We start from the raw sequence: 455,736 nt of genomic DNA on the forward strand, positions 1-455,736 counted from the left end.
TTCTTCAGTTTTGGGATAAGGGTGGTAAAATATTTTCTTTTTTTTTTTATTCTTTTTTTTTTTCTTTTTTTTCTTTTTTTTTTTTTTTTTATTTTTTTCTCTTCTGAAATATATACCTAATCTGGCAATTGGTGATTCTGGCTACTCCAAAAGGATAAAGGAACACAGATTTACCAGACTGGAATTGGGATCTCAGCTTTCGGCCATTTGACAGTTAACTAGCTTTGACAAGAATGCTTATTTAGGAGTAGAACAAACTCACTGATTGCCCAAATGAATGCTTCAGATAATAAAGTATTTGACAGATTTAATTTACCTGAATTTAGGGAACCCATGGGCAGATTACAACCTGACTGGATGTTCTCATTATTAAAAACAGGCCGGGATTTCTATTCTGACATTTCTCTTTTTCCCTTCTTTCACCAACTGTTCATAGAGCTGCTCAATGCTCTGTCCTAACGCCGTTTCATCTGGCACTGACTTGTAAACACAGAGCTGCTCCCCACCCCATCTCCCCAGCAGTATTTTCCAGACACTGTGACCAGTTCTTCTGCCCTGCTCAGAACAATACCTCCAGGTGTTTGGGGCAGCCTTGGGGACCAGCCCTCAACATGGCTTGAGACCAAGCACACAAAAGTTATCTACAGTAACCTTCTCCAGTAGCAGCAAAGCTGTTGTTGAGGCCAAGGCCCTCTTTTCCATTCGTGTGCCTGACATCTCCCACCCCTTTGATAGCACCTACTGATTTAAAAATTGACACAACTGTTCTATGAGTTGTTCATATTCAGCAAAAGAAAGGAGCTATTATATTTCTCTATATTTTTGCTTTTTTTTTTTTCCAAAATTAATATTGCGTTATTATTAAAAGGCAAAATTATTGACATTAATCCCTTCCTCATTATCACTTCAACACCTATTGCAAGCAGGCAGGAGTGCTGCACTCACATTTTTGTCTCTTTTTTTCAGGGAACTGGGCAAGCACCTGCAATGCAAGCATGGCAAATGCAAAACATAGCTTGGGCTGAAGACAATGACTTTAAAGGTTGTTTTTCTAAATGTTCAGAGATGGTAAGACTTGAGCTCTCTTAGTCTGTGAGTGCCAAAGAAGTGGAAATAAGGCCAAAGTGAATTCTGTTCAAAATCCAAATAAATAATCACGAAATATTTTGGCAGATATTTGCCATGTCTAGTTAACATCTACATTTGTTCTGTGATCATTTCACAATGCCAAACTGATGAGAGAATCCTGCTGTCTACAGCATTGTCCAGAAAGACATCTTCATAATACAGAATTTGGAAGGTGACTTGAAAATAAAAATAATAATAAAAAAAAAAAATCCAGAATTAATTGACAATCATTAGAATTTATTTGTCTATATTTGCTATGGAGCTTTTCCTCCTTGGGACAATTTTGGTATGAACATCATTTGCATTGGTGTGGAGATAGGACCAGGCAGGTAATCCAGGGCTGCAGGATGTCCTGCTTGCACTGGATGCATTCCTGTTCATGAGGAGATACCCACTCCATGGCCATGGGTGGGGGGTCTTGCATGACATAGGGTAGTCAAGTAAAATCCCTTTCCCACAAGCCATCTCCTTCTCATTTACACAGAAGACACTAAAATAGTACTGCTGATAAAGAATAAGCTAGATGTGTATACAGAACATACCTTATCCTCCAAAGAATGATTTATAGTACAGATAGGGTGTGGTGACTCAGAGCAAGGAGATAACCTTTCCCCTTCTACTTTAAAACATGCTAGCTCCAACTCATTCTCATAGACGTGATTACCTTAGAATAATTAAATTGTTCTGTAGTAGTTAAAACAAGGACAACTTCTTCAAGCTGGAAATCTGCTTTATATCCTTAACCACTTAGTTTTGCAACTACAGTCAGCTGGCATCACTTGCTTTACTTGTTAACACCACTTGATCTCAGTGCGCATGCCAGGTTATCAAAAAAATAAAAATAAAATAAATCAAAATGAAGTCATGACTAAATTGCTTTGGATGCCTATTTAAACTTGCAGAGTCCTCAGCAGAGTTACTGAATTGCTGCTGGCAGAGAGCAGGATGCCTCATCCAGGAGCTGTGTACTGGCTCCTTTTAGGCTCACGAGGTTGCTGACATTTTTGCTGCATTATGTGCCAAGTTTATATTATTATATCTGTAATTTTTTTAAAAAAGTCATAGGTATCCAGATATCCTGCTAGTCATGATTCGAAAGTGAACATCCCATGAGAAGAATTTATCTAAAGGCTGTTCTAATAACTTAGCAATAATTTTTTTGGAGTGTTTTTGCATGTACCTCTTACAACATCAGTGTTGAAACAACATTTTTTATAAATTCATTTTCCTCTTTATCTAAAACAAAATGTTCTATGCTGATCAAATTGAAGAGCCAGTCTTTTCAGATACAAACAAGATGCTGCTATGCTGTGTGTGAAGATCACCTCTATGCAGAGAAGGCAATGCCTCCAGGCAATTCCATCCTTATCAATTAGCTGTTGGGGTGGAAGGAATTTTATCTGGTAGAAATTGGAAAGGGAGCTGCTCTGAAAACTTGGAATATTTTGCTAATTGAACTCACAGTAGGGACACTGCTGTGTGTATGCAAGACCTCAAACCATTTGAATAACTCCTCTGCCCAAATGTAAATAAAACACAACAAAAATGTCTAACAAGTTCATGAATGTTTGTATTAATTTAATTAGATCTCAGTTTTAGGTTGAAGTTACAAGCCTAACAACATAGATAAAAGAGTAAGCCCTCATCCAATGAAAAAGTCATCCAAAATATTTCTTTACACCATATCTTTCAGTAAGTCTCATTAGAGGAGCTGAGAAGAAATTAACTTCTCTACTAAAGCCATTATTCAGATATGGCAGTAATGACAATGGTGTTTTGGTAATACATCGTGTTCATGAGGACCCTTTGTAAAACTTAGGAAAAGATAAAGATATTTTTGTGCTCTTTTGCTATCTGCAGATCGAAGTGACAGATGTAACAGCAGCATATGATATTGGTCAAAGAAAGCTAGACTCAAGTGGGTGCTTTTCACTGCCTGCCAAAATGCAGCAGCCTTGAACTGTTCCTGTAAGAAGAGGAAGATTTAGAAGTGTCTCTTTGATTCCCACTGTTCCAGCTGCTTCTCAGACTTATGGCTTCAAACTACAATCCAGCTGCTGGTATTTTCATTCCAATTAAGTTCTGAGTGTTTTTTAAACAAAATATTTTCACAGAATGACTATTAAGAGATTTCATCATGGTCTGATTTCAAACAGCAAACGCTTACTGAATTGCTGAGACTGAGTCTGAGAGATGAAGAAACGTATGTTTGGAGATTATAAAAATGCTAAAAAGATTTAACTTGGCAGGCAGAAGCCTGAGAGCTAGATTTGACTCAAGGGATGCCAAAGTATTGAGGGCTGTGATAAACAGTAACCCAGACCTCCTCTGTAAGCTGTCCATTAATAAGGGACCTGAGGGACACATTATAAAATTAATAATTGACAAATTTAAAACATGCATGAAGAGTCCAGGTTATATGGTCAACACAGTAGCTGTCTTTAGAAGATCATATTACAAAGGCACTGGAAAGTGGTTATTTGTTCTAAAACAATATTGAGATTAATTTTTAAGGAAGCCAAGTGGCAGCCAGTCTGGCCAGGAGGAAAGCTGTGTGCTCCTGCAGCCAGCAGCATTGACGTGGGTCAGGTACACGTGACTTGGGGAGCTTCAACAAGAACAGGGGTCCCTTTGGGGGGAAAGAGCAAATGTGAGAGAATGCACTTTTACCCCATCACCTGCTTCTTCCTCTGATGCTGCTGCTGTAGGAAGAGCAGCTGTGGGTGGCTGGTGCTGCACTGGGGAACAGAGAAGGTGTTCACAGAGAAGAAGGTGTATATTATAAACAACATTCTTCTCAAGGACTTGGTTTTGGACTTTTAGTGCCTTTTTCCAAAGCCTCTCAGCAGCCCTTCTGTGGAGAGACAGCAGACATGCTTACCATATCATACCAATTACCACAAGATTCCAGGAGAAACCAACTCTTAAATCTATTAAATCTGAGAGCCAATAATTGCTGCAGCAAGGCAGCTCCTTTCTGGAACTCCTGACTGTGGCGCCCAGAGCCACATGAGCTAGGACATAGCATGTCAGTTCTGGACCATCTTCCACACAGCTGGGGGCATTGTGTTTCTTCTGTAAGGATGGCTGAATCTTTAAAAGAGGTCAACACATTCTTTTCATGTGAAGCTTCTCTGTAACTAATTATTTTCATGAAATGGCCAAGTACATGGGTGATAAATACACAGTGATAATTTCCTGCAGACTGGTGCTCTCAGCATTTAAAATACTCGCAGCCATCTACACACACGGCCATTCCACCTTCAGGAGAAGTCTACTGGTATGCTATGCATGTTTTTCAAAATAGTGTGCTAAGAACCAAGCATCGCACCCTTCAAATCTTCTTTGCCTTTCAAAGAATAGCACAAAATGGGGATTTTGAGACTCCCTTACCAACTTCCTTACTGCTTCACTCAAGCACTGTAAGAAGCTTAACCATGGAGCTACTGACAAAAGGCTGACTTCCAGCGGCATCAAACATACTGAGATTTTGCTGAGCAAGATCCATGTTACTTTTTGAAGTTGTCTTGATTTCTTGCTCCGTAGCAGATTCAAAACAGAAGAAGTTCAGATAAAGATGGGATTATAATGAATAATAAATTTTCAAGCATAACTACTGACCTTTCATGACTATCAACCACAGAACTAGGTGCCAGAAATACCAAAAGATTTATTAAGTGACGTAACGCATAGATCAAGCAAAAAAGACAAAGGTGTTTTGTCATTGTTGATGTTTTTTAACTTTCTTTGTTCATTTTGGAAGTTGAATCTGATCTTTTTTCATTGTCAGAAAAGCGTTGGTTTATTTCCATTGAGTTTAAAACCTGTTGGGACATCCATTCCCCAGTGTGCAGAAATATATTATTGATTTTCTATATAAATTAAACTCATATATGTAGCCAGCATAAGGAGCACAGGCACTAGTATTTAAGTATCTTTCCCTTTTGTACTATTTGAGGAGTACATTTTAATTTACACATGCTTCTAACTGCAACAGATATAGCAACAGCAACAACATTATTGACACTGCATTTGTTAATGCGTCTAACCTCAAGGAATACTAAGCATTTCTCCTCAAAGATTATATAATGGATGGAAGAATAAAACCTCAAAATGCTTGGAAATCATTACATGTCTATTGCAGCTAATTTGAGGAAAAATAATTGCATTCACTACTACTACTTACTAGTAGTGAAAGTCGTAATTCTAATACTAATGTTAATTTCACTCTTCGGTATTTTTCTGGAAGTCTGTTGCTGGGGTATGGGTGTACACAGAAACGCTGTGGAAATCAAGAAATCCAAAGCTATTTAAGAAAGTGTTTACAAATTCAGCGTGCAGCTTTGACATGTTGGGATCATATCTTTGCTATGAATTAATTAGGTAGGAATGTTCCCCCCCAAAAGAAACATGCCATTCATGCCTGCTGTTCCACTCAGAGTGAAAGCAGACATTGTGCCTGCAGAAACCATAAAAACATAGTGACTTCCCACTTCGTCATTTGGTGTTCCTTTTACCCCCACTTTTCCCCCCAGGAGAGAAAGCAAACCCCTAGCTCTGAAATGGCAAAGAGACTCTTGGCCCTTTATTGGCTAAAAATACTGTTAGAGCCTTTGTGGTGTTTTTTTGTTTTTGTTTTTGTTTTTCTGAGTGACTGAAATAATCTGGAAAAACTTCCATCTTTTGTTTTCACTCCATGCTTCTCGAAGCCCCTTCTCTAACGACATTTGTAAAAGATTTCACTAGCAGTATCTGGAAACTTCAGCCGAACCGGCTGATTGTGCTTAATTGCATTTTGGTTTCATAAACGCGGTGCCATAAATCTACCGACTGTCAAACAGAGGGGGCTGATGAACGGAGCAGCGGCTGTCTGTAGTCGAGTTACAAAGAAGTCTCAACAAATACGCAAGCCTTTGAGGCCGTCTGTTCCCCAGCTACTGATGTGGCGTGCGCTCTGGCAGGGGCTGGGCCCGCGGGTGTGAGGGCGGCAGGAGGAGGCTCCGCAGGAGAGACAGCAGGCCCAGGGCTCCGGCAGGCAGCTAAGCATTGCTGCTGTACTTCTCATCTGCCTGCAACCGGCGAAACAAAGCATGAGGAAAACCACAGCAGATTTTCTCTTCTTGTTTATTGCCCTAGTGAAGGGAGTTCAGCCCTCATATTGTGAAACTGCGAAGCCAGGCTGTATACGTGGAAAAATAACGATCGCAGGGTTTTGGAGAGGCCCAGGAATCGATGGGTTCCTCAAGCCTGGATCCGAGTGGCATCCTTTGTCTTTAGGACAGTAGGGATTGAAAGGGAGATGAAGCATGAAATTCTGGGGTGATTTTAAGACTGGTTGGAACTGCCCTGCATTTAACTGTTGTTTCCCAATTACTAAGCCAGAGGAGGATCCGCAGAGTATTTGTGAACAATGATGCAAAAAGTCAAATGAGAGGAGCAAGCAAACCACTGCCAAATACTAAGGGAAAAACTGCTTTTAACTTGCATAATAAAAACATTTCTCCTTTGGAATTTCTTCTGGTTAGTTACATTTTTACTGAATCTTCCAAAAGCCTGTCATGATTACATCTATTATATGACTACCGAACATTTAAATGACGTTAACATCATGATTTAGCAATCTACAGGGCTAGACCTACAAGAATTCTTATACAGATCCAGTCTTTACAGATAATTAGAGATAAATAATCCATTTCTACTGGAAAATAGCCCCAAAAGGCTACTGAACATTAAAAAACAAACCAATGGATCACACTTCACTGAACAGCTGATAAATAAGTAGTACATCTCCTCTCCAGTGAGTAAAGTCTTAGATTACATCAGCTGAAGAATTCTGCCATTTGGTATAACATCCATCAGGATTAAAAAAAAAAAAAAAAAAAAAAAAAAAAAAAAAAAAAAAAAACCTTGGAATTTTTAAATGAGAGGAAAAAAGGAAAAATAGAAATTTAGGAAAAGTTAGGCTTTTTTTCCTTATAATACTTTAGCAGAAACCCTTGTTCCCCCTCCCCCCCCCCAAATCTGTGATCTGAAAAAATGCAAAAAGTTACCAAAAAATCTTATTTAAAAATAAGTAAAGATAGCTACTACATCTGGTAAGAAGAGCGTGGATAAAATGCTTCAGAAAAGTTGGATGCAACAGGCAAGTTACATGCTTATTTCAACCCCATTGGCAGTTCCACAGGAGATGAGCACAGAGGCACTCAGGTTGGTGGCTTCCCGGAGCTGGTGAGGATGAAATGAGCAGTTTCACAAGGAAACACTTTGAATTAAGAGCCAGTACCAGCTGTGCAAGGTTTCTTCCCTCACCTCAGAGTGTATTAGCTTATTGCTCGCTTGTTGCTGACCATCACTGTCCTTCTATTTTGAAGGCCTCTGTGTGTATAATCTGCACCACCGGTATGAAGTCTGCACCAAAGCCATCCCTCATCTCTCAACTAGTTTTGTGCAGGTAGAAATCACACACTGTGGGCTCTGTCTTCTCCAGAAACAACAGCAGTACTTCTAATAATTTTGGTGGCAGGAGAAGGCAGCTGCTATTGAGAAAGCTGCTACAGAAAGCTTGGGTGGAGGAAATTTATAAGAAGTCAATGAATACATTTTGTGTGAAGAAATTCAGTTCTCTGTCAAGGAGAGCAGGTGTGATCCAGCCAGAGTGAAGAACAAAGGTGTCCTCCTGCTGCTGCGCCTGTTTGATCTCCGGGAAGCCTCATCAGAGGCAGGCTGCAGGGCCACGTGGGCAGCGTTTCTTCAGATGCACTGGCGCTAAGCCTCTGCCATGATAAACTGTTCCCAAGTGCGACTGGCACTTAGGACTTAACATATTACACTTGAAATCTTCAGGAATGATCGTCAGGGATGATGTAAGAAGATCCAACTCCATTTTCTCCAGTGGTGTCACACCCTCTCCTTCCAGACGTGGATGCAGCCCTGACCATCAATCCCACCTCGGACCCCTCACCTTCTGAATTTAGTAATATAGCAGTATTCGGCGTTCAGTTTGTGCATCTCTGTGGCAACAAACCTTTGGAAAGGAAAGAAATGTATGCTGCTGAATAGACCAAAAAAAATAAAAATAAAAATTACAGCTGTGGCAGGGAAACATGTCTAGACAAAATACTGCACCTTGGCTACCTTTTCCTGAGATGTCTTTAAAACAGTCCTTGGCAGTATTGATTTTTTTTTCCCATAAATTTTAACTCACTTTGGTTCCAGTATAACAGGCCATAGATTTCTCCAGAAAGCAGTGACACCAGGGCTCTTGTTTGCTGCCCTGTGTCTCCATTCTCTCCCTATTGCCTCAGACAATTCAAAGGCACGATGCCATAGCAGAAGAGATGAGTTGCTCCACTGCCTCAGGGAAATATTAGTCTTCCTTGGAAAGCCTCTGTGGCTTTGGAAAAGCTTGTCCAGTACTGCAGTTCTGCCAGGGGAGTCAGCCTGGTCCCAGGGCACGTGGTGATGGTACCAGGCTCCTCACAAACCCTCCTGAGGCACTGGCTCCTGCCCTCACTCAAGGCAGGGGTACTGGGTATATTGTGCCACACCTGGTGCATCAGACATTTCCTCAAGAAATTCTGATACTTGGAGGGGAAGGGGGAACAACAACAACAACAAAACCAATCTTAAGTCTGAACTGGAAAGAAAACATTTTAAAAGCAAAATTACTTGCAGAACTTGCATGTCATTTCGAGTTAGCCTTACCATGCTGTTTGGACAAAAATCAAAATACTAAATTTTTACTTTGGCTTTATATATTATCATCTCCTATTAAATAATATCAACATAAAGTGACATCATTTTCTTCTGACAAGATAACTCTGATAGGGTCATGCCATTCTGATAAGGTCAAAATACTTTATCTTTCTCAAGACACTCATACTTTAAAGTTTTTGACAAAAACTTGCAGTTTTCCACTGCACAGGAATTCAGTCAGAAAGTCTTTGGCCAGCTGTGATAATCAAAGGCAAGCCAGGATCTGACTTTTAAAATTCAAATGCCTTGATAGAGGGCAATCTGTTTCATTAAATGCATCACTAAATTGAGTGTACTGAACAATACATCCACCTGACAAATTTGACATGAGCCAGTGCAGCTTTTGAGAACCCCCCTGCAGACCTGGGTTACCTTTAGCCAACAATGCAGATTTGCAGAATCAAAGAAAAGGCTAAGCTGGAAGGGACCCCGGAGATCATCTTGGCCAACCTCGCATAGAAAGTGGGGCCTTAGATGAGATTATCAAAGCCCTGTCAAGCCAAGGCTTGAAAATCTACATCGAGGCAGAATTCATCACTTCTCCAGACAGCTCATCCCAGTGTTAAATTGCTCTCACTGCGAATCTTTAGTTTTATAGACCCAGACAAATTCCCTGAACCAACCGGTGCCTTTTGCCCCTTGTTCTATCTCCAGGCACCCTTGTAAAGAAAACACCTCCAACTTCTCTCTTTTTAGGAGTTTCATGGAAAACATGGTTAATAGGGCGCTGTGTGGGTTGCGTGCTTCATCGAGTCTACCACATTTAAGCTGCATGTGACATTCAGGACTCAGAGTAGTGAAAGTTCAGAAATATACAGACATTTACTGGGGGTGGGGGGAGGGAATAAATTAAATATTTTTATTATACTTTGATTAAATTATGCAGATACAGAACGTTCTGACTACAGAATGGACAGATGACCTTCTAAAAGCACATGTTGGCTGGCTTTCTTTTTCTTTTCTTCTGTGAAGAGCAACTTTTTTGCTTCAGTCTTTCTCTCAAGTATGTAAGGGTACTTAAAATTAACATAAGCTTTCCTATCACAGACACGGTAGACAGGAGAGACCCTTGCAGCCAGCTCACCCTATTTCTGGATTCTGCTCACTGTGGAACCACAGAAGACCATGGGGCAAGCTCAATGGCACCCATTGGTACGCTGTTCCTACCACTAATTACTTTTGCCATCAAAGTTATGCCTTCCACCAAGCCAGGAGCTGCCTTGTTCCACATTCCAGGCAATGGATCTGGAGCTTTTTATGGGAGATATCTCTATTATTAAAACATGTTTTACTTTAACAGCAGCTTATATACTTTGATCAAGACACCTCAACCTTATCTTGGATTAACGAATTACAGTGCTATCGCCGAATCTTTCACTAGAAAGATGCCCTCCAGATCTCAGAATTTTGTGGTGCTCTTTTCTGAATATCCTTTCATGAATAAATGGAAATTACTGGCTTTCTACAGTCTGCTACTTCCAGAAATAAAATGATAAACCTACTTGTCCTTTGACAACTTTGAAACACACACCGTTCGTTCAACTTATTCTTGTAAAAGTGTAACAGAAAACAGATACTGAATGATATCACATCAACAGATAACATGACAAAATAGAAGTTGTCTTATCTACTGAATATAGCCCATGCTACTAACTGCGGTACAATAAAACAGTGAAACAAAAACAAAACAGGCAACAGGAACTTATTCATGGACATGAGCCAAAATAAACCTGGCTTCGACATCCATATATTCTCATAGACTACACAGAGTTGATTTGAATCAATACTTAAATGAGAGACAAGACACAATTAGATGCTGCAGGAAGCAGTGATTATACACAGAACATAATCCTTACTACCCACATCAATATAAACTCGTTTTCTGACATGGAGCTATTCTTCATTGTTGCTCCTAAGTCATCAATGGCAACTATTTTTAGATGAGACAGCAATCCAAATTCCTAACCTCTCCTTCTCATGAAAGAGCCAAAGATGGTCATGGTAATAAAGAATGTATCTTCTTTGGATAAGCACAAATGCTGGGGTTTAGTTTTTGCTGCCTAGTTTCCTCTCGCAACTCCATGTCCAATTTTCTGCTTTTCCAGCAGAAACTGAGTGCTTCTGAGCCCTACTCTCCAACCAGTGTATTCATAGAAGGAAGTTAATCAGCAGGCAACAGAGAAGAAAACCTTCAGATAACAAAAGAATAAAAGCTTAATCCAGGGATTACACTATAAAATGGGAAAAGGCAAATGGTGTAATATCCTTCAGCCAACATTTGTAAAATTGTGATCTATCTCCAAGGTGCAAATCTAACGCTTTGAGAGCTAAAACAAATATGAACAAAGCAAAGGGAAAAAAAAATCCTATAACTAAAACAGCTTAACTACACAAACTTACATTATTTAACAGCTCCTTTCCATTAGGTTTCTGTCTTTACGTACTTTTATTTTTAAAAGAGACGGAAATAGTAAACTGCTTTAAAATTCATCTCAATATGAGCACAGCAAGATTTATGATCTCCTGATGCCCTGTAAGAGAAGCTCAAAAACACCACATCATTAAGAACACTGAGGTTGCTTTTGGACAGTAGCTACCCTTGCTGCTAATAAGACTACAGCTGACTAAATAAACAAGGAAATACATTTTGTCTACACCATGAACACTTCAGAGCTTTCAAACCATTTTCCAGCAAATGGTGTCTCACCCCACAAATGCCAGAGATTGTACATGTATTTACTCAAATAAGCCATGTTATTCATAAGTCGACATTATATAAGGCAGAAATACTATTCCAGAAGGAATTGCTTGGCAATAGAAGATCTATGATGAGGACAGAAGGAAGCATTTCTGGATGTGTTCCATCACTTGGTGTTCAGGAAACCAGTTTGTATGACACAAATGATTAGGAAAAATAAGCTGCATGACATTTATTTTGTAATTTTTAACATTAATATTTGTAGAAACATTTTATTGTCAGTACAAAAGTTAACAGATTTTAATACTTTTTACCCAATTAAAAAAAAAAAAAAAGAAAAAAAAAGAAAAAAAAAACATAAAACAGTGTAATTTGCATTCATATTGCATGGCCGTATCAGTGTAAGTGTTCTGAAAGTAAAAACACAGGACTTCCGTACAAAGATACAAACAACAGTGATGTTTTAGCAGAGGCCAGTGCTACACCTACTGTTATGGAATGGATCAGAAGGAAATACTGGAGTCAGCATGAATTAATCCCTTAAAAAGATGCTGATATTCTATGGCAAATTGTCATTATAAACAACTTCTCTCTTTTTAACTTAAGTTACAATAGAGGGATAGTCTAAAATGCAAAAGATCCAGGCCAAAAGATCTGGAACCTATTATCCAACCCAGAGAAGAGAAATCTAGTTAATTTGATGCATGTGCAACTCAGGGTAGAAGCTCAGCTCCTTTTAGAGCAGGACGTTCTGCTATGGTTATAGACGAATTAATGACTTTCCTTGCTTTAGGAGCCCATTTTAAGTTTTTCTTTATTTTTTTTTTCTTTTTGTTTTTGTGAAATGATTCTTTTTTTGTCATTGCCTAAAGAGTTAAGTTGTTAAAGTGACAGATATTGAGAATAAAAGACATTCTTGTTAAAGGATTTGGTTCTGATAATAATCATTTGACGCTGCAGTTTTTTAACACAAATAAATCAAAAGTTTAATTTCCCCAAATTAGTTATATACTGTAAATATTTCTTTAAAAAAAAAAAAAAAGATCTGAAAACTAGTAAAGTCTGAGCAATATATCTACTAGTTCTCTGTGCTGCCTGCATAGAAATGCCATTTAAATTACAAAAACACAACAACCCTATAAACGATTAATTGTTTTGTACATTACCAATTAGTTAATAAATTAATGATATACCATTTTCCCTGAAAGCAAAGTATTTTCCACCTTTGGATGGTGAAAATTAAGAAATTCTGTGTAAGAACAGCATTTAGCAAATAGCTGTTAAAAAAAGAGACTAATTTGCTAGGTGGATTGGGACATCCATTTTTAAATCAATACAAAAAATAATTCATTGTAAATATATATAATATATATTTATACATATTTTGAATATATTTACATACATCCAGCACCTATATACTGCATTTGTGCTCTGTAAGGGTGTGCCAACATATATTTTCTCCAAATATTACAAAATAAACAAGAAAGGCAGACACAGAGTTTGCCTCAAGTCCAACTTGTCCATTGTACAAAGTCTGTTGCAGCTTATGGTAAGCCAGAAAATTGAGAGGGATGAGTATCTAGATATAGCTCATAAACATTCTTCTTTGTTGGGGAGAGTTGTTAAAAGTTGCAAATTTTGATATTCTTCTGTAGGATCTGACTGCTTTCCTCCAAGTTTTCTTTTTTCCATTTTTTTTTTTTTTTCTTCCATATTTCATATGTACAAGCAGAAACATTAAGGTCCTGGAGAAAAGGTTTTGTTTAGTATATGGTAGGTAGCTTGATGTTCTTGTTTCTTTAATCCTCTATATGATTCCTTTTCATGTTTTAACACTTCCGTTCATGTGTTGGTACTTGGGAAGACAAGGTTCGTAAGGCATTGGATCGGGAGAAAAAACAGAGTCATCACCTGAAGAACACGAACTCCTTGTGTCAGGGTAGCTAGGTGAATACTGCTCGAGAGGTCCACTGAGGTCCAGATACTCCTGCAGCAAAATAAATTGCATTTTTAAATGGTGCATAAAGCGGGCAAAAGCATGTAACTACTGCTCAGATATGGCTTGATCACACAGTGGGTAAAAGAACAGTTTAAAAATGACAGCCATTTCCTTAAAGCAGTTGCACTCAAAACTGCCTGTTGCTCAAATACCTAATGAAACAAGGAGCTCGAACAAAGAAAGAAAACACAAACCAATAACACAGTACTTTTGTGAAGTCCAACATCACCCGCATTAGCCGCGTCAGTGGAATAAACATGCCAACCACATCAAAAGAGGACTTTTCACTTGCAATGATAAAAACGAAATTTCATCCTAAATAGAACCATTTTTCTTTAGCACATGGTAATGATTTGGAGAGGGAAAGATACTTCCAACTTTATATTCCTTTGGTCAGTTTAAATATCTGTTTTGTATTCTGTGATATTAAATTTGTGTTTAAACATGCAGTGGCGTATGTGCAAAAAAGAATTAAAAGAAAATTAAATTCTCTAGATCTGCCTTCTTTATGCTACATTTTCTTCTGTGCGCACACGCCTGCATCCAAGAGTAGCCATCACCAAAGCAGTCATTAAAAAAGGAAATAATATCTGCTGAATCCAAGTTTTGGGTTAAGGCTCTTTTGCTAGAAACAACAGTTTTGGCAGGAGAATAAAGTTATTCTTCCCCTTGAAATGTTCCTTCTCTTTCAACTTCTAAAGGCAGCTGCATTCATTTAAATGCAATCTCTTCATTTGCTAAACCGCAAGTTATGATCATACTGACGAGACAAGTCTTCCACCTCAGTCAGTGTTTTATGCTGCTGTGCTTAGGTTTGGGGTAATTTTGTTCTTTGGTTAACATTTTTTTCCCTAAGTCAGAAATTCAGTCATTACCACATTACTCTTTAAATACGGGCACCATTTTAAAAGGGAGGAAAAAGAGAAGTTTTAAAATGCTCACAAAACAGTCAGCAGCAAGGGAAAGCAGTTCAGATCGATGATTACTTCTATCTTGCTGCCTCGACATGCAGAGATCCACAAGGCCAACCCTGGCATACATTTATGTATAAGCAGCCCAGTCTTATGTGACCAGAAATGATTAAGCACTTTCTAGACAGACAGAAGAAAGTATTCCAGCATTTAAAGCAACAGCTTTCATGGGCTTGCAGACACAGCTTGTCATATCAAAAGACTTAATATAATCCAGCTATGAGTTCAGAACTCAAAGTGGGACCCTTATCTCCTCTCCAGCCTCTCCATCCAATGTGAATGGCCACAGTCCCATAAAGGGGCGTACAAAGTCCCCATCATCGGGATGGTTCCTGGTGCCGATACAAAAACGCAGCCACGAGCCTGACTCTTGGTGACTTCTGCTTATGCAGCTCTGGGAAACAGCGGGTGCTACTCTGGAAACATAGGGTCACACCAAAGCGTGAAGGAGCTGTGCTTCATCAAAATTGCAGATTACTCAAAGTCAGTGGTATCAAAAGCACAAGCTATGGACCATAGGACACACTGGAGCTCTCATCAGACATACTGAGAACATGACAAGGTTTCAGGAACATCAAGTGTGCTGTACAGAAAAGTGAAGTTTGTTTTCTTCATCCAGGGTAAATAGAACAAAAACAGTATCTTAAGTTGAAGGCTTAGATATTAGGAAAAAGACTTCAAAAGGTAAAGCTAATGAAACAGAGCAAGGGACTGTCACGGGGTGATGCACGAACACGGCACTGGAGATCTTTAAGGACAGGTTACACAAACATGTCAGGGATGACAAACGTATAGTGCATCCTGCTGCACACTGATCAGATGGACTGGACATGTTCCTGAGGTTTTTCCAGTCTGTTTTCCTATGATTTGAGCCCAAAGTAATTTACATAACCTTAAAGGCCTTTTCAGGTTACCTTTGAGATCTTTCCAGGTCTACGAGCAGTGCAGAATTGGGAAGGCAAGATGGTTAAACACACAAGAGGAAGAAACATCCTCTCCCAGGCTTAGAATTGCAGCCCAGAGCCTCCCTGTTGAATTCACAAACACAGATCCAGTCCAAGCCACCAAGCACTCTGCGGTGGCAGCCAGCCCACCGCCAACCACCCTTGTGAAATCTTGCATAAATTAGGTAGGAAAAGATTCAGCTGGTATTGGATGGGGGGAAAGCAGACGGTAATGGTACACGAGCTATGGGACTGGCTCTGTCAGGAGCATGTACTCCTGCCTCGTGCCCGAACCTCTGCTGAAAGTGACACTTTTTGGAGTAAGCCTTAAAACAGGACCCAGATAAATTTATAGCTGCTACTGAAGCCAAAGAATCTATTCAAAAAAACATAAGCCTACTACTCTAGGCAAGTGATGTTCATAGAAAATGGCATCTTCTTACTCGTGTTCTCCTGCCATCTCTAGAGCACACAGTCTTTCCTAAAGCCTCTTAATTTATTTTTTGTTGTTATTTTCTGACAATTCTGAAACATCAGAAATTAGTGTTGGTGACACATATAATATGATCCAAACCTTCTTTTCCACCTTTTTTTTTCCCTATCCAAAGAAGTGCTATAGTCATAGCAAATATGAAAAATTTGTTCTGAAATGTTCAAAGAATTTGTTGCAGTGTCTGGTCCCCCTCCCTCCCATTATCTGTCATTATCCTTTGTCAGAAATCACAGGAATTTGTAACACATTTCTGGGACACCAAGATTTTCTCTCAAAAAGTACCCACCAAAAGAATCAACATTTCCATTACTTGTGATCTTCCTCAAAGGTGCGTGTGATTTAGCGGTAAGAGAGCTGATTCCTGTGTGAATACACTAATCAGCGTGTTCATTGCTAAAACTAATAATATTCCAGACCTCTGTAAGAATGCTGTTCAAATGAAACCTTTCTGCATTCATATATCCCAACCTGAAGCAGTGTGAGGCAGGACCTTTGGATAATTGGATGGCTGTTCACATGCTCCCTGTGGGTTCTTGTTCCCTCCACTGAGAGCTATCTCAGTGAACCTAATTCACTCTCAGACACACAATCTGAAATCTACCATTGACAATTTCTTCTCTTCTGACCTAGATATCATGGCTGGGAGTCAGACTGAGCTGATAAATGAAAAACACCGTGAACTCTCCTCTCTGTCACATGAAACTCATGTTAAAGTATAAACATTGCTTCTCAATCTGCCACGTGTATTCCCTCGATACTGCTACGCTAAAAACATCAAAAGATGCAAAGAGAAATAAACAAAAACATTTTAAAGATGTGTTTGTTTTGTTACATAAACCAAGGCATAATGGCAAGAGACCGAGTATTTCATAGGATGCATAGTTTAGCTGCGTGTAACCTCGGAGGACAGCAACAAATAGAACAAAAAGAGAACTTGAGTAGGATTTCATAACTGAATAAATTCCATCTGTCTCCTGAACCGTTCATCCTGATCAGCAGCTTATGGAGGGAAACAATTTACCTACCTCGTTAGTTGTGAGAGTGAGAATCCGATCCAAGTCTTCTACCAACTGTTTAAAAGTTGGTCTCTGTGAAGGCACAGCATGCCAGCAATCTCTCATCATCATATAGCTGTAAGAAATGCACATTTTCTTGGGTTAATTAAAGTCACACGTCCTTCTCATAAGCCTTTTCATATGCAGCCAGTGTTCTTCATCACAAGTAAGGCAGTGAGCAGCCCGCAGCCCTACACAGAGACCACTGCCTTTCCCCAAACCATGCAATGCTGTCACTTCCCTTGAAGGTGCATTTCTATTCCTGTTTCTCTACTTGGCTCAGTGTCTAAATTTCCTCTTTGTGGACCCGATTCCGCAGTCTTCTGTGACATTTCAATGGCATTAAATTACACATGCTTAAATATTTTGTCATGTTAGGGATTGCAGCCATTGTGAAGTGAAGAAATTAAAATGAGGGGGAAAAAAAAAGTAAAAACAGTCAAGGGCTATACTGAAATATCAGAAAGGGAAAGCACTCTCACATCATCACTTGTAGATAATGCGGCATTAATGCAGAAGTTCCCAAATGCATTTTGTTAGGTACAAAACCAGCTTGATGTAGTTTACACAGGGTTAGTGGTGTGTGTGCCATTTAAGAATTTTCATGGGTAATGAGTTAAAACAAAAAATAAGGGTGTAAAAACACTGACAAAGAGTGGCTTGTAGATGATCTCTTCTGTTTTCAAAAGGATACAGAAGGGTGTATAAAGAAGTGTCCTCTATCAGAGATTGCCTAGAGACCATTCCACACCATTTATTTACGTATCTATATGCCCATATATCCACAGCTTCAGAGTCAACACTTCTGAAAATGCTAGGTTCTGCTGGGGTAACACGAAACGTGTGATTGCAGTACAGTTTGCACCCCTCGGTCCTTGTACAGCAAATAGGGGTCCTTACAGTTCATTGGTGCAGTTGGCAGGTTTATCCATTCGGTGTCCTTCTTTCAGCAGCTTAAAAAGTTCCTCCACTGGGATTCCTGGGTAGGGCGATCCTCCTAATGTGAAGATCTCCCACATTAACACACCAAATGACCATCTACAAAACAAAGACAAAACTGCATTAGTAGATCTGCCTTACTGCTAAAAACAGAGAGGTTTTTGCAACAGATGCAATGCCTGTCAAGTCCTCTTCATAAAGGACTAAGCTTCTCTTCATGCATCTGCTCAGCTCCGAACGCCCTGAGCGGGACATCAGCCTGTAAGCACATCAGGTGCATCGGCAGCACACAATAGAGAGTGACCCAGGCACAATCTCAAATACATCCTTAGCCTCTGTCTGGTGTGCTCTGAGCACTCAAGTTTCCAGGCCCACTGCAAAGAACTACCTCTTCACAGTTTAGCACTTACAGGACATCCAAACTGTTGAGCTGGTTTGCAAGTATGGGGTGGGCTATTCTGGAAAAAGCAGGCTGTTCAAAACAAAAATATTTTGCATTATTCTGCTTTTAAAAAAATATAATCTTATTAATTTTAGTCAGGAAATGAAGGAGGGTTAATTTCAGGCAGTTTTCCTGCCTGCTTGCCACCTCCTCCACGCCTGCCCCATCACGTCGTGCTGGCAGCCAGGGGCTCTCTGGCAGGCTGCTTTTGCCAGGTGAGCACAGCACAAAGCCTGCCCTGGCTCCCGAGCTCCTCTGCAGCTCTGCTAGCTTTGCAGCAGTGTATTTTAGTAAACTGTTTGCACACACTTACAATAATATTATCCTTAGCTGCCTTCAAAGCCACCATGGGGCCAAAAGCCTCCCAGCTCCAGCCCTGAAATCCTTGCACTCGCTGCCTGTTGTGTGCTTCAAGTCCTGAACCAGTGAAGCAGTTTACTTCACATTCACTTAAATATTTTGTCAAGATGTTATTTTAAAGCAAAAGTTTGATCCACCCTTAACGTGTGTATATAGTTCCCTTTATAAATAACATAAAGATGGCAGGAAAAGGCTTAGTAAATGCTTTTCTTAAGGAGAGAGCAGCTTGGGAAGAACTTCCAAGTTAAAGGAGGAGACACCTCTTATTTTCTCCTCGCTGCTCTTTTCTATTTTAACTCTGTGCTGACTTACATAAGCTTTTACACCTGTGCTGGGACGTATCCAGCCCTTTACAGTTAACAGCTTCTCTCAGAGAAATAAAAAACATAAGATCTTCATCTGCACTGCATAAAAAAATACACATCTTAGAGCATAACGCGTGCAAGCACCGAGGATGGGCCTAGGGAACTTTAATGGGAAGCAGAATAAATCTGAGCTGTTGCATCAGCCAGCTACGCTGCACACTCTAAAAGATTCTGAAGCAACAGTCCAATGATTTCCTACTACATGTGAAGCACTGCTGGGAAGCAACAACATCTCTAAAATCAGGGAAAACTCTTCTGGCAAACCCAGCCTATGTTTTACTGTACCTAATCTTAGCATAAATTTTGACAAGAGATTTTCTGGATTTTTCTTTATTTTTTCTTTTATTTTTCTTTTTTTTTTCCTTCTTTCTTTCCTCTCTCTCCCTCCCTCTCTCTCTTTTTTTAACCTGTAGGAAGTGCAGACTATGTCAAAAGCCAAGCAAATTAGATAGACTCTTTGTAGCTGCACATCCGTAAATAAGTTCAAGGGGGGAGACTTCCGCACTGACAGAAGGAGGTTAGCATTTTCCACCTTTCATGTGCTTTGAAGCTGGGCAGATTAGTAACAGAGCACTGGTTAGCAGTCTACCATAAAATCCTCACTTTCTAAGGGCAAGTCCTGTTCCATCTATTAATATGTGAAACAGAATGAAAACACTTAGAGGTAAAGGACAGCAGGGAAATACATTTTCAAAATATCCCAAAATTTAACAAATACAACCCAGCTTCCCCTCCTGCCCCCCAAAAAGCACTCAAATAAAACCACTTACACATCACTTTGATGCGTGTAAACTCTGTCAAACAGAGCTTCTGGAGCCATCCACTTTACTGGAAGTCGTCCCTGTACATTTGGAGGGGAAGGGAAGAAAAAGTAAAATTGAAGCAATTCGCCAGATGATTTCAACACTGATTTTTTTTTTTTTTTTTTTAATGTTAATCAGTTCTCAGGGATCAGTTTACTGATGCAAACAGTTTGCCTTTAAAACTTTCAGGGAAAAAAAATAATAAAATTAAATGGGCAAAAAAGGGCAGATCCACATTACAGTACAACACAATAAACCTCTGAAAAACAAGAAGTTGATCTTGAACCCAAGAATTTAGTTTTCCTTTCCACCTTCTCTAGGGGCCCAAAGCTTGCAGCCACAACTACCTGTTGCTTTGTAGAAAAAACTCTGCTCAGAGCCCAGGAGTCGCACCAAATTTGATGGGAAGTGGGTTCAGATTTCCTCCAGCACCAACAAACCCATACCTGGGTGCTCTGCCTCTTGGAATGATGCAGACAGATATTACCCTTACAATGCCATTATAATAGCTGACTGCTTATTTTTCATAGATGAACCACATAACATGATTAATTATTATTTTGTATAAATACTATTTACTACTAACAAAGTCTGAAGAACTGAAAGACTTTTGCAAAGTTCCCATCTGAAACTTTGTCTCCTTGATTTGGTACAGGTTAAACAATAGCTTAAAAGTTAAAAATAGTGACAGAAGGGGGAAGTAAAAATCCATTTTCTCAACCTCTAGCCCCACTTTGATACTACTGCCGTAAGTATTTTTACAGCAAGTACAGCATTACCACACATAGATAGGATTTTTATTACAGTTACTACTATCACTGTTTATACGGTGTTTTTCAAGGTCCAAGAGCTGGTTCAAAACAAGCTAGAATCAAATCTCCACTTATTTCAAGTGATTGAAGGCAGGGACACAGAAAATTAATACTTACATTCTAGCAATTATAATAAATCATAGAAAATAAAGCCTATTTGTTCATCTTTTAACTATCCATCACTGTAGGAGACGGACAGAAATGCTCATGTCCTTGATCCCTGTTTTCTGTCTGTGATTAAAAGTGAGTCTGCCGGGCAAGAAGCCCATTAAGATTATAACCATAGTTTTAAAGTGAAACATTGAAAGAAACACTTGTTTCCAGAGATAAGAAAACCATCCACTTACATTAGTAGTCTTTTTATAATAATCTATATTGTTGATGTCTCTGGCTAAACCAAAGTCTGCTATTTTCATGACATTGTTTTCAGTTACCAAAACATTTCTCGCAGCTAGGTCTCGATGGATACACTGGAAGGAAAGAAAGACAAGACAAAAATGCCCACTGAAATAAACTGTTGTAAAAATTTAATTATTTCTACACCATAACTGTCTCCTCTATGGATTTTAACCCAGATCCCAAGGTGTGAATGCCATATTTACCATAAGCCCATGTAAAGCCCAGGTACAGGTACAATAGCATTTTCATTAGTTTCTTCTTTTAAATTACATTGGATCAACAGGGCTAAAACCTGGTAGTCTGGGTAAGTACAACCTTTTTTAATATAAAAGATCTTAATAAGATATTTTTACATATATAATTTAAAGCCAGATGTCTAGGATGTGTATATTTACTTCAACCATGAGACTACAGCAATTTCATTTTGAAAAAAATAAATACAATATGGGCTGGACTGTTTGCTTTTTAAACAGAAAATACTGAAAGCAAAACCAGTGTCTGCTCAGATTTTTTTCCTTCATGTCAGCATTATCCTGAAAACTTGCAACTGATATTCCTGACACTGAAAAGAAGTTGTGACTGTTCTACATATTGCTCCTATGTTTTAGCAGCTTTATTAGGGTTGATACAGGGTGGCTCAGCAGGGGCATGGTGAGAAACATTGCATTTGGAGTCCTCCCAGGACATTTCACTTATTTCCAAGTTAAATAGCCTTTTCTCTCTTTTTTTCTCCCCTCCTCAATTTTGGTTTATTTTTTGTGTTCTCCTCATTTCAGGATGTGCACAGACATGCTGGACTGAACCACTGCAAAAAGAAAACAGCAAACAAACAAAACAAAACAAAACACCACCACCACATTTTACAACACTCAATGTTTTTCTCACGTTATACCTTGCCCCAGCAATTTTTTGAGATCTCTCATCCTGTATGGGGGTAAAACGAGTCTACAAAGTTTCTGCTCCTCACCGGGACAGCCTAGGGCAGATGCCAGGAAAAAACTGCTTCATCGGTGCCTTCACATACAGAGGACCAGACAACAGCACATGTTTTCAGTGTCAAATTAGGCTTCTAATTCAGCATCATCAACGCTATGGTAGCAGATATAACACTGGCCAGGCTTCCTGCTTCCCTATCCCTGTTCTCAAACCCTACAAGAACATGCTCCAAGACACTAGAAACTCAATGCGCTTGCCCAGATACAAGAAGGTAACGTCCTCTGAGATGCCAAGGTATCTTGCCAATACTGCCAGGTGTGCCATAGGACCTAGTGCTTCCTGTTCCAGAACGGCAGGCCATGGGTAGAGCATCTCAAAGAGCATGCAACATTTCTGCATCAATCCAACAAGGAAACCAAGCACCAGTATCTCCTCTCGGGGCACCTCTGCTTTCTCATACCCTGCAATTTTGCAAGCAAGTCTCCTCCCGTCTTCAAAATGGTGCCATTATTGATTGCCACGTCTGGCAGGCTTCACAGCCAGCTTTCTGGCCCCAGTGATTTGCTGTCTTTTTTGCTGTGGTCTGGGTGAGCCCCTGCATCTTAAGTTTCCCTGTGGCTCTTGCACTGTACTGGCATGTCAGACAAGACACATCAACAGAATTTTTAAAAAACATCCATCCAACTTAGAAACAATATCCCGTTTGCAATGTACAACTGCTTGCAAGGCAAAAACTGGAGTAGGCGCCCACATTATCTTTTTCACATATTAAAATTATATTCTGAGAGGGAACTATATGTGTCTCTTGTTCTTTTTTAAAAGGGTCAGTGAGCCACTTATTAGATTGAAATAACAAGAACACTGGCCTTCTCACAGTTCCTGCACGGTGGAAATACCGTTAGAAGACCAGCTCTCTTATTATTCCAGCTCAGTGAATGGATCCCTAAGGGGAAAAGAAATAGAGAAATACAAACAGAAATGGTGGGATATCTGAAGAACTGGAATGCACAGTTTTTCTATGTGCTGCCTTTGTTTTCCCTCTTCCCCATGCCTTGTGCAATGCCTTACATTTTGTCAAGTTCGGCACAGCACTGTTCAGGTGTTTTTGCAAAGGAACTGGACCCCAGATGAAACGATTCTGCCATGTGCATTTGTGTGAGCACACACCTTCTTGCAGTGTCCTTCAGCAGCACTTCAGAGCTTCTCAAGATTTGGCAAAAAGATATTTTTTCCCTTTCACAACATTTTTTTCCCCTTGCGACATGGCTCATCGCCAGGCAAATGTTTCACTAATCTTAGGAAGAGATATCCTAAGGTGCTTTACCTGATACAATACTCATACTTACTCTACTAGAGGGGCTTGTCCTGGGGTCACACGTCTCCACGTTTACCCTACTGCGCTGAGAATTAGTTTCCAAACTAAAGACTAAAAGCAAAATTGGACTTTCTCCTCACCCTCAAACTCTACAAGTACAGAAAAAAACAATAAAAACTCACGACTACACCGCAGGACTGGAGGCTCACAGTCAGCTCTACTCTTCGGTTAAAAACAGCCCCGTACTTGGGAGTGGACTCACCTGGAAATTGGTATAAATACCACTAACCTTGCAGGGGGTGCTTAGCATCAACATGTGATGCTCTGGTTTAGACACGGGGTCCAAACTCAACCCAGGGTGCGTGTGGTTGCCTGCCCACCAAGCCACAGCATGCTTACATGGTCACACAGGGCTAGTTAAGGTTCCATAACTGCAACTTAATCAAGGTACTGGTTGAAAAAACTGTTTGAAGAAAAGCTGAAGTAATAAGTGTCCAGGGACATGACAGGATAAATAAACTCTTTTGACAAGCTTTTTGTCCTGACAAAGGCCAGCTTCAAGTACAGTGAATAATTTACAGTGACTAGGTCACTCCACTTATTTTTGCCTTTTCTGTTCCCAATTTCTGCCCAGGCACCTTGTGATCTTCTGTACTCTGCCTGTTATCATCCTGTAAACCCTTTCAGTAACTGAATTCATTTATTTTACATTGTTGTGTGAGCCTATTTGATAGGTTTGATTGCAAACAGAATGCAAACGATGCCTTACTGTCGCAGGGGTGGAGTAATGTGACTTGTATAACCAAGTGATTACCTGTGCTTATGAACTCAAAGTGCAGATAGATATGCGATATTTACTTTAAACGATTGATTCCAGACCTCATTTTAGCAATGTTGCTAAACACTTGTATAAAACTAAGCGTATGAATTTTCCCACCCATCCTCTGTATGGATTACACAACCTGTTTGAGAAAGGCCCTTCTCCCCACAAATTCTTGACCATAAGCAATACGAGAACAAAACCAAACTTAAACAAATATGCACCAAGTACTTTACACACTGTTTACTGATTTCTACCTACCTTTTGTGAAGCCAAGTACTCCATGCCTCTTGCCAGCTGGTAAGTGCAAGATACCAAGTCCTTGAATGTCATCTGTTCCTCTGGCACCCTGTTAATATCAAAGGAATACTCCATCCCGGGGGGGCGGCGTGCTCGCAGGTACTCACGCAGGTTTCCTTTGGAAGCATATTCTACAATCACGTACAGTGGACCTTTGGGTAAACAGAGCCGTAGAAAAACGAGTAAGGTCAAAAGGTTTTCTGTAAAAAATCTTCCAGTGTTCTATAATAAATGAACTGTATTAAGAAACGTTTAACTGCAAAGCCAGTAAGCACAACTTGAATGAAAAGGAAGTCCAGAGTTTGCCAAGTGGCTGGACAAAGCTACATACATATAGCAGGATAGTGGCAGAGCTACAATTAGCAACTGAAGGCACCTTAATCCTGACCCACTCAGCATCTATTCCCTCCAGACCATGCCATGAAAAGCAGACATTTCCAGACACAAAATATCACTAGATCTCAAACAAGGTGAAAGTGTTACATTAAATTTTCTAATTTCCAGATTTTTCATGCCTTTCTGCATGACTTTATTTACATTACATAATTACACTTTAACAAAAACACTGCGGTCTACAGAGAGTAAAATTACTCATTTCAAATTCGAGGGACACAAAAGCAGAACTGACAGTTCAGAATGACAGATGTGGGTAAAGCCACTGGAAAATGTCATTCTTCCCTACAGCAAGGGATTAGAGTTTTCATATGATATAGTACCCTTTCTCATATTAAAGCTGCAAATATAATGAGACACAGAAGTTAAAATATCGCTGCTAAGCTAGGGAAATATCTAAAAATCCCATCACGGCATGACTGTTTCCTTAAAAACTCTTGAAAAATGATGATTAATGAGTTTCAGAGACCTGCGTGAAAGTTCTGGCTTACTTTCTTTTCTCTACTCACCATCCTGCGTACAGGCGCCAAGAAGATTGATGATATTTTTATGCTTTCCAATCATCTTCATCATCTCCATCTCTGATACCAGGTCCGACAGATCCTTTTCTGTAGCGTCATCTGTACAAGACACAGGTGCAGTTCAGATTTTCTATTGTGCCAGCTTCTCTAAGGCTCCCCAGCTGCTATAAAGCATGTGCTTCAAAATGTAGAATATGCGATCTGCTTCCTGGTATACCTTGTGCATTATACGAAGTCATGTGTTATGTCCTAATGAAAAATCTTTGCCTCTTTGATGGACTGACTGCCACTTCAGTCATATGTTAAGAGTCAGTAATACATGACATAAAAATGCTGTCCTTAGCTATCAACCCTTAATAACCATGTCTTTCCTATAAGCTAGCTTTAGAATTAAAGCAAATAGACCCCAACCACCTAGGTTAGGATCTACATGAGGACTGCCGCTGCAATGAACTCAGCTAAAAGCAGGGAGACCCACACGATGCCAATACATCCAAATACTCGCGGCTAAAGATAAACAGGCTGTCAAGAGCCCAGATTTACACCACAAACCACCGAAGGCTGAGGTCAGCTATGTGCACTCTGACCCCCCTCCAATGACAGAGCTCAGATGCCGCAAAGGAAACTTTTCGTGGCTAAAAGCAGCCTCAGACCCTGCTCGGCCAATTTTCTTACCTTTCAGCATCTTCACGGCCACAGTCACCGCTTCTTTCGGCCGGTCTTTGTCAATCCCCACCGCTTCGGCCATGACCACTTGCCCAAAGCAGCCTTCCCCCAGGGGTTTACCCAGCGTCAGCCTGGAGGTGTAAACAGGAGATTAACACACAGCATCTGGGGCAGGGGCGCAGGGAGTGAAATTCCAGAGCTAAATATAAAATCCTTTCAACAACGTGCTGCAGCACGAAGCGCTTATCATATGGAACTAATGAGACGCTCGGCGCGCATCAGCTTTCACGCACGCCGCAGTCTGTTTTCTTAGGGACAGAGCAGGGAGCATCTAATACAGACAGATCGGTTGCTAAACCCAGCTTTTAAGCTGCCCTTGTGCTTGTAACGGGAGAGGCCGTACTCAGTGGCTGGCTGGAGGGGATGCACTGCTTGCAGGGGAAGAGCTTCCACAGAGCACTGGGCTGCAGCCGAAACTCAGGATGAGGGAACAGCCAGCATCACCCCAGCCTCTCGTGTCATTGTGGCCCGTTTTCTTCTGTCTATGTAGACTGCAAGGAGATGGACAAAAGGTTTCTTTGTGCACGCTGCCATGTGTTTGCTGTCAGGCAGCTGATAGTTTGTATGGCAAAGGGTGGTATCAAAACCAGGTGGATGTTTTAGGTAGTGCTAACTCCTGTGATACAACAGCAGAGAGAGGAAACAGTCAAACGTACTTCCAGATAGCCTAATTTTAGCTCAGAATTCACATTCATGCTTCCAGTTTGGGCGTGCAAGCCACACACATTTGCCTGTGCTGAAGGGATCAGGCAGGGCAGCGAGAGCAGTACAGCAGCAGCGCAGGGGCTGGCTGCAGGCAGTTATCACACAGTTATCACCCCACTCCTGTCCCCAAAGCTGAGGAGGAGGCCAGGCAGCTGCCTTCTTGGGACAAAGAGGAGGGAGGACGATGTTGAGCAGGGAAATGAGGCGCGCAGGGAGGGGTTTGTCCCTGGGGGATGCTGCCGTGAATGAAGGCACTTGGCAGGGCTCAGCGTCCCCTTCTCCGCATCCACCCCATCCACAGCAAGATCGCGCTTCTTACATCTTCACGCATTTCCCCAGCACTTTGATCCTTTAAGGGGCGAGACGGGAGCCTTTATCCGCCCACAGCTGGCTCTGGTACAGTCTGTTTCTTGGCTGCAGCCTCGCTGCTGCCACGGATATCATGGCTGAGGGTAGCAGAAGACGCCTCCTCCCTGCAGCACACAGGCTCTGCTCAGAGCAGGAAGCAGAGACAGGGAAAGCGAAGCCTCGTTACCATCCTGTGTCGATGTAAGGACCCTTTTAAGAGGAGTGCTCACTAACTGGGCCAGCTGCCTATGCCACTGCACTTTGTGGAGCACATCCCTGGTTGCAAAACTCAGCTATAACAGACACAGGGACTTAAATCCCAGCTTGAGGAGGATAAAAAGATAAAATACAACAAAAACTTCAGAGCCTTTAGGCAAGATCTTTTTTTCTTCCAGCACAATGCTCGCAGATTCTGTCTCCTTTTACCGCAAAGGATATTGTTTAACTCCAGAAAAGCAGGGCTGAAGCAGATGTCATGGAGAACACTGAGTGAACTTGATCCAGTTAACGTTATCCAGTGCTGGGGTCAGATTTGGACAAGCATTTTCGTATCCAAGTTCTTACGGTCGTGGCTTCCCATGGTCCAAAGCAGGATTCACAGATACGACACAGGTAGGGGCCGGTTGCCAAAAGCGTGGACTTCTGTCCTCACCCATGAATCCCAGGGGGTTGTCAGACCGTCAGCAGAAGGCTGTTAGAGTGGGGCTAAGTGGTTTGCAAACCCTCCTTGCTTATCTGCTCGGGCAAGAGAGAGAAGCGAAGGGCGCTTCCTCCCCAGGGCAGCCCACGGACGCTTTGTCAAGCACGGCCTCAGCCGTGGTGAGAACTCCTCAATCTGTTTTGGATTGGTTTCTAAAGCAAACGCTGGTTTAAAAAGGTGCAAAGACTGAAGGGCAGCATATGCTATGCTGAGGTCATCCTGCACTTTATCCAGAACTGAAATTGAATTTAGGATCTTGGCAGAGAACAAACATTTGCATTGGAAACTGGTTAATTTATGTGCTATTGCCCTGCTAGAACTAAAGTAACAAACCCCTCATTGTGTGCCTCTTGCCCCCCAACCTAATAAACTGCCTCTAAATAGCCTCCTTTCATTGGAAATCTGCTCCACCTACATTTGTGCTGAATGTCGGTTTTTAATGTTTAGCACTCTAAAATTTTCCGCATTTAGTGTATCCCCCAAGGGTATGGGCTGACAGAAGTATGTATACAGGCCCCCACTGTTGACTGGAATCCTGCAGGTGGCAATTACTGCGTTTTGCACTAATTTTCAGCTACATAATTAAAATAATTTCCAGAACAGTTGTCAGGAGGTTCAAAATTACAGCTCTGCCGTCCAGAAGTTACAGTGCTGAGCTTTCAAAGAAAACTGTTTGTGATAAAAGGTGTTAGTTTCTCAAATCCACCTGAAGACTTCTGAAAATTAGTATCAGATTTCATATATAATCCTGGCTCTACCTGTATTGCTGTTATCTATTTTACATGCCAACTTAATATTAAGCAATATGATCATAGCACTGATTATTCGGCAGCCCATTTTGTATGTTATTCAACAGACTTCAAAGAATTAATTTAAATGTACCAAAATTCAGTACATTCTGCTTGCAACCTAATACCTTTAAACCACAGAAGTTGTGCATACAAGTACATAATATGCAAGATGCCCCACTGAATCAAAAATGATCACCATTAATACGGGTTAATACTAGAGCAACAGAAAGTCCTTTCCATAAGGTCTAAGTGAAATAAAAGGTTGTCTAATACCATATTCTAGTTGTTCTCTATCTCCTACTTGATGTTATATTACATATTTTATAACCATTGACCAATTTACCAAATTAAAAAACATGGCTTAATGTACAGAGGTAACGCTTGGGCAAATCTGCCCTTTAACTATGGTTGTACACTGATAGCTCTCCCAGCCTAGATCATATATATTTTTAAATAAAATTTCAGACTCACTCCTAAATGAAGAGTTAAGATTTCAGCAAAGTATCAGAAAGCCTTTAAGAAATCAGAAAATAAACCAGAAAATTCTACTTCCATTTAAAAAAATAGTAATTTTGAATCGGATCTTGATCTTCAGAGAAGGTTCAGGTAATTGAGAGTTTCTTTCAACTAAAGAAACCCTGAGAGGCACTGGGAAAGGAGCTCCCTCTCATACTGTGTCATGTTGTATAGATGCACGAAGGTAGAGCTAAGGGGAACAGGCTACGTACTTATCTCTCGGAAACTCCCATTTCGGGTCTTCTGGCAATTCATATTCCGAGACTCCTGCCAGCATTGGGGCATCAGCAGTAGAGGAGAGGCGAGTAGTTATCCTCACCAGAGGCGTGTTGGAGTTCATGGAGGAGCTTGAGTCGGCTGACACCTGTTGTTGCAATGCAAGATACAAAAAACAAAAAAGAGGCAGAGATGTAATCTTGGACCAAAAGCTGAAAAACAGCAGTACACGATAACTGAGCCAGCTAAGAACAGTGGTATTAGGGACAGAACCTCCTGTCTTGTTTGTTGTGAACTGTTCTCCTACATTTACACTCCCCTGTAAACACAAAACTGACTGCATTTGCTGCCCTGACTGTCTGTCCCTGAAAACCATTGAATGAAATTTTAAAATACATTCGCTCAGAAGGGAATTTAAACGTATGTTTCTTACAATTTATCAAATTGATTTTTTATTTTTAATTGAGTGAGTATTTACATCACCACCCTCAGATACGTAGTGGGCAGCTTCTACCGTGAACAGAGGTTACCAATAAGCTCTCTCCTACACATTTCTAGCTTCCCGTGTCATCATTTCTTTTTCTAAATCAATACAAATTTAATAGCAACACCTAAAAATACTAAAGTGACATTTTCACTTTTTAATTTAGAAATGGCAATTTTATAAAGGCTTTCCTGATTTTTTTCCACCGGTGCTAGTGACCAAGGTCACAGGCATGTTACCGTGTAGAAAATGTAGGATATCCCTTCACGTTTTCTAAATGTTTAATGTTGAGAGTATCAAAAAAGCTATCACAACAGTTGGGGGTACCTCCGTTTTCAATGAACCTCACTCTTACGTAAAGATTCTGCAATTGAGGCAGAAAATAGCTCATAAAAAAACATTTCATGTCCAACACTTCAAAAGGTAATTCACTTAGGAGAATGATTTGTCATTGTCCTTAACAAAAATACATTTTCCTCAGAGCATCAAAGGTAATTAATGATAGGTGCTTTGGAAGCAGGGGAACGAGCTATTCCACCCACATAACAAAAATTCTGTTGGTGAAAATAGTGCTTCGTCCATAAGGTTCTTCTCTTAAACCTGCCAACAGGCTGCTGTCTGCAAAAATGCACACAAAAAAATGCTCGTATTGCCACCCTGTCCCCTCCATTAAGAGGGAATCCTCCTTCTTCCTTCAGGCCAAGAGAATCTGTGCCAAGCCCGTAGCTGGTGGCCACGGTGGGACGAAGGTCACGTCGTGATGCAGTTGCTGGTACCCATCCTCACGTCAGGTGGCAGAAGATACTTTTTGTCCAGCATCGTCAGGACCACTCCCAAGCTGGAAGCCTACAGCATCGGCATAACCACGCCTCTTGACCCTTCTCCTTGTCATCTGGAGTCAACGTTCACACCAAGATTGCTTATGAAAAGTGTCACCGGGTCACAATTTCATTTCAGAGGTCTTAGAGCTAGATAATAAAGGCTGTTATAGGCAAACAGATCCTAACAGCATTAAAGTGCAAGTCAGCGATATACAGTGATACAAACACAAAATCCTCTTGTCTGTGCGACACCTGGTAATTGAAGGGAGCACGAAGTTGCACTCACGTCCAACTAACAATTACAAGCCACCGAGTTACTCGAGCTTCTCGGTGTGGGGCTGAAAGGCTTTTGCAACCACATCGTGCTCTTACACAATGCATTTTGACAAGACGAGGTTATGGCTCTCAGATTTCTCACCAGGATTTTGCCAAACTTTTGCCTTAGAGGTCTTTTTCCAGGTGGACAACTTCAAGCCCATCCCAAAAAAAAGGTTTGGGTTCTTGGCACGTTTTTCTTAGGCCAGCGATTAAGACTGGAAAGGGATTTCATAAGGAATGAAGTGTTAAGGGCTGCTTTCAAAAGATTAACTGTGGTAACTAGCTTTGCAGCTGACTGACAGGCTTTCCTTGACACCAGAAACTCCACCTTCTGCTTGCGAGATGTATGTCTAGGAACAAGCAAGTACAACCGCACCAATAAAGCTTCCATTCAAACACGAGAGCTGGACCGCCTTCCCCCTCGCCCATCCCACTGTCGTTAGCAGTAGTGTTTGCTTTCTGCAAATATAAGTACCTGGCACATTCCTCTAGCATAATAAATACAGTGACCACTTGGGATGCAAACAGAAAACAGCTATTAATGCAGGCTGCGTAGCCATAAATAAACCAGTCAATGAATTCTGAACAGAGCCCTTGGAGAGGGGCGCTGCGGTGCCCAGCCCAGGGAGGAACACACCTGCAGAATCTGAGTTGCTTGCTCAGAGCTGCACGGCGAGTCAGCAGGAGAACCAGGCCCACAGTTACATTTTTACTTATTTTTTTCCCCTTGTTTTCATGATTTCAGCTTAAAAATCATGCTGAATGAAACGAACCAGCTCAGCACCAAGAAATGTACAGTGTGGCAACTCCTCTCTCCCTGAAGTCTTCTCCTGAAGTCCAGTTTTCTCCTATTTCCGAGATTTTTTACTCAATATTTCTATTTTAAACATCGTGTTTACTTTCTCGTCTTCCTTTGTTGTCATAGACATTGCTTTTGTGGGACAATATGAAGGCATGGAAGTGAAACTGGAAAATTTAGATGATACCCCTTGGGCATCAGAAACGGACCAAAACATCCCGGGGTCTTTTTCTTCAAGGATGTAATACTTTTATTAGACATTGTCCAGATCTCTGCAAAAGCTCCATCTTTCCACTAGCTCTTACACTCACAGTTCAGCAACCTTAGAGTAGTAAAAACTGGTAAATGTAAACATGCAATAAACCAAAATACTCCGGTGATGCATTTCAAACAGAGAAGTTAAATAATAATAACGCTATAGAAAAATAAATGAAAGACTGCCAATTTCCCTTTCAACACAATTGAACATGTTTACTTCACACAATAAATGGACAATTGGCTGGAGAGGCTCTAGCTAACCGAAGTGCATTAACTTGGAGAGGAATGATGAGAAATCCAGAGAAACTACTCAGTGTCAGGGAGAATTCAAATGGACTGCACTCCCAGGGAATATTCTTCTGATTGACTAAATGGAGTAGTACAAGTGGTTACAGGAGCTGAAGGGCTATAAAAGTCTGCTCCAGAGAAGACTAAGCCAACCCAGGCTGGACTTTAGTTGGAGATTTTCTGTTTTCAAATGGCCTTTTCCCTTTTATGCAATAGGAAAGAATTAACCTTTGAACTCATCCTTTAAGCATGTCTTTTCATTGCTTTAGGGTGCACTATAAAACAATGAGGAAAGCCCTACGTATCTGAAGGTCAGTAGACATGGTCAACTTTAATCTGTGCATGTACACCTAAGTAAGAGCGTGTAGAAAGCCTTTTTCCAGCCTGCAACTTTCCCCTTTCCACCTGCAGCACCGCCCTCCAGACCCTTACCACGCAGGTTCAAGAAGCAGTGATGGTGCTGCGAGGAACCCCACATCTCTTTCTCCTTGGTTTCAAGTATGTGAGTGCTTTTTTTTTTGGTTTCAATGCAACAATTCAAGGCACATAGGACTCAGGGGTAACAAAGGTCAAGCTTGTAATCATACGAGGCCAATATGTAGACCCAGGGCCACTTTTGGGTCTACCAGGTGCCATGAAGCAGCAGGTAGAAATTTGGTCAAATGCACAACCTTTTTGGGCAATCCCCTAGCCCACCAAAACGTGCTGCTATGCTGTTATGCTGGGACGTGACAAAGGAACAAAGCAGAGCTGGGACAGAGAAGCGAAGGGTTCACCCTGATGTGGGTGAACAAGACATCTTCATGCTCTACTCGCTGCATCGGTAACGCCTGTTTTAAGTGATGACATTCGACTGAAAAGGCATTTTGGGAGTTTGATTAAAGTAAGAAAGGTAGAAGTCAGCTTGACCCAAGCATAACACTGAAAGGACCGTTGTGCTATATGTCAGCCTCAACAGAAAGGTAGCTCTCCAACATAAAATGTTTCTTGTGTGCTTCCTTTCCACTTCTAGGAGGTCAGAACCAAGAAGAGTATCAGCCTCAGACAGGTCCTCAGCCCCATTGCTGGGCTTTGGAAGGAGAAAAGCCCACTGTCTCTGAACCTCATGCACCAATGCATTGTTATATCCCCATTTTAACTATATTTGTTCTCCAGCCAACATGCTGTATTTAATCAGCTTTGAGATAATACTTCGCAAGCATTTCTAAGCAGTGGAGCACTTAAAACTTAAATGAATCTTTAAATGCCATGTGGCAAAATCAGCTGCAGAGCAGTGTGTAATTGTCTGTAATTGATTATGAAGGGTGTTTTCCTCCACTGATGATTTATACCATATCCTGAAGCTTAGATCTGTCAGTTCTGGCACTCATGCTGTGAGATTTTAGCAGCCATGCAGTGATTTCCTATAATAGTCAGTCTTTTTGAAGGCTCGGCTATAAAAGTTAATTTGAAGTCATATGCATATGTGTATATAATTGGTAAGCAATGCAATTAGCTGTTGATAGAAATGACCCATCTCAGTGACAGGATTTAGGGAAATACAAGGTAAATTCACTAGATGGAATGTAAGGATTCACGATGCAAGTACTTGCATTTGAAACACTTGCCCATGCACAATCCTTTCATGAAAAGACTTCTTTTCAAAGCACTTGCATAACAGCAATATAACAATGAGTACAACTAGGCAAAGCAACAGTATCCATATAGAGAAACCCAAGGATAAAGCAAGAAACTAAAGTATGAATTGCAGTAAATTCCTTGCAACACCTCCAAGTTATCTATTAATCTTTGTATTTCAGAGGCTATTCCTTGAAATGAACTTTTACAGCTCAACACCACATGCAATAATACGGTACTTTACTTGTTCCAGATTACTCTTCTTTTTCTCAGACTCCAGCTGCCATCATCCTTTTGAGTACAGCTATTTTGGTTTATTCAAAAGTCTCACTTTAGACCAACCAGTCTTTTCTCATCACAAACATGTTCACTGTATGTTTATGAACAACCACAGTACGTATAAATTAACGGGAATGTATTTAAAATACTGAGCAAAATAAATTATTCCTCCTTTCTAAGACAGACACACACACACACGTAGCTGAGTGGTTCTAAGTTCCACAAAATAAACGCACATCCTATCGACGACTACTCTTTACCCTTCCGTTGGAAGAACCTGTCACCTGAAGCCCGTGCTGCAAACCAGCTCGCAATGCTCACTCCTGCACATCTCTCTTCCCACCACCTCGCGAGCTGGTGCTCCCATGCAGAGCATGGCTAATCCCAGCGGAGCACTGCAGCTCTCTGTAACTGCTTGCCAGATTTCCCTGTAAGCGGTTTCTATTTCGAAAACCAAGTACCAGATCCGAGTGAGGCTTAGGACTGCAGGGGGAGGGAACTGATAATTCCTGACTTCATCATGACCCTTCCTATGAATGCGGAGAGAACCGCATTTTGGCAGGAAAAAATGCCTGCATGTGGGGAATGATAAAATCCTGTAGTAGCTCAGACTAAATAGTCAGTGTACGAGAATCCAGGCCTGCAAATCAAACCATATGTTACTCAGCAAGACTCTTATCCCACTTAGACGAGATGGCATCATGGCCATGCAAATGCCTCCTCTTGAACTGGTATTATTTTCATAACCAGATCCTTAGGGAACTTAACCTCGAAGTGGAGAGCTTCCAAAACAATATCACAAATTCCCCAATACATGGCCTCATTTCCCTGGAATCCCAACAAATCACATCCACCGGCCCCGGCTCTCCTCCACGCTCACACCATCTACCTGTCACAAGCACTTCCCCTGCTCACTCGCACTTATCCTCCCGACAACTTGGCCACTTCTTTTGCTCTTCCCCTGCACAGCACAGCATGCAGCCAAAGGAGAGCCCTCGGCACCCTTGTCACTAAATAGGGTCAGTGATAAAGCCCTGCAAGGCTGTAAATGCAGTTATCTGAAATACAAATAAACTCAAACATAAAAGCAAGTCTGGTGGTACAACAAACCAATCTCAGCTGCCCATTAAATAGAACACCTCCTGCATTATTTTTATTTTAATTCTTGAATTGTGATGACGATTCTGAAACTGAAAACCAGCTTTAAAAGATGCAGAAACTAAACAATTGCAGCAGCCTTAGAGACTAGCAACACGGCTAACTGAAAATCTAAGAAATCTTCATGGTTGATGAGCAAGTTTCCAGGGACTGCTAGTCTCATGATGCATTTGTAATCCAGAACAATCAGTGAGAGGACAAGTGAAATCATAGAAAAAGAAATATAGTTTTCTTTTTAATATTTATAGTAGCTGTTTTCCTCTGTGAAAATATGACAGCAGAGAGCCCTTGAATGAGAAACTCCTGCAAATGAAAGGATAGTCAGGAGAATAGAGAGTGATGGAATTTTTGCTCATGGGTTGAAATAGGATTCTCACTTTCAAATGTATTGTTTTTCAAACACATAGTCCCCCTTTTAAAAGCAAAATGCCTTTTTTTTCTGCTAAGAAGTTTGAGAAAAACAAAGTTAACCAGTAAAAACTGACCTGACAAGCATGTTATAAGACAGAGATGTTTTCCTCTGTGAAAACAATAGCTTTGGAGAAGTTCCATGTTGCATCATTTAATGATAAACAGCAAAACTGTGGGCAGTGGTTGGCACTGGAGTCACACGCACTGAAATAACACTTTCCCCTCAAGGAACAATTTTCAGGGGACACAACTGAGCTCACACCAAACCCTGGGCATTTTTCAAGCCATCAACTTATCTCCGGGTTATGATGATGCTTTTATTTTCAGGCAGAAGTCTAATAAGTGTCTTCTATCTAAGCAGCTAATATTTATCTTTGTCTCTCTAGTTAAGTATACAACATTTGAAAAGCTACATTGAATTTTAGCCATGGAGATGTGGAAACTGAGCTGAGGGCTTCTCGTTCTTTGGAGTATACTCAGAGGCCAAAGTACCTCTCCCTCCCCAGTGATTTTCAAGCAAATGAGTAAAATCACAAAAGAAATGTAAAATGTGGCAAAGCAAGTCAAACAAAATAAGAACTAAATTTTTTGCTAAAAAAAAAATATATATATATTTTTCATATCTGACAAAGCTCCTGTCCTCCACCTTAAGACTTTGTAAGACACCACCCCTTAGAGGATGACAGCTGATGCATTACTGGAGGGATTTCTCTGCTGTATTTCTAACCAAGTAGATTCAGAAAACAACAACACTGTTTGAAATCCCAACACCAAGCTCCACCCTAACTCTAAGCGCATCCAAACTTTCAAACACCCACCTCTACTGAAGAACTGTTTTTAAGGCAGGGTATTACTGCGACAGCGATAACCTACTGGACAGGCTCCAAGAACCACCTGCAGAAATTCCGTCCCACTTGTTAATGTTGCAGATGAACCAAACCCTCAGATCCACATTGCCCTGACCAGACGTGGATCCAAACCCCACAGAAGGTCCCTGTTGTTAATAACGAGGTGAACCAAAGCCTCAGCTACAGACTGCCCTCAGCCTCGCAGTGCTGGCGGTCTGGGTGTGGGTCTAGCTGTCTTTTATGAAGACTCACTGCAAGACAATCAAAAGTTATTAAAAGAAGTCTTTAGGAGACGATAGTATGTGGGAATCAAGGCTGTTTTGGCAAGCGGCGGCCTGTGACAATGCCAAAGGCCTGTTACTTGTTCAACTGGTTTGTTGTTTGTGGCGCTGCCCTCTCCAGAAATGCTTGCTGCCAGTGACAAGCGATTGCAAAATCTGCTTTGTGCAATCCTGTTGTGTGCATCTTGCATCTGGCATTCGCTTTTGTTCCTCGCTCAACATCAGCATCTTAACCAACTGCCTGAGATCTGATTTAGTATTGCCCCTATTTTTATTTTATTAGTCTTTCTGTTTTGAGGTGGATTCTGGATGCTGAGCTACAAAATTCTCTCCCCTCAGTTCTTTAATTTTTTTACCTGAAAAATACCTCTTTGTATCTGGTACCTAGTTACTACAATAATAGTCACCTTAGAAACATTATAAATACACAATTAAATAGGATTCTGTTCCAAAGTCCGTTTAAGTCAGTAAAAAATTTTCCATTGACTTCAATAAGCTGTGGGATCAGGCCCCAAAATACTTCACATAGATTTTTTTTTCCATCTATAGACTGCTAATACAGAACATATTCCTTTCTTTTCACATTTCTGCTCTGACATCCCTGATTTCCTTGCCTTGAGACACATAGTGCTGCATTGGGATGTGCTTTCGTCCCATGCTGGCCTCCTAGGTGCCAGCCTAAACCCATCCCTAAATGTCGTTTGGTTTAACACTTATTTATGCCCCTTCCAAACAAAGCTCCCATCACAAGGAGGTGCTGGCTTTGTGTTTTGGTAAAAGTTCTTCAAACTCTTTATCTACTTTCTGTTACCTGTCTGCGCAGAGGGATTCGCTTTGTCAGCTTGTGGACAGCCGGCTGGCTGCTGAAGTCGGGCTTCTTGGTGGTGTTCTTCATGCGGCACAGGATGACCGTCAGCACCATGCAGGCGATCAGGAAGACCCCTATGCAGTAAATTGCTATTTCCAGGTAGTCTGGAGATGTCGGATATTCTTTCTCTTTTTCAGGAGCTGGATCGCAGGTTTTCGGGAGGGAACAACCATGCCACAGAGTTAGCACACAGTACAGGTATAGTTCAGCACAGCGCTTGGAACAACATGACATGGTAAAATATCAGCAGTTCTTGCCGTGACTTTGTGACACTCAGAACACTGTGGATATTTAGGCTATTTTGCAATCTGGGAACAATGCCTCTCTCCAAATCAGCTTTAACTTCTTGGTTTGCCATCGTGTGTGCTCATGTACATAAGTAGGCACATACAGACACGTACGTGTGTCTGCCTGCTCAGGTAGACAACCACACATCAAAATATTGAATGATCAAGTCTAATTTCAAGGGAAAGGAAGGAACTGAAGTATTCAAACTAGGTTCAGGTTCATTTTGTTGCTCAAGTCCAACTTCAAAAGCACTGTAATTATTTTTAACCACATAAAGGCACATTTAAAGATATAATACTGAATTTGCTAGCCTGAAAGAAGAATGTCTCGACTCGCAAATAGAAGTCGAGGCTTGAGTCTGCATTGCTTGTTTATCCGAAATTCTCTCTGGGAGCTTATAATATAGAAGGAAGGCAGAAGGGTCCCTCGCCATGTTTCTAAATTTTGCCGAATTGCTAACAGCATGTCTCAGTGAGTGCTCCTTTGTCAGCCACGCTAAGGCTGTGTATTTTAAGGAACTTCACCAGCGGTTACTAGTCTATGAGATTAGGCTTTAGTGGGAGTGGTTCTACCTAGCTGTTACTGTGACTGAAACCATTTTGAAATCATCTTTGAGACAGTTAGATGTGCAAACACAGTCCCCTAATCCCTTATCTGGGATTTACCCCCCAGATAAACAGCATTCCACAGCGATCAGCAGTCACTCCACAAGCAATGCACGTTCAAGCTGAAATTTTCTTGTGCTTTGTTCAAGGCTTGTAAGATATTCCATTCAACAAAATTGGTTAGAATATGCTATTCAAGCACTTGCAAAATGCAAACACTGCTAGCAAAGCAAGCTTTACAGTGGTACCGCCTGCCTGCTTGGTGACAGACCACACATGCTTGGTGTTCACGTACGAGTGAAATGTAGTAACGTTGCCTCATTCAGTATATTTTACAAAGGGGTAAGAAATTATCCGCAGAAAATTCCACTCATGTACAATGAATCTCAGCAATATGCACATGCAGGTTTTGTACCTCTTCCTCAGGATTAACAATTAATAAATGGTAAGCACAAGATGACCCAGCAAACCTCAGGTGGTTCACATTTTTTCAAAGGAACTCTTAAGGCAGCTGCCAACAGTTATAAACAAGAACACTTGACTAGTGTCAAAACCAACTATGGTTACATCTTCTAACAGCTGATAACAATTTTCAGGCAATAAAGCACATTGATGTTTGTTTCTTTTAAGGACAGAAACATCATCAACCCCAGAACAGCAAGACATGCTTTGCAGTAAAAGCAAATGACTACTTGTTTTCTTAGTGCATGCAATGTTTAAAGATGCATGGAGCTGATTCCCAAGATATGGAAGGCACTGCTTCTGTACATAATCCATCGGCATTAAAATTAGAATTTTCATCTAAAATTTGGATGACAGGTAAAAGTGAATTTCAGCATATTGAATAGCTTAGGTACTTTGACGAATCAGTACATGATTATGGCCAAATCAGTCCCAAAGCTTCTTAAGAAACTCTGAATTTCCTCCTCTTGAAGTTTACAATGATTGATGTGGTGATTTTCAGTTATCGCACTTAAGTGAGAAGGAAGCTCAGCTTCCTATTGTTTTTGATGAACATTTAACAGATGTAAAAAATCAATAAATTAAGTGCAATAGCATTTTACCGTTTTAAATGTTTTTGGAGTTGCAAATCAGAATGTCACAAGACAATCCATTGGCTTGAGACAAGTGCATTTAAATAAATATTTATATAAAATCATTGTAAAAACGTTGAGGAAACCTGAAGTCATTTTCCAAGACAGAAGCTGTGCTAATTCTGCAGCAATCAACAAGGGGAAAAAAAGAGGAAAAACCACTGAAAGAGAGCAGTGTATACCTGGCAGAACTGTCAACCATGCAGTGTGAAAGGATATCCCAATAGAATTACCCGCCAAGCATGTATACTCCCCAGCATCCTCAAAAGTTACATTCCGTATATAGAGAACCTCAATTTCTTTGTCCGTGGTGTTAACACCGGCAGCCTAGAAAAAAAAAAGAGGGAAGCAAGAGAAAAAGCTAGACATTGAGAGAATTCTTGTGGATAGGGAGATGAAGCCACAGGGCTTTGCACTTTGGAAAGGCAGAGGTGGAGAGATGCAAAGCTCCTTCCCCATCCACAGTCCCTCATCCAAAAGGCGTTTACCAACAGGTCCCAGCTCACCTCAGAAAGTCATCAACACCCTTCACCAGACCTAAACTCACCACCTAGACATGCATGCAATCAAACGACATGGAAAAATTAACCCACAAAGATTTTTTTTTCCTTCTTTTTCAATAAAGAGTTGAAAGAAAAACAGAGAAAACACAGTAGGACAGAACATGGTATCCTTCACGTGTAGTTGCCTGTTTCAGAGGAATAAAAATATATTCTGAAAGGATGAAAGAAGGTAAATTCTGCTCCAAAGGACACCACTTAGCAAATGTCTCCAGCAATCTGTGGTACTTGCACCATCCACTGCACTAAAATGCTGTACATTTTGCAGTGTTGCCAGATCTCAGAGTTCCATCTGAAATCCTGTAATATTTGATGGTTTGCTTAGGACCACAGGGGACAGAGTCATGCTGGTAGGAAGATGTCTATGCTCGTGTTCAGAGAGGATCAGTTGTGACTCTCAGATGTGGAGAGGAACTGGATCCCAATGGTGCAAGAACCACGGAGGAGGAATACATATTTTTCTAAATCTTAGAGAGAGAGACAGAGGAAAAACATAGACTTTCTTTCTGCTCTTCTTCTGGACTTGCTAGATCTCTGTCGTGACAGGCCATTACATGGCAAACCAGTCAGCGTATCAGTGTTTATCCAAACTTTTACAAATAGATTGAATCCAAAATCCAGAGGCTTTTAGACCTGGGACTTTCCAGTTGTACGAGGATGTGTGCAACAGGGCGTCAGTGCCAATGCCTCTGTTATGGAGACTTAGGGAAATTATTTTAAACAGAGATACTGTTGGGTTTTGTCTCTGTTCCATTGAAAAACATCACTTTGAAGTATGTGGTGAGGGAATAAGCAAATTTTTACTAAATCATTTTCAAGTAAATTTAGCTGTGAGTCGTAGACACATCATTGCCAGTCTTTATTGTTTGTGATGGATTATAACCCAGCAATAATGGGCGAATACAACTGGGAAACACTCCCAACCCTGCAGCACTGCAGGTGATGTAGGAGGCCATCAGTGACTCAACTGACCTGGCATATGCTTCAGTGGCTACTTATATGAATGTTTCATATATATACACACACACATGCATGTATATGTGTAAAATATATAAATACACCAATTAGACTGTAATTACATTTCCAACGAGTAGCCTGTATGTGAATTGCAGAAGTATGCAGAATTAAGAACAAAACTGAACATAAACATGTACACACAGAGAAAGCAGATACAAGACAGAATAAAGAAAGACATCAGAAACCACTGCTTGTGGTACACACAGAATATTGTGGGAATTTTTCCATGGCTGCTGGTTTAATACCAGTTGCATCACCAAAGGAGGATTACAAATATACCACAAGGCCAAGGAGTTATCCTACAAGCTGCCTGCAGTTTCCCAAATCACCATTTTTTCCAGCTTCTACATCCAGCTTTCTTTAAAAAACGTTGTTACCTTGTATACTCGGCAGAACAGAGAGCCAGGCAGACTGGTTGGCCTCCCCTATATAATTGGAGACCTTACAAATATATTCTCCAGCGTCCGCCTCTGTCACATTGTACAGTGTCAGCACTTCAGCATTGGAACTATTTATCCCCGAATGCTAGAATAGACCAATAACATAGGAGAACAATGTAACTGCTGCCCAAAAAGGACACAAATCTGTCTATGGTCCCACCACCAACACATCATATGAATACGCCTTCCACTTCATGCAAGCATCAGGGTCAAAACGTTGAGGGTTTGGGTTTTGCTTGTTTTCTGCTTTGTTTTTACATCCAAAGCATCACCAACCAGCTCAGAAAACTCCACAGTGCAGAACAACCTGGTGCCACTGATATGCCACATCACACTGGGGAAAAACAGACATCTCTGAAGGCTCAGCATGTGGAAAACCCAACCCTCCAACAAACTTTTGGCAGCAGGTGCCATGTAACTAAACAGTCTTTGAAATAAATAGGCTGAGGGAACATGAAACAAATGGAGCACATACTCCCAGTATGTTATGGATGCACTCTAACAATACGTAAACGTCAATAAAGATCCTTAAGAGGGTTTTCATTATTTCTTTTTTCTGAGTAAGTCGTGCCTGAAATGTTTAGAGATAAAGGCCTTCAAAGAAGTTTAAAAAAAAAAATGTGTCTGTAAGCTGCCTAATCAGCATTTAGACTACCAAACGTTTATCTAACTTATTTTGTTTCTAACACTTCCACTTTCAAAAGAGGTTCAGATCTCAGAATTCTTGGATTCACATCAACTAAATACAACGCTTTAAAGAAGTTGTCACCACCGCTAGCATCTGCAATGCCTCACCTTTAGAACCTGGAGATACGGCAGTCCATCTGGTCCGTATTTACTGCCATTCTTCTCTACATGCTTTATCCACTGAATATGAGGTTGAGCATCACTGTAGACTTTGCAGACAAACTCGACGTCACCTCCGACTACTGCAGAGGCGTTTGCAGGAAGGCCAGCTTGGAGGATAGGCCTGTGCGGTGATCGCTCTGTTCAGATGGGAGGGCAAGTGAGAGGGAGCAAGGGAGAGAAAGAGAGAGAAATAAAGATGCATAAATAAGCAGAGCTGCCAAGAAAACTGCAAGTGAACTCGAGCCAAAAAGCCCTGTAAGCCTGTTGGCTGACTCCTCCGAAATAACACTGCAGCCAAAACGTATAACAAAAACTACAGTTCAAAGGAGATGACTTGAGCACTACACTTGTAATATAAAGAATAGCTATTTGGGGGGGAGGGGAAAAACCTTGCCTAAAAGCTTTACGCATTTTTCATAGTCCAATCAAGCAAGAAATAAGTAAAATGCCTTCTTTTCTTTTTCAAGAGTTACTGTAATAAGTACCTCGGAGTTTTGAAGCATACTAACTGGACTAAACCTCCACAAATTAGGAAGGAAGATTTTTTTTAATTAATCAACAAGGTATTGAAATAAAAAGGAATTTCTCAGAACTAGCAGAAGCCTCAGCACTGGAAGGCACCATGGAGGACACAGAGCAGATAGCTCACCTTTTCAAAGCACCGATCCATACACCAACAACAGATGCTCTCTACACCCAGATACAACAGCAGCAATTTCATTTTGTTGTTATTTTGAGAAGGACGCAAGGTAATACCTAGATCTCTAGAAAACCACTGTATATTTAACGTGAGCTAATGCAGCTTTTCATCTATTGACTTGCCAGAGCATTTCATACATATTCTTCATTCAGCTTGCATCACTGAACGTGCCAAGTGTAGCCTTTATCATCTGGGTGTCCAGAGAGCCACTGCAGCCAGTGTCCCTAGTGCAGCTTTGTGGGCATCTGAGCAAAGCATGGATGGGAGCCTTGCCCTCAGCTATGATGGTGAGGCAACTTTCCACCACCCTCACCAAGCCTGAAAGCTGCTCAGATCTCCTGGGTGGTAAGCAGTGCACCAGCCCAGCTCCCAAGTCTCCAGGGCCACCAGCAGGCTTTTTTGCTGGATAAGGCAAGTGGGAAAGCACAAGGGCTTTTCATTTGATCACATAAGGAAACACCCTGAAAATGACAGCACTAATTACCAAATCTTTTTATTTTTCAGTGGGCAGTATGGACATCACTAAAGGCCCCCAGAAAAGCCTTCAGGGAACTGTGGCTTTCCATCATCTAAGGGGCAACTCCCTCTTCATGAAAACTTAACTCTACCCTTTCCTTCTAGAAGAATATAAGGTTAATAATGACCTAGGTACACATTCAACCTATGAATCTAAAGCGAAGAGCCCACTGCTCATCACTGCCTGAGCTTCTCTCCTGCTCCAGGAATTCTTTCGAAGATCAGGAAAAAAAGAGAGCGAATCTAAATATTTATTTTTAGAGGCTGTACACTGGAAAGGCTTTGACGTTAAGAGCCAAATCAACTGAATTTCAAATCAAGCACTCCTTAAACATACTAGTTTCCAATAAACTGTTTCACAAGCAAACATTGCGAGTGTAATAGCAAATAATGATGCCCGTGGAACAATGGGATCTTTCATACAGTCCAATATATTTGGCATGCGGCAAACATCTACTGGGAATTTATTCACCGAGGCTACGCTGGCAGCATACTACAAAGCAGCAGTCTTATTTTACTTGTGGCAAAAGTGCATTTGTATTGCATTTATTAAATTATTCCATGGCTATGTATGTCATTTTCAAAAGATCTAGGAATGGTTTAACCTTTTCTTTTAATTTGTAAATTACAGTAGAACATATAAATTACTATTTTACAGTTCTGGAGAAAACTTTTTAAAGTTTCTCACCCTATGCTAAATAAGCTCTAATTTCACCTCCCTCGCTCCTTCATTTGGGTACAAAAACAGCAAGCAAAATCTCTCTTTAATAGAAACCTTACACCATCTTCCAAAACTTATTACAGCTGCCTTCAGTATAAAATGAAACCTTAGAGAATGTTATTTAAAATGTTTTTTAGAAGTCAGTAGGCCTCATGTTTCATTTCTCCACATCAGGGTTTGATTTCCTTTGTGACCTTACTCGCTGCCCTTAAACAAACCAGAGAATGAGGCCCGAAACATCTTGGAAAAGTTCCTACTATGCCAGCATCAACACACGAAATGTGTTTAGTTTATCCCGATAGCCATCAATGATTTAATCTTTTATTGATGACTGTCAAATATTTCCTCTACCAAAAAAGAAAAGGTCAAGCAAAGAAGTAAAAGGAAAGTTCTTGCATTCTTGTCACAAATTCCTTAAAAATCTAAAGACAGTGGGTGCACATATACAGGTAAAACATTTGTGAAATTTCTTCTGAGGGTAAGAAATTAAAAAAAAAAAAAAAAAAGTAAAGAAAACAACCTTTAGTTATCCTCCAACATGTAGAGTGTTGATTATTGTTCGCTCAACTCCCCCGCTTCAGCAGAAGGGAGTATTCCTGCGTGCACACAAGCAAGCACAAAAGAACGTAACATCATGATGCAAACTCAGTGGGGTTTCATGACAAACCTGAAGTCCAAGGACCACAAGAAAGGCCATTAGCATCAGGGAAAGAAATAAAATATAGACAAACTTCCACTAATTACAAATGACCAGCGATAATTCTGTACAGAACCATTTCTTGGCAAGTCATTTCAGAATGTTATCCTGTCTTCGCCATTTCTCAGCAAACCATACACATTTAAGGACTCTGTTTAAGTATAGGTCCTGTCCCAAACCGTATTCATAAATCTCACATCACTATTTCACATTTAAAATACAACCCTTACATTTGTAAGCAGCTATCACCACTCAAACAACCGGCTACACTAATATTAGATGGAAGCGGTCTTTTCCTTTTTATTAAATACTAACCAAAGAGTTAAAGTTGCCCAAAAATATCTTAAAAGCTGGTAACACTGATTTTATCACTTGCCTTAAATAATACAATGATCATAATTAGGATCATCATTAAACTACATACGTCTCTAGTTATTTCACTCAAACAATTTTTTGATAAGAAACAAATTGACAACCGAGCTTGCAACTCTATCACCCTATTGATCTCAATATTCCCCTTCACTCATTGCTATTGAATTGAATCCGAACCTCAAGAAATAAATCTTTGCTATCTGGCCGTTCAAAATTTAGAGTTCTACTTTCACTGCTAACACAACACATTTCAAAAATAAGTCAACAGCATAAGCTATAACACGGAAAATTGCCCCATAGATTAGCTGTTTTCAGGCATACTGAACACTACATCACAAAGACCATAAAAAGCAGTAGATAATTTTACTACCATAAATATTAGTTACTTAGTGAACTACAAACAGATTACAAGATTTTTCATAGATATGCCCTGCTTGCTTAAACAGTCTTCTCTGGTTCAACTGAAATGTTACGGATGTTTAAAAATGAAGTATATTTTCTGTATATTGACCTGAAAGTGAACCAAACTAATAATTATGTATACATTTCAATACATTATATTTCATTTTTGTTAGCATTCTTCCCAAAGAGTAACTTCATGAGACTTTTAGACAGAAAGCATGCTTGATTCTGGATCCCACCTTAACAAGCAGACACCAGTTTGCTTTCTCCAATTTGCAGTTTGACTACAAAAAAAAAAAAGGACAGCTCCATTTGAGGAGTCCATTATCTACAAAGGGCAGAGTGAAACTGATTGTTCACAGGAGGAATATCATATTCAAGGCTACAAATATCTAACTAAATTTTACACCACCATAAAAGTATCCAGGACTTGAGCATTTCTGCTCAGAATTGCTTCGGCAATTCTGCTTGCTTATCTATAGGCAAACAGACTTGCTATCGGAAAAGACAACTGACAAAGAGAACTGCTCAATGACTCAAAAGAAACTGCTGTTTAGGCTGTTAATGTCAAAACTTTAGAATACCCTCCTCCAGGAGAGGAAGCCACAAAGAATCCAAGAAAGCTGGAAAATACCAAGTTTCTTAGAAACGGTCACAATGGAGGGAGCTGTACAGGAATCTCCCAGCCCTGCAGGACACGTGGAGATAGGTGGGAAGGAGCTCATCCTGCCACCAATGGTGGAAGGACAAGTGGATGGAAGAGCTACGCTTGAAGTGACTACCGGAGCCCACACACTTCCCAAGGAGGTCATGAAAAGGTTTAAAGAGCCATCTCTGAAGCCCCAATACAGGTGGTTCCTATAGAAGGTCCTCATCTTTGATGTTTGGCTTCATCTTCCCCAATTGTTTTGCTGACCAACTGCAGCCAACAGAGGGAAATCAAGGAGGTGAGAGACAGGAATGTCAAGATGCAGACTCATGAGATGAGGATGCCAGGGGAGGGAAGACAGTGAAAGAGGCCAAAAGACAATTTCACAGCCAACAGCAAACAGAAGGTCAGATCCCACCGCCCCAGTCCTAGGGCAGAGGGGGACAGGGATGGAAACACGGAGGGAAGAGAGGCTGCTTGTCAAGCGTGCCAGCTGAAGGAAGATGTAGGACAGGACTTGCTGCTGCCAGAGGCTGAAGTGGAGCGTATTGTGACTGAAAAATCGCCACTGCCGCTACTGGAGTGCGCTGGCAGGGAGAGGAGACAATAACCCCGGAAGGGGTGAACTCCGGGTCCTATCCAGAGGCCAAGTCTCCTTAGCAACCTGGCTGTGCCAAGGGTTGAGAAGAGCTCTGGTAATTGTCTATCCAAGCCTCCCTGTCACCCCAGGACAGACAGTTCAGGACCTTTCATGGGAGCTAAAAGCCAGAACCAAAGCCCATTGAAGTCAGGGGAATAACTCACATGGAATTCAATGGGCTTTGGATAAGGCAACTGATTCATTTCAAAAAAAGAAAAAAATGAAAACTACTCTTATTTTCTCCTTTTGAATGCGCCTGTTTCCTCTCCTTGCAAATGTGTGATTCAAGTGCAAGCTAAGGAATTAAAAGCTGAATAGCAAATGCAAGAGTTCTGGGGACAATGGAGAGACCCTCCATTAAAATGGGAAAATAAAAGAAAAAGTAATCCGACTCTTTTCCACAATTTTTTGTTAGACAGACAGATTTTCCAGAGCCTTTAATATCAATTTTGAAATGTTACTGAATGCTAAGGAGTCATCTTGACAGCTGACACTGTCAGAGCTGCCTCAAAGGATGCCTCCAAGTGTGGCATCACCAACCAATGTGGCATATGTAACCATTGTGGATCAGTAGCTTTTGGTAGAGGTTCTGTATATCCAGCCATCGTGCAACATGTGTTGCTTTGGAAAATGGCAATTATCCTGTAAATTATGAGTCTCAAAAATCTTCCTATAGTATTTCCTATATATTCCTATATATATATATTCCTATATATATATAGGAATATATATATATTCCTATATATATTCCTATATATATATATTCCTATATATTCCTATAGCTAGACTGTAATCACATGCACTTGCCATGGCTTTGGCTTCCCAGACTCGCAGGACTGACTCTTTAGCCTTTTAATCACAGGCTTTTCTATCATACGTTTGGACTGAAATATTTCTCCCATGGACTGAAATATTTCTCCCATTTCTCTCTGTGTAGGCAGCACTCTCACAGTGCTTCCACTGAGCCATGGAAGAACACCCTGCTACAAGGTTCCTTCACTGAACCAACTGCATGTCCTCTCCTATCCAAGGAGGCATCACACCCATGGATGAACACCTGCCTGACACCCCTAACGCCACCAATAGACCCATGAACAAGCCTCGGGGAGTGGGAAGACATCAGCATCACCCGTCTCTGGGGTCACCCAGAGCCTGTTTGTCTTTCCATGGGACTATCAAAACTGCTCGAAAGGAAAACACAGCCATATGGTAACTTCACCATTGCCTGGGGTTGACTGGGAGGTGAAACTTCCCAACATTCTCATAGGGCCATTGCACTCCATGCCACCTCAGAGCTGAAATACTGTTTCTTCACATCAGCAGCACATGGTCAGGCAGCTCAGAATTAGCCAAAGGAAGCCACCGATTAGCATTTCAGCCACAGTTTGAGGGAATAATTCTCTCTACCTGCACAAGTCACTCAGTCTCTACGCTCGTTCACTTTTTGGCATCCCTGGTGAGACTGTACACATGCAAACTGTAACTGCTGGCACTGATGATTTTTTTGGAGGTGTGGATTCCTACCTTCAGGTGAGGGCATATACTAACACCACTGGGCTGAGCACAGTACACCAGTCTGTGATCTCTACCGATCTGGGTTAAATATCAACCATTAAAAAGGATGAATTCTTATTAATCCCTCACCATTCAGTGAGCAAAGACCGTTCATATTTCTGTCCTGTTCTGCCTGACAGACAAGGAACTGGTTTGGAAGGAGACACGAGTGTCACTGTCCTTCAGGAAAGACCCCACCTACACAAGCTTCTACTCCAGCCTCAGTTCACAAGCACTCAGAGCCTGGATTAACTATTGCTCCCTGAATTACAGAGCGCCTTGGAGGAGAGTTCCAGGAGCAGCCAAAGGCCTGAGGAATTGCAAAACAAGTTTCCCTATAAATCCAGCATTATCCAAGTTCATATGAAGGACCTGACTTAAAACGACACTTGCTTTCCATACCTCTAGGTGGAGTGGCATAGGAGGGGTCTAACCAAACAGATGTCAGAGTCCCCACAGGAATTTCCTCCTTCAGGGTAGCTTTCTACACACAGGCCAAGCCAAACCTTTGCTTCCCTTCTCCAGCAATAAGCAATTGCTTATGGGGGCCTGTGCTCCATGAAAGGCTGGAAGGAAAATGCTGCTACCTCCACTATTTGCTCAGCGGTGCGGAGGAGTAAGGTTGGGCGCTGGCTGCTCTTGCAGAAGATCAGAAAGAACCGAGCAGGTGTAGGCAAAATGCCTCTACTAATGAATGTCATACACGGTATATACGTGAGCCAGGAGCTGAGTAGCTTCTACCAGATGCACGTCAGTTTGGTTTCCCTTCTGCATAATGTGAAGCGCTGTGTGTTGTTTATAGCCAATTCAGAAGTGCTGCTGAACTGTCATGTTCCATTTATATGAACATACATACACACCCCTCAAACCACCACCCCGGACGTAATTTATACACACCAAGGTATCATCCACAGTGTGTCAGGGACAATGCTCTCTTCACAAGCTCTCTGCAAAACCAGGAGATGCTTTAAGGCTTCAAGGAGTAACAGATCACTGTCATTAAACGCTAAGAGATAAAGACCATCCCTGGCAGGAGCACTTGACAAAGAGCAGGAGCCCTTCAGACAGACGAGCAGAATAGCCTGTGGATCAGACCAGCATTACCAGTGCTGATGAAATCATGCCTTACAAATTTTGGCATCTTTCACCAATAGGTACTAGCCAACAAGCATTCGTGCTATCCAGCATTCCTGTGCAGCAGGAGTCTCCCTGTGTAGCGTTTCCTATCAGGCCAACGCTACTCGAAGAAGCAGCCTCAGAGCCAAGAGCTCCAAGGGGTGTCACTGCAGCCGAAGCTCCCGGCCTTCACACGGGAACCCAGCTAGGCCCAGAGCAGCACAGGGACCTGGCCATGGGGCTAGTGATGGGGCTAACCTCCTCAAACACTTTCTGTTCTCCCTCTCTCCTGTAATTTAGGTGCCTTTGATATAAAGGTGAGGTATTTCTTCCACAGTTGTGCCACACACTTCTTCAGTGCTAATTACAGGGCCCAAACGTCCATCAGAGACCAGAATCAAAAATCAGCCTGAAGTAAGACACCTAGGGGCCAGACCCCGTATATTCCATGCTGTCACGGAACAATATTTTCTCATTAAATTAAAAATTTGAACACTGATTATTGAAAAACTTGCATCCTAAAGGCTAACATTTTGTCACAGGCACCAGAAGCAAGCATCTTCCTACCCTTAGCAAAGCATTTACCATCCCATCCAACCTCCTGTGCTTCCTAAACCCTCCTTCTAACCAAGTTTAGTCGAGTAGAAGGCAGTGCCTTTTTAAATCTTTGCAGAAACAAATCAGGTATATTCAAACTCTTTGTCCTTGGCTTTACCACCTTCACCTCCAACTGGAAGTAATGGCAGTGTTTTTCCAGCAGGCAAAGCTCCCGCTGATGTTCTCCCATCTGTCTCTTTGGATAGCTCTACAGCATAGCTTTCACTTGCTGTCCTATGTGCGTTTTAGCTAAAATTCATCTCTGCGTAACACCTTTACAGCATCAGTTCATCTGCACACCTTTTCTCATATGGCAGCAAGCCGGGAGGAAACAAACAAAAAAAAAAAAAAAAAAAAAAAAAAAAAAAAAAAAAAGCTGCAGCAAGATTGATTTGGCTCAGCACAAAGCTTGATGTCAGTGGAAACACTAGAAAAATCACAATCAGAACTAGCTAAAAACTATCCTTTCAGCTCACATGTATACAGGGGGGTTAAATGAGACAGAGGAATCCCCAGCAAGTCAAGGTCTAAGGCAGATGACATGAAGGATCTTGTTGTAAAATGAGAAACCATCAACAAGGCTTTAGGACCAGTTTGTCCTTGTTGTCAGGCTGACATAGGATGGGTTTCACCAACATTGTGGGACAAAAAAAAGTCACAGAAGAAAGTTGTACAATGCTAATCCTGGGGCTCCCTTGCAATACCCCTCACATAGCACATGCACAAGCAAAAGCGTGTCTGAACAAAGAGGGGAGAGTCCTTACTTTGGTGTGAGAAAAGCATGGGAAACTGAACAATGAGGAACTGAAATTTTCATTGAAATTCTTTCCAATGTGCCCTAAAAGAGACTACACGAGAAAATGAAAAACTACTTTCTAAATGAAAAACTAACTTTCTCACAGACAAGTGGTAAAATTGTATTGCTCTGGCCATTTCCAGAGACTGCATTAATTTTTATGCACGGAGATATCATCCTTTGTACTGTGCACAGCTCCCAGCACTCAGCTGCTGCACCGTAACTGCAGAGACAATGCTGGGGTCCAGCATGGCTGCTCTGAGCTCCCCAGCAGGCTCTGCCAAAGGTTTACCATATGCCTGGCAAATAGCATCTCTCCTGCAGGGATGATGCCCTCTCCCAGCTGCAGTGGGTTTAACTCATCAGGGCACCCACTGATGCCATAAAGCATGCAGCAGGCGTGACTTTTGCTGCTGTTATTGTGACTTGACTGCATACTTTTTCATCCTCCAAATTTCCTTTCCTGCAAGCAGTTCTGCCTTTAAAGTAAAAACGAAAAAGATTATGTAAACCTTTAAAAACTTTTTTTTTTTTTTTTTCCTGCAGCACGCTCACTACATTGAGGTACACAGGTTTGAAATCATCACGAGAACATCACAAGGGATTTTACCATCACATGGCCTGATGTCCCACCACCAGAAGCATGCAGAATCTGCAGCCTCTTCTGAGCATCAGACCAGATGCTGACGCGCTCCTTTACTGTTTTCAGGAAGACCAGACTATATATTATGTGCCATTACATTTCCAGCAATTCAGGCACATCCAGGCAAAGTTTTCAAGAGAGAATATGCAACAGCTTTAATGAAAAACACTTAGGCTGGGCATGCTTGAACACAAACTTTGTGCTTCAAAACTTTTTTTTTCTCTTGTTTTTTACAGTTTTTGATCTCTCTTCTATGCCTGTTTTGTTCTGATTTGCAGTATACGCTTCCTACTCGACAACTTCTTACAAATGCAAAATCAGCACAGATATTTATTCCCATCTGTCCATCTATCAGTTGTTTACAGTGAATTAATATACATGTGCCAACTTGTAAATGCAGAATACATGAACAATTTTTGAACAACTGTTCTGATCACCCAGTTTACAATGGTGATCAAAAATCCCTGCAAATGCATGCTTTAGACTTCCACAATTATCTTGTAAAAATGGCAAAAAACAATTCTATTCCAACTACTATAAAGTTGTATTGAGTTCTTCATTCAGATCAAACTCTGATAGTATCAGTATTTTTTCTTCCATGAACACGAACAGTCAACATTTTTAACATAATCATGCAACCTTTTAAATAGCAACCTGAAAAAATAATCATAATATTTTATATTTACAGAGCAGTTAAATACTCAAAAGTGCTTAACAAACTATGATTTTTAATGTGGCTTTTAAATTATAATGGCATTATATTTTACTTCATTTTTACGTTTAAATGGAGCAACTGCTGTTAAAGCTGCACCATGGGAGCAGGAGTAACCCAAAGATGACCTAATGACTCAAAATGCAGAAAAGCTATAAAATACAGCCACCTCTGGATTTCAAGTGGCACAGTGGTTTGCACAGCAGCGAGAGGACAGGACACCCGCGTTCAGGACAACCTTTTCTGTAACAGCCATAGAATTTCACGTTTTACTGATTTGTCCACCCTTTGGTGCTCCCAGGTGTCTCACACCCTTATCTATCTCTCTCCAGTACCTATCCCCTCAAGGTTTTTTCTCTCCTGCACTGTAAAACCTTTTACCCCTAGTTTAATCCCCCAAACTCAAAACTTGGGGGTGAGCACCCCTGGAAATACTCAACCCCAAGGGCGAGCATCCCACTTAAAATTTGTCTCACCGGTGGTGAGTGGCAGTGGGATTATCCACAGGCACAGACGTGGCTTTTGACACGTGCCAGCTGTGCGTTGAACACAACAGTCTGCCTAGCATCTTCAGGCAGCTCCTGCAAATTCCTACTTGTACTTCCACGAGTGTGATACTGCATGAATTAGGAGGCATGATTAAAAATGATAATAACAGGGCTGAAACAATATCCTGTTCATCATTCATCAAAAGGAAGAGAAATACCTGCCTTGGGGCTGCAATAAGACAGAAAGTGGGACAGGGAGACCAGTCCTCCCACAGCAGGCTCCGCAGGAAGCGCTCCAAACATGACAAATGCAGTGCTCACGCAGCAGATGAAGTAATGACACCAGTATTTGTCCATAAAATGTAATTTAGCCAGACTACTCCAATGAAATCAGAAGCTTTAGCGCTATAAAACTAGGGTTTGGGAGTATTTTTGCCTTATTAAGGAAGGCGGGTAGGGGGAGGCGCGAGCTTTCCTTTTCCCTCAGCTGAACCATCACACTGCGGCCTTTGTTTTCGGGAGCGAACCGCACAGCCTCCAGCACCGAACAATTTGCGTAATTTCGTCTCAGATACACGCACCTTGCCAAAAGCCTAGTGCCAGGTGTAAAGTCCACACTCAGGCTTATCAGTACATGAAACAAAATCTTCTTCCCTCTCGGCCTAACCAAACACCTAAGGGCAAGCATCGGCGTGGATGCCTTCACGCTTGCAGCCCCTGTCTCGTCATGTCCAGGGCCGCAGGCACCTGGGTGAGGATGTCAAGCCAAAGCTTGTCTGTGCTAGGATCATCAACAACTACAGCCCCATCTGCCAGAAACACAAGCTGAGGCTTGGTAGCAATACCTGCATTTAACTCCTGACAGGCACCAAGTGATGCAATGCACAATGCAGGTATCTATCTGGTGTGTCTTTCCCATAGGTAACCTAAATCCTAAAAACAACCTCTGGAAATTCAGGATCGTTCTGTAGTCAAGGCAAACTAATTCTGAATTTTGACACAACAAAGTCTTGGCAAAATAATAATAATAATAATAATAATGCATATATTTTTATGAATTCAGGAATTACAAAGTGGAAACATCTTTATAAAAATATATATATATATATATGTATCCATATCGTGGTCACAGCTAGAGACTCAGAGCATAAGAAAATCCCAAAATGAAAACTGACTAGAAACAAATGCAAGCCAAGTTTTTCTTATGCCTATGCTAAAGGAAATATGAACAGTGAGTAAGTGTCAAAATCAAAAAGAAGATTCCATTTTAATGAAATTTTGTTTGTTTAATAACATGCTGTAAAAAGCATGAGTAATATTCACCCTAAAGCCCCCTAAACCCCCAAGAGTTCAGAATACAAGTGCTTTTCTGTGCACCCCCCAGGAAAATCACTCATAACGCAGAATTTCTAGGGCACAGGCTTTAAGCTGAGAGTCATTTAAAATGCTTCCTGGGCAAGAATTTATCCTTACCATGTTTTTATATGAAAATATGAACTACTGTTAAGGGACAACTGCATGGTACTATTCTACCTCTGGAGCTCATTCCTGCGTGATGTGAACCAAAGACACAGCTATCAGGCGAAGTAGAAACTCAATGTACAGCCAGACTGGTTGCAAAAGGACTTATATATATATACATATATTTATATATTTATTTTTTTATATGTGTCATATAATATATATTATATACACTGTATATTTTATATATGATCATGTATATTTTATATATCTATATGATTTGTGACACATTATGTTCAGCTTTATAGTAAACAGCAGAGTCTCCTCACTCCACATTCTTGAGAGATGTGTCGTGCCATGGCAGCTGCGTGTGAGACCCAGTAAATGAGGTAATGTGCAGAACTCCATCTGAAACCAAACCAATCTTTTGTTTCCCTGGATGATGACATTAAATAGGACAGAAATGGCTACCTGCACTATGCGTGTTAAAGACTAACCTTTTTTGCTGTTAAAATATAAATTCAATTAGTTACATCCACACTCAAACAGAACTGCTGCTGCTGAAATAGTATTCTAGCGATAATTGCAATCCAAGAGTGATCTAATTATGTACAAGTCTCAGTGGCTACATTCCCACGTTGCTTCCTACAACCCGGATTCACTACAATACGACTCATAAGTGCAAACCACATAGTTTTCAATCATTCTCCCTTAAGACTGTATGACTTTATATATGTTTAATGAGAACTGAGTTAGTCTATTAGCAAGCTTACTATAAAAACGTGAGCTTCTACCTGCCATTAAACACACAAAAAAGAAAAACACACTTGAGCTGCGTGTAAAAACCAGCTGATGGGCTGAACTTTACAAAGGAAATAATTCTTTTAATTAAAGTGTTAGAGGAGGATTCAAGCACTAGCTTTATTTTTTTGCTCTGCCACCAGCTTCCCGTGTGACCCAGGGCTAGCAATTTCAACGCTCCACAGCTGGTTTTTCATCTATAAAATGGACAGTGACATTTCTTTCCCCCAGTCTCTGCATTTAGGTTTTAAGTAATTGCTGTGTGCTGGCATGACGCCTTGGGCAACAAATATCTGATATTAATTGAAGCCTCTGGGTAGTACTCCAATGAATAGCTGGAGACCGCTCCTCTCCCTTCCCAACAGCATTTTGCATGGCCACAATTCGCCACTGGTACCATCACCACATCTGCAGAACCTGCAGTCTGCTCCAGTCCTTGCTTAGGGAAGAAGAAGGCAGCCCATGAAGGTGTCCTGAACTTTTAAAGAATAACATCGTCCAGCACAGAACATCCTGCCCAACTTCCCTGGACTGTTCCCCGCTCACGCTGTCAATGCAGACAAGTATTTGGTGTTACACAGAGGGGCTGCTTTATTCGGCAGTATTTTCTACTCCCATTGTAAAAATTTCAGTATGACTGTTTTGCCAGGTTTGTAAATTTGAATGAGACCATCTGAGCAGAGCTGACTGTTTTAAGAGAGTTCTTGCAAGTAATTACAAGGTAAAAACGAGAATACTTCACACCTAACATTAGGGCTGAAAAACTTCTCAGCCCTGCTGGCTCCAGGCTTTTAACTGTCGAAAGAGTTCAAGGTTTGGAAAGTAATTGGCATCAAGTAATACTGGATATTCCTAACTAGCATTGTGTCATTATTTGGCACGATTTTTGCTGGGATACCTCCCAAATCTGTGACATAATCAGAGGGTTCTCTACATTACACCATATAGTCAGATACTTGTGTTCATATAATACATTACCATGTTTAATACCATTTGCTATTACTTACACTTAATCAACTCTGGAATCAGTTAAACTATGTAGGAAAAGCAATTTCAGAGGCTTTCAACTGACAGTTTTCCACACACAACCTGGTCTAAAATTACGACCTGAAGTTTGTAAGATGCGGTCTACATATGCAATAGCCTCTAAACAAACATCCATAATTCTCCGCAACCCTATGGGAATGGAAAATTCATATGGAGGAAAAAAAAAGAAAAAAAAAAAAAGGGCAGAAAATTAACTTCTGTAGAACTGTCTTAACTAGAAAAAACAGTCAAAGTTTCCTTTTCTGGCCTGTTGTAATTTACTGCTTCAGCAATTTCTTGCCCAACCTCCACAATTATCGAAAGCTTTCAGCAACACAGAAATGGACAAGCTTGCTAGCATCAATGCCCCTTTCACGTTAAAGTCCTGCATCTCTTGAGAGACACTCAGTAAATTCAATGCACAGTATTAGTTATCTTAGGGTGCACAATCCCATATGTATGTTTTCAAAGTAAACTAACAATTACATCCTTTCACTCAAGCTAAATGCAAAAAGGGAATAAAACAAGGAAGCACGCTGAGCTCCAAAACGCCCGCTGTGCTTTGCAGAAGTGTCTTCTGGACATTTGCTTTCCCATCTCCTTGGGCCTAAGTATCAGAAAATGCTGAATATTCCCCCAGGGAAAATCAGGTCTCCTTTGGGTGCCATGCGTATGACATTAGTACCCAGCACCCCAAGTCGCCAGTTGCTTTTGAAGAACTTGACCTCACTATTTACTTTTCTGCCTCTCTATAGGAAAGGAATAGACATTTAAATAAATGACATAATCCCTATTGCCATTCCATTCATTCATGCAGGTTACTATAATTTACTGCCAGGAAAAATAAACTTCTATATAATATTCCTCAGTGTAAGGCATTCAAAAGGCTCAAAGGGAGAGGAGGTGAGAGGGCTTCTGACAAATATTTGCTCAAGTGACTGCATCATCCACGAACACATTTGCTAGAAAGAAAAACTGGGTACAGAAATTTACAGTCACCGTGAAGCAGACTGGGACCTCAAAGGCAACAAGGAGAAGGATCAGGGGACAGGAGGGAAGGCGGATTTTTTTACCATTTTTGTTTGAGCAAGGAAAAATGCCAATATCGCAAAAAGACTTCTCCCTCTTGTGTAGCCTACTAAAAACATCTTTTAGCAAAAACAAAGTTGAATCAACCTAGGCTCCCCTAACACACAGGGAGCCACGTATTACCAGCTCTGGCAGCTACTGCTGCACCCTCAATAAATGGTATTAAACAAGTGCTCAAACAAGAACGGCTTTGCGAGTCACTCGGTTTCCCCTCAACAATATGCATGGCTCACCCTACTGAGGAAGACCAAATACTACTAATGCTATAAAAATCCTCAGTCTGTTTCTGGTGTTAACTATCTACAGAACAGGGATAGGAGGGTTGGGCGGTTCAGACCATCTTTGAAGACTTCACTGTACAGTTAGGGCTTCAGTCTGATAGCATCCCCATCACAAAATTCTCTCCCTCCTCCTCTGTTGTACAAATCCCCTTTAGATTTGGGGGTTTCTGCAGATTTAAGTGGTCCAGGACAAAGTAAGGTACTAGTAAAGATCATTCAAAACAATGCAAGGGATGCATTTTCATTCATGTAAAAAAAACAATCTACAGAATGCAAAAAAAAAAAATTGTCACTGCTTTGTCCAAATACACCCAAACTTACAGTGAAATTTGCTTTGGAAGACAAGTTGGGCTTCCAATCACCAGCCAAAAATCACTTACAATAATCAAATTTATTTTTGCTCTCAGTACTGATTGACCAAAGTTTTACTCCCAGAGCTTGTGATCACCCCACAAGCCTGGGGAGACCAAAGTCCATTCAGATACACTTCAGAAACTGCATCTCAGATCCCCAAAATTACTAATGCCAAGTCTTGCTATAATACCCAAACTGATCACTGTGGATAGCAATCCCTGCAGATTCAATAAAACTACTCACACCCATCCAGGCTAAGCAGCAAGACCAGGGGTGAATAGAATCAGCTCCTGAGATTTCAAGCCCTAATTTAGCTAAGCACTTTAATAAATGTGTAAGCCTTATTAAAGTCAACAGGATTTTGGTATTAAGTTAATATTACTAAGCATGTGCTTAGTAGTGCTGCTAAATCACAACACTGCTGCTATTAAGAACTCATACAGCTTTTTAGAATTTGTCCTCAGGTGAAACACTTCTTCACAACTTTTGCTGTCTCTGTTTCAGGAATGGCTCATAGCCCACCTAACAGGTTATATTCAGATCTCCTCATGGCGCTGCAAATGCCAAGTACCTTCTCTGCAACTCCAGATCTGCATTGGCTTCCCCAAAGTCAGTATCTAGCTTTTCCTAAGAGGATTATTTCAGCTGTAGCCATCTCAGGGATCACTTGACAGTTTTCACAACTGCAGTTATTTAAATTGGTGCCAATACAATCGTGCCAGTAATAATTATGTTGTAATACTAATAATTAAAATTGCATTAGTATTTACTATTTGTTCTTCATGGTAAGCTTTTAGGTGTATCACAGCAACAAGCAATTAACAAGAGCTTACTTGCACACAGAGATATTACAGCTTTGCCTAGGTATGGGCAGATTAGTCGTGCAGACACGAATGAGACAAATGAATACATTAAGTTACGCAGGAATTGGTATGCAGTGGATTCCTAACTTCAGACTACCATCAAATCATCTTCAAAATTGACACAAAACGTATCAGCTTAGTTCTAAATGTTTTCATACAGAAATCAGCCATTAATTGAAAGCATCCCCACGCGTTGGACAGAAGGTTACTTACCGACAACGTCAAGGTGGTACGTGTGATTGATGGAGCCGTACTGGTTTTCCACGATGCACGTATAATTTCCTTTGTCGGACGGGACTACACTCTCCATGATGAGACTCCAGTGCTGGTTGCGGACCTGGTGGGGTTGCAGACAGAAACTGAGATCTTCCCTAGCACAGCATCCCCATCCCACCCTCTAAAATAACTATTTTCACAAATGAATTCATCTTTTGTAGTCCATGTTTAAAATTAGTCTCTTTGGTGCTTGTTTAACAGTTCCCGACATTTAAATGTTTTATTTATGCCTGATCAGGTACAGCACAGGTACAGCAGTTTTCATGTTCCCCATTATAAACACACCTCGTCCCTAATTTGAGCACTTCAGGCTTCAGCACACATCCAGTCCTACCAGGCTTACGACAATGGCACCAATTAGCAGCAGTCGTCGTACCAGGCTTACCTCTCAATCCACTCCAATGTGAATTCACACCCTCCAGGTATTTCTCATCTGTCTCCAAACAATCATCTGGTAATATTAACTACCCACAAGCAATATGGGATGGATACGATCCCCTAACATCCCAGTCTGCTTTGTGCTCTAATAGCTCAATTACACAGCCCGCATTTTGGAGAAACAAAATACAGAGGGGCAATGCCTGGGTTCCCTCCCAGAGAAACAGAGGGGCCACATCTCTTACTGCTACAGGGCTGAGAGAAATGAAGGCCTCCTGAAAAATGCTTGAAGGAAACCCTCACTGAAAGAGAATATAAGGATATACGCTCATTTCATACAATCCTTCTCGGACACAATGTATTAAAGGTGCTGATTCCTTTCCCATTTGAACTCAAAAGGAGCGTTGGCAGCGGTCTCACAGAAAATAGGATCCGGCCCAATACTGGAAGGATATAGAGTCATCCAGTACACATATATATTCTCTGCATCATAAATTGGCTCCCAGAATGACCTCTTGCTGGCTATCCATTAATCCCTTGTTTCAGCATTACATTTTTGACAAAGTGCTCAAAAATCTTAACATCATGTCGCTGTAATGTACAGCTTTTAAGCTGCGAAGTACATGTTTTAGCAAATGGAATAAAATACAGTCTGGTACAGTAATTTTAATCATCCCAATGGAAAGTAGTAATTCAGTGCCGTATACCAGAAAAATTTATTGACCATATAGTGACACTTCCAGTAACTACACGTTCTTGAAAGATCATTACAACCACAGCTTTGAAACCCTGCTTCGTGCTCGCCTATTGTACAGGTCTTCCTCCAGCAGGAACAGGCTGCTAGGGCTGCAGCCACGCTGCCAGCAGCCCTCACACCTGCTGGAGTAAAAACGCCTTCAGCCCAAAGCTGAGAAGAGCCCTCTCTAAGGGTCTCCTGCTAGCTAACGATTGCCCATGTGGGCTTTGAAAAACAAAGAAAACGTGTTTGAACCCCCAGCAGTAGGTAAAGGGCATGGATGCTGACCAAATGTCACAGAAATGTGCGACAAGAGGACCCCAAAATCTCCAGCTCAACCTTAAGAGTCCCTCTCCCCAGCTCCCCCTTTTGGTGGTATGCATCAGACGAATACATTGGTTTTTTTCACAGCATCAGGAGCTCAGAAATAAGTTTATAAAGCTAGAGCTTATCAATACTATTCTATTATCTCCTTATTCTACTAAGCAACACTCAAAGACAGCATTTGGTTAGGAATAACTACTATCCTAAAACACCGGCAAATTAGAAATCCAACAGCTATTTATATTCAGTATTTTACTGTATGAGCTGTTTTGGCAGAGACTTAGTCGAAGTTACCTGCACTTTTTGCCATCACAAATTACGAATGTATAAATTCAGAATCAGAGCATTTTTTTGACGTATTTGATTGCAAAACAGGAAGAACTGAACACAGATCCAGAAAAGCTAGTGTTTGTTGCACTTTTTTAAGTAAACAACTGATAGGAAAACACAAGAAATGGTGTGGCATTCAATAAGAAAACATAACTTACAGCCACAAGTGGGAATACTGGATGGCAACGTTAAAAACTATTGTGTCATTTCCCTTCTTGCAACTCCAACGAGAAAGAGATAGTATCTTCATAATAAAACAACAGCTTAAGCCTCTTTAGTTTAAGCTAAACAACTGCTGCGAAGGCCCAAAGCATTTATGACACATCGTCACACAACTGGATTTATGTCACGAATCTGGATTCAACTAGATTCAGCTTGTTGGCTTGGTGCTTTCTGGTTACAACTGCGGAGCCCAGCTGAAGGCGCCTTTGCCGGGGATGACGGCAGCTTCCCCTGCTGACGGCTCCCAGACTGAGCCCCTCGTTCCAAGGCACGCTACGATCCTGCCACGTCCCTGCAGCCACCCCGTATGAGACACTGTGACCACGCAGACTGTGTTAACGGGGCCTTTTAGAATAACCAGCCCTAACCACCTAACCCCAGCAAAGGATCTCGTCGGTGCCATTACTGAAAACCATCACCGAAACCACACCAGGTCACGTAAAAGCTCGTTTCAAAGCAGTGCCTCAACAGCGCCCAGACCCTGCTTTCTGCATCTGGATGAACTGCAACAGGGATGGTCTTTTGGGAAAAGCAAACCAAAAGAACCCTGTGCCTGAAGTTGCAGAGCCTAGAGGTTCCTACGAGGTACTCTCTTTGGGAAGGCAGGTTAAAGCCCTCCTGGTGAAGATGTCAATCCTGCAGCTCTCTTAATATTCCCTAATAACTTTCCCTGGGTAATAGCAGCTGGGTCCATTTAGAAAGATGACATGAGCTAGTCTGGAAGGCAGAACGTACTGGGGAGTTTATGAGAATTAATCCACTAGAAAGGGGAGAAGAAAAAAAAAGAAACACACATGAGAACAGCAACAAATCACTTAAAGTGGAAGCATCCTAACCAGGCAGATGGGCTCCAGGAAAGGACAAGTGCCCACAGCCAGGGATTTGTCAGTTTAAGAAAACGTCTCCAGTTCTCCAACCTGACTAAGCCTTTGCCAGTTATTATCCTGTTATTTCTGCTATTTTGTTTCCTGAAGCCCTGCTATTGAGTTTGTGCAAGACCCCTGAGAATACCCACACAGCCCATCACATAGCCTTCAGAGTATCCCTTCCAATTTGTCATGGCCTTTTCTTTAAATAGGGCAAAATTCGGGGAACAACTGCGTTCCAAGTATCGTGAATCATAGCTTGACCCTTCAAACGCTTCGTTGCCATAGTTTAATAACTGTTTTTGCACTGCCTTTTTTTTTTTAAACGTTCTGCTCTGCAATACCATTTCCATGTTGCATCCGTGCTTCACAGTACTTAACCCCACTCCCCAAGAGGGCACTTTCTCCACAAAAGCGTTAGAACGGTAAATATAATCTCAGTATGGGTTTTGCCTGACCATGTATTGACACTTCTAGCAAATTACTGAGATGCTCTTTTGGGCAATTTCCTCCACAAATTTTTTTTAACCAAACCTTCCAGACTGTCTCTCCAAACAATTTAATTTTTAAACTAAATCATCAATATCAAATATATACGACTGTATCCTTCAGATATAGCTTGGCAGTGAGCAAACCCAAACTAGAAACTAAACGTAAAAGGGCAAGGAAAATCTCATAGAAAAACTTGGCTTTTGGAGTATCATATAAAAAATATATGATGAAAAATTGTCATTTAGCCAAAAAAAAAGGTACAAATGGGTCAATTTAAAATGAATTTATGAAAAAAAAAGTCAGAAACCAAAATCCGATTCCCCACAAAAATCAGCACACTTCAGGTAAGCTGGTACTGCTCAGGCAAAGAGAACAAGTGCACAACATCCACACAAAGCCCCAGGTTTCTGCAGTTGCTGTCGAGCCACCTTTCTTCATTTTCTCTGTATTTACCCGACTGAATTTAAATGTGTAAGAGACCACTGCAGTGATGAAGCTTATCAAAACACATATGTGAAAACACACACCTGTTAATACTTAAACAGCAGCCACTGACACAAGTACATTTGCTTTCTGGGTGGTGTACACAAAAGTGAAGGCTGCTGTGGTCTCACATAAATGGTGTAGAGTATTCACCCTAAGAAATCATAAAATGCCTTAAAACACAAGCAAGAATTATCATCACTTTTGAGAAAGCATAAAACAAGTCTAATAAGGGTTTAGAAATTCAATAACCATTCCTCTTCTCCTCGCTGTGGGAACTTCAGATATGCCTTGAAAAATCAAAAAAGGTTTGATTTTGAATTTCACCACCCAGAATTAGTCAGAGCGGAGGAATTTCACTCTGGGAGCTATCTTGGCCAGCGCATACGCCCTTGTGCTAGCCTGCCTGAATGTAAATTGACTCAAGACATTCCCCAGTCAGAGGGACAAAGTGCTACAGGCCACTATCTGATTGCGATAACGAGCACACAAAGAAGAGATTTCCTAGCAGCAGGAGAGAGGTGGCTGGAGGATTACTGGAAAACTTCACATTTTCCTTCCCTTTCTTTGTTCTTAAAGTCACGACCATCTCTTCCGAAAGGAACTGACAGTGTTAGGTCAACCAGTAATGGCAGGTATGGCCAGCCTTGGTTCCAGCCCTTCTACTCCAAGTATTTTGTGTATGAAGATCTACGTGCTCTCCACGTTGCAATGCCTACACTCAGGACAAGCTGGCGTGCAAGAATTATCGTGGGTTGCCATTACAGCTGGCTGAACATAGGCCAAGACAGGAAGACTCACTCCTTTCTGAGGATTCCTTCACTGCATGTTTGGTGGTTTGCAGTTGTCAAGAAAATACAATTCTCCCCATTCCACAATAATTTTGTGGAAGCAGAGACCTGATACAGCCCCTCCAACAAACAGAGGACACAGCCTCTAGAAGCTCTGGAGACCTCATTCTTTAATGGACATCCATTGAAAAAAAAAAATATTTCCAGCTTAAAAATGCAGGTATTCAAAACACCAACTGAATCTGGAACATACTTCGGTTTAGTAAGCAGAATGACAATGGTAAGTAAATGCTTCCGCATCATTTTGAATGTGATACATTTACAAGCAACAAAAAAAGCCTAAAATCCACAGCTATGCACCCCCCCCACCCCCTTTTTTTTCCTCTAAAGAGATGTAAGAAGTTTTATGATTTAGAATTATAGGTCTATACTTCACTTATCCAGCTGGCTTTGAAAATTGGCATCTGTTGTTTCTTCCCAGAGCACATACATAGCTAGGAAATTGTACACATTTCATATACAAAACCAAAATTTAATTTGTGCCACTTTGTGTGTGTCTATAGCAGAGTCTGCATGAGCTCACCCAGGTGCCTCGCACAGGCTAGCAGTGGTGGCAGGTTTACCCCACTACAGATCAGTCTCCCAAACCAGAGAGCGATCAGGTATCTCCGTCCTGTCTTGCGAGACTCTGATTTTCCTTCACGGTTTTCAAGAGTAATATCTGCATTTCCCCTTCACGAGACGTAAAGAGTGCGAACAATGTCCCAGTCAGCACTGAAACAGTTACTATTATTTTCCAAGACAGGATTAAGGGGTTTTTTTAATTGGCTTTTTTTTTTTTTTAAATAAGCACTGTGAGAAAGGTGAAAACCACCGAGTTGTAGCCAATTCGTTAACACTCCATAGCATTATGAAAGGCAGAAGGTGCTGCCAGGTGTACACTCATAAGCAACAGCAATTTATGGTGTAAGCAAACAGATGGAAAAGTCTACTTAGATAATTAGTGTTCACGCGGGGAGATTTTCTGGGCTTCGTTCTCTGCTAACACAAATGTTGGAAAAATTGACACTTTCTACAGTAAATCTAGTTAGAGAGGAAAGGAGGGTATGGCTTGTCCTCCTCTGCACTGGAAAACATATTTTTTTGTACTAAGCAGGATCTGAGTCAACAGCACACGAAGCAACATCCATGTTCGCTCCATCAGGGCACCAGGGGCATGAGGGAGCCATGGATGGAAAGCTCCCAGAAGAGATCCAGGTAGCTCAGAAATCCAGGGCAGGATGGCGAGAGGAACGTATGAACAGCAATCTGCCATCCAAAGCCATGCACTGCCATTCCGGGGATAAGATAACCCAGTTCTGACTTCTGACCTGCCCTAGGCAGATACCTGGAGGTTAAAGGTCCGTGCAGTAAGCCAGAAAACGAGCTGGCCTCCCCAAACCTCTCTCTTAATCAGTAACCACCAACTTCGAATGAAGCGTCTAATCTGAAGCTATTTAAAATTCAAACAAACCCTGGTAAGTAATTGCTGTTACTTTCCCTCAAATTCTGCTTCCCATTTCAGTTTCACAGACCATAAACTCTATAGAAAATAATAACTTTTGACTTCCGACCCTTCCGTTATTAAACTGCCTATAATCACCACTGCAGATAGTCATGGTTTTAACAATGCAGCTGAAAACAAATGGAGTAAAGCCTTTAAATCTTACTGTGTTTTGCAGTGTCAGTCTTTAGTTTTCCAAATAAGTCTTTCTAAATAATCCTTAGCTGAACTGGTATTGAATTTAAGAAAAAAAAAAAAAAAAAAGTCAAAGCTCACTAACAGCCAAAGAAACCACCCACCCTTCCCCAGAAGAAAACAATTACTTTTTTGCTTCTAAATTTGATCCAAGCCCATTTAAAAAGATTTTCTGTTGACTTCAGCAAGTTTTTTTTTGATTTCTTATTCAAGCCTTGGTCAAGAACAGAAATTGCAAAATAAGATAACGAGATCTTACCTTATAGCCACCAATACGATGTTCTTGTTTAAATTCTTTCCCATTTTTCAGCCATCGCATGGTTGGTGTTGGGTTTCCCATGGCTGGGCAACGGAACTTGACAGTGTTGGCCGCTGGCACTGCGTGTAACCTTTTCTCCATTTTGTCCGTATGAGTCCAATAGGGTGCCCCTGTTGGAAGGAGAAGCGTGCAGAAATGTCAGTGCTCAGCACCCGAGCTCCCTTTCCAGCCCCTTCCACAGACAGGAAGAGCTGTCCGCACTAGTTTTAGTGGGGACAGAATGCTTTAGGAAGAGCACAGGACTGGAAATCAGATGCTGCAAGTGTTGACCAGAATTTTGCAAACAGCTCAGTCTGCAGCCTGGAGTGGATAATTTATGACAAAATTCCAGTAATTAACCACAGATATCCTTTGTTTTGTGGATGTCGAGTAAGGCAGTTTTCATCAGACCCCACTGATCAGAGAGGCTTGAGTTACTGCAAGCACTTAGCAAACTTGGAATTCTTCAACCCATTTTGAAGAGGGACAAAGGCTGAAGACCTATCTGAAGCTTCAGCCTTAATCCTCTCCCCACGAGTTTGAAGGGGGTTAAGCACACCCACCTGCCTAGGAGCCTGCTAAAGCTTACAGACCAACATTGCAAAGCTAAATGTGCTGGTGAGAAGCCATTAAAATATATTTCCAAAGAGAATATACTTCTGAAGTCTTAACCAATGAGGAGAAAACCAAACCAGAAAGCATGGATGAGCAAAACTCAGCAACTGATTTTGTTGTTTTTGTCAATACAGCACATGAAAATACATATCTGCCCATCTCCTTTTACCCAATAAGTTTTTACTCAAAATATCCAAGATGTCCCCATACTCTGGAGCCACACACCACTTTGGCTACATTGCATGGTGCCTTCCTGACATTGCTTTGGTTGTATCCCCATAACAGCTGAAAAAAGTTAAATATTCAAGATCTGCTTAATACTAGGAAACATTAATTCCTTCTACAATGGCATTTTCCTGAAGCAAATCAGATTACCACGGAATTTTTAGGACTAGAGGGGTCCAGCAAAATAACTCCATTTCTCTCAGCCCTGTTTCATTTCCTTCATTAGCAGCCTTACACTCCACTATAAATAAACTCTTCCGCTCCTCAAATATTTATTGCCGTTCTTACAATCAGTGCAAACTCAGAAATCCTGCCACCCTCCTCCCTAAACAAAAATACAGCTGGATAGAAAATACAGGAATAAATCCTTTAACAGCATCTCTCTCTGTATAAAGAAAACATTCCAAAAGCAAGCCTTAAAATGATGCTAAGAACGATAAGCGATTTTTTTTTTTGCCCAAAGTAGCACTTAGTGTTAAAATTAATGAAGTAGAAAAGCAAAGCAAATTTGTGCATGTAATCAAAACAGAAAATCAGGTAACTATTGGAAATTTAACTACCGCGCTAAGAAATTGTTACATGGACTAAAGTGAATTAGAGATGCAAGGAAATTCACTGTTAATGCTATTTGCTAAAACCAGGATCGCATTAAAACAACAGAAGGCTTTAAACAAAGCCAACCAAAGGAATTACCAACTACACGCAAAGACCAAATTACATTAGGTCTGTACCAGGTGAAGGCAATTACAGGTTCCTACTGATACATTACAAGGATATTTTCTCTAAAAACATGTCACAGGACCAATACTGGGCCTACCCATGGTGTCCACAAAGCCAGCTGAGGCAGGTCAGGTCATCAACCATCCCAAACTGGTTATACTGGCGTCTCTGAGAGCCCAGCACAAGAAAGACACGGCGCCCAGCTCCGCGGGAAGCTCCCAGCAGAGCACAGCCCAGGACCAGGGCATGCGAGTTGGTCAGGATCTGGCCACCACCAAGCAGCTCCCACTACCAGGCTGCTCCACGCAGCCAGGTCTTTATACAAATATTTTACACAAGTACTAGTTTGCAATGAAGTATGCTCATGCTCCAGTTGTCTGGCATGTAATCCTTTGTCCAACAACCCCCACGCCCTTTAAAAAAGGTCATGTAAAGAAGTGCCCAGGTAATCCTTGTATACAAGAAACACACAGAGAGGAATCACTTCGCTCCATGGGAGCAGAGAAAAGGCTGGGAAGGCAGGCAGGAATGAAGAGGAACAGACACAGAGAAAGGGGAGGGAAACTCTGGGCTGAGAGGAAGGACTGTGCTTGGAAAGCTTGCACAAAGCTCACATCAGCAGGTCCAGTAATGTTCCTGAATTACAGGGGAACTCTGAGGAAAAACATGCGGACATCACATGTCAAAACCACGGCCTGTAAGTGCTTCAGGATACCCTGCCATTTTTCACCGGGTAGCAGCAACACGCACTGGCAGCAATATCTGCAAACCCTAACACTCACACCCCTTTCGTAACACATGCCATTTCTCCTCACAGATTAACTTCTCAAAACCTAAAACCACCTTTTCTGCTTTTATTTCTCTTGAGGGCAAAACCACCCCGATTTGCTAAAATGAAGAATAAATGCAGTTTACCAGCACACACCGACCACTGCCGACCCCTCACAGACCATCTCCATCCCCCCTTTGCCTATGGGACGGGTGAAGGGTGGCAGCACCCCTGGTAAAAGTTCCCACTAACGTCGGGGCCAAGCCCGGCACAGCGGTGGGGAGCAGCAGGGGAAGGGGTGGGAATTCCTGACGGCTTTTCGAGCTCTCATTAGGGAAGAAAATATCCTGCTGACCCGCACCGCGCTCCACTGCAAATGCATTACATCTAATCAGGCAAATCTCCTGCTTGTGAAATTGAAATTAGGCAGCCCAGGGGACCACTTCACTTCAGGATTCCCTGATTATTATTTTTTTCCTTAACATATCTAATACAAAGAAATACAGGAGTAGCCAAACCCAAGCCTGCCTGACGAGCACCTTGAGCACGTCAGCGCACCTGAAATGACCAGCCCATGCCACCCCAAGGTTTTCAGTACAATTGTATTTGACCTTTAATTAAAAACCACTTCTAGGCAGCATCCAATTTTTGCTGCTCCCTTGAGTGGGTTTCCACTCTGCAGGATTTGATGAATTTGAACTTTGTTTTATCCTTTCTGAAATCAAGGCATGAAAAGCACAGCATGTGGATTACATTTAGATACTTTTTGTTCTCAGGGCCAATTTACCATTGCTTGGCCCAGAAGAAACTGTTTAAAGAGTGATAAGGAAAAAAAAAAAAAAAAGAATCCATAAAGCTTCCAGTCGCCTGAGCAGAGTTCAAGACAGAATAGCAGCATCTTCAGGGCTACTCTCTAGAAAATTCCTGTTGGTCTGAGCACCTCAGCCTAAGTGCAGCATCAAGGACAGCTGTTGCCTTGCCAGCACCGAGCACAGAGAGCCAGGATAACAGCATCCTTAAAGTCAGGTCATGATGACGATGAGGCAACAAGTACCAACAAAGCTTTCACTGCCACCAGCAGGAACTGACAATGGCCAGGCCTTAGCTTTGTAAAAGGAAGCCCCAGGTCAACATCCGTAGAGGTGATCCTCCAGCACCAAGCTAAGGTACCTCTTTAGGGCAATGAAGGTAAAAACTGAGTTACCAACAAAGCCATTCTGGGGAGAGAGAGGCCTGTTTTGCAGGGGAACCAACCCTACACCTTCCCCACAAGCACTAATCACTCCAACAAAAGCTGGAAGTAATAAAAAGCTATTCAGGATGCAGTCTGGAACAAATCTAGCACGTTGTTTTTTTCAGACAGCTGAAATCTCTGTCAAGCTAGGAGGACACCAAACACAGAGTGAAGTCTTCTGTGCATGCCTTTTACTTAAAAACACACACGGGCTGAACGGGCACGTGTACGTGCAAACGCCCTTGCCTCCCAGGAGCAGGCGGCTGCTGAGCCACCTCCAGCCTCCATCCTTCAGGAGCACTTTTATTTTTGGGGCAGCCTTGAAAAGCAGCCTAGATTTCCTCTTCGGTTCCCTCTGCCTGCCTTTGAAAACCTTGGCCTTGGAAAACGTGTTTGTAATGGAGGCAAAGCAAATAAAAAAAGCTTAAAAGAATAGTTCCACTTGTAAATAAAACAGCTCTAAAAGGTTTGCTTTGGTTTTAAATACGCAGGAATGGGAATGCCAAGGTTCAGTTTCCTGTGGAAGGCACTACAGCCGTTTCCTGCCTCATCACATCATAATTAACATGCCAAGACAGCTGGACTTTATCAGAATTGTTTCATCAAAAAGCAACAACCTTTGAAGACTATGGCCTTTTGTTTCCACCACTGAAGGCATAACCAGGCCAATTTCCACCGCTTATCCTTAATGATCACAGCTGTAATTTGCATGCAAATTATCAGTTAAACGGTTTTAGATCTGCGATGCTCAAACCATGATTCAGGAAACACTCAACGAGCTCTTCTCTCAAAGAGTAGCAACCAGGGACTGGTGGGACCCTGAGGTCCCCAGGCTCTGCCCAGGAAGGTGGTCAGGGGGCCTTTGACCACTTCACACCACTGCCGCCCCGCAGCACTCTCAGGATGGACCTAGACCACTCCTCCGCCTTCACTTTTCAAACTGTCCTGAAGTTCAGTTCCTGAATTAGATCTGACCTTCTGGGCGCGACATAAAACCAAGAAGGGGAACAGCCAGGAATACTGGTGGGAAGGCTTACGAGATACCGGGCTCACAAGCTCCGGCAGCTTGCAAAGGCACCAAACCGAGTCCCACCCCAAACTACCACGCAGCTCTGATCTTGCCAAATCACAACCATCTTTCAGCAAAGTTGTATTAATCCAGCTGAGTTACAGCGATGCAAGTTTTCATTGAAAACAGACTGTTTGCAGGGTTGTGGTACCACAACCCTTTCTCTGGCCCCCGCTCTCACTGCTGAGAGCTCAGCCCCCAGAAGGTCGGTGGTGCCAGGCCATGCGCCCATCTGCAGCCTGCAGGGAGAGCCAGAACCTGTGGACACCTTATTGATAGGCACTCTCAGCAGGACTTGCTTCCTTGATTCTACAGTACAAGGGTTTTTTGCACGTTTACCACCACCTGAGATGTTTGAACATGCATGCTTCAGAGGCATCTTTCATTCTGAACAGGGAAAGTGTGCCTGACCTCTGTTAAAGCACACAGCCCATCCCCGACAAACAGAGGTGGTCAAAGGCTTTTCACCAGCTCCTGACTACAGATGGATTAACTGTAGCTTGAAATGATGCTCGTATTACGAGAACACAACCGGTGTTACAGAAGATACTGCAGGATAGTTCTCCCCATTCAGCAAAAGGCAAGGAAGTTACCATGATGTTACACAGCAGTTGCCTTGAAATCAGGTCCTCACCTTTTTTCTCTCACTATATGCACTTTAAAATCCATTTGCTCACAGTTCATCTCCATTAGCATGGCTTGGAAGCACAGCAGTATTCCCTCGCACACCAAAAATATCGCAAGCCCTTTTCTGACAAGCACCAACAAAACTCTGAAGCTAACAGATACAGGGATGTTTCCTATACGGAATGAATCCATGAACCCTTTTCAGGAGAACACTGACGTTGCCTGGGCTTGGAGAGTTTTGCCTATACAACTCCTTTTAAAAGCAATGTCCCTTTTCCAAACTCGCCAATTATCTCTGCCACCGCATTCCTTTGTCCGAGCAGCCTCCAGCTGCTTAATCTCAGCCACTTCAGGCTGCACCTGTGAATCGGGCTGGGTTAATCACACTAACAGATGGCGGGGCCACGCCGGCAGCTAACTACTTCTATCATTTTAAAGAGCATCTAATGTTTCACAGCTTCAGAGCAGGGGCAGTCATATACAACAGTAACTAACTAGGGTGGCTGAAACGAGGCTCGTGCTACATCATCCAAACAAGTGGCTCAAGTCCTGAGGATTGCTGCCGATCGCTACCTGGCTGAGGAGCAAACACACTGCCTGGCTCCTGCCCTCTGCAGCCAGCTGACATCTCTAACGAAGGATTTCTGTGTTCACGTTATCGACTTTCCAAAGCACGAGCAACAGCAAACGATCAGCCAACCAAGGGGATTTTGCAATAGTGCACGGGGGCATGAGGAACCAATATGAATTTTACTTTTCTTTTCTCTTTTTCCTTAGTGACTGTTCCATTTAGAGCCTATTAATAGCTTTCTAAGTTCTCCAAAGGGATTTAGTTTAACATCCAGCTAGGTTTAAGACTCTTTTAGCCCATTTTCATCATGCGTAAGTAACATTAAATGTATTTTTAGTGCTGGATTGCTTTATTTGTGACAAACCTTCAGGTCCTTTATAGACAAAAGAATCCCATTGTCTCCAAATCCATCCTCCCCAGTGAAATTTCTGCTTAGGTTAAAGACTGAGAGATTTGCCTCAGTGCAACTTAATTTTTAAGGTTTTCATACTACCCTTTAACAAAGTGAGTTGGATCTGTGTTTCTTCTGTTAGATTTCAGTCCAGGTTCAGGAAAAGGGAAAGTCAGATTTCTAAAAGATCAGCTAAAACAGACAAAGACTGAACTTCTATTTATGAAGATAGGAAACTTCAGAAATGCTAGCAAGAAGGGAGACAGAAAGTACAGACCAGAAAAACAGTTTAGAAGAATATTAGTTTATTTTTTCTTTTCTTTTCCAAGTTACGAACAATGTGAAACGGAAAACAGGAAAGGACAAAGATACCGCTACTTGATAGCACATGCAGTTAACAATCGAGAAGCTCTGAAGGCAGGAGAGCAAGCAACTGGACGTTATTTTCCACGTGGGTCTTGCTAGTCACCTCCGGCAGTTTGCTGTTACTTACTCATCTGGTTGCTGTCATTCACAAAGTCTTCAGACCCATCATTGTCATCTTCATCGTCCCCAGAGGAAAGAGCATCTGCACATTAAAAATAACCAAGTCTTTAAAACGGCGTATTTTACAGACAAATAAACCAATATGCTACATCTTAGTTTATCTATCAAGGAGAACAGATGTCATGTTAGTTGTGCAGGTGCTATAGTAAAAGAAAATGCATAAATATATGTTATTCTTATAAAATTCTAACCAAACTAGCTAATAATCCTTAAATGCTACAAAGCTTCAAAAGAGAGCTTCATTCCAAAAAATCTTTCTACTGAAAAGTCTTTATTCTTCCTTAAGACATTCAGCTGACCAAAACTGAGTGACTCTAGAGTAATTTGTCTCTAAAGTTAAAGCAGTGTAAAAGGATGTAGGACACCCCTCTTCCTCTTCTGATGGAGGGAAGAAAGCTGGCATTCATTTTAGTGGCTTTATCATCATCATCACCACAGTGACCATCATTTAATCCTGTCCACAGCGGCACAGAGTCAGGGGGCTACTCAGCAGTAGCATTAGACCCCATTAAACAGAAGGGGTATATACAAACTGATGCCACTTCAGAATCGGGACAAAGGGGAAAATACCCAAAATACCACAACTACAGATCCAGCTGGGCACAGTGGGTTTAGCTGAGTTTGTTTCAAGTTATATCACAACGTGTCTTTACATCACATTTTACGGCTTCTACATGCAAAACCTACGTTTAGCTCACTCACCTGTAACATTTACAATGAAGTACAGAGTATCACTGTCTAGGGTCCTAACAGCAGTGCAAGCATAGAGGCCCGAATCTCTGGGTGAAGCATCCTTAATCTGTAAGTACTCCCCAATAATCACTGTCCTATTGTCAGGCCCCAAAGGGACCCCATCCTTAGTCCAACTGATCATGACGGCGTCTTTCAATTGACAGCGCAACTCAAGTGGTTCTCCTGGAAGTGCTGAGTGTACATCTGGCTGAGAGATTTGGTATTTGGTTGGCGGCTCTGCGAAGGTGGAAGGAAAGGAGGAAAAAAGAAGAAAGAGGGAAAGGAGAGAATTTCCAACACAAGTCAGTGACGGCCCTTTTTATCCACAGCAATCAAGTTATGTTAAATAAAATGTTTCATCCAGATTAGTCCAGAAACCTGTCTTGTAAAACTGAACCGCATGCAGGTATAGATAGGCTTTATTTTCAAAAGGTTAACCCCACAGAAAGCTCATTCTCCTTTGAACAGTTTCTGGTCATGTCCCGTCCCTTGTGCCACACAAAGTCACAACTCGTCCCGCCAGCCACAGTGAGCCAGCCCTGGGGAGCTTGGAGGAGGCAGGAAGAGTTCAATAAGCAAATTCAGTTCTATATCACAGCATCTGTGTCTGAAATTCAATATTTATCTTCCCTCATCTGACTGTAGATATAGGGTTTTCTTAAACTTGGAAAGAGCTGTTTTAGAAGAAAAGGATAGCCAAAAAACACACAAACCCTCACTGAGCCCGTAAACAAGAGGTTCTATACACAGCATATACGATGTCCTTTATTTTTCTCCCTGCACCTTTTCCAAAGCCTCTACATTTGCCTTGTGCACTGCCAACTCTGCTCCAAGCGACAGTAACTTTTTCCTTTATTTTTTTTCCTCTTACTTCACAGCCTCTCCTGAGCAGCACAGCAGAGGCCCGGGAACACAAATGAAGCTTTCAGAGGCATTGTGTACCAGACGTTCAGAATGAAATGGCTCATCCATCAGGTCCCCTTTGTAACCAAGTGTCAGGAAGTATGTCAAACCACAGTCTTTTTCCAGAAAAAAAAAAAAAAGGTCCTTGGAAAATGACATCTGCCTGTAGTTACTACAGCTTCATCATCCCCATAGGGCAAAGGGATGGCTTGGTATGGGGTGGAGGGACCCCCCCAAGCAACCCCCATGAAGCAGCCAGGCTGTGCCACACATAAGGACTGCTTTTTTCGCTGGTTTCTCCTTAAAACCACAACAGCCCTCTCCCAATATCTTCCTTCCCTCTCCAAGGCTGGCATGAAAAGTAAATAGAGGAGAGAAGCAGGAACATGCTTTGTTTGCTCCTGGGGAGGGTCACATCACCCAGCCAGCTGCTGCCCAGCTCTCACCCCCACACAAGACCTGCCACAGACACCAGCTGTGCACCCATGTGTGCACATAAAAATAAAACACACCGCTTTCTGTATGTCATCCAGAGGCTGAGGGAACACTAAAATAGGCGACTCCTTGGTGCCCACCCTTGCTTCTAAGAATACCGAACCTGGAAAGCCACGTCCCTCCTCAGCGTGCTTGTTCCTTGCATCACACCTCCAACAGAAGACTGAAACAAATATCATGTCTGGGGTAGCCTTTAGGTGAGAGTCTGGTCATGCTGAAGCTGTCCAAACCAGCAGCGGCCACCAAATGGAACACTTGGGCATCTAAATATTTTGCTGTTCTTCAAGTTTGCTGCATTTGAAACCAGGGAGCCCAATTTCTCCTCCCACTCATTTGGGAACCACATAATTTCAAGGAGCTCAGAGGTAGCTTCCCCAAAGCAAAGAGAGAACAGATCCAGGGATGTGCCCCTACAAAGCCAGCAAAGCTTCTCAAGCCTCCTTCCCTACACCAAGCGAGTTTTGTCAGACAGACCTGGCACACATCGCACCCAGACGGTGGCCAGGAGAGCCCTTTAATCAAAACCTGAGCAGGACCATTGGTGGAAACTATAATGCTGCTCAGATTTAGATTTTATAACAGGGTCTCTATGTTTTCTGGAGTGCAAAATTCCATCTCGAAGCCCAGGACAAGCTACAACACAGCTTTACACGTTTTACAAACTCGCTGAGCCTCGCCGATGCAGTCAGGAATCCACAGATCTGCGGTGCAGGTGTTTTACTGAGAACCACACTGTGCTGCTCAAAATCTCCTTTCCAGCAGGAGCACAGCCTGTTGCCATATATATTTCATATCAGTAACGAGTATGCTGGAGAATATTTTAATTCATATTCCACTGTCAGATTAAAGTTAAAAAAAACAAAGGAGCTGAAACCTGCTTGCTAATTTACTCAGAAGTTTATAAGACTTCTTTGCAAGCACTCTGCCTGCAAAGTACATTTCTTTTACAGAGTTTACACTGTGCCAACAATGTACAGGAGTCTTTTAAAATGTCTTTGTTTAAACTTTTTAAAAGCCACCATGGGTGAAGATAGCTCGGCCCTCCTTCAGGTGCTTTAAAGGCTTTGCTGAGCAGCCCCAGGACACTTGTAGGGTGCTCGCACAGGTTAGAGCAGCCTCCTGTGAAGTTTGCTCTTCTTCCCATACAGTCACAACGAAAACTATTTTCTACCTACCACCCTTGACTTCATCTCTTTTTAAATTACTAAACCCAGGCTTACTCTTTCAACACAAATCCAAATCCAAACTCAAATGCAGCTTTAAAAGGAAAATTACATGCAAACCAAAAAAAAAAAAAAAAAAAAAAAAAAAAAAAAAAAAATAAGTTAAGCAGGCATTAGAGTTTGGTAAACATTATTCTCCCGCATTTCTTTCTCTTTGGAGAATCAGGGAAGATCCAGCGCTAAGTGTTGTCATGAAATAATGAAGTCATGTTTGGAAATAGTGAGCTCTTTCAGGTGAGCATTTGTGTTGCCAAACTCGAATGTAGCAGCACTTAAGACTGTCACTTTTTATAATGTTTGCCTATAAACTTTTCCAGTGCGGGTTTGAAATGGTGCCCAAATGCAAACAGAGAACAGGTGGGATTCGGAGGCATTAGCCCGTCCAATAGCTTCACAAAGCAAACCAACGAGTTGAAACTGTTCACAAATTCCCTGCAGCACGTAAACAGCCGAACCCTGCGAGGCAACTCCCCACAGGACCCTGCGCCCGTTCACAAGCATTTGCACCCTGCTCTGAGATTTAGAAGCAAGTCCTGCACTCACTTGCACGCTATATAATCCCAGCAGTGCTGCCCCTGAGGCTTACATGAGGATTATTCCCCTATTTCCACATCTTCTGAGCATACCAGAGAAGCAAGGCTGCACGCATGCTCAGCCCGCGCTTGTACCCATCCTCTGGCATTTGCAGAAGCACCCCATGGAGCCCTCACAAAAATCTAGGATCCTAAGTGAAAACAACCAGCTACGTCTCAGGAGCAGGACGAGATGGCCCAGCAGAGGCCAAGCAAGGCCTGATGACCCAGCACCACTTTTATGCCCCTGCTGCCTAAAGCCCCATCCCTGAGCCATCACCATAAACCTTAAGCCATCACCAAACCCTTTGCAGACCGAGCTCCCCACAGCCCCAGGACGGCAGCGCAGAATTCCTCAAAGGGGCTTCTGCAAATCCCATAATTGTGGCATTAGTTCCTACCACCAAGGTGCTTTAACTCTTGTGAATAACACCTGCCTATCACCCTCCGAAAACAATCAAACAACAAAGGCATGTGTAAAATTTCTGTTGATGTTCTTAAACAGTAGAGGACACGGGAGGGAACCTTGCTTCTGCTGCTGTTTACTCTCAGCTACATCCTTATTTGCAGTAGTGGTGCACACAATGTAAGCATATTTAAACTTTAGAGGTGGAGCTATTGAACAACACCCCATGGAAAACCAAGCCACTGTTAAATAAGCAGACGAACTTTTTCTTTGCCTGCTCATGCAGTCTCGCAGAATGGTTTATGCCATCCAGCCATCAAACGGAGTAAATATTATTTGTATAAAAGCCATGACCACAACAGAGGACTGGGACATTCTGAAAGCTGTATTTCATATTATTATGAGGTTCACAATTATACTCCAAATCATGTCTCTATTCACGACTGGTCACTGAAACGAGAGATTTATACTTCCTTAGGTTTTAAATTATTATTTGTTAACATTTTAATAAATGGAAACAAAGAGCTACTTATCTCAAGTCTCAAGGCATTTAGTTACTTAGTTACAGAGCCAAATAATTAAACAATCAGCTAATAGCTAACCCCAGCAAAGATTCTCACACAACTCTCCATAACACAAAAGCCTCAGACCCCATCAAGCCACTTTCACTTCAAAAGGCTTTAGTAAATAACTAAACGCTCACTATAGCATGCCCAGAAGGGTCAACAAACCTGACCTGTCAGGAATCCAAGAGGTTCATTGCACAACTGAATGTCCCCACGGGGGACGCCAGGCTGGCAACCGCTCCTGCTCCTGCTGCTTCTCCTACCCCTTCTCCCATCCTGGTTTGTCCTGGAACTGAGGAAGATCCAGCAGGACCACACTGGATGATCATCACAGAATGGGACGTTGAACTGGGCCTGAAGGAGAACAGCCACAGGCCCCAAACCACACTCTCCCCAGGAGTCAGCCCTTGGACAATGGGGAAGCTCAGGTGTAGATCTGGTTTGCAACTTTCTCATCCCTGGTACAAGCTGATGGGTTTCACCCTCAATTTAAGTTGGCAGCCTAATATGAACAGTACATTCGTGTCTTCTGGTAGGCTGATGGATGGTAAACTCAACCTACAAAAGCAAAAGCCACTGGTTCAAAACTGCAAAGAGTCATTCCTGGCCGCTGTGACTATCTCCTGCTAGCTAGCAGCAAACTGAAGTCACAAAGGCTGAGCACGTCTCCTTACACAAAAGGGGACAAAATAGTGTTTGCAATTCGTCCATCTGTTTCTCCAAAGTCACTGGATTCCTGCTGTCTCATTTGTGTGGTGTTTCCGTCAGCCTGCTGCCAGCTATGCCCGGCTCTGCCTCGGCCAGGCACAATCAGGAAGTCTCTGTACTCTGATAATGTACTTTCCTTTCAAAGTTACTCAAGTTCCTTCCAGTTTTAAAGCACAAAAATCCCTTGTCATTATGAACAACGCTCTGAAGAGGGGGAACCATTCCCCCTCTAATGCTTAAAAATGTTAATTTTATGCCTGACGAAAACGGTCCAGGCCTTGCAGAAAACTTTCACCAAACGCACAGCACCAACAAGCAGGAGATACTTGTGACAGCCACAGACAAAAAATCATGGTGGGGTCTAAGTCTTCAGTTCTTTCTCTAAAACACGCTCCCAGCAGCTTGCTCTATTTGCAAACACAGTGACTTCCACAAAATGCTAAGCAGCAGACTCTCCAAAATAAACTGAGGTATTTTTTTCCTGGCATCTTCTTTAACGCTATTACCCTTGCTCTATATGGACCGAGTCTTCTGATGGCTGCACAAGAGATGAAACCAGGACAAAGAGAGGGGAGATCTGAGGAGCAGGAGGAATCCTTTAGCCCTGGAAGTGAAAATTTGCAACCTGAAGCAAGCATTGCCACATCACATATGCACGGTACTCTAGCAAGCGTAGGGCTTCCAGCTACCCTGACCTGCTCCAGGCCTGCAGCATCATGTCAACTCCTATCAAGTGTTACATATACTAAGATAATTAAAAAAAAAAAAAAAAAAAAAAAGAAGAAGAATCTCCTCCAATTGAAACACTTGCCAATGTCATCACTGCTGAGGGAAAACATTACACCACACTAACGTGTTTTCCTAAGCTTTGAAGACTAAGAAAAATAAATAATTCTGGTGATCAACGAGGAGTTCCATCCCTTGCACATCCCCCAGTCAAGAGAGAAGCTCTGCAGATGCACAAAAAGGAGTTATCCCTACGTGCTTACATCTATTTGCTGTGTGTCATGCTCTTTAGCAAGTCAACAACTACAGAACTGTAGCTCCTCTAGGTAGCCACCCCTGGTGGGGTCAGACCCCTGGGGGCCTACACGGTGGAGGCAAACATGGGCCTCACGCTGTGCCCCGGGGCAGGCCCCAGTCTCTTGGCATGTTGGCTGATGTGGCGCGAGGTACACGAGGCATTACAGCACAGTACTGATGGCTGCAGAGCATCTGGGTTGATGTCTCACACTCCATTTCTATGTTTACAGAAAGTAGACTCCTTCTCAAAAGGAAAAAAAAAATGTACATGTCTAGGCTTCGTGCAGAGATTAAAATTCCTACAGCTTGTTGCCTGCTTGCTCCTACCTGTCTTTATAGCTGTGATCCTTGAGTTACGGCTGCACAGCCACGCAATGCACGTCAAAAATGCCAACTATCACATGCTCATGGGCTTGGCTGTGTGCTTTATGCTTTTGGAAGCCAAGCCAGGGAAGACTCGGAGCATGCCAAGTTCAAAGTAAACAGCAGAGAGACCAGCACGGCCACCTCCTGCTGCTGGGAACTGCCCTGTGATTTCTTCCTGTTTGTCCCCATTCTTCACGGTCTGCTCCTTACAGGATGAAGACTTTTTTACACAATAGTCACCGTAGGACTTGTCTCCAGATACAGGACAAAGCAAAAAACAGAATAGCACCAGTACATCTTCTGCATAAAGGCTTTGTAACAGGGAGGGAGAAACCACCCCCAAGTGGGAGTTGCCACACTAAAAACCTTAAAATTGTTGCACTGCGTTTAATACATCACTGGTACGATGAGAAGCTACAGGCCATCTTCAGGACTTGAACGGCCCTGATGCCGTTCCACACATCAAATCTTGGCAATTTCTGTTCAACTCCATTAGCTGCACAAAGCAACAGAGTGCTGGCCCCTGTGCTAAGTGTACTGGGGAGTACACTATAAACCTAACACATGTAACACAATCTCAGAAATAATTAACTAATCTTCAGGCTCATTACAGAAGAATCTTCATGTAATCTATTATACAATACAAGGGGGAAATGTATCTTTTTTTTTTTTTTTTTCCCAGAAATTCAAATGAAGAGCAAAGGAAAAAAAATAAAACTGTATCTTAAAGGTAGAATCTAAGAAGAGATTGGGATCATTTGCTCACTGTTTTTACTTTCAGCAACAGCAAAATATCAAATCAAGTGCATATAACAAAGTAGCAGATCCATTTAACCAACTCCACTGTCCAGCTTAGTGCTAGAGTCTGCTTGGGAAATGCTCTGTAGAGGATAGGCAGCCTTGGGAAAGGTATGAACATGTATACTTAGTTGCACAGGGTTTACTGTTTTCCATATTTTCTTGCATCTGTTTCAAACTATGTTTTTTCCAGGTCCCTTATTTGCATTTCAAGAACAACATAAAAACATGACAGAACAAAGCATAAACCCAAACATAAAATCAGAACTCTTTTTTTTTTTCCAGGTTTGCCAAAGGCTGTGCTTGGGACTATTACTACTCAACATGCAAAAGGAATAAATTACAACTGAGAGGTTAAAAATTGCACAATTTCATGTTCAAGCGCTAGTTCTGGATGCAGAGAACATCTATCCAGATTCCCTATAAGCAAGTCAGCAGTTGTTTCTTTTGTACGTGGTCCCATTTTTACTTGACTATACAAATCCTCTTAATTTTAGCAGCTTGTCTGGAAGTCTCATCTTGCTTATTCCCCACTCTGCCTCTGAAATCCATCTTCCTCCACTTCCTAAAGTGAGATTTGGAAAAAGAGCCACTGGAAACAATATCCCCAAAACATCCCCTCAGCACTTGTATAAGTCCTATCCTCCTCACGTATAAACCGTAGGATGTTCTCCAAACACTTCAAAACGACCGAGCTTCCAGGCATACCAGGCTCCCTTTGAACTGAAAGCTGCATTTAGTCAAAAGGCATCCCGAAGCAGCTCGGGGGTCCCTGGCAGCTCAGAGGAGAAGCCAAACAAGCCCCGAAGTGAAAGCCAGGCTGGTGATGTGCTCTTCGAGGTGGCCACAGCCATTTAGGTGAGAGGCGTTATTTTTAACTGGCAGCCACCTCGGCCACTCGTTGTAGCAGTCCCTCCTGGGCGCTCTGCCACGCTAATGGAAGATGGTTCGACTCTTTCTGAGTTGTTAGTAGAAGGGCTATTAGCGAGCAGTGGCGCGCTGCAGATTTATTACGAAGCCTCCATGCTAAATCCTGCACATCTGAAACACCTGTGCTCCCCTGCGAGTAAACAATCTCAGCTAAATCTGGTTACTTTCACTCTGTAATATCTAAGCGTGACTGTTTTGCATGACTAAACAATGCTTAACACAACCGAGCTCAAGAACTGCTCAAAATCTGAACTTTCTTTTTAATTATTATTTTTTAAAATGGTAGTGTGGCCTAAAGCAACTCTCAGAATTATAAATGTTACTTTCCTTGAAAGGAATTAAACATTGCACCACCGAGACACTGCACAGGGCTCTGCACAAACTGGCCAAGCCAGTCCCATGCAGCGCACGCTGCCCGCCTGCTCACCACGCACCTCTCCGGGCCATCCCAAAGAATATAATGAACCTTATGCAGTTTTTCTACACCGCATCTTTCCGTTATGTGCAAGAACTAAGTCATAGCACGGTGCTCGGACCAAGTTCTCTTCCAGCCAACCATGATTTAACCTCCTACGGACTTGTCATGGTCAGTGCAGACTGCATGAGCACTCCTGGCTCTGGCTCCAAATTCCATCCGAACTTGGCCACGATGCGGACAAGCCCCCTGGGAGAAAGCCTGAGGTGATAACTACTACCTCTACTATGCCACAAAACTCTCTTCCAAACAAGCTCATGGAAAGCTAGGAGAAATTAAAAAAAAAAAAAAAAAAAAAAAAAGGATTTTCTCCTGCCATCTCATCCTCCCTTTCCTCCTCTCCAGTCGTCCAGCATGTTGCAGTGCCCATGTCAGCAAACCCTCCTAAATGAAGGCTGTTTCCCTCATACAAATGGATTTTCCCCTCCTCTCAGTCCACGTGGGTTTGCAAGGCGGCTGAAAATCGGTCAATGTCCCAAACCGATGAGCCAGTTCTTTTGCGGGGGAGGAAAAGCAATAATTACACAGAACTTGAAACAACACGCGAGGAAGGGAATTAAAGTAGGTCACATCTACGAGCTCCTCAGCTTCTCTGAGGTTCACCAAATATGCTTTCACTACAGTAACTTTAAGAATACAATTAAAATAAAAATAGCATGGCAGCCGAAGGAAGCCACACAGTAGAATTCAGCCAGCACCGAGCTTGCCCTCCTGCCCCTCTCTCCGATGTGGATATTGTCATTTGTGAGGTAACGAGCAGCAAAAGGACCAGAGCCAGCAGAAAGTAAAGTCTGTGGGGCACGGCTCCGTACCAGCTGCTGACTGCTTCGAGGCTTTGAAGCAGAACCAGGAAAACCAAAGCTCAGCCCAGAAAAAAAGGGTTTCTTCTTACCAAAACAGCGGTGATACTTAAGAGATGGGACAGGACACACCACAGATGTACGTTAATCAGTAAGTGATTTATAACCTGTTTTTAAGAGTTAAAAAAAAAAATCTACATAAATATTTACTCCTGCTCCTTTTACGGAGCATCTCACCCCACAGCTGGCACTCGTCAGAGGCACAGGCCCCAGTGCCCCATGCCTTCACCCTCAGCCCCGCTCCCACGGCGGCTCCCTGTGCACTCTTCCTCATCATAACAGGAGCCTCAGGCCTGCTATGGTTTTAGAACGTGCCTCTATTCAAAGTTGCTCCAACTTCACTGGAAATCAACTTAAAAGCCAGCTCTGTCCCATGCTACATGAAGGTAGCTCTGATTCTGGGGTACACAGTGACAAATTATAAAGAAAATGCCCCAGTCAAGGGGCACAGCATGTGCTGAACCTAACCTCCAGCCTGGCCTGCTGTTCAGATCGCATCCCAAATTGCCGTAAGGGTAATTTTACCCCACAGGCTCCGTGCCAGGTCGAGCACTATCTGGCTGTGCAAGCACACATCAGCCTGACGGCCTGCACCAGGACCACTCACACCTGCCCCTGGGCAGCAGCACAGCACGGCCAGCATCAACAACCAGGGATCCAGGCCCTCCTTCATGCTGGAGCAACCCCCTTCACCATTTCAGACATGCTTTGGGTTCCTGATGTCTTTTCCACATGGATTTTGCACTTACCTGCACTGAAATAAATGTTCTCTTCTGGTTAAACCAGGTGCACCACCGCAAGGAGACAAGACAAAACTTGCCTAATGGGTGATGGCTCTTTGAAAATCCAGATTTATGCTGCTGCGGAGTGCTGCTTCCAAGGAAAGTCTCTGTTTTCGTTGCAAAGGTTCAACCTTAAGGTCCCCCAAAACATTTAACAGTTTAAAATCTAACAGCTAAGGGTAGTTACTTAGTTCTCTCACATTTCCATCTGTACCTAAACTTGATATTCACCAGTCTTTGAATTTATTTCCTGAAAGGCAGGTGAGCATTTCTGCTGAAGCTGGATACAGAGATGCACTCATTAAGAGCTATGCCGTGGTTGTTATTACAACACCAAACAGTCCATCATCGCAGGCATACACAACCTTGCCTAACTGGAGTTGTCAGCATTTTCATTGCAAATTCTGCTTTCGAAGGCTTGCAACTTGCCTGTAAGAAGCTGCTATAGCCTGAACTTCGCTGCATGCTCTCTGCCAAGGAAGAATTATTTCTAAATTAGAAAACTATGCTGCCATTGGGTCAGACACTGGTTAGGGGTTTTACCAATATCTGTGGGTTTGTTTGTTTGTTTGTTTGCTTGTTTTTTAAAAAAGTAAAAACTCAGCAGGCTTGAAAATCTTCAGGCTCCAAAAATCACTAAAGGAACCAAATGCTTCAACCTTAGCTACCCCCTGCTGCCCTCCTCCTCCAAAAATAAAAAAGCTGTGACTTTAAAACATGGCAGATAGGCCTGAAATGTCCAGTTATTTGTGTTACTTTACCAAACAGTTGCCATGCTGACACATTATGAACTTGCACCAACACCGCTGGTAAATAACAACCCTACCCACGCCTCATTAGTCTCCAGCCCATGGAGCTGCTGAAGGACGGTGGATTGGACTGATTTAATCTGGCTGCTTGTCCAGTTCCCCAGAATCTCAGTTAGCAGTTCCTGTACTGGGCCAAATAACTTAGTGAGATGTAAACTATGGAGGACATCCAATCCCAGTCTGTGCTGGTGTCACATTCCTCCATAATGGGCTGTGATAATTGCCCTTCCTTACAAAAGGAGGAAAAAAAACACCCTCTGATTTAACTCATCAGTTTGAATTGTTACTCAGAACTTACAGATATCAAAGCTACTGCTCTTCTAAAAGTAACACTGCACAAGAATCTTGGGTGGATTTTTTGCTTTATTTTCCCTACCAAAGCAGAGAAAGCATCCTGGTTCCACCCAGCTCTGCAACCTCGTGGCAGGGGCAGGGAGAGGACCTGGGGTGGGCACACTTGCTGCAGCCCTGTACAGTCCCTGGGAGCCTGAGAAAATCTCGCAAGACCCCACAGCCTCATCCAGGTGGTTCACAGTGGTTAACGAAGCATCTCCAAACAGCCTGTGCTAATTGTGCTGGGACCACATGCAACATTAGCCTTTGGATAATTGCCTGTGGATAAAGCAACTTTTTTTTATGAAGACGTACGTACTGCTCTGGGTACGGCACTGGACGTGTTTGTATGTGGTTCAGCATCCACAAACGGAGGCAAAGCTCGGGTGACCAAGCATTATTCACTTTGGAGCCCAGCATAAGCACAGCACATCGCTCATTACAGAAGGTCTCACCCACTGCAGCTCCTAGGAGCCTCCCAAATACGCATTTAAGGCCACTTCAAACTACCGTGTTTTTTCACAGGACGCAGAATTAGGCTGTCCCTTGTGGAAAGCTTAAATGAGTCCTTTGAAATTTGACCTAAATTAAAAGAACTGAAACACATTGTTATTGCACAAGGCGAGGGCTCCGAGCGGGTGCTCCAAGGACAGCATCAAGGCACTGGATGGGGAAGAGACTAAATTAGCTGCCCAGCAGAACGATAACACACAGCCTGGGCAAGGGGAGGTCAAGGGAGAGCTTGCTATTTATCAAATATATGTCCAAACTAATTATTCAGTTCACAAAGTAACCCTTCAACCTATGTGTGCGGTCAAAGCCCTTGTGAAACGTTGGCTGTCAAAGGCCTTCATGGGCTGGGTACACAGAAAGAGAATGGCTCCTTTATACATGCCGGGGTAGACTTATTTCTAAATATTTAAAAGCAGAAAGTCTTTATGCTCCCTGGGATAAAAAAAAACATGATGCGAGACAGAATTCGATAGCTGACAGTCCCCAAAGCAGCTCCTGCAGGCCCTGTTTCTGCTCACGCCGCCCACCAGCCTTGGGTTTTCCTATCACTGCATAAGAAAAGAAAGCACCACAACCACTAACAGACAGATCCAGCGAGTGTCCGCGATATCAATATTGACATTATCATTTAAAATGGCTCAAGATACCATCTTCAGGGTAAATATTTTTATAGGTACCATAGTAATAGCTAATGGTCATGGTCTCGGCGCCCAACGCGTCCAGCAATTTACGAAAGCCCCCTAGGGAAGCGTGCTCCCAAAGGGATCAGATACACTGCGGGTAACCAAAGAAGGATCTATCTGTTGGGGTATCTATCTATCTTTGCACATGCACATGTGCACCCAGCTACGCAGCCGGTTACCCCAACAGATAGCTACTGCTTCTGCTAACGTAGGCCCGATACTCAAGAAAATGGTTGCAAATATCCCTAAAGTTGTGTTTAGCTGAGAGCCGACAGCGTATTTTAACCGGGGTTATTTATTGCAGGCAGCGGAACAAAAAGCCACGCTCTCAATTCCTGTTAATGGTGCATACGGCTTCGTGAATATTCTGACTCACTAAGACAATAAATAGCAACAATAAAAGCACTTAACACCAAAAAAAGACAAAATTCGGGGCATGCTCATGAAGGAACAGATCAACATATGTCACAAAAGGTCACAGCCCCGGCGACCTTCTCAGCTGGTCCGAAATGTCACCGCTCTAATGACTGCACCGTCAGCAGCCCCACTGAAAGCACACATTATTGGAGCACCTGACCCCCCTCAAATTAGCTCTGACCAAAATGTTTGGCATTTACTAAATTAAAAATAATAATAATAATAAAGCAGCTTTGTCTTTGAAGAGATTTTAAAGTTGGTGGTTTTTTTTGTTTTCTTTTCTTTTCAGCTCAGAGAGCTTGTGGGTGGCAGTGATGGAACCCAGAGAAGGTGATTTTTTTTTTAAGGGGTCTAATGAAGTACATAAAGGAGGTTTTATTTCCCAAATCTCAGATATAAGTCCCACACAATTCACTGTATTCTGCAGCATAAAAGCTCTTATTATACCATTAACTTAGAAGCCTTTTTTTGCCTTTCTGGTAATGATTCAGGTTCTCACGTCTAAAATTATCTCATGTAAGTTAACATTCCTACCCAGGGAAGAAGTTTTAAATAGTTTTTAGCAATTTACACTTTGATAAAACCCAGATTCCCACCCACTGGATATTCATTGTGGAAGAAGCGTATTTTTAAAGTGTGCTTTTTAAAATAATAGAGCTATTCTTTCCCTGAAAAATTATCAGGCACAAGTCAAAAACGTTACTCTTCTCCCTGCAAACTACTACACCAATCATGCAATCACATTCTTTCTGATTTAACCCTAAATCTAGAGGACCTCACTACAAGCAGCTAATCTGAAACCAGAATTATTCCTGATTTTGTCATTCCTCTGAAAAGCCACAAAGGCACCAGATGTGCAATTAACAAATCATATGGTAAGTGGTGATGAGAGTTGGGCTTTTTTTTTTCTTTAATTCTCAAGTTACCTTCAGAAGGGGAGGGGAAGAAACAAGAAAGCTTCACTATCAACTATCTCTGTCCATGACAGATGACAATATTGCTATACTGTGTTAATTTTTTCAGGAATGCTTGCTAGGGAGGAGGGCTCATCATCTCTACATAATTCTTCCCCTGCCATCAATAAAAATGTACTTGGAACAGATTCTAAAAATGCGTTAGCTGGTGACGTCTATTTTTAGAGGCAGTGGATAGAAACAAATACGTTTTGCATGAAAATGGATTAAATAAAAACAAAGCTGTATCCCTGGACATGAGTAGCAGAACATGTAAAGGCCAAACTCTCTCCAGAAAGCTCGCCTGATGAAAAATGTTTTATGGACAATTGCATTGTTTTGACAGTTGAGTTATTAGAAATGTAAGCACTCCTCCAATGAGGTATAAAAACCTCATGAAGGAAGCCTTGCTTTCCCCCAAGGTGTTCAGAGAGCAGGAAAGATCCCCCGTAGCATAGTAAAATCAATCTTAAATACAATAAGACAATAAAAATAGAAGCCCTTCCTTAGCTCTGAGAAGCAAAACAACTTGGAAAGTCACAGGAAGGGGTATACCTACAGGAACGTACCAGCAGGTGCAGGCTTAAAATAGGAGATTTTATCAAAACATCTCTTTTAGTGCAAAGGTTTCAACAAGTTTTTGCTTTCACAGTAATTAGCTGCTATCCTTGCCATTCAGATCTCCACATCTGCACTTCAGAGTTTGCGAACCAGCCGGTGTGCCGGTTGTTCTTGGATATTGACAACAACAGGAAAACCTGGAGCAACCAGCTACAACCAAAAAAGCCATGACACCTGCTTTTGCAGAGTGCCCTGCAAAATTAAACAATCACAGCATATGATTAAAAGCAATTGTGATTTTTTTTTCCCTCTTAACCTTCCAGGTAGCTCAAATGACAAAGACATTCAGCCGTGTCCTTTCTTGTGCAATATGCTACAGGTATACAAGTGCAACAGACCGGTTTCCTTAAAGACCCATTCCTGAAAACTTTCATCTGTACACTTTGATTATACAACGTGATGACAGTCCCAAGTGAAATCACTGACACCACTTGCTTGCACAAGATTAAATAAACACATGCTTGCATGAACATAGCCCGCGCGTGAATAGGAAAAGTTGGAAAACATAACTGTTGAGGACTCGTCTCTTACTTGCCTTGTATTTACCAAAGCATATAAAGGTGTTGACTTTAATTTCAGATGTTGAGGCATTTCGAAATAACTTCTTTTGCAGAAATAAGCACTCTAGAATGATTTACCTTCAGGTTCCAAAGTGGCGTCTTCGACAACTAAGTTAAATGACGGTCGAGCCAGGGAAATTCCAGCCATGGTGACCACCACCAGGCATATAAGGCAACCCGAATCCCAGCCGACCATCTTTTTAGAGTAAATTCCTGGTCCATTTCCATATCTCCATGTGGACTTTAATCCCATCTGAGCACCTCTACAGAAGCATGGACAGGACGCGGTGCCTTCGGCCAGGGCAGTGCCTCCTCACCAGGAGCGGCGGCTGCTGCTGCGGGGAGGAGAGATTTAACACGGTCAGTGAAACCATCCTCAATGCAAACCAAAAAAAAAATACCTCACAAAGCCCCAAACTGAGCTGAGGTGGGAGGGGGAGGAGGAGGAGGATGGGAAAAATAGTTTTCCAGCTTCGAGAATATGTGAAAAGTGAGTGACTTTTCATTTTCTGTTAGCAGTTTCCATCATCACCTGAGGCGTAACCAAGTCCTCCTTGTTTTCACAAAATCACTTCTCAGCACATATTTAGAGAGCTATTTTACTGACAGAAAGATATACAGTTTTTTAAAAAAATAAAGGCACACATGTGGAGGCACATAACCTGTAATGCTACAAAATTACCACAATTATACAAATTATGTTCTTGTTATTGTTTGAAGGTTTATGTAAGTTTGCCTTGTTTTTCATTCCTTTACCTAGGCAGTTCTGCAGCCAGCTGAATTTTCACTAATTCAGTAATTTTTCCACTATAAAAACAGTTGAAAAAAATGCTCTTCAGGCTCTGATAATCCATAAAGCTTCGTTGTGCCTCAGCAATTCCAGCTCTCCTAGGGATGCACCGTCAGCTCAGCTCAGTGTCCTTTCGACATCTGAGAGCCCCGCGCAGCTAAAAGGGTCCAGTCCTTGCAGAGGCGCTGGTTAATACTGGTTAACTGGTTAATTGGTTTAGCTAGCAATTAAAATCTATATCAAGTTGGGTATGGGTTGCGGAGGAGACCTCCCCAGCACCATTTTCCATTCATTCATGCTAAACTGCGCAGCGTGTTCACACAGGTTGCTGTTCCCTCTCGCTCAGAGATGCTTTTTAATACATGCTTTTCAGTTGGGAGGGGGGGGAGGAGTTTAATTAATTCCCCATAAAACTAATTTAAATAGATGGAGGTGACTGCTCGGTATTACTGCCACAGGCTGATGGAAGAGAGAAGAGGAACAGTGCCAAAGCAGCTTCAGGGGACCTGCCAGCACCACAGCCAGGTGCCGGGCGGGCGGTGAGAAGAGCATCCTCGTTGGGCGCCCCAACAAGTGCGCCTTGTTCTCCTCCCCAGGAGTAAAAGATGGTACCCGTCACAAAACGGGTACATCAAGGGACTGCAGCAGTCCTTCTGATGTGGCCAGTGATTCATCTGAGATGCAATGAAACCCAGCTGAAGCTCAGAGAGCACTGGTCTTGAAGGAAAGAACGACATAAAACCTCTCTTCCCCCTCCTGCCCTCACCCTTCAAAAGGAAAAACAAACAAAAAGTAAGAAGCCTGTCGTTTGGATGTGCTACAGGTCCTCAGCATCCAGTACTCAGAAACGTGGGCAAATGTTCTCCCTTTGCTGAGCCAGCCTGTAAGGGCTTTATTCAGACTTCCTTAACCTTCAGCTGAGAGCTGGAACACCCGACCCCAGCTCCCAGGGCTATGGACAGACGTGCTGTGGAGGTATCTTGTATCTGGGGTACGCAGAAACCTACAAAACTCCCGGGGTCAGCAGGAAGGGGTTTTAGAGGATGTAAACAATGGGGGAAATAGCTCACACACAGTATTCCAGGTGAACCCCCGACACTTTGGGGTGAGCTTGTCCCCCTCAGCCCCAGGCTCCATCCCTGTGGCAGGGGTTGAAGCAGAGCATGGCCACAAGCTAGCACCCACCACATCTCCAACAAAACCACCACCAGGCCACTGCACAGACACTCACAAAGAGCTCGGTGAGCACTTCTTTAAGCGGAGGCAGAGCAGGTGTGGAGGTGGCCCCGATGGGTCTGCCTTTGGCAAGGGACCCGAGCGAGCCCTTGCAGCCACCGCCACCTGACTGCCTGACAGCCCCCACTCTGTGGCTCAGTTTATCCAGCTGTAAAGCGGGCATAAATCCTAATTAACAGGCTGCCTGCAATGCTAATTTCATTTCCATAAATCATCCTGCAAAGCCTGATTAAAGGCTACGTACATGAATGCAAAACCTAATCACATTTTCACAAAAAGACAACATACCAGAACGCTACCGTACATCCCAGACTCCTTTCTCAGCAGCATTAATTCCACCTACATCTCGGCGGAGGAAGATTTTTAGGGCTGTGCTTGATGCCGTGTAAAGCACGTACAGGGCTGCTGCCCTCGCCACAAGCCACGGCACGAGGCCACCTGACAACGCGGCTCCTCACCTGGAGGTGTCTGCCCGCTTCTGCCCCTGAACATCTGCCAGCAGAAAGACGGGGCTCTTCCTCCGCAGGGCGACAGAGAAGCCAAAGCCGAGGCTCGCGAAGGAGCAGCAAAGGAAAAACGGGAGCTCGGGGCCCATCCGTGGAACCGCCAGGCTTTACCACCGCCACCGCGGTTCAAGGGCTGCCCCTTCCCAAACCAAGCAGAGTCCAGCGAAGATGAAACGAACCCAAATTCTTTTCATAGTTCAATCGCCACAGTTGCTGGGGGACGACTCCCTGGAAAGACCTCCTGCGCCGGGTAATTATGTACCTCTATGGCAGTGTTTGGAACACAGCCCCAGCATGCTTTTTGGCCTCCACAATTCTGGCTTCCTGACTACAATACCATAATCCCTCCTGGAGTCTCAGACTCAGTGAAAGCCACACGTAGTGTTTATTTTTCCCCTTGAAAGGGAACTCTGTCTCTCTTCTCAGCCTACACTTCGGGGAGGAGTTGTCAGCCTCCCGTGATTGATGGCTCTCCTTGCCACTCGCTCATCAAGTCAATTTTCACCTCGTCACATACCTGCCCAAATTTCTTTGCCAAACTGACAAGCATGGGAAAGCAGACGGGTTTGGGAGCCCAACCAAATTCCTCCAAGCTGTACTTCAGTTTAAACGCGCTCGCACACAAACAAGTAGTACTTGTTCAGCAGTGGCATTAATTAAATTCAATGCTCAGTGTTCTTTTTAATCTACTTCCATTGTTGTTTATAAGATGTTTATCACTCCCCAGGGAGAGCACAATTTGTAGAGGATGTTAACCAAATCAATGCAGGGCTCGCTCTCCGGCTCTTCAGCATCTTTCTCTGTTGAGCAGGGAATGGGAAAAGCTGAACGAAACAGGGCTCGCACCCCGCAAAGCAGCACCCAGCAGCCGAGTGGCTTCACCAGAAACACCCAGGTAGGCAAGGCTCTCAAACTAGCACTTATTTATTTAAATATTTACACCTATTTACATATCGATGCATCTATATGGACACACACATGGATATATCCGACTAGCCTCCTCATCCCGGTTCAGTTTCCACCCAAATCTGAGCATCACAGCTATTAAACATTAATTCTGGAGGACTAATGGGAACCGGCTGGCAGCTTCAGTACTTTTGCATTGTTTGAACTTCTTTCATTTGCTTTCCAGGACTATCCTGTTTTTCTCAAGTCTTTTGCCACTAACAGATCGGGGGGGGGGGGTCAGCCAAGAAAAAAAAAATCTGCATTTTAATTGACATTCCAGAGAGAGAGAGAAATCCAGAGGCTGCTGATTGCTGTCTATTCAGCCCAAACAGGCTTTTCAGATGAAAATGAGTAAAGGCCAGTGGAAGATTTACAGGGATTTGGTACAAAGGAGACAATGAAGTTTTAAATGTTGATAGCGTTTCACACCAAGCGCATAATGGCTCACTGTTTGAACGGGCCGCTTTGCATTTATATCTATCTATAGCGCCAGATAGAGCCCAGCGAGGGCTTCTTGCCCCGGGACGGGGCCGTTCCGTGCCGCCCGCCCCTCTCCGCTCCGGGGAGCTCCTCCGCTTCCATCCCGATCCCATCCTCATCCCATCCTCATCCTCCTCCTCCTCCCGTCCCGTCCCCGCTGCCCCCGCCGCCGTCCCGCTGTCAGCGCCGCGAAGCGTCCCGCGGGGTTTCACGGCAGCGGCAGGGAACGGGCAGAAAGAGGGGAGAAATAAAGCAGAAATAAGCAGAAATCGGGCAAAAAAAGAGGGAAGAGAGCCGGCAAAAAGCGGGCAGGGAGAGAGCCCCGGCCGGCAGCGGAGCCCCGGGGGACCCCAGCCCCGCAACCCGCCCCCCGCCGCTCCCCACCCGGGACCCGCTGCGGGTCCCGTCTCGCCGGGTCCCCCCTGTTTTGTCCCCCCGTTTTGTCCCCGTTCCACGTCCCCTTCCCCCGTTACCTGCAGGCGCGGAGCTCCGCGGGCGGGCTCGGCGAGCGGCGGGGGGCTGAGGGGAGGCGCCGGCCGGGGCAGGGGCGCTGCTCCTCACCGTGCGGGCAGCCCCGGCCGCACAGCCCGCAGCCCCCGCGGGGCTCGGGGCTCGGCAGGGAGGCGACGCAGCGGCCGGCCCGGCGGCCCCGTGCCCTGGCTGGGCTGCAGCGGCTACCGCCTCACAGGGGCGAGCCCGCCGTGCCCGGCGCCAGCAGCCTCCTCCCCCGAGCGGGCATCGCCGAGCAGAGCAGCGCGGGGCCCGCTCCGCTCCATCCAGCCGCCCGCAGCTTTGTCAAGCCGACAACCCCCTCTTTTTTTTTTTTTTTCCTTCTTTTTTTTTTTTTTTTTTTTTTTTCCCCTCCCTCTCTCTCCCTCCTCGCACACACTCCTCCGGCTCCTTCCTCCCTCCCCCGGTCACTCCCCCCGCTGCAACCCGAGCCGTTTCCTGGACGGCGCTGCGAGGCTCTGCCCAATCGCGGCGGCCGCGGTGCGGAGCCCCTGCCCCTATTCCTTCCCTTATCCCTTCTCCTGCCCCTATCCCTTCCCCTGCCCGTGTCCCTGCTTCTGCCCGAGCCCCTGCCGCTGCCTCTGGTCCCGATCCCGGAGCCCTTTCCCCGTCGAGGATGGCCGGGTCGAGCCCCTCGACCCTAGAAGGTGTCCCCTCGGCCCTAGAAGGTGTCCCCTCGGCCCTAAAAAGAGGAGAGGAGCTGGGGTCCCGCCGCCATCCCGCCCGCTGCCCCCCGGAGCTGGGATGCGCATCCCGCAGCCCCCCACGAGGGGAGAGCTCGGCCCCGGCTCTGGCACCGAGGAGCGCGGTCTCAAAACCAGCACGGCCCCGGGATGCTGCCCAGAAGGGGGTTGGGAGCAGAGGGTTTGGGATCAGAGAGCGAGGCTGGCAGCCCCAAAGCCCGCTCCGACGGCCCAGACAGCCCACCCGCCTCTTGGTGCAGCGCCTTCTGGGCTGACCCCACGCTGCACCTTGCTGTGTGATGGTTTTGTAAAGAGGATTTGCCCGGGCACCCAGATCTAGGACAGTTCCTAATATTACGATGTAAAATCCGGTATAACTTAGACCGATATTTGCTTAGCAATACGTTTACTTGAGATACCATTAGCTAAAGGGTTGCTAATACAGAGCCCGTGTTACTGCTTGCTTTGTGGAATCAGCTTGACAACCTAATCAATAAGTGGGGGTTGCCTCAAATTAAATCACTGTTGATCAATTCAATGTTACTTTATTTAAGCATAGCTCAACTGTGCGTTTTATGTGTTGCGTGCAATATCGATCAAGGGGATTGTCGAGGGCTGTGGCTGCGCTGCACAGCCTGACCCCGTATTTACATACTTCCAGACACCAAAAGCACGAAAACAAGTTTTCTGGGTAGTACATACTCACCTCCCAGAAAGTACTTTCCCACCGCCACCAGCAGCAACGCGAGCTTTGTGAAGGGCAGTAGACAAATTTGTAATTGATTAGAAACACAGGTTTAATATTTTTCTTTTGTCGTTCCTAAAGCAGCAGACGTTTGAATGTTCTAATTGAGAAGCTGCGATGTCACCGTCAAGATCCAATTTTCCCAGCTCCAAGCATGTCCACTGCCCATTGAAAACATTGTTAACGCATTCTCACATAAATTATTGTCCGGCACAGGAAGCTGCGATACCTTTCCCCATTCATCGATATCTTTGCATGCTCTGAAAGAGAAGGAAGCATTCCACTAAAAATGACAAATCAGAACACCTATTCCCAATGTCTGGAAGCACTTGTCAGAATTTATTCTTTTTTGGGATGAAAAGATAGCAGTCTATCAATAGCACCCTATTCTCCCCAACGAGCCACATTCTCTTAAAGTGGCCCACAGCAGCCGAACTCCATCGGAGAGAAAAGCAGAAGCATGTTTGGAATTAGAAGGGGGGGGCGGACGGGGGGATCAATTCTGTCATCATATTTAGGCTTCAAGAGATCTCAGTGGGCCCAGGGAGCCTTTCATAGCAGTTAGGCTGCTGAATGAGAGCATAATCTCTTTACAGTTTTTTCCTCCTCCTCTCAAAGTGGCTGGGATCTTTTTTGTGAGCCCTCCTGCACGTGAATGGTGTGGCTAATAAGCCTATTAATGAGGTTCCACAGAGGAGTGTGAATAGGTAAATAAGCCCCAATCTGTTGAGGTTCAGGAGCAAGGGCAGTAAAGCCATCATGAACTAAAGGTGACAGTTTGAACTGAAATACGAACAACAGCTCCAGGTTTCAAGCGAAAGAAAAGACAGACAAGGCGCACATTCAGGCTCCTTCTACCCCCTACCGAGTTCTATTTTCTTTCCCATTCTTCCTCCTTTATAAAATGTCTTGAGTAGTCACCCATTTTTTCAAAAGCTCTTGAGACGTCCTTTTTCATCCTGGCAATGATACATCAATAGGGAGGAAGGAAAATGAGGACACCAATGCTCCTTTGCCCCGCCGGTTTCAAAAGCACGAACAGTGCTGTCCCCTCGCATATGGGAGCGGGGGAGGAGAAAGCAAGTTAAATTGAATCTTTCAGCGCTGCCAGCCCTTTGTCACCGCTGTCAGCTGGGCCCTGGTCCCCCTGCCGCACCGCACGCACACAGGGATGGGGTAAAATATTCTCCAGGGGCACGGCACCAGGCAGCTGTGGGGCCACAAGGCCCAGCTAGGCTCCATCAGCATGGAGAGGTGAGGAGGGCAAGGAGATGCGCTGGTGTCTGCTAGGCATCGCCGTTACCCAACAGGGTAACCCATTCTAACCCTAAACACGAACCCATCCTAATATAAAAACTGACTTCAGGCTGCCCTTGAGCTGGATCCACCAGAGCCCAAGCAAAGCGCTTTGAGGAGCGAAGGTGGAAGTTTAAGCAGAAGACAACTTGTGCCTGTTGAGAGATGAGGTGAGGCAGGCAACTAATTCCCTTGAATAATGTGGGAAAGGTCACCTTAGAAACAAACAGAACACGCAGCTGCTGAGCACTCCTCAGTTCTAACCCTCAGAGTCCCTGACCCTTTTTGAAGTGCTGGAGGTACCGGTGAAGGCAGGGCCCATGGAGACCTGGTCCTCCACAGGAGCTGCATGAGGAAGAAGCCACAGCTCCCACCACACCGCAGGCAGACCACAAAGGTACGTGATGGAAGCACGTTCTCCAGTGCCAGCCTATTCTCCAGGTGCTGGATCTGCTAACATGCAACACTTCTACCGGATGAAATAGGAACACAACAAAGAAAATTAAAAAGGGAAAGGAAAAGACACACATGAAAGCTACAGAGAACTATGGGGAAAAACCATCTGCATCCTAACTGAGCCATGAATGTGGCTGAGGACTTTGCTTCTCCACAGATGATAATAGGAAAGCAAATTTTCTTCCCTGTTATTCCTGCCCAGCCCAAAATTTTTCTCGACCATGCTGGATACAATCAAATATTTGTCCTTTTTATTATTTCTTTTTAAGTTCTTCTAAAGCTAAGTGCCCAAACCCAAACACTGACAGCTGGTTTCCAAAGTATTTATGGCTCCTTTCCCTGGCAGCTTTGAACTGTGTTTTTTAGGGTGCCAAAGGAACCCACTTCTGAAAGTCTGGTCTCAGTAGCTTGCATCCTTTTATTTTCAGAGATAGGCAAAGTTGCTCCATGTATTTGTCTGAGTCCTATACTTCACATTGATATAAACACAAACCCATCCTAATATAAAAACTGCTACTGAGAAACTTCCATCTCTAGTCTTCTCTATGTTATTTCAAGATGCTGCTAAACTGAAAAAGTTAGATAAGAATTTCTTTAATGTCACTACATTTGGTAATTATCCGTGAAAGTGTGAACCATAGGCTACCGAGTTCTGTTGCAGCAAAATGTGCATAGGAAGGGGGATTGCCACAAAGGGATAGTTTTACTGGGTGTTTATCAACAACAACAACAAAACTCATTTTGGTTAAACTACAGCATGTGGAAAATTAACTTCTTTTGCTTACTGATTTTTGATCTTCCTCTCCATTATGCACAGCAGAGTCTTCTAAGAGAGATTAATTCAGACAGTACTGAGAAAAGAGATTATTTTCACCATTGTAGCAATGTTTTGTAATGGCACTTAATACCAGAACTCTCCAGATTTTTATGTCCTGTAGCCATGTAACTTCTCTGGTATGCCTCTCATTTTGTATGTTATAAGAAGAAGATTCAAAAAATACTTGTTATTATCATTAAATGTTGTGAGATATATTTAAACAGGAAACGTGGTGTGTTTTGATCAGGGTATTACACTGGGATACTGGACATTTGAAGCTTTCTGTCCTTCTACATTAGCTTTCCTATACAGTCCTGGGAAAGTCACTTAATCTGCCTATGTCCAAACTTTCTAGCTATGAAATGAGGATAATAGATGTTTCCTGTCTCCCACCCTTTATTCATCTCATCTATTTAGATGGTAAGCTCCTCATTTCTGACCATGCTTTTATGCATGGCTTAGAACAATAAGACACTGAGCTTGGCTGGAACCTCCAGGCACTTCCATAATGCAGATATTGAGTACTAAATTATCAAAATAAAAGAAAATCCTCAATTTATTATGTATTCCCTCATAAAGAATTTGTTACACTGTCCTGGTAGAGCACCTCTGGCTGCTGTGGAATAGTATCTCTTCTAAAACAGGGGAAAGCAGCACCCATTGGGGAAGATCCTGAAACAGTGAGTCCCCTTAAGCAGAAACCATGTGAATAAAACCCCTCTCAGCGCTGAGCAGGGCACAGCAAGACAGAGGCAGACTTATAAAAATGAGAAGACAAAGGCTGCAAAGACCCTTTGTCTTTCTGTTACAGATCTTGAATACATTTAGCTTGTTGGCCCGCGCACTTTCTGTTTCCAGTTGATCAATACATGCTGGTTTGTTTCACTAAAGCTCTGTTGTCTAACTAGACCAACTGGTGGTTGTGGCAGCTTCCCCTGCAACGTTACATCAGATGGGATTTTTCTCTGGTGACACCACAGGGTTCAGCAAGCGAGCGATGACTTCCAGGCACAACCTCAGAGCAGGAGGTGCTCAGCGGGCCTTGCACCAGGGCTCCAGTTACAGTGTAAGCCCTGGGAGTGGCAGAAAACTTGGTGGCAGGGATCCACAGGGCAGGTACTGTGCTGATCCTCATGGACACGGTTCCTCACCCAGAGCACCACATCCCTGCAGACCCCTCCTGCTTCCCACCTCCTTCACTGGAGAGCCACGCTCCACATCTCCAGCTCCCTTGCAGAGGCCCAGATTCAGACACAGAAAGGCGTGGAGATGGAAAAAGTTCAAAAGAAAAAAAAAAAAAGACTTTTTTTTTTTTAAAAAAAAACTTTCTACAGCCATGGAGCATATGACAGTAATGCAGTACTAAATGCCTACGACTATTTCCCTGCCTCATTCTCCTCATCCCTCCAATGTCTGTGAGAAGTCTCACCTCATGTTCTCTCTTCCCTTTCCGGCCTTCACACGTAATTTCACTCCTCCGTCTCCTACCAGAGTTTTCGCAGGAATTTGCTTCATCCCTTGTGTGTCTTCTCCAGTGAAAGACATCTCTTTTGCCACCCCAGTCCCCAAGGTGAGAGGAGCTCCTTGCCCTGTCCGCCAGGTGCTTCAGGTACCCACCATTTCACCTGAGAAACCGGATGGCCTTGGAGGGAAGCCACTGTCCTGCCTGAGAAAGCCTTTGTGTAAACAGAGGTGCCTTGAGGTCTAACAGCCCTTGTTTGTTAACTCCGTAACCACGTTCACAAGTCCAAAAATGAGGTGAAAAGGTAATGGTCCGGCAGACAAAGCTGAGGCACAGAGATTTGCTATTTGATACAGACACGTGGATTTCCTTAAACAAAGGCCGTAGGTTTTACCCCAGAGAGGTTTCCCAAGTCACCGCAGGCCCAAGCCGCCTTCACACAGACTCAGACACACACACTTTTTTCCTTCATGTTTCTGTGTTTTAAGGGGAGGATTACAGGACAGCTCAGTTTGCATGAAATCTAGACGTGGATCGCTGAATATTCATGCCCACAGCAATGCACGTTCTTATGCCTACAAACACAGCAGCACTTCAGGCCTTGAAGAGAAGGCCTGATTTTGATTTACGTGGCCAGGCTGAGGTCCCAAAAGATCCTTCCCATCTCTTAACAGGTAGCACCATTTGTATCAGCGCTTGCTGGATGAGAAAACCCAACGACAATCACGCTGCTCTTCTGATGCCAGCTGAGCAGAGAAACAGATACTGCAGGAGGCTTCCAGGGCTGCTACATGCGATAGATCAGGAAATGTTTTACATTGTGGATACAAGCGAGGAGGCCAGAAACTTGATTACAGGGGAGACTTAGTTAAATATTCACTTGGGATTCATTATGTGAAAACCACTAGAAAGGAACATGTTTCTACAGGAAGGGTTGGGCTGCTTTATTCTAGCTTCTGTTGTAAAATGCTGCTGATGGCTGTGTACAAGAGCTACCGTCCTCTAGTGGAAGGAATATGGCAGGTCTGGTGGATGTGCAGGAACTCTTCTGCTTGCTCTTATTGTTAGCTAGGGTTACCACTCCTTTAATTTGCTAAATAGAGCCTCGCAGAGCCAACGGGGCTTGATTATCTGACGACCTTACATTTGACAAGCAGGTAACATGAGCATTTGGGGCAAAAGGAATGTTATAAATAAGATTTCTAAAGTCTTAAGTCTGTTGCTCACTCAGTCTGAAATAATCACTAGCGCAAAGACCAAGAGCAAGCTGAACAAAAGCTTTGTGGCTGAGAAAGCCACACAGCACCCTTGCTTCAGCCCAGCCATGGAAAGGTGGTGTCGGTCCCAACTCATCCAGCCCAGCCAGCGCTGGTTTGGACAGATGCTGGTGAACAAGCACGGTGCTTATCCCACCTTGTAGCGCCTGCTTTCCCCTTGGCTGTGAAGTGCTGAGTGAAGACCGAGTGCTGAGGGACCTTGCTGCGTGCTGCTGCCTTCCAGCTGGCTGTGTACAGCGGGAGCAGAGCTTCCTGGCCCTGAACGGCTTGGGAAAATCAGGTCCTGAGAGCAGAAATGCAAAACATCCCCGAGATCCCCCCACGGTGGGGACACGGAGCAGCATTGCACCCCCAGTCACAGAAAGCAGCAGCACTAACAACAGCTTTCTGTGGCATGCAAAGGGTGAAATGCCACGCTGGCCAACAAGGTGTCTACCCAGTAAAAAAAAATATGAGGCAAGTTCTCTCCTTTAAATTTTATTCCCTGAAGCCTTACATTCGGCAACCTATTTTCTGAGAAAAAAAAAAAAAATCGCGACTCCTAGTCCCACCCTGTTCAGCATGTAGCAACAGGCTCCCAATTAAATCTGGGAAACAGAGAGGCTGAGACATTTTAAACAGAAACTACTGTGATCTGCAGGGTACAACGAAGAGGGAGCTGGGGGGAAAGCAAGAAGTGAAAAATTAAACCAAAAGCAAAGGAGCTGCAATTGGAATTGCGCTCAACAGGAAAAATCACTTACAGATAAGAATTAACACACTGTTTAACCCTTCCTCCAGAGAGACACCAGCAATAGTCAGCATTAAATTCATTTGCACTTAAAATCTGGTATATAGAAATAACCTGGTGTAACAATGCTAGAGATTGCTTGGGCAAGTTAATGTCCAGAAGGGTTTTAATTCCACGCAGGGCAGAAATGCAGGTTTGGGTCTTGTCTAGAAAGGAAAAAGAACCTGTGAGGGTAGCAAGTGTTTGCTCCGTAGCAGGTAAAAGGACAACGACAAGGAGTTCACCAGCAATGAGAAACATGTCCTTCTGCTCCTCTAAAGCAGAGGGTGGTATCACTTTGGTTAACCCCACCTGCCACAGGCATTGACTTGCAAAAGAACCCAGTGGAAAAAATCACACTGTGGTTCCATCACGTTAGAGAGATCCAGCTGCTTTGTCCTCCAGGAAAATCTGTCCAGCCCTCAGCTATATCACATCCAAGCTTTAGTGCTGAGGCCTCCTCTCCTCAACTGCTGAGATCGCCAGATGGGCCCAGGAGGAAATTCCTCCTCATGTCTTGCACCCAAAAACCTGACAAAACTGTTACCCACTTAGAGCACTTCTGTTAATGGTGAAGAGAAAGAAATTAAAGTCAACAGAGGGAAAAACAATCTGCCAAGATGTAGGTGTCCATGTTCCTGCCTGCTGCACAGAGCTCTAGCGACAGGAAACGTTCAGAGCCAGAAGTGGCATTGGTTCCTTTCAGATGGTTATTGCTACTGGTAGGTTTTTAATACGGGGTTTGAGCAGCAAGGGAAAAGGACACTGCTGAAAAGGCCCTGGGACATCTGGTGTAAGCTACACTTGTTCATCAAGTGACACCCATTAAGGTGCTGGCCCACCAGCCAAAGGGCCCTTCGAAGACAGCTAGCAGAAAGCGCGTGGTTGGCAGAACTTCCCTCGCCTTGCTCTATGTGACGAAGAAGCCTCAGGATGTGCTTCTTGCTCAGGAAGCACAGCACAGAGAGCCAGCAGCCTCCCGGGGAGAAGGATGATCCTCCCAGGGATGCTGCGCTGGCCGGGGGTGCCAGGGGTGGTCTGCCGGGGTCGGGGCTGAAGGCAGTAACAGAGCCGCGAGGCGAAGCAGCTCGCAGCTGTTTGCATGATACATATCTCGCGAATAAATAAACGCCATCGCCAGTGCTGCCACTCTCTAAACATCGATAGAGACATGCGTTCACTCAAAACATTCAGAAAATAAACAGAAGGAGTGCTGCTTGGCTGAACCCTCCTCTAGCCAAGAGCCCAGCGCTGTGAAGCTGTCACCCTTCAGCAGATCGGAAGGTCTCGTATCAGCCCCCCCGACTCTCTGTTCCCAAGGAATGTTGTCTCTCTCTCTCTCTTTTTTTTTTTTTTTTTTTTTTTTTTTTTTGATGCAGAGACCTCAGAGGCTACAGACTGGGGGGTTCAAAAATGATCTGCATTTTTCTACATATTCTAGCAGGCAGGAGGTAAAGCATAGCTAAGTGCAGCACAACTGAAGATTAGCTCAAAATGCCGCAAGCTGTAATTCAGATGGATTACAAAACAACCTCAGTAGTTTCAAGAATGTAACAAGAACAGCCTTAAATCAGCACAAACAGACTTGCTCAGCCATTTTTATCTGAGGATTAATGTCAGACTCTCTTCTGCTGTGCTGTGGCTGTAAACCATCCTCTCATCTTTTGGGGGACAGCATCCGTGGTCCCAAGGAAAGGGGACCCATAGCTGCGTGGGATGCAGGGGCTCCGGATCCTCTCCGGATAGCAGGCAGGGGAAGGCTGCCACGGGGGAGGGCACCTGGAGGCTCAGGGTGCCCTGGAAAGGCTCGGTGGGTGTTCAGTGCTGGCTCCCCCTTGTTTCTACCTGCTCAGCTGTACAAAAGGACAGCTGTGGCTGCTTTCAGTGCTTTTCCCTTTTTCTTTTTTTTTTTTTTTTTTCTCCTTTTCTTTTTTTTTTTTTTCCTTTTTCTTTTTTTTTTCTCTCTCTCCAGGAGAGCAATTGCTGCAGCTGCCCCTGCAATGCTGCTTGATCCTCCAGACAGAGCTCACCAGAACATGGGTAATTCTGGTATTAAATCCAAGGAGCTCTGCGTACAGACACGAAGCATCTCCAGCTTGCTTCCTCCCTCTCTCTCTGGTTTAAGGCAGCACACCGTGTCCCCCTGCCATGGGACCTGCGGGATGTGTCCCACACTATGCTCCTCCTCATGCCCTCAGCAAAAATGAACAGCCTTCGGATGCAGCCCTTTATTCCAGGATAAATTCTGGAGATTTCTTGATAGCCAGAAAGAAAAAAAAAAAAAAAAAAAGAGAGAGACAGAGAGAGAGGGAGACACCTGTGGCCTCTGGGGCAGATTTCTGCTTCGCAGTCGCATGCAAGCTGCCCAGGAGACACACCCTGTCTCCCTGGAGTACAGATAAGCTCCCAAGGACTTCAAAGGGATTGCTGAACCAGACTGCAATGAATTTCTGCAGAAATGTAATGTGCAGCATATGTCTGAGGGACTGGAGAAGAGCTGGGGTGGTTTAGATTAGATAGTGCTGTTTGGCTTTTGAGGGGCTTGAGGAAGTGAAGGACACGTAATTGTCTTTTAAAGTGTAATATTTGACTTCAGTTCACCCACACTGCAGAGGGGCTTGCAGATAAGCAATGGAAAGTATTTCCGTGTGAGGGCTGGGTATCTAATCTCCCAAAGATCAGTTTTCCATTCAAAATATCACTGTGCTGGGGGAAGGCTTGGCTGTATGCATTTGGTTTTGTCTGTCCCTATCGATTTATCACTGAGTAGACCTGCTGCCAGGGAGCACCTCAGAGCCATGGTTTCCTTTGCTCAGACAGCATCACCGCACGGCAGGGTATTTAGCAAAAATGATCTGGAGACACCACAAAGTGCTTTGAAAAGGAGTTTTCTAGCAGTGTTTATGTGTATCCAGCATTCCAGGCCCTCTGCATCTTACAGAAACATCAGCAGCTAGCTGGCAGTACCATCAACTTTGGCTACAATTAGGGCTTCTGGCCATTGCATGTGCCTCATCTACTGGAATTTTAAGGCTCATCTTTATTGTTACAAACATAAGCTACAAATATATAGATAATTGTCAGGAGCTCACTGTGTGCTCTCTTTTTTTCCTTTTTGATTAGAAGTCAACAAAATCTTTCATGGTTTCAACATATAGATGTGTTTCTTCTGATAGAAGTGGCACACAAATAGCCAGCTCTTACTCAATTTCTTCTTAGGTGAATGTTCCCTTTTTGATATAAAGGAAAAATTGTTTTCCTTGAATATATTAGACCACAAAAACAAGGTGAAAAATCACAGTGAATTTGTTAGCAGAAACATTTGTTCTAGAAGTATGAATTGGAAGAACAGAAAGCCAGAGTCAAGCCTAGGACAATAAAGATGGACTATTCATTCCAGGAAGCATTTTAAAATAGTGTGTTTCTTAGGCCAGCGTGGAAACATCTGCCCAGCAAAAATTATCTACACAAATTTCTCAATTGTATGCTTTGAAATTCATGGTATAAATCAACACACTGCCCATCTTTCGGGTATTCTTCCCAACTTAAAATGTACCCTCCTAGTGAGCTACAACCTTAAAATGCCACCCCGCCTGTCTGTGCTGATGAAAGCCATGAAGTCAGAAGAACATAAGAATTTTCCCAGCTGCCAGCCCTGAGTGCCAGCCAGGGATTACAACCCAGCAGAGCTTTGCAGGTCTGCATTTCATTGCCAGGAAAGGCAGCTTCTGCAAGGAAAAATATTGTGTCTATCTATTTATTTTCAGTAAACACTGGCAGATAAATGTATACAGTTATCTACAATACATTTATCAATATTTATCAGTAAAATATTCTTTTTTTAAAAAAAATGCAGGTAAATATTTTTTTCCTAGAGTGCCTTTTTTTTTTTTTTTTAAATGAGAACATGAATTATTCTCTTAGTTTAAATGAATACTGGGCAATAGTCTCTAAAAAGTCATCTGAACTTGTGAAGCTGCTTTATACATAATGAAGAATAATTTAGCATTGGCAAAATGATGAATCCTGGCTTTCACTTGATAACAAGTCAAATAACCATTTTCTGGTATTTTATCCCTTGAGCATTATCTGCTTTTCATAAGACCATCACATGAATAAAACAGCTAATTCAGTTCTCCTCTAAACCTTCTCTGTTTAGAATAAAGTTAAAATAATCCACAACATTTATTAGAATGATTTCCTAAAGTACAAAAGAGGGAATCTGATGGAGTTGTGACACAGTTTGAGTGCTAATCAATCAGAAAACAGGATAAATTTAATGTAAAATCATGAAATATACTGGTATCTCTATGCTGATTTCCTCAAAAAGCACCTTCTCATCTGCATCCTATTCTTGAATATTATCAGAAGACTCCTCATTCACATACAAGACAAACAAGTTTCACAGTCCCCAGCTCCTGTACACACTCATTCACCGCTACCATTAGTGACAGAGAAAAGACAAATAGGCCGTGCAAAGGGCCTCTATTTTCCTTTTCTTCAGGGTTCTCATGTAGGAACAGCTGAAATAATCATGGAACATCCTGAGTTGGAAGGGACCCACAAGGATCATTGAGTCCAACTCCTGGCTCCACACAAGGCCACCCAAAAATCAGACCCTATGTCTGAGAGCAGTTTCCAAACGCTCCTTGAACAGCGGGTTCGGTGCTGTGACCACTGCCCTGGGGAGCCTGTCCCAGTGCCTGACCACCTGTGGGTGCAGAAACTTTCCCTAACACCCGGCCTGACCCTCCCCTGTCCCAGCTCCATGCCGTTCCCTCGGGTCCTGTCACTGTCCCCAGAGAGCAGAGCTCAGCTCCTGCCCCTCCGCTCCCCTCGTGAGGGAGCTGCAGGCCTCCATGAGGCCTCCCCTCGGCCTGCTCTGCTCTGGGCTGAGCAAACCCAGGGACCTCAGCCGATACTCATGTTTTCCCCTCTAGGCCCTTCACCATCTTCATAGCCCTCCTTTGGACACTCTCCAATAATTTTATGTCATTTTTATACTGTGATGCCCCAAGCCACACTTGAGGTGAGGCCACACCAGTGCGGAGCACTGCAGGACAATCCCTCCCTCACCCAGCTAGCCATGCTGTGCTTGTTGCACCCCAGGACACGGCTGGCCCTTTTGGCTGTCACTGCACACTGCTGGCTCGTGTTCAACTTGTCATTGACCAGAACCCCCAGAACCCTTTCTGTGAGGCTGCTCTCCAGCATCTTGTCTCCTGTCTGTACCTCCAGCCAGGGCTGCCTTGTCCTAGGTGCAGAATCCAGCACTTGCTCTTGTTAAACTCTATACAGTTGGTGATTGCCCAGCTCTCTGACTTGTCAAGATCTCCCTGCAAGGCCTCTCTACTATCAAGGGAGTCGACAGCTCCTCCTAATTTAGTGTCATCTGCAATAAACATAAGGGTTCATCTAGATCATCAACATCAAATTATTTTAGCAGACCTTTACATTGCCAAAAGAGCATGAAGGGTACACCTGGATTGCAGGTGATGCCTCTGTGGGGTTGTAACAAAGACCATCTTCTTACTCCCTTCTTTCTTCTCATCAAAAACCTGCTACTAGCTGTTCACCAGAGCTGTGTGAGCACTGCTTGCTCCTGTTCCCCACAGCATTTCCAGTAGTCCAGTAAGATCTCCAGTTGTGCCCATACTAGTCCCTACTAGGTGCAGGGGACTGTGGGCGCAGGGGATGGCTCGGGCAGGTAGCAATGCTTTGAATGCAGCTACAACCATTCTGTGGGGCACTAGCTGAAGAAAAGGCAGCAGTCCTGTCCTGAGGAGGCAACCCTGGGGCTGGGGAGCTCTCTGCCGTGCCAGACATAGGGGCTTTTGTGAAACTCACTTCTACGCAGCAGTATGCTAAGGGAAGAGTAGAAAAAATATACTTCTTAATGGCTCAAAGTCATTACCATTACTTTATTTTGCATTCCTGAAATACTTAAACACATGGATTGTTTTTGCAGGAAAATGAGTAGAAAGAAGGCTGCTGTACTGTGCAGTTCATTGCTTGGCCTGGGGTATTTCCTGGTAAATTATCCCTTTGCTCCAATATTCTACCAGGTAGGCTCTATACCACTTCCAGGACAAGGAAAGAGATTAAGAAGCTCTTCTAAAGGTGATACAAAGCCTTTCAGGTCAAAGACATTTAATGTCAGTTCAAAGTTACCGAGAAACAGACACACAGACAAAAATGCAACCCAGGAAAAAATAATCTGAAAATATAATTTGTTCTCACTTTTTCCCCATTCCTACAGGTAGAGGAGGTTAAGTTAACTAAGATCCAAAACATTAGGGTAAGCAATGCTTTAACATAGCATTGTAACACTTCACCTGAGTGGAGGCTTGCAGGATCTAGTCTGAACTCTTATATTGCCTGGGTCATATGTTCGATCCCAGAAGCTCCAGCACCAAGACCATAACTTCTGGTTGAACCAGATTGTTTAGAAAAAATAACCCCATCTTAATTTAAGTTTTCAAAGAGAGAATTCATCATGTCCCTAGGCAAATTGTTTCAGATATTAAATTCTTCAGTAGCCAAGAATGCACACCTAATTATTGTCCTGTATTCCTCAGCTTTAGCTTTTAGCTGCAGAACCTCATTATAACTTGGCTTATTAAAGAGCCCTTTCTCCACACAAGCAGCCTTAAACTAATGTTGTGTCCACAGAGAGAAGAGTGGGGTAATGCACAAGCTGTTATAGAGGGTTTGCACAGAATAAGATACAGTGTAAGTTTACTATACAGTAATTTCCTGAGTAACCAAAATTACAGTCGGTCCTTTTCTTTAGACCAAGTTACCATTTGGAAGAAAATAAAGCATGGTCATCATGGCAGGGCATACTCCTAGCACACGCCAGCTGTGCCACCTGTTCGATGAAGGTGCAACACATCCCCTGTTCTGATGGCTTCAGGCTCCCAGTTCCCAGGTAGGAGCAGCCTTGTGGCCCCAAGCCCTCAGCCCACGCAGGGTGGTGGTGATGGGGTTTGTTCCCACCACTGAGCCTTTGTTCTTAGAGGTTATCCCCATATGCCACGATCTCATCCATCTCCCACAGCAAAACCTAGAGTTACACCACTATATCACTACTGCAGCAACTTTCTTTTTCAATTTAACAGCCCAGTGGGCTTAGGAGAGAGAGAGAGAGGTGATTATCAGCACATTGGTTATGGAAGCAGCCACATAGCAGTGCCAACAGCACCCAGCACATCCAGTTGGAGCAAAGTTGTGTTCCAGCAGCCCCCTGCCCCAGTAATGTGCTAGGGACATGGGCAGCTGGTGGCACAAGCCCCCACAAGAGCCCCCATCCCTCGCACCAGTACAACCTGTGGAATCAAACATTAAACCACAAGATGAACACAACACTGAAGCCCCGCAGCACAGCACACAGGCAAGGAGCTGTTGCCTCCACCACAAGCCCAAAGTGCACAGATGGGGCTGTGCATAGTCACAGATCAGCAGGAAAACACACCGCACGTAGACTCTTTCTGTGACCATCTACGCTTCACAGCACAGGGAATGTTTATTGTGTTTGGCACCAAAAATCTGAAAATAAGCAATACACAGTACCTGATCATTATTTTCCATTCAATATTTGAGCGCTAAAGCAATGAAAGGTGAGAGAAGGCAAAGCACGGCTCCAAGAGGTGTGTCTCGGTGCCTCCTGCGTGTTGCAGCTTGACACTGGGTAGCAGTCATGCAAAGAGGCTGCCTTGCAACTCCGAGTGATAGCACACCGCAAAGTTAACTCACTGCATGCCTCGTGACACACTGCACGGGGCGAAATAATGACTGCCACAACGACATCACTGCATTCTCATTCCTTTACGCTGCGACACACAACCACATTGCAATGCTCTGTGATTCATTACCACTTCAGAGCCATGCACATTCCTGGGTGAAGGACAGAGGTGAGGAAGTAGACACGTAGCTCTGGGCACGGCAAGTCACTTGTTTTCTGTGTGGAAGTGAGTTTGGAGGCCATAGTTCCAAGAAAAGCTCTGCTCCAAGGCAGGATGAGCTCCTCTATGTCAATGCCACATTTTCAGGGGGGATGGGGGGGGGGAAGCTGCATTGCTAACAAGCAGCTGGTTGATGACAACCCTAATCTGCACCGTCACAGACAGCAAGTCTCCATTTTAATCAAGGGAAGGTACTTGAGGTGCTGGAGGGATCCCAGTGATAAGTATCCCTTTACCTATAATTCTTATAATCTCAACATTATTGTGAAAGAAGCAATTTATTTTCACACACAACTCATTATTAAGGCTGACAACAAGCAAATGTGTTTGGCCTCTGAGACAGTTCCAGATCCAAGAGTTCTGCACTTTCTGATCATTTTTATATTAAAAAGATGTACTTCTTGGCCTCATATTACAGAGGCTGCTTCTTGCATGTGAAACGGTGGAAGAGGCTTACAACATATTTCAGCCACCTCAGGGGACTGTAAAACACAGCAGCCTTACAGAAGTTGGTTATGGGCTGTTGCCTCACCTAAGTCACCTCCTGATTCACTCCCTCCTTCACCTTCACCAGACTCCCTTCCACTATTTTTAGGCAGTCAATGGCTGCTTATTTTATTACTTTCTATAGTAAAAGGGTGCTCTTTGCTATGGAAATCGTGACTTTTTAAGGCTTCTTAAATTCTTTCAGTACTACCAAGAATAAATTCATTGAAATGAATCAAAACTTGGCCACATTAAATCTGATGACCAACTCCCACTGCCTTTCGGTAGGCTGAGCAGTAACAAGGGATGGAGGAACATCGCACTTGAACAAGCCAGCAGTCTCACCCCAGGTCACGGGCAGCTTTTGGGCAGAAGAGCCCACCATTTCTGACAACCCTTCCACCAGAGAGGTAGAGGTCTTTAGGGATGCCAGAGATACCATCTGAAGCTGGAAGGGGGTTGTCAGTATGGAGGGAGTCAAGAGGAGAGCTCCCAGAAGAGTCTTGGGGCTGGATATATTTGATATTTCATGTATATTCACAGGAAATAAAAGCATGTTGATGAGATTTGTTGATAGCATGAGATTAGGAAGGACTGTCAAATAGAGAAAGATGGGAATACGCATCCTGGGAGAACAAGACTAGAACAGACTAGGGAAAAATAGACAATTTAGTACTGGGATGAATACAGTTGAGCGGCTCAGGATTAACAATGACACTTTGTGCTAAGCTCGTCAGCTGGCAGTGACATGGAAATGTAAAGACATGAAAGTTAAATAGAAGTTAGAAAGTTTCTGTTGATGGAGATTCTGAAAGAAGTTTTCCAGGTGGCATTGTGAGGGCACATTCCTACCCAACTGAAGTCTGGGGTCCACACATCAGTGGGTGCTCTTCCTAATTAAACCCTTTCCATGATGACTATCTGCATTACTACTTTGTAGGGCTGGTTTTTTGTTTTTCTTTTTTTTTTTTTTTTTGTTTAGGATCACCACCACAGTCAAGCTGAACATCACGCCTCCACAAATACACATTTCTCTGCAAAACATTTATACCTAACTGTTCAAAGCAGACCTTGCTCCAGACTGCAGCATCTTCTCTCCCGGCATCAGAGATCTTCCTCATCCTCAGCAGCTGCCTGAATAAACTTTCCTCTACAAACAACCCATGTGCCGAGACACCAGCCTTTGTGTATATGAAACGCTCTTACACTAAACACACCGCGTACTTCAGAGGGAAGAGGCAAGGTACGTGAGGGCACTGGCTTCTGAAGTTTCTGCAGTATGGTTAGATGAAAGGAAAAGACATCCGTAACAAGATGGTGCGATAGGCACCGAGCAAACCCGAGGAGGGACAATGAGAGTAAAGCTGGGGTGTGAGTGAGAACAGGACTATGCTGTAGTACACGCTCCCTCCTAAGCACGTTATTACTCTCAGTACATGAAGGCTCCGTTTCTCCTCTTAGTAAGATGTTTCCAGCAAAACCTGAGTTAGAAATAGAGATATTTGCAATGCTTTTATTACCATTATAGTTCATCCAAGATGATGTGTCTGGTTTGAAAGTCACAAAAAACATATTCTTGTTAAAAATGCTGCCAAAAAGCTAAATGAAAACAGCCCGCTGCCGAATCCTGTGTTTGCAGCATTACCAGTGCGTTTTTTCAAGGGTGTTTATATAGACTGAGTTTCATTTAACAAGGCAAAAGCCGGAGCTCTCACATACTCCATTATTTCTCTGCAGGTCCTTCTCACCAGGGTTAAGTCTTTACACTACTTCCAAGCAAAGCAGCCAAGAAAAAGAAGAAACAAATGCTACTACTACCGAGCACAGAGGCCTCCTTTGCAAGAAATGTGATTTACGGAATGAAGTTCCTGGCATGTCTGCCGTGGGCTGTCACAACGTGTGCCTAAAAGCCGAGGTTGAAATCTGATCCCCGTTCCTTCCAAGGCACACTGGGGCTTCTAGCAAGTTCTGCTGAAAGCACAAGCAACCCTTTTCTCGGGAGCTGGGCTCTTTCTGCCCATTGCCCCCTCCTGATAATCAGTCGTTGCCTCTCTGAGAGCTGTTTGGGGGTGGCGTCCCTCCTCTTTTCCTACAGCACTGGTGTTACTGAGCACCATTTTACTGAAGTTTTGGGAAACTGGAAAATATTTCTTATATTTTGGAGAATTGACGTGTTTGGAGAGACAGAGAGCAAAGCTTGCCCTGGTACCTGAGGTTCTCTCTATGTTCGTAGTCTTCAGCTCTCACTGCTCACACTGGTACGTTGAACACCTGATTGCCAGGAACCAATCCACCATGGGGCTGTTTCTCCATAAGCTGCCAAAACGTCAAGCAGGCAATAGCAACCTGAAGGCTATCTGGCATTTGCTAGCCCTAAGCAGCTGATGGAGAAGGCGTTTTCAACTCCTTTCTGCAGCCCATTAGGAGCTCCTTGTCTCCTATACAAAGCAAACACTTTTCCAGCATGAAGCTTTTCCTCAGCTATATTTCAAACCCAGAAAATAATTTACCTTCAATGAAAATTCCTCCTGATTTTGCTGCCGTCTCTAAAGCCAGTGAGACGTCAGCACGGGCACATCCTCACAGTCCCCCTCGCAGTGACAGAGACCCCACCACGGCAAGACCTGGTTTTGCCAGCGTGTCCCTGGGCTGCAAGGTGGCCCAGCCCTCACCACAGTTTCGTATAAGATCCGGTGTATCAGTTGCAAAAAGCATAAGAAAAGAGAAATGCTACTGCTATTGTCTGCATGATGGATAGGTATTTTCTAGCAGTAGCTGCTAGCGCACTGACAAACCTTTCCTCAAGACAGAAGCAGACAGAAATGAGTCAAATGAAGTCAGCCTGACCATTGACTTTGCATTTGCTTCAGCAGGTTTTGGCGCTGACCCTTCTTGAGCCACAAAGTTTTGAAACTCATGCGTTTCTTCATTCTCATCTTTCAGTTTTACAGTAGACTTTTTTTTTTTCCCCACAAATGTCTCCGAGGCCTTGTGGGACATGGTCCAGCTCCCATTAAGGTCAATGGGACTGCTGCCACTGGCTTCCCTGTGGGTCTCAGCCCTCTCCCATTGTATTACATTTCCAACTGCAATTGGAGACAGCTTATTTCCATTTTTTCCTCTCATAGTGCCCACAATGGGCAAAGTATTTTCCAAACAGAAAAGAAGGTCCCACTGAACGTCCCTGAATTCTCTAGGGATTCTGGAAAAATCCTTATAATTAAACACATTTGACATGCAAGATCACAACCGTTCTTTCATAATGTCTTTTTTTTTTTTTTTTTGTAAGGCTTCTCTCCCATGTAGTTTTACTGTAAAATAGCAGGGATTAAATCCTGATTCTGCTGAAGCTTATGGGAGTTTTTCCAGTTTGCTTCATTGGGGCCATGTTATCCTCCTCTGTCTCAACCCTTAATGCTACGGGACCACTACAAACATCCTAGAAAACACCCTGGCAGGAACCAACAGTGGCATAAGGGTCAGTTTGTCACTGCCCATCACAATCTTGGTTGACAAGTAATCAAAATAGAACAAAAAATACGCAAAAAGAATGGAAATGCATAAAGACTGTGCCTGTCTTCAGAAATAATGAAGTTTTGTAGAGTTCATCAGGCTTGAGGAGCGACATGCACAGCCTGGCAGCAGCAATGGCAGGGCAGGGTCTGAATGCCATGAGCTATTAGGGACCCCACAGCGAAGGTCTGAGAGATGCAGAAGTGCTGAGAACCGCTTGGGAGTGGAAATGTTAAACAGGGTTCTGTTTACAGAAGACCTCATCCTCGTGTTAACATCTGTTTGGATGACCTGTTCATCTTTAGAAAAAAATTGGTAAAGTTTCCCCCAGACAGCAAACTAATAAAGAGTAAAATGTTGGTTACTCTGTCTGACAGGGAGTTTCAAGACAAAATGCTACAGGCAGGTGTTAACCTTGAAGCTCTCTCTTAAAAAAAAAAAAGATACTTTAAAGACACCACAGACATCCCAAAATGGGGATTTTGTGAAGGAAAAATGAATTTACAGTGATGAAAAAAGTCATCTGTATGCATGAAGTGCTCGGTCTCTTTTCCATAATGAATTGATTAGGGGGCACATATTTGGGACTCAACCTGGTTATCTAGGAAAATCGAGGCAACAGCTGCCAGCCCCCACACAAACTGAGAGGGACTGAGCCCCGGTCCTCTGCCTGTGCTCCATGGATCTGCAATGTCTTGCCATACTCTACCTCATCTGTAGTTTTTATTGATTGCCTTTATTATTTGATATATCAAGACTTAACATTCAGCAGCCTGGCAGGACTCTGTGTCCCCCCATGGCTGACCTGTCATGGAAGATCCTGCTCGTTGTGCTGCTCCATCAGCCTTAAAGGCATTGATAGCACCCTGTTTGCTCACAAAACCCTCAGAGCAGGCTGTGTAGCTCCCTGGCTTCCAGACCAGCTTCTCAAAGCCACGAACTCTGCGCTAGCGTCAGGCTTACACATACACCCCCACTGTGTTTACCAAGGTAAAGTAAACTGCACGCATTCTTTATTTACCAGAAAAATATCCCCATTTCAGTGGCACGGACCCAAAGTAGGATCTCTGAAACCACTTCCTGCTGCTGCTGGAAAGACGCAGAGCCAGGATGTCTCCAGCCACATTGGTCTTGGCTGAACTTGTAGCTGCTGCGTGGGACTTGAAGCATCCTCAGGACTTTGAGGCACCTTGTTGGAGGGAGCTTGGGCAGGGCTCAGCAGAGCCAACAGTAAAGGAGGGACATACATGGGCATACACAAAGATTCACTGAACTATTTCTGTAAGAAATACATGAACAACACCTGGGCTATCTGCCTTGTACAGCAATGTGATGACTGCCAATTATCATACGGATTGCATAGCATCTCTGTCCCAGCACAACTCTAAAGCCATACACCAAGTTACTGCCAGGGAGCTTCAGATCTGTTATTCACCTTGCAGAGGGTTTGGAGGGTGTGTTAGACTTCTTTTCTGCTTATCCCCCTTTTCTCTCCTGTGCATTTTGGTAGGTGAGGAATAAAGAAACAAGGAGCACGTGAAAAGCACAAACGCCTCAGGGGGGAGCTGCTTCTGTTCCTCTGCCCCAACAGCCACCTGCCAGGTGGACTAGAGTTTGGACCGAGACCTGGAAATGCACCGTCCTTGGCGTGAAGATCTCTCAGCTCAAACGAGAAGGCAGGTGGGAGACCTTTTAAGGAGCACCATGCTTCAAGCTGATGCACTCAGAAGCACCAGCAATGGTGGCAGATCATCAGCAACATGAGTCAGGCATCTCCAGGGAATCCAAGAGGGAGAAATACCCTTTGGCTATTTCTTTCACATATTTAAGCATGGATAATGCTACTTGGAAGACAGAGAGAACTGTTACATGTAACTATCAAGACAAGCTGGACAAATACCATTATCCATAATTTAAAAACAAAAGCTGGAGCCCAAGTTTAGCCAAACGTTTATTATACATTGTTATTGAAAATGTGTAAGCCTCATTGAACCTAATAAAACTGAAATATATGCCCACATTATTTGTTCAGTGGGGATCATCTCAGGGATGTAAAGTACTTCCAGTGCTCACACAACTGAGCTAAAGTCACTGTTCCTGCTCTCTCTCCTGTTCTCATTACTTACTCATTAGGCAACTTCTTCACTTTTTCCTCCATTATCTGTTAATGGCTCTCAGCTACAGCTGTAAACAAGATTCCCCTCCCATATGAGGGTACATCATGCTTAACGTGGGCAACATAAACAGAACCAGTTGTGTAAAATAAATAGGGACTTTGCTAGTACTTTTTCCATATCTAAGAAAACCTACACTTTTTTTTTTAATACCCCAAAAGTAGAAAAATTGAGCATATGTGGCCAAAAGTAATTATATGCCTTCTAAGTTTATTAAAAGTTAATGTTGTTGCTCGTGAACATACTGAATGAATTTTACTAGTTTCCCATAGCAGAGCCTGGGCTGGCATTGCTTTAGAGAGTTTACTGCAGAAATGTCAAGCATGCACTCATCCCCCCAACTGCAATTTAAATCAGACAAACTAGACTAGACATCTAATAACAAGCTTTGTTCACTCGAGAATGGCAGCTATGGAAATATGCCTAGTTTTATGTGTTATTACATGCACAATCCGAGGACACTGAAAAAAGCAACAAGTGCTGTTCTTCCTTTGTTTGTGTTTTTTTCTGTTCTGTTTTATTTTTAAATGACCAGCTTCATGCTACTTATTTGACCAAGAAAGCAAACAAACACAACACATCAGACTCAGTAAAAATGTCTTCATAATTCAGTTTTTCCTCTCATAAACTACAGTTTGTACAACTAGACTTTTCCTACTAATAGAAGCTGGGGACATGTATGGAAAATAGAGTTACCAAAATTTGAAAGCAAATTACAGCTAATTGTTTTGGATTAATTTATGAAGGCAATATGACATGGTCTATATGCAGTCCTAGTACCAAAATAAAGAACAAGCACAAGTTATAGTTTGTTTCTTATATCAAAAGTAATATTTAAGCTTCCCCCTCCCCCCCAGCTATGTTTAAAAGATGGTTTGAAGATATAGGAACAATTTGTAAGGTCTGCTGCTGCTCTTTCTTCAGAGTGGTTTGCTATTTTACCCTTCTGGAAACCAAAAGCCCCTTTTCTGTTAGCATCTGACAGCCTGGCTCTTTCTACAGAGAAGATGGGAGAGAGTCACATTCCCCTCATCTGAGCCCTCTGCTCCTTTGGAAATCAGCTCGCAGTAGTCCTGGCATGGCTGGAGATGCCTCCATAACTGAGTCCTCAAAACGAGCGATACAGCACCTTCAATAACTATACACATTAGTCTATTTGTACTCCTGAATTCCTATGCCTAATTTCTAAATATTTACCCTAGCAAACATTATCCAGCCTGTGGAGTCCAGCTGCAAACGGCACCGTGCCTCCCTCCAAGTAGCTGGGCCCAAGGCTTTTCCAAAGGCCCCTGGGTGTCCAAAGCACTAGACCTGCCTTCCTCCAGAAGAGCTTCTTATCATAGTAATGCGTACAAAGGTCACAGCGACAACTCGCGGGCTCTCTCAGCAAAAGGAATAAATGTGCAAACAAAGCCATTAGCAGTTTCCAAAATAAACTCCTGCTCTCGGTGGCCAGGACTGCAGCGTGCCACATGGGCTGTGCAGAAATGCCTGCTCACATGTCAGCCGAGCAGCTGCAAGGAGCTGCGAGCCAAAGGAGCACTCATCTCACCACAGAAATACCACCTTAATTAATTATTTTGATACCAGTAAGCTTAAAAGCATTAAAGATAAGCACAGGGAGATCAAGAGAAGGGTTTTCACCTGCCAGCCCACTTCTTTATTGCTCTCTAATTAATACTCACATCACACAGGTGTCACTGAGAGAAAAGCTCTCCTGGAGGAACATATTTCTGAAAGGATGTGCACGCAAATTACCAGGGAACCATCTGTGCCACAAAAATTTCAGCAGAGGTGCAGCAGCCAGAAGGAAATCATTGGCAGTGAAAGCAAACATTCTGATTTAAGATAGGGCAAAAACGTTTGAGTCAGCTTTGTTAGATTGTTATTTTCCTTATGGAGCTGGTGGGGACATCTCACCCCTCTTGTGCTTGCCAGGGACAGGCCGCTCTCCCCTGGCCTCCCAGCCCAGCCTCTGCCTGCTTGTTGTCCTCGTGGCTGTATCCCTTTTCTGCCCTCTCTTCCCTTAGCACAGGGAATTTGTCATTCTGCTGCTATGGTTTCACCTCTCCTGCTTCAGACAGCAGCAGACATCTCCTGTGTGGCTCAGGCTCCATGCTGTTCAAAGTCACCCAACTGAGACCTGAATTGGGTCCTCAAAACACAAACCCTTTCAAACACAGGCTTGTCCTCATGCTAGAAAACTCCCAAACATCTTGTATCATCAGACCAAAGATGTATCAGTACTATTCTGACTGTCTTTCTCAAGTCTCTCTCTTAATCTCTTACCTTCACATTACAGCCTGGGGAGCAGGAAGCATGTCTTCTTATAACTGGAAATGGCCCTGACGCATTCTGGCAGTACCAGAAACAAGTTAACAAATCCTTGTAAAGCCTAACCTGAAACAAGCATTCAAACAGCTGAGAAGAAATTAAATAATTTATAGTGAATGGTATCAGTGGGGCAAGCAAATCTACTGGGGCTGCAGGTTGTATTTCACTGATACATTAAGCATCTGATGAGAATTAACACCCAGCTAATTAGCTTTGAAAAGTAATTCCCACCTGCCACCACTTTCACTTAGTCACAAAAGGGGAACAGAGTAGCTGGCAGCTGCTGTGGTCATCAGTCCAGGACCAGCAGATAATTTCTGTTTTATCCTCATCCTGACCCAGATGCATGGACCATCCTAGAGCAGCTGTCTGCTCTTCCTCAATCTCCTTGCTCCCCAGCCTCCACATAGCAGATAATCACACTCTTCAGTCCACACAGGTGACTGTCTCCAAGTATTCCTTCCCCTTCATCCAGGAAAGGTAACCAGGTTATCCATCTGGCCTGAGCATCTGCCTTCCTGGGGCATGGCGTGACCTCCAAGGCCCCAGGAGGAGCTTCTCTACTGCTGGACTTAGTTCTGCAAACTGACTGACTCTCCTGGAGCTCAATGTATCCAGTCCTCCTCAGAAATGTTCCTCTGGCCCTTCTCAGCTCATGCCTTTTACCTCCTGGAGCACTTCCAATGAATCTCTTATTTTTATGCCTCTAAATCTTGATCTCTCCATTCGGAGCTTCCTCTTGGCCTACCCTCACCCCAACACTGAGTTCAGACTCTTCCCCTGGGATAGACAAAGCAAACACCCCTTGTTGTCCCCAGACCTGATTCCTGGCTGACCTCTCTGGCCCACAAGGCCTTGGTCTGTCCCCGGACCCCTCTCCCTGCCCCAGGTCCCCTCCTGCCCCTCGCCAGGCAGGTGCTCAGGTGGCACCTCCAGCCTGTCCTCTGTCCTGCCCTCCTCACCCTTACACCTCCCCGTGCTCTCCGAGAAGCTATGGTTAAACTCTCAGTAAAAGGGTCTAATCTGGCTAAGGTCAAAATGTATTAAAAAAAAATCTTTGAAAGACATGAAATATAAATGACTAATACAACCAAGCAGAGAGTGTGCAACAAATCTGCAGGCTCGGGTCAGGGGCCCATGGAGAGCTGTAACACCTGAGAGGTGAAAATGTGCAAAGATCCATGCCAGGAAGCAAAACTGGAGAGAGTAATCCATGAACATTCAAAGTTCAGTTTATTTCAGGGAGAGGTGAGGAGAATAAATGAAAACCATTGTTGGAGCCTTGCATGAAACAGTTTGCAGATTTTATTTATTTAACTTTAGTGGGTCCTTGGACTTTTTTTCCACAAGGCATGTGTCTTTTCATTAAGAAAGGTGGCAAGGCACAGCTTTAAAGAATATTCTTCAATGCTCAAGTAATTTTACCTGCATGGCAAGGAGCAGTCAGGCTTTCTTCAAGCCTGCAGAAAGAAACAAAGAACGAGCTCACACCTGTGTCCCATGCCAAAGTAAGTAAATAAATGCTCTGTGAGTTATGGGACATTCATCCTCTCAGCTGCGTTTGCTTGTTTGCTTGCCTAACTCTTTTTCTTCATGGCACTGGGCCATTTAAAAAATCCTTTATCTGCCACTGTTTACATTAAGATTTCTGTTTTACAAAGAATGTCACCGAGAGTACAAACCAATCTCTTCAAGCCCAGCTGCCCGACGCTGGGTTTCTCTGTGCATACCCTCGCTCCTAGGCAGAGCGATCTGATTTCTCAGAGTACGGAACCCCATCAGAGCACTTTTTCTCAGGTGTTGCCATTACCTTCCCTCCACTGCAAGTGCCCCAGGCCAGCCACCCACTTTTTTATCTGTTCAAAGGCTGCCCAAGCTGCTCAAAGCCACCCAGGGAATTTCTGGCTGTATCGATCCCGCTGGCTCTGCTATGCCAGGAATCCCGCGGTCGTGTTGCTGCCTGATAACCAGGAACACAACCAGATGAAAGGAGACGAGGAGTGACTCAGGGGACGGGGAAAGAGGCAGAAAATACCAGAAAATAACCTCACCAGCATCCTACGCTAACTTAGCTGACTAAAAGCACTTTCTGTCTGCATTCCTCGCCCAGCATCAACTGACGGGGCCAATAACGTTGTCATGCGCCAGCCTGCACAAGCCCAGCTTTGCTCATCTCTCCTCATTCATCCTTTTTTTGCCACTGAATCGCCCCGTTGTTATTTCAGGTACCCTTGCAAGCCCTGGTACAAACCCATTCCTCCTCCTCAGAGCCCCCATTGTCCCCATGGCTGTTTACTGCGGGCCCCCTCGCGCCGCGCAGCACCAGGACGCCTGGTGACTGGCAGCACTGAGCGTGGCAGAGACGCCTGCCCTCCTCGGCAGGGCCCTGAAACAAACAGCCCATCAGTATCTCTTTGTGAACAAGCTTCTTGAATGAGAACAGGCCGGATAAATGTGTTTTCTGCAGCAGGGGCTTCTCTCTCCTTCGCGTTCCCTCGCAGCATTGTAGGCCCGGAGAGGAAAGAGCGCGGCCTCGGAGCCAGGCCCTCAGCTGACTGCAGCCTGCAGGATCCAAGGCAGGACGCACGCGGTGACGCCATGGTGCCGTATAAGCAACCGACAGCCCCGGCACAGCTCTGTGTTCTGTTTGCAATATATGTTCTCATGCCACGTTGTGTAACTCAGTGATCCCTGGCCAAAACCCTAATTCAAAACAACTAGTGGGTGGGAGGTTCTCAAAGCACAAGAGCCTTATGGAAAGAGCTGACAAGCACTCAGCACTGGCATCACTCCTTTGCGAACCAGGGTTTCACCAGCAGCTTCTGTGACAAGGGACCAGGCCAGGACCAAGCTCTTAGCAAAGGCCAGACCCATTTTCCAGCTCGATAGAAAGCCTCTGCATGGCATTTACCGTCCTCTGGTCAGAGGAGGAGGTGAAGGAGCACGGGGAGTCATTATTCATGGAGATATCAAGGAGCAGAAGAAAGTAAGAGCGGATGAATAAAGCTACTGTGCTTTTATTTTTAGTTGCATGAGACAACCTTACACAGTCATATCCCTGAAGTACATGCAAATAAAACTTATCGCAGCAGAGTAGGAGAAGTACAACACTGGGCAGAAAAGGAGGGAACCAGGAGATGAAAACGTGAAAGAACTGGGTCACTCCATCCGTAAGACAAAGCCTTACCTTAAATTAACTGCACTTGGACTGTTTGTAGTGTTGAGTGATGACAGTTTGTAATTGTTTTACTTCTAATGGGTGGCAGAATTGTATGAGTGCTCTGAGACGCCTGCTTCCTGCGGGACCGACAGCGGATGCATGAGGCCGGCTGCCCTCACACCAGTTGCCCTCACAGCTCCAACCAGCTTTCTGGTGGCTTTTTGAGCAGCGTGGTTCATCTGAGTCACCATGTTTACTAACAAGTGATGAACCCAGCCTTCATTCATTCGCTTAGTTCCTTTTTGAATCATTTCTATTCCTGTCCTCCTCAACATCCTGTGGCAATGAGTCCCACAGTTGATTTTGTGGGGGGCAGAAATTCGTTTACTTATCTTACTTGCTGCTTGATCTTGTCGCTACCTGTGCCCAGTTTGGTTTTTCATAAGAAGAAGTCAACTCCGCTCTTGTGGCTGTCATGCAGACTGGATCGGGTTTCCCTCCCTCACCAGATCAGTGGGAGAATTGTTCAGCAAGCAGCCTTGGGGAGAGCGTATTTCCTCAAAGCACAGGCAGCAAGGAAGGAGGCAAAAAAGAGACAGTAGGCCTAATGTGACGGAAAGAGCAAGGCTGGGGGAATCGAAAAGGTGCAAGGCACAGCTTGGGGTTGAGTGATTGATGTGAGGTCTTACAGCAAAGACCAGAATGCGATGGGTTTCATTTTCATAAAAAACAGTGCCGTCATTATGTGGTGGCCAGGAGGCTGTACGGCACTAAATATTGCTGATGTTTAAGAGCCTCTTTTTAAGAGCTCACATCTTAAAATATCATGTGTGGGCACCAGCAAAGCAATTATTTGTGGTGAGTGGTTACCAACGGACAGAGAGCCCGGCTGCCATAAACATCGCAACTTTATTTTCTGCCTTTGTACTGCCATTCCCCAAACGTGCCAAATAAAACACATTCTTCCAAACAGACCCGCTATTATTTTACGGCCTCGCCATGCTGGGTTAGAAATTGCAATGTCACGAAAACATCTCTTAAATAAATAATAAAACCCGATATTCCTAGGACAGGGTCTTTCATCTGGAAGGAGCCTGCACAGCCTCACAAAGTCTCTCTGCCCCCACCTCCAGCGCCTCGCACACCACTGGGACAGGTAAAGGTGCTCAGCAATGCCGCTCCGTATTGAGGGCCAGCAAATGTGGAGTAAATACTGGAGGAAATGAAAGCAGAAAAAGAAATCCCATTATCCGTACTGGGAAGTTCGCCAAGAGGCTGGGGCAAACATCCCTCTGTGGGAACTGCGGTGGGCTGCAAGGGAGCAGGGTCCTACTGCAATATTGCCCCTAGCACTTGATGGCTCCTAGCGAAGTGCTCGACGTTGGGGTTATCGTTATGAATGCCCAGGTCCCGGAGGGTTTGTGAGTGGCCTTCCACCCAGCCACCACCTACGTGGTACCTGGCATTGTCTGAGCCTCGGTGCTCCATGTGGTCTGAACGTGACAAAAAGCACAAATTAATCAATCTCCGGGAATGGAGTTACAAATTCCACCTGATTCCCATGCTGTTTGCCCATCTGCAAAAAAAGAGCTTTTCCTGAAAACACACTGACAGTGCATGAAAATACACGATATGCCTCCTGCATTGTTATTTGCATACCTCTGTGGGTGTGTTTTGTACACACAAGTGAAATTGCATATTCCTGCCCGATTGATTTTACAATCTAAGTTACAACAAAGCAAAGTGACTTTTGCAGCGAATCGAAATTGCAGCAAAGCAAATGAAGGGCGGAAAAAATAATAAGAATCTCAAGGCATACAGAGTAGTGTCTGCTCATGACAAAAATACACGTGCTACAAGTTCCAGAGTGAAAGGCAGGAGGGAGAGGAAAATCAGAATCTTTCCAAAAAGAAAGCATGATAAGAAATTTACAAAGCTTTTCCAGGGGAGGAAAAAGGCTTTGCTGGACATGGTTTCAAATGAGTCAGCAAACAGATAAAACAAATTCAATGCCCGGATCTAAAAATTCTAAATGTGCAGCCTGGACACAGCATTAATCGTGATCCAGACCGAGAAACACAGCCGAGAACACCACCTCAGAAGAACATGTAGCTCCCCTCCAGTGGCTTCAGTGTAGCTGCTAAGTCCCTGGAGCAGTCTGCAGCACCATGGGTGCGGGGCAGCTGAGCACCACAATCACAGCCAGCAGCATCCATCCCGGGTGGAGATCAGTCTCAGCCCACTGAGACCATGGTACTGCCGGGGAGGTGAGCAGAACCCCAAAACCTGATGAAGCATCCGTTGTTTCTGTGCAGAGACCCTCATTTTTCTTAAAAATTAATGCAATACTCGTGAGAATTACCCACTTCAAGATCAATCCAATCATTTTCTTCCATTCATCTTCATGGTATGAATGAAGTTAGTTAAACGTGACCCCACCCAGCAGTAAACACAAATTTCATCGATTACTTCGGTTACTCTCCCAGCAAAAAATAGACCTTTCCCTTCATACTTCTTGCATACACTTAGGCAAGAAATGAAAAAGCATGTTTCTTTTCTTTATTTTGCTCTCAATACTTTTTCTTTCAGGCGTGCAGTGATATTTCAGTTGAGGATACAAACCAAAAGACCAGTTTCTCATCACTGTCAGGGAACAGAGGCTGCAGGGATTTTCTACCGATTTTGTTCAGCAGAGAGAAGAAGAAAAGCAGGGCAGCGCCATAAACCCTTCCATGCCCCCCTCCAAGTTCTGCTGCAGCAAAAAGGCCAAGTTTCGGCTGGGCTGAGCAGAGCAGCAGCCCCTGGCAGCAATGCAGAGGCTCTGGCTGCCTGCAGGCACAGCCCCAAGCCATGGATGTGGCATCTGCTGCACTTGAAATGTTTCTGAAGCTTGGAGTTGGAAAAAGAAAGAAAATACATACTTTTTAAAGAACTCCCATCTAAATTAAGTCTCATTTTAGGAAGTGTGTGGGTTTGGGGTTTTGTTTTTAATCATTAAACAAACAATTCTGTAGGGAGTAGCGTGTCAAAGGGCTCTTTTTAGGAAAGCAGCCTGGGACAGAGTGGGAAAGCTGCAGGGAGCACTTACAGACAGAGCGAGTGACCTGGAGATACAAGCTAGGAGAATCTGCTTACCCGGCTTGTGTGCAGAGCACCCAGTGCCTTTTAATTCTCTGTTCATAATTAGCAGTGAAAAAAAAATGTAAAAGCATTTAGACATTTAATTATCTAACTGTTCCTCTGGATTAGGCAGGCAATGTGCACCGTGATGTCCTTAGTGCTCCAGCAGATGGGAGCTGCAAATCCACGCTCACATCTGATTACGGGTTCAAATCTGTGGGTGCAGAATTAAAGGCTGGATTCCAACCAATTTTTAAAAGCTGCCTTTCAAGTGGGGAAAGAAGGGCCGCCGCCCGTTCCCCAGCTGCCCCTGATTTATCTGGGCTGTCAGCTTGCCCAGCCTCATTGGCAGGTAAAGAGGACCTCAAGCCTGGTATTTGGGGCTAGAGAGAGAGTTAAGGGTACTTTTCCATGTAAAGTGTGTTGGGGAAAGGAATGCCTTGAATTTTGATGATATTGGCCTGGTTCTCAGCTCCTCGGTGGTACGGCAGAGCAGCGCTACTGCATTCCACTCGCAGTGCTGAGGAGCAAGTACGAGCCACAAGTGAGCAGTAAAGGCAAGCGATTAAACAGCAGGGCTGCATTCCCCGTCCCTCCAGCAGAAGGATGGAGGGTGATGCAGCAAATAACAGCAGGGTTGCAGCAGTCCTAGGCGGAAACTGAAATGTTTAAAAATCTCTTTTTGTTTCTCATTTGGCAGTCCCCCCCAAAAGCTGTTTGCATCGCACTAGGTGACCTCTGCAGGACCATCACCATAGCAGATATTTTCAGTGGTGTACCTCTTCCAAAGCTGGACCGTGACAATTCCCAACAAATCACTCAACATTTCAGCCACACATCCTAATCCTCATTTTGAGCTCCGTGCAGTTGAGCAGAAAGTGGGGCTGGTTTTGCACAACTTTCTGGGAAAGCTGGGCAGAGCTGAGAGCTGGCACAGGAGACAGCTTCTGGGCAGAAAGCTGCAAGGAGCTTCGCTCAGGGGTGTGCAGAGCTCAGTCTTTCCGTTCAGAGCTCCAGGCCTGAACGCAAGTCTCGAATGTTGTCTTGCCATGCACTGAGCCACGTGTTTGTTATCCTGGGGGGAAACAGCAACAGAGGCACTGGGATGATAAAAGTGCCTCCAACCCAGCCGTGCAGACACTGTCTCATCCATGTAGATGGAGCCGGAGGAAGGCAGGAGCTCTCTGATCGGCCCTAACACTGCATTCCAGGTTTTTAAATGTGGGGAAGACCCAGAGGGAAGGTCTGTCCCAGCGCCACATAATTTCCTCATGACTCTCAGCTGCTCTGCTCCTGCTCTTCCCCGCTGGCACTCACTCTAGACAAACGCCGTCAGCTCACCTGCCTCGTTCACCACCGCTGGCACACCAGGGAGACACGAGCAGAAAGCCAAACAGATAGGAGTGTTCGTGACGCCAAAAGGAGAGACATGTCTCTCATCCCTCTTCCAGCAGCCAGCTGCTCAGATACAGATGATTGCTCCCATTGGCAATCTTCCGATGAAGGCCTTGCTCTTGTGGCCATACACGGCTCTGAAGCAAACCCTGCTTCATCCCCAAAACCTGGCTCCCCTCCGTGGCAGTCTGACTTCTGCCCTGTTTACTGCCCCACGCAGGAGATGAGCACATGGCAGAAGTCCTGCAGCCAAGCTGGGGACGCCATTCTGTGGAAGGTCCATCCCGCTTGGTAACATCTACCTCTTCCCTGAGATGCTGCTGAGGATCCCAAGGTAGCATTTGGCTGCGCAAATCAGCGACAGAACAACAAAAATGGACCCACAACAGCCAACATAGGCACTTTGCCTGGGGATCCAAGGAGGACTTTCCCAGGACACAGTTTTCCCATTTCTGTCTCCTGTTAGCATTACCACTTCAGGCAGAGGGGATGGTCTTTTAGGAGCTAGCTCTTTTAAAAGTTTGACCCTGTTTTTCAGTCCTCAGTAGCTTTGGACAGTCCTTGGAAAGCCTCACCCTGATACCCTGTATTTTGTTAACATTATTCTCTTACACCACTCCTCCTCCAGCATCCCAGGCAAATACCTCTCGGGGTGCCAGCAGCAGGCTGGGAGTGCATCGACAGGGCTGCAGGGGGAAGGCGATGACAGAGGCTGCAGTGACAGGACCGTGTCTGGGCAGGAGAGGAACCAGGAAGAGGAGCAGTCCCTCTGCGTCATCCCTTCCATGGAGCTGGACTGATTGATCCCCAAATCAGGCTCCAAGATGTTGTTGCAGCCCAAAGCAACCTCTCCTCCTGTCGTACGATGCACGCCAGCTCTCTGCCCATCCTGGCTGGCTCTGCACCCTTCCCACCTGGGCTTACCACCCTTGCTCACAGCCCAGAGACCCCAAAAACCAGCACATGTCCTGGTGTCCTCATTTGGGTGGTGTGGAACTGGGCTTGTGAGCTTGTGAGCATTGCTGCTGATTTCACTGGCCATTTCCTTGGTAGCAATTATGGCTCTGGTTGCACTGCTAATTTCAAATCCTCCTTTGACATACACTGGAGTGGGATGTTTCTCTCTTCTCCCCATTTTCTGATTACTTGAACTGAAGAGCCAATCTTCAAAATTAGTCCCAGTTTCCAAATTACCTTTCAGGTTTGCTGTTGCTAGCATTTCACGTTATTCCCATAGAGACCGTGCCAGGCAAACATACACAGCTCTTGCCCTGAAGAAATCGTGGTACAGACCTGAGGTGTGACATCGAGCAAGCCCTAACAGAGTGGGGATTGGAAGGAATGAGGTAACGAGCATCTGGTTGGTCATGTCAGGCACGTGCACTGCTTGGTGGATTTCTACTGAGAGATTAAATAATTTTTGTTTGTTTAATTATTAAACTCAGTAGAATTTCTAGCAACCCTCACGGGACGGGGAACCACAGGTTTGGTTCAGGTCTATTCCTAGTGTCTAAATTAAAAATGAAAAACAGATGGTGAGGTATTCGCTGGCTGCAACAGAAGCCGACAGCCTGTCCTGTCCCCAGGCACGGCGGAGAGCTGCAGGAAGGGAATGGCACAGACCGAGGGCTTCGTTCCTACCTGTGTGCTGCAGGGGCTGAGCCAGTGTCTGTGCATAACTGAGGCAGCCAGGCCCACGTGCTCTAGCCAGGACTCCCCATCAGCTGCCCTGCTTTTGAAGGTTACTCGCAAAGGAAGAGGAAGAAGATTAAAGGGTACTGTTAATGTGCATCTCTGAGCTTCACCAGGGTTAAAAACCCAACCTTAAAGAAAAAAGGCAGAACCTGCGTTGTCTGTAGAAGAGGCAGGGTGAAGTTTAAGACATCAGTATGTTATCAAATCATGTTTTGTCGTAACTGTGTTATCAACAGAAAACGCTGGTGATTAAAGAAATGGTCTGAATCCAGAAATCAGTGTTTTATATAGCAAAAAATAAATCAGGTTACCACACAGGGAAGGAGCAGCATTGGACGGTGCTTTTGAGAGGAAACGGGTACAAGGTGAATATGCTCATGCAATGAAGGACAAGGGAAGGCTGATCTACAGGGTTCTTTTGATGGCTAACCAGTACCTCCTACACAGCTCAGGTGACAAAACTTAGTGTCAAAATAATCTGCAGAACCATCCAGATCAGAGAAAATCACTTTGAACTCTTCTGTTAAATGCACATTTTGCACTTATTTCACCTTGGCAGTGTGCAGGCACTGGACCTCTTTCCAGCCCAATATTTTATGTGAAATCTCCGCACCCCAGGTTATTATGTTGAGCGTTTGACAGGTGCTCCAGACGTGACGTAAATCCCTACCCCGTGCTGCACAGTTAGCAATCATTTAGGAAACCTTTGGAAACCTCACTCCACCTGGCAGCAGCATTTTCTGGGCCAAGCAGAAGTGGCTGCATTGCCACCCCAGAATGATCTCCATTGTGACTTATGTAGCAGAAACCCTTCTAACAAGGAAAGGGATTGTGATGCAGGCGAGGGACTCAGGGGACCAAATTTCAAAATTCAAAAATTCCCTCGAAACAATGTACAAGCCATTTAACTCTCCTTTTTAGGTCTTTTTTTTTTTTTTAAATGGGAGCATCATTTCTCCCTCCCATATGGATTATGCAACAGAAGGGACATCACTGACTGGTAGATGCTGCACAAATGGAGATGGCAGTTACTGTAGGGAAGTGCTTTGAGCTGTAAAGTACAATGACTAGAAGCTGAAGTCCTTTAATGCTTTGCAGAAATTTTCCTCATGCACTCGTGGCTGACCCGCCACGCGAGGCAGGTGGAGCGCTCTGCCCCTGGGGGTTACTCTGCTGCTGGATGTTGATGCACGATGCACCGACTTGAATGTTCACAGATGTTTTTTTCTTAGCAGATGAAGGAAGAAATAATCTGAAGACTTGGGCAGATTCCATGAAGTATTTTTTAGAGCTGCTTATAGGGGAACATAGGACAATGTCTCCCCTGTTGCCTTCACCAGGGTGATGCTTGGTACACGGAGGTTTTAATTCTCTCGCCATAAAGACGCTGCACAGTAACTGAAGCTGCACATCACTTTTCTCCACAGTGCGGAGTGAACAGACATTTCTTGCAGTTAGGGAATCATGAACTTCAGCAGGCACTCCCTTCACTCCCAGCCCATTGAATACCTGCCAGAAAAGAAACCCATTGTGTCAGAAACAGCATGCATCTTTTGTTTGCCGTGATGTTTTTGAGGGGAAACATTAAACTTGCCTGAACAACAACAAAAATAAATAACATCTGGAGAGCCTCAGTTTTAAAACAGCAGGTAACGTGTTTGGCAAAGGACAAATCCATGACAAAGAATTCAGTAAAAGTGGGAGATGGGATAGCTCATGGGACCAGTATCTTAAACTTCCAACAGGGGTATGAAATGGTGCTTACAAATGGTAAATGGAAGAGTATTGCTAAATATTAATAACAACCGCATCACGCCACCATCCTCCTATTTACATATATATTAAAATGACTGTGACTTTCCTGATTATGTTTTCTCTCTGGAAACATCCTGGCAAGCAAGATAGAAGACTCATAAAAGTCAAGGATTACATGAAAATATTGGAGAGCATTTTTTAAACCAGGCACTTGTGATTTGTGACCATTCACATTTTCTTAGGAAATCTTCTTCCAAGAGTTGTCCTCGCGACCAGTGCTGGGCATTCACACAAATGCGTGCACTGCAGCCACAGAGATGCCAAGGCGATGGCTGGTGTGCCAGCAGATGGTCTCACACTGGGCACTGTTTCTCACCTCCTCCCAGAAAATGGCAGTGGGCCAGAATCTGTGGTGCTCCAAAGGATGTAATTATCAGGGGTGATGCGTAGGTCCAGTGCTTGGGAACACTCCGTCTTGCTATTTGCAGGTTAATTTGTCTGGACTGTATTGTGACGCAAACACATATGCTTCCAGTGTCACCTATTATATTTAATTAAAGCAGAAGTTGCCAAAAAATCTGGTATTTTTTCCCCACAATGTACTCTTGCAGTTCTTAACAAACTCACGACCTACGGATACCATGCCCAACAAATGGAAATTTAATTTCCAGATTTCTGTTTTATAATTTCTTTGGACAGCTACCTTGGCCTTTTTAGCCATAGATTTTCTGGGATAACCCAAGAACAAAACAGGTCAGGCTCTTCCATCCAGAAGATGAGCAAATTCCTCATTAACTACTATGCAATGGAAGTACTTTTACCAGCTATCCGTTTTGTAATTACTTGCTGCTTTCAAATGTCAGATAAATTGGCACAGAGCTTGTGTTCTCAGGAGCCTTGAAAGTGCCAGGGAGCTTAGGAGGTGCAATAAAGGCTGATGAAGACCTATGGACCAAGTTCACCTTGCTAGAAATTGAGGGATGAACTTGATGGATCCATTTGGCTCCAGGTGCCTACAGCCATCACCACATGCTGAAGAGTGTCAGATCTCACCAGTGCTCACCATGTTGCCCGTGCAGACATCCCACAGGAAACTGATCCACTGTGTCCTTCCCAGACAAGCTCTGAACTTCCAGAGGCCGTCACCTCACTTGCTGGGTGAAGGACAGCTTAAATGGAAGAAGTCACGCTCGAGACTGGCTCCTGACTTGCCAAAGGATAAGGTGAAAGCTGCCTTTTTCACTCTCCCCTTCCACTGGTAAAAGAGAAGAACAAATTAAATCAGGCTGCAAAAGTATTCCTAAGCCTTGAGAACCATAGGGAAGAGAAGGAACATGTTTTGTCATCTGAAAAATCAAATTAAGTGAAATGCAGAAACCACAAGATTTGTTTACTACAGGAAGCACTTTTATTTCCAGACTTGAGAGCAGTTTCTCCACAATCCTGATTAAAATTACTCATCAAAACATTACACAGAATTAACTTCATTTCATATGGTGAACAATTATGCAGTTTGGGTAGAGTGGAAAGTATCCAGAATGTTATTAGTTAGTGTTCAGCAGAGGCATGTGGTAAAATTTCTTCTTTTTTCCTGTCAGAGCTCTATGCCAATACAGATTTTTACCAAGAAAAGCAAAGGTGAGTGTAGATGAACAGGAGCTGGAAAGACTCAGACTTTAAAACAGCAGTGCAGGAATGAACAGCAGTGAAACACGTTTTTTTCAAAAAAATATATAAAAAAAAAAAGTTTCACATCTTGCTCTTCTATAAACCAATTGCAGAACAAAACAACTAGAGGAAATTGGTTGTGTGCTGCATGACACAAATAGCTTTCAAACAGCTTTTTTTTTATTTATTTTTTTTTCTTTTTCTTTTTTTCCAGCAGCTATCTTGGATGTTACAGGGCTAGGGTTCAATCATGCAAATACTCACACCCCTTCTTGACGTGAAGAATTAATCGAGATAGGATTTAAATGAACCCTGCATACGCAACGCCATAGACATATGTGATGATCACATTTGGAAAAAAAAAAAAAACTTTCAATTTTGATTAAGCTGATCAGTGTGTTCTCCTCTATCACCTTTTCTGTGCTTAGGGAAATTACAGGATTAGACTCATGATGTCTTTTAATATTTCCGTGTTAAGGAAAGCTTGACGGGCAGCTTACAAAAGAGAGACATAGAAAATAGATCCACTGCAAACTCAGTCATGGCTGGGACCTAAGTTCTGGTGCAGTTTGTTTAAGTAACACAGCTTGGACTAGTGCAGTACTTAATAAGCAATGCTAATCCACAGTGGATTAACATTTCACCTAAAGTATAATGTTTATTGTCATAAATCCATCGCTAAATTACAGCAATTATAAATTAAAATAATGGTCTTCCCGAAAATAAACTTACTGCAGAAGGAAAAAAATATATATATTTTTTCCTTCTGCTCGGGCACACGGCTGGAAAAGCCTCATGCTGACAAAGCATGTTAAAGATTTCACATAGAACTCTTATCATAGCCAGCCCATGTTTGCACAGCCTTTCAGTCAAAAGGGTTTTACTAAAGGATATTTGAACAAGAAAAGAACCCTTGAATCAGGCAGACACCGTGGATGAAAGATAATTTTGACAAAGCTCATACATGCAAGCTTAAAACAAAAGCATGAAACTCCTCCAGATTTATAGCCAACTTTATTCCTTTCACAGTGCTGGCTTTCACATACTTTGTGAAAAAATATTGTCATAACAATAAAGCGTGAATAGGCAAATCCATGTATTCCCAGTTGTTGTCCCAAGCAAACAAGAAAAACATTTCACACTTCACAATTAATACAATGTCCCTTTGTCCTGACACATGAAAGAGCTATTTGAAACAAATAAACAAAGGGATAACTACATTTTCATTAAAGTCTGGATTTAAAAAAAATATTCAATGTATTTTCACATTTTCTTTTTGCAATTGAAACTTTTCTACCAATTTCAGCTACATAGCACCATCAGAAAAAGGCCAGAAAATATATCAAAGGGCAATATATTGTATGCTCCAGTCTCCCGTCATCAACAGAAAATGCATTAAGGTAATTAAAAGCCCTGCTCATAAACCCTGGGGACTCCTCCCCAGAGTGCTCCAGACGAATGCTGATGCATTGACTGAAACATTTAAAGACCAGAATCCGTCCCAAGATGTCAGTTGACAGTTTTTTTTTTTCCTTGAGGCCTGCTGGATAGCAATTGGATGAAACTGAAGATCCCAGAGCCCATAAGGAGAGACAGAACTTGACTGGTGTCATAAGTCTTACGGTTTTGTTATTTCTATGGACATTTATATACAAGTTGTAGAATTCAGTTAATCAATATACACTGTTCCTTTTCAAATACTTTCACCATAGCTAAGCCAAAGGAAGGTGGATTAAAATAAAAGGATTCTGCATTTTTCTCCTACCTCTCCCCTTCTTTTGTGTCTTAGCAAAGATTCTAACTTTCTATACCCAGGCATAATGTAGCTTAACTGAATCACAGCCAGTATAGCCAGCTCTTTATTATCACAGACTGTGTACTATTCTCTGAACCGTGTGTCCTTTGCTGATTTTTGCCATTTTAAGTACCTAGATTTTCTTCCTAGGTTCACACAAACGTTTAGAATAAGGATGGTCTCTGAGTACTGAGCTTAAGAGATCACTTGATTTACTCCTTGGTCTCAGTGTCTGCCTCTCTGCTTTACTTTTACTCTTTGTTTTCATGCATTATGCTCTGCAAGCTAGCCAAAACTTGCAATTACAAAACTATACAAGCAGGCAAAATTATTATTGATAAAAGTTTGGCCTGCCTGTATCAGTTCTAAATTTTCCATCCATCGTTGCTTGCTCAATGCATCCGTTTTCTTCCTGGCATATCACTGCTTCTCACCTGGTTAACGTCACGCTGAGCCCACCAGGAGCCCAGCCTTCCCCCGTGCCCAGGCTCCCCAGGAGCGGCACGTAGCTCCGGGACACACTCCATGCACACTTCTCCTCCAACACCGTTCCACTTTTGCATGGCATTCAGCTTCCCATAGCTGGCTTAGGAGGCTGACATTTGCACAGGGAAAGCATAAACTGGGTCTTGAGCCTAGAGCCTGGGGTCTGAGCCAAAGGCCTTTGCAGGAGGGCTTCATTTCTGTAAATTGAGCTGGTGCCTGTGTAGGTGCATCGAGCTGCTCGAGTTCAGTGCCAGCGTCTCTGTAGCCGTGACAATCTGACACTTTCAGCCCTCAATGTTTTACATCTGATGGCTTTTCCACTTCTCCCAGCCAAGGGAAAAAGAGGAGGGCATTCCCAGTTCTCTCCCCATGCCCCTCACCGCCCTGCTCATGGGCTAACAGGGCTTCCTCCACCGTGATCACCACAGCCCCTGGTCCATGCTGAGGCGAGAGGTGAGGACGGGGCAGGAGCCATCGTACCTCGACGTGTTAATTAAGTAAAATGTGGCAATGGCAGCGCAGGCCTCAGGCCTCACCGCCAGCCGAGCCCTGCCGCGCAGCAGGCCGGGCCTCTCCGGCAGCGGGGCGAGCGGGCTCAATGAAGACGCTGGGAGTTCTTAAGACATCTTTTGAAAGGGATTAAACAGACCCCACATTGGATTAGAAAGATGATGCCTGACACATTTAGTTTCCGTTACCTTTTGTGTACCCGCTCAGTGCACAGACCTGTACCAAACAGTGCATTGTAATGCAGATTTCCTTGAATCGCTCTGGGATTTCACAGCATCCATAAGACTCTCACAGCAGGAAACCCTATTATTAAGCTATCTGCACATATCATGCGGTAAGCTATGCCTAAGGGCCATCTAGAGGATGCTGAGTTACAAGAAAGCAGAGGGGTCAGGGGTTTGTTGTGAGAAAAAGAAGAACTTTAATCTCAGGGTGCCAGTAGCGGGGTGTGGGGAAGTGCTTCTGCATTCCTCAGTTTTCCCCATCCCTCCACCTACCAAAGTGTATTGTGGAGCAAATTAGAGAAATTCCCACACTGCAATGTCTGATCAGAAAAAATGGTTTGTTCCCAGAGGAACCACTTCAACTATAAATGACAAAGAATAGATAAGGCTGAGCAGAGCAACCCAATAAAACAGTACAACTGAGTACCATTTGGTGAAGATATTTTAATACAGTTCTTTCCTCCAGTGCAGGAAAAAGAAGGCTCCAGTGAAGTTTCCAAGAGAAATGTGTGTTTAATAGCTCTCTTGCACTCTCTCGAAGGAACCACTCAAAAATCTGAACCCCCTTTTTAAGAGAGGGGCACAGGAAAGAAAGAATCACGCAAATCATTTATCTCATGCTTGCTAAGGAGAAGGAACAATTTCTGCCCTCAGCTCATGACCACAGAGTTATTTTGAGGGAGGTCTGCTATTTAAGCCATGCCGTTTTTCTTATTTTTACTGGCACCGAAGAGGCAAAAGGTTGTGTGCGGAAGGGAAAGGCTTTGCTGCCTCTGTGAGAAATGCCAGCACTCAGCTCCACCGGGGAGAGCCGCGACAACCTGCCACGCAGGCTGCCTCCCTGAACCCAGCCAGCAAGCTGACCAAGCTCAGTCTTCTGTGATAAATAAATCAGTAAACGTGACCATTTGAAATCCCTGAAATCCAAGTCCGCCCACCAGCCCTTTCAAATGTTCTTCTCCAAGCCCCCAGTTCAGAGGAAGCACAGACCTCGTGGCAGATGCTCAAGTGCTTTGTGGATCACGTGCCAATGCAAACAAGCCAAGGGGAACTTTCAAAGTTCTCCCTAAAAGTTTCACTTAACACAACCAGGTCCTTCTACAAACCTAAAATGTCAAAAAAAGACTCTATCCTATTCTTTCTTGCCCTTGATTCAATTTCAAAATCCAAGACAAACTGGCAGGCAGCAATGTTAGTTTAGCTGTCATACACTTAAAAAAAAAATAAGGAAAAAAAAATGAAAAAAAAATCAGAAGGGCTCATTTTCTCCACTCAAGCTGCAAAGAGACTTTGCCATAGACAAAGCTTTAAATATAAAAGAGTGGAGAATGCTTTATTCATTTATTCACAGGTATTCATTGCCATCAATTGAATTCAATGAGAAGTTCTTTGTTTGGAATATACCCATCAAAACATCTAGGCAAAATCTGACAAGACAAAAAATCACAAATCTCAGTAGGTTGTAAGGGACTTTCATTACATCATCATTGCAGTTTATTGATCCAATTCCTTTGGAAAACCTTCGTATGCCTGTTCTATATGCCTTCATAGAGGCAGATATGGCTACTTGGCTTTGGAGGCTCTTATTCTACTAAAATCTCAAATTAAAATTAAGAAGAGGCACAGTCTACCAGATAAATATAAATCTCTGAAATAAGCTGTGTTTTGCTTGATAAGAAGCGAAGCATGCTGTTTCTGATACTTCTTTTGTTCTCCTTAATAGGTTGCTAATGAAAAATATAAGGTGAAAAGTATAGAAGGAAAAGAAACTAATTTCTTCTGAGCCAAAGGGTGAGCAGAGAACAGCAGACAGGTATTACTACATCTATAACTTCATGATCTAGACCATTACTGGAAGGGGATTTAGCCCCTGCAGTTAAGTTATGCTGCCTTACTATACCATAATAAAGTTTATCAAGTTTCCTTGATAATAAACTACCATGCATTCATTTTATAATTGTTAGTAACATAGATCGCATTTAAAGATTTTCCTTTGATGTGTGTTTTTCTTTTTTTTTTTTTTTTTCTTTCCGGGTGACTGATCTTTATGAATTACCCTCCAGTAACATTGTCCTCAAAATGCGGATTTTGTTTTTTAGACCATAGTACGTTGCAAATTAGCCCAGTGGAATTCACAAGGGTCTTATAGGTGTCAGAAAAGAGAGCTATTGTATCACAGATGATTTATGATCATCTTTAAGACTCCACCTTGCTTGGACTTTGCTCAGGGAAACCAGTTATTTTCAGCCATAGCAGTGAATCAGACAGGGATGTTAGCAGAAACCAAAAAACTAGGGTTGAAATCTAACCTCACGTGGTATATTTTTCTACCCACAAAATCGGATCGTGTAACGTGCATATGTGAAGGCTTGTTTTACTTGTAATTGATTTGCAGGTATTGCAACACCATCTGGGACTGATAATAAGTAGATAGTTTTTAAAGATAAGAAAATGTGTCCAAAGCAGACACTGCCAAGAGATACTGGTGGTGGCATTTCATTACATTGAAATGCTCAGTAGGATGGACAAATTAACCATAGGATAATACTGTTGGAACCCTAAGCCACTTCTTCCACAAGATCTTTCACAAATGCAATAATATTCCACCTGCAACTTGCCTGAAAGAAGGTTTGGGAGCCTAAAAGCAAAGGTAGGTTGAGGACTCAGCAAGTGGATCCTAACTCCCAGGGAAAGTCAATGACACCACATTTCCCTTCCTGTATTTAGATGAATGAGGGGATTCAGCTAAATGTCCTCTATAAGAAGTTTCTTCAACATCTCTGTAAGAAGTTTCCTCTGACAAACTTGCTATCGGACAGCCCTTTGTTTTGCAGACCCTGGAGTTGTGCTGGCAGTCCACGCTCCACGGCTCTGTGGAGCTGTGCCATGAGAAAGCCGGGGAGAGAGGTAAAATGAACAATGTCTGCCTGGGAGAAAGTCCAAGATTTATTTCTGACACTGGCCAAAAGGCAGGAAGAAAACTTGCTGTTGCCCAAGTGGGTAGCGCTGTGGCAAAGCAGAGGACTTGTGCCTTCAGAGTGTACCAAAATAAGGAAACCACAATGCGCAATACAAACTCCAGTTTGCTTGTTCAGTGATACACACAAGTACAGGTCAGATCATAAAGCTAATTCTGTTTTCTCAGAAACACACTGCCTTCCGCCTGAATCCTACGCTTCCTAAAATCCAAGCGATACAGTGGGAGAACCAAGGGTGTCTAAACAGACTGAGTCCTGGGCAAGCTCTCAGACAAATGGTTCAAGGAAGAATGTTATTCCTTTTCTCTAACTACAGCCCCATAGAATACACAGAACATAAAAGCTCAAATTTGAGAAAAAAATTAATCATTCCATGCATTAGAAAGCAAAGTAAGGAACGTTTGCTTATTGCCACACTTTTCCTTTTAGACACCTTGGGTGGAAGAAATACAAAGAAAGCTTTAGCCCAAATGACTCTCAAGTTCACAGAATATGTCATATTCATGTTACTATTTTAGGGCTTTTTTTTTTCTATTTTTTTTCCTTTTTCTTTTTTTAATAAATTGCCCTGTGGGAAAAGCTGGCTGCAAGTCAACACCACAGAAACCTAATTTTAACTCCAATGAATACAACTATTTACAAGGCCCCCTTTCTGCAAAGGAAAAACCCTGCCATTCCTGGCAGTTTTGATGTGATACGGACACATATTTCTAAGACATTCAAATGGACTGGCTTAAAAAATACTGTTTTTTTACTCATGCATCTTTAATGCTCAAACTGTTCTTGGCAGTTCCCAGTCAGAAGTACTGTCATTCAAAAGAAGGGAATGACAGACATTAATATGGAAACATTCAAGCTTTTAACTGAGCCGGAACAATAATTATGCCATCCGATTTTATTTTGAAGAGCACTGACCTCGGTCTCCGCTAGCACACAAGATCCAAAAGACAAAGATATAAAAAGGTGTTAAGGGAAAGAAACACAGAAGTTCTTTGACCACAGCACATTGCACAGCGTCGTAACCCGCATTTGAAACTAAAAATATCACCGGGCGGGTATCGGGGGGATTCATGTTATGACACAACAGTGAATCAAGTCTTTACTACAGGAAACACTAATGCTCTGAAAACACTGTGCTAACACATCGAGGAAACAGCCATCCAAAGGGGAATTTAACATTGTACAACCTACACCACACTTTCCCTAAATATAAATAAATTACATGAACATATGCTATGTATGCTGCTCCCAGATGCTAGAAGTGCAAAGACCAATAATGAAAACCAATGCCAGCAGTGAAAGTCTGTCATTAAACACAACACTCGGGGCATGGGGGGGGAACAGCTTTTAATGAAACAGGTCACGACAGTCTGAAGGAAGCTGACAGCAACAGGGAACACTGGGGCTGACGTCTCCAAGTCTTCTCAGCACAAAACCATGGTTAAAAATAACAGCCATAACCCCTCAGACAATGAAGTTGTGTTTTATTACACCTATAAAAACACACATTTTTTTCTGAGATAATAAACAGATGGTTGTATTATGCTCAGAAGCAAATGGGAATGGACTATTTAGTACAGACATTAGATATTGCTGATTGCTAAATTAAGTGTGGATGTTTGTATGGACGCTTGGCCAGCAAGAGTGCTGTCCCAGCAAAGGACGCACAGCCCTGCCTGCTCCTTTCTTCCAAACAGGAGGAGGGAAAGAAGGGGACAGGGGAGCTCAACCTGCAGAAGCAGAAGAGGAAAAATAGCCCCCAAAACAGAAGGCTGATTTAAATTTGACTTTGATTACCCCATTTATGGAGATGATCTCCAGCTACACTTGCCTGTTCATGCAGTCCAATGAGGTGATGTCTCTGCTTACCACCTGCTTGTCTGCAGTCCAAGCCTGAATGACAGCTAGTGTTTTTTTACCTGGTGCCAAGGGAGAAAAGAGGCTTTCCACTAGCCTGAATGAGGCATTTGCAAACATCCTGCAGTGTTTGTGGTCCTAGTGACTGGTAGTCACCTTACAAACCACAGGGATAAACCCGCGAGGTAAACCAAGTGGAATTTTTTTCCTGTGTGTGTGCATCTGCATGTGAGCGTACATTTACTAATGCAACAGAAGTCTCTGTGAAAATCTTTATTATGTTTCCAAGTTGCAGCACACACTAATTTGTCAGGATTTGGAAACTGATTCAGGCACTAGTCTTGTCTAGACGAGACTATCGTAATTCTCTGACAAATGGCATTTTTTTCCAGCTGCTTAAACAGTCTTCATGAAAGTCCTGTCTCCCTGTGCTTGCCTGCATCCAGGACAAACTTGAAAACACTTCTGTTCCTCTCCCTCTTCTTCACTGTGTAATCTCCTAATTTACAGACAGACACTTGAAATTGCCACACAGCACAGATGTACAAGTAAATCATCAGGAGCCCTCGTACTGAAATCCTCGTGCCTGTGCTTAGCCTCAAGGAAATAAGCAGTGTCACTTCCCTTCAGGATGCTATTCATGTGCTTCGGAACATGATGAAGCATTTGCAGAGTCAGGACCAGGATGGATACCTCGTGCACACTCTTCTGTACACACACACACAAAAGAAATTTCTGACCTGTTACTCAATGCAGTTATATTCCAGGCAGCAGTGTCATAGCGCAGCCACTGCCAGGTTTTCACAGATTGTCCTATCTAGGCAGCTTCTCAGGACTCTGATTCATGCTCTCACCACTTAGCAATTCAAAGGCATTTTTTAATTTGATATCCAGCTCCAGTGAAACCTTCTCTAAATTTCTGATTTTCTTTGAAGACATATCTATATAATTGGTCTAGAAGGAGGTTCCTGACTATCATATGAGATAGCAAACTTTTTAAGCCAACATTTCTGGCTGAAATCTACATTGCAGCAATGCTGGAAGGGAAAATCTCTACAGATACCCAACACGGTTCCTATACACTAGAAATTGTCTCTATTTATTTATTTATTAAGTATCGTTAAGGCGAGGGCATCTAGCCCCTTGCAAAAACACTGCTCTGGTCCCATCGCAGTTGTAATTAATGTGGTGCATCTTCGTTTGGGAATGAAGGGCATAAGCCCTGAAAGTTGTCAGAAGGCAGTCGTGTACATCCTTTTTGTGCTGCTAAAGGTGCACAGAAAAAAAGAAAAAAAAAAAAAAAAAAAAAAAGAGGATTTTAACATCTGCTGACCTGTGCCAGCTTCTTTTTTCTCTGCTCCTCTGGCCCATGTTTGGACACTTCCATTCTGCTCTCGGTGTCTGGATATCTTGGCAAATTTCCTGAGATACGCAGTTAACTATTTTCTGGGAAGGAGGATGGTAATTGGGGGGATATTCTGCTTTTGATGTGCAGGGCAATTAAATCCTCAATGAATGGAGGAGAAAATGAAGCATTCGGTGTCACTTGAAAGAAAAGATGTGTAGTGCCATTCCTACACACCAGTGTGAAATACAGAGGGGCACAAGGGCAGAACAGAGCTCTTTATGTTACAGCCGGAGCTGCCTGCAGATGTAACAGCACAACAGCCCATTCAGAAGGGAAACTATACAATAGGTCATGAGAAAAACCTGTTGCTCCTGATTAAGTTTGCAAATACTGTATCTGTAGGGATTCGGAGACGTGGCTGTGCCAGATGAAAGGTCCCAACTGGAATTAGAGCGAGCAGCAATGGTACGTCGCCATCCAGTCTGATTAAATGGGTATTCACCAAATCACTCTGTTATTGCCTTGTACAAATTACCCAGATACCAATTATTAGATACCAGTTATTTTGCCTAACTTTAAAGTAGTTATAACTACTAGTCGTTAATAATACACTCTGAAGCAATTAGTTCCATTAATTAAAAGAACATACTCTAATATTCACTTCTTTCATCCAATCATAAATATTTTCAAGAAGAAAGCAAACTGCCTCTGGGATTCATTCCACCTTCAAAAGCTCTAATATAAAGAATTAGAGGAATGTCAGCAGATCATGATTCTTTCTTAAATGTCACTGAGGTTTACTAAATAGAGTTTAAGTACTATATAGAGGCAACTTCTTTACTAAACAGAGAGAAAACTGGGAAAAATCACAGCACTATTGGTCAGTTTTTGCAATGTGGGCTTTAACTTGATTCTCAGGCCATATAAGTATGGCATTACAGAACAGATGAGGGACTTTGTAGAATGTTTGAAGTATAAAAATCAGCATTATTCTACCTGCAAAGCCAAGAGGCCAAATTCAGGAATAGGTTAGGCAGAGACTTTGGTAAGAAAAGTGACTGGTGAGGAGACCTGGCTTTTCTGATTTGAGCTCAATGAAAAAGAAGAAGAAAAAAAAAAAAGAAAAAAAAATATTTTAAGTGTCTGAATCAGGGGGGCAAATCCCATTAATTCCCAGACACAGCATGCTTACACAAATCTTGCTCTTAGCCATTGAGACTGCACAAGTATGACCATAACTCAGTATAAGATCAGACTGAAATTCAGATATACATAGTCCTGGGTACCCACACATACAGAGTTACCTGAATTTGCCTGTGTAATATGGGTGTCACAAAATGCATGATATTGTAGCTATTCTTTCTAAAACGCTTTGGTCTCTAACAAAGATGGCATTTCCCACTGAACAGCTTGCACTGTGTCTAGCTGACTTACAATTTTTAAACTGCTTCCATCTTCAGTTGTTGGATTTAAAAGCCCCCTGAACCTATTTACAAGTCACATCAGAAAACAGGCTGTGACTGTCATGTCAACACACCGAAACCAGAGGATGGTCTGCTGCTGCACAGAGACAGAAGGACGTTAGCTACATACAAAATACCTCCAGGAATCAGCTCCATAACACAGTAATATGAAGAAACCGGGATACGATAGCTGTGGAAGACAGCAAGAGCTGAGCCATAACGTGAGAGATGCAAGGCACGCACAGGAAATACCACAGCTACGGCAGTTTCTGCTCTTGCTGCTGAATGCTTTTCATTTGGGGCCTGATGCTCGGCCTGTCGAAACCAGTGGGAGATCTGTCACTGACTGGAGTGGCAGCAAGGGGAGAGTCAAGAGCGCCAGACGCAAGAAGTGGCTTTATGTCAACATGAAGCAAAACTACTAATACAGAAAGAGGCAATTTACTTACCAAAAGAAAAAAGGAAAAAAAAAAAAAAAAAAAAAAGTTATTTGTTCAATTCTATAAGTATTTCAGAACTTAGGCTTTTAAATGTACATTAACACTCTTATACCACCAAGTATTTACTTTTCCTGTCTAACTCATTTTCTTCGTTATTGAAGATCCCCAGAGTCTTATCTAGATCCAAGTGGGTTTATACTTTAACTCTCAATGTACCATTTTAAAACAGTTTTAAAAAGCCTCTCCTGCTCTCCACTGCTTATATATCAGACCCAGGGTCATGACTAAATGCCTGTCCATAATGACATGAAAAAGATTGCTTCAGAAAGACAGCTTTATTACTGTTTTCTCACATATGAATTAGAATGAAATCCCTCACTTTATTTTGCTACAATGAATCACAAATCTTTGAGAACGTCTTGGGAAAAAGGCCATTTGCTTTGTTTTTCTTATGTAGCTGAGGTGTTTTCAGATGAAAGCAATCAAATGCTATTTTCCAAAGCAGTTGCATTGAAACTCTTTGTTGTGACTGCCTTTCTGGAGGAATACATTATAAATTAAAGCCAATGCAATTTGGCTACTTTTATGCCTATGCTATTGCATAACAAAAATGCAACATTATAAACTCTCATATACGAACCATGTATTTATGTAATAACTGTGCCTAGAAAAATCACAGCAAACCAACTATTTTGTAATGTATTCTCCTCATTTTATATTTCCTTCCTTCCCTTAAGTCAGTCAGAAGTGGCTCAATATTCAATGAACAGAAAACACAGATTACACAATCAACTTGCTATTCTGGATAATATTTTATCCATCAATCTGTTTAAAAACAGCAGAAAAGAAATTATAATGACCTCATTTTCTACATCCAAAGTGACAAGGTTTTTGGCCTATGCCCTACAACCTACCTAAATTTTTCCTCTCAAGTATTGCCAAGGAGGTATTCATACTTTTCCAAAAAGCACATCTTGGGCTTCTGGTTATACAGTTTCACACACTGGTTAAATAAAATTAGAAATCCAGCCTAAAAGAAATTAAACATGTCACAGACATCTAGACATGCTATTCCATTACAGAGATTATTTGGAAGTGCTACAATTTGATGCTATGGTTTCCTTCATTTAATTTAAAATTACCTCAAGAATGTTAATCATCTCCCAGCAGTAAATCCCCCGTGTGCCAAGCGTTTTTCATAGTACCTACAACTCTTTGTCCACACTGATTGGGATCTCCAGGGGATTAGGTGGTCTACCTAGAGAAAGGCAAAAGAGAGAGGATTATTCAAAAATGCCTTTGAAAATCAGAGTGCCTCATAATCCATCATAACCACTAGTCTTCAGCGGGAATCAATAGCAAAGATCTGTCAAGTATATATTTGGCATAATTTGCTAGTTTACCATTATAGTTATTGGCTCAGAGTATCATCTGAGGGCTACAACTGAGCCTGCACTTCCAAAGTGCTGCACGAACCTCTGGTAAATGATAGTCCCTGGCCTTCAGGGAGCTGGATCACCTCCTGCTACAGCTACGGGCTGGTACCAGCAAGGTGGCTACACCACCCTTGGAGCAACCATCCTCCTGAACTGCTGCTGAAGGTCACAGCTTTCTGAAGGTCAGAGCTTTCTGAAGTAGGCCATCTCACAGGGTCTGGGTACATGGTCATACAGCTACTGCACTTCAGCTGAGGCATCACAACGCCCTTCGTGCATACTTTTAGCCCGGTGCAAAGGCAAGTAATGACAATTACCAAAGCACAGTTTCACTGTGGTTTATGTGAAGATGAATTGCATCACTTTTGCAGAGGGTTAAGAGCACACACAAGGTCTGTTCCAAATCTCTGTTGACACAGGGAAATCTGTGTGTCTGAGCTCTAATTCCTCTGTTAGCCAACATGTAAGGTTTATGAACATGGAGTTCTCTCATACATATCTGTCACGCATCTGAGGTGTGACAAACAGAAATACAACAATAGTAAATGCTCTAACCATGGAATCTCACATAAGGTTAACAAGAAAATAAATTTGGACTTGGATGTGTGGACTCAGGTTGCCAAACAACTTGAATTTTCAGAGTAAAACACTTGTGCAAGCAATGGGTGTAAGCACTGAGTCTGACTTCAGAGGTTACCATGAGGGAAATGAGGAGGAGAAAATGAAAGTCAAATTTCTTGTTCTCTCATTGGGGAAGAGAAGCTAGGAGTGGTTGGTGTGCCTCTGCCAACAGCAATGAACTCCAGAACTCCCAATAGAAGTGTTTGGTGAGGCCTGTGACCTCAAACAGAAAGAGGCAGTAGAGGAATATCGTTCTTTTCACACATATCCCACAGAAAGAAAAAAAAACACATGAAGGAAAAGAAGGGAAGTATGCTTGTACTGCAGAGCAAAGCACTCTGGTGCTCTGTGTTTAATTTGGAAGACAAAACAGCATGCCAAATAGGGGTGGGATCATTTGTAGAACATGGGAATAAGTTGTTTCTCCAGCAGAAGAGGAACCATTCTGGGCTTGGAGAAATGCCTCCATGCTTCCGTGGCAGCTGAACAGTCCAGAAGGAGGAGTGGGTAATGGCAGTCACTAGTGCAGAGCAAAGTGCGGGGCTGGAGACAAAGCTTGGATACTGAGCATGAATGTCATACTCCAGTAGGAAAAGCAGCATTAAAGTCAGAGAAAAAGCCATCCATCTTACAAATGTTTGGTGAAGGAATGTCAGAAAGAGAACTATTTAATGGAAAAAGCAGCTCAGAAGAGTTAGATAATCCCACTGAAGGATGTTGACAGCATGGCATGAATGGGCACAAGGGCCCTTCCCTGAGGAAGACGACTGACAGCTAACTCACTGACATGACTGGAACAAGAAGTGGTTCAGATCTAGCCAAACACCACGGAACAGCAGTAATATGGTGGAGAAACTGCAGCCACAGAGCTGTGCTGGCGGGCAGGTGGCCATGAGCCAAGAGAGGCTGATCACAGTGGCTTGGATCACCATGAATTAAACAGGTGGGATGCTGACAAAGTAAACAGGAGGCATCCCTGAGACTGCCACAGCATTGTAGGAAGACATGGTTCTGCTCAAGAAAAGGGTTTCCATCACAACTACAGGCTGAGGAGAGCAGCACAAACCGCCCTGCTGCACACGGGCCTCATGGCGTTGTTCCTACATGTCTCAGAGGGTGGTTCCGGGCCTCACGCTGAACAAACAAAACAGTAAAACCATTCATTTTTTGGAATCGGCCAAAATCCATCAAATGCCACGAGAGGCAAGGTGAGAGAGCAGCTGTACATACAGGCCCAGCTTTTATTTGGAGGAATGTTGCAGTAATCTCGGCAGCTTAAGGAGCTGACATCATGATGCGGATACAGCACCCAGGCCTGAGGTGAGCCAGGGGACTGACCGGCTGGTCAAGCGCAAGGGGAGCTGAAAGCAGGCTGACAGCGAGACAAGCCCGTGCGGTTCTCTGAAATCCCAGCCCAGGCTGAGGAAAAACCTGTTCGTTTGGCCTGAGAGCATTTCATCCACCAGCAACATGAGCAAGGGGTAACAACCCAAATGGCAGCGAGGCGTGAGTCACGGGGCAGGCACTAGCTCAAAACCAGCCAGGGCTATTGACTCCCCACCCGAAGTGCTGAGTTCAGCTCTGGGGCCCACAGTGCAAGACGTGGACCTGTTGGAGCAGGTCGAAGAGGCCATGAGAATGACCAGAGGGCTGGAGAACCTCTCCTACACAGACAGGCTGAAAGCTGGGGTTGTTCAGCCTGGAGAAGAGAAGGTTCTGAGAAAACCTTATAGAAAAAACCTGCCAGTGCCTAAAGGGGCCTACAGGAGAGCTGGGGAGGGACTCTTTGTCAGGGGGTGCAGTGATAGGACAAGGAGCAGTGTGGTTTAAAACTAAAAGAGGGAAATTTAGATTAAACATTAGGAAGAAATTCTTCACTATGAGGCTGCCCAGAGAAGCTGTGGCTGCCCCTCCCCTGGCAGTGCCCAAGGCCAGGCTGGATGGGGCTTGGGGCAGCCTGAGCTGGTGGGAGGTGTCCCTGCCCATGGCAGGGGGTTGGAACTAGATGGGCTTTAAGGTCCCTGCCAACCCTAACCATTCTGTGATTTTAAGGCAAAGCAAAAGACAGTATGAGCAGTGGCAAAGAAGCCAGCCTGAATGGCATGAAAGGAAAGAAGCATCAGAAGAGGAGGAGAGCAGGGGTGAGCAGGGCCAGGGCCAGGCTGGGCCTCGCACAGTGGGGAAGCATTGCTGGGAGCCAGCCCCATCAAGCAGCACAGGGACCAGCCCATACTGCTTCCAAAAATCAATTTAAAACCCAGTTTAAGTGTGTGCATGCCCATCTTGGCTTGTAAGGTCCTGGAAACGAAAATAAGGCCCGGTTACACAGCACAAAATGGACCATGTTTAAACTACACAAGATGGATATTTTAATAGAAAACATCATGCGAGGAGGATGAGGAAAGCATAGCACGCTGTCTAAACTCCTACAACATGTAGACTCCTAGCATTTCTGGAAATATGCTTAATTGCACACAATGCCTGAAAACGGCCTCTAGCTTGTTGTGCACTGTGGTTGTGCCTCACCTACAGGCACAAACCTTGCTGACTTTCAGCTATCCAGCAGGGTAGAACTACAGCGTTGCCGAACTGGCTCGTGTTCATTCCTTCTGACCTCACAGCGAGAATAAATACATTGAACATCAAGAGGAGTCCAGGTATTAGTCTAAGCAGAGTCTATATAATTACTAAAAATAGATGCTATGGAAAATCCCTGTGCTTTAAGCATAGCAGCTTTGGGCCAAATTCCAGAGGCTGTTACAACTGACAATGTTCACGTTTGTTAAGCAGCATTGCAGGCCACATCTAGCCTACTGGGGACTCTAAAAATGTATATTTTACTAATGAATTTTATGCTACCTGTGCCAAATCAGCTAGTTTATTTGGGCACTCTCATGTAAATTGGACATCGACTTGGAGCAGAAATAAAATTCTTCAGCTTTACAGTGCTGTGGAATAAAGGGGATGTGTGCTCTGGGTCGAGGAGCAGATTTGGCACATTGACTGAGGGTCTCAAATGCTTTGAGGAGGGTGTATTACAGCTTGGTTAGAGGCTCTGCCATTTTGGAATGGACTTTTTTTCTTTTTTTCTGAGAAAATATTCCCCCCCCCCCCACTATATTTCCTATCAATCTGGAAAAAAAAATAGGTTAAATAGTAGAAAATCATTTATGCTCTCAAGAAAACATGTTTGGAGTCTAATATTGGGTTGTATCGATCAAGAAAGCAGGATGGGAAGGGCTGGTGCTGCACTTGACACTGGCTGTGTCCCAGCTGCTTGCCATCTGCACCCCTCTCTAATGAAGCATCTTCCTCTCCATGACACGTAAATTCCTGTAGCTTGCCATTAAACAAACCAGGGAAGCTCATTGCTCATCTTACCTGCATAAGAGACAGGAAAATCCAGTAGTTCTTGGGTGAGTGGCGATTAGCAGACACAACATCTGTGCTTACAGCATTGCTCCATTCCCTCCTAGGGACCTAAGCAATTAACCAGAGAGAAAATAGAAGTATCATTAGTTTGTGAGAGGTATCAGCATTTGCAAGTGAAAACTTGTTCCGTAGGCACAGCGCAAGCAGGGAAGAAAATCTCATTTCATACAGTTCGTCACTGTCCTTTGATGAAGTCTTGGTTTTCCACGTTTCCCCCCTCTTTGCCTCGCCTTCCCTCTTTCCCCCATCTCCTCTCACAATTCCCAGACTGTGTTTCGAACAACAATGCCACAGCTGAAAGGCCATTATGCAGATTCATGAATACATAATTCAAAATCGAGCCACCACAACAGTTGCTCTTACTTTTTAACCCCATTGTCGGCCAAGTGGCGATGTTCAGCTGCGACAGCAGCCGAGGGAAATATGACACACGCAGGTTTTCCCACAGCCTTTCGCCCCTGCTGCAGGCTAATCCCATTGAGAGCATTGATGCCCGCAGCACAATGCAGCATCCCTGCCGCGGCCGGGGACCGGCCACAGCCCCGCCGCCCCGTGCCAGCGGATGCCCCGCTGCAACTTTGGTCTGGGTTTTGGGGAGTAAGGACAAACCTCTTGGGCTGCACTGGTCCCAGCCTGGCGTTAGACGAGGGAGCTGCTGCATGAGCTTGAATGTGAGATACGTTATTATTGTTATAATATTATTGTTATAATTAATAGTTATTTTAAGGTAGTGTTTGCTATCAAATGAAATACAAAAAAAAAAAAGCTATTATATTCACATCCCAGTTCTCATACCATTTTATTGCCACCTGCTTGTTTCCTTCTGTCTCTTTAGGCTAAATTTTAGAGGATGCCAAGGAACAGGGCTTCAGGAACACACCTGCAGGTCTCACAGCTTAAAGGACAAACGCTGTGTTTTGTCCCCCGTGGCACGCAGTTCAGGTAGACCTATGGGCAGCACGCTCGCACTTGCCATTTGGCTCTGCACAGCGTGCCGCACTGTTAACTTGTCTAACTGCCCCAGTGCAAGCATTGTTACCTGTAAAACAGCCCCTTTAATTTAGCCAATAAAAGCCTGGTTTTGATTAGTATCAGATCAATTTAGTCTTCTTAGTAATTTGCAGGGGTTTCCTAGACAGCTCCGTTCTCCTCGGAAGACCAAAGAAGGCTCAGCCCAAAGGTAATTGTGGCACTTAAATTAAACCACAGTAACTTGGGTGCCTTTTGCCTATTTCCAGACAACTGCAGTGAAAGCCAGTACAGAAACTCTTTGGTGCTCTGCAAAGATCCCGCACAACAGAATGAGATAACCGACTCTTTAGCGAGTGGATTAATAGATTGTGAAAAGCCTGTCTCCAAAATTCAGCACTAGCTTTTCTAATGGTCTATGGCCAAGTGAATGATGGGCTGATTTTTATTAAGTTTCGCACAAAGGTGAATTAGTGTCTTTCACTATGGCAACGGCAATAAAAGGATACAGAATGACTCCGAAAGGTCCCGGCTGTCTGGGGAAATTGGTTGACATTCTGCAAGCCTATTCAACCAGGAAAGGGGTTTATTGTGTGCACTTCCCCCAGGTTGACTGTGCCAGTTACATGTGCCACCCCGGTCAGCCCGCTGTCCTGGGGCAGGACAAGAAGAGCAGGAAAAGGAGAGCTCATCTGGACCCCCAGAACGGTGGGGTTTGAAAGGAAACCGTCCTGTTTGGACGTCCAGTAAATGGATTGTATGATGTCTTCCCCTTAAAACTTCAGTGCTAATGATCATTGTCATATTCTACAGACCCCAGTACCCAGAGACTTGGTTCACGATACCAAAGATACATAGGTAGAAAGGAAGGACCTGTGGAGGTCAGGTGGTCCAACTCACTGATATCCAAACTTTTCATTCAGCTGTCCATTTTTTAAATTTGTAAAAATTCTCTTGCAGTCTGTCCCAGAGCTTCACCTTCTCTGTCATCTTTTGATACAGGAGCTGCTTGGTGGACTTTCCTTCCGCAGCACCCAGAGCAGTTCTTTGCCCTGACTTAGAAGCACTTGTCTGAGGATGCCGGAGTTCCTGGTGGGGCTGATTACATGCCATCCCTCCTCGCTTTACAGAAAGAAGGGTGGTGCCTTCAAAGGACTGGGTGACTTGGCCAATTCCTCCTACTGGGCTTCTGCCCCCTGCATTAGCAACACGCCCAACCAGGCTGCAGTGTGCACAGCATCACAGCAACTCCAGCTCTGAGGGACCTCTGCTACTAAAAGGGGATGAAAACCACTTCATCAAAGAAAAAAAAATAAAAATGGAACAGTAAGGAGTGACTAGAGGAGGGGGAAAAGACATGAAGACTGGTCTAGGTCACAGCCCGAGGGCACTAATCAATAAAAATAATCAGTAATCTCCCCCCAAGGAGAAATGTTCCGTAGCTTTTCATTTTATTTCTTCAGGAGTTGATAGGAGCTGAGGGAAAAGGCATTGACTTTATTTTCTTTTTACTTTTTATTTACTCTGGATGCACAGGGCACTGACTGCCTTAGCTCCAGCTTCATTATTGCCTTACCTTACTTGAAATTCTTCCAGACAGTTTGATAAATGAATTGCTAAGTGAACCAGCATCACTTGTTCTTTCTATAGAGCTCTCAGCAGACAATGCTCCTGAAGCACAGATCTCCCAAATACCAGGGGAAAAAAAAAAGACAACTTTCAGAATAGCAGCTGCATACTGCATATGTGCTATGTTTATGGAAAGAGTAAACATGAAAAACAGACACATTTGGTTTTAATTCACTTTGACTGACCCAAGGAGTCCTCCCCAGAGATAACAGTCAGGTCAGCCCATAAATTTTCAAATAAGTACGCATGATTTTAGCTGCATGTCCTCTATTAAAGAAGCCAGAAAGTTGTGTGGCTCAGCAGCTCTGAGCAGGCATCCAGCACAGACCCCAGGACAAAACTGGCTTGTTTGTGGCCTGCTTCACCAGAGGCCAGCCCTTTCACCAGCACACACACATCAACAGTCCGTATAAACCCTGCTTCTGTAGTTAGAAACACCTCACGTTACAGGAGGCAAGAGACAGGGGCTCAGACGTAACATACTGAGTAATATCTTACTCTGCAAGGAGCCTCGCCGAAGCCAAGAGATGAACTCATGGACTATTGAACACAGCTATCGCAATCCGACCCATGGTTACAGCTTCTGGGAAAATGTTCCCACTTCTTCCCTCCACCCAACTTTTAGACAAGCCAAGGGATTTTTGTCATAGAAGTGTACATTTTTGTTTTATCTTAGTTCTTTATAGCGACATAAATCTGGAAAGTCCAGAAGCAGGTGCCAAAAACGCGGTCCTATTAATTACAGTCACAATGTTTTAAAATGCGGAGTGAGTCCTCCACAGCAGCTTGGAGCACTGGACCACACCGGGGTGTCCTGTCTCCGGTGGCATCCACCCCATCAAAACCTTCCTCCCCTGCTAACTTTCAGCATCTTTTTGTGTGCTCTGCTGAGCCCAAGCCATGGGATGCAACGAGAAGTGCCCTTCATCAAGAGAGCTGCGCTAATCCACGCTGGCTGATCTATTTATTGCATGATTTTGGTGTGTGGTGCTTTGCATTTGGTGTAATTCTGGTTTTTACTTTACTGACAGATTGCCAATTTTGACCTATCATTGGGCAATGACCGTCATTGCTCAGTATAAAGGAAACTTACCCGGTTATCTCCTGCCACACCGCCGGGTAACTCGGTTCTGATTTCCTGCCACTAACGCGATTTTACAGCGCCAACATCCCGGCATTGTCTTTGCTGCGTTTGGGGTTTCTTTCCTTTTTTTTTTTGTTTGTACTTCTGTCAACAGTGGCGAGGATTTCCATTTTATTTTAAAAGACGCTTAAGTGGTACCCAATTCAAGTCTCTTACACTGCTTTGAAATTTGAAAACGCTAAATTCACTCTCAACAAAGGCATGGCTGGAAGCACAGGAGGACAGCCCCGATGTACACCAATTTATCTTAATTCCTCAAATTCAAGCCAACTGCTCTCAGTAATATTCCACTGAGGAGGTGATAGTGATGAAACTCAGCCAAATACAAGAGCAAAATCCCTTTTTTCAATTAGATGTTTTTAACATCTCCCAAACAGAGTTCCATCATGTGACAACATCTTGAATTAATCGAGCTACGGGCAATCCTCGTTCTTTGTGTGTACTATGAAATGTAGGAAACACAGATGCTGTCTGTTTAAACTGTCAAACAAGTTTCCTGATGGTAGCTATCATGTCTACTACAGACTGTTGGTTTAGCAAATGTTGTGAATGCAAAGTTGGAACATGTGTGCAAAATATTCCAAGCTATAAACATCAGAATCATTAGAAGCTTCTTGAGGGTTTGTACCAACGTTACGAGAGGGGCTGTAACTGCTCTGGCCATTTTGCTGGAGGCGTTCAAGAAGACCTGACCACAGCTACGGCGAAAAGCCTCGTTACCCAAGAAGAAACCCTTACCTAAAACAGCAGGCAAATAATGAAATCGGTTGGAGTGTTGGTTCACGCTAACAGCAAAATAAAGACTACATGTAACTTATGATCTTTCTTGCTAACACGCTCCTTTTAAAATGCAATGATTAACTCTGTAAGAGAGTAGAGACATCTCAGATACCACTGTTCCGCACATACTTCTGTAGGTAACACTTCTGCCAAGCATGACAAGCAGGAGAGCTTCATGGGGCAGACGTGCCAAGGTTACAACTGCGGGTGTACAGAAGGAAAGAGGGACAAGGCTGAAAGCTTTCAGAAGAGGGAGATGATCAGAGGATGTGTCCTGGTTCTACAAATCCACGTTACACCCTAGCTTTAGCCTTTTAAGAAATGCATTTGCTGATTTTGCTGTACCGCATGATTATTTCTTGATCCAGATGACTTTCAGCTCCTGGAAAAACAAGATGCGTAGACAGGCAGCTGTTGTATTTGTAGTGCCATTGTAGATGGTTCAGGAGACTGTAATCCTGATCTTACAATAAAATATGCCAATGAGTTCATTGAAGAGAGGTTTGAAAAGGATTCCAGATGCTGGCTGGAACAGGAGTTGGAAAACCTCTTTCTTGTTACGTCAGAATCAAACTTTTTATTAAACATTTATTAAACATTCAACTATTACAGCACAGCACTAGCGATAGCAGGACGTCTAATGAGGACAGACTGCTGGTTTTCAAAACCACGATGGCATTTCTGCTGGGTGCAGAGTAAGAAAGTTCTCTCTATGGAACATGTTCAGGAGAGACCACAGCCCTGCTGAAGGCCAGATAGTGCTACAGCGTCTGCGAGAGATGCTTATCTACTTCTGCAACGTCGACTCCGGAGAGAAAAATAACAGAGTAGAAGGAGATCTGAGTCCTAAAGGCCTCAGTAGACATATTCTGGTCTCAATACATAACAGCTGGGGCATTTTCCAAAGTGAAAAGGCTTGAGTTTTAATGCATCGAGGCAGTTTCCCCCACTAAAGGTGTAAGAGATCAGGGCCCTCTGCCCTGTTAGCAGCCAAGAGAGCATCCCTTGAATCCAACAAAGCTAGCCACAATACTTTCCTCCCTATTTCTGAATCATAACTTGGGGATATAATATAACCAGAGCGTGGACACAGCGCAAGATATTTTACACATTTGATCTTCCTGACCTTACCTTTCTAAGCAGAGCCACTCCTCTAGGTCTCAAGAACCACAGGAGGGTACAAAACCCTGCCGTACTCAGTTGCCCGTGTTTTACCCGTGTGCCCGTGTGGGGGCTACCTGCCCCACAGTCACGATTCAAACTGATGGGCTATTGTGAGACTGCCAAAGCACTTTGAAGTGCCAGCAAATTGAAAAATAAGGTGCCCACGGGGAGAGTCATGACATTGTAAAGCTGTAGCTCCGAGACATTTTGGATCAATGTACAATGTGTGCTCATAGGACTTAATGAAACAATTACAGCTCTCTCCTTGATTGCTTTTGTTTTCTACCATAAATCAATAGATTATTAACTGTAAATGTCAACGCGGTCTTTGTTTCCTAAGAGGTCACTTTGCAAGGTAGTAATGAAGAACACACTGCTTGACTAAGTAAGCTTTTGAATTACTAGCTACAGATGGATGTATCAATTTCTATAGAGTCTAGGGAGATAAAAGCTCAGATGTGCAGAAGAAAAACTGGGGACACTGGGAAAACAACATCAAAATGCAACAAGAGGGTTGTGAATGGAAAAAAAAATGCTAAAACTCAGAAAAATCTGCAAGCATAGAAAGTGTATCCCCATGTGTACATGGGAAGTATGTTCTGACAACTTCAATCCTCTTGGTAGAGAAGGTTTCTGCTAGGAGAGCTCAGCCTTATGAGGAACATCCCCTTTTCCTTTTTAGCAAGTCTGGTTTTTCTACTTCAGTGTTCCCCTTTTTCCCATTATGGAAATATTTTTACAATGCAAGGCAGTAAGTACAAAGTATGGATTTAATATATTTAAACCAGTGCAACAGAAGATGCACAAGCCCCAGCTTCGTTGCACTGCATTGGAGTTCCTACAGCAGCCCTTCAGTTAAGCAAGCCCACGGACACAGGAGGATTTAAAGGGTCACCCCCTGGAGAAGATACTGATTTGGAGTGAAAATCATCAGTAATGATACTGAGGGGTTCACAGTGTCTTAAACTGGAGTTGTTGGTGTCAAACTGCAGGAGCTGAAGACTACATAGCACGTTAGTAAAGGCACAGCGTTATTGCAGAGGCTTTGCCGCCCATTTCCCGGGGGAGCTCCCTTTTATCCCCGCAAATGCCCAGCTGAACACAGGTGCATTTCTCACCTCTAGCCTTAAACTGTTGCATAGTTGTGTCAGACTGCCGCCGCGGTTACTTCAGCTGTGCAGGCATTGTCTCACATATCCCCTAATTACAACTCGGTAAGATTGTGCTAATTTATTCCTGGCTGAGTTGTTCCGACAGCCTCCAAATGAAAAACCAGAAGCGACAGCAATACTGCTGTCACAGCGCCACGGACCGTCCCCATTTCCCATGAGAATAATAATGCCTCTCCGTAAAAGCATTTCTAGGAGACAAAGGGAACAAGCCATAGAAGTTACCAAAAAGTATACAAGCTCCCCAGGATGCTAAAACAGCAAGAAAATTATAAAAATGTACAGTAACCAAAAGTGCTGATTGGAAAGGCCAGCAAGGGAGAAGTCCTTTACCTCCCACAGGCTATGGCGTGCCTGACGGTCCCCTGGGAAGAGGCACAGAGTAGGGGACAACATTTCCCAGAACCCCAAGTCCTTCAACGTACAACACATCGATGGAGGAAAGCCCCTCTACAGAAACTGCACCTGTGGGTTGCGAACGTCGGTGGGTTTCACTTCGGTCAGCAACAGCTCAACTCCTCAGTTTGCAGAAGGCTGCTTAGCTTTGGATCTCTGAACTCACTGGTGGGGTTGCCAATGAGCTGGCACTGCTAATTTTGCTGAGGTGCCTGAGCTTCAGCTATGTCCTCTTTTATCTAGGCTGCCAAACACCGTGAGAGAGCAAATAACCAGCTCTGGTTTCTAAAACGGAGAAAAATTTATAACGCGGGACACACACGAGCAGCTGTCACAGCTCAGTCCTCCGAGTTTCTGGGCACCAGCGTAATTGATTTGTATGAAGAATAACAAATAATCTTAAATTTGGAACTCTATTTTTTCAACTGATGTGTCTTTGCTTTCAACTTGAGCAACAGAGACTAGTATCATATTCACAAAACAAATGGGTTACAATGCCCTTGGCAATAAAGAAAAGCATTGCAGTCTCTTGACCCCTGAGTTCGCTGTGTTAATAGAAACCTTATTTTGACAAGATTTTATTCCTGGTATAGGTGAGAAAGAAATTCTGACATGAAAGCAACTTAGGTTAAAAACAAGAGGCATAAGAAGGACGAAAAATAATGAAAATTTGTTCTTGCTTTCATCATCAATGCCTCAGAAAACCTCTAGTGACAATGAAGAGATCTTTGAGTGTGGGGATTTTGGAGTAGGTGTGAACTAAGCTGTAATCCCCCCTTTTTTCCCCTTAAATAAAATTGTGTTTGACTTGAAAAATCAGTTGGCTGAAAAGAGGGCATTAGCAAGGACACTGACAAGATACTAATAATTGAAAATGCAACTGCTAAGCAAATTGTGGATGAGTGCAATGCACGTCTGTCTGGCAAGAGAAAATGCGAGCACCCTGTTCATTTTTGGAGCTAGCACTTTTTTCCTGAGAGGCACTGATTTAGTTGATGCAATCCCACCGAGAAACAGAGCTGCTGCCAAAACGCATGCAACAAGCCGTACGTGAGACGTTATTAATGCTCGTACTGCACACAGCTTGATAGAAGCTGATCAATGAAACAACAACGTGAAAGGAACAGCAAGGTACTTGGTCTAGAACAGTATCCGAAAACATTTCAAGAGATGTAACCGCCAGCTGGGCCCACCCTCCGTGTTCCACAGGTCCTAGTTTCAGTACTACATTCACAGTACAGTTCATCTAATAAGCCCTATGTTACAAAATCCAGAATATTTGGGTTTAAAATAACGTAAAAGCTATTTCAGAAAGTCTGTACTTCATTCAAATTTCTCAGCCCCACCTGAACCTATTTCTCCAATGTGCCACAATTAGAGCAGAGGGGGGAATTAAGCTCAGAATGAGATGTCACTAATAAGAGACGCGGAAAATTCAGATACTCAGACAACAAATACCGTCTGTGTGCGATGGACTTCGCAAGCTGGAACGTGCCCTCTGGTGGCTGCAGACTGAGATCCTTTAAGGAGAGAAACAGGACGTTTGCTGCTACTGTTGGGCTGGGTTCTTTACCACATTTAACCGAAGTGTGGTAGATTCACAGGAAATACGGATTAGTGCTGAACAGCAAAATCAGCATAAGGACTATTAGCATTCTGAAAAAGCAACATTTACTTGCTGGTGTAAAACACGAGTACTTACTCACTGATTACTGGAGGAGCTGGCAGTAGGACACCAAAATAAAAAAACAATGTGGAGCAGGGGGAATACTTCAGAAGGCTCCATACAATATCTAGAAAACGTGGCTGTTGGACAGGTAGAGGGAACTGGCAGTGGCCAGCTCAGAAAAAGCAAAGGTTTACTTGGTGACAGTCTTGTACAGACAGAGCTGTTGCAGAGGAACTGGAGTGAGTTTCTTCGCAGTCAGTAAGACCAAATGAACAACTTCATGTGCAACAAGAGGTATGAAAACTACACACCAGGCATTAAAAGCTCTCAGTGACGAGGCTGCTAGCCCCAGCAAGAAGTCCTCGGTGGGGACACGGCACGTCGTCCTCCCCTGCCCCAGCCTGGAGCTGAGCAGAAGGGAGGAGCAACAGAACTTTTAAACATCCACTTTTCTACTCCTATGTAGACATAGAGGGAGAATTTCAACAGAATTTGTGCAATTTCAGTCCTTAACTAGAGCTTTTTTGGCTTGAAATGTGGTACGCTGACCTTAGTGTGTTTTTTTCTTAATATTCTTCAATGCTCTATTGATTCTCCCTGGACAATGACAGGCAAATGTCACGGGGAAAGGGAAATGAAAGAAACCTGACACACTTATTTTAAAGTCTGCAAGAGACTAAATAATAAATAAATCCTGCTTTTTCTGCAGCACAGGGGTTGCAAACTGACTGTCCCTGTGGACTCTGCTCTCTCCTCACGACTTAATGGACTTTCTAACGCCTGCCTTTGTCCTGGAGCCCCCTCTCAGCAGGACTGCTGGCAGACACGTGTACTGCGTGTCAAACCAAGTGGAAGGAACTGATGAGAAGCACGAACATCTGATGGGAATAGTTATTATAAGTAAATGCCCAAATATCAAAGCAGTGTAACACAACCATGAACGAACACAGCCAGAAAGCTTTTGAGCTATTAGCTCAGTGCTACTTGATTTACCTAGGAAGGTCAATAACTGTTAGTTTTCAGTGTTGATAGTTTCTTATTAATACAGATAGAATTAACATATGCTATACTTAGCTTTATATGTTCATTTCTTATGTTTACCTTCCTGTTTATTTTAATACTGTTAGCAAACAAGTCTCTAACAAGATGAGCTTTAAAAGCGTGCTATAAAATGCACGTAACAAATTAATTCAGTTTTTTTTTATTTAGCAATCCGCTGACCACAGCTGCCACCTGGTTTAGCTTACAACAGCGAGCGGTACCGCTGCACATCTGCGTCCTGTAAACAATGTATTTTGGCATACACAACATAGTTCACATTTCATTCATACTTCAGCAGCTCTGTTCATTAAATCTTGTGTTTAATAAGCGTGTGTATACTCGGGCACTGAGTCACCGTGGTTCTCAGAAGCCCCTGAAGAAGGGGGAACTTGCAGTCACCCTGGCTGGTATCCTCCTTTGGTTAGCAGCTACTGCAGCATTGACGTGGGTTATTTATACCATTTGCTTCCTGCAGTGCATTTCATTTCTCCAGTGAGACTAAAATCCATCTCATGCCCAAAGGCAATCACACGGTTATTTACCTGCTAGCTCTCCTCTGACCAGCAGCCACCTTTCCTTTGCCACCAGGACCCGACACCTGGGGGGTTTTTCTGCAGCACCTTCCTCAGCGAGTCCCCGGCCTGGCGGAGGAGCAGGGCTAACTGCCCCGGCCTCCTGAGGACAGCCAGTCAGGGCTTGGAAAGCCTCCACTGCTTCAACTCACTTAAGAAAACAAATTATTTGGCAAGTGGAAATGAAATCTGGCTTTTTGTATGCTCGGTGTGTGACATCATAAGCAAGAGGCTCTGAAGGTCCAGCTTTATAAAGACAGTGGGTAAGGCTGTGACGCTTCTGGAAAGCGATCATTTCCCTGAAATGTGGTGAAGATTTCTGTCCTGAGTACTGCCTGCACCCTCCCAAATGCAGCCTTTTATCTTCCTGCAACAGGACCGGGACCAAATGAGTTAGAAGAAACATTAAAGCTTGGGAAGGCTTAGGAGGGAGTGGAGAGACCGATGGGGAGAGCCCATAATACATGTCTGAAGGATTATCTGGGATGGGCAGAACGAGGAGAAATTCAGAAATACACAGCCAGAGCAGTGCGTCATCAGGCTGCAGCTTCAGAACTGGCAAACGCATAGACACAGCTTCAAAAAGAGTCGTGGGTGTAGGCACCCTGAACGAACAATGAAAAGTAATCGTTCCCAGGGATATAATTTGGGGGGCAGGCCCTTGCAACACATCACGCACTGGATCACCGCATGGCCTGACCAAAATTTAAGCCATGGTGGCACTGAGCTTTGATGAAAGTCTAACTCGGGAATCCAGAATTAGCTGGAATTCTTCCTCAGCCAGAAGGAAAACAAATCAGCATTTGGTTACCTTTGGGGAGAGCAGCAGGTAATCCAGACTTCTGTGTTGCTTGTTTGGCAGCATAGTTCAGGGGAAGTTTTTGTTTTGCTTTGTTTTGTTTTGAGCCCACTGGAAATGGTACAGCTTCATTAAAATAAGTAGCCCTACCTATTCTGCAGCTGTGAAAAGCTTGCCACTACATTTCATTCCATTCAGAGAAAAATGACAGCTGCTGTTTCAATGCACACAAGTAAAATGTTAAATATACTCTCTAGCTAGAACTAAAAGAAATTTCTAAAATATGGTTATACGTTTTCAGGTGATACATGTACCTTCCAATCTCTGCTGCTCTGACTCCTCCAACCTTGCTGTTCACTGGACACTTGTCAACAACCGGGTTAATCGATTCCTATGAAGCAAGACAGAATTCACACTCAAAGCTATTAATTCTTTATAATAATTCACAGAGACTAGAAATAACTTTATTTTCTATACTTACAAGTCAAACAGGCCTGCTGAAAAGCAATTACAAACTCAACATGCGAGTTCTTTTGCATTTACTGAAATTTGTTGATGCTGGAAATGCATAAGCTCCCCGTTTATTCCCAATTAAAACAAAACATGGTATTTTTTAGCATCGGTCACAGCTCTGCATTTTCATTACCACCATGCTATGCTCATTTAGCAACAGATAATAGAACAAGGCAAATTTACTTTAGGGATTAACTCTCACAAACTAATTGCACTAAAGAAAAATTATAAAATATTTTATACTAAATTAAATATCTCTAACTTCAATAATTCTCAATGACGTCTTATTAAATAAAATTAAAATAGTGGTGAATTTGCAGCTCCACTGAAGCCAATGGCAAAACTTAGAGAACTTCATCCTCAGGGCTCTATGCCACTTCTGAAATAGGGATAGAATAATCAGTCCAGAAAAACACTGCGTTAATTTCCTTCTAAAATAACACCAAAGAAGCAAATTAAATCTCAGCACACCAGATCAGATGAGCTCAATTTTTAAATTCATCTCAATGTTGACTCTTGTTTTTTAAGTTTGAGTTCAGTAAGGATCAAAAGCCCACCCTGTTGCAGCAGTGCAGTTCCAGTGGAGGTCAGGAAGTGAAAGCACCAGTTCAGAATTCACAGGACGTGGTCATTTACCTTTTGTGGTCACACCAACAACAGCTTCAAGCTGTTCTCCACGTCTGCTTTTATACCTATCTCACTTTTCTTTAGCTGTAGTTCTTAAATCTCCACAAGAGAAAAAGATTATGAGAAAAAAAAGTCTATTACACATGTAGAAGGCAAATCAGTAAAAAATACCGGGCACAAAGGACAGAGCTCTTCTGAACCCTGGGTGTTAACACAAGTCTGCTCCCTTGTAACTGAACAGGAACTTCATCTAGTAGGCTCAACAGGAGCACATCAAGGCCATTTGGTTATCTTTAGGATATGCAAAGTCATACTGGAATAATTCTGTGCCTTTTACCTGATTTTATATCACATAAAAAGGTTTTCTCATTTGTTTTGTTTTTAAGCTGTACGGCCATCAGCACATTTCAACACACTGTAGAGACAGAAGATGTTACGCTGCTCCGACACGGCAGGCGAGAGGTGTTTTCTCCACAGAAAGGAACGCCCTGCAATAATGGTCATACAGAGTGCCTCGTGGTTCTCCCATGGCAGCAGGCGTAGGTAAGACACGGACAAACAAGACAGCGCGGTATACAGGAACCTCGCAGTTCCAGATAACAGACACACACTTGCCAGGTACAATGCTGACACAAATAACCAATTTTGTTGCAGAGTGGGAGTAGCTCAATACAATATATACCAATTAATAAAAGACATCGCTTCCTAAAATTACTGCTGAACCTGCACTCAGTACCAGTAATATTACAGAGATCAAGCTGACATGGAAAAAAAAAAGTTAGTTCTATCTGCAACACACTTGAATCTCAAAATTCTTGCAGCTATTCCACGTAAAAATCAATGACTAATGGTACTGGCCAAGTGTTCAAAATCAAATCAAACACGTGGCTGATACAAGTTGTAACCTTCAGAAACTGAAGTTGAATTTGATTTCTTTCCGGGGAGAAAGTGAAATGTACAGATACATTCTTGAATAAGAATCTCCTTCTTCAAAGGTTAACAGGAAAACTTCAGGTTGATTCAAGGTAAATGCTAGCTCCTGTTACCCAAGAAGTAAATTATAAGCACGTTGGGATTGTTACGATGTTGTAATACATTACTGAACATACAACCATGTTATTTCCCCAAATTCCTATAACTTGTATGATTTGATTTGGACACATTCTACTAAAGACAACATTAATATATTGGTAATAAAGTGCTTTGATAAAGCATTGCAACTTTCTCTGTTTCCAATAGGAATATTTAGTAAAATGTTGTTAAAGATGTTAACCTGGGAGCCACTGCAGCATAAACAGAACAGTTATTGAGACCCAGGAATATGATATGCAAGTCTCCCCACGCAAAGCTGCAGAAAAAATTGCAACAAAAAAAGCGCAGTGGTACCTCATGTCATTTTTAGCACGGTTCTGAAATGTGCACTCGAGAGCTATAGGATGAATCCCCCAAACTCTATTTCACATGAATGATGTGCATTAAAATATCCACTCTTTTTAGATAAATGGTAAGGCTTATACCAAAACAAACAAACAAACCAGAACAACAACAAAAAAAACAACCAACCAACCAAAAAAAACTCAAAAACACACAAAACCCAGTGCCACTTGGCATATCTTTGGTAAATGTATAGTGCAGCTATTCTGGTTTGTCTCTGAAGGGGAAAGTTTTCCAAAGCACTGCATCCCCTGCCACTAAGAATCTGCTAGAAATTGCCACATTCACTAGGATCTCAGATGCTAACCTACTATATCAAACAAATGAAGGATGTGCAGTGAAAGTATTTCCTGTTTTTAAATACACTGTTGAAGTATAATTAAACCATGCCAGATTTCACATTGGAAAGTAACGGCACCTTTCAATTCTCTTGCAATAATTGAGGAGCATACAAACGCGAGCACAAATTTCATGGCAATTTTAAATAACAGATATCCAAGCTGCTATTTGAAAACATCTGTAATTTAATTATTGTTAATCTAGATTTAGTCAATCTTTGTCCCTAGAAAAAAAGACACCTGTTTTTCATTTTGCTTAGCTACTTAGAATTATTCAAAATGCAAAGAAAGTCTAGAACTACTAAATTAAAATGTATTACAAGCATGTATTCCTAAGCTTATATTGCTAAAGCTTTACTATATTGTCAAAAGTTTTATTGGAGTTTGCCTTAAAACACAGTACCATGTACTCACACATGCCTAGATATATACCTGTATTTCATATTGCAATTTTAGTAGGCATACCAACACACAGCTATGTTACAAATCATCCAGTGGCAGTGCAATAAATGGTCGCGCCATCGAAATGTCATTCAATGATTTTTCAACTTCTGAACAACAGCATTCTTTCTGAACAGGTCTGTCCAACCAAACTTGCGTATTGCTGAACACTGGCTTCATCGCTTGGCCCCTTCCTCCTCTTCTTATACACGCTGTAAGGCATTATGGTTCTCTTGTGAAGTACTCTTACTCTGCCCAGTTCCTTAATGCGACCTTCATCAACTGCAAAGAGAACCAGAGAAAATAAAAATTAGTTACATATATTGTCCGTATGATCTTAATTCATGCAACTAACTTCAATATGCATAATGAAAACTATCTGAAGTAATAAACCTAATCTACAGATGACGAGCAGATGGAAGCAGAGCCGATCTACAGATCTGTTTGCTTGAATTATGGTTGGAAATAAAACATAGCTTGCAAAGTAACTGTATTTGTGATGTGTGAAAACATAAATCAAGCGCCACCCATTTCTATAGGTGATGGAGAGCATTTCTGAAAGTACCTCTACTGCTGTACTTCAAAATTCACAAGACCAATGCCAGAAGTGAAACTCTATCTGGGAAATAATTTCAAACACAACTGAGCAGAAAAGACTTCTTGTTGCCATATTTGCATTTAATCACTCCACAGTTTACGAAAACCGCCAGCACAAAGCACTCCTTTTCCCTGATGTTGGAAAATGGATTAAAAAAAGAAACATTAAGAAGCTCTACGCTTTTGGCCTTAGCTAAGAGTTAGGCAATAAACTATCTTCCCAGGTTAAATCCCCATGCCAGCCCCTTTTTTTTTCCTCATTTATACCGGTTTCTGAGTTTCTCCAGTGGAATGAGGCTGAACCCATGCCCTTGCTCACATCTGACCCCCGAGCTCTGCAGACCCATGTAGAGAGGCAGCAGTGCAATGCTAGCTGGGGCGCCTTGACAGGATTCCTTAAGCTTTCAGATAGGCACAACATCACCGAATCTCATTACCCAACCCACGGAACCCCCGTGACTTCATTTAACCAGCCATATACATAGAGCACTGTTGAACAAGGTAAAGTTTCCCTATTTTTATGAATTCCATTGATGCTACTTTTACTGAATAACAACTTTATACAGCTGCAGCATGCCCCAAAATTGGCTCCACCGTGCTAGAAAACTCTTTAAAGAAAGTGAGAAAGCGTGCCACGTGCCTGGGGCAACTGCCGGATAAATTAACATTATTGCAAAATACTGGTAAAAATCCTAGGACTTGACTGAACTTCAGGGTTAAATAGCCACCAGCGTAAGAGAAACACAGAAGCTGAAATGGATTTTGAGAACAGAGCTGTATAAATTCAAATAACAACAGAGAAGAGATAGATGATACAATAGGAACACCTGGGTACATAAACTACTCAGAAATTCCATCTTTTTGGCATCAGGACATTGTCCTACTGGAGAGACAGCACAGGTAAGTTCAACTGTGTAGCTTTAAATACTGCATCCATCTCTGCCCCAAATTAAATTAAAACATTTTATATGTTCATGTGCTTGTTTCATTTAGATTTAAACATTTAAGGCTCCATTGACTGGACCTGAATGGTACCCAATCTACACCATTCTCACCAGCCAACTCAAAATCAAACCAACTGCTGTGGAAATCAGTGGCTACTTCATGGGCAAAAATGGTCTTTGCTTATAGGAGGACAAAAAGAAGTGGAACTTTTTCAGCAGGCTTCACAAATGGCGACAGGTCCAAAGTACAGAGTAAAAGACACCAATTCTGGGAAGCGAATTGGTCACCAAGTTCTGTCTTGCCTTGTTTTACATACCCAAAGCTTATTAAAGGCTGAAGAACAAACAGCGTTCACCTGTTTTTCATATGTAAGTAATTTTTGGACTTGCCACAGGTAAGCTAAATGAATTGTCTGAAAGAATACGAAGAGATTTGTAAGACAAATCTCTATTCAGATGTAACCCTTACTACAGAAAAGCTTAATACTGCCTTTTCGGTCTTCTTTCTGCTTCAGTAAAGACAAAGGAGGTCATTAAATGCTTTTTGTTGCAAGGCACTCTCAAGAACCTAGCACTATTCATCCACAGAAATGCCTTATAAACATTTTTCTGCTGATTGCCTGAATTTAGTATGTGCAACTTAATGAAGCCTGTTTTACAAAGTTGAGAATGACTTCATTTCTTTTATCTGCGTTTTGATTCCTAACATGAAAGTACAATGTCTGTCTTAAAACCTAACTATGAAAAAGTGGTTTGAAGGAAGAAACTCTGAATAGGACTTGCTAAGATTGCATTCTCCACTAATTATTGTTGGCAATTGCTATAGATAAAACACCAAAGTCAAAAGCCCTTTGCTCTGGCTTTCTCTCCCTCTTTGAAATCCATCAGGTTTTTGATGTGTGGCCAATGCCTTCCTGATGTCCCAACAGGCTGGTTTTACTACCAGCCCTACTGCCTCTTCTATTACATCCTCCATCTTTCTGAAAGTGCACCAAAGAAACACTCGCAAGCTTAGCTTCTGGAGGTGACACAACTGTAAAGTTATTTTAACTTCTTAAATTGGAAAGTTTATATTTACAGCACCTCTAAGCTGACTGGGAGTTTGTGTCCTGAACTGGAGGCCTGCCAAGCCCAGCCGTCATAAAGAGCCTTGTGCCAAAAGCACTTTCAGAGCTGCTCACTACTCACTGTTGATGCTCGCTGCTTTTAAATAATACCGAAGCCTGATACTCTGGATGAGTTCATCTTTTGGCTCGTAAGCGCTCCTGGCCCCAGCTTCAGTTTTTTACAGTAACTAAAGCTACTGTACCTTGAATTTCCCTATAGCCTCACTGGCTCAGCTGAACTTTGTTCTTGTTGTTCGGCATATGTTTTTACACACTTAGTCTACTTTACATCAAGCACAGTCGGTGCATTATCCTCCTTGGAATCAGACCCGCGCTAGCACTAGCTCTATAGCTATATTAAACAGTTATTACTACCCGGGTTCTAGCAAATTTGTTAAACACTGCAGCCAAGCACTTTCTGAAGCAGGGCTTGCCAAACCATGCTGTAGACCAAGCCTTCCTTGGACTGTGGCACGGTTTCATAACACAGCCCCGCAGGCAGGAGAAGGCCCTCCCACATTAATCAAGAAAATCCCAAATATCTTGAGAAGTCGCTGTAATATGAATGCTTCAGACATCTTTTAAGCTAAAGACAGACAGTAAGTTCTGTGCATAAATAGAGACTACACAAACAGACTCTGTAATAACTAAAGTTTAGCATCAGGAAAGCTTTAAACCCAGGTATGTCTGGTCCTACAAACTTACGTAGCTTCCCTATGTGACCAATGTGGGGATAGCAGAGTAAGAATAAGAGAATAAGAAAAACACCTCTATTAACGAGTATTACTTCTGGACTTTATTAAAGCAGTTTCAGTAAGAGACATCTGTTTCCTGAGGGACCCAGACTGATCAGATAGTGAAACTATGTTGGGGCAACTTTAATCATTATTGCAAGTACTGCATGCTATACTGTTACCACAAAAAGCTAAAAATAAAATCATTTTTTTCCATCTCACACTTTATTTTATATCTCCTGAGTCCGCCTCTAACCTCTGCTTTTCCTCACAAGCAGCCCATGCATTAACTTTTATAAACCTCAAACCAGATAAAATCATGGGCCTGGAAACACCTCATCTTTACCATTTGGGAAGATTGGATTTGGTGGAAGGAGTTCTACTAACGAAGATTGTTATAAATGAGCAATAGCACTAGAAGGAGGCATGAAACTGCTAACATCCATTCGAATTCTTGGGCCTTTGCCTTTGTGTTTGTAAAGAGTATCTTCTCACAGAGTTGTTGATTAATTACAGTCTCCAGAAGAGATACCGCCACTCTATGTATAAAACAAACAAGGTTTGACTCCATAATTCAGTTACACCTATCAATACCGTTGTGACAGTAGTTACTTATTACATAAAAATTCAGAAAAATCAATCCTGTAGACTGAAAGCACAAATCATTTTAGGAAAGCGAGCAACTGAGGATGCCAACTGTGAGCCTACGACACAGGCCATACTTACAGGCTATACTCATCTAGGCCAGAGAGGCATTTAGTTAAATATCCCATCTGCAGCAGTGGCCAAAAGTACGTACCCCGGCTTGAGTACAAGAGATGTAGGCACCTCAGTAAGTACACTGTACCCCTTTAACCCTGCTACCTGTAGCACAGTTTTATTTAAAGATGCCCCAACAGTCTCGTGTTTCTATTTCATGTCTGAAAAACGCAGCAATCTTCACCTAGTGATGTTTCTCAACTATGTTTTCACACTGATTTACAACAATTTTCAGGAGGCTTCCGTCAGGTCACAGCAGCAATTTAAAATCCTTCCTCCCCCCAGAAATGGCTTACAGATTTTAAGTATTCTCAATAAAAACATCTGAATGAACATAAAAAGAGCTATTATATTTTTTATACATTGAATGATTTGAAGGTTTTTCTTTCTTCTCTGTAAGGTATCCAGTGTAATTTAATGAGAAACGGAAACGCTCGACATTTCAGAAGGCAGGGGAACATTGTTTTTTAAGCCTATAAAAAGAAGCATCCTGTAAACCTCCAAGCTATTACATCTGAATTCTTGCTGAATAAATTAACTGCCACTTCTCTGTCTCCTCCCCCAGAGTCCTAAAAAACACAAATTATTTAGTAGCATTTATCTAATGAAATTTGAATACAGGAGTGATTTCATGTACAGCCCAACCATGCCACAGTGATGCCACAGATGCAAATAGGTGTTAAAAGTCTCCTTACCGCACCCATATATCACCATTCAACGCATTGAATTCATACATGTGCTCTGCATACGTTACATCTTTACTCAGCAATTATGAATGGGCTCAGATGCTGGGGAAGGACACAAGTCTGCTTAGGATTTCCCTTCACCAGAAGTGCTGCCTTTGAGCAAAGGGAAGCAGCAGAAGTGCCACGGGGCACAGCAAGGCCTGGTAACAGCACACAGCCTCAGGATGCCAGGGAATGGTCACTCATCGACTATCCCAGCGACAACACACACCCAGAAGTCTGAGCTAAAAACGACCTTTTTGCAAGCCAAAAAGTCACGGTGAACTTCTAGCAGGGAAAATTAATGCATGTGCCTGACAAGACTTCTTTAAATAAGTAGTAATAAGTGGAGGACTTTCATGACAAACAAAGCTTCCCAATATCAGTAAAAAATGAAAGATCAGTAAAAATCAAAGCAAGAAGTAGGAGTAATCTGAAGACCAGCTCTATCAAATGTTGCCTTGGCAGATGTTGGGCAGGTTTTGGCAGGATTTCTTGGCCCAGCTGCCCACACACAAGCACCCCTCTGCCAAAAGTACGGACACCTTGCAGAGCGACACCGAGTAGTGAGCTAAAAGTAACAGCAGCGATGCCCAAAGGCAACCCCATCCAGCAACCAGCCCGAGAAATGCTGCTATAGTCAAGAGACCAGAAAGAACGAGGACAGAAGTCTGACGCACTCCTACACGATTCGTTTTTTATTTCCTTACACGACCCCAACCAGCCTCCTCAACACACTGCAAGCCCCTTCCCAAACCAAGAGGCGATTTGTAAATGCTGATGTGCGTTCATTCCTACTGAAATACCCGCATAAAAGCAGCAGGAGTAATTATTTCACCATTTTTATTCCCAACAGAAGCTAAGCAGGCATCAGTGTGCACTTACACGCATTCAAACTTTCATTTCTGACATTTTTTCTTACGACGTAGGAGTTGATTCGTATTTTTATGAAGTTATTTTGGGAAGCTGAAATCCAAGTATTTTTCTTGTCCGCGTCCATTAATCTTTATTATTATTACCTACTATAAGGTGGAGTAGCTACATCTGCTCAGCAAGCCCACGATGCCTCTCCGGGCAAGCACGTGCAAAGCAGAAGAAGGGAGAAGGGCAGCGCGAGCTCTGCAACCGCCTGCTGCAGCTCCGGGCAGGCGGGAAGCCGACATCCCAACGAAGAGTGTTACGGTTCAAAGGTTTCTGTAGCGGGCTGTTACTAAATCAGCTTTTCAGCGGTGGCTGATTTAATTCAAGCTGGTTTTGATCAATATTGATTTAAGGAGGGCAGTGATCATTCAGGTCCTAAAAGCATTCTTTTCCCATGTCTGGTAGGAGCAGTAGGAGGAGGAGGGGAAAGCGCTATTTCAAACCGGTGTTCGGTAAGAAAAAAACAACCGCTGCATCAAATTGTCTGAATGCAAAAATCTGAATTTTTGACAACACAGAACTTTTGCCAAATACGTCTCAGAGTCAGGCACAACTCTTGTGGCCAGGTCACAAGCTATGATGATGATGTTTTCCTGAACAAAGAGCAGCAAACGCGTATCAGTTGAGAGAGATCCATGACATGCGCCTGCCAGCGCTACCTCTTCCCTCGTCCCCTTGAATGTACTTCTCACGTGTATGAAATCTTTAAATTTGTCAGTGGTGTAGAAATGGAAGAAAGTTCACATTTCTTTCAAAGTACATTTTTCCATTTCTGGGGAAGTGAAGAAATAATTAAAATTAAGTGACAAATGTATTGATGATATTGACGTGTTTTTTTTTTTTTAATAGGAAAAAGAAAAGTAGGCTGTCTGCCAACTTTTCAATAAAAAGCAATAATCACGGGACAATATTTTTAATATTTTTTTGTACATAATGGATTTAGGATTAGTAAGAAACCTTACTGAGGTCTGGTATTTCTATTTCAAAAAAGAAGCGTGGCACTCCTGGTAAACTCTGAAGCAACACTGTTTCTGTTTATGACTTTCAGTTTCCTTAAATGCTACTTAAAACCCCTGGAACGAAGAAAGCATTTGGCCATCAAAACACCTCTTTCTCCAATGATACTGTTTGTATTTTTTTTTACTGTAGTCATCTTGTTGGAGAGGTTTGTTGGAGGTTACAGGAGGATATCGCAGACATCTACCAGTGCTTTTCTTGCTCAGGCTGGTGGTTCAGAGGAGGACATAACCCCGAAACTAAATATACCAGTTTTCTGTTGTTACTTATACATGTGCCTGAGGCGCATCGTAAATTTAAAAGGCAAAGCAACTTGGAAATGCTCTCCATTTAGCAAAGGTTTTTTTTCAGCTACTGTGAAAAAAAGAAACTCATTGTTCACGTCTCATGCGTAACAGCCGAGATCTAGAAATCCCCAAATTTCTCTCTGCTAATTTAATGTAGAAGCATTAAATTAAAAAACCCTGAAAAATATGCAAAACTGAAATAAAACAGCAGCTAAAAAAAAAAAAATCTTGTTCTGGAGACTAAACATGACCTTACCTAACACGCCTCAAGGCAAGAGCATGGCGGAGAGGAGGATCTCTAAAAACCACCCATGAAGACACCACCAAGTTTTTATTCACAGCCTGGCTTTTGTTTTCAGATGGGCTTCAATCTTTGCCTGCTGCCTGCAGCTCACTCCCTCCACAGAAGACTTACTTCTAACACCAAACGCTGTGCAAGGCAGTGACCACCAGTACAACCCAGGCCGATAACAGCTTCTGGGACACGCGGGTTAATCGCTGGGTGAAATGAGGAGCAGTATCCAAGGCACGTTGGGTTGCTCAAAGACTGCCCTACTCAGCAAGGACCTCCGTGCCCTCCCTCGTGTTCTTTTCATGCTTCTGCACCCATCCTGCACGGGGCACACGGACTTTATTTGCTCCATAGCGGGATGGAACAGTGGGAGAAAGTGAAATTTCAAACTGTGCCATGAATCCTGTGATTCACTGTAAAAGCCGTCTTAGAAGGAAACTCCCAGGCAGATAACTAACATTTTATATTTGCTTAAACTTTGCTTAAATCATAGAAACTGAAAAATTATTTTACCTCTAAAGATTAAATCCACAGAAGAAACATGCAAAGATTAACATGGACAAGTCCTGTATTTTCAGACAGACAGCCCAACGGTATGTATGTTCTTTTGTTTCAGGTTGTTGGGGGTTTTAATTTTAAATTTGGAAGCAGGCAGGACTTGCATCAGTTTTAAAGATGAACACAGTATTCACATTTTTCAAAACAGGGAAAGATACTCTAACAGCCTTACAAATAAATTTATAAAGAGTTAAAAAGAAAAAAAAAAAAACAAAACGCTTCATGACATGAAAGCTTTCAAACAAGGTGCAAAAATGATGAAGAGAGACATCCGCCCCTTACTGGAAACACAACATCAATGTTCATTTATTTGAGAATTACTAAAGACTTGTTGAATTTCTTTTAAAAGAAATGCTACGTCTGGTTTACGTGACCTCATCAGGTTCACGACCAACGATTTTAAAACAAAGAAACTCTACAAGGAAGAAAAATTAAACTTTCAAATGTTACAACTGAAATAAGAGATATTAAGTACCAGAAATTATAATCACCTCAGTCAGAAGTCTAGTGTATCTGATCTGTGAATTCAGACTATTTTCTTACTCCTTTTAAACCGTTATTTCTTTTTTTTTCTTGACCAGCAAAGCCGAGGAAGTCATCCACACACCCTGAACAGGCAACGTACAGTGACGAGATAAGCAATTTGCAGTAATGCTGGTGTTTATGTAAAACTCTAAGTTGAAATGTGCTTTTCCTCATAGTGCTCCTTCACACATCAAGAAATATTAAGACCAGTATGCCCTGGGGAATGAAAACACCAACTCAGATGAAAACAAGAGTACAGTTAAAATGAAGCATAAAAAAAAAAAAAGAATCAATGAAAAGAATTCCTAATTAAAACCAGAAAGCACACGTCACAAAGGAAGTACAGTAAAAAGTTCAGGATATTCTCAATCAGCCAACCCTTCGCTGCTCAGTTACTCTTACAAGAAAAGAAATAAAAAAAGGAACTTCTGAAATCACTGTTCAAGAAGAGAATGTTTCCAAGGGGAAAAGTGCATCTTATCAAAATATTACCAATGATTCTTTACAAAATGATGACAGAAGAGCTACAGTATTAAAAGTATAACTTACAGTGAGCCTTAGAACGGGTAAAAACAGGAAGTTTTGAGGGCAAATCTTAAAGACATCTTGCAAACAAAAACTGTTGGGCTTTGTGCCTGAAATCATACAACTGGTTTATGATTTGCAATTCAACTTTTAGAAGCAAGCAGACTAATCACTTGACAAATGCATTCAAACTCTGCTAACCCCGCTGTGCCATGCGGAAACAATAACTCATTGTGTTTTGACTCTTATTATTCTGGTAGTAAACATGAATGGGGGCCAATGGAAAACATTTCCTGTGAATGCAGCAATTCTGAGCAGTACTTCTGGTTTTCAGCCATAATCCACAGCAACCTGCAAAGGCTTCTGCTCACCTGCAAATGCAATCCTTTGAATGTATTGGCTATATTAACAACAGTAAAATCCAAGAGCCCACGGTTCTGGAAACACTCGAGAGAGATGCGCATAAAACAGTAAGTATAAATTTCCAGGTTTATTTCTAAGGAGCTCTCGCACAATGTGATTACTCTAATCGTGACAGAGAAATAGCTACCAAAGGGCTAGATTTAAGCAATACCGATGATTCTCCAAGGCCTTGCCTTTCAGGGATGCACTGCAAAGGAAACTAGCAGCACCTGGGAAAATGTTAGCTAAATGACACCGAACAGCTTTCTGCCTGAGAACAGCACCCAGTTTGCTTCCAAAGTCAAGACACTAAGATCTTCTAGATGGTATGTCAAGAAAGTACTGCAGTTCTAGATGCTTCTCCAGAAGACAAAAATGGAACTAATCAAGACTACTGGAGTTGTATCTCTGGACACGATGCTATTCTTGGTGACTTCAGATTTGAGAAACGGGAATGTGAATTGACAAGGACGTTAACTGCACACCCAGTATGCTTTTCTTTTTATTTTTGCCTGTTTTAAATGCCCTTAGAGGTCCTGCAGGCAACCTTTAATTATGCGTTCAGTTGAAAAGCACCATGCATACAAAGACCAGAAGCAGAACCGGTAGGTAGAGCCAGCTTTTAAAAGCAGTAATTCAAGCCTATCTCCAATCTGGAAGCATTAGTGTCCCCGCTGCGTGACGGGAGCCTGAGCTAACAAGCACCGTGAGACACTCGTTGGGCACATGGCCCTGCACGGCCCTCCCTAAACGCTGTGAGCCTGCAGGATGCAGGCTCCTTCATGCCTCAACGCATTTCTGCTGGACTCTGGAGGCATTCCTAATGCGTGACTGATCAGGTTGGGATCTGGGAAGGTGTACGTGCTCTGGGTTAGCACTGATGAGACTGACCAAGCTGCATCCTGCACCAGGCGCTCCTCTGAACCTTCATCAGCTGCCTTTGTCTGTTCCTCAAAGCACCCGAGCGACTCAGAGCACAACTCAGTGTCTGGAGCTGCTCATTTCTCTTTAGACAGAACTGGAAATTCAAACCCGTCCTTGGAAACTGCTTTTTTCTTTAATTTCCTTGCTATTAGGGAACTAAAACTACATACGTATCTTTCCAGTTTGCTGAGCAAGGTACCTGTGAAACTCAAGAACATCACAGAAGGTAACTCGGGCACAGCTGGGAGAGACATTATCATGTATCTGTGAACTAAAGCTCGAGAATACTCAGTTAGGGACGAATCTTAAATAGAAAAACAAGGGATGGAAACCAACTGCTACATACACACTTTACATTAGGGGTGAATGAAATATTTCATCATTCCTTATGAAAAACATCAGGAAGCATTTTTCCCAGACAAATGCAGCATGCTTAGCTTGTTACTAAGTCTGGTAGAATTGTGGAACTAGTGAGCACACCGATGTTTCAAAGAGAGCAGACTATTCCACCTATTTCCTGAACTTACTTTGCATAAGAAAACATTTTTCAAGTTACTGCAGTTTTTAAAAGCAGAAACACAACGTAACGGTTGAAATGAAAACAGCGTTTAACTAAAATACCTTGTAACTCAGTAAGATCTACCAAAAACTGCCAAATAGTCAACCCCGCCGTAAGCGGGGATTTTCTAAGCACAAAACAGTGCTAAGCAGCCTGAGGTTTGTAGCGTGAACAGTGCCAAAAAGGACACAGTGACCTTACTGCCTGTGCGAGGGAGGGCAAACCATGACGGTCCTTCCAAATATCTGCATTTCTGCAGCTTCCAAGCATTGCAAAGCTGGCTTGCACTTATGACACAAGTGTTTTAGACTTCATTGTTAACGTCAAATCAAATTTACAAGGGCTAACGAGAGAGACAGAGCTGTTGCTTCATTTCATATCTTACGGAATCATTTTGCATTGCACAATAAAACTCAGACACCACACTTTGTACCTTTAACATCATGACCGTCTGAATTATGACTTTGCTTCAGCAGAGTTAAAAACTTTTCTGTGGCTAAGATAGAAATCTTAAATTCATGAAAATCGAGAATTTTAGCCATCATGTATGCTTTTTTTCCCAGTCTATTTTGTAAACATTCCCATCTACTTATTTTCATCACGTTTAAGCAAGAATAAAACATTTTGGCAGCTTTATTTCTTTTTCTGAAGCGAAGCCCTCCCATGGGGCTGCCCCTGAGCCAGCTGATAGCGAAGGGAAACCAGTGAGGAGTTCAGGCTTCCACAAGAAGGCTTCCCTTCGAGCTGCAGTGCCCAACACTTTCAACCAGGCTCCCCTGGATGCTCAATCACGGGTTTTCATAATGCTTTTAGACCCACAACAAAATGCAGCACGGAGCCGCAGGCTTGCAACGACAGCAAAGGAATCAAAGACAGTACAAAAGACGAAGACTTACAGGATTATGCTTACAGGAGGTGCGGCTCCAAACAACAGGATGGAAACAGGAAAACTTTTGAAAGGGCGTAAGAGTTAAAAACTATTTAGTAAAATAGCTGAACTGTATTGAAGTGGAAGTGGCAGGGAGCAGGAAGAGAATTTTTCAGACAAAGGGCAAAGCCCTCATTAAGGCTGCTATTTGAGAATGAGTTTAAAAAAAAATAAAAAACAAACACAAAAGTCAAGCTGAAAATTACAAATGCAAGCTTTTCCATGAAACAGGCAAATCTGAGGCAATTGGCAGTAGCTTATCAGCCAAGTAAATCAGATTATAGCAATCAATTTACCGGCTAAATTAATTAAAACATGGAATCAATTATGTTCCCTAAAGCTCCATATGCTACGTCGGGATGATGTTACCAGAGCACGAGTAAACACGCGGGGAGGCACCGGGGAGCGTTACCCGAGGTCTGACCCTGGAAGAAGCTGGCTGTCGTGGCTGGTAGCGTGCGGCGAGCCGGGCCGCAGCACATGCCTGTGGTGTCCCTGCCACAGCTGCTCCCTATCTGGGCCTAATTACAGCTTTTAACTTTTATCACATTTTGAAACTAACCCCATATGCTGGTTATCCTCTGCTTGAAATAAATCTGCACAATCCGAGCCCGCTTTATTTCATTTTTAATTTCTGTTCCTGTGTTTCTAACACCTTCTGAGTAGGGAAAACGATGCCTACAAGGCTCAGCATCCTCGCCCTGCCGCTGGCGCCCCAGATCCTCACTCACAAATGAGCTCGGGTCACAGACAAGCAGAATTATTCTGCTAGAGAACCAACCTGCGAACCCTGAGCACGAAGGGGCATCCTGAGCACGCAAACATCAGATACGTTGGTTCTGTGCAATGAAGGATACGCCAACATTTATCTCCTTTTCAAGCAAAGTCCTCAAAAAACTACATAACTTCAAAATGTAGCTGTTCGTTACACAATCTCCCTGACGGTAATGTTGGGTTAAAACTTATTGTGGGGAATTTTTCAGCACAAACTCCGTGTTTCATGAATTGCACAAGAAGCCAGATGCCGGCGCTTCCCGAAGTGCGCTGGTTGCAGCGTGTCAGAGGTGGATATGTTTAGCAGATCGCTGAATGCAAACTTTAAAACAACCGTTTAGCAAAGTTTGAGAGTTGCTAAAACAACACAAAATGGGCTTCGTATCGTGACTATACATTAAAGCCCGTTTGCAATTGATTGCCTTGTGATACTCCAGCTCAGAGCCGCTGATCCCCTCCAACCTCCCCAGGCCAATTCGCGCAGCGCTCTTTGCGTGCAGATGTTCCTGAAACATTTTCAGAGCTGCAGTGCCAGCCGTTTAGGACCCACAAATTAACGAAGTTAATAACATTACCTTTTTATTACAGAAGCACTTGAGTGTATTTTTGCATATTAGACCAAATTCCCATGCCAGCCATTTCAATTTAATCCAAACATAATAAAAATGGAGTGAAAAAGTTTGCCTGGCTACACCTTATTGGCACTGCCTTCATTGTTTAAGTATCGTGTACGCTTGAGGATTGCATTGCATTTAGAAATATGTGTCTGATGACTTCAGTTGTCTATAAACTAATTAGAAACAAATAAACTTCTCGTTCAGAGGAGCTGCTACAAATAATTGATAACTTGATATTAATGCATCTTTCTTGGTTACAGAATTCATGTTCACTACCTACAGCTGTGATAAGATAGTGGAGAATTAGTTCTTTAGAATAATTAACGATCTAATAGAATTTAATGATTAGATTAAATTAATAGAATTTACTGAAGTGCTTTCAGAACCCACCAAAATACACAACGCCACAGCTTTAAAGGATGACAGACAGCAGTTGTTTTGGAGCAGACCAGCAACTTCTCCTGAAATCAGACGATTGCACAGTTCTAAACCATTTGTTTAAAGCTTTCCATCTGTGACATTCTAGTGGCTGCATTTTCGTGATCTCAAGAACTTCAGCGCGTTGCTCCTCGTACACATTATCCTGCGCTACAGACATTAATGCGTGCTGTCATCTGAATGGGGTTGTCTGACCGGCGTTAAAGACGTGGCACTGCACCAATACATTGCCTCGCCAGCGACCTCAACCACCAGGGGTGACCAGCTGGTAACCCAGGGGTACGGCATTCTGCGGGTACAAGTATGTGATCGTGGCTTTTCCTCCACGAGAGGGAGGAGGAGGAAGAAGAACATCACGCAAATACAAATAGATCTTCACAATATGCTTCTAAATCTATCTTCAGATTAAACAGCCCCTGTACTTGATGAGAAGTGACCAGAATGTTTGTGTTCACAGATGCAATAAATGCAAAACGTGCTTGAAATAAGCCCTTCTTATTAGCAAAGAAAGGCATCTAAACTGGACAGAAAGTGTTTTGAAAAACATAGCACTAGAAATCAGGGTTATTGGCATAGTTGCAAGAGATTATTTTGCTAGTGGAAGCACTATGTATACAAATAGATATTTCAAATAAATACACTTCTGCACAACGCCCAACCCTGCAGATTTCTGGGTAGGAATTCTAGGTTTTATTTACAATAAAATGAATAACGTTTCTTGCAAGAAACAGAGTTAAGATGCATAATCAAGAGGATTCAGAAGTTATTAAATACCTGGAATGTTGTTTGTCTTTTACTGCTCTCTAGCTTATTATGTGCAGCAGAGTAACAACGCTGTAAATCTGATAAAACTTTCCTTTTGTATGTAGTCATGAAAATGGAGTTAGTAGCTCTGCAATATGTGGGAAAGATGTACTTCTGAAATATTTTTCAGGAGTTTTAGAAATCTAACAGAAACTTGCAATAGACATTACAGGACTACTACAGAGAACGCTGCAACAATCTTAAATCATTTCCTTAAGTGCGGTAACTTAAACAATGCTGAGCTGGTATCAAATCTGTTCTTAAGGCAGTTCACTGAGTTCATTCTTGCAAGTTCACAGAGTGGTTCTTGTGAGCCTGAAGTGAGACCAACCTCACAGCCACCTACTTGTCCTCTCCGTGGAGGGGTACAACAAAACCACCCGTAATAGGGTAAGATTCTGATGTACCCTATTAGAAGTACCGTGCTAGAAGAAGCAAGGTCTGTGGCTCTGTGGTGATGGCAGGTGCAAAGCCTGGTCTGCATCAGGACCGATGAGAGAGAGGTGGTTGCTGAATTCAATGCTGGCAAAATTCTGCTGGTACACGATGTTGGCTTTGTAATCCCTGCAGGTTTTCATGTCTAGGTTCTCTCTACACAGTGTGTCTGACTCTTATCCATCTCTACAGATATGTATCTAGATTTTCTGGTTTTGGCCCCACCATTAATTATTTCAACAGCTCTCTTCTGTTCCTGTCAAGCCTTCTCAGTGTTTTGCCCATATGATCTACTACAAAACTGGTGTCTTTGCCATGCGTCTCTCCGCCAGCTTCCCTTACTCAAATCACACCAGACCAGCCTCACTCCCAGCGGTCTGTTTCAGCCTCCCGTGTTCATTCGTCTGCAGCTGGCCATGTAAGTTCTGCCTGGGACTGACGGCAGGATCTGGTACCTCAGGCCAGTATTAGCTCTTCTCGAAGGAAGCTCCTTTGTGTCTCCCCGTACTCCCATGTACATCTTTATCATGCGTAAGCTTCAACGCTGGAGAAATGACTTTAATTTTAACTAAAATATTTGATACACATTTTAATTTCCTTCTGCTATTAGATACACAGTAAGTTGAACCGATATGTATTAGCTTTGCCAATTACTAGCTTCAGCAAACAATCCTGCCAAGATGAAAAATAACATTAAAATCCCTTTTGATCAGCACTACTCAAAGCTTCTGCTCCAAGCAGTGGACACAGAGGGTGGGAAGCAGCTTACACTGCTGAGACTGCCACAGGCCATGCCTTGTGACCCAGATCGAGCAGGGCTACAGGTAAAAAAAAAAAAAAAAGTTAGAAAAAAAAGATGTCAGTGGGTTGGAATCAGAAAAATAGAAATCAGAAGGATAAAATTACGCTGAGATATCAAGTAAATTATTTATAATTCTTTTCATACTGTATTTGTTTCATGGGCACAACTGCTAGTGAAAGGAACAACAAAGTAAAGCGATGAAGACCTGTTTTGCAAGGAGGCAGTTGACTAGTGTGAAAGACTGACCGTGGCCGAGAATATTGTGGCAGCATGCTATCACGTGGCTAAATTTTAGTTGTGAAATACTGTCCAAGTCACTGACAAGTACTTTTCTGCAGAGCAATCTTTTAGTTCAGTTCTTTTATCTTCAACACAACTCTATTTGCATTTACAGATTCATTTCACATACATTCAATCCTTACAATAAAGAGAAGGACGCATATACCCCTTCAAGAAAATGCAGTTTAGCATAATCTCTATTTTTGGACCTCCTCACTGTCCACACTCTCTGTTCCTACCCTACCTCACTAACGGCTGCTTTGTTTGTGAGTAAATGGCCGGTTGTTGCTTGATGATAAACACATCAGAACCTCAGCAAACCTCTTTCATTTGTAAGACGATGCCAGCACTTCTGAATTTTTCAAACTCAGCAGACAACAGAAATGAAAAATCTGTTCTGTTTAAGACTTGCAATATTGGCAGAACCGGTAATTTACAAAAGCAAGAATATTTGACAAGTGTGACCTTTTATCCCTGAATGCTGGTGGAGCATCGCTATGCATTTTTTTTCTCCCCAAAGTCACTGATGTTTTTTAATACGTGTTAGGAACTGCACATGAAAAGACTACCAGCATCGTTTGTTTAAATATTAAATCTGAGAGCTTGCTGGCACAAGAACTCATCGTTTTCTCTGTATGACTGCAGTGTTCTGAGGTTAAGTAAGGTTGAATCTCATTACACTGGCCAGAAGTAGAGTTGGATCTATTTCAGCCATCAGGCACCCATGATTTGCCACCCTAAATAGTAACACGAAAAAAAAAGTTATTACAGTGTCTGTGGTTGCTTTATTTGGTTATTAAAAGTTAGACACTTTTTTAGACTTATCTCTGTAGTATAAAGAGTTAAGAACTTTGTTTAGCTCATCTCTCCTCTCTTCTTCATTCTCCAACAGTTAACAAAACTATTAGACGTCAGAGGAGAAGGGGATGGAAAACAATACACTCTAAAACCATTTGAAAATGTTCAAGTACGGGACAACCACATAATGCAAAACAGGCAAAATCCTCTGCATAATGAATATTTTCTGGTGCTTTGTAAAATTTTCACTACTTTTTGTCAACATCTCAGGTCTTTTTATTTTATTTTATTTTATTTTTTTAAAAAAGGAAAGAGCTCTGCAAAGTAATGGACACGAATACTCAGGTACCCTTTTCCAATTGTAGAGACGTGGCAGGTCTGAGCATGCAGCACCCTCTCCTGAAGCAGCGCTCATGGCTGCTCTACAATGCACTTTCATAACCTGCAATGGGTAAATTTATTAGGCATCTTTCTTCCAAGGTAGGGAAAAGGAGTTTGAAAATTGCCAAACTTGAACAAACTAGCGTGAGGTCGTGTTTCAAGAATTTTCTGACATTACAGGTTGTATTAAAAGATGACCGTTTCCACTGACTGCTTTATTGCCCCAGACAACAACGCAAGTCACCCCATTTCTCCCAGTTGTTTACTGGATCTGCTTATTGTGCTTAGTTTCTAAGTAGGAAGTCCCACTGCCGATAAATCACGACCTGCTTAACTGACGTAATTATAGGCTGTGTTATAGAAAGCTATTCATGGGGAATAAAGCACATCATCATTTCTATTGCTGCTTTTGTAATTTGCAGTAACTTAATTAAACTCATATTGCTGACTACTGTAGAGAGTAAAGAAATAAGAAGGAAACTGATTTTACTGTTGAGAAATAGCTTCCTTAGAACTAGCAACTCTTTAAGCCTCAAATGGCTATAAGCTCTCAGCAGGTCTAGCACACTTCAACATGTAGCTATGTTTCAATTTCCTTAAACCACAGGACGTAAGTCACAGCTCCAGTAGTGTCTGGAGTGAGATATTTTGTGCTGATAATGATGCAGAGTTTTATATCCTGCCGTTTCTGAATGTGTGGTACCCCACAGGAATTTCACAGAATCAAGAAGATGACGCCCCTTTGCTTGTATGGGGTTAACACCTCCAAACACAGTAGTCTTATTGTCATTCTTGGGCTTCAATGAATGCACTTCTTTTCCTCCAGCATAACGAGAATAACTTTAACACCACCACTGCCCTCCATAACCACTTCCCTTCTTCCTCCTACCTCTAATTTTCTTTTTATTTCCTTTCACCAATCTAATGACAATTCTAGTTGATGAAGACATGACGTACCTTACACATTCAGCTTTTCCCACGGTGATAACTGGTCTTTTCAAAGCACACCCAGGCACATTCCCTAGGCTATTTCCCACCACACCACATGGCTACTGAAGAACATTATCTCTTTGTAGAGGACACCTGGCATAAATCCTGCTACCAAAACTTTTAAATCAGTATCTACAGCAGTGCATCTGACCTGACTTCTGTAATATTTTTGACCGTTCTATGCTGGCAAATCACTCAGTAACTCTGCTACAGAATATAAAAATTATCCCATCTAATTCACAGTGTTAAGGTGTTTCTACCGTTTGTTGCATTCATCAAAATCTCAGACAGATTCTTAAGCTAAATTCAGCAGTTTGTTTCTTCTCAAAAGCACCTGATGCCTTTAAGGTTCTCCAGCCCTTTCGCCTTCCTGTGCTGATTCTAACTTCCTTTATGCATTCATGAGACTGGAATCTAAGGAAGGAATTATTATTTGATCATTTTTGTTCAGACACCAAATAAAATAATTACCTGAAAAACACCAACATATGTCAATTCTGAACTACATACAATCTGTAAAACGTAACGGGCTTAAAAATGTTATGGCATATGTTCAAAGACAAAACTACCTATTTGATAATGCTGGCAGGAGGAGTTGTGAATTTCAGACTTTTTTTTTCCTTTAAAGATAACCTTTCTGTAATGTTTCAGCAGCAGATGGTACCAACACATTGCAAAAACGAGACAGACAATTTATTTATCATTACTTGTGAGCTTACCTGCTTTTGCGTCCTGGTTGAAACGAGAGTATTTGGAAAGCTCGAGCAGGGGGAGACATTGCTCAATGGGCGTCCAGACGTAAGTCTCTGGGCACAACAAGTCAGAGGGCCTGTACTGACCCTAGAAAGGAGAAAAGGAAAAAAGAGTTGTAGTCATATCAGCGGCACAAGAACATCCTGGCTACAAGTTTCTAGATTTTCCAATGAACAAGGAATAGTTTTAATTTAATCTAAGCAAAACGAGTCAGAAACAGCCTCAGTGTAAACACAGGCTTATCCTTTAGCAACTTCTTCATAAAGTCAGGAATACAAACTTAACCTTGGCGCTTGAAAAAAATGTAAAATTAACATAATACATTTTAGAGTGTCCAAGATGAAACTGAGAAATTTGGGCTTTGCTTACTGAAACTCTGTATTTAAGTTATCCTCCAGAGTTCTGTTGAACCGGTGCTGACACTAGAAAACTCGGCACCTCAAAAAGCATCTTGCTGTAAATGTTCTTCATTCTAGCAAGTGACAGACAAAAAAACCTTCCTAACAGGAAAAAAAGAGCATTTCACAGTAAGCAGGATACTATTTATGCTACACTAGCCATGGAGCGTTTTGCTCATTGCTCCTTAAATAGCAACGTTTTCTTTTTAATTCATTGAAATTTTCCTGGAATAGCTTACAGGTAACGATTCGTGAAATCCTACCATTGTTGTTGATTTATTAAAGAGGTATTCTTTGCAGACATTCCCAGAAACTAAACAGCAATGTTTTTTTCCCCCTCTGCTACACAGAAAATCACCACCTCAGCAACGATGGCCTCCTCTAATCACATCTTTGGCTGATTTAAAATAAGATTACTCATTGCCCTATAGCGTAAGTCAAAAACCTAATCTTTGACCAGTTCCTCATTTAATCCATTCCCTCTCAGCCCCCACGGCCGTATGGTGGCAATATTTAATTAATTTAAAAAAAGGAAATTCACTACATGTATCAACTTGAAAAACACAGATACACAGTCAACAGGAAGCAAATGCCCACGGATTTCAGTTATGCAGGTCTTGAAGCAACAGTTAAAAATCCTGGACGTTATCTTAAGTCACGCTGCACTTGACCCAATTAAGAGTTCATTTCAATGACTTTAAATAGGTAATGAGGATGATGATCTTCAGAGGAGCGGTTTGTATCTTTGCCAAGTACTAAAGAGAAGCAGGTGATTTTTTTCAACACCTATGAACAAGGCAGTGCGGTCTGGAGTGTAGCTGACCGGTGTTTGGGCAGGAGCTGATGTAATGCCTCTGCCCAGCCTGGTGATAAAGTCGCCCTTTAAAATGCGCCACCCGCAAGCTCTGCTTGCTTCTTTTATACACACCCTTATGCAACAACACGTCACTTTGGAGAATCAGGAGCAGCATTTTTGAATGTTTACAGAGGTTCCAGCTGCTTTTTGTTCTCTGACTGTCCGACTCTCGACGATATTTACAGTAAGAGAATGAACATTACGCAAAAAAGTTATAATCCAAAAAAAAAAATCCAAGTTATTATCCAACAGTTCTCTAAAGCCAGAGAAGGGATCTGGCCTCACTGCATACACCGCTTTGAAGCGTTGCACTCCCAAAGCAGAAGTCCTTGGAAGGAACGCGAATTCAATGCCTATGAACGTATTCAGTCACTGTTACTCAGGTGAAACGAATTAAGGATTAGAGAAAGATACGCCTTTTCAGTCAGATATTACAACACTAAATATAATTACTTGTGGATTTAAAGAAGTATTCTCAAGTGGCCACAAAGGCAGAAGTAGCCAACATCTTTCCGAGCGGTCCCTGAAGCACAAGAAGTACAAGGTGGCAGCGCAGCCTTTCCTCGTGGCACGGACAGACACATAACTACTCCCACTTACAGCGGTCCTACACGGTCCTGCCGCTAGGTCCTACATTACACCCCATCTGTGAACCCCACAGCTGCACAACTGTGCACCACACAGCCCCATTCTCTATTTCCCACTTCTACAGCATCACTTCTTGTCATAAACATGATATACAAAACTAACTGCATTGCAGCATTACTGGCTTGGCTGTAACAAAAAGCTTCTTTAGCACTGAGCAAAACAGTGATGGGAAAAAGGATTATCCAGCCCATGACAGTAGATTCAGTATTTATTTGGGGGTCTTAATTCCCTATTGAGGAGGGAAAAAGGAATAAATAATTCTGAGGTTTCTCCTTCCTCCCACGTTCTGTTAACATGCTTCTCTGAAGAGTTGTGAAACCGAGGTGACAACTCGGTTACCAATCAGTGACATAGAACGTAATTAGAGGGGAAAGTTACACAAACCATTGATGCTCTTCAATATCCTTTTTTTTTTTTTTTTTTTTTTTTAAAAAAAAAAAAAAGTATTTCCAAACATAGTAGAGGTAAGATTTTTTTCCACCTTAAAAGTACCTTATTTACTCTACCAGTTGAACCCACATCCCATGAATCGCCCAGCAGAGGAAGTGGGAACCCAGACACACACAAGGGTGAATTTCCCAATCAAGTGCTGGGAAGTCTCTATATTGACATAAATAAAAAGGGAATACACAGAAACTGCTAAATCAAATGCAATAATTTCTAAGGCTCTTACTCCTCTTTTTTTTTGTCCTCTAAGTGGTTACTCCAAATTTATTTTCTTCTTTAAAGATGTTAAGACTCAACATGAAAATAAATGGCTATGAGTCCATCTCTTTTTTTTTTCATCCCCTCATTCCTGGACCGTGAAAAATTTGAATGTGAGAGTCCAGTCAGATTATATGGCACATACAGGAGTACTTGTACTTCAAGAAAAAGGGACATGTTCAAATTTCAGTATTGACTCCAATGATCACATTGTCTACAAAAACTGACTATAAGAGTACCATTTGTATTGCATCTTATTCTTAAAACTACCAATGTGTGGCACACACCCAACAGAAACTGACACTGGAAAGGGGATGTCCAATTGCTGAGCTATTTATCACAGTAGAAGAACTTCCTAAGATTTGCACATCTATTTTTGAAAATCATTACTTCCGACTGAATTAGCATGCATTTCAGAAGTAGTTCAGTCCACAGTAAGAACCCACAATTTAAAATGCTTTATCTTGCCATATAAAAGTCCTTGTACAGTAGCACTGTTTACATTACCAAGATCATCTTGGGAATTCTTATCTACAAGATTTTCAACAGAAAGGATCATCTTACAGACCATCCCTAAGCACTTCTCTCGTGGTTCAGCTTCTTAAATCCAGTACAACCTGCAGATGAAATGTACTCAGTCAATATACGACTGCACGTTTCTTCCCATTCACCTATTCTTTGTAGAGAAATATCCAACCAGATGGACAACATACTATTTTGAAGTGTTTGTGGAAATAAAAATGCACTTGCCTAAAATTTCACCGTTTTTGCTGCTGTTTAAAATTCTCATGGATATCCAAAAACGCCCTTCTTGAGAGAGCCACTGCAGGGCACAGCAGACATCTGTGATATAGCCAAACACCCTCTCTCTGACGGTGGTGAATAGAAGATACTCAGGGAAGAACAAAATAGCAATACCAGCTTATAGCGGTACTCTGCCAATGCTCTCTTGACCTCCAACAATTTGTGATATGGACGCTTTCATAACCAGGTAACTTCAGTAACAATGCTTTTTTCCAGCCATTTAACAACCCCGAGCAGCTGCTGCTATTAACCAAACTGCAGTTCCCCTTGATGATCATCACCACTACGGCTAGCATGAGTGAACAACCATTGCCTTATCAACATGCCACCCATGATTGTATGGATGTATAGGTCTGTAGGGACCTAAATTATTTACTCGTTCCTCTGACATAGGCTGCTCCATACATTTGGTCACCTAGTCAATCTGACCTCTTTCTAATTTTGGTTTGTCTCCTTTGAAACATGGGAAAAAGGCCACAAAGGGAAAACATCCAGGCCGCATTGCTCAAGAAGCAGGAGAGCACAAGGTAAAATAAAGGTATAAAGAAAAACAAAAGAAAAAAAAATGTATCTTTATAAGCATCAATCAAATGGTCTCATTAAAAAGCAGTACAGAAAAGTAGTACAGCTAAGGAAATCCTGAGCGTGTGTTTTCCTCTACCAAGTCAACTCATTGCAACGTATGACTGTCACTGCAATATATGACTGTCAATTTAATAAAAACAGCTCTAGGACTATTTTCACTGATATTTGCAGCACTTTTCCTCTTATGAAAGAAGAAAACTTTAGGTGCTTTCCCTCATACGACTAGATATGCTCCATTTTAATTCAAAACTTCTGGAAATAAATTTTACAGTGCGGCTGCCAAGTCTAAATTGATACTTCACACCATGATATTTTTTGTTTTACAGTTTCCAAATCAAAATCTTCTTCTGAACTTTTGTCCCACAGGAAGGGCAAAGGTTTTAATGAGACTTAAGTCTGGAGATTACTTTTTAAATATTTTGTAAAATCTGAGGGATTTGGTAAGCATTTGAGATGAAAAACATCAGCAGAGTTTGTTTTTGTAGTCTGAGTAAAACTTAAAGTGTAAAACTACCAAGAAAGAGAATAGTCTCAAAAACAAAAAAAGGTCAAGCACCAGTAGCATTGAAAAAACAAGAAGGGAAGGTTAAACACACATTTAATTCTTTTATCAAGTGCAGTTTACATCTGTATTCTATTTTTTTCCACAATAAACCCATTGATCTTTTATTAAAAGTAAATTAAGACCGCCTTCATCTCAATTTCCAGTCAGCTGCTTAAAAAGAAGCTCTCAGACTACATAAACAAAATAATTCCAAATTATCAACAGCAATCCGTTAGAGCCGTGCAGCACAACATGAGAAAGGGTGAGTCGGGCTGCAGGTTTATTAAATTCGGTCTTTTCACTGAAAGACAACCCCACCGGAATCCCATCAGCAAAGCACTACAGCAGACCCTTGCTCCCTGATTTCATTGCATAAACAGAAATGGACTTTCTCAACCCCCGGGAGAGCGCTTTGCGAGTAACTCTAACCTCTCTGTTTTCACAGGCTGTGTTTGGGCTGTGCCGGAGCCAGCAGGGACGAAGAGCTGGACATCTGAAGCCAGTTGTGCTTCTAGCCCTCGGCAGTCACTCCTAGGCATCCCATGTGTGTAAAGGTAGGCATGAAAGACTTATGAAGAAAGCAAACAAACAAAGAACAACAAAAACAAACAAACTACAAAAAAGAGCAACCTGTACAGCTCTCTCCAACCTCATAGTCACCACTCTGTTCTTTAGCATACATCAAAAACGAGTTAAAACAGCAAATGTGTAGGTTGTGGATAACTCTATGGATAAGTAACAATTTGGATTTAACCAAAATGAAATCCACAATTGCACATGCAAACGCTTGCCTGACACTCCAGTAACAGAATCACATGAGCAGATTTGATCCAAACTGCAAACTTTGTAATAATTATGCAATCAGAACTTTTAGGACCCAAATGTTACACTCGTGGGAGCTTAGTCACCTTTGGTTATCAAAGAATAATGCACTGTAATCCTCAGAAGATGTTATTCATAATAACCAAAATTGATTTTGTAGCCTATAAAACACTAATTCTAAGAGGAAGTGTAAGGGAACTATTCTTTCCTATTCAAAAAGATGTGCTGATTCTCACTCTTCGAGTGACGTGCTTCCCAACACGTCTTACATAGAAACTCACAGAGGAAATGCTCGCCTTCAGCATTGTTTGGCTTCCTGTAGATGAAATGTAAACATTTCAAGTTGTATTTCAAATAGAAATTCAAACCAACAATTACTTAGATCAGTTAATTTGCTATGACATTGCCCCCTTTTTTTTTTTTCTCCCTATTTCAACGTGAAATGTGACCCAGCAGTCTTTAAACTGACTGACCAAAGCAATGGCATCATTGCCAACTTTCAGCTCTTTTCTGTTTATTTCCCAGTTTAACGCAAGGCATTAACAAAAAATAACTAAGGATAAACTGTTTCTAAACAGAAAATAGCTACGGTAATTTTTTCCTACAACTAGTAAAAAACAAATCATTGCTTACAAATATTGATAGCCTATTCACACTTAGCTGTTCTTCACTCATTATAAACATTTTCCATGTTTCAAGAGGTTTTCACGATGTCCCTTGAGTAAATAAAATATATCAGGAAGGTAAGTGTAAAACAGATAATGATAAAAGACAAAAAGAGAGCTCAGATTCATACAGCTATCAAGCTGGTTTTTGGCCTTTACTTGTCTGCGTCCTTCTAATACACCACAAAAATGGAATGAAATAAAAATTATCTTAAATTTCACTCTGACTTAAGGTAAACCTCCGCACTGTATTTGCCTGAGGCAGTCTGCACAGAAGCACATCTAAAGGAATACTTTTTTTCCCCTGCTCAAGATATTTTCAGGAAATATTGTCCTTTCTTTGCTTTCCTAACACATGCTATTTCTAGGAATCCTCCAAATTGTTTGGATTCTCCTATCTTTGTAACTCAGGGTACAGTCTAAATAGCTGCTTTTGCCTTGTCACAAATTTAACCTGAAATATTTAACACTTCCTAGCTTGCTTTTGATACTGGAAAATGGCCAAAAGGTCTCTGAAGAGGTTCATGGACTGCTAGAGAAACAACTGCTTTCCGCTGAGGAAAAAGGAGAACATTTGGGACAGATTTTTTTTCCCCTTCAGCCGCTAGCTATGTCCAGCCCTTGTGACTCCTTTTATATACCAGTGGTGTCTTTGCCTCCACCCGCTGTGTACAAGAAGCTGAGGGAGCTGTGGGTGTCTTTGTGACAAGGCCCAAGCTGCGAAGCGCTGCACGTCGGCACACAAAGGCTATAGCAGGCCGGTCCGAGAGGCCAGCAAAGAGCTGCATCAGGTAACTTGTACCCACGGCCATGCTCAAATATTAAACAGATCCCATTAGCCTCTCCAACACCACCCTATTAATCAATGAGGTAACTTTTAAAGAAACCAGAATTGATAACAATCGGCATGCTCCGTAGGCCTGTGCCTGTGGTGCGGCCCCTGCAGTTAGCTTCTGGGCCGCTCTATCTGAAATAAGGCCCTCATATTACAACAGCTACATGGAAACAGCTGACACCACTATATCTGAAACAAAGCTGGTGGCTTCCACACACACACACACACAAAAAAAAAAGGGAAAAAAAAATGATTGTTCAGAAATTACATGATTACAAACTATACTTTTAACATCTCCCAATCACATATTTAAATGCATATGTGTGAAAAGATAAGTTAAAGATACATTGTCAGTCTCTTATTGCTCATGTTCTTTGCATTTTGAGATTTATTCAGGCCAATGCTCATCTAGTGTCCAAGAACATTCCTGAACTTGGACACAAGCCAGTAAATTTCTGTGCCTAGTCCTACCCCATACCTGCTCTATTTTTCTGGCTAAGACAGACGGATGCATGCACACATACAAACAAACAAGTTTAACATTTACCGTTCTAGGTTTCGGTAAGCTTAATCTAAGCAATGAATGCTACCAGACTGAATTTGTGTGAGTTTCTAGCTTCTAGAATAGAAGCACTGGGAAATCTTTTACAACTTTTCTGGTAGGTTTGAGCTGGGAGGATTATATACGCAATTCAACTTTGCCCTTTCACTTCGGAGATGTCAAGCAATAACTACAAATCACAGCACAAAATATGTGAGCTATGGTATAAGGCTGCTCAAACAATGTATATTTTTATGGTGTTTCACGCTGTTCAGAGACAATTGTGCACAAGAGTGTTAAATGGTCCCTTTAAGACCAATAAATAGCACTATTCAGTCTACAACTGCTATTGAACCTGGGCTCCAGACCTTTTTGATGACAGAAACAGCAAGTTTGTCAATTGTGAACTGACCTACACTGTACGATTGGTTATCCAAACCTGAAATAATAACATCTAAGTGACGGACAAGTATGAAGAAAACTTGAAACTGAGGACCAAAGGGAAATATCACAAGTACATAGATAAGCAAATGAAGTTACAAAAAATTGGTGTCAATTTTTGAGTTTTTCTTCTTTTCCTTGCTTATCAGGTGCTTGCATACAAAGGCTCTTTTTGCTAATCCATGCTGTACACAACAGCATTTTATTAAAATAAGCTATTGAATCTAGGCATACCTTTCAACATTGCTACACAAACTCTGTGTTTGGCATTAAAAATAGGAGATGTTGAAAGGGGTGGAATTAAAGGAAAACCACACCATACACTCCTGCCTGGAACTCTGCAGACTGACACCAAGAATATTAAAACATTGCATATCCTCAAACATTGTCATTTTTCTCTCTCTTGTTTAGTAATAAATTCCAAATTAAACATTGGTTAACATTATTTATTGGAAATTGTTATTAAAAATCCACTTGGGAACAAGTTAAAGACAGTATCACACGGACACAGTCGTGAAGCCGGACGTTAGTACCTGCCTTGCTTATAGAGAAGTTACTGCAGAATCCTAAAGTAGCATGGTTAAAGAGGGAAAAGCAATACGAAAGAAAAGTTAAGCTTGTACATTTGATGAATATTAGCTTTTCTGAATTTTAGCCAACTTGTTCAACACATTAAAAAAATTTCAAGTATAGTAGAGTGAAAAAACTCAAAGTGCTTTTTGTCGTTTTACTTCAAAACCCAAAGGTCTTGGGGAATAAAAATCATGATTACTGGAATGGAACTTGTTTACTTTAAATCTGCTGCAGGAATTCTTAAGGAGACCCTAGCATTAAAGTTGGAACGAGAGAGTAAGAAAAGCTATGACAAAAAGATAAAACCCGAGTAGGGGCCTCAGGAGGAATGCTTCATTAGAGACACACCAACTATGTTGACTTAAGTCTATCGCAAGAAGAGTTTATTTTGGCAGCTGGGAGAAGTAAAAAAATAAATAAATTTAACAAAGTGAAATAATCAAAGGAAAAACACACAACCTAACGTATCATATGCATGCTTTACACATACATAAACAGCATGCATATACGGAATTGTCACATTGATATGAAATAGCTTTAAATATTCATTAATATCTCACCAGCCGAAGCCATATCTAGGAGTAAAGCATTTATCTAAGCTGCTTCCAGACACACTCCACAAGAAAGCTAAATTAATGCCCTGTCAAAGGGGCTTCTCCTCTCTAGTTATCAAAGGAAAAATACTACAGATCATGCTCATTTAATAGAAAAATACAAATATCCAAACATAGAGTTAAATTATTAAATGGATAGAATTTAAATTAAACCGAGCGTGATTAAAAATATTCTTCTGAGAAAATTTATATTCACCAGTACAACACAAGTGGGTGTGAGGGCACGGTGTGTGTGTGTATATATATATATGCATACATACATATATATAACTACTGATTGTGATTATGATGTACCAAAAAGTAAAACTATACAAATTAACTTTTGAATCTCCTGTGATGTTTCGATAAGTCTCCAGTTTCCCCTGTTTATGCATGCATTACATGCACATTGCTTTTTCAGCTTAACCCAAGTGCAGCACATCTGCTCCTGGATAAACTTATTTGCCGCTGAGGTGCAGAGGAGGCTGTTTTCTTCCTCTCTGTGAATTTCTCTGAATCTAATCCTTTTAACAATTCTTTGCCCATCTGTCTGTCTTCAAATCCAACTCCCCATTACAGCTGATGTGTTCTGTGGTTACCTCCAAGACCTTTTGCTGTTTTCCCTGGCAAGCACCAATGCTCATCAGCATCCAAGCCATCTTTCCTAAGACCTCTCCAAACGCTCTCCTCCAACAGTTGTCTCTGGAGCTTGCCCTCACTTTCTCTTCTTCCAGCTCCCAAACTCAACCCTTCATCCCCACTCAACCATCCCAAAGCCCCAAGCCCCTCCAAGCTCTTGCTGTTCTGTGCCCCTTTTCCTGCTCTGCATTGGATCTACCTGTGTAGCACTGTCTGCTCCCACCACAGCCTCATCTTTGTCTTTTATCACTGGCCAAGCTCACATCACCACTGGGAATTGTGCCTCTGAATGAGACTTTCCCAAAGTCCTGCTTCTACCTATAATGGGGTTTCCAAAAACCCAGCCAGAAACACACAGGACTTGCCAAAAATCTCTCCAGACAAGACTCTGAGGGCAAGAAAACAAGACGTGCCCAGGAAAGTCTGGGGCTGATGGTAGCCTTGTACCGAGCACGTAACTTCATATTTCACCCTCGTGCCCAGCTATTGACTCACCCTGTGGAATATTTGAAGACATAATAAATTACTGGACTAATTGACAGTTCTTCAAATTATGGAACACTGATGTTCATGAGTTGAAATATAGTCCCAATTAAGAATTCAGATGAGAGATGTTTGCTTTAGATTAAGCTATGCTAGGTACATTACACGAAGCAGGATCTTTAAAAACATTTAGACTGCTTATGCAATTAAATCATGTTGAAAAAACATCACTGTAAAAATTGCCACTCCGGCTTTTTAAGTTTCTACTTGCTTATATACATCGAAGAACAAGGAATAATACTCTGAACTGATATTCCAGAACTGTAAAGGATTTTTCACTTTTAGGCTTCAATATATTGTATGCTTGGCATGTTTCTGAGAAATCAGCAATAGGAAGAATAACTTACTAAGAGCCAAATAATTAACCTTTAACCGTTCAACACTGAAACATCCACAATATCCAGTACAGTTGCTTTCCTAAATATTCAAATAACATCCACATTTCAACACTTCTAAAAAAATCTCACATACATACACACATCACAAATGTTTGTTGTGTTCACCAAGAACATTCAAATCATGAGTAATCTCACAAACAGACACATCTGGCTAGGCTCTATATACAACCGAGCAGCTACTTCAATAGTTTTACCCTACTCTTCCAACTGAAAAATTCTGGTAGCACTTCACATGACTGGCCACGGCAGCTGAATTCTGGTTTTGAATATAATGGCTTTAATCTTGATTTTGCGTATGGAAATGAAACATTTTAGTCGGGGCCTTTGGTAACTACAGTACGTTTTAGCCAAGCTGACTGAGGGATACCACACATTCGTTACAAATAAAAGCTGCAGAAGGCTGGGCAGCAGGAGGAGAGCTGAGGGACAGGCACCGTGTGCCAACGTGCAGAAGCTGGTCCACAAAGAGAGATGCGTACATTAAAACCCGAGAAGCTGCACAGCTGAAACAACTCTAACAAGTAACAGCGGTACAAATAGATGTTAGAAATAATCTTACAACCTAAGAGGGAAAGTAGTGAAGTTGTAGGACAAGAAAGAAAAAATAGCACAGGAAAGCTTACTAGTAAAAAAATAATAATAACAATTTCTGTGGGGTCGTTTGTGACATTCAAACTAATGCATCCTTAACATACACAAAAAGATACTATTCAGACTAAAACTTGGAAGGAGAAAAAATTAGGCAATAATAAACCTCAGTGTTTAAGTACCCACATCTCACTAACAGGAATGAAAGTAACACACCACTGTCAGAGAGTCCAAATCTGCCTCTCCTACATCTGCAGGCAAAAAAAAGGCTCACTTCGCCACAGTATTTCAAGCATGTGTTAGAAGTAAATACAGAAAAAAAGTATCTGTGCAAAAAATCTGGTCCATCAAAGTAGTGCACTCTAAAGGTACTTTCTTCTGCTGCCCATAAAATGTTTATTTTCATTGTAAATTTTCATTCCTGAAATAAGCATTCTAATTTTAGGTCAACTTTGTTAGCTAAGTGTTCATTAAACAAGCTTTCTTTGTTTGCTGGGAGAGGAGATCTTGTACACAGCGTCCCTCTATGTGCTCCCCAAGGAGTCAGTCCGTGCGAGACCATCGTCCTTCGCCTCGTGCCCACCTCGGCAGGAGGAACTCGCAAGCCAGGCACCTGAACTGCAGCCATCCCTGGTAACAATGGAGTAATCTCAACGAGACAAAAACCTGCACTGCAAAAAAACCACGCGTGTTGTCACCGTGGCAGAGCCCAGATTAAAAGATATAAAGCAGCCACGCACCACAGGTCCCCGACAGCGCGCAAACACACCTGCTGTCACAGCCAAAAAATCCAGCCCTGCAGAGAGCCGAATGTGAACTGACATGACTCCGTACAAGCTGCTGCTCATCTGCTCAACCTTATGACCCAAAAGTGAAAAACAGGCTGTAGCTCCGCTGGCTGCCAGAAGAAATGCTAAACCAAGATTCGCAGTTTCTGGGCTTCAGCACATTTGAGTCTCTTGGGAACCAGGCTAAACAGAAGAAACGGGGAAATGAATCCAAATACAGGAACACCAAACAAAGGCAGGGATTACACAGAAGATATGTCAGGATAGATAGATGTATTGAATTGTTGTCAAGCTATTTTGCGGGGAATGATAACTGCCTGAAGACATACCCTATTACAAATAACAGAATCCTTTCAATGTATTCTTTTTCACAATGACTTGCTTTCAAATTCCTCATGTTAAATTATCTCTCTTTTATTATACATAAATACAATCTTAAACTTCTAATAGTGGAATTCTTGTCAAGTAAGTCCATTTTTATTAAGTATACAAAATTGAGAAAAAAAAAAGAAATTACACTAGCAATACTATCGCAGTCATTCTAGATGCAGATTTTGGATCTACTAAGAAGGTAAATGCACACGTCTGTGCCTGTGGCTCAGTAAAACTGCTCAAGTTCAATGCTATTCTCATACTTGTTTAGCACAGATTCACTATTATGCTTTAAGGGTAATAACTCAGATTGAAAGGTACACAAATATCCACTTGCATGTTTAGGAAAACATACTGCTTAACATTAATGTATCCCCAAAGTATTTGAGCTGAAATATCAACACTTCAGTTTTCTTTTAATGCCAGATGTTTGGAAACTGTTTTCTTTATAACCATGTTAGCAGAAAAAAACAAGTTTGAAGGTTGGAATCAGTAACTATACCATACGCTATGTACATCCTGACCACACCAAAATCTGGAAATATTAAAGTCATATTAAATGTACATTTAAATATTAGATTAAGGGCATATTAAAAGTAGAATTATATTAAAAAAAAAAAAAAAGCACTTTGTTGACATTCAATCAGTTTATAGCTCCTACTTTTCAGATTTAAAATAATAAAACGAGTAAAATTGCCCAGGCAATCACCTTGTTCTATTTCAAAATTCAATAATGCTCCACAGTGTATTCAAGTTCACAGATGCAGATCCACACTCTTCCAAGGATTTTTAACACATTTCTAAACTGGATTCTAAACCAGAGAAAAGTGTGATAAATACTTGAATGTTTATTATCATCTGCCAATAAGTCTTGATAAAATAGTTTAATCCAGACTTACATATCTCAAGGAAATTATCCAAAATGATTCTAAAACACTTATCTGCCCCCTATTTAGCCTTGGTGGCATCTAAAGCTGTTTTAGCTCACAGCAGGCCTAATGAGGACGGGCCTGGATGTCCTCCAGCTGCCCCTGGAAGGAAGCTTTCTGTTGGTGTTGCACTGTCCAGGAGCCAGGCACCAAGAATTTGGCCCTGAACCTCAAAAGAGTTCATAAATCTCAGGAAAAGAACAATATCTGTAGTTTAAGAGACTCTGAGGAGAAAGTTCATGCTCACTTGTGTTTGTAATTGCGCTAAGGACGTGCAATCACCACAGAGACCGAGGATGAAAAAGGCCCACCTTACACGGAACTCAGCTCATCACCTACTAAAGGCTTTAAGTACGTTTGTGGCAGTTGGCAACTTTTCTAAATTAACTGGTATGAGGAGTATTATCACCTCTTCCCTTGGATCATCCTACTATCAGCTTCCCACATCATTTACAATTTCATCAGGGGGTGGGGCTGTTGATATGGGCATTTTGTGACCACCCATTCAGTCATCAACGTGATGATAAGATATAGATATAAGATACAGAATTTCTTTATCAACATTTATTGATATAATTTCACCCACTGAAAAGCGTTTGTGCTGATAAATCCATTAAAGCTTCATCAGCAGCAAACAGTGAAATATAAATTGTTTTCTTTCTCAGAATTTTATCTTCTAAAATAAAGCTTTGGTCAGGACTTACAAAACAAGCTCTACCAAAACCACACAACAATGTATGAAAAACATATATTTAAACACCCCCTTGCAATAATTTAAGTTGCGTAGGTGCTGAGCTTTGGATCTTTTCTCAGTGTCACATCTAAGTCAGCAGGAGTTGTGGTGCAGCAGCCACAAAGCTTCTCCCCGTGGAGATCCCCACTTGATCTCACTGTAAAGCATCCCCTGATTGCCCAAACTCAGAGACAGGGGCCGAAATTTGGAACTGGCTCCCTGGCACGACAGCCAGTGCTACAGCATTTTAAGAAAAATTTATTCTTTCAGAAAAATTTCTTCTCAGAAAAAGTGGTTGGGTATTGGAACAGATTGCCTGGGGAAGTGGTAGAGTCATGGTCCCTGGGGTGTTTAAGGAAAGGGTAGATGTGGTGCTTAGGGACATGGTTTATTGGGCAATATTAGGTGGATACTTGGACCAGATTATCTTGGAGGGCTTTTTCAACTTTAATGATTCTGTAATTTTGTGATTGTATTCAGAATCCTTCACTGTCACTGTAAGATATAAATGGGGGATGGAAAGAGCAGCAAGTCTTCCCACAACCAACTGTAACACAAAAACGTCTGCCAATCTCTCTGTTCCACCCCGAATGGAAAATATTAAGAACAATTAATAACAAGCCACACAATGGCAACCAGTAAAGAGTAAAATGGAAAGAATGCACAAGAAAAAAAAAAATCATGAATCGTGGATAAACTTTACTGAACATATTAGCACTAGAGTAGCCCTGTGGGACACCAGCCTTAGTATCTTAAATAAGTAAAATCGATAGATGAGTGGAAAAAGCTCATCTTGTCTTCTATCCATCCATAGAATAATACTGCATTTGTATTGGGATGAAATGAAGAATTTGGTTCCTGTGTACTTTTGTTCCATGAACCCATTCTTCTTCAACTAGTTAATAATGGGATCATTTTCATCCCCCTCTTTTTGTGTCATTCTGTTTTATTCATGAAAACATTTTCAAATTATCATCTTTATTAAAAAGACGGAATCTCAGAATTATATTATACACATAACACAGCAAATAACTACTCTTAAGAGTTTCCAGTACTGAAACAAGTTCAATCTGTTCAGTTATTCAGCTGAAAACAACTAAAAGTTTTCGGCAGTGGTTAATTCTTTCACGACAAACTGAAACCTCATGGCAGTGTCTGGAAACAAAAAGGGGTTTTGGTTTGTTGTGGTCATCTTACACTCAAAAGACAACAGTTCATCAAGCTCACATATCTTTCTGGGCCTCCTCAGTTGGGTAACCCTTGAAAGCCTTGGGGAACCGATTTTATTAAATTAAGCAAAACCTTTAAAGAAGCTGTAACAAAAATATTTAGCTTCTTCATTGACCCTTCTGCTTGGGGCCCAGCTCTACACAATCTCTCGGAGCTCCAATGTCCCCATCATGGTTTTAGTGAAAACACAGCGTCATCCAAGAGCCTGCCAGGCTCCATAAACTTAGGCTGGAATGTGGAGCAAATGTGGATCCTCTAATATCAATTAAAGAGAGTATGTAACTTAAGAATACCTATTCCTCTGAATAATGTTGGTGGCTAGCACAAGATAACATGAAGTAAGCTCCTCTCCTACTGGTGTTGTGAAAACACTATTAATTACTATCATCTGCAACCCAGTAGTAAAATGTATTTACTCTGGGCTTTGACTATTGTTAATCTGTTCCGTTCTCTGAACAGCCACTTCCAGCATTTGCTCCAATAAGCATGATAAAACTTATCTTGAAAATTTCAATAGGCACTGTAGGCAACCACCATAAAACCCTCCATGTTTTGTCACCTCATTTAATGCAATATGCTCTCCTGAAAAGAAAAAGAAGAAAAAAGGAACTTTAAATAGATACTTAGCTAAAGCAGAGTGAGCAGAAGAGAGCCACAGGAGCATGTTCATGCAGTGCTCTCATATTCAGCCACAAACGTTAGCACTAAAAATAATTCAGCCAAATCCCAGTTTAGACCATCCTGAAAACTTCATACTCATACAATTCCCATTTTTTCTCCTTTGCACCTTTTCTCCTTGCCTCCACAGCCTAATATCTTCTTCCATACAATGAAGTTAACAATTCTTGTTATATAAATAACCTATAGAAGCTGTCCTCAGCATTTGAACGCCTAATTTTAGATATCATTCTTTACAACAGAAATGGATCAGCTGAAGAAAATTCACTAGACAGCATAAAGAATGGCAAAAGGTTTTAAAAATGTGACTTGGAGAAAACATTAAAAGGAACTGATTTTTTTGTATTTTTTTTTGAAAGAACAGTGTTGGGGAAAACAAAGAAAAGAAATAATATTGTTTAGTAAGAAAGGCTTAGGACAGACATTAAGAAAACAGTTCAATGGGAAGACCAATAAGCAGAAGGATATAACTGCCAATACATGGAGACATCTGTAAGTTTGTTGAAGGACACCTCTGGCAGATGAATGTCCAACAGGTCTTGAAAGTCAACATAAATATAGTTGAACATGTCTTGGATTAAGGGGATGGACTACAAAATCCCTCATAGGCCTCAACAAGTCTATTTTTCTATTTCTTCAAGGTTCCAAAGGATTCCCTTCTACAGGAATTTGGGACTCTAGTTCCTACCCAGGCAACACTGATGTACGAGCACTCAGCAACCTTTGTCATAAAACACAGAAAACTCTTTACAGACTGGGCCGTTGGAAGCATTGTGTTTAATATCAGGATCAGGGATAAATAACAGAACCTCATTAGTATACTTTTACTTGGAGACTCAGTACAGTGAGCAGCTAAACAAATTCAGACAAAGAAAATAATCATTCAGAGTAATGAATTGTCATCTAGATTAAATGTAACACTTCAGAGAAATGTACTGTGATACCTCTGTAAAATTAATGAGGTCTTAGTAAAACCAGACCTCATTAAAGTATCTACCATTAAATCTTTCCTGGAAAATTGGAGAAAAAATGTCTCTATAGATTAACTGACTTGCCAGCCAGCTCCTACTGTAAGGACCACAACGTGAAATATGGCAGGGCCAGGAAAAGCAGGAGTTCCTGGCTTTCAGACCAAATAAATTCCACTTGATAATATTGCCTAATTAAAGCTAATATAATCAGTGAAATAGTAAAAATAAGAAAGGATACAGTAAGAGCAATCAAATGAGAGCTCCAATATTCCAGGTGTAACCAGTTTCAATAGACCTAGTGAACAGACAAAACTGACCCGTGTTTCAATGACTTCAGTGACAGATTTAAAAGGCTGGTTTTTCTCCAGGACACGTGAACTTTGATACTTTGCCCAACACTTGAAAACTAGCATGCCTATGAATAACCTCACATAAAGACTGTGTCTGTGTGGAAAAGCGATGTCCACAGAAGTATTTCACATTTTGCATCACGGCATTGTGAGATGTCTGTCTCTGCATATTCGAATTCACTCATTTTTGGAAATAGCCAAAGACACAGATAGACAAAATTCAGAGTAAGGTTAACTAGCATTTGTAGGCCATCCAAAAAATGAAATAAAGCTGACAAAGCATCACTATATTAATTCATTTGTTGTTAGAAACTTTAAAAAATGCATCTACTTATACGCAACTTACACTTACGAGCAATGACCAGTGGATTTATAGAACTATAAATGGAAAATTCTGAAACATGAGCCATGACCTCATTCCTTGGATGAGGGAGAAAAATTAATAAAGTGAATTGAGAAGTAGATCATTCCACCCCTCTCCCCCAAACCAAACAAAACCCACACATCTTTTGTCTATATATTTCACAGTTTATGGTTCTCACTTTAATTGCTAATAGTTGCTATGAGTCCCCAAACAGGCCTTCAAATAAGATTCAGTACAAGGTAGTAACAACCAGTGAATTTATGACTATGCCGAGCCATGAATTAGACATGATAAATTTCTACCAGCTATTATCATTCAGAGGACGGTTTGCGTCAGGTTTGCTAACATGACCTGAAATGAATCTTTTCAGCAGCTCTTTTTGACAGATGCAGTCAAGTTACCTCTAATAACTGAAAACATCCCCTGGTTGAGAGTTGGCCTACAGTCCAACAAACTGTACCTCTTACTTGTGTGCTTTTATTAAACTGAGGTTAGATTTTTGTTTCCTTAGGCCTCACACAAATTAACAAAATTATATGTATCAGAGAAACACTATAGGAAAGTCATCCCAAGTTCACAAAATTCCTGCAGCAAGTGAAGCATGTAGAACAGATTCCCGTTGCTGTGCATAAGCAGGTAGTTAATACCCTCTCTACTGTGTTTTTATTCTTTGGAAAATCTGAATGGTGAATCCATTTTTTCCACATATATCTATATGTGTACATACGTATATCCTTATCACAGACATCCACCTGTTGTATGTGGACCAAGGGCTCTTTACTAATATTAAAATCATTAACAGATTCAGTATTATCGTCAAAATCACAAAATCAAAGTATTTTTATCACCTCATATTTGGAATTACTTAAACGACGTGGAACATTTATCTCAAGTAACCTATGGAGGAATTCATTCTCTTGTGTTTTGAGTGGTTTTTGTTTTTGTTTGATTGGTTTTGACCGGGGAGAGGTTGGTTTTCAAAGACACTTCATACTGTAGATAACGAATGGATAGATTTAGGAGAGTGTACTCCAATTTAATAATATTTATACCTCCAGTACAGAAAAGTAACAATTTAAACATTTTTAAAAGTTTACTAAATTGGAGGAAATTTGTTGTGTAATTGGAGCCATATCAAATAAAAAGTTACAGGTGTACAAGTGAAACTTCAGCAAGGCCATACCCGGCAAATACAACGTTATTCTGCAAAATGACTTTCAGATCCAATTCCTTCAAAGCTTGTACAGCATACACCCCAACATTTCTGCTTTTAGGCGCATGGTGTTTTTTTTCCTCAAGGGACAGCACATTAATGAGAAAAAGACTTGTTCACTTCAGAGCTCTGCTGAGACCTACGTAACAGGCATTTCATTCTGTCCTGAAAGAAGTCTACAAATAATATAGTCATAAATACACGTATGGCTTCTACCTCACTTCTGCCACACTTCAATCATCTTAAGCTTGAAGTAAATAACTGAAAAGAAATCCACATTTCCAAAATTAGGAAAAAGCCAGAAGGGTGTGTTTGCATTTTTCCCCAAAGGAGTTCTAACTGACAAAAAAACAAGTCTTGTTTATAAAAATTAAACAGGAAAATTAAAGTTAAGACGAAAGATATGACTGGGATCTGCATTTGTTTCTAGCAGTAAAACGGGATTCCAACTGGTTTTAGCCCTGCAAATGTTGCGTGAAACCCAGCAAAACTTCATGCACCGAGGAAAAGCCTGAATAAATTACCAATTACGCCCAGTATAAAACACATCTTAAAGAAAAAAAAAAGTAATTGTAATCATTATCTTGAACTGCTATAAAAAAAAACAACATGGAAACTGATACTCTACTTTGAAGCAATTTTATTTGCAGTGGAAATCCACTGTCAGCATTCAATAATGGCTGTTGCTACCCAAAACAGTGGAGCTGCTTATTCCTGCCTTTCAGTGCTCATCATGGTAGCAGTTTTCACAACCTGGTGAAAAATATCTAAAAGGAAAGGGGAGAGGGGGGCAGGAAGGTTATATATTAAGTGGCCTCAAACACTTTATAATATGCTACAAAGTAAATAGGAAATATTTTAAAATATTTATCACTAGCACTACATCAAGAACTTTTCCTCCCATATTTCCTACCCCATCCTACTTTCCCATAGCTGTTTATTCCAACGCACTTAGTAGCATTTACTCAGCAAGTGGTCTAAGTAACTTGTAAGAGTCTTCCAGATGATGAAATTGCAAAGAGAAAGCTTTTATGGAAGAAAACAACAACAGAGAAAAAGAAAATAAATTAAAAGGGGGGAATAGCAAGGTATAAACAATGCTGCAGTCCCAAATACAGCAAAATATGATTATGAGATCAAAAAAACAGATAGCCAACCTTCTAATCCCAAAACACGGGACAAACATATACGTAGGAGAGAGGGTTTTTTGCACTAGTTACAACTTGAAAGCTAAAGCAACTTGATTTTCAAAAGCATTCAGCACATGTACACTGAATCATTCAACACATGCACAGTGAAAGATAAAGTCCCTTAGGAATACCTCACGTACAGCTGAGTCAATCATCCAAAATACTTTTGGAAGTCTTGGCCAGCCGTTTCAAAAGACTTCTCAACAATCCCTTTGGGTTTCAATGCCAAAACCCAAGTTATAATTCAGAGTGGTCCTTTTTTCCCCTCAGCCACTAACGCAAACCATTAGGAGGAACACACAGAGTATGGTCGCTGCTCCAAAGAGACGAGTGCTCGATTCCAGCTGCTGAGACTAATGTGGAGGAGTATCCTGACCACTGAGGAAGTCCCGTGAAGAAATGGAGAGGAACAAGGCTAAAAATAATGTTAATAAGACAGATCTCGAAACCACTGGAAAAAAATGGGATAATTTCCACCTACTTCTGCAATTCATCATTTTCAGATTGTTATTAGTGTATGTTTTAGTCTTTGCTTATAGTTTCCTTGTTTGTTTTTAAACGGTCTTGACAAAAAAAAATAAAATCACCACCACTGTTGCCAAAGCCAAAAGAAAGCCAAGAAGTATGGCTTTCTAAGAGCATGCAATGGTTTTTCAACTTGGATTTAGCCATTCTTTATTAACAAATAGAACCAAGCAGCACGTAACAAATATCAACTTTTCAGAACATTTACTTGACAATTTATGATTTGTTTATGCAAGAAATCTACATTTTGGATCGATTTCAATGCATATTATTCCTATAAACCAACAGCATTAATCCTGGAAAAGCCACTAGTACCCGTGCTAACAGACTTGAACAGAGCAAGCCCAATCCTCCTAATTACACTCAGTTTATCATTTTTTCCCACTGTCAAGGTAAATAGTAATTCCGTGGAAAAAAGCATGAAGGTACAAAAATGCCAGCTTTTTTATTTTTATTTTTATCTTTTGTGACATTTTGTAAAGCTATTGCAGTGGCAAAACTGTAACAGCATGGGATTGTACCCAAAAATCTGAGAGGCTGGTGTTAAGACATTTCAGCTTACACAGCAAACCCAAGCTTTTGGAAAAGGTTAACCGAACTCCACGGCTAGGAACGGTGAAGAAGTCCGGAGAACCGAGCATGAGGCAGACCATCCCAGATCCTGCGGATGTGGAGTTGCAGACTACTACTGTGTTTCACTGCTGCAGGAGGAGCAACGCTGAAATTCCTAAAATCAGCCAAAGAAATTGGCTCCGGAGTTCTATAAAATTCCAGGGGCACCGCTTACGACCGCAGTCAGCCTGAGGTATTTAGTTTAAGGAAGATTAATCACAGATGAATCAGCCTTTTGTTTCTTTTTGACATTTCAGAACCCTTTCTAGTATTCCATCTATCTGAAGTCTGGCCATGCCTTGATACTGAAGTAGACTGTTTGAAATAATTCCATTTACTTTGGCCTGCATACAAGTCTGGATAAAGATTTCAGTCAAAACACCTCTTCAAATCATAGAATGGTCTTCAAATGGCACACGGAGATAGTGCAGCAAGAGGAACCAGATCTGTCGCACACTTCAAAGTAGGCTGATGTTATTTACTGACGTTGCGGAGTGGTGTCAGGGAAAGCAGATGACTGGCCAAGCCCAGCGACAATATGTGCTCCAATTGCAATATTCGCATCCAATTATTGGCAGTGAAAAAGCCTCAAAAAAGAAAACAACCAAAAAAAACCCACAAAACCAAAAAACCTAGCAACAACAAAAATCCACACCACAGAAAAAAGGAAAGTCAGGTAGCAAACTTCACCAACGCCCCCTTCCCAACACAGGAACGTAGAGGAGAATGTGATTTAAGGTCAGCAGGGAGCTAAATGGCAAAGGCAGCAAGTACACTGGCTATTCAGACCAGGAGCACAAAACCAAAACCTACTTAGCGTCAACCACTACCAGACTCAAAATCAGTATCAAAGAAACATAATGGAAATAAAAAAGAGCAGATTAGGATCTTGAAGAGCTCAGTAGCGACTGGAAAATGTAAATTTAATAACATGAAGCCACAGAATACAATTCTTGCAGGATAAAATAGACAAGAGCTCAGCACAGGAAAAAAAAATCCAAGATCTCTCAAGTACCCTGATGTAGGTGCTCACTAAAGCTGGTTTATTTCTGAAATTCTATAAATATGTTTGTAAACAAATGTCTTCAACTGAAAATGCATTAATACAGTACTTAAATACGCGAGAAGCGAGCCTGAGACCAACATCATTCTAAAATAAAATACCTTCTTGTACTGAGACTTTTATCACTGGCTCCAAAAAGCATTAGGAAAGACTTTGCATCTTATGAGTGCTGGAAAATTTTCCAGACTATTTTTCCAACATAAGAACTACCACATCTAACAGAGCCTGAGAAGTTTTACCGCAAGGTCGTGAATTTCTACAGAAAACCTTTTTAATCTTGTATTACCCCCTATTCTACCCTGAAAAAATGGAATAAAGCCATTGCTTCATGTTTTTCATAACATTTTTCCATATTAATATTGTTAATAGAACTACAGAAATCCTTTTGTCTAAATTTAATGTAGGTTTTATTTTACCAGCTCATAAATATTAACCCGCACATGCGAACAAGTCTAAGAGCTAAGAACTAAAAAATAGTTGAAGATTACTACACATTCCCTTCCCCATCTTTGGTGACTTCCCTGGTACTCCACCGTTTTAAAAATCACATTGCAATCAAATGTGAGCTGTTTGCGAACAAAAGGAAAGGGGAGGGAGGAAGGAGTCAAGAAATAAAGTTCCCTTTTAAGAACTTCTGTAATTACAGATCTATTCCAAGGGTTCCATGGGACAGATGATGCTGTCTACCCATCAGCTTGCTACCTGATAACACCGGATTCTTCAACTCTATTCCTGACCCCCAGCAACGCTGCCTCGAGGATCCTCTTTCAGGACATTCACACTTCTGATCTTCAATGGGCAAAACGCTTTATTTACACTATAAATTGTACCATTTGTAGAAAGAGAATTGTGGAGATGAAAATGTGACACTGACCACCAAAAACACACTGCCTGTGAATTCAGCTTGACTCGCTCAGCACTGGATAAACCTCTCGGCAATGTGCCCTGTGCAAGGCAACTGGTGTAAAGCTGTGGCCGTACTGGAAGATGGCTGCTCGAAGAAACGTTCTTGGATAAAAATCCACATTGCATTTTAGGAAGAACTGCATGAAAACTGAAAGCAGAATACTTCAGCAAAATATTACATGGATGCCTTGGGCCTCCTTAGAGCACACGATGTGACCATGGTGATCTGATGCAGAAGCCAGGAGCTGTTATTAGGTACAGCTCAGTCACTGCTGAATATGATCACCTATTATAAATGTTTTAGAACTGATTTTTAAAAATTACTTTACACGAACAAAAACAGAACCCAAAAGAGATGTCTACATGAGGTTTTAACATTTGCTGCTGGATATCTATACCTGCAATCTAGGAGACGTGCATTTAAAACTAAATCATTCGGCTATGTCCACGTGCTGACAATATTAATGCTTAAGTCTCAGATTGTAACATAAATGAGCGGAGCAGATCATTGCACAGACCCCCAATTATTTCAGCCAGGTCTTGTGCAGAGGACTGAGACTGACTTCACGCAAAGTGGAACTTCATCAAATTCCTTAAACCAGCATCATAAAGTTACTGTTCCTTATACGTCCCAATTTATCTGTTATTCCTCCTCAGCAGGAGAAAGAGTCAGCTTCAAAAAGCATTCAGACTGGCAAGCGTGAACTCCACCAGACAGAATGGTGCAAAGCAGTAGTCAAGCTCGGGTGTTTTTGCTAGAAGCATTCTGCGTTTTCTTCAAAAAAAAAATCAAATTCAGTTGTCAGCTTATCCATCGCCACTGATCACAGCCTGTGACTTGAAGGAAAAATTCAAGATTTCCCAAATCCTGTGACCTCACTATAAACAAGTATAGCATGCACGTGTTCTTAGAAGACACAGCTTATAGAAAGCAGCGGTGCTGTCCCTAGCCTCCACTTCCAGACATCCTAGACCAGGTAAGTCGCAAAGAAAATTACAAGCAGAGAATAAGAAAATGGTTAGCTCTTCAGCTCCTTTTCTTCCCTTCATTTAATTTGCTTACACGGCATCTGTTCAACAACGTTTACCTACAGCCTCTCCCTCTTCCAGACTAATGTCAGTAACAGAATGGAGCCTCTAACATCTATGAAATCATAACCAAGCAAAGTCTCCAACATGTTATGCCAGTGAGTCAAGAGGGCATGGCTTAAATTGCTTAATCCACCAAGCTGATACGCACCCACTCCACTCTTACCACCACCAATCACTTCACAAAAGCAGAAGCATCAACACTAAGCATTTCGAAGCTTAGTGTTAAAATTAGTTTCATGTGTACTATTTCAGTGAGGGTAAACTGCGACTGCAAAATTAATATCAACCCCATCTGCAATTGCATTGTATCTGGCCACGTGCACAACAAATACACATGGGAAACAAATGAAAAAACAGCATGAAATAAAGAATCATCCCAAACTTTTTAATATTCACCAAGGCACAGAACAAGAAACCAGAACCTGTGGCTCAAGCTGGTGACATGATATCCTTTAAGATGATTTCGACAACAGAGGTAGCATTCTCCAATTCACTAGTTTGTTTCCCTCAAAACTCACATTCCCTTTGTTGTGGCCAGCAGACATAGATGATGAACTCAAGTTGGCAAAGAAAAAAAAAGAAGCCAAACTCCTTGTAACAAAAGGACAGCGAGGGATTTGTTACTTTCAGAAGAATGAATCCTTATGGTCACCTGTAGCATAGGCCACGATAAAGCTGAACTGTCTTGTCCTTCAGTGAGCCTCACTGCTTTTTGAAAACCAGCTGAAAACAATGCAAGTTTTTAGCAGACTTTGCGGATGAAAAAAGCAAACAGTGCAACTCTTACTCTAGATTTCATTAGCCTTCTACATTTCTGTGTTACAAAGAGATATTTTGTTACATGTAAACGTTCAGCAATTTGCTGTCAGTATTCTGAAACTGTAATATTCAAAAGCCAATGACATGTTTATTAAAAAAAAGGGGATCTAAACTACACAGAAGAAAGAGAGCCTTGGGTACAAGGTTGGGGATTATAGGTGATTTGGTGACATTGGTGACGCCAAACACCCTTACCCTATCCTCAAAAATCTGCTACCTGATCCAAAATTGCTACTAAACTAGCTTCTCAGAGGTTTCATCTGCAGAGCACGTCCCCTGCATATACCCAAATATATCCAAGACGAAGTCATGCTATCACTGCCAGCAGTCACTAAGCACTAACAACAAATATTCAGTCAAACCCAAAAAAGGGAGAATTTTAGTCTATTGGCAGATAGGTTGTAAACATGAGATACCCAGGTAACCAAATGACAAATTATTATCTGACAGCCTTGAAAACCTCTCCATGTGAACAGCTTTTAAGCCAACTTGTAATAAGTACCACATGCAGCTAAATTAAAAAAGAAAATCCTAAGCCAAGTTAAATAGTAACTAACATTCAAATTTAACCATATAAAGTCCCCATTAAAACCCAAAATGACAATTACAAAAATATTATATTACTATCAACGCTGTCAAATGCTTTGAATAATTGTACACTAAGGAAATAAGTAAAAACACACTTTACCTTGTATCTCATTTTGGGGCATGAATGAATGTAGAAACCCATATAATAAAAACAGAGATCGGGAGCTTTCTCATGAAGTTTCCTAGTAAATGCAATTTCCCTAGGAGAGGAAAAAAAAGACTAATTATTTATGAATATAAATCCTACATTCATTTTACTTCTTCATAAAGGAAATGCTTTACAACTACCTGGCTTTTGGCTATTTAAAGGACTAGACTTCTATCAAATAAACAAACATAATAAACTCAACACCCATGCTTAAAAAAATTCAAAATATATATATATAAAACACTGTGTCAGGCTTAAAAACACTTCCAATTTGGCCTGCCAAGTGACTGACTTGAAATTTGAAGAGAAAGTGACTAAAAGCCTCTGTTTAATAGGTTTTCTGTTAATATTCATGCACATTGGAACCTGACCCAGCGATTGTACACAGCCTGGCTGATGCAGCTCAGGAAAACAACAGAGCATTTTTAGAAAACAAGCTCCAAGGATAAGCCTCTTGTTTGTTCTGCTCGTTGCACTCTAGCAATTTACATGTAAAAACATCCGTCTTTGTGCAGCAAAAGCTACTTTTCACCTCCTGTGTTTGTATGATTTTCTCATTTATTTCGAAAGAAGTGTCGATGTATTCCAAAATACATTTGCTTTTCATTTTACTGGCACGAGGAAAGCAGTGTTTCTACAACGACTCTGCCAGCGTTCCTAATACAGCACTCATTTTCACAGCATTTGTAGCTTTGCAGATCACATTTGTTTCAAACAGGGATGTTGGCTCTTACCTTCAACATTGAAGGGGTAAAAGGACATGAGCATGTGCATATAGGAAGCATGTACAAATACTGTGTTTTTTTTTAATCACTTCAGAATTAGGTTAGTAATAAGAATGTTTAAATATACCAAGAACGCCAAATCAATATACCAAAAAGATGGATGTAGTTTGCTGAGACCATCACGACACATTGTAATTCTGCACTGCATGAATCCATTCAAAAAGGAAAACGTCCACAAGTTACTTCCTACCTGAAAATCCAGGTAAATACAGCAGATTCCAAGAGTGAGGTTTATGTACTACCGAAGTACAGCAACATGCACCTCACCTACGTCATCTTTAAGACACAGCACGGTGTCAAACACCCCTACCAGTCCGTGCTGATTATCCTGGACCTAATTAAGCACATACCTCTGTGCAATTCAACAACCTGAAACACTACAGGAAAAAAAAAAAAAAAGAGCTAGAGCACCAGGGCCTCCTGCATTACAGCTGCACCTTCCTTCCAGATTCCTTCCCTGCGAGATTTGCGGCTCCCTAGCCCACTGACCAACTGACCACGTGGGTTCCCAAAATCGGGTGGGAGGTGCTGAGCTGCACAGGAGCAAGGAGAGGGTGCTGCAGCTGAGACCCAAGGCAGGAGAAGGCTCTCCCTCCGTGTCCTTCCATATCAGCCAGGCAGCAGCGGTGAGGTGCCACCGCACCGCACGACTCCTGTCTACCCGTGTTTTTTTCTGCCTAAATCATTCTCGTGGAAAAGGGATTGCAGACGTGCAATTCCTTTTCTGTGAAGCTTTGAGTTAAGATGCATATTTAAGGAATTATAACGGCTGTTAACACTTGGCAAGGGTGGGCAGCCAGTGAGCAAAACATATTAATTTCATTAACACAAAGCTCCGATTTCGTATTGCAGTGCTGCATAACCCAACTCCAAAACCTAATGCTTGAATCTAACCTCTAGCATTTTCCCTCTTATGAAAGAGAGAGAAGGAATATTATGATCTTCTAGTATTAACGATCTTAGGTAGCGGGGGAAGGTTTCATATTTTTGTGCAAATAACAGTAAGTCACTCTGCATGTCCTGGTCACCCCCTTCCCCTTTTATTAAGGCTGGTATTTCTCAGGTAGCTTCTCCTGCCCTCACCCTTTACTTAGATGCCCACATATTTCAGATGATCTTCAAAGCCCATCCTTTCTAGGGCTCAGCAGCAACAATTCTCAGAATAGCCTGAAGTGGAAGTGACAGCGCTGCCATGCAGTTTAACCTCCTCAGAGTAAAATTGGCAACAGCTTTTAAGGTATCAGATTCCTTTGCAACTTCCTAAATCTTCCCTAACTCTCAAGTTTTCTTCCCCCTTTTTGAAAAAAAGAACAAGGTCGGCCTCCTCTAAGACTGCTGGGAGCTCATTTTTATTGCCTTAAATGCAGCAGAATTTATAAGCTGCTTTTTCCCGAGTTGAGCCACGCAAGCATGTTGCACTGACAAAGTTTTTAATTTATTATGCAGAAAATTTTAAATCATTTCAAGAATCCATAAGCATGGATTCTGTCAGTCGGTTATTACATAAAGTAACACGATACATACAGATACTAAAACATAACTCCGAGGAGCTGTTTATGGCAACTTTCACGAAGAAAAAAATCAGTCTGATTTGAAGTTTCTAGTGTATGTAATAAAACCTGGAACACTGGTAGATAGAAAAAAGGTCACTTCTAAAGCATAGGTGCTCCAACATTATTTCTACTTGTTAATTCTGATTAATTTGATGAAATCACCAGTGCCACTGAGTGTCTCAGAAAAATGACAATTAAAACTCCTTTAGCCTTAGACCAGTGGAGATGCGACATCAACAGATCCGTTAATGCTCACAACTACTTTCAAGTTACCCCTGATCTGAGCTGGAACTGGACCAGATGATGCCCAGAGGTCCTTTCTAACCTAAACTTGTCTACATTTCTCTAGTTTTTCCTTTATTAGGAACGCCTCTGGATCAAGGTGGGGAAAGCCAACCAGGAGGCAGTGTTGTCAGCTCTTACCAAAAGCGACTTCCTAGGAGAAATTGCACTGCAGAATTTAACTACCTAAAAGCTTGCCAGGGAGCAGGAGGAGGTCCTGCTCTCCCGGTCTAGCCATTCACCACAGCCCTTGCACCAGCTCTGGTGTTAACGGGATGTTCACTGAGCCAGCTCAGCTCGCTTACCGGGTTGCCAAAGCAGTCTTCTGCTCAGTAAATTAAAAACTGGCTCGGCAGATGATTGCTAGAAGCCTGGCACATAGCAGAGATGGAGAGGAGTGATTGCAGCACTGCACTTCAGCAGCAATAAACCATTAGTCTGGCGTCAGCAACTTAACAGTGAACTTTGTGGGAGAAAGCCCTCGATGTATGCATTTGAACAATTCAAGCACAGATATCCACAAATAATAAAATTCACCTCTTAAAGAATACGCCCAGAAAGCAAAATGATAAAAAAAACACTCTGGAAATCAAGAGATCCTACTCACTCTTTATCTGTTTAGATTTTGATTACACTTTTGAGACATTGAATTGCATCAAAATACCTACAGATATATATATATTTGCACTTTGTTTCAAAGGTCGTTTCATTTACTCGTTCTAGTGTAGCCAAGAAGCTCCTACCTAGAGAAGATGCACCCAAACAGGATGCCTTGGAGAAAGAAGAGTGCTGGATCTCACAAATTTATCACATCTTACAGTACCTGAAGCAGTGTAGTGCAAATCTGAAAAGGTAAAAGCTTTTGCTAGAACTTCTCAGACCCATAGCAACTTGAAAATAGACGGGTCTGGCATGAGGTCCAAACCCAGTTGCTTGAGGATCTCACTGGGAATGCTACATGCCCGTGACTAGTTTATAGTCAAAGAAGCAAAAAAGTTAAGAAAAAACTTGGGATGCACAAAAATTGTAATAATAATAGAATCTTAAAATTGCTTTGAGAGAAAAACAGTAACTTGCAATGTAGCATACAAATCTTATTTACAGTGCAAAGCTTTATTCACTATTCTTACTATTTTGCAGATGCTGGAACTAGGATGATAGTTAATTTAAGGCTTTAAAATTCATAGGATTATTCTGTCTGTCAGGCTTTCTAAAGACAAAGATAATGAGATCAACACACCTGAAAATACACTTAGCGCTAGTACAGCAGGAGACTACTAATTCCGAAGTTTTTAGGGTGTCTGTTATTTACGATCTCACCGTGCACACCAGTATAAAAGTGATTAATTTCATTTGGTGACTAAGCTAAGAAAAAAGTCTGAGGAAGAGTTATTTCCATTCCAACAAGAGGCTTCTGCTGCTGAAACCAAGCAATAGTAAGTTATTTTCTAGGGAATAAAAACCTAGGTACTTCATTTCTGAGGTTTTTGGGTTTTCATCTTTAGAAGTATTTAGTTAACTAGAAAGATGCATCCCTATTTAAGGATGAAAATTAAAATCTGTTTTGGAGCACAACCAACTGCGGAGAATTAAAAGATAATAATAAAGTTTAGCTAGAGATAGTGTTACCGGTATATGTTTAGACTGGAAATAGAAGCTCAAACTTGGAAACAAGTATCAATTCTTACTATTATGTCTAAGCGGTAACAAAAATGTCTTCTTACCGTAACGCAGAGTAGACTCCCAAAGATAAGAAGGAATAGTCTGGATCGTAGTACAGATAGACAGAGGACACACAGTAGGGCAGGATATCAATTACACCCACGGCAATTATCTTCCCATCTAGCCAGTACTGCTGGTGAAAGGAACCATAGCCGCACTCTGGTCCATTTGGGGGATTCTCTGCCTGGACAGAAATGGGATATAATTATCAGCCTGGTAGACTTCCAGTACAAAAAACTATTTTAGAAAGGTTTTTAAAAGAAAAATAAATACTGTGAGAAATGATTCCTGCTGTACACGTTTACCAAAAGGTAAGAGGGAATTTGAGGAGCAGAGAGAGCAATGTTAGTTCTCCACAGCATTTGTGATTTTCACCCTACTCATCCTCAGCAAACGCTACGGACCACCTCACGAACAGCGTAAGGTTTACTCTTTATGACCAAGTAAATATTTTTCATCTGAAAAGCTGAAATGCTTTGTGCCATCTAACTTGGGGAGCTCCTGTTTTGCCAGCCCACACCAGCGCAGCTTCTGGAGGAGCACCGAGGGGCTGGCTGCTGCTGGGTGCTGGGGCCTGAGGTCGCCGGGGAGCACACTTCCCTACGGGGAGAAGCTCCTAAACCAGAAACTGATGCTTCAGATTACAAAGAAAACAATCTCCTAATTTAAACTGTATTACACAACCGACTCTGGCAGGGCTTTTTCTCCAACGTCAGGTTTACTTTAATCCTGAATTCCACAGCGCTCAACTTAATTATCCTCCTAGTCATGTTTTTCACTGTATTGCCAGATCTTCAGAAAGCTGCTTCTCACTCAATAAATCTGACAACATTACCTGCTATTACCAACTGTTTTGCATTACAACAACAAAAGGTGGGTTTAATCATGTATTTTGATACAGTAGCGTGGACTGAAGACATGATGGGCAGTAGAAGTTATTCTAATTGGTACCACATGTGTCAAAAGAAATCAATCTCACGAACAAAAATCATTTCAGCTGACTTACCCAACCATTTAGTCCCAAATAAAGGCTGTATAATAAAGTGTTTCCATTTCTATATAGTTATAGAAAAGTAGATATGTACCTACAGATACTGTAACAGTAAATGACCAAACATCGGAGAGCTAAATCTGCAGCATACAAGGGTGTTAGGGTAGGACACTGACATTTCAAGCTGGGTTCTTCTCATTTAGAGAAAGCCTACTTACTCAGTAGTGATGGTTTCATACAATATCCTCAACTTTTCTGCAGAGCCAAATGACATCAGAGGGTCAGCATTAGCATTTTTAAGCTGGGACGTGGTCAAAGTTTGAGAGCTTGTTAGAGATTTTCTCTGCGGGCAACCCTACGAGAACAGGTGGAGTTCTCAACTAGCAGGGTGCAGCGCGGGACAGAAGAAAAGCAGCAAACCAAAGGGAAATGGGGTTTGTAATCTAACACAGACTTGCTTATGTAAGTATCAGATAAACCAGACTTTCTTTGTCAAAAAAAATATCATCATACAGGATTTAATACAAGTTTAAAAGATTGTCTAAAACGACATGGAAAAGATTTCCACTCAGAGCAAAGTCTCCTACAGTTAAAGGGCTCCTGTGTGTACAGAGCCCTGCCTCAGAGCAGCAGGGCAGGGGCTCAGGCCCGACTCCTGCCAGCTGAAGCATCAGTTAAGATCTGTTAGCGAGGCACGAACCACGCCGTTATTCCTCTAATTCAATTACAAAGCCGTTTATGAACATAAAAGAGGCTGTGTTCTTTAACAGGGGTAACAAGCACCGTACTCATTTCAGGCAAAGTGTTCAGGGATCTCCATTACGTTAAGTAAATAACATTTCTGAAAAGCACAACATTTTCATCCTCCTTGAGAAGTTTCCATACAATATAATCCTTTGTAATGGTTGTACGCTGTATGTTTTCTCCGGTTTCTCAGTGAACCCTTGGCTCCACTACCTTGGTTTCCCAGGAACCACGCAGGCAATGTGATGTGCCACAGGTTTAGAGCACGAAGCCCTCTCCCGCAGCAGGCTGCACCATTTCACCCCACTGGCACGGCCTCTGGGGCTGTCAGAGGTGATGTAAAATACAAGGGACATCACGCGGGTGAGCCCCAGCAGAGAGGGCTTACCTTATCCCCATGAAATAACACGCCGTACGTAGCCTTACGCTACAAAAACTGCTCTTGGCACAGAAAGCATCACCACTTCTATGATTGATGAATCAACAAACGTAACGTCAGAGATGTTACATGGGAAGACAGTGAGATCAAAGCAATATTCCCTTATTCCCTTTCACACGAAAGTTCAAGTGATACCATGATTCTATGATAGCTGCCTGCAGGTCTTCTTAAGCAAAACCCCCAGTATTCCAGAACACATATGTAAGAAATAACAGCAGATCTTTAAAATTAACTGTTTGTTTTGTTTCTATTCATTAAATAAGTTGTATTAAAGGCGTAAACACTAAAAGCAGACCTAAAACTTGGGCTATGAGAGTCAAAGCACAATTAAACATGTTGTGATTAGGAATTATTAAAAAGTCAGAGTTTTCATAGTTATTTCTGCCTCACATTTTCTTCTAATAATGCCCAGAAATTACTTATTTTCTTCAGTGTATACTAGGAATTTAAAAATACAAAGGATTTGAGTGAGCCTCCATCAAAAGACAGGGGTGGAGATGACTCCGTTGCCTGTTTTTAAGCTACGTGGCACAGCCAAACAATTATGCAACATCTCCAAATCTGCAGAGGAGGAAAAAAAAGTACAGAGGGACCAACTTGTTTAAAGTCAATAGTTTAAACTTGAGCTTAAAGACAATGAATTACTAATAATTTGATGATAGGGAAACAAAACCTATACAAGAACTAAATCTAAAGACAAAAATTAAAACAAATAGTTTCTTCAAAGTTTAGACTATACTGCAAAGTATAATTTATTCCGTTCTGTATTAATTCTACGTCTTCATATTCTGCTAGCTGTTTTGTCATTAACATGATTGCTTACATTTAATAATGCCTTATTAAAATTTAAATGTTTAATATCATCGGATATTACAAGGTGCTCCAAGTGGGTCACTTCAATATAAGAAGTGCTTACAATGAAATTTTGATGATGGTGAGAGCGCTCAATGTTCTTCAGAGCACATTGGTCTCTCTCTTTACTTCTAGGAGATGTTTTACTGTTCCTATTAATATAGGAATTGCACTTATTAACCCCCATGCCAGCCTGGAGTGCAACTGCAGCCAGTGCTGCACAGTCACCCACCAGAAATGCATCGTGGCCCTGATATCTGTATGATTCTTTTCCTCTGGAAGGTTTCATGAAGCTTCCTACTTTGAACATTTCCATTTTACTCTGCTGTGGATAGAAGGAGGAATAAAATATGAAATCCACACTGCCTCATATAAAGGAAAAAAAAAACAAAAGCAACAGCAACAAAAAAGGAAAGTCTTGATTTCTACGCTCTAGTAGAAGTTATTTGCCAAAGTGAAATGATTAATTCCAGCAGCTCTTCTCCCAACGGCACACGCACAAAACCTGCCATATGGTAGATTTCTATCTCTTTTGGTTAGCAACATATTTCCTGTTCTCTGCTATGTCCTCCTTTCATTAGGGATTAGTGGAGGTGCTGTGAAAGCAGCCTGCAAATATAGGCTGTGTCAGCAGAGAGGTAGCACTACAGGCTTCCATTAAAAAAAGGGGGGGGGAGGGGAAAGGAAAAAAAATGCACCCTTGCAGCAAAGCAGTTCCCAGCAGCACCTGGCTGCAGTGGGCAGACACTGCCGGCAGCTCAAGGAGGTGTAGATAGCTCTGTTGCCTACATCCCTCCAGGCAGTGCTGGTGAGGATGTGTCCGGGGCGCCGAGTCCAGTTCTGGGCTCCCCAGTGCAAGGAACAGACAGACGAGCTGCTGCGAGCCTAGCGATGGGCCATAAAGATGGGTAAGGAACTGGAGCATCTGACAGATGAGGAGAGGCTGAGAAAGCTGAGACCTTCAGCATCAAAAATCAGACGACTTGGGAAGGTTCTATCAATGTGTGTAAATACCTGACCGGAGGGAATAAAGCTGAGGGATCCAGCATCTTCTCAGAAGTGCCCACTGATGGGACAAGAAACAATGGGCACGCACTAAAAATAAAAAACTGCATGAAATTCAAGCTGAACACAGAAAACACTTCTCTGCTGCAAGTGGTCAGACTGCCCAGAGAGGTGCTGGAGTCTCCATCCTTGGAGATCTTCACACCCCAGCTGGACACAGTCCTGGACAAGCTGCCCTGGGTGGCTCTGCTCACAGACTGAGCCAGTGGGTTAAAACGATGCAGGCTGGGTACAGGAGAGCTGAGTGCAAACAGCTACAGAAAGATCCCCTAATACTGAGCAATTAACCCATTGTAATAAATACAACGTCAAGCTCATGGGGAAAAAAAAAAAAAAAAAAAAAGTTGCTATTTGCGCATCCAAAACAATGGGTGTGAGCAATTCGCACTTCAAGATATTTTTGAGGCTGATCAGTTTTATAAAATAATCACCTTCATGCTTAGCATCAGTCCAAATGGAAAAAGACTAAAAAGTGATGAGAGAAGGATTTATAAAAAAAAGCAAAATCATCATCTGATTGCCTGACACCACGGTGCACCTGAGCACCGAGGCCACTTGCGGTCATGGCACCAGGATGACCCAGGACAGCTGCAGAAGGACAAACGCACCCCCTAACTCTGACTGTCAGAAACTCAGAATCCACCCTGATCAGCTCCAGTTTTTGCTGTGCCCTTTCCCTAGTGATGCTCGCTTGGGCAGCAGCAGGGTACGAAGCCGTGCTGGTTTTTGCGAGGAGTCCTGCAAGCCGCTCTCCTGCTCTGCGCCACTGCAGCCGCCCCGCTCCAGGCCAGGAGCATTTACATCTACTGACATCGCTGGAAGTGGCAGGATGGCAAACGCTCAGCTGTAGCTTCTAGGAGGAAAGGAACATTACACAAAAAAACAAACAATCCGTTCTCCCTGCTGCACCCTGTTTATTGCTAGAAAATCGCCGAAGTTTCTGCTACCACATCCTATATCATTTTTTAAACTGTTCATTTCTTGTGCCAGAGCCCGTGGCCAAAACCAAAACTAAACAGAATCCTAAAATTGAGAAATAAAAAAGGCAGGAAGAGTCCGGGTGTTGATACTATTTGCAGCTAATAATGGTATTAAACATTCAAAACAATTACAAATTGAAATCATGTAAGGTTCAAATTTGATTTTAAATTATTTTTGTTCAGCAGAGTAAACAGACTGCACACTACTAGATTCGCTCGTGGCAACTGCTTCAGAATAAAGAATTTCAAGAATCCCTTGGCCTCTGATATACAACCGCTTTTATTTAACTTCATCTAATTGAAGACATCTGTAGTGGTGCCACACAAAATTTAATTCAAGCCTCGAAATGTCAATAAAAAGTGTCTGTAAGAAACAATACTGGTATAAACCTGGCAGGGAAGTGTGCATCAACATCTACGTAGCCATACAAAATTAAGAATATAATGGCAGTCTGCTGCCTGGGTTGACGAGGTGATAAAAGCCCTTTTCCTATAAAGTCTAATGAGCTCTATTACTCTTCAGCTTTCAGGAATGCAAAGGCCAGCGGACTCAGCAGAGCAAAGCAACAAACCCTCCACACATGGATCCATTCAAGCCGCGACATATCGAATTACTCGCGTAATTACTATAACCTGACAATTTCATTACACTCACGTGGTCCTCGGCTCTCTAAGGCTAACAAAACTGACAGTGCCACAAACCCGCAGCAGTTTGCTTGCTGGAAAAGAAGGAAGAGCATCTCTCCTTAACTTTTCACTCGCTCTGTAGCCAAACACAAGGTCAATACATTATTTCGGAATAGATTCTTTCATGGAAATAAATCACAAACACAAAACCACAGCACTTTCTGCCTTTTTCTTAATGCAGTGATACAAAATTCAGTGGCAGTTCCTTCTCCAGCTCCGCGGACTCCTTTGAAAACTCAGTGTTATCTTTTCTTGTGTCATTTGTGATGACACATTTTCTTGTGTCATTCTTGTGTCATTTGTGATGACACAAATACCGTGACACCCATACCCGTACCGGTGTACTCCCTGCAAAAAGTGAAGAGGAAAGAACGTGTTCCTTTCAAAACTTGTGTCTAGACGTAACACATACCTCAAGAGGAGAATCACAGAGGAATCGTGTGAACTGCATCGAGGTAGATTCACGGAAAATGCGTGCCCAAGACGACAGTCCGAATATGCAAGGCAGAAAAACAAGAAATACGTTAGTAATACCTCAGGATACATTAACATTCAGACATGTGCTTTCAAAACCACGCACTTGAAAAGCACCAACAGGATTTAGGAGGTGAAATAAAATTCCCAAACAAATTCCCACTTTCTGTATTGTTCGTAAGGACAAACGAATAGAATAACCAATGATCCAAAACTCGTCATTCTCTCACATCCCATTTTCAAACGTCTATTCTAGAGAATTTATCACTATCTTTTATTTAAATTAGACGTTGCCCTTCTCTCTGACTGCCTGCAGCAGGGAGTCTCTTCCCAGTTCCATTGGTACCTGCCCCATCACTAAGGGGATTAGGGCCATCAGATCGCTTAACAGAAATTAAGAAAGTCTCTTTGCAATCAGAATCACGAAAAAGCCTGCTCAAGTCTAAAGAAGAAGGGGAAAAAAAGAAAAATCAGCTTCCTGAAAGTGCAAGCATTGTCCAAACCAGATTCTTTACTCAACACAAAACAACGTGCTACAGATAATCAGGCAAAGGCAAGCTTTTAGTGACCTGGAGCCTGTGCAAGTTTCTCAGAGTAGTAACATATAATAGCTATTTACCAACCATCATTCGCGTATTTGATACGAATACCTCCTTAGCGCTGGATTCCACGTAAAACACATTAAAAGATATTACAAATTCTCTGTATTTAACCCCCAAACATTCCTTTGTTACCAAGCTAGTTTGTGTTACGCAGCCTAACCCCCCTCCCTGCAATAAGCTGCATGATTTACTAAGTCACTGGTGACCAAGCTGCAAACAAGAGTAATCAGGAACTTTTTATTTGAAGTTTGATTAAAAAAAATAATATATGGATACCCAGAAAAAAACTGTTCACAAGACTTCTTGGCCAAGAATTCTGTGAATTTCTCAGATTAATTAGAGCTTTCTGCTTAAAGAGGGACAGATAAAATGGCAGGTGATTACTTGTCAAGCATCCCATTTTTTTTTTCACTGGTCAGAGAAGGAGAGGCAGGCAGGTAACATTGCAAAGGACCAGCACTACAAATTGCTGACTTAGGAGCAAGTGCCATATGCAGTCTAAGTAACTGAAGCTTTCTCTTTTCCTCAGAAAATGCCATAAATCAGATTTTAGAAAGAAAAATGCAGCCTCTGGTAGATATACGGACCTGCAAATGTTACCTGGACCATTCTTACTGTAGCTGGAAGTGAACACTGAATCGTAACCTTCGCTAAGACGCACTGAGAAGTTCTCCAGCAATGATGCTAAAAGACCTTGCGGAAGTCAGACTCCAGATATTTTCCCTCCCAAACACACCACCGCCATCTAGTTGGTCTGTGAATGGACAGTAAACTTTTGGACACGTCCTTTTGGGATGAGCAGTGAATTTCCATTAAGCTGCTCCTGAAGAGATGGGTAACGTGCACTTCCTATAACCAGCCATGTCAGATGTACTCACCGCCTGAGTGCCGGATGCTCTAAATTACCCAAGTTAGAAAACCAAATGCCTGCGATATCTTAATCCAATTCCAGAATTTGTATTGGTTTGGGGGATAGGGTCAGAGATTAATAGGAAAAAAAAAAATAGGCAATACTTGAAGAGAAAAAAAAGCAATTGAAAATCTGAATTACCGAGTTATGTTCCCATAAAAAAAAGAGCAGAGATTTACAAATTCCTGCACTGCTCGTGCATCAGTCCTTACAGCCAACGGCTTGTGAACGCGCAGGCACCGGGAGGATAAGCCATGTGTTATTCATTTTGATGTCAGAAGACCCCCGATAGTTCTGAATCTGTAACTTTAGCTTTAGAGTGCAAGTTAAACCCTATGGGTGAGAAAACTGAGCCAACACCACCTTTCAAATGGTTTTCTCCAGGCTCCCAGCCCCGCCGTACAACTGCCGGGCTTTGGGGCAGGGGAAGACGCCCCAGGCACACCCCAGCATCACTTCGGCTTGCTAGGGGTGCTGCAACTGGTGGCCAGGAAAAAATTAACTGCACTTGAACTTGTACCACCCTCGTATGGGGAGAAATCGCTGCAGGTTTTATTACAGATTAGTTCATCTGTTTATACTCGAAGTTCTCAAGTCAGATCATTTTCTGAACCAAGTGCTAGAAAACTTCAGCAGATTGTGAATCTTTTCTAGAAGTCACTTAAGAAAATGTTTTGCTTTAAAAGGAAGAATTTAATAGACATAAAGAGATAGAAAATAGCAAATATTTTGGATTTCCTGACGTTTGGTGTTGTCTTCTCAGCCTTTACTCTTTCCTCTCACCCCCAAATCCACAACACTGTCATCGTAACCCAGGAACATACCTGGCTATATTCCAGCTATTTAACCTAACAGAAATGTAAGATTCATTTTCTAAATTAAAAAAAAATCTCATTTTAATACTGCAGGATAATTATGAACACAACTCAAAAATGATTCAACAAACCATGAAAGAAACACAGTCAGGAGCTGGTGCTTATCTAAAATAAATCAATCTGTCACACAAGCACAATTGAAATTCCTTTCACAAAGTCATGCTCTTCTAATTTTCATTTCAAACCGAATTACTTAAGCTTCAGTCCTTTAAAAACTATATATATATATATATATATATGAAATCCACAGTATTCTTTCCCTGGTGCAAACTGATTACAATTGCTATAAAGACGCCGTCGCCACCACAAGAACAATGGGAAATAAATTCAAACGTAGGCAATAAAACTAAGACGACACCACTAAGAATCAAAACAGAGCGGGAGAGATAACGGCTTGAGTGCAAGCACATGCACACCTTTAGAAAGCTGCCATAAAACCAGAATGCTAACGCCTGCCGTACGAGGGAGGACGTTCAGATGCCGTGGATGCTGACGTACTGGAAACCCAGGCGGCCTGACCCATCTTGACGTACCCACCGGCAGAAAGAGCCACAAAACGTTGGCGTGCTTCCTACAGCATTCCTGGCATCCTCCACAGATGTCCATTTCAGAGTTTTTCCCCCTCGATTAGGGCTGCCTTTAGGTATTTTAGATGCACAACGGAACTAAAACCTTTGTAGGGAAGGCGGAGGGTTCTTGGATCTCGCTGTCCTGGCACTCCTTTCTCAGCCGAACTCTGTCCTTGTTCTACCCAACTCCTCTTGGCTTCCTGCGAACACTGCATGAGCGCGTAGGACGTCCTGCTGCCACCAAAAGAGCAGCTTCCCCATTTTCAGTGCTTTCCAGACATTATCACCTCTTACAAGTTCAAAATGAAGATGTCTTTGCTCTCAAGCATTAATTATCCTCCTTCATTTTCACTTGCAGAGTGACAAGAGAGCAAAATACACAATTAAAAAAAAAGTTGAGTCAAGCTTTCAGTGAGGCCAGACCCTATCAACTGACCCGCAAAATACAAGGAAGAGAAACTATCCAGGCAACTGGACTGAAATCGACCTAAGAAACGAACAATACCCTGTAACATTGTGTGTGCTGTAAAAATACAGAAGATGAGACAGTATCAAAGAAGATTAACAAGGAAAAGCTGCTGCCAAGCTATCCCAGTATCCTTGAAACAGGAAACATCACCGCAGAGCTCTGTTAACAGACAAATCAAAGATTTTCTTTGATTTTTCTGGTAACATAGAAAGAGGGATTTAAAGTTTAAATGCATGTCTTATGGATAGTTTTCAGACCAAGAATTGCAGTAATGAAACCAGTGATTGGTGATGGGCCAGAGCTTGCATCTCATGATTTCAATTCCATTATGGGACGACAAATTCACTGTGGCTTTGCCCACTCGAAAGAAACTCTTGCTCAAGATAATGGAAATCCGTCAGTCTACAATAAGGACTTCTTTTTAATTTTATGTGGATATACATAGAAAACAGTGTCAAAAGTAGGAAAACCACGTAAACCAGGATGTAACAACTCTGATCTGAAACGGTACGGTCAAGTTGCTTAGTTGACCGGACACCTAAATTCTTTGGCTCATAGGCCCTGGACCCACAGCGCTGCAGCCACGAGGCCACACAAGCAAAAAGAATCAGGCTGATCCCAAAAGTTCTCTCGGATTTTAAGTTAGGTTTATCGGAGACCTGAAGTTCAAGGTAACTGAAGTGAGACGTTCTGCGGCAGCAGCAGCCCACCACGAGGAGCCAGGCATCAGATTAGCGCTGTCAGCGACTGAGATGATAAAAGAACCCATTCAAGAGCATTATAAAAACGTACTGCTGCCTAGGCAAGCTAAGGCAGCTAACAATGACCACAAAGGCTTGATTTTTTCCCCAGAATTCTCTTGCTAGAAAAAAAAAAATAAAAAAAGAAACAGAAAACTGGGTTAAAGAGACCTAAAAATTGGAAACTGGCTGCCGGTACCAACTTTGGAATCGATCAGAATGAGCTCCCTGGCATTTCCTAGGCTAGTCGCTCCGTTTCCTATATTAGTGCAAGTGTATTTCTGGGAGGCAATTAAAGAAACTGGAAAAGAGAAAAAAAAAAACGATACCTATTTCAGTAATTTCTTGCACCTTTCCAAACAGCGTATCTTTTGTGTGTTGATAAATTCTTTTCTTCCAAGACAAATATTTAGTTAAGCATGAAGTAAAGAGAGCGTCCAGCTAGCTCTGCAGGCGAAACTGAGACACGTACTATTTTTCTACAAGCTTGTCATTATAAAATACCCGTGAAAAGTTAAATAAAATGCTTGCTTCAGTAGGCCTAAACAGCAATGAACTGTTCACTCTGGCTCTTTCTGGAAACTACTGTCGAATTTTTATGATCATTTATGAAAATGTTTTCTAACTTGTGTCGCTGCCGCATAGCTTGTTTTGGTTACACTTCAGCCCTTTTCTTAAAGGCAAGAACTACTCTAAAAAGACTTAAAACCAAAAAAAAAAAAAAATCCCATTAATGAACTAGGGATATTGTAGCAGTGTTTTAAACCACCCATCACAATCATTAAGTTCACCAGCAAAGAGGCAGGAAGAAAAAAATGCTTAGTTTTTACATGGCAATATGTTACGTAAAACTCCTTTTGGAATTACAAGCACTCTTTTATTTTTTTCAACAAGAACTGATTAGAGCTAAAGAACTAAATTAGCTGACAACCATTTTATATATTTATGTTCTAATGTATATATAATACATAACATGTCAACATAATATCTGTCTTACAACTTCACGAGAGATTCAAAGAAGGGCAAGATGGGGTCAGAAATGCCATGCCTCTGGTGAGATGGATGCTTCATTAAGATGAACTGCTAGAGAGCTACTCAATTCTGCCCAAATTAGCTAATGAGTACGTTATTGGGATCAAAGTATTTCTCTGTTGGCCATGAAAGGGCCCAGAAGAAATGTTTTCACAGTATTCATTTTATTTACTATCTTTGCCTGCAGAGCTTTTAACACCTGAGATAAAACAGTAAGGACAAGCAGGTATCCAAATGTTCCGTTAATCACCCTGAACGTGGGCAGGTTGGATCACAAAATCCTCCAGGTGATTTATATTCTGCAAAGCCCCCTCCCTGCATTTCCTATGCAGAAACCCAGGTATTTTGCTGCCAAGCAAGAGCTGAAACGTTTGCAAATCAGGATTTGTCTTTGCAAAGCAGATCTGCTACTAAGCTTCCTTAAATCAGCTTCACATCTGAAGAGCCAGCCTAGCCTTTGGACCCAGTCAGGGTTTCTATTTTGTTTTCAGATTTTTCTGTTATAATTCGATGAAGCTAAAGAATAAAACACTGGTTACTCTCACATTCTTCCTTTCTTGAGGCAGCCCCAGCAAAGAGGCAGTGACACGCCAGTAGAGCAGGCTACCTCTGCCGGCACCGTAGGACACCTGCGCTTGATCCATCACCAAAGCATTTCTGTCTCTGGAGCTGCAGGAGGCAAAGTTCACTCTTCTCTCTTCTTCTCAGAACATTATTTGATACATTATTCTACAGGTTTTCTTCAAGTGGCCAAAACCCAGGTATCAGCACAACAGCGCCACGAAGCACAGAATTGGTTATGTGGCTGCATCTGTAGTCTTAGCAAGGACTTTGGAGCAAAAACCTGCCTGAAATCCATTCAAATCTGCTAGCAGTCATCATTTAAATAACCATTTGAAAAGTGAGAGAAGTCGACTTTCATGTTCACTACTCCAGTTAATTGAAAACATATATAAAAAGCAATTACAAAAAATGTAATTATTTCTACTACACTGGAAAGAAAAATATATTTCAATTCTGCTTTGTTTGGGGATAACAGTTGACTTAACTCCAAGACCAGAGGAAAATAGAAGCTGTCAGAGCTGATGAAATCCACTGTAAGCATAAATCAAAATTCATTATTATAACAAATAAATAGCCAACATACAGCTATTTTTACATTGCTAATGGTAATAAATATCTGATAATAAATGTTTGCAGTAGCATCACAGCTTTTTTCTTTTATGTACTACACATTCAATACAGAGCAAGCACTGGAAAAAAAACAATGAAAGAAGAAGTTGTAGTTCACATGCATTTCTGAGAATACATCAACTTTGGATGAACCAAAGATATTTTCATACAAATCAACTGTAATATGCAATATTCTATGCAGAAAGTCTTATAAAGATTACTGAGGAAAATAAAGACTACTGCTCCTACAGACCAATAGTGAGCATATTTTACTATATCATCCAGCAAAATAACCAAATGCTATTAAAATGCAAGTTGCTCAATGTCCAAAAACCTACGGATCACAAAACCACATTTGTCCATTTTGCTGTGCAGAAATTATGACAAAGCTGTCATAAAGACTCATTATATTTCTCCTGACAATTGAGGGGAAAAAAAGAGGGGACAAAGTGTCATTCATAAAATTTATTTGAACAATCATGGTAGTCTTGATCTGCTGATCAGCTTTGTGTTCCAACTGATCTCGCATTGAAATACAGGGAAACAATGTCTGTTTAATCAAAGGATGCTCAGCCTGATATCACCTCTGTTCGTTATACAACTTGCCCTTATTCAGGTTTTCTCAGGTTACATTTTTGCAATTTTTCTTCATTACAGCTTGATTTTTTCACAATATAAATACAACTACCACCCAAGCAGAAAAGATAAATGTAACTTGTAGATGTGTAAATAAAGTCATATACACAGATCCACATATTAAACATGAATATAGTCTTCCACTACTTTATCAAGAAAGAATAAATGCTAGCAAACAAGAGCTCTATTTGAACAGCGCATTAGAACTATCACCTTAGACTGGAGAAAGAGATCTGTACGCACTATTTCCAAAAAGAAAAAAGGCCAGAAGAAGTGCATAAAATGTGACAAACACTAGCACAGGTTCTTCCCTTGCACATTTTCACCTCTTCGAGAACTAAGCACTTCTTGAAGAGTAGCCTTGGATAAACTTGTTCAAAAGGCAGTGATACACCTATTTTCCATGTCTGTATCTTAATTCATTCAGCTATTAATACTTTCCCACTTAATAACCTGTTGGGGTTTCCCCTAATTCTTCAGATTTCCCCAACGACTCACTTAAAGATAACAATACATTACTCAGAAAGCAGATAACTGCATTTACATAGCAGCATAATAAGGCTTTATGTTCCCACAGAGGAAAAACTGAAAAAATCAGCTCTTCCACAGCACTATTTAAGAGCAACTTTTAATTAGAGAGAGGTTTGCTATGTTTCTCCTCAGGACACCAACCCATTCAATGAAAGCCCGCCGACACAAACGCCGTTAGGTGCCTCCTACTTCGCAGGCCACCACCAGCTGACTGCCCTCCGAGGCACAGGGACAAGCAGGCCAGTTCTGAGGCTGACTAAAGGGTTTGGGGGGTTTCCAGAAGGTTTTCAAGGCAAGCTCAATTTATACTAGACAAAGAGGATAATCAGTAGCTAGAAAGCCTATGCAAAAAAGTTGCAGCTTTTATGTCAAGACAAAAACAGGGATTTGAAACATTTTCACTCACAAGCTAAGTTGTTTATGATTACAGGAATAAGGAGATACTTAAAACCGTTCCTCGAATAGGACCTTATTTGGCAGATAGCAAACATATTTCTACCCCACCAGGATCTCTACTCAGCAGTGAGAGCAGCGCTGAACATGGCGACGATGCCCTCACAGCAATGGCAGGTTTCCTCACCTCAGGGACCAGAGCACCACTGGGACTTGGAGCAGGTTTAACACCACTACTACATTTCTACACTCATTTTTGTTAGCACAGACAGAAGCCACTGGGTCTATGAGGGCTCAGTGCTGCCTCTCTCCAGCAAAACCTCAACCAAACATTTGCGGCCTACACGCTCAGGTAGATGCGCTCACCCCAACTGCTCTACCTGGACACCAGCACTGTGCTACTCAATCTGAATGCAGCAAACTACATCTAGTGTGTATGAATACAGACTTGTACCTCAAAATTTGTGGCTGTAAACATGTTAGCAGCAATACTCATGGCATGATGCAATTTAATCTTAACCTTTCTGACAAAAGGGTCAGCATGGCGTGGCAGACACTAGACCTACACAAGAGCAAAGTGGGTGGATGCAGCCTCTTCAGCTGGCCCAGTTTTACTGAAGCCTCTTCACAGAAACCTGAGCACACCGAGCACGTACAAAACAACCGGCCCAGAAGAAATTCTCTCCCACCCCCCATTTTCAAACTTTAAAACAGACTGCAAGATTACTATCAAGCACTTGCATTACGCCAGGCTAGCAGCCAAAGACCACCTTAGAGTAAGCATGACTTCAGATAAAGAATAAACAAATAAGACTTTTGCCAGAGCATTGAAAATACATGATTCTGCAAAACCCTGCACCACCATAAGTTATTCAATGCCTTAAACTAGATTATCAGAGTAGTAAAACAAGTACAATTTTCCAAGTAAGGCTTAAATTAACACAAGGGAGAAAACGCCGTTTGAGAGCCAAATTATTCAGCAGGGTATGACTGGCCAAAGTTAAATACAGACAGCATGAGAGGAGTTACTGAAGATATGATAGTTCAATTTTTGTAAAAGGAACATTGTACAAAGATTGAATTAAAGAAGAAAGGGAGTTTCAGAAATAAAAAGTAGATAGCCCTGTATCAATACAAGCTGTGCTAAGAAACACTGCCAGAAAGTTAAGAAAACCACTGTCTTCAAAACACCACTGAACAATGAGAAAACTGGAAAAAAAAATAAATAACTGAGTAGAGGAATAAAGGGGAGAAAAAACAATATATTTTTAAAGGAGATATATTTTCAATGATAGAAAGCCATGGACAAGACTACAGGATGCTAAATCAGATACTGTAGCAGAATAATTACTTTTCTTTAAACATGTAAAAGCACAAACTGCAAGTTGCTTTTATTTATTTATTTTGCTACAGAAAGTTCAACTTTTCAGCTTTTTTTTTTTTTTTTTAATGCTAAGGTAAGCTGGTGTCAGAACCTGACTATATTTTAATAGCTAAAGGAACAGAATATATAATGTACAAGGCTTTACTCACAAGTGGAATTCGATCTTAGAACTGCTGTAGCTGTGAATTTCCAGAAAATATCCACTTTGATGAACCAGAACTAATAAATGAGTCCTATTCTCATCAAAAATAAACTGCATTGAAAAAAAAGACAGGACCTTTTCTACAAGAAAGGTTTGTTTTCTAGTATTTCACTTAGCACTTAATAAACTCCTGTACGTCCTTAAGCAGAAGATCTTCACTTATTCTGTCACACACATACAAGCTCAAAGACCATAAACACACAGCACGCTGTGGTTTGAAGAGACCACAGGTTAAATTAAAATGAAGAATGCAGGGGGTTTGTTAAGGGCTTGTTAAGCTGACAGTGAAACTTGGAGTAACAAACCCTGCGGGAGGTTTTCTGCTTCCCAAATATTTAGACTTTCAAGATAAAAGCTTTACCAATGTATTCTTTCCAAAATGTGCATTAGTAACTCTCACAGTACACAAGGTAATTCTAAAAATTACAAATGAGAATAAAATCCCAGCTTTTGTCCATCAATGGTCAAATCAGTGGCAGTAGCAGCAAGGGAGGAAAAGAAGAGAGGCACAATGTGGCACCCATGAACTTACAACTGCAGTCTCCATCATAGATTCCAAAGCAGTAGAAATCAGGATGTGAAAGGAAAATCCCCAAAGACCCACTGGCCTGAAGGCACTGAAACACCAGTTACCAATGGTCTCAGCATGGCACTAAGCAGAGAGTGCCTAAAGTTCTAAGTAAGCTTTGGTGTTAAGCATGCATTGGATTCCCTGTACTGAAACTTACCTACTCCCGTCCACATAAAATCTTGATCAAAAGATCTATACACATTGCATAGGTGCAAAAAGAGGGCCTTCTTTCACATTCATTGCGCAATAATCGTCTTCACGGTTCATGTGCCTTATGTTAATATTGTGACTTTTTTTTTTTATATAACTTTCCACAGTGTTATTTTCAAATCACCAGAATTATAAGTCTATTCCTAAAATTGCCATTTAATGTAATACTGTTAATATTAAAGCTAGTCTAGCAGATCATACAGGCAGACAGTATATTGCAATGCCAACAATTTAATAATATATTCCAAAAAGAACTTGTTAATATGACCCACAATAATTTTTGTTGGATTATGAATTTAAATATAGGCAGGTTTCTGAATGTGAAGTGTTCAGCCAAATGTAAATTAAATACTTTTCCTAAGCTAGAAGCTTTCCAAACACAAGTGTGCAGGACTCTCCCTAAAATGGAGGCTTATCAGCAAAGGAGGTTCATCAGCCACACACAGTTATATTAGTGTGCACAGATTAAAAGCTAGATTTAATTTTAGATCCAAAAAAATCCTGGATGCTTGCCAGTTTAAAACCCAAAGCAGACTTGTTACTACCCTGAAAAAAGCCCTGTGTATAGGACTAGGACAGAATTTCATTCTACCTTTACTTAAAAAATTATTTGGCTCCATAATGTCTGTATGATATATTACAAAGTCTGAAAAAGAGGAAGAAAAAAATTTGGTCTTTCAAACAGCACTTTCCACTGCCCTTCTAAAATACTTGGACCACTTTTACCCTACTTACTGTCTTCTGTTCTTAGAAGAGACTCCAGTAATCCTCCTCCTACAAAGATTCAGCATTAGGGCTTCTAACCTACAACAAAATACATTTTGTGTAATGTATTCTTCAGTTTACTTCCTCCAGGGATCAATTACAGAATGCTTTTGATTGAGGTCACTGACCTTTGGTGCCTAATAACTGTGAATATCAAGGCCTTCTTAACCAGACAGTCAGATGAACACACCTAACACGATTACTAGTGTTCTAGAAGGATCGACATTAAAACCCACCAGCGTCAGACTGAGTTTTTACACTTACTAGAAGATTCAGAGAAGTTTATGTCTCCCCTGAAATATTGTACGAAGCCTACACAAACATGGTGCCAGATAAAAAGAAGAAACACCTACGACAAGTAACAGGGAAAAACAGGAAGATAAAAACCCAGTGAACTACTAGCAGCATGAAGAGAAATCCATCTCCTGCCTCATTAGGAATTAACTCGTGTTAGACTTTACACCGTAACGGGGTGGAAATTTTTAATATACATCTTTAAACAGCTTTATTCCTCTAGACTCCCTCAGTTTGTAATAGAAAGATTAAATATAGATAGATAGATAAATATAAATATCTATATAAATATAGATATCTATACGGGTGTTTAGGGCCATCAAACCCAAGCCATGCACTCTGACCAAACAGGGCTAGATGAACCAAATGCCAAATGCCATTCAGAACTCAACTGCCAGCAGCCCTGGTGATACTGATTCTTCATGGGAGGAGTAAGCACTGTATTAAAAGTTATCTGTGATTCTGAACAAAGAAAATATAAAATTAGGAAGTTCTCATCACTCTCTCTTTGCAATAACCATTTTCAGAGCAAAAGCACGCTGGATTACATGTTCTGTCTAAGCAATAAGGCTGAAATACATTCATTGTGGCAGGCAAATGAGGTCCCAGATCAGCCCAGGTAATACATGTTACAAATCCAGTAAATAGCTCAGACTTTCCAGTTTTTAACAGATTATAATTAAGCCCATTTATGTCAGTAATTAAGAAAAAGGCAGAGACTACTACTTATTGTTATGAGTCCTACTACTTCACAAAACGTGAAATAGAGTTTATGGTTTCCCACAGCAGCATTACACAGATCTTACAAAAATGCTCCCTGTACATTCTTTTGAACTAAAGCCAAAAATTATTATATGGTTTTATCATTCTACCTGGAAAGCAGCCACAGCTTGCTAGGTATCACTTCTGCAAGTCTTGCTCTCAAGAACCGAAAGGTCTGACAGAGAGTTGATCAATATTGAAGTCTTATATTTGCAGCAGATATAAAGGAGAGATCGGAAATACCTGCTTTGTTAATTCTGCTAATGAAAACGTCGGGGCACTTGCCAAAGAACCGAAGCCTTGCTGCTTGTTTAAAACCCCACTAGTTTTTATTTTATTTAACCTTAATGTATTTGGGTTAGCATCCTGCAAACACCTTTTACTATTTTAAAAGCAGCCTTTTTCATACACAGTGTACTCATTAAATCCAAGGCAACCAGCTGATGGCAGTATTTTTGTACTATTTCTACTGCAAAGTTGAGTTCTAGTTAAGAGGTATGCTTAACAATAGCAAGTGAATAAAACTGAGATTTTTAAAACCTTAACCCATTAAGTGAAACTAAGAAAACTTATGGACAAACATGAAAGTAACAACTTTAAAGTGGAAGATGCTTCTCATCAAAAAGGCATTTCCATACCATTATCCCATTTCCAGCAGAAATCTCTCCCTAACCTCTTTACAAATCATGTACAAACAATTCTACTTAACTAAAAATGAAAGTGTTAGCAGTGAGTTATGATAACACATACTCCCTCCCTCTTCAGTTTCTGAAGCCTACAACAGAAGCTTACTAAAAGCCACGGAAGCTCTCTAGAAAACACATTTTCCCTCCCAAATTGAAAAATCCATATTTTACCATTTAGAATCATTCTAGCAGATACCATTTCCCACCATTTAACTGTACAGCAAAATATCTTTTTGTAAAGGCGCATGCAGTGAACTGTACCTCATTTTCGCCACATTCAGAAGGTGTGTCCTTGTGTATAGCCATCTGATACTTGGCAAATAAAGTGGCTGACTGGTTGAAGGATGATTTGAACTGTGGGTCCTCAAAGGAGACAGGTACTAACCTCACCTTCAGAGCAAGGAAAATACAAGCATACTATTTTGAGTGCGTATAATCAGATAATATGCTTCTGAAGGTAAGGCTAGTGAAAGATCTCCTCCTATCCATTTCAAAGCCTCTGAAGTCAGCATTCGACTTTAAAAAGTAAAGCTCCTACAGGGAAAAGTATATTTATATGGCAACTAACACTAACCTTAAGCTGACTGCTGATTAACTCCATGAAAGAATAAAAGTTCTGTAACACTAGAACGCTCCAAAGCGCCAGTTTACTAGACCTATTTTTTGACCAAGTACCTAACAGATCAACTAAAAATTCTATTTTCATTGTACAGTCTCAAGAGTTTTAAAAATGTATTATTTTTAATGGCACATCACTTATTGTCCCCAGTTTAGCAGTTAAATATTCTTGCTAGGTACACTTTTTTTCCTCCAAAGTCCAGAATCTTTTTCTTTTTAGTGCTTGAGAGGCAATATGCCTGACACAAGTAACTATTACACACTGCCTAGACATTACAAGAAGCAGTAAAGATGTGCAATTTAGACGGAGTGCACTGATTGCTTCTTGAAGTCTTAAAGTGAAGAGGTTTATACTACTGTGAACCTTAAACCAGCAATTTGTATGTGTGACGATTCCTTCACTCGCATGTTGGCCTCTCATGCTTGTTCCTCTGTAGGGATGCATTCAAACCACAGCCAGTGAGACTACTTATCAGGATGTGTCCAGCCAATTTTATTTCCTAGAAAATCTGTATTTATATGGCCAGCATTTATCTCCAAAAGCTTCATCTCCTCCATCTCTTACTCAATATTATACCCGGGAAACTTTCTAAGCTTTTCTGTCTGCAATTAACACCAAATATTTGTGGCACTCACAAAGAGGTATCAAAAGTTTGCACTTTCAGAATGTTGATTTTATTTGATACAGTATTCTACATTCCCCTGAGTATAAAATTAATCCACGTTTCTTTCTCCTAGAATCTACGCAAGACACATAAAATGGAAGGGAAGCTGAGCTTTGCATAAAATTCATTTGGCCTTCTGACCTGATTTATAGTTGGCTTATCAGGTGGGTCCTTGTGAATAACCATCTGGTAACGCTTATAGACCTGGTAAGACTCCTGAAATGTGGCTTTGAACTGTGAACTTGGTGGAGATGATCTCACCACCCTCACCTTCAGAAGAAGTTAAACACATTTGTTATTACAATATCACACAATAATTATATATTTACACATATATGAGCATCATGACAGAGAGAAATTTTGACTTCCTGCAAAAGAACCCTAACGCTTCAATTAATATTAAACAACAGCCTTCCCATTCTTCAGCTCAATTTTGATTATTGAAGGCTTTTATGTTTGCACTGAATGACATACAAGGCTTTCAAATTATGAATGGGCTAAAACACCTTTACAGGAACTACACAAATAGTTTTCAGGATCTATACATTTTCCAATTTTATCTTCCTGAAGTTTCTTACCATACTGAAATATACTTGAAGGATCTATGTATTTGGAAGCCTCATATCTGTGCTCTTTGGATAAAGACCACGTTTGCATTGCAGTAATCCCAAGGGGACGTCCAGGTATTTTTCAAATTTAAAGAGGAAGAGGAAACAATGTTCCCATACTCAATTATGAGTAATTTTAAAAGGAAGTTGTGTGTCTTCCCCACCACCACCATTACGCACAAACAAATGAAATAAATTTTAAGAATCTATAAATTAAACAGTGTTTTTAGTAAAAGTGATTGCTCCCTGATCAAAGGTATGCTATCACATGAGCAACAGTGCATTTCTCTTCAAGCATATTTAAGGGCACATTCATTTCCAAACCCATATAATTTTCAGTACGGTTCCATTTTCACAAGTAACTATTGGTTCTACAAAAAAACACTTGACAGACATAGTAAAGAACAAAGACTCTAAGAAAGCACTGCTAGAACCATTTTTCTTTTAATTTTTCCTACATCTTCTAAATGAAAATGTTCAGACAAGGCCATTACACTTCTGCTATATGGCTCATCAGAAATCTGCAAGTGTTAGCAAAATAGATCCATTTCATGGCTTCTTGTCAGTTATTTAAGGTGCATCTTCTAAGTCATCACCACTTCGAATAAGTAATAAAAGGATATTTAAAATTTAAATTTCCAACTGATAATTTAAAATTTAATTTCCAATTGATAATCTATAGCTACAGGATTTTTTTTTTTTAATTCTGAAAGCTTTTCAGCTTCCAGAAGAAAAATATTGTGTTTATGATTAACAAACGTTAGGAAGCCAAAAAGTGACTATCTCTATATTACAAATAAATTTAATTGCAACCAGGGTATTATGCAATTTTTCTACCATTACCTTAATGGCTTCCAAAGACATCAACACATACCACTGGTATTTATAAAAAAGAGCTCTCTTCTTATCCGTTTAGTTTTATGAACAGCTACCGCTTTCTTGTCATGTTTGGGTAGAGTAGATAGTTTAACTATTACTACAAAACTAAATATTGAATCTCTCTAATCATTCGGCACCCAGTTACTTCACAGTCATTCATTTTCAAGTCACTCGGTATGAAATCAATTTACAAGTACTTTGTTAACTGTACTGGTCTCTTCTACAACTGACTGCAAGTGCAAGAACACCCCCTTGTGGTGACACAGAACTCAGCCGTACCAAATACATCATGATGTACCACATGTATTTTAAGATTTAATCTATAGCCAGTGAGCAAAGTCACGGATCCTGAACGCCTAAACATTTGCAGAGTTTCAAAAACTCCTTAACAAGACTTTTATTTAGTTTGCCTTCAACAGCAGTGAATGAGCCATTACCTCTAATTTGTGTGGTGCGTCATCAGGCAAAGAGGCAAAAATGAAGTCTTCAATAGATTTGGGTTGGTTTGCTGGAGTCTTAGAGTTTTGTGAGAGGAGAGCTTGCTGTGCTGCTTGAAGCGGAGAGCCTTCAAGCGTACCCATCTGGTTTTGAAGGAGTTTCTGCAGTTTTCTTTCTTTCCTTATGTCCTTCGCTTTTCGACATGGTGGCTTGCTCAGATCAGCCCCTTTGCCTTCAAAGATACAAGCAAAGAATTAAACACCACATTTTGCAACAAACAAGTGGCCTCATATGATGACTGAAAAGAAATTGTTAAAATTACCAGTAATTGCATGCCATGGTCTGAACATAACGTGGTCATTCACAGCTAGTGGCAACACCCAACACCAAAGTTGTAATGATCTTTTCCTCTCTACTTGTCTAAGCCAGAGTCAAGAACATATTTTTAAAGTAATATGAAAAGACTTCCCCCTAAATCTGTCCTTAAATCATTACGCCAGATCCTTCCCTCAAAAGCAAACAAAAGCTTCTGTTTCGTGCCTGGTGTTATGATGCCATATATCCAAACAGCTACAGGATCAGCTTGAAATAATGAAAGGAAAAAAAAACAACCCCGCAACCCAGTACACAGAAATACAGCCAACACCACTAACGTCATGAAAGAGCAGCAAGAGGCCACGTCATTTTATATCTTTTCTTAAAACAGTATCCAGATATCTGCTTTTACCAGCAGATTCACTTCTATCAGTTTAACTCTACTCCAGTATCTTTAACCATTCATAATGTTTTATTAGTGAAATGCTATTTACCTAAAGAAAAGTCACACCTAGAAAACAAAAGGATCACAATAGACGACACTAATTTGTACTACAAGAACTTACTTTTAAAGGAATATAAAGCCAAAGACCTGCACAAATAAAAATGTAGCTTGATCCAAATCCCTTAACAAAGGGTCCAGAATTATGTTATACTTCGGATAGCAACGTAAGATTGAAAAGTCAAGACTAGGAGAACTATAAAAATGCTGAACTTATTTCAATGTGGAAAATATGCCTGGTCTCCATTCCACCCACAAAATGCACTGGAAGTAGGGTCACCAAACAAATTATCTATTTACAAGCAGCAATTTCCCCCATATCACTATTTTAATTGATACTGGCTGTAAAGTCATAAATGCATATTTTATAAATTTGCAGAAACAAGAAAGGTCTTCCTAACCCTCGTAGTATCATCTTTCACCTTGAGCTTTGTACACTGTTATCAGCTATTCCAAGTAGCACAGGCAAGTCACTGAACATCCTACTCCGGTCCAGAAGCTGAGTAAAAGCTATATGAACCTGCTGCACTGCTCAAGCAGTGATGAAAGAATTAATGAAATTTCAACACGCAGCTGTCTCAGCCAAGTCAGAAAGTTCCACACAGAGGGAAAATTTATTTTTATATTACCAGCCAGTTAACATAATCAAAAATAACTCCAATTCTGTATTTTATTTTAAATTATTTTTTTTTATATGCAGTGGTAGTTGAGCTGGAGGCCAAAAAATAGCCATAATATTAAAGATTTCAAAAGGAGAGGAATAATGGAAGACTACTCCCACAGAGGGAAATACAGAATCATATATCTTGCACAGAACAAAACCCGTTGCAAATATTATGACAAACTGCTGAAGGAGTCTCCTTATGCCATAAGCTTTCTCCCCAAATCTGTGTATTTGCAAAAAGACACATTGGCAACTTTTGAAAGACTGACTGACCTTTTCAGATGGGAACGTACCCTGACTGGTGAGGTGCTTTCATGTGAAGCATTAAGACGACACATTTCCAACTCTGCTAACATTTATAGGAGATAAAGGATAATCCAAACCCAGACTTAACTGTGGCTTATCCCACTTTACTCTCTAAGAGGCCTGGAAATTATTTTGCCCACAACCCCTAGGAAACTGTGGTTAGAGCTCTCTTTCCTTCTCCTCCTGCTTCTTACCAGTAACTTACTAGCCAACAGTGACATCTTTCTTCTCCTCAACCCTCTTCAAACCTTCCCAAAGGACAAGGGTGAACAGCGGCATCCCTTGGCAAACTGGAAGCGGTGAGAGCACTGCTATTTTAAAAGCTCACTGATGCCTTTAGGTTCACTTCACCTGCAAAGAACCGCAGCCTTCGGAGCCACTGCCTGCATCCTTCTTTACTGGTATAACACCGAAGTTGTCAAAACACACTGGGATCCATTTTCAAGCATCAGTAAACTATTCTTTGTACTGCACATGCCATACAGAACGTGATGGCTTAACCTGCACTAGGTATTCCTCAGGAAACTTTGTATTGGTGACTATGTTAACACTACTACACTGAAAAAATGGTATTTTAGTTAAGGGAAAAACACTAATTTATCACTTTTTTTTTTTCCCCCAGCTCATTTTATGGTCAGGATGGTGGAAGAATTATTGTCAGATGTTTTTTCCCATGAATGGCGTTATTTTAATTAAATCCCAAGCACAGGCTCTAGAGTTAGAGAAAAAATATACAAACCAGATATAAGAGTTTTAAGAGAACAATCTTATAGTAATGGCAACTGGAGTAAGGGAAGCTGATTTTACTTGCAACCTTATGAATTATCAGCCACTGGAAATTATTTCTTACTGTCCTGCTATTGCTTCTTAGTATAAAGCATGCTGAACTTCGTGCTATCAAACCCTCAGTTCAGTGGATCAAGAATCACTGACTTACAAAGTCCATAGGACCTGGGGAAGGTTATTCTGATCTCAGAATATGTAGCCACCATTACCCAAAGTGCAGCATCTTCTGCTCAGAACTTCCAGGATCCACGAGACTTCCACAGTAAGCCTGCCTCAACTGCACTGAGACACAACGCTCCTCTTTTGGAGATACATATCAAAACAGGAAGAAAAATCGTGAACTGGAAAAAGTCTGAAATCTGAAAAACCTGAAATAAAGCAAACTGTACGCCTACGCGTGTGCTCTTTCCCCAACCTGCAGGATACATTTTTACCCATGTTGGTGGTTGCTCAATCGAGGACATTCTCTACGTGAACGATGGAAAACTCCTGAGAACAGCTCTTGAACCAGTTTGTACGGACACTCCTGGGGAAGCTCTTCACAGCTCTCCCAGAAAAGCCCCATTCGGGTTGCTCTGCACAGGCTCCACACAAGCTAAAGCATCGAGGGCATCTCAGGGACCCCAAAAGGGAGCTAACACTACTCCTGCGCTCTTCAGGCGTCCTGCAACTGCACCAGCCAATTTTACATCAAGCGTCCTTAGCCCAGTCATGCTTTTTGGGCATTTATCTCATCGTACAACTCAAGTATTCGCCAGAAAAGGACAAATATTCTGAGGAAATTACAGACATTATGGGATCTGACCATGGGCAAACAACAGTCAGTGGAAGAGTTTATTTAAAATACCCATGATAAATTTGAAGAATGTTACAGCACTTCGTCTGCCTTGGGATCTGTTTCATGTCTCATATCTTCTCTGAGCTGTAAGTTAGCTAGAAAAACTTCTTAAAACAATGAACGTGCGTGCAGACATAAGCAAACCTTCTTTCCTATCTGAAACTGTGCAGAAACAGCCCATTATTCCTATAGGACAATGACCTGTTTTGTTTATAAAGGAATAAAAATGCAATTAAACAATCTTATTACGGAATAAGTCTATATTTTCCGAGAAGAAAACTAAACATCTTTCTATCTGGAAAATTTTAAACTAGATTTGACCTGTGACACCACCTATCCTAAAAGAAAAATAATAAAAAGGCAATATCAAATAAGCTTTCTGATACATTTCTTACTCCCTTTATATTTAATTTAAACCCTACAGAGAGAAGCACGTTAACGGTTATTTCTCCTCCATAAAAGCAAACCCTCTTTTTCTGAAACACAGCACAAACAACGTTTCAAACTTCCTTTATCTGCATGTGCAGTGTTTGAAGTTTTACCCAAGGCTGTTCCTAACATAACTAAAGACAGCACTTCGCTATTTTCAGAGCAATAATCTTTACCCAAGACTGCCATCTGCTGTCAATTTCCACACAAGTGCTTCCAAGATGAAGTTTACAAAACGTAAAACTTTTCATTAATTATTTTAACAACAAGAGGGTTTTGAAAATTTGCACAGCAGGGCTATAAAGGTTTGACTGCGTTTTATAAAGTCGAAAAATAAAATGCAGTATTAAAAATTCTGGACGCATTTTCCAAGAACTTGCAACAGAACCAATCCTATGCAGCACTGCTGGGTTTCTGACTGAGCATTTCTGGAAAACCTTCCTCTTTGGTTAGATGCAAAATTGCTTTGTTAAGCTGGTGAAAACCTGATGCAATTGGAGTGAGTGTTTGTTCACGTTATTTTAACAAATATGAATTATTCCGGCTATAATGCATCGACCCCTTACCACATCCTACAAGAAGAGGGCACACGAGAAGCTGTAAGAGAGGCAACCTGCAGCACTCCGCACGAGCATCCCATTAGCAGCACTTCCCAGCCTTTTCTTCCCCAGAGACCCTCAAGGACTCCTCTGCGCGTGCAGCAGCTACGATCGCAGCACAAAGAGGATTACCCACCAGCTGTGACACGCGGTCTACCCCGTCACAGCAAGCTGTGCGAAGAGCTTAACATCACCACCATCAGATGGAGATTCCAGGCTCTCGTGCCACAGCGAGGGGTGCTGAAACAGCTATGACACGGAAAAGATTACAGGCTGACAATGAGCTTATGCTTTTTTAGGGTAAAGATTTTGTGTCTGAACTCAGTCCAAAGGCAAATCTTTATAATTGTGATGCAAAAGCTTGCTAAGAGATAACGTTCACCTTGGGGGGAAAAAAAATGACCCTGATATTAGACTTATTATATTGAAATTCTGTTAAAAATGTCATCAATATTTCCATACAGTTCCACACAAATCTCTAGAAATGAACATGCATTTACGTTCACTTTTCAGCAGGAGAGCTTTAGCAGTGTAGAAATACTTCAGAAAATAAAATGATCAAGGCTGCCTTACTTAGCGCACAGTTACTGTACTTCCTTCCAGAAATGTAATACTAAGTTCACAGCAAGAAAAAGGTAGAAATGAAAACAGTTTTTCATAATTTCACATCCACTAGGACACTGCTTTTCTAAGCTAAAGTTTGTCAAAACATAAAACAAGGCAAGCTCCCAAACAGATGAAAAATCTCAACTAGAAAACATCATTGCAAAGTATCCCTCTCTACGTATTTTTGAACAGCTTTCTACTAAATAAATTTCCTTTAAGCCTAAGAAATTAAAACGTGTTAACATACTGAATTTATTTCCAGTGCCACTCAGGTCTGGGGCAAACAGTATATGAAAATGTAATAGCGCCGTAAGTTATTACAGGAGTGTATTCACAGGGTGTAAACTCCACAATTTGTATAACAAGACAACCTATGGATATGAAGAAATGTTAAAACAATAATTAAGGTATTCTTATTAGATCTTACAATAATCTTATTAGATCTAGTATGATGAAAATCAATGCAATTTTCAGGAAGAACTAAGAAAACAACACGCAGCAGCTATCAATTTATGCGCTATAATCCCATAGATTGCCAAAATAAAATAACTATTGATTTACTAGGCATATTAAAAAAAAAAGAGGGACTTCAACAACATGCAAATAATGAAAACATTCCGATTCCTACCAGAAGCGTAACTACCTGGCTTGGGCGGCACATGAACAGTTTTAGTAGAATGTGATGGTTCTCCAGGGCCTGCTGCATCTTTATCTACAGGTATCTGAAGAGAACCCGACTCCACCTTCTTCACATTCACTTCTTCTTTCGTTTCAGCTTTGTCCTTATCTTCATTCTCCACTCCCTCTGCGTGATCCTCGTTCAAGGGAGTCAGTTCAGTCTGGCTGACCTGAGATTCACTTTTATATGCAAAATCGCTCGGGACTACATCCTCTATATGGGAATCCATAGGCTCTTCTGTAAACAAGTAAAGACTGTATGAGTTAATTTCTCTCCATATAACTGCAGCTCAAACTTTGCACAATTAAAATCTATATGAATTCTTTTCCAATCTTACAACTGTTCTCCAACACAAAGTTGGGAATAGTCTGAAAAGAGCAATCTTCCTTTATGACCCTATATTACTGGAACCAACTCATAAATGAGAACAGATTTATTTTCTACACTGAAATGGGGCAGTCTTCACTAATCTCGCGTTGCAAATCTACAAGAGGGAAATTAGTATCTCAGAACCAATACAACAGCTTCTCTACCAGAGAGTAGCTGGGTTTGGCGTTAGATAAACAGCGTGGGACTTCTCGGGGGGGCAGCAAGGCCCTGGCACAGGCTGCCCAGAGAAGCTGTGGATGCCCCATCCCCGGGCCAAGGCCAGGCTGGATGGGGCTTTGGGCAACCTGGGCTGGTGGGAGGTGTCCCTGCCCATGGCAGGGGGATGGAACGAGATGGCCTTTGAGGTTCCTTCCAACCCAAACCATTCTGTGATTCCATGAAATTGTGGCAAAGCAAGTCATCTGCCACAATTTGTTCTCTGGGCAGCACAGTGTCCTTGATTCAAAATGCTGCAAAAACAAAACCTAGCCAGCCCTCCATAAAGGGGGCTGCATGAAAAAAACCACACCGGTGTATTAGCCATTCAATCAATCAGCCTTAATCCTCATTTCAAACATCAGTCTTGCTTTCCAACAATAAGAATTTCTTACCTTCACTCACCACTTTTGAAACATCTCCTTTGGAAATAAATTTCGACATTTTCTTCAGAACTTTCTTGTGAGATTTGGAAGTCTGAAATCGCAACGCCTGGCATCTTAAAAAAAAAGAAGTTATGACTATTTCTTTTGAGAAGGATTATTTCAAAGAGAAAAAGTTACAATATGTGTATATTTTCTAATTAATTCTTAAATTTCCGTATATTAAGTGATCAAATATTTTAGCAACACTCTTGAGTTAATAAAAGTTATGTTGTCTTATACTCCATAATATTTTATAGCAATATACACAGACACCATAATCACTAAAATACACCAAGACGACCTGGAGCACTGCAGAAATTAAGCTTTCCTAGGAGGCTAGCACACTGCAATTTTTCACTTGTCCATCTTATATGCACAGCATTGATTCTAACTACTAATGGCAGAAAAGCCTCCTTGGAATTATTCATAACTAGTCAACGGATAGCCTCTCTTTTTTGGGTTACTACGGCCGTGTTTTGGGAATACAGACACAGTGGTCGACCTGCAACCATCGAACAAGAGAGCAGTCACAGGACTCCTGCCTTGGACTACAATCCAGGCACAAAGGGTACACACTTAGCAGACTGCTGGCAGTGAAGTGCTACAGAGCCACTGACAACATCACAGAGCCCCTGACCTGCCTGTGCACGAACCCAACAGAATATATTTAGTATCGTTAAGACTTAAAAAGTTAATCTGCTGTTACGTATTTAAAGCACTAAACACAAATGGCTGGACACGTTTTAAATAGTCACATCAGTTACAGGACCACATCCCAGGCCTCTTACCTTATTGTATACTGAGGACAACACGTCTGATTCATGATGGGTTTGTAGACGTATTTTCCACTTCTAAAAAAATAATAAATATGCATTGATTTCTTGTTGCTTGTACTACAAAATTAATGGAAAACCAGAATTTTGGTATATAAATGTATAAAAACGATACCCTGGATTCTCCAGCGCATTCCTGCCTCAAGGTCCAGACTCCTTCCCAAAATCTGACTGGAAAGAATGTGACAAGAGCTACCCTTGCACATGTTACATTCTTTTACTTCTGCTCCTTGTTAGAGCTCCAGCACAAGGTCCAATACTGATAACAAAATATCAATCCACATATCCCTAAAAACAGGTGTTAGGAAGAAGAGAAGTAACGTTTCCTGTGGTCAAAAGACTCCGTTAGAATAGAACCCCAAAAGGAGAGGAAAAAAAATCCGTCTTCCCTGAAAATATGAAGTTTCAAAATTGATCAGATTCCCATTAGAAAGGAGTTTGATACAAAAGATCCCAAATATATTCACAGATGTAAAGTTTCCACAGATCCTAGCATTAACAACAGAAAAAGGTCTTTTATCAAATTTGCACCTGGTGAACAATCCTCAGGCCTGTTGAACGTGGCCAAGAGATACCCATGATCCTAGCACTGCTTTCAATTGGCAGCTCTTGATCTGTTTATCTGCTTGGCTGTGTTTATGCAGTATGTTTGAAAAAAAACATTCAGATATGTTTAAAAACATTCCTGAAGCCACCAAATTGTCCTTATTAGAGCAGACAGGTTTTCCTGTGCAATAAGGAATAGAACACTACCAGAAATTTCCAAGTTGTTTTAGTTCTTCTATTTACAACTTTCTGAAAATAACCTATGATGAGGGGCACTTAAATCCTCAACATTCATGTTTTTCAAGATGTTGAACAGTTACTTTCAGAAATCCCCCCCATCTGTTTTAAGGGCATGAGATGCAAAGTTGACAGACTGACTGTAACACACATTTGTCAAGTGCAACACGAAGAACAGAACTGATCTAAAACAATATATATCACTGAAAAAAAAAAAAAGAGAGAGAGAATAACACTCAGTATTTGCTTAATTAAATAGTCTTTTAAATATCAATCTTAAATACATTATGCTGTAAAGGTATATTTACTGTTTAATAATTAAAGTTGTAATTCCCACGTGATCTTGTCTAATTTATTATCACCGTTTTTATATTAGGTAGAAAAAGGAGAATCCTCTTTTCCCTGTTCAACAGTGTCATGCTTTAAAATTCATAGAGCATAGGACAAATATTTCCATTCCCACCTTTTATGGAAGCTAGTTAACTGTTTTCAGAAACCTAAAATTTAAATCTGGATTCTAAACTGAATCAAAGCGAAGTTTAATCTAAAAAGGCATAAGGTTATTTTATTTCTAAATTTACCTTCGCCATCCTCTATCTATGAGATCCTGGTAGTCTTGAACTGTCATCGAATGTGCCCACATACCTGAAATAAACAGTAATACACTTGACTGACCATCGTTATGCTCTAACGCATTAAAATATAAAAAGTTCTACAGAAGTCACTGTAAAATTAATCAGGTAACAGCGATTTTAGAATGGATGTCTCTCAAGGACTTGGCGTATTGATAAATCTCATAAATTCATCATTTCAACACCACGTTCCACATTAAGAAAAGCAGCAACAACATAAATCTTTGGATAGAACTGAATACATTGTTAAAGTGCAAGTGAAAAGTTTAAGTTTCACCTGTTACCCTTCCCTAAGGTACACCAACAAAATGACTTTGAAGTGCTCCTTAACTTTGTTAAACCAAGAAACGCTGGGGGAGAAGAGCTGTTTGGGGAGCTGCTGAGGCTAACCCAGCGCCTTTCCAGGGACCTCTCAGGGAGCACTTTGCAGGTGACTGCTGAGCGGAGCAGACCTCAGGGATCTGTCACCTCTGGAGCAGCAAATCAGGGAAAGAGCAGGCTTCGCTCCCCCTTCGGCTGCCCCAAGGAAAACTTGTCTGACCATGGCGTTAAACTCACTGAGCCTTGCCATGGGGATAAGCTGCTGCTCTCTCGGAAGAAATCACTTTGGAAAGACGAGGTTTGGGCCTTAAAATACAACCTAGCTTGAACAAGCAGGCTCAAATCTGATACTCAAAAAATGTAGAACGCTTGTAACTGTTACATGCAGCTACCTTCCACTGGAGGAGGAAGGAACACCACAGGACATATTTGGCACTCAAATGAAGGTGTACAAGGAAAAGATCCTGAACTAGAGCATTTTTACCATCATGTAAAAGTTTGAAGCCGGAGCTCATGCACACTTGCTTTCTATGTTGAATAAAATCACCGCTCTTCCGTGCTTGTCCCACTAGAGAACGCACGCGTGGAGTTTCAGTGACGGATCTCGCACCCAACAAACACAACAGGATAATAACAATAAAAGGTGGACGGTAAGCGTCATCCTTCTAAACAGCCTAAAGCCACGCAGGTATCTCCTCATATAACTGGTATTACCAGGGGGAGATACGCTTTCCCTGAAAGGCAGGACTGCAAGAAGCAAGTCCCCCACAAGCATGCTCTTCCCCTCTCTTATTCCAACAGCAATACACAGATTTCAGGATACTGCGGTTCACTGGTTAGTAACACCCTCCTCGTTTTTCCTCCATGCTGCTCGTTTGACCTTTAAGCGGAGAATTTAAACTTTTCCAGCACGCTAACCGCGCGCTTCACCTCGCCGCACAACAGCCACGGCTCAGACACCCCGACACAACGAGCACCCGGGGCGAGGCTCCGGGGCGCTGCCCCACACCGCTGCCCGGTGCCCTCCCCGCCGCAGGCCGCAGCTCCGAAGCCGTGGGGCCGGGAAGGGCTGAGGCGAGGAGGTTGAGGACGGCGCTTGCTGCCCAGCGGCTGCCCCCGGCCCCGCCGCCTCCGCCCGCTCCGGGCCGTCCGGAGCCTGCAACCCCTCGGTCCCCGCCCGTCTGGGCCGCGGCGGCCGCCGGCCCGCACCGTGGGAGAGGTTGCCGGTCTCGTTCTTGCAGTAGCCGCAGCGGTAGCCGTCCTCCCCGCCGAAGTACTCGACGATGCTCGGCGAGCCGCCGCCGCCCGCCGCCATGCTCGCCGCCGGCACGCCCGGCTCAGGGCAGCGCCCTGCCCGCAGCCCCGCGCGGCGCCCCGGGCCCCCCGGAACCGGCCGCCGCCGCCATCTTGGGTGCGGGCAGGGCGCGGGCGGAGCCGGCAGGAAGGAGCGGCCCCGCCATGTTCTCCCCGGCCGGCCCGGCGCCTCCCTCCATCTTTAGTGAGGGCGGACTCACCGGCGGACACCTTGCCCTGCCCCGAGGCGCAGTACCCGCAGCGGCCGCCCTCCTTCCAGCCGCGGTACTCCACCACGGCGCTGCGCATGGTGGCACGGCTCAGCCCGGCCCGCTCCGCCCGGCGGGGCTCAACCGCCCCGCAGCGCCCCGCCCGGCCGCAGCCCCGCGGGCACGGAGCGGAGCCGGGTCGGGGAAAGGAGCCGGGGCTGCCCGCCGGGCGGGCGCTGTACTTTGGTCACAACAACCCCGTGCTTGGGGCAGGGCGGCTGGAAAGCTGTGCAGAGGAAAAGGACCTGGGGGTGTTGGTCAGTGCTCGCCTGAACATGAGCCAGCAGTGTGCCCAGGGAGGCAAGAAGGCCGACGGCATCCTGGTTGGGTCAGGGGCGGTGCAGCCAGCAGGGCCGGGGAGGTGATCGTCCCCCTGTGCTCTGCTCTGGTGAGGCCGCACCCTGAGTGCTGTTTCAGCTTTGGGCCCCTCACTACAAGGACATCGAGGCACAGAGCGTGTCCAGAGGAGGGCCACGAAGCTGGTGAGGGGCCTGGGACACAAGTCCTGTGGGGAGCGGCTGAGGGCACTGGGGCTGTTTGGTCTGGAGGGAGCTCAGGGCAGACCTCATTGCTCTCTGCAACTCCCTGAAAGGAAGGTGTGGGGAGCTGGGGGTCGGCCTCTTCTCTCAGGTAACCAGTGATAGGACTAGAGGGAATGGCCTCAAGTTGCACCAGGGGAGGTTTAGACAGGAAATTAGGAGGCATTTCTTCTCAGAAAGAGCAGTCAGGTATTGGGACATGTTGCCCACGGAGGTGGTGGAGTCACCGTCCCCGGGGCTGTACAAGGAGAGGTTGGATGTGGTGCTTGTGGACTGGGTTTGGTGGGTGACATTGGCAGTTAGGGGGTGGTTGGACCAGATGATCTTGGAGGGCTTTTACAACCTTAATAATTCTGGGATTCTAAGCCTCAGTGCCCCACTGATGGACAGATCAATATGCCTGATCTGTTGCTCACTTACATCAGTGTGAAATACTTGTGAGCCACATTTCACTGAGCCGTTTGATGCTTTTTTCATCCTAGCCTTCAGAATAACCTGATAATCTCAGAACAAGCCACGAACAGCCTGAACAAGCATAGGTCTCAGCTCCCTGGAGATGACCAAAAATGCTCAGATTGTCCATTCTGAAGAACCCTCACTACCTGACCACATCTTATTACCATCCTCCAACAGTGCTGCTAGCAGCAGCACAGATCAATAACCCACTGCATTCTTCAGCCACCTACTGCTGTACTGGAAGCTCAAGCAGAGTACTAGTTCTGTGAAATGAAAGAGAAATGGTTACTTTTTAAAGTTTTCTTTTTACTTAAAAAAGAAAAAAAAACAAATCACCCTGCTGACTGCAGTACAGGGCTTCAGAAACGAAAAGTAGACCCTCGTTACCCAGTACCCGTTACTTCACTCTCTATAATATAAACCCCTATATAATGATAAAAGGAATCCTAAAGATAAACAATCTTAGAAACTCCAGAGACGGTGCTTAGAAGCACATTTTCTACAGACGGAGCAAAGTTTTATTTCTTTTAAAGAAAATAATGTTACGGCCTAACACAGCTGTCCTACCTACGTTACAAAACCAAATACACGTGGCCATCTTCACCGTAATGACCACGAAGTAGGTGGGTTTAAAATTTTTGGTGATAGGAGAACTGCCACCAAAAAAAAATCAAGCCTGGATAGGGGGAGAGCAGCCTGCAGGCCCCTCAGGGAACTAGTTGGTAAGGCCCCCTGGGAAACTGCATTTGAAGGCATTGGGGTCCATCAGTGCTGGTCAATTTTGAAGTGCATCTTACGAGCACAGGAATAGGCAATTCCAAAATGTTGGAAGTCAAGCAGGCAGGGCAGAAGGTCAGCTTGATATGCAGGGATCTTCTAGAGCTCAGGTGGAAGAAGAGAGTGTATGGCCACCAGAAGCAAGGTTAGCTGACACGGTAGGACTACAGAGATGCTATCCACCATTGTAGGGAAAAAATTTGTGTGGCCAAAGCTCAATTAGAGTTAAAGCTGGCCAGTACAGCGTAGGACAATAAAAACAGCTTTTTAAAAGACATTAATCTCAAAAAGAGGGCCAGAAATAGCATTGGCCCATTACTTGGTGAGGATGGTCACCTCATAAAAACAGACATAGATAAAATAGAGACATTTAATGCCTTCTTCACCTCTGTCTTCAACATCAGTGATGGGCTCCGGGACCTCCAGAGTTCTGAGATGGAGAACTGTAACTGCAGGAACGATAAACTGCCATCCGACACCGAACTTGTACAGGACTTGCTGCTCCAGCTGGACACATACAAGTCTACTGGGCCCAATGGGATTCATCCCAGGGTGAAGAGCTCAAAGAGCTGGCTGATGTCATCACGAGACCTCTCAAATATTTTTCAATGGTCTTGGGAATCCTGAAAGGTCCCAGTTGACTGGAAGCTGGCAAATGTTGTTCTAGTTTTCAAGAAAGAAGACCCTGGCAATTACAGGCCTGCCAGTCTCACTTCAGTGCCTGGTAAAATTATGGAGATTACTCTGGGAGTTACTGAGAAACACCTGAAAGACAACGCAGGCATTGGTCACGGCCAACACAGGTTCACAAAAGGAAAACTGTTTGGTACACTTAATTTCCTTTTAGGACAAGGTTACCCACCTAGTTGACCAAGGGAAGCCAGTAGATGTAGTCTTTTTGGATTTCAGCAAAGCTTTCGTGCTGTCTCTCACAGTATCTTTCTGGACAAGATGTCCAGCATACAACTAGACAGATACATAACACAATGGGTGAACAATTGGCTGATGGGTCAAGCTCAAAGGGTTACAGCAATGGGTTACATCAGGCTGGCAGCCAGTCACCAGTGACGTTCCCCAGGGCTCTACTTTAGGGCCAGTTCCCTTCAACATTTTTATAATTGATTTGGATGCAGGACTCAAACACATATTAAGTTTGCAGGCGATACTAAATTAGGAGGAGCTGCTGACTCCCCTGAGGGTAGAGAGGCCTTGCAGAGAGATCTTGACAAATTAGAGAACTGGGCAATCGCCAACCTCATGAAGTTGAACAAGAGCAGGTGCTGGATTCTGCGTCTGGGACAGGCTCCCTAGGGCAGTGGTCATGGCACTGAGCCTGAGGGAGTTCAAGAAGCCTTTGGACACCGCTCTCAGGCATAGGATTGATTTTGGGGGGATCCTATGTGGAGCCAGGAGTTGGACTTGATCGATCCTTGTGGGTCCCTTCCAACCTGGGATATTCGGTGATTCTATGATATGATAAACTTTATCATAAATATTGGTGAGAGACAACGAATGAAAGAAGGGGGGCAGCATTTCATTTTTATGAAAGCTTTTGGAAGTGTCAGTAAAGTTTACAGAAAGCCATAAATAGAGCCATAATAAATTGAAAGGTTACGGTAACTGTGTCATGTGAAAACAATACAGCTTATATAAAGTACCAGAATGTTCCAATGAAAATAAATTTAATATTACAATATATACATATAAAATCTTATTTGAAGGTAACAGTTTAAAATATTTTTCTTTAAGGCACCTGAGGGGAAAAAAACAAAAACAGAAGATAGTAAGGTTTACCTCACTCCCCACACAGTTGAGATAATAAAGTAATTCTGTAATTGTTTAAAGGATTTTGGAGGGAAATAGACTGTATTACCTTTCTGTTTCCCTAAGCCCTTCTTCAGACTAACTCTACTAACTCTCTCAACTAAACTACTCTCAACAAGATCAGCTGTGAGTGTGTTAAAAAAATAAAAATACAGAAACTATGCTATGGTTCTTCACAGCATTACATTTCAGGTATCCATATACAATTTCAAAAGTGAACTGAAGTGTAGAACTAAACTGACTATCAAATGTAAAAAAAAAAAAAAAAAAGACCTTTTCTGTTAATTACCACATAGCAGACTAGAGACATTCTGACCCAAGAAGAGATCAGGAATATAGAACAGTCAGAATGTTACACAATTACCTCACTTATACTGTTTCTACATATATAATCACAGATATTTCTCTGCCGTACTTACGCATTAACAAGGAATGCATGCACTGTATGTTTATTTATTTTGATTTATTAAAAAGAAGAAAAAAGACTTACTTGAAGAATTAAGCTATCTCCATTTCATCTTCATTACTATAGGCAGGAGGGCTGATCATGGGTTCTGTTATTTCAAACGTTTCTACAATGTCCTAGGTAGAAATGACAGAAGGTAAGTTAGTTACAGGAACTGATTTACTTCGATACAATTGCAGTTACTGCCTGGTAAATAGTTTCTCAAACTAAAGCACTACTTCACATGACTGAGTCTGTTCTGCACATTGAGTGACAAAGGAGAAAAGCTGTATGTACTAAGAAACTTCTTGTGGAAGGCTTATCAAAAAATAGCAAACGTCCCATCTAGAAGCACGTACCATCCATAAGGGAAGAACCATTCTGTAGTTACGCAGTCCTCGTAAAGCAGGAAAAGTGAGTCACTGCACAAGTTAAAAGTGCTTAAACTGACAGGGCTTTTTGGATCAAAGATGAATCACTGTGCCACTTCCCAGTTTGCTTCCAGTTAAAAATGCCAATTAGATTTGTAGTTGTTCTAGAATCCATGAAATTAAGTGCAGTGATGAAATACACCCGTACTCATCCGAGTACATTATCAGCACAGCTCTCGGATGTGTTCTTACACTTGGGGAAAAAAAATAAATGAATCAAAGTTACCAAGTGTTATCTCATACCTTCCATTCTTGACGGCTCAGGGAAATGACAACTTGGTTCCTTGCTCGATTACTGTGGTCATCATCCTTTCTTCCTTCATTTTCTTTTATGGGCTCTGTTCAAAACATTAAATTTTCATAATTTTACAGTTGTTAGGTCAGTTTCCTTCAGGACCACAGAAGCTTCACAAAGCTTAGTATCAATAATACAAGGATTAATATCAATAATACATACTCCACTAAATTCCTCTCTACCAGTAGCCTGTACTATACGCTGCCCGGGAAGTTTCTTTAGTCTTACCGATTTTAAAAAGTTGGTTTCTAAATTTCTGAGTCCCAGAAGGGCCTAAGGGCTTATCCGTGTGTGAAATCCCACCAGATCACAATCTAATTGATATCCCATGAAAATAAAAGTTGGAGACCTCATACTTAGGATGGTATTTCCTTTTCATCTGTTTTCACATTGCAGCGCTTCTTAACTTAGAGAAAGGAAACATCCTGCATGCAAAATCATAGCATAGCATTCTCAAAGCATAGCAGCACTCATGTTACTATTAATTATTACTTTCAAGGTAACAGAATAACCTTTAACTTCTATTAATTGAATTCACTTGTAGAAATACGGAAAAAGTCTATTAAACTGATTTATATGTTTAAAGAGTCTCAACCTTTTTGATTACTCTTAGAAATTTCTTCAAGCCTTCAATTACCTTCACTGCTTATTCCCAGATCTCTGCTGTTGCAGCTAACCATATACCTGAAGCTGAACACATAAGGCCTAGCTACTTTTTTAAAAAAATATGTGTTCTTTTAAAGCTAGACTTACCTATTACTGGCAATTTATCATCATCCAGCTTTAATCTTGCAAGACCATCCTGAAAAAATCAGTAGGATTTAAGATTTCAGATATTAAATCTAAATGAGATAATGCACTGATATATTACATCATCATAAACAAATACATATGTTGAACAAAATAGGAAAATATATTTGATTACAGAACTTATCAAGGAGAATGCAGTTGCTATAAGACAGCTGGTGACTGCTGGATTATAAAAAATTGATTTAAAAATCATTATAATTCATTTAATATTTAGTTCTTCATAATTGCATCACTACATACAGTTAACCCCCTGAATTTGGTCAAAATGTGGTTTTCATTGGTCAAAATGTATTTTTATTTTTTTCCCTTTCCCTGAATTTAACAAGCACATTTTATTCACTAGAGAGAAATTAATAGTTTGAAACACAAATCTATTGAATCAAGTACAGCATAATACATCGCAGAAGAACTTTGTATGGAAAATAAAATACCAAGATATTTAGTTGAAAAACAACCTTTAAACGAGTAAGTCAATGAAGATGCAAGAATGAGAATGAAAGCACAAAACTGAAAGCTAGTTATAATGCCAATTACCAAGATCTTACAGTATGAAAGTACAATCTTCAAAACTTCACTCATGCATAAACTTTATAAAAACAGTAAAACAGACATATAGCTATACCCTTGGGCTTCACAATGCTTAAACCTTATTATGCAGCATAATAAGCTTCTTGGCACTGTGAGCTACCACAAGGACATTTTTAATCAAGTAATTATTAAAATGTGTTTTTTTTTTTAAAAAATAGCAATCTCAGTAACTCTTCTATGCTCTACGAATACTCTTCTATAATCTATAATAATATACGTACACTAGAATCCTTTTTTTAAATGATATTGATAGCAAAAATTTCATTGTTGTCGACAAATTGACTGGAATAGTAAGAAAAAAAATCTAGTAAAAGTCTATTTTTATTTTTATTTAATTCCTAAAATATAGAATGTTTGTGGAAAACAAGTCAGGAATGCAGATGTTTAAATCCTAATATTTCAATACCACACAGAACAACAAATCAAGATTTCCATATAATTCCAGCATTTATAATAAGATGCTGGAACATGTCTCGCCTTACCCTTATGATGAAGGACACATGGAAGATGTTTTCCACAGTGCGTGCAAAAGAGTTTGGATCAATCACAAGATCGAAGAAGAAAATAGGTGTACAAGCTGGAGATGTAAAAGTGGGTTAGTTAAAAGAACAGGTGATACACACTGAGCTAATACGTATAAACACAGACTTAACATCACTATTCTCTTTAAAATCTAAGTAAATATTTATGGTAACTTTACTACAACGCTGAATTCCCAACTGCATATGTGCAGAAAGTTTCCAGAGAATATTTCATTCCGTCTTCTGTAGGGTGCACGCGTGTACACACTGATTTCTGGGTATGCCGCTATTTGATTTCCTTCTTAAAAAAAAAGGCTTCTACTACTAAGAGGAGGGTAGGATTTCAAATATAACTTTGCTATCAGAGAGGTTGCAGAACATCCACCCTTGGAGACGTTCAAGAACAGGACAGGGTCCTAGGCAACTGGCTCTATGTGGCTCTCCATGACTCTCAGAGGTCCCTTCCAACCTCAACCATTCTGCGATTATGTGAAACCCCAACTGATTAGTGTGCAGAAAGAATATCTAGTCACTACGTGACCTTCAGCATAAAGATTTTTACTTAATAGCTCCATCTAATTCTGTTTCTATAGTTTAACAACTCGTCACCGTGGAAGATGAAGAGTACTCATTTTCTCAAATGAATGAGATAAAAGCTAAATTGAATCATACTTACGATCATTTTTAAAGTGAGTCTGTAATAATCCCAAGATCCTCTCTACTTCTTTTTCTGTAGCTTCCTGATGAGACTCCTCCATTTTTTTTAGCTGGAAGAAAGAATCATAATTTCATCTAATATAACTGCTGTTATAAGACAAGAATAAGAAATGGTTCTTGTATGAACGTGTTATGTAAAAGAAAATTCTCTTTGTGCCACACATGCAGTGACAGACACTAATGCGAACTTGAGACAACTTATGAAGTGCTTTGGGAATAAAGTTCACATTGTAAAATATCAAACTGAAAGGTCACAGTTTATATGGTTTGAGCTTATTTATAGGTCTACTCTTCTATTTTCAAACAGTTCTGTGGAACTGAGGCACTAAGTCAGCCCTAGCACAGCTTGAGAGTTTAATAAATAAGTTTGTTTATACAGAAAGACAGGTTCTGTTGCTGTTGTTGCTTTTTTGTTTGTTTTGTTTCTCCCCCCAGAAAAGGCACCTAAGTTTTCACGTTGCCCTGGTTTTGTCTGGAAGTTTACCTACTCCTTGCCTCCCCCATGCAAAGCACATCAGAGCAAATAAACTCGTGCACTTGTCTTGGTCTCTTCTCATGATGATTACTGTTCCAGGCACTTCACTCTGGAACATGGCCAACGATGCAAGTGGATAGGTAGGCAAACATCTATCATTTATCATATTTATCATTTCCTTTTCTATTTATCAATTCAACTTCTTTCCCCTTCAAGATGTATCAACATCTTAGATTATCAGAGTTGCGAAATCTCAGTAAGCTGGGAATTCTCATTCTTCGTGAGACATTTATCATCATCTTCCCCTCTTAAAACTGATGGAAACACTACCACACACTACCAAGATCTTTCTCTGCTGCATTTTGTCACAGTTCTGCAGGTACGACAGGGCATTTTACACCTCTTGATAAGTAGTAATGCCATACAATTCATTAATAAAAGGTAACTGTTCACAAACCTGAGCAGGCATTGCCCGTTTTAGTTCTCCTCCTGCAGCCTTTTTCTGCCTCTCAATCCGTTGCCTTGGTACAGGAGGATCAGACTTGAAAGATCCCAACCTAAACAGAATAAAAAGAGCATACATATGAAAAATGATTTTTAAAAAATAGACCTTGTATAAAAAGAGATGGACTCAGGAAAATGTTGTTTGGCTTTTTTTTTTTTTTTTCCTGGAAATGAGTACTATGCTTTAATTATTTAAAATGAACATTTTTCTAATATTTGCACACCTTCCATCACAAGCAGATCACCATTATTTAAGACATCAAAATGCAACTAATGAGACGGGAAATAAAACAAAGTCAGTTGTAGTCAGTTTTGTCTCAAGATCATAAAAATTACTAGAACATTTTATACTTACTTAGAGTTGAGATAAAGAAACATAAATTTGAAATATCTCAAGTAGCGATCCAACATCAAGTATCAGACACTGTACGATCACATTATTGTATCCAGCAAATTTCTTAAAGTTAGGGAGTGGAAGAAGCGCAGAAGCATAGACAACTGCATAATATTCTGCCAACTCTACTGCTGCTAATTTACTAAAACTAGATCCTGCCATTGTAGGCTGAGTTTGAGACTGGAATTGAAGTGTTGGCTATAAGCCAAATGACTAATGGTCATTTCACAGCAGCTAAAAAGTCCTACTAAAGAGATTGCCTAAAGCATAAAAAAGAGAGATGACACTGATCCTACTGCCCTGGTTTCAGTTAGGACAGAGTTATTTTTCCTCCTAGTAGCTGGTAGGGTGCTATGTTTTGGATTAGGATGAGAAGAGTGCTGATAACATGCTGATGTTTTAATTGTTGCAGAGCACTGCTTACACCAAGCCAAGGACTTTTCAGCTCCTCGCTCTGTCCTGCCAGCGGGCAGGCTGGGGGTGCAGCAAGAGCTGGGAGGGGACAAACCCAGGACAGCTGACCCAAACTGGCCAAAGGGTTATTCCATAATTCCATACCATCTGACGGCATGCTGAACAATAGATAGGGGTGGCTAGCCAGGGTGGGGGGCCGGATGCTCAGGGATGGGCTGGGCATCGGTCAGCGGGTGGTGAGAAATTGCATTGTGCATCACTTGTTTCGTACACGCTATTATTATTTCCTATCTTAATAAACTGTCTTTATCTCAACTCACAGGCTTCACTTTCCCATTTCTCTCCCCCATCCCAGAGAGGGAGGGGGGAGGTAAGCGAACGGCTGTGTGGTGTTTAGCTGCTGGCCGGGTTAAACCACAACACCTACGAATGGCCACCCAAAAGTAATCAGGTGGTTTCTCTTCTGAAGGAACAGCAAAAATAAAGGTTCCTCAATTTGTACTTCTGCCTGCAGCTTGTACAGGGAGGGAAAAGAGAGAGAAGAGTCGTCTTTCAAAGGAAAGAGAGACACTTACATCTTCTGGTTTTAGTTTGAGACTGATAAATCGGACGTGCCTTGCTACCCCTGCTATACAGATATGATATTTTTGTATCCAAACCAAAAACAGTATCAAACACGTATGACAAATCTTGAAGATAAGGAATTCAACATAGCAGAACAGAGGCCATGTAGATGTTCTTGTAAACACTTTATGATCGGAGATTAAACTCTACTCAAGACCAGGGCATTAAAGGCAAGAAATTTGGTTTTTAGAATGAACACCAATTAGGGCCATTAGCCTGTGCTGCAGCATATACTATTTCCTTAAATAAACTTACATGTAGTGAAAAGAAGGTGCTCTTCTGAAGTACTTTTCTGCTTCTTCTCCCAGCTTATGCCAGGCATTACTAGGTAAATAGCCAGCTGAAATGTTCTCGGTATCGCTATCATTTCCATCGACTTCGATACGATTTATACCCATGAATGTTAGCTACAAAAGAAAAAAAATGCAATGAAAATTCACTTCAGGAAAGATGAGCAGACAGATTAATGGTAAAATCCTGTATTATGATGTCTGTCCTGCTAAATTAGTATTTAATATCACTGTATAACAAATGAACCTTGGCTTTCCTGAAGATAGTGAAAACAGAAAAATACATTCAGACTTGTGACAAATACAAGAGTTACACCGTCTGATATTTTATTCCCTTTGATTAAAGGAAGTTAAATCCCTAAATTTAGATAAATTTTAAATAAACTAAGTGACAAAATCCAGTATTAGTATTTAGCAATGTATTATTTTCATATAGAAGCGAATGACTTGTAGTTCTTCACAGTTCTTCAAAACAGAAACACCATGTAATAGAATTGCATGGACCACAAGAAAACGGTGATCTCATTTCAAGAGATCTTAAGCTTTCAGATATGCATCAGTCTTACATTTTCCAATATTTCACTAGAACCAAAGAAATGCATTCCCCTCCCTCAATTAATCTGTTTCTTATATTACAGATGACAACAGAAGCTAGAGAATATTCATAGCATTTCATGTTTTGAAGAGTGTTTCAGTGCTATTGTGAATCCACTCTTCCATCCATCCACAATAAAAGCAGTCAATCATGGCATGGCTAAATGTCCAAATAACACAAAGTCCCATCCCACGAGTCACAAAGGACCCTGAAAACTTCATCCAAAAACAAACAAAGCATTGGGCAAGATAAAGACACTAGTTAACTAATGTGTAACTACTGAACATGGTCAAAAAAGCATATAAGACTATCACAAGAGCACAAACTGACAAAACTGTGATGAAGTAGCAGGGGGAAAGGAGATGCCTACATCTGCAAGTTGAGATTTTCCCCTATGCAAATTGGAAATGCTGAATACACGATACATGATTTAAAATAAAACTAACCAGAAAGTTAATCAAAGAAATTTATGGGAAGACTTAAATTATATCAGAACTGTAAGGTACTGCCTGACAATCTTTTATGATTCTATAACAAAAAGGGTAAACCTCTAGCAAAACCGTTAGCAAATTCTGAGTCTGGAACTTACCAAGTCTTCTGCAAACGTTAGCGAATCAAATGTTGTCATCTCTGAGCGCAACTCATTAGCTTTCTCCTTTCCTAGATTTGATGCTAAGACGAGAAATTGGGCATCCAGCGCAGCCTCTCGTGCACAAGAAACTGTTACAGAAGAAAAAGGCTGTATATTAATAACATGTCATTACCAGAAACAATTAAATTTAGCACACAAAGCTCTATACCCAGGATACTCTGTAAATAATCTTATTGCTATGAGCTCTAGTGCAATTACTTACAGAATACTCATATTTCCGTAAAAAAAAAAAAAAAAAAAAAAAGGTAGAGGATAAGCCTGGCAAAGGCAAGCACGAACAACTAACGTTATCTTGAAGAATAAAGTGTGTATTTCATTGACATGTTTTTGTTTCCCTCCAAGTGAAACAAGCCTACCTACGCTAAAATCTTGGGTACTGCTTGTGTACATTTTCCTAGAAAGTCAAGATAAAGCAAGAAGCATTTCTAACTGCAAATAAACATTAAAAAAGAAGAACATTAAATATCGCCTTATTCAAACAATTCCTCTTCAGCTTACCTATTTCAAGTTATACATTAATATTTATGCTGAAGTACTTGGATAAAAACTTCATCTTCTTGCCATTTTGTTTATTAAGGCGTCATTTACTCACACTTGACTGTCAAGCATTCACCTCTAACAAGGACTACAGAATTTGTTTTACCTCCACTGAACAGTTTATTGGCTTCTTCCAAGGCTTCTGTCAGTCTGTTGCTTTTTGAACTCAGCATATCCTCACGATTTTCTAGGTGGAAAGGACGCAAATGAAATCCTAAATTACTTAAAGATGGAAGCATCAAGAAATACATCCTCCTTACTCAAAACTGTCTTGTTTGAATTAATTTATAAATAACAGATATGGAATATAGTCATACATGCATTGCAAGATTTTTATAGTCTCTGTTCTTACTAATGATAATGTATTAGATTGGTTTGGAGGGGTAATTTTCCATTTACTTCAATGGAATATGATTCACGTGGCTGAATTTATGCAGAATTTCACCACTCCAAAATTCATTTCATTACAAGCTCAAAACCTGGTAGATCCGATTCCTGTTAGTCCCAGTCAAATATCTATACCTGTGCCAAAGCAGCCACCAGGTGCTGTAGTTTTCTTTGTGTCATTCACGTTACACATGCACATTAATCAGGGACTTTCAGGAAAAAAAACAAATGAAGAACAAATGCAAAAATGGTGATTTCTGAAGATCACTGGGCAAAATGACTTATGTGTAACGGTACAAGTACGATTTAACAGGGCTTTCAGACGTCCAGTTCTCAACAGCTACACACATTCCTTTAAGAACGTACTAAACGCATGGTCATAATGCTGTTGTTTTTCTTACACAAGCACACTGGACCATCCGTAAACTGTGCTGTATTCTCTTAGAAAACAACCCTACAAACGTAGCGAGCCTGCAGAAGCCAACACCACATCCTCCTAAACCTGGCAGTGCCTCCTCGAGCACCCGCTGCCACACTTCAGAGAGAAAAGGGCCATAATGTGTCTCCACACACACGGATTTTAGACATGTAACATATAACCCCTGCACATGGAAGCGGCAGAAACCCATCCTCCCTTGTGTAAACCCCCCAGCGCTCCCCGGCAGGCCCCTTGCCAGGGCCCTGATGGCTCGGGGGGGTCCCAGCCCCGGCGCTCGCCCCCCGCTCACGCTGCACGCTGCAGATCAGCTCCCGGTACTGGTTGCGGATCATCCTCCTGCTGCGCTCGTCCTCGCGGCCCTCCGACTCCCGCAGCCCCTCTCCTCCCTCCTCTTCCTCCTCCTCCTCGTCTTCCCCGACGGCCGGCGGCCAGCCCAGCCCGCCGGAGAGCCGCCGCTGCCTGCGCTGCGACGCGGAGCCGTTGTGGGAGTCGGGGGGCAGCGAGAGGCGGCTGGAGCCCGAGCCGGAACTCCGCCGGGAGGGCAGCTCGCCGCTTCCGCCCGCCTCCGACATCGCCGCCCGCTGCTCGCTGCCCCGGGGCCGGGAGAGCGGCCACAGCGGCCGCGGGGCAGGGGCCGAGCCCTGCAGCGCCGGGACCGGCTGCGATGGCGCCGCGGCGGGGCGGGGCCGCGGGCGGCGGCGGCAAATGGCGGCCGCGGCTCGAGCTTGAGGGAGCAACGGGCGGCGGCGGCTTCCCGCCCCTCGCTGGTTCACTGACAGAGCGGCACCAGGGCCGGCATGGCCCCGGCAGGGGGCGCCGCCTGCACGGCGATGCGGCCCCGAATGGCGGCGGCTCCGCGGCCGGCTGGGAGAGGCGGCACCTGCCCGTCAGCTCGGAGGGAGGGCTCCGAGCGTTCACTGGGGTTAGGGGTGGGAAGCTGTGGTAAATAAATCCGTGGTAAACAGCGAACGGGTGGGAAGCCGTGGTAAATACCAGCAGATCGCATCTGCTTTCAGGCTTCTCTGACATCTGAGGGCAGATGAGGTAAAAAACGCAGGCAAAGGGATCAGGCACCTGACTGGGCATCTCCGTTACACACATCACAGAATCACAGAATCATCTAGGTTGGGAGAGACCTCCAAGATCACCGAGTCCAACCTCTGACCTAACACTAACAAGTCCTCCACTAAACCATATCACTAAGCTCTACGTCTAAACGTCTTTTAAAGACCTCCAGGGATGGGGACCCAAACACTCCAATGCCTAACAACCCTTTCCGTAAAGAAGTTCTTCCGAATATCCAACCTAAACCTCTCCAGCACAACTTTAGCCCATTCCCCCTCATCTTGTCACCAGGCACGTGGGAGAATAGACCAATATAATACACACAGATTAATTAGTCATTAAGTAAGGGTCTGTGCTCCGGCACATACATTAACAAATGTCTGCTCTGAAGTGGAGCAGACTGGTAAGTTGGCTGATCAGGAGCAGTAGCATTGTTTATACAAAAGACACCAAAGTTAGATGTGAGAACCTGTGTTATTAATTTACCAGGCTGGAAGAAATATTACCGTCTGTATTTTTAAATGACCCAAAACCAAGCATTACAAGTCTAGAAAATTCAGCTATATTAAAATTTTAATTTAATGATGAGCAGTTTATATTACAGACCAAACCCATATTTTAATATATAATTTCACCTCTCTCATTCCATTCTTCTCCCTGTACCAGCATCATTAGAGATGAGCTTAGTGTGATGCCGGATCTGGCTTCCACTTAGGAGCAGTGGGCCAACTAATGGGCACTCTTTTCTCATACTTGACCAAAACCAGCGGAACTGTTGTTAAATACCGGTTGTTCAGGAACTGTGCTGATCCGTGCAACTGGATTGCCCACCACAATAAATCCCTTGTGTGAATCCATTGACTGCAACAAAGCTATCATAAAGGGTGACTTTAACCAAAAACATTGTTTCAAAGGCAACAGATGCCACAACATTTTGTCTTTTTAAAATGCTTACCCTATATAATTTGACACAGAAATTCCAGATTAGAAGAGTTTTATTATAATACACGGTTAGAGTAACAACACTGAACATTAAAAGTTGACTTTTAAGAACTTTGTTAAGTGTAAGCATATGCCTTTCCTTTGCAAGGAACCTAGGAATGTATTTGTAGTTTTCTCTGCTTAGAAGTTCAGATTAATCCTGCAAAATATAAATAGATTTCACAGTACTTCATTATGTGATTAATACTATTGTGTTGCTCTAATTTTGTTTTTCAATGCAAAAAGGTCAAATTATAGTTTGGACTACTAAACAATTTTCTATTCTTTGTGTGACTGTCAAATTTGTGTCTCAAGTTGATTATGAGCAATACGCTTTTAGACCCTAACGCAAAAAGTCTCACGAGAGGATCCAAACAAGACTGGGGCCCATTGTACAGTGCAATGCACAAATAGTAAGAAATTTTCCCTATTCCAAGGACTTTGAAATGCAGGGCAAAATGCAAAATGCTGAGGTGGGTGCAAGGCCCGGTGAAAGGTTTGGTACAAGGTGGAGGGTTCAGTGCCTTGCTGAGGAAATGGGGTTGTATCCAGTCTCACACAAACACTAATCTTGTTTCTGAAGATGATGCTTGCTTTCTTGAAATCCATGTTTGACCTTTCCTGGTGCTTAGACAAGCAGGGCCTTTTACTCATTGGGTACAAGAGCAAAATATCCCACAAGCTGTTCTTTGTCTCAAATATACAATAAAATGGCAAAGCGCTCTAAAAGAGGCAACCCACATTAACCAAAAATTAAACACTAAAAAGCAGAATAGCACAACAAACACTGCACAGCATACAAATTCACTTCTAAAAAGAATATTGTGCGCTATAAAATGATTTCAACAATTACCATCACAGTCCTTCAGCAGCTTGTATTTACATGGGAAGAAAGACCTCTCCGCGTGGATCAGTGAAGTGCAATGTGAAATCAGTTGTCAGTTTCATCACAAAAACCTCTTTCACTGAAGCTACATATGTCACTTGGGAGTGGTAGGAGGAGAGGAGAAGCCTACTGCTGTTCTCCGTGCGGACCAGTCTGTCACAGCACATGCTACGCAGCTATGTGTGAGACAGAAGGTGGATGCTACTCCTTATTCCTATTCCACGTTCTTGTTGCAGAGTATGAACTGGTGGTTTCAGACAGCTTAATCAAGTATCGTCCCCTCTTGGGTCATTTAGAGAAACCAAATATGCGAGCACTGAGCAGAAAGGTATAACTGCATTCTTTTGCAAGAAGACAGCGTTTCAGGAGTGGAAGTGTCAGCCAGCACAAACCTCAGAGTGTTGTCTCATGACTAGAGAGTGACACAGGGCTATGTGGCTGGTAAGAACTGAACTCTGGAATTCTTCAACTGAATTCCAGTTCTGAGCACTGGATGTTTTGTATATATCATGGTACAGCCGCTCAAATGGATGCTGTATTTCAGCAAGCAATTGGCAGTCTCCGTTGTCACCAACTACAGAGAAATAATGTTATTTCTTGTGGTGCTGCAAAGTTAATTACCAGTGGTGGTGACTGTGCATCTCAGGAGCTGCCCAGCATGCAGGTGCTCATCTAGAGCCCATAAACTCTGGACCCACCACCATTAGATTTAGTAACAAATCTAATTATTTGCCCAGTTCTAGAAGATTGGTCTTCTGGTACAAAGATCCCCAATCTGCCTGCAGGTGTTTCCAAGACTTAATGGAAAAAAGACACATTTTAAAACGTGACAGCTTTGTTTCTGCCTGGGAGTGCTGCATATGATACTAAAGCATAAACTTTTTACATTTCCCTTGAATACACCAAAATAAATGCTACTGTTCAGGATGAAGAGACGAAGTAAGAAACTCGTTATTTAAGAGAATTGCAACACTGGACCTGTTGCACAGTCACAGCTGTTTCTGACATAAAGATAATCCTGGTAATCTGAAATGGGTCCTAGACTAATTGAAAACACCAGAAATAAAACATCTGAGGTACTTGCCTGTCAGGTGCCAGCTCTGCAAGCAAATACAAATGAGGAGAAATTTCTTTTACGCAGAAGTGTATGTTTATATACTTGGTTTTTGCAGAAGCTTTTCTTTCCGTATTTACCGATAATCCCGTGGGAGGTAAAAATCTGGCACCAGATATTCTTTCAGCACAGTGGATTAGGTTACAGCCCGTCACATCACAGTATACGTTGTGCCAGTCTAAGAAGTTATTTCCAGAGGAACAATTATTAATAGAACTCTGAAAAACATGTGGGACCCAATCTGGTGGGATGTTGGGGAAAAAAAAATGGGCAGGATCAGACCCTTATAGGCCCCAGGAACTCCTTCTGTTTAAGGATTTCTTTTTAACGATTTGGAATGTTTCATTAAGTGACACACTGCCACGGGGTTGCTACGACAACCTGCGAGAGTCACCCTGGCACAGGCAAAAATGCTCAAAACCTTCCATTATTTCCCTGTACTCAAATAGCAATGTATTTTAGGAAAATTAAAAAAAAAAAAAAAGAGAGAAAGAAAGAAAGAAAAAAGAAAGAAAGAAAAAACAATCTTTGCAAGGAGCAGAAAGCATATACCTACATTAATGATGCATCAGAGCAGAGAATAGCCAGACAGCTGCTGCCTTGGTGGTCCATCCAATACATTTTTAATGGAGGAACAAAGGAATTAAAAGCAAATGCAGAACAGGTTTTTGAAGGGAGAAAAAAAAAAAAAAAAAAAAAAAAAAAAGAGCCAGTTAGCACTCTGTAGAGTCGTGTCCACAGTATTCTGCGTAACTGCATGTCAGTTATTTGGACTTTTAATATGCCAGTAATTTCTGTATTCCCAGAAAACCCATAGGAATTCATTTTTCTTCAGAGCAGTCTCTGGCAGTTATCACCCTTTAGACATTGCCAACACCGTGCAAGCAGTTAACTTAAACCTAAGTAGTTCTGCAGTAGGCTTTATCTTATCACAGCAGTCATTTCTTCACATACTGTGCTGATGTGATTATATTTTTATTACATGTATTTAAAGGCATCTAGCTCCTAACCTATTAAAAAGGAATATGTTTTTTCCTCTCTGATATAAAGTATTCCAAGGGAGAATTTTTCAGAAGTGCACCTGAAAATCTGCTCTGCTTAGAAGTCATTTCGATGATTACTGTGGGTTTCCTTTTTCAATGACACCTCAGCTGAAGTTAAGGCTTGCTCCCTTTGGAGCAGGTAAAATTAACCCCGTTGTTGGGCTTGCTTTCTTCAACCACTACCTTCAGACAAGTGGGCTGAAACATCCATCTTCTCCGTAGTGAGAAAAGACAAGCTGCTTTCCCTCCTTGCTGACTGTGTGGGTGAGAGAAGACTAAACACAGGCGAAGGGATGAAGAATGGCATGGTGGCAAGAGGCTTCTGCTTTTTCCTTCTCTCCTGCTGCCAGGTAATCTACCAGCATTCCCAGACTTTGAGTGTTTGTTCTGAACTCCATTCCTCATGAAATATGCAGAGCAGTGCTGGCCTGCAGTGTTTTTCTTAAGGCAACTATCACTTTTAGCCATGCCATGGTTGTGTTAGTCATGAATAGTTTTCCCAAACTTAACTTACTGAGTTAGTCAAGTGGGAGAGACAGCCTGACACTTAGTTATAGTCCTGGAGTGGGAGCCAGAGGGGAAAATTCCAGTTACATTGGTGTATCATGGAGCTTGTCTCACTGCATTAAGCAACCAGTATACTAACAACAACGAGAGCAGGCTGCACACAGTGTACGGGACCTATCTAGTGTTATTCTCATCCAGCAACTGAGAATTCCTATGAAGAACTGATGTGTCACAGCCCTGCAGCTCCCTGGGTCAGATTCCTTACACTTCATAGCTATCCAGCATAGTGTTCTCAAACATAAGCCAATTCACATTAATAGAACTCTTTCATGTGATCCAGGGAGAAAGGGGATCCATACACCAGCTAGGAGTGACGGAGTGCAGAAGGTTATAAAAATCAGTGGTACTCTGAGTGGTATATTTTCATTTTTAGTCTAGAGGAAAATTGGTAAGTAATTTTTTTCTTAGTTCTTTACATTTAAAAATGTCTAGACTCAAAACAGTTTGCTAATTATATTTTAGACATTACCAAAAGGCAAAGGGAGTGTCTTAAAAGTAAAAGAAACTTCTGCTTACCAGAAAAAACAGAGGCTCCTTTGAGGTTCTATAGTTTCATGGTCTCTTGTATAACTTGTTTTACAATCCACATAACCTAGAAAGCAGTCTACAGGTTGATGTCTATTTAATCGGTATCTTTCTAAGACCAACAGGCTGATATAAGTATGCATGTCCTAAAATAGATATTTTAAAAACATGTTACAGCATTACAGACTGTAATAGCTATTTGCAAATGGTGGAGTTTTTAAATATGGCTCTCTTCCACTGTTGTTCTTTTTTCAGAAATAGTTCTAAGGATTTGTTTCAGAAAGGATTGCTTGTTGATTTTAAGTTGCCACGTAACGACAAGAATGTGTTTCATATGCAGAATTTCAGAGATAAAATTAGCTGGCTAGTCACTCGAAAGAGTATGCAGATGCATGACCATGTTCTTAAGTGAGAACTGGCCATCCTGTGTTGTCCTTTCATAACAAAGTTTGCTTCGGGCTGTAAAACCCCACACTGAATAGGCAGAATATTACCTCTGGTGACCCAAAGCTTTTATAGATCTAGAGGTAGCTGAAGTCACTTCTAGCCTTTCCTACTAAGAGAATCAAGCAGATTAAAAGAATGCTTCACTAGTTTGGTATTAACAACAAGTTGATCATAATGTTATTGTTTTGAACATTAATGACATCATATTAAAATACGTTGCCAACATGTAAGACCACAGCAACTTCAATTATTTCTGCATTTTTCTAATGACTACGGTTTATATTGCCAGGGTTTGGGTATGTTTTGGAAACTATTTTTCAAGTAATCCGTCTTCAAAAAGATAGGTTTATCTTCAGGCAGAAACTAAGGATCATATTGACAGACACAGAATAACAATGGCAGACAGGCTCCTCGTAGGTATCTCCTACAAAATCTGATCTTATCTACTAAGTACGGTGCTTAAAGCTTGAATTTATTTCTCACAGCTGACAATTATCAAGCTGATAATTACCTAGGAGCAGCTCTTTTTTCCTTTACACACCCCAAGAGATGGGGTAAGAGCCTGCTATGCAGTTCAGGGAAAAAAATACATCCCTTCATGTAAAAACTTTATTATTACTGATTCAGGGATGAATTGTTTGCATGTTAATACACACCTCCACAGATATTATTTTAAAGGGATCTGGGGAATGAGAAAGGTAGAAGGGCTTGTAGTTGGCCAGAAAAGTCAGATGAGCCTATGGGTGGAAGAGCTAAGCCTTGCTGGCTTAGTTTCCCATGCCCTGCCCTCTGCATCTGCATCTGCATCCACATCTACACCCGTGCATTTTTCCACCTTTAAGACAGAGATCTGTGACAATGACAGGCCTGGCTACCCTGGTCTCCAGAGATCAGCCATCAGTTTGCATGTGCTCCAGAATTACCTGGTTAGTATTTTTCATCAAGCCTTTTGACAATCCCAGAGCAAGCTGTGGAAAGAAAGAAACTTTAAAGCAACCTTGTCCAGGAAGAAGGTCTTACCTGATCTGCTGTGTTATAGCTTGGTTACTTACCAGTAAAGCAAGTTGTCAGTGACCAGATGTGCTTGAATTGTCACATGGGCACTGGTTTGTGGGACAGGTTAAAAGGACACCTGGCAAACAACCTGCTGAAAAAAAAATACAATGAATGTCCCCAGTTCCAGCTGCGAACTTCATACTCACAGATATGCCCAAAGACCGTTTCCCCCAATAAGAAAGTCACATATTGTAAATTGCTTATTAATTATTTTGTGAGGCGTGATACAAAGCAAGCAGAACAGAAATAGAAGGAGAAGCAATAGCTGGGAGACCTTCCAGAGCCCAGGGATGGCAGAGGAAAGTAGGAGACATCTCTGTGGAGGTTCACATTGTGAAATCAGCTCCAGACTGTGGTAGGGTCTCTGTGGTCACTTGCAACTTCCATTCATCATATTTTTTAAGAATATTGAGGATATTCCACTTGTCACCTGAGGCTTTCTTTAAAATCCTCTTATCTCTCTAATCTTTTATGACAGTATTAGATGAGTGGCCTGTAGTATTGAGCATCTTTTAATCAGTGCTGTGCTGCTTCTTTCCACAAAGAAAGTCAAACTAAGCTTTCATACTAACGTCTGACCATTTGTCTGGAAAGGTGGGCCTTCACTCTGGGGGAGGCGGGAGCCACTACCCAGCCTGCAGAAAACTTTCACATCAGCATTTGTGTTTTCTGATGCCAGTGGAAAAACATTTACAGAAGCCCCTCAAGTCCATAACAAGTCTGAAGAGAATAAACGTTTATCTATGATCTGAGCTTAAACCTAATGGAAGAGCTTAAATTCACTTGATACTGCGTTCAATTGCACAACTAATGGTTTGAAGACTGACATTGCTGATAGCCAGTATGAAAGTAAAGCCATCACAGGTTATAGTTCTTATTTTTCTTGACATAATTCTTTTTAACTACTGACTTTTAAATACAGCATGGTGAAACAAAGTTTGCTTTATTTTTTGTGTGCTATTTTTCATTAGAAGCTCTTGAGCACAGGGTACTGTGAAAATATGTCAGTTCGTCAGCACACACACAGAATAGACAAGGCTCAGCAAGTTTGACAAAATACTGAAATATATATTCTTGCCAAAATAAATTTGTCATAAAAGGCTAGTTAGGACTTGACAGACTCATTTACTTCTCTGGTTTCGCAGTGAGCAAATGATCCAACTAGCGCTCTTGGTTCTTGGGCAAACCCAAGGCTCGGCCAACCCTGACTCCTTGCAAAAGGATTGGGATGTGTTTGTTTGCTTCATGTGCAAAGCAGCAGTGTGCTGCGGGGAATTGTACAGGACTCCTAGCAGTAAATTCTGTCTACGTAAATAAAGGGTAAGAATGATTTAATTTGTTACCTAGGTGAAATCTGCTTTTCTGAATGTAAGAAACCAGAAAAAATTCTCTGGTTCATGGCAAGCTGACTGGTGTATAAACACTTTTTCTTGCTACCAAAACAACGAGTTAGATCTCACGCTAATAATTCTTTGGTGTATGAACAGCCACCATATTTGCAACAGAAGTATTTTAAAAGGAAACAGGACCAATATAACTGCGATGAAGAAAACAGGACCACGAGATCATCTCCTTAGTGATAATGAAGGAAAACAAGAAACTTTAGGAGTGAACCAACACAACACTACAGCTGTTTGTGCAGAACAGATCTGACTGAGGAAGTGATCAAATTAGACCAATTGACGTGTATTTGGTAGGAGTTCTTTGGGAAAGATAGTTTAAGAGCATTTTCTCCCATTCCCAAAACAGGTTCCCTCTCCGAGACCTGGAAATAAAAGGGGTGGGTGTGGGTGTGGGTGTGTGTGAAGGGGATATACTCTCCCTTAGCCCTATTTTCTATGACTCTATGAAGTGTTAGTCAAATGACACCACCTCCATGCACTTAAGGTTCAATGTCCAGTTTTCACTCACCCTCCAAAAGAGGCAGAGATATGTCGAGGTCTTCTGGAGCACAGACAAGCCTTGATGTTAACAATCTTTGACATTGTAAGCAACACAACATCTCGCTGAAGCCAGAAGCACAAAAGACTGCTGCAGGAAGGGAAGAAAAAAAAAAGTATAAAAAAGCAACTCATGAGTATCAAAATCCTAGTTTTTATAGCACAGCTTAATAAATCTGCAGTTGTGGACCTTGCACGCCTAGATTTTAAACAGCTCCATTTTGTTTTTTCACATGGCATAGATTGTGAATTCCTTAACACTTGATGGAAATATGTGTGGGATGTATTAGACATAGCTGTCATTCACTTTCGTTACTATTATCCTAGTATAATGTGAGCTGTTGTCCTATTTTTCATCTTCACACAAGTTTTGATCAGCCTATGACTTGGTTTTTATATTTCTCTCTGTGTCTGTCTGTACTGCATATACAACATACTGAATTGAAACTAGAGTAATTATTACTAGCTGTTGGAATAAGCTGCCTGCCTACTTGCTACATTGTTACTCAGTTTCCATGCCACTTCCACCTCTGAACTGAAAATTGCACTGAACTGCTTTCTTTGTGGAAAAGAGCTGCTTTTAGCCACAAATTTGGAGCATTGCACAATTTTATGGAACCCATATGAAAATCTCTGCATGATGCAAGGGAGCAGGACATTTAAATTCATGGTCTACCTAAAGTATTTTTTTTTTCAGTTTCTCTGGTGGACTCTTAATTCATCACACTCTTTACATCAAAAGGTGATGTGTGTCAGGAGCATTGAGCATGAACATTATTTTCACTAAGGATGACATTCTTGCATTCGAATAAACCAGCCTTTCAATTTCTTAGTTGTTATCCATGTAATACTTAGTCCCTGCATTATTCCACTATTGATATCATGGCATTATTAAACCGTTTCTATTGGTAAAGAGATTTCAAGAATTTCGGAAATTGAGCTTAAGCTTTTTGCATTAACATATCCCACAGTCTCACCATATCTTTCTGTGGCAAGTTCTCTTTTTACCTCTGAAGTTTGAGGAGGTTTGGGTCAGCCTACAGGCCATCACACTTCTCAGGGAAGAATCCGATTCCATTCTAGATGTAAGGACTACACCAAGTAACCCATATGAGTTTGCTCACACAAGAAAAAAAGAATCACATCTGGATACCAGAGCATACAATCTTGATTCACCATAAAGGTTTTAACTACAGGAGGTGGTGTGATATATCCTCCAATTTTAGATGGCCTTTAAACTGGACGAGCACTTGTAGGCCTTATTTTGTGCTAATTGTGCTGACTTGAAATTGTGTTACTATCCACCTTTTGGGGTACTAGTGACTGATTCTGCCATGGTTTCACGTTAGCACTAGAATTTTTGTATTTTTTCATTCAGTAATATCTACAAGTGCTTTGTGATGACTTAAAAACAATTGTACCTGGGAGACAAAAATCTATGGCATCTGTGAACTTGCGGATAGCATCAGCCTAGGCATCATTTTGAGTACTGGCTCCTGCTCTAACAGAAAATATGTTTGTGCCAGCAAGGCAGGGACGTGCTGTAAAAAAAGGCACCTGGATCTTTAGTATCCAGAAGAGACGGTCCTAAGGTTTGCATAAACTCATAGTATTTGTATCTGAAAGACAAAATCTCAAAAAATCTGTCATGCTACACAACTTGAGTTCTGCTTTTCATGTTGCAATGGTCTCTTCTGCCATCATTTAAGATATTGTCACTGACTCATGATTTTGCATCCCACCTAATTACCACTTTCACTTTTGAGTCCACATCCAAATACAAATCCAGCCACTGGGTTGCAGTGACAGCGCTGTGTACTAAGGCTACAGACATCTTAGGTGGAGGAAAACCAGTCCAACAGTGCTTGTTTCCATTCACTCTATTACCTTTTGTTATTTTATCAGGAAAGAACAGCTCAATGACAGTTAGTAGATAAATAGATAAATAGTAGATAAATAGAAACCAACTGCAGAATCAAGTTTCATCTGTTCATCTGTCAAGTTCCATCAGTCATAATGACCAAAACCAAAATAACTACAGCTGATGTTCAAAAACCATAATTAGATTTTGGTGTTAAAATCTTCTTGAGATAAAATGGGAAACCGACATCTTGAACTAGGCCGTTTCCAGGTGCAGGAAGCCAATATTGCAGATGATTCCTAAAGATTTTCTTCCCATTTTTTCATTCAGCATTACTATCCCTGCTTTAAAATGTAAATGTATTGCCTAGTTCTGTATAACAATATCTTGTGAGCCTAGTGTCCAGGGAACCTTCCCCAGATCAAAACCAAGATCGGGTTAAAGTACTGCAAAGCCTGTGCCCAAAGTATTCACAGACAATGAAGAAACACCGACGGAAAAATACACCTGAAAATTAAGAGTGAACTTCTGAAACTGGATATTGTTTATATTAGTGGAAAATGATAACATGAATATAAATAGTGTAGACGCAGCAGGACAAGGCAATATGTTATATGAGTTTAAATCTGTCATTAGGAGAAGCTGATTAGGTTTATGTCTGTCAGAGGGATGAAGGCTTGTGCCATCTGTAACAACAGGGAGCAGCTTAGTTAACTTTATATCACCGAGCCTTGCGGATTGCTAGGACCACTTCCCATCAACATGGCATTAGATCATCTTTTAAAAAAGACACTACCACAAGAGCAAATATCAGGAGCTCCAAGTCAGAGCAAGTGCATTTTATGCACCAACCATTGTCACCAGATTATCCTAAAAATTTTAGGGACTGCCTTTAACCTCTTTATCTTGTTTTGCATGCCTGCTTAGTTGAATCAAAGGAGTCAGGGGGAAAAATCAGTTTATAATTAGTATTCACCTTAAGCATTTGCTCATTACATTCATTTTAAACATTTAGTTATAACAGTGATGGAACAATGGCAATGACAGTAAGGAGTCTCATTATTAAGCAATTATTATCCTCAACATGGAAAAAATATTTTAGCCTTGCTGCTTTTCTTTCCTTCTATATAGAAGGAAAGATGTGATGTCTTTAACAATGCCTCTGTGGTTCTGAGGCCTGAACAGTAGCCCTAGTTTTCTGCTTAGCCCACTATTACACAATATATTAATGGCTCAATCACTCAACCTCTCTGTGCCTTGCTTTCCACCTTTGTAAAATGTTGGCAGTGTTAATCCTGCTTTGTAAACCAGAGAAGATCTTGCATAAGTAGTCCTACCTACCTGGAAGCATTGTGCTTATTTCATGTGACCGTTTTCCTGGCAAAGAAGGTTGGCAAGGCACAACCAACTTCATTGCAAAGTAAATATTTTTTTCAGCCACCTTCAGCATCGTTGTAAACAACGACTCATGGCTTTATGAACACTATCGTGACTTCAAAATTATTTCAGAGGTTGGTGACTCAGTTCCCAGAGTTAGTCCTGCCATGATCTGGTGCACTTGGTTGGCCCAGAAGCCTTGCTCGGTCTGAAACCAACCCCAAGACTTGCTATTAACAAACTATCTTGACATACCAGTCTCCTCAGAGGCTTATTTTCATAGCAGGCCCTCGCTGCTGATAAAACAGCACATCAGGAGTGAGAATATTATTCATTGCTAAATATTAAGTTGCTGAGCTTATAACCTAATTTATTCTTACTCGGTGATCAAACAGCCATCATGAGACAATGAAAAGCAGCTTCAAGCTAAACGGTCTTTAACATGATGAAGGATATAACCTCTGCAGGATATATGCATTTATATATGCATATTATATAATGTATACGTGTGTGCATATGCACATGTGTATACATGACTGTTTTGTGTATTAGGCCAGCACAAAAGATCAATGCACGTCTGCTGCCTGCCCAAACCCCAAGGAAAGGCTCTGAGGGCTGGGGGCTGTGTAGATGCCCAGGAAGGAGCTCTCCTCTCCTGTGACATTTGTGTGGGTGTGAAGGGTGTGCTAACACAAGGCCCAGGGAGCAGCTGCATTCTGCCAACTCTGTTGTGTCAACACACACCCCAGGCCAAGAAAGCAGGAGATGAAATACTGCTGCCCTCCACAATTCGGGATGGACAGTTGCTGACAGCTGGTTAAAGCTCCACAGCTAAAAGAGAACCAGGAGGAAGGAATCTCTCACCTCCTGAGCAGCTTTACGGCCTGCCTCCTCCTCTCTGCCCTTCTCCTCAGAGAGCAGAAAGCCAGACCTCGCAGCACCTCTTTGCTCTCCTTTCCACTGAGTCTCTTGGCCAAGGGGAGGAGAAGCAGAGGGCTGTCCAGCAGAGTCAGCAGGTTCCAGAAATCCACCCTTCACCTCAGACCTCCCACCAGTCCTTCCAAAACTTGCCCCGAGTCAGAGTAGCGCTCTTTGTACCTTGCCTTTGAGGTTTAGGAACAGCCATCCTTCACGTTTCGTGGGTGACTGTGTGCTTTTAGAGCGTGAAAGCACACGTGCACTCTGCCAAGTTAGCTATGGACCTCAATTATATGGTCTCATAATTGATGTCTTACAGCACAATATGGGTGAGATACTTCTCATCAATCATAATTAGCTGTTTATAAAAGGCAGGAAGTAATAACAAGGAAATCATCTGCAGTCCTGTGTAATGCTAGGCACAGGCTGACCAGGTGAGCTATGTAGGGCAGCCTCCCCCATAGCTTGCAAACCCTGTCAGCTGGTTGTGGCATCGGGAACTTTACCACATCTTCACCCACCTCTCCAGAGCCGGGTACTGGAAATGGATGGTTAGAGAGGCCGTGCCACTGTGCAGAGCTGCCTGTTTCTTCTGGACCCACAGCCCTCCCACTGACTTCAGTGCTGCATGTGGAATCTGGTGAAAAAATGCTGGTAGAGACGTGGTTTGGAAAGAGATGTGCTCCAATCTCTAGATGTTTTTTTACTCATGTGCATTGCGAAATACTTGTGTGTGGTCCTATAGGCAAGTTCTGGTTCTCTTTGGGTGAAGAACAGCAAAATGCCATTTTACAACTCTCGGGCTAGCTCAGCTTTTTGTTGCCAAACAGCATCATGATTTTTTAGCAGATCCAGCTGCTGTTGTTGCTAAGCAGCATCTTCCCCACCAAGTTCTGTACTTTTAAATAATTACATGTTCACTAGTTGTAATGATCAGATTATGATTTATCTCCCAGATCTTGATGTTTGCTCTGCCAGAATTTGAGAAAACAAGGGCTGAAGGACTGCTGTAGGTCAGTCACTCTTGCAGATCCCTACGATACCATTCTACTATGCAGATAGCACAAATTATTTTGCATTAGTTAAGATCAGAGAAGAGTGAAATTCTGAACACTCCCCCTTTCTTTTCTCTTACCTACAAGAACAGCAATGCATAACTTCATGCTCAGTGCTTCAGCAGAGCTTTCAGTGCTTAGTGTGTCATGTCAACATGTGCAAGTAAGAAACAAAAATTGTATCTTGTTTTGGCAGTATTTCTACCATAAAGTAAAATGATCCCAAATGAAATTGTCTCATATAAATACTTTAGGTAGCATGTATTCTATTTATAAAAGTTAATGCAGCATGTGGTTGGTAAGTGTAACAAATATTGTGTATGCTAGCATTAAATTTAATCATTCATGACAAACTATTTGGATCTCACTGAAATGCCTGATTCATTAACCACACACATAGCTTACCTTTAAGTCTGATCTGTGTTTTCTCCTAGTTTGAGTCTTCCAGTCCTCCCGGGTTAGATCCTCTTTTGATCAAGAAAGGCCAATCTTTGTGGATGAGCTTGAGTTCCCTCCAGGAAGAAGCGTGGATGAAGAATCACAGTAAAGCAGTCCCATGTGAGTACCTCTTCTCCCACTAGTTCTACCATAAAATCAGAGAGTAAACTGAGACATCAGAAGATGAGGAGTACTCTCACAGTTAGTGGTTTACACAAACTGATTTGACTTCATACTGGTGCAGAGCAGGCGAGCAGCACTGCAAGGGAGCAACTTGCAGTGAATAGGTATTGCTTGGCACAGTTGGGACAGGGCCTGAGACATGAGAGTGGGTCAGAAAACTGACCAGGTCAAAGCCCTCATCTCTGTCCAAGGCCAAAAACATAATGTCAGTGTTCTCTGACAGAGTTGCTCTGGGTCCAGAGATCAGAGAGCACAGTTGCTGCCTGTTAGCATGCATGTCGCTCCCTCATGACTCATGGTTCTGGCAGTAGTGCAGCTGTCTGCGTGGCTTTGCAAACCTTACACAAGGTTAGCCCAACAGGGGGATTCTCTTTTGCATGTGTGTTGATAAAAATACAAATACAGAATCAGAAATCATGATCAACTACCAAAAGGTCATTTTCCCATAAGCGTGTGCCAGACTGTTGTTTTGCAAGGCAGCTTTCTCACTTTCACTTTGTGGCATTTTCCTGCCTTAGCTTTAGAAATGGAAAAGCACCAAATATGAGCTCAGTTTCTGCTATAAGGAAATAATCCAGCTAGCAGAAGTGAGGATATGTTATCAGGCTTGTGTTTTCTTGAGCTCCCACAGGATCCTCATTCTTAAATCCATGGCAGAGAGCCTAAGCAAAAACGTTTATAATTTGTTGTCTATAGACAGCAAATCTTACAGTTTCCTAAGGAAGAGCATACTAAAACTTTGATTTGATGAACTTCAGCTTTTCCAGACCATGAAGTAGGATGGGGAGATATGACAGCCACTTCCACATATTTTAGTTTCTGATCTTCACTATAGACCTTGACTTTTTCATCTTGAAATTTTGTAGGTATAGCACAGATTTATTTGATGTCCTGTATTACCCACAAGCAACCAAACACATTCATATGTACCTTAACAGAAAACCAGAAAAAGCTCAGAGAATACAAATAATTTATTTCTGATCTGTGGAATTCTCCATCGGTAGCAGTGGCCTGAGGAGGTATAATAATGTTGGGGGCTCGAATTGCTGAATGACCAACTTCATAAAAAACGAAAGCTTGTAAAGGCAGGGCAAATCATGTCATCCCTGGCCTTGCAGCTGTTCATTGCATACCTAATGCGAATGCTCTCAAGCCAGATGTTTGTAGACCAAGACTTTGTGGAGCAGAGAACAACCACAGGAATATCAGCACCCAGCATATAGCTGCCATATGAAATTCCTGCTTCTTATTCATGTAAATAGGAATTTGACGTGCTAGACTCAGTAATGCTGCCGTGCAGCTCTTCAAGGTGCAGTAAACCCAGTTTACTATTCCTTTGCTGTGTAGCACCAGCGAGCACCACTGGTGAGTGCAGAAACTCGTTAATCCCTCGGAGTTACCACTAATGATACTCTATCTTTTGTTATCAGCTGTCTCTCTGAGCACCCCTTTGTGGAAGCACTGCTTGAGCAGACAATGAACATTAATAACAGCAATTAGCTCACTCATAAACCAGTACTTCTTGCAACATCACATTTCAAAGAGTTCTTGTCATGTCTCCACCCTTCAGGACGATTAAATGGGAAATGATTTCAGCATAACTAGAACAGGAATACCAACATCTGTTAACAGATATTCTGAGAGCTTTAAACAGTACTAAGAGAAAATGAAGGGCAAACTTAAGCACACAAATGAACTGGAAAACAAAGTGCAGAGGAGCTATTCCCCCCAATACTACTTTTCCCTCGACAACATGCATAACTTCGCGGTGTTGCTGATACCATTTCACTGAACAATTTCCGTGGTGCAGGAAGCGCTGCTCGTACCGTAGGCCAAGAGACACCAGAAGCCAAATCTGTTTTGACCAAGGCCCATTTTCTCCAGGCTTACTTTTGTGCAAAAACATTAGTGGAGAATTTATGAAATGCAGAGCCACGGCAGCCTCCCAGGAGCAGGGGGAGGCCGGGTGGAGGAGGTATAACTTGTTTTCTTTTTTGCCTGGGGTGGAGGCAAGTTGGTTGCTGAGCAGGTTATGAAGGTGGGTCCCTGAAAGAAAGCCTACAGTTCATGTCAGTCTGGGGAGAAGTAGGAGGAAAATAAGGCGAAAACATTTGAGGTGAAGATGGAAGGAATGGTTTGAAGACGTGCTCTAAAAGTGTCAGTGTATCCCATGCTGCCAGATGAATGCCAGAATGTAAGTGTAAAGTTAAACATTCTCTCTCTTTCTCGCATTTTTAGGAAAACGGTGGTTTTACTGTCCGTGTACAGAAGTTCCTATAGGCTGATGACCAGTTTGCTACTAGTGAGCAATTTTGAGCTATGTAGTGCTAAAATAATTTCAGTAATGACATGTAAATTGTAAAAGATAGTATGGAAAGATGAGAAAGATTATCTTTCGGTTAACCTGTGCTTATTTAATGAGTAGATTTTTAGCATGTTTATAATGTTTATTTGAAATTCCATACATATGATAAAATGCATGTGTTTTACAACCTAAGTAATGCTTGTGCATTGAGAAAATGTTTTAGAAATAATGTATGTAAAAAAGATTAAAATTGCATTGTAATCTGAAGAAATATCTCAGTTGCTCAGCAGCGCAATTCACTCATTACTATTATTATCACCTATTTCATTATTAGAGAATCCATAAATACTTTATTCCCTCCTTATAGCTTTTGTCTTCATTATTAAGAAAATGGTAATGTGACAATTATGTGACAATTGTGAAATGTCATGCTCTAAGCAAGGAAAAGAGTAAGTAGACATGATGAGGTATATTAGTGGAAATTTGTGATAGCTAGCACTTTTGGGGTGTTTTTGTACTTTCATATTTTAATGGTATAGAAGCCTTGAAAATACATTATGCACAGAAGTCAATTCACTCTAAAATAAGCAGAGCAACTTGACAAATTTTACAAAATTGTAGAATTTGCATTTTGTGTCGATATGCTAGACCCCACCCCGATTAGCCATAACTCCATAAGGACTTGGAGAGTTCCACTCATTCCCCAGCTCGCGTTATTCCTGCACGTTCTCATGAGGGGATAGATTTGAGAGCTCTCAGTTTCCTGTTGTTTTCACATCATGTCTGTAGGAGCAGAAAAGGAGCTGGGAAAGGAAAAGCTTGTTGGATCAGTGGCACGGAGATGCCAGTATTTTCTCTCGTAGGGAAATGTGTGGCTGTTGAGGGAAGCATATTGTTATAGGGAAGTTATTCCTCTCCTGTGCATTGTAACCTTAGCTGCTCAGAGTGCATATGAGAATGCTTTGTCATAACAATAGATACTTAAAATATTATAATCTTAACCTGCTGCCTTGGAACATTTCACGGGGCTGCACCTGAAGAGGTTTGTGCATGCACAGTACTCCCCAATCGAGCACCTTGTGCTTGGGGAACAGCCACTTTGAAAACATTACATATGGTCCTAAAGTTGGTTCCAGTACTATTTCAAAACAGTAGAGGACTTGGCAGTCGTCTTAGCAGATAAAAGCTAGTGCTGCTAATTAATCACTGAAAGTGCAGTCCTGGGCCCAGGGATTTCAACAGGAGCAAGTTCAAGCACCAATACATCCCCTGAAGACACTCATGTTTAAACAGAGCATAGCTTATAAGCACAACACCGAACTTCTCTCTCTCTCCAAGCCTCCTGTGAAGAAAAATAGTCTTTCAAGTTTAAAAAAAGAGTGGTGCAGTAATGCGTAACAGCATTCCTTAAAAGCTTATATGGTTTCCTTGGCTAACAAAGTACAATCTTTCTTTTACAGCCTGACTTTAATGGAGGTTTTCTTGACATGTGCCACAGACCAACCTCACAAAAAAAAAGATGGAGAGAGAGTGTGTGTAATTTTCACCTATGCAGTAATACAATAAATACAGTGAATTTAAATGCCTGAGCTCCAAAATGTAATGTCTGGAACAAGAAGTATATGTCTACAACTGAATCTCTATCGTGTACGTTTCCTATTGAATTGCCTCTTGAAAAAAATACAGAAATGAGTGGTGCCTGGGGAGGCACTAATTCCAGAGCTGCTGGCTACAGCTCTAACACTCTGAGGATTTTTTGAAATTAAATAATTAGAACTGAACTAGTATAAAACCAATAATAATTAAGGCAGGCAGATCCGGTCAAGTGTAAAGAAAATGCGTTCCGGAACATAAAATTATAAGCAGGATATTGCTTAAGAAAAGCAGAGCATAACTACAATAACAAGGACTAAAATCAATTTACTCTTTCTTAAAGCTGAGTGCATAGATGGAAAATAATTTCTGTTACAGAAACAGGTTTAACGTTGTGGTTCTAGACAGAGAGAGCATGCAGCTCCGTCCAGGATCTCCAAGAGAAACAAAAAAAAAGATTTAAAAGTGGTTTGAATATGGTTAAAAAAATAAGGTTTTCTTATGGGCTGTCCATCCAAAGTAACTCTGGCATGGAAAATGCCTTTCTGATCAAATGACATGGGATAATCCAGAAGCAGAGTAACGAAGCTGAGTTTTGAGGAGTGGCTGTCAGCATAAGCAGAGCTAGTGCAGGAGAGGCAGCAGGGAGAGAGAAATCTCTTTGTAAAAAAAAAAGCCCCAAGAGCTATTGTCCCGTAATCTATGACTTAAAATTATTGTAAGACTGAATGTCAGGAGGGGCAGTTGACAGGTTGACCAAGATGACATTCCTCTAAAACTCTGAGCTTTTTAATTTTAATTTTTTCAATTGAAGACTTAGAAAATGTCCTTTCTTTTTCTAGTGATCTTTCTTTAATTGCTGTGTGACACTGGACGTCAGCACCAAAATGGGCAATGAGAACAGTAGTGCAGAAAACCAGGTGAGTGTGACTGTGATTGCCTTGCCCTTCCCTGCTGCCCGACAGCAAATGTTACAGAAATCTGTCCATGGGCCATTTGCCTCACATTTGTCTTCTGCTCCCAGTTACACTCGTATTTAATTGTCGTTAATGGTAATTGAGGGCAACTTTTTGTTTGTTTGTTTGTTAATGTGGCAATGACGATGCCGCATGGCGCTGAGGCACCGTGTGGGTGGCTGCTCCCTGGGGAAAGGGAGCTGCAGGGAGCGCCGTGGGGTGGCCAGGGCTGTCCTATCCTACCTCCCAGCCAGGAGCAGGGCAGAGGGACAGCCCTAGAAATTGGCACCTTTGTGGGGACAGGGCTGAGCCGAGACAGGTCCTGGATGTCAGCCCATGGGTCAGGTTTGACTCAGCGGGCATGTGGCAGGGCAGGGATGGGCTGGAATGGGGGCCGGGGCCATGGACAGAGGGGGAGAGGTCCTGCGGGGCCAGGCCATGTCTCTGGGTGCTCCCGAGGCCCTGACACACGGTAGCTTCTCCTTGTTCAAAAGTGACCTTGCAATGTATGTATGGTGACCCAGGAATTCACACCCCTGTTAGAAGAGGGGTGCTTGGCTAATGCGCGTCGCTGCTTGGTGATTTCTTTTTGAATTGCTGAAATGGAGGAATCTCATATGCTATGGCTAGCTGCATACAGTTAAATTAGACATTACTATGCTCATCTAGGTGTGAATAAAAGTTGTCATTTGTTTATTTCGACAATTAAAGTACCAGAAGGTGTTTCATCCTCTCTTCATCCACATGTTATAGTAGATGTCAAAACACATAAGGGTTCATCTTGCCCCCACTTCAGGTCTGAGCAAATCTGCTGTATCTCTCAAAGGAGCCAATTATTTTCTTGAAGTTTTTTCTAAAAGAGCAATCTGTTGTAATTGTTGGTTGTTCTGGCCAAGTTGTATTCTTACCACAAGATTTGGCCCCAGCTTTTTTTAGTGGTCAGGAGCAGGAGAATGTGTTCATTCCTACAACGAAATAATGAGAATTTCTCATCCAATGTATACACCTTTCACTTAGGAAGGTTTTGAAAACCAGATGTATTTCTTCAGGAGTCTTCCTGACACCAAGAAGCCTGTACTTAAACATTTTTAAATTTGTTAAGAAATTTAATAAAAAGCTCTTCTTTTTTTAATAAGGAAAGGAAGCTTCTGGTCTCCTTTTCAGACAAGCAAATACTAGAAAATCAAATTACTTTAAAAGACACTATTAACAGAGAAATAAATAGAAATAGCAATAACACTTAAAAGCCACTTAATCTGCTGAACAGCCCTTGAAATGTATCCCTTGATGAATAGTCAAGCTTCATCCAGTCAATAGAATTTTTAAATACGTTTATTTTCAGTCAGACGTCCCCAATGCAAATAAAGTCATCCTTATGCCGCCCAGCCAAGGAACGCAGCAGGTAGTGGATGATGAAAACTGCTTTGCATGGTTTGCATTTCAAAATGTTAGCATCAGGCCTGGCTGTTCTTTTTCTTCTGCATCTGCTTTTGGCTTTTGGTGTTTTTTTTTGTTTGTTTGGTTTTTTTTTTTTGACACTAACTGCAAATTTGCAAGGCAGCTACATTTAAGTTTTCAGCAAGTTGTAAAAAAAAATAATCTGGTTTCTTTTAACTTTCCTCTTTGGTAGCAATCTATGCTTTAGAAAAACAGCCTGCGTTTGACCCTCTTTGCATGTTGGCTTTCCTCTCCACTCTCACACAATTAAAGCAGAGCAGTGGATGTTGTTGTTACAGTCACTACAATTTGACAGGAGTTGTTGTTTCTGTTTAGGTATTTATCAAGGAACACCATTCCCCTGTTCCGGCTCTCAGCTGAGTTGTCTGGGAGCTGTGCACATGGTTTGCATTAAAGATGGGAGAGTCCGTGCTAAGTTTAGAACTGATTTTACAAGAGGGAAGGTCTGTGGAATAAATATGCTACTATGAAGAACATAGTGGGCACTTAGAGGAAAATAAATACCCTATCTGTTTTGTAAAGACCATCCTCTGAGGAAAATATAAGGTAAATTTAGTAGAAATTATTAAAGATAATAAATAAAACGAGGCTGGGGCCAGCAGTATATTTAACACGGTGATTTCACATAAACTAACCATGCTCTGTTTTGCTCTAGCAGTGCACAGAGTCTGAACTGCTGAGAGATTTGAGGCTTGTGCCCTGCCCTATTGGCATGACAAAGCTTGCTTCCAAACACGGGCCTGCCGGTGGCAAGGCGTGTTGGGCTTATGCTGAATTACATGTCAGTTATTTTTAAGATGCATTCTTTTTGAAAAGCAAAGCTCCCCTTGAAGAGAAATGTCTTTAAATTGAAAAAGAAACAATCTAGAAGAACAGAGATCCAGCCTTTATCAGGGAAAATAGATGCAAGTAAAGGAATACGTCTTTAATGGGAAGCTAAGAGAAGTATTATTGTTTCTGGAGCTCTACAAGATCTCAGCTGTTGCGCTGCCCATCAGAACATATTTCTTCATCCACTCAAACACACCAGCCAGTATAGAGGAATGGCAAAGTTCAAGATTTTCCCTGAATTTTCTGGAAAACCAAATGTTCAAAAATCATCCACACAACCATAATAAGGCTTACAGTTTCACAGAGGGGAAGTTTCACTTATAAAAGAAACCAAGCTGACTAGGACCGACAGAACTATCTGCTATTTAAAAAGTTGGGCAACACAAAACTTCCGAAATGAGCTGGATTTTCTAATACGCAATGATTTTCACTGAGGTTTTCAATTCTTGCCCCTCAGAGTTGTGAGGAGGAGAGCTGCTGTCTTCCACAGCCTTTCTCACGAAAAGCCAGAGCTACCAAGTAATTGTAAAGCTCTTTGATGGTGCAAACTGCTGCTGCTTAAGTGACCTCCTAGCAGCGAGTATTTCACCCCGGAGTGGGAGAGGGAATTTCAAAGTCACTTACCACATAAGTTATTTCTATCTCTTTTGCTTTATCCTTTCTTCTCCTTTGTTTTCTGAATAAGGAAAGAGCCAGACAAAGCTAGTTACTTCACATCGATGTTGTTGTTCAGTTCTCTTCACCCATAAATCCCGATGTGTGGTTATCTTTTTTGTTCTTGCTTGTTTTTCACTGTGAAATGTGTGAGATGGGCAACACATGCATACTTGCTGGAGGGGCCATCATTTCTGAAGCGTCTATTTGTTTGTCTGAAGCATCACGCTGTGTTCCTGCTCGGGTTTCTCCATGTAATTGTTGTGAACAAATCTGACTGCTCCCCATTCTGCAGTTAATATTCTCCATTATTGCTTTTTCCATATTTCAGTGCACTTAAGCCTACGGGTCCGGTTAATCGGTGTGGCTCTACTTTCAGATCCCAGCACTACGGGGATTAGCAGAGAACACACTGGGCACGCTACCAGCTTCCCAGCCTCAGTCCCCATTCCCACGGATGATAACTGGGCAAATCCCTCTGAGCTCTGGAGCTCATACTGTGTGTTTACATACTTCTTCAATGGCGCAATGACATCTGGACACGGTCCCTTGTTTATTTTCAATTGGCAACAAAAACGCATTCCCAATTTTCTGCATAATAATTTTGTGCCTATAGCACGTTACTGAGGGACACTGTCACCCTGCATGCAGCTCACCTCTTTTACTCTCTAAGCTATCATTTTCTACCACTTCTCCTTCCATCTCATCCATTGCACATCAGGACTGTGCAAGCCAGCAGAACTGCTCCACATCCTTTGAGTCAACATTTGTCTGCAGCTGAGTGGCGCTGGCAGCGTGTGTGTTACTGGTACCTACACAGCTCCCGGTTACGTGCTGCCTCTGTGGTCATTCATGCTTGCTTCCAATGATAACTGCGACTGGCCCCGTATTCTCTGGCGAGTAACACCAGTTATTGGTCTGAATTTACAAAAATAAACCCAGACGTTTTCTGTTCGAAGAGAATAAAACATCCGTATATGCGAATTCTGGGACATTTCTCACTTTAATGAATAATTATTATACTTCTTCCCTTTGAATGAAGGAGGGGAAATAAAAGAAGAATGAAGATTCAAAGCTACAACAGGCTTCTTAATTTGAACGCGTAGCTAAAAGGTATTTGGAAAACTATTCCTACGAGTAGTTGGAAGACTTTCCTTCCCTTTGGAATTAATGCTTAAAGCTTTCTTCACATCTTTAAAGCCAACACCATTTCTAATGGGAAATGTATATTTATAGGTACAGATGAAAAGGGAAAAAAAACAACATATATTTATAAAAATCTCTATTGTTACTAACTACATTTCTCTATTTGGAAATTATGTGAGAATATTGAACCTACCTTTTCACGTCTGTGGGTGGTTAGAAATAACTAGGCCAGCAAACACCATCAGATGGTGAGAACTACCGAGTTTAGATCTGAACTTGGAGAGGATTTTCCTAATAGTACTTCATACAAATCTGACTGCATCCTCTCAAGTATTTTATTTGTAGGTTGCTAAGAACTACTCAGAAAGCTCTTCTAGTTAAACTTGTACTGAATTTGAATTACAAATATTGTGCTGAAGATTTTTTTCCTGAGATCATCAGCTTTATCCCCTCTCTTCCTTGCTGTATTAATACACCTGTCATCCTTAAGAACAGAACCTGGCTATTCATCAGGCCTCCATCCACCTGTCAGCAACGAGACAAAGGAAAATAAAAAGCTGCAGGAAGGCTAATGGAGTTACAAGGATAACTCTCACTTTTCCTTTGCCTACTGAACCGCAATTACATAAGCAAATGGAAAGATTAGGTTAACAAGAACCATGAAGCCAGTTACATAGATTTGCTTCATCCAGCCCAGCGCAGGCTCGTGGTACGCACATTCAAACAGGCTAAAGCTTAAACACAGCAGCAAGCTGTTGAGGAGACACTTAGGTTGACTTTACAAGGATCTGAAGATAAACAATTTAGTGCCCTCAGTGGATTGGAAAGGTCGTAAGCCTGAGCAGTGAAACCTGAAGGTCTGAATTGCTTTTGCTGTACCCAGAGGATGTTGTGTATTCTGTAAAGAATGCTAAACCAAGGATCAGATGATGACTATATATAGATGCAAGTGTTTATTTTTATGGTTGCAACCAAAGTAATTTCAGTAGGTTTGGATTTATTTCTCAGGAGGAAAAGTAACTCTTTTTCTCTAAGAAAAGCTCATGGGTACCTGCAATAGAAGGTTGTAACCTGAATTTTTTAATACTGTTGGCCGAGGAGGGACGTGCCCTGCCACCCTTAATGGGGACCATGTGTTCACCCTGCCCATCGGCCGCCGTGGTGGCTGTTCCTGGAAGACAGGGCTGGGTGTGCGGGGCTGGACTTCGCCCTGTAGCCTGCCGCTGCCGCTCCCCTGGCCCCAGCAAGGATGGGGGTGGTTGGAGCCAGGAAGCGCGGGGGAAATAACGCATGTAACCGTGCTCAGAGTGGAAGACAGGGAGAAAAGTAAAAGGTGAGTTCTGGTTTATCGACTGAGATGGGTTAAGGCTTGTTCTGGCTTCTCCCCTTCCCTAAATGCAGGGGGTTCCTGGGCATGGAGACTTCTTGGAGCTCTTCGGGGATTGCTCCCAGCTGCAGGCAGAGCCGTGGCACCGGCACCTGCTGTAAAAGTGTGTGCGGTGCGGGCGTGCTGCCCAGGAGGGTGCGAGGGGAAGCTGCTGTGTTGGAAAGGGAGAAATCAAAGGATGTTTGCTTCTTCGGAGCGCTAGTGTTCGGTTTTAACACCAGGGCCCTCCCGTGCTTTGTGAGCTGGAGCTGAGCCAATTCTTGAGACACGGTTGGCTTCGCCAAGTGGGCAGCAGGGTGCTGAGCGAGCAGGATCCCTGCAGCAGGACGGGAATCCCTCCCTGGGGCAGCAGCTCGAGCCGGTGTACTGCCCTGTGTGTAATCCTTGTGGCTGCAGTGGTAACGGGGCTCTCCCTGGTAAAGGAAAACCAGAAAACCAAACCACTCGTAGGCGCCTGCTCCAAGCCATCAGGACAGTTACGTGATCCTGGAGGTTCGCTGCGTGCTCTTACGGAGGCCAGTGCTTGCGGCAGGGCTTAATGCAAATAATTAGGCTGCGTGGTTCAGGAGAAGCAGTTTTATTCATTTAAATAGTGCTGGCGTAAAGGAAAAAAGCGTGGGTTGGTTAGTGTGCCTCCTGTTTGTGTACGCTCTGTGACCAGCTTGTTTGTTGTTTTGTTGTGGTTTATAATTATGATAGGCAAAAAACTGCTGAGGACCTCTGCATTCTGACTTCTAATTATTTCATTAAGTCTTTCATTTTTATTTTTTTATATATAATCTCAGAACCCTTTGGAAAAAAGGAGCATGCTACATTTGAACCAAATACAGAGTGAATTTAGCGGCGAGCTTCTGTGGTAGATCACTTCAGAGGCTGTGTGTGTTGCAACATCAAAAGTAATTTATTTAACATCAGCTTTCTGGTGATACTTTTGAACAAAATATAGTCTTTTTAATTGTTTCCACAGACATTCATTAAAAATAAAAAAGCATGCTCTGCAAAGCAAGTTCAGCTCCTGATTTGCATAACTAGCTTCAATTTGAAAAACTTGACAGAGAAACGGAATTATGCTTTTCTGCTGGCTGGCACAGATTCACAGAACATGGTTTTTTGTGTGTTGATTAAATAGTAAATTAAATGTTGAAGACCAGTAAGATTTATTATGTGTTATTGTTAAAATCCTCCTTTGAGCTTCCCTTGCAAATATTGTTGTGTGTGCTCTGGCCTGGCTAGGTAAGAGGGCAACTTTGCTTCTTGGTTGCTCCAAAAAGAAAGAAGTAAATAGAGTGTCAGCAAGTCCTTGCTGCTCCAACAGGAGCTGGGTTGCAAAGATTATTTTAATGCATGTTAAATTTGGTCATGCCAGGAACTCGAACAAGGATTGGATCTCTCTGTGACCCGTTACAGTTGTTTAGGGCTAGGTGGGAGAACGATAACTCGTTAAACAGGAGATCCCTGAAAGCCTAACACTAGTAAAATGATAATAATAAAGCCCCCCACCCCAGCAATCTGTGCAAAATGTTAAGTGTAGTCTGCAAAACAGTGCGCTTAATCTTCTCCTGGGCCATCTTTGTTGTGGCCGTGCTCCTTGCCTTCGCAAGCTGCCCCTCCCGTGGCGTCGTTCTTTTAATATTAACACTTGGCGTTGCAGCTGAGAAAAGCGATTGGGACGTAGCACTTCTGGGTTTTAGTGGGGGACTTGGCAGTGCTGGATGAATGGTTGGCCTTGATGATGACCTTAGCGGTCTTTTCAAACCTAAGCATTGAGTGATTCTGGTTCTGTGACACGGAAGCCTCCTATTTTTGGTGAGAGGAGTAACCGGGTACAGCAGGAACTTAAATGCCTACACTACATAGTTGTCTTGAGAATTATGGAGATGAGCAGTACAAGTAAAATCAAACAGTTTTGTACCAAAACGATTCTGGCCCTGGAGTCAGGTGTGGAGTGTGTGACCAGGCAGTCGGTGCCATAACAGCCCGACTCCCAGCCGTGGTTACAGTGCCCTGCAGGAACTGCACCGCTGGAAGCGCGCACCTCATGCTCATTAGGAAGCAATGTGCATTGGATGGACTGTGTGGGAGGCTGCTGAGCAGCATTTCTCTAATACCCCAAGTCCACATTGCTGGTCAGCTTCAGGTTCTCGGGGGGCTCGCGGTGCTCCTGGCTCCGGGAGGCAAGCTGGAGGTGGCTGCATGGAGCTGTGCTGGAGAGATTTGCATGCAGGAGGCATCCCGACTGCACCGCGGATCCAGGATTGGGATGACCGCAGGTCAGTGGGACGGGGGATTGTAACCTAAAGCAGGCCTTTGAGTTCAGTGACTGATCTCCTGAAGAGAGAGTAATTAGAAGCACCGTGTGGGCACTGAGACTGCGGTTGGTTAATGACTTAATTCTTTGCTGTGCTGCTTTCTGCTGTGGAAGATGATGCAGGCTTCAGAAGAAGGAGACGAAAGATTCAGCCGTTCGTCTTCTGAGAAGAGCTGTGGGCTTCTCCTCCTGCCTAGCACCCAGATCAGCTGAAGAAAAACTGGGATGGTGGTGGTAGAAAGGCAGGAAAATAAAGAACTCGTTCTCGCTGCTCTCGCCAACTGCTGGAGGCGTCCGGACAAATTTGTAAATTGCTCTAATTTCTTGGGGTTCTTCGTGTGGTTCTCCCTGCCCTGCTGGGGAGGGAAATGCACTCATTTCTGTCTGCATCTGGCCTGGAAATTATACTTCATCGCACCGCGGTTTTGAGGCAGTCACCCATGACCACCTCCCAGGCTGAGCGCTGTGCTTTGCTGGCACCAAGCCCTTCGCTAGGAGCGTGGCCCCGAAGCTGCCTGACGTGGCCGGGGGGGGACCTTACAGCCCAGCACCCCGTTTTTGTCCTGACCCCATGCTCGGAAGGCTGGCCGTGCATGGTGTTGGGCCCTGCCAGCCGAGGGAGCTCCTCTGCTGGTAAGGCAGGAGTCTCTGCCCTCCGCTCGCTGCGGTCCCTAAAGCGATGCTAAAAAATGAGAGGGGAGGGCTCTGGGCTGGGGGGATGGTGCTGGTGGCTGGTGACTGGTCCACAGACATGCATATGGCCCCAGAAATTGCCATTTCAGTAGTTTTTATATTTTTTTCTTTCTTTCTGATAATTAATAACGCACTTTTCATAGTTTGTTCTCTCTGTACGCATGTACGCTTGAAGTGAACTCTTGCTGCAAACCTTCTCACGCAAACAAAAGCAAGTCTTCCTAAAACAAAGCAGCAAAAGCAAAACAAACCCCCATATGCTAACTAAGCTTTTCTATTCTTTTTTTCTTTCTTTTTTTTTTTTTTTCCCTGGCTGGAAAGAAAACAATTTTTCTTGTATAAATCTTGACGCTCTAGTAGTTTTTTGCTATATGCTGTGGTTTTGGGGCCAACATCCATACACAGATAAATATTCCAAATGCCAGATGTCAGCACACGCTGGGTAAATGCTTAATAATCATGAAACCCCGAGCCCTTGGCCTGTCCCGGCGGAAAGCGGTGTGATAAAGGAGACTTCTGCAAACAAAGCTGTAGTGAGGGGGTTCCTCCGGGGAGAGGCAGAGGATATGAGAGTTAATCAAATTTGCCTTAAGTCTAAAGGAAGTCTTTTTATATTCTCTGTGTGCCCTGACCTTTTCAATTGCTCATTACATGGGCTTTTCTTGTCCACTGGGTGTCTCTCACTCCTGGCTCTCATCAAGAGGCCTTTGGTCGTGTGAGAGCACACCAGGTGCACAAAGAGAAATGTCATTTTGCAGCCAATAACTTTCTGCGATGGGAAATCCATCGGCTGTATCTAGAACCAAACAAACCTGAAACTGAGAGTAAAATTAGAGTAATAAGAAACTAATTGGAATCATGCACTGTGCTTTTCATCTGTGACAGTCGTCCAAAGTAGTTCCCCTGTGGTCAGTACGTACACTTAAGTGTCTTTACCTTAGGTGTGCCTCGGGCTTCTTACAATTACAGCTCAGAATTAAGCCAGCAGTGATTGTACACTGAGGGTGACCCGATGAAGCAGTTTTGCTTCTCTTTCACTATGCCAGAGGGTTTCACGTGGCAGCTTCTTCATTCAGACTTCATTTTTGTGTTACACTTAGCTGTTTTTCTCCAGTTCTTTCATTAGACTTGAAGAACACACTCAGTCACTGTTCAGAGCAGCTTTTACCAGCTTCTTACTGCCAGTACCTCTTGTAAGCAACCCCATGGACTTGCAAGCCCCAGGGGTTTGCTGGCACACCACGGTCACAGCCCTGGCCCTTGCACAGGACTCTGCTCCTCCCTGGAGCAAACCCAGCAATTTACCGTGCAGTTGTGGTGGGGTTCTTTGTTTTTGTTTATTATTATTATTTTTCTATTGCATGTCTCCATGGGTGAGGATCCTATGTACATATTTACCCTCAAGAAACAGTGATGCAGCATTCCCAAATTTTGTGTTCTAGGTTTCTGTAGCTGTCACTACAGGGACTGCAGCTTTTCCTACAGCTACTGTTACAGAAGGCAGCGCGACACAGGCTCAAGCTCCCCGTCTCACTTCAGAGGCATTCTGAGCATTGTTCAACTGGGAGGGAAATAATGTGGACTTGGATTCAAGTCTTGGGTCTTGACTGATGTTGGCTTTATCTCTAAGCTGACTCCAAAGATACTGCTAATATTGAGTGTAAAAGGTTTGTTTCCATCTTTTCTCCTTTCAAACTTGATTAGCAAGTAAGCATTTGCCAGGCCTGGAGAAAGAGAAGATGATACCCTCCTTGGGTCAGGAAAGGCCCTGAACTGCTTTGGAACAATTGTCGCATTCTTTTCTCCCTGTTCTTTCCCCTCATATTTATTTTTGGCTCAACCACTTCCTTCTGAATTTCTGTCATTAGAAAAAACAACAACAAAAAAAAGGCTTGGCTTTGGGACCTGCAAGTGCCATCAGCGTAGTGAAGTCTGCCACAGGAGCTGTCTGGCGGAACAAAACCTAACCTTACATATTCTCCCAGATGTCCTGTACTCTAAAACAGCAGAAGCTATTTGATTGTTCTTCTTCATTCTAGAGTGCTCCACAGGATTCAGAATTAGACCACTCGCCTGGTAAGGGGCATGGCATAAAAAGCAACCCCCAGGAAAACAGCGTTGGAGGATCTGGAGCTCAGGACGTCTCAGAGCTTCTTCCTGCTGCTGTGCGGCTGGCCGAGAGCTCATCTCCCTTGATTCCAGGACCTACAAGGTAAGAAATGAGTTGGTTTTTTTTTCTCATTAATATAATCAAAGCCCTGCTGCTGCTGATAGCTGGGTGATGTTTGCTAATTTTCCATTACTGTGTAGCTGATTTTCAGTATCTGTCATCCTGACGGGTGATGATGATACAGTCTCCAAAATAACCCAACAAAAGCAAGGCTGCTCACTATTTACCAGGCTGACTTCCTCGCCTCACTGCATAGCTATAAACAAGGCTCTAGCTGTTGTGGTAACCCTTGACCTCAACTTCCTATGCTTTTCCACACACTAATAAACTCTTATCTGAGACAGAGGAACATTGAAAAGTCTCTTGCACGGTCATATTATTGTGAAGTAAGACATAACTGTAAACAATTGCAAAATGCCATGCTCAGCTCCGTATAACAATCCAACCAGAAGTATCAACCCGGCTAACATTTACTACTATCTTATTTTCTAAACGTCTTAACATTCACCTGGTGAAATCAATAGACCTACTTGCAGAGGTATTCTTCAGTGGGATTAAGGGCGGCAGAAGGTAACATAATTTGGCTTTCCTTAAATATCCTGAAAGGAAATTTCTCTCTGAAGCATTACTGTTTTTTACTGGAATACTTCGGATTTCTTGTGCTACTAAGCTTTTCATCCGCTACAGGGAAAAAACCATCCAATACCGGCATGATTTTAACATGGGGCTGAATGCTTTCCAGCTCATCAGTGTTACCTGGGATGGAATGATAAATACATTTTGGAATGAGTAGCCCTGATCTGCTGGTAAATGAGTAGGATTATTAGGTTGTGGACACCTTTTTAAACGTTTACAGAGACAGGAGAATCCATTGCAGAAAGACCGGCCACATCCTTTCCAAGTGGAGTGGGTGTGCCGTGGGCCGCCTTCTGTATCCACCAGCCCTGGCTACATTTTTTGATTGCCATTGTCTTTGAAAAAAGTAAACTTAAGAAGTGAAAAGCAAGGGCAAACAACAGCCACAGTCAAGTAAAATATTTCAATGCTATTGCCTGTGACAGCATTAGCTTAAAAAGCTCTTTTCTTTTATATGAGATGATGAAGGTTAAGCGTAGAATTGTTGATGTCATGCAACGGTTTGTGGTTATTTAAGTCCAAGTGCAGGTAATAACTAATTGACAACTTCAGGGAAGCTTGGAGAAATGGCAGAATCTTAAAAAAATTACCTAGAGGAAGCAGCTTACAGTCCTCAGGCGTTGGTTTGGCCGTGCCATGGAGCGTCATTCACACTAGTTCAAAAATAATAAATTTGGAGCAGTGACGTAGACCTGATTTTTGTTGTTGTTGTTAACAAACAGTACGTGTATCCTCTAGCTTCTAGTTTCTCTTGACAGTACTGTCCATAATCACTGTGTTATATGCATGTGTAATGATGAGTAACCACGTTGTCCCAGCTGAAGAAAATATTTGTTTCTTGTAAGCCACTTACTGTGATTTGTTGTGACTTGTGACAATAAAAGAGGCATTTTCTGCTGGTCTTATCAATACAGTCATGCTAATGGAATGCAAGAGAGAGATGTGGGGGGAACGATGACTATTAGTAACCTCTGAATTTCATCTGTAGGCCTAGAGTGACTAACATTCCTGCAAGTTAGGGTTGTTTGTGACACTGCCAAATGATGGGGATTAGGCTGTGCTCTCAGAACTGCAGCACCCGTCCTCTAACAGCATTTGTGCCAGCATCCACCTAACACAGTTCTTGTGCCAGGCACCGACTTGCTTCACGTCCTGCCTTCAGCCTGGGGATGGAGCAGCAGCAGAACACATCTTGGGGGGCTTAAATTACAGTTTGTGTTCCTGTTTCTCAAAAAGTATCTCTCTGTATTTACTTTCTTGTCCTCACTGTAAGGAAGATATGCACACAGCTTTCTCCAGTGGCTGCCTGTAAAGACCCAGCTAACCAGCTAACAGGGAGCTGGTAGGGAGAACACCACCGTTGAATGGTCAAAGTGGAAATCATACTGATGCTTTAGTACACTGTAGGACAACAGCAGTTTTTCCAAATATATATATATATATTTAATCTCAAAGTAGCAAGTACCTCTTTTTTTCCTGTTGTAGCGGTAGTAGATGTAACTGCTTAGTAAAGTCTGACTTGAAGCCAGAAACTGCCCAACAAGGAACTGGGCAAGGTCATTTTCTCTCCGTGGCTCTGGATTTTAGGGGAGGCACAAGTTCAGCCTCCAGCTGTAGGCAGGTAGAGGAGTACAGAGCATGAATGGAAAAACAACAGCCAGTGCAGCTGAGCTGCGGCTGTGATGGTTTACGTTAGTGTCAGCTCTGCGTGCACGTGGCCTTCTGAAGGCCTGTGCTAACTGAAGGAGGAGTAGCTACACGGGGGGGTTGTTTGAAAACAATGGACTGAGAACATCTCATGAACACAAGGCTATGCTGTCACCCACCTGGCACGATAAGCTGTCCAGATTGGGGCTGGAATGGATCGGCGGTAGTACCAGAGGCTGTGGGGTGGGGGCTCTTGGGTTTTGAAAGGTTGTGGTTGCAGCAAACGCACACTCTTCTTTATATATGTATATATATATTATATAATTATAAAGCATGGGTACTTCTGTACTGTTCTGTGACCGATTTGTGTTTTTTTTTAATGCATTGCTCAAAGAATGGCCAAAGGCTCCGTTTAAATGCAGGCACTGAACATACCTAGACTTAGATTGTCGCTGCCTGGAACAGCTTAACACATCACCATCCAAAATCATGATTCCTGTGAGATGAGCATTACATGAATGACTCATTTTGCAGGGATTCATAAGACTTTTGTTTCAGGAAACATATTAGATGGGCAGGAGCTCAGGCAACTATTTTTTATTTAGCCTGACTCCTGAAACTGCTGGCACATGCCTGGTTTTGGGTGGCTTCTAGGTTATAGCCTGCCAAAATAGAAACAAAGACAATAAACGGAAAAAGCTTTGAAGTTTCAGATTCCAGGCTGCTTATTTCAACTTTCACCCCCATATGCTGCCTTGAACGCATCTTTTCCACCCTGAACTGAACTGTTATAATCTTATGACCTGCTGTCTTCTGAAGGAGTATCTGTATGGAAAACTACTGCATGTTTTTTTCCAATCTTCTGGGTGTCTTTCTTCCGTCCTCCAGAAATTCTCAGAAATTGTTCCAGCAAGTCTTAAATTCTCATGTTTTGGGAGTCGAAATGTCTGACTCTTAACCTAAAACACTGCTTCGCTCCCATTTTTTTAACATGTTGTCACTAGTACCGTATGTTAAAAAGCCTCATCAGCAGCGATTAATCTATCAACCCTCCGCGTGAAATAACAATTCTTCAGCACTTTTAGCAAGCCTTGGGCTTGGCATTGCTGTGTGAGATGTAGCCATGCCTTTCTGCTGGCGCGCGGGCAGAGGAGACACCTGGGGAGCCCTCAGCTGGACAGCCCTACCCAGGGGAGGCACTTTTCCTGCAGGATGTGGAATAAGCAGACAGAGCAATTTCAGAGGTACACGCCCAGAAGCAGTGCAGGGGAAGAGGCGCTCTCGGTGGATGCACTTGGCCGCCTTCCCACTCCTCGTGCTGCGCACAGATCCTGTGGGACCCAAGGGCCACTTCAGGATGCTGAGCCCGAGCAGCCGCGCATCCTGTGGGACCGTGGGCACAGTGCCACGCATCCTGCTGGCTCCCGGGGCCGCTCGGACAGGGACTAGGGGGGCAGGAGTGAATATCTGGCCGTGGTTTCTCTCTGCAGCAGCACTGCAGTTTACGTGGTTAATGTTAGATTATTTTAGTTTGGTCATATTTAAAATACTGCCGGCACCGCGTTTCAGTCTGCGTATGGAACCGGGGGGTGAAAAGTGATTGGGGTTTCAGGCAGAAGAGGGAGATGGTTCCCAGGGGGATCATACAGATCATTTTCCTGCCTCACTTTTTCCTGAAATCTTAGCTAGCCAGGGAGGGTGGGGGGATCTGGCTGCTGTTAGCAGCCCTTTGGTGATGATGGAGTTCTCATGTGTTTGTTTACACTGAGAAGTTCAAATAGCGTCTTGCTTTGCCTCTGAAACCCTGTTTTTCATTTTTTATTTTTGAAGGGAATGTGGAAATGATTTCTGTATTCCTAATTAATTTTCAATTGCTCTTAGGAGAGATTAACATGAAATCCTTAAATAAAGTCAAAGGCCCCTGGTACAGCGTGACCAAATGTACGAACTCAAAACGTAAACCCCAGTCTCTCGTGTGTCAGGGGAAATAGAAAAGAAACGGCTGAGAAGCAGCTATATTTGTGCCACGGTTGCAGAGCTGCCTGTGCATTTGTTCCCTTCAGTGCTTTCTAAATTCATACTCAGATTTCAGACTGTTACACTCCTGGGAATATAACCCCTCCGGCTCCGAGTTACATCAGCTGGGGATGGCAACCGTGTGTGACCGCTGGGTTTCTGAGGCTTTGGCACTTGGTGATCTCCCCTCACAAGCGGGGCTGGGTTAGAAAGGCAAACTGCCCTTTTAATGTTTTAGAAGGAAAGCAAGGGAATAAGGAAAGGAAAATTTCAATTATCTGTGATTTTTCTGTTGTTAGGTCATCACTTCTGGTTGTTTATCAAGTAGGCTTAGCCTCTTTGGGCGTCTCAGTTTCCCCACACGCACTCAGAGCAAACACCAGCCAGACGGCTTTTGGCTGGCTGCTGCTCTTTTTATCTCCTGGCCCCTTGCCTTTGCTGTGGATGGCAGAGCAGGGAAATGGGCTTCGTGTTCATGGCTGGCGGACTGGGCAAGTCTCTTAATTCAGAAGTGTTTATGGGAGACGCGCTGTAAGTCGTGGATTTCTTGAGGTCCTTTATGCCTACACACCCTAAACAAAACCCAGCCAGTGCTGTCCTAATAAACACCTTAGTAACCAGCAGTGCTCTTAGATTGGTCCAGGATAGCTCTGACCAACCACAAGATATCCTCAAGGTGGAAGGGCTTAACTACAGGTATTAATTGGTAAATTGCAATGCGCTTCCAAACAAGCGATTTCTCAGTAATTACTTATGTAAAACAAACACTTTGGATGTATAAAGATTTAACTTTTTGTTGTTTGATGTCGTAACTGGAAGGATAGCATTCATACGGTCAGTACGTTAAAGCCCCGACTTGCAAATCCTTAAATGTGTACCTAACGTCTAAGACGTGGGAAAGGTTCCCTTTGATGTATCTTGTGTGCAGTGAGACACTTGCGTATTTCGAGTTAAATATGCACCTAGGGCTTTGCATGATGGCATTTTATTTTTATTTTCTTACCTATCATCAATTGCATGCAGCACTCATTGCATGCAGCAATTATTCCTAGCAAAACGACTCTTCATGCCCCGAGCCCTACCCAGACGATGAGGAACTCTAACATTCTTTCATGCTTTCTCGTTTGCATGTTTTGTTTTAAACATTACCCCACGGTATGAATTTTTTCCTTAATAATGTCAAGCCAGTTCAGATTGCCATCAAAAGAGATCAAGTAACCACAAAAGAAAACACACATATTTTTTTTCCAGTATATAGGGAAAAAAAAGTTTATAGCCACAGCTTGATGCTGTTCATATTGAATGGGTTGTCTGAAAATAGGGGCTCACTGCAGGTAATTATTGATTGCTAATGAATTTTCATGTAGATTGGGTTTTCCTAAGAGGGGAATTATCTTCAGCCTGTGGTGTCACTTCCCTGTAGTGTCATTCCCTTTGAAAAGAGTGGAAGATAATGGGGCTTTAAGAGGTCATCTATTCCATCCTTCTGCCCTAAAGTAGGATCAACTGTGCTTAAGTCATTCCCGACAGGTGTTTGTCTAACCACTAGTAGTGTCTTGCAGAGAGCAAAGCAAGATTACATAAAAAATAGCAGGAAGATGTAGGATATGTTCCTGATATGGTTTTCCTTGTTACCTTAATCAAGAGGAGAAACTTAAATGGAGATATCCAAGCAGGTGATTGGAAACTAAAGCCTTTCAGTTCTAGGTTATGGCAATGAATAAAACATTGAGGCAAGCTGAAGAAGCACAGATGAGTGTGCATTACTTCATTCAGAAAGTGATAGTTTAAGTTGCCCTCCAAGCATGTGCCAGCACTTTCATTTTAATTCTGCTCAGCATACATTACTCACAAGGCTGTCCAGACTCCTCCTTCATCTACTCCCAAGTAAAACAAACAGGATTTCAGCATTATCATACACCAGAAAAAGTGTTGTAGTTGCTTTGTAATGGTGAATAGCTGAGTTCATAGGATTATTTTCTTCCCTTGAATCTGCGAAGTCATAAATCTGCTGTTAGGACTCTTTAAAAAGTTGCTACCAGCTTGGCAGTAGACAATTCATGGTTTTAGCAACTGTATTACAGAAAACATAACCACGTCAGGCTTGTTTAGAAGAGTTTCATATTTGATAGCTGCAAATACAAGTCTAATGCAACAAAGAGGCCCTGTCTGTAAAAATTTTAGAGGGATTTCATAGAATCATAGAATAAAATCACTCAGCCTCCTGGGGGTCAGAAGGCTTCTTCCCCCCAGCCTGAACGCCGTGCCTCTGCCGGGAGCCTGCTTCCAGGTTGAAGGATCCTGGGCACCCAGCTGCTAATGAGCAGTTTAATCAATAAGTAGCTAAACCTGCAAAACGAACAAGAAGCCAGAATGGCAATTGACTCCCACTTTTTCCATCCCCTCCCCGGTTCAGCTCTGTGGTTACTGCACCTTCTCCTCTAATTAAGCTTCCCTGTGTGCAAAATCCATGCCAGGTGATAAAGACTATTCCTTCTTTAGGGAAAGCCTCCTGGCATCTCCTGGTTGTCTGCTCACGTCCCGTCATGCCCCATGTTGTCAGCGATCCAGCAGATACCAAATATTGCTTTGCCATCGGTGGTGTTCCCAGTGTCAGTAGGTTTTATACGGAGAGGTGTTTTCAGCGTGCTGGGAAAAAAACAAATCCTTTTGGCAAAACAATTTCAAAGAGTTTAAATAAAATATATTGGTGTTATGAATTAAGTGTAGAAATGGATGATAAGCATTGCTGGAACTTCATTAAACAGGAAATTAATTGTACGTTACAGATATTTTTCCTGAGCTTTGAGGTTTACCCTAATGTAGGTACATTTGAATAGCTCTTTAAAGGCTAGCTCATTTTCCATCCCAAGGATTCTGAAGAAGGATTTTTAGGATCCCATTCCATTTTACATGCAGCCCTCTCATAAAGAAGTTGCCTGGGGCATTGGCCAGTTCTCAGCACAAGGAGATACGCAGTGACTGCGTCTGGAAGTGCATTTGGTGCACCACAGCACAGCCCAAAAGTGTGGGGCTTCCCATCGCTTTGGATGGGAGGAGGTGGGCAGACATTTCGTGCCAGGTAAATGCCGCCTCTTCTTCCTAGGTTCAATGTTATGCTCGGTTTTGGCTCTATATTTCACTGTCCTCTAAGGCAGTGAACATATGCCCAGGCTCTTCAAGGGAGGTGAGGGAGAAACCAAGGTTAATCGATTCCTTCGCCTGCAAACCTGGCAGTGGAAACTGAGGTCCCCATGGTGTACAGGAAAAATCTTTTCCTCTCTGCAGCTAGAGCATCCACGTCATCTCTACTTCCATTTCTTCTGTCTTTAGTGGGTGGGGAGGAGATCACACGAACATGAAATACTTATACTGAAACCGAACGCTGCCGTGAGATGACCTCACGGGGTGTGTGTTCAGCAGGGTGAGACCTTTGACTGGTGGGTGAGGACCAGCTGTGCTGGCTGGCTGGAGAAAACACACGACAGATGGGCCCTTAAACCTCCATGACTCAATAAAAGCACGGCCACGCGACAGCAGTCACAGCCTTGAGCTCTGTGCGACGTAGCCTCACAGAAAGGTTTTTCCTTTCTGCTTCTCGGAGGTGCTGGTGTTTCTTCTGGTGCTTTTGTCGCTTTTTCCCATGTTGCTCCCTCAATCTGTTAAGGGCAGGGGGAGTATCTAGCTAGCACAGGCTGTGGAAGGGTTAAAATAAATGTCAGGAGCATGGTGGCTGTTAGGCAGGACTGAGGCCTTTTACCACTGTGCTCGGTGTAATGCCTGCTGGCTGGGCTCCTGGCAGCAGGTTATCAGCTTCTCAGTGCCCGTACTGCATGGCTTTGAAACACCAATGGCATGAGTTGTTTGTATTCTTTGCTTCTTTGTTGACGTGAAACGAATAAACATTTCCATTGTTGGCAGCGTCAGTAATGAAGGCATCAGTAGCTCCAGCGCTGAAGATCTGTCCAACCCAAATCCAAGCGTGGTGCCTGCAGAGGTGACAGGACAGAGCAGTGCCTTGCAAGACCATGGAGGACAAGCAGGCTGTGGTGTCCTACAGCACACAGCGGAAGGAAGAGAGGGGAGTCTGCCTACCCCAATGCCCTTTGCAGCCTCTTCCAAAGAAGAAGTCGCGGCAGATCTTGCGAGCAGCGGTGACAAGTCGCCAACCTCAAGCTGCAATGAAGCTGTGCCACCACCGGGTCCAGTGAGTGACAAAGAAGAGGGAACGGCACGTGGCATATCTGAGGACAGAGGCCCCGAATGTGACCCTACTGCACCTGCTTCTTTGCAAACCAGTGAGGGTGATCCCAGAAACCCAAGCCTGCAGCCCAGCCCTCCTGCAGCAATGCAGGGAGTCACAGAAACGAATCTGAGCGACTTCGGGGCGTTGGGGCAGAGTGAGCAGCTGGGTGACATGAGGGAACCACATGTCAGCACGTTTCCCCAGGGCAAAGATGCAGGGGATTATTTTACTGCTCAGGAGGCCGAGCAGGAGCTGGGAGTTTTGGAAGTAGGTCAGCTGCGGGCTGTAATGCAGCAAGGTAGACAGAACACAGATGGTGGAGAGGGTCTGCTAATGAAAAAGGAAACCTTAATCCGAAATTATCCAGCAACAGGAGGCTCAGATGGTGAAAAATTTGGAGCAATTGCAAACACTCAGAGTTGTGTTGTGAGGCCCGAGATCAGTGAGGTCTGCAGTGCAGAGAAGGGGGCTGTAACAACAGCTAGAAGGAACGAGGTAAACCCAGCTCTGTCTGGGAGCCAGGGAAAGCAATCCGAAGCCTGTACTTCAGTGTCAGAGTTACCCCGTAATGCTCCAAGTCTCTTCCCAGTACCAAAGCCAGAAGAACCTTTGAGGGATTATGTGCCTGGAAATGACTATCAAGATCCGATGAAAAGCGAGGCAATGAAAACAGCCTCTGAAAAAAATGAGCCCAGTTCTGAAAGAGAGCTTCAAAAGGAGGATGAGCTTGTTAGTGCTGAGCGCTTCAGTGAGTCTTTATCATTTAAGCAAGAGGAAGAACAAAAATCAGCCATCACAACCGAAAGCCAAAAAGATGAAGCCAGTAGCAATGAAATCATAAAAGCTGATGATGTGTTTAGAGAAAGCACCACGCTTTCTGAAGCAGAAGCCATTACCAATCCCACCAAGGAAACTTCCCCGGTAGATAAAGGGTCATTACTGGAAGAACATGCATTAAGGACTTCTCTGAGCAGAGCCACAGAGCCGAATCAAAAGGGAGCTGATGTGAGTGTTTCGGGAGAGAAAAACAGAATGAAAGCAGAGGAGGCACACGTGGCAGAAACCAGCGCATTACCTGAAGGGCCAAGTGGGGCAGAAAGGCAACTGTTGAGCTCTCTTAGCAGCCACGAGCAGGATGCAGAAGATACCCACTTGAAACACAATCCCGGAGAATTCAGTCTTTGTGAAAAGACTTCAGCAGGTGGCCCAAAGGAAGGAGCTGTGGGAAAGGCCCTGAATTTAGGCACTGACTTTAAATCACCTGAAGACCACTCAGACCCTCTTGGCTGTAAGCCTGGACAACGACTGAGCGAGGAGAAAGCAGCTGCCGCAGATGACCCAGAGAACAAGGGCAGATTTGCACGGGCGGCCTCGCCGCAGCATCCGAGGGCAGGGTGCCCACCGAGTGTTGCTTGCTTTCACACTGAGACAGACGACAAAACTTCGGGCCAGCCAGGCTCTAATGGGGCTGAAGAGGTTTGTTTAGCTGGGGCACACAGCCCTGAGAACAATAATGTTCTGCAGAGTAAGCAGGATGAGTCCCGGGAAGAGGCTTTTCCTAGAGAAGCCACATTAGAAACTGGGTACAAACCGGAGAGTCAAGGCAAGCCTGGGAGCTACGGCGAGTCAGAAGAAAGCACAAAAACATCCAAAACAATGCTTGAACATCAGGGCTTCAATGAATTGGCAGGGCCTGTGGGTTGCATTGCTGTTCAAGCTGAGGAGGACCCACAAGTTTCGGAAACCGAAGAGCAGAGCGGGCACCTCAGCGACGTGCCTCGCAGCGATGCCGCGTGCAGCACTGCTGGGGACGGCAAAGAGCACGAGGCTGCTGTTCACCAGGAGAAGCACCACGCTGCGGTGGGGAGCTTTGTGGAGGACAAGGATTTGGCACTGAAAACAGAGCACAAGTCTGGTATGCTGGTGCAAGATCAGCAGGAGCAAGGGGCTGCAGAAAGCCGTGGAAACGCAGCGGTGGCTCGTGCTGGAGTTGGTAGGGCAGAGCTCATCCCTCAGCCAGCACAGGAGGAAGCAGTGGGTGATGGCATCAGTGGGGACAAGTGCAGCTCTTCGGTGACTCCAGAGTGCAGTGCTGGAGATCTGCAGGAGAACGCAGATGTTCCAGCTGCTCTTCCCCACGTGGAGCAGATGGAGAAGTCGGTGAGTGCTGGTGACAGAGAACGGGCTTCGAATGCAGGACACACACAGCAGACACACCGAAGCAGTCCGACAGGTGTCGCACGAGAAGATGATCAGGAACACACAGGAAGACCTCTAAAACCTGAGCTGGAGCTAAAGCATCACAGCGACGTACCACAAACGCCTCTAAACATTTCTGACAACCTTAATAAAGAATCTGCAGTGCCACGTCCAGCACCAGCCCAGTGTGACTCTGGCACAGCAGCAGAAGAGGATGAGGATGGAAGTAGTGCCGGGCTGCCAGAGGAGGGGTGCGGCCGTGAACACCTGCAAAACGTTTCTGGTGTGACCGTGCTTAATTTGCAAGATTGCGAGGAGCAAAACAAAACCAATCTCGAGGCAGAAGAAAACTGCTGCAGTAAGCAAAACTCAGACAAGCTCAAGCAGGGTAATAATTCTTTGATCTCGGCTAGTCAGCGTGAAGAAGCATGTCAGAGTGATACGTTTTCTAAAGAACCTGACAAGAAGGAGCAGCCAGTCAGCATATGCAGGATAAAAGACAGCGCTGCTGAAAGCCGTGCTTCTGCTGTAAACGCTCTTCCAGGGACGCAGAATTCAGCAAGTGCCACTAACATAGCGCAGACTTTGCCAAGTGCTCCTGAAATAGCACATGCTTCTGATAATTTTGAGAAAAATGATCCTCAAATATTTAGCCCCGAAACTCAAGAGAAACTGTCGCTGATGGCAAAAAGCTCAGGAGAAACCGAGGGTCTGGCTGCCGATGGGGGACCCATCCAGACAGACGGAAACGCGCAGATAAGTTGTGAGGACAGTGCTGCTGTCGACGAAACAAGCAATGTGAAAAGCGATAAGAGTCCAGGGGCAAAAGGATGTGGTTCGCTGTTACAGGCTCACGGGGAAGCAGTTCCCGCTGATAAGCCTTATAAACCCAGCTGCATTCAAAAGACACCAGAGGAGCCTGGGTTTTGTCAAGCAAATTTTACAGCCCCCCCTCCGCTGACCTCTGCAGTCAATCACCCCAGCCAGCAAGCTGGGAGCAGGGCGAACAAGGGCACCGGGGGGGAATTACTAAATAATGAGCTGGGAGCCGTAGCATGCCAGAGCGCCTTAGAAAGCAACTCCAATTTGCAGATGGCTGCGGGTTCTCAGGTGTCTGTGCATTTCGGTCCTTCACCTGGGGTAAGCACAGGTAAAAGAGCCAAGGCAGAACACAGCTCTGCAGGGGGCAGGCATGTCAGCGACAAAGATGTTCCAAGCCAAAGTTTTCAGGGAGAAGGAGAGAGAAGTGTAACCCTGCCAGAGGCTTTAAATGTGGGGCAGAGTTCGGGAAACTTGTCGCAGTTTAATTCGGAGAAGCTGAAGAAAGAGCTATCTGCAATTAAATGCAAAGAAACAAAAGGTGATGTAAACTTCAAAGCCCAGCAGAGTGACAGTTCAGCAGAGGCTCTGTTCGCTCTCCCTGCTGCAGAAGGGAAGCTGCTGAGCCTTTCATCTGTTGGTAAACAAGGCGGCTGTAATGAGGAAATCGCAACCGGTATCTGCGTAGTTGACAAGTACGGTGTGATCTTAGAGAAACCTGGGAACTTAGAAAAAATGGAAGAGGTATTAAAAGAGAATAACAGCACAACCAGGGCAGAGAGCAGTATTTCCAGGCAGTCTGCGGAGAAGGAGCATGAGGTTCTGACTCCCAGCTCTCTGGGCATCGGCTCCAGCCTCCCGGACTTCAGGGAGCACATCAGCCAGATATTTAAGAAAACAGTCCACAGCACGCTGAGCGCTGAATTACCCCAACTTGCGCCTGAAAACCATGCAGGCTTCAAGCAGAGCACGGTGGCCGAGGGTACGGCGCAGCTGTGCGGTGCTGAGAACTTTTCAGGATCGGTCGAGGGGGGCAAAGCAGCTCCTGAGGGTACCTGGGAAGCAGAGGGGCCAGAGCTGCCTTTAGCTGCTGAGGCTTCCTGCACTGCTCCTGCACCTCTGCAGCAAGAAAATGCAGTGCCACCAGCGAGTCTCTGGGACGCTGAGAAAAGCAGGCAGCCTGCTGGCTGCTTAGAAATGGTCCCGAGGTCGGAGGGCTCTGCACCTGCTGAACGCTCTCTGGAAAATCTGCAGAAGCCAAACGGAAACACTGAGCACCCCGAGAGCAGCGAGATGGAAAGAAAGGCAGGCGTGTGTGCTAGGGGTGTTGATCCTGAATCGCTAATAAGCTTGGAGAGAACGAAGCAAGAACCGGCTTCATCTGACGGGGCAGCAGCTGAGAACTTCCCTGCGTATTCTGACAGGGAGCCACAAGCCAGCGGAGCTGGGATCTCTACAGGCGGCGTGCAGGAGGGTGACTTAGATGATGCTGCTACCGCAGAGGAAAATAACTTAATTACAGAGGGTAATGCAGAGCCGGTTTCATCTGAAGAGGATGTAAGTTGTCAGCCTGAACACTGCCAGGATCCTGAGCCAAATGAAGAGGGGAAAAATGAGTACAGTGGTCCAGACACTGCCAAGAGCATCTCTGATGTGGCAGCTTCAGCGCTTGTTCCGGGAGGATCTTACAGTTGTGAAAAACTGCCAGACAACTTTAATGTGTTACCTGGGGAAAACGAGGAGACACGCGTTCATGGCAGTCTTATGCATGACATTAGGTGTCAGAATGACACAGAGATGATACAGGATGAGCCAGGAAATAGGAAATGCCTGGAAACATCAGAAAGTACACAAGATCCACAGCAAGAAAAGAAAGGGACCATGCATGGGTTAATGGATTACTTAAAAAATGAAGCCAGCCAGAATGGTTGCTTGCAAACTGACTCTCAGCTAGAATCTGGCACTATGACTGAGGGCGATGTAAGAGAAAATAGTGGTGCAGTTCTAAGCACAGCAAAGACGGGTAGCGAAAAAACTGAAGACATCCCTGAAACAGGTACTGCGAGGATGTTAGTCACCGGCGAGGGTGGCTTAGCTTTAAACACAAGGACTGGAGAGCTGCAGACAGAGCTGTGCAAAAATCCCTCTGCACCTATCGCCGGGATGGAGCAGGGCGAGCGTTCTGAGCGTGCAGACCTCTCTGGTGCTGCAAATCAGCTGGGCAAGATGAACTCAGAACATGAAGGCTCACCTCAGGAAGCCACAAGAAAGCTATCCCCGCTTGCATTTATGGAGCCTACGACACTTGACCTCTGCAAACTTCCAGACGTGGCTGTGTCAGGATTGCCTTCTGAAAGGTATTTACTTTAAATTGCTATGTGAAACGGTTGTCAGGACCCTGGGGCTCAACAGGGATACAATTTTCGAGGCGGCTACACATTGTCTGGGAGGGCAGGGCAGTTACTCTGCTCTCAAATTTCTTTTTAATTCCTCTTGTGTTCAAATGGGGACTAAGTGGAAGAAATTTGAAGTAATGTCTAGGGTCTGGGGGTAAGAGCAGAGGTGTCCTAAAACCCGAGGAGTGTAATCCTCAGCTGTCCCAGTCGCTGTTCCAGTTTCCTACACTTGTCCGTGCGGATTTGTTTATGCTTCCCAGCATTCACATCTCGTAGCCTAAAGTTAGGCAACCAAATAGCACTTCCTAGCCTGAAGTTAGTAGGCTTTTGCCTAAGCGTTGGTGACCCAGTTACATCAGACCTGCAGCATTCACATGGCGGGCTGCAGCATTTAAAAACAAGCCTCCAGCATAACCCAATTACTCACAGTTAGTTGTCTGGGCCTCCCTCTTATCCTCCCGCATGCTATAATGGCACTGACAGTGCCTTTGATCGCTGTATTATTCAGTGTTTCTAATGACATGAAGTTGTTTCAGATGTGAACTCGTAGCTAGGACTCGTGGAGTCTAGGAATTGTTGCTTTTTTATTATTATTATTTTTCAAAACCTAGCAGAAATGAGAAAGGCTTTTTATGGGAGTTTCTACTTTGCTGCCTGAGTTCCCAGTTCGATGTGCAGTTAACTCAAACGAATTATGAGTTAGAATCAGTGCTTTGCTGTTATCTGGTCACATCGCTGCTTTCTTTGTAACCCCAGAAAGTTTCCTGCAGGCTGTCCCCCTCTCCTTCCCCAGCCAGGGATGGCGAAAAGCTGAGCTGCTTCAGCAGGCATGCCGAATGAATTCAGATGGAGTCTTCCTCGGTCTTAGCAAAAACTGCAGCGGCATTAACTGAGTAAGGAGGGAAAACATTCCGCTGCCACACTCCTTAGGAGTCAAACTGATAAAACCATATTTAAGGTGAAAATATCTGAAGTGCTTGTGTTCCTGTGAAAATAAACGTAGGGGGGTTCCTCCTGTTGACTGGGAGCCGGGCACGCAGGCCGCACAGGATCTCGCCTTACCAACAAAATGGAGGGCTCCAAGTGCTGGTGTCTGCCCTGTACGACTTCCTCTTTAAGGCTCTGCCCGTGAAATGACAATGAAATTAGAGCCCGGTGTTTGTCTCCAGTTCCCTTCCTCTCTTTGTGTTTCCCTTTACGGGCGGCTTCGAGGTCCTGTAGCCTTGCCATGACCATGGTGGCGGCGGTGTGGCCTGGTTGGGAGGCCTCCGGGGACCCGGGGGCTGCCCACGCTGTGTCTGCGCATGTGTGTGCAGCAGGGCGGGTGTCACGCTTTAAATAAATACCTGTGGCCAGCAGGGCAGGGCTCTCGGAACAGCTGCTGGCAATCCGTGGAGTGGTTGCTTAATACTTGCATATGCTTCAGGAATTCACGCTCACCTGTTTTGGCAGCGGGCGGGTTTGTACCGACAGGCAGCAGCGACTGCGGGGCCGCGGCTCCCAGCGGTGCCGCGCACGCACCGAGCGAGCAGGCACGGGCAGGAGGTAGGGAGGGGTCTCTGCTTTCGGCCAGGCTCGTTTCTTAGAGGGCCGTGAGTTTGTCGTGTGGGTGAGAAGCAGAAGAGATGAGCTGGGCTGGCTGGTCTCTCTTCAGCGGGTTCGACACGCTGGCCGGTCCGCTGTTCCTCCGAGCTCAAAGCTGGGTTTGTGTAGTTGAACTTCAGGCTGTGCTCGGCGCTGCGTGTGCTCTGGTCACAGCCGTCCGTTTGTCTCAGAGCGGCCTCCAGGTGCTTATTGCCCTCTGATTGTTCCAGAAGATAAACTGTGGTAGCTGTACATAAAACTGCGTGCTTTTCTAGGAGCTTGGTGTGGGAATTTGGGCCTGACAAAGTCCAGGGAGATAGAATCCTTACACCCTCCTCAAAAATCACCACAAAACTGAAGCAAGAAATATACTGTATTTAGGAGAAAGAAATGCTATGTTCTGGATTACTTCAGCACTGGCTTTTCCCCATCTCCTCTGCCTCTGTGTAGCTCCACCTCTTACGAGATCCCATATGTTGAAACCCCCCTGAATGGCTGAAGGGGCGAAGCTGTGGTCAGAACATCCAGTCCTTGTTAGGATTTCTTTCTGCAGAGGATGTGGAGGAATTACTTCTCCTCCCAGCTATGGCACTGGGCAGGAGGGTGCCCTTGTGATGAGCAGGACATCCAGGAGCAGCGGGATCCAACGTGATCCCTGCTCCACCGCCTGAAGGAGTGGGACAATGGTCAGCAAAGAAGAGCTTTTGTGTTCTGAGGCAATAGTATGGCACCAGTAACTTCCCTTCAAATCTTCATTGAAAAAAGAAAGTTATTTCTGGAAAGGAGGCTGTGGCAGAAGCAGAAGCCCCACTTTTCTCCAGAAGTATGCTACCTATTGGGCATCTGGCTGCTTCAATTCCTTGTCTGAGTTTTACTCAGAAAAGAAGAACAGGATTTGAGGGTTTTTTATTCCATACTTCTTCATTCCTTTACAAGGAGGGAAAGGAGGCTTGTGTATGTCCATTTTGTCTGTGTCCAGGGAGTCCTTCTGCCTTATGCCACTGAAATGCTTCAGTTCACATCATGGGGCATGGCAGATGTTGAGCAGAGCATGGATCAAAATAGCAAATGATATCAAAATTTTGGAGGTGTTTAGAGATGGTGTGGAGTTTCCTGATAACTTTCTGTAATACTACTGGCTGGTACAGGCGAAGTGCGATCATCTCTTGGAACAGGTGCCAATGGAGCTTTTCGAGGCAGAGACTTTGTCATTCCTGGCATGCGTCTGCGAGGTGTGGAGAACAGAGGGCATCACTGGCTGACCTGGCGGTGTGGCAAAGCTTGTGGACCTGGTGGAGATGCTTGTGGACCCGGATTGGGGCTGGGAGTGCAGCCTTGGCCATAAAGCACCCATGTTAAAGGGCAAGGGGGCTGAGACACCGCAGCATGTCAGGGCCTTCCCCAGCTGTAGCACTGTACTGTGGGCCCTCTCCTACCACTGCCGATGGTTTTTGGATAATCAAGAGTTCTGGTGCACTGACTGACATCACTGACAAATCTAAACAGTGTTCTCATATGGAAAGTGCATTGCAGCAATTGGCATCCGCAAAGCTACTGGAGAAACGCCGTGTCCTACACGGAGGTCAGGCACGATCTCTAAAGTTGGTCCAGACATACTTTGGGATCGTCTTTGTGCTTTCTTCTTGCCATCAAAAATTGGCAAGTTCGATTGTACGAAAGGAATGTTCGCTCCTTTGTAAATACTGACTTGGTCTTTTTTGTCTGCATAACAAATACAGTGCTAAATATTTTAACAGTCTTGCTGGATGAGGTACAGGAATGTAGAGCTGCTTTTCAGATCAGTCAAGTGGGTTTTGAGCACTTACACTTTGGGCCATTAGCATCCAAAAACAAGATCTTCGGATTTAAATGGAAATTTATCGAAACAGTGGCTATGCATCTTTATTTCTCCTTTTTTTTTTTTTTTTTTTTTTTTTTTTTAAATTCAGAATTATTTTACCTGTGCAGCCTGTCAGGATCAGAAAAGGAAGGTGAAAAATAGCTGCAGGTGATTTACACGTGAATAACATGCACACAGTTAAACAGTCTGTCTCTCTCTCCTCACCTTCTTCCCAACATCTTTGCATCTGAATTCTCTCTCTGTATTTTTCCCTGCCTTACTGTCACTGTTATCCCCAGAAGGGGTAACTGTTAGCACCATTACGCTTTTTGAGATGCAGCCCCTGGCTGGCTGGTGAGCTCTGTGGGAATTCTGTCTGTGTGAAGACGGCAGGGTCGAGCCTACAATACGTAATTTTGGGACTTTTCTACTAACGGCAGAATAAAATTAAGATGACTTCTTTCTTACCCAATTGACATCCCATATTTCTTTCTAAGAAATCAAAGGGAGTTCTGCCATCTACTTTAGCAGATGCCATTGACCTAATTGAGTGGTGCTTTAGGCAGCGGCTAAATCAGTGTAAAGTATTTATAAAATGCTGATCTGACAGAATGCCCGTTGTACTGAAAGCACATGCCAGTGGAAAACAAGGTATGAGACATATTGCTGTGTGTTGGTTTATTTATTTATTTATTATTATTTTTATTATTTTATCTCTTCCTCTGCTAAAGTACAGAAGTAAGTCATCCCTGGTCTTGCTAAATTGCAGGTACATCTTTGTATTGAAAACATTGCTTAACACTCGAGAACCTTGGTCAGACATTTGCTAGGTATGTATTGACACGGGTGATAGATGAGCTGCTGTTTTTCAAACATCCTTCAGTGCTTCTCAAGAAATTACATTAATTCAGTCAAATACAGGGATTTGCTAAAGAAGTCTGGCAAGGATGCTGTGATATTTTGTCCAATGTCTGGACAGCCAGTTGAGTATCCATTTTTGTCTTCTTTTCTCATTAAGTTCAAAATTACTTTCTGATTACCATTTTTTTTCCTGATTGGCTTTCAACTTTGCCTCTTCCAAGTAAGCCACCTATTTTCCCCAAATTGTTTTTGAGTCTCCTGCGTATCCCCCCTATTTTCTGTCTTCCAACTCTTATCTTCTGGCTTCCTGCAGAGTTGGATGCCAGGCAGCGAGCCCCACTGTCCCTGTTTCTAATAGAATATGCAAAGTAGGATTAGTCCCAGCTTTGAACCCTGCGGAGGGCAGCTCTGAGAATAGCAATTACAGACACAGGCATATTCTCCATGACTTGGATGTGGCTTCCTTCCAGTTTTTCTGCATCTTGGCATGCTTGCATTGCACTAGTGCTTCTTAACAGACTTCTCTGGAGCCTTGTCTGAAGAGCCAGAGCTCCTAGTACTTCTCTTATCCTTTGCTTTCTGTTTTTCCTTCTATCTTTTTTCCCCCACCTTGAGCAAAGGCCGCATTCTCTGCCCTTTTTGAGAGCTCCTGTAGGTAAAATGCTTTTTGAACAAGAAAAGTATGTAAAGTGTTGAGAGATTCTCAAAACAAACGAGGCGAGTAGCCTTGTGCAGTCTTTGTTCCCAGATCTAAATGGCCACAAGCAGCCGTTATCTCTTGCTGTCAGGATCTAGCAAAGATATTAAAGTTGGCTTTAGGTGGTGTGTGCTCTAAGGGCTAATACTCAGCATGCCTGTAGATAGACTCAGTAGGTAACCCAGCAGGTAAACACGCAAGTGCTGGTGAGCGGGGTGCCCGCTCCTGTCTGTTGCCTTGCAGGGTGATTCTTGTAGTGGAGTCCCTTTAGCCTTGAAGAAACTCTCCTGAAATTGTAGTAAGTGGAGAGATTTCAGTCAAAGGCTTAATTGTTCCAGACTCTCAGGTCCACCTGAAATACTGTGTGGCATCATCTGGTGCCGTGGTCATGGTCTGGCCCCGTTGTGTTGTGTGAGGTAAGCTTTTCCTGGGGAGCTCTCCTGGGTTCGCCCAGACCTAACCCGTCCTCTTCCCTGCTCGTGGAGGGGTATCAGCAGACCTTGGCTCTGACAGATCAGCCAGGGAGAAAGCTGCCTTGTGGTCCTGTGATCCTTTTTCACCCAGACCCCCCCCCCCCCACGCGCTGTGCTGCTGTCAGTCGCTTAAGTAAGGTGGGTGTCTGGTTGTTTCAGCTCATGAAAACCGAATTAGGAGAACAGGCTGTATGTAGCCAAGCGGGATTTAAACGATCCGCTGGCCTCGACTAACTGGTGTCCTGCAGCCTCAAACCTGGCCTCTTGGCCTCTCTGTGTAAATGATGCCATGAAAAACTCCGAGCACTTGCTTCACGAGACCGAGACTCATCAAACTTCTATTTTCTTCTTTCAGCGCGTTGTTTTTCCATAGCTCCTTTGGCTAATGAAGCACGAGCAGTGTAATCAATACCGCTTCTTTTTTTTTTTTTTTTTAAGGCACTCAAGAGCTTATGTAAAATCTTTGGAATTTGTTAGCATGATAACATTGTTATGCTCTCCTGGCTGATAGAAATATCAAAGCCAGCTAAGAATAGCTGCAGCAGGCAGAGAAGAATGGATTTGCTTGCTGGAATGAAAGCAAAAACTACGTACGCATTGCTCGGTTTCTAACAACTAAGGAAAAAATTTAGCTGTCGTGAAAATAAGTGGAGACTAAAAGCTCTAAAAGCTCCCTCCTCCCTTTCTTAACAGTGTCATTAAATGAGTCAAAACAGAGTTGGTTTGTGCTGAATATTTGAAAGTCTTCAGGATTTTCCACGTCCACTTTTTTTGAACGCTGTGATGGGACACAAAGCTTCTGCTGCAAGCAGCATTTTTCACATCTTGTTTTTCTGATAGAAGCTCCAAATAAACCTGGTTTGCTAGAAAAGTTATCACTGGGATTTTTGAGGCACTGAGGTTAGCCTAGGAGGGTTGTTTTGTTTTGTTTTTAACTCACTTGTTTATTTGGAAACTTCCAAAATGCCAGTTACCTATCGCTTTGATCCTCCAAGGTATAATGATTTAAGATTTAACTTTTTCTTTTTTCAAGGCAGAAGCTGAAGGTGAAGGGCTGGGAGACAGCCACCTCGAGGCCTTGCCAATAAAAACTGCTGGGAATTGCACAACCTCATTTTCAACCACCACAAATGATGCTGTGGGCAATTTGTATGCGAACAGCAGTGGAAAGAAAAATTTCAGGTGTTTGGTACAAAAGTGGCTTGGGTATCTTAGCCAGGCTGCTCTGCAACTAATTGATTCTGTGGTTTTGCAGAGGGTTCGACTCTGAACCCCTGGCTAGGAAATGAAGAAGAGAAATTCCTCTGTGATTTTAAACAAATTTACGTGCGTTTATATGGTTTTCTTTCCTGGAAATAGCCTTGAAAACAGGCACTAGGTTTTCACCGAGAAAAATTTAAAATTCCCCTCCACTTTCTTAAAGATCAGTCACCCAAGACAACCTCGTTACTCAGGACAAACACACACGTTGCTGTTTTGCAAGTTTATCACAATTATCATAGTATTTGGCTTTGCTTGTAGACTGGTGGCAGTCTTAATCCCAACTTTAAGGGATGGAGACTGGAGAAGAAAGTATCTCGTTTGCAAGCCTGCTGGGAGAAGCGTGTCAGTCTGAATGTGAGCTCAGCCTGTACTCCCAGAACCAGAAGGCAAATTGAAAAGAAAAACTGCATTTTAAAAATTTATTTAACGTAACATTCTTTTCAAACCAGTTTCATGTCCTTTCATGGTGTTTTGCTGGTTTGTTTTGTTTTTTCTTTCTTTCTTTTTTTTTTTTTTCTCTTTTCCTCGAGGGCTGACTCACTTCCCACCCCCAGCTCCGAGTGCTTTGGTTTGGCAGAAGGGACGTGGTTTAGGGGAAAATCCCTCCGACTGAATTCTCAGGGGTGAGGCACCGTGGGTCACCGCTCCCACTCGTGTCCATCGCGGGCTCCCACCAGGTGTCCCCTCGCAGCACGCTGACCTGGCAATGACAGTTTTGCTTTTATGACGTTCCTCAACCTGAAGCCTCGATTTCTGGACACACAACCTAAAATGGTGTTCCCAGCGCTTCTGGAGGTGCCAGACTTGACTCTGATTCGGAGCAGTGAGGAACGAGGGAAGTAGGGATGAAGGACAGACATGCCTGCTGTGCTCATTGTATGTTTGAAGAGCCCGTCCCATCAGCACACTCATCTTCTTCTCCCACCTGAAAGATCTTCTGCAGCTCCCTCCCCATCTCCTTGATCTCAGAGCTCAGCCAGCCCCAGCCTGTAATTATCTCCCACCTGCTGGGAGGCTGCTCCCCTCTGGTTCTCCTGTTGCTCCCCAGCTTGCATCCTCCCCCCTCCCCTAAGCCCTCTATTAACGCAGATAATTAATTCTCACAGGGAAAGCAGGTAACTGAGCACACCTTGATTCCCTCCTCTGCTGCCTATCAGTTTGCCTCCGTTTCAATGGCGTGGATGTGCCCGCACAGAGGGCACCAGCAGGAAAATTACAAAGTTTTTGTGGCCAAGGTAGGATGAGATTGGTGGGTGAGAGGGGAAGGGCTCCTGGTGCAGCCAGAGACTGATGAATGAACAGGGAGAGCATGTTATTTGAGCAAAATGACCATTTCATTCCAAAATTGCTAATTTGGTTTTGTTAGCAGGAACTTAGCTACTCTGTGTCCACGGTTTGTGCCAGACTATGAAGCAAATCGGTGTTTATTTTAATGGACCTCATTCTCTCCGGAGTCTCCCTCCCCCTCAGGGCTGCTATACCTGCAGAAGCCATTTGTGAAATGGTTTCCAGATGACAAAAGAGCTTAGTTCCCCCTCAAACGAGAGCGGGTGGCTGAATGCCTGTACCTGTATCAGAAATCCCAGGAACTTTTTCCATCCCTGGTTTCCTGCTGCTTGGGAGGTAGAGAGCTGCTCTCCCCAAACCTAAGCCGTGCTTGGCCCTCCTCCTCGCTGTCCTGGCTCCTGCTGGTAGCAGTTGGCCCGCGTGTGCTCGCAGCCCAGGTGAAGGGGGTATTCTGGGGGCATTTTCAGCTTTTTTACCCATTACGGTGTCTGTTCTGGTGTCTGGGGGTCACTCTGTGTGTCGCTCCGTTTCCCATACAGGTGTGTGAGTGGTGTGAAGGGGCAGCAAGCTCACCTAGGGTCAGTCCTTACCGGTTTGGGGGCATTGGGTGGAAGGAATGTGAACGTACTCCTGTAACACATGGTTTGGACAAAATCCGTTTCCTCTTTTAGCTCAGAAAATGCCTTTCTCCACCCGAGGCCTGGTTCCAGCTTCAAGCTTTGGGTGGCCCAGCTGCTATCATTACTGCACCCGCTATGAGGGGGAGCCGCACAGCTCCACGGAGAGCTGAGCTCTGGAGAGGGGACGTGTCGGGTTTGTCACCAAGACTGGCAGCGCTGGCACCGCAGCTCCATGCCCGGCGCCTGGGCAGGGGGCACGTAAATTTAGCCTGCAAACCCAGGCTTGGCTGAATTCGGCCTCTGTAGCGCCAGCGTTTTCCCTGAGCTCTCGGCACAGGGTAAGCCAGGAGCCCATCAGCTGCCTTGCTGTGGGATAGGCACCGCAGATGTTTCGTCTATCATGGTGTGGCGTGCCATAAGCGTGATACCGATCTCCCTGGGCAGAGACTAAATGAATTGCAGGGGTGTGGGCAGCTCTGCCTGCACTGGGCTGCCAAGCAGAGGCTTCATTAGCCACGCAGCCGGCTTTTTGTTGCAACAAACCCATCGGAAACCCAAGAGATTAATCAGGGCTCGTTAAAACTGCCCCTTTTTCCTATAGTGCAAATTTAGGAGATGGGCTCATGCCCAAGGATTTGAGCGCGACAGAAGGCTTTTGTTGCGCTCTATGGCTGTAAGCAGAGAAGTTGTTAAAAAGTTACAGGAAAACTTCTGGAAGTCGCGCCGGCCGCCGTCCACGAGGCTTCCTATCTAGTTTCATTATTTCATTTTTCTTCTCCTTTTTCCATGGGCGGCCGTGCTGTTTGCCTCCCGATCCCGGACCAAGCCGGGCCGGGGGGGCGGCAGCGCCCTGATTTCGGGCCCGGCCCCTCTGCGGGAGCCTCCTGGGAGGAGCCTGGGCCGTGCCGAGCCGGGCCGGGCCGGGCCGTGCCGAGCCGGGGCTGTGGCGGAGGGGCCGGCGGGGGCGATGCGGCGCCCGCCCCCCGGCGCTGGGCTCGCTCTGCGGCTGCCCGGGGCGGGCCGGGGGAGCCGGGCGGAGCGGGGCCAGGCCCGGGCTGCTCCCCGAGCCGGGGATGGAGGAGGGCGGCGGAGCCCGGGGCTGCTGCTGCTGCTCGGCCGTGGTAAGCAGCTGCCGGGGAGGGGGTTGGACGGGGGAGGCGGCGGGCAGGGCTCCGGGGCCGGTCCCGGGGCCGTCGGTGCTCCCGGCGCTTGGAAGAATCAGCCTGGGCGGGTTGCCCCCGGGAGCCTTTAACTCTCCATTAACTGGGTTTTGAGTGCGAAAACCCGCCGGAACTTTGAGCTCCCGAAGTGGTCTCAGTTATTTAGGTGGAAAATATCTCGATATTTTTCACGCTGTTTTACTATTATGAGTCAAGCACGTCGATGCCGAAGGTGGATGCCTATGCAAAGTGCCAGGGAAGGAGGGAGCCCCAGCCCGCAGGTAATGCCTGACTCAACCTCGCTCCTTACCAGGATAACTTGGGTGCCGTGTCAGGATTTCCACCAGCGCTGCCAAAACGCCTCGCTTCCCGGAGTTTGTCCCCTCGCCATGTGCCTGGACGGCCCGACAGTGCTGCCACCATCGCCCAGCCCGGTGGGTGACCGCCGGGGATGGCCGCGGCCGGATTGCTGGGCTAGCCCGTGATAAGGTGCGGTGCTGCCCTGAGCAGGTCTGCTACGAGGTGCCGGCGTGGCGGGGTCCTGCTGCTCAGCCGGCTGAATGGGAGCTCCCACCCGCAGCACGGGTGGCACCGGGGATGGGTGCGAGCACAGCACGCCACGCTGGGCGGCTCGGCACGGCTGCTCGGCATCCAGACCCGCTCTGCTCATCGCTCGCAGGAAGAGCCCGTGAGCGTGAGACACAGCAGTAATTCCCCAGGAGCCAGCTCTGAGATCCCACACGCTGGGCACAGTGCTCTGCCTCCAACTCGCGAGCTACTTTGTGAGAGAGACTTGAGTTGTTGAATTACCACGTGCCAGCTCACCTCCTGGGTGCCCTCGCTGCTGCACGGCGTACGGAGGCCCCACAGCGCAAATACAGGGGCTGCTGTGAGCCGCTTACGCCGTGGTTTCCCCTTCGGAGCAAGTAAGAAATCAGAGAGATTTTTCCAAAATTGCAAATTCGAAAGCATAAGCGAGCCTTTGTTGGTTTTACAAAAGGCAGTGTATTTAAACTCCAACTTCAGGCTGGGGGTCTGCTTGCCTGCTTGAGCAGAGCCCTGGTTTTGCCCACGTGCGGCAGCCAGCACAAACAACTGGGGCCCTGCGGCTCGGGGCTGGGAAAGCTGTTGTGGTGTGGGGCATGGGTCGGGTGGGTGGATGTCCCCTTACTTCATCAGGAAGTAAGGCTGGGCTTCACGTTTTAATCTGAGCATCTCCTACTTTTCCTAAAATTCTGTTAATGTTAGATCTTAAATTTCCTCAGGAGTACTGTCGGGGGGGAAAGAGCAATGGGCTGTCTGCTGTTTGTTTTTAATCCTGTGCTGGTAGTTTATGTGGCACTCCTGAGCAAGATTAGTTTTACTTTGATACCAGGGAGGTTGATTTTTAATTTAAGAAAGAACTTCGTACCTCCTAATCTGCTAAATCTATCAACAGGAGTCCCAATAATAGTGAAAATACTTTTAAGGAGCATAAATACCAAAGGTGCATAGAGTTATTAGATCTGTTTGTTGGTTTTTCTCCATGTGAAGTTTACTTCAAAGAATGTGGCAAATGTGTGAGATAAACTACAAAATTAAGAGGGGGAAAAAGTGAACAGTATGAAGGAATTACTTAATAAAATGGAAGAAGTTTTACAAGGCAGAATATATTCATGTGTTTGAACTGATGCAGGTGCCACTAGATTGCTTTCCTTTGGAAATAATTGCAGTGTAAGAACATCTCAGAAATAGCAAATCCTCACAATACTTTTCTGCAATCAATTAATCAATTTGCATGTGTAAACAGAGGCTCAAAAATTGGCTATTCGGCCTGAGTTATTGTCAAGACAAGTACAAAATGTTGCTGATTTTGTCTATTAGCCCTGTTCTACCCCAGTGAGCAACATCTTGTTTCTTGAGGAAAACGAAATAGAGGGTGATGAGGATGCTGAGAACTCAATCCTCCCTGGGGGTGTTTTATGCTGTTTTCCAGAGATTTCTGGAGGAAGAGCGGGATCTATAAATTTTCCTGTTATCTCATTAAAAGCAACCAAATGTTTGGGACTGGGAGATGGCAGGGCTTGAAATGCTTATGGGTTTCCCTTGGAGTAAACTTGGAGCTGTTGTTGTTGACTGTTCAAAGGGAGCCACATCCAGCTCCTGATTGGAAAAACATGGACAGGCAGAAAATGCCAAGACCTGTAACTGTCTTCTGTCTCCAGCACCAGTGTCAAAACGTTTTAACACTTTGGTATGAATTTGGGGCCTAAAGGTTTGCATCTCAGTGGTGTCGGTGGGAGAGCCACCAGAGCTGTGTTGGCGGAGTTGGTACCTGGGAGCTGAACCTGCTTGCTTCTGAGTCCATCCGTGCTTCTCGGCATATTTAAAATACCCTGCCTGCCTTGTTTCAAAAGCTTCTTATGTAAACAGAAGCCAGGCTTCGTATGTGTAACCACAAGAAATTGCATAGGTTTATGTGGTTAATCCCCATTCATTCGTTGGTATTTAATGCGCATGAGTTGTGTGGGTCAAGCTTGCTGTTTGTGTACCTGCCTTCTTAACAGTGACTTGGAGACAAATCTCTTTTAAAGATTAGGTAGAGCCTTTAAAATTGAAGCTGTGAAACTCAGAAGGGCACTCAATGGCCAACATTTTCACTTGTGGCACGAACAACAGGCTGCTCCCCTCGGTCTTGGGGCTGAATTTAGTGTGCTAGCTGCAGCTGTTAGTAAGCAACTGCTTGTTAAACTGTGAAGTATTTTCCTTGGAGAAGTATTTCAGTCATGCTTGTCATAAGTAGAATTTGGAAGTCATTTTAAGTAGAGCCTCTTCCAGACCTGACCCAGAACGTGGGCATCGGTATGGAAAAGGCTCGTGGCCTTTTTCAGAAGCAAACAGGCCGGAGAGGCCAAGGCCGGGTGCTGCGCGGGGCTCGGAGCAGGGCCGGGTGCCTGGGGCGGCTGTGGGGCCTGGGAATTTTACTTGGGGAACTCGACTGAGCAGCTCTCGGGTGGATGGCTTCCTTGGGTATCCGTACTGAGCAGTGTGGCCTGGCGACGAACAGCTTCGTCACCCCCTGCCCGGGCTCTGGGACCGAGTTTCAAGTTTTGTTGTCCACAGGCTGCCTGGAAATCAGGGTTTGTTGTGCAGCAGACCTGAGGGGCTGAGAGCAAACACTTCTCACCGGGCTAAGGCACGCCTGTGGCAGCTTCAACGAGCACTTGATGTGCTTGTGCTGTGCTTTGTGTGTTTGTAGAAAACCCTCTTAGTGCTCTGGTCCCAAAGCAGAACAAGGCCTGTCTGCCCTTGGCACTTCACTCCTGATATGTACGAGACAGAAGTGGCGGTGTCCTGCTGTCACGGTCTACCCCGGTACTTTCTGCATGTTCATTTTAAGGGAAAGCAGAGGTAGCGCCCAAGAGTGTGCAACTCTTAGTGATGAGAGAAAACCTCTCCTCATGTACTCGTCAGCTGGAAGACTTCAGCTCTGGGAGGCATCTCGGCTCAGCCCTTGCTAACACAGCCTGGGCACTGAGGTGTTTGTTGTTAAACTGGGGGACACATGGATGCTTAATTGTTTAGTATTGTAATTAGATAAAAGCCATACTGTTTCCAAAGTAGCCAAGTGTGTGTATCTGAGGCCTGTGCCTCACAAGGTGGCTCAGCCCTGCTGTGGCTGGCGGTGGTGTGGTGGTGGGGAGAGAGCCCCTGCCACATCCCTGGGAATGGAGAGAAGCAACACCACCTTACAAGGGATCACAAAGGCAATTTAAAGTGAAAATAAAAAGAAGAAAACGAGCTTGACAAATCGCTTTTCCCACGTGAACGTGCTACTGTGCATTTGGGATAAAATAAGCAAACTGAGGAGTGTGTTCAGACAGAAGTTTCTGGTCATTACCAGAATAACATTGACATTGCTGTAGTGTACTTCAACTCCTTTTTACGTTATTTGAACCAAAATTAAACTGCAGTACAGAATCATACAGAACCGCTGGATTTGAGGTTAGGTAAGGAGGCAATTGTCTAGTGCTGAAGCTGAGTTACATGGTTTAGAGATTGTTATTTTTAAGCTGAAGTGCCAAATGCTGAGGGATGGCTTTAAGTTTATACACCCCTGCCGAAATCCATCCATGTGCAGGACCGTCCGGCAGTGTGTGGGGTTGCATTCACTTTGTAGGACCAGGAACAACGTGGGCAGTACAGAGGTCAGAAAAGCAGCACCTCAAAACCACTTGGGGAACTGGCAGGTGTGAAATTGGAACCCCGACCAAAGGTGGTGTTTTGTGTTTTACAAAAAAAAAACAGGCATGTTGGTGAGCTCTAGGGAAGGACCTTGATCTCCGGGTGGCCACAGAGGAAAGTCAGGTGGAAGTAGGTAACAGAAGCATTGTTTTCAGGGGTTTCCTGTGCTTTGGTGCCTTCATTTAGAACAAACAAACAAAAAAACCTTCTTCAGCAAGGCTCCCTTCCTTATTGATTCAAAGATGGGTTTCCAGATTGTTTCCTTTCAGCCACTTGGTGCCAATACGAGGGGTTGCCCTGCTTGCCCAGGTGTGGGGTGAGGCTGGGGGTAGAAGCCCCAAGGCAGGTGGAAGCCAGGCTCCAACCCCCTGGCTGTTAGGTGCTTTTGTGCAAGGGGGTCCTGCCGCTTCCCTTGTTCAAGCGGTAGCTCGTTTTCTCATTTGCTTTTTAAAATCAGAATTACAATTGGTTTAATTTGCTGCTGGATTGTATTATCTCACTGCTCCTGCAGTTGTAACACAGACAAAATTCCAGTGACTTCAGTCCTGGGGGAGCAGTAAAGCTGTACACAAACGCAACTTACATTAAAAATACCAACTTTCCCTGCATTCCTTAAGACGTGAGTCAGCGCGCACATGCCAAACAGCGGGGGCTTCAGCCGGCCAAGTGACAATAATGCTGCAATAATTCAGACCTCTAAGGCTGCCTTTTTCCATGTCTTTTTCTCTCCGCAGCCCTCCTGGGCCAGGTGATGATATACAGTTGGCTGCTGCCCTTGATCCTTCTGAGCAACCGCTGCCTGTTCCTGCGGCTTACGGAAATGTTGAGCCCGGGGATGCTGCTGAGCTGACTGCAGCAAGGTATTGTGAAGGGCTGCGTGTGCGGCTGGTGTGCTGGGAAGCTGCTCCAGCTGCTTGCCGGGGAACTGGGGGGCAATAGGAGGCCCACAGAGGTCAGCACTGGCCAAGACATTGCTGTCGCTCTTCTTGGGTGGATGTGTGTCTGGCAGAGGTGGTTGCTGAGGGGTTTGCTGAGTCTGTAACAGGTGTAGCAATTGTATAATCTTTCCCAGAATTTAAGTATTCTCACTCAAACAAAACCTTCGGAAGAAGACGCTGTTTACCCTTCCCCTAGAGTGAATCACTTTGGAACAGAGGATTATACTAAGTGAAGGTGCAATACATGCCGTTGTTATTTTTAGGTGATCCTTCAGTTATTTTCTTAATCTTTAATCCTGAGAAGTTCCTTTCCAGCACGATGCCGACTATAAAGCATTCAGGTGTCTCATTTCTGTTGGACACAGGGCCTTTTTTCTGCTTTTATTTGCACCGAGGAGGAAAACTGTTGCTTTGCTGTGCTGGTGGCAGTCGGGTTGTCAACGTCTTTGGGCACGTACATTTCGTCTTACCTGCCAACAGCAGAGGAAGCCTCTCAGGGTGTGTTTACCCTTCGGTCATTCTGAATTCAGCAGAGTGTAAACATGCACAGTATATTTAAGCTAGCATTAAACGGGTTAGCTGAAATAGCAACAGTATGCTATCAAAAGCAGAAAGAAGCTTGTGGGGTTTGTGCAATCCACCTTAAAAGCTGGGTAACCTTGGTGTGTAGCTGCTGCTGGTCTTTCGTTGTCCCCAGGCTAGTTAGACTGCTAGTGCTGGGTGAATCTGTGAGAAACCAACTTCTTCCTAGATGGGGGTGAAGTAGGATGATCTAGAGAAGTTTACATAGGAAGCTAATGATGTGGATTTCTTCCAGTTCTTGTAAGTTTTAATTTGAATTGTTGTGCTTCTTTGTTTTTAATAAATGTAACTAGGTTAAGGGTTTTTTTTTTTGTTTTTTTTTTTTTAGTGGGGGTTCTACTTTTTCTCATTAATTTGTTGCCTGCTGTAGTAGCAAGCTGGTTAGAAGAGAGTGAGCAGTAATCGAGTCAGAGCTGTGAGCTACTTTCTGGGTGTGAAGGAGTAAAACAAAAACAAAATCGAATGTCACCACCAACAAAAAATCCTACCACCAAAAGTGCCAGGAAGATTTATACATGGGCTCTTAAATGCAGTCTGAATTGGAAGACTGCTGCCCTTGGGGTGATGGTTTGCTGTTTGTAGGCAAAAAGGCACCCCAACTGCCTATGGTAAATGTTGCCTTAGGAAACGTTTATGAAGAGCAATTTTCATAGTGTCTTAATTTACTGCTTCTTGCAAACCTCATGAATTCACCCTGTTCGCGTTCTTATCTGGATCTGAGATTGAAGGTTCATCACGTTACACCTTTCCTTTTGATCTTCATCAGTTCTGCCTTTAAAACACTTTTACCCTAAGCGTGCAAAAGTTGGTCTTGGGTTTCCTGTTACCAAGTTTGTTTGTTTTTCTCCCTCCTTTATTTCTGTATCAGCGTTAGACACAAAAGCCTGCATGTTCTCCTCGCCCTTGTCTTTCCTGCCCAGGGTGCTGCCGGCTGCCCACTCCCTGTTAGCGAGGCGTGCTCCTTGCGTTCCCTGCCAGCGCCCTGCGATAGAAAGGTGGCAGCTCCCACGTGTGTCCGCCTGCAGATGCAGCTGGTCAGCAGGGTGGGCTCATCTCCACGCAGCCAGACGCATGCTTGGGCTCCTGCCTTCCAGCAGTAACAGCACAGCTGCCCGTGTGGTTTGTTCACGTCGAACCTGAAAGCAGTGCTCTGAAAACATGGGGGTTGCACTCACCACGAGGATCAGTGGTGGCAGGACTGCGCTTTTCTTGTCCGAGGGAAGCTTCAGTAATTCTTGTTGCTTCATGTCACTGCCTTATCCCTCACCTTCTCTTCACCTGTGGCATGGAACACGTAGTTGCCTATCTAGGTAAGATGATCTTTTAAAAGGCACTGCTTTTTGGCATTTTGTGTAGAGACACTGCACTGCTGCTCTTCGCTGTGAGTGCAGGAAAAATCTCATGCGCACACATTTTGTCTCTGTGTCGATGCCTCCTGGTTACACCTGTGCATTGTACTTCTAAACTCCTACTGGGGTTATTAGGTGCCATGTTGCTTTTCCAGTTGATATGCAATAAAATACAGTAATTACGTGTTTGTTTGTTTTTTTTCAACATCTTCAGTTATTTACTAATAGGTTCCTTTTGTGTCCACATAAGTATTTCCCCATCAGGGGTGTCGTACAATGCAGATGGTGTGCCCTTCAACAGGGAAAAACAATGGTGCGTGTAAGGCAGGGGTCAGTTTGTGCTAAATGTCTTCCATATGGCGGTGCCTAATGAGAGATCAGGTTGTCCCTCCATCTGTCAGTCAAGAAACTCTATCTGTTTGGTTTCTTGAGGATGACTGTCTGCCTCTCCTCCCCTGCTGGTAACGTATTGATCAGGGACATCGGGGCATCATCTGCGCAATACCAGACTTTATTTACTGTATCCGCAGAGTAGTGCCCTGAAAAGAATGAGGCGAAAAGTTCCCCGGCTGTTCTGCCAAGCATTTTTGTTTAGCAATGAAACCAAAAGGCCAAGTTCCCTCTGGTTTGCCAGCAGACACGCGCTAGGAGGAATTGTGGCTAGGCACATCTTTCTGCTTGCGCTGCAGGTGCGGAGCTGTGCAGCAGCACCGCTGCTCACAGGAGGAGCGGTTGGACTGCAAGGGCAGAGGAGGCAGCGAGGTGCCCCGGCTGTGGGAGACCTCCGCTTAGCTGGGATCCACGGTAATTCTCCTGCCTGAGATGCGGGCAGAAATCTTGCAGGTACCAGGAAAAGTGGCAGCTGCTGAATGAGCTGTCTGCAGGGAAGAGGTAGAGCAGCCTACCCTGGGTCCTGCCTCGCACTGGAGGAAGCTTCTGCTCTCGCCGTTAACATGCTGAGGCCGAGGAGCTGCAGCACGGTGTTCGATCCTCAGCAGACAGAGCTCTGGTGTGAATACAGGGCCACTGAAACCTGAGTGGGCACTGGAAAACGTCGTGTACCCCCGCATCAGGCTGTTTCCCAGCCTGCCATGTGGCATTAAGCTGCCAGAGAGGAACCTGGGCCAGGTGGAAGCAGCGCTGCCTTATCTGCAGGGGGGCTTTCCCCATCGTGTACTTCGTGTCCTGGGGACCGGTGATGCTTGGTTTGTGCCTCGGGGTTGGCAGGAGTACCCAGGGGGGCTGCGTATGCCAAGGGTCAGGAAACAGCTTTAGAGAATTGCTTAAAAACAGAGGCAGAGCTTGAAGTGTGTTTGTTTCTGGATGAGCTCCTCTTGGTAGGATAAAGACTGGCCAACGTATGGTTGTTGTGCACCAGGAGGAATTGGCCCTTTTGCTAGGGTCCTCACTCCAACCGTTTGAATATTGCAAGGTGGAAAAGCTTTTAATGTCAGATCTTAGGAAGAGCTGTGGAAAAGCAGAGGTTTTAATGTAGCCAGCTGTTCCACCTGTAAACCAGCCTGAGCTGTGCCAAAACTGTCATGTGGCAATACCAGCCCTGGCGTGATCGGCCAGCAGCCGCTTCCCATGGCCTTGCCTGACGCTCCTTGGCTCTGTGGCTCTTGCAGAGCTCCAGCAGGGGGGAAAGGGCAGGAGACCATCCATGGGAAACAGGGAGTTATCTCTGGGTTTAACACTTAGTGATGCTACAGAGCATAAAAGCAAGCCCTGTGCTCTGTGAAGTCCAAGGAGCAGAGCTCTTCTAGAAACAGCTGCGTTCTGGTAGCTGGTTTTGCTTCGCGGAAAGTGTTAGCCAAAGGCTGAGAAAGTTTGCCCTTTGTGTGGGAAGGCATAAAGGGAAAGCTGAAGGATGGCAGCGAGCAGCGGGGTGTGAGGGGAGCAGGTGCTACTGCTAGGAATTCGCTGCCATGTTCTTGCATGTGCCTAGCGCAGTGTACATCAGTTTGTGCCTCTTTGGTATCCCGGCTTGGCTGGCCCTCTGGCGAAGCATTTGGGTTTTGTGATGCTTTGTTTGCTCTCCAGGCAGATGTTCAGCCTTCACTTATTTTTAGCAGTTCACTTTTTGCTTTAAAATCTCACTTTCTCCAATCTCTGTGTGACCCTATATAGTCACGTCGCCTTCGTATACGTTTGATGCTATTGCTATATTAGGACAGAGACATTTTTAGCAAAGGGAAAACTCCTCCGCGTGGAAAAGGAAACAGCTCTTTATTTTTTGTCCCTTTTTTGTTTTTTTAAACTTGATGGGACTGAGAAGTCAGGAAGCCTGTGTCAGCATCAGACCGGCGTGGACAGGGTGGGGAAGGAAGGAAGGGAGAGAGGAGTGCTTGAGGCAGAGATTATTGCCTAGTTTCTTAGAAGGAATGACTTGATAGCCAGACCATGTGGCACAAAGCAACTTCAGGGATGTCAGCTCTCAGAAACAGCTTTGTGATTTTAGTAAGTTAGTGGATAAACACTTTGAGAATAACTGTTCTCATGCCCGTATGTACTGTGACTGAAGTTAGGGATGTGATCTATGTCTGTCCTCGCTTGTGTACATGTTTCTGAAGAAAGGATCAATTCGTCCCTGAACCTCACCAACTCTTCCTCAGTAATGCGATTTAATCTACCTTCCACAATTATTCAAGTATAATTACTGGTGGGGAGAAGACATCTTTAGAGGAATGGCTAAAATAGCCCTTACTGCTTAACTCAGGAAACCCTAAAGAAGCTTCTCACCCGTGGCCTGGTTCCACCACCAATGTCTCCTTGTGTCTGAATCCCCAGAAGCACGAGGGGAAGCTGCTGCATGCAGCTGCTGCCCTGGGACGTCTCTGTCTCCCTGGAGCGGCCTGGGGTGCTGTGGACCCCGTTTCAGAGACATTTGATCTGAAAAGCATCCTCTTTGGAGAATAATGTAAATATAACTGTGTGTGATTGGCTTTTTCCTTCAGCAAATAGCTGCTCGGCAGGTTGCCCATGGCTCCAGGTGGAAGAGGTATGGAAAGGGCCCTCCTTTAGCTCCTTCCGAGGTTGCTCCATTCTGAATCCCACATCCTTAGTGGGAGGGAGGTGTAAAAGACGAAGCTGGTGGTGTGGGAGGAGGACACCAGGCTTCAGATCCTGCTGCAGGCTGACTTAGAGTGGACCAAACACGGTTGCAGAGAGTGGAGGACCCTGTAAGTAGCTTTATGGCCACATGGGCAGAGATGTATTCAGATCTCCGGGGGCAGGAGGGAAGCAGACCCACCATTCACTTTCTCTCACATTATTTTAGGAAAGAGACTGAAGACACTGGAACTTAGTATCCAAACCTCAAAAACAATGTATATTGGTATGTGGAGGCAACTGTTGAAATGGAAATAGTGAAGTGTAACGGTTTGGCTGCAGTAGCCAGTGCTGATCTGGTTTTGTCCCTGTACAACAAACTAGACTGATTTGGGGCATCTTGATGGGTTTTTGAGAGACAGTCATGGGTTGCGAACTTTATTTTCTGTCATTAGTTTAAGGAGTGTAACCCGGAGCAGGGTTAGTGGTGTGCTCAGTGAGGGAAAACACAGATGAGCTTCTGTGGGGTGATCTTTTGGAGAGGCAGGCGAATACCTTCTCAAAAAGAAAGAAGACTTGGGACAGGAGTGTTATTTGTGCTGCTGTCACGTCTTCCCATCTCATGTGGGCTTTGCTTAGGCAAACAGTTTATGGATGTATGCCAGGGGCTGGGCAGGCAGCTGCTCGCCCTGCACCCCGTTTTCTGGCTGTGTCACGTTGTCAGTCCTGTCAGGGCTCCTTTTCTGTGGGGACGGGGAAAGGGCACTCCTCGCTGCTTGCTGTAAGGCAATCTACTCTGCGGTGTGTCGTCGTGTGCCCCGGGGATCGCTGCGGGACCCTCGGGCCTAGCGGGGCTTTGAGCAGGGGGACATGGAGGAGTCAGCACGTACAGGCCTGTAACCTGAACAGTCACGCCGTGACTTCAGGGATTGTTGTGCTTTTAGCGTCACAGCATACCGAGGGCTTTTAACAGAAGACTTTTTTAGTCCTGGATTTCAGTTTTTCTAAAAGGCAAGTCATTGAACGGAGTGTTTGGTGTGTTTGCTGAGGAGAAGGGGCCGTGTGAGAACTGCACAGGAGTCGCTAGGGACTCACGCGCTGCCTTCATGCACAGAAAGCAGAGAGGACTCTTGAATTCCTCTGGCAGTTAATGCTGTGGTCTGTGAGAGCTGTCAGAAGTTTTCATTAGTACTGTTGGTTTTGTGGTTAGCTGAGAATTTAAATAGGTTTTGTAGGAAGAAGCAATTTGTGGAGAGACAGTACAGGGGAGGGGACAACGCGCTCCTGACAGAAGTTCAGATCTAGCTGAAGCTCATCTTTTCAGAAGACTTCACTGAAGCTCCATGGACACTTGTAAAGTTTTTCACCTTATGAATTTAAATGATTATTTTTCAGCACTTCCAAGCCTGATAGCTGCGGCGAAGCTGATAAGCTCGTTCCTGGGGATGTACCTCTGACTGCAGCCCCTGGTGAGGGTGTAGAGCTGCCTCCTCAAGAAAGTGAAGGCTTCACGGAGGAAATAAAGAGGTACTGCACAATGTTATTTCATACGCTAAAATACATTTCCACAACTGTACATCCGTGGCTTAAGAAAATAATGTGTGCCTTGTGTATGTTCCGTGAGCGCTGTTGCTAGATTTTGAAACCAAATGCTAGGCTATGAAGACTTCCTTGCTTCAGTACATTTACTCTGAAAGACCAGAAGAGGGAGCTGGGACTACACTACTTAATACTATACTGCTCTTCCCTGCTATTTTTAAATTATTCATTTCTTTCAAATATTTCCCCCCCTTTTTTTTTTCCCCTCAAGAGGACTGTTCTGCTCATTCCCTTTCAGATGCTGCCAGTGCCTTCCCCACACTAGTCATTTGCATTGTAGTTGTCAGCAATGAAGGAAGAAGTTCAGCTTGTATTTGCTCTTTCTGAAGAATTGTTCAGTTGTCTTCATTTCAAAGCTGATGTTCCTCCAGATTTGCACCGACTGGTGTTTGATAAATGGCCTCGGGGGTTTTTGCTGGAAGGCCCCCAGGCTGCTCCTCCCTGCTCAGATATAGGCAAGATGAGACGTGTGCTTGGATATTCACGTCAAAGCTTCAGGTGACGCCTGTCTTGTGGGTGATTAACCAGTGTGCTGTTGTGGTTTGGCAATAAAGGCATGCCCTTGTTGTGACATCTATTAATGGAAAAGGTCACAGCACAGCTGAGAATATTAAATGGGCACTCCCTGGAGAGCATCCTTCTCCACCCCACGAATACAGGTCACCAGCTTGTGACAAGTACAATACAAGACAGGAGACAGCACGGGAAATACAGCTATTCTACTTAATCTCTGTTCAGAAATGTCAGAAGATGCCACTGCCAGCAGGAGGGTACTCTGGATCATGAATGGGAACGTACACAGTAGACACGTTTTGCTGTGGAACAGAGAATTAATTAATTGCTGTCAGCCAATGCTAATCAGAACCCATCCACAGTATAACACCTAGGAAACGTTGGTTATTACGTTTTTATATGCTACTGAAAATTTTGATCAGAAAATGGTGGTTTGATCTTTAGCGTAAGTTACATGGTTGCTGTGACATAGACTAGGTCGAGTCTTCTGTGTCGTGCTCCTCTGTGCTCACGTCTTCTTAACCAGTGGGGAAAAGAAGTGCTCGAAGGTCTGTTTGGAGCTGGTCTGCAAGTTCTGTGACCTAGAGAGGGTTTTCTGAATGAAGGATACCCTGTTCGTGCTCTAAAAGCTGGGTGAAGTGGTCAGGTGGGGTTGTGAGTTAGAAAATGCTCACCACAGGGTGTTGGCTCCTTCCAGAGAAGCTTCCAGAATTGTTTGAACTTTATGGATACCCTGGCCTGAATGTCACATTCTGCAAGTTCCTTGGTGTAGCCACAGGTGACCACCACTTATTAATCCAGAGGCTCATTGAAATGGAAACCACCAAACCACAGTGTAATTCTCTTTTTCCCTTTTCATCAGAATTCGGCATCAGACAAAGAGAGGAGAAATAATTTTAGCAATGTGCAGATGGGCAGAGCTGCTCTGCTCACATATTTAAATTGGCTTGGGCCTCTGAAGTTTCTGTTTGGTTTCAGCAGTGACGTAGTGTGTTTAACAATGTAAATATGTGTGCAGAAGAATCTCTGGGATGGGGTAAACAATTAAGTAACATTAGTAGAATTGCTGAATGCAGAGTCAAAATCCAGTGCAGGATGTCAGTAACCAAAATGTCCACTGGCACGCATCCTCATCGTGCCCTGAGAACAGCACGCTGATCACCCGCAGCGTTCTCTAAAGCTGAAATCACGTTTGCTCTTTTTGTAATGTGAACACAGATTTTTCAGAGACCTTAATGGAAATTAAGATGCATGCAGAATTAGAGATACCTGTGGGATGAAAGATGGTTCTTCCATCCTCCAGAAACGCAAGTGTATTTCTGTCCAGATAGCTCTTGGCTGTGATAATCAGCCCCTTACGTAAATACCTCTTGGACTGTCTTACAGTTTTCTGTGATTCATGTGTATCAAGTCAACTCAAATCAGCCATGGCAAATAACAGCGTTCGAGCTGGGTTATGTTTCACTTTGTCACATTTATGGCAACTGCCTGGGCAGCGAGGTGCTAAACCTCGGCAAGTACTTTGCCACTGCACAATTTTCTGCAGAATGGATCCTTGAGGCATTTCGGTCTCCTGTGCGATTATGGCAATCACGTTATTAACTGTATCACAGACACTTCATAATTTGGGAGAAGTGCTGAAATATTGCTCGCAGTGTAACTTGTCATTTAAGGAACCACTTCTGATAGAGCTGGAAAGGCTCTGAAGAGCCAGTCCATCCCTCTGATGGTCCTGTAGGGGGGAGAGATGGGTGTAGGCATTCTGGAGAGCCAAAAGCAAACGCTGTCTTTGTGCACGTCCTCATCCAGAGCCTGACTACACGCTTTAAATCTACGCCTGAGATGTTAAATGAGGCTGGTGTGATGGAGAGGTGGGGCCTCCTTGTCAGGTATGTAGCTTTTGAAAGAAAATTGACACTAAAGTAGATTGCAATTAGATAATATTACGAGAAGCTGGGCGGATAGGGAGCTTCTGCTGATCTCTGAATCTCTGCAATTAAACGCACATCTGTCTTAGCCAACGTTCCCGAAATGAGCGTGGAACCAACTGGAAGCACAGCAACAAATCTTTCTACCCGCAAGCAAAAAGTCTTCATGGGAAGCTCAGCTTTCTGTGCCGCTGGTTTCTAAAAGCTCTTTTCATAGTACTTGCCCAGGAAGAAGCAAAGCTGAATTATTGGTGTCACATGCAAAATCAGGAAGAGCTTTTTGACTCCTGGGTTGTGTTTGCTTGATCATGTGTTGAAAGCAAGTTTTCTCCTTTAGCCCACTTTCAGAGAGCCTCGCTGTAAAAATCAGTAAATAAAAATGTATGTATTGCTGGTATTTGTCACCCCTACTGAGAATCCCAGAGCATGGGTGGCTTTTAATGATGTAATTGAAACCCAGAGGGATTAAAAGGGATTCAGGAACACGTTTTTTTTTTCCTTGAGTTCATTTAACCCTTTTGTAAGGGATGAGCCATTCCACTAAGTTTACAAGGTCACTGAGCAACTAAGAGATGAGAAGTACAAGTGAGGGATACAAATGCAACACCAATGCTGTCTTATTTCTAAAATATATATATTTTTTCTTTTTCCTTTCTTTTTTTTGGATGTGTTTTTTTGTTTTGGAGGAGGTGGGGGTTTTGGTTGGTTTTAAGTGCTTTATGTCAACCGGGTTGTAGCAAACCTCTGTGTATCTGGACTCTGGTGCACAAATGAAGTGTTTTTAGTGACGGCAGCACGGCGAACACCTTGAAATAAAGTCACTTAGCTCTTGGAAACTAAAACCCAGGGGTTTTTCTTGAGGCTTGGTGGCTGATATCCTGAAAATCGTTCACCTTCTGAAGCACAACGCAAATAATCAATACGTTCCATGTTACCAACCTGCCTGCAACAAACGGCTGAGAACCAGCCACTGCCCATTCATTCGTTTCCTCCATTCCGGGTGTTTTAATGAGGTTGTGGCTCCTGGTCCTTGGCCTCCGGGGTCTGAGGGATGGGGGCTGAGAGATGGGTTCACACTGCGCAGCCCCAGGCAGGAGGATGCTTTGTGCCACTCAGCCTATTACTGAGTAATAGCATCAAATCCTAGGTCGCCTGCTCTGTTTCAAGCCAAAAGCGTTGAGTAAGTGCATTTTCTTGTAGCTGATGGTGTGGCGGGGTCCCCAGACAAGGCCCAGCATCCTGCAGGTTTTTTTGGGGTGACCCCATGCCTGTGTGTGGTGGCGGGGTGCCTGGAGACCCTGCTGGCAGAGGGCAGCTTCCACAAAGCAGCAGCGATTCAACCCCCAGTTTCCAGTAACTGCAATTTGAAATGGCAAATCGGGGCGCGTTAATGGGCGATTGACAGAAAAGTGAAATTTCACCAAATTCCGAACCGTATCTTTGTTTCCAGCTTGTGCTCTCTGGGGTGCACCCCGCATGCTGATGCTCAAAGGGAGCAGTTACAGGTCGGTGTTGTAAAGCTGCTGCCCGCATGTGGCCCAGCACAAAGGCTGGTGGTAGCCCTCTGTTGGCTCTGTACGTTCCAGGTGCCCTCAGGCAATATATGGTAATTTCCTCGCTGCTAAAACAGGTTCAACAGCGTGAAAATGAACATGTCGTTACCCTAACCCGTCCACGAGGAGTTTTAGGGCATCCATCATCTTGCCGTACGGGTTCTTGCACCTTGGCCGTGCAGGTTCAGGACCGAGATGGTACGTCTGGCCTGGTGCTGGAGGGTGGAGGACTCGCAGGGCATCGACCTCCTCTTGTCCTACAGCAAGCAGCATAGGGACCAAAGCCGCTGAGGCAGGCGTAGTTTGCATTTCTCTATAGTGTCATGCCTCAACTGGGGCTGTGCAGGAGCAGGAGCTCGGCCCCTACCCCTAGGGATGCTTCAAGGCTTTGACAGAAGCCCAGATGCAAGCAAAGTCCCCGCAGGCCGTGCTGGTAGCTCTGCAGCCCCGCTTCGTGGCAGTGTGAGCAGAGCTTGGGGCCTTCGGCTCGTGGAGAGGTCTGTGGAGGGCGTCCAGCAGCAGAGCAAGCTCCCTCCTTTGGTGCGGTTACGCTTGTGGTCTGAAGACAGCCAGAAATTTGGAAATCAGAGGTTTGATGTTTGGTCGGTGACCCGGTGAGTTCACGCAGCAGTAACGTGGTACAAGTGGAACCCGAAGGTTCGGTGTCTGTGCCTCAGCAGGAGGGGAAAGCAAAGGAGCAAACGAGAAGCCAAAGGCTGGGCAGAATCAGGCTGGGCAAAGAGTTTTCCGCAGCGTTTGGCTGTCCTTGAGCCGTAACAGAGGTCTTTGTAGATCTGCCCGATGGAAAGCCCTCCGTGTTCCTTGGGTGACATTGCTGCACGGCTGCCGCGGAGGCTTCCGCGCTCTGCAAAACGGAATCTCCCTGTTTGCACAGCTTAATTTCATAAAACGCTTCCGCGTGTGGAATCTTGCGCTGCGTTTGGTTCTCATGTTACCGCCGTAATTCATCGTCCGCCCCCGAAAGACCGCAGGGCCGGTGGCATCCTGAATAGGGCCATTTAGGGGCCTCTTTCGTTATCTGTGCGCTGGGTTTCCCATGCAGGAAACTTCAATTTCGAGCAGCCATCGGGGTTATTCATAACTCCTAATGCCATTGATCCCACTCGCAATTTAGATGAAGCGGTGACCGTAGCAACAGAACGGTGATCGACAGGGAGTGTGTGCGTGTCTGGGGGCATTTCCTCGCTTTTTTGTTTCTATTTTTTGAAATACATTCCAGTGCTTGTTTCCCATGAGCTGCAGTGTCTGTTCTCAGCGCGTTGTCACCGCTCACCCGATGTTTCCTTGCCTCGTCGGAGGGAAATACTCCCGTCAGCGTGCTCAGGCTTCAGATCCTGTGGTACTGTGGGGTTCTCGTAAACCACCAGCGTGTCGGTGCCAGCAGAGCTCTGGCGTCAACCTGGAGCAGCGGTGAAGCAGCCAGCGTGCTTATCGAAGCATTTTAACATGCTTCAACATTTTACTGGAGTATTTTTTTTTCCGGTGAACCAGAACAGGATGAACTTGCTGTGTATTTCAGGTAGCTTTTCCTGGTTGTTCTCCCAGCCGTAGCACAGAGTTGCCCCATGAAAGTAAGGGGAAGACAGAGAGGTTTGCTTCCCTCTGGCTCCCTGAAAGCGGCGCTGGTTAACGCTCCTTGCGGACAACCTGCACGGCTCTCCAGGATGTGGCATTTGCTTAGGCTCTCAGTTCAGGATGCCGTTTATTGAAATAATGAAGATTTTTAATTTCAAGGGGCATTCTAGTCACATGCAATACGGTGGCTGTTCCCTACAGCAGGGAAAAATGTGAATTATATCTGCGGGGAGAAAGAGGCTGAAGGGGTCAAGGCTGCTTTCTGTGCCTAGGTGCCACACGGAAGGGCTTGGTGGCACTTGGTGACAGCACCGGCATTAGGGGCAGTGCGGGCAGCGAGCCGGGCGGTGGAACGACCTGGCTGGAGAAGTACACGCGAGGTCCGTGTGGTCTTGCAGAGCTTCCTGCTGGCACATCTGCGGGCCTATCATTGCAGGGATAAACCCGGAAAGCGAAGAGCCAAAGCGAAGGGTAGCAAACCTCGTGGCATTCACCCAGCAGCTCGTTGCCTGAGGAATCTTTCAAGTGACCGCCCTCGAGGCAGGTGGGAATTACCAGGCAAAAGGCCACTTGGTCTCTAGAGAGGGAGAGAGGACTAAGGAGCGAAAATCTGGCTACAGGAGTGAGGGACCAGAAGAATAAACCAAAAAAAAAGGAAAGCCTGGCTGTCGCAGGACTGAAAAAATGCAAGGTGAGTAAAGAAGCCTAGGAAAACGTGCCTAGAGCCGTGTATTTTTGTGCAGCCTCTAACGACGAATGCTTGAAACCTCGAGTGCCCACATGGCTGGAAGGAGCCAGCTCAACCTCCTCTGTAGCACGAGGAGCAGCACCGGTCCTTGGAGAGCTTCTTTCTGGGAAGGGCTCAGCAGATGCAGCCTGGCAGCAGCAGCCTCCGAGGGCTTTGGAGAACAGGAGTCCCCAGCCTCGGGGTGTCCTCAAAAGGCTGCCACTGCCGAGCCCCCAAAGATGTTGGGGCTTTTATGCACTGATGTGTTCTCCAGGGTGCAGCCAGCCTCCCCCAGGCACTGCTCTGCCTTGCAGCTGTGTCCGTACAGAATGGCGCTGGGTCTTTGAGCAGCTTGATATTTGTCAGTAAAGATGATGTTTCTTATCAGGCTGGTGTAGGGGATGCCCTGTTCGTGAAGGCTTTGATACCAGGCAGCCTATAGTAAGGGAATCCTTGGGATAAAATCTTCTTCCCGAGCTGCATTTAAGGCTCTGGGATCCAAAGGAAATATGATCAAAAGCTCCATTTTTATTTTTAGCATCCTGTTTAAAAAAATATCTCCTTTGTTAACGCTTTTATGTTGACAAAGGCTATATTAACCCTTTTTATTTTTTATGGCCAGCACTGTTCCTCGGAGCTTTGACAGCAGCCTTCAGGATCTCAGAGAAGCTCACTTTTGTTACTGGGACGTTTGCTTTTTTGCTGTTTGCTTTACGCGGTGCTCGCTCCTGCCCCGTGCCTCGATAACGCGTTGCAGTTAGGAGGAATGGGTTGATATTCACCCACCCCTGCCCAAGGGGGATAAATGTGGGAGGCAGGGCTTTCTTTCAGAGGGCTCTTTGTGTGCGTGTGGGGCTATGTTTATAGCTAGCCTCAGAGCCTAGCAAGACGTGCGGAGAAACCAAGACAGACGAGACAGAACATAAATTGTAGCTGATCATAAATCTCATCGCAGTCCTGTCCAGCACTGGTTTTTGGTGGAAGCCAAAATTTTCCAATTGGGTGCTGGTGACCTGAGTCTGAATTTCTATATAAACATGAATTGTAGCAAGACCAAATATTTGGGAGCCGGTGAGTCATTTTCAACAACTAACCAGTAGGCACCGAGCTCGGTAAAACATCCATTTGGTATAAAATGGATGAAACGAGCAGAAAAAGGGAAGGAGAATTGTGAAAGGATGGTTCTGAGTGCTTAAATGCCCATTTTTCAGCACTGGGCCTGTGGTAAGGGGTTATGGGGCCATTGTGTAGAACATCCCCAGACGGAGATGCTGGGGGCATCTCTAACTCCTTTGAAACCACAGTGACAATTTGGGTTGACTGTTTTTTGAGCCACGACTCTTTTTTTTTTTCCAGGTCCCAGGCAAGTTCTTACAAAATGTACTCACGGTATCAGCAGAGTTTTGATATTTTTAAAAGCCGGCACTAAATTTAGTACTGACTTGGCACTTCTGTTGGCAGGCCCGGGGGGATGGATTGGGGCCAGGCAGGAGAGGGAGAGCTCCCCGTTCGCTGGGGCTGCTGCTCTGCAGACGTGTTGATGCTGTACTTGTGCTGTGCCTGGCTGCACGTCTGACTGCACCTCTCCAAAGCGTGCCCAGCGAAAGGAGTGCCGGGATGCTCTCAGCATCTCGGGTAGAGTACCGAAACGCGTGGTTTAGGTGGATGTAGCAACAAGCAACAGGACAGACCCTCTCCAAACCTCAGCCCGGCATTGGTCCCCGGGCAGCGCCCTCATGTTACAGACCTCATGGCCAGATCAGAAAGGATACCGTGGTCTGGCTTTGCGTGTCTCGTTGGCCAAGGACTGCAGTCTGACTTGTTGCACTCACAGCCCTGAGCCAACAGGCGCTGCCGAGTCCAAGGCTCAGCTACAGCACATTGTTGTTTTTTTTTTGGAAGGCCATTCCAGCCTGAAGCTTTAAAATGAGAAAATGGGTTCCCACCTCAATAATTAACTGACCTCACTGTTAGGGATTTGCGTGTAAATGTTGATTTGATTGTTTTTTTTTTAATTTTAGTTTCTCTCACTGGATCCTGTTATTAAACCTGCTGGGTCAGAGCCGCCACTGCTGTTAAGCATGTAACATCTCCTCGTGCAGGTGCCTGTAGTGTGGTGCAAGGAGTGGGCTGTGCCTTTCCTCTTGAAGCTGAAGTATTTTCCCAAGGCTCCAGGTAGCTCCAAGGCCCCAGGTAGCGATCCTTTGGCCACTCACTGGATCACCGACACTAGAGCTGACAGTGCCTCCACCAAGGTCTCGCTGCCGTTGCAGCCCGTGTTGTTTCACCGGTCCCCCCGCTCACATTGCTGCAGTCGAGCTGCTTAGATGGGGATTTTTGAAAGAGAAGAGTTAAAGCCTGGCCCTTCTGGAAGCAGGAGTGGCCCAGAGCAGCCTCAGAATAACGTCCAACCCCAGCCTCTTTGTGCGGGGCTTTGTTTATGCAATAGACTTGTACTTGAAACTTGAGGCAGACAACATGGGCATTTTAAATGTACTCTTTACACTTGTTAAAAAGATGCCACAACATTCCCATTTCCCCCCCCGCAGGACAGAGCCTCTGTTCTCCCACTCGGCTTCCAGCAAGCTGCTAGGGCTTTACTTTCTCAATGCGGCGGTTGCTTTTCTAAGGAAAGGGCTTTTTCTTTCTCATCGTCTTCCCTTACTCTGTAACACATAAAAATCCAACAGGGAGCTCTCACGGCGTCCAGGAGACCAGCTGTCTGTAGCTGAGCATAGCCACCGCGTGCAAAACTGCGCGGTAACCTCAGCCTAATCGGTTCCCTAAATGCAGCCCTGTAATTGTAGGCTGCGGGCTGGTGCCGCTTCCTGCGCTCGATTGCTCTCCTGCAGCTGTTAACCATTGCCAAGCTGCCGCCAGAGGACACGCGTTTTAATTTTCTACCCTCTCTTCGAATTCTCTGTTTCACTTACTTGGGACCAGCTTCCCGACGGCTGCGTTTTGGGGTGGCCCCGGTGCCTCTGGGCTTTGCTTGAGATGAAACTACTGCCGAACTGTACTGGCTGGGAAGCGTGTGGCTAAACCAAGTGCGGGCTCACCAGCTTTTCCCGCAGTTATTCCGATGCTATCTGTAAAACCATTGACGTTTGGGTAGTCTCTGGCAAGGAACCCCGTGCCTCGTGTTCACCAAGCATCTTTGCTGCTCACGACAGCGGTTTATGGCGGCTGCACCCTGTGACAGAGCCCTGCACACACACGCGGCAGCCCGGTTTTTGTGAGGGAAGCAAACCCTGCTGGACTGCCCTTTTTGCGAGCAGGGAAAAAATACAGGAGCTATTGAAGGCGTGAGCCTTGTGAGGCCTCCACTGAAACGTGACAGCAATGCTGTGGTAGGTGCTTAACATGGAAAGGTAGGTGCTTAACGTGGAAAAGTTGTAATATCTCTGTTAAATAGATCTGAGCCTGCTGACCTCTGTGCCCCGTCACGGATCCAGGACTGTCACACAGCTTCAGGCCAGGCGTGTCCCTGGGGCTTCATTCCCAGTAGGTGGTGATGGCTTTTCTCGCTCCTTGAGGGACGCGAGATGTGATGTGTGTGCGGAGCGCCTCGGTGCTGGACGAGGGACGGTGCCCAGCCCTCTCAGCGTGTTTCCTGCGGGAATCCCGGCACCCCACGGCAGCAGGACGAGCTGATCCACAGGGCTTGGCGTGTGGGCTGAAAGGCTTGTGCCTTTCAGGCTCAGAGATCCCTGCTGCTGATCCCGTCGGTGTCGGATTCTGAGCATCCCCACGGTTCTCCACCTCCTGGTCCCCCGAGGGGTTCCGTGCCTGCAGAAGCCAAACAGTTAAGTGCCCCGATCTCCTCGGATGGAGCGGCGCGGGTGGGGAAGGCTCCCACATTGCCTTGTTTACCTTGGCTGCTCATGATATTCTCCCTACGTCCCTCATGGACGGTTCCATTTCTGCGAGAGGGATGAGCTCGTTCGCTTCAACGAAAAAAGCGGCCGCGGCGCTCATTAATCCTCTCTGCGGCCGTCCCGATATGTCGAACTCGCCTCTTCCCGAAGGGAAATGTATGCGCAGCATCCCGGGCACACGTGCATTTGCATTTCAAATCAGCTGAGTCAACACAATGCAATGGTCCTGCCTGGAGGTCCTCGGGGAGCCACAGTAGCTGACAATGTGTGCTTAAAGGGAGGGTCTGCTTTTCTTCTTCTTGTTTTTTTTTTTTTTTTTTTTAATTTTTTATTTTTTTTCTGAAGGCGGTTTCAATAGCCAGCGGTCCTGGGCTGGAGGCGCTTGCACCGTGGCCGCGTGGACCGCTGATGTTTAGCAGATGATCAGCCCGTCACAGCGGCCGGGATTTCATTTTATTTTCTAAACAGCGTTCATCTGGACGAAAAAAAAAAAAAAATAACTGGCAACAGTTCAGAGAAGAGAGGCTGCTGCTGAAGTGTTCCTGCTTGTGCTGCCACTGATGCGAGCAGCTGTTCCCATCTGCAGTGCAGCACTGCAGCCTCTGCACAGCCGGAGCTCTCGGGGCTTCTCGCTGGAGGGACTGCCGAAGGAGCTGGCCTTGCTCGCGTCCAGCCTCAACCCGAGGGCACGCTGAGGATGGGAGGCTCGCAGTCGCTGCAGCAGGCGCAGACAGGTAGCCTGATCCGGGAGCCGTCAGAGGCGATGTAAGTCTGCGTTCCCTTCGCTCTCCTTTTCTCCGTGCCGCTGGGCCCGCGGCCGGGCGGCGCTCACCCTGCGCGGGGCGCTGAGGCATTGACTTGGTGTCCGCGGCCTTTGTTTAATGCTAATTGCCTTCAGCTGGGGGCATCGCCGGGGTTTGGCTGAGCGTGCCGAGGTGCATTTTGTAACGCTTGCCTCGTCCGAAGGCACCTCGCTCGGACCGGCCGCCTCGGTTCGGTCGTGTCGAGCGGTGGCTGTGCACCAGATGGTTTGTCTTTTCATGTTTTGGGGGCGTAATCAATCAAACACAATGACCGTTTACAGGGAACAAAAACCACCCCTTCCCCCTCCTCAACCCACCGGCGCTGGGTTTTCTGTTTAAAATGCGCAGCATGGAGCTGCATTTCTCTGGTTTCTCGGAGATCCCCTCTGCTTTTCTCTGTACGGATGCTGCTTTTCAGGTCACATCACCCTTGTCAGCATCGGTCCTGTCGTGGCGTTACGGCCTCTGATGAATCATGAGAGCAAGGTGCCCGTAGATCTCTGCTCACTGAAGGCCGGCTGGGAAAGAGATTCATTTGGGGCTTGGAGGGGGAGGGAAAAGCAAGCAATTACCGCTCATAGAGAACAAGTTACCACTTCTTCACAGGGCTACGGCACGTATGGAGGTGCACAAATATGAACGTGCATGCAGAAATAGCAGACATCTCCCTTTTAGCAATAGGCTTTGGTCATTGATTGGCTGAGGTTTCATCGGTTCACGTAGGCGGCAGTCTCCTCTCCCTGACCTGCACCCCAGAGCAGTAAGCTGGCGTGCTGAACTTCACCTCCGACCAGGTTTTAGAAGAATTGCTTTGTCCCTTGCTGGCCTTTCAGTTACAGAGATCACGTGCATCCAACACGTCCGAACACCGAGTTAATTTGGGATCATCCATTCCAGTAAGTTTCAGTTATATCCGCTGGAGCTAACATACAAACCAGCCTCACACAGCTCTTCAAAACATAACGTGATGTCTGCTTATTAAGGCAGGTGCGAGAAGATTTGAGGCGCCGTTTGTTTGTGTGCCTCAGAGTCGAGGGGGAGTGATGGAGCAGTAACTGATGGTTCTGCCTCTAACGGGCCTTCCAAGTAGGTTTGTGCTCCCTGTTGTCACCTCCCGGTATTCCGGCAGCTAGCCGTGCTTGTTGCGTTTGGAAGACGCAGGCCTGACAGCATTTCTGCATCCTTTGTTCCCTGTTTCCCCAGTTAAGCTTTTCTCCCTACGTGGTTCCCTTGTACGCAGCACCGCCGTGGCTACGTACGGCTTCTGGTGAATGGCGCGCTGGGATGAACGGGTGCCTCCTTGTCTTTAGAGCCCTGAAAATTACAGCTCTGTCTGCGCACACTGGGCATATTTTTAACGGTGATCCAAGGATTAGGCAATAAAAGCAGCGCAGATGAAGCGGTGGTCGGGGAGTTTTCCCTACAATTTTCACAGCCTTTTAAGAATTCATCCTGCTGACGACCACATCGACCAGGCGTGTGTGGTTTTTATTCTGGCACTCGAGTGAATGACATTGTCACTTCTTTTGATGACTCACCGGTAAATATGCTCACCTTCTGCAGTTAGGTATTGCTGTGGGCCTTGAGCGTGATCCTTTTAGGCCCCGTGTAACCAACAGGTACCCTTTTAGCACAGACGTCATTCAGTAACTGCTGATATTCTCAGGAAGAGTTGGTGAAAGACATTACTCATCTTAAATAAATACCGAGAGTCCTCAAATAAATACTCCCGTCCTCTCTTCATTCCAACTAGACGCTCTCTAAGGTAAGGCAAGCCAGGAGATGTTTATCCTTGAGAAAGCGCAGGCCTGGTTTCCCAAAATAAGAATGTCTTCGTCACATGTCATGGCAACCTGCGCTGAGGTCTTGACTCCATACTCTGAGAACGGTAGCTTTACCAAGGCTTTTTTAACGAGGTTACGCTTAATTTGCTTTGCACACCCAAGCAAATTGCTTAATGGCAGTGAGCGTTCAGAGGCGAAAACACGTGGCCGAGTCCCAGGCAGGTTGGGGAAGGGCCTGTGGGGCTGCAGCATCCCGCAGGGGTCACTGGGGCGATGGGCAGAGGCTGCCTGCCTGACGGGACGGCTTGAGAATGAAGGAGGTGGCTTTGTGACAAAGGCAACGCCGAGCTGGCTTGGCTGCCCTCGGTTCATTAGGTGAAAGGGGAGTAAATCAGCAATCATTGCTGGAATGGGTTCGTTAACACCAAAAAAAGTACGGAGACAATTTCCTTCAGTAGCTGCTGTTTTAGGAGTTCCTCCAACGCGTGCCATGACAGGCTTTTTCACTCAGTCTTAGTAAAAGTCCTGGAAACCGATGGCAGAATTTGTGGGGAGAAGGGATCTAGGTTAAGGTTTTAGAGCGTGTCCATGATTAAACATAAAATATTTGTAATAAAACCCGTGTAAGCACTGACAGCCCCGGGTGCTCTGCGGTGCCTTGTGCGTGGTTGGCAGCGCGGTCACCGGCAGTAGACAATTACACCTTTATTTGAAACAAACAAGGAAGAAAAAAGCCAATTTTGAATGATAAAAAAGGGAAAGCCCAAGGGAGGCCGGTGCCAACAGAAGTTAACTGCAGATGGAGGTGGCGTGGTTCAGACCGCGCTGTTGACGCGATAGGCGCTGCCGTGTGCGCTGCAAATTGCAGCAGGCGCCCCGGTGGCCGTGGATTGAGCTCAGTGGAGGTCAGGTTTCAATCAGTAGCAGCTGAAGTGAAGGAGGTGGCAGCGTGAGGATGTTTCAATGCCTGGAGTCGCTCAGGTGCACGCACCCTCACCTCGGGCACCCTGCGAGCGGCTCCTTGGTGCCGCTTGTGCTGCGCCGAGACGCGCGGCGTGTCCTGCTGGGGCCGGGGGCAGCCTTCAGCTTGCACCCGCTGCCGCCTGCACGCCCCTGCTTCCCTTTTTAACAGCACTACAGTTCTGTCTCTAGGTAACGCTCTGTAAGCATGGGAAAGCTGGAAGTCTCAGTCGGTGTTTAAATGGTGGTGGCTCGGATCTAGCTCTCAGCTCAGTTTATTTTTCCTCCTGCGGAGACGCTCCTTTCCCCGGGCACAAACCACACCTCGCTTCCGTGGAGCATCACAGCTGCTGTCCTTGCAGCACCTGGACGGGGCTGACATTCAGCGCCCATTTCTTGGCCAGCCAAAGGGCTGAGGATGTGTTATTTCCTCCCATCAGCTCTACCTGCTGCTTCTCTACCATTTGCATCCCCTGCCCAGCCGAGGGGAAAATGACTGGAGGCTGAGCCAGCTCCCAGCGAAGGGAGCGGTGAGATGCCCGCTGACCTCGCTGGGAGCTGGATCGGGCTCCAAGAAGGAAATTGAATGTTACTGATCGGTGGTAGCAGGCCAAGCTGCTGCCCTCGTGGGCTGGTTGTTGTTCAGCTGGTTTCAGTGCTGGTTGCTCGAAGGACTGGGCAAAATTGAAGCTGGGTTGACTCAGCGAGAGTTGCTCTGTGCGTGGGTGTGCGCGTACGGCTGCGCACACAAGAGCCGTCTGCATGTGTGCAAGAAGCGCAGCCCTTGCTGGCTACCGGGTTTTGTACTTTCCTGTCTATAAAACCTAGAGGAGCCCACTGTATGGTTCTTAAAAGTTAGAAGGAAATCAGCCCGGTTAAATATTTGCACAGTTTTATACGCTTGAGCGTAGGGGATCACCTTGATGAGTAGATACATACAAGACTGGGAAATAGATACTGAAGGAATTTGGGTCTTTGGGGAGGAAGGGAGGCTTCTGTCACCATAACAGTATTTAGTTCGAGTTGATCCCTTTTTGACAGCCAGTCCTGCCTATTGTCAGCCTTCCACATATTTATTATTATTTTTTTAAACTCCGATTGACAGCCACCAGTCGGCATCCTCGGCGACGTGGAGGGCACCCTCTGCCTGCTGGCTTTGTCCGCTCAGTTGGGTAAACTGCTGGAAGACATGGGGGTGTTCCATGTGCGAGAAAATGAAGCAGAAGTAACAGGCAAATTCTTCTGCCAAGCTCCCCTGCCTTTTATTCCAGCCTCCCTTATTTGAGCCCAAAGGATCTCGTCTCTGAAGTCAGCGACAGCGCTTCTTTTGATATGAAAGGGTACTACATCAACCGCTGCGGCTGTCACCAGACGCAGGCAGGTCACACTTAGACTTGAAGACAAAATAAAAGGACCCCGGACTGGCTCACCCCTCTATTAGCGAGGCGTGCCGCGCATCTGGCAAATACGTGCGTATCACAAAGCTCCCCGTACTAATCGGCGCGCCCTGCGCAGTGGAGCTGCTGGCACCTATTATGTACTGTGACACGGAGGCAAACTGGGAAACACAGCCTGACGGGAAGCAGTAAAAACATGAACGAAGAGGCATTCCTGCACATGCCTGGTGCCTGTCGCTTCCAGCACCGCTTCCTCTGCTTCTGCCTTTTGCTTTGCCTGACCCAGCAGCCGCTGGTTAAACGTAAATCAAAGATGCTCCTCCGTAGTGGGCGCTTCGAGAGGTGGGGGGCTGGGTGCGTGTGAGGTTTTTCTAGCACAAAGATGAGTTCTGTCTGTTCGGAACGTGCTTCCTTTGTTTTAAGACCTTGCGCTGGTAGGGAGTTTGTGTATGTGCTAATATTTTGGATGCTGTCTGCTACCAATAGATGCCATTTCCCAATAATCCCTGTAAGGATTTGTAACTTCTTATGCTGCCCGGTTTTGACTTCTCCGTGGCAAAAGGCAGAGCTTTGACAGGAATTTCAGGGCAGTTTTCTTTGGGGAAGTGGGAATGCCTAGGAAAAACCTTGGGGTTCCTCTGCGGTAAGAGACAAATGAAGAATGCTATTTTTACTATGGAAAAGCTTTCTGGAGAAGTAAAAAATAAGTGTCATTTCCCCTTAGTTCCCTAAATGCTTTGAAGCAGCCATCTGAATTTAGGAGCAGCCTATGGATATCGGGTGTTATACGCCCCGTAGCACCAGAGAGTCGGCTCAGTGGAAAAAAATCTTTCCATTGCCACGAGTTTCCCTCTCCCAGCACAGCTGTGAGATCTCAGAGCTTTATTCTAAGACACGTTTTGGCCCAAGAACCTTCATCAGTGGTGGCATTAACGGGACAGCACCATCCCTCCTTAGCTCCAGAAACCAACGAGCAGTTTGCACGGTAGGCTACTGAAAAACTTCACATGCCAAGTGGGCAAATTTGGGGTTGAATAAGTACAGATCTCTGCCAGAGCCCTCCGGGTGATTGTAGGGCTCTCCTGGATTTGTGCTTGTCCCTTCCTGGCAGTAAGGCTTGTGACAGCTCCGATCCCACAGCTGTGGGGTCGGGTTGAGGAGGTGAGCGGGCATTCGGGAGCCTCTTGCCTTCCTCTTGGGGTCACGTCTTCTGCTGGGATGAAAAGGAAACTTTGGGAACATCTGGGGCTTTCCCTGGCAAGTTTCTTTGGTTTAGATTAAACAGGATCCGTAGAATTACGTGCAAATCTACGAGATAAGGTTTTTCTAAACAAAAGCAGCTTGTTTCTAGGGCTAAATATAGATGAGATTGGATCTGCAACGTAGCAGTAGTTAACTCAGCTCCTGCTTTTGAGATTGGATCTGCTTCCAGCATGGAAACGTGCGTTTATTGGGCTTGTTAACGGTTCGCTGCCCTCATTAAAAACGCGCCCAGTGTTGTGCTGGGAGAAGAGTTTCCTTGTTAAAGGAGGGGGAGGATGAGCGAGGGATCTGAATTCCTTTGTGTACCTCCAAAGTCCGGGCCTTGCCCCTTTGGAGCCGGGAGCTGGGCAGCAGAAGGTTGGGTGCCGTGGTGTCGCCTTGCCGAGCCGGGCTCCTTCCAGCCGGTGGTGTGCCGGGCAGACACTGCCCCAGCCAGTCGAGGAGCAATCTGCCAGCCAGACCCGTCTGGAGCATCAGCACCAGTCCTACACCCACCTCGGGTCAGGAGGTGAAATAACTATTGCCCACTAAGAGCTGTTTTGGTTTGTTTTTGAAGAAATGAAGATGTTTTTTGTCCTTTGCTCCACTGCTCCCTGGCTGACCCAAAGCTCTGAGACAGGCACACCGTGGGGCACAGGGGCTCGTTGCTCCCCTCTCCCCTGTTGCCAAAAGGACCCCCCGACTCTCCTCTTCTCCATCCTCCGTGGTGTCCTTGCCTCTTTTCTGGAAGGAGGTGCTTTCACAAATCTCTATGCCTCTGCAAACCAGGCGGTCCCTCGGGGATTGCAGGCACCCCACATTCACCTTTGTACTTCCCGGTAGCTGCTCCGTCTCCTGCTGCTGCTTAGGGGCTTGCGGCTGAGCGGAGACATGGCCGGGGAAAGCCTTGTCGGATTGAAGGGGTAGCTGCAATCAGCAAAGCGATTTCAGACGTATGGCTCTGGCTCCCAATGAATTATTGATTATTTTCCCTTGCAGCCCTCGCATGATGCTGGGTAGCAGCGAGCGCAGGCACCCGGCTTGCTTTCCAAGGATGTAGTTAACAGGATGTTGTTTCCTGGATTCAAACTTCAGAGCTCGCTACTAAAGGCAGGGGAAAGGTATTTGTCACGGGTATTAAATACTTAAACGTCAACGACCAGTCCCTGACCTAACAGGGTGAATCACAGAACAAAGCACAGCACCGATCGGGATCATGTATCAGCGGTTCTACCTTTGTGGTGAGCGTTTTTTGCCTTGGATATTGGAGGATCTTCGCTGCTCCTCCTCATCCCTTAAGATCTACGTATTTGAACGTTTAGCAGCCTCTGGTTAGCTGGGGCCACGTGAGGGTGTCTGCTGTTGTGATGTCTGAGGGTGTCTTTAATTAAATGGTATTTTCCTGTTGTTCCTCTGAGAATAAAGCAGCTGCCTGAAAAGAGCACAGAGATGAAGAGGTGCGCAGATCCTTCAGTTCTAAGCCCTGTTCCTGCAGTGGATGTTTTCATTATTCAGACTGAAGTCAGTGGAAGGGAAGGGCTGGCCAGAAAGACTGGGAATTCATTTCATTATTCATTTATATCAGTAGTGTTGAAAACACTCTGTTACGTCTCAGGAAAAGCCATAAAAAGGAAAAAAAATAATGTGATTTAAAGCAATGCGGAGAACTTCTTGCTAATCAGTTAGAAAAACGAGTTAAGTAGTTTGAAGTGCTGCTGTAAGGATGCAATGTTATATCCCTCAATCTTCCTTTTCAGATGTGGCTTCCCACAGCTCGAGGCATTTCTTTCTGGTTGCTGCGTGAAAGCAGGAAATGGCTTTGCTGGGGGAGTGTGAATTTGGCTTCTGCACAGAACGCTCTCAAAATCGCTGAATAAACAAGCAGCAAAAAGCAGGAGAAATAATTCCTTCTGCCCTTGTGGAAAGATTTATGGAGAGATTACTTGTAAGGCAATAGGTAAAACACAGAAATCAGCGTTGCTTTTAAATTGATCGTGTCCTTTTCATTCTTCGCTGCTGCGATTCTGATCCTGTTCTCCAAATGTAATCATCCTATGAGGAAAAATCACCCTTTTTATAGTAAGCGATTAATTTTTAAGGGATTCATGTTTCCTTTTGTAACCTCTTCTAGAACACACGCTTCCAAGCTGACCTGTGTGGTTTGGGTAGCACACGAGGCATTACTTATTTCCCATGGCTGAAGTCCCACATAATGATTTGGAGCCAGGACATTTTATTTCTGTTTTCTCACCTATCTTAAAAAAAAAAAAAAAAAAGGCAAAGCAGATCCCTACATGTCGGTTCCGACACTGCTGTCGAGGACGTCAAGCTGCAGATCGGATGTGAAGTCGCCCAGGAGAGTTAGAGCAGCGGCTGTGGAGATCTGAGCCCTGTTTGCCCCGCTCGCACCGAATTTCCGCAGGTGTACATGATGAACGCTTCAGCTGAACTCTCTGCTTTGTGCCGAGACAACAGAGGGCATTACACCCCGGCTCACAGCGTGGAGGAGAAGCAACGAGCTGCACAAAGGAGGGAAGCAGCCCTGGCTGCTCCTGGGGTGAGGCACGATGCTCTCCCTCCCTTGTGTCTCTAAATTAAGCCTTGTGCTTGTCAGGGCACATCGCTGATGGGCTGGGAGGCGTCGCCTTCAATGTAATATTGATTATTTTTCTGGGCAACCATGTTTTCAGTGGGTCTTGTAGGAATATTTATGCTGAAATCATCTTAAAATCCTGCTCTGGAGAGGAGTGCCAGCCCTGCTCTCTGCACACATCTGTGACAATATGAGTTCCTGTGTAATTGCATTGCGCGGAAGGAGGTCTCTGTCACTTCAGCGGAATGGGATTTATTTGATAAAACCTCTATTTTTTAAGCGAGAACTGCAGATAATGCTTTGCTGCCGTGTCATAGCTCCAGCCATAAATGGATCACGTGGCGTTCCCCTGGTCTTGTATGGGCAAATGCCTCTGTCGAGGAAAAAACTGCAGCTGGTTTTGTGTAGTTTCGCTTCTGCTGCAGGAACCCATGAAAGCAAACATCATTCCTGTTTAAGTCTTCCAATTCTGCAGTATATACATTCACAAAAACCTTTCTTGAAAGAAAAAATACACTATTTTTTTTTGTCCTACAATTTAGTCTGTATTAGGATTGTAATGAATCTGTAAGATAGCAGGATAAGGAATGGAAACACCTAGGAAATTACCTTCATCCCAGCTGAGGGATAACTTCTCTAAAATTATTTACAATTTTTGTGATCAAGAAGCTGCTGTTGTACCTATTTTTCATTGAACCATGCCCAGTTTTAAAGTAAGACCAAAAGAGATCTACAGGGCAGCAGTTAGGGACGTTATAAAGTGAGACTGAAATTACTTTCCAGCCATTTAGTCTAAGCTGAAACAATCCCGTGGTGAAATTACTGTTTTGTCTTGACGATCAGACTTTGCAAGGCAGAAACCTCTAAAACATTCCTCCGATGTCGCAAGGCAGGCGAGTAGCTAGAGGCATAACTGTCTTTTCTGGTACGTATGCACACACATTCTGCACATAAAGCCCGTGCTGTACAGCAGGCAGCATTCCCCCAGAAGGTGAAGTACTTCCCCAGCACAGATTCAGCCCTGGAAAGCTGTGAATCCCCATCGATTTCCATCACAGGCACTTTGGAGCAGACCCTGGGAGAACAATGCGCTTGGTTTTCCTCTGCTTTCCTGCTGGGTACCGGGCGTTATTGTATCGGTGTGAGTCCCGAGGCTTGGTTCTCTGGGTGTGAACCAGCCGTGATGCTCCGCGAGCGAGTTATCTAATTGTAGGTTAGATGATCTTGCTGCTGTCTTGTTACAGTGTGAGGGAGGTCCATCAATAATTAATGGTCAGAAATGTGTCCCTAAAGGAGCTGTCTCGTAAGTGGAGGCCGGGGACACGGAAGGGACATGTTTGTCCCTCCCCAGCTCCTGACGTGGTCACATCCCACGCTGAGAGCCTTCCCCGTGGGGACAGAGAGGGGAAAGGCAGGTGGCTGTAAGCGGTCCCCGGGATGTCACTGCCCCTTCAGCTCTGGCCGGCTTGGCTAAGGCTGATGGTTTTGCTCCTCTTTGTGCAAAATGCTGTTGGTACTGCTGAATCGTGTCTGAGAAGTTGGGTCAGTTTAATGGTGTATTTTGCTGGAGAGAAGGGAAATATCATTTGTGAGGCGTCGGCCTGGCACTGTTTGTGTTGCACTTCAATACCACGAGTTTAACAGATGAGTTTAACAGATCCGTGGATGACAGGAAGACTAATTCAGGGGCCAAATATGAATATTTAATACTTAACCAAATGAATCCACCAATTCATCCAACAAGCTTTCTGTGTGTTGCCATACAAATATAACGTTAAAATTTAATTCCATGATGCTGTTTGTTCCTCAGAGCAGGTAGGTGACAAATGGCCCAGCCGACAAGCACCACGTTAAGAGCAGCTGAGTAATGTGGAGCCCTACGTTGGCCTGGAGTCACTGAGTAGGCAAATTCTGTACAGAAATGGCAGCACACAAAGCTGAAACGTTTTTTGATCTTACTCTAACCTTGTGCTGGGGTGAAAAAACCGACCTTTTTGTTGTACCATACAATATTTCGTGTTCTCTGTGAGTAGGCCCTGGGGTCAGGTAAGGGCTGCTGCCCTGAACTGGTAGCCTGATCTCCGGGAAGGGCTGCACAGCCGGGGCTCTCCTGCTGGTCCGGAGTTACCACCCTGAACAGCATTTGAAAGTCGGAAGGAAGAAAGGGGGAAAGGAGATGATATGCATCTCTGTGACCGGGTTGTGCAACTGCAGCATGAATAATACCACAAGATGAATTATAGAGAGAGTCCGATATTGAATTTTTTATAAATAGAATAAGAAAAAAGCTCGTATTTAATATGTACCAGCACAGCAGTCTTTAATTTTTGTTTTCCTCTGAACTCTGCATAGATTCACAGCAATACGCTGTTTGTGCCACGAAGAATTCACAGCCTGGGTGGGTGAGGCAGGCTTGAGGCAGATGCAGAAGCAGAGTGACTAAGACCATGCACACGCAACACTTGAGTGGCACAGCTGAGAGCTGGACTGATCTTCAGTCTTGAGACTGACACTGAAACATGCTGCCTCAGTGTTCTTTTCCTTGTTTTATTTTTTTTTTAAGACCTGTATGAGAAAAATCAATTTAACTGTGAAAAATGGGAGCAGGAAATTTGAAAAGCTTTTATCAGACTGTTCACGGTGGAAGAGTTTGACTGAAATTAATGCACATCTCTGAGCGCCTTGCCTCTGTGGCTGTATGGACTCGAAAGCTTAAAGTTACTGAGTGTCTTTTCAGATCTTTCTATCTATGGCTTTGCCAGGATAGGATGAGTATACGTGCCCGTTTAAGTAACGGGCAAGACAGATTGACCTCAGCAGTGTACAGCCAGTCCTCCATCCTCGGCTCTGATCTCATCAGAAAACAGACCTGAATTATTCATGCAGCTTTTATGAGGATCATCTCTGAAAGTGATCGATGGAGGTGAGACTACGGAACTCATCTCTCCTTTTTACTTCCAGCGCGTCTCCCAGTGGGATTACAGGAACGAAAACCAAAATTCATCTGCGGTACTAAACTGAGCATCTTAAGAAACTGCTTTTTTTATTTGTTTCTTGCTGATTTAGATTCCTCTCACAGTATATGATAACTCATTCAGTAAATACTGATGTGAAATTTGTATCTTAACTATGACGTAACAGCTTTCGATGCTTTGGATTGCCAGGTCTGCTGGAATCTGGGCATTGCCTTTAGGTGGTGCCACAGCTCATGCTTATGAAACAGCACGGCCGTGTTTGCTCATTTGGGTCCCTCCATCGCACGGCTTTGGGACTCCCGGTCCATCGCGGCGTATGCCAGCTCGGCCAGCAGCAGGACCCAAGCCTTGGGTGATTCTTGAGAGAATGTCCCTCTTGCGACAGATGGATGTACTTTGAGCACTTTATTTGTTGTTCAGTTCTCAAGGTCCAGGTTTTGCTGACAGCCTGCATGGTGTGCTTGAGAGGCTACAACTAACCCGGGCCAAGCTGCAATAACAAGGCAAGTTTAGGGTCACGTAGGTTGGAAAAGACCTTCAAGATCAAGTCCAACCATCAACCTCACCTTTTTGTTGTATTTTGTCCAAAGTGCTAAGTCTGGAAGGAAATACACAAATCTGAATGTGGATGGGTGGAGGATGTTCAGCTTGGCTGTGATGGAGCAAAGCCCTGAAGCCAGTCTTGATGATTCCTTGTGATTCCACAAGCTGGTGGGGAGCAGCTCCGTCCCCTCTCCTTGCTCCCAGCATGACTGCTGCTTCTAGAAGATGGGAACCCAGCTCCTGCCTTCCAGATGCCAAAATACCACACACCGGTTCTTCTCCAGACCAAGGGCAGCAAGCGCCAATAGATCACTGCTCCGTGAGACATGGATTTGTTACGAAGCGGGCTGAACACTAAATCCAAGTGGTATAAGGATGTGACTGAAAGTGACACGACCCCACAGCAGCTAGCGGAGCTCCCTCTGCACACACCGCTTCCAAATGCGCTCCCGTGCGCTCATCAGCGGGAAGCGATGCTGCTGGCCGCAGTCCACGTGTCACAGCCCCGCCACAGGCGCCTTGTTTAGGTTCTTTTGTAGGTCACGCGTCCCTTTCATGCCCGTGAAATAAAACCTGAGTGCACACTTGTGCCGTTTGTACTGCTGTCGTGTCAGTACTGGGAGAACCCGAGCGAGACTGCAGGACTCCTCTGGGGCCGGAGGCATCGTAACGGCTCTGCTGCAAACTCTTTGGTAATGAATCCGGGCTCCGAGTGACAACCGGGGTGACCGTGCTTTAGTGGCTGTCCTGCTTGCAGAGGGCAAAGAGCGAGGAGAGGCACGGCAGGAAGAAACCTCATCCTTGCGCACTGACTGCTTTCCAGCTATGGTGGCAGAAAGGCTAGTTTTCATTCTGAAGCGAAGGACTTAAAATTATAAGTGTCCATGGTCTATAAAAATGAAGGCAATGTAACTTCTGGGGCTGGATTTCCACAAGGCCAAAGGGGACAAAGAGAAGTCAACCCCGGTAACTGCCTTCAGCTGCTCCAAGCCTCCAGGTGAGCGCAGGAGCCCTCCTACACTACTGTCCTCCTGTAGGACAGCTGTATTTTTTGGCTCTCCCCTGCTCCTCTCCCCACCTGTGAGCCCTGCACGCCCTGCTCACCAGCTGCCTTTCCATTTACTGTTTACAGGCCATCGCCCGAGAGGTGAAAGAGAAGGACTGTGAGGGTGCTTGTAGTCATTTTGTTCTCTGTCACTGTCTAGCCATTTCGTAGCTTCTACGATCTATATACTTTTTTTTTCCCCATTGTGCACACAGCCAAAGGATGCAGATGGAAAGACAGGAGATCCATTATCAAGGCAAGCTCCCCCTCATTTCCCAGGCTGGCTACAAGGCCGCGTGAGTGCCTGTTCCACCCCATAGCTTTTAACTGCTTGGACTCTGCGCTCGCAGGCTCGTTCTCCACACCGTTACGAGCCAGGACCAGCAAACGAGTTGTCCATCTCTAAACCCCATGTGTCCCATCTCACCCCGCTTCGTCCTCAGCTGGAGCTTCAGGATAATGATCAAGAGGACAGAAGGGGCTCTTCCCTCCACAAGAGCTGGATCCACGCCTGCTGCTCTGGCTCGGGGCTGGCTCTCACAGCACATCGCCGCCTGGCAAGCTCTTCTGCACCAGGAACTTTGCAGCAGTGTTATTTTTCTGTGTACTCCTGTACTTGTCAGAAAAAAGACATTACGACTAGAACTGGCTGAAGCATGTAATTTCCTTTTCACAGGAAATCCTGTTGTTCTGGGAAAATCTTCTGTTACAGTTTGAAAGTACAATTACAGTCTTAAAAACATCCCACACAGGAGAGACCATCCCGTATTTTCTCTCAGGAAAACCGACCCGGTTCAGCACAGGTTCTCATTTTCCCAGGAGCTCCGTGGCGTAGACCTTGGAGCACAGTCCCGAGCTCTGCTCCCAGGCTCTGTGCTCTCCTCACATTGCAGGCGATGGCAACAAACGCTTCTCTGGTGTGGGGCTTCCCTTCAGACCTCGGCGTTAAATACCAAGCTTTGCTATCACCACTGCTCCTAACAAACTCAGCTGCATTTGAACTAAGGTTAAGACAGTTTTTACTGATTATACTGCTGCTTACCAAGGGTTGCGACTGAAAATTAAAAGTATGGGATTTGAATCTTTCCAACGTTACTAAATATTGGCAAAACAAAGCTCTGTGGAAGCTCAGGCAATGAGAATCACGTGAAAACACGAGAGGGATGAATCACCTTTAATTTTGTTGGTTTAGATGATAACTTTCTAGGTTTATTTTTATGGCAGGGAAACATTTCTCTACAAGAAAAGTACCAAATTCTGTTGCTGTTTGGTTCTTCGACTTTGTTTCCTGAAGCACTCCTGTGGAAGGAGGAGAAAGCATTACCTTGCTGCCTACCTGCGGTGTAGCTTTATTCCAGAAGTTCTTTGTTCTCAGTTGTTCTTAAACTTAAAACATCTTGAACTTTAGGCACGGTGCCTCTTCGAAGGGAGGTAATTTAAATAGGATTTCAGATTTTCAGATCTGCTCCTGCAAGAGTAGATTGCAAGTCCTTGTGTGGTTTAGACCTTCACTTACCAGTTCGGTTTCCCATCGTTTCCTGCAGGCGTTGCCTTTCAGGCCTTCTTGTCCTGGGGTACTGCTGTTTCCTCGCTGAGCTGACACCAACCCACTGGGGTCCTTCTGTTGCTCGTGGCTGCGTGAGCCCCCGGTGCTAGAAAAGGAGTATTGATGGTACCGGGACTGTGCATTTCACACCTTGTCTCACCTTTTTAACAAACCTATGCGTTTACTGCTCACAGAGGGATTGGGGAAATTCTGCAAAATCCTGGAAGCAGGATGCCCAAGGCTGAGCTGCAACTCAAGTATCTCTCACCTGTAGGAGGACACGTGGGACTTTGATGCTATTTGAAAAGCTTTTATTTTTTGTTGTTGTTTTTTAATGGAGCTATGAAATAACCTAAGATCCTCTTCCTTTTCTCTGTTCCTTCATGTACACTTGCACCAAGGAAAGTTTCAGAATCTTGATATAAGGGCGTCAGCGTTGTGTGCATGGTTGAACCTCCCTCACACTGAGAGGCAGGGATTTGTTTCCAAATACACTTTCACTTTTATAACACACAGAAATCTTAAGGGACAAGAAGATCGTGGCAATGATGTGTTGCTCTGGAAATCACCCTGTGGTGTAATATCTCCATGTGGGTTCCCTTTGGAAATTGCAGAGGTGGCCTGATAGCTGAGGTCTCTGCCGTCAGCTCAGAAAGCCCTGCGTTTCCAAGTAGGATCTTCTGCTGCAGACGTGGATGTTCACCCTCCTCACTAGTCCAGGCTATTAAGAAAACTCTCTATTGCTTGATTTTTCCCCAGGAGCTCTGACTCAGAAGAAGCATTTGAGACCCCGGAGTCCACCACACCGGTCAAGGCCCCGCCATCACCACCCCAGCCACCCCCCGAAGCGGCGGCAGCGGTTGTAGCAGACCTAGCAGAGCAAGAAATAAAGCCCCAGCTGTCCTTGGAAGACACAGGTAAGGAGCGTGCCGAGGGTGGGACACCTTGCTGGGGAAGGTGAAGCTGAGCTGAGGTGTTTGTGTTAGCAGAGGCAAGGAGTGGATGCTAATAAATGATTTCCTGGGAGAAATATGCTGAGCTTTGTCCATGCTGAGAGGAAAAACCCTGTCACCTCCTGGAGCAAAGTATTAGAGAATCTGCCCATAACACTGGGCAAATAATAAAGAAAATAGGGGCTTTCTAGAAAAACAGTTCTTCCTTTAGAATCAAATTTCATTCCCTCCTCCCGGTATTTTAGGAGCTTTTTAGAGTCAGATGCCTAGAAAAAGGAGGTGCGACGTACAGGCACCTGGCTGAACACTGCTAGCAGTGACAGTTAACAAAATACTATTTCAACTGTATTGGCACCTAAAGCAGAAAGTGAACAAAAAGCTCCTAGAACAGTAGAAATATTTGTATTAGCTGTACCAGAGCAGTGAGCCTGAATGTATAGGTAATGCAGGTACGTAACGGTACATCTTGGCCAGGTAACTTTTAAGAAGGGAGTACTACATTTCAGAAACAAAAAGCTTTTCCCTCTTCCCCCCCCCCCCAAAAAAAAAAAAGGTATTCTTTGTTCTCTAAATTGAATAATAGAATCTGGGGGAGTAGGAGGCACTCCTCATCCCAAAATAGCTTTGTTTGGGTTGTCGAATGACAGCTGAGCAGTTTAAGACTGAATTGCCTATTATGCTGTCTTTTTTCCCATCCAAAAGCCAAGTCATCTTGATTACATTGCTAAATTGTGTAAAGGCAATTTTACTCTAAGCAGGCTAAAGCTGGCTTGCATTTCCTTCGGAAAGCTGTGTAACGTTGCTGTGCGGCGCTTCAAAGCTTCCATTTCCCGCTGTAGTGGCTGCCTTTAGCAGTGGCAAAGCAACGTCCGTGGCTGCTGCGTGTATTGCAAAGGCTGACAAGCTTGATTGAAACCTTTGGGAATGTGACAAATAAGTCCTGGAAGTGGCTTGAGACACTTAAAGCATTTCTGGGGCTTATGCATTAAGGAGTGCTCTTTAAGACTGTGATTTATGCTGTGAGTTTATAAGAAACCAGAAAGATGTTCAACAAACTGATGCCACAAAATAAAATCCTGGGAAGGGATCTCCTGGCAGTTTCTCCTTTACGGTTCCTTCTTCACGGCAGCAAGCAACGTTACTCGTTCTCCATCTTCTTTCCTTTTCTAATCTTAATATCTGTGATGACAAAACAAGTTAAGTGCTGAGAGAACAAAGCATGCATATGCTAAACAGCATTGCGGCGTGTTTTTAATTACTGCAGTAGATTATCTTCGACCCCTGGATACACATGTGCGTCCCTGTCACATGCGATTCTTTTCTTCCTGTGTCCCAGACCTCCCCCTCCTTTCTTTTGGGCATTCCCAAATAAAGATAGGAAACTGACTCTATTCATAGCCAGCGTGAGCTGTATTAACAGCCATTGGATGGCAGAGATGAAAATGTTTCATTGGCAAATCAGATTTGGCCATGGGAGGCAAATTGCCACAAACCACCAGAGCCGCGCTCAGCATGCCAAAATGATGCAGAATGCAGTTATACCACGGGGGGGTTCTACGGGAGCAGGGAGCTGTGCAGTGCAGGAAAAATTCAGACGTAGGAGGGGCAGCACAAAGCGCTCCCTTGTTTCTGAAATCTTTTGAAGAAATTAACACTGAGACTGGAACTTAGGTGTTAGTGACATTTGGGTTTAACGTCTTGTGCTTGACAAACCACTCGAGTCCCAGTTACCTTCTAGTTTACTTACCTCATAGGTTGTGTATGTGGCTGCACACAAACAGGATGACTTACTGGGGGGCTATGGGCAGCTGAAGCAGGGCTCCTCGTCAGTACCATACAGCTAAATAAAGAGGTTTCACGAAGAGGAATAAGGAATATGGGCAACCAATGAGCCTGGCACGAAGCGAGAGGCAGCGCTGGCCAGCTGGGGTTCTGCTTCGCCAGCCGCACGCCTTTGTCTTCGACAGGACGCTGGTGATGAAGTGTGTGTTTGGGTGGAAGGAGGAAGCACAGAAGTGTTTGAAGGCTTGTTTGATCTGTATCTGACAATAATTATGGGTGCAGACGGTTGCGGTGATGCCGCATCGTGTCATTAGCGCAACAGCTGGACCCCACTGCTGGAAAGCCAAGAGGAGAGTTTTTAATTAGGTTGACTTCAACGCTGGCTTAACAAATATGATGAAAGTGAAATACAGCTAGATTCACCCTGCGTTCGTGCCAGCTCCTGGTGGCGTGAAACCTGCTGCATGGCCCCAGTCCATCAGCGGCAGAGCGAGGGGCTGAGCAGAAGACAGGAGCCGCTCAGCGGGCGAGTCTGGAGGGAAGTGCCCATCCAAGCATTTTGTTGGCTGTGGGGAGCACGGGTTGGACTCTTGAAGCAAATGAGCTTGAGGTTGCTTTTCTGTTCTCTTCTTAAGTTTGGTAGCATCTTAAGTTATCGTTTGAGGTGCGTATCTGTAGGCCATGAGCTTTCCACACACCTAGTTCAGGTGAAGTGAATGCACGGGAGGCTGCGGGTCACCAGCCTGTGCCATCGGCTCCTCGCAGCAGGGTCCTCTTCTTGGTCCAACTGAGCACCACGAAGTGCTTCAAGCCCTTTCTCCCCAGTTCCCTGTTTCTGGCCAGGAATTCTTGCTTAGGCAGTGGCATTTCCTCTCCCACCTTACATTCTCCGATTATTTGGTGAATTCAGATTATATGTGGGGGGAGATACAAGAGCTGGAGTCCCTTCCACTCATCACAACCCACCCATCTCTCGTGGGAGACCTGTGTCCAATTCCTTCTTGTGCCGGGGGAATTGAAGTCAGCCCTCCCAGAGATGATGACCCAGACAAAAGCAAACTGAATTTTTCCTATAGAAAACATTCTTTTGTGTTTTTGCCTGACAAAAGAAAATTGGAAATCAGCTTTATATCCGACATTTTATCTCAGAATAAATGGCAGAAGTATTTTTACAGCGATTTTAACAATAGTGCTAGTAATTGATTTCATAACTTCAAAGGCCTTTACGACAAGCAGGAACGCGAAATAAGCTGTGTTTGAAAATGTGTAGCGTTAAGTAATTCCAATTCCTGTGCGCTACAGGCAAAGTGTGCTTGTCTGCTGAGGTATTTCATTATAACAGTGGGGGGGGGGGGCATGCTGTATGCATTTTCCAAACGTTTCTCCATCCTTGTTTTTCCTCTAAAACAGAAGTATAAATTAATTTCTGCTGTCTTTGCTTTATTAGATCTGTTTGGTCTGGTAACTTTGTGCTTGCCAGTGAGCACCGCGTCCCCTGCCCGTGTGGGGGGCTGTGCGGGGCATCTCTGCAGCTTCCTTCAGGGAGGGCTGGGGCTGCCCCGTGCCCCGGTGGGGCATTGGAGGTTTGCTGTCATCCGAGGTGCTGTCACAGTCTGGGTACGAAGTCATAATGCACAAAAATTGATTTCTGTAGTTGGCTGGAAAAATAAAAAAGTATCCGCTCTGTCGATACTCACAACAGATTTTGTTTATGAATGCAGTTTTCTAAGGGCTTTCCTGCGAGTTTTTCTTCTGCCACGGTAGGTGACATGAAAATGCCACACACTGAACGTTTCATGCCGCTCTCGCCCAGAGGTCTCACCTCCTGGAGTCAAGAAGCCTGGGGCTTGGTGGTGGTTTTTCGTTTGTTCTGTGTTTTTTTTTTTCATGCCTAATCCAGGCAGACTTTCTCTCCAGTCAGAGAAATGTGTGTGCCAAAGGAATAGTCCTCGGGCTGCCTTCTCGATGGATGCAATGGCAGATTTCTTTTGGGGAGCACCTGTTTTTCAGTACAACACAGGTTTCTCTGCTGTTGCTCATGCTCCTGGAATGCTTTCCACCACCTGGTGGCATCTCCTGCCGGGATAATTTGTGGGGGACCATCAGCACCCTGCCATGAGCCCCTAAAAGGCATAAACCTGGTTTAAAGCCTTGTGCTGGCCTCTCTCTAGGGCAAGTTCTGCCTGCTTTTGCAGAGCTTGTAGCCTGGTACCTTCCTCCACAATCAAGCTGCATTTTAATGAAATGCTGTAATTAGTAAGACCGATTTGCTTAATCCTGTGGTGTAAGAAGACAAATGGCTCTGCTCTCTGAATATGCCCTTAAAGTCAGGTCTTAATATCTCTTTGTAGTGCTACGAAGCTGTGCCGCTCTGCGACAGCAAAGGGCGTTCACCTCTTCCCCTCCCGCACTGCTGCCGTTCCAGGGCAGGCGATCCCCGTGCAGTGGGGCGAGAGCTGAAGAGCAGCAGTGCGCAGCTCCCAAAAGCTGTGTTCTCCATTTCCCTCGCTGTTCCATAAAGAAACGACAGGAGTACCGCAGTAGTGAGCTGAGCTGCGCTCTGCAGAAATCTGTGCTGAGAGTGAAGGATTTGGTGAGGAGGAAGCTGTGAAATGGGCAATCAAAGGGCTCCGAGCTGGAAGGCTGGTCCACCCCGAGCACGGGAAGTGTTGCACATTCATTTGCTGCTGTGATGTGATCCCAAATTCAGCTCTGCTGCAACTGTCTGCTGTATTCCAGCTCCTGCGGGCATTGATTTTCTGTATATCTATATTAAATATGTTTGTACTGACTTAGAACAAAGGGCCTCAACCCTGGCGAGGCTTGTGGTACGTGAGGGAATGAAAACAACGCATAATTTCAGAAGGCTGTCTTCAGATCCCCCTTTTATTTCACACTGACCTAGATTTGTTCTGTGCTGACGTTGTAGAGCTATGCGGTGTTTATTGCTCTGTATCCCGGTTAGGTGTCTTCCCTTCCACGGCGGTGAAAAACGCACAGACGAGCCTAATGCTGCAGTTTTACGACACTCTTTGAGTCCCGCCAGTGTCAGAAGTGAGGTGTGCGTGAAGCAATTGAGTCTAACGAATGGCCAATCAGCCAGAATGAAGCCAGTCACAGCCCAGTGGAGACAAGGAAGAAAATAAACTGTCCTGAAGTGCAACTCAGTAAAATTCCAGAGTCTTGAGGGAAACCGTGTGGCTGTCACTCCTATGAAAATCTTTGAATATACCTGGTGCTGCTCTAAGCTACTGCTATGGGAAATGTATCTGATTTACTTACATTTCTTCTGTTCTCTGCATCCATAAGTAATAATTCCCATAATTTCTATGCAGAGGTACCATTTCCCCTGGAATAAAGGAAAACTGTTCTTTCTGTTCTTAATACACTCATAACTTCTGACAGAAAGGTGATTCATTCTCTGTCCATCGTGCTTTTATGAAAAGCAGTAATGAATGTAGCTGGGCAAAAGGGAAATTGTTTTGCAAAATATGTCAAGATTGAAGTGAAAAAGATGCATAGAAATTTCACCAAAACCATTTAAGGTTGAGCAAAGCATTCATTTTTGCTTGAGCGTGCTTCTCTTTAAAATTGCATGACATTAAAATTGAAAACACGAAAAGTGCTGCGTTGCTCAGTGGGAAGCACTGAATCATTTTGCTCCCGTTCTCATCAGAGGGAGCCCAGCTGCCAGGTGCAGCCCTAGCAGCCAGCTTAGCGTAGCTTGGATTGTGAACTGGAGGGATTTCCCAGGGCTCCACGCCCTGACCGGGACACGGACGTGGTGGTGGAGGTGACGGCGTTAGGCTTGGGCAGGGACAATGACAACTGGAGCAAACCATATTCAGGATCCGTAAAGCATTTTGGTAATGAACTTTAACGAGGTGGAAAGCAGAAGGGTCCATCATCTTAATCCTTTCCTACTGGTGTACTTTCTTTTTGATACACACTGTATAGTTTTCTATTTTGTCCAATGTAATTGTTCTACAACAAGTCAAGAGACTGCTGTAAATCTTCTTAGGATTCCGTTGGATAAGCGAGCCTTTAATTACAATGAAAAGATGCTTGGTTGAACGGTTCTGGCATGTAATTCTCTCTATAAAATTTTCCTTTCATCACTGAGTTAGCACTACACTTTGAGAAATCTGTTTTGAATAATCTGTAGGGAGCTTCTAATTGTCCTTCTTACGGAAAATTTGCAACTGAGATTACTTGTATAGTTGTTGAACTGATTATTATTATTATTTTCTGATCTTTGCCATAATTTATTTCCTATGAGGTTCTCCGTGATTCACGTCTTGTAGTAAATGTGGAATTATGAGGTCAAAGTGTAGTGCGTTGACTTCTTGGGGCAGACGGAGGAGCAGCACTGATGGGTTGTGGAGAGGAAGCCATGTTCCATTGTGTTGTCCCTCTGGGAAATTAGTAAAAATAGCACATGGGAAACAAGACTTAAGATCAACATCTAATTGCTGAAGCAGTGGCCAAATTTACAGGAAATTTACTGCAGAAGAGCTCTGACACAGTTCTGTGAACTCTTTAGAACAGAAGAAAACGTGAGGAATGTTCGAAGTTCGGATTGTCTGGTATGTGGCATGCTTAGCATGTTATAGTAATATCCACCTCTTTAACTAAGTGATAATTAGTTTAGAAGGTATCCTCCAGAGGCTATTCCGATGCATATTTTGTATTTTCTTGCAACTTGACTTAAATCTTTTCCTGGGGAAAACAGAACTACTTTTTTTTCCTATCTGGTTCATAAATTGAAAATGTTACTTCAGTTCCTATGTCCTTCAATCATTGCTTATTCCATCTGAATGATTTTAACCCTCTCTTTATTATTTTTATTTATTTATTTTTGGATTAGTACTAGATTATAGCAAGATTACTAAGCGGCAGTTTTTTAAACCTGTTTAAAATTCACTGATTTTTCTGTTTGTTCCCACAGGATTATCTTCCGAAACTCTCCCTGTAGCTGATGTGTCCCACAGTGAATCCGTTGAAGAAAGCCCTTTCCGTCCCCCTTCCCATTCTTTTTCCACCGTCTTTGATGAGGACAAGCCGATAGCCAGCAGCGGAACGTACAACTTGGACTTTGATAACATTGAGTTGGTTGATTCTCTCCATGCCTTAGGACCGAGCTCTCCGGAATCGAAGAATCGTGACCCCAAAGCGAATGTTCGAAGAAAATCGACCGATTCAGTGCCAATTTCCAAATCGACGTTATCTCGGTCTCTTAGCTTGCAAGCTAGTGATTTTGATGGAGCGTCTTATCTTGGCAATAACGAGACGCTAGCGCCAGCAGCAGATGCATATGGTACTGGTTCAAGTAGTGCTTCCAGTACCCTTAAGCGAACAAAGAAATCCAGGCCAGCTTCCGTAAAAAAGAAGCCGTCAGCAAAAAAATCTCTCGATGCTCCGCCGGTGAAGGAAACGCCACAAGAGCCGTCTGACCTTGGCCAAGCAGCTTCTGCCCCAGGTGAGGATAAACCAACGTCTGAAGCAAAGGCTGACTCAGTAAAACCTGAATGTACTGAACCTTCTAAAATCTCTGCTGAGAAACAGGAGGCCCCGGCTGTGCCTGAGGGATCCTACCCTTTGGATCCAGACACTTTTGAAGGGATTAGTGCGTTTAGCACTGGAGGCAGCAAAGTACAAAACTCTCCCCCTGCCAGTAAGAAAACGCTACCTCTTACAACGGCACCTGAGGCTGTGGAGGTGACTCCGCCTGACACCGGAGGACAAGAGGACCCTCCGGTCAAAGGTGTTGCGGTGAGGCTGGAGTTTGATTATTCTGAAGAAAAAGGGATCGGTGAAGACCCGCAGGAGAGCACTCCTCCTAAAAAAGCAGGTAAAAAGCCTGGTGCTAAAATGCCACTACGGAGGCCAAAGACTAAAAAGTCAGTGGAAAAGCTTGATAATGTTCCCACCACACCAACCAAGACACCCACTGATCCAAATGAGATCCCTATCACAAAAGGATCTTACACTTTTGATATTGACAAGTGGGACGATCCCAATTTTAACCCATTCTCATCTAGTACAAAAATGCAAGAATCTCCCAAACTGCCTCAGCAAACGTACAGTTTCGAGCCAGACGTGTGCGAGGACTCTATTGACCCTTTCAAGTCTTCTTCTAAGATCGCCAGCTCGCCCACCAAATCTCCAGCCTCCTTTGAGATACCAGCCAGTGCCAATGAAACAAACGGGACCGATGGAGACAGCTTGAATAAACCCGCAAAAAAGAAGAAGACGCCTCTAAAGACGTAAGTTAAAGGGCTCATCTGTTTCTGGATTAGAAGCAGCAGAGTCCTACCCTTCAGCCCACTTATATCAGTTTTAGGGTTGAACATAGACGGAAAGATGCTGTTGAGTGTCGTTAACCACGCAACTGAACTCCTGCCTGTATGTGCTCTCCCTTAACCTGGTACCTCAATAGCTTGACATTTCCAGACCCAAAAGGGAGAACCAGAGAGAAATTGAGACACATGAGGCCACTGGACTGGGCATTGGGTTTTTGAAGTTTTGGGGCCCAGCGTAGCTTTGAATCTGATTAAGTCCAAATTTTCTCAAGTTTGTGCCAAGTTTTCTGTGACCTCATCTTGGAATTTGAAATTGTTTAAGCTGATTCATACCAGTAAAGATTGTTTTATGAATCACAGTTTTTGAGTGGGACATGAAATAAGGCAAGAACAAATCCCCTACTGCACACAGCAGGTTTTATCTGGTGACTTACACTATAGAAAAGAAAACACACTGAAAGGTGCGGTGTTCTAAGAAGTGAAATGGGCAGTTTTTAATAGAAGACTAAAAAACTTGAAGTTTCCTTTCTGTGAAATAGATGACAATTCTTCAGAAGGGTTGAAATCTCCTAGACTGCTACATGTTAAGAAAACATCCAGTTTTTAGGCACTTTGGGCAAACTGCAGGATAAATGTTCTAAATTGTTGTGTTTAGGTATTTGGATAGGAACCTCAGTGGCTAGTTCTGGTAATCCAATGGTTCACTTGCTGGTGTGCATGTTCTGCTGTCTTACCCTTATCTCACATTTTTTTGAGTTGGTAATCAGTAAGTTTATACCCCATTAATCTGAAATTGTTATTCTGCCTGTATCTGTAAGAAAATATCTCGCAGCATGTCCCTTTATCGTTTAAATGTCAGCTAACTAAAAATAATGCAACTAAAGATGGGTAAAAGCCAGGCATTTTGAAGATAACACAGTTAATGTAAAGCATGCAAAAAATGTCCTAGCTTGTGGAGTGAGGTGGAGATTGTTCAGTTTTCCTGAGCTGCCTGCTACCCTCCAGACATCTAGTTCACCTCCCTTGCCAAATTTGAGGAAGTGTGTGCCATTTTTAGCTTTTAGGAGCATTTCTGACTTCTGGAAGTTGCAGACTGCTGTACAGTTGAGATGTTTATTGAGGGAGGAGCCTGTTTGTTGGTTGTTTTTCTTTGGTGGGGGTGGTTTTGCTTCTTTTCGAGATATGCCTCAAATTTAGGGGGAATTAAGGTGAGAATTAAGATGGATGCTAAGCTGATGCGTTTTCGGAGCCTGAAGTCCAAACTGGTTTGGTTCAAAAGAAGAAGACTTAAAAGTCTGACAGCAGGAGAGGAACTCTTTGAGTCTTGCTTTGGAAGTCCAGAAGGAGAGAAGGGGATTTTAATATCACCAGATCCTGAAGTCTGATATTTACAGCCAGCCAGAGCCTCCTTTTATCATCCAGGAGTCATTGTGGAGCGGACGGACCCCCATTACAAACCTCATGGGTCCATCATTCTCTGTGAAAAGCAGAATCAGTTCCAGATTGTTAAGTTGGGGGCAATGTGAATTTGAAAATAGTTGTGTAAATCTTTTTTTCAGGAGGGTTACAGGATTTTTTTGCCCTTGCCTAGGACGGATTTTGCTATGTTATGTTATACACCTGCCCACTGCAGCCCCATGACCTGGTTTTGCTAATAAAGAAGAGGATCTGCACTTCTAGAAGAAAATTGGCCTAAGGCTTGCTGGGGGATGCCGTGGGAGGCAGTGGCTGTATTTGCCTCTGCCTGTCACTGGTTTCTCCACAGAAAGGGCCCTGAGCACAGCTCTTCCATGGGATCCAGGGCAGGAACTGGGGTGTTGGACCCTCGGTGGTGCTGCCTTGGTGGGACAGCAGAGAGAAGCTGGAGCAAAATGCTTTGGCTCCAAGAGGCAGAAGGGAGGGTGTTTGAGTTGGAGGTGATGCTGTGATCTACCAGGACTTCTAAAACCCTACTTAGTGGCTTTTGCCAAGTCGGGGGGGTTTAATAGCAGTATTGAGGGTTACAGAAATAAAACTCCATGGGCCAGTTTGAGAACGTTTTCCTCATACAGCCAGATATGAATTTCTAGATGAGGCCTATGAGGTGCAGAAGCCAGGCACGAGCTTAAGCCTTTGCTAAGCTTGACTACTTTGAGCCTGTGCTGTACACCGCCTTACGTCCCTCACAGTCAATAAAAATAACTGGCTGTTCGTGAATGAAACCCGAAGCAGTTGAAGGACTGACCCCCGTGTGAAAAGAGGGGATTTTTACAAAGGATGGCAGCTTGACACAAATCACCCGCTGGTCATATGCCGAAGTGCTGAGCTGTTTTAACGTAGCTCATCGTGCTCAGGTGATGCCAGACAAAGAGCAGCCGATGCCTCCCGAGTGCCTGCTGACAGCGGTGAGGCAAAGCAGGGGCCTTGTGTCGGCCTCGCTTCCCAAAGTGTTGGGCGAGAGAGCTGGAAGGTGCCACCTTCAAAGGGTGCCGGCCGTGAGGAGAGCGGTGCAGCAGCTGCCGGGCTCAGCAGCGGTGCTCATCCCCGAAGCCTAAGCGCCGTTCCAGGCGGGCTGACATCCCTTACACATCGGGTGCTGTGGTGGGAAGGCGAAAAGCAGGTGGCTGCCATCAGGGCCTGCTGATAAAAACTGAACTCAGTGGCCTCAGCTTTGAAAAAGGTGCTTTGTAAGATGAAGGCGTGTCAGAAGCATCTCACTGAATTTCAAAACATGAAAGAACTTAATATTTTTTCTCCTAAACTATTTCGCAATAAAAAGTAGCGGTTAACCTTATGCAGGTAGAAGATGTGCATGGCCGGGTTGCCTTAACACATTAACATTAACGGACTGTTTGCAGGTTTATCTTTTTTGTCAGTTCCTTCTGTCTGTCTCTCTTTTCTTTGTCTTCTTTGTCTTAGGATGGTAGAAGATGTGATGTCTGTATGTTCTCTGTTGTAAGTAATTCTAAGCTAACATTTCGAGTTTCTTCTTTGATTTATGGGCTTTTTAATTTCACTCATTTATTTTGCAGCATGATCAGTTAATCAGCATGAAGCTCTTACGCTAACCGTGTCACTTCACTGGCACATAAGAAAGCTTTTTTAAGTAAAACTGCCTGTGAATGAGCTAGAAGAATCTGGTGCCTCATTATCTGTTTGCCTGTCAAAGAGGATCCTCTTTTAAAAGCTGTGCAGATTTCCCATCCTTGAGCTAATACAGTAAAGTTTTATTTCTGCTGTTGTACAACAACATTGTACAATCACTCTTGCTTAAGTACTGCATAAAGTGTTTCTCCTTCTTAAAGGAATAAGTTATCCGAATTATTTCCAGCATCCTAACTAAATAATTAGTAGCATTGAACACCCTAATATTCAGCTGCCCGATTTATTTTCCCCTACAGATGTGGCATTGATTCACCCTCTACCAACTGAAACCCTCCATTAAAATTCCCAGCGTTGACCTTGGCACTTATTGATCAGGGATGAGCTGATGGGCAGTAATTTTTGGCACTGCATCTCAAATTCTAACATCAAATCTTTGTCAGTGAGTTAGGTGTGATATTTTCTGCCTTTTCTAGTTAGTAGCAAAAATGTGTTTGAGTAGCTGTGGTGATACACACAGCAAGAGACCAGGCAGATCATTGGTTTATGTCCCCGTTAGGAAATACTTTGAACCAACCGTGAACATAAAGGCAACATTCATAAATCTGTCACGTATTCTTCATTCTTTTTGCCTGTTTCAAATCTGGGGGATTCTGAAGGGCTGCAGCGTGTGTAGGTGTGTAGTCCCAGTTTGCATTTGAGCTGTCAGGGGAAGCAGGATTGCCATATTGGTTGGTGTGTCTGTGTTTAAGGGGAGACTGCTGGGTCTCTGAGTAAAGATGGAGCTTTGGGCTGGTGTCTTGGCAACAGCGTCGGCCTCGCTTTTTGTGTAGTTCATCCAAAGCACACCCAATTCTTTCTCATCTTAATGACTTAAGGGCTTCTTAGAGCCTGCTGATTAAATCTATCACGGTTTTAATTCTAAGGTCATTCTTGTAAAGATGTGGTTTGGGCTTGATTTTCAGGTGGGAAACTGAAGCAGGCAAGCTAAGTAGTTTGCTTGAGGCCACTGAAGATGCCTGGGGTGGAGCGGGGATTTGAATTGCCATGGAGCAGTTCTGTGAACGTCAGTACTTAGCATGGGAAAAAAAAAAAACTTTTTTTCCCTTGAATTTAGAAATATGGCAATCCTGCTTTTCTCAGCTTTTGGGGAATCAAGGCCTGTTCCAAGTGCATGACGAAAATAAGTCCCTTCAGCATGTTTCTCTGGTGCTGCTGCCTCATGGATGGGATTTTAAAGCAGAAAGGCTTACAGAGATTGTAGCTGCCTCTTGCTAAGTGTGAAATGACACGATTCTGTCTGGTATTACCATGTTAACTGTTTTAATTCTATTTTTAGTGATACTTTCAGGGTGAAAAAATCACCAAAAAGATCCCCACTGTCCGATCCTCCTTCTCAGGTAAAGTGCTGCATCATTGTGATCCGTGTAATTGTATTCCTGGAGGGGCAAATTTAATTTACTTAAATGTAGAATTTAATAATAGAAGAGTTGTTGTAAAGAATGTAAGCATATTGATGTCCAGGTGTAGCAAGTAGGCCTCTAATCATAAAGTATTAAGCCTTTAGCCTGCATATGATGTATATTATCTCCAGTACAATGCGTGTTAGTCCTGGGAACTGCAATTGGACTATCAGTGAACATGCTTTGGGAAGTCCTACATCACAACAGAGCAGCAAGATGAATAAATAGCTTTTATTGTCAGGTATCAGTCTGAAAAATGAAGCTAACGATCCAGCTTGGAAATTTATATCAGAAAGTAAGAAACTGAATGCCTAAAGCTGGTGGGCTGGAAGGAAAACAGAAATAAAACACACGGGCTGCTCTACCAGGAGCATGTGCTTGGATGGTTTTATTCCTTGTAAACAGCCAGCAGGTGGCTTTCTTGGAAGAGGAGTTAACAAAAGCTGCTCCGAGTGTAAGAGCCCAACTGCTTTGATGCGGCACGGCTCCTTCCGTGCTGCTTTCATCTTCCCCTCAGCCGTCCTCCGCTTTTATTGACGGCCCAGAAGTGAAGAAAGGGTTCCTGACCTCTCAGCCCTAGGCAGGCTTACTCATTTGAGGGAAGCCTAAAAAGTCGGTGTAGCTACTCAGGGACTTCTGTCACGGGTGATGGGTGCCACTTATGTCAAGTGCCTGGCAGATTTAAACCGTTCTGGGTTTTCTTTCTTCCTTGATATCAAGGCAGCTCTGCAACATGAGTGTTTATCATCAGAGAGTTTAGCTGTACTAGGAGGACTTGTCGCTAGTACAATTCCCAATGAAGCACTTAATATTTTCCTTTAAGGGTTTTATACAGGGCTGCAGTGAAGGGTGTGAAATTAAAAAGATGACAGTGGTCAGGCAGAGGAATTCAGAGTTGACTATTCTGCCTCTTAATGGAAGAGAAGAGCGTTAATCAGCCCTTGTTTTCTACAGGATCCCACGCCACTGCCTACTCCAGAAACACCTCCTGTCATATCCACGGTGGTTCATGCGACAGATGAGGAGAAACTGGCGTCTTCGGTGACCAGTCAGAAGTGGACCTGCATGACTGTGGACCTGAACACGGATAAGCAGGATTACCCGCAGCCATCTGATCTGTCTACGTTTGTTAATGAGACTAAATTCAGCTCTCCTACCGAGGGTATGCTTTATGCAGGGCTGTCTGCACCCAGCTAATGTTACTTTTTAGGAGCCCTAAAAAAATGATGCTCTTTGGACCAGTTTGAGGAACTCGGCAGTTATGGGGAGCTGAATAAATAACCCTATTGATCCATCCTGGGTTTTCAAGAGAGGGTAGAGAGGAAGCTCAAAGGAAAATGAAAAGGTCCTTTGGAGAAAATTGACTTTTCTTTCTTTTTTTGGTTGATTATAGATGTGCTATGTTCTTCTGTGCGTGCTACCTGCTCTCTCTGTGTCATTACAGGAGACTAGGGGCTGAAACTGCTCTTGTTTAGTGCTCTTAGATCCAGGGTCACTGTACCAGTGTTTTTGCCTGAGCCTGTCACGTGAGTGGTAGAAAATGTGCTCTGGTATTGAAGGCCCCAGGTTAAAATCCTGCTCAAAGATTGTGCATTAAGACCCTTAACATACCACCTTCCCTCCAGGCTTCTGGGATCCAGGTTTCTTTATGCACAAAGATGTCCAGGATATCCCCCGTGGAAGACGGCAGCCGTTCAGGAGCCAGAGAATAACACCTTCTATGGCAGCTTATTACGATTTTTCCTCTAGTACCTTTCTATAAGCAGCTGTAAGCTAAAGCCAGAAGTTTCTGTGAAGAGGACTGTCATTCCAGGTCTGCGAAACGTGGAAGAGAGAATTCGGCCAGTTGGAAATGTGTGTGTGGCCTTCACTGAGGTTACCAGAGGAAATACGGCTCTGCAACATCTGCTCTCAGGGCAGATTGTCAGCTTTGAGGGTGGGAGGAATGCAGGAGTTTAACTTGGCTTAAACTTTTCCTCCTTGATCAGACTTCATTATTTTTCCTGACTTTTTGACCTGAGTCCCAGGCTGCCACTAGAGCTGCTCTGTACCATTTTAGCCTGGGTCTGAGGAGTTTTTGCCTGATTAAAAACTGATAAGCTTTTAAGTCAAATGTGTCTGACACTAAAAGGCATGAATGGTCACCCTGGTTTTAATGGGACCACACATGTTCATAAGGACATGCTCATGCATTTGCACGGCCTGGACTTGTTGGAAATCTGTTGAGTCTTCTGTTCAGATAAGTAGTTCAGTCTGGGTAAATCCATTCGGTTTTACAGTCAGATGAGAAGTTTTAGATAGCAGATTCGCTTAACTTGTGTTACAAGAAATTTTTAAGACACAAATTATTTTTTAGAAAGTAACCACCAAAATCTGGGAAAAAACTAATTTTATGGAAGGAATTGGAACAAAAGAAGAGCAAGAAAGACTCTAAAGCAATCATTTGAGCTATCAAAGAGGTAGAAGAAAGTGCACAAAGCTCCTAATTAAATGCTAATTGTCTTGTCTCATGTGTGCCGCATGGTATAGTCAGTTTCAGATTACGTGCTAATTATAATCAACAATGCTTCCGCTTTTCAGATCTCTTAAAAATAATGATTTTTTCCCGTGACAGTCTTGCTCCTGCTGCTTCAAGAGCCGCATGAGTAATCCCAGTGCTGTTGTCAGTGCAGATATTTTTACCCCTCCCAGATGCTGGTGTGACTGCTGTCCTGTAACCCAACGCTGCTTTGGTTACAGCCCAGCCACCGAGTCAGCCAGGACATCCAGCTCTTGTCTGTTGCGAGCTCTGCTTATCCCTGTTGCCTTCTTTGTGTTTCGCAGACCAGAAATTAGCAGTAATTATTAGCAGAAAATTCTGATGTAATTTGTAGGAGGAGTTGGAGGACGTAGTAAGTCTGTTGTATGCGTTTATAGAAGATAATTATCTTACCTCATAGGGTATCCTGGGCATTCGTAGATTTAAATGTGCAGAGATAACTGGAGCCTAAGGTTCTGGAGGGGAGATGGTATCTTAAAAGAGATGCCTTGGAGAGGCATCTGTGAGGTGTGTAATTGTGCTGGAAACTTCTGAGACGAGCGAGATCAAACAAGCTGTGTTTAGCAAGCCGTGTTGTTCTTTTGTTCCTAGCTGAAGTATTTCCATCTGTCTTCTGCTGTCTGAAATCAGTAAGTTAAATATGTGTTGTCCCGAAAGTCAGTTGGGGTTGCAAATGCCAGGCGTGCTGCAGGCAGCTGCAGGATCAGGGCCACCTGTGCCAGCAGAGGATGGTGGTGGCATGCCTCCTGTGCAGCATGCCTCTGTGCTCACTCGTGGCTCTCTGGGGTCGTGAAGCTGCCCACAAGCACCCGTGGTGCACCTCACTGGGCTGCGTGCAGGTAAATAACATACACAAAGACAGGTTCCTCGCTTCTTCTGCGATACTACCTCCAGTCGGTTGTTACCATCTCCGTGCTTCAGGGTTGGTTTTGCTTTCACTACGTAGAGGCTTGTGCCTGGTGCCTGGAGGTTGTCCGTCTTAACCTGGCTTCTGATTGCCATTAAAACAGACGGTGCCAGGAATTTCAACCTGAGGGGCCTGCTCTTACAGCAGTGTCTTCACTGAGACATTTTACTGTTAATGTCTCCCAGAGGTCAGTTACTGCGAGGTTGTGGCTGTTCCTCCTCAGTGGTTCTTTCCCAAAATCGGTAGACTGGGGCTTCTTGTATTCCCTGGTGCTTTTTATTCAAAACAAAGCATCGCAAGTATGGTTATCTTTGGATAATATATGGATTATATATGGAGAAAAGAGGTTATCTTTGGGTTATCTTTAGGGCTGCTTTGTTTATAAAGAACCCATGTTCTAATGATGGTTACCGTTAGACTCGTGACAACAGGGTGAAATACAGAATTAGGACAAATCAATGATGCTTTTAATTTTTAAGTTAAGGTGTCACTGAACAAAGTCTGCTTTTATTTGGGTGCAGCAAGGGCCACTCTCCTGTCTAGTTTGCTGTGTTTTGTCTTCCTCTGTATCAGCTCACTACTTGGTGACCACGGATTGAAGGGAAATGGTGGTTATTCCCTCTAGTGCAATTAGGAGATTAGAAGTGCAGCAGCAGTAAAGATTTGCATTTTTATTAGGGTTTAGATTTAGGGTTCTTTGTAAACCTTCCTGCCTCAGGCTTTTCCTCCGTAACTTAAACACAAAAGCAGCCAAGTAAACTGGGCCGTTGTCTCACCTCTTGTTCACTGAGCATGCAGGTATTTTACACATCTTTTTATCTCAAGTGATACCACAGTTGTCCTTCTTAATTAAGAACTGTATGATATACACTAAGAAACAGAAGTGATTTTACTTTACAACAGCTTGTTTTTTCTGTACGTCACAGGAAACTGGAATCAGCATTACAAATAATTGAAAAATGTGTTTTCTGTGATAAGATAACACAATAGGGGAAAGTTATCTGCTCGGGAAGTGCTCTGAAACTTTGTTAATATTCTGAGCTCTGAGGCAGAATCTTGGGCAAGCTGATAAAGCAGAATTTTTTCAGGCAACTCCATTTGCCTGATATGTGTCATAGATTGATTGCTGAAAATCAGTGCAAGTACATCTGCTTTCTCTCTGTATATTCTATTTTTAATATCTCATAGAAAAGTATCAGATTAAAATTTCAGAATGGGAATGGCCCTCGTAAATGAGAGTTCTCATTTACTTACGCAAAAATTAATTCATGGCATGTATTTAATGGCTCTTTTTTGTTTCTGTTACAGAATTGGAATATGGCAACTCATACGAAATAGAATATATGGAGAAAATTGGCTCCTCTGTGCCTGTAAGTTCTCACTTCCATTTCCATTCATTTGCATTCCCTTGTCATAACCCACCATCCTGATAATGCCATCAACCTCACTACCCCTTAAATTAATTATAATGTGCCTGAAGCAGATTTACAAACCCAGCTCCTTTAAATTGGCAAAACTGGGGTAAATTGCATGTGCTTTGTTGGCCTATATCTTGTAGAGCTTGTTCCATTTTATTATTTAATTTTTAAGCTAGTATCATAGTAGTTCTTTTTTTTTGGAGATTAAAAGCAACGCGGTAGTCCCAGCAGTGTAGAGTACAGAGCTACACCAGCTACTGAGCTATTTTAAGAAGCTGAGAGTAAAACTTTTGAGAAGATGGAGGGAATCCTGACAGAATTCAGAATGAAGGTGAAATATGGAATGCAGTATTATATATTATCAGTTGTTTGGCCTTCCATTTAATTCATGCATTTGATAACTTGAATAGATTCAGTGGGGGGATATCCACAGGGGACTAAAAAAAAAAATCAAATGTGTATGTCAGGTGCATAAACTGATGAGAAAAGTATTGATTTCAATGAATATTTTGGTAACTGTCAGTCAACAGGTGCCTCCTGCCTACTGAACTCCAAAGTGGGAGAGGAAGAACCGTTATAAAGAATGAACTGTTTAGGTTACGTTCTGTAATGGCTTCTTCCTTACAGGGATCATCTCTATCAGTTAGCATGGGCTGGATTACAGTCCTATATTGTTAGCTGCTTGTCAAGTCATTTGGTCACTTAAAGCAGTGAATTAACTTAATTGGGAGTGGCTGAATTGGTTAATGAGTCTTTCTTTTCCTGTTGGCAGCAGGATGACAGCACCCCGAAGAAACAATCTTTGTACCTAATGTTTGATGCACAGCAAGAGAGCCCAGTCAAATCGCCTCCTGTCAGACTGTCTGATTCCACGACGCCGTGCTCAGGGTATGTCACCACAAACAAATTCAGCAATGGAAAAGGGTGTCAGGGAACTGAGTTGCCATCCTAGCACGCATGCAGGCAGTTCTTCCTCTCTCTGCTTCTGTGTTGCTGAGTTGTTTGTTTATAAATAGATTCCCATCTGTGTACACATATGATAGAGAACAGAGGGCAAAGGTACAGAAGTTGTGCAATGGGAAGGATTAAGGACATGTATTTCTTCTTCATATTCTTACCAAATAGAATTATAGTGGCAACTGTTCCACTAGGCTATGGCTTCCTTCTTACATTTTTACTCTCAGATAATGAGGTCGTTTTCATTTCAATCTAAAAATCATCTAATTGCAACTTGTCACTTGGACTTGCCTAGCTATAGGTTCTAAACAATGAGTCTAGTTCACCAGAACAGGATGTGTGGGTTGTGTTTGCTTTCCAAAAATTTTGCTCTTTAAGGACATCTGTTCTTATGAAAAATTGTTTCTTGGGAGAGATTTAGGTCACAATGAGAAAGGGGTAAAAAAGGCAAGTGAGAAATATTTAAGGAATGTGAGTAACCTTTCTGATGGAACTGGGTTTGTTTAGATGGCTCCAGTGTGCTGCTTTATAGGATATTGCAAAGTGTTATGAGATATAATGGGAGAAAGATGAGTTGAAAGAATATTTATGTTTACACACATGAAATTACCAAAGAGGACTTATTTAGGTGTTACCAGAAGCAGAATAGTGTGAAGGCCTTGTGCTCCATCCTGAAAGCTTGTACATAATCCCTTTCCAGGTCAAGTTTTGAAGACCCTGAAGCCCAACAATCCTCTGGAATAAAAATACAACATCCAGCTTCCCGAGTCCTAACTGCGAGCCAAGAGGCACACTTACAGTCCCCAGACATGTCAAAACAGAAAGACTTGGAGCCCATGACCCTAGGAACAACTCCAGAGGTTATTGAAATAGTAAGTAATTTACTTTAAGAGCTTGGGAATCATTCTCCAGCAGAAAATTAATGTCATACAAGAGGCAGAACATGTGGATCTTGCAAGCAGAGTGAAAACTCAGCCTAATGCTTAAAGATCTTAATAACAGCTTGTGGTAGGACCTAAATGAAGGAGATAGTTTGGAACTGATGGAATGCGTAAGAAGTTTCCCATAGCTTAAATGCTCTTCTGATCGGTTATCCCAAGCTGACATTTTGAAGTGCTTTTTTATTATACAGGTTTTTTTACACTGTACTTTAACCTGATATATACAGATATATTTTATACATAAAAGGGGTGTTTTAAAACAAACATAGAGACATGGTTTGTTCTGTTGTATGTGGTGTAAGATTTCAAAATTACAAAATGACCTGTTGGACAAAACAGGTGGCCTTTCACATTTTCTTGTAAACTGTTAATTGTGTTGTTATGTGATGCTGATAATTTAAAATTCACCTTTTTTTGACCCTGAGAACTCAGCCCAGCTTCCAGTTAAATCACTTTTTTCAGTGGCTTATTTGGGTTGGATTTTAATTCCTAGTGGCCTCTTCCTTTCTTGAGCCTGCAGTGCATACAGACTTTAGAGCGCTGTCTCAGGTTCAAGAAGGTTTCTTTAAGGCTTCCACTTTCCAGAAGAACTTGTTTCATATATGCCTACAGCACTAGACTTGTTAAGTTATATGACAACATGTGATTTACTGAAGAGCAGAATGAGAATAAGCTCACCTTAATTTTACGCATAATTTATACTGTTTAACAATGCTGTTGATACAGCGTTGCAAAGCATTTTAATTAGCTTGAAGAGTTTTCTTATTGTATGGAGCCTTGGGTGCTCAGGTCTGAGAGGTCTAGCTTATGTCCTAATTCATTTTAGCCTCATATTATGTCTTTATCCTGGTCATTTTATAACTGTGAACATAACTTAGGTATAGCTTAGTAAATTAGGAAGAATTATTCTTGATGTTTATCTGTTACACCTATGAACTGTGTATTGAGAAAGAAAATCTTCTGTGAGGTATGAAATTAGTAGGAATCAATGATTTGCAGACCTGTCTGTTGTTTTCAGCCTGAATTACTTGGGCAATCTCCATTATTTATTCAATATCCTTCTTACCCCCCAGACATCTCCTGAAGACTCCTTTGTCTCTGCTGATGCTCTTCTCAACAGGATATCTAAGAAAACCTCAATATGTGATCAGCCTGAATATCTAGATCCTGACTTAGCAGAAAAGAACCCACCAGTATTTGCTCAGAAACTTCAGGTTTGTAGCAGCCATATAGATGTCACTCTTTCCTGAGTTTAAAAGTTTGTCTTTACATGGGCAGAGAATGCTTTACCTTGTCGGAAAGGGGTGGGAGGTAACTTGGAGTGGAGGTGGAAAGGAAGGAAAACAATGATTTAATTCTTCCCAAAGTAACTTTGGCCTTTCAGGAACCGAAGGAACAGAAAGATTTTACTTTAATTCATATAATACATAAAATTGAACTTAAGTTTCCTTGACGGTTTCAGCTATCCCATACCACTGATGTTTATATATTTTGCAGTAGTCTTTATGAAGCAGCTGTAAAACCCTAACCCTATAAAGCATGAACACAGGACTCTTGTGGAGAGTTATCTTGACACCTGACCTTAATAGGTCTGAATGCATTTTCAGAGATGAAGATCTGAATACTGCTGGAATGAAAATGATGATTTGTTGTTCTAGTAATCTATCTAATGCAGAATTTGGCATGGTTTCTTTTAGGGAAAGCAAATCCATCTGCAGAGCAGTTCTGTGTGTCAGGACATATTTTGTAGAATATTCACAGTGAAATTTCAAAATGGCAAAGGTTGAATTGAAAGTGGCAGCTGGCATAAATTCACATTAAATGAGAATGAAAGGGGAGAAGTCTGTGAAAAACAGCTTTAACTGCAGAAAACATTTATTTTTACCCAAAGCGTTATCCATACTTACCCCCTAATAAAAATTGCCTGTATGGCTCTCTCAAAACTAACCACAGACAGGCATTTTGTACCAATGTTCCGGACGTGAAGGGAATATGGGACATGTTTGTCACCCAGGAATTATCAGAATTCTACATTAAAATATAACATTCAATTTTTTAATGTGTTCAACATTTTTGCTGTGTTCTGAATACATTTCTTTTGTGGATTGCTCGTAACCAAACACTTGACAGGAGGAGTTAGAGTTTGCTGCAATGAGGATAGAAGCACTGAAGTTAGCCAGGCAGATTACCCTGTCTTCTTTCCGCTCCTTAGATGCCGAGGTATCTGTTTTGTGTCTGCCGTGTGTGTGTTGTGTGCTCAGACTAAGACAGTGCTGCTTTTACTTTAACAAGGTAACTAAGGCTCTCAGAGTGCAGTGCAAAGCTGGGCGCACCAAAGCGTGACACAGAAGAGCATGCTGAAAGCAGTACCACGCACAGAAATGCTGTCACCTGCTCCACCTGTGGAGTACTGCTACAGCCGAATTAACAAAAGCTAAGGCAATAAATAGGTACACACGCATCCCAGGGTTCAGAGGTGAGAAGTTCAGTCAACCCTGCCTTCAGGCTTCTGAAGAATGGGACTGCAGCAGGTCTGGAAGGGCTGTTCCTGAGGAAGAAGGCCTCCCTAACACAGTTTGTCTTTATTCATGAAGATCTCGAGCTTTTTTTCTCATTGCCACTTGTATGGCATGCTGGCTAGTGCCTCCTCAGAGTGGTGCTGTGCACGGCTCTAGGGATGCATGTGGTCCTCACTGGGTTTGCACAGGGACATTCCCACAGCCCTGTCTCAGCCCAGTCACAGGATTTGTTGTAGCTGAATAATATGGATGTCATGCTAGGCTGGGAAGGACTTTTGTCCCCAGGTAGCTTTACTGTTCTGGTGAGAGGATGCTGATGTTAAATTAGCCTGTGATGGCAAACCTTGTGACCTACAGTGACTGATGGCCTGGATTACATATAATAGGATCCAGCAGACAACTGCAGCGACTTAAGTTCTGATACTACCTGGCAGGCTTCCCGTCTGGTTGGCTGGCCAGTTCTTTCCTTCGCGTTGTATAACTACATTTAGCATTTGCTAAGCCATTGCCGGGTGGCTAACAAGCACAAACAGTCCTCCTTACTCCTCCTGTGGTCATTTTTCTGTAGGTGCAACTTGAACAGAGCCACTTGGGTTTGTGTCAGCCACTCTGCAGGTGCGGAGGTGGTGTAGAGTTGGGTGTTGAAATAAGTAAAGGAGAGAAACTGAAAGGCAAGGCATAGGGACAAATGGGATTAGAGTATCAACACTTTGGGATGCTCTCCTGGTAGTAAGAGAGGTTTATTTCCTTCAGACAAGTATACCATTTTTTTCTAGTAAAACCACATGCAGAGAACTTACACCTGGATTTTACTTGCTTTTCAATAGAGTTGCAAGCATAAACAGGGCTCGTTACACTTCCATTGCCCTGTGTGCACATGCATCAATTAGTTAAAAGATTAGATCATTTGATATGCACCCAGACAGTGTGTGAGTGCCTTAGAGGGTAAGCTAATTTTCAGCAGGGCTAAATACATATTTCCCTAAACAGTATGATAAAAAACTGCTTAACATTTTCATTGCCGTGCCTTTCTTCGTTTTCTTGCACTTTGACCTTCTTGAAGCAAGATAACTGCAGCTGGTTAATCAATATGCATTTATTCCCATGCTGGTCAGATATCTGGTTTCTGTAAAAGGTGCTGGAAGAGAAGGGGAAGTGCACTGCGCTCTCAAATATTTACACTAAGATCGCAGTGACCTACATTTAGTAGTAATTCCCTGCAGACTCTAATCTTTCTGCGTGAGGTTTGGTGACTTATAAATCCCTATGCTTATTATTATCCCAATTAACTGCTTACCATCTTGGCAGTTAGGCATTGAACTGAAAGCACTGACTGTCATCCTTTTGGCTTATTTTATTTTCTGATGATAGGAATATTTGGAGGTAGAAAATATCAACTAGGGAATTGGACATCAGTTTGGAGCTGTGTAAAATTGGCTTTTGAGGTAAAACCACAAAGACCAGTACAGGATGCTCTGACAGAGGGTTTGTTATGTTCCTGCCAAAGAGAGAAGCCAGCAGCCCAGCTGGGACCTGTGTGAAGTATTTCCAAAGTCAGGACAATACTCGTGGGACCAGTAACCGCCAGCATTTCAACTAACTGCTTAAGTTCTAAGAACTTTTGTAGTTGTTTTAGGGAAATTTTAAAGTTTTCTAGCATGTCATTGATATTATTCGTTTGTACAATTTACTCAAATGCAAGAGAAAATTAGAAAAAAACTTATCAGTGGGTTGTTGAGTCCAATACACAAAAATGCATAAGTATGTATTAAATGCTTTAAATGTTCTTTTTTCCTTAAAAATCTTCATCATGTTGGCAGTTACTTTGACACATTTTTGTATGAGCTTAAGGAAATTTGTGTTTCCTGTGCCACAATGAGTATTTTCCAGCAATCTCTTCATGAGATCCAGCAAATTACGTGGCAGGAGGCTTTTGAAATATGATATATACAGTTCAATAGATTGATCTTCAGGATGGCCTTTCTTTGGAGGGCAGCTTTGATGATCTAATAGCTCTTTTTCATCTCTCAGTTTTTCTTGCTTCATGTTTGAGGAGGAAATTAAGTACATTTTTTTTTGAAGCTAGAATACAGAATTTAAACAGCAGTAGTCTTATTTATTGCCTGTTTTACCTTTACTGAGATCTGTGGACAGCACCATGTGTTTTTGTATATATGCATATACGCAGATGCCTGAGTTTGTGTCCCAGATGTATTTTTTCCTGCATAGTTGTAGCATACTGGGAGATAATTTCAAGAATACAGGCTCTGTAACTTCGGTAGATCTTGTGCTGAGGTAGGAAAATCCCCTGGAACTGAGGTTGCACCTCCTTGTTGTGTTGGAATTGATTATTTGTGCGTTTGTGGTTAAATGCTACAAAAAGAGATGAATGGCCTGCACTAAATACTAGAAGTACTGAGTCAAATGACCCCTGTGTTTAAAAATGAACAAAAGCACAGAGCAAATTAGTGAGACTCCTATATAAGCAAACATGCAGCATGGTGTTTTGAAGTACTGTTTAGCTTACTAGTGCTCTAATTGAATTTTCTTGTCTGGCCTTTTAACATTGCTGATGTGGTATCCTCATGTTGCCCACAGATGTGGAATCCATAACATCCGTTCCTGTGTTTTCCTAGAATGAGCAGTGCGTGTAATTTTTAAGGCAGCTTCTTCAGTAAGGTGTGATGTGAGAGTTCAGAAAGGATTGCAAAACCTTTCTGAGGATATGCAAGAAATGCTGTGAGCAACTGAAGGATTTATGGAATAGCATCTGACAAAATTACCTTCAACTGCATTGATACAAAGCATGTGCTGCTGCTATAAATGAGATCTGTTTGTGTGTGCCTTGTGGGGAGGAGGGCTGAGCCTTGATTCACGCATTAGTTAACTCACTTTCACGTTCCTGTGCTTCAAGCAGCTACAACTCTCCTGTTTTATTAATAGAAATAGTAATAAAAACACTTTTTAACGATAAAATATTTTTATCTTTATAGATATATATAATTATTAAAAATATCTACACACTAAGTGCAAGAGCTACATGGCAGGCCCTGTTTCTCCATAGATAAGCCTTATCTTGCCCTTTTGTTAGTGCTAAGCAACCATAAAATCCTGCTAACTCGGGCTGGCCCCAGAAATCTGACTTTATGCAATGCTCTGACTAATAGGGAAGGAGTCACAAGGCTGTGGGTGAGCAGGGGACCCACTCCTGGGTCTCTGAGTGAACAATAAAACGAGTGGCAAAGCCTTGGCCCAGCGGGCTTCAAGGTTGCCTCCTCAGACACAGGCTGTGGCCTCTCCTCCTCCTTCCCCCATAATTCCGATTCCTTGGTGAGTTTCATGCCTATTTGAGAGAGGAGAACATTAAATCCCAGCAACAGGGATACGGTCACCTCCACCCCAAAATTATTCTGTGCCCCCCAGCAGCTGAAGGGAGGACATTTTGTTTCCCAGTCAGCCCAAGGCAGGGCCCAGCCGGGCCATCAGCACGGCCAGTTAGCTGCTTGATCACAACGTGGGAAGCATAGGGAGGGGACAGAGGGACATAAAAAGCTGTGGTGGTGCCTCTGATACAGAGGGTCTGCTCTGAGGGAAGTGCTGTAGGGGAAGAAGTTCAGGGGAGAGGCGTTATGCTACGGAGTGCTTACAAGGAGACTGCTGTTGCTCCAGCAGCAAAGCGTACACATCCAGACCGTCGGTCTGCTGCACATGGTGTCTCAAGATGTGTGCTTTTTGTTTAGCACGTTCCTAGCTGTCTTTTATAAACTTCTTGGTTTTAATGCACTGTAACTTGAATTGTTTATATGTGGAGTGTTTGCGAGATGACGCATCTTAGTTTCCCGTAACTCTTTTGCTCTCTTCCTCATTTCACATGCTACTCTCCATCTGAGTCAGTGTGGACCAACGACATGAGCAAGAGCAGCAGCTGCAAATAAAACCTCATTTAACATACTAATCGCATGCTTAAATACCAGCAGGGCAACAACATCACCTCTATATTCACAGTTCTTATGAAAGAGTACGTTATGATAGGTAACGGTATACTGCCATGGCAGAACTAGGAAGGTGGGACATCCACTTTCTTCTGATTTTTTGATCTCATCTATTTTTATGGAAGCATATTTCCCTGTAATGAGCTCTCTGCCTCCAATTCTAGTTTCCTGTGCTGATGTGCATTTCTTGTGGATGTTTTCATGAAATCTCTGCATCAGAAGGTAGTAAATTGTCTAAAATAAAACCTTAAAATATTGGGGACAAAGTGCTATCTTTATTTTCTCCCAGTAAGAGTTATATGGCCCTTCGGATGCTTACCATGGATTTTAAATGTTTATTTTATCGTTGCTAAATGGAAATTTCCTTGTCAGTGTTACTGCTGTTATAATTTAGTAGTGCACCGGCTTTTAGTCCTAGCTCAGGATCCTGGTGCCTAGCACCCAGAAAACATTAGCTAAACACATATTTAATGGTTCGTTTCTTTGTATTTAAAAAAACAAACACACAGAGAGAACCTGCTATCCCAGCAGATGTTTCCATCTCTAAAAGTGCGCTGTACTCCCGGATCGGCACCTCAGATGCAGAAAGCACCACAAGTCTTCTCTACCCCCAGCAAGACTTAGACTCTGCACTACGACTGGCCAGAGCAGAGGTAATTTTTCAGAATTTAGAAAAGGAAATATGTGTCCCTTGTGGTTTACTTTTCTCTTTCATATTTTCTCCCAAATTTTTCATATTATGGTAACTTTTACTATTCTTGAGACTATTCTTAGCCACGCTACAGCTATACATGCTAGAGGCTACCAAAGCAAATGGCACTACACTGTAAGTTTACTTTTTTTGATGTAAATGAAAATCAGATGTTATATGAGAAAGAATCTTTATTGCTTTTAACTGTATTCTGTGTCTCTTTACATTGGTATATAATTTTATAAAAATTGTTAGATGCTGGAAACAGGAATCATAAGTATTTTTCAAAGATACATGAAAAAATTAGTCTGGCTAGTACCAGAATAGAGTAGAATACTTTCAGGTAGAAGGGACCTACAAAAATCATCCAGTTCAACTGTTCAGGGCTGACACCAAATTAAAACATATCATTAAGAGCATTATCTAAGTGCCTCCTAAACACCAACAGGTACGGGGTGTCAACCACCCTCTCTATGAAGCCCGTTGCAGTGTCTAACAATTAGAAAAAATGGTACAGTCCCGTGTTCCAAATTTTATGATAGAGTGTGTGAACAAAAGCAGCACGAAGGAACGCAGTCCTTTGAGCATAAAATTTAATGGACAGTCAGCCCTAAACATGCATGCAGATGCTGTAGAGCCCCCTTAGAGAACAAATCATGGGACCATATTCCAAAGCCATGTACAAAACTATTTCAGGTCTCCGAATCAGACATTGTATAGAGTAATGTAGTATTTCTTGAAAAGTGTCCTTGTTAGGATCAGGGGTGAAACATGAGACAACATTGTGTCTACTTCACTAAGTTAGTTTTTTGAAATGAGTATGATTTCACATCCGAACTTTTTGAATTGTATCTTAAAGTCTGTAAAAGAAAAAATCATTGGGGATGCTTATATTTCAACCCATTATACATTTGAAAAGTATACCTCTGTTAATTAGAATTGGATATAAATTCATAGATTGCACACTTATTTAATTTCTTCTTTAATGGATCACTTGTTTTTGCTTTTCCTTTGTTTAAGATTGTGGCCAAGGAAAGAGAAGTATCTGAGTGGAAAGAGAAATATGAAGAAAGCAGAAGAGAAGTGATGGAAATGAGGTGGGTTATTAACTTGTCACTAACCACACTGACAGTCTGCTTTCAGACTGTGGATAGTACATAATTCTTTTGGTTAGCTGAAATTGTTCGGTTATGTTTAACTGCAGACTCTAGATTTATCCTAAACTGATATTTTTTGCCATGCGTGGTGGGCACCGTTGTTCAAGGTAGTCATTGAAGACTTATATGCTGCTAATCTCATTTACATCCTCAGAATACTGAGATAATGGGTCTTAATCTAATGTAATCTTAATGTAAAGAAAGAATTTTCTGCAGTTTGTGCTGCTCACCACCCCTGTGAATTCTCACATGGATTGCATTGTGGCGTTTCTCTTGCCTGACTGAATTAGTCTGCCTGCAGTGCTGGCAGAGACGTGCACATGCTGATTTAAAATTCACTTTCCACAAATAGTTTTGGCAACAGAAAAGAGCATGCGAAGGTTTGAATATAGGTATGAGTAGTAGAGGCTCCCTTCAGGAGATTATTGTAAAGTTTCTTTAACATTAAAAAAAATAAAATAAAATTCAGCTGGCAGTAGAAGAACATTCCTTGGAGAGGAACCACTCTGAGTGTTGACCTTCGAGAAAATTCAACGTGCTTTTCTTTGAACTGAGCTACACTTTTAATTATCACGCACTCTAAGCTTGATTTCAGTGTTTATCTTGGATTTTGCTGCTCCATTTGAGAGCTGAGAGAAGGATCCTGAGCTTTTCAGGTCTTTCTAGTTATATCTGTAGTTCTAATGCATTTTATTTCTCCTTGCAGACCTGTCTCTGTTACATTAAATACTTGTATACTGGAACATAGCAGGTTTGACCTTCCTTCCCAGCCCAGGTCCCTGTCATTTGCAAAGGTGACGACAAAGTCACTGTAGTAGAGGAGGTGAAGGGTGTTGCTCAAAGACTCATTTTTGCTTCCGATTTAGTAAGTTGAAAGTTTCAGCCATTCTGTGTGTGTGGCTTTTTTTTAACAGTGATGATGTCATAAGAGCAACATACAGATAAGTTTGACCTGCTCATCAATCTGAGAAAGTCATCAATTTTAAAAGAGACTTTGTAGAAGTATTTTATGGAGTCTATTACTCTCTACTATCAAACAGACAGAGACCATTCTCAACCTCCATGCCCTTAACTCATAAATGAAAGAGAACTGACAGATTATTTCAACATCCGTCTTTTGAGTGGTAATTTCTGCGGTCAATTCAGAAACTGACTTTTCTTCAAAATCACTTTTCTAGTGCCAACGTCTTTGCAAAGTTAAAAGTCCAGGTGGCTTAAAACTAAGGCCAGTGAACTGTGTCAGGGGATGACCTGCACATGCAATTCCTGCTGGCATCCCAGAAAACTGTACTTAGGTAGTAGGAGTAATAGGGGGTTGTGGTGCAGAAGTCAACAAACGCTAGCAGGGATGCCAGGAGTCACACGTGGCAGATCTGAGTAGAGGAGTGCAGGGCTTAGAGCCAAAGCATCTTAAGAGAGGCATCTGCAAAAGGCAAGGGCAGCCACTTGATTTCTTTGAGAGGAACCATCTCCCAGCACCCTGCTGAGTTCTCTCACCTCCTGCTCTCTGCTTGGGAAAGGAACCAAAACCCTGGCACAGCTCTTTTAGTGCATAATGAGGCAAAATGGAAAGGAGCCACTGCAAGAAGTCAAATCTAAGAAGCAACACATGGAATGAAAAAAAAACCCTAGCAACTGTGTAAAGAATGACTCAGAGTTCAGCACACACTCTACTGTGGTACTTTGTTTCCTGGGAAGTGCCTGGGTGCACATGCCTGCCAGCTGCAAACAAGCACTGGCAGAGGTTGCTTATTCCTTAATGAAAGGAGAGCAGGGATGATGCAGAGCAGCTGACACACTGTAGATCTATACCTTCGTGTTCCTCACAGGAGTTTGCTTCTGCTGTGTTTGTGTCCTCAATAAAATTTGATTAAAAAAAAAAAAAAAAGACACCTTATGTAAGCCAAATTTCCCACAGACACATCCCTGCCGTACATGGGGAAAAGGTCTGGCCAAAACTGTCACCAAATGATGAACTGTGCATGTGTGCCCAAAGAAAGATTTCACTTGGAAGATTAGATGTTAAATCAGTCCATGTGTGGTAAATTAGGGATGCGGTAATTATATGTGACATAATTATAAGCAAGGAATGAAGGGAAAGTTGGGGATTATCTGGCAGTGCAAGCATAAAAGCATCGCTTACCCCAAAAGGAGAAGCAATGCTCCTTTATGCAGGCCCTGCATGCTCTGCCTGGAATATCCTGAGACCAGCTAGGTTACCAGAAAAATGTCAGGCTGGAGGAAATACAACTCCAAAGAACTGGAGCCAAGATGAGAAAGTACAATAAAGCAACATTTGTCAAACAGATATCTAATGATGGGCCATACCATAATCCAAGGGTACATCCAGAGGCAGGCCTCGTTTGGAGGTCTAATTGATCATGCCTGGGTGTGGGAAGTCAAGCAGGTGACCTCTGGAGAGGTAGCCCTGGATTTCTGTGTTTTTATGACTTAGGAAATTGCAGAAATTCAATAGTAGACTGAAAGGCCTAAAATCCTAGAAGTTAAGCCCATGTGGCATCTCAAGGGAGGGCTAACATGCACCATCACAAAGGAATGCAATGGCCAGCATCCTTGGGTTCCCTTCCATAATGTGGTCTTTCTGTAGGCTGCTTGACTAAAAAAAGCCCTTTGACATGAATCTGGAACAAGCCCAGATTTACCTCTTTATCCAAACTGAATATTATTAAAATCACTGTGGCACTGCAGTACCCACATTTATTGAACAGCTGCTACGTTATTTGTAAGGGTGGGTAATGCACAGAATGTGGTGCGTGCTTGAACTAGCCTAAGCTGCTGGAAGTAAGAAATAGATCACGTTCTTTCACTTCATTGCCAAATTCCACAGTGGAGCCCAGGCTGGGAGGTGTAGGACTGTAACAGCCTTTAATGCTGTATTCATTGCCTTGAGTCCTTGGCTCGTTTTTCTAGGATGATAAAGCTTCCCAAAGGGGATCGGTATTACAAGGACATGACATGGCTCTAACATCCTGACTGCTTACAGCAGGTTTTTGAGGTAGTCTTCCTTGGATGTGAAAGCGATCCCGGTGTCTGGGGTCTGCTTCCGAGGCAGATTTCCCACAGGCAGTACTGGAGTTGCTGCGTTTGGTTTTGGGGAGCTCCACAGCTCTCTCCTTTCCTTATTGACTTCTGTCCTGGGATTTTCCTGCATCCTTGCTGTAACCTCACCGACCGCAGCAGAGTGAGCTAAAATGGGGCACGTGAAGGCAAGCTAAGACTTGACAAAATATGTATTCAAATACCAGCGGGCTGTTCTGAATATCCACTTCAGATGAAGTGTGCAGTAATTTTGTTTTTCATAGGCAGTCCTGTGTGGCTCACAAATCAAAGCACTGATCAAGCTAGTCTCATTTTATTAGCTTTATTTGGCTCTGGCAGGGGATGGATCATCTTTCTAAATCACATTTAATCTGCTTATTTTGGCTAACCTCTTTTCAGGAAGGAAACTCAAAGCCTACCGTGAGTATGTAAAGTAAAATGGTCTTAAAAGTAATATTTTACCCCCTCTGTTTCAAAACAGATTTGTGAAATAGGGCATGATGGAATTTGTGCTCCGTAAGTGAATGTTTTAGTCATTTTCTCTTAAGTGCTAGTGGATCGGTTCTTCGCATTTAGAGAGTAAAGATTAGATACGTTTTGGAGGCGGGCCAGCTGTACTCCCCTTAGGTTTACTTGCCTACCAGTGATAACTTCTCTTCATGTTTACATTAAAATAAGCAAACAGAATAAAGAGGGGATGGAAGAAAGAAATCAATGCGTTTATGTTTAAATCAGGACTGGTAATGTACTTTGGGCATGTTTCAAGTAACAGTTTGTTTCAAAGCAATTCCTTTTCCCTCCCTGTAAAGGAGCAACGTTTAAGCTGTCAGTTTTATTTGTTACGCAGGTAATAAAGAGCTAATAATAGTGTGGTGTGGGATCTCTATCCTGTTTTTAATACCCGAGTTCAGTCACTGAGTAGCATTATTTTCTACATAAGTATTAGCAATGATGATGTTTGCTAAAAGTTGTTTGTTTTTGTTCCCCTTATAGGAAAATAGTTTCAGAATATGAGAAGACGATTGCTCAGATGATAGGTAGGTATTTCTATCGTGAAAAGATGCTTTCCTGCACTCTGACTTTCTGAAGAGAGCATAAAAACATTTGTCTGTAGGCTTCGTTTTGATGCTAGCTATACTTGCTGATGCTGCTGGGAGTTGGGATGCATCCGAGGACATCGGTGCGTGTTGCTGGGTTGTGATGAAAAGCCAGAGCTTCGTTTCACAGAAAGCAGGCCCCGAGGCAGTGCAGGTAGTACAGCAAGGTCAGGGCTTTTTGTTCCGCATCGAAGCGAGCTGTCCCACAGGAAGCATGTTCAGACGCTTTGCCCAGAACTCACGGGTGTCTCTGAATGACCTAAAAACCCGTTAGTCATCTGCTCACAGCTGTCTAACAGGAGATACCAAACTTAGCTCTTGACAACAACGGGGATTATCTGTGGTAAGTGCATTGGTCAGACCAAAACCTAGATTAACTTCAATCCCAGCTGAGAGATTGTGAGTGGTCAATCCACCTCCCCAGTTACTTACTGACATAAAGGCCTCCTCTAAGATCTGTATTGTGGCAGAGTTTGCCTCACAGTAATTAGAAAATACCTTTGTTATCAGAATGCCCCACGAGTGAATAACTCAATAGCATTTCAAAACCCGCAGGACTCTTGCACTTCCTTGGCACGGGAGGCCTGGCCCCCAGGGTGCGATGTTAAAACCTCCTCAGCAGGTTTCCAAAGCTCTTTTCCTGCTCTCACTAAACAAAGCACCAGTGCCTTGTGCTGTCCCGTATGGACTCAGCTCAGTAAGTGCCCAGGGCTGCACGGGGCCGTGGGTTCTCCATGGCCAAGTGCCCGGGGACGAGCAGGAGAAGAAGCGGTGGCTGATGAGAAGCGGCACCGTGCTCACCTGGGGTAAAGCACTGGGAAACATCATTAACAGCACGGGGAGCAGCCTAGCAGTTAATCGTGGGGTGTGAGACACAGGAGAAAGGCTCATCTAGGTACCGATAGCCACGAGCAGGGAGAGTGTTGTGCATCCAGCATATTCGCACCGGCTAATAACAAATCAAAAGAAATTACTGCTCCCCTGGGAGAGCCCTCAGAGAGAGCACAGCGTGCCAGGGACACAAAGGGCAACTGTGCGTCTTGCAACAAAGGATTTTTACACAGAAGGACTTCTGTCACAGCTATTGACTTATCAAATGTATGTCGCCTTGTCCCTTTTCAAACTGGCAGTCCCGTGGTCGGTGCTGTGTGACCCCCAGTTTTTGCATTTCTTCTGTTTTTTAGCGTTTGGGGATGGGGAGTAGTTCAGCTGCCTGGCGCTTTTGCTGCTTTTCTACATTTTATAGCCCCTGGGAGACAGCCCAGCCTCCTATCATGTAAAGAGAAAAAAGGGTCTAGAAATATTTGTTTCCTTGCTTCATTCCCTAGTGTTGTGCCTCCAATGCCTTTTGTATGTGAACCTGAACGAATTTGCCTGCTTTCTGGCATAACGTCTGTCGTTCTCATCATGCAAGCGTTAAAATAGGAGTGACCAAAGTATGCCAAGAATTTGATTCCCTTTGTTTTGCACTGAATGTACTCCGGTATTTCATGTGCAGTCATTTACCAAACGTGGCAAAGAATCGGGGTCAGGGTCCCCAGAATGTAATTTTGTTCTTCTTTCTAACACTGCAGAAACTGTGTCCTGTTCCGTGTGTTCTTCGGCTGCAAAGTGATTGTTTTTCAGTACCGCAGAGTTTCACCCGGATGTTTTCAGTGTGCAGGCAGAAAAACACTGTCCTGTATCTGCCCTGTGCATAGCTCCCCAGGAGCAGCGCAGGGAGCTCTGCAGCTTCACCAGGCTGTACGGACAGACACAGGACCTGCCCTTTTTTCTCGAGCATCTGCATGTCATTTTAACAGATTTTTTGTTCTGATTTTCAAATTCTTCTCTAAAAAGGGGATTTTAAAAAAATCAATCAAGTTTTGAGTCTGTAGTGCAATGAGAAGGTACAGAATAGGGATCCTAAGGTAAAGGCACAACCATGACACGCATAGCGCATGCCACAATTGCCAACTCCTCTTATTGAAAGACAACAAGAATATGTAAAACATTGTCTCTTCAAACACTGAGGAAATAGCAAACTTTAAACCTCTAATTCCGAGGATGGCAGAGTCTTTCAGATGATCTACAGCGAGTTTTTAAGAGCTGTGGCTGTGAAGAATGCAATTTGCTGTCCGATTTCAAAAGAACCAGAAGAAGAGTGGCACAGAAAGCATGTGTTAATTGGAGCAATATGCAAATTCTGCAGCGTAGTAAATACGAGGCTGCTTCTCACTGCATTTAATGTAAATTTTTGATCTAATTAGCCCACTTTCTCCTGACGTTTGTGCAAATTACTGTCCTTCTGATAAACGAATTTACTCACCCGCATGCCGCGCTGTAGAGGCAGATGATTGTCTGCGGGCTCTTTGCATGTGCTTCACCGAGCTGCGTCCCAGGGACGTGTCCCAGGGACGTCTCACTGCTAACAGACAAAAAAAAAAAAAGTGCATTCCAACAAAAGCAGTGCCTCTGCTCTTTCTGTTTATGATTTAACCCTTCGGAGCTGTTTATGCAGGGGCATTGCAAGTGGAACCGATTTCACAAATCCCTTTAACGACTGCTCAGTGGGGCTGAGGGATCCTACCCGGCCTCTTACAGGTTGTCTGGTGGGATGAACACGAACTGGTGGTGTTACTGATACGGGGTGGTGGACGTGGTTGCTTATAAAGAAGCACGCAATGCAAACAGTAATTGCTCCTGATTTCGGGGGCTGTGGCAGTTCCTGTGTTTGCTGTTGTGTACACAGAGCCCAGCGCTACCCGACGCAGCCCGTACAATTAGCTTCATGCCACGTGCCGTACAGCAGAGCTTGAATCTGCCAGTGTACAGATCCCTTCTGGTGTCTCTCTAACTTTTTTTTTCTGGTGCTTTAACCCTTTTCCCTTTTTTCTCACACTTGCTCAGCCCCCGACACGCTCCCCTCCCTGTTGGCAACGGGGACAAAAAAGAAGGGCCTTGCTGAGGGCTTTGTGGGCTGGCTGCTGCTCGTGCTGCTGCTCGTGCTGCGTGGTGCTGAGGCCTGCAGCTCACCCGGGGTGACGGCACACACGCACCGTGCTCACGCTCACCCACGGCCCCCTCCCGAAACCCCTCTCGTGGTTTTACTGTGTTGGGTTTGTAACGTTGGGCTTTTTTTTCTGTTAAAAATGTATCCGTGTACTTGTAAGTGGAAAGCCATAATGAAATGCTCATTATGAAAAGCGAGGAGATGTTTTGCTGTGTGCATTACAGGATGTTGCCTTACTTATTTTCTGCTTTTCCTAACAATTCCTGATTTTCTATTTTGCTTCCGTTTTTGTTGCTTCTTGCTATTTGCTTGCAAAAACAAACAGGCAAGCCTGGTAAGTAGAGCTTTTCACCAACTTTCACACCAGCATTCTGCATTTTTTTTGTTGTTTTCTTTGGCTTTTGTTCTGTGTTTGCTGCATTCCCATTCAGTGGTGTAACACTGGGCTGAGCCTCAGAGCGGGTCTGCGCGTCCTGTGCTGGTGGTCTCATCCTGCCAGTCCGGACCGCGGTATCCTGAGCATCCTAGTGGTGGTGGGGAGCCGTGGGCAGTGTGTTTTGCAGGCGTGGAAGCCATTTAATTAAAATATTTTAATCAGATAACTTCATAAACTGATTTTAAAATGATTTAGAAGCGAGCATCTGTAGCTGCTTAGCTAAGATTTGGCTGGCGGGCTGCCTTTAAAGCTAGCTGATAGCTGTAGAACACATCTGGCAGGTCTGCCAGTCCTGCTCCAGCCAGGTGAAGCCCACCAGAACCGTTCCCTCTCTTCAGGTGACCCGTTCCTCCTTGCTCCACCAGTGGAAATGCCCCGTCTTCAGCTCCCTCCCCAGGCCCTGGGCCAGGAGAGGAGAAAGCGGGCGTCTGGCACCAGTTGCCCCAGTTCAGGCGTGCTGGGACTGCTGGGCTGGGGGTGTTTGAAGGAGCTGGTCCAGCTGAAGAGAGAGCAGGGGTCTGTGACGTGCTGGGAGGAAAAGGAAGCTCCCTCGTTGGGAGGAGCGAGCCTCGGGTCACCAGCTTTCTGGATTGTCCTTAAAAGAAGACCAGGATGCTAAAATAAGGCAGTCAACTGACCAAGTAAATGGAGATTTTCTTACTATCATTTTGCATTGTCGCATGAGGTGCATCTCAGTACTTCAGTGCTGATGCTCGTGGCTGCTTCCTTCTGCACGGGGCTGTGACGGGCGAGTGTTTGCCGAAGAGCAGCGTCCTGCAGTCAGCAGCTGGGGCCTGAGCTGGGCGCTAGGAAATCTGCAGCGTGCCTAAACGGGTCTGCTGCCGGAACACAAGGTGACAACGTGCCAGGTTTCAGAAAAATAAATAAGGAATAAGAAATCAGTGGGTTTCTCCTTTTATTTGAGCTTACAAATGACCACGGCGTGTCTTTAAGAAGTCAAAATGCAGGAGAGTGCACGGGGAAGTTTGGTTCTGTCCGATATTGAAAGATATCAGGCTGATAAAGTCACGGTACTGCTCCACCCCGTGCTGCAGGCTCAGTGCTGTATGGACTGGGGCACTTCAGAGCCGGCCGACACCATGAAATACTGATTTCAGGTGAAGGCTTCTGCCCAGGTAAAAAACTAAACTCTTGGCAGAATGTTTCTAATACAGGAGGCTTAAATGAGAGGTTGTAGAGTCTAAACTGCATGGTGCTTTTAGATGGGAGAACTTCTTTTATTTCAGCTCCTGTCAGAGGGGAAAATAAACACGGTACTATAACACCAAGTAATACAAAAGTGCTGATTTTCCTGGATTTGCCTTCATTGCAGTGTCATTGAAAGCAGCCCTTAAAGCATGGGCACCAAAATCATTTCTTATGCTACGAAGCAAACAGTGAAGCGTTTTACTAGACGGCAGCAGACTTTTCCTTGTAATTCTGTAAAGGTTTTCTGTTTTATTACTAGGTCAATACCTTTGAGAAATGGCAACTTCCGTACAGATTTGGGTTCCTGTTTTCCACCCTCCCTTAGTTATTCGCAGGAGAAGCTTAGAAGATGTTTTCTGCCATCCAGGACTTAAGAAGTCTGTGCAGTGCTAGATTTCCTTCCTGGCACTTGCCTACAGAGCCCCGAAGAATGGAAGTTTGCAAAGCAGTGTTTCTCCAGGGGGGAGAAATTGAGTTGGATTAAATTAAGCAAAGTTCCATGCTTCATCCCATGTATGGGATTAGAAGGGATGGTGCGAGATAGCAAGCATAGATCAGCAGTAGCAAATGACTCGCTGCCAGCCCTGGGAATATGCATAAATGTATTTCCTTCAGCTAGTGCCAGGCAAAAAGGGAATCCAGTGCTGCTCTCCTGGGCACAGCTGAGTTCAAAGTGAAATAAATCATCAGTGAGATGTTTTCACGTTTTTCCCTAGTATCAAAATATTTAAATATCACTGTATTTAGCAAACTTCTCCAAAACAGGACTGTGTCTCTGTAAAGATGACTTTTCTGGATCTTCCACAATTTAGTAACACCCAACCAAGAGCACAGCCCAGCAGAAGCTGTAGATGACAGTGAAATCGGAGTCCTCACTGATTGCTTTTTTCTCCTCCCGTCTTCTTTCTAACAGAGGATGAGCAGAGAGAGAAATCTGTCTCCCATCACACCGTGCAGCAGCTGATAGTGGAGAAGGAGCAAGCTTTGGCAGATCTGAACTCAGTGGAGAAATCACTGGCAGATCTTTTCAGGAGATACGAGAAAATGAAAGAAGTACTGGAGGGGTTTCGAAAGGTGAGTCATATTAAAGTTCCTTCCTTTTAAGAGCAAAACTAGCAGACTCACATGGTGGAAAACCAAAGCTGCTTAACAGCAGGCACTTCTTTGTTTCCAGTCGTGAGTCTGATTTACTACATCAGCCCGCGGCGTGCTGTGGGTAGGGAGAGCATGAATGCTCGGTTGTGCTGTCTTTTTCTATCTGCTTTGAGAAGATCAAGGTTTTGCACAAGAGTAGCTTGTTCCCATTCCGGTATCGCACACTGCAGTTTCAATAAATGTCACATAACTGTGGAACTGTAGCACGCATCAGGGCTGGTTTGTGGACTCAGAGTTCTGGTAAATGTAATACGTGAATTCTGGTCAGTCCTCAAACGAAGGATTCCTGCCAGAATCAAATGCAAACTGAAGCATTGTAAAGCTTTTTGCATTAGTAGTATTGCTTCGGGTGGCCTCTGTGGGGGAGCATCCCTTCAATATACGACTGTGCCTGTCATACACTTCAATCTCTTGGGCTAAATTTAACGTAATGTTTTCATTTAAGAATGAAGAAGTATTAAAGAAATGCGCGCAGGAGTATTTATCCCGAGTAAAGAAAGAAGAACAGAGGTATCAAGCTCTCAAAATTCATGCTGAGGAGAAACTGGACAGGTAATTGACGGCGCGCATCTCTTTTCAGGAGTTGGTGCTGCAGGAAGATCCCTGTGGCAGGGATCTTCATCCCCAAACCGTTCTGTCAACATGCCAAGCCAAGGCTGCTCTGTGACGGAGGGTTGAATGAGATGCCACTCCGAGCATTTCTGCAATGTGCTGGTGACCACAGCTAAAGATAAAGAACGATTTTCATATTGAAAGGGTCCTCTAAGAGGAGGCCACATAGAGCACCTGAAAATTCTCTCCTTATCAAATGTCTTCATGTTTCTTTAACATATTTTGCAGGGAAGATCAAGAAGGAAGCCGTTAGCTAGGTTTGTGTAGCCGTGGAGGGCTGCGCTCAGATATTTACACCTGCAGCTAGCGTTCATGTCCCAGAGGTTTGCTATTGCCCCTGTGCTGTGTTACTGCCCTTACGTCCAGCAGCAGAACAGAACGTGTAAGTGCTATTCAGCTGTTTCAGTGCAAGCCTCCCTCTGTTCGTATTGGATCCCTGTTCTAAACTGGATCAGCACTTGGGAGGGCGATAAGGAGTAGCTGCACGAAAGATGGTGCCGGATCTGTGTGGACAGTGATTCCGTAAGCCACCAGAGGGGAGTGAACATCTGGTTGTGGCTTAAGACAGGCAGGTCTGGTTGATAATACTGTTATCTTTAACGCTTCCATGTAATGTAAGCATTGCTGGGGTAGCATCCAGGCCTCATATTACAGTCCTCTGGACGCCAGGGTCTGCGAGAACTGGAAATCAGATTGAGAAACTTCCGTAAAACACCTCCAACTAAGTGACCCCAGCACAAGTCTGAGAGAAGTAGGAAGGGACCAGACATTTAGAAAGGACTTTACAGCCTCTGCTGAGGAAGAGAGTCATCAAAAGTCTCTAGGGACAAGTCTCAGGCTGCTTTCAAAGACAAAGAAAAAACAGCCCTGCCCTCCAACACCCTCTTGTAGTCCATCCTTGGGTACCTTCTGTCCCCTTCTGTAGACAACCTGACGTGACAAAAATCTGTGTTTTTCTAGAGCCAATGCTGAAATTGCACAAGTGAGAGGCAAGGCTCAGCAAGAGCAAGCAGCGTATCAGGCCAGCCTTCGTAAAGAGCAGCTGAAAGTGGATGCATTGGAAAGAACACTGGAACAAAAGGTAAGCAGCAGCTCAGCTCTTTTAACACCAAGTCAGGGGTATGGCCAAGGTGAAGCACAGCCTTCTACCCAGAGTGGCTGCATCCAGCACTCCTCTGGAGCTCAGATCACAGCCAAGGTCTGCCCTCATGCCCAGCAGCTCTCTGCTCTGGGGATGCGCCCCGTGTGGCTCAAGCCTTAAGCAAAATCTGCTGCCCAGGCAGTTGAGGCAGACGGCCCCATCTGCCAGGCTGTGATCTCAGCCACTGGCCAGCCTCGGGGGCTGATTTAGACCCAGTCAAAGCTCAGCGTGCACCTGTGTACCAAGGAGAGCCCTTTGTTTGCTTTGCTTTGGGGATTTGAGGTCTTCCTTGGTTTAGTTCTTTCATTTTTTGTTTTTAATTTTAGCTGTAATTCCAATGTTAGCTGAAATGGCGCTAGCTGTTAGACAGACACAGTGGTCAGACACAGGTCTGTGCAGCTTGGAGCAAAAGAGATGTGTAAATCCCTAGTTATAGCCCGTGATCTCTAGCTTAACGAAGGAGCTTACTTCCAGTATAATACAGAGGTCCTTGCTGAGAGCCTCCAGAAAACAGAATGAAAGTAGTGCTATGAAGAGCATCCTAGAAATAAATTTACACCACGCGTTATCATCACACGCTAGGAACAGCAGCTGTAAAGCCATGTGCTTCAGTGCAAAATTGTATTTATTGAAGTAGGAGGAGCTCTGCCTGGAAACGAGCATATTGTCTGAATGCGTAGCTCTGCTATGTGCACAAATATTTTATATCTTCTGCTCTCAGTATTGGAGAAAATCTAATTCTTCCGCACTTCTCCCAAAGGTCGAATATTTTTTAAAAGAACACCCATCTTGATGCAATAATATTTTTCACAATACTCGATATTGCCTTTTCTTTTCCAGAATAAGGAGATAGAAGAATTAACAAAGATCTGCGATGAACTGATTGCCAAAATGGGGAAAAGCTAACTTTTAACCAAATCTCTGGACTTCGATACTGAGTGCAATATGACCATTGGCACACTGACGTCCATACATTTACGTGGACAGGTTATATTTTCACTTTTTCGTATGCACTACTGTATTTTCTTTCTAAATAAAGTTGATTTAATTGTATGCAGTACTAAGATGACTATCAGAATTTCTTGCTATTGTTTGCATTTTCATAGTATAATTCATAGCAAGTTGATCTCAAAGTTCCTGTATCAGGGAGATTGTCAAGTTCTCTAAGAAATTACAAATTGCTGATCCTAGCCTTCCCTTTGTACATGAGTTCCCATGTTGGATGTCTTTTGGATTTAATATAAACATGTATTACTTGCATGGGGACTCTTGCCTTAAGGAGTGTAAACTTTATCTGCATTTGCCGATTTGTAAAATAAAATGAAAAATGAAAAAAAAAATGAAAATGCATGTCACTTAAATGAAATTCTCTATTGTAAATAAATTTTTTCGTTGAAACTTGAAGTGGCTTCATTTTATTTCACCTGCTTACTACGGGTGCAGCTCCAGGTCCAGCACCCTTTGTTATGGAAGTCCTTCACAGAGAGGTGTCCCTGCCTGGGGATGGGACCCGGAGCACCCCGGGGGACTGCTGGCAAGGTCATACTGCCCACGGGCACCTATCTGTATGTCTAGGTCTGTATCTCTGTATCTCCATCTTGTACTTTCTGTAAAAATATATGCTAGATTTGGACCATTCAAGTCTCAAGCAGGCTTAATCCTACAAAACGTCTAATACTCTGACCCTGATCCTGCAGATCACACCGGCAAATACGACGAGACTGTGTGCACGGGCTGGTGCTGTGACGTGAGGTGATGGGCTGGCGGTTTTTAAGCATATCCGTCAGTGATGGGTGAACATATTTTCTTCTTCCTGCTTCTGGTAGAATTCGCCCGCAGGGTTTGCGGAGACGAAGCAGGCGTGATTAGAAGCCCAACCAGAATAAGCTAGATAAGTAGCATTCTTGCACACCTCTTTATCCTATAAGGCAGCGTCTGCGGAGGATTAGGTCTGTAAGATAAGCATTAAGGCTTTAAGAGCAAACAAACTGCTTTCTTTGCCTCATGGTACACCTCCTGTATCTCCATGATGCGGACAGTCTTCAGCCTGGTTCTCGTCAGCTCCCTTCTTATAATAAAAAGTAAGTCGACTCTCTTTGCTTTCTAATTTCTTTCTATTTCCTACGTCAGGAATGGCTCAGCCTCTTTGCCTCTCTGGGCTTTTTTCTAGGTCTGTTTGTTTTCAGAGCGTTCTGTGTAGGTGGTTAGCGGCGCAGCATCTCACCTCTGCTGCGTAATGTAAATGTAAATAGGTGTGCAAACAAATGTAAATGCACGTGTCCCTGTGCACAGCAGGCGTGCCTTCTGCTCTGCACGTTTTACGTACGGTATTTTAAATGTGTTTCAAATTTGTGCTTCCCTTTGAACATACTCTGTGGTTTGAACCAAGGATGAACTTTGGGAATCAAGAGAATTAAGTGATGGTTGTCGTATTTAGACAAAAGCAAAATGAACAAGGTAAACTGTTGTGCGTTCCAGCTGAATTGGTGCTTTAGGAGATAATTAAATATGGCTCATAGTCAGATTTCAGGTGGTTACGGTGTAGTTTTTCCTGGTGTTCTGCACCAAAGACCATGATGGAGGGGAAAAAAAAACATGATACTCCTGCTTGTTCCAGCTGGGCTCTTCTCTAAACATGTTACAAGAAGGTGTGGATGCAATTACAGACCAGATATTCTTGGATTATGCTAAGTGCAAATTGTAACAAATAGCATATGGCTAATTGTTTTATCTTCAAAGTCATTACTTGGACCCCATTAAAAAGAAAATTCGATAAGATTTGCAAAATCTTAATTTTCTAAAAACTTTTGGGCAATATTTGCATGTGGTGCAAACAAAATTAGACTGCCTTGCTGGTATTTTACCACTTTTTTGGGGGTAAACTCTAAGCTCTACTGTTACACAAGGTCTTTTCTTCCTGCTGGCAGGTGAAGCACTGCAGTGTTACACGTGCGTAGGTTCCAGCGATGAAGACTGTAACCGACAAGGAACGCAGCAGTGTCCGGGGCACTCAGATGCATGCGCGGTCATTAGAGGACAAGCGAGTGAGTAGCTCATCAAATTTTTAATCATAGAAATAAATAACCTAATGGTGTTAGAAGAGTATAGCCAGCTAAAGAGGAGAATAAATAAAGAAAGAAATGTTTTCTCTCCAAATAAACCCGATTAATAAATCTCGGTTTTATTGGCTTAGCAGCAGTCTAATACAAAGCCTTGCTGGGTATGATGTGTCAGTATGCCGTGATGCTGAGCCATGTCCCACTGCATGTGATAGCTATAAAAGAGCATTTTAAGTATTACCTACTTCTTTCTTTTATCTTATCTTTTAAGTTCAGTGACTTTCCTAGAAGTCAGGGCAGAAAAGAGCCCGCTGAGGCACTGCACTTTGATGCTCTGAGATATTTAAGGAGCATCGGTTGTCCCTAAGAAAAATTCCAATTATTTAGCTTAAGTGGGAGCTTCCAGTGTGCTGTGATGCGATGCAACGGTACTCATTTACTGGTGAAGAAAGGCCAAACCGTTGTGGTTCCTCACTACTGGATGGCCAGGTCTGTGCTGGGAAGATGCAGACGGGCCGCTGCAGGTGAGCGCGCTGCTCTTTGGCTCCTTGTGGCTCTGTTGCAGGCGGCGTTATGAAGTCCTGCTCGTTCAGCTCATTCTGCGAGCGGGCAAAGAGGGACGGATCCAGAGCACCCGGAGTGAGCGTCCAGTGCTGCTACTCCAACAACTGCAACGCAAAAAGCCTGGGCTCCAGAGTCAGCACCTCCACGAGCTACTTCTCTCTCCTCCTCGTGTCCTTGTGCTGGCACCCCTTGCTGAAGCTGACATGAGGGGGAAAAACAAGGTCCTGAAGCAACAAGTCTGCCTTTTTAGAGCAGGGTGATTGTACTTTCTAAATCATGTTACTCCACGTCCCGTATTTCTCAGTAGGAAAAAAGCAGTAGGCAGACCTGACAGACGATAAGATAAACAACGGTTGCATGTGTGAATAACGCCCTGACCTACGTGTAAGCAACACCACCCTCTTCTCATTTATCCTGAGGGGCTGACCGTGATAATACGTAACATTTTCCCTCAATGTAGGTAGTATGTACAAAGAGGAGGAGAAATCTTAGCTGCAAGTAGCAGCCTTGTAGTAGGGTAAAGGATCGATGTGTTCTGGATGCTGTTTGCTGTTGTTTTGGAATGTATGAACGCATGCCAAGCTAAAATTTTCAGGCACACAGTGACTGAAAATTCTAGCAAGCTCGTTAGTTAATTAGACTGAGCAAAGCCAGAAAACATGAAACAAGAATGGTGTCATATGAATAGCAACTGGTACGAGAAGGCTTTCAAGAGAGAAATGTTTGGAAATACATTACATTAAGTGTATTTCCTGGGATGAAAGAACTTTTCCAGTCTCCTCTGATACTTTGAGATCTTACCACAACAGTGGAAGAAGAAGGAAAAAAAAGGCGCTTGGAGGTTGTGTTGAAGAGATAATCTCCCCTCCAGAGACTGGCTCTCTCTACAGCTGCTTTTGAAAAGAAGTGGCCAATCCCTGCACTGTAGGGATAACTTGAGGAATAACATTTTTGCTTATCCAAATTCCTCTTGCAGTTTCAGCTATGTTCCCCACTGTCCTTAGCTTTGTTCTTTGGGAGTGTATAGCTCTCCTTTCACTGATGTCATTAGAGGGTGAGTCGATGTGTGGTGGTTTGTATCTCCTTTTAATGTCACAGAGAGAATGAAATTACCTGGGTATCTCTAGAGAGGTAAGGAACTAAATTAACATTTTTAATAGTCCTGTTCATTGCAGTCTTACCAGGTAAATGATCCAGAATGGGCCACATCACAGAAGGCACTGCGCATCGCTCGTAGGCAGGCGTTGCTTTGAAGTGGTGATGTTCAGACTAGGCCAGGAGAAGTGACGTAACACAAGGTGATCTCAAAAAGCAGGGTGTTGGGTCTGTGATACTGGAAAGCGGTGCTGGCCAGGCAGGGGTGATTTATAACAGACCGAAATACAGGCAGATGATCGATGTTTGCAGATTTTAATGCCCAACTGTATTGATCTGGTCTGATCTCCAGCACACATCGGCTTTAAATCCAGCTGGTGTAGTTGCAGTCGAGGCGGTCTCAGTGAAGAATTATAGCTTTAGTTGCCCATTTGGAAAAAAGATTTGGTCATCAAGTGTATGGAACTCACCAAATATGTGTCAAAGTAGTTTTTCAGCTAGCTTTGTGTTGTGACTTGAAGTATGATTCTTCGCAAAATCAGTTCCAGGTAGTGTCACAGAATCCTGCTAAATTTCCTAAAGTTTTCAACAATTTTGACAAGGTTGCAAACTAGTGAGCTTCTTCAAGTGAAACCGCTGAAACCTCAGAGCAGAGCGTAACCCTAACCTGCCTTTTAGCTGTTGCCTGTCACGCTGGCCAAACTGTTCCCTTTCCTCTGGCTGGATCCTGTCATCATCTTCTGTAGACTGGGGCTTCAGACTGGGACTATTCTTTGGGGGTTTGCTGAAGGGGCTCTCAGATGACGGGCTTCTGCTTTGTAATTAGTTGCTACGCACAAGTCTGATGCAGCTGTTAAACAAAAAGATTGCAACAATGCAATATCTTGGCTGAGAATATTAATTTAGGCTTAAATAGCTCATCTGTGTAAAAATCACTTGGTAAGTATTTTTCATTTCATTCTCGGCTTGAATCAGTTCCTTCAATCTGTTCTGCTACACTAACGATGTGTCAATTGTATCTTTATTTTCTGATTGTTCTGTAATGATGAATTTGTATTGGATGCAATCTCTGTATATGCTCCGTGCATTTCCTGAATGAGAAATTAAAATATATGCAATGTCTGACAATGTCTCTGGATAACAGAAACCACACTTTTTAATTGCCAGTTTCATCCGGCTGCCTCTCTTCCAGCAGGAATTCCGGCTTTTTCTCGGTGGGATTTATTTCTTAAATTTGTTAGCTAAAACAGTGAACGTTGATAGTTTTCTTACTGTGAAATTTCCATGATAAAATAAGAAGGCGAGGCTCCGTCCCCTTGACAAACACCATCTGTCACTGCTGACTACAGCCAGGGCTCAGATCTTCAGGGAACTCACAGCCACCCCCTGCTCCCGCTGGATTCTGCCATCCAGCACCGAATGGGCTGTGCTTTTTCTTTTTACAGTTCTGACATTTTTCCTGCCTGATTATGAACCTGCAGTGTGCAAGCCTGCATGTATCTGTATGATGAACTGTGCTGGTGGGTTTATGGAAATAGCAGAGGTATTCTGCAGGGGTTCTTGGCATAAACATTAACAGGAACATAAGCACAGGAACAAAATAAATGGAATATTTTTAAAATTCTGAAAAAAAAAAAAAAAAAAACTCCATTAAAAATGCAGAAAATATTTTAAATTTTACATTACCATGACTGCAAAGCTGTCCCAAGCTATATGTAAAATAGAAAATAATCATCTTCAGTTTGGTTGCCCTGGAGCCTCAAAACCCGCTTAATTGTTTCTGGCACAGCAGCATACTCTTTCTGGCTTCCTTAATGTTGACAGCAGGGACAAAAGGAGCAGAAACAGAGCGGAGTGGATTCTGCTGCGACAAAAAATGATGGGACTTCTGTTTTGCCTGTTGGATCTATGTAGTGGATACGTTGGGTAAGTTTTGGGTTTGAGTTTAATTCTGGCCTCTCACCTTCAAGGAAAGGTCTGCAAAGCAATAATATAATTCCTGCTTTATAAGTGAATGAAATCCTGACTTAGCTTGTAGCACGTATAGGTAACCCAAACTAATAATTTCCATGGTTTCTTTATATTCTCTTGTTATTGATAGTACAGATGGTGATTCCTTAATACCTCATCTTCTCAAGCACTACGAGAGCCCTTGGGCACCCACCAGGAGGGGACACTGGAGGAAAGTGCCCCTGAAGCATGCAAATGCATGATTGAGTTTGTATCAATGTTCATCAGCACAACTTTTTCCATAGCCAAAAGCAGGGTCCAGACTGGTCTCCGGTTTTATGCAAGGCTGTGCTATTTAATGAAATAAATTTAAAGTACATCATGGTGTCACAGACCACAGTTTCTTTTTAGCCCCCTCCATGTTCAACATCAGCCTTGTGACTCCACTCCCAACAGACCAGGTTGACCAACCTGGCCTTGAACACGTCCAGGGATGGGGCACCCATACCTTCTCTGGGCAGCCTGGGCCGGTGCCTCACAGCCCTTATAATAAAGGATTTCTTTCTAGTGTCTAATCTAAGCCTACCCTTTTTCAGTTTAAAACCGTTCATTGCTCCTTGTCCTAAACGAATGAGAGCTCCCCTGTGGCAGCTTTCATTGCTGGTATCATTCCAAGGTGTCTCCGAGTTTCTGGACCCTGCAGGTGCTCAGGGCAGAGCCCGCAGCTGTCGGCTGTGGCTGGTGACTGCCCTTGGTGCCTGTTCTGATTCTGAGATCAGAAGTCCTGACTGCGACCCAGGGGGCTTTGGTGACCGCCCTGCTTGTGCATGAGGTGTTTTAAAATGTTAAATTTATGGCATGTTTAACGTATTTACTCCCAGGAGAGTGGGAAGAAATGGTAACAGCGTTATCCCAAGTAATAGAGTGTACAAACAGCATAGCTAGAAATCCATCTCGTTGGTGGCATAGGTACAAGTGAGTCTTGTTAGTACCTGACCATGATAAGGGGAAAGCCAAAGTGGAATTCAGTTCAGAGAGAAGTGAAGTCACACTCACACACTTGTCAGCGTGACTTGATGGAAAGCAAGTCTTGTCAAAAACATCTCGTTTGAGGTTATGGATTTTTGCTGATAAAGGTAAATGCACAGATTTTGCAAAACATTTCAGATAAAATTAGTCATGATGAGAGTTCAAGAGCCAGAAGAGTGAAAGACTGAAGGAAGGAAAAAAAGGTATTCAGTAGAAAATCATCCAAATGGTGCCTTGGATACAGGAGGCCTCCCATCATCTTTCTGACGCCCTCATGATGTTACCATGAGAGGTGTCACAAAAAAGCACGGGCTGTCAGAGTACGAGCACGTCTGCATCAAGATATTCTGCGTGTTACCATAGGGACGTGTTTCCCTGGCAGACAGATGCTTTTCTGGGGCAAAACTGCAGCAGAGGAGTGAGGGTGGGAGGAGGAGCAGAGTGCAGGGTAGCCGGCCAACCCTCCCCTCGCCTGTGCTTCACGGTCCGTGAAGGAGCATGCTATTGCTGACACCACTCACCATGCCACATACACCCCTTCCAGCAACCAAGTATCTTCTCACTCAGCCCAGCAAGCACTACTTCACTCAAACACTACTCTTCTAGCGCCTAGCTCCAAAGGCGTGTATGTACAAGGTAATGCTTGAAAGCTGGAGGGGAATTTCTCGCTTTGTTTCTGAAGACTTCCTGCCCTTCCTGCCTCAGAAATGTTTTTCATTTTTTGCTCTGTGCACTCAAGGGGAAGTGTTTGAACAACAGCAGAGACTTGGCCAGAAACAAAAAATCTGTCTGGTGTTCAAACACAGTCACCGATTCCTAACCCCTGAACTCGAGGTGTCTGCAGCCTGAGCATGGGGATCCCTTCAGCCAGAGCAGAGCCCGGCTTTGGGGGGCTGACTGCGGGTCTGTGAGGCCTGGTTTTGTTCCTGCGCCCTTCCTGCCCTCCCAGAGCTTCTGGTGAGTGGAGGTTTTCCTTGCCTCCCCTTGGCAGCTTGTTCTCAACCCTTTTCCAGCTTTTGGAGGACTCAGATGAAAAGAAAATATCCAAGGTGTCAAGTGACAAGTGTCAAGTGAACTTGATGTCAAGTTCTCACAGGTATGTGCCATCAGAACAGAATTCCTAACAGCATAACAGTCTCTGGATTGCCTCTCCCCACTCAGCGAAGCAGGAGCCCAAACAGGTCCCAAAGCAAGGCCTGCTCACAGGGAAGCAACAAGGCTGCAGGCCTTGGGGCCTCTGTCAGTCCCTTCTCTGTGGTGCCCTGCCCCTGGGGACGCTGTACGTGGGCAGGCAGAGAGTTTAGTGTCAGCTTCTGCCTTCGTCTCTCCCCTCACTTTGTCCTTTTAGGGGTTAAGCTTTACTTTGGGGAGCTTTGGGGACACTTTGCGCTGCAATATTAACAGCGCTTATGACTTTGTACTTCTGCTCCCAGGCCAGCTACGACTCCTCATGTTAGATAAACATGCCTCTTCTCGTTAAATATTCAGTTTCAATTAATGTGACTGTGAAAAGAGAAAATGTGTTACCGGGACATAGCGAAGAAGTGAGCGGGGCAGCTAAATGAGCCAAGAAAAGCCTCCGTGGGGAGGCCATCCCAAGGCAGCAGTGCCTGCGTGGGCACCGGCCCACTGTGGTCACAGCTGGTGGTGAGCAGGGGTCCTGTGCGTTGTGTGGTGTTTCTATTTCTATTTCACATAGAAATCCAGCTTTGTACCTGGATTGGGTTCATTCAGCCCTCCCTAAGCTTTAGGATGGAGAAGGGTTGATGCTAAAATATTGCCCTCTGTGTGTTCACAGAGTGTTGTGCTTAAAATGGCGGCGGTTGTGCAGTCGGGCTGGCTTTGGCGATTGCTGGTGATTTCCTTGTGGTTCAGGAAACACTAAATACTACAATATTCAGTATTTTAGGAGCTGTGCTCACCAGTAAACAAACAAACAAACAACCCTTTCTCATTAATGATACTTAATGCCTTAAAAATCCATCTTCTACCTGCTCCAAAATCAGGGTCCCTTGTGGAAACTGAAAATAAGTCGCTCATAAATGATCAGACAGTCCAGTGATCTAATCTGCCCTTTACTTTAACATGGCTTATACAAAGCTTTTTACACTTAGCCAAACTTTGGCTCCACACACTGAGAACCAGAGCTATTTGTGGCAAATCCTGGTGACCTCTCTCTCAGCATGCGCTCATCAGAAGGATGAACAGGGGATTACAAACCCATGGGCTGGGTGTCCTGAGCCAGCAAACAAGTAGTGCTCCCCATCCTGGGGACGGTTCCTAAGGCACCAGAAGGACCTCGCTGTGCCCAGCCCCTGGTGCAGCTCTCCAGGAGTCAGCTGGCCTGCGGGTGCTTTGGTCCCCTGCAGCTAGGAGAGAATCCCAGCTCTTAAAATACTTCTCCCTGTCTTTCTTTTTTTTCCTCTCCCTTTTTTTTTTTTTAGTTTTGCTCTAAATTTGCCCAGCAACTAGAGAAACATTTTCATTCATGTTATAACGAAAATAGCTTTCAGCTCTGCTGGCTCTGGCACGTTGAGGTAGTTCTCAGGAAGAGCTGTTTGTGCACAGTATTTTTTACCATAAAAATGTAGTTCAAACACGCTGGCTTGAGCTAGAATTGCATATCTCAGTGGAATCAGAAATGTTATAGTTAGCTTAAGGTAACCACCTCGATTAGCAGAGACTCCTGAGAGTGTGCCGTGCAATAACAGGCTGTCATTTAATTGCTTTTAAAAATAGCACTATATAAAAGCTGTGTGTTAACCCCTGCCTGCCTCCAGAAGTGCAAAAGGACCGCACTGATGGTCGGGGAAGAGCTCCCAGGAAGCAGCACAGGGGGACGTCGGTGCCAGCTCCCAATGACCAGTCCCTGCAGCGAGGCTGGAGCTCAGCGGGAGCGCTGCTCGCCCTTTGTCCGCCACTCGACATCCATTGCAGTGCCCCAGTGACAGCTCCTGTTCTGCCACCGAGCTGTCCTCCTCAGGTAGCGGAGGCATTGTATACAATGGCAAGGGAGAGCCGTGCTACGTCGGTAAAGCTAGCACCCGAATGGAAGCAGGCTACAAAGCCCCATCCCAGGCAGGAAAAGCAAGCCATGGCACGGTGCTGCTGCTCGCAGGGTCATGTACCCTAAATAGCAGAGGTGCAAATGTCTTGTTTCTGAAAGCTGGGGATCTTTGTGGCCAAAAAACCCATACCACTTTTAAAATAAAAAATAATACTAACGAACAGGAGCAAATCTGGCAAATCTGCATATTGTCAAACTCTCAATCTACCGTCACTATCTCGCTATAAAGAAGGGGGTGATCCAATCTGCAGTGTAAAGCTGTCAGTGGAAACACTCCTGGATGCTCTGAATCCAGCGGTCAGATTCAGATAGAGCTTGAGACTTTCAGCTTACTGTTTTGCCTGAATTTTTCTGAGAATGTGCCTATTTTTGCATCTTTTCTTTAATCTGAGTAAAACTTCTTGCCGGGCTGAAGAATTACTGGGTCACTACAACTCTCATCCAGGCAGGGTCCGTCACACCTGGGTGGGCATCCTGCTTCCTGGCAGCGCTCACCAGCATCATCGGGCTAAACCCAAGTGAGCAGAAGCTCTATTTGCAAAGTATTTAAGTGCACGTGGTTCTTGGAATTGAAATGCAGCCAGGAGCAAATCTGGTTGCCATCACGCACGCGTGCCGCTGAGACGTGGCTATCTGTAGGACGCACACAGGGCTGCTGCTTGAGCCGTGCTGGCACCCCGTCTTGCTGCCCGCTCGGGGTGGTGAGAGCAATGACCAAGTGGCACGTTGAGCTGCAGCCCAGATTTTGCTGTGCTTCACTTTTCAGGGGATTATTCTCTGTGTCTCTTGGCAGGAGAGCCTCACTCAGAGCACTGCCAGTATTTTTCTTGAATTATCAGAGTGCAAAAACCTCTTGGCAAGCAGCAGCCAGATAAACTTGTTTTGCAGACAGAGATTATTAGTGTCCCTCTTCCATATATGTGTATAATTTGCCTTATTTCATTTGTTCAGATGTCTGGTTTGGAAACCTCCTTTTTGCACATCCAGAATAATGACAGAAACGATCGAGAGGAATTTTGAAAATTAAGAACCAAAACCACTGCAATTTCACCTGCAGCTCCACTCTGTGAGTATTTAAGTGTCCTTAAATCACACTTCATTTGCTCATTCACAGTTTGTTCCTTTGATGGAGCAAGCTACCAAATGGCAATAGAGAAGCGACTGATTAGGATCATCAGCAATCAGTTCTTTTAGGTTCATTAGGTTACTTCACAGCTGCCTGATATCCTCCTAACAGGAGGAGTATTAGAGGAGCTTTCAGGCTGAAGTGAAGCAAAAAGAAATTCGTTTCAGGAGGAGTGTGTCAGTGGTAAGGGATTCTCTGATACCTCCAACAGGCTGAAAAGCAGAAACATGCCTGGTACCATTTCACACCGATGAAAATTAAATTGATGAAACAAGTTCTGATGATGGGGAAATCAGGCAGATTTTTACAAGGGGTCACGTATTTGCTCCTGGGAATGCGGTGCTCTTTTTTTTTGTGAGCTTATCCAAGTGTCAAAGCGCCTTTCCCCTGAGGGTTCGGCAGCCCTGCAGCCCTACAAATACCTCTAGCCCAGCCTCCCCTGCCCTCGCTCTGCTTTCCCAGCCCCACAGAGGGTTCAGCCATCATGTGGCACTACAACTTTGGCCTCTTCCCTCCCCTCTGCCCCTCTCTGGATGCCTCTTCTCCAACCATTTATGTGCAAACCATGCTCTTCTTACAGTAACAGTGAACAGCACCCTGTCCAGGGGCTCAGTGCACATAATGCTTTACAAATACTTTTGTCTCTGTGTCACGGGTGTCAGTCCACAGTGAGGCAAGGAATTTGCTCGGCCACACCTGTAGGTGTGACTTTGCTGCTCACAAGGTTTAGGGCAGGTGCCCTGAGCTCAGCGGGAGGAATGCCTGAATCTCCCCTGCCAGAGCTGTGGTCTGATCCTGCAACCCCCCGCTGCTGTCAGACACCTCCAAGCTCTCCTGCATGCTTTAACCTGCATGTAACATCACTGTGCGCGTGTCTTATGTTACAGTTTGTGTTATGCTACTTGGCAAAAATCGGGCTTGAAATCTGTTAACTCTGGCATCTATCCAAATTTGAGATGCTGAGTAACCCACACGCCAATTTATGCCTGTCTTGGCTGTGATGTTTTTGGCTGCTGAATGTCTTTCCTGCAGAGTTTGCACTTTACAAGCATGAACAATTTGATGAAATTAACTTGAAAATAAAATTATGTTCATTAAACATCTGCGTACCGACAGCTTTTGTGCTTGCAAGGTGGCCGGGCTGGCAGGAGGCAGGGCATGGCCGCGCATCCCACCGCGCTGGGTGGGGGCCTGCAAGGCGCTGGGTGCTGCCTGCTCCCGCCAGCAGATGGTACCCGGGATTTACAAATGTCCTCGCAGGGCCTCGTGCTCTCTGCTGTTTATTTAATCAGAAAAATAAAGAGGAATCCCTGTGGTCTGACCATGAAACAGCTCATCTGCCAGACTCGCCCAGGGACGCTGCCCCAAGGTTTGGTGCGTTTTGCGCTCCCCGTCTTTCTGGTGCGACATCACTGTCCTCGGAGGTAACGTGCCCTGTTAAATGCATAGTGGGTAGGTCACTTCTAGTGTGTCCTGCAAAAGTGATCATCCACTGGGCTCAGCTCAGCCCTGCAATGACGGCAGCCGTCGTGGAGAGGGAGGTGAGCCAGGGACCCAGCCCCGCTGCGCCCAGTGCTCCACGAAGGCAAACAGCAGGGCTGGGTCCCCAGCCTGCACCCGGGCCCGGTTCCCCACAGGGGCTCTGTTTGTACACAGAAATCCTTGCCTGCCTTTGTGGCTGTCCGTACTTCTGGGGGAAGATGCTCCAGGCTGCAGCCCCTGCTTCATCTCCCTGCCCCGGGTCAGAGCAGACGGTATTTCCGTGGGGCTGTGATCCCCCAGGGCAATGAGGGAGCACTGGTGTGGTACTAGGCCACCAGCCCTTCCATGGGGTGGGTATGGCTTTGGGGAGAACTCCTACCCTGCACTGCTCATAGCACCTTACCTACAAAGGTCACTGACATCCTCTTTGTGTTCAGGTGTGTGACTGAACCCATCTCGGTCTCCTGCAGTCTCCCTGTGCCTTTGGTGTCACTGAGAGCTCGCCTGTTCTGGAGGGTCACGGTCACATCCCTGCAGGGACAACAACAAAGAAAGGTCGGGGCCAGCCCTACCGACAGGACCGCAGTGACCTAGAGGAGGGGGGAGGCTGGTGGAAGAGGGCTCGGCACCGAACATCAGTCTCTTAGGCCTGGATATGTAAATAGCCCGTTTTCAAAAGATAGCTAAATCTTTCCCCACAGATCTATAAACATTCTACTGTGTCTGGAAACAGTGTTGTAACGTAGCTCACCACGTCCACCAGTGGAGTGGAGCATTTTAAAACAAACAAACAGAAGTGACGATGGCCATGACAACATGAAGGCAAGCTTTCTGTGACGTTCTTGTTGCTGCCCTTTGAAGTGGAGCACCCTGAGATCTGCAGGAAGGGGCACAACACCAACAGCCTGGCCCCTCGGCCTCTGTCTCTTGGCTCTTCTACCTCCAGCTGGAGTGCAGCTTTGTGGTTTTAAGCCTAGTTTCTCTCTAACAAAATCCCAGCTGGTTAATTCTGTTCTAATAAGAAAGAAAAGGGGATTTAGTGAAAGTTAGAAATAATTAGTGCCATACGCTGCTCATCATAAACATCGACTCATGAGAAATGTGAAGGGCATTTTCCCTCTAGGGTCTTGCTTTTAAAATCTAATCCGAAAGTCAGTGAAATGAGATATTCTTGACAGATAAACACTGGGGTGATGCCAGCCAATGCACAAACAAGAGCCGTCCCCTGTCTGTGCAAAAGTGTCATTATTAAACAAAATGTTAATTAACTTGAAATGAAAGAATAGGATGTAAAACACCATCAGAAATGTAACACAGCATTGTCACTGATCTCTCAGTGATACCTGAATGAACACTGGTGCCAAAGGACCTGAAGGAACAGCACGGAGCTGGGACAGGGGAGGGTCAGGCTGGGTGTTAGGGAAAGGCTCTGCACCCAGAGGGTGGTCTGGCACTGGGACAGGCTGCCCAGGGCAGTGGGCATGGCACCAAGCTGCCGGAGTTCAAGGGATGTTTGGACACTGCTCTCAGACACAGGGTCTGATTTCTGGGGGTCCTGTGTGGAGTCAGGAGTAGGATTTGATGATCCTTGTGGGTCCCTTCCAACTTGGATATTCTGTGATTCTGTGCTAACCTGAAGTGAGCTCCTTTACTCGTTCACATTCACCATTTACCAGCTGCTGGGTTTCTTCATTGTAATGAAGAGCGTGAGTCTCCTGCAGTCCTGTGCGCCCCGAGGTCACTGTAATCACAGGCAGAGTACAACCATTTAATTTGGACATAGCCAATGTCTGTTTTGTTATCTACATTGTGCCGTGCACCACCCGATCCTTCCCAGGCAGTTTGCAAACTAAAGGCTGACATTTTCAGGCTCGTAAGGCCTTCAGACCCGGTTACACTAATTGCTTTTTCCTTCCCAAACCAAACTTTCCAATTCTGATGTCAAGTGAAAACAGCAACACGTGGCTAGAGCTGCTTTTCCCAGATCCCACGTAGCCTTTCCCACTGGAAAACCAGATCTTTCCCCTCTGCTCCCGCTGCCATGGTCAAACAGCCACCCTCACCAGCCTCCTCAGCACACACGCTCACCTTTGCTGCGGTCTCCTCAGCACGTATGTGTGCTCTGGCCAGGCCTCGGCTTCTTGCAGTTAGCTGGTGTAGAAAATCTACTCGGGCTGAGGTGAGCTCCCCGGTGTCTGCCTCTGGGCTCAGTGGTGGGTGCAGCACCCCCGGAGCTTGTTCTGCATCTCCAGTGTTGAAGGAAAATACCGTTTAACAAGCTTGGAAGGTGAATATGTCTCCAGCAGTTAATAGCCCACAGCGGTGAGATAACGCACCGCGTTCAGCAGGCCATGAGGCCGCTTGGTGCAGCAGGCTCCAGGCTGCCCCACACTTGGATGCCCCAAAATCCCATGCAGAAGAGGTGCTGGGGACCAGAGACGAAGCTGGTGCCAGTCTTACACCTCCCCAAATGTTTGTCAAAGCCTAGCCCACGACTCCCCCTAATGCATCAACCCCTCTCAATGTATCGCAGCTGGAAATGGTGGCTCGCAGCTGCTCTCTCCCTGACCCGGTAACAGGGCGTAAATAATTTAAGCCAAGCCATTATTAACAAATCTGATCTTCCTGCAGGTTATTTGTGCTCAGCGAATCTCACCCACTGGAAGCAGCTCTCTGGTGGGTCTGCCAGCAGTGCCATCCAGCAGCCCAGGTAACGCCAGCGCTGTTGTATTTTAGCAGGGGAGGAAGTGTGTTTGAGTGGGAAGACACTAAATTCATGGGCTTATTTTGAAAAACAAATGTTAATTTTGTAATGCATTTTCCTACATCAACAGGAATTAACTCTTAAATAAGAAACTTTTCTGAAGTGCCCATTTTTATTTTGTCTTTTAAGTGTCCGTTGAGGATCAAAGCTATCTATTTTATTTATTATAGCAACTGCAGTATAGAAGTACATAACTAAACTTGCTGCAACATCCTTAAGAAGGAAAGGCGCTTACCCCAAGGTCCCAAATTATGCTCTGCTGGAACCTGAATCACTTTTTAAATTAATTCACTTGCCGTTCAGTGTTGCACCATCGTCTAGTTTTGTGTTCCTGGCCACCTGGCATTGACTCTGGAACAGAAGGCCAGATGTGTTAATTACTCATAAAAAATTATGTAAATGCACATAGCAATACTTGTTGAAATTAATCATCCATTAGCACTTCTGGGGGGGAAAAAAAAAAAAAGAAATGGAAATCAGATGAGATATTGCTGCTGAAAGCTGAGCTGAAACGCTGTTTTATTTCACAATCAGTTTCCGTGAAATATCTTGATGTGTATCGATTTACCCTCCTGAATAAATCTGCCCGAGGGGGAGTCACTTTCAAGAAGGGACGTGCAATATTTATAACATCTACGGGACCAGAGAGCTCAAAGCAGCGGGTGGAGGAGGCTAACCCGTTCTTATCTGTATTTCTGGATAAGGAAAGAGTGATGCAAAAGAAAGACGTGTAAAGCTGCTAACAAGGCACTGGGCATTCAAAATAAAATAAATAAAAAATAGGAGAGGGGGTGCTTGCTGATGCTGGCTTGCAGCGTGGGGAATCAGAGGCCTCATGCACACCAAGAGCAACCGCTGGGCATTCACTGAAGAGAAGCCATCTGTTCCCCGGGCCTTGCAAGACGGCGTGAAATTCTCTCTTGATTCTGGTTTTGGTTTCCTTCCTGTCCTGTCCTGAGCGCTGCCCCTGTGCCGGCAGCTCCCACAGAGCCCGGGGAGGGCACGTGGAGGCAGGGGAGCTGGAGGATGGCTGAGGACCACATGAGCAATGCAGAAACAGCTGAGGGCCTTTGCTGACCTTCTGCCCTTTACTTGACTGCCTGTTCCTTTAAAACAAATTTACTGATGGGTTTTCTTTATTTTATTTTTTTTTCTGCCGCCATCCCCATGAGGCGTTCTTTCCTATGAGTCATGCACACCATAAAGAAATTACTGTTTGGCTCAAAGTTACGCTCCCATGCCTGGAATCAACATTTTTTCAGTGAGAGATAGGAAATGAGCTGAATTTGTGGGTGATTCATTATTTACTATTTTGACCTGAAAAGTGCTTTTACCATTAGATTTAAAAGAAAAGAAAATCATACAACAAGATTCCTGAAACACGAAACCAAAGCTATACGTGACTGAAGACACTGAACATGTCCTTTAAGGGCTTATTTATGCCATGTACAGAAATGATCCCTTTTATCTTTTGAGGCTGATTGTAGATTTCATCAGGATTATTAATGTTACTAGTTTCACTTCAGAATTATATTTTACTGATATAAAACACCCTTCAAGAGCATATTTCCTCATATGGCTAAGAAATACGGTGCTATTTATGCATTTATATTCTTTTATTTGAGCACAATATGACATAATGAGACATTTTTAACCCCCTGTATAGCCTGGAAGTAAACATCATACATACACCTACAGAGAAGTCCTGGGCACTAAGGCCCATCCAAGCTCAGAAATCCAGATTTGGAATAAAGTGGAATTCCAGATGACAAAAGAGCAAATCGGAGCAAAACCCAGCAACCCAAGTCTGATGCAACAGTCAGCGGCGGAGCCCCAGCAGTGACTTCCATCAGCGACAGCTGAAAGGAATTGTGGAAAAAAATGCAAAAAGGTTGAGAACTGAAGGAACACAGAGGCCTTTCTTGCTAGTGGGATTTTAAAGAGTATTTTAGTATTAATTCCAGGTGGATTATAAAAGCTGTGAGTTGCCAGAAGGCTCCAGTAGTGCTGTTTGCCCGAGCTCCAGCCCAACAGGCAGGCCCCAAAGGCAACCCAGCACATCGGGGACAGGGCTGTGGTCAGAGCTGGTAATAAGGAATAAAACGACAGTGCTCAGGGATGGACTGTGCATTCAGATCAAGTGGCACCTCCCCAGAAATTATCTCCAGTTTATTCACCTGAGGGCCTGCCACCCTACTCGGGCACCCTTTGCTCCCCAGCTCACACAGCCAGAAAACCACGTTCAAGGTGCAGCAGTCAAGGTGCTACCAGGCAAACCTTAAACACAGATGACTGAAGAAGACACGTTTCTGCACACAGCCCCTTCACGTCACCAGAACCCTCCCGGGAGCAGTCAGAGAAACCCAAGCACGGCCTCCACTGGCTGGGATATTTCCAGTCTACCTCGAGAAGTCAGTCCAGGAACGACAGCCATGGCAGTGTGCAGCAGCAACCACACACAGGCTGCACAGAAACAGGGTTCCTTGCACCTTTCCAACTTTGCTGCTGTTTTTTCCTTGTTGTTTTGCCAGTGGCCTGGTGACTCCTCCCAGGCCAACATCCTGCCCACTCTGCTGCACCTTTTTTTGTTTGAAGTGCCCTGCCTGGTTAGCATAGCCAGCGTTATTCCAGTTCCACCAAATGCCAGTATAGGTTTTAACTTCTGCTTCATGTCAGGCCTGCTGAAGGTTTGCTCAGTACCAAAGCTTGCCCATTTTTCTTCAGCTCCATCAGGTGGGTATTGCAATGTATTCCCTCACCCTTCAGGCTTGCTTCTGGGTAAGTCAAAGCAGCTTTGAGGGCTCAGCCCCCCTCCACCTCCATCACAACCAGTGCTAATATCTGAAAATGTGAGGGCCTTGTGACTGCGTGTGGGTCTGGCGTGGGGCCTACCACGGACCTGTAAACCAACACTGCCCATATAAATGCCAGGAATCAGCCCTTCGCTTAAAGGAGTGAAAATAAAATCAGGACCAAGCTGTGAAAGCCTTTCTTGAACTCTTTAAAAGTCACTTTCTAAAATTAGATTTAGACATTTAGGTCATTATAGAGCAGATGCTGCCACCAAATTTGTTTGGATGTAACTCACTGCAGCGCTTCTGCCAATGGCAACAAATTAGAAAATGCTGGATAGCTCACCAAATCCTCCTGATTTAATCATTTAGAACTAAAGCAGTTGAAGAAAGTTCTTAAGTCGTGCATCTCCATCCTTGGCAGATATTTACAAAAAAGGCAATGATTTTAATTTTTACTGCAGGAAATGGAATGCATCTGGGACCAAGGAGTCTCTTTTATGGTAGCCATCACTTCAGGTGGGAGGGGAGGAAGAAGAGAAAGGGATGAGGAAATGAAGTTCCCAGAAAAAGGCCACACTATATTTAAATATATATATACAAACTAAAATATTGTTCAGAATGCTTTCTTTTGGTCAAAGTGACCATCATAGCACCATTCTCAGTACAGTTCCCCCAGGACGGCTTCTGGATTTGAAGATGGGTTTTTAAAGTGCAGCTGGCATTTCTATCTACATTTTAAGTAGTCCTGTGTGGAGCCAGGAGTTGGACTCAGTGATCCTTGTGGGTCCCTTTGAACTCGGGTTATTCTATGATATAATGGTGATTTTCTGATTTTGTGTGGCAATGATATTGCCTTTCTATGCTCCATGCGAACAGATGGAGGAAAGCAGAGGCCGTCGATGACCTCTCTTCCCATAAAAGCCACCCAACATATGCACAATGTTGCCAACTCTTGCAATTTTTTTTCACAAATCCCATGATTTGTAGTTAGGAAGAAGAATGTTTTTAGCTGGAAGCAGCTAAATCAGCATTCACCACCCCAAAAATATTGTGAGTCACATAAAGCCAGAGTTAAACAAGCAGAGCCTCTAAAGGCTAATTTCCAAACAACAGTGAGATTTCAAGCCATCCCATGGTTTTTGGAGGCTGATTAGTGAGCCTGAACATAGCTAGCCTGTGTGTACAGCTAGCACACAAGCAACATCTAACATTTTCCTGTTTTTGCTTGGCTGCAAATACTTTAAACAATTACTTCAGCAGGGTTTAACTTCCAACAGGGTATTTGCACTGCTGCTTGTGGCGAGGAGACTCGCGGCCTCTTGACCATCATTGGACACACAAGGGATGATTATTTAATGAATATGTTAATTACGAGACATGTCGAGGCTTGTGTAGCTGCAGAGAAGCCCCAAGACTTCCCTCCCACTCCTCACCTGGAGCAGCGGTCAGGGGAAAAGATCCCCGTTCCCCATCCAAAAGGGTTGTCCTTGGCCAGCCAGTTTCACAATCCACCCGAGCTGTTGGGGTTCTTTTGCTAATTAAAAGCAGACCCATTTTTAGCCTTTTTAACCTCGGATGAGTGATTTCGGAAAGATGGGGCAGATGTTACAAAACGAGATGCTGCCCAAAAACCTGTGGTAGGACTGCAGTGACTGTAGCTTTTTGCAAGCTGTTTTACAGGAAATGAAATCTCAATGGCATTTCTGTCTCATTTCTGAACAAGCCGACCACGTTCCTCTTCCTTTTCAGAGCAAGAACAATGTGTAACACGGTACATACATTACTACCGTGAGCTCTGTTTTTGTTCATTGTTAAGGCCGTTGAAAATACAGTATTTTCACACAGCTTCCTCTGTAAAGCCAGCAGTTGACTACCAGCAAATGCTCTGTGAGTACAGGATGCACACAGTACAGGGAAGAACGCTATTAGTCTTGCAAAGTCAGGTCCGCAGAAACAATGAAACGACAGGATTGAAACTTCCTATGCAGTTTAAACTAGGACCCTTTTGTGTGAAGCTCATAATAAAGCCTTACACTACATAATTAAAGAACCGTTTTTTTCATCGGATGCTGGAGTAGCAAAGCATTCAAAAAATGAGGTCTCTGCATGTTCTGATTGCTTCTTGCATCTTACGATATGCTGCTTAACCATTTCTATTAAATTTGATAATTAGTGTCACCACCAGGTTTACTGTGTCTCTCTTGGTCTTGCCTGGTGAACACCACAGGTGTTTATTACTGGTGTACTGTCAGACCATTTTAAGGCATGAAGATTGAACTCCCCCACATTCTTCCCTTGGGGAACAAGGAAATCAACCTCAGAGGTGCCTACCCTCTGTGCCCAGTTGCTGCCTAGAGCCCAAGATTTTTGCAGAGGGTGTAGGGGTAGGTAGAGTTTCATTGACCTGACATACAACTTTAGGTGACTCTCATTACAGTGAGCTTTTGACAGTTCTGGAGCTCTGAATCAGAAGTCTCCAGAAAATAAATCATGAATTACTCTGGGAATTGAGTTTAACTCAAACCATTCAGGGTACGCAGACTCTTTTCCTAAATCTGGTTCATGTCCAGAACAGGTCCTCGGCCTGTGTGGTAAAACAGGCAGGTGTCACACAGTGCCACCATGGAACTGCTGGTTCTCGGTGCTGATTTACACGAGGTTAATTTAACCCTGAGCACGTGCCCTTTTGGGGTATTACTTAATTTAATTTCATGTTTGAATGCGTCTGTGTATAGGAGAGGCTGTGGAACCTCCTCCTTGGAGTCCCTCAGCAAGCAGGGCACCCTGCGGCAGGCGGCCTGGGTGGGACCAGACGGACCCAGAGGTCCCCATCAACCTCAGCCAGTCTGCAACGACCTCCTTCATGTCCAGCTGTGACAGTCACACAGGGAGAGCTGATGTTAACCACAGGGAAGTCCTCGGCATGCAGTCCATCATCCGCAGGCACGAGAGGGCACGTCCTGGGCTGAGGAGCGTGGATAGGGGAAAGGCTCCCCCAGAGCACGGCTGCTAACCAGGGCTTCTTGAGGAGACAGAGCAGGTTTGTGTTTGGACGTGAGACCTGGGGTGAAATGTAGTACTGTGTCTTGGAGGTGCTGCTTCAGAACAAACGAGAAATAGGATCTGGGGCTTTGCCAGCCACATTGGTGCTGCTACAACACTTTAAAAGGCCATAGTGTGAAATTCATTTGCTGGACACTCGTCTGGGTTTTCAGCACAGCTCAGTGGATGAGCTAGCCCTCAGAAGGTAAATAATTTCTGCCTTGGAATTCACGTCTGCTGAGGAGGCTGCATTTCAGGGCCTCTCTTATTTGTTTTTCTTATGCTGGCATTTTCCAGCGTGCCTGCATCTTCAGGTGTGGCACATTATTTGTGTTAGACCTGAGCTGGGATTCAACAAAAGCCTGCCAAGCCAGAGACACAGCACCTCAAAGAGAAAAGGTGCTACGGAACACGAATGCTTATTTACCCTGGAAAGAAGCAGTTCAAACAACATGTTTTCTTCCAGAGTTAATGTGAACTTGCTGTTTAACTCCTTTCTCACCAAAAGCTGCCAAATTCCCAGGCTGAGACAAATCACTGTTTCCTCCTCAGAAAATGGAAGTAGCATATGATTGTTTTTTTATTGGTAGTGGTGGTGGTTTTTTTGGTGGGAAAAACAGTTTCTAGGTTCCTTTACCACTTTCTGAGCTGATGACCTGGACCCAGGCATCGAAGACCTGGCACTGCCTGGGGGAGGAGAGCGAAGGCATGGCAGCTCCCTTGTGGCAAGCAAGGATCCCTTTGCAAAGCCGTACCCATGCCTCAGCAGGGCCAGACCCATGGGTGCAGGGCTGCTCGGAGAAGCAAATGACTCACATTTCTCTTTCATTTCCTTTCAAAGCTGTTGCAGTGGCAGCGCTCAGCCGAGCGGTGCGTGCACGTTCTTTGCAATCGGGCTGTTTAGATGGCTTGAAAACGCATCCACAAAGGGCAGCATATGGAAAATTCTGATTGAAAACATATGGGATGTTACCTCACAAGAGAGACCTCTTCTCTTCTGCGGATGTTGATTTGCTCCACTAACAGCTATTTGGGGAAACAGCAGGGAAGATAAATTTCCTTTTTTGCTGAGCGCCACCTAAGCCCTGTGGATCAGGGAGTTCAGCATTACCGTGACCTCCACCGCTGGCAGCATATGACTACATTTTGCCAGCTGCGAGACTTCTCTGTCTTGAATCACTTATTTCCTATCAATAATTACTCAACAAAAGTTATTAGTTATGTATTACACCAGTCCTTGACACCACCTTCACATTACTCCGAAAACCGGCCCTGAATCAGCTTTCACAGCCCTCAGACAGATTTGGGTGTCACCAGATGAAAAATGGGACTATTACAGTAAAACATTCTCTTATTTTTTTTTTTCCTTCCTAGAGCTAATTGTTTGAATCATTTACCGCTTCATGTCCTGCTGGTAACCAGCTGATTCTGCTTGCTGTGCCTGTGATAGTGTTTTTTTGCTAATGCCAAGGAGAGAAAGAGAAGCTGCTGCTGCAGGAGTGGAAAAGATGCTAAATCCCAGTCTGTCCATCGCACGCAGGCCCATGGACCTGCGCAGCATTTGTTCTGACATCGCCTTTAAGCCTCATGTCAATAATGGCATTATTTTTTACACCTAAAACTGGCTGCAAGTTGTTTTTGGTTTTGTTTTTAATTCACTTGCTTAAAAAATGTTTCTTCTCTTCCCTTCTTTTTCTTCCTCCTATTTCAGCAGGCTGAAGTGAGCAGCAGGTATTACTCAGTCCTAGTTTTGGCGATAGATTGGTGACCTGGGGAGTCCTTATCTTGGCAAGACCCCCACCACGAAGAAGCTGCAATTCTCAGCTGGGTATGAGAAGAAGCACTTGGTTGTGGTCTTCAGCTTCCCCAAATCCCTGCGTCCAGAAGAGCTACTTGCTCTCCATTTTAGAGAGTCCTTAAATGTACTTTTTACTCTTTCATGCTCCTTTCAGAAGTTATGTGCTTTATTTTACAGGCTTTGATGACAGTACAAATAATTTCTGGCCTTTAAACTAAAGGTTTGAGAAGGACAGAGACAGGCGGAATGAATAAAGTTTTAAAAAATTTCCAGACCATTTGTCAGATTGCTTCTTTCTTCAGCAGGAGGCTGGCAGAAGTGACCTGTGCTGGGAAATGCTTAGTGCATCAGCAGGGCCTTGGTGTTTGTAGGCTAATTTTTGTTTTGAGTATAACTTTTGACTCATGGAAAAATAATATAAGTGTTTTGGTCTGGTCCCGGCCTTGATCTTCCTTGAATTCACGACTGTCTCTTTCAAAATAAGTGTGGAGAAGCTTTTATGATAATGTTTTTATCCTCTTGCTCTTTCCCTTGCCTGCTCCTTGAGAGGCAGAAGTCACCTCGAGTGCATTCCTGGGAGCTGTTTACTAGGCGGAGGTTGGGCTTTGCCAGACAGAAGAAATTCAAGGACCAGCTCCTCCAGGCTCGTGCTGCCACGCCGCCGCTGCTGCCTCGACCCAAAAAGTGAAGTCTCGTGAAAAGTCGATGCTAAGACCCAAAACGCAACCAGCCAGTTTTAGCTAGAGGGCTCTAACAGTAGGTAAACAGCAAGCATCCCCCTGAAAGGCAGTAGGCTGGGAGGCACACACACCAAACAGAATCTAAACAGCTAAATTTAGTCCGGATAGGAAATTAGCTTGAGGTTAAGTAAAGTTTTCTGCTACTTTGTTTTGTTTTTAGATTACCCAAGAGATGTTCCTTCCTGGAAAGGGAAATAGGACAGAGATACATAGCTGTTTTTCAATCCCTTCGTTTACATGGCATCATTTCAAGTACATTTTATCGTGTGTTTGTGATTTAAACCTTACCAGCTCATATTTTCAGAAGCAAGGGTTTGGCATGCCGGTAACAGGTCTGTGTGCAGCACGGCTCCATGTCGGTATCTGCCTCCTTTGCAGGGGTTTTCTTCTAAACGCTTACCCACATGTACACAATGTGAAAGTCTATTAAAAATTTCTCTTCTCACCTAATAGTTAGAATGAGTATTCATCACAAAACGACATTTCAGAATAGGTGGAAAATGATGAGCTCTGCCATGCAACATGTAAGCCAGAGCTCCTTGGATTCTGCAGCTCGAGCCAAAGCCAAGTCAACTCGAAGCCACGGAGTTTCTGAATTCATATTTTGTCATCTGTCCCAACACTTTTGCTTTGATATCATTTTGCTTTCGCTGTAGAGATGCTACTGAACCTAAATCCTGGAGCTAAGCACTCACAAAAGGCTGTGTGTTTGCCTACAACTAACCAAATCTAAAATTTCTGATCTTTTTCATTAAAGATGCCTATTTAGGTACTGTGGCTCTGTGCACACATGCATTTTTTTCTACTTGGTTTGTTTTGTTTTGCAATAGCCAGGGTAGAAGTGAGTGCAGGAAAGCATACTGCTACAGGTTTATTTACTGATCCAGGACATAAATCTAGGTGCTTGAGCAAACCCAAACTGTTTAAACAGTTGCTTAAGCAAACACGAAGCATGAGGTACACCAGAAAGGATCCTAAACAAGCTCTGAAAGTTGGGGGCTTAGGTTGTATTTTTTTTTTTTCTTTTTTCTTTTTAACAGAGCTCTGCCGTCACTTCTAGTAACTGCTGGGGAGGCTACGGGAGAGGAAGAGGGCCCTCAGCACTTGTGTAATGAGCTTTTTGTGCACTTTGCTACCTGGGCTGGCTGCACAGGTATCACACGGAGAAACCACGGGCTTCCACGGTCACATCTGCTCACCCCTTCCCTTGCCTCCGGCCCTTTGCTGGATGCAGGGTTGGGTGGGAGCTGAGGGCTGCTCAGGGACTGCTGGTGGGGAACTTTGGGGCACCAGGTCCTTGCCTGTGAAGGAAGCTTTTACTGCCCTGTTGCATCCATGAAATAGCTTTTGTGGCACACCTGGGGATATTAGGTACCCTGCAAATGATGTAGGTGGAGACAGAAATAAATAAATGCTTAGCATAGTGGATTGACTACCGTTACCCTTCCATGTATTCTACAAATCATTTTCTTTTGCGTGATCTGGTTTAGCTGCTCTTGATGCCCCATCTCCTTGTATCGCCATATTCCTCCGTGCCACTGGAAAACATGGTTGCAAAGTGACACCGTTTTGGAGCATTTTCTGCAGCACTGGCTGTGCTGTTTGGACAGATGCGTGTGGCAGAGAAACAGAAGTGATATTTAGAAATTTCAGGATTTACCGCGTTGTCCGGGGGGTGCCAACATGTTACATGTGTAATGCGTATATTTCTGGAAAACTATGAATCACATATTTTTTCCCGTCAAAATCACAGATGTTTTCTAGGATGTCAAATCTGTAACCCCTTCCAAAAAGCAAAACAAGTTAAGTGTGACTAGCCGGGCTGGTAGGGAGGATATTTTTAAGATTGGGAAGTAGAGCAGATCGCATCCCACTTGGCAGCCTACCTGTGATGGGGAAGGGCGGAGGCAAGTGCCGTATGGATAAGAGTCATGGGACCAGTTCATTCTGGTGGTGACTGAAAGGTGATTTTACAAAATATATGGGCTTCTTTACTTGAACTCCCCCACAACTTTACAGCACTCATCATCCCCCTGAGCGTGAAGGGGCTAAATGCAAAAAGAAGAACCTTGTACAGCGAGGAACAAACTCATAAGCACTTGGAAAAGCCTTCATGGCTTTTGCAGCATTGCAAGAAAACTTTGCTCACTAGTGTCTTTGTGAGTACCTGGTGCCAGTGCTTTTCTTTTTGAATTGTATTTAGAAACCAAAATGCCACAAAAAAATAATAATTTCCATTTATGAAGTCTTCTTTCAGGTAAAAGCAGTTAAACTCGAAGCTTCAGCAAACCACTTCTACAGCAAGGTAAGAATTCCCATAGCAAAAATGGTGCGTTTGTCTGTTTGTGAAATTACCTTCATTTGGAGGAGTGATTTGATGTTGAGAAGAAAGGCAAACAATTACAGCAACCTCATCCTGCAGTGCAAGTATATTCATGCTTTTTTCTGCCTTCTGATGGCAAAGACAATATTTACATACGCATACAAATCATATCACATGTTTAACTAGTGCTAGAACTGCAGCTATTAAAACCACAATGATATTTTGTTGATATTTTGAACACTTGCTTATCAGAAAAAAACACGAGATATTCATAAAGCAGCTGAATCTCAGGTGTTTTGCAGAGCCTATCTACAGGCAGTCGGTTTCTGAAGATCTGCAAATGCTAAGTGTCACGATCCCTTTCTAACGAAGCCCTTTATCATCCAACAAGGCAGTGGGACAGGCCCATCCCAGTACTCTATGCATTTTCTATTTCTTTTCTTCCTGAGGAGCAGGTAAGGCTCTGGGAACGTGAAGAGCAGCATTAAAAGCCCCTCCACCTCCAGCAGAAAGTTGCATGTTGAGATGCCAACCGAGAAAGGTTATCATCGTGCACATGTTGTTGCCATTTAATTATTCCCTTTCCTGTAAAGAGTCTGGCTTTAATTAAATGGCAAAACAAAGTGCGAACTTTTCTCCAAGCCATTTTAAAGTGCTCACTTCCTCTTCTGTGTTCTGCGGTTTATTAGATTTGAATGACTAATGGGGTGGTTTCATTTGTTTAGTTAAATTAAAGTGGTCAGCAACAATTTCCTGCCTGAGCAAACCGTGGGCTGATTAATAATATTGGTGGCGGTGGTGAGCATGGCTTTTCTGCCACACGGGCTCTTCTGCCAGCCTGCTGGCGGAGCTTTCCAGGCTGCTGCTGCCTACCAGCAAAACGCCCGCCGACACGAACCGCATGCCCACGGGGCTGGGCTGGGACGGTGCTTTCCGACCAGAGCCCTGGCATTTAGGAGGCACATTTTGAACCCAAACCACATAAGTAATGTACCTCTGCAGGGCCCAGCCTGGATGAGGTACGAGAACTGGAAACAGCGACAAGGTGTGGAGCTTTCACCTCTTGCTTGGGATGATGGAGGAAGCGCAGGCCGGACCTCTGCTGCCCTCTGTTCCCCAGGCCTCTCGAATCCCCTCAATTTACACAGAAACACTCTTAGTTAACCACACATTCTAGAACATCCCATTAATTTGAAATAGTGGCAAAAAACTGTGGGGAAATCACGTGTATTCTCGGGTGCCTTGGCACGGGATTCAGTGTTTTCACTCCTGCCATGGAGAACTTCATCAGCCACGTGGCTTACGCAGCGCCTGCAGGCCACCTTCTCCTCTACCACAACAGTAGACCACTTTGGGGCACAAAATTAGGGACACCAATACCAGAGAATGTGCTTATCGCTTCACATTTCTCAGCTCTCTAATCCTAGCAATAGGAAATCCACTCCTACTTCAGCCAGGGCTTGCTGAGGCCTTTGCCACACACGGAGTAGCAGTGGCCTTAACCCAGCACTTCTGCTGGGTTGACCATGTGCCAGTCTCTGGACATAAACTGGACAACATACGCATTACAGAATTTTGACTGAATTTTATTCATTATCTCTTCAGAGAGTCAGTACTGAGCAGCTCACCCAAAATCTGGGGTGACGCGATCCTCTTGGAAAAGCCAGGTAGGCCTTTGGAGAAGGACAAACTCTAACGCAGCTGTTCTTGCTGCATCCGGACACTGATGTGGTATTTGTGGCAAGTAATTGTTTACTGCAATAAAAGAGTTTGGACTCGGATATTTAAAAAATAATAATAAAGAGTCATAGTCCATGAATGTTAAAATGTAGTTGCAAATAGAGTGTCAGAGAAATGTCCAGAATTTTGCAACAATTACTGAGTCAACGACAAAAATGCTGGCTCCAACGCTGTTGTTCAGCGCTGATGACAAAAGCACAGAGTACTTAAAAAATCTACATTGTCTTCTAGCAGTTTGTTTAAAGAGCTGAGTCAAGCAGACTGCTGATGGGGTTTTGCTTAACTTCAGTTTTCACCCACTTATCCTCCCATCTGCACGTGACCATACCTAACTTGGCTCTTCGTAGAAGCTGCAGCGAGTTTCAAGGGGCACAGGTAGCTAGATGGCTGATAAGCGAAGGTTCTGTAAATAAAGCACTCTGTGCATGAGTGCCAGTGCTTTGTACGATTGCTGCCTGAGCGTGTACAGCCTCCATGAGAATCGTTCTACCCAAAGCTCAGTCCTGGAGTGTTTGACTTCTCTTAATTTTTACAGAAATTGGTGACAAAAATGGATGCTTAGCACTTAGAAGACTGTTTTGGTGGCACATGGAATCAAGCCCTCATGGAAAGTATTAAATGGGCATCTCAGCAAAGAAACTCGCTGAAGCAAGTTTTTCAGATGTTTCAGCATTTAAAAAAAAATAAAAAGTAAAATCACTTCTGTGAAAGGAAAAGCACATGCTAAGTATATCTCTCTAAAAACTTCTTAAAAGAAGCATATTTCTTTCCTTAATCATACTTCCTAATGCAGATAACACCAAACCTTTGCACAGAAAGGAAGTCAGAGAAATTATGCTGTTACGCACGAAGAAGCAGGTTGCGTGGGTGGAACTGAAATCAGAAATTACACTAATAAATAATGTCTCTCCTCTGATGGTTCCACAGTGCTCTGCAAATGTGCCTTCAGCTGAGCAGCAGAGATGGGCGAGCATTTAAAATGTGAGCGTCAAAGTTGGAGGGATCTAGGTCAGACAGGAACGAAGGGCAAGAACGAAGAGCAGGAACCAGCCCCTCGTGCTGGGACATAGAGACCTGTGGTCTAACCACGAGACAAGAAAGGGCTTATTAAAATTAACAGTATTTAACAAAGACTGTACTTCCCAACAGAATACCAAGTTCCTGTGAAAACCTGCATGGTTTTTTGCAAAAGGTTATTTAGGAGATATTTTCTGTGGTTCCTCTGTGCACACAGATGTTAAAGCCTTTGAAGAGTTACTCAGAAGTCAGATGTGTTTCTTTTCACCTTGTCTGCAGAACTCAGATTTCAGGTATAGATTACACACTGTCTGCTTCACGGCAGGAAAACAAAGGGCCTAGGCTTACCTCTTTGTCATTGAAAAAGAGAACAGCTTTTTTTGCTAAAAGTTCAAATAAATGAGATTGCAGCTATTTTGCCGACCCAATTGCTTAGGCAGAAGTCACATTAGAATTTTAAATTAGCAATAAATTAGAGCAATTCTTGCAATATGGATTCTCAGTTGGTTTTGGGTGTAGGAGCTGAAGCATGGACATCATCCCTGCCAATCCTCATGACACACACTCGTTCTCTTCCACCTCTTCTTGAGTAAATAAGGGCTGGTGTTTCCTAAGTTGAGAATCACTTTCAGCACCTGGTAGGACTGGCGAAGCCCAGTAATCATTTTGTCACAGTGAAAATAAACAACTGCAGCCTCTCCTCCTGCCATGCTCATTTGAAGGTTAAATTCGATCAACAGCCTGTTCCCATTACCCACAGGTTCTCGCTGAAAACTGGCAGTTCCCCCGGCATTAGGCATGGGCTCGGATGACAAAACCTGGCTCTGGATTACGGGAAGAGAAAGTCTGGGGGGTGTTCGCATCGCAGCTTTCCCACAGTTCCACACATATTTTCTAATTTATTTTTAACTGAATTATGATTTGCAAGTGGGCTCTGATTTTATAAGAATCCTGAATGAGCCTAATTGAGGTAACTTGTGGAGCTGCTTCTGAAATTGTTACGAGTTTACACGCTGCTGGGTGCCCCGCTGGCCCTCCGCCCCATGTCCCCTCGTCCTCCCACACTTCTACACATTGAATTTTGGTCCACGGCTTTTGGCCACCATCATTACCCACAGGTAAGAGCTTTTCTGTGTACAATTCGATCCACACCTTGGGTCTAAATTGCTCTTTTTGGTATGTCTTAAAGTGGAAATATTGTGCAGCAGAGTGGTACGGAGAGCGCCTTTCAGTGCACAAAACATCGGCCATCACTCTCCTTCCCCTGTTTCTCAGAAATCTACTTGCAGAGATGCGATTTGGGATATTTTATGCTGCCAAAAAGGCTGCGGATTATTTATTTCTCCAAATGTTCTTTCTAGATGGGCGAGTCTTCTGAAGACGTGCTTCCCAGACAAGGGGAGGGGGCATCTGCGGGACACTGATGGATGCCCCAGAGCCACTCTGGGACCTTCCCTGAACTTGGGCAGGTTCTGATTGGGACGGGGCATAGCTCGTGCAAAGATGGATGTGCCAAGAACGGGATTTAAGCCAAGTTTCCCATGTTCCTCCAAGTTCTCACTGTGCTCCTCAGCCCTCCTTCGCCCAAAGGGAATTAGGGCAATGGTGAGTGATAGAAAAGAGCTCGTCTCCAAGCCACCGGGGAATAGAGTCACTTAGCTATGGGAAAAACATGTGTCTGAGAGGGGTTGCCTTGACGTTAGCATACACATTCTGCTCATTATAAACCATCTTTTTATATATCTTGACCTAACAACATCTGCAAAATTCTTGCTGTTTTGAAATGGCTATGAATAGGGCACTGTTTATTTCTGATTAAGCCCAATCCATCTATCATTGCAGTTGGACTTTTATGCTTGTAAATACTCTCAGGATTCTCATCATTTGAAATACATGTTTTGTGGTAATTCTGGGGTTGGGAAAACATTCTGCCAAAGACCATGTGCACACTTCTACAGCATAAAACATATTTTTCTGCTTGGAAAAAAAAAAAAAAAAAAAGAGAGAGGCAGCATGTTTACACTAAATCACTATTCTGAAAGGGAATTTAAGGCAATAATTTCTGCCCAAGTTTTAGCAGTTACCCGTTGGCTGTGTATTTCAGTCTAAGCTGTTCCTAGAGACAGTTCAATAAAACCCCTGTTTGGTTATTTGTGTAATTACAGCTTTGGCATGTTTTAGGAAACGTACGACATGTTGAGATACCCCTTAGCAGATAACTCCTGTAGGCAGTACACTCCCAGGTTCACACACAGCATTTTGCACGAGCTCATACACAGAAGCCTCTCCAACTGGGGCTGGACTCATTTTGGCCCTCTGATGGAGGTGAAATAAGAGTTGCCTCTTCCTTGCACAGCTGCGCTCTCCTCTGGTTATGATTTCATCTGTATTTCTAGAAATCTAGACGTCTCCAGAAATATCCTACTATGTAATCTCGCCGCTGCTCTGCAGCATCCCCACTCAACCTGTCTGTTAAAACTAGCAAAACATTATGTAAAGGCCAAGGCGGCTTTCATCGGGTGCAGCTTGGTCGCTTTGTTGTTTTGTTAGGTGAGTTAAGCTCGAGGGTGTTTAACGAGCACCAGCTAAGTAACCGTCCTGGAAAGGTCAGCGCGCAAGTGTGGGAACTTGCAGGAAGCATGATGTAGCTGCGAGGAGAATGCAGACAGATGTGGGAGACATTTCTCTGTTGGTAAACAAACAAACAGCTGAACACGCAAGTCGGGCCAGGCTGGTGGAAAATATTGATGGCATGACCGCCACCAAGCAAAGCAAAGCAGACGGATTGCGCAGCAGTGGCTCTCCCAGGTCCCTGGCTGTGCCACGCTGGGGTTATCGGGCTGTGAGGGGAGCCAGACTAAAGCGACTGCTCTATGTCCCAACAAAATGTTTTCATTTCACCATTGCCATCTGAAGGAGGACAACCCAGTCCCCATTTTCTTTGCTTTCTCCCTGGTAACCTCCCGATTTTGTCAGCTCTGTAATTCCCTTTCCTTTTTTAACTTCTCCCCCATTCATCCCTGTTCTCTTCCTTTGCTCCTCTACTTCACTATTTCCATTGACATTTCTCCTGCCAGCTAACTTCCTTAGTGCTCTGCAGTTTTGCTCTTTAAAACTGAGTCCTTAAGCCGCCACTGTTATTTGCACTCACATTTGTTCAAGCATTTCTGAGCCTTCTGGGTCACTCGCTGAGCCATATTCCCTAGCTGCAAGCAGGCCATAGCTTACTGCAAGCATAAATAAATATGTATATTTTAATTTAGCCTTCTGTGTGGTTGGATTAAATTATTAGACATGAGAACTCAACCAGCTGCAACTGGCTAGCCCTACCTTTTGTTCTGCCGAGGCACAGCCCCATTATGCTGCACCCCCGTTTGTATCAGCCTTGTGCAGCCCGCAAGTGCTATGCAGGTTTGGCCTCCTCCATGTGCTACGGAGGTGACTGGGAGTGGTGCTGCGGCCCTTTGGCAGGGTCCCCCATGGCCCCTGGCACCCCAGGACAGCCCCACTGACTTGCACCTGGGTAATTCATGCCCACAGGCCCCTTGCAGTCACTTGTTTCTCTCCTTGGAAGAGCCTCAGGGCAGCAAGGAATCCAGCGAAGGAGGACGTGGCCCTGCTCTTCCCTCCAGTACAGACCTTGCCGCTAAGACAAAGCCTCTGGGGAATTTGGAGGGTATTTCTTTGTTTGCTTAGCTTGTGGGAGTTTAATGTTTAATCATTGCGGGGTGAGCTGGTTAGTCATGTAATTGTAAGCCATCACCCATCCTTTCTGCCTTTTTTTTTTCCTTTTGTCCTTTGTTCTTCCTTATCTCAGCTCCTACATTTTGTGGAATAAATTGGCTTCCTATCACAGCCTTGGTTTCTCAGTAAATAGGCAGTTTTATAGCATTGACAGTCTCTTAATTGACTCTCTTAATTGAAACACCTCCTGGGCCCCAGGGTGGCGGGCAGCACTTTTGGGGTCCCCCAGCAGTGCCAGCTCTGCAGATGCTGCCGCCAGGGCTCAAGGAGGGGAAGAAATGTTGAATTTCCCCCATCTCATGTGGCGACAACTGCTGATTTCTCAAATGGAAAAGGAGTGGAGGGGACAAATGGAAGTGTAACTCTAAGCAATTTGCAGTCAAGTAACCAGGACAGACTTTCCCCACCAGCCTCAAACTATGCAGCAGTGTCAGGACTGGTTTGGAGAAGGAGCTTGGCAGATAAGGGGATGGTGATGTGCCCTGCGGGCCAGGCTTGTGCCCAGCGAGCTCCTATGTGTGCACAACTTCTTCCTTGGAAATGTCAGATCTGGCCACGCTCTGCCACTGTGAGCCACACCGCCAGGCTTTTGACAGAGAGCTGAATTTATTTAATGATTTTGATTGCTCCTGCTGGTTAAAAATTAATTCAAAACAGAACCACAAGACACTTCACTTAGGCTGTTTTAACAAAACTGAAAGGTGCTTTTAATAAAACTGTAACTAACTTCTACTAAAATGAGAGCTATGCATCTTTGTTGCCATCAAATATTTGTCTTTTTTTCCCTGCATCATCTCTATCTTAATCCTTTCTAACCCTAACTCATCCTTGTGTGCAGTTGTTCCTAAGACATTATTTAACATCTGCAAAGGTATTTTCATAGCACTGTGGTCATGCCCAGTCAGACACGCCATTACAGTTGCCTTTAGCTGTTTCTAAAAGTGTGATGAGCCTGTCAAGTAATTCAAGGAATAAATCACTTCTGCTATCTTTTCCCCAAGACAAAGCAGGCTTGCCAGAACCAGCCAACTTTTCATTACTAATACCAGAATTGCACTCAGTTGGAAAGGAAAAAAGATTGAAGCATTCCATAGCCCTGCTGTCTACAGAACAATAATAATAAAAAATCCTAAAATGTCACAGTACAGCCCAATGTTCCTTGTGGAAACATCACCCTTCCAGATAGCAAGGGAAACAAAAATCCACTTCCACGGAAAGAGGGGCTCTGCCTCTGAAATGCAAAGCCACCTGGCAAACACGGATAAATTATTGCTGGATGAGCGTGGTAGGTCGATGGTAACGTGCGGTATGAGAAGAGCTGTCAACATCCGTCACCTTTGGGATGACAGATTGCAAGGAAAACAGAAGGCAGCCCGGCCATTGGCTTAGCAGAGCTGGAGATGACCCAGCAATACCTCTGTTTACACAACCCCTCCGAGCTATTGCTACAACCAGTGGAGCTGGTTTTAGCAAGAGTGGAAAATCGGTGGAGAGAGAGGAAATGCCGAAAAGCCAGACAAGCTAGAGCAGCATCTGGAATGGTGCTGGGTGGATTTTCAGTTAAACAATTTTCAGTAGTGGTTCAATTCAATACTCAGCCAGGGGTGTATTCGTTGACGGGTCCAAGGCTTAGGAAAATGGCACTGGAAGAAAAAAAATTCTCCTAGAACATCCTTGGAGAAGGAATAGCCAGAACTGTCTGTGTGCCCTGGGCACAAGGCAGCAAAACCCCATTCCCCATGTCCCATGGGGCCAGATCTGGGCCTGGTCCTCACCCCAGGCTGCAGTCACAGGCTCAGAGCCACTCCTGGACATGCACTGCTGGCAAGAGGGGGCTGTGTTGGGCAACTGAGCTCATAACTGCACCAATTACTGTAAAAACATGTTTAAAACCCAGCAGAGCTCACACGATGACACAAAGGGAGGTATAAAGAGTGATTCATGACAGGAGTTCCTCAGAAGCATTGAGGTAGGAAACAGTGGGATTGTCCTGGACAGACGACAGCCATTTCAGCTACACCGGCTTCAGCGGTGATTAGGCCTGAAGGGAGCTCAGCTCTTCTGCTTAGAAACCAACCTGAGACACTACAGAAGGATTTTTCTGAAGGAGATGTAGAACAGCACCTGGGGAACAACCTGGGAAGGGACACCAGGCGCTAAAACACTGGAATTTGAGAAAGTCCCCAGAACCTTGTAACTTCATATATGATGAATATAGTAAATGTAGAAGTGGATTTACACCTCAGTAGCCACTGCTGCAGCCACTAAGAACATAACTGAAGGTTTGTGGATAACTCCAGCATCATCCACATTGAGGTATAGGCCTGCTTTCTCTGGGACTGTGAGGTGGATTAATATGGTGGATTTTGTAGAAGTATATTAATCCTTTATTAAATCTATAATAATTGCCTCTTTTACTTTATTTGATGAATTTACAGGTTACAATGTCAGCTGTTAACCATGGTCTCCCACACTTCAGTCCCTGCACATTTTTTAAGGGCCACCGTTACCAGTTGCTCCCCAACCCTGCAGTTTTTTCCCTGTGTATACAGAAATCAAGAAAGCTCTTTGTCTTCACAAAACATGCTCTGAAGACACATCCACAGGCTTGCAACCTTCTCAGAGGCACGCCAGCCCTCAGCCAGGAGGGGCTGCTTCCTCTGTGCTGATGGAGATGCTGGACTTCGCTCCTGAAGGCCTGTAGCTCCTGCAGCGCCGTCATCTGCCCCCGACGGAGGAGCCTTCCAGCTTCTCTCCTGAGCTCTCACTGCCTCCTCAGCACAGCCCCGTGGCATGGATTCGGTCAGGACGCTGCAGAGGAATGAGCCACATGCCCTGAGGCACAGGCCAGCTTTTGGCTGTCACGCTGCCTCGGTGCCAGCTGTGGTGTGAGGTGACACCTGGCCTGGCACCCAGCCTGCACATCCAAAAGTAACACAGGAGAAACGTTGGCCCCATCCACAATTATCAAATGAGCTTGTGCTGGGTCTGTGCTGTGCGTCACGGGGCTGAGGCACTTCTGGACTTCACAGAATCGCAGGCTGGCTGAGGTGGGCAGGGACCTCTGGACCCATCTGGTCCCCCCCTGCCCCAGCAGGGCCACCCACCAGGGTGCCCAGGGCCACATCCAGGCATCTTTGGGAGATCTCCAAGGAGGAGACCCCACAGCCTCTGTGGGCAACTTGTCCCAGGAGCCCTCACAGTCACTCCTGTGTTACACCATCCACAGAGAAACCAGAGTAAAGTTTTTTTCCCAGCATGGGAAATATCAGACACGGCTCAGTCAGAAGGGTGTGCCAAGGGCAGGGCACTGCGAATGGCTTTGGGATCTTGCTGCAACTGAATGAAAGCTTTCGTGCTTCCACCTGGGGGGACTGCAATGTGGACTGTCACCCTGGGGCTCTGTGTCGCTACAGTGGAGCATTGGCTCATGGCTCCACAGAAAAGTACAAAAGTACAAATACAGGATTAAAAATCCATACCATACACACTTTTCTCTGTACTATACTGTAATATCATTGCAAAGAATTGCTGTAATACAGTACAACGTGAAAAATTAACTAAATAAAAATGTCTCTCCTTGTCTGTGCCTCACATTCTATGCGCTCCAGTAGAGTACCACTTTTTCTTGTAAGAAATTAGTTTTACACTATTGTATACTTTCAGATGTGGACGTCAACCCCCCGACAAGTATAGCTATTATCAGTGCAGTGTGCTGACTTTCTCTGGGGTATTCTGCTGCTGAGCACAGTAACAAGAGACAACGTGCGGTTCTGAGCTGAGTAAGTGAAGGCAACAGAAGGGCAAGCTGAAAGCCCTCCGGGCAATTAGCATAGATTTCAGTGCAGAATACGCCCTTTGCTGAAGAAGATTAAGCTTTCATCTGTTAAGCTTCGGAAAAAGAAAAAAAAAAAAAAAAGAAAAAAAAAAAAGAAAAAAAAAGTCATTCTGCAGGTAGACAACTATTTCAAACTTTTTATTATTGGAATTTTAGAGAAAATTCACACTTTTTTATGAAAAAGGACACAGTTAAAACAGAATAAGGGTGTTTTTTCAGTTTTCAGTAATAAACATATCTAAAAATGATGGAAGAAAATTAGAAATGCATTGTTTCATAGAAACTGAAGCATCACTGTGTATACTTCAGTATAATATTCAAACAGGAATGAAGAAAGTAACTGCAACGTAAGCATTTTAAACACCTAGTGCTAATGAACTCAAAGCCTTTGAATATGGCTTTGAGGGAAACAGAGAACTCAGAAGGCAGAGAAATCTCTTCATCACCGTGTCAGTTCTTACACAGCAGCTCTGTCAGGGTGCTTCTCTGCCTCAGCACCAGATAAATAGCAAGATCCAGTGACTGGCAGCTAACCTGAATGAATTCAGCCTCCCAGTGAGATTCAATTCCAAGCTCTGTCTATACAATTTTACCAGAAGAAGTGGAGTTTTGGATCTCACTTAGAAGCTTTAAAAAGTGTATTTTAAATATGCTTTAAAGCAGCTTCTGAATTAAAGTCTGTGCTTATATGTGCTGGGATTTTCATGCTTCTGCTCTTTTTCTGGCTTCAGGAGGCATGGAGGGAAGAGGCTTGCCTGCATTTTCCCCTCGAGGCGCTCATCACATGCAGTCTTGCTGTGAGGCAAGGACTACAGGGAAACCTCCTTCTTCACAGCTAATTGCCTGCAGGGATCAAGAGGGCATTTTCCATTCACCTTCACCACCCATTAGCTAGTGATAGCTCGGGGATTTCTGCTGTTATCTTCTCAAGCTTCAGAAAGTGTCTATACCTGGAGACAACCAGAGAAAGTAACCGAGGTGTCAGCGCAGTAACGGCCTCGCCTGGCCATAACCTCCACAAAAAGCAGTCCCATTGATTTCAGTAACACTCCTCTTAAAATAGTGCCCAGGAGGCCTGCTGCCTGCGGATGGAATTTGCAGTATTGAACCCACAGAAAAAGGATATAGTGAGAGCATTTTGCCACACACTTAGCAATTCACTGGCCAGGCTTTTTCCTGTTTTCCACTGTAACATAACTGTTAGTTTTAACAAAAACGTTTTGTGTAAGGCAGAATAATTTCTTTATAGCAGTGAAGTGAGGTTTTGTTCACAGTTCTTTATTTCTGTGCGTGTATAAAGTTGATGAACTTCCTCTGCTGGATAAAATTATCCATCATGAAAATACAATGAGAAAAGTTAAGAATTTTGATATTTTGGAATAGTTGAATATTTCTGTTTAATTATGCAAGATGCATACATCTGATATGCATATTTATGTGTGCATATATGTACCTATGTAAATGTAGATACCTTTTATTTTTACTGTTGTATATCCATTTTCTACTGGGAGTTTCCATACCTTGTGAAATAAACAATTCAAATTCAAAGAACAGTACACAGCATCATAGTTAAATACCAATATCACCAAATGGGGCAGCTGCGTAAATTAAATAAAAATATATAGAAAATTATATAAATATAATAGCTTCTTAATTTTTTAAACAGAAGTACAGTAACCATTATTTTACTGTTCTGACTGCAGGCTGATTTTTATTTGATTTCAGAATTTATACAGCCCTACAATAGTATCAGGGGTTGGGGTTCACTCGGGTAAATACGGGGTTTTAGGGCTGTGCCTGGAACCAGCAGGCTGGGCCACACGTGAGGGTTCCCTCATTCTCTCTGACTGATCTCACTCACGGTCAACCCGACTTGAACGAAATGGCACTAAAAGCCCTGCAGTACCAGAATGAGACGTTCTGGAAACTTTCACTGAAAGCTGTCATTCCTTTAGTCTTGTAAAAACTGTCCTAGGGTAAAAGTGGAAAGAAGTCTTTAGATGAGCCTTACTGTTCAGATGTCTACGAGTCTGGCTTGAGTGAAACTTTCCCCCAGTGTCATGTTTGAAGCTATTTGCAGGGCACTCAAGAATGGCTCTTGGTTTAAGGCTCTTCACCCTGCTTTGCCCATAGAGTAGAGAGGACAGAGATAATGCACCTTCTTTATCAAGAATAAATGCCTACAAATCAGGGGAAGTCACTGGTGGGCTGACTCAAGGAAATGTAATTTAAAAAACAAACAAACAAACAAACAAACAAACAAAAAAACAGAAGGAGCAGAAAGAGCAGCCCTTTACCTGGCAACTCTCCCTCCAAGACAAATGACGACGACTGGGGCTTAGGAACGTAATAATCCACCTTGAAAAATAGGAAAGGAGCATGGCAAAGCTACACTTCAAATAAGGGAACTGCAAACAAGTAAAAACTGTGAGGTTAGAAAACAAAATTACATGCAGTTCTTTTTCTATCACTCCTTGTGCTTATTCCTATAGGTGCATAATTCCGTAGGTCACCGAACAAACGTTACCTATTGCACACTATATTATGAGTAACTGGAATCCCAAAAGGAATTTATGTCTGAACTCTCTTACTCTCTGCATTTCAATGATGAGAATCGCAAGCAACTATTTTTCCTTTTTTATATATATATTTATTTTTTTATTTTTATTTTCACAGGCATGAAGATTGTTGTGAGGATACCTGGCAGCTTTTGAAAAGGATGAATAGAGACAACAGAGAGGAAATAAGTGCCTGACTTGTATTTCTGCTGGATATACTGGGCTCTTAGCCAACTTCTAAATTGAAGCCAATGGCATTGCATAGGGCACAAGCCAGTGCAGACTTTATTCTTGCAATTTTCTACAAATTGCAGGGTAGGTAAAAAATAGATTCTGTCCTTTGTAATCTTTGCACATGTACTTTGTATTTCAGAAGAATGGGAATAAATCTGAGTGATCTAATCACTTCATAGCTGAGGTTTACCTATTCGTCACTACAATTTCTTTCAGTTGTTACACTAAGACACTTAATAGAAAGGATTAAAAATATTGAATTACCTCTGAGTCAGTGAGCACAGCCGAGCTTTAAGTTGCTATGTACCAGCTGCATACAGTACAATGTCATGACATTGCAGCCATCACCAGCCTCCAAACGAAGGAGGATTTAAGTAGAGGAATTAGAGATGCCTACATTTAGGTTTCCATACACATAAGGTGTAGACATACTCGGGGTACAGAGGGAGGGGTGTAGGTGACAAATGACTTTTCCATCTCATGCTGATCAGTGGTTGAGCTCTTCATCTCTTGGTTCTCCACGCGCATATTCCAAAATGTCTGTGAACTGTGTCACTTAACAGAGGGCATTTGGCTATTTTTAACAGTTTGTATCTCTTCTTACGCAAAGATACTTCTTTATTTACATGATTTTCTCCTCACTAAATTGCAAATATCGGACAAATTAGACCTTCTCAAAAGTGAAGCTGCAGACATCTTCCATGATGGAAAATATGGTAATCTAAAATATGAGGTTTGCTACCAGACTCCAATACAATGTATCCCCCTTTTAAATGTAATCATCTTTTCTTTCCTAAGTCTTACTATCACAAGTGGTTATTCAAACCCTGTTGGGGAGGCTGTAGAGAGTACTTGAAAGTGAAGGTGCATCAGACTGTAGAATGCCAGGCGGTTTTCATTTGACCACCCTCTGCACGTGTTATGAAACAGCTTTTGATCACTTTGGCTTTTTGCTTGCAAAACCAGCACATCACTTTTGCAAACAGCTTTTCCATGCACAGTGCAAAGGCCGGCCACATCCTGGAGTCCTTTAGCGAGCTGCCACAATCCCGGTCATTTTGTCAGGAGCAGAAATGCCAAATCAGGACCGAAGCGGGAGAGGGACGGCATTGTGCTGGCTACTGTCAATTGTCTTGTATTAACTCCAGTAGAACACTGTTAAGTGAAAATCATCCAAAAAAATGTATGAATAATTGTGAATGGAGTACAGATTGAAAAGATTCTGGCTCGTGCAGCTGCAGAGTGTGTGACCTATCAAGGATTTGATAGGAAAAAGTTGCCAAGGGAATTGTAAAGCATTGTTTGTAGCTGACTTCAGCTTTTATTGTTGTACTCTGATTACAGCTTTTGTTTCACTGTAAAGTACAGTTTTTAAATGCCAGCTTGAAACAAAGATGTATTTACATGCAAGAACCGAGTTCAAATGAATTCTATTTTTAGAGATATCACTGCTTTGAGCTAGGAAAAAAATATTACTATTTTGGAAAGCACTAAAAATTTGAGTATAAATTTAGTATGTGCTTAAAACAGAAATAGATTCCCATTCAGATTGGTTAAGTATCATTACTGGAAATTGTAATGTGCCACTAGGAAAATAGTGGCTGATGGCTTCAAAAAGGCTTTGAGGTAGCATCTGAACTGACAGGCCTTCTGTAAGAGGAGAAATGGAGTGGAGGAATCTCCACACACCCAAACAATTAATTATTTTCTACTGGCCCCTCTCCATTAAAATTAATGTTAAAATCAGAGTAATTGCATGTGAAAAAAAGAAAAAGCAGGAAATTGCTATAAGCAGTAAAACATGTATTTGTGTAATGGCTGATAGCTCATGCTTTCCCCTGTGTATGTCTGCTACATAGACCTGAAATTGGCATGAATTTTGGAGCCATAACTCCTGGACTCCCACAGAACCTGGTCCAAAGCAGGCTGCAGTCCACAGTGCAGCTCTCCAGGTCACACCACCGCTGTGTTCAACACCGATGACTTGCATATTCCCTGTCTCAATTCCCCGCGGACAAAATGGCCGCGGCATCGTTTATAGCGTTGTAACCACCGCTGCTCTGCCTCACGTGGCGGCGATGTACCCGTGGGGTTCAGATCAAGGCGTGCTGCCGGCCACAAGGCTGGACAAAGGCACTGCGTCACCCTGCTGCCTTGCTGTAATTATTGTACATGGTTATTGTACAAATCCTTCCCCTTTTAATGGGACAGAGGATTGTATTCACTGCCCCTTGAAAGACTTTACAAGAAGCATTTACAGTACTAAACAGTGACAGTACTCTTTCTTGCCAACTATATTTGAAAAGAGCATGTAGCTGCTGTATGAACTAAACTGAAGATGGTAGAGAAAATAATGAAGAAACCCAATTCTCTTGCTGTTAGCTACACTGCCAAATCCATTTCTTAAACTGAACTCAGCTGCTCTTTATCAACAGTTTGGGCACCTCTTTGTGGCTGGCTTTGAGGATCTGGCCCTCAGGTGTGGGCGCCATGAAATGCTGGTAATGTCACAGGGAAATGTCAGTAATGTCATGGGGAGACGTCGGTAAAGCCAGATGGAAATTTTGGTAAAATCACGTAAAACTTTTGGTAAAGTCACATGGGAATGTTGGTAGTGTCACAGGAAGAAGCCACTTCCCTGTCAGTGCTGCACACCGAGTGGCTTTGTAGCAAGCACGACACCACTTTGCCAAGTGCCCTGGATCAGCGTGTGGGCCTCATGGTGACAGGGAATTTGGTGCTCACACCCTCGCCGTGGGCACGGCAGCCCTGTCGGTGCCAGCACCACAACGCTGTGGTCGCTCGAGTCCGGTGCCCACGGTACTGCCCTTTGTGAGGAGGATGCCCCTGTATTTATTAATTACCACCCCCACAGCCACAGCACACCGTAACCATTCCGCCCCCTCCCCAAGCCAGCACACGGCGTGGGACTACACCTCCCGTGAGGCCCTGCCGACAGGAGCGGCCCCTCCCCGCCCGCCCCCCTCACTACAACCCCCAGCAGCGCCCCGCGCCGGGGCCGCGGCGCTTGCGCACGGCGGGGCGGGGCCGGGCGGGGCCGCGCAGCGCCGCCAGGGGCCGGGAGCGCGGCGGGACCCGGAGCGGTGCCGGGAGGGGACCGGGACCGGGAGCGGAGCGGGACCCGCAGCCGGACCCCCATCCCCGCGGCCCCTCCTCGGCTCCTCGCGGGGCTCCTCTGAGTGCCGGCAGCGGGGCCGGGCCCCGTGGGAGGCGCGTCCTTGGGCTTCCTCCTTCCCCCGGCCTTTGTGCGGGGCCGCGCCGGGCCCGGGCTCGCCGTGCTCCCGGTACGATTTTAATTACTTTTTAATTAGGGCCTGGAGGGCACCGCCTCGGGGGGGGGCGCGGCGGCGGGGGGGGGGGCTTGCCGCCTGCTGGCACGGCCCGGAGGTGAGCGGGCCGGCCTCGTGGCCATTAGGGAGCGTGTCCCTAAAGGGGTGAGGGGCTGCAAGCGGCCCTCGAGCTGTGATTTTTCTTGTGTCCGCAGCCAGGTGCGTGGCTGACCCCCCTGGCTTCGTCCCGCGGCCCCCCGAGGTGCCCCTGGTGCGCAGCCCTGGCCGGAGGCGGCAGGTTGTGGGGTGAAGCTGTTCGCCTGGGAAGCTCTTCGGGGTGCGCGCTTCGGTTTCGAGCCTGCTTTTGAAAGCAGCTATTATGTTTTAACTTTCATCGGTTGGCTGATAGCGATAGCTTAACTGATCGAACATCGAGCGGTTTATCTCCGAGTGGGGAAAAGATGAGTTATATCGCTAATAGTTACGTAGAAAATGCTGTTACTTGTTGAGAGGGAGGATAACCTACATTTTTAGGTTGATTTAGGTTTCTCCACCTCACCTTATGAACGCACGGTGCTTTTGAAGAGGTCCCTAGCCACCTGCACATACAGGAATCCGAACGGTGTAAGGTTTTTTTGTCGCTTTCTGACAAACTGCTTGCTGTGCTGACGGAAGGGCATCGCGCCTGTGAAGATGCAGTTTCTGTTCCCTTCCTGTTACCCAACCCCATAGGTGGAGGGAGAGCCGTGTTTGATTGTACAGCGTGGTCTATGAAGTGTCAGAATAGCTTTGTGCTGTGGAATCCAGCAGGGTTTTTCTTTTTTTCATCCACTTCCTTTTTACATAGTTAGGCTGCATTCGTTATGAAGCAGCACAAACAAAACCTTCACTGAGATGGAGCCGCATGTGGCATCTCCGGCTGGCTGGTGTACGATGAGTTCCTCTTTCTGTCTGTCTTTACTGTGCTGTATTTCTTTCTACTTCTGATTGAAAAGTTATTATGAAGTTTGAAGACTTGCATTGGTTATTTCACAAGTGAGCTACAGGTGCAACTTCCAAGCAAACTGAGCAGTCCAGTTGTCCGTGGAAGAGCTCTTTCTCAGAGTTTAATCCTTTCTTCTTGTGATGCACCGTGTTGGATAAATTCACAGGAATTCACTGCGTTCTAGTAAGTCTTAACAGTGGGTTTGCAACTTGCCTCAGCCTTGCCTTTTAGGCCCCTGCAGTTTTGTGTCCTGTTCCTGGTTACTCCTTGCTGCTAGATTCACGTAAGTAGCAACACCGAAGTCTCCATCAGGTTTCTAAAGCAGAGAGGTGTGACAGTCCTGCTTTCCTGTTTGTCACATCAGTAAGCGTTAGCAAGTGGCCTGAAGCCTGTCTTAGCAGGGAGAGGTTCTTAGCCTTGATGATGTTTGGAGGAGAGCCTTGTAATTCGGGGATAAGGAGCACTGATACTGCAGAGAGTGATAACTCGAGGGAGGGCACTGTGTTTGTGTGCTCTAATAGAGCTGGCACTTGGCTTGGGAGCAGCGAATGCTGGGCCGCTGGCGATAGCTTTGTGTAAAGAGAGATTTTTGTGCATCTCTTTGTTTGCAGCTACTCAGTGTTGCTATTTTGGTTCGTTACTGTAGGAAAACTTGATTTTGAGTTGGTAAGTTGTGGAGTTGGAGTCTGTTTTCTGAAGCTATTTCTGAGTTACATAACTAGAGTTGGGCAATCTTCTGTTTTATATCTGTGTGTTTGTGCATTTCAGAGGTGGAAATAAAAAGATGTGCAGTTGGTGACCAACAGGTAGATCGCAGTGTTTAAGGGTTTTGGAAGAACAGATGCTTTCATCTAAATCGGAGAACCTACAAAAGAAGAAGTAGTGTATAAAGAAAATAGGAAACATCTTAATGCTTTCTTCTTCCTCCTCTCCCCCTGTATTTGTTCTTCCTCAGGAGCAGTAACCAAGTGATAGAAGACGGGCATATGTGTGGGGTATGAAGGTGTGTATATGAAGGGGGGAAAACCCAAATGCAGGAGATGGCCTTGGTTTTTCCAAGCAGCCGTGCTTCAGAAGACAAGGAAGTCATACCCCAGGACTAATAAAGTCTGTATGTCAGAATCTTAATGTAGAAGAGGGGAAGTGCACAAGTTGGGCTTTATTGACTGTAGCAGATTTTAGTCATGCCCTGAAGTTTTTTCTACAGTGCTTATCACTTCTCTAAAGGGATCTCTGCTTGCAATACAGTCTCCAATGCAGTATTGGACAAGGCCCAGGATGCCAGGCCTGCAAAATTCTTAATCTATTTTAGTAGGTTCAGAATTCCGTCCATGTCGTTATTGCTAAATGGTTCTGGTTACTCGAGCTGACACCTATCATACCGCATGTCGTCGCTTCAAAATGCAGCAAACCAGAAGCATGGGAAAGTGAGAATGTGCTAAAAGTGTGAAGTTCCCTTGCGTGCGTGTGGTGCTGTGCACTTTGTGACCAGCTGTTTGCCTGAACAGCAGCTTGTCTGAACAACTTTGCCTGAACAGCAGGGGAACGCATCTTTCTTTCTTCCAATTCATTTCATTCCCTGATAATTAGGAGCAACAGAAAACGCCCTCAGCAAGTGCTCGCTGGGATTTTGAGGCAAGTAAACCTGCAGTTGTACAGTTGCATGGAAATAGAGGGCAGTAACTTGCTTCAGTGCCAACATGTGAATTGAGGTAACTGCATCTGGCATACAACGTTTTACAAAATGGAGTAAGTAATCCAGATGTCACTAGGAAGCAAGAAGCACGTGTGTGGTTTTCTCATTTTGAATCAAAATGCAGCAAGACGTGGCCATAAATGCTGCTCTCGATGCTTTAGAAAATAGCATGAGGAACTTAAGTATCAAGATTCCAGTGAGCTTCCCTTACAGAAAGGTAATGTGGCTTCTTTAAAAAGTGATGATAAAGAAACGTGTGCTGAAGAGGTTGGTAAAAGAAGCTCAAGTTCAGGTTTTGAAGTTCTATGTTAATGCATAAAATGACTGAAATGAGTTGGGTGGAAAGAGATGGCAGGGCTATTAAAAAAAAAGTGTTCTGCTCTTACTCTGCTCTCTGAAATGAGGTCTTTGTAAATCTGTAGGTCAGAGGTCGGCTTGTTCCATGCGGTGGCCTAACTCTGAAACACTCCGATACTCGCGTCTGGCTCTATTTTATAAATAACACCTTCCTGTTGGTGCTAGGTACAGCAGCAGGGTTTTGTTACTGGTAAGGAAGGAAGCTTGGTTCATTGTCTCAGCACTAAGCAGCGTTTTCTCCCTCCAGGGACTCAGCGAAGCATCTAGAATGTGTAGGTGTTTCTTTAATCTTGGAGAAGGAACTTATTAAGCTTTCTGGTGCAGAACTGTGTGAGCCACTTACTCTGAGAGATGTTATCTGCACAGGCAGGGAGTTGCAGGTCTGGTAGACATTTGTGGCATTCACCAGTTGAAACAGCTTTCAGGTTTGAACATATGCCTTCGCCTCGAAAAATCTGAATAGTTTCAGGTGTTTTATGTAGAAGAAAGGTGGTTCGGTGGTGAGGCTGCTGCTCCGGGACTTGGGGAACAGGTTCAGCTCAGCGCCTTGCCAGAAGCTGCCTGTGTGGCCTGGGCCAGGCTGCTCCTCTGCCCCCTGCTCTCACTGACACTGTGGGGACACGTCGGGCACCTTGGGACCTGTGGGGCTCCTGGCTCTTCTGCTGCAGGGGTAGAGTCAGGGGGAAAACGATTTTCAACTGGAAACCTTTCAGTTCAGTGTAAAAGACAGAAAGCAGGTTGTGAAGGCTTTGAGGAGAACTGCATCGTTCTGTTTATAATAAAATATAAAAGCAATGCTTAAAAACCTGAATGAGCCAGGCAAAGTTTTTCTAGTGTGATCCTGCTGCTCAAGGAGCACTGGCAAAGCTTCCCTGCTCCTCTCTCAGCTGGTCTCTTTGGGAAACGGTTTTTGTTCTAGGCAGGCATTACCTCTGAACCTTTCAGCTATTGGTGTGGCTTATTAGTTCCTGCTGGCATGGTGGGCAGAGTGCCTGAAGTTGTGTTTGATTTATCGACTTTCATGTGAAGGAGAATGAGAGAGGATCGGCGGCTGTACCCCACCCCGCCCGGGCTGGGGGATAATTAGCAATTCCTATGCAGCGCTGTCTTTGACTTTATGGAGCTAAAAGCGTTTTGGATTTACAATTCTGCAGGTGGAAATATTAAATGGTCTCGTCGCTGTTGTAAACTGAAAGTAGAGGGGAGACCTCACCAAGCTTTGCAAACGTGAGTTCTCCTTGCTGAGAGCCTACGCCCCCAGGAACGGCCCCTATACCGACAGAGCTGTGATAAATTCATTACCTTAATATGTAATTATCTTGCGTATGCTCGCTGGGGGTGCTTTGGTCCCCATCGCATTTACATGCCATGTCCAAGGAGATGTTTGAACGTGTTCAGACAAGTGCCTTCATTAAGCGCTCCTCTGTTAAGTGCTAGAACAGTTACATGTCAGGCTTGTTACTGCAGTGAGCCGTCCTCAACGCTGCGCTTCAAAGGAAGTTGGTAATGTATCGGTTAACTCTTTCGGGAGGCTTAAGATAACAGATGAGAACTTAGGCTGCACTCATAATTCATCTGGCAAATTTGTTTCTTTATTTATACGGTCTTCCCAGCTTGTGTTGGTGCGCTGTTTTTATTTTTGGGGGGTTAAAAGAGCAGGATTTCTTTCTGAAATCCATGTGTTCCCTTCCTGGGGGAAGCTGAAAAGCAGTGCTGCCTGCTCACGGTGAGTGTGGGATTTCCAGGCATGTCGTTGCACATACACGGGATTTGTGCTGCTTTGGAGTATTTCCGTCTTGCCGTGCGCAGGTCACGGGGCAATCCTGCCAGGTGCCAGGAGCCCGGTGGCTTCCTGCTGGTGTTGGGATCGCTCTGGGGGTGGAGCGTTGTCGTCCTCCATAGGCTTTGTACTTCACGCTTTGAGACACACCGGTGTCAGTGCAGGACAAGCGTGCAGCAAGCCAGCATTTGCCTCTTTTTGCAGATGCAGAAGGTGAGGAGGGAATTCAACAAGCAGGCATGGGCTGTGCCTGACGTGAGGGCAGCTCTGTAGGCTCACGGCTGGCTTCCAAGGAGGAAGGATGCTCGAAAAGAATCGTGTGGGATAAGTTACAGCAAAGTTTGTGCTTCACGTGAAGTGTTTTGCAGCACAGCGGCTGCACGGTCATAGAGAAGCTTTTATTTTATGGGGCTTCTGTTTATGACAGAGGAGACTCTTACTGAGAGTGGGGTTTTCCTTTCTTTAATTTAAGAAGTATTCAAAAAAAAAAAGAAAAGGAAGGCAGTGACCTGAAAACTTTGCCATTTGATGGTCAGAAGAGAAAATTAAGCTTCCATGGTAAACAGGATCTGGCATGTCTCCTGTAAGTGAGCATTGGCTCGCTTGCAGGAGGCAGACAAAGCCTTCTTCTAACTACAGAGCTCTCGCTGAACTTGCTCTTGCTGAAGATGCCGGAGATTAGTCCCAACTGCTGCAGCACTGGTGTGATTTGGTAAGTCAGCGAGGTACTGGGGGAGTCCCCCAGCCTTTGGAGGGCAAGGTGCTGCCCCTACAGTGCCTTACACCACAAGCTGAGCGTGGTGGAGCCCTATAACATGAAAATAAGCCGGGTGAAATCTGAATGGCAACAGTTTTTCATCACAGAAGTTTTAATGTGGATGAAGTGTTGCATTTTTGATTCTGCATTGAAGTTATCTATAAAACCAAGTTTGATTTGATCATTAGCTACTTGCTTAGAGTGTTTTGGTTTCATTAAATCCTTTTGCCATTTCAAAAAATCAACCCAAATATTCCTTGGTGGTGTTCATTTGACGCTTGAACTGAACCACAGCATCAGGTGTTTACACAGTTCTTGTTAGACTTTGCAGTTGGCTGCAAGTGTTAAAAATAGGCTGACATGCCTTGTTCTGATCTTTTTGTGGACAAAAATTGCAAATGTCGCTTTAATCTTGTGCTCGTGTAGTAGTAGCACAGCATGTGACAGGCTGGTAGATGGGTGTGATGTGAAATCCCAGGCTGCAGACACCCGGCTCTCAGGAGCTGGCTGTGGTGCCTTACACGTGGAGTTGCATGGCGCTAGGCTGAGTGTGATATGCTTGCATTTCAATCTGAAACCTGCCTCTGGATCTGTATGTAAGAGGTGGTCTATCAATATTACAATACTCCTCAGTTTCCCTCCGGCTTGTACTCCTCAGTGCTTTCAGCACACCACATTGAAGCTAGCACAGCTATATTTTCTTTTCCTGTTCTACTTCTCTCTATGGTTACATCTCGCTTTGAGTAACTCTGTATTACCCGGTGTCAATATGGAGTGGTAAGAACTCCGCTCCTGGCTCTCTGAAAACCTTGCACTTGTGATTGTATTCTTTTGACTGATTTTGTTTGATTGCTTTCTAGATTAGTCCTCACCCCTGAAGTATTTCAAGGGTGCATCTCGTGGCCTCGTGTCATGGGGTGCTTCCTCTTAAAACGCTCGTTGTAGAGAGGCAAGGGCTGTTAGGTGAGCCGCTGGGGTTTTGTTCTGGCTCTCGAGAGGTCGGTGGTGGGCTGGAGTTCTGCATCTTCTCCTGCGCCTTCCCTTTTTTCTCTGCAACACCAGGCCCAGGGCTTTGGGATACAAATACCTCAAAATGGAGGCAAGGGGTAATATTAAGAGAGTGAAACCTCACTTGTAGAAACTCCTGCAGGAACTTTGCAGGCAGCATCGGCCTGGTCCACCGTGGATCTTGTACATCACCCTTTGGAATCGTGTTGAGGAACATCAGGACATTTTCCTGAGAACACACTGAAGGCTTTACCGAGGCAGAGGTGATGCTGCTGCCGTGTAACCTGCAGGTGAAGAGCCGGCTGCGTGGCCCCATCCCTGTCTGGGAGCCAAGAGGCCGGCGGGGCTGGCTGCCAGCAGGCCCAGCCACGAGAGCATGGGGAGGTGGCGTGGCCACCACGTTCACCGCGTGTCCCTTCAGCTGTTACTGCCGCTGCAGCGCTTCTTCCCACGCGCTGTTCTGGGTCGTGTGGGTGTTCAGGTGTAGGCAGTACGGAACACAACTACAGCCGTTTGACTTGAGGCCTACTGGAAGAGGAGGGAATAGCTGATTTAATCCCAATCTAACAAGTCTTCCTGTTAGACAGCGGATCAGACGTTCTGAAGCCAGCGATGGCTGAATAAGGCCCAAGTGCGAGATAAGGCGGCTGTGCTCCGGGCGTGAGTCACCAGCGCGAATGGTGACACTTCTGTACTGCGGCTTGGCTGGGAGCTGGAGAGGTGCTGGGGGAGGGCTGTGTTTTTGGCGTGCCTCCTAGTGTGGTTGGGGATAACAGAGCCTGCTGGTACTTTTTTTTAATTTTTAGATTTTGAAGACTAGCCTCATATGTTTAAGAACTTCCTTGCAAGTAAACACTGCCCTTTGCAGCTGCTTTTTTCTTTTTCTTTTTCAAACCACATTAGAGAAGAAATCTAAACTTAGGGGTCAGCATATCCTGGTGGCTTCCAGTTCTCATCTGCAGCATGCTGCTGATGGCTTGGTGTCGGTCGTGTCATCTGCTGACCCAAAGCAATCCATGGCTGCCATGCCCTCTGGGAGAGAAATGGGACAGTGAAGCATCTTGGGGAAACAGCCAGTCCTAAATTATCACTGGAGTAGTGCCCAAGTCATCTCTGCAGCTCCTGGGTTAGCTTTTTTCCCTGTCATGTTTTGGTTGCTTAAGAAAAGGGGGACTTTACGGGGTCTGGGAAAGATGAGTGGGAAGTTATTTCTGGACTTGAATTGTCTATACAGCTTTCCCTGCTGGAAAGCTTTTCAGGGGGGTGAAAATAAAGAAGTGTGAACAACTGTACTGAAGATTAACATGACTTGTTTTCAGCTCAGAAGAGCCTCTGGTTGTCTCAGGGTTTCCCCATTTACTTCCCTGTGCATATGCAAGGAGAGCTTTTGTTGCTGTGTCTTTCAAGGTGTAAGCAGGACAGTCTGAACTCATCCTTTTCCCTTGGGAAGCCAGTGAATGGTCAGTGACAAATAAAACCAGCCAGAGAACTGCTGTATTACTGCAGGAGGCTCTCGGTAACTGCTGAGGGCACCCAGTGGTCGAGCAGCCCCTCAAAGGGCTGGGGGTGCTGCTGCCAGTCGGAGCCGTGAGCGTGACTCAGGGCACCGTGTTGTGTTTATCAACCTGTATTTATGGATGTTGTTCACCATGTCATAGAGGTGAATAAGTAGTCGTGTATTTTTCTCAGTTGTCTTAACTCCGTCCCGGCCCGGCCTGGTACAACGATCTAAAAATCTTCTGTGGAGTTTTGAACTTTGGATCGAATTTCCAAATGCTAGCAGGAAGTTTAAGTGTCAGTCTAAGTTAAATAATAAAAATTATATATATATACACACACAAAGTTCAGGGAAAATACACGTAGAATAAACCTAAAAGGCGTTAAGGACCAGTGCCTGTCTTGCTTTATTTTTCAGTCTAACTTTCATACGGATAGTACAAAGTCTGTTGCGTGTTCCCTTCATTCATACCGAGTTTCCCTGCCTACAGTGAGCCAGCAGATCTGTTTTTATGCCTGTGTTGTGTAAATGAAGCACTAGCTCTCAAAGGAGAGATGGAGCTATTGAGATGCTACCTTGCATGCTGCTGTCATAGTCTCGTATAGACTTTGTACTTGAAGTATGGAGGAAGCCACCGATCTGTAACGGAGGTAAACTCCAGAGCAGGTGTTGGCATGACACTAAAAATAGAAATTAGCGTAGGAGAGCTTAAACAGTCGGTTATAAATGGAGAAACAAGATGCCTCATGCCCCTGCAGGTTCTAGTCGTGTCATTGTGCCTTTACAGCTGCAGGCTGCGAGAAGGTGATCGGTGACTTGTTTTGTGGTGCCCAGGAGGCCAGGCAGCCTTCAGCTGTGATATAAATATTGAGGAATGTTGGTATACGGAGGAAAAGAGTGGTGAGAGGGGAAATCCGACAGGAGTTGGGCCGAGGCATGTACCTCCTTAAATTAGTACTCTGCTGCTGGAAAAAGGGATGTAAGGCTACAAAAATAAGTGAGACGTCCTGTTTGGATTGTAACGCAGCCCTCAGTGAGGAGTTTAGAGGTGAGGGTTTTTTTCGAATTCCTATATATGAGAGAATCAGAAAATGAATTCAGAAATATTTTGAAAAATATTTCAGCTTCTGGTGGGTTATGGCAACAACCGAGGGCCACAGGGATTTTTTCTGAAGCAGCAGTGTCATTGCCCCACGTTGCCTCCCACTCCAGGGAGGGAAGGCAAAATAAAATGAGGTTGTATGCAATCTGTTACAGGGCTGATACCTTCCGCTTTTTTTCTATGAGAGCTCAGTCTTTTTATAGGATTAGTTTGTAAGAGTTGGCAAGGAGAATTCTTACACTGCTCTATGCTGCAGAAAATAACTGTGTGCATGTAACCAAGAGCTGTAAAACGTACAAAGACTTGGAAACTTTTGTTTTATAGCTCCCTGAAATAAAAACTTCACAAACAGTAAATGATAATCTGTTACATTGCATTCATATTGTGAGGATCAGCTTTAATTTCAAGTTCCAGGGAGCTGTCAGCTTGGTGGCCTTCCTGTGCAGGCCACCTGGCTGGGTGTCACATCAGTATTAGTCATGGGGTAGTTCTGCCTTCATTGTCAGGCGTGTTCAGATGCTTTAGTACCTGGGAGAAGGGCATAAATCGATTTTTACATGCACTAGCAGATTACGATTCGTTAAGCCGAATAGAATTGGTATTAATTTGCAGTGGATTCCTGCCAAGGTGTGGTGTGATGGAAGCAGTGTTTTAAAACTGGAGAGCAGTTGTGTGACTTTACGTTTCATTACAAGTTTGTAACAAAGCTTGAGGTTTCTTAGTGTCAGTCTGGCAGGCTTCAGTAATCCTATGAAGAATTTCAAACTAATCTGAAGAAAACATCCATTATACAACCAGTTTTTAAAATTAACTGGTCATTTATCCCGTATTTCTATCAGAGGATAAAGGAATAGAAATAATATTTTGTAGACAAGAAATTAGATGTTAGCACTTTGAGACGGAAGATCTGTATGGATTTCCCCCCCCCCCCCGTGGAAATTGATTTATTGAGGGATAAGGGAGCTGCTGATCTTTGTACTTCGCACTGGAACAAGCCAAGTATTGCAGTTCAGCTGCCCCTAACCCTGTGCTCACAGAGGAGCGTTTCGAACGCTGCGCTCGCTTTTCCTTAATGCTTTTCTCAAACGCAGGTCCTCCCCTAGGGGAGAGGGGCTTTGAAAACTCCGGTTGGTTTTATTCGGCGGTTTTTAATCAATTTGTGTCTCGTCTCAGAAACAAGTTTTCCTTGTTTCATTTTCTTCACATCTGCGGAGGAGGCAGCATCAGCCTGCTCAAACAGGAAACCCGCCACCAGTAGCTGCTTTTTATAGGCACAGGGCTTTTCTGGGCTTCAGAAATGCTCTAGAGCAAGCTGAAATTGAGTCCCAGAAGTGCTCCATGTTGCGGACAATTTAGGCCAACGCTGGTAAATGACAATTTTAAGATTGACTGAAATTCAAACGGTGTGGTGCCAGGTTCTGCCAGCGTGGAGGTGGAGAACAGAGAACAGCCACCCTTCGGCCTGCCCCAGCTACAGGCGTGTGGGGGGTGTTTATGGGAAGATGATGTTACTCCAGTGTGAAGTGATCCCAAGAGCTAGTGGGGGAATTACGAATGAGCGCTAGTTACTGTTATGACATTGTCTTGAGAGTGCTCAAGTGTTTGGGTTTGTTAGTTACGAGCAGCACTCACTAACAGAGCTTGTCTTAGGTCTGTGATATTGAAATGGTGAGCGCACACTAAGAAGACTTAATCACCTCAGAAAATCTTTTTACTTTCTTAAAGATCAAACCCGTGCCTTTGAAGTTTTGTACCATCATCGTATACCTTATATGTGGAGACTCCTTTACCTTTTGAAGGTGGAAAGAACAAATCAGTCAGGGCTCAGTGGAAGGCTTATGCCCATTTCGTGTCCCTGCAGCCACGTAGGAAATGTCTCCAACAAGTGTGCCGACTTGGTTTTACACAAAAATGTGTGAGACAGTAGTTTTAAACTGCATTCTAATACACACAATTTTTAGTAGCCCGTCATCACTCTGATGCTGTGGTCTCCAAAGGTTTTTGCCAGTGCTCCTGAATGGGGTTTGTTAGGCCGGGTCCCGGGTGGCTGCATTTCGGACTTGAGCTGGCACCAGGAGATTTGTGTGGTGTTTGGGTACAAAAAAGGCTGATTACCTCGAGGTTGAGTTAATGGACTTAGAAGTGGTTAATAGAAATTCTTCTTGTCTTGTGTTGGAATTGTGACAACACAAAATGATTTCTCAAATTCTTGAAGCAAAATTTGAATCGTAGTCAAATTCTCGCTGGTGATACAAAGCACAGGCAAGTAAGTGCAGGCAGATATCTACATACTTGTGTATCTGATGCCCAGAAAGAAGTACGTGCTGAAGTGTGTATCTGCCAAAAAGGAATGCTTCAAAATGTATTTAATAGTGTGTCGTGTTGTACTGTGGTATCTCAATAGCTACGTACAGATAGTTATCGAGTGTCTGCCTCGGTGTGAGTGCATGTAACTATTTAAATAGAATTAAGGAAATAATAAAAGTAAATTTCAATAAATATTAAACTTTCATATTACACCGAGGAAGCTGAAAGATTTTATGAAAAGGGTCTGAAGTGCTTAAACCTTTTATGTCTTGAGTTAATATTTTTGGGTGTGTGGCATTTGATTTATTTATCTTTAGCAAAAAGTAAAGACGGATGAATTGTTACAGTCCTGCTCTAGTAAAGATTGGCATCAGCCTGATTTTTATTATTTAAATGTTGGCTTATTGGCTTTTCTGCATTAGTATGGGAATTTACTTCTGGTTTTAGAGCTGGCTCTTAAGGTAAATGACTGTCCCTTAAGATAAAAAAGCAAAGGGGGAATTAAAAATGGAGCCATAAAAGGCGAAGCAGGCAAAATGGGAATAAGTGGTCAGCGGTACAGATTCTTTAAAAACAAACAAAAAACCCCAACCCGTGACCCTCAAACTTAGCCCCACCTGGATATTGAGAATTCTACTTTTGGACTAGCAAGTGTGTTCATGTCTCTGCTGCACACAGAGGGTAATTTTTACTGCATAATGTATAAGGGTGAAAAGTTGTCTGTTTATACCGTTGCTAGCCATGAAGTCGTGTTTTTTTTGTAGGAGAAAAGAGAAATGTGAATAGTGTTTTTAAAAAGCCTTTTTCTTGAACTTATTTGAGCAAACGTGAAAAACCATTTTGGACAGTAGAGCTGCTGACAAAGATCCTTTCTTGACCATGAAAGGCAATGTCAAAGGAGGAAGTGTAAACCTAACGTTATCTCAGCTTTGTGCAAATTGCAAAGGAGAATCTGTGATTATTCTTTAGTGATTTTTGTAAAAACAAAACTAGCCTTAGTGCTCTTCTATTTACCGCTTAGATAGCCTTGGTGCATGTTTCAAGGAAGTGAGAATGACCAGTCTAAAAATCCAGTTTTGGGAGGAAACAACCATACTTCACCTAGTCTTCTGTAGAAACTTCTTTAAGCTGCTAGTAGAAACTGCTCAAAAAATAGTGGGTGGGCACAGAGCAGTTGGAAGATCTGTAATGAGGAACCTTGTGTAACATGTATGCTTTTTGTCTTGCAGTGTGATGTTCAGGGTCAGAAATGCCTTATGTGGATCGTCAGAATCGCATCTGTGGTTTCCTAGATATTGAAGAAAATGAGAATAGCGGGAAATTTCTGCGGCGGTACTTCATCCTGGACACAAGAGAAGATAGTCTGGTGTGGTACATGGATAACCCACAGGTGAGATGTTCTTGGCAACAGTTTTGGCCTCTATCAATTTCAACTTTTTTTCTTCAGTAAATTTTTTAAAAATCTGAAGAGGGGGCTTAGTATTAGTTTTATGGACCTGGAAACTTAAAAATAAAATAAAAAGGTGAAATGTAAATCAGTATTCTTAGATATGTGCAGCCTTTTAAAGAAAAACATGATTTATATTCCGCTTAAAGCACTGCCAATTGCAGTTTACAGTAAAACATAAAAACCAACTTGAATATCAGTGAGTTGCCAGTGTATGGGAATCTAAGTATTGACAGGAGAATTGGGGATCAGATGGGAACTGGAATTTGATACCACACTTGAATCAGTTACTAGTTTTCTAGCATGATATACTACACTTTTTCTCTCAAGTGTCTTAACGTGCATTGCAGGTTCTTGCAGGCACTAGGCAGTACTGTACTATATAACCAGGTGAGCCAAATCACATACTAGCTTCACTACACAGGTCTTTTATTTCACCCTTAAGCCCATGTGGAAGTTATGTAGCTTTCTTTGCGCTGCTTGGGTCAGTTAGCTCTTGGTTACCTTATCTCAACAGAATCAGTACCTAAAAAAGAAATTCTAATGATGCTTGCAATTGTGTTGCAATGTGAATGCTATGTGAAGGAGGAAAGCTTTTATCCATCATGACTGAGGGCATCCTTCATCCAGAAGTTACTTTCGCAATGTATGCGTGTTGGTGTTTTGTAGTGTAGGGGAGAGCAGATAATTGCTTAGGGTTTGGGTACTGAAGCAGTGACAGCACAGGATCTAGGTCAGCTGACGGCAGTCAGAGTATTTGGATACCATTCTGTCAGAAAGAACAAGTTAAAATGCAATAGAAGCTCAGTGTTCAGAGAAACAAGTGGGGGAAAAAAATAAGACTGTGGCTTAATGAATGTGACATGTGACCAAATCATTCAGAAGTTCTTACCAAGGAGAAAAAAAAATCTGGAAATAAGGAGATATTTCAAATGTTTTATCGCAATGAGTGAAAAGAAGCACTTCCTTTTTTTTCGGTTTCTTCTGTGATATATCTAGGATGTGGGTAAAAATTTGAGGTGCTGTAGAAATTGCAGTCAGAGCCACTTTGTGGAGACCTTTATTAATCCTTAGTGATGCAGCTCTTGATATAGGATGAGCCTATAGTGTGTGCAGAAATTCATTGGGCTTTTTGTTCCTGATAGAGCTGCTCTATTTGTATCTGTGAAAATCACTTCAGCTGCTCAAAGAATCGATGCTTTTAAGTCAGCATTGTGATGTAAAAACAACAGAGGGATCCTATCTGGATTTTAAATATACATAGGCTTACCTGCAGCTTTAGGAAGTATCGTGGTTTTTCCCTTTTACCTTATTTAACTTTGCAAGTTCTTCTAGTTATATAGAATGTGTCCTTGCTTTCTGGCCAGTAGCTTTAATATTAAAAAATCAGAGTCTGTTTTTAATGTTTTAGAAAATATGTGAGGCGGTCTTTGAAGTATGTGACATAGATGAGTGTCACTTCGTGTCCCTTCCGCCTGCCCAGGTCAAAATACATAAGGCGCCAACATCTGTTGAGGAAAAAGTGTTCTTTCCGGATTTCCTGGATGCAGACCTGCAAGAATCCTTTTTCCTCTAGTAAAATACATAAACTTCTGAAACAATTACTACTTGTATTGTTTCTAGCAGTCTTTCTGTTTTTAGTTGATTAACAGATGTGTGTATAATAAACAAGGAGTTTAGATCCTGTTGCGAGCATACATTGTGTATTGTCTATAAAAACTCGCAGGGCTTTGTTTTTGTTTGTCAAATTGAATTTGGTTTTTGTGCATAAACACTGAATGTGAATGAGAATAACTCAGTTTCACCTTGTAATATTGATCTGTTTCAGAATCTTCCCTCTGGGTCTCCACCTGTTGGAGTCATCAAACTTACCTATATTTCAAAGGTAAGATACGTGAGACACTGATTGCTAACTATTGGTGGTAACCAGCAAGTGATGCTTATACATGCTTCAGCTTTGGACAATTGTAAATTCCTCTCATGTAGGGCATGGGAAGCTTTCTGCTTGTGTGCTCTTCCTGGATTTTAGTGAAGTGTTACAAGTGCTTGAGTAGTACCAGATTAAAGTCAAAGCAGACAACTTTGCTGTGTTGTATAGGTTTGTTTTCTGAGTTGAAAGGGCAGCTGTTTACTGCATAGAATTAATATTTCTGAACTGTATGTTTCAGTTCTTTATGAGCGTTTGACTTCCAATTGGAGAAAAGACAGGGCATTTATGGAGTGAAATGTAAGTCATTGGAAGTGATAGTTTGCAAATAAAAATTTATAATAGTGCAGAGAAATTTATAGAAAATACTTAGTTCTGTATACTTTCTGTACATCAGTTCCAAATACATCTAAAGGACAATGGAGAACTAAGTCTCTGTGGTTAAACTTGCAGCAGATACTGCATTAACAAATAAGTAGAGAAAAACAATTGACTTTCTCTTGCCTTTCTGCTTTTATCACCTTTTATTTTTATCAGCTCTTTTGTTCTCATGCTTCATCTCCCATCTTCTATTCTGTATTTTTTTTATTCCTCTAAAGGTATCAGCGATGCTAATTGTATCCCAAGTACAGAAATGCCTGATGTGTTCATGTCCTTCCTCATTTCTTTCTCACAGTACTTACTTTGACCAAAACCTCATATTTGTCATCTTAAGAAATCTGAAATCTTGTATCTCACTTCTAATGGACACAAGGGTCACACAAAGGCTCCTGTGTGCCTTTGTGCACCTCGGCAGGCAGCTCAGTGTGCCTTCTGTGCTGAGACTCCACCAGACTGTGGCAGTGTGGTTGTGCTGGCATTTGGGCCATTGAAAAAGCATATTGAGCCGTGGGATGAGGCAGGACTGTCTCGTTTCTGTCTGGTTTCAGCAGTATCTTCATGCCCATCCCTGTGCCACATTGAATAGTAGGATTCATGAGTAGCCTTTGTCATCTCCCACGTCTAACGTTGTGTAGTTCTTCTAGTTATGTGTCCTTGGTTTCTGGCCAAGGAAAGGTTTTGAAGTGAGAGACTGAGCCTTCTCTTCCCCCCTCAGCAGAGGTGCTCCGCAATGTAAAAATAGCGGTGCCTCTCTCCTTGCCCCTCTTCCCCAGCATCCCAGGGGTTTAGAGAATCTCTGAAGAAAAGTAGCTATGATTATGGCAATGAGGCAAAAAATATCTGATGCCTGTGACAGTACTAAAATGTCCTTGAATTTTTAGTTTGGTTGAGTGGTAGAAGTTCAAAATGAAAGCAGAAGTGTTATGCTTACAGATATCAAAGCTTTGTTTGAGATTTTTCCCTTAATTAGGAAGGTAATGAATCCTTAAACTTCAGGAGCGTATGGCCTAAGCTGCCTTCTTAACATAGGATGTGCATCTTGAACTGAATTTTATAGTGTTTTTCTTTATATCTGTATATCATTGTAACTAATGAGCTACCTGATGCTGCTCATCCTCAAACTCAGCCACTTAAAGGAGAAAATTGTGATGTTTGATGTGTATTTTGTGTACACAGTAATATTTATGATGTTAATTTTCCTCCTAGGTTAGCGATGCAACTAAGCTGAGGCCAAAGGCAGAGTTCTGTTTTGGTAAGTTCTCGTGTGCAGCGTGCATGCCAACTCTGTTCTTCAGAAACCTGAAACAGAAATATGTTCTGCAATTCTAGTACGAGATGCAGCTGGTAGTGTTTTTCAGAAATAACTTGTGTTCACTGTTTCCTCTTTAATAAGGGAGTAATGTTGGCTTCTTCATGAGGTGTTTTTGTTTTTTTCATGCTACAGCTTAATGAGGAGTAGGTGAGAGGTTTTTTCTTTCAGATGTTTGAAGTTTGAGGCAATAATAAGCTAATTAAAAACGACGGGTGTTTTCAGAGATGTGGCATGCCTGTCAGCTATGGAGTTAAGTAATTTAACTATTTTAATCTGTATTGCTCATAAAACAGTTTCATTGATCTAAAACTACTGTCGTGCCTGCCAATGCTTTTACATCAAGTCTCAGCCTATAGTGCTGCACTGAAGAAATAATTTGCTCGGGTTACGTTCTAGGTTTATTGACGTTCAAGCTTGTTTCAACTTGGGTAAAGCTCTGTTTGCTCATAAGTCCCTTTTTATTAGATTTTTTTCATATTTATAAGTCACTTGCCTAGAACTTAGCATAATTCCAGAATTTCATGACAGGCAACTTGCACTCACAAAGTAGACGTAAGGACTGGAATCAGCCGCTGCTCTGTTCCTGAATAACTGTTCTTTATGGCTGCCTTCACGTCAGCATTATCTCAGCTGAAGGTGCTGGGAACGCCTGCGGGGTTTGAGGCAGTTGGCTGAGGTGCACCTCGCCGTGGGCAGCGTTACGCAGGCCGAGAGAAGGCAGCTCTGCTCGGCTAGTGCAGATCCACAGCAGGCCGACTTGTGCTGTGAACCATGTCGTGTGTGGTTTTGGCCCTGGAGAGGATTGTCTGCTCTGCACTGGATTTCTCTGAAGCCTGTGCTGGAGCTAGCAAAACACTTGGTAATCACCCTGGATGTAAGGCTTTGGAGGTTCTAGAACAGAACCTCGTGTGTCAAGGCAGCTGGTGATTCCTCTGCATATGGACACATGTTTATCCTCATCATCTGAAGGCCAGCTCTCTAAGGAGCTGTAATTGTCCAAGATGCTGGCTTACAGCTTGTGATTTTCTTGATCTATTAAATTATCTTTGATACTTAGAACAGAAAAAAAAAAAATCACGTGTATTCTTTTCATTTAAATATTGGGAGTTGTTATACCTACCTGCCAACTCATTATGCAGTTTTGTACTGGGATTAATATTTGCATCTAATAAAATCTGTTTTATATATACATCCATTTTAATATGCATCCACTTTGTGGAGAGAGGGGGCTGAGGGAGACTGAAGGAATGGAAGAATAAAAGTGTTTGTTCCTAGCGTGCATTTGCTTTTAGCAATGACTTGAGCTGTTCTATGTAGGGCAGCAGATGCTTCAAAGTTCTGGGAGGGTTTCGTTAAAATTCACCTTGAAGCTAATTTCATTATAGGTTTGTGAGATATCTAGCCATGATTATTCTGACTGTTGCACAAAGGAAATATGTTCTTTTTGGATAAAGGACTGCTAGGTGTTGCTAGGTAGAAATACAAACTTAGTAAAATGTGCTTTCACTGCTAACTCACTAAACTAAAATTTATTTTGTTGTGGCAATCTTAAAAATGCTTGGTCCAGGGCATCATGTATTTAGTAATCAGTACTGATTTTCCAGAAGTTAAAAATAAGTCTGTCATTATCATCACATTAATGTGTTTCCTGCCAAGGATAACGCGTACTGGTCAGAGGACTAGAGGGAGAAACTGCAGAAATCCCGGAATATAAACCAGTATTAGGAAAGTTGAAACTGAGAAAAAGAAATGTGAGAAAATCCCGATTAAAACTCAAGGGTTTGTTTCTATGTAATAAAAATATCTTAAACTCTGTATGCTGCAGATTAGGTGGAGAGCTTAAAATAAAAAGGGAGAGGGATTAAGGTGGTGTTGTTTTGGCTTTTTTGAATGAAGGTAGCTGGTCAAGTGTGTGTGCATCTTTAGATGACTTTCTAAAAATAAATGAAGCACAGAGCTTAAATATTCAGTGGATTTTCTATCTGAAATTGTTCTTATGGTGTAAAGTTTAATCTTAAATTTCAATGTTCTTAGTTTTTCATATTTTTTTAAACAGTTATGAATGCAGGGATGAGAAAATACTTTCTACAAGCCAATGATCAGCAAGACCTTGTTGAATGGGTGAATGTTCTGAACAAAGCTACCAAAATCACAGTAAGTCATTTAGCTGATACTTGGCAATGCTTTCAAATGTTGACTTTCTCAGGGTACATTGTTTCCAGTTTTTACACTAGAGCAGTCATTTCATCTCTATACGAAGTTTTGTCTCTTCTTTAAGACTTGAAGGAACTATACGGAGCTCCCCCCAGACTTGAGTTCATTTTAGTTTTTTGCTTTTGGAATCGGACAAAAATGTTTTCAACTTTATTACAGTGTTCACAGTCTTTGTGCCACCTATTGGAATGTGAATGAAAATTTCATACTAGTCAGACATGCTACTTGAAAAAAAGTCTTGATACTGTAGCACTGTGTTCATGGCCTTACTGTGAGAGCTGCACCAGGCAGTGGGGAGTCTGTTCTACAGTACTCCTTACTAAAAGGAAGTGAGAAGTGATCTACAAGTCAGACGTGCTTCTTGAAGATCACGTATATCACTTAAGGCAAAATGGGAGTTGATTTTTAGTTTTCAGTACACCTGGTGGTGTAAGTGGCACCAGTTTTATTCTGAGGACTACAGCTTAGTCATTGCACCATATTTTCATGTGAATTGTTTCTAGCCTTTTACAGTTTGCAAAGACTTCTGAAATCCTGCTGAAAACAAATTAACGATACTTGAATAATGCTTAGTGTTCTTTTCTGTGTTTATAAATCCTTATGTTGATTATCATGTTTGACTTTGAGGTACCAAAGCAGTCCGATCCTCTGTGTCAAATGGATAATGCAAACCGTCAAGCTGAAAGTCCAGGTGGAAAGAAGCAAGTGTCTTACAGGACAGAAATTGTTGGTGGTGTTCCTATCATTACACCTACCCAGGTAATAACTTTAAAGCAAGTGGGGTGTTATTTGATAGAGGAAGCTTTCTTATCTGAAAGATGAGAATAGGTTACGTGTCAAAATAGAGCTGTCAGCTTCTAAACTTCCTCTGAGGACTTAGGTTTTGATGCACACCTTTTAGCATTGCTGAGTGACTTTTTGAGGATTTTATTCCCTTTATACAAGATTATAAAGAATTACATGAGGCTATATATAACTACATGAGTGGGCTGGTGCTCTTCAGTGTGCAAAAGAAATAACTAAAGGAAGATATAAGAGATCTACGAAGTAACAATTGGCAGAAGTAGATGGCATGTGTAATGTATGAGAGCTATGAACTCTTAAACAAAGCTAATAGTGAAACAAAGGGATGGAGGAATTCCTCCAGTGAGCAGTAAAACGTGAGATACTTCTTGCCAAAAGATTACATGGATACCAGAAACTTTGAGTTCAAGAGATTAGACAGGCTTATGGAAGAAGCAGTCATGTGGTGTTAAACCTACGAAGCTGTATCTGTTTCTGGAAGTTCCCTGAGCTGGAAATAGCTGGAGATTGGATTAATGTCATGTGAATAACATGTAAACACCTGAATTCTGTGTTGCATGGTCCTAGAAATTGTTTTTTTCTTGTTGCTATCTCTAGTGTTTTGCCTATGTGCATAGTGAATATTTTGGTTCTGTCTGTGACACTCTTCAACATGAGTGCCTGTCAGTATTGCTTTAGAAAACTTGCACTTCCTTACTGTAACTTCTAAATGAAGCTTGCAAGTTCTCAACCAGAGCCCTTAGAGCCTCAACAGTTGTCTGTAAGAATCAGGTGAAATATTTGGTCCTTTCAAAACAAATCAGAAATAGGATTTGTGAGTGTGGGATAATACAAGTATTTCCGGAGTACTCATAGGATGGTAATTCTTTGACCTTTAAAAAAACTGAAAATATTCTGAGCTCCCATATTTTCTTCTAGAAAGAAGAAGTCAATGAGTGCAGTGAAGGTGCTGATAGGAATTACCTGAAACGATCACAAAGTCACCTTCCTTACTTTACTGCTAAACATCCTCCAGATAATGCTATTATCAAAGCTGGCTACTGTGTTAAACAAGGAGCAGTGGTAAGTACTCGAGGTCAGCGTGTTTCATTAACCAAGAAGGTACTTCTACTTTCCAAGTAGATAATTTGAAGGGAAAAAAGACAGCAACTGTAGCATTATTGCCACTATTAAGCATGGTTAAAGATAAATTATATCCCACAAGAGGATAAGGTTTTATGTCTCTATTACTTCTTTTCATGACTGTTGTCTTTAGTGTTGTATTGGTGATGTTTTGGAGAAGACGGGTTGTCTGCAAGCAGATATTCACATTCTGGTTAGCATGTGCAGCAAAGAGTTGTCCTCTATTGCAGTTATGTAGAGATCCTCATTTTGTTTACTAGAAGCATCTGAATTAAGTCTTGCATGCTCTTTAAAGTCACTAAAGTGTTTATCAAAAGCTATTTTTAGTGCAGTTCAGAGGAAGAATGGTACCACTTGTCAGACTGAATAACCTCAGTGGAGCTGAGTGTGATGGCTTGCTGAACAGACTAAAAGTAAATAAACAGTTCAGATATGCGTGCTGTGAGTTCTCAGACTAGTTTCATCTTGGATTACGAAGCTTCTTGTAAAACTATGGTTTTCATTAAAAGTTAATCAGGAGCATTTAATGTACTGTCTTTTTATGTTTTTTATTTGTGTTGCTGAGTTGCTATGATTTCAGCAGAGGTTGTTGCAAGGAAGATTAAAACTTCTGGAAGCTAATATTTTATTACAAGGATTTTTCAATTCTCCGTCCCTAAAGAATTGGGCAGAGACTTGCTGAATTACTTTGCAGACTATGCCTATAAAATATTTTCTTTTAACAGATGAAGAACTGGAAGAGAAGATACTTTCAGTTGGACGAAAACACAATAGGATATTTTAAGTCTGAACTGGTAAGTTTCCAATTGTGTGTTGCTTACCAATGATACTTAAAAGAAAATCTGAACTACGCTTGTATTTGAAAAATGCGGTGTTCTGCTCCTGAAACTCTTTGTTCTGTGCTATAATAACTCTTCGTGGTTGGGAAGAAGAAAAAACTTTTAGGGTGGCTGTTAACTTGGACTTGAGTCTTCTCTTTGTGAATCTGTGAGTAGGGCGTTGAAGAATGACAGTAGGGTGTATTCTGTAATCACATTAATTCTTCTAGTACTTTACGTCACTTTGTACTTGTGTATACTTTGTTCTTGAAACAGCTGATCATTATGGGGTGCTTATCATGCAAATGATAGGATCTTTCCCATGGCAGCTAAGACATGTAAAGAATTCTGCTGTTCAGAGGCAATGCTTACAGAGTTTGTTTGGGTTTCATCTTTCCTCCTCACTCATCACTCTTGAACCTCTTGACAAATTTTGATCAAATGTTAAGTGCCTTCAGGGTTCATTTGAAAATAACATGGGAGGTACTGGAGATAGTGTGGAATTCCTTCCAGCGGAAAACAGACCAAGAAACAGGAGAAAATCTGTACACGAGGCATGAAATCTTAGTGTTACAGTTCAGGTAGATTGAGTGTACAGGCTAAATTTAGAAGGAAAATGTCAGGAAGCTGAGTTTTAGGCCATTTCTGGAAAAAAAATCTTTTTGGAAGTGTGAGGTCTTTTTTGCCTTATGGGAAATGAGGAAATACAACAGCAGCCGGAGTTTGATCTTGTTGTTGGTAAGCAGTCAGCATAATGCAATTCTGACATGTTGCCTATAATAAAACTTTGACTTTAATTGATTAAAAATAAACACAACCTGACTGCAGATGACTCTCTAATAAATTCCAACTCCGCAAATAATTGTACTGCGGGTCTGCTATAGAAATGGTAAAAATGCATATGCTTCTAATGTTTTTTTCATCATACTCCTATCCAGTTTAACTATTTGAAATGAAGAATACAAGATCTTACAGTGTCCTCTATTCTTTGTGCTAATATCCTCTTGCTATAGTGTAAGGGAGGTACCAGACTGGCCATCTATCAGGCAACAGGAAGGAATTCCAGCTTCACAATTTTTACTGAAAGCAATTTTTTTTTTCATGTTTTGAGGGAGTCATCCCTTGCATCCCTTGTCTTCTTGGGGAAGTAAGTAGTGAATAGATAGAGAATATTGTGTTCTGTTGTTGGACTATAGTGAGTGGCTAATCAAAGAATTCCATGGTTTGCAAACCTAATCATTACCTTCATGTTTCATACAGTCTTTGTAAACAGCTAGGATCCAGCTCATCTGAAATTGATGTGTTGGAGAAACATAAACATGGCTCTTTCCAGGACAGACTAAAAGCTTTTGCTGAGTACAACCCACCAAGAAGAAAACATCTGCAGCAATTTAGCTTAATGTCAAACCTTTATTTGTCTTCTACAGATACCAAAAAAAAAGAGTTCTCTTCTAAAGATTTCAAGCGCTGAATGATTTTTCAGCAGTGTGTGGGATCTCAGTTTTCTTCGTATTCTCCTGTTGCTAATGAGAATAATTCAACAATAGGAATAAAAATAGGAATAAAATTCAATAGTGATTGGTTGCCCTGCATTTCTGGCCAAGTCTGCGACATCTTTAGTATAATTAGTGTGTAGTGTATATACTTAACATAGCTTTATCTAGTTCAACATCAGACTTCTAATTCTGGGAAACGGCTTTGTTAGAGATCAGTTCTCAATAGCTGTGGTCCTCAGTCAAGTATGAGTTTTACTTGAAGTTGACTTGTCTTGAGAGCCAGCCTGGTCACTGGTAGCTCAAACGAGTCTTGCCAGATATCTTGAGATGCTGTTGTTTGGCATCCATGGAAGTACATCCAAGTTCTGTGCTCTTACAAAACAAACAGCGAAACTAAGGAGAAAAACAAAACCACTTTTTTGACAATTTTATTTTTTTCTGTTAAGGCTCTATTCTTTCCAGTTTGAGGAAGAGCCCATGTCTGTCCTCTGGTGGATTATAGTGAAGTATACGCAATATCAGTCTAGGAGAATAATTTCTGAGCTAAGGTCTGCTAAGCCTGTGACTTTCTCAGAACGTTCAGCTTCATGGTTTTCCCTGTAAGATGCACGTATTCCAGGGGAAGTCTTGCAGTTCGTGTTTGATGTATGACTTTGAAAACTGTTGTAATGGATGAGTGAACCCAAGAAGACTGAAGGGTGAAGGAAGAAGGGCAAAATAACCGAGGATAGAGATATTAAAACTCTGGTTTATGCTATAGAAACAAATGGACAAAACTGACACTTGAGGATAGTTTTATTTGGGTGAAATTCACTGCTTGCTATCCCAACGTAACTCTCAAGTTTATATAATAGAAATTGTAATTTAGAGAAAGTCATTCCATACTTGGCAGCTTTTGTTTGTTTGCAAGCTGAAGTAGTCCATTGTAACATTGCTTCAAGAAAGCATTAGGAGATGAAATATCTTCTTTTACTGCAATAACCACATGAAAATAATGGTGCAAACGCCTTTTTTCAAGAAGTTGGATTAACCTATGTGTAACATGACTCTGTCATGGCAAAAATTGAATGTTCTCACTTTTTCCTACTGTACGAAGATTTGGCAGGAGTATAACACTTGGGTTTGTTGCAGTAATAGAATTTACAGATGCTTTAAGAATATTTACTCTTTTATATGGTTTGGCATAACTTCATTCTATAGTCAGTACAACTGAAAATGATAGAAATAATCCTGAATCCTGTCATGCTGTACAATGAATAAAGCATCTTTGTCATAGCACTTCATTGTACACTAACAGAGTGACAGAGCTACTGAAATAATCTGCTGGAGGCCAGCTTTCTTTTCTGGTTGGGGGACAGGACAGGTGTAGCTGTCTCTATTAGAACAAGGTGAAATAATAGGATTTTGTTTTTCCCCCTTACCTCTTCATTTGCCATTCATTTTGCTGTAAGTGCCGTGGTTGGTTTAATACTTCAAAAAAAAAAAAAAAAGAGTAAGGGAATTAAATCTTGGTTTACAGATGTGACTGTCCTCATTTATGCAGGTCTTCTGCAATTGTCTGTTCTGATCTTTGGCAATTGTCTGTTCTGATCTTTGG

At 43.4% G+C, this 455,736-nt stretch overlaps 6 protein-coding genes and 3 long non-coding RNA genes across 41 annotated transcripts in view; 4 read left to right on the plus strand and 5 right to left on the minus strand.

Annotated features, from left to right (window-relative positions):
* Nucleotides 1-12,419: 12,419 nt before the first annotated feature.
* Nucleotides 12,420-120,398, minus strand: FGFR2 (fibroblast growth factor receptor 2). 13 transcript variants are annotated; one of them, XM_035329965.1, is made up of 18 exons: nt 120,274-120,398; nt 88,719-88,975; nt 73,615-73,881; nt 72,860-72,934; nt 66,107-66,276; nt 59,425-59,548; nt 42,680-42,870; nt 41,822-41,969; nt 37,818-38,020; nt 29,447-29,598; nt 26,124-26,245; nt 25,437-25,547; nt 24,496-24,686; nt 21,112-21,234; nt 19,920-19,990; nt 17,944-18,081; nt 17,014-17,119; nt 12,420-13,568 (listed from the first exon to the last, which is right to left on the minus strand). In XM_035329965.1, exons 2-18 carry the CDS (start codon nt 88,891-88,893, stop codon nt 13,404-13,406), a joined length of 2,532 nt encoding a protein of 843 aa, XP_035185856.1. In that variant the 5' UTR covers nt 88,894-88,975; nt 120,274-120,398; the 3' UTR covers nt 12,420-13,403. The 13 variants fall into 13 exon arrangements, with proteins under 13 accessions (XP_035185856.1, XP_035185857.1, XP_035185862.1 ...); XM_035329966.1 differs by lacking the exon at nt 120,274-120,398 and adding an exon at nt 93,074-93,485 and having other exon boundaries at nt 88,719-88,972; XM_035329971.1 differs by lacking the exons at nt 41,822-41,969; nt 120,274-120,398 and adding exons at nt 40,101-40,194; nt 93,074-93,485.
* A 37,819-nt stretch (nt 120,399-158,217) lies between these two features.
* Nucleotides 158,218-243,331, minus strand: ATE1 (arginyltransferase 1). Of its 4 annotated transcripts, none has more exons than XM_035329851.1 (12): nt 243,181-243,331; nt 241,295-241,358; nt 239,886-239,948; nt 239,068-239,171; nt 238,052-238,324; nt 232,363-232,595; nt 229,417-229,545; nt 216,290-216,322; nt 210,122-210,303; nt 205,730-205,829; nt 179,995-180,115; nt 158,218-161,436 (listed from the first exon to the last, which is right to left on the minus strand). In XM_035329851.1, exons 1-12 carry the CDS (start codon nt 243,266-243,268, stop codon nt 161,258-161,260), a joined length of 1,569 nt encoding a protein of 522 aa, XP_035185742.1. In that variant the 5' UTR covers nt 243,269-243,331; the 3' UTR covers nt 158,218-161,257. The 4 variants fall into 4 exon arrangements, with proteins under 4 accessions (XP_035185742.1, XP_035185741.1, XP_035185740.1 ...); XM_035329850.1 differs by lacking the exon at nt 229,417-229,545 and adding an exon at nt 230,580-230,708; XM_035329849.1 differs by lacking the exon at nt 243,181-243,331 and adding an exon at nt 242,876-243,099.
* A 3,182-nt stretch (nt 243,332-246,513) lies between these two features.
* On the minus strand, nt 246,514-256,729 carry NSMCE4A (NSE4 homolog A, SMC5-SMC6 complex component). Its single transcript, XM_035329411.1, has 13 exons — nt 256,630-256,729; nt 256,569-256,583; nt 256,232-256,526; nt 255,223-255,303; nt 254,517-254,647; nt 253,298-253,449; nt 251,564-251,663; nt 250,591-250,681; nt 249,876-249,970; nt 248,749-248,797; nt 247,944-248,038; nt 247,315-247,406; nt 246,514-246,753 (listed from the first exon to the last, which is right to left on the minus strand). The coding sequence occupies exons 3-12, from the start codon at nt 256,512-256,514 to the stop codon at nt 247,323-247,325; spliced, it is 1,161 nt and encodes a 386-aa protein (XP_035185302.1). The 5' UTR covers nt 256,515-256,526; nt 256,569-256,583; nt 256,630-256,729; the 3' UTR covers nt 246,514-246,753; nt 247,315-247,322.
* A 4,437-nt stretch (nt 256,730-261,166) lies between these two features.
* TACC2 (transforming acidic coiled-coil containing protein 2) lies at nt 261,167-389,277 on the plus strand. 11 transcript variants are annotated; one of them, XM_035329401.1, is made up of 21 exons: nt 296,843-300,819; nt 315,602-315,727; nt 322,183-322,314; nt 348,229-348,386; nt 355,153-356,470; nt 359,405-359,440; nt 360,927-360,987; nt 362,005-362,212; nt 365,805-365,866; nt 366,690-366,802; nt 367,572-367,743; nt 368,886-369,026; nt 369,943-370,032; nt 374,833-374,976; nt 376,035-376,111; nt 380,225-380,268; nt 383,646-383,654; nt 385,879-386,039; nt 386,566-386,672; nt 387,693-387,813; nt 388,714-389,277. In XM_035329401.1, the coding sequence occupies exons 1-21, from the start codon at nt 297,101-297,103 to the stop codon at nt 388,777-388,779; spliced, it is 7,065 nt and encodes a 2,354-aa protein (XP_035185292.1). In that variant the 5' UTR covers nt 296,843-297,100; the 3' UTR covers nt 388,780-389,277. The 11 variants fall into 11 exon arrangements, with proteins under 11 accessions (XP_035185301.1, XP_035185292.1, XP_035185291.1 ...); XM_035329400.1 differs by having other exon boundaries at nt 296,850-300,819; nt 366,687-366,802; XM_035329408.1 differs by lacking the exon at nt 322,183-322,314 and having other exon boundaries at nt 296,850-300,819; nt 366,687-366,802.
* On the minus strand, nt 264,555-271,304 carry LOC118168808. Its single transcript, XR_004751806.1, has 3 exons — nt 271,183-271,304; nt 269,648-269,661; nt 264,555-264,567 (listed from the first exon to the last, which is right to left on the minus strand). It is a non-coding gene; the product is annotated as an uncharacterized LOC118168808 (long non-coding RNA).
* Nucleotides 389,278-389,313: 36 nt separating the features above from the next.
* On the plus strand, nt 389,314-392,135 carry LOC118168807 (urokinase plasminogen activator surface receptor-like). Of its 2 annotated transcripts, XR_004751805.1 has the most exons (4): nt 389,314-389,822; nt 389,913-389,954; nt 390,801-390,917; nt 391,498-392,135. XR_004751805.1 is itself a non-coding variant. In XM_035329412.1 (3 exons), exons 1-3 carry the CDS (start codon nt 389,900-389,902, stop codon nt 391,701-391,703), a joined length of 378 nt encoding a protein of 125 aa, XP_035185303.1. In that variant the 5' UTR covers nt 389,328-389,899; the 3' UTR covers nt 391,704-392,135. The 2 variants fall into 2 exon arrangements, 1 of the variants encoding a protein (XP_035185303.1); XM_035329412.1 differs by having other exon boundaries at nt 389,328-389,954.
* Nucleotides 392,136-402,292: 10,157 nt separating this feature from the next.
* LOC118169487 lies at nt 402,293-403,495 on the minus strand. The gene is made up of 2 exons (XR_004752145.1): nt 403,309-403,495; nt 402,293-402,986 (listed from the first exon to the last, which is right to left on the minus strand). It is a non-coding gene; the product is annotated as an uncharacterized LOC118169487 (long non-coding RNA).
* Nucleotides 403,496-403,584: 89 nt separating this feature from the next.
* Nucleotides 403,585-405,952, plus strand: LOC118169488. The gene is made up of 2 exons (XR_004752146.1): nt 403,585-403,955; nt 404,544-405,952. It is a non-coding gene; the product is annotated as an uncharacterized LOC118169488 (long non-coding RNA).
* A 24,930-nt stretch (nt 405,953-430,882) lies between these two features.
* Nucleotides 430,883-455,736, plus strand: part of PLEKHA1 (pleckstrin homology domain containing A1) — a 34,565-nt gene continuing 9,711 nt past the window's right edge. For 6 of the 7 annotated variants that reach the window (XR_004751814.1, XR_004751815.1, XR_004751816.1 and 3 more), the window contains exons 1-8: nt 430,883-431,034; nt 443,848-444,008; nt 445,894-445,950; nt 447,580-447,625; nt 449,742-449,839; nt 450,527-450,658; nt 451,622-451,765; nt 452,551-452,619. Coding sequence is in view for 4 of the 7 variants with exons in the window: in XM_035329485.1 (XP_035185376.1) it covers nt 443,868-444,008; nt 445,894-445,950; nt 447,580-447,625; nt 449,742-449,839; nt 450,527-450,658; nt 451,622-451,765; nt 452,551-452,619 (687 nt within the window). In the remaining 3 variants the exon portion in view is untranslated. Of the gene's footprint in view, nt 431,035-439,712; nt 439,860-443,847; nt 444,009-445,893; nt 445,951-447,579; nt 447,626-449,741; nt 449,840-450,526; nt 450,659-451,621; nt 451,766-452,550; nt 452,620-455,736 lie in introns of those variants that run through there. The other variant, XM_035329486.1, reaches the window with a different exon arrangement.

Source organism: Oxyura jamaicensis, chromosome 6, assembly GCF_011077185.1.
Source record: "Oxyura jamaicensis isolate SHBP4307 breed ruddy duck chromosome 6, BPBGC_Ojam_1.0, whole genome shotgun sequence".
Lineage (NCBI taxonomy): Eukaryota > Metazoa > Chordata > Aves > Anseriformes > Anatidae > Oxyura > Oxyura jamaicensis.

Coding starts and splice junctions, on each gene's coding strand:
- FGFR2 (XM_035329965.1), bottom strand. CDS start 88,893: ATGGGATTAAAGTCCACATGGAGATATGGAAATGGACCAGGAATTTAC. Junction 72,935..73,614: donor CTTCATTGTAAATGTTACAG/GTGAGTGAGCTA, acceptor TTTAATGTGCAG/ATGCTCTTTCCTCTGGGGAC. Junction 17,120..17,943: donor GCCAACTGCACCAATGAACT/GTAAGGACCCCT, acceptor CATTTCTTACAG/CTATATGATGATGAGAGATT.
- LOC118168807 (XM_035329412.1), top strand. CDS start 389,900: ATGATGCGGACAGTCTTCAGCCTGGTTCTCGTCAGCTCCCTTCTTATA. Junction 389,955..390,800: donor CTCCCTTCTTATAATAAAAA/GTAAGTCGACTC, acceptor TCCTGCTGGCAG/GTGAAGCACTGCAGTGTTAC. Junction 390,918..391,497: donor GGTCATTAGAGGACAAGCGA/GTGAGTAGCTCA, acceptor GCTCTGTTGCAG/GCGGCGTTATGAAGTCCTGC.
- ATE1 (XM_035329849.1), bottom strand. CDS start 242,981: ATGGCGGCGGGCGGCGGCGGCTCGCCGAGCATCGTCGAGTACTTCGGC. Junction 232,596..238,051: donor TCATGTGCCGCCCAAGCCAG/GTAGTTACGCTT, acceptor GTATCTTTGAAG/GCAAAGGGGCTGATCTGAGC. Junction 161,437..179,994: donor CAACCAGGACGCAAAAGCAG/GTAAGCTCACAA, acceptor TTCTCTTTGCAG/TTGATGAAGGTCGCATTAAG.
- TACC2 (XM_035329400.1), top strand. CDS start 297,101: ATGCTTGAACATCAGGGCTTCAATGAATTGGCAGGGCCTGTGGGTTGC. Junction 359,441..360,926: donor ATGTCTGTATGTTCTCTGTT/GTAAGTAATTCT, acceptor TTCTATTTTTAG/TGATACTTTCAGGGTGAAAA. Junction 387,814..388,713: donor AAAGAACACTGGAACAAAAG/GTAAGCAGCAGC, acceptor TTTCTTTTCCAG/AATAAGGAGATAGAAGAATT.
- NSMCE4A (XM_035329411.1), bottom strand. CDS start 256,514: ATGTCGGAGGCGGGCGGAAGCGGCGAGCTGCCCTCCCGGCGGAGTTCC. Junction 255,304..256,231: donor GCTGATCTGCAGCGTGCAGC/GTGAGCGGGGGG, acceptor CTTTCCACCTAG/AAAATCGTGAGGATATGCTG. Junction 250,682..251,563: donor AACGGGCAATGCCTGCTCAG/GTTTGTGAACAG, acceptor TCTTTCTTCCAG/CTAAAAAAAATGGAGGAGTC.